This window comes from Hyperolius riggenbachi, chromosome 4 (assembly GCF_040937935.1).
Source record: "Hyperolius riggenbachi isolate aHypRig1 chromosome 4, aHypRig1.pri, whole genome shotgun sequence".
Taxonomy (NCBI): Eukaryota; Metazoa; Chordata; class Amphibia; order Anura; family Hyperoliidae; genus Hyperolius; species Hyperolius riggenbachi.
Window position 1 is genome coordinate 371,524,747 of NC_090649.1, and position 563,772 is coordinate 372,088,518.

The following is a 563,772-nucleotide window of genomic DNA, read 5'->3' on the forward strand; positions in this document are numbered from 1 at the left end:
CATGTTAACATCGTTTTAACCCTAGATATCAGTATAATACAGATTTAATGGATAGTGCATTCATACAAAGTCAGTTTGTATAATGTATAAAAACACCATTTTATACAAGCCACATTTTTTCTGCATTAGTTATAAATAAAATGCACCATGAAGTATCCTAGTGACCAGTCAGTTAGGTAAGCAAAATAACAAATTATCTACAAGCTTCTCCAAAATTAGCCCTTTCAGGAGAAACTCTGCTTGGAGCATTGGTTAATGGTTAATTATGTCTACTGAGCAGGTGAATTACATTGTACTGTAGATGTGAGAAGTAGGAAAGTTGCTAAAATCATTTTACCTGAAGATAACTTAATAAAAGTTGGTTATTACATTTTATAATGCCAGTCTTTTTAGTTGTGGAGAGGAGAAAGATATGAACTTGCTGTGTTTTGCTATACTGTACACAGTGGTGTAGCTAAGGAGCTGTGGGCCCTGATGCAAGGTTTACAATGGGGCCCCCAAGCACTCTATACATAACAATTGATACAGCGCACAAAAACCTGCCAATGGCAACTACAGTGTCAGAGGTGCAAGAAGGGGATGGGGAACATGATTACCACTATTCAAAGTATCTATAGAAGTGATTATTATCAGCACAGGACCAATAGTGAGCTTATACTGCAGTTGGGGGAGGGCCCTTCGGGGCTCCTCTGGCCCAAAGGTCCCGAAGCGGTCGCAACCTCTGCAACCCCTATTGCTACGCCCCTGACTGTACATATCCATATTAACCTTTTACACACTCCAAGCCAGACATCTAATGACCTAATGACTGTTCACAGATAGCAAAAAATACTGTTAATATTGTCTAAAATTGTAACAGCTGTCGAAAAAATACAGGTGGTTGATCACGCTATCATACACGTCAAGGCTTTTCTATTCGGATGCCACTTTTCTACATTAATTCTGCTTCACGCAAAGCACTGCAAGCATACATTGTATCTCATATAACATATTGTTAGCAAATATTCTTAACCTTTCCAAAATTAGCTCACACACCCCACATCTGAACCATATTATTCAGGGAGCAATCAATATTCTGACTGAGGGCTGGTGCACACCGAGCGGCTTTTTCAGCGTTTCTGCAGCCGCTTGCGGCTGCGGATACGCTTGGTCAATGTATCTCAATGGGGTGGTTTACACCAGAGCGGGAGGCGTTTTGCAGAAACGCATACTCCCGGGGTGAGGCATTTTTTGGATTGCGGATGAGTTTCTGCCTCCATGTTAAGTATAGGAAAAACGCAAACCGCTCTGAAAAACGCCTGTTCAGAGCGGTTTTGCCGGCGTTTTTGTTACAGAAGCTGTTCAGTAACAGCTTTACTGTAACAATATATGAAATCTACTACACCAAAACCGCTACACAAAACCGCAAAACGCTAGCTGAAACCGCTACAGAAAAATAAGAAAAGCGTTTTAAAATCTGCTAGCATTTTGCGGATCTGCCAGCGGGTTTTGGTGTGCACCAGGCCTAATAGAGCACTGAATTAAAACATTGAGTATTGTATAATGTGTGAGCTCACTTTGCTAAAGAGTGCATGGTCCCACCAAGATATGGTCCACAGGTTGTCTGCTCCCAGTGTTGTACTCAGAAGGCTAGTGTAGACAGTTATCAGAATGGAAGACCATTTGCAGGGTAATAAGCTTGATCAAACGAATGACATTTTTTAGAACCAATACTTCCTTTTAGAAACAATGCTAGTAAGTATATGGTTTTGTAAATATGTCATTATGAACTGTTTTATTAGCTCACACCCCATTTTTCAGTCCAGACTATTTAAAGGCCCAATGGGAACATGCACAATAGAGATGGCTGAACATCAAATTTTGGGTTTGCCGACAGGAACTTCTGCAAATGTTCGTGAACATGCGAACTGCCATAGATTTCGATGTGCAGGCACATTTTAAAAGCTACAGGGAATCTTTCTTGCCTCAAAAGTGATGGAAAATGTGTTTCAAGGGGTCTAACACCTGGACTGTGGCATGCCGGAGGGGGATGCATGTCAAAAATCCCGCCAAAAATTACATTGTTGAATCAAAGTCAGGATTTCATCCCTAAGGGCAGAAATCGCATTACATTCAGAACACCGCTATAGGGTGCACACAGCTGTGCACAGCTATGGCTGTCAGTAGGTTGTGGTGTGTCACACACACAGAAATGCAATAGTACTATCAGAATACAGTGAAAAATAATGCACTGGAGTGATACTGTGCTTGTTACTAATGTGGCAAACAATAGCAGTAGTACTGTGCACAGCTGTGGGTATCAGTGAGCTGTGGAGTGTCACACACAGATAAATGCAATAGTACTATCAGAATACAGTCTAAGCTAATGCACTGGAGTGGTACTGTGCCTGCAACTTAATGTGGCAACAGCAGTAGTGTACACAGCTATGGGTGTCAGTGGGCTGTGGACACACAAAATAAAAAACAGGAGAGCAATGTAGGGCTATTGGGGGTGCTTTCAGCAAGTAGTCAGTGAGGAACAAGAACACAGGCCTAGCTAATGCTTTCCCTACCTATCTGCAGCAAGTCTGACCCTGCTCCCACCAACAGCAGCCAGCAGAGAATGAATCCAATATGGCCACCACAACTGCTTTTTAATAAAGGGGTGGGGGGTCCAGGAGGGGGTGCTAGCTGATTGGCTGCCATGTGTCTGCTGACTCTGAGGTAAGGGGTCAAAGTTTAGCTCCATGATGATGTCCGCTGTTCGCCGCAGATGCGAACAGCGGAAATTTGCTGGGAGCTGTCCGCCGGTGAATCGTTCGGGCCATCTCTAATGCACATCACTTTTATTAGCATGTAGTATATTTTGCCATTTGTATCCCTTTGAGAGATTTTCTTTCAGATGGAAATACACTCAGGAGTGCTGTGTTGGATCCATATTGTTGAAATCACAGTGTCCTTCAGCCACGTCTGATTTTATATGGACTGACTCCTATGGCTCCTATGGAAATCTGTTGATAGTGTTTCCCCGAAAATGAGACACTGTGTTATATTAATTTTTCCTTCAAAGTATGTACTAGGTGTAAGGATACCTCCTGTAGCATATTCTGTCCGTTGCAGTGGAGCTGCAAATGGACAGTTCTGGTTTATCTGCTTGCATTCGGTTGTGCATTTGCAATGGGTCTCATTGTCATTTGCAATCGCTTTGCAGTTCTGGGCAGCTCAAGATGCTGTCATCATACCACCAATTGCTTGTTGCAGCTGAGCTGTGGCCAGATAGCCCTGGATTTCCTGCATGCATGTTGTTACATAATACTGCATGTATTTTTTATGGGAGTCCTTTGCATTCACAGCCAGCTAGCAAATGGTAATCAAGCCAGCTCAGGATTAAGTGATTACCATTCAGCTGTGTGGAGATTTGCATACCTGCATCCATTGGCTGATGCCAGCATAAAAGTCTGTCTCCCATTTCATACCCCGCCCGTCATAGTGGTCAGTACGCTGATCTGCTGGGCCCCTTGTTACTCTGTATAGTTCTGTTATTGTAGTTGTATGCAACATTATTACTTGTGCTTTTGCTAGTTCTTGATAAATATATATGCAGACTTGCTAATATATATTTATCCATTAGTTGAGCCGTTATTTTTCTTATTATTGTGTATTGCCCAATTCCATGCTTAAAGGACGTTCGCTGCATCCGCGGTGGGTCAGTGAAGCCCACTATCCAGATAGCTTGGATTCTGCCATCACCACGTTGGTGACTGGTAGTATTCCTGCTACTCTAGTTTCTGGGAACGTAACTATAGGCTGCAGTTGCTATTAGTTACGTTCTATCCTGTAGTCTTGCCTGGGTGGATGATTGCTGGTGACTGTTTGCTCTGCTTCTGTGGACGTGACTGTGGGCTGCGGTTGCTACTGGTTATGCTCCAATCTATAGTCCTGTCTTGTACCTGTCTGAATGCTTGCTATCGCTAAGGCAGCACAGTGCGAACTAAGGCAGCACAACATTGCACTGTGCTGCCATTGTGTTCTATTTGTAGCGATATCAGAAGCCCAGAGCTGCAGTTGCTCTGGGCAGCCTGTGTAACCTCTTCCATTATCCAGCTCTTAGCCTTGTTGCGCTGGGTGGTCAGAAAGTATGACCACCAAGCATTACACTAGTGACTAGGGCTTATTTTATTTTTATTTTTTTTTGGGGGGGAGGGCTTATATTTTGTGGTGGTAGCCAGATCCTCCTTTAGTATGTAGCCTGATTCCCCCTGTATATAGGCAGATTCTCCCTGGAATAGAGCCAGATTCCCTTGTATATAGGCAGATTCCTGCCCGCCCGCTTGTTTACCTCCTCCATTATTGGCTCCCAGCCCCCCCCCCCCCTTATGAAATTCCCCCGTGCTGCTTATTCCCCGCATAATTCAAACCGCAGATTAGCGGAGAAGGCAGCTAATGTAGTCCAGTAATGTAGTCCATCTCTGTTCACTTTCTGTATAGGGTAGCGCTGTTACTGGACAATGTGAGCTGCCTTTCACCGCTGATATGCAGTTTGAATTATGCGGGGAATAAGCAGCAGGGAGCAGCAGGGGTATCCGGACTTTCTTAAGCAGGGGGCTGGAGCCGACAATCAAGAACTGAGGAGGTAAAGCGGGTGGGCGGGGAGGGCGGGGGTGAAGGGAGCAGGTCCCCAGCACCAACTGTGTCCCAGCCTGGTCCACTGTCACTAGGTCTTATTTTAGGGAGAGGTCTTATATTTCGAGCATACTCAAAATATATGCTAGGGCTTATTTTCAGGGGAGGTCTTAAATTCGGGGAAACACGTATCTGGATCAGCAGGGTTGCACAAAGTAGAACAGCAGCAGTGTGCCCAGTGGCATAACATGACATGATTTCAACAGTGTTGAACCAGTAGCAACCTTTTCTCCAGTGAGCATGCCTATCATACTCACAATCGCCACCCACAGTTCCCCATAATCATCTTATATTTTAATGGTTGAGTTCTTTTTTGTTTTGATTTTTAACACCAATCCCTCTTTATTATCATTCTGTATAATGGAAATACTCAGAAATGTCCAAATATGAAACTATACCATTTTAATGTACAAATATTATGAAGTCCTTCCATAGCAACTTTGTTGTCAACCTTTAGTCTTTACTTCCAAATAAGTCACTTTTGTTTTGTTTACATTGGATATCCTGGAAAGAAAAAAAAATGTAAAAAGTGATTTAGTTAAAAAGCCTTTACATGCATTAACTGACAAAAAAAGCTCTGTAAGCTTGACATACTTAGGTTTTCTAAGGCTGGAGGACATTGGACAGCATACAAGATTTGACAGTTAGAATTAGATGACTCTGAACTTTATAATTTTGCTCTAAAACATTAAACACAGTAAAATATGAAACAGTATAAGACTATAAGGTGATACTTGAAGGCATATTTACACTTCACTTTGCTGACTGCAGGACAAATTATCAGATTCATTTGTAATTAAGTAATTGCTGTGCAAATAAATAAGAGACAGTTCTCAGATTCACATCATGAGGTTCTAGTGTCCCTTCAACAAAGCATTTCCACGTTTTTCTAACAACTTCCCTATGCCTTCTGCACTGTACCTCCTGTGGTACTGAATGCTAAGAAAACACCATCAACAGTAGCAAATGTAAGCAGGTTTGTTAATGTAAGAATTGCTGGCATGAGCAGGTAAATAATTACATAGTTGGGTTGAAAAAGACATACCTTCATCAAGTTCAACCTGAAAATATGGTACAACACTATCCTGCACCCTCACACATCTCAATTGATCCAGAGGAAGGAAAAAACCCTGACAAGGCTTTGACTAATTAGCCCTAAAAGGGAAAAAATCCTTCCCGTGTCCAGGTGGCATTCAGATAAAATCCCTGGATCAACACCGCTGGGTATTATCTAATAATGATAGCCATTGGTGTCATTAAATGCAGGGAATGCATCCAAGCCCCATTTAAATGCAGATATAGAATGTGTCATAACTACTTCCTGTGGTACTACAATCCACAGTTTAAATAAGCAGTGACTATGCCAGAAAACAACACTATAGTCTCAATTCACTAAGCTTTATCGAACACTTTATCGAACGTTTTATAATTTACCTCCTGAGTAAAATCTAATTTTGAATTCACTAATGTGTTATAGATTTATCAAATGTTTTAATAATCTATAAAATGTTCAATAAATTTATAACACCTTAGTGAATTCAAAATTAGATTTTACTCATGAGGTAAATTATAAAACGTTCGATAAAGTGTTTGAAAAAGCTTAGTGAATTGAGGCCTTGAAGTGTTCTTGCTTGGTTTTGGACTTGTCATGCAAATATGACATTATCATTCTGATCTTACTTACTTATGCAGATTTTCGACATCTTCTATACTTTCTGGAAGAGCATGTCCTTTAGTTTCGGGTAACAACAGAACTAGAACACCTGAGAGTGTTGCGAGCACAGCTAAACATAGAGCCAAAAACAAAAATGGTTAAAAAAAAAGCTACCAAACATTGCATATGCATTGATTTAAATAATACATGAAATGCAACGTTGTTATATCGCATTTATTAGTTACATCTGTTGAGGAAGATTATATACAAATATATAATACAGAGTGCACTATATTATAAACTACAGTACTGAAAAATTAAAGGAATACAATACTTTTTATTTAGAGTATGGCATCAAGTCAATGAAAAGTCACTAACCAGTTTCAGCTGCTTTGGTGTTAATTAAATTAACGTCCATACATCAGGGTTACCTCTTACTCAAGCTGTAGGTATCAACAAAAATATTACCAGGGAGTCAAACCATGAGCCTCCAACCCTTAGGCCAGTTTCAAACTGCAAGCTGACGGTGAGGTAGCCATGCCACACAGCACTGCCAAAAACAGGCCTTCAGGGAATACCACGTTACTAGTGTTGGGCGAACAGTGTTCGCCACTGTTCGGGTTCTGCAGAACATCACCCTGTTCGGGTGATGTTCGAGTTCGGCCGAACACCTGGTGGTGTTCGGCCAAACTGTTCGGGTTCGCCCGAACTGCTGAATGCCCGGCCGAACAGGGTCCCTGTTCAGCCGAACAGGGCCCTGTTCGGCCGAATACGGCCCCCCTATGGGGTCGCAGGCATAAGGGGGGAGCATGCCCCGATCGTGGGGGGGGTCGGAAATTCCCCCCACCCCCTCCGCTAGCGCTCCCCCCTCTGCCCGCTTCCCCATACAAAAGTTTGCCGAAAGTAAAATAGTACCGGTGGTGGTGGCTGGCTGCTGCAGTGGCTGGCTGGCACTATGAAGTGACTGAGGAGGAGGAGTCGGAGTAGGACGCGTTGAGGGAGGCCGGGCAGCGGGCGGTTCAGCGGTAGTACCCTTGTGGTACTTCCGCCCTTTCTCTGACCTCACGTCCTCTGCGTGATGACGCATACGAGGGTACGCGTGACGCGTACCCTCGTATGCAGAGGACGTGAGGTCAGAGAAAGGGCGGAAGTACCACAAGGGTACTACCGCTGAACCGCCCGCTGCCCGGCCTCCCTCAACGTGTCCTACTCCGACTCCTCCTTCTCAGTCACTTCATAGTGCCAGCCAGCCACTGCAGCAGCCAGCCACCACCACCGGTACTATTTTACTTTCGGCAAACTTTTGTATGGGGAAGCGGGCAGAGGGGGGAGCGCTAGCGGAGGGGGTGGGGGGAATTTCCGCCCCCCCCCGCGATCGGGGCATGCTCCCCCCTTATGCCTGCGACCCCATAGGGCCCCCAAAAGCGGGATGTTCGGGGAGTTCGGGGTTCGGCCCGAACATGCCGAACATCGCGGCCATGTTCGGCGAACGTTCCCGAACGCGAACATCCAGGTGTTCGCCCAACACTACACGTTACTACACGGTATTACCTATCTGGCATTGGGCAGGGCCCGATTTGGGGAAGGCCACAAAGGCCAGTGCCTAGGGTGCCAAAGTGACAAGGGCAGGTAGTCAGTGCAGAGGCAGCTGCATCCCCACATCTACCGTCCGTGGCTGCTGCTCGGCACACTGTCTGTAGCTTGTATCTGTGTGCAGCGAGCAGCTATGGAGGGGAACAAGAGGATCGGCAAACTACTGACTGCAGGCTGCAGGCACGCCTCCTATTAGCCACAAGCATCCCCGTGCTTCTGTTTGCTAGCGGACCTCACACTTCGGCAAATAGCAGAAGCGGAGGGGAGAGGACCAGAGACAAAAGCGAGAGGAAGAATGTGTTCTTTCCAATTACAAACTGCCCGCTGGCCATTGCTGCTCTGCCTCTCCTCTGGTGATTACCATACTCGTCCCATAGTAATTACTATGGGGGGGGGGAGGTGAGAGGGATATATAGAGAGGAGATGTAGGCAAATGGAGGCAAATGGGGGCATAGAGAAGGACACTTGGTGAGGAGGAGGCAGTGGGGACACAGGGGGAAATAGGGAGGTAAAGAGGTCCTTTCTTTGTGCCTCATACTCTCCATCTATTCCCCTTTGTGCCTCTTAATCTCTCCCCATGCCCCTTTTTGCCTCCCTCTCTCCCCTAAGCCCCATGTGTGTGTGGGGGGGCGGCAGTTGAAGGCAATTGGCCCTGGGCAGTGAAAGATAAAAAAAGCCTGGCATTGGCCCAAGCAGGAAGTGACACGCATTTCATTCCCTGCCGGTGGGGTGCGGTAAAAATACTGCACCACGCCGCTCCAGTGTGAAAGGCCCCTGAGGGGTAAAGAGTTCAAGCAAAAAGTAATAGACCCGAGACTCCACCTTGATTATAATGCAGTGGTGCTGCTTTATTGCATTTTTTAATACCAGAGCTTAGAAATTGCATTTATATGTAAGCTCTGGTGTTATAATGCAATACAGTCAGCAGCACCACTGCATAAGGGCTGTCACACTGCTGAGCGCTTTGCGATTTGTCCGCATTGCACTTTGAAAAAAGCCCTCCCTTTGACTTGCATTAGAATCACAGCAAAAGAGCAGTGCTTTTGAAAAATTGCAGTGATCGATTTTTGCTGCTATTTTTCAAAATCGTGGCAATTTTGCTGTGATTCTGAACCCTATGCTTAAAGGGTCTCTCTCTGCTCAATACCAGCTGCTATGATAGAACAGGTACTACTATAGCTCATCTGGGACTTCCGCTCTGCTTTTTAGCTGCTGTCATTTATTTAATTTAAAAATCATAATTTTTTTCGGATTGAAAAAAACATTTTACAACCATTGTAGTGGATGGCTGCAAGTCTTTTTTTTTTTTTTAACAAATGATAAGGAGCTGCCTTGCATGTGAGCCAGTGCAATGTCCAATGATGAATAGGGAAACATGAATCCTCCCTTTCCTATTTATTTCAATGGAGCAATTTCTGTACATTGTGGCTGCAGAGGTAAGCTGCATCCCACCTGACAGTTGTGACACCTACAGGTGTGCTGTGCCAAAGGATTGCAATCCATTGGTTTCGTAAATAACATCCTTTGTGTTAAATATTACCAGTGGTTACGAAAAATTGCACGTTCAAAGGTTTAATAGTCCTCAGTATAATTAACTTTTTCCAGCAGTCAGCCAGGATGTTAACTCATTGCTTTGAGTTTTAACAGTTAAGTTAAAAAACAAAGCTTTTTACAGTAAGGTGGTGTGGTGTTTCTCCACCCTTTGTCACATTCAGAAATAAGGTTACTGGTTGCACACAAAATATTCGGAGGAGATGCATAATTATGAACTGCATCAACGTGATAAAGCTTCTTACCAAATACTATAAGCGGAAGCTCTCTCCAGATGTGAGCTAATCGGTAAACAACAAATGGCGTTATTATGCCACCCAGATCACACATTGATGAACACACCATTATGCCTAGGTTTCTGAAAAAGAGTGAAATGGTAGACAGTACTAGAATGCTCTTTTGTCACATAAAACAACCGTGTTTAGCTCTGATTTGTTTTTGAGTTTCAAGTGAGTAAATAAATTACACAAACAACATTGGAAAGGAATGTTGCTAAGGTTTAAGGTGCCCATACATCTATCGATTTGGCAGCCGATCGACCATCCGATTCGATAATTATTATCGAATCGGATTAAAATCGACGATGCAACCAATGTCAGGCTGAGCATGTTGATCGGACATGCTTCAAGATGTCAGGCCGTCATGGTCAATCAGGTATGCGGCGGTAACGGTGAGCGATATTGGGACAAGCGACGAATGCAACGAAACCTCTGTTGCTGTCCAATGTGTGTGTCCCCCCCCCCATACCCAGTGCAGCATACATTACCTGTCCGTGGCCACTGCTGGCTCTGGGCTCCGTCCTCTGTCCATACACACACTCCACGTGGCTGTCAGAGTAATGTGGGTGAGTGTGTGATGCCACACACTTGCCCAAGTGTACACCAGCAATCATGTGGGGCATGTGTATGGACGGAGGATGGAGCCCGCGGCGGCCACGGGCAGGTAATGTATGCTGCACTGGGCACCGGGAGGGTGGTGCACATTGCGCATGCAGTCCTGGGGCGGGGTTTTGCAGGAGATTGCGCGTGCATCTCTGCTCCGCCATCAGTATCCCATCAGTCATCGCCACTAGAAGACTGTTAAACGGCAAAACCGCCATCTATTTACATTGTACAGCGCTGTGATCTACAGCAGCGCTCTACTGGGGACAGACGTGTGACACGGCAGTCCCCCTAGGAGGCAGGAGAGTGATCGGCTCTCATAGGCTGATGTCTATGAGAGCTGATCGTGCTAATTGGCTGGCGGGGGGAGGGTGTGTAGTAAAAATATAAAAAAGGTATATTTATTTAAAAATATAACAAATAAATATTTGTAAAAAAAATAGAGAGCTCTGTTGGTGGGCAGAAAAGGGGGGCGTGGAATCACTTGTGTGCTGAGTTGTATGGCCCTGCAGCGAGGCCTTAAAGCTGCAGTGGCCTAATTAGTGAAAAATAGCCTGGTCAATAGGGGGGTGTAAGCCCACGGTCCTCAAGTGGTTAAGTTAATGCAAGCCTAGGGCAATTATTTCCACAGTTACAACATCCTGAAGTCAAAGTGAAAGTAACGTTGGCTGAGCTTCTGAGTCTCCATTCTCTCCAAGGAAGCTTTGAAGGTGGAATGGGTCAAGTTTTCCTTTTACAGAGAATGCCAGTGTCTGCATATTTCCTCATCAACTTATATCTTGAAATCTTCTGTTTCTTTGTGTAATAAGCATTCACAATTGTGGGCTATTAATTTACCTGATAAAAGTTGGGTACAGTTCAGCGTTCACCAAACAAATCATCTCATAGGAAAGTGTAATGCCCATTCTGCTCACACATCCCAGTGTCACTTTAAGCCATTGTAATCCTGAAAAACAAAAAGTACCCCGAATTACCCTTGCTCAGGCATGGACATTATAAAATGATGTCTATGGCAGTGCCCAGGTCAGGTCAATGTGCTCAGGCTGTAGTTGTTTAGAGATCCAGTATTCCAGATCTTCAAATGAGTTTGGGGACACCTATACAGACCTTCGATTCTCAGCCAAGGCGACCACGAATGGCCACCTCAGCCGAGTTTTAGTATAGAGTGTGTAGGCACCTTTAGGAATTAACCATCTGTCTTTAGTTGCCAATTATTCCACCATTAGAGCAATGATGAGTAGAGATGGTGAATGGGATGCAAATAATTCTGACTTGCATTTAGATTTAATGTACATTGTATTGTGCTTCAAATGGAACTAATTGAAATTGGCAAGAAATTATTTTAATAGGTCCAAATTCAATCTGCATAAAATTTGCATGACATTTGAATGTGAGCTAGAATGATTTGCATCTCTTTGGCAATCTCTACTGATCGATGGGGATGGTCAATGAGATGCAATTAATTCCACACAGATGCAATTAGTTCTATATGCAGCTTGAGGATTGGATCAAACAGATGTCACATGAGCTGCTAGTACACATATCAGGTGTTTAGCTAGCTGCATGCTGGTTGGTGGTGTGTAACTCAGACAAGACTCAAGCCAAAAGATTATTACAACTGTCAGGCATTTTTTTTATTGACAACAACATGGCAGCCTCCATATCTTGTTAACTTTAAGTCTGTTTAAATCTAAGCTTGATTTTAAATATGTGCATGACAGACTTACCTTCAGGGATAAAAGCAGTAATTAAAGAGGCCAGGCCTGTTATAAAGCAACCCACTGACCAAGGATAGCGGCGTCCAATGCGATCAACTGTAACTATTATTATAAAAGCAGATGGAAACTCAACCATAGCAGAGATGAAGAAATCTAGATAAATGTTTTCACCAGTGGATCCCATGTGCATAATTAATCCTTGGTACACAACAGCACATGTAAACCTAAAGACGATAACAAACATAAAATAATTTAGTTCTAATAATGAGGTAAAGTACAAGAACCTGTTATACTTTGTTTATAATGTATTGGTTGTGTCAATATTCAAGCATTTAATATCCAAAGATAGAAGAATGATGAATATAACTGCAAAAAAAGTTTGCCACCAAAACAGAACACCAAGGCCCCTATGTCTTTTCTCTCAAGAATGAATTTTTCATCTAGCACCTATCAACTGAAAAAATACTACAAAGCAGGTAGAAAAGCAATATCAAACGTACTCTGAGTATGTTCTTGCTTGCTGGTGGATCTGGGTCCTATAGAGCAGTGTCCCCCAACTCTGTCCTCAAGGACCACCAACACTGCATGTTTAGTGGAAATCCACTGTAGTAGTTAATCAGCTCTGCTGCAATACTAATTACCCCACCTGTGACTGTGTGTGGTTTCCTGAAAAACAAACATGTACTGTTTGTGGGCCTTGATGACAGGGTTGGGGAACTCTGCTATAGAGCCTTTCCGTTCCTCTCTCATCCCTGTGCTGGCTCCCCTGGTTCCAGTGCTGGCTCCCCCAGTAGCAGTATTCGACCAAATTGGTCAAATACTGCATTGTGCCCCGGAAAGAGACTTCGGAAGTCTTCTGGAGCCTTAGTGCTCCCGAAGATGGGCTGCTACACACTGCGTATTCGCTGGCGCATTCTCTCTCGCACTTATGCAGGCGAAGTATGGAGAAGCCTGTCTTTGGGAGCACTCGGGCTCCCAAAGACATCCGTGTCTCCCGCAGCTGGGGATTCAAACGGGGGAGCCGCGGCTTATATTAAAGGACCTGTGTGAGGAGGCTCTATAGGTCCCAGAGCCTTCCCTCTTCTTAGATAAGTATCTGGCAGATTTATTTTTTTTATTTTATTTTTTTTTACAGTTCCCATTAGCTAGGAATTGTATTGATTAGACATGAAAAATTTCACAGGCCATGTAGTTAATGTTTTCTCTTATGTTTTCCCCAGGAGATAATTTTTTATCTTCTATTTAAAATAATTTTTCAGCACTTTGCCATTGAAAAAGTACCAAAAAGTAGATGAAAATGTGCTTTAAAAATTATTTGAAGTATTTTCTTGTTATTGGAATTTTAAGAGGTATTTTATTGGCAAGTTTTGAAATACCCCTAGGAGAAAACACAGGAGAAAAATTTACTGAATATGGGCAAAAGTTAATTTTTTCTTTCTCCCTTCCTCTTTTGCACTGATTCTTGCCATCTCTATTACCTTTTCACATTCTCTCTTGCCTGTTATTCCTGCTATATATATTTTTTTTCCCGTTTAGCTACCATATGTATCTCACCCCTTTTTCCTTCCCTCTTTCCTGCCTCGCTTCTTCTTGCTTGAATCATAAATCTACTACCCATTGTTCACATATTCCATCAGTGCTAAAATGTAAAAATGTTTTGATAGTGTTTTAAAACTAAGACATACTTCATTAAGTAAATTGTGGTGTGTTATATTTCTCCATTCAGATGATTTCACTTTGCACAGAAATGTTTCTACTTCAAACTAATAACAAAGGAGAAAAATCCTCATTCTGCATCATGTCATGTTTCATTGTGGAAAGGGGTAAGAACTTCTTTTGGATTGTTATTGCTGTCCTGTTTCCCATGTGTTAAAATGTCCTCACTTCCTACACAGACAGGAAGTCAGGAAATCTCTAAATGGGGGATGGAGACAAAACTAAATAAAACATTTTTGAAGAGTGGGAAAGAGATAGAATCCCTCACTATTTTCAAGGCTGTTCCTTATTTTCTGTTCTTGGGACCACTAGTTTTCAAATCAAAGAAATTAAACTTTTTGGTAGTTTAAAGCGGAATGAAACCCAGCATTTCTTCTTTACAACTTATTATATACAACCAGCATTTTTGTTACTAGAACAGCATTCAAAGGGTTACACAGAGGACTTGAAAGTTCAGCGCAGAGAAATCTGGATGCATCCGAAGTGTGGATAATGTTATCTTGTGTTTACTTAATTGTATCAAGTGAGGAATGTGACACATTCTCTGATTGTGCAAAAGCTCCTGGACACAGACAGACACTCAAAGCATTTCTGCCTTCAATAAAAAATTAATAAACCCAGTTATAAATAAAATGCAAAGTCAGCTCTTAAAACAAAAAACGGTACTTTTGGAAACTTGTAATTTCTAAATGAATAATAATACTTATGCACATTGCACAAATGTAAATATGATAACCGTATGGCATATAAAAAGTAAGAAAACATGTTTTTATTGAATATTATGTCAGGGTTTTATACCGCTTTACGGGACGGACATGAGGTAAAAGCTCTTCATTAGGGAAATATCGGGATCTGGAAATACCTGTAGGCCTCCTAGGAAAGGAAAAAAACACATATACCCGAGCCATTCAGCACTTACTTTAATGCTAATCAGATCGAAGGGTAATCTGACAAGAAGTTGTCCAAACTGTTCCCGGGCGGGTTTAATTTTCAGATCATTACTTCAAAAAATGTGGTTATTGATCAGGAGCTGATCAGAAAAGTCAGGAAATAATCAGTGGGACCAGTCAATCTGACAGGACGTTGCACCATGTGTATCTAGCATAAGACAATTGCCCATATTATATGCAATTAACTTTTTCTCCTGAGTTTAATCCTAGGTGATATCAGTAAGCAAGAAAATACTAATAATTTTGATAGTACTTTCAAAACTACTTTTTAGTACTTTTTCAGTTGCAAAATGTTGAAAAGTTATTTGAAAGAGAAGATGAATAATTACCTCCTAGGAGAAAACTCAGAAAAAGTTAATTGCATATGGGTCCATGTATTGATCTGAGGAAGCTGGTGTTTACCAGTGAAACATGATATCTGGAGTGTTTTTCAATAATTTAATTTTCTATAATTAGTGTATCCTTATGCTTGAGGTAAGTTATTTTACCGTTTAAACAGTTTTTAATTATTTTATCCTTTTTGGGGCGCTTCCTCCCTTTACATTTTATTTAGAAAATAACAGGTTATTACCACTGTGAAATTATGTCATCTATAGAGTGTATTAAACATGGTACATTACCAGATATACATGAGAATTAAAGTGTGTTTTCTAATCTGAGGAGTTCTCACAAGGTCTGCAAAAGATGGAACTTGCTTATCATCAGTAACTTTGTCTCCAGTGAGATTCTGTAATCACAAAACCACAATAGTAGTGCAGTAATAATGTACTATGTATACAAATAAAACCAATTTCAAGTATAAGTTGACATCCTTACATATGACCTTCTTAACCATTACTGCGCTGGGACGTGAGCCGCACGTGCACAGCGCCAGCTGCTACAACCAAAGGGACGCACTAGTCACGTTCTAGCAGTTTGGGGGCTGTGTGCGTGATTGTGCAGGCAGAAGCCCGCGATCACGATGTTGCTGGCAACAGGGGGGATTGGCTGCAGGGAACAAAAGTCCCCGGAGCCAATCCGTTCTTGTCCGCCAATAATAATCACTGTTTTTTATCAAAAACAGTGATCATACCTAAATACAACCACTGCACAGCCTCTCGCTTGCCCATTTCTGCTGCTTACCACTGCCGATCGTTAGATTTATGAATGGGAAAAAAGTTCCCATTCATTCATCTGCCCTTCAGGCCACCGTGATCGCAGGATCAATGGATGCCTGCGTCACTTCCTTAGTTACATAGTAACACATTGCTTCCTGTGTAGCGTACTTATTGTACGCTTATAGGAAGTCCTGTGTGAAGACATCTTGTGGCCAAATAGTAAAAATTTCACCTACAGGCATTAGGGACTGACTTTCTTTTAAATATGTATGACAAGAGGGTATATCATTTTTAATTATGGGCTTGTAAATAGGGAGGGATGTAAAACTGAAAAAATGCAATTTCATTTCCAAATAAAATATTATCACCACACATTGTACTAGGGATATAATTTAAATGTTGCAATAATCAGGACAAATGGGCAAATACATTGTGTGGCTCTTATGGACAGAAGAATGTTTAATTTTCAAACTATATTGACTGAAAACTCGGAAATAATGAATTTCCCATTTTTTTCTTATTATTCCTGTTAAAATGCACTTAGTATAAAATAATTCTTAGCATAATGTGCCGCCCAAAGAAATCCTAATTGGTGGCGGAAAAAACAAGGTATAGATCATTTTGTTGTGATAATTAGTGATAAAGTTATTGGGGAATGAATGGGAGGAGAGCTGAAATGTGAAAATTCTTCTCATCCATTAGGTCGAAACAGCCCACTGCCTGAAATGGTTAAAGGATACCCGAGGTGACATGTGACATGATGAGATGGACATGTGTATGTACAGTGCCTAGCACACAAATAACTATGCAGTGTTACCTTTTTTCTTTCTCTGCCTGAAAGAGTTAAACACCAGGTATGTAAGTGGCAGTTCCTGTCTGAGTCAGCACTGGGTCAGACTACAGTGTGACCCTCACTGATAAGAAATTACAACTACAAAACACTTTCCTAGCAGAAAATGGCTTCTGAGAGCAGGAAAGAGATAAAAAGGGTCAATAATTCATACATTTAGAAAAAAAACTATTTTAAGATTTTAAAAACAACAAAGCAGTAAAAACTTAAAAAGTAGATTTAAATATAAAATTAAAAAAAACTGTGGAATATCTTAAAAAAGCATTTTTAGGAGAAGGAGGATAGATCCAATTGTTTATTTAATTAGTTTATTTTCACCTCGGGAGTCCTTTAACCTCTTAAGTCTATCTGGATGGATATATCGTCCAGACAGGCTACCCTGCTGCGCTGCGCCGGGTGCACGCTCCCGCCGCCTTCCGATAGCCCTGAGATCAATGAATGGGAACATAGTTTAGATTCATCAATCTAAGTCCCCGGCAGAAAAACCAATGGCCTTTTATCAAAGGCCGCGGTCTTTCTGCACAAAAAAAAGTTTCCCTTCCACCTAATGATTCCTGGAAGCGAGAGCTTTCGCTTCCAGGACTTTTTGACAGTGGCCATCTTGTACCCAAATAGTAAAACTACACCCACATGCATTTTTTATTAAGTAAACACATAATATTACATTTAAAATTAACGGTTTACCTCCCACACCAAAAATTACCCAAATAAAATGTTTAATAAAAAAAAAATTTACAATGTAAAAAAAAACAAACATAAATAGTTACCTAAGGGTCGGAACTTTTTGAATATGCATGTCGAGATATTACTATAATTTTTTTAAATTATAAGCTTGTAAATAGTAATGGACGCAAATTGAAAAAATGCACCTTTATTTCCAAATAAAATATCAGCACCATAAATTGTAATAGGGACATAATATAAATGGTGTAATAGCCAGGGCAAATGGGAAAATAAAATACATGGGTTTTAATTACGGTAGCATGCATTAATTTCAAACTATAATGGCCAAAAACTGAGAAATAATGATTTTTTTCCATTTCTTTCTTAATCTTCCTGTTAAAATGGATTTAGAACAAAATAATTCTTAGCAAAATGTATCACCCAAAGAAAGCCTAAATGGTTGCAGTGAAAATATATAGATCATTTCAGTGTGATAAGTAGTGATAAAGTTATTTGGCGAATGAATGGGAGGTGAAAGTTGCTCGGATGCATAAGGTAAAACAACACTGTAGGCTGAAGTGGTTAAGTTGAAAATCATAAAGACTTGGGAATTAAGTTGTAAGTCAATACAGCAAACGAGTAATGCCATATGCCCCTGGTAACAAGCACTGACATGTACCCAACTTCATCTTCCAGTGCTCCTCCCAATGCATAGAATGAACGCAGCATATTGGGTAAACGTACCACTTGCCTTCACACCCTCTCCTTATGTCCCTGGTAATTTCCTGTTGGCTTCAAGTGACTTCACATGGAAGGCAATAGGAGATGGACGAAAATGCTGAAGAGACACCAGGTGTGCTGCCCAATAATGAGATTATGCCCTATACCAATATGCTTTGATGAACTGTTTTGGGGGAGCAAGTCTGGCATTTTTATGCACATTTTTAATTTAAAAAAAAAAACAGTCTGATTGGAGAGTAAGTCAACCCTCCCTATTTTACTAATTAAATATATTAAATATATTTCAAGTGTATATGGTTCTAAGGTAAAGGGTACAATTCGAATTCCTCGATCTATAAAATTGAGGTATTTCTCAAAATAATATGGATTAGAGACATCCAGAGATGGTTACAATACAGTATTATAAAAAAAAAATGAGATCTCAAGTAGAGAAACATTTCAGCTTACTTTAACCACTTAAGGACCACAGCCCCCCCCCCCACACACACACACACACAAACACACACACAATCCCCCCCCCCCCCCCCCCCCCCCCACAAACACACACACATGATCACTGCTGTCATGTTTCTTCTCTCCAGGGGACAGCCAAGTGACAGGGTTGTTCCTAGTACAGCGATACGAACTAATTAGTTTGCAGTGCTGTACAAACAAAAGATACGTCAGTTTATTTTTTGTTTTCAGCGATCGCCACTGGCAGACTGTGCTATCTTTGATTTGATTTGAGTGGCCAGAATTATTTTTTACAACTTATGCAGGAAAATACAAGAGATAACGCAACAGTCAACCAAAGGCCCAACAATATCCTCATTTAGCTTTACACATATTTCTTACAACAAATTATTATTTTTTTAATTTGCAATTATCAGTTGTTCCATTTCTTCATTTTGATGTAACATAGTAGGTTATGCCAGGAATGTGTTTATGTGTATAATATTACTTGGGCATTTCCTTCAGTGTGTGGAACACTTGAGGAAGGGCTGTTGGCCAAGATGTATGTGTTGCTTTATCTACTGTGATATGCCATCCATGCCATAATCAGGGGCGTAGCAATAGGGGGTGCAAAGGTAGCCACTGCATCGGGGCCCTTGGGCCAGAGGGGCCCCGAAGGACCCTCCCTCAACTACAGTATTAGCTCTTTATTTATCCTGTGCTGGTATAATCACTTCTATAGATACTTTGAATAGCAGTGATCACTAACAAACAGTTCCCCATCCCCTTCTTGCTCCTCTGACACTGTACTTTTCCTTCGCAGGTTTTGGTGCGCCGTATGAGTTGTTATGTATAGAGTGCTTGGGGGGCCCCATTGTAAAACTTGCATCGGGGCCCACAGCTCCTTAGCTACGTCACTGGCCATAATAAAAGGGATGTGTCTGTTACTTCAACTGAAGGCACATCTTTAGAATTATACATGTTGCGCTTGGACATGTGTAACTCGGTGAGTTCCTTTCTATCATATATATAATCTCTGGTGGCCCATTGCAGCCTTTTTCAGCAGTCTCACTCCCCAATCCTCACTGCACAGAAATGAGAAGGGACCTAGATTACTTGTTATTTTGTCATGTGTCTGTACCGCTACCCACCATAAGTCTATCACAAAATTTCTCATATACATTTCAGTGGGTGCTGTGTGCAGGTGGTGCAAGGACACATACAGTGGGTTGCAAAAGTATTCGGCCCCCTTGACGTTTTCCACATTTTGTCATATTACTGCCACAAACATGCATCAATTTTATTGGAATTCCACATAAAAGACCAACACAAAGTGGTGTACACGTGAGAAGTGGAACGAAAATCATACATCATTCCAAACATTTTTTTACAAATAAATAACTGCAAAGTGGTGTGTGCATAATTATTCGGCCCCCTTTGATCTGAGTGCAGTCAGTTGCCTATAGACATTGCCTGATGAGTGCTAATGACTAAATAGAGTGCACCTGTGTGTAATCTAATGTCAGTACAAATACAGCTGCTCTGTGAGGGCCTCAGAGGTTGTCTAAGAGAATATTGGGAGCAACAACACCGTGAAGTCCAAAGAACACACAAGACCGGTCAGGGATCAAGTTATTGAGAAATTTAAAGCAGGCTTAGGCTACAAAAAGATTTCCAATGCTTTGAACATCCCACAGAGCACTGTTCAAGCGATCATTTAGAAATGGAAGGAGTATGGCACAACTGTAAACCTACCAAGACAAGGCCACCCACCTAAGCTCACAAGCCGAACAAGGAGAGCGCTGATCAGAAATGCAGTCAAGAGGCCCATGGTAACTCTGGACGAGCTGCAGAGATCTACAGCTCAGGTGGGAGACTCTGTCCATAGGACAACTATTAGTCATGCACTGTACAAAGTTGGCCTTCATGGAAGAGTGCCAAGAAGAAAGGCATTTTTAACAGAAAGCATAAGAAGTCCTGTTTGCAGTTTGCCACAATCCATGTGGGGGACAGAGCAACCATGTGGAAGAAGGTGCTCTGGTCAGATAAGACCAAAATGGAACTTTTTGGCTAAAATGCAAAACGCTATGTGTGGTGGAAAACTAACACTGCACATCACTCTGAACACACCATCCCCACTGTCAAATATGGTGGTGGCAGCATCATGCTCGGGGGTGCATCTCTTCAGCAGGGACAGGGAAGCTGGTCAGAGTTGATGGGAAGATGGATGGAGCCAAATACAGGGCAAACTTGGAAGAAAACCTCTTGGAGACTGCAAAAGACTTGAGACTGGGGCGGATGTTCACCTTCCAGCAGGACAATGACCCTAAACATAAAGCCAGGGCAACAATGGAATTGTTTAAAACAAAACATATCTATGTGTTAGAATGGCCCAGTCAAAGTCCAGATCTAAATCCAATCGAGAATCTGTGGCAAGATCTGAAAACTGCTGCTCACAAACACTGTCCATCTAATCTGACTGAGCTGGAGCTGTTTTGCAAAGAAGAATGGGCAAGGATTTCAGTCTCTAGATGTGCAAAGCTGGTAGAGACATACCCTAAAAGACTGGCAGCTGTAATTGCAGCAAAAGGTGGTTCTACAAAGTATTGACTCAGGGGGCCGAATAATTACGCACACCCCACTTTGCAGTTATTTATTTGTAAAAAATGTTTGGAGTCATGTATGATTTTCGGTCCACTTCTCACGTGTACACCACTTTGTATGGGTCTTTCACGTGGAATTCCAATAAAATTGATTCATGTTTGTGGCAGTAATGTGACAAAATGTGGAAAACTGCAAGGGGGCTGAATACTTTTGCAAGCCACTGTATATTTTCTCTCAAATCAGTTGGTAACTGCGTTGCAATTGATTTACAAGGGAAACGTGTTGGTGTGTTGGCGTATGTGCGTATATGTGTAACGATTTGTGTCAGCAAGAGGCAGAATTCTGATTATTAGGTGATCTGCAGTATCACCTATAATGCAGACATATACCTGATTATAAGGTGATCTGCAGAATCACCTATAATGCTGGTATATAAGAAGCTGCCGTGACAACAAATACAAAAGGTGTAACAGGTGTAGTGCTTGGTGCAACAGTAATACTGATTTAGTTTGGCAGAACCTCACCAGAGGAGCTGGTGGGTACTATCAGTAATGAACCTCACAAGTGACTAGGGCTCACTGGTGAGTGGAGAAGTCAGACAGATTGGATCGGCAACAGACAGGAAGATACAGTACAAAATCGGCAGGCAAGAGGATAGAGATATATCAGGCAGAGTTAGCAACAGGATCAGATGGGCTAAAGTACAGAATCGAAAAGCAAAAGTGAAGTCAGAAGAGAGCCAGAGTCAAACACAGGATATCAAGCAATATATATATATATCAATAACAATAATAAAACCTAGTCTTGTGTGAAATCCCCGGTTTCCTCCCGGATCAAAGCACACTGGATCTATCTAAGGTCTGAGTGCTAACACGTAGCATTTGCAACAGCAGACAGTTTGCAAGTGACTCCAAGCGGCTTAACATCCTTGACGGTATGGACGAGTATACCCGTCCATTACCGCCGGAGGTCGCCGCTCAGGCCCTGCTGGGCCGATTTTTATGAAATAAAAAGCAGCACACGCAGCCGGCACTTTGCCAGCCGCGTGTGCTGCCTGATCGCCGCCGCTCTGCGGCGATCCGCCGTGAGCAGCGGCGAAAGAGGGTCCCCCCAGCCGCCCGAGCCCTGCGCAGCCGGAACATATAGTTCGTGCCAGCGCTAAGGGCTGAATCGGAGGTGGCTGACGTCAGGACGTCGGCTGACGTCCATGACGTCACTCCGCTCGTCGCTATGGCGACGATATAAGCAAAACAAGGAAGGCTGCTCATTGCAGCCTTCCTTGTTTATTTTGGGCGCCGGTGGCGATCGAAAGAACGCCTCCGGAGCGCCCTCTAGTGGGCTTTCATGCAGCCAACTTTCAGTTGGCTGCATGAAATAGTTTTTTTTTTTATAAGAAAAAAACCCTCCCGCAGCCTCCCTGGCGATTTTAATAGAACGCCAGGGAGGATAAGAAGCGGAGGAGACTCCTCGGCCATGCCCACACTCATCAGCCAATCGGAAACACAGAGAGTCTCCCCTGACGTCAGCCGACCGGCCGGTCAGCTAATGCGCCTCCTCCCCGCATAAAGGTCCTGTCTGTGCGGGCGTGCGACAAAGCCACCCTGTGAGCCACTGACAGTCCCCTCCTCGGCGTGCTAGATGCCGGAGGAACGGGAGAATCGCCCGACAGGGAAACCGAAGCAGCTGCGGGGGTATCCTGACTGCCCGCAGCTGCATCTCCAGAGATTGTTGCACCCACTGATGCTCGATTCTGTTTGCCACTGCTAATTTACAAATTCCCCTCTAGCTGTTATTTCTTATGGCAGAAAAGCAGATATAAATAGTCACCTGTAAAGTGTCTGGTACAGGTTTCTTGTTCTTCTTAGCTATTTGCTCAATGATCACTTTGGCCTCATCTTTGCGGTTTTGGGATAAAAGCCATCGAGGTGATTCTGGAACACACCTATAATGAGTGGATTTGTGAATTCAACATGTAAAGGAGATATTGAAAGTCCATTCTTACTGTGAAATTTAAGCAGAATTACATGGAATAAAAACAGTTTCTATCATGGCCACATGAATGCCAAGGTGGACATACATTTGCAGATTGCCACCAGATTAAACCATCAGATCAGAGAAAGATTTATTACTGCTACACACTGCTAATAGATTTTTAATAGAGTTCAACTTGAAATACATTAAAAATCTGTGGAGTTGCTATGCTGGACTGACTGCCAGTCCCCCATGTCTCCCCCCCCCCCCCCCCCCCCCCCATTTAAAATGTGCTCTGTCTGGCCCATGCAGAGTGTTGACAGCAAATCACACCTGTCCACCGCCATTCTCTCTATTCCATTTGGTGCACCCTGTGACCCCACAGCATGTAAATAGTCAGGGTACAGGAGCCTGGACAGGGATGGAGAGAAGACATTGGAAGAGCGTTCCAGTGAACAGGCGAGTGTGTGCTCCACTGCCAAAACATTTTAGATGGGGAAACTGGGGGTCCATCGGTCATCCTGAAATCAAAATACACGCCCCCCTTTGAAGCGAGAACTTTCTATCTACAGCAAACAATAGAGTTTATCAATTTCAGCCAGAAATCAATCAAAACTATAATCTGACAGCCGCATTGTGCCATTGATCAATGGGAGATTGTATCGTAATTAATTTGATCGGATCTGTCAAAGCCAGATCCACAAGTGTACGGGTACCTTAAAACGCAGCTGGAGTGTGTAAAGTCACTGCATTTGCTTTCCCCTTGATGTTCAGTTAATTTACGACTTGATCTATAAATATTCATGTTACTCTGCCAGATGGCCTTCATAATTATATTTTGTACTTTAGCCTAAGAAATAGATTTTCCCCTCTACCTATACTATTTCTGTTAGCCGTTATGACTATAAACAGTATGTCAGTAGGTATCTGTCCATTATCTGTATCCACCACCATTACAGTGGATACCCTTTGCTGTTTTTCAAAATTCAACCTAACAATATGATACACCTCTCCAGTGCAGTAATACAGGGACGTTTCTTTGGCAGTGCGGGCAGGGCGGCCGCCCTGGGGGCAGACTGGCAAGTAGAAGAAGGTAGCACAGGCAGAAGGACATAACCACTATGGAGCTTGTGAGACACAGTGCAGTCAAATGAAAGAAGATTAACAGTGAGATCACCTTCCTTGACTCCTCCTGGGCTGCCTGCATCTGACATTAAGTAATCATCACGTCACCACCATGTGATCACACCTGATGTCCTGTAGCGGTACTGCAGGCTGTCAGTGCGCAGCGCTCATGAAGGATGGCTTTCCAGGCTCCCTTCACCTGTGTGTTTTCCTGGTCCCTGCTTCCTCCTGGATGAGCAGTCACTAGTAAGTAGGCAGTAAATAGGCAGGTCTACTTGTGACCTGTGGCAGTATGACTGTCCCTAAAGAGTAAGGGTTCGCGAGTCCATGGGGGTGGGGGGAGAAGGGGCACAATTTTTACAACCTCACCCTGGGTGCAGTTTAGCCTAGAAACTGCCCTGCAGTAATAGTGCAAAACACTTAGCAATGCAAGTCCACTATAAGTCTATGAATGATGCAGAATTTCACATGTAATTTATCTCTACCTTTCCTCCCAAATGAAGAGCAATAGAAGGTTACAGATTTGCCCTGTATATGGTCCTCAAAGACTGGAGTTCATCACCCGTGCATTAGAGGTATAGACCAGTATAGTCAGTGGCAACTATTGATGGGCAATGGCAAAGTTAATCTGAAGTGAAAAGAAATTGATAAATTGAACAATTGCATGTACAGGACTATTCCTAAATTGGATTTTCCCAAAGTCCCAATTTCTTATTTGGGGATTAAGGGTTAAAACTAAAGGTCTGAACACATGATTATCTCACTGGCATCTGCTGCTGCTGCTGCTGCATGTTTATTCAGCTTCAATACAATGTATTGACAAACTATCATTATATCCCTGTGGTCAGGAATGATTGTCACAGCCACACAAACTTTTATAACTTAGTTATACTAACAATTATACTAAGAATTGTCTGCAGCCCAACTTTATTCAACTGCAGTGAGACCGTGAATTAAAGCACTGGTTTATTAACCCTTTCAGTAAAAAAAAAAAAAAAAGATAGAGAGAGAACAATAGCACAAGCAAATGTTATGTAGGGTTGGTACTGTGCATACTCATATGTATCTCATCATGCTGCATGTCACTCCATCTACATTTGAGTTTCTAATGTCCACGTTTGGCCACAGACAGGCGTTAGAAATAAAAGCATCAGAATATTACCAGTAATATGTCAGGAACACAAAGTTTGGCAAAGTGACTGCAAGCTGAAGCCATCTCCAATTTGGAAGGATGTAAGCCACTCCTGCAAAGACCAGCAGTCCAACTGTGAATGCCACCTGGTACACAATTCCTACTGTTCTTCTGTGGTCCAAGCCAACATACTCTGCAACTAGAACGTGGTTAAAATGGTAAGTACATCCTTCTAAAATGCTTTGTTTTAAATGTACAACAAAACAACACTAAAATTGAACAGTCACCTAAAAAGGGGGAAAAAGTAGTATCATTGTCTCCATAAAAAGAAAACGTTGGGGGAGATTTCCCTTCATTCCTGTCCCAGTAATAAGGTCATGAAATACAGAAAGTGAGGTGAAAACTTTCCAGTGGTGATACAGACTGTATTGAAAATGCTTTCTTAAAGAGAATCTCTACTCTAAAATTCTTACACTAAAAAGCATACCATTCTATTCCTTATTTTCTTCTGTGCCCCTCTGTGCTGTTTCTGCCACTCTCTGCTGCAATCCCGGCTTGTAATTAACAGTTTTAGGCAGTGTTTACAAACAAACTAACCAGCTTGTAATAGGCTCATATAAGCAGAGTGTGTGAGTCATACAGAGTGTGCAGGGGGCCTGCAGAGGGTGTCTATCCCTTCTAACCAATCACAAGCAGCCCTGCACATTCCACACATTCAAGCATTAGCCCGACAGACACGACAGAGGAAAGGAGATGAGATTTATTACAGAGACAGTGCAATTAGGTAAGGCTGCACAATGGGGTGGGCATTGCTTGTCACGTGGGTTTTAAATGCATGTACTTTGGGTGCAGGTACTGGTTATGTGGGTGCTTGGTGCAGATAGTGGGTGCCATGTGGATGTTGTGTGCAGGTGTGAGTACTGGGTGCAATCTCAGGCCTGGGTGCAGGTACTTGGTGTCATGTGAGTGTGAGTACTGGGTGCCAGCTATTGGGGGAAGGGGTGTGGGTGGATGTTGGGAGAAGTAAAGGTCAGTGTGGGTGCTGCAGGAAGGTGACGTCATTGCGGGTGCTGGGGGAGGGAGAGGTCACTGGGAGTGCTGGGGAAAGAGAGGTCAGTTTAGGTGCTGGGGGAGGTCACTATGGGTGCTGCTGGGGGAGGGAAAGGTCAATGTGGAAGCTGGGAGAAGGAGAGGTCAGTGTGGGTGCTGGGGGAGGCAGGATTATTGTAGTGCTCATGATGGGGAGGGAGAGGTCTGTATGGGTACAAGGTTGAGGGAGAGGTCACTGTGGATGCTGGGGGAGGGAATGGTCACTGTCAGGGAGACAGCATCTTACCTGCTCCCACACAGCTGCCGGGATGGTGACCAGGGGCGGGGCTTCCTTTTTGCAGCCAAAGCGGCCTTTTTATGGGGATTTAACAAGGGGGAGTGCTTGGGCACCCAGAGTCCCTCCCGCCACCCACCCACCTTGCACGTGCCTGTCGATAGGTCACTTTATCTTATTTCTGTAACTCTCACGTGGATCAGTTCTGAAGTACTGCTGTCATCCCTCAGTTATCCCTTTATTCGAGCTAGAAGAAAATCAAAACCAGCAAACTCTTCTAAGTAATGATATAAAAAAAAAATTTGTGCAGAATCTCATTTCCCATTATAAACATGGGGTTACTGAAGATAGGTCTTGCCTGACCAGCATGGTCAGCATTTGTGAAGTGGTAAAAGAAAATCCAGACACTGGGGAAAAATTGTCATAATGTACCTAATAAAAAAACTGTATGGAAGCAGTGTCTCAATGTGCTTTATTCAAGCAGTGGCCACATCAGTATCAAAAGTTTTAAAACACAAAGACACACATGATGACGTGTAACATGCATCAATGAACGCTCACTGTTATAATAATACAAGTCCCAAACAGTTCATACATTTAGCTATTGCCTGATATATGCCTGTGCAGAAAGCTTGTAGCACTGTTATTTTGCCCGTACGGCCCACCACCTCAAAACCTCACACACGGTGACAAACAGACTAGCTGGCCCCTAATTATCTGATTATCTAATTAGTTGCACAGGCTGGTAGCAATGGAGGCCTAAAGTTCAATTATTCACAGGCTATTAAAGCAATGTACGTGATGAAATGTCCTCAATCCACGATGACGTCACTCTGACCAACAACGTAGCATTGACTGATGGATGCAACGCTGTGTATCACAGTCCCAGCTTCTTAGGTGGCTGCCCACAAACTTCCCAGAGTACTCCACAGACAAATGCCAGCTGTATGCTGGTGAGCTCCGCTCACCTCAATCTTCTCAGTCTGCTGCCAGTGCACTGGTACATGTCAGGTTGGCAGGAAAGTTTACGCGATCCTAAGCCACGCCCACTGATGGGTCTTCCTCAGGGTCTTCCTCGGGGTGGAGTCATGTACATCATATTACAGTCCACTCCTCTTAATAGGCACAGCTGTTCAAGGGTCCTCCTCCCTATAATTCTATTTAACAAGTCTTGAGCCTGTACATAGCATTTAACACAGGTCATGCATAGAAATCAAGGGGGAATAAATTCTGTAGCTTTAACAAAGCATTATACCAAGCTGATTTCTATTAGCAAGACTCACACTACCTGACACATAGAAGCAGGAAAGAAGGTTTCACACTGGATTACAGGAAATGTGACAGCACTGACAGGTTTAAGTCCAAATTCAATCCTTTTGAAATCAGTATCCCTAGTATTCTGTATATATCCAGGTTTGTTCTATTTTGTACAGTTCTCTTTCCACATCACCCACTCTGAATGGTACACGTTGTTTAATGATGCCCTTGAATTTTAAATCCTCAGGGGAACGGTTTTGAAAACTCCTGAAGTATTTGCTCCGAGGGCTATTTTCAGCCACATCATTAAAATTGGTGATATGTTTGCCTATACATTTAGACAGGAGGCGATTTGTTTTCCCAATATAGATCAGATTGCAGGGGCATGTTATAGCATATATGACACGTTTTGATTTGCATTTTATATTGTCCCAGATATTATAACTTTTTGTTCCATCGTGGTGAAACGCAAGGGCTACATCGCTTTACCACATACACCATGCATGATGCACGGAGCATGCTGTAATGCAAGTCTATGGGTGACGCAGGTAATGTAAACAATGAAGCATGGCATGCATGTGCGAACCAACCCCAGACTTATTTAAAAACTTTTGTTCATTTGAAGTACAGCTCTTTCAATTAATGATCAGTAATTGTTTACTGTGGGGAAAAAAAAGCATGTGCAATGGTAGAGCAAATCAGGAAGGAAGCATATAGTGTTTCACGCAACCCTGCACAGGAGAGTGGAACCACTGTTTCATATTGCCTATGAAAAATTAATTAAGCGCAGCTGCAAAGCAAACAGTCAAACCTTTTAGGATTCCGTTTGTATTACAGATCCATAACATCTGTGAAAGCCATTAACACCTCATTGATGACCATGGGCGTCCGCAGAAAATTTTCCAGGAGGGGGGGAGGCAAAAATGGAAGGGTGGGAGCTGAAAATGGGCGTGGTCATGAACCATGATGTGGGTGTGGTCACAGGTGGAGCCAAATTTACATGAACTTAGCAGTGGTGGGACATTAGACTAGGGCTATGGTAGGGATTAGATTGCGAGTGCCTCCGACACAGGTGCCCCCCAGTTTAGGTAGTGACAGGGAAACTTAAACCATGCCCCCTGTGTGGCAATAAGCCACACCCCAGATTTTGCAGGAGGGTGCCAGTGTGTGGGAGAGGGTGACAATGGGCGGGAGGGGGTGCTAGTGAGTAGGAGGAGGATACCAGTGGGTAGGAGGAGGGTGCCAGTGTGTGCGGAGGATTGCAAAAAAGGCAGAGAGAGAGAGAGACTGCAGAGAGACACAGCTGAGAGGGAGAGTGGCAGCTGAGAGGCAGAGAGAGAGACAGCAAAGAGAGAGAGAGCAGAAAGGCAGAGAGGGACAGCAGAGAGCGACAGCAGGGGGGCAGAGAGAGAAGAAAAAGAGACAGCAGAAAGGCAGAAAGAGAGAGAGACAGCAGAAAGACAGAGAGCGGGACAGAAGAAAGGCAGAGAGAGAGAGAGGGTGCGAGTAGAAAGGCAGAGAGAGAGAGCAGAAAGGCAGAAAGAAGGACAGCAGAAAGGCAGAGAGAGAGAGGGTGTGAGCAGAAAGGCAGAGAGAGAGAGAGAGACAGAAAGGCAGAGAAAGAGACAGCAGAAAGGCAGAGAGAGAGACAGCAGAAAGGCACAGAGAGAGAGAGAGAGGGACAGCAGAAAGGCAGAGAGAGAGAGAGCAGAAAGGCAGAGAGAGAGAGCAGAAAGGCAGAGAGAGAGAGAGACAGCAGAAAGGCAGAGAGAGACAGCAGAAATGCAGAGAGAGAGAGACAGCAAAAAGGCAGAGAGAGAGCAGAAAGGCAGAGAGAGAGAGACAGCATAGACGCAGAGAGAGAGTGGAGAGAGAGAGAGAGAGACAGCAGAAAAGCAGAGAGAGAGAGCACAGAAAGGCAGAGAGATAGAGAGAGACAGCAGAAATGCAGAGAGAGAGAACAGAAAGGCAGAGAGAGAGAGAGAGAGACAGCAGAGAGAGAGAGACAGCAGAGAAAGAGAGAGACAGCAGAAAGAGAGAGTTGAGAGGCAGAGAAAGAGAGACAGCAGAAAGGCAGAGAGAGAGAGTGACAGCAGAAAGGGACATCAGAAAGGCAGAGAGAGTATAGTTGCCCCCAGTATAGCTAGTATAGTTGCTCCCAGTATAGATAGTATAGTTGCCCCAGTATAGCTAGTATAGTTGCCCTCAGTGTAGGTAGTGTAGTTGCCCCAGTAATAGTATAGTTGCCCCCAGTATAACTAATATAGAGCAGGTAGTATAGTCACCCCCAGTATAGCTAGGATAGTTGCCCCCAGTGTAGGTAGTATAGTCGCTCCCAGTATAGCTAGTATAGTTGCCCCCTATTAGCATAGTTGCCCCCAGTATGGGGGGAAGCTTGAAAGGCGGGACAGTGGCAGGGAGGGGGGCCAGACCCCCCCACCTCCCTCACCTGGGTCCCCTCCTTCTGGCGCTTCCCCCTCCAAATTAGCAGTGGCAAACAGAATCGAGCATCAGTGGGTGGAGAGGAATTAGTCACCTTCTTCCTGCGCTCCAGGCGATGGCGCGCAGCGTCACTGGTCTCCAACTTCTTCGCCGCTCACTGTGATTCCGCTAATCAGGAAGCACAGAACGTTGGAGAAGGCAGTAACCAGTGTCACGTGACGATGTGCGCCATCGCCTGGAACGCAGGAAGAAGGTGAGTAATTCTTCTCCGCCCACTGATGCCCCTGTTTGCCGCTGCTAATTTGGAGGGAGGGGAAGCGCCAGAAGAAGGGAACCCAGGTGAGGGAGGTGGGGGGTCTGGCCCCCCTCCCCGCCGCTGTCCCCGCTGCCCCTCCTTTTGTGTTGCTTCCCCTCCTGCAGGTTCAGGTGGCTGGGGGGGGGGGGCAGCAGCTAGCCAGGGGTGGGCGCATGCCCCATTTTGCCCAACATGGGGACACCCATGTTGATGACTGCATTTTGCATGTGGGATTTTGCTTTAATCCTCATTGCTGTTTGCTGAAGAGCATGTAACAAAAATACATTATTTTGCACCCATAGCTATAATAAAGAAACAAAGGAAAAACATTAAGTCAGTTCAGGATAAAATGAGTTGTAAATAACATAATTATGCATGTAGGCTATTCAGCTGCTATAATCATTTCATGCCTAAGAATAAAAGGATTCCGAGGTTAAACAGGCAGTTCATAGATTACTTCAGTCATCTGATGAGTGTATTTTGAAACAAGCTGATATTTCAGAAAGGAGACGTTTTAAAGGAATGCGTGTGTAAATCAGTCACATGACGTGGGCATTGATGACATTACAGAATGGAAACATTGATAAGAAGAATGCATCCGGAATACTTCAGTCACGAGGCATGTCATGGACCCAGATGACATATCAATGTAGGGGCTGAGTACACTGATGATTATGTTTGGAGTTCAAACACATTATATATGTGATGATTTGAATAAGAGACTCATTTCACACATATACATTATTGCCTACAGCCTGTACTACTACACCAATTTCATATGTAGTACATACTGCAACAAAGGAACAGGCAATAGTTCTGTTGAACAAGCCAAAATACATCACAACATGAGCCATGATGTGTCACATTGGAACTAGCACCTGTGCTAAGACTGAATTGAATAAAGATCTATACCAGTACTACTATTTATTGATTCATTTAGTGTAATTCATTGAATTGAAGAAGAATTCTGCAAAGCACTATGTAAGTATCTGCAATGTCATATCAGTTATATCAGCTATTGCAATTCATTTACAAATACCTTTTTATTTAACTTCTAATTCAGTTTAAAAGCATCAATGTGCTTTTTCTGCAGATAGATCTTGGCTTTAGTTAAACTGACAGAAAGCAGTTCTGTATCTCTTTTTCTACCAAATACAAATCTGCCTTCTAAAAACAAATAAGATGTTTACAAATATTCAACCTCACATGAGAAATAAGTCACCCCAACAACTGCAGGTCGCTGTGTGAATGTAAAAATTAGGACTGACAAAAGGAATGATTTACACATTTTCTCGCTGACTTTAACGGATGTGTTATTGGATTAAGTTATTCGTGTGAAGCTGAATGTTTGCAAATGCCTTCTGTTTGAAGAAAGGTGCTGTCCTCTGTTCAATGTATGAGACCAGCTTGGTCTTTGGGACTCTTCGGCAGCCTTCAGATGTATTCACGTCCCAGAGTATGTCCGAAGATGAACACATCTGCACTGAGAAGCACAAGTCCACTCCGGACTCAGCAGTGTAGAGTGCTCATCAAGTTCTCAAAAAAAACGTCAATAGGGGCCGATGCAGGAATGATGACAATGACCGAGGACAGGAAAGGTTCTATAGTATCCAGAGCCTTCCCTCAACTTAGGTATGTATCAAAACCTGAAGTGGGTTTCCTCACTTTCGGTTTACTGTAAAACCCTAATGTGCTAAAAAAGATAAACAAGTTCCCCATTATTCTTTTCAGTGATTCTATAGTCTTTGATTCAGTGCTTCTATTATATTTTACATTGCCAGTGTCTCAATATTATTTAGAAGTTTATTTGTTGCTGAAAAGTTTAGGACAAAGGAAAAAAGATCATGAGGTATAATTTACTGTACAAATCGTATTCCTTTTTAATCACCAGCTGAATTGTACTTTGATGAATAAAATTTGATGAATAAAATTGGTTTCACTTGGTCAAATATGCAGGGCCTGTGCCTTGAATACTTTAAAGTATTCAGGGCCCTGATTCTTTTACAAAGCTCTATGCTGGCATTATAGTCTGGCAAGTCGAGTGCATGGAAGGATCAGTGGCAGAAATGGGGAGGCGGCTCAACATGAGTGAGCTGATAGATGGGTATGGGGTCTCTTTTTGTTAATAGGCACCACTGAACACCAATCATTTTAGGAGTACAATACTTAATTATGTGAGGGGTACACTCTATATTATTTGGGGGTTGCACACTGTCCAATTATGTTATTTCCAGACTTCTGAATACCTAATTGCTATTTGAGGAGTATTGACACATGCTTCCTATTTATGATGTTTGAGGGGTCTCAAACACTGCCTAACTATGTTTTTTTAGTCAGGAAGACTGCCTCCCTATGTTGTTTTGTTCGGGGCACTTGGTGTGCTGTGTAATTATATTGTATGGGGAGTCATGCTACAGAATAAATTTGTTTCACGTGACGTTTTTTCTATTTTGGGGGGGGGGGGGGAGATGGATCAGATGTTGCCTAATTATGGTATTCGGGTGTAAACATGCAGTTCCCATTCATTATTTCAAGTCTCCGTTTGAATGATCGCCGGAGATCAATGAAATGCCCTGTCATTCACAGAAACCGAAAGCAACGTGGCCATGCATTGCTTCCTGTTTAGCGTACTAATAGTACGCAACAGAAAGTAATGCACAAGGACATCTTTTGGCCAAATAGTAAAATTACACCTAAATACAATTTTTTCAAAAAAAGACCCACTTTTACATTTAAAATTAAATATTTAGGTTTTCTTTGGGGGGGGGGGGGGGGGGGGGAGGGTAACATTAAAAAACATTAAAAAAAAATATTACATAAAAAAAACATAGTTATCTAAGGGACTGAACTTTTTTAATATGTATGTCAAGAGTGTATATTACAAAAATGCACCTTTATTTCTACATAAAATATTGGCACCATACATTGTACTATTGAAATATTGTAAACGTTGCAATAACCGGGACAAATGGGCAAATAAAATGTGTGTGGTAGCATGTTTTATTTTAAAACTATTGTGGCGGAAAACTGAGAAATAATGAATTTTTTTCAATTTTTTTCTTATTATTCCCATTAAAATGCAGTTAGAATAAAATAATTCGTAGCATAAAGTACCACTTAAAGAAGGTCTAATTGGTGGCGAAAAAAATAAGATGTAGATTGTTTTGTTGTGATAAGTAGTAATAAAGTTATAGGCGAATAAATGGAAGGAGCGCTATTGCTCTGGCTTTTAAGAACTTAAAGGGATACTGTAGGGGGGGTCGGGGGGAAAATGAGTTGAACTTACCAGGGGCTTCTAATGGTCCCCCGCAGGCATCCTGTGCCTGCGCAGTCACTCCAGCCCCGCCTCCGGTTCACTTCTGTAAATTCTGTAATTTCAGACTTTAAAGTCTGAAAACCACTGCGCCTGCGTTGCCATGTCCTTGCTTCCTCTGATGTCACCAGGAGCACACGGTGCGGGCACGGACCATACTGGGCCTGCGCAGTACGCTCCTGGTAACATCAGCGGGAGCGAGGACACGGCAACGCAGGCGCAGTGGTTTTCAGACTTTAAAGTCTGAAATTCCAGAAGTGAACCAGAGGCGGGGCCAGAGCATTGAGGAGTGGCTGCACGGGCACAGGATGACTGTGGGGGACCATTAGAAGCCCCGGGTAACTTCAACTCATTTTTCCCTGAGGCCCCTGCAGTATCCCTTTAAAGAGAAACCGTAACCGAGAATTTTACTGCATCCCAGTCAGTAGCTTATACCCCCTTTTACATGAGAAATCTATTCCTTTTCACAAACGGATCATCGGAGGGCTCTGTATGGCTCATATTGTGGTGAAACCCCTCCCACAAGAAATTCTGAGGACCATGCAGTTTCCTGTCTGTGAACCTTGTTGCATTGTGGGAAATAGCTGTTTACAGCTGTTTCCAACTGCCAAAAAAGCAAGCAGCAGCTACATCCCCTGCCAGCAGTAAAAATGTCACCATGTGATTAATGTCAGAATGTAAATCAGGGATTTAAAAGATTTTACAATAGGCAAACACAGACTAAATCATTTATACATAATAATTGTAAAAATGAAGCACTATTTTATTACATTATTTTTACTGAAGTTCCTCTTTAAGAACCTTGAAGGTGAAGTGGTTAATTATAATAAAGAATTCTAAGGGTGGATGTTGTTGAAAATGGTACATATGCTGCCTATTGTATTATGGAACATAAAGGAAAAATATGCATTATCATTTACAGAGCAAACGTGAGGAACCATGCAAGTTCCTTCTTGCTTATGCAAACTCTAAGTATAGTAGATACCTCCTTTTAAAAGACTGGCATTAAAGTGAACCCGAGGTGAAAATAAACTGACGAGATAAACAATTATATTTATCCTCCTACACCTAAAAATGACTTTTTTAAGTATCCCATGGTTTTATTATATATTTAAACATTTACACACACACAAAGTAGGTTGAATGTTTTACTATCTCTAATCAGTGGCAGCCTACCAAGGGCCTGATTCACAAAGCGGGGCAAACTTTTTCGCGGACTGTTGCGCGCGCAATTTGCAGCGATTCGCGCGATTGCGGACTTTTGCGCGCTCAATTTGCCGTGATTTGCGCGAATCGCGCCAAATTGCGCGCGCAAAAGTCCGCGATCGCGCAAATCGCGGCACTTTATGCGCGCAAATGTCCGCGAAAAAGTTTGCACCGCTTTGTGAATCAGGCCCTAAGTGTACTAGAGTTAAAAAAAAGGTCATTAGTTCATGTATTTTATTTCTCCATGCCCTCAGAAGTTGTATTCTGCCAGGAAAACTTTTATGGCTGTAATTTGCTTATAAGAGACGTTTACTATATTCCCGACAAGCTACTGACAAAACTGAAACTGTCACTTCCATGCCTAGAAATTAACTCCTTTGGCAACAAAATAAAACAAGTAAAACAGCCTGATTATTAATATGTTTTGCACTGTACATACACGTGATTATCTCATCATGTCACATGTCCCCTCGGGTACACTTTAATGCTGGGAACACACAATACGTTTTTCCCATTCGATTCTCTGCTCGATCGCTTTTTTCCGCTCAACCATCCACTCGATTGTCTTATCTTCCACTCGTTTTTCTTATCTTTTTCCATTCACTTCTGTGAGAAATTGAGCGGTAACACGATCGGGAGGAGTATCGGACACAACAGAATTTATCAATCGAACGCATCTATCTAATGGCAAAATGTATTGTGTGTTCCCAGCATAAGGAAATAAGATTACTGGATACGCTTTTGGGAAGAGACAGGGATATACTGGATAATATAAATGTAAGGTTTTCATGTTTATTTAGCCTCTCTCAAGTTTTCACTTGCTTCCACACCATTACGCTGGCATCACAGACTCACATCACCAGAGTGGAACACAAGTAAACAAGTCACCATTTATAGGGCCATGCATAATAAAATTAGAAATGTCGCGAACCCGTGGATTTTTGTTCGCGAACCACGAACGCGAACTTGCGAAAAAGTTTGCGAACTGCAATAGACTTTAATGGGCAGGCGAACTTTCAAAACTACAAACACTAATTCTGGCTACAAAAGTGATGGAAAATATGTTTCAAGGGGTCTAACACCTGGAGGGGGGCCTGGCGGAGTGGGATACACGCCAAAAGTCCCGGGGAAAATTACGGATTTTACGCACAGCAGGGTTTTAAGGGTAGAAATTACTTTGCATTGCTAAATTGGAGGCATAAAGTGCTTTAAAACATATTGCATGTGTATACACCAATCAGGTAGTGTAATTAATGTACTGCTTCACACTGACAGACCAAACTCACTGTGTAACACACAGCAAACTGCTGTTTGTATAGTGATGGCCGTGCTGGACTGGTGCGCACCATGGTGAGAGTGCAGGCGATGGCGGTTTTCAAGCCCATATGGTCGGGTTGAGGTAGCTCAATAACAGAACAATAGTGACTGAGTGTCCAGCTGATCGAACTTGGTCTGTCCACAATGAAGCAATGACCTTATTATCTTGGGTCGGGTGTGCCCCCCAACACACTCATATAGCCGGTCATTGCTTCATTGTGATACGCAAGCCTCTTCACCGCGGCAAGGTAACGATCACGAAGGGGAATTGGCACATTTACATGCCTTTTGTTTTGTTGTTGCAGCCGCAGTGCAGCCAGAAAAATTAGGCAGGCATGTACACGTACGGTGACGCACCAGAAAACATTATTATAGCGGCCGCTGCTAGCAGCGGCCTTAAAGAGGAACTGTAACGACAAAACGGCCCCTGGGGGGTACTCACCTCGGGTGGGGGAAGCCTCAGGATCCTAATGAGGCTTCCCACGCCGTCCTGCGTCCCTCGGGGGTCTCGCTGTAGCCCTCCGTGCAGCGGTGACGCAATATTTACCTTCCTGGCTCCTGCGCAGGCGCTCTGATGCCTCTCGGCGCCGAAGTAGGCGGAAATACCCGATCGCCGTCGGGTCTGCTCTACTGCGCAGGCGCAAGTTTCCGGCGCCTGCGCAGTAGAGCGGACCCGACGGAGATCGGGTATTTCCGTCTATTTCCGTGCCGAAAGTCGCCACAGCGCCCCCGCTGGAGCCAGCAAAGGTAAATATTGAACTGACAGTCGGCACAGTCGCCGGCTGTTCGGAGGGCTGCGGCGAGACCCCCGTGGGACAGAGGACGGCGTGGGAAGCCTCATTAGGATCCGGAGGCTTCCCCCACCCGAGGTGAGTACCCCCCAGGGGAGGTTTTTGTTGTTACAGAGTCTCTTTAAAAATTCTTGAATCCACCTGGAGCCCTGGAGTCAGATGGACCCTTGACCCAACGCTGTGTGCAAGAGATGACACCACTTGCAACATCACCGTACAGTTTGGGTATTGCCTTTTTTGAGAAATAATTGCAGGCTGTTATCTTCCACTGCGGTGTGTGGCTTTGCTTTTGTGTGCTGCTTTTCCTCAGGTGATCATCTCATTGCAGTTTGTGCTTTTTCATCATGTGCCTTCATAAGGAAGTTGTCCCTACGCGGGTCTTGGTTTTTCCACGGCTCAATTTTTGGTGGCAGAGAGTACAGATGGCATCGCTCCCATCTGAGGTAGACACACACAAAAATGTCCACACCGCTGAGCCCTGGGATGATGGCACTTTGGTGATGGCTACTGACTGAGTGTGTCAGAGTCAGAGCAGGAGGAGTAAGATATGTTATGCTTCCGTGCGGAAGCTGAGGAAGCTGAGGTGTTCTTTGTTAACCACTTGAGGACCGCACAATTAAACTCCCCTAAAGACCAGGCCATTTTTTGAGAAATTGGCCACTGCAGCTTTAAAGAGACACTGAAGCGGAAAAAAAATATGGTATAATGAATTGGTTGTGTACTATGAATAATTACTAGAAGATTAGCAGCAAAGAAAATATTCTCATACTTTTATTTTCAGGTATATTAGTGTTTTTTCTACATAAAAAAAACATAGTTATCTAAGGGACTGAACTTTTTTAATATGTATGTCAAGAGTGTATATTACAAAAATGCACCTTTATTTCTACATAAAATATTGGCACCATACATTGTACTATTGAAATATTTTAAACGTTGCAATAACCGGGACAAATGGGCAAATAAAATGTGTGTGGTAGCATGTTTTATTTTAAAACTATTGTGGCGGAAAACTGAGAAATAATGAATTTTTTTCAATTTTTTTCTTATTATTCCCATTAAAATGCAGTTAGAATAAAATAATTCGTAGCATAACGTACCACTTAAAGAAGGTCTAATTGGTGGCGAAAAAAATAAGATGTAGATTGTTTTGTTGTGATAAGTAGTAATAAAGTTATAGGCGAATAAATGGAAGGAGCGCTATTGCTCTGGCTTTTAAGAACTTAAAGGGATACTGTAGGGGGGGTCGGGGGGAAAATGAGTTGAACTTACCAGGGGCTTCTAATGGTCCCCCGCAGGCATCCTGTGCCTGCGCAGCCACTCCAGCCTCGCCTCCGGTTCACTTCTGTAAATTCTGTAATTTCAGACTTTAAAGTCTGAAAACCACTGCGCCTGCGTTGCCATGTCCTTGCTTCCTCTGATGTCACCAGGAGCACACGGTGCGGGCACGGACCATACTGGGCCTGCGCAGTACGCTCCTGGTAACATCAGCGGGAGCGAGGACACGGCAACGCAGGCGCAGTGGTTTTCAGACTTTAAAGTCTGAAATTCCAGAAGTGAACCAGAGGCGGGGCCAGAGCATTGAGGAGTGGCTGCACGGGCACAGGATGACTGTGGGGGACCATTAGAAGCCCCGGGTAACTTCAACTCATTTTTCCCTGACGCCCCTGCAGTATCCCTTTAAAGAGAAACCGTAACCGAGAATTTTACTGCATCCCAGTCAGTAGCTGATACCCCCTTTTACATGAGAAATCTATTCCTTTTCACAAACGGATCATCGGAGGGCTCTGTATGGCTCATATTGTGGTGAAACCCCTCCCACAAGAAACTCTGAGGACCATGCAGTTTCCTGTCTGTGAACCTTGTTGCATTGTGGGAAATAGCTGTTTACAGCTGTTTCCAACTGCCAAAAAAGCAAGCAGCAGCTACATCCCCTGCCAGCAGTAAAAATGTCACCATGTGATTAATGTCAGAATGTAAATCAGGGATTTAAAAGATTTTACAATGGGCAAACACAGACTAAATCATTTATACATAATAATTGTAAAAATGAAGCACTATTTTATTACATTATTTTTACTGGAGTTCCTCTTTAAGAACCTTGAAGGTGAAGTGGTTAATTATAATAAAGAATTCTAAGGGTGGATGTTGTTGAAAATGGTACATATGCTGCCTATTGTATTATGGAACATAAAGGAAAAATATGCATTATCATTTACAGAGCAAACGTGAGGAACCATGCAAGTTCCTTCTTGCTTATGCAAACTCTAAGTATAGTAGATACCTCCTTTTAAAAGACTGGCATTAAAGTGAACCCGAGGTGAAAATAAACTGACGAGATAAACAATTATATTTATCCTCCTACACCTAAAAATGACTTTTTTAAGTATCCCATGGTTTTATTATATATTTAAACATTTACACACACACACAAAGTAGGTTGAATGTTTTACTATCTCTAATCAGTGGCAGCCTACCAAGGGCCTGATTCACAAAGCGGGGCAAACTTTTTCGCGGACTGTTGCGCACGCAATTTGCAGCGATTCGCGCGATTGCGGACTTTTGCGCGCTCAATTTGCCGTGATTTGCGCGAATCGCGCCAAATTGCGCGCGCAAAAGTCCGCGATCGCGCAAATCGCGGCACTTTACGCGCGCAAAAGTCCGCGAAAAAGTTTGCACCGCTTTGTGAATCAGGCCCTAAGTGTACTAGAGTTAAAAAAAAAGGTCATTTGTTCATGTATTTTATTTCTCCATGCCCTCAGAAGTTGTATTCTGCCAGGAAAACTTTTATGGCTGTAATTTGCTTATAAGAGACGTTTACTATATTCCCGACAAGCTACTGACAAAACTGAAACTGTCACTTCCATGCCTAGAAATTAACTCCTTTGGCAACAAAATAAAACAAGAAAAACAGCCTGATTATTGATATGTTTTGCACTGTACATACACGTGATTATCTCATCATGTCACATGTCCCCTCGGGTACACTTTAATGCTGGGAACACACAATACGTTTTTCCCATTCGATTCTCTGCTCGATCGCTTTTTTCCGCTCAACCAACCACTCGATTGTCTTATCTTCCACTCGTTTTTCTTATCTTTTTCCATTCACTTCTGTGAGAAATTGAGCGGTAACACGATCGGGAGGAGTATCGGACACAACAGAATTTATCAATGGAACGCATCTATCTAATGGCAAAATGTATTGTGTGTTCCCAGCATAAGGAAATAAGATTACTGGATACGCTTTTGGGAAGAGACAGGGATATACTGGATAATATAAATGTAAGGTTTTCATGTTTATTTAGCCTCTCTCAAGTTTTCACTTGCTTCCACACCATTACGCTGGCATCACAGACTCACATCACCAGAGTGGAACACAAGTAAACAAGTCACCATTTATAGGGCCATGCATAATAAAATTAGAAATGTCGCGAACCCGTGGATTTTTGTTCGCGAACCACGAACGCGAACTTGCGAAAAAGTTTGCGAACTGCAATAGACTTTAATGGGCAGGCGAACTTTCAAAACTACAAACACTAATTCTGGCTACAAAAGTGATGGAAAATATGTTTCAAGGGGTCTAACACCTGGAGGGGGGCCTGGCGGAGTGGGATACACGCCAAAAGTCCCGGGGAAAATTACGGATTTTACGCACAGCAGGGTTTTAAGGGTAGAAATTACTTTGCATTGCTAAATTGGAGGCATAAAGTGCTTTAAAACATATTGCATGTGTATACACAAATCAGGTAGTGTAATTAATGTACTGCTTCACACTGACAGACCAAACTCACTGTGTAACACACAGCAAACTGCTGTTTGTATAGTGATGGCCGTGCTGGACTGGTGCGCACCATGGTGAGAGTGCAGGCGATGGCGGTTTTCAAGCCCATATGGTCGGGCTGAGGTAGCTCAATAACAGAACAATAGTGACTGAGTGTCCAGCTGATCGAACTTGGTCTGTCCACAATGAAGCAATGACCTTATTATCTTGGGTCGGGTGTGCCCCCCAACACACTCATATAGCCGGTCATTGCTTCATTGTGATACGCAAGCCTCTTCACCGCGGCAAGGTAACGATCACGAAGGGGAATTGGCACATTTACATGCCTTTTGTTTTGTTGTTGCAGCCGCAGTGCAGCCAGAAAAATTAGGCAGGCATGTACACGCACGGTGAAGCACCAGAAAACATTATTATAGCGGCCGCTGCTAGCAGCGGCCTTAAAAATTCAGGAATCCACCTGGAGCCCTGGAGTCAGATGGACCCTTGACCCAACGCTGTGTGCAAGAGATGACACCACTTGCAACATCACCGTACAGTTTGGGTATTGCCTTTTTTGAGAAATAATTGCAGGCTGTTATCTTCCACTGTGGTGTGTGGCTTTGCTTTTGTGTGCTGCTTTTCCTCAGGTGATCATCTCATTGCAGTTTGTGCTTTTTCATCATGTGCCTTCATAAGGAAGTTGTCCCTACGCGGGTCTTGGTTTTTCCACGGCTCAATTTTTGGTGGCAGAGAGTACAGATGGCATCGCTCCCATCTGAGGTAGACACACAAAAAAATGTCCACACCGCTGAGCCCTGGGATGATGGCACTTTGGTGATGGCTACTGACTGAGTGTTAAGTGGGGTGCCAGAGTCAGAGCAGGAGGAGTAAGATATGTTATGCTTCCGTGCGGAAGCTGAGGAAGCTGAGGTGTTCTTTGTTAACCACTTGAGGACCGCACTATTAAACCCCCCTAAAGACCAGGCCATTTTTTGATAAATTGGCCACTGCAGCTTTAAAGAGACACTGAAGCGGAAAAAAAATATGGTATAATGAATTGGTTGTGTACTATGAATAATTACTAGAAGATTAGCAGCAAAGAAAATATTCTCATACTTTTATTTTCAGGTATATAGTGTTTTTTCTAACATTGCATTATTCTATAACATGTGCAGATTACACAACACTCAGCATTCAAAATGATTCTTTCAGAGCAGTCTGTGAAGTAATGACCTCTCCTCTAGCAGAGAAAAACTAAACAGTTCACTTACAGTTGAGATAATAAAACTCAGATAACAGCCCTCTCCAGGACTAACTTAGTCAGAGAGCTTAATGGCTTGTTTGCATAGAGATAACAACTGGAGCTTCTCAACTCTTCCTGTACTGGAAACAATTAGACTGATGTATCTGATCTTAAAGGGAAACTTCAGCCTAAACAAACATACTGTCATTAAGTTACATTAGTTATGTTAATTACAATAGATAGGTAATATAAACTCTTACCCACCCTGTTTTAAAAGAACAGGCAAATGTTTGTGATTCATGGGGGCTGCCATCTTTGTCATAGGGGCAGCCATCTTTTTGGTTGAAAGGAGGTGACAAGGAGCAGGAGACACAGTTCCAACTGTCCTGTGTCCTGATAACCCCTCCCAGCTGCACACGCTAGGCTTCAAATGTCAAATTCAAAATGTAAAAAAACAAAAATTGCACCAAAACAGCAGAACGGGGAACAACAACATCAGAAATCCCATCATGCTTTGCACAGCATCAGGGGAAAACTGCCCGGGCAGTTTTCTTCTGTGCAGCTAAAAATGAGGCTTGTATAAGAGAAACCAAGTTCTGATGCTGTGAAACTGTTAAAGAAACACCAGGCCTTTTCAGTGCTGCTGAGTAGATTTTTAGTCTGGAGGTTCACTTTAATGTTTTATTTCTTAGCTGTACTACACATACAACACTACAAGAACCAGAAGTTCCCTGAAAAACCGCACCACTCAACTCAAGAGTCAAAACAACAATTAAGATCAACATCAAGAGGCGCTCCAAACATTGTATATAATCATGTAATGAGTAACAAACTCCAAAGCGTCCTGCAGTATTAGTAATGTATGTATATATATCCTGTACTCACACCATTGTGAGAAATGAATAGCTAATAATCATGGTACCCCGGGTACTAGTGTTTAGCACTCAGACTGATAAAGTGCAAATGCATACAGTGAATATAGGACCAACATGTCCTGTGTAAACAAATAAGATGGAGGATCAATATGAGATCATCCACAAGAATCAGTGCATCAAAGGTCTGCAGAAGTGAAAGTGAAAAGGGTGAAGATCAAAGGGTGGAGAAAAAAGCCCCAAAAAATAAAAGAGTGACAACGTGTCTAGAGGCTGAAACTCACCGGTGTGCAGAACGGCAGGATCAAGGAAGGGAGAGCGCCCCCGTGAAGGGCCGTCGCGATTCGCTGCCTGGAATCTGCAGCTTCGTCAGGGCATAAGGACCTAGCTGTTTGACCGGCCCTTCACGGGGGCGCTCTCCCTTCCTTGATCCTGCCGTTCTGCACACCGGTGAGTTTCAGCCTCTAGACACGTTGTCACTCTTTTATTTTTTGGGGCTTTTTTCTCCACCCTTTGATCTTCACCCTTTTCACTTTCACTTCGGCAGACCTTTGATGCACTGATTCTTGTGGATGATCTCATATTGATCCTCCATCTTATTTGTTTACACAGGACATGTTGGTCCTATATTCACTGTATGCATTTGCACTTTATCAGTCTGAGTGCTGAACACTAGTACCCGGGGTACCATGATTATTAGCTATTCATTTCTCACAATGGTGTGAGTACAGGATATATATATATATATATATATACATTACTAATACTGCAGGACGCTTTGGAGTTTATTGTTACTCATTACATGATTATATACAATGTTTGGAGCGCCTCTTGATGTTGATCTTAATTGTTTTTATGGTTTTTGTACTGAATAAAGATGTTAAATTTTGACTCTTGAGTTGAGTGGTGTAGTTTTTCAGGGAACTTCTGGTTCTTGTAGTGTTGTAGATTTATGGTTCCTTTCTGCACACTCCTCATTGACTTACCTATTTACCTAGATTTTATGGTAATGTGGATGGTGCTTGCCCGTATGCTATGTTTTTATAGTAACGTGTGACCTCTGCTTGGTTTTTTCTAGGGCGACAGCACATCCTTGACTACTTTTGATATTTACAGTGGTTTCTGGTCACATATTGTTTGCACTTTGATTTTATATAACATGGAAGCATTAAATCGCTTGGAAAGAGGCTGGAGCTCACAGTTGAATGAGATCTTTGGTGGCCATTCAGTGGATGAGGACTCAAGATTTCCACCTGACTTTAGAAAATTGTGCAATGATATAAAAGGTGCACATGCTGAATATGTGAGACTGTGGTGGAACACCCATAGTCTTGAGAATTATAAGAGGGAAGGAATCTTCCCCAGAGGCCTCAGGGTCCAGATCTTTCCCTCCTGGGAGGTCTCTGAACAGGAGAGGAGAGACTGGGAACTGGGGCTGGGTAAATGTTCAATTATTATAATTGACATGCTCTTGAAGCATGACAAGGAATTGTTACCCAAACTTAAGGACAAGATCAATAACCTGCTGTCTCAACTAAATAAGTTTGACAGTGTCAGATTTGTACAACCTTTTCTCAAACAACTTGATAAGGATGTGCAGCAAGTAGAAAAAGTGACCATTGAGAATAAAAAGACCAAATTAACCAGAGATAGAAATGATTATGCCACAGGGACGGCCTTTAGGTGGAAACATCGTGGTAATAGAAAGGGCCAGGGATACGATCGCCCAAGGCCACCTAGAAGATCCAGAAAACCCAAACAAGGTGAACCCAGACCTGTAACGCCTAATATCCCTCAATATATATCAGGCTCGGAGACAAGCACTGATTTTTTAGAAACAGAAAGCGAGGCAGAAAGGGCGGCCGCGCTTATAAAAGGAAGAGGGATAGACAGCCCCGGGGATTTCACCAACAAGAGGAGGAAACTGAATGTGAGCCCAGGAGAACTGAGGAGATAAATTCTTTACAAATTATCAATTTGACTGACTACCAACTTAGCCCTGCCCAGTCGAGTGTTCTACAAAAAGGTTTGAACTTTTCACCAACTAAAAATATGGATGTATTTGAGGTGGTTAAAGACCTGTACCTATTTTGCCGAAGATTGGCCCTAAAACGCATTTATTATCGTGAGGATAGAGAATTGGATGCACGTACCCAACAGATTGTTGAATTGCCTGATGAGAATGATCGACAAGTACTGGAAGATCTTATGGACCTACTCAATGAAAATGAGCCAGATACTGGTCCGGATTGTGTACGAACAGATAGAGGTAGGTTTAACCACTTGAGGACTGCAGGGCTTAACCCCCCTAGTGACCAGGCCATTTTTAGCTAAATTGGCCACTGCAGCTTTAAGGCCAAGCTGCAGGGCCGCACAACTCAGCACACAAGTGATCCCCCCCCCCTTTTCTCCCCACCAACAGAGCTCTCTGTTGGTGGGGTCTGATCGCTCCCCCCATGTTTATTTTTTTTTAAATAAATATTATTGTTACGTTTTTTTTTCTAAAATCCCCTGTTCCTTTTAAATTATTCCCTCCCTCCCTCCCTCCCTCCCCACCTCCCTCCCTCCCTCCCCACAGCCGGCCAATTATGGCGATCGGCTGTCATAGGCTTCTGCCTATGAGAGCCGATCGCTCTCTTGTCCCCCATGGGGACAGCCATGTCACACGGCTGTCCCCCGGTGCAGCGCTGCTGCTCATCGCAGCGCTGCACCAAGTAAATAGACGGCGTGATCGCCGTCTAACAGTCTCCCGAGCGGCAATTGCCGCTCGGTGACTGAAGGCGGGGCGGAGCTCCGCCCTCCGAGCATGAGATGCGCGTGCACCATGCGCGCGATCTCATGCTAAACAGAGCCCCAGGACTTAACGCCAATTGGCGTTAGGCGGTCCTGGGGCTGCCGCCGCGACCACGCCTGCTGGCGTGACGCGGGCGGCAGGAGGTTAAACCTAGATCAACTTTTTTACCTAATTTGTCCCTTTTTCCACCCATTAAGATATTTTTTGATTTGGTTGTTAAGGATATAGAGAAATTGAATGTACGGCGCCCTGTCCCATCCAATCTAACCAAAGAGGAGTATAGAGCAGTGAGAGAACTAGCGAAACGGGATGACTTCATCATCCGTGAAGCGGACAAGGGTGGGAACATTGTACTGTGGCCTACACAGGAATATCTTAAGGAGGTTAAGAGGCAGTTGGGTGATAAGAAGTACTACAGACGTTTACCGAGCAATCCAACTATCATATTCAATGGGCAACTTAACCAGCTATTAGATGATGCAAGAGATCGTGGTTTAATTTCCCAAAAAGAAAAAGCGTTCTTGACAGTTAAAGAGCCGGTGGTTCCAACTTTCTACCTACTACCCAAGGTGCACAAAAATCTAAACCATCCACCGGGACGACCGATCGTCTCGGGGATCGGGAGCCTGATAGAAAAAGGGTGTAGCTTTTTAGATTTCTTTTTGCAAGAACATGTTGTGACACTCGACTCATATGTTCGGGATTCTTTAGACCTGATTACGAAGCTTAATCATGTTTCTGTACCCACAGGTACCTTGTTTATATCCCTTGACGTGGAGTCACTTTACACGAACATCCAACATGGAGATGCATGTCGAGCCGCACATTACTTCCTTTCTACAGCCACTACAGGTAGAGCGGAGTTCAATTCCTTTCTGGTTGATCTTTTGGATTTTATTTTGGCCCACAACTTTTTTGTATTTGATGGACAGTATTATCTTCAGACCCATGGTATTTCAATGGGTGCTAAATGCGCCCCCGCCATCGCTAATCTTTTTTTGGGGTGGTGGGAGCGTGAGATTGTGTGGGGCATGGCGATGGAGCGGTACCACCCCAACATTTTGGGGTGGTATCGTTTTATTGATGACATACTGATCCTGTGGGAGGGCCCTGAACAACTGGCGCAGGAATTCATTGGCAAGTTGGGACAAAATGACAGTAACATTATATTGACCTCTAATATATCCTCAACATCTGTGGATTTTCTGGATTTGCACCTCTTTTTTACAGAAACCGGACAAATAGGGAGCACTCTGTTCCGTAAAACGACGGCTGTGAACAGTCTGCTCCATTATGGATCCTTTCACACAAAACAACTAAAAAACAACATTCCCATAGGACAGTTCTTGCGGATTCGTAGGAACTGTTCAGATGAAGTGGAATTCGAACGACAAGCTGAAGACCTAAGATTGAGGTTTCTACAGAGAGGCTATCCCAGGCATACGATTAAACGCGCCTACCAAAGAGCAAAAGGTGCCAAGAGAGAGGACTTGCTATATGGAAAAAGAAAAACAAATGACACTACGGTAAGAATATGTACCCCTTTTAACACCAGATGGGATGACTTGAGAGGGATTCTGACTAAACATTGGCCAATCTTACGCACTGACACAGTGCTGTCAAAATTTATTTCCACCAAACCTGCAGTCACGGCTAAAAAGGCGCCCACCTTAAGAGATCAATTGTGTAGAAGCCACTTCCAACGGTCCTCGATTGCACCGAGGGAGACTAAGGGTAGTTTCCCTTGTGGACGCTGTAATATTTGTCCCATGATGAAACCTACTAGGGAAGTATTTAGTCCCAAAACACAGAGGACACATCAGATAGATGAGTACATTAACTGCCAGACTGAAGCGGTCATTTACTTATTAAAATGCCCCTGCAACTTATACTATGTGGGGCAAACTAAAAACAAATTGAAAAAACGGATACAGAAACATCTGTCGACTATACGTTTAGCGGAGAGGGACGCTACAGAGGGTAAACTTCTTACCCCGGTAGCAGACCACGCCTTAAAAGTACATGGGGGTAGTACGATAGATTGGACTGTGTGTGGCCCTAAACGCTTATTTTTGTCTTCTAGGGGTGGCAATGTAGTAGCATCTCTTCTGAGACATGAAACAAAATGGATCTTCGACCTGGGCTCAAAATCACTGGTAGGTCTCAATGAAGACTTCTCGTTTGTGGGCTTTCTTAAGTGATCACGTGTGTTTTCCGGGGTTCTTGACCTTTGGTGAGTAGGTCATTACCCGGTTATAAAGTTGCCATCAACTATACACGGTGATAGAGCAGTGTGGCACCATTTAAGTAAACCTAACTGGGATTGGTGAGTAGTCCCAAATGTGGCTTTATTTTGTCTGGCACCATTGATATAGGGTTTATTGAAGTAAGAACTTGTATAGATTATATGATTATATTTGGTCTAAAGTGATGCATTAAGTGGTCCCTTTCATGGTTGGCTTTGTGAAATTGGTCACTAATTTTGTATATATATCTCTTCTTCTTTCTTTTCTTCTTTTAGACATGGGTTTCTTATGTATACTGATCCCTGAGCATAAATTGTGCCATCCACTGGACAGTTTTGGACTTCCTCTCAAGCCCCGCCTCTTTCGTCATGTTATATATATCATAATATCTATGATTCGATGATGTATTCGTGTGTCATGAATTGTAATGTTATATTATTGTACTGTGATTCTTTGACCACAAGATGGCGACATATGTGATTTTTGATTATGGTTAGATTTATTTGCATATTCTATGTATTTTAAATTATACCACTGTGTATCTGTGCTAAATAATGCTGCATTATATATTATATGCAGGTATTGAAGTAGTGTATTGTTCTTTAAGTACGTTTTTTAACCCCCGGCTGTTTCTACGAGTATACATTTAGACTACATTTCCCAGGTGCCTTTAGTCTAGTGGGAGGAGGTGGAGCGACGTCATTTGACGCCGTCTCCGCCTCCTCAAAGTGCGCGGCCGCGCACTATTACGGAAAGAATAGGATGACTCCAGTTCTCGCCCACTCAGGTCCTAAATGCGTATAAACGCCGGTCAAACAGCTAGGTCCTTATGCCCAGACGAAGCTGCAGATTCCAGGCAGCGAATTGCGACGGCCCTTCACGGGGGGGGGGGGGGGGGCGCTCTCCCTTCCTTGATCCTGCCGTTCTGCACACCGGTGAGTTTCAGTCTCTAGACACGTTGTCACTCTTTTATTTTTTGGGGCTTTTTTCTCCACCCTTTGATCTTCACCCTTTTCACTTTCACTTCTGCAGACCTTTGATGCACTGATTCTTGTGGATGATCTCATATTGATCCTCCATCTTATTTGTTTACACAGGACATGTTGGTCCTATATTCACTGTATGCATTTGCACTTTATCAGTCTAAATGCTGAACACTAGTACCCGGGGTACCATGATTATTAGCTATTCATTTCTCACAATGGTGTGAGTACAGGATATATATATATACATTACTAATACTGCAGGACGCTTTGGAGTTTATTGTTACTCATTACATGATTATATACAATGTTTGGAGTGCCTCTTGATGTTGATCTTAATTGTTTTTATGGTTTTTGTACTGAATAAAGATGTTAAATTTTGACTCTTGAGTTGAGTGGTGTAGTTTTTCAGGGAACTTCTGGTTCTTGTAGTGTTGTAGATTTATGGTTCCTTTCTGCACACCCCTCCATGACTTACCTATTTACCTAGATTTTATGGTAATGTGGATGGTGCTTGCCCGTATGCTATGTTTTTATAGTACTACACATACAAATCATAATATCATAATTTTTTTTCGCTTCAGTGTCTCTTTAACCTCCCTGGCGGTAAGCCCGAGCTGAGCTCGGGCTATGCCGCGCAGGGGGAGATCTCAGCCCCTGGTGGGGCGATTTACAAGCTGTAAAGTGCTGTGCGCGCAGCCAGCACTTTGCTAGCCGCGCGCACAGCTTGATCGCCGCCGCTCTGCGGCGATCGGCCGCACGCAGCGGCTGAAGAGGGCCCCCCCCCCCCCCGCCAGAGCCCTGCGCTGCCCGGATCAATGAGTTCCGGGCAGCGCTATGGGCTGGATCGGGTGTGCCTGACGTCAGGACGTCGGCTGACGTCCATGACGTCATCCCGATCGTCGCCATGGCGACAGGAGAAGCCAAACAGGGGAACGTGTTATATACGCGTTCCCCTGTTTGCAATAGATGCCGGCGATGATCGGACTAGAGGGCCACATGCGCCCTCTAGTGGTGTTTCATGTAGCTACCACTCTGGTAGCTTTACATGAAACAAAAAAATTTTTTTTTTTTTTTAAAAAAAGGATTTTTTCAATTTGGAAAAAAAAAATTAACCGCCAGGGAGGTTAAGGCCAAGCTGCAGGGCCACATGACACAGCACACTAGTGATTCCCCCTCCCTTTTCCCCCTCCCAGAGTGCTCTGTTGTTGGGGTCTGATCACCCCCCAGATGTCTGTTTATTTGTTTGTTTGTTTGTTTGTTTTTGTGCATTTTTTAATAAAAAAGTGTGTGTGTTTTTTTACTAATGTATTCCCCCCTCCCTCCCTCCCCCTGCCAGGCCAATCCCTGTGATTATCTGTCATAGGCTTCAGCCTATGTGCCTCTGGAGGGGAAAGCCGTGTCACACAGCTATCCCCAGTACAGCACTGCTGTAGATCGCAGCGCTGTACCAGTAATTAGACAGTGGTTTTGCCATCTAACAGTCTCCCGAGCGGCTATCGCCGCTCGGAGACTGAACGTGGAGCTCCGCTCCGCCCACCAGGCAGGAGATGCACACGCAGCCTACGCGCAATCTCCTGCAAAACAGAGCCCCAGGACTTTACGCCAATCGCCGTTAGGCAGTCCTGACGCCCATCGGTATGACGCGGTCAGTTACAGGTTAAATAGTCAACTACGTCCTGGCAATATTGGGGGTTGATGCCTTCTTCTGAACACTGTACTTTGGTCGAGGGCAGCACAACCTTGAATAGACCTGCCGGGTGGCCTGCCTCTGCCTCTGCCTGTTGTTTTGTCCATATTGGGGGGATGAAGTGAAAGATATAAAGGTATGCACTGACTTGACTAATACAATGTGCAATCACACAGATGCAGTGAAAGGTATACACTGACTGCTGGTATAACAATGTACAGTTACACAGATGCAGTGAAAGGTCTGCAGTGACTGCTGGTAGAACAATGTGCAGTCACACAGGTGCAGTGAAAAGGTTGCAGTGACTGCTGGTATAACAATGTGCAGTCAACCAGGTGCAGCGAAAATGGATGCACTGACTGCTGGTATATAAAACAGCATGCAGTCACACAGATGCAGTGAAAAGTATGCAGTGACTGGTATATAAAACAGCGTGCAGTCACACAGATGCAGTGACTGCTATATAAAACAGCGTGCGGTCACACAGCTGCAGTGAAATGTATGCACTGACTGCTATATAAAACAGGGTGCGGTCACAGAGGTGCAGTGAAAATGGATGCACTGAATGTGCTGGGCCTGGCACAGTATAGCAATTAGCAAGAACCAGCTGCGACAGACGGCTGTATATGAAGTGTCAGTGGGCCACACAAATTTAAAAAAAACGCATCACAAGAACATTAGCTCTCAAAAGAGCTGTTTTGGTGGTGCTTTTCAGCAACAAATATCAGCAAGGAGCAGGCTAACAAGAGCCTAACTAAGCTTTCCCTATCTCTGCAGCAACATCTCTCCCTTCTCTCACTAAAACAGTAGCACACAGAGAGGATCAGAGAGGATCAGATAATCATCACTTTTTTGGTATTAAAATCCTATTCAGTGCCCCTGCAGTGTACCTAAAAAATAAACTACATAATTTTGACATCTCTGCATAGGCAACATATAGAATAATCAGTTTCTGAAAATTTTACTGCTGCAATTTGAGATATTTACATATTTTTGGTTGAAAATTTCAGAAAAATCCTTTTTTTTTTTCATTTTGTAAGCATATTACCTCTTTAAAACTCAAGCAAATTCCAGATTTACGATAATTAAGTGATATCAAAAGAAAGTCCTATTTGTCCTGAAAAAAAACAAGACTAAATATGTTTGTGTAGACTAAAAAATTGCCCAAGATCTACAGTATCAGTATTGGCCCTAAAGTGGTTACGGTAATTAAAATTGTCCCAAACCAGTGCCAGTTTACCTGAGCATACAGTATATGAAAGATACATAGAGGTTTGGGGAGAGAAAACAGAACTTGAATTAGTGAGTTTTGGGATACCTGTTTCCATGTGATTTCAGAGGATGTGGTGATGGAGGTGAGAAAGGATCTCCTGATAACCCTTTTTCATAGACCTTCTCTAGCCTACAAAACATTTTTTAGAATATCTCTACAGGTCAGGTCTGTAATGAAGCCAAGGCCTCGTTGGCCAAGCACTGGAGATCCCCTTTCCTGCCCTCCTCGGTGGAGAAGATTCACAAAATATACCTGATGGAAACTATCACATACTTTTTCAAAAACGGTGCAGAAATTGAATGACATCTGGGCCCCATGGCCTGCTTGGGCAACACTTAATATTTATACTGTATTTTGTCGGTCTTTTCCAAATGCCTGTTTGCCTACAACTGCCCTGGTGACCCATTTTACTGTATCACTATGTTATTATTATTATTATTATTATTATTTAGTATTTATATAGCGCCGACATCTTACGCAGCGCTGTACAGAGAATATAGTGTTGTCACTAACTGTCCCTTAGAGGAGCTCACAATCTAGTCCCTACCATAGTCATATGTCTATGTATGTATCGTGTAGTGTATTTATTGTAGTCTAGGGCCAATTTTAGGGGGAAGCCAATTAACTTATCTGTATGTTTTTGGGATGTGGGAGGAAACCGGAACGCCCAGAGGAAACCCACGCAGACACGGGGAGAACATACAAACTCCTTGCAGATAGTGCCCTGGCTGGGATTTGAACCGAGGACCCAGCGCTGCAAGGCAAGAGCGCTAACCACTACGCCACCGTGCTGCCCGTGTTCTGCCAATCCAGTCTTTTGCCTGCTTTGACTACTCCTTGTTCTATCTGTGAGTTGTCAAGGTTCCATTTGTGTTTTATGACAACCTGTGATAACAGTTGAATAAAAATATAGATGGCAAAAAAAAAACCTAAAACTTGAAGATACGTTTAAATATTTTTTAACATTCTAATGACTTCATCACTCTAGCTCACAGGTGTTGAATTCCAGAACATGAGGGCCATTTCCATGCCAGTGTTTAGGATGGACTGCGAAATAAAGAAATGTGTTCTGCTTTCTAAACCACACCTTTCCTGATTCTGTCTCATCAATTAAATTGAGCTGTGCCAAAATGTGTGTGGAACCGCGGCCATTGAGGACAGGAGTTTGAAATCCCTGCTCTAGTCCAACTACATTTTACTAACTACATTATTCTAGCAGTTAGACCTATTGGGTGTATGTAGCCTTCAATACTGCTAATTTGACATGAGATTAGTTTCCATGATCTCTAGCAAATGTCATTCAAAGCCTATTTAAACTGTAATATTAAAATATATATTAGTTGACCAGTTCAGCACTACACTGCATGTCTCATACACCCCATTGTTTATTTCCTCCAAGTAATGGGTGTGTGGCAGCCTCCCGTCCCAGGCACTTAGCAGTAATATTTGAGCCATTTCACTTCTTAAATGTCAAACCTGTCATGCCCACACACTACATAATATCAGTCTGTGGAAGTAAGACACCTTGTACTACAAGGTGTCTTTCTTGTACCTACAGAGCAATGGCACATATCTAGCTCTACAGTTACTGCCATGCCACTATGAAAAAAGGACACATGCCCATCACACTACATAAAAGAGCAAAGGGATGTTGTGAGAGTAACAGGGCAGTGCAGAACTAGTAAGCACCCAACTTTCTATGTATTTTTCATTTCAGAGTTTATTAAACGTCAAAAGGAAAATCAATCACTATTGGGTTTATTCTGGTCAGTAGTTCTTAAAGTGTGACAAAGAAACAGCAATTCTGAACAGCTGCCCACGTGTTCTTATGGAATACAAAAATCAGCCATGTTGTTAAAAAACTTTAAGCTTCTTTCCCAATTAGTCATGTAATAAATGTCTACATAATACTGTTTTATACTCTATGTTACTAAAATAATGTTAAGTTTTATTTTTCACTGCATTTTCCATTCCTTTATCCTTTTTGCAGTAGCTACAAAATGCTTTAAAACATGTAATTTTCTTGCACTTACCCAAGATATATCCAGATAACCAAGCGCCTTTACTGACTAAGCCCTGAACAAAGCGGAAGGTAATCAGCCATGGATAAGATGGAGCAAAAGCCACAAGGACACCAAAAACAGCAGTGATGAGGAGAGCAATTAAAAGGCATGGCTTCCGGCCAAATCTGGGGATAAAGATTGTTATTAAAGTGAGCTATCTCCCAAGAACTATAGAAAAACAAAAACATGCACAGTTATAGTAATGCACAATAAAAAAAGAAGCATTACACACGATCAAATGGCATCCATAGTTCAATTTGTGTCCGATAAGATAAGCAATCAATATCTTCCTTATATCAAACGCTTACCTGGGTCTACCCCCATGCACCAGCCAATATTTGCCAACAGTTCTGCTGAATAGCAATCATACTAGCACCACTGTGAATTTTGTACTGCCTGAATTAGTACAAAACAATGCAGAGGCAGCTCGCTGAGGCAATCGCCTAGTACAAAGAAAGGCAGGGCCGGCAATGCCATTGATGTAAAAGGGGCAATTGCCCTAGTGCCCCGATTGTTTAAGGTGTCCACACGTCGCCAGACCCCACCAGGTGGCCTTCCCCTGATGACTCCCCATGGCCCCCGCATGTTCAGTAGTTCAGCTGCCTTCAAATATCTGACCTGTTGCGGTGGCAGCTCCGTTCAAAGCCACTGCCTGCCTCTTCTCTATACCGGGGCATGTTATTTACATGTAATATACGTTGGATGAAGAAGACGCAGGCAACAGGGCTGAAGACGAAAATCGGGATGGAGAAACAGCCGGCACAGGTGAGGTATTTCAAATCAGTTGAACTACTGAATATGCAGGGTCCATGGGGAAAGCCATCTGGGGGGTCTGGCAGTGCAGGAACCACAGGAGCTGACTTTAATGGGGGGGGGGGTTAGGGGGCCCCCAAACTTACTTTTGCCACAGGGCCCCCGTGTGGCTTAAGCCAGCCCTGAAGAATGGGTGCATCTGATCAATAGGGATGGGCCAGAGAGTATGAAATTCAGAGACGGAGAACAGCTTGCAGTACATAGGCAGGGGGTGGTGGCATTGGTCAATTAACATTTTCTGCCATGGCCTGCACCCACCAACATTCAGGTTCAGTTTAGCCTCAAGCGATGCTAAATTTCATACTCTCCACCTCATCCCTGCTCATCAATTTCAATATTCTATTTGAATTAGACGTCTATAGCAAATCCAATGTCGAACCATTTAAAAACTAAATTCAGAGTATGCCTAGCTTTAAACAGATAATTGACAGACAACATTTATTTAGACATCTACTACCTGTCTGCGAGGTATCCAATATATATAGAACCAAGGAAAAAGCCAACGTTTACAAATGATTGAAAAAGATCTAGCTTCCAAGAGTCATCACACACCAAATTAAACTGAAAAAAAAGAAAATCTTTTGTCAAAATTATCACAATCCTTTACATTTAGACTCAAAAACACACACCCACATTCAAGGAAAACATTTATTTGTATTCTAAATAAAAACCGTCACTTCTGGGAGGATAAATATGCTTCAATGGTTTTAGCAAGACTTATTAGTAAGCAGCATTCATACTGTCCATGCAATTTCCACATGTGATTTTTCACATTTCTTTTGCATGTCCAAATTTGCAACTATAGATTTTTGTCCTTGGATTTTTACTCTGAAAATTTGGTTAGATGTTTTATGCATTATACCTGTACATAATCAGTATTTGCATTATCGCTTTTTTTACCAGGCTTGCCGAGTTTACAAAATGAACTTCCTGTGTGAATGTAAAATGCAGCTTGGTGTGACAGAATAACAGTCTGTGAATAGAGATGTACCGAACGGTTCGCCGGCGAACGGTTCCAGGCGAACTTTGGGGGTTCGCGTTCGCCTGCACCAGGCGAACTTTTGCGGAAGTTCGATTCGCCCCATAATGCACTATGAGGGTCAACTTTGACCCTCTGCATCACAGTCAGCAGGCACATTGTAGCCATTCAGGCTACACTAAGCCCTGGAGCCCCACCCCTCCTTATATAAGGCAGGCTGCGGCGGCCATTAGCCTCACTCGTGTGCCTGGTAGAGACAGACTAGGGACAGCTGCTGCAGACTTGTTCTTCTAGGGACAGATTAGTTAGGTTCTTGGCTGCTTAGCTTGCTCCTGGCTGATTGTTATTGTTTTTATAACACCCCTCAATAGCTCTTTTCAGAGCTCATCCTGTACTTTTTTTTTTCTGTGTGTCAAACTGACACCATTGTTGCATGCACAGCCTTGCTAATTGATAGTGTGTGTGCCACTGCCAGCAGCCCAGCACATTCAGTGACTACCTGTGTTTGTGACAGGGAGCTGCACATTGTACTGCCCAGTACTGCATATACCCAGTACCTGTTGTGTTTACTTAACCCACCTCATCACTGCATATACCTAGCTTTGTGTTGAGTGAACCAAGCTCACTGCATCTATCTACCTGTTGTGTTCAGTGAACCCACCTCACTGCATCTAAGTACCTTTACTGTTCAGTGAACCCGGCTCACTGCATCTAACTACCTGTTGTGTTGAGTGAACCCACCTCACTGCATCTAAGTACCTTTACTGTTCAGTGAACCCAGCTCAATTCCCCGAATTCCCCGACATTGCGTTTATTTTCTGGTGAAAGCTCCCACATTGCGTTTATTTTCTGGTGAAAGCTCCCACATTGCGTTTATTTTCTGGTGAACGCCCCCATATTGCTTTTATTTTCTGGTGAATGCCCCCACATTGCGTTTATTTTTGGGTGAATTCCCCCACATTGCGTTTATTTTCTGGTGAAAGCTCCCACATTGTGTTTATTTTCTGGTGAAAGCTCCCACATTGCGTTTATTTTCTGGTGAAAGCTCCCACATTGCGTTTATTTTCTGGTGAATGCTCCCACATTGCGTTTATTTTCCGATGAATGCTGCGCACATTGCGATTATTTTCTGGTGAATGCTCCCACATTGTGATTATTTTCTGGTGAATGCTCCCACATTGCGATTATTTTCTGGTGAATGCTGCGCACATAACGATTATTTTCTGGTGAATGCGCCCACATTGCGTTTATTTTCTGGTGAATGCGCCCACATTGCGTTTATTTTCTGGTGAATTCCCCGACATTGCGTTTATTTTCTGGTGAAAGCTCCCACATTGCGTTTATTTTCTGGTGAAAGCTCCCACATTGCGTTTATTTTCTGGTGAATGCCCCCACATTGCGTTTATTTTCTGGTGAACGCCCCCATATTGCTTTTATTTTCTGGTGAATGCCCCCACATTGCGTTTATTTTTTGGTGAATTCCCCCACATTGCGTTTATTTTCTGGTGAAAGCTCCCACATTGTGTTTATTTTCTGGTGAAAGCTCCCACATTGCGTTTATTTTCTGGTGAATGCTCCCACATTGCGTTTATTTTCCGATTAATGCTGCGCACATTGCGATTATTTTCTGGTGAATGCTCCCACATTGTGATTATTTTCTGGTGAATGCTCCCACATTGTGATTATTTTCTGGTGAATGCTGCGCACATAACGATTATTTTCTGGTGAATGCTGCGCACATAACGATTTTCTGGTGAATGTTGCTCACATAACAATTATTATCTGGTGAATGCTGCGCACATAACGATTTTCTGGTGAATGTTGCTCACATAACAATTATTATCTGGTGAATGCTGCGCACATAACGATTATTTTCTGGTGAATGCTGCGCACATAACGATTTTCTGGTGAATGCTGCGCACATAATAATTATTATCGGGTGAATCCTGCGCACACAACGATTATTTTCCTTCAGACTGGCATCTTGCTACTAATTGCCCTGTTTCCTCTGGGTGCTGCGTATGTTTGCAAATTGAACGAGGCAGCCATGCTGCTGGAAAGCGGAATTGATATAGCCATGCCATGCACAGCTATGGGGATTTGGATATGTGTGTGCTTCGGGTGTTGCGTGGGGGGGGGCTGCTGTTGCCGGGAGGGGGGGGCCCACATCCAGATTCCGCATCGGGGCCCAGAGGTTTCTAGCTACGCCACTGGTTCTGGTCATAACACTCAGCCATGAGGCTGTATCACCAAATCAACCAAAATTTCCTTCTTAAGTAAGGGTTATAAAAATGGAAGTGAAAATATAACAAGTTTGTTATGGTCATCAAAGGCAATACTTAAAGGACACCTGAAGTGAGAGGGATATGGAGGCTGCCACTTTTATGGGGGGAGGGAAAGGGGAAAGCATTAGACTCCAGTAAACTGTAAAAAGGAGGAAAGATAGCCACTAGACACGAGGCATCTGAGCCATTAGGCAGCTATAAATTCTTGCCTAGGGTGACAGGAGGAGGGAAGGGCGCTGCTGAACTGAGTAGTGAGAGGAGAAATGCCTCTCAACTCACTCAAGTATCAGGTTACGCAGCAGCAGCAGCAGCCTCTGACTCATGACTCAGGGTTATAAAAATGGAAGTGAAAATATAACAAGTTTGTTATGGTCATCAAAGGCAATACTTAAAGGACACCTCAAGTGAGAGGGATATGGAGGCTGCCACTTTTATGGGGGGAGGGAAAGGGGAAAGCATTAGACTCCAGTAAACTGTAAAGAGGAGGGAAGATAGCCACTAGACACAGAGGCGTCTGAGCCATTAGGCAGCTATAAATTCTTGCCTAGGGTGACAGGAGGAGGGAAGGGCGACAGGAGGAGGAAGGGTGCTGCTGAACTGAGTAGTGAGAGGAGAAATGCCTCTCAACTCACTCAAGTATCAGGTTACGCAGCAGCAGCAGCAGCCTCTGACTCATGACTGATTTACTAACTAATTCATTCATTTCCTTCAGCTCAATGATTCAAAGAACCACAGTAATGAATGAGTCAGTGAGAGAAGGCACTCATCCTAGTCAGGGATCCGAGTACAGCATCAGTTCCGGAGATTCATTCAGTCCCTCTCTCTGCTACTGGTAACTGCATGGAAGTAGAGACTGTAGCAGCCAGGCATTGACTGCCCCCCAGGCCGCCTTTCATTCAGTGATTTAGGGTTGGTCCTGTGTCTGCTGTATTCAGGTTTGTTGTTGTAAGGCATTGTAAAACACTGGGCTAGATGATAAAAGTGCAATTAGAGGGCAGGCAAGCTGGTAAATATACACAGCATGATGCAGAGGAGGGTCCGTGGGAAAAAATCTGTCTGGTCTCTCCCCATTTTTAAAATGACTGCATGTGCAGATAAGGTGTTAAACAGGTTGAAAAGTTTTGACAGTCCCTAGACTCCGGGAGGGCTGCTTTCTGACTTGTGTGGGAGACTGGCAGGGACAGCAGTCCTATTAACAGCAACTAGCCTCTGTGTAATGTGGGACTGCAATACAGATAAGCTCTCTGCTCCATCTCAGGCTATTCTCAGTCTCACTCCACTCCTCCTATCTCTGGGCTAGTGCACAACAAAATCGCAATCGCTAGCAATTCGACTTTGTGAAGCGATTTTTGAAAGAATCGCTCCAATAAATGCTATCTGCAGCATGTTTGCGATCACAACACTGCTGTGGGAACACCCTCATAGGGTAACATTAGCCCAGCACTTTTCAAATTGCTGTAAATTTGAAAACCACTCTGAAGCACTCTTGGTGTGCACCAGCCTTCTTCATTCACCTTTGTTTCCCTCTTTCCCTAGTGCTGGGTGTCTGTGTCTTCTTGTCATACAGGAAAGCTAAATAAAAGTCCAATCCTGGTGAGGCAAATATCTTCTTCCCTCTCTTTCATCTTTTCTCTCCTCATTATTTCTCTGCATAAGGGATCAGACACACTATAAGGTAGTGAAAACCGGAATTAGTATAATAGTATAGTGTATTTCTACTGTGTGCTGTGTATAGTGTGCTCTGTGTGTGCGTGTGTATAGTGCGTGTGTGTGTGTGTAGTGTGTGTGTGTACTGTGTATAGTGTGTATGTTGTGTGCGGTGTATGTGTGTGTACTGCGTGCGTGTGTATAGTGTGTGTGTACTGTGTGTGTGTGTGTATATACTGTGTGTTGTGTGTGAGTGCATGCCGCAATAAGTATATTTTATGGTGAAACGCTCAGCTGCGTTACAATTATTTTCTGGTGAACCCATGCAGCAATAGGGGGGGTATGGGGCTGGGGGCAATCACGGGGGGGGGGGGGGGGGAGGAAGGCGCCACAGGATTTCTCGCCTGGAGTGACAAAATGGCTAGAGACGCCCCTGACTAGACACCACGTAGCTGTTTAGGGGTGGAAGGGGGACAGCTAGACACCAGGGAACTGGATAGTGGAGAGAGGGAGGCCACTAGACATTAGGGAACTGTATAGGGGAGGGAGGGGGGCCACTAGACACTAGGGAACCGTATAGGTGAGGCTGGGTGGGGGGGCATTAAACACAAGGGAACTTTATAAGGGAGGGAAGTGGCCATTAGACATTGAGGTTGGTCCCAGTGATCAATTTCAGCCCACTTTGTATTCGAGTTTGATACCTCTGTTTTACTCTGTTCCTGCAAACTGGACATATACGTGCATCCAGTTTGCAGCACAATCCGGCAAAGAATATATACAGGTGCATCCTGTCAATCAGTTGCGCTCCCACCACTGGTTCACACCGGGACTTACTTGCCAGTGATTGGTGAACACTAACATATGTTCCCAAAGCCAATCAAAGCTATGAATGAATGATCATAGCTTTAGCCAGAAACCATGTTTATTCATTAAAATGAAAGTAAAATTAAAGTTAAAAAAACACAAACACTTTTTTTGAACAAAGAACAAACAGAGGACAAACAGTAGTAATGCACGTGTTTAAAAAAAAAAAAAAAACAGTGACAGCATTAAAAAAACATGCATAAATAGTTACCTTAGGGAATCCGATTTTTTTAATATGTGTGTATATATGAGATTTATTTTTGCAAATAAGGGCTTGTAGTTATTGATTGGGTACAGTGAAAAACAACAAACAAAAAAGCACAAAATAGCCTAAATACACCTTTATTTCCAAATAATATATTGTCACAAGACATTGTACTAGAAACATAATTTAAATGTTGTAATAATCAGGAAAATTGGGCAAATAAAATGTGTTGGCTTTATCTACAGTAGCATTGTTTATTTTAAAACTACAGGGGATGGAATTTTTTTTCCTTGTTTTTTTCCCCTTTAAATGCATAGAAAATAACGTAATTACTGAAAATAAATATCACACACAAAACGCATAATTTGTGGTGGAAAAATAGATATACGGTAGATCCTTTAGGTGTGATAAGCAGTGATAAAGTTATGACCAAAGGAATGGGAGGCCGAGGCACGCTGAAATGTAAACATGGCTCCTGGTAGGAAGGGTAAAACAGCCCGTGGCTTGAAGTGGTTTAACAATTCAAATAGTCTGGCTTTTCTACTGATTTTCTGCCTCTAATACTTTTAGCCATAAACACTGAACAAGTATATGCAGATCAAGCATTTGGCTAAAGTTTACTGGGATTTACCACAGGCTTGTTTCAGATTTGTGATTTAGACACTACTGAAAAATAATAGATTAACAGAACACCAGGTAAGTGGTATTGTTTAAAGTGGACCCAAATTAAAAATACAAGATTTCAGAAATAAAATCTATTTTGTAAATTATAATAATAAATAGCAGCCTTTTTTCAGCTGCATGATGACAAATATAAAATATTTTACATTTATTGGAAGAACACCTCCCTTCCTTTTAAATTGCCAGGACAAAATCCGGCAAACTGGTGGAGTAGATGGTGTTCGGCAATGGAGGAATTGCTAATGGCTGCCCCCAGTATAATCCTAGTTAACAAAAGAGAAGGGTGAAAAGCATGCACTGAAATGCTCATAGGCTTGAAGGAGTGTTTATTTATCTTTGTATGTGTCAGAGTGGTGCAACTAAATATTTTTAATAAAAAAAAATGTTTGGTTTGGGTCCGCTTTAAAAGGAAACAAATATGACAGCTATGCCTCTCACTTCAGGTGTCCTTAGCCGCTTCCGTGTAACGCAGGATGGCGGCGGGACAGCGGCTCTCTCAGGTCTCAGCAATGCCATATGGCTCTCCTGTCACTGTACATAGCGGGGCCCAGCAATCAGCCTGCCAGCCAGTGATCAGCGCTGGTAGGCTGCTTATTTCCGTAATTTACTAATTTATGTATTCATTTGGCACTGACAACTTACACAGCACTTTACAGAGTATGGTCTTGGTCTAAGTCTAAGGCCAATTTGGGGGGGGGGGGGAATTAAGGAAATTTAAAAAAATATATATAAATGGCAGCAGCAATCAAATAGCACCAAAGGAAAGCTCTATTTGTGAGAAGAAAAGGAGGTAAAATTCATTTGGGCGCCAAGTTGTATGACCGGGCAATAAACTGTTAAAGTTGTGAAGTGACGAATTGTAAAAAATGGCCTGGTCACTAGGGGGGTATAAACCTCTGGAGCTAAAGAGGTTAAAGCTTCATAAACTATGCCTGGAATATTGCTTATAATGGAAGGCTTTTTGCTATTTGTTACATGTTATTTTGTATTTTTAATAAAATGCCCTTATCAAGAGATGTGTTTTGTCCTCAGAAGTATCCTGCATTCCTGTCATATTTTAAACAAATGTTATCATGATTTGGCAAATTAGTCTATTAGGAATGCCTATTAGTTCTAGGAATGCATATAACACACATTTCTTGGTGAACAGTCATGGCTTATTCTCATCACACTCATTATTGTGTCATAAAATAGATAAGGTTGTTTGCATTTTAATCTGAGCATTATGACATAGCTACAGTTTCCGTATGACATGTGAGATGTGTGCATAAATGCATTTAGCAGTACACTAAAAGTATGCTATACGTTAGTGTGAATGGCAACATTCAAAGCTATTGATCATTACTATGCATTTGTTATACAGTATGCATAAAACATGCGATGCACATTGGAGAAGATTCACTAACAAGTGATTCATTTTATTTGCACAGACAGCGCAAGAACATTTTACCAATGTTTAGTACCTAATGGCCATTGCGCAAAAAGCGTAACTGGTTATGTTCACAACACACATCTTGCTTGTATAATGCATGTTATACACCCAACATGCGCTTCGTGTACATAATGCAAGTGACACAACTACGTTACATGCTTTGCATAAATATTGGTAACATTTACGTATGCTGTCTATGCAAGAAAATGTTTCAGCCGGTTAGTAAATCTGCACCATAGGCAGTGGCATAGCAATAGGGGTTGCAGAAGCTGTGACCACACCGTGGCCCCTAAGCCAGAGGGTTTAAGGGTTTTAAGCCAGCCATTCCTCACTGCAGTATTAGCTCCTTATTGGTCCTGTGCTGGTAATAATCACGTCTATAGGTGCTTTGAATAGTAGTAATCATTAACAAAGTGTTCCACATCCCCTTCTTGCACCTCTGAAACTGTGGTTGTCCTTGCCAGGTTTTGGTGCACCATATCAATTGTTATTTATAGAGTGCTTGGGGGGCCAATGTAAAACTTGCACTGGGGTCCATAGCTCCTTATGCCACTGCCCATAGTGTGAATGGGACCCTATGGATTTGAAACATGTTCAATTGTAAAATAACAGTACTTGAGAGAAGTTCAGTTCCTTGACAGATCTTCAGAGTAACCAAGCAGCTCAGGGTGACCCAAACCACTAGGAATGTTTATGGGGATAAAAGAGACCGAAAAGCCCTCCTACTAATAGTCTCTCTGTTGTATTTTTTTCAAGTAAAAAAAGAAAATTAAGAACCAAACTTGGTATATGCAAAGCGGGGAGAATAAATGTGACCCCACTTGGGTTAAGAAGTCTCACTCTGTAGCAGGTAGATTGTGACAGTTAACCACTTCCCGACCGCCGTATGTACAATTGGCGGCCGGGAAGTGCACCCCGCAAGGACCGCCGTATTGACAATTGGCGGCGGTCCTTGTAGGGGCATGGGCGGAGCGATCGCGTCATCAGTGACGCGATCCTCCGCCTCCGCCTGGCGCCGCTCACCCGCCGCAACATCCCGCCGGCCATACGGAAGCGCCGGCGGGATGTTAACCCCGCGATCGCCGCATACAAAGTGTATAATACACTTTGTAATGTTTACAAAGTGTATTATACAGGCTGCCTCCTGCCCTGGTGGTCCCAGTGTCCGAGGGACCACCAGGGCAGGCTGCAGCCACCCTAGTCTGCACCAAGCACACTGATTTTTCCCCCCCCCCTGCCCCAGATCGCCCACAGCACCCATCAGACCCCCTCCTGCCCACCCCCCAGACCCCTGTTTGCACCCAATCACCCCCCTAATCACCCATCAATCACTCCCTGTCACTATCTGTCAACGCTATTTTTTTTTTTATCCCCCACCCTGCTCCCTGCCCCCTCCTGATCACCCCCCACCCCTCAGATTCTCCCCAGACCCCCCCCCCCCCAGACCACCCCCCCTGTTTACTGTATGCATCTATCCCCCTGATCACCTGTCAATCACCTGTCAATCACCTGTCAATCACCCATCAATCACCCATCAATCACCCCCTGTCACTGCCACCCATCAGCCAGCCCCTAACCTGCCCCTTGCGGGCAATCTGATCACCCCCCCACACCAATAGATCGCCCGCAGATCCGACATCAGATCACCTCCCAAATCCATTGTTTACATCTATTCTCTCCTCTAAACACACACTAATTACCCATCAATCACCCATCAATCACCCCCTATCACCACCTGTCACTTTTACCTATCAGATCAGACCCTAATCTGCCCCTTGCGGGCACCCAATCACCCGCCCACACGCTCAGATTGCCCTCTGACCCCCCCCTTATCAATTCACCAGTGCATTAATTACATCTGTTCTTCCCTGTAATAACCCACTGATCACCTGTCAATCACCTGCCAATCACCTATCACCCATCAATCACCCCGTCACTGCCACCCAACAATCAGCCCCTAACCTGCCCCTTGCGGGCAATCTGATCACCCACCCACACCAATAGATCGCCCGCAGATCCTACATCAGATCACCACCCAAGCGCAGCGTTTACATCTATTCTCTCCTCTAAACACCCACTAATTACCCATCAATCACCCCCTATCACCACCTGTCACTGTTACCCATCAGATCAGACCCTAATCTGCCCCTTGCGGGCACCCAATCGCCCGCCTACACGCTCAGATTGCCCTCAGACCCCCCCTTATCAATTCGCCAGTGCAATATTTACATCTGTTCTCCCCTGTAATAACCCACTGATTACCTGTCAATCACCTATCAATCACCCATCAATCACCCCCTGTCACTGCCACCCATCAATCACCCCCTGTCACTTCCACCCATCAATCACCCGCTGTCACTGCCACCCATCAATCAGCCCCTAACCTGCCCCTTGCGGGCAAACTGATCACCCACCCACACCAATAGATCGCCCGCAGATCCGACATCAGATCACCACCCAAGCGCAGTGTTTCCATCTATTCTCTACCCTAAACACCCACTAATTACCCATCAATCACCCCCTGTCACTGCTACCTATCAGATTAGACCCCTATCTGCCCCTAGGGCACTCAATCACCCGCCCACACCCTCAGAATGCCCTCAGACCCCAGCCCTGATCACCTCGCCAGTGCATTGCTTGCATCTATTCCCCCCTCTAATCACACCTTGAGACACCCATCAATCACCTCCTGCACACCTACCCATCAGATCAGGCCCCAATTTGCCCCGTGTGGGCTCCTGATCACTCGGCCAATCCCTCAGATCCCCCTCAGACCCCCTTCCGATCACCTCCCCAGTGCATTGATTGCATCTATTTTCCCCTCTAACCACCCCCTGAGACACCCATCAATCACCTCCTGTCACCCCCCTAACACTCCTATCCATCAGATCAGGCCCAATACAACCTGTCATCTAAAAGGCCACCCTGCTTATGACCGGTTCCACAAAATTCGCCCCCTCATAGACCACCTGTCATCAAAATTTGCAGATGCTTATACCCCTGAACAGTCATTTTGAGACATGTGGTTTCCAGACTACTCACGGTTTTGGGCCTGTAAAATGCCAGGGCGGTATAGGAACCCCACAAGTGACCCTATTTTAGAAAAAAAGACACCCCAAGGTATTCTGTTAGGTGTATGACGAGTTCATAGAAGATTTTATTTTTGTCAAAAGTTAGCGGAAATTAATTTTTATTGGTTTTTTTTCACAAAGTGTCATTTTTCACTAACTTGTGACAAAAAATAAAATCTTCTATGAACTCGCCATACACCTAACGGAATACCTTGGGGTGTCTTCTTTCTAAAATGGGGTCACTTGTGGGGTTCCTATACTGCCCTGGCATTTTAGGGGCCCTAAACCGCGAGGAGTAGTCTAGAAAACAAATGCTTCAAAATGACCTGTGAATAGGACGTTGGGCCCCTTAGCGCACCTAGGCTGCAAAAAATTGTCACACATGTGGTACCGCTGTACTCAGGAAAAGTAGTATAATGTGTTTTGGGGTGTATTTTTACACATACCCATGCTGGATGGGAGAAATTTCTATGTAAATGGACAATTGTGTGTAAAAAAATCAAACAATTGTCATTTACAGAGATATTTCTCCCACTTAGCATGGGTATGTGTAAAAATACACCCCAAAACGCATTATACTACTTCTCCTGAGTACGGCGGTACCACATGTGTGACACTTTTTTACACCCTAAGTACGCTAAGGGGCCCAAAGTCCAATGAGTACCTTTAGGATTTCACAGGTCATTTTGCGACATTTGGTTTCAAGACTACTCCTCACGGTTTAGGGCCCCTAAAATGCCAGGGCAGTATAGGAACCCCACAAATGACCCCATTCTAGAAAGAAGACACCCAAAGGTATTCCGTACGGAGTATGGTGAGTTCATAGAAGATTTTATTTTTTGTCACAAGTTAGCGGAAAATGACACTTTGTGAAAAAAAAACTATTAAAATCAATTTCCGCTAACTTGTGACAAAAAAATAAAAACTTCTATGAACTCACCATACTCCTAACGGAATACCTTGGGGTGTCTTCTTTCTAAAATGGGGTCATTAGTGGGGTTCCTATACTGCCCTGGCATTTTAGGGGCCCTAAACCGTGAGGAGTAGTCTTGAAACAAAAATGACCTGTGAAATCCTAAAGGTACTCATTGCACTTTGGGCCCCTTAGTGCAGTTAGGGTGCAAAAAAGTGCCACACATGTGGTATCGCCGTACTCGGGAGAAGTAGTATAATGTGTTTTGGGGTGTATTTTTACACATACCCATGCTGGGTGGGAGAAATATCTCTGTAAATGACAATCTTTTGATTTTTTTACACACAATTGTCCATTTACAGAGGTATTTCTCCCACCCAGCATGGGTATGTGTAAAAATACACCCCAAAACACATTGTACTACTTCTCCTGAGTACGGCGATACCACATGTGTGGCACTTTTTTGCACCCTAACTGCGCTAAAGGGCCCAAAGTCCAATGAGTACCTTTAGAATTTCACAGGTCATTTTGAGAAATTTCGTTTCAAGACTACTCCTCACGGTTTAGGGCCCCTAAAATGCCAGGGCAGTATAGGAACCCCACAAATGACCCCATTTTAGAAAGAAGACACCCCAAGGTATTCCGTTAGGAGTATGGTGAGTTCATAGAAGATTTTATTTTTTGTCAAAAGTTAGTGGAAAATGACACTTTGTGAAAAAACACAATTAAAATCAATTTCCGCTAACTTTTGACAAAAAAATAAAATCTTCTATGAACTCACTATACTCCTAACGGAATACCTTGGGGTGTCTTCTTTCTAAAATGGGGTCATTTGTGGGGTTCCTATACTGCCCTGGCATTTTAGGGGCCCTAAACCGTGAGGAGTAGTCTTGAAACGAAATTTCTCAAAATGACCTGTGAAATTCTAAAGGTACTCATTGGACTTTGGGCCCTTTAGCGCAGTTAGGGTGCAAAAAAGTGCCACACATGTGGTATCGCCGTACTCAGGAGAAGTAGTATAATGTGTTTTGTGGTGTATTTTTACACATACCCATGCTGAGTGGGAGAAAGATCTCTGTAAATGGACAATTGTGTGTAAAAAAAATTAACAAATTGTCATTTACAGAGATATTTCTCCCACCCAGCATGGGTATGTGTAAAAATACACCCCAAAACACATTATACTACTTCTCCTGAGTACGGCAATACCACATGTGTGGCACTTTTTTGCACCCTAACTGCGCTAAGGGGTCCAAAGTCCAATGAGCACCTTCAGGCTTTACAGGGGTGCTTACAATTTAGCACCCCCCAAAATGTCAGGACAGTAAACACACCCCACAAATGACCCCATTTTGGAAAGTAGACACTTCAAGGTATTCAGAGAGGAGCATGGTGAGTCCGTGGCAGATTTCATTTTTTTTTGTCGCAAGTTAGAAGAAATGGAAACTTTTTTTTTTTTTTTTTTTTTTTCACAAAGTGTCATTTTCCGCTTACTTGTGACAAAAAATAATATCTTCTATGAACTCACTATGCCTCTCAGTGAATACTTTGGGATGTCTTCTTTCCAAAATGGGGTCATTTGGGGGGTATTTATACTATCCTGGAATTCTAGCCCCTCATGAAACATGACAGGGGGTCAGAAAAGTCATAGATGCTTGAAACTGGGAAAATTCACTTTTTGCACCATAGTTTGTAAACGCTATAACTTTTACCCAAACCAATAAATGTACACTGAATGGGTTTTTTTTTATCAAAAACATGTTTGTCCACATTTTTCGCGCTGCATGTATACAGAAATTTTACTTTATTTGAAAACTGTCAGCACAGAAAGTTAAAAAAAATCATTTTTTTGCCAAAATTCATGTCTTTTTTGCTGAATATAATAAAAAGTAAAAATCGCAGGAGCAATCAAATAGCACTAAAAGAAAGCTTTATTAGTGACAAGAAAAGGAGCCAAAATTCATTTAGGTGGTAGGTTGTATGAGCGAGCAATAAACCGTGAAAGCTGCAGTGGTCTGAATGGAAAAAAAGTGGCCGGTCCTTAAGGGGTAGAAAGCCCTAGGTCCTCAAGTGGTTAAGCCTCGTACACATGTATAAGGTTTTTTTTCTTTGGTGATTCTGTTAAGAGCCAAGAATACCTAGGTGAGAAGTAGGGAGAGACTGGGAGACCAATGGTGCAGTATCGTCCAGTATAGGGAGGATAAACGTATATAAATATATACTCACAATGGTGGGTTGCAGTTCCTGCAACCTCTGTATAGGCCTTCAGGGAATTATCCATCCGGGCTCGGTACGCCAGGTCCTGCTGGATACTAGACGGTTGCTCTCCTGTAGTACGATAGACTTTCCAGAAAAACTGCAAAGCTATTACCTCCAAAGGAGGTCTGACTGGTAGTGGGTTGGATGGAGGCGCCCAATGTGTGTTCTATTTAATTTTTTATTTGTATTTTAAAATACTAAAACAATAAAAAGAGAAGTAATTGCTTTACTCTCCAGATGATATAGACACCAGTTCAACTGGAAAAAAAGTTTTCATTGAAAAAGCTAATAACGTGGCCCACTATGCGCCGACGTCAGATGCTATGCGCCAGTACCGCATGCGAAATACCGCCCGGAGGTTTGCGGAGGCTGCAACAGGACAAGTAACGTATAAATGCACACGGGGGGCACATTTATACATTGGGAGCAGCGGCGGTGCAGGGGCAGCGGGCTCAGATTCCCTGAAGATTTCATGCTGAAATCGGACGGGAATCGGCCTGTAGTGTATGGGCAGAATTGACAAGACACAAATGTATCTCTAATCAGATTCGATTAAGAGATAAATTTGTCTCTTTGTCGAATCTGCCCATAATTTTTAGGTCTATGGGCACCTTAACAATTACTGCAGTCTTATCACTAAGATAACAGTCTCCAGTCAGGCTTTCTGAGTGAAAAAGAGGGCTCCGGAGACAAGGCAAGCTGATCTGACCCTACAATGACTGAAGCCTGTGTGAGATGCTGGGGCACTCAGAGCAGCAAATGCCTTTCTTTCAGCACAGAATCCTGATAGTTTACACCTAATCTGCATTGCTCCCTACTAGAGCTGCCCCGAACGGTTTGCATGCGAACTTATTCGCGGAAACAACGCGGGTTCGGATCGCAAACTTTATGCCGATTCGACCCGCCTCCTATACTACATCTTTTGGCTAAACTTTGACCCTCTACATCACAGTCAGCAGACACATGGCAGCCAATCAGGGTGCACTCCCCCCTGGAGCCCTGCCCCCCCCCCCCCCCTCATATAAGGCAGCAGCGTCGGACATGTTCTCATTCTGTGTTGCTGCTGTATTAGTGAGAGAAGGGAGAGACATTGGAGAGATAGGGAAAGCGATAGTTAGGAGGTCTGTTAGCTTGCTCCTTGCTGATATTTGTTGCCAGAAAAGCACACCATCAAAACAGTGTGCGTGCGTGCGTGCGTGCGTGCGTGCGTGCGTCTCCCACTGACACGGCATAAACAGCCCTGTCTGTCACAGCTGGCCCTTGTTAATTGCTATACTGTGCCAGACCCAGCACATTCAGTGCCTAGTGTGTTTATATACCAGTCCGTGCATACCTTTCACTGCACCTGTGTGTGTGACAGCTGCACATTGTATTGTAATACCAGTCACTGTATACCTTTCACTGCACCTGTGTGTGACAGCACGCAGCTTTATATACCAGCCAATGCATACCTGTTCACTGCACCTCTGTGTGACCACATGCTGTTTTATATACCAGTCCGTGCATACCTGTTAAGTGCACCTGTGTGACAGCTGCACATTGTATTGTAATACTAGGCACTGCATACCTTTCACTGCATTTGTGTGACTGCACATTGTATTATACCAGTCCCCGTCCACCAAGTATTGTAGAATCTTCAGTATAACAATTAATTTCTACAATGTATCACCCTAGTATTCCAATGTCCCCACAGTCTCCTGAGTACAGCTATGTCTCTTTCCCTCCCAGTCACTAAGCTTTTTTTCATTCCCTCCTGATATCTCCATCTCTAAAAGAATTCCATTAGTTTGTCACCCTAATTATTATAAGTATTTATTTAGCATAGATAGTCATAGTCTAATGTCCTACCATATTATTATTATTATTATTATTATGTATTTATATAGTACTGACATCTTCTGCAGCCCTTTGCAGAGTACATAGTCACATCACTGACTGTCCTCAGAGGAGCTCACAATCCAATCTTACCATAGTCATAGTACAATGTCCTACCATGTTATTATTATGTATTTATATAGCACTAACATCATGTTTCTTTTTGGGGGGTGGGGCAGAGGGGAGTGAGGGAGGCCCAGTAAACTTGCCAGTATGGATCCCTCAAATTTCTGAAGGAGCCCTCTCTGTGTTGCATCCCATGACACAGCAAATGTTGCTTTCAATTGCGTTATATTTATTTATATATTTACAGTATATTGTATTTATAGATTGCCAACATATTACACAGTGCTGGACATTAGTTAACTGACGTAGGTTGAATCTACGTCCAGCAGGTGGTGCTGCGGCCCTGATTGGATGTAGGTTCAACGTCCCATTAACCGCGTGTCCCCGCAGTTACCGCCGATCTTGCTGCTTTAACCCCGCCGCAATTCGCTCGCCAGTACTGTGAGCCGGTCAGGAGCAGTTTTCATTGGCTCCTGGCTCTGTCATCACTGTAAGCCTATTCCGTTGGCTTACATTGATTGACAGGGTCAGGAGCAAATTAAAGCAGCTCCTGACTGGCGCACTGCGCTCTGCCATCACAGAAACGGCAGAGAGAGCAGCCTGCGATGGGACAGAACTGCGTGACCGTCGGGAGCGGTGGATTTTTGTGGCGATTCGGATTTTTGCAGCGTTTTACTGTCCTAGCGGGCTCTGGTCCTTAAGGGGCAGAGGCTGCTGGTACCAAAGTGGTTAAGGTTACAGACAATATTTAGGGATGACATACAGCAGCACAGTATGTCTACAAGTTAATGCTTAGTCAGTCACTGGATGGGAGCATGGAGATTAGGCAAGTCGAGTTAACTCAAGAGTTCACTCAGATCCATAGGATGGTTGTATGGTAATGGAGGTGCATGAACAGACAGGCGACACAAGGAGGAGAACCCTGCTGAAAGCTTAACCACTTCAGCCTTCAGTCGTTTTCACTTTATGCATCCGAGCAATTTTCACCTCCCATTCATTAGCCTATAACTTTATCACTACTTATCACAATGAACTGATCTATATCTTGTTTTTTCCGCCACCAATTTGGCTTTCTTTGGGGGGGGTACATTTTGCTAAGAGCCACTTTACTGTAAATGCATTTTAACAGGAAGAATAAGAAAAAAACGGAAAAAATTCATTATTTCTTAGTTTTCAGCCATTATAGTTTTAAAATACATGCCTCCATAATTAAAACTCATGTATTGTATTTGCCCATATGTCCCGGTTATTACACCGTTAAAATTATGTCCCTATCACAATGTATGGTGACAATATTTTATTTGGAAATAAAGGTGCATTTTTTCCGTTTTGCATCTATCACTATTTACAAGTTTAAAATAAAAAAAATTTAGAAATATTTCATCTTTACATTGATATCTAAAAAGTTTAGACCCTTAGGTAAATAGTTACGTTTTTTTTTATTGTAATGTTTTTTTTTGTTTTTTTTTGTATTAAACATTTTATTTGGGTATTTTTGGGAGGGTGGGATGTAAGCCATAGTTTTATAATGTAAATGTGTCTTGAGTTTTATTTTTTTCACTTGTAGTTGTAGTTTTACTTTTTGGCCACAAGATGGCGGCCATGAGTTTGTTTACATGACGTCACTCTAAGCGTTACAGCCAGAAAAAGCACAGCTTCCGAGAGAAGCTGTCGCTTTTTCAGCGGGGGAAAGCAATCAGTGATCGGGCACCATAGCCCGATTCACTGATTGCCAGGCTAACGAACCGCGGCCGGGAGCGCGCGTGCACGTGCGCGATTGGCAAGCGGGAGCGTGCGGACGCGCACATGGCCTCCTGGGCGTAGCTACTATGTCCAGGAGGCCAAAGTAGTTAATTAATCTTGAGGGAGAGGTAGGGACAGGATAGGTATAGAACCAGAGTTCAGCTGTGGGTTTAGAGCACTAGTGAAAAGGAGGGAGGGGCAAAATGAAAAGATGCATTTTGAGGGCCTCTTTGAAGGTGTTGAAGGAGGGGGCAACCCTAATAGGGGGAGATAGAGAGTTTCATAGTGTTGGAGCAGCTCTTGAGATGTCCTGGAGGCGTGCATGGGACTGGGTGATGTGGGGAGCAGTCAGGTGAAGTTCATTGGAGGAGTGGAGTGAGCGGCTAGGTGTGCACCTCTGAGTAAGCACAATGCAAAAAGGGTGTCTGTGGGCTTCAGGCAATTGATGTATCACGGGGAGTTCCTATGGTAGGAAGGGTCACTAATCCTCCAGGTAAATCAGATCATTCCATGCAAATCCCATAAGGAACTCAACCCTCAGCGGATTCTTATCCAACGATTTCCATTTATTTAAATATTGAATAGGTATTTACAGCATAAAACAACCAGCACAACGTTTCGGGCGAGGTGCCCTCTCTCAAGTGCTCCACCTCTGAGTAAGATCAGAAATGTAGGTTGGGCAGGTTTTGTGGACAGCTTTGTATGCCAGACACAGTATCTTGAATCTGATTCTGGACTGGATAGGAAGCCAGTGGAGGGATTCACAGAGGGGAGCCTCCATGGTGGAATGATGGGAAGAGTGGATAATTCTGACTGCTGCATTCATGACAGACTGCAGCGGGGCAATTCGAGTCATAGGGAGACCAAACAGCAGGGCATTGCAGTAGTCAAGGCGAGAAATTAAGATGGAGTGGATTAGGAGTTTGGTGGTGACAGAGGTCAGGAAAGGGTGGATCTTGCAGATGTTGCTTAGGTGAAAGTGGTGAAGGAGAGTACGGAGTCCATGGTGACACCCAGACAGTGGGCTTGAGAGGTAGGGCGAATGGTAGTGTGGTTAACAGTGACATGCCCATGTGGGAGGGTCAGGGTGGGAAGTTCATGAATTAAATGTTTGGTATAACGCAACGCATTGCAAAGCCCCAATGTGACAGCCTAAATCACCCCTCGAGACTGATGATGACTTTTAGCTATTCATCCTAGTTTCTTGCAGTAAGGGCAAATGTCTGCACTGTGAACATGGAGACTTTTGTGTATCTTAAAACATTAGTAAAAATACTAATTTTCAACAGTGTTGTTATTTTCATAGTTAACTTCACTTTTACTGCTTAAAGGAAACATCAATTAAATCGTGCCTCCCCATGATATACTTACCCGGGGCTTCCTCCAGCCCACTGCAGCCGACATGTCCCACGCCACAGCTCCGCTCTCAGCCGCCGGCTTAGGGTCCCGCACTAGTGCAGAGGGACCCCGGGTCGGCGGATGAGAGCAGAGATGCTGCGTGGAAAATGTTGGCTGCAAGAGGCTGGAGGAAGCCCCGGGTAAGTATATCATGGGGAGGCATGATTTGCTTGATGTTTCCTCTAAGTAAAGTTTGACTTTGTACTTTTATTTTTTTTTGTACTTTTGTGACATTGCCACTTTCTGCCATGCACTCAACACAAGTAACTATTACTGTAATAACTTAATGGTAAACAGTTTGAACACTTGAGGGTTAGATAACTTTGTCACATGTTTTTTACAGTATCATATAAAGCTATTCTACAGGCATACCAGGTTCTAAATCTAGATGTAAATGTTACTTATTGACTGAAGATTACATTTAGTGTAATGTATGTGTATTATTATGTTTATGTACTCTTAGGGTTCGTTCACACTAAAGGCATCTTTGCACTTTTACAAGCGCAGGCGATTTTCAAAATCGCCCATAAAATGCTTGTGCAATGAATCTCTATGAGAAGGTTCATATCAGCGCGTTGCGCCTGCTTTGCGGTCGGCGTTGCCTGTACCATTTTTGGGGTGCTTTTGCTATAAGGGAAGGTAAGGGAAAAACACAAAATGCTCACAAAATCCCTTTGTGCAGCGATTGCATTCGCGTTTTGAAGAATAAATACATCCTATTTATTCTTTTCCGGGTCAAAGAGTTCACTTCCTGACTTGCGTCAGGGAGTGAATTACAAAACCCGCTATGGAAAAGCTCTTAGAAAAGCGCTTTTACCAGAAATGCAGCGTACAGTGGAGCGCCAAGAGGGGGAAAAAAGCGCACAAAAACGCAAAACGTTTGCATTTGCGTGTTTGATTTTAGGTGTGAATGAGGCCTCACTGGTTTTATGTCTTTTCATTAAAGGGAAGGTTCAGAGAAACGTTGAAAAAAATAAAAATCCATATCCACTTACCCGGGGCTTCCTCCAGCCCGTGGCAGGCAGGAGGTGCCCTCGCCGCCGCTCCAGAGGCTTCCGGTCGTCTTCGCCTGCGCAGTACAGCCCGGAGGACGTCCGATGACGTCAGCGCGCCCGCGTGGGACGCAGAAGAGCCCGTCCGTGGAGCGCAGAAGAGCCCGACCTGGCAGCCGGCCTGGCCAGGTCGGGTCGGCCACCGAAGACGACCGGAAGCCTCTGGAGCGGCGGCGAGGGCACCTCCTGCCTGCCACGGGCTGGAGGAAGCCCCGGGTAAGTGGATATGGATTTTTATTTTTTTCCACGTTACCCTGAACCTTTCCTTTAAGAATGCAAGATTAACAAAAATTTATTTGAATACCTCAGACATTAAAAAAATAAATGGCAAAAAAAGTGAGTTTAGTTTGATGACCTATCTGTTCCAGGAGAGGACGTCAGGATATGAGCTTCTAATCTTTTAGCTAGGTTTGATGCAATGAATGTCTGCATGTCTTGCACTATGCATGTTACTGGGCCAGAGTTAGGACACCTACGTTTACCTGGGTACTTCTGCGCAGTGTAGGTGACTACACAAGGGAATGCATTATTTTGTAACTAAGACCCCAGCTTTTAACTTAGCTGTAGGGAGAGCGGTGGTGCCTGGATGATTGATCCATGTGAATGTATTTGTTTGAACATTTGCATGTGAGTGTGCAAAGGGTAAACTGTTTTTTGCTATTTTTCTAGCCACACCCCCTTTAGAACCTCCCTAATAACTTATTTAAATGTCCTAACTTAAGGGGATTTGCCTGGATATGTGTATCTTTTCATTACAAAAATAAATGGACACCATCTTTCTAGTAACATAGAAATGCTGCTTTCAGAAAACGTGTTTTGGGGACATGAGTGCCTGTGAAGCCTGAAATCGGACATACATAATTTTAGTTTTCCAGATTGATGCAAATTACATGCAGCCCGTAATTGACTTATTTTCAAATGATCACAAACTGCATTTCACAATGATCCACGATGGATGCACTCTACAAGAAATGTGCATCAACTTGGAAAGTGAACGTCTCCTTGAACATCTCTGGGTTGTGGGTGAAAAACATGAATAAAAGCTCAGCCACCAGCAGTACATATGACTAGGACTGAGACAGGCTGGGTTCACAGTGGGGAGTTGTGGAGGAGAAAAAAGTCTCACTGCGCATTATGCATGCAGTGCAACATATAAAGTGGAGCATAAAGTACATACTTTATATTTCCGATGGATGCGGAGGAGAAAAGTCCCACTGCTCATTATGCATGCAGTGCAACGGATAAAGTGAAGAATTACGTACATATATGCCCAATGGATCAGTAGCACCACACTATATATTCAGGGCCGGGCCAATGCAAAGGCGAGAGAGGCTCCAGCCTCAGGGTACACTGTAGGAGGGGGCACACAACTCACTCAGCTATCATTCCCCTATTGTGTTTGAAGCAGAGAGAAATAAGAAAAGGGGATACATGGCAGTGACTGCAAGCCAGATAACTATATATTACGATGTTGGGGGCCCTGGGGTGCCTCTTATGCTGGGTATACACAATGTGTACAGCAGATTTACTGTCTGATCGATTTTCCGATCGTTTTACCTGAGCGATTTCCATTTACTTCTATGAGAAATTGATGAGAAAAATGATTGAAAATCAGATCGGACATGTCGGAAATTATCTATCGAACCATCTATCTGCCAAAAAATCTCATGGTGATGAGATCCCAACATTAGTCTCATAGCAATCAGTGTGACGGCTGGGGTGAGAGCAATGGAGGGGCGCACTTTGGTGTCTCAGCCTTGTGTGCTGGAGGACCGTGTTCCTCTGCAAAAGGCATTGTAATGACATATGGTAGAATGCAGTAAATTATTCAGGATACCCACTTTTACAGTAATTTTCCTGGTTTCAGCATCAAACACTTCCTGTATCTATAGTGCTGTATATTGAATGTAGTCCTGCCCTCCCAGTGATGTTTAGCCTAGGCTGGTGTGTGGTTGTGTGGTTCAGACACTACTGCAGCCAAAAGAATCAGCACGATTGCTAGCCAATTAGCATTCTTTAAAAGAAAATAAATATGGGAGATTCCATATCCCTCTCACAATAGAGTCCCTTTAACAACAATTTTCTGTTTGTTTAGGCTACAGGGAATACCAAAGTACCAAAGTATAAAAACAATTTGTCATAGTGTCCTTTTGATTCTGTGACATCTATAACATATTTTCTTAAGAACCTCTAAAATATCCCCCACTCATTTACTCTCAAAAGTATGGATGACATGTTAGGCTGGAAGCACATTTGCCACAGTGCAGAAGAAACGCATGTGAAATCGCAATTATGAAAGTCTTATTGGCTATATTGCAAATCCCAGCTGTCTGGGGTTGGCATTTATTTTAGTGAAAAATAAATAAATATGATATTGCATTTTTTACAATGGTTGAAAAGGCAAATGATTAAAAAACACATGTATGGCTCCCTGCACACTGCAAATCCGTTTTCTGATTCTGATTCCGTTTACGATTTTCAATTCTGATTTTCCCTGAATACATGCAACAGAAAAATGGATCAAAAACGCAGCATGCAGTAAAGATTAAAAATCGGAATCGGAGGTAAAAACCGATTAAAAAGCAAAATCGGAATCGGAAATGCATGCAGTGTGCAAGAGGCCTAAAAGGTATGACTGCATCAAACGCAAAACACACTGACAAATGCATTCAAAAAAAGTGTGAAAAATGTGAAATTCATAAATAAGACGCAAGCTATTGTTTTGATTAGAATGATTTAAGTATGGAACAGAGTATCAATATGAGCTTTATACTTCAAGTGAATCCGGGGTGAGAGTGATATGGAGGCTGCCATATTTATTTCATTTTAAGCAATAGCAGTTGCCTGGCTGTCCTGCTGATCCTCTGCCTCTAATACTTTTAGCTATAGACCCGGGACAAGCATGCAGCAGATCAGGTGTTTCTGACAATATTGTCAGAAATGACAAGATTAGTTGCAAGCTTGTTTCTGGTGTAATTCAGACACCACAGCAGCCATATAGATCAGCAGGGCTGCCAGGAGACTGGTATTGTTTAAAAGGAAATAAATATGGCAGCCTCCATATCCCTCTCACCTCGGGTTCACTCTGCAGCATAGATCCAGAACAGCTCTGCAGCCATTGGTTTCATCGCTGACAGTCACCCTGCTCACCATGTCACAGCAGAATAATGAATGCCTCTTTTAATTGAGCAGCAGTCGTGTGCTAGCATCATACACACATGCATACAGGTCTTAATAAAACTGCAGCATAATTCATACCTCTGTTACTACTGATGATCCTGTAGTGTCATAGACCCATCCATTCGTACAACTGGTAATAGTTACATTCTTGCTACCAGATGCTGTATTATTCGATATAGGGTCCCCGCAAGTGAGAGATGTCCAATTCCAGTCCAGATCATGCTGAAAACACTGACTGTAGTATGAGACATCTGAAGACTCATCCAGTAGAGAAATAGTATAATTCATTTCTTCTTCAAAAGTCCATCCACATTTGCTACTTAGTTCTTCTACTGCAGGGTTACTGCATCGGAAGTTAGGTACAAACCCTAGAAAAACAATGCCCACGTATATCGGGCAAAACACAGCTGAAATGAAACACATGATAAAAAACAATTGCTTCTGATATAAACCAAACTGTCCGATATCCTCCAAAACATCATCAAAAGTTGGCATGTTTTTGGTCTGGATTGGTCTGATGTCTGTTGAAAGAAGTGTGAGTTTTGCTAAACAGCTAAATAGCTGCTTTGAAATTGTGTGATTTTGTCTAAAAAGCCACCTAAAGACTCCCAGAAATTTCACAAGAGAACACTAGCTATTTGTACTTGATAGGGAGGTTGGCCTATAGCACAGTGCACTTCAGATTACATGCTAAAGCAGCTGAACCAGCCAGAAGATGCTAAGTTAAATTAAACTATATTCCTTTTTATAAATCACTAAATGTATTAACTAACTAAGACACTTGAGTATGTAATATGCAGTGACAGGAATTATTCTAACTACATGGCACTCCTCCTATTGCCAAGCTATTGCATGCTCAGGTCACACTTTACACTCGCAGCATAGCTTAAAGGGAAATTTCACTTTTGCTGAGGAAAACTCAGTGCGTTCACTTTTTACAGGACAATACCAGTTACCTGGCTATCCTGCTGGTCCTCTTTCTCTAATAAATGTAGCCATAGACCCTGAACAAGCATGCAGCATATCAGGTGTTTCTGACATTATTGTCTGATCTGACACGATTAACTGCATGCTTGTTTCTGGTGTTATTCAGACAATAGTGCAGTCAAATAGATCAGGAGGGCTACTTGTATTGTTTAGTGGTCAGTGATTGGCAAATAATTGAACATGTGTACCAGGCTTAAGATTTTGTTGAAGTCACATGCGTGACCAGGACCGTGCAGGCGCAGTGGCCATCGACTCGCTGAGTCCCCAGAAACGAAAATGGGTTGCTATGTGGGACCATAAAATTAGTTTGTCACGGCGTGGGCACAGGCCGGTTGCAGAGGTCGGTAGAAGCCCCAGGTAAGTTAAACTGGCCTTTTTTTTTTAAATTACTTTAAGGTTCCTTTAAGGTCATTTGATCTATTTGATTTATGTATAGAAGTATATTGTATTGAAATCAAATCAGTTTACTTCTGTTAAAAGGTAAATCATATTCATCCTTCTTAAAACACTGTCAGGATTAAGGGGCCCATACACCTAACGATTTTCCCGCCGATATCACTGTGATCGAATCTGCTGTGAAATCCTTGCTCAAACGCTGACAGAACGATCAATTTCCCTACGAAATCAATTGTTCCCGTCGATTCCAGTCAAGCCGTCCTTGCGGAAGATTTTGTTAGATCGCCAGCGGGTCTGAAGTGTGTCGATAGCGGTGTTCAAATGCTAGCGGCAATACATTACCTGGTCCGCCAGCGCGAGTCCCCTGGTCTCTGCTGTCTTCTTCTCTGCTGGACTTCGGGTTTTGGTTGGCTTCACTTCCTGTACCGGCAGGAAGTTTAAACAGTAGAGCGCCCTCTATTGTTTAAACTTCCCCCGGCAGGAAGTTTAGTGAAGCTGGAGCCGAGCGCGGAGAAGAAGACAGCAGAGACCGGGGGACTCACACCGGCCGGATCAGGTAATGTATGCGGGGGGGGGGGGGGCATTTGCTTCAGCTTCCCAGATGGTGAATCGATCAGATTCGATCAGAGAGGGATCTATCTGTTGGTCGATCTGATGGCAAATCGACCAGTGTATGACCACCTTAATGCTGGATACATACGGTGCATTCCCGCACTCGATTTCACGTCGATTCGTTTATTTCCAACATGTTCGATTTGCATTGCGATGGATCATTAGGTCCATTTGGCATACTTTACATGCGAATCGACCTAACGATCCATCGAAATGCAAATCGGACATGTTGGAAATCATCAAACCGACTGGAAATGAGCGAGAAATAGAGTGCCGGAACGCACTGTGTGTATCCAGCATTAGTCTCTTTGTAATTGTTTATATTCATTCTCTTATTTGTTGTTGACTCTACAAATAACATCAACGTATAGTAGGAAAAGATAAGTATCTTTGTATGGGTGTTTATTCACCCTCTTTCTTATAGGTATGTGTTGTTTAGACTGGAAATATCTACATTGTATAAAAGGAGAAGACTATAGAATCTGTTGTCTGTCTCCACTCATTGTCTCATATATGTAGAGTACATGTTTACATTTTCCTTGACTATATCAACCAGACAAACAGCCTTTAAAGTCTGAGGAGGACAAATGCATTAAAGATCAAGAACAGCTCTCCATGGCACTTTGCCTTTGTAAATTCCACTAACCTCCTAAAGGTGGCCATACACTGGTCGATTTGCCATCAGATTCGACCAACAGATAGATCCCTCTCTGATCGAATCTGATCAGAGAGGGATCGTATGGCTGCCTTTACTGCAAACAGATTGTGAATCGATTTCAGCATGAAACTCATCAGAATCTGTGGTGGTGCTACCGCTGACCCCCCCTCATACATTACCTGCTCCGCCGACGTGTGTCCCCACTGTCTTCTTCTCCGCTGGGCTCTGGGTTCCGGCTGGCTTCACTGAACTTCCTGCCGGGGAAGTTTAAACAGTAAAGGGCGCTCTACCGTTTAACCCCCCTGGCGTTACAATAAAATCACCAGGGGGGCAGCGCAGCACTTTTTAATTATGTAGCTAGCCTACTTTTTTTCAATTATGTAGCTAGTCTAGCGCTAGCTACATGATAGCTGCTCTGCAGCGGCATCCCCCCTCCCCTTACGATCGCCTTCAGCGATCAGAGCAAACAGGAAATCCCATTCAGAACGGGATTTCCTGTTTGGCTTCCCCCGTCACCATGGCGACGATCGGGATGACATCATCGACGTCATGGCGTTGGAGGGAGTCCCGATCCACCCCTTAGTGCTGCCTAGCTGTGATTGGCCAGGCTGCGCAAGGGGTCAGGGGGGGGCGGCGCGGCGGGTAGCGGCGAATAGGCACAGAGCGGCAGCGATCGGTTTGTACACGCAGCTAGCAAAGTGCAAAAGAAAAATTATGCAAATCGGCCCACCAAGGCCTGAGAAATCCTCCATGGCGGCTTAGCCCGAGCTCAGCTTGGGGTTACCGCCAGGGAGGTTAAGGTTCCTGCCGGGACAGGAAGAAGTGAAGCCTGCTGGACTCGGAGCCCAGCGTGGAGACGGAGCAGCATTCGAACACCGCTATCGACGCACTCCCGACCCGCCGTCGATCGAGAAAAATCTTCCGCGCGGACGGCTCGACGGGAATGATTGATTTCGAGCATGATGTCATGTTCGATCCTCCCTATAAAGAAGAGCGGAGCTGTCCGGAGAGGCTGCAGCGATCGCTGGATCCAGGTGGGTAATGTATTTAGCGGCGCTCGGGGGGGGGAATCAGACGTAATCTAAGGATGTGACCACCACTGCTAGCTATGAGTTGCAACTTTCAGTGCATTCGTAATTACACCCATGAATACGGTTATGAGTCGTGATAACGACTTCGACTCCATTACGGAAGTGCATTTTTGTTTTTATCTGTAGGACCAATCAGAATGTCCCTAGCAACCAGAAGGAATGAGCTGAGCTCAGGGCCCACCCCTCCCTATATAAGGTGGACGCCATTTTGGATTAACTCCTTGCTGTTACTCAGTAATGTGTGGAGAGGTTGTGTTGGAGAGAGCAGTGCTGTGTGTTTGCAACTCACGATTGATTTGTGCTAATTTGGGACTCATACCTGTGATTGATAGCTTTGTGATTTAGTTAGAGAGTTAGATTACTAATAGTTTACTTTTTCAATTCAGTTAGAGAGTTAAGGTACGTACACACCTGTTGACTTATGTTGCCTGTGGGGGTCAGGACCTAATTCCCTTGGGCGACATCGCTGGCCGGCCTTTAGAGACGTGTGTCAGCTGTGTAGCTGATAACATGTTATGTAGCTATGTAGGGGGGTGGAGGGAAAACTGAGAGGTGCGTGCCTGACATCATGCAGCGTGTGGCAGACAATGGGGTTGATTCACTATACCGTGCTAACATATAGCATGGACACGCTATACATTTAGCGCGCAATGTGATATGCGCATATGTTTAGACGTGTAAAGGTTTGCGCTCGCTAACAAAGGTCTTCGCATGTTTACTGCCACTTTAACACGCAAAGACGTTTGTTAGCATGCGAGTTCAAACCTGTGTGTGAGTCACATTGCACGCTAAATGCATAGTGCGACCACGCTATGTGTTAGCACGGTATAGTGAATCAACCCCAATATGATCAGCCATTGCGGGAGTGATTCTGATTACAACAGTTCCTACTGCTGCTGTCATCATTTTATATAATTAATACTGTGGTCCCACCACTAGGTTCCACAGCCTATTATGATACCAACAACTCCTCCTGCTGCTGCTGTCTTATTTAACACAATCAAATTAATTTAATTTAATTAATGCTGTGGTCCCATCGCCAAATTCCATGGCCAATTCTTGATACCAACAACGCCTCCTGTTGTTGCTGCTGTCATAATTTTATTTAAATAATGCTGTGGTCCCACCGCCAGGTTCCACAGCCTATTCTGATATCACCAATTCCTTCTGCTGCTGCTGTCATAAAGTTATTTAATGCCATGGTTCCACTGCCAAATTCCACGTCCTATTCTAATACCAACTACCCCTTCTGCTGCTACTGTCATAATTTCTTTTTAAAGAGACACTGAAGCGAGAATAAATCTCGCTTCAGTGCTTATATTCAGCAGGGGCATGTGTGCCCCTGCTAAAACGCCGCTATTCCGCGGCTAAACGGGGGTCCCTTCACCCCCAAATCCCCCCCCCGCAAAATCTACGACCAACTTGGTCGTAGATTTTGCTGCTGTTGAGGCAGGGTAATGGCTGCAGCCCTGCCTCTCAGCGCAGTCTATCAGCGGCGCATCGCCGCCTCTCAGCGAAGGAAGACTGAGACGGGCGGGGGAGAGGCGGAGATACGCGCTGAAAGACAGCGCGTATCTCCGCCTCTCCACCGCCCGTCTCAGTCTCAGCAGGGCTGTGGCCATGAGCCATGCCTCAATGCGGAAGTGATCCCCCTCTGCACGGAGGGGATTTGGGAGGTAAGAGACCCCCGTTTAGCTGCGGGATAGCGGCGTTTTAGCAGGGGCACACATGCCCCTGCTGAATATAAGCACTGAAGCGAGATTTATTCTCGCTTCAGTGTCTCTTTAAGGAAACCAGAGACGACTGAAACAAAAGATTTGATACTTACCTGAGGCTTCCTCCAGCCCCATTCTGCCATTCAGCCGCAATCAGCCCCGGTAACTGGTTCAGTGGCATCGGTCAGGGCCTTCTACGCATGTAAAGAAGGAAGTGAGCAATAAGCAAAGTCAGGATATGATGCAAGGTGCAAAGATCCAATCAGGTCAGGGATGTCCAGTGACTCAGGTCAAGCAGCACGAAGTTCTTGCACTGCTAAGTTCTTGCAGAGCTTAAATATATAGGCCATACCTGGTGCTTGATAACTCCAGAGAACAAATAAGAAGGCCATCTACAGACAGGATGGGGCTACCGGCTGAAAAACAGTTTAAGTCTAAAGCAGCCAGAGTCAGTACTGCCCCCAGCAGGCAGAAAGTGGCATGGCATGGTTCCTAACATCCCCCTTCTCTTCCTTAACCTTCCTGGCGGTAAGCCCGAGCTGAGCTCGGGCTATGCCGCCGGAAGGCACCGCTCAGGCCCCGCTGGGCCGATTTGCATAATTTTTTTTTTTGCTGCACGCAGCTAGCACTTTGCTAGCTGCGTGCAGTGCCTGATCGCCACCGCTACCCGCCGATCCGCCGCTATCCATCGCGCCGCAGCCGCCCCCCCAGACCCCGTGCGCGGCCTGGCCAATCAGTGCCAGGCAGCTCTATGGGGTGGATAGGAATCCCCTTTGACGTCACGACGTCGGTGACGTCATCCCGCCCCGTCGCCATGCCGACGGGGGAAGCCCTCCAGGAGATCCCGTTCTTTGAACGGGATCTCCTGATCGCCGATCGCCGGAGGCGATCAGAGGGGCTGGTGGGATGCAGCTGAGCAGCGGCTATCATGTAGCGAGACTTAGTCTCGCTACATGAAAAATTAAAAAAAAAAAAAGATTTGCTGCCCCCTGGCGATTTTTTAACAAACCGCCAGGAGGGTTAAGGAGTGGCCTTAGGACACTCCACCATGTTTTTACAAAATCTTGTGTCCACTGGCCAGGTCTATACCCAGTGCTCTCCCTCACTTCCTGTAATTGTCAGTATTCACACAGCGTATACTGAGTTGTGTGTATAGTGCACATAATGTAGCTCCCTAGTGGGATTAGTATCTGTTCCAAAAGAGGACATCAAGATATGTGCTCCTAATTATTTGATAATGTGATGCTCAGTATGCTTGCACTATGCATTTTAATGGGCCAGAGTAAAGAGACACGTGAACTCTGGGAAGCCTCTACTGGTGTATGTAGTCTAGTGTATGTGAGAAGAGAGAAAAAGAGAATGTATTATTTTGTAATGAAGACTCCAGCTTTTAACTTACTGTAGCTGTAGGGATAGCAGTCATCCTTGGATGTTTGATTTGCATGAGTGTGCAAAGGATTAACTGGTTTTGCTGTTGTATTGGCCACACCCCGTTTGGTACCTCCATCAGGCCTTATTTAACCCATTCAGGTTCCGTCGTTTTCATTTGAGAAATGTTTACCTCCCATTCATTAGCCTATAACTTTATCACTACTTATCACAATTAACTGATCTAGATCTTGTTTTTTCCGCCACCAATTAGGCTTTCTGTGGGGGGTACATTTTGTTAAGAGCCACTTTACTGTAAACGCATTAACAGGAAGAATAAGAAAAAAACGGAAAAAATCATTATTTCTCAGTTTTCAGCCATTATAGTTTTAAAATAATACATGCCTCCATAATTAAAACTCACATATGGTATTTGCCCATATGTCCCGGTTATTACACCGTTAAAATTATGTCCCTATCACAATGTATGGTGACAGTATTTTATTTGGAAATAAAGGTGCATTTTTTCCGTTTTGCATCTATCACTATTTACAAGTTTAAAATAAAAAAAATATAGAAATATTTCATCTTTACATTGTTATTTAAAAAGTTTAGACACTTAGGTAAATATTTACATTTTTTTTTTATATTAAACATTTTATTTGGGTATTTTTGGGAGGGTGGGATGTAAAGTATAGTTTTATAATGTAATTGTGTTTTATGTTTAATTTTTTTTTTCATTTTAGTTGTACTTTTTGGCCACAAGATGGCGGCCATGAGTTTGTTTACATGACGTCACTCTAAGCGTAACACACGCTTAGAGTGACTCATCGGGGAGGGAACGGCCAGAAAAGGCGCAGCTTCCGAGAGAAGCTGTCGCTTTTTCAGCGGGGGAGAGGAATCAGTGATCGGGCACCATAGCCCGATACATTGATTCCTTGGCTACCGAATCTGCGGCCGGGAGTGCGCATGGTTCCTGGACGTAGTTTCTACGTCCAGGAACCAAAATAGGTTAAGTGTCCTCACTTAAAAGGATGAGCCTGGATCCTGTGTTTTTTCAAATAATACATTTGGCCCGCCATAGTCACAATTATCAGTTGCAGTCTACAGTGGTACCCAAATTCCAAGCTTTTGAAACAGTTATGAAACAATTACAACATTGCAAACAAAATGCTAATGTTTTAATGGCAAGTGTCCTAGCTACTTTAGAAGTGTGGTTTTATTAAGAGTCCACCAGGCTGGAGTCACTGAATTTAAGCTAATTATGTAAAATGAGGACTCTTCAGGACAGTTCTACAATCCAGGACTTCTGTTAGGGTGTTACAGGTTTTTATAAATATTTGTTCAGAAAATGTACTCAGTTATTTTCTTTTGCTGCCTCCTTTATGTTTATTAACGAGTTATGTCCTTTATATGCAGTTGAAAATGCAGAGGCAGCTGGATATTTTTACAACATTACTGCAATAATGGTTACTGGCTAGAACACAACATTTTCATTCACCTTTAGTCTGATCTTTGTCAACACTAGCAAAATAAGTTAATATGTAAAATGTTCACTCAAAAATAAAATAAACTAAGCCCTTAGGTCCATATGCAATTCACTTTTTCTCCAAAGATTTTTCCTAGGTGATTATTTTTCATCCTCTCTTTAAGACAACTATTCAGAATTTTGCAATTGAAAAGTACCAACATTAGTGGAAACGTACTATCACTAATTATTTAGTTTATTTTCTTGTTTGCTGGGAGTGGAAAAGGCATTTGACAAGGTGTGAAAATATCATTTATAAGCAAACTCAGGAGAAAGGGCCCATGAGCTTAAATCTTTACATTTTCCATGAGCCGCAATTCGCTTGAATCTCTGTGTTCAGTCAGCTGTAAAGAATAGATATATAATCGCTATACAGTAATTATCATTGCAGGCACACATTTACTGAGCAGAGGTCAGACATGTATTGTAACAGTATATGTATTTCTTTATGGGTTTATTATGAGGTTTCTCTTGTACATAAGGAATTGCAGTTCATAGTTTTATGAGTACTGTACTTTAATCATTTATTTTAGTGCGTGTTATAAAAATCTAACTATAAACAATATAGTTGGTAATTTTTTTTTGTTAATATTTGTAAATTGCAGGGACTGGCCTGCGACTACAAAGGCTAACTGTAGCTACTGTCCACGTATTATCACCCTTGGGCTATATTCATTGCACTGCTGAGAGCAGGGTGTAAGCAGGCATGTGAGGAACTTGTGGGAGAGGAAGTGTTTTCCATGGTACTGACCTACTAGAATGGAATTATAAATAATGCTTTGTTGTAAAGCAACCCAAGCCACAACTCTGTACACAGCTAGCAAACTGATATACGGTATGCCTTAATCTGTGTGTTCTGTAAATAAAGCGACATCAGAATACATTTCTGTATTAAAAAAAAATATGACAAGTCCGCAAAATACCTGAATTTCATCTGCACAACTGTGAATGATGCACATCAGTAAATTGTAGCCCTCCCCGCCCCCAGACGTAGTTCTCATATGCATTTGCATACTATGTCTAATTGCCAGTTCAGCAGTACAGCTACCTTCCTCTCTTCTAGATTCAGCTGGTAATTGTACATGGCTAGTTAAATGCAGCTTAGTCGCTAATTTTAGGTGTCACCCCAGAACTTTGGTCCTGTCAGTAATTAAAAGGAACTAAGCATTCCCTTGTTAATTGTGTGGGCTTTTGGGGTTGGAGCAGGCATTTACTTACATACAGGGGGCTGCTCAGGAGCAGTATAGTAGTAGTCTATATGGAGTCCACCTGTTAAACAATACCAGTTGCCCAGTAGCCCCGCTGATCTATTTGGTTGCAGTAGTGTCTGAACACCAGAAACAAGCAAGCAGCTTATCGTATCAGATCTGACAATCAGAGGCGGACATAGGCCTGTGCAGGATATGCAGCTGCACAGGGGCCCTATGCCCTCTAGGGCCCATGCAGCTGCACCACAGTTAGGGCATGATTATTCTGTAAGGCTCTTCTCTGTGTATTTCTCTTGGGCACCCAGGAGATATTTGCTTGTGAACCAGTCATACACAAGTATGAAATGTGTGCTATATTACACACAGTACCTTCAGAATGTAACCTAGATTCATGTACTTTTATGTTATCAACATTACTTGGATCCAACCATAATCTGATATGATTATGGTCACTCACATGGGGCCCTTTATTTTTTCAACACAGGGGCCATTGCTGACAATTATGTTAGAAACCCCTGATCTGCATATGCTTGTTCAGGGTCTATGGATACAAATATTAGAGGCAGAGGATCAGCAGGATCGCAAGGCAACTGGTATTGCTTAAAAGGAAATAAATATGGTAGCCTCCATATCCTTCTCACTTTAGTTGTCCTTTAACCACTTCAGCCTTCAGTCATTTTCACTTTATGCATCCGAGCAATGTTCACCTCCTATTCATTAGCCTATAACTTTATCACTACTAATCAAAATGAACTGATCTATATCTTGTTCTTTCCGCCACCAATTAGGCTTTCTTTGGGTGGTACATTTTGCTAAGAGCCACTTTACTGTAAATGCATTTTAACAGGAAGAATAAGAGAAAAAAAACAGAAAAAAATCATTATTTCTCAGTTTTAAGCCATTATAGTTTAAAAATAATACATGCCTCCATAATTAAAACTCACGTATTGTATTTGCCCATATGTCCAGGTTATTACACCGTTAAAATTATGTCCCTATCACAATGTATGGCGACAATATTTTATTTGGAAATAAAGGTGCATTTTTTTCCATTTTGCATCGATCACTATTTACAAGTTTAAATAAAAAAAGTATAGAAATATTTCATCTTTACATTGATATTTAAAAAGTTTAGACCCTTAGGTAAATATTTACATGTTTTTTTTTTATTATTGTAATGTTTTTTTTTTATATATTAATCATTTTATTTGGGTATTTTTGGGGAGGGTGGGAGGTAAATAGAACTTTTATAATGTAAATGTGTGTTAAGATTTTTTTTTTTTACTTTTAGTTGTAGTTTTACTTTTTGGCCACAAGATGGCGGCCATGAGTTTGTTTACATGACGTCACTCTAAGCGTAACATACGCTTAGAGGGACGTATGGGGGACGCAACAGCCAGAAAAAGCGGAGCTTCTGAGAGAAGCTGTCGCTTTTTCTGCGGGGGAGAGGAATCAGTGATCGGGCACCATAGCCCGATTCACTGATTCGTGGGCTAACGATCCGCGGCCGGTAGCGCATGTGCACACGCGCGATCGACCGCGGGAGCGCGCGGAGGCGCACATGGCCTCCTGGGCGTAGCTACTACGTCCAGGAGGCCAAAGTAGGGATAATTTAGCAACCCTGGGTCCAACCTTACGTTTGAGGAGTTCAGTTCTAGAGGTAATGCCTATCCTATACAAGAAAAGTAATTGCTTTAAAATGTTGTCATCAGTTTTCAGTTAAGTTGGGCTTTGTGAAGAAACGTTACATAATTAGGGTTGTTAAAAAAAGCAACTTTGAACATGATCCAGGTTTTAAGTCTAGCACATGAGGTACAAGTGTGTTCTCAGTAGCTCTTCATCAGTATCTGTTTTGACAATGACAAAGATTAGGTTACTGCAAAACAGTTTGAAGAACAGTTTGGTGTCCTTGTAGATGTTTATAAGTGCAAAAAATTTTAAAAACACACCAAATATTTTAAACTTTGGTACCCCTTCTAGTTGATAACTTATTTTTAGCTTCATCCACTGCTTGATTAAAGTCTCTTGCTAACTTGATTGCAGAGTTGTGCCCTCCAATCTTCTGAACGTTCTTAGTGTATCCATGGCAACATGTGACATGATGAGATAAACGTGTATGTATGTATGTATTTTTTATTTTGCTGCCTGAAAGAGTTAATTTTCATTTGTTTTGTGGTACTTTGTCAGGAATATAGCAAACCTCACTGATTAGCAAATTACAGCCATAAAAGAGAAACAGAAAAAGTCCATTCAGTCTTAGGACAAAGGGAAGTGACCTAAGGTAACGCATATGCTTGTTGGAACAAATTAGTTTTTAGAGAGCGTTTAAAGGTAACAAAGGTTGGCGAGTGATGGATGTGTTGTGGGAAGGCATTCCAGTGGAGGGGTGAAGCACGTGCAAAATCTTGTAAGCGTGAATGTGAGGAGGTGATTCTAGAGGAGGACAACAGAAGATCATTTGCAGTCTGAGATTGCAATGGGTTTGTATCTGGAAATTAGTGAGGATATGTACCGGGGAGAGAGATTGTGGAGAGCTTTGTAGGTTAGGGTTAGGAGTTTGAACTGGATCCTCTGGTTAATTGGCAGCCAGTGAAGAGCTTGACAGAGAGGGTCAGCAGAAGAAGATCGAGAAGAAAGATGAATGAGACGAGCAGCTGAGTTCAGTACCGACTCGAGAGGGGCCAGTCTGTTAGAAGGTAGTCCACAAAGTAGTATGTTGCAGTAGTCCAGACGAGAATTTATTAGAGCATGTATTAACATTTTGGTTGTGTCTTGAGTGAGAAAGGGACGGATGTGAGATATGTTTTTGAGTTGGAGATGGCAGGAGGAATAAAAAGAGATGAGTCAAATACTACCCCCAAGCACCGTGCTTTGGGAACTGAAGTTATGGGAGTGTTATTAACATTTATTGTTACTTCAGGCAGAAAGGTGGCCAGAGAAGGTGGAAAAATTATTAGTTCTGTTTTACTCATATTAAGTTTTAGGAAGGGAGAGGACATGAAGGAGGATATAGCAGACAAGCAGTCAGGAACACATTTGAGGAGGGAGTTAAGGTCTGGGGCCGAGAGGTACAGTTGTGTATCGTCTGCATACAGGTGGTATTGAAACCCGAATGAGTTGATTAAGTCACCAAGACCATGCATGTAGATGGAAAAAAGGAGGGGACCAAAGACAGAGCCTTGAGGAACCCCGACAGACAAAGCACGAGGAGAAGAGATCTGATCTGAGTAGGAGACTGTGAAGAAGACCTTCCAGAGAGGTAGGAAAATAACCATGTGAGAGTGAGGCCCTTTATTCCTACATTTGAAAGTATTTGTAAGAGTAAGGAGTGGTCGACTGTATCAAATGCTGATGACAGTTCAAGAAGGATGAGTATGGAAAATTGACCTTTGAATTTAGCTGTAAGGTCATTGGCCACTTTGGTAAGGGCCGTATCCGTGGAGTGGTTAGAGCGAAAGCCAGACTGAAACTGATCAAGTAGGGAGAAATGTAGAAGAAAGGATCCGCAAACCAAGACAGGTTGAAGTGAAAAAGGCTTGAAAATTTATTTGAAAAAATCCACAAGATATGCAATAAAAACAGGATCAACTGACGCGTATCGGGCCTACCATCTGCCCTTAGTCATAGTTAAAAGTGAACCTGCACAGGAGGAAATTTATATGAGACCGGGGAGGGAAAAAACCCCACCCCCGGAAACACACAAACCACCTCTTAAAGGAACATACATCCATAAGAAATGCAATAAGAAAATTACAATAATAGCATTGGAGATATCATATATAAAAGATGTAAAAATGTTGTCACTGAAAACTGCTGGAGTAAGTATAAACATACCAATGAGTATATGCAAGGAAAATAGTGCGAACTAAGAGAACAGAGGCAGCAATGGTAATACATACAAGTAACTAGGTACATACAATGTATATATAATCCAATAGTAAAAATAAAACTTCAATATGTATAGACTAGACTCAAGTCCCACTTTTTGTTTAAACCATGTGGTACACGAGTGCCCAGTCTATGGATCCAGAAAGCTTCTCGTTTCAACAGCAACCTTTGCATATCACACCCCCTAACTGGATACACCACCCGCTCCACCCCCTGAAAGACAAAGGAGGATAGATCCTTCTCATGTACCGTCTCAAAATGTTTAGAGACCACAGATTTGCGGAATGTGTTCCAATTTGTACCACAATAATGTTCCGCTATGCGGGCTCTAAGGTGACGGGTGGTACACCCCACATATTGTACACGACATGACATGCAAGAAATGACATAGATTGTGTTTTTAGTATCACAATTCACATACTGCTTAATTGGAAAGCTCTTATTGTGTGCAAAAGAAAATATAGAATTATTAGTTCTATGGCACTGGCAGTACTTGCATGTAGAGAACCCACAAGGGTAGGAACCTACTGTCGCCAACCATGTGGGAGTGCGGGGGAGGGAGGGAGACCGGAAAAGGCTGGGTGAGAGAATGGACCCCAAGGTGCGGGCCCTCCTGGCAGAAAACCGGCACCCTCTGTCAAGGATGGTTTTAAGTTTTGTATCAGGGTACAGCACAGGGATATATTTTTTAATAATGTTTGTAATTTTGTTGAACTCAAGGCTGTAACCAGTGACAAAAGTAACCCGGTCCTCTCCGGCTCCACTACCCAACCTACTTTTCAATAGGTCCGAGCGCGGTCGCCTAGTGCTCCTTTGGCGCCCTACTGTCAACTGTCTTGCAGTATAGCCTCTCTGTTTTAGTCTAGCCTCAACTAGATTACATTCCTGTTCAAGATCAGTCGGGTCTGAGCAATTACGCGTCGCCCTAATAAATTCACCTGTGGGGATGGCATTTATGGTGTGTCTAGGGTGGCATGAATTGGCAAGTAAGATGGAGTTCCCTGCCGTGGGCTTACGGAAAGTACGGGTGGAAACTGAATGAGATGAAGGGTCCCCCCTAAGAGTGAGATCCAAATAGTCAATCTTGACCGGATCCGAGCACATTGTAAAATTCAAATTAAGATCATTGGTGTTGACATAGATCAGAAAATCCTCCAGGAGGGCCGGAGGACCTCCCCACACTAAAAGTAGATCGTCTATAAACCTGCCATACCAGATAATATGGGAGGCAAAGGGGTTGTCCTCCCCAAAGATGCGGAGCTCCTCCCACCATCCCATGTAGTGGTTGGCAAGGGAGGGGGAAAATTTCGCCCCATAGAAGCTCCGCATCTCTGGAGAAAAAACCTCAAGTCAAACATAAAATAATTGTGTGTGAGGAGGTACCTCACAGCCCTCCCAAGGAAAGCCTGTAAGGACACATCAAAAGAGGAATACTTGCGGAGATGAAAGTCCATGGCCTCCAAAGCCAGATCATGTGGAATCGAAGAGTAAAGTGATGTGACGTCCATGGTCACCCACAGAAACCCGTCCTCCCAGATGAAACCATCCAAACTGGAGAGTACATGACGGGTGTCCTGCAGGTAGCCAGGAAGTCTAACAACCAAGGGCTGCAGATGAGCGTCGACCCATTCCCCCAGACGCTCACCCACGGAGCCAATGCCGGCCACAATCGGCCGGCCCCGCGGGGGAACGTCTGGTTTATGGATCTTCGGGAGATGGTGGAAGACGGGCACAACCGGGTGCAAAGGACACAAAAATTCAGACATGCGTTTGGTTAAGACACCCGTGCTGTGCCCTAAGTCCAGCAGCGCCCGAAGATCTTGAAGGAAAGCCTGCGTAGGATCCCGAAGTAAAGGCCGATATACATTCACATCCCCTAATTGTCTAAGGGCCTCTGCCCGATAGTCCAGGGCATCCTGGACCACGACCGAACCTCCCTTATCAGCCGAGCGTATTACAATGTCATTGTTGCTCTCAAGAGCGGCTAAAGCTTGTTGCTCGGATGTTGTGAGGTCGGAAGGGGCCCTGGACGCCCTGGACAAAACGGTCAGCTCCCTCTCTATAAGGTCCTGAAATGAGTCTATCTCAGGAGATCTAGCATTCACAGGATAAAAAGATGGATTAGAGATTTTGACAGGGACAACTTGCTGTAAATCTACCCTGCCAGAAGTATGTTCGTCGAGGTCCCGCAATGCAGTAAGGGTCCTAATGTCCCGAAACGGGGAAACATCCCCAATATGATTCCGGAACAAGGGCAGTGCATCACCGGACTCCGCAGAGTCAAGATTATCCGACAGGAAATGTTTTCTCACCACTAGATTTCTCACAAATTTGTTTAGATCCAGGATGGTGTGAAACAAATTGAAATGACATGAGGGAGCAAAAGATAGACCCCTGGACAAAAGGTTGATCTGGTCAGAAGAAAGGGTACAACTGGAAAGATTGACAACATTCTGGAAAGGAGGATCTGGAGTCCCTAGTGATGATTTAAATTTGTTATGTTTACGGCCCGCTCGGCGGGTGCGTTTCTTTTTTGTCTTCGTTTTTTTTTATTTGGTTGTGCTCCTGGGTGTTTGATAATAAGGTGTGGAAGGAATGGGAACACCTGATGTCTGGAGTATTGGGGGGACCCCTGATGTGTGGGGAACTGTAGGAAAAACAGATTGTAAATTAGTACGGTGTGTATCAGATACTTCTGAGGTATCAGATAGGGAGCCTAGATTATCCGATGAACTAAAACTCACATTCTTTTTCGGAGTAAATTTTTTAAGAATGGATTTAGGTGACCTGTAAAAGGATTCCCATCTGCCCCATTCGTATACCACATTTTTGTTATAATCATTTGTATCTCTGAGGAATTTGACACGCTTGGTCTCCATGATGATTGTCTCCAACTTATTAATATTTGTCTTCAATTTGGAATGCAATTCATCATAGAGAGACAAAGTGTCAAACGCCTTCAGATCTTGATTGGTTTTGTCTATCTGCAATTTCAAATCCGTGAGTTTTTGCTCCTCATACGTCACTATGAGTCTCATAAGTTTTAGAGAACAGTCGGACAAAATCTGGTTCCACTCTAAAATGAAACTGTCGGAGTACACTGTGGTGGGAATCTTTTTAATGCGTAAACCTCTGGGTATAATCCCTTTGCTGATATAATGTTTTAAGCTAGTTACATCCCACCACAGACGCACTTCCTTATCCATCAAACACTCCAGAGTGGTTTGCAGAGAATGCAAGGTGAGTTCTGGCTGCAGGCTAGCTGCATTGAGATTGCCTGAAAACACTGATATAAATTTGTTCTTGCGGTCAGTGTCATGCAGTAAACCGCCAAACAGATCCAGGTTAGCACCAGGATCAAAACCATATTTGGATTCATCAGTATGAATCATCTGTGCGGGCTCTGATGTGGTAGTAACTGCTGCAATTTCATTATAGACAGTGTCATTAGAAGATATATCCACATCAGTTCCCCCAGATGGTTCTGAAGGAGACTGCATAGTTCTGGCAGGCTCTGATTGTAAAATAGATTCCCCGACAAGTTTGGGAAAAGCATTTACATATCCTGCAGTACCAGATTTAGGAACAAACATGTTAACATTTTGTGGCAATACATGATTGAAGTCAGAAGCACCCAAATGAACATTATTATATGACACACCAGAAGGATCCATATAGGCATAGCGTGGCCTGGATGTCTGAGATGGCATCACATCATACATAGGTACTCTAGGAGGAATGAAAGTAGCATGATTGACACCTGGTGGACCATGCTGTAAAGATTGTGGCCCTGGATACATAAACAAGGTAGGATCAGTAGCAATGTTCTGTGTCAATGTGTAATGACAAGCAGTTCCATTGGCATGATAGGGAGTCCCTTGAGTGGACATTAGGGAAGATGCAATAGTTGGTGCAGGCATCAAAGTCTCAGTCCCAGATGTACGCTTGGGCACAGCCCCCAAAGAATGTGATGCAGCAGGGTGAGTGGCCATGATGTTATATGGGTAATGTATATCACTCACCCCTTTGGTCGTGTAGCCGTAGCGTGATGGACCAGGCATGGAGGAAGAGTCCAGAGTAAAAGGAACGCTGTATCGTTCTCTGGCACGCCTGAAGATTTCCTCTGTAGTCAATTGTGACAGAGACGGCGAGCCCGGAGAACTATGTGCTGCCGGAGCGTGGGACTCTGTTCTTCTCTGCTCTCCAGCCGCCAGGACGTCACTTCCTGTGGTGCGCTCCAACAGATTCCCCGCACACTGAGCTGAAGGTTCCTTGACGGAAGTTCCCCCGCCCGCAGCCAACAGCATAGACTGGGAGGACATTTGATCGGACAGCCCTCCGCACACAGACGGTGCTCTCTCCGGTAAGTCCACAGCAGCGGTATGAGAAGCTCCAGCATTTAGATCACCCACATCACGTATTGGTAGGGGTGGAGGAGTAAGCTGGACGGCTTGCGGGGGTTGAGTAGATGAAGTATGGCCTTTGAGAATAGGTTGTCCATTGCTGTCCTCTCTGTTCTCTCCACTCAGAGCAGCAGTTTTAGAGCGTAATTCCATGATAATTGAGGTAAATATTTATTAATCCAACTTGCAAAAATTATATTCATGGAAAAATCAGTGATAACAAAAGGTAATATTGCACATAACACTGTGGAAAATGGAATTCAAGTGGTCGTTAAGCCTGAAAAGGGGGAGCATAATGTAAGGCAGGCAAAAGCAGCAAGAGAGTTCATAACGCTCTACCCCCAGACATCATACCAGTCGGTGCAGGATCAGGCAAGCCAGGCCCCAGCAGGACAAATGTAGAAGAAAGGATCCGCAAACCAAGACAGGTTGAAGTGAAAAAGGCTTGAAAAATTTATTTGAAAAAATCCACAAGATATGCAATAAAAACAGGATCAACTGACGCGTATCGGGCCTACCATCTGCCCTTAGTCATAGTTAAAAGTGAACCTGCACAGGAGGAAATTTATATGAGACCGGGGAGGGAAAAAACCCCACCCCCGGAAACACACAAACCACCTCTTAAAGGAACATACATCCATAAGAAATGCAATAAGAAAATTACAATAATAGCATTGGAGATATCATATATAAAAGATGTAAAAATGTTGTCACTGAAAACTGCTGGAGTAAGTATAAACATACCAATGAGTATATGCAAGGAAAATAGTGCGAACTAAGAGAACAGAGGCAGCAATGGTAATACATACAAGTAACTAGGTACATACAATGTATATATAATCCAATAGTAAAAATAAAACTTCAATATGTATAGACTAGACTCAAGTCCCACTTTTTGTTTAAACCATGTGGTACACGAGTGCCCAGTCTATGGATCCAGAAAGCTTCTCGTTTCAACAGCAACCTTTGCATATCACACCCCCTAACTGGATACACCACCCGCTCCACCCCCTGAAAGACAAAGGAGGATAGATCCTTCTCATGTACCGTCTCAAAATGTTTAGAGACCGCAGATTTGCGGAATGTGTTCCAATTTGTACCACAATAATGTTCCGCTATGCGGGCTCTAAGGTGACGGGTGGTACACCCCACATATTGTACACGACATGACATGCAAGAAATGACATGGATTGTGTTTTTAGTATCACAATTCACATACTGCTTAATTGGAAAGCTCTTATTGTGTGCAAATAAGAGTAGGGAGCTAGCTGATAAATAATGGCTTAATTCTGCATGTATATGGCATTCAAGTAGTTTGGTTGCAAATGGGAGACGTGACACTGCGCGGTAGTTGGCGAGTGTGGTAGGATCTAGAGATGTTTTTTTAAGTAGTGGTGTAACAACAGCCTTTTTGAGTGGTGACAGAAAGATGCCAGTGGAGAGGGACAGGTTAAATAGCGATGTTAGTACAGGCATGAGAGATGAGGATAGTTCCGGAATGAAATGGGAGGGAATAGGATCCAAAGAACAGGTGGTTAGATTAGCTTTGGATATTATAGAGTAGAGAGAATGTTCAGAGAGCGGAGAGAAGGCAGTTAGAGAACAGTCAATGAGAGGTGTGGAGGTGGGATTTGAGGGCTGCGTGGAGAATTCACTTCTGATTTTGTCAATTTTATCAGTGAAGTATGTTGCGGAGGAGGGGAGGGATGGAGAACGGAGTTGAAGGTGCTGAAAAAGCGTTTTGGATTGTGTAAATGGGCGGATATTAGAGAAGAAAAATAGGACTGTTTTGCCACAGAGTGCGTTTCTGAAGTTGTTCAAGGCTATTTTATATGAGATGAAGTCCTCACTTGTGTTACTTTTCCTCCAACGCCGTTCAGCTGCTCTAGAGTATCTTTTTAACTGTTTAGTGGTTTTGGTCATGCAGGGTAGGCGACTGACACGGTGAGGGCGGACATTGACGAGGGGGGTGAAGTCATCCATGACTTTTGTAATGGAGCTGTTGTAGTGTATAGCAGCCGAGTCTGGATCAGTGAAGGATTGTGTGAGGAGAGGTGCCAGGGCATCAGAGACAGATTGCATGTCTAGATTGCGATAGTTTTTGCGAGTATGTAAGTGTGCTTGTGCCAGGGTGGTAAGAAAAGAGGAGGAGAGAGAAGTTAAGTAGGTTATGGTCAGAGAGTGGTAGTGGATCATTAGTAAAGCCAGTGACAGAGCAGAGACAAGTGAATACGAGGTCAAGCGTATGGCCATCAGTGTGGGTTGGGGTAGAGAACCACTGAGACAAGCCATAGGAGGAAGTGAGTGATAGAAGTTTGTTGGAGACAGCGTTATTGGTGTCAATAGGAATGTTAAAATCACCCATAATGATGGTAGGGATGTCAGAGGACAGGAACTGGAGAAGCCAGGCAGAGAAGCGATCCAGAGCGGTCAACCCCCAAAAATACACCACGCAAGCGCAGGGCTTCAGTGTGCTGCAATATTTACCAAATCTCGCTCCTGCGCAGCACAAGCTTCCCCTTGGGTTCCAGGGGAAAAAAAACAATTGGGCTTGGCCATTTCCACCGGATCCTGAGGGGAGGCTTGTACTGCGGCTGAGCAGGAACGAGGCTTGGTAAATATTGCTGCACGCTGTTCGGGTGCTGCCAGCACTGGATCCCAGAGTCTGAAGGGGAGGGGAGAGCCTCATTAGGATCCATAGGCTTTCCCCTCCTGAGTTAAGTACTCCCCAGGGGCTTTTTTTCACTTACAGATTCTCTTTAGGACATCATCTGGCAGAATCTTTTTATGTAATAATTTATATAGTACCAAAATACCACAGCTCTGTACAGAGTATATAGTTATGTCACTAACTGTCCCTCAAAGGGGCTCACAATCTAATCCCCGTCATAGTCATGCGTTTTTCATAGTCTAGAGCCAATTTAGTGAGAAGCCAATTAACTTATCGTTAACGTATGGTTTTTGGATGTGGTTGGAAACTGGAGTGCCCGGAGAAAACCCATGCAGACACAGAGAAAACATACAAACTGTGCATAGTGCCCTCGCTGGGTTTTTAAATCAGGGACCCAGCGCTGCAAGGCAAGAATGCAATCCACTATTATTAGTCTTTTATCCATCTTCTTAACTGAAGATAATTAGCTTACAGTATGTTGATTGAGGGCACATTCACAGTAGGACGTTATTATCCTGCATTATAATCACTAATAGACCCAAGCCCGTTTAAAAACGGGCTCTAGGGTCTGTTTCTCGCCGCCCACAGCATGTTACTGTGCGTGCGCACCGGTGGCCGCCCACTCATACGCCCGCCCGGCTCCCTGGCCCCATCTTGTTTCTGTGAGGCTGGGTCCATGCTGCACACATGCACAGTAGCAGAAAGCACGGACCCAGCTACACAGAGACAGCACACGCAGGGACACAGGGGTCTTATTATAGAGGATTACGACGCAGGTTAACGCACTGTGATGTTAAGCTTATGCGACATTCACAGTGTGACGGTTACTGCCTTGTTCTAAATGTTGCATTATTGTAACTCACTGCTTGCAGTGCATTACCTCTAAACGCAGACATTAAACAGATACCGAGAGGTATGCTTCCCTGTATCTACTGTATGCCACAGTAACAGCGTTACTGTGCATTACCATCTTTGTTTTGCGTTGTGTTGTAATGCTGCATCGGATTACAACGCAACGTCCCACTGTGAATATGCCCTTAAAGAGAACCAGAGACGTTGGGAAAAAGACATCATGTGGCACTGACTCAATTGAGTCCATGTCACTGAGTCAATCCCATACTATAAATATCCATGTGACTATCAGGATTACATCAGTTGAGTCTTGAAGCTTAAAGGGAACCAGAGACGAAGCTATTGAAAAAAATGAAAAAGCTTTTATACATACCGGAGGCTTCCTCCAGCCCCATAAGCCTGGATCACTCCCACGCCGCCGTCCTCCACTGCCTGTATCCGCCGGTACCGGGTCCCATACTTTTGGCCAGTCGACGCAAGCGCAGTGCGTCACTGCCGGCGGATGCGGCCAATTGTATGCATGCGCAGGGGCTCCCTCCATATCCTTACGCATGCGCCTCCATACTATGCAGGCACATGCGTAAGGATATGGAGGGAGCCCCTGTGCATTTGGAAAATTGGCTGCGTCCGCCGCAAGTGACGGGACCTGGTAGTGGCGATAGAGGCAGCGGAGGACGGCGGCGTGGGAGCGATCCAGGCTTATGGGGCTGGAGGAAGCCCCAGGTATGTATAAAAGCTTTTTCATTTTTTTCAATAGCTTCGTCTCTGGTTCCCTTTAAGCTTCAAGACTAAACTGATGTAATCCTGATAGTCACATGGATATTTATAGTATGGGATTGACTCAGTGACATGGACTCAATTGAGTCAGTGCCACATGTGTAAATATATAGACAGTTGGCATATTTACATGTTTCATGAGCAACATAATTTCCTTTTTTTAATGTACATTTTCTGTACATAAGAGCAGTCATTTCAAAACTGAGCAATGATTATTTTACATGTTTAATGACCAGTTTGGTTGCCAGTTGTTTTGTTTGTACTTTTGCATGGGGGGGGGGGGGGGGGGGATTATCCTGGCAGCTAAAATGTCATTAATTATGCAATAAAACCAAATGAGATTACATATGTGATTGTGCATACGTAGTGTTTATTTCCCACAATTAATGCTCATTTTTTTTGTCCTGTGTTTAATGCAAGTGAATTATGATATAAAATAAAGTCATCAAAATATAAATCAAGTTTTAAAGGTACTGAAGAAAGTTAGCACCTCAGAGACATATAGGGTTTACAGAGGTCATCCATTATCCATTATGGCTCAGTGTTCTTATCAAAGATTTTAACAATGACCAGGAATAATATAGAACAGTACATGTATTTGGAGAACAAAGAGGCATTGGCCTATTGTCCTTTTTCTTTCTGTATACTTTTTTTCTTATTACAGAACTTTTTTCTAACTGCCTTTTTAATTCCACTCTAAACTTCATAGTGGATACGAGTTTTTTTCATGACAAATGCAAGTTTATAAAAGCCAGCTGAGTCGCTCTTTCAGAGATATTGGTTACTGAACAAGTGCAGAGTGGTGACCCACAGGATTGAACACTGGCTACCTGGGCTGGACCAGGCCTGGAAAAAAGGTGAGTGAGCAAGACCGCTGCCCTTTACAACATTTTTGGGCTGATTCCAAGGGGCAGTGTCTCTGCACTATACCAACCAAAAAGATTGGCAGAGTAGTTTTTGGTCTAGTTGTGGGTCTGTTCCATGGCAAGATAACTATATTTAATGCGGATGTAAACTGAAGACAAACAAACATATATTTACCTAAGGAGAGGGATCCTCTTACCTATAGAGCCTTCCCGCTCCTCTCACGGTCCCCTTGTTACAGTACCGTCACTGCAGCTCCAAATCTGCCACCGCAGGAAGCTTTGGAAGTGTTCAGGAGGAGCCTGAGTGCTCCCAAAGATGGGCGTCTCCATACTGAGCATGCATGAGCACACTAGAGCAGTATGGCAGTATGGAGCCCCCTGTCCTCAAGAACACTTGAGCTCCCGCAGATTTCCAAAACTTCCCTCAGCGGCACAGAGCAGTATTTCACTGATTGGTTTGATACTGCTACCGAGGGTGACAGCGCTGGAACGAGGTAACTGTGAGAGGAATGGTAAGGCTCTATAGGACCCAGAGCCTTCCCTCTCCATAAACAGGTATGCTTCAAACCTCCACCCATGGTTTACATTCACTTTAACTGTACTCTTGCTGGTACCTGTGCTGGATTTGCTTTTTAACCTTCCTTTATAAAATGGAGATTACATACACATAGCTGTATTTGCTATTTAACCGTCCTTTATAAAATGAAGATTACATGCACATAGAATTAAAAGTCGCTAACACTCCACTCATGGTACATGATCTATTGCCAGGCATTGCTTTTACATGTAGTTTTCCCATACATAAATGATCTCAATGTGCATGCATTTTTACGTGCGTCAAGGTGGACTGCATGTTATACAGACCTTGCTTTAACCTGTATATTTCACATACCACCTCTTTCATGTGAAACAAGCCTGTGCAGCAAGGCCTGAATGTCATGACAGCTCCCTTTGAAAAATGTAAAAATTCATATACATTTTTTTTATTTATTTTTAGCTTCCCATGCATATTTACATTTGTCAACGTGGGCTGCTTATGGTCATATGGTCATAACTTGGGTGCAAATTTGATGGTAACTTTATGTTTATGTGCAGCTAGTTAAAATGTTAAGTGATATGATGTGGATCTTTACACCAGTTTAGAGATTGCATGGCATCGTAAAGATTGTGGACTAGAATGATCAAATGTGGTCGATTTATCACCCAGACTTGAACATGTATTTGCCAAAAGTAGTCCAGAGTGAAGCTGGGCTCACTGTACTGCCGAGAATCAGGATGTTATAATTCCTAACAATGTCATAGCGTTGTATATGGAGGTGCTATTTATCTGTAAGGAAAGGACAGAGGACAGTACCTTATGTTTTTTACAGAAATAAAAACATTCTTTTTCATCCAAATTGGGTTCTCCAAAAACAAAAGGCCTATGTAAAGAGATGATGTGATGGAGGATTTTTGTTTGGAAATTATGTAACAACCCAGGGACAGAAATTTCTACCATGAAGACTATTTTCTGGAAGACAGACTCTGGTGAGGAGCCCCACAAAAAGAAATTATCAAAATGTCAGACTATTTGTATGGATATATGTTGCAAGACTGCGATTACTTCCAACCTGTGGCAAAACAATATATGTCAACTAACATCCTGTATACAGTCCCAAGACCACATAAATTGCAGCAAAACAAGCGAGTCCCACTGGAACTGCTTACAAAGCCGTGAATGTCCCTGGAGCCATTCTGACCAGCCTGCACCTCAAACACGCCAGGACCTGCACAAATCTATTTCCAGGTCGCATGATGGAGGTGGATCATCTCCTTCGAACTTCCTAGTGGTGCAAAACACAAAATAACTGGGCCAACCTGGCCACCTGTGTTACTTCGTGTGAACAAGACCTTAAAGAGACTCCGTAACAAAAATTGCATCCTGTTTTTTATCATCCTACATGTTCCAAAAGCTATTCTAATGTGTTCTGGCTAACTGCAGCACTTTCTACTATGACAGTCTCTGTAATAAATCAATGTATCTTTCCCCTGTCAGACTTGTCGGCCTGTGTCTGGAAGGCTGCCAAGTTCTTCAGTGTTGTGGTTCTGCTATGAACTCACCCTTTCTGGCCCCTCTATGCACACTGCCTGTGTGTTATTTAGATAAGAGAGAAGAGAGAAGCTGCTCTAATCAGCTGGATAAATCGTCCTCTGAGCTGGCTGGGCTTTCACATACTGAGGAATTACAAACAAGGGCAAAGCTGTTTGCAAGAAGAAAATAGCAGCCTGAAACTTCAGTGCATGGGGGAAAGAAACACACAAATGATCTCTAGAGATTCAAAAGGAATGCTGTAAACAGCCTGCTTATGTATGGATGTATTTTCTATGTGTGGACATACTGTACATCAACCTACTTCCTGTTTTGGTGGCCATTTTGTTTGTTTACAAACAAACTTTTTAAAACTGTTTTTAACCACTTTTAATGCGGCGAGGAGCGGTGAAATTGTGACAGAGGGTAATAGGAGATGTCCCCTAACGCACTGGTATGTTTACTTTTGAGCGATTTTAACAATACAGATTCTCTTTAAGATCTTCATGGCTGACTGATGTTGGGGATGTTAGCGGAGTAGAATTGTGGGTTAGATATGGTCACCCAGATGCTAACAATTTTGAATTGTTACAAATTGTATGTTTATTTTATGCAAATTGATGCAGCTTGGAATTGAACCTATCAAAATTATCAGCTACTGCATTCGATTGGTCCAAATCAAGGCTGCATAAAAAGTAAAATTAAATTTGCATAAACTCAAAATTTCTAGCATCACTTTGACCATCTCTACGGTGGTGTTCTGAGGAACCCAAGTTTTTCTTTCACTAACAAGGTAAGTTCCTACAAGTTCCTGTCTTTACAGCCTCTCCACCTAGCTCCAGCCTGCTGAGAGTCCAGCACAAATTCTGCAGAGCTCAAGGATCCTCAAACTCTCTAAGCATCTGTGTGCAGATGGCAGAGAGGTACATTTTTTTAGGCAGTTGACACAGTCTTTATGCATTTTCTGGGAATTTGTTAATTTTGGAATGACGAAGCCATTATTGGAATGGTTATGCCTATCCTTGTTAAGGTTCTCATTTTTCTTTTAATTCTATTGATCTCTGTCATACAGAACAATCATTGAATTTGTTTCTTTTGCTCTCTTTGAAGCTAGTTTAACCATAAAAAGGATATAAACATGCTTGAGTGATACAAAAGATACACTGTTTATGTGTAACCCTGATGAATGCATGAACTTAGACGCGGTTCACATGGACATAAAAAACTGTCAATTTAGTGGAATTAAACGGACTGCATCCTAACAGAGGTAAACGGATCTTATGTTAATCAATAGGACACATTCACAATGTTCTGCTAGAACGGATCTGCTTGTCCTGTTCTGAAAAGAAACAGTACTTTTGCTTATTGTTTCAGAGGCTGTGGTGCCATTGGTTCCACATTACAGATCTTCTGGGAATGTCCTATTGCCATTCAATTCTGGCAATCTTGGCAGGATTTGTTCTTTGACATTTGTACGGCCCATATTTTGTTGACTCCCTCGCAGGCTCTCTTGTATGTAACCAATGACTGTTCCAGGTAAGTTTTATAAATATATGCTTTTGGCTGCCCAATGGAGCATTGCATTTAAATGGAAGACTTCTGGTCTTAATATCGACCTACTGTAGTTAAGAACAGACTGGATATGATCTGCCTGATGGACCGGGTCCATTTCTTGACAATTGATAATTTAGATCTTTATAATGTTATTTGGGAGGATTGGCTATTATTCCGTAACCCCGCTAATTGAATTATGTTATGAGTGGAGGTTTAACTTCTTCCTTTTTGGGGGGTGTTCTTCCTGGGAAATGGGTATTGAGGGTGTGAGAGACCACACTTTTGTTTGTTCTAGTTCTGTTGTATTTATTAACTTTTTTGTTTGTTGTGGATGGGAATCCTTGTTAGAGTGCTATTTACAATTACCATATTGTATTTTAATATGGTGTCATGCTCCATATGTACTATTGCTTAAAGTGAACCTCCGGACTAAAAATCGACTCGGCAGCACTGAAAAGGCTTTGTGTTTCTCTAACAGTTTCACAGCATCAGAACTTTGTTTCTCTTATCCAAGCCTCATTTTTAGCTGCACAGAAGAAAACTGCCCGGGCTTTTTTCCCCTGATGCTGTGCAAAGCATGATGGGATTTCTGATGCTGTTGTTCTCGTTCTGCTGTTTTGGTGCAATTTTTTTTTTTTTACATTTTGAATTTGACATTTGAAGCCTAGTGTGTGCAGCTGGGAGGGGTGATCAGGACACAGGACAGTTGGAACTGTCTCCTGCTCCTTGTCACCTCCTTTCAACCAAAAAGATGGCTGCCCCCATGACAAAGATGGCAGCCCCCATGAATCACAAACATTTGCCTGTTCTTTTAAAACAGGGTGGGTAAGAGATTACATTACCTATCTATTCTAATTAACATAACTAATGTAACTTGATGACAGTATGTTTGTTTAGGCTGAAGTTCCCCTTTAATAGTTTGTATTGATCCTGTCATATTTTTGTACTCAAGATTCTAACACTGACTGTTTAATTCTTGTTTTTGCACCTTAATAAAGCCTATCTTTATAAAAAAAAAATATATATATATATAAAAGAAGAAAGAAACAGTACTTTTGGAAATGGGAGGCCAAGCTAGAAGCAATGGCATGACCCTCTGCTCCATGCAATTGTCATCTGTCCACAAGCCAGGAGATGGACAAGACTAAAATTGTAAGTAATGCCCACCCAGTGGGTGTCTTAAGCTTTCACAGCACCCATTGTGTCTCCCAATCCTCCACATATATTTTTCATTTAAAATGTTTACACAATTCTTATCCCTAATGAGGATGTGTATTATGTGGCATGGAAAGCAGTGATTTGTGCTTATGACCCACTCATTTATGAGCACAGTAAATGTATCTGTGTTCATAAAATAAAACAATTCTAACAGTTGTTTAGTACTTTTGTTCTGTCAGACTCAAAGTGCTTGAGAACTGCACCACGGAGGACACCCCGGATACATATAAGCGTGGTAAGACCATTGGCAAGAGTACTCAGAATGTTTCATCAGAGTGATCACTGTTAAGGGAAGCACTCCGGAAATACATCTATAAGCGACTCACCCTGCTACTGCAAATTTCCCAGCAACCTAGATTACTATTCCCCCTCCCGGCAGCCATGGACTTGGGAAAGATGCAATTCGGCTGCCAGCTATTGCTGATGGCTGAATTGCACGGTTTTCTTTTCGTAATTTGGGCACTGTCTTTTGCCGGTGCCCAAATTACCCATTCAGCGCCGCTATAGCCATAATTCACATTACAGTCTATGGTGGCGCCCCAATGTCCAGCGCCCTTTTTACTTGGTCTTGGCACTCAGGGTCTGAGAGACCAGTAATCTTCATTGATCCATTGGCTATGGTGTTAATCCATTCACCTAGTGTCCTGGTTCGCTCTGACACATTGACTATGTAAGTGCTTCTCTACTGTTTGCAGTAAAAATAAAGACCTTTGGACTTGCACTCTTACTAATTTGCAGATCTATAAAAGCCTGCATGATCAAATTCTTTTTAGCCATTAACAAAAACAAAGAACTTGAACAATTTTGCCTTTTACACAGTAAAACAAAACAGACAAAGAACACAACTGTTATAATTTATCTTTTAATTAATTTGTTCAATACTTTTATAATACAACTGGATCAAAAATGAAAAAAAAAAATCGTACCAATCAACCCCAAAAATCAATTAGAAGATATAAAACCGGGAGAGAATTTGTTTAATATGTGCACCTGTGGTAGGGTAAAGTCCTGCAACAATTAATGCAGAGCTTTGGGTTTTATGCAGCACGGCAATACATCAAGAATGATTTTAAAAAACACACACTGGCAAAGTGTGAAAGCATGATGTGCCTTTTCAGCAATAACTTCACACTGCACCAGGAACAGAACACATTTGTCTGAATTGTGCTATATAATTATTGTTTAGCACAGCACGTACCCATATAACCATTTATTATCCAGACAGATGTAAAGCTGAAGTTGTTGAATGCAAAGTACCTCAGGCAGCTGGTAATCTCTGCCTTGTATGTGTAAGAGCCAATGGAAAACACTCATAGTGACAAGATTTCCTCATTGCAAAAAAGGAGTTCTTGAAATTCAAATAAAGCACTGATCCACAGCCTGGTGATGATCTTAAATTATAAAAAAAAAAAAATACATTATGCAAGACAGAAAGAATAGTTGATTTGTTTTTCTAACCAAACTATAGGGCCTATTTGTAAAGAAGTGGCCACTCTTATACATACTAGGCTTATAAAAGGGCAATCTGATTTCATTTCCTGATGATTACTGTGAAGAACAGGGTGGTATAATTACCCCAAAAGGCCAAAGTTCCATTCACCTGAATGGAGTAACTGATCACTGTTTGCGAAAGTAATTTTTTTGCAATAAAAAAGTAGCTGTTTGAAAAACCACTGACTTTCACTGAGGCTGTGCTACCCAACAGGGAGTTTGAAACCTATCCATGATGACCACAATATTTGCAATTATGATCATAATGTCGTATGGCACCCATTCCGACTGCAAGTATACAAATATGCTGATCGCCACTAAACTGCAGTTAAGTAACAGTAAAATGGTCATGGGAGATAAGCCCCTTAAAAGTGATAAGCATCTAAACTAAGAATTTGACTAATTTGAAAAGTTTTTTTTATTATTTTTTAAGAAAAAATAGTATTTTCTCTAACAAACAGGCAGGTTGCAGTTTTAAGAACAGGCCCATAGGTCATGGTGTCAAGAAGAAAACCTCCCCCAACAAAAAAAACAAAACCCAAAGAAATATTATTTAATTTGTTCCAACCATTGCCAACATCTGAGGACTTTTTTGTGTTGGGAGTTCCCTCAGTATTGCCTGCTTATCTAAATTACACATTGCTTACATCTATCTCACCTTCGCAGCATGGGCTGTGGCCGCTGACAAGAATCTATTGATGTTTAGTTGAACTTCCCGGTAAAAAAGCAAACCTACAGCATCTCCTTCCCTTGCTATGCCTCCTCCCACCCCATACCACACACTTCCTGTACTTGCCACAATTCCTCCCAACTACTTGCCAATGTCATTGCTTGACCCCTGTCCCTAATCACAAACAATTATTTTGGGTGACAGACTTATGTCTACATGGCTCATAACTTAATCCAGATTCCAACTCTTGACTAGATTAGAGATCTATAGCAAATCTGGTACAGCTATGAGTTTGGTCTCTGCCACAACCCCACCTTTCTATTCTTATCTTATTTAGTGTCTATCTGTATTATGAGCTGTCGGACACCAGTCCAAGTTAGTGTGGAGGCCATGTGCAAGCTAGGCAGCAGTGCTGAGGAATTTCTCTGTACAAAACAGGCACTGTACATATTACTTTATTATGACCAGAACAACCTGACCAGTGTATTGCCTGGTACACACCATGCAATGTCCTGTCAGATGGATGAATCAGATTTTCAATCTTTTTCTGATCACTTCTATACAAAACATTGAATAAACACTCAGAAACCTGATTGGACCTGTAAGATATTCTCGTTTAGACTAGTCAATCGGACAGTAAATTGCATGGTGTGTACCAGGCATTATGGAGGATTATGCACTCAGTTGGTCACTATATTATATATTTTTTATGAGTAGACTGATAAACACCAACAATGTTTCCTTTCAAAGCAGAAAGAAATATTTTTGGTTTTCTGATCAGTTTAGAAAAGTGGCCATAGTATAAAAGCAGACCTTTAAATCTATGTACCTATGACCTTTTAGGCTGGTTTCACAGTGGGACGTTACAGGCGCACGTTAGAGCAGCCTGTAACGCAGCCCACCGCACAGTAATGAAAAATCAATGGGGCTGTTCACAGTGCGGACGTTGCGTTACGTTGTAACGCTGCGTCACAAGACAACGTACTGCATGCAGTACTTTGGACGCGGCTGAGCCGCGTTAGACTGCTTGCACATGCTCAATAATGTTGGGGAGGAGCGGAGAGCGGCCAGGCACATGGCTAATTAATATGCACTGCACGTTATGACGTGCAGTGTTTACTTCCTGGAGCAGCCGCTCTGTGCGGCGATTGGCCGGCGGGACCACGTGATGCCGCATGCGCACAAGAGTGCGCATCACGGCATCACTGACGCCAGAGTGAGCTGCACAACGCGGCTCACTCTGACGTCCAGATCCAGCACCATCAGGCGTTGAGTTATGGGGACGTTATGCGACCTTAACGCCCCCTCTAACGCAACGTCCTGGTATGAAATTAGCCTTAATCCATGTATTTCATACACTGAGTGCACATGCTAGGTAGAACAGATGAGCAATGACAAATATACTTAAAAATCTAATGATTACATTTTTTGTTTGATTCCCTAAAAATATGTACTGTACCCATAAAAGCAGTCAACCTACAATCACATGTCCATCCAATAGTGCAAAAAAATTAATGAATGACAGAGGGGCAGAGTAACAAAGAAAGTTTTCATAATTAATTTGATATTCTGTAAACATACATCCAAAGAAAAAACATATTTGGCTCCTTCAACTTCTCAGAAACCTTAGATTTTAAATAAGCACTATTAAAAGGAAAAAAACATGACAACAGAAGCTTTGCAAGTGGAAATCCTGGATGCAAGCCACTTCCACCACTACTTAATGATAAGGAGTTATACTGGACCCTGATTGAGACTCTATGAAATAAAGTCTTAACGATCCTGCTACTGTTTAAATACGCTACGTTGATTGCTTCCATCCTTTCGGGTATTATGGTGCAGATAAGTTACCAATCTGCCCTATCAACTTTCAGCTATGGTATTCCTAGAGACAAAATAAAATCAGACCAAAGCAGCTCCAAATTGTAGGTAAACAGAGGGGCTGCAGGATGAGCCAACCAGTTTTTACAGTTAACAAGTCTAAGTAAGGCAAGGGTCCAATTTTACTTTAAATGGTAACATCCCATTCAGTCCGATTTAACTCGACTGGGACAAAAAGTCTATCAGTGCAAATTAAGGCTACTTACAGTTGCTGTTTCAGAACCAGTGAAAACATTTTGGCTGAAGTTTTCTTTTGGCAGAAGAGGTGTCCAAGGTTTGTAAATGGACTGCAAAACTGTCACTGGCTTCCATCTTAAGCTGTGTACAGATTAAACCACTTCAAGCTATTTATAAAATACTTCTAATACACACATTTTGACACCTGTGTTATGTCGTTGGACATCATGCACAGGACAGCAGCAGTAATGAAACAAATGTGGTAATCTTCAAAATTCTTCACATAACGCTTCAATGTTGGAAACAAAAGAGAGGATATTATTAACACCTATTTAAATTATAATCTGGCTTTAAGATAATGGTACCTGCAAATATTACAGAATAGGAGTGCATTTCTTACTTATTGGATGGGTTATCCTTCATAGAGTTTTACAGTACCACCCTGCCAGCAGGAATAACTTGCTGCTGTATTTAGCCAACCTGAGTTGTGGTTCAAGTGAATAAATAGTAGTCTAAATATGTTGGTACTATCCAGTGGCAGAGGATCCAATATGTACAGAAATAGCTTGTACCTTCTTCAGTCTTTCATTAATTACAAAGAGCAATTTACATGGTACAAGAAGATACCAGCTCCCGTACAGAAGAAAAAAAAAAAAAAAAAGACATGTCGTATTTAGTGCAGTAATGCTCAAAAATGCTGCACAGAAAGCTTCCTTAAAAGTCTACAGTGCAGAAATGGTCAATGCATTTGACCTGATTATCACCGTAAACTGGAAAGAAAAAATATCCCTGTCTTCCCTAATGTATACATTTTATGCTCAACCCTTATATAGGTCAAAAGACAAAGATGCAGGTTGAGTTATGTGTATTTGGTTGCGGTAGCATTGTCCATTCAATGTTTTTTTAGGCACGGTTAGGAGGAGGGATCAAAAATGCAGCTAGCACTAAACATTAAGCAGGTCTTCATCACTGTCATCATGAAACGAGGCTACATTCAGCTTGTCCTCTTTTTTGTGTTGGGCAGACCTTGACTTGCCAGGTTTTTCCTGAACTCCATTAACAATTCCTATCAAGTTCTCATCGCTGCCAGAAATGTTCTGGTTTGACAACGGTTTTTCATTCCTCTTCTGGTTTCTTGCAGACTTAATTCTGACCTCTGGCACTGTGAGGACCTCATCCTCACTGTCAAGGTCGTCCACATGTAATGTAGTAAAAGCTCCAGCCTTGACACTTCTGACATGGCCATTCTCGTGGTGAGGCTTGGCATGGTTTCCTGATACTTCTTCCATAAGCCATTCTGTTTCATTGTCCACTTCTTCCTCTGTGTTGATCTGCACGATATAAAAACAACTGTAATATCACCGGATTGCAGAAGGCAAGTAAGCACCGCTACACATCTAGACTCCTGACTATCTAACTACCATACTCTAAAGCTTAGGTCATCTGAATTTGCTGCTCAAATGACAATCCACCCCCCCCCCCCCCCGCCCCCCCAAACAAAAAAACAAAACAAAAAACAACAACTATGTATTTAGATTCTTTTACTCTCTGTTGTTGCCGCCTCATTTGAGAAGTTTGTGTTTATACTTTGTACAATTTCATACTCTTTAAGGTGAATAACCCAAAGTCAACCGCTGATGTACAATCCCATAATCCTTAAGGATTATAGAATTGTACCTCAGTAGTTGTCTTTGGGTTATTGACCTTTTCCTGGATGGGTTGACTGGGTTATGCACCTCGCCCTTTCTTACTGGAACTTCACTGCCAATGCCTTGAGCTTACATTTATTGTTTTTACTTTAGATTAGCACTTGGTTTTAGATAATCACTTGCACCTTTAAAGTGAATTAAGCACTAGAACCTTATACTGTTTGAGTTCTTTATGTCTGTACCATATATGGTTTCAATTTATTATACATTATTTGCTACTAACATGCTATTAACATAACCAGTTCTACCTTCATATGACCCGGGTCATACCCCTTCAAGGGTTATAACATCATCCTGTCCGGGTACCACTGTTGTGAAATAAATTCACTTATTTATGTGTTTGGTTTGGGTAAGCTTAGCTCTCGTGTTTTAATTGAATTTAAAAGGTAATACTTTTTTAGAACCAAAGCATTTCTGGCCCTTTGTATAGCTGGGGTCCTAGACTGCACAGATGCAGTTCAAAACTCATGCATGCACAGTTCAGAATTGCTCTGCTCTCCTCCAAGAAACTTCGGAATGTGCAGGCATTACGAGGATCAGGGGCGGGGAAAGAGGGGGAGGGGGGCAGGGGACAACAAGCAGTGCAAGAACATTTCTAAAAAGGTAACCTAGCCCACTATGGGCCTCACTTAAAAGGTTTTTCCCTAATTCAGGGGTCCCATAAATACTATAAAGAAGGGTGTGGTTTTAGATGCCCGCTGGCATATTTGTGTAGTTTTTTTTATATAGGTATACTGCTTTGGTTGCAATGGGTGCTTGTGATTGGTAACTGAGAAGTGGTTTAAAATAAAACAAACCTTGATTCATGAGCACAACCTTTATAAAGGGGGACCGATAGACCACCAGAGAAATCCATAAGGAAGAGAGGAACCACTAGAGAAAACTATAAGGAAGGAATAACACTAGATCACCAGGGCATAATAAGCCCCATCTTACGGGCCACTACAAGAAGGCACAGGGGGCCCTCTAAGGAAGCACATTGGCCACCATCTGGGGGTTCAGCATAGGGGCTAATGTAAGAAGGGCAAAGCTCAAGGGCCACTATAATGGGGGCACAGCAGAGGCATCACTATAGTGGAGGTACCGCATAGGGGAAGTATATATTAAGGCACTGTAAGGGGGACATTACAGAGTATTGTGATGGATAGACATTTTAATGGGGGGGGGGGGGGGACTAGAAAGGAGATATGCAGAATGGGGACATGTAATAGTGGGGATGCAATAGAACAAAATACTATGCGATTATAATGAGAATACAGTTTACCCACACTCACTTTTCAGTTTAAATGTTTTTAATAACTTAAAATCTTAAAACACTCCCATTATGCATCACTTCTGCTTCTTGAGTGAATATGCAAATCATTTGTTTAGGTCACTGAAAAGTCAAAACACATCTAGGACCATGGTGTAGAGTGTACCTATAGTTTTTACAAAGCCATACTAATCCAACTTGCAGACAGCGGTTCCAGGTCCACGTGAGATGGGCTGTCTCACACTCACCATGGGATAAGACCTTATAATTTCCGTGGAGTGCTGCAGCAGAAGAAAGGGGATGAGGCCCATATGGAACATGTGTGTACAAAGGCTGGCAAATCACATGCAATCCTTTATTGTAACATAAAAGCTTGAAGCCAATGTTACTGTACCACGTAGGATCTTTTTATCAAGGCAATATATGCTATAGGCAATTATCTATAGAAACAAAAAAGAAAAAACAACAAAAACAAGAACACAAAATAATGTCACAGTGCACATATGTGATGTGGCACATAGGCATGTTGATTCTTTGGCACATCGCTGGTTTCCCTTTGCCCATCTTATGACGGTGCTTTATTACTATACATTGGCACCTTTCTGGGGTAGTGTGGACATTTCAGCATTAATGTGTAATGACATTTTTTGTTCTTTTTTTTGTTTTTACTTTTTTGTTTCTATAGATAATTGCCTAGAGCAAGTATTGCATGGGATGTACCAGGCTTTGTACACAGCCGTTTCCCTTCTTGCACCTAGAAAGCTTCCATCTGGTTTTAAAAAGGCAAATGTATACTTAACATAACATTTTTAAGAAGGGAGCAATTAGATTATTTCCCTTAGTCCATAAGAAAATACTAGTGGTTTTGGACCACCATGACTTAAGTAGGTAATTGGTATAGACAGTCTTAAGGGGCCCATACACCTAACGATTTTTCTTTTGATATACAGCAGATTCGATCACTGATCAAATCTGCTGTGAAATCAATGCGCAAACGCTGACAGAACGATCGATTTCCATCCAAAATCAATTGTTACCGTCGATTCCCATCAAGCCATCCGTGCAGAAGATTTTTCTCGATCGCCGGCGGTTCGGGAGTGCATCGATATCGGCGTTCAAATGCCTGATGACCGAAGCAATACAGCGGCAATACATTACTTGATCCTGCCGGCGCGTATCCCCACTGTCACCGCTGCTCTGTCTCCTTGCTGGGCTCAGAGTCCAGCAGGCTTCACTTCTTCCTGTCCCGGCAGGAAGTTTAAACAGTAGAGCACCCTCTACTGTTTAAACTTCCCCGGACAGAAAGAAGTGAAGCCTGCTGGACTCTGAGCCCAGCGCGGAGACGGAGCAGCAGTGACAGTGGGGATACGCGCCGGCAGGATCAAGTAATGTATTGCCGCTGTATTGCTTCGGTCATCAGGCATTTGAACGCCGATATCGACGCACTCCCGACCCGCCGGCGATCGAGAACATGCGCCGGCGTAGCAGGTAACGTAGGCGGGGGGGGGGGGGGCGGCGGCAGCACCAAAACAGGTTGTGGTTTTATGCTGAAATCGATTCACAATCTGCTTGCAGTAAAGGCAGCCATACGATCCCTCTCTGACCAGATTCGATCAGAGAGGGATCTATCTGTTGGTCGAATCTGATGGCAAATCGACCAGTGTATGGCCACCTTAATGCTAACTTTTATAGCTGCCCTGAATCTTGCATAACACACAATGCACATTCTTAATTCCAAATAGAGTTGCTGAAGAAATTCAGTGTTCTGTGTACTGTGTTTGTTTACCCAAATCAAAGTGTCTTATTAGTTCTTATCAGTAGCTGTGAACAGACTGCATGATCTCTGCTCAGGAAGCTCTCCCCATACAGTGAACACTGAGGCCTAACCCTTCAGTGCTCCCTGCAAATTGAAATCAATTTAAAACTTCAGTTTTTTTTTTTTTTTTAAGATTTCCATGCATTGTAATGAAGAATTTGTTTTCCTAAAGGTTATCATGCTTTAATTCTTTAGTGTAGAGAGGAAGTTCTGAGTTTAGTTCCACTTTAAAGGAACCCTTAAAAAAAAATAAAAAAAAATAAACAGTTTTACTTACCTGGGGCTTCTACTGGCCCCTTGCAGCCACCCTGTGCAGGTACTTAACGATCCTCTGATCCCCGCCAAGGCTCACTTTCGCCAACTGAGCCTGTCGCCAGCCATTGAGCCTGTGCGGCCCTGGCCGCCCGCATCCTTGTTTGTTAACATTTTCTTGTACTGCGCCTGCACAGGACGCTCCCAGCAATGGGAGCATGGGCAAGTACGCACGCAGGTGTAGTGGTCAGCAACAGGCTCAGTCTCCAACAGTGACACTGAGCCGTGACACGGGACCAGAGGATCTTTAAGTTCCGGCTCAGGCACAGGGCAACTGCAGGGGGACGGTAGAAGCCCCAGGTAAGTAAGGCCTCGTTCACATCATACGCGCTTCCGTGCGGATATGGAAGCGCGTAAGATGTGCTGAAATGCAGGAACGGCAGAAGGGCATAGACTGCCCCTTCTACCGTTCACATCTACTGCGCTGCGCAGCAGTACAACGCGCTGGGAAGCGCTTGCGTACTGCTGCCTGCATTTTTCCCAGAAGCGCAGAGCTGAGCTCATCACTGTCAATGGATGGGATAAGCAACGCAGCGGGCAGCGGCGCAGATGGCGTGCGATCGAATGTGCTGCGTTCGGATCGCACGCCCATCTGTGCTCCTCAGATGTGAACGAGGCCTAAAACTGCCTTTTTTATGACTTAGAGAGACACTGAAGCGAGACTAAATCTCGCTTCAGCTCTCATATATAGCAGGGGCACGTGTGCCCCTGCTAAAATGCCGCTATCCCGCGGCTAAACGAGGGTCCCTGACCCCCCAACCCACCCCCCGCAAAAGTTGGTCGCAAAGGTTGATCGTAGAATATGCTTCCTACAGGCAGGGCTAACGACTGCAGCCCTGCCTCTCAGCGCGTCTATCAGACGCGCATCGCCGCCTCTCCCCCGCCCCTCTCAGTGAAGGAAGACAGAGGGGCGGGGGAGAGGCGGAGATACGCGCTGACAGAGGCGCGTGGGGCAGGGCTGCGGCTGTTAGCCCTGCCCCAATGCGGAAGCGCTCCCCCGCATTATGGAGGGGATTTGGGGGGACAGGGACCCCCGTTAAGCCGCGGGATAGCGGCGTTTTAGCAGGGGCACACGTGCCCCTGCTATATATGAGGTCTGAAGCGAGATCTATTCTCGCTTCAGACTCTCTTTAAGTATCCGTTTAAAGTCATAATTACTGTAAAAGGTCAAATTCTACAGTTTGCTTTTATTATACTAGTAATTGGTATAACCTATTGGTATAACCTATGTAAGCATATTCAAAAAGGCAAAGTGCACAGTAAGTGCAAGTAAACAATCAAAATTTTCCATACTGAGCATTTTAAGAAAAGTGAAAGTTAACGGTTTCAGTTTTGCTCTACCCTTTTTTTGGCCAATTCCATGAAGCAGGGCAGAATTTTCTTACCTTTGTGTATTTGTAGGACACGGCGGAGCTTCTTCTACAACAGTTTGTTAATTTGTACATCACTGTTTCCCTAAAAAAAAAAATTAAATGAATATATTTAAAAACTCCTACATTTTAAGATTCTTTTTTAAAATAGATCTTTAAAGCAGACCTAAAAGCAAAATAGGAAGTCTTTGTTTAGAACTTTGTCACAGGGTATTACAAAAGCATAATTGCATAACAATAAAAAAAACCACAAACTTTTCCATATACTTTAATAAATAATTAATGGTTCTGTGAAACCTCAGGCTAGGCAGCAGCTCTGCATTCTGGGATTTCAATTAGAGAATTCTTCAAGCAGAGCAAAGTTGTGCATTTGGAAAAGATTTTCACCCACTGGCACCTATTCCTAAAAAATGTGGATATCCATTCCAGAGGGATTGAGGCCATGTTTTTTCTTCTTAATAGTGCTGTCATTTTCTGCAGCATTTTATAGAGTTCAGTATACCGATGTAGGTTACGGTCTTCTCAGAGGGGCCTCACAATCTAAAATTCATATCCATAAGCTAGAGTCAATTGTGGGGAAAAATCAGTTAAAGTATTCAGTATGTTTTTTGATTGCTCCTTTTTTCTGAAATACCACATGCTTAACTAAAAGTGTTTAATATGAAATAATATACAATATTGTATACCTAAAGGAAATCTAATTTTAAAAATATATTATATTTGGTGATAACATCAATTTTATTTTATTTTTCTACTTTTTTTCTTCCATAACATGCTAATTTCTGACTAATATAAATTGTGTGCCACTCCCAGCATCACCTTTGCACAGACATTTTCCGGGCAACAATCTGTCATTGGAGCATGTCAAGAGAGCACATACCCAAACACACAACCCTGCTGCCACCACGTTTCAACAGAAAAACAAAAGATCCACAGAAAACAAAGCTTTAAAGTAAACCTGAAGGGAAAAATGTGCCCACTTCCGATGCTTACCTCGGGAGAGGGGGTCCTCCAAAGGCTTACCCAGTCACCCTCCTCCTCGCTGGTGTAGCGCTGAGACCCCCCACAAGCCCATCGATAAAAGGTTGGTTGATTGTGCACCTGCACAGTAGCACGAAGTCGAGCCAGAGCAGCAACTCTGTGCTACTGCGCAGGTGCAAGCTGTCTGCGGATAAGCTCTGTGGAACTCTGTGGGGTCCCAGCGCTGAAACAGAGGGATGGAGAGTTAAGTATACAAATTTGTTACCTAAGGACCTCCCAGGATTACTTTAACCACTAGCCGACCGCGTTACGCCGATGGATGTAAGGTCCTTGGGGCGTGGTTTGCAGGAGATTGCGCGCACATCCCTACTTGGATGGCAGAGCACCGCCTTCAGTCTCCTATTGGCGATCGGCGCTAGGAGACTGTTAGACGGCAAAACTGCTGTCTAATTACCCCGTACAGTGTTGCGATCTAAGGCAGCGTTGTACTGGGGACAGCTGTGTAACACGGCTGTCCCCTCCAGAGGCTGAGGGGATATCAGCTCTCATAGGCTGAAGCCTATGACAGATGATCAGGGGGATTGGCTGGCGAGGGGAGGGAGGGCAGTCTGGGGAGAAAAATGTGAAAAAAAAAAAGACAAATTGATTTAAAAAAATAATAAGATAAATATTTATTTAAAAAAATAAACACTGGGGGAACGATCAGAACCCACAAGCAGAGAGCTCTGTTGGTGGGGAGGATCACTTGTGTGCCAAGTTATGCGGCCCTGCAGTGAGGCCTTAAAGCTGCAGTGGCCCAATTTGATAAAAATGGCCTGGTCTTTAAGGGGGTTTAACACTGCGGTCCTCAAGTGGTTAAAGTGAAAGGTTGCCAAGTTAATCTTCAAATGATCTGGATCACTTTTTGGAATATTTGTTTTTTATTTTAGGAAAATGAAGGTGGCACAACTTCCCAGTCCTCCCTACAGTGTTTGTTGCTAGTCAGACCTAACTCAAACAGATCACCTGGTGCCCTGCTTGTATGAAGATAGTATGTTCTGCCTGTTTGTATGGGTTATCTGCTTTCCTCTCAATCAAAAACATACTGGTTGGTTAAGCAAATTTTCACAAACCTGACCTTAGAAAGTGGTAAAGACATCATAGTTTAGCAATGTACATTCCCTGGCTGCCCTGCTGAACCTCTCTGCCTCTAATACTTTTAGCTATACACACTGAGCAAGTATGCAGACAAGTTGTTTGACTTAACTTTGACTGGATTTGCCACATGCTTGTTTCAAGTGGGTAATTCAGACATTAATGATGCATGAAAAAACAGCAAGACTGCCAGGCAATTTGCAAGGAACTAAATATAGCAACGTTGTGGAAACCCAATCTGTATACTCAGTCCAAGTAACGGATATATGACATACTACTGCCAGGATATCGGCATAACACCAAATATCTGTTAGTCACAAGACTGACTGCATTTTTTCATAAAAATCATCACCTTTCACCTTAGATCATTGTCATCTTCACAATAAAGTGAAGATACCAGATTAAATCAAAAGGTATTACATTAAAATCGAATATGGAATTCAGTTGTCCATAATGATTGAACTTACCTTCTTTCTTTCTTGTACAACAGCAACACAACCAGACAGAGCACAAGAATGACTAGCAGGATACTCAAGATGGCACCCACAGCTTGGCTTCTGCCAGACAGCCCCTGGTACTGGTTCTGATTATCATCATCTGGGTTACCTGCATCTTTTCCAGAAGCCTCTGGTCTGTCAAGAAGTTAAACAAAAACACACTAAGTACAGGATATCCACGAAGTTAACATTGTAATATAAATATATCTAAAAAAAATTGTCTGTGGAAACAACATCTAAATGCTTGACAGGAAAACGTGATGAAGGTTTGTTCAAACAAAAGAAGAGAAGACTGACAGACATGAAGACTGAGAAAGGTGAATCAAATTCAGGATTTGTCAGAGTGATTGGCAACCAGAATCACTTCTACAGACAGTGGAGATTGAGAACGTAATAAAACCAAGCTCACGGCTTCTACTGCAGATGTGAAGTTGTTTATAAAGTGTTACTTCCGTCATATAAAAGGGCCCATACAGCTTTCAGCGAGTACACTATGAAACAGGAAATGTCATGGTTTTCATTAGATTTTGCAATTAATCTCTGAAAACTGCTCTACACTAACCATGACCTACTGAGCATTTCAGACACTCATTACTCCTTCCATAATTGTTGAATTAGGTCATCAGCAGAAAGCATGGCCTGAACTGTATGTGAATATAAACTGGGTCCTATTAGACTAGCCCACTAAAAGTACTTAAATCATGATACACGTTTTTAGTAAAAAAAATCATAGTATGATAGAGGGGTGGTATGTGAATACACATCCCTTCATATGAGTAGTGTGCACCCTAAAATCGTGCACCCCATGTGATGACGGATTAGTCCGTTGCACAGGGCTAGACATATACCTGTGCAGCAATTCAACCTGTGTGTTACCCTCTTTAATACTGTGCTAACCATATGAGATAGGCGGGGGGAAGCTACACCCCACATTTCTATTCATACAGACATTGTTGTGTGTGTGGAGGGGTTAAGCAAATAACCAACCTACTGTCTCGAGATTTTAGGGTGCACACTATTCCTATGAAGGGCTGTGTATTCATATACCACCCATCTATCATACTATGATTTTTTACTAATAAAGTGTATCGTGACTTTTTAATTACTTTTAGTGGGCTAGTCCATAGGACCCAGTTTGCATTCTATATTACCTCTGTACGTTTTTCGGGCAGTTTGTAGTACTGTATGCGAATGTGGCTGAGCTTACTTTGACATCCCACTGATCCAAGCTAGAACATCCACATAGGTGGGTCAGTAGACTGGCAGACAGAGTATTTCCACATAACATACGTGAAGGAGAGGAGTAGGCATCCTGCACCTCACTAGACACTCCTACAGATGCGGAGTACACTAGTTGTGAAAAGCTGGCCACACAATACATGATGAAAGCAGCAGGCACGCATGCACAGAGCGACAGGTAATCCAGCTACGTACTTCCTGTCCAGCAGGGAGTGGGTCACTGAGTGGGGGGCGTTACTCTGTCAACGCACTAAGGTGCAGGGTAAAATGCAAGAGTACATGGTGCGGTGTGATCATCCTGCCCCAGGGCTCTTCTGCCGCAGGACGATAGCATCACACAACTATGATCGTAGCCTTAGGGTTTCAGGACAGAGTTCGTTCCAACCTTGCACAGAAGAGAGGGCTGAAAATGGAATGGATGAATCTCTATTGCACATGGCTAGAGCGAGATAGGTAAATTGGGCACTGCACCTCCGATTTGGGCACTCCCATAAGACGTAATGTGAATGTGGCTATAGCAGTACTCACTGAGTAATTTGGGGGCTGGCAATAGCCGAAGCACAAATAACGAGTAAAAATGGTGTAATTTGGGTGCCAGCAATGGCTGGAGGTCTAATTACATGAGGAAAAAAAATTAGGTAAATCAGTAGGGGAAATTTTTTTTTTATTATTTCTTAAAAAGGAATTAACTAGAGCAGGGTGAGCCACCTTTCAGCTTCAACCTGCGCCGCTTTTCCATGTAGGGTAGGGAGCAGTAGGCAGAGTTGGATAGTGATGAAAATATATATAAATCCAGCCTTGCCTCCACCACTATTAAAGGGATACTTAAGCCTCTTTTACAAAAATCCTTTTTACTCACCTGGAGCTTCTACCAGCCCCCTGCAGCCATCCCACGCCCTTGCAGTGACTCACGGATCCTCCTGTCCCCCGCCGCCAGCTAGTTTTGTTTTCGCTGACATGCTTAAACCGCCTGCGCAGGCCTGGCCATGTGTCTCCTTTGCGTTCCTGTCCGCAATGGCATCCTATGCAGGGCGCCATTGCGGACGATGCCATTGCGGACGGGAACGCTAAGAAGGGGACGCGTAGCCAGGCCTGTCGGCGAAATGTAACTAGCTGGCGGTGGGGGACCGAAGGATCCGTGAGTGACTGCGAGGGCACGGGACGGCTGCAGGAGGCTGGTAGAAGCACTAGGTAAGTAAAAATGATTTTTAATAGAGGCTTAAGTATCCCTTTAAAGAGAATCTGTACTCTAATATTCTTACACTAAAAAGCATACCATTCTATTCCTTATTTTCTCCTGTGCCCCTCTGTGCTGTTTCTGCCACTCTCTGCTGCAATCCTGGCTTGTAATTAACAGTTTTAGGCAGTGTTTACAAACAAACTAACCAGCTTGTGATAGGCTCACATAAACAGAGTGTGTGAGTCATACAGAGTGTGCAGTGGGCCTGGAGAGGGTGTGTATCGCTTCTATCCAATCACAAGCAGCCCTGCACATTCCACACATTCAAGCCTTAGCCCGACAGACACGACCGAGGAAAGGAGATAAGATTTATTACAGAGACAGTGCAATTAGGAAAGGCTGCAGTAAGCCAGAGCACATTAGAAGAGGCATAGGAACTTATAGGATAGAAGAACTAAGGCCTGGTGCACACCAAAAACCACTAGCAGATCCGCAAAATGCTAGCAGATTTTGAAACGCTTTTTCTTATTTTTCTGTAGCGTTTCAGCTAGCATTTTGCGGTTTTGTGAAGCGTTTTTGGTGTAGTAGATTTCATGTATTGTTACAGTAAAGCTGTTACTGAACAGCTACTGTAACAAAAAACGCCTGGCAAACCTCTCTGAAGTGCCGTTTTTCAGAGCGGTTTGCGTTTATCCTATACTTAACATTGAGGCAGAAACGCATCCGGAATAAAAAATCTGCAGCAGCCCGGGAGTATGCGTTTCTGCAAAACGCCTCCCGCTCTGGTGTGCATCAGCCCATTGAAATACATTACCCTAGCGGATCCGCACCCGCAAGCGGATCGCAAACCGCAGCCAAACCGCTCTGGTGTGCACTAGGCCTAAGGCTGAAAAATTTGTTACAGAGTCTCTTTAAGGCGGCAGAAAAATGTCTGGATATATTCTCTGCATGCATATTTTAAACTGATACTTTGTGAATTGCTGTAATAAACCCAGTGGTAAGGTTTGATACTATAGGCTCTTTTCACAAAACTTCTCATAATTGTCTTATTTATCACCTAATTAATAAAAATCCAGCACATTTACAAGCAAAATAATCGCTCAAAGTAAGTTGTTCCTGATTAACTTCATTTCAGTATTACTTTTCTTACCTTAATAATAGTACATTTTTGCTCTTTGGAAGCTTAAAAATGTAACATAGATAGGGTGAAGACAGAGGAAAACCGGTGAAAAAGCATTGTGAGTCATGCCCTATGTCATCTAACCAACTCAAAAGTCCTTTCCACTGTCACCAACAGGGTGCACCTGAGCCTCATGGGTCCCTCAAAGTGGTATGAAAGTCTAAAACATAATTTCTAGCCCATTTCTCATACCCCACTGCTGTCTTACCACTGCTTATAGACTTCAATGTATGAGGCTTCCATAGGGTGAGAGCAGCTTGGCCATCATGGGAGAAAGTTTGGGCAGAGCAGTAGTAGTGAGGCTGGACTTCTGTACTGAAAGGTTAGGTCAATCCAGGGACTCACTGGGGATCAGTAAAGTCATTGCAGAAAGCAGCTGCTAAGGTAGTATGGCTGCATTACAGGTCTATGGCTTCACTACAAGGCCACATTAAGCACTAGTCTTCTGCTTCAATTATCGCAAATACTTTGTTTTGTTTTAAGAAAGCAAACTTGTTTTCCATAGCATTTTAGTAAGAAGGCATTTTGGTCCATTGTAGCCCTTTACCCACACCTAGGAGTTCTGGTTCACCATGCTTGCTGGGTACTCTAACTCTGGGTGCTTCAAGTGCTACCCCACAGAGCCACATTAATCCATGCCATGCACTGATGAGCATCAAAAAGTCTCTAAACAGTCTGTATGCATGTTGGATTAGTGTGGCTCTGTAATATTAACTAGCTGACACATCATTGCATTCCAGATCTGGAGGTGTATTTAGCTCACAGGGACAACAATGGATAATTTGCATATATTCAGCAGTGATGCACTGGGAGACAGCTCGGAGCTCACTCCAACCTGAATTATCTAAAATACTTTTTAAGAAAGCAAACTTTTGTTCTTCAACGTAAAGGCGCATTTAAAAAGTAAATTGAAATTGGCACAATTTAGTTTCAGTAGACATTCTAATGCATTGTGAAAGTCATTTTATTTAAAGTAAAAAAGACAGGTAATCACTACCTAACAAAATCTGCAAGAAGTAGTAATGTGAACTTACACCAATGGACAAACAGCAGCCGTGTTCCAGGAGAACAAATACTGACAATCTGCTGTTTCGTGCATAAATTGGGGGCTCCCTTCCCCGCTTGTCTGGCTGCAGAAGAAAAATATGGTGGAGGTGGCATTTTTGGTTTTATCTTTACCACATACAGAATTGGAAGAGAAAACCACTTCCAGGTCATCATCTGCAGAAGACAAAAAAGCACAGATACTGATCAGCAAATCCCACCGCCTTACATTCATTCTGGGCAAGAAGCAAACAAACAATTTCTCTAATAACAAAAAAGCATCTATGTGAGATGTCAGGATTACCACATCACCTTAACATATTCATTATGGCTTTCACCCCAAGAATTAAAAAAATTGCTTCAATTTCTACATCCGGTTTTAGATCAGGCATTCAACAAAGTCATGTGTTGTAAGCTGTAATTTTCTTCAGAGCAGAAAATGTATTATGGTAAGAGGACAAACTCCATCTAGGTAAGAGCATAGTAGTGCTTGGGGACATAACAGGATCAGTAAGGCATAGTTATGAAGCAACTGCTTAGAGGAGTGTCTCGCACTCGCTAATGGTAAAGCAACATGATGCAAGGAGGGAGTGCACCATTAAATCAGGAAGATGATGCCTCCAACCATACGAAGATTGAATAGAAACTGCACATCCTTATAGACTATTAGTTTCCAAAATCAAACAAGCAAGAAGACCACGCTGAGTCCCTTTATTAAGGCAGAAATGCTCAAATGGCAAAACCTGTCTGCCGTTCAGTGGCACAAGACTCAGGGTTATTTGGCGTTTTTACAGCCGCTTGGTTAATGTATCTCAATGGGGTGGTTCACACCAGAGCGGGAGGCGTTTTGCTGAAACGCATATTCCCGGGATGAAGCATTTTTTGGATTGCGGAGGCGTTTCTACCTCCAATGTAAAGTATAGGAAAAACGCAAACCGCTCTTAAAAACCGAAGTTCAGAGCGGTTTTGCAGGCGCTTTTGTTACAGAAACTGTTCAGTAACAGCTTTACTGTAATAATATATGAAATATGGTACACTGAAATCCGCAACAGCAATCCGCAGAACGCCTCATAAAAATAAAAATAAAAAAAGCGGTTCAAAATCTGCTAGCATTTTGCGGATCTGCTAGCGGGTTTTGGTGTGCCCCAGGCCTAACAGATAACATGATCCAGGTAGGAAAATGTCTAACTATGCCCATTCTTTATATTATTCACTTAAGGGTGTACTCACTTTTGTTGACAGTAGTTTAGACATTAATGGCTGTGTGTTGAGATGGGACAGCAAATTTACACTGTTAGGTCCTGTTCCCACTGCACACGTTGCCGTCCGGATTTCGCAAACGCGTGCAGCAGGCAGACACGCACGACGTCAGTAAGCGCATAGACTGCACCGTCTGATGTTCACACTGCATGCGTTCTGGACAAGTGCGGTCCGCGAACACATGCTGCGCACATTTTTTTTAACAAACGTGCGGCTGACAGCCACGCAACGCATACAAACGCAGATGGCGTGCATTGGTATGCATTGCATTCCGATTGCACGGCCATCCGCATTTGATGATGTGAACATGGCCTTCTACAAGCTATGCACTGACTACTTAATATTGTACCCAGGGCCGGCCCTACACTTTTTGCCGCCTGAGGCAAATTTCAAAAAAATTGCTGCCGCACCCCCCCCCCCCCCCGCGTGGGAAGGGGGGCCGCCGAGCTGGAGGGGTAGTGGGCAGGACGGGGGTATTGGGCCTAGCGGCGGGGAGGGGGGTCGGACCCCCCCCTCCCTCGCCTGGGTCCCCCGATCTGCGCTCCCCTCCAGCCTTATATAGTGAAGCAGCCAGCCGCTACTCGTACGATGCACGGGCGGGGAGGACTCACCTCTTCCCAGCGTGCGCTCCACTGACGTCACTTCCTGCAGCGTTGAAGGAAGTGACGTCAGTGGAGTGCACGCTGGAACGAGGAAGAGGCGAGTCCTCCCCGTCCGTGCCTCTTACGAGTAGCGGCTGGCTGCTTCACTATGTAAGGCTGGAGGGGAGCGCAGATCGCGGGACCCAGGCGAGGGAGGGGGGGTCCGACCCCCCTCCCCGCCGCTAGGCCCAATACCCCCGTCCTGCCCGCTACCCCTCCAGCTCGGCGGCCGGCTCACCGCACCCATAGACAGGCGGGTGCCGCCCCTAGAAAGATGCCGCCTGAGGCAAAAGTTTCACCCCGCCTCATGAGCGGGCCGGGCCTGATTGTACCTAAGTGTCATATCTTCAGTATAGTCCCATGAAAAGATAATAAAAGATTTCCAAAAATGTAAAAGGTGTACCAACTTTTGTGAGATACTGTACGTTTTCTCCAGGCACTTCTGTTTTCTATCACTTTCCAAAAATAATATCTGGCTTCCTTCAAACTTGGCCTTAAAAAGTGTACCTGAGACTTCATAAGTAAAAGATTTGTTCCTTACCAGGCTTCCTCCAGCCCCATGAGCATGGATGCGTCCCACGCCTTCCTCCCGAGTGCCTCCGTTCAGCCACAATCACTCCTGGTAATCTGGCACAATCGCACCCGTCAGCTCTTCTGCGCACGCGCGGAGAACAGCCGACTACCGCGATTGAGCCAGATTAGCAGGAGTGATTGCGGCTGAACGGAGGTAATTGGGAGGGCGGCATGGGACGCATCCATGCTCATGGGGCTGGAGGAAGTGCATAAAGTCAGAATCGCTTTTAAAATTGCATCAAAATAGGGATCGGAATCGCATGTAGTGTAAAAGAGCCCTCAGAGGGGCTCACAATCGAATCCAGGGGTAGGGAACCTATGGCTCGGGAGCCAGATGTGGCTCTTTTGATGGCTGCATCTGGCTCACAGACAAATCAGTAGGGGTTGATTCACTAAGCCACAATGCACAAGCAGCGCAGCTTAGTGTGGCAGCACAAGTAAAACTTTCAAAGTAGGCATGCTACTGCTGTAGCAAGTACTGCTAACTTACTCGCGCTCCCCCCAAAACGAACAGCTGCTCCAATTATCCCACCCTGAATCTTGTCAGGTCCAGTGACTTTGTAGGACGAGATCCCCATACTTTGATTGGCCCAATAGACTGCCTGTCACTTGACAAGCAGCCTATTGGGCCAAAGTGCGGGGATCTCGTCCTACAAAGTGAATCAAGCACCAAGTCAGTTAGCTAATTGTACAAACTGTTAGTCGGCATTTCTCCTGAAATCGCTGATGTTGCTGAAACCCAAGAGAAGCTGAAGACGTGTCTGACACTTCCCCTGCCTGGCGGATCAACTGTATACACAACACCATGGCAACAGGGACGTGAGCCGTCTGCTGCGCACGCGCACTGTCCCAGTTTGAAACATATTGTATGGCTCTCGCAGAAATATGTTTTAAAATGTGGCATTTATGGCTCTCTTAACCAAAAAGGTTCCTGACCCCTCATCTAATCCCTACTATAGTCATATGTCCATCATAGTCTTAAGACAATTTTTAGAGGTAAGCTAATTAACTTATCTGTATGGTTTTGGGATGTGGGAAGAAACCCACACAGACACAGGGAGAACATACAAACTCCTTGCAGGTAGTGTGCTGGCTGGTATTCAAACCGGTGAGCAAGCGCAAGGCGAGAGTGCTATCCACTACACCACTGTGCTGCCAGTGGCACGAATATGGTAGGGATCAGACTGTAATCTCCTCTGAGCGACAGTTAGGTTAGTGACATGACTAGGTACTCCGTAAAGCACCATGGAAAATGACAATGTTCTAAAAATGCATAATAATAATTGGAATCTGAGACAATATGTGCTATAAGATGGCATATCAAAACTGCTTTCTTATTTATTGACTATTACTGTTGACAGAAGTATAAGTAAAACACAGATTAACTTACTACCTTCCTCCACTTTGATTACTTGAGCAACTGAGATTCCAGCAAATAGATGTAAACTTTTTATCTTTTACATGGAACTAGCTAAAACATGGAAGAAGATTAATCATCCACCAGAGTGGGGATAAAGAAAGATAAAGAACAATAGCTTGCTGGATCAAGGAGGCCATCTGTGATGCATACAAGTTAGTAGTCAAGATTCCTTCATCTTTTAAGAACGCACTATCAAAGCTATGTCCACGTGCTGGACAGAAGCAAACACTATACCTTATCTGATCTGATCTCTTATGCTGGGCATACACAGGTCGACCTCTTATCAATCGAGCCGCTGATGGCTCGATTGATAATACCTGACAGGCCCGATCACCGCGCGTATCGATTCCCCGCTCGATCCCGCGGGCGGACAATAGCGGGGAATAGAGCGGCTGATCAGGAAGCGCCCGCAGGGACGAGCGGGAATCGATCCGGGCAGCCGCGGGGACGAGCGGTAGTCGATCCGGTGGCTAATCGAGATCGCTCAGTGTATGCCCAGCATTAAGGTGCGTACACACGCACTACTAAAGAGGACGGGTCCACCAGACCCTCCCGCTGGGCGGTCATTCTCCCAACAGTAGTGTGTGAGTACAGTCAGTCTGCAGATTGATAAGGCTGTTTCTGAACGATACGCTGAGCAGATCGATCAGAAACAGCCTTATCAGTCTGCAGATAGACTGTACACACGCACTACTGTTGGGAGAATGACCACCCAGCGGGAGGGTCTGGTGGACCCGTCCTCTTTAGTAGTGCGTGTGTACGCACTACACAAATACTGCAAATACTGCAATTATTACTGTCGGGAGAACGACTGCCCAGCGGGAGGGTCTGACGGACCAGTCGTTCTCTTTAGTAGTGCATTGTGTACGCACCTTTATCTTACACTAGTTTTTCTTATCTTTTTCCATTCACTTCTATGAGAAATCGAGCCAAAAAAGTGATCGGAAGGAATATCAGACATGTCGGAAATTACTTATCAAACCCATCTTTTGGGAGTAAAAACGCTTGAATGTCCCCAACCTTTGTCAGAAACTTCCAGCCATATTTGGATGACAACCAGGACCAAATAATTTGATTCAGCGTTTAATTCACATTATCTGAGATACCTAGATACCTGCTTCAGGTGTGCCATTATCAAATTTCAGTGGACTATGACTATGGAATCACTGAAGCAGAAGGTTTGGTCTTTAAAAGGAACCTTAAAAGAGGGATATGGATGTTTCCTTTTAAAGAGAACCCAAGGCGATTCCACGGGGGGCAGATGGGACACAGAGGCATGTTCTCTGCCTCATGACGTCTCTGTCCCCCCACACCGCCGCTCTCTGCCCCCACACCACCACGCTATGGCCCCCTGAGATTAGGGACAATATTTGTCACCATCTCTGAGGTAAACCTCAGGGATTCCCTGTTTAAAACGCCCGCCGGGGGCTTTCCTGCAGGGCTTCTCTGCCTGGCCGCAGCCCGTGCTGTTCCCCCGCCTCGCTGCACACTGTGAATGAGAAACAGTCTCTCATTCCAGCGCCGTGACCCAGAGGTCATGAAAGTGAAAGTGGGCCAGTGTGTCCTACAGGAGCTGCACTTTTTGCGGCTACTTGATCCACTCAGCCCCCTGGATCAGGTAGAGTACTTTTTTTTCTTTAATTTTATGAGCCCACCTCGAACTCTCTTTAAACAATACCAGTTTCTTATCAGTCCTGCTGATCTCTTTGGCTGCAGTAGTGGCTGAATCACACACCTAAAACAAGCATGCAGCTAATCCAGTCTGACTTCAGTCAGAGCTACTGATCTGCATGCTTGTTGAGGGGCTGTGGATGAAAGTATTAGAGACACAGGATCAGCAGGAGAGTCAGGCAACTGGTATTATTTTAAAAGGATAAATCCATATCCTTCTCAGTTTAGGTTTGGTTTCAAGCATATCCCACTGTCAGATGTGCGGGTATGAAGATTAAGGTGGTTATCTGCATTTTTTTTTTTTGCAACAGACTGGCTCACTGCAAGTACAGTTTACACGTTTCTGTGTGATTATTTATCCTTTCAAAAGCCACAATGCATATTTCTAAAAAGATTTAATAACCTCACCATCAACATAGTACTTGGCGTTCACAGAAGAACCAACCGCCCTGGTGAAATCTGCGTTTGTCTTCACTTGGCATACGCTAGCATCTTTACACTTTGGGTAAGCGGAGTTTTGCCTACCAGAAAGCTGAATTTCATACATGTATTGATCAGTCTGTCTTACGTCACCGCTGGCATTGTATGATCTGTGGAAAATAAAAAAAAATATAATTAAAGTACCAAAGAAACACAGCCAAAAATAGATTTTACCTGGCCAGCTTTTGTCAGGCACAGCAGTAAACCCGTCCTATTTAATAGTAAAGCCCTTAACCGTTCGATTGCCTGATGACTATTGCTTTTCCCTGAAAAAAAGACTGGGTCTTATATTAATTTTTGATCCAAAAATTACATTATGGCTTATTTTCAGGGCATATCTTCTTTCTCCATGAATAATAAGTGCCGATTGTGGACAGAACACAGCCTCTCACACACAGACCGGGCAGTCACACCAGTGTTGCTCCAGTCAAATGAATATGGGCTCTGGCACTAAGATCGGGTGGTCTTGCTAGCATCACTCCTGTCACAGGTGCATCACATGCGGTCAGGTCCCTTGGCCTTCCAGCTGCTCTCTGTTGCATTCCATTGTAGGGATTGGCTCTCCATAGTGATTGGAAGCAGCCTAATTATATTGAGCTTGGGCATGGAGTGACGCTGGCGTGACTACACAATCTGTGTGAGGGCCCAGCACTTGCCAACCCTATTGTTTTGGATCTGTTGGAGTCTCCATTGTAGGGGCTGGCTCTCCTTAGTGATCCGAAGCAGCCTCATATATTAAGCTTGGATGTGGAGTGACGGCAGCTTGACTACACAATCTGGGTGTGAGGGCCCAGCAATTGCCAACCCCATGGTTTTGGATCTCTTGGAGTCGGAGTACAATTCTTTTGAGGGTATCCGGTTTCCTTGGTGAAGGGTTTTTCTATCCTGCTACATTCTATCGGCAATTTATTACACATATAGCTGCCTAGACACAATTAAAAGTTACTTTTTTATGAACTATAGCTAGAGATTATTTTTGGAGTAGGAATTATATTTCGGCATCTGCAAGAATCCTGAAAAAATAACACTAGGGCTTATTTTCAGGGAAGTCTTTTTTTTTCAAGGAAACACAGTAGAGATGGTCAATGAGGTGCAAATAATTCTAGCTTTCCATTCTAACGCAAGCCTCTTTCACTACGTTTTAGATGCTAGTTAACCAGCTCACCAACCAGGTCTTTGGCACGTGTGTGTACTCTTTAACCACTTGATGACCCACCCTTTACCCCCCCTTAAGGACCAGCGCTGTTTTGAGTGATCTGTGCTGAGTGGGCTGTGCAGCCCCCAGCACAGATCAGGGTGCAGGCAGAGAGATCAGATTGCCCCCCTTTTTTCCCCCCTATGGGGATGATGTGCAGGGGGGTCTGATCTCTCCTGCCTGCCTGGGTGTTGCGGGGGGGCACCTCAAAGCCCCCCTCCACGGCGAAATCCTCCCCCTCCCTCTCCTACCTGGCCCCCCCCGGCGATCGAGGCTGCACAGGACGCTATCCGTCCTGTGCAGCCAGTGACGGGACGTCCCCTGTCACATGGCGGCGATCCCCGGCCGCTGATTGGCCGGGGATCGCCGATCTGCCTTACGGCGCTGCTGCGCAGCAGCGCCGTACAATGTAAACAAAGCGGATTATTTCCGCTTGTGTTTACATTTAGCCTGCGAGCCGCCATCGGCGGCCCGCAGGCTATTCACGGAGCCCCCCGCTGTGATTTGACAGGAAGCAGCCGCTCGCGCGAGCGGCTGCTTCCTAATTAATCAGCCTGCAGCTGGCGACGCAGTACTGCGTCGCTGGTCCTGCAGCTGCCACTTTGCCGACGCACGGTATAAGCGTGCGGTCGGCAAGTGGTTAAACTGCTGATCTGCATCAGAACCATCCTACAAGTCTTGTCATGTGACACAAAGTCTGACGCAGCTTTTTTGGGTCTATATGGGGTTATATCGCCTGTCTCTTCCCAGGCTGACTTATATTACCAGGGAGTCTCTGTTTAAAATGTATCAATTCAAATAATATACTGTACACACTATAGTTCATAGTGACATCGCTTCATCTTACAAATCAATCAACCTAATCTATTCTAAAAAATGAATATATCCATAAAAAGTATAAAAGTAGCATGCAGCAGCTGATAGATTGTATAAGTTCAAGTGTACCAGAGGCAGTTTTTAAAGTAAAAAAAAGGGACCCAGAAGCATGTTCCCATTTAAAGGACATGCCTCTGTGTGCCCACAGCTCCGCATGTCAGCCCCCTCTGTGCTGTGCTATCTGCAAGTTGTTGTTTTTTTCTTCACTTTTTTGACCAGCTCAGGTTCTCTTAAAAGGAGTCCTTTTTAATTAATTTGTCGGGCAGAGTCATGGCCAGGCATATTAAAATTATGAGACGCTGAATACATTAGAATCCCTTTATCATTTTTAAACTCAAAGGGACCTGGCCAAGCAGTTTACTATATCAGAAGTTTACCATTTCAGAATTGATCACACATTGTATATTCATATAGGTGAATGGTCGGGCCCTAGGGACCGAGTTTACTATAGCCAAAGGATTACTATATCAGAGCTTACTATAATGAGAGTCTACTATAGTAAAATCTATTTTACCCATCTGGGTAATCCTAAGAAGTTCATCAGAATGAAATGTCAAGTTGCACATAATGTATGGAGAAGCAGCTTTCATCACTGGATTTGTTTAACCGTTAAGGGCATTCAAAGACTTCGTAAAAAAAATTATGCCAAGTGCATGATAAACCATATATTTTGTTCTTCAATAACTTGTATGGATTTTCCAAAAATAGCTATATCGTTTATAAACATTGGAAAAGTAGTAGATCACTACTGAAAATTGTTAGAATGATAGAAAATGCTAGTATGGGCCTGATCCAATTTACTTTTTCTCCTAATTTTTCTCCTAGGTGATAATTTAACATTATAAATACTATGCCTTTATGCCTCCAACAAGCAAGAAAATGCTCAGAACAATTTTAGCAGCACATTTTCATTTGTAGTGTGCAAAAGTTATTTTAACAATTTATGCCTCCAGGACGTAGTACCTACGTCCAGGAGGCCAAGTGCGCGTCCGCGCGCCCCCGCGGCCGATCGCGCGCGTGCATGCGTACCGCCGGCCGCGGATTCGGTAGCCCAGGAATCAATGTATCGGGCTATGGTACCCGATCACTGATTCCTCCCCCCCGCTGAAAAAGCGACAGCTTCTCTCAGAAGCTACGCTTTTTCTGAAGCTATGTCCCTCTAAGCGTACATTGTACGCTTAGAGTGACGTCATGTAAACAAACTCAAGATTGCCATCTTGTGGCCAAAAAGTAAAACTACAAGTAAAAGTAAAAAACATTACAATACACAAATATTTCCCCAAATAAAACACCATTTATATCCCACCCTCCCAAAAATGCCCACATAAAATGTTTAATAAAAAAAAAAAAAACATTACTATAAAAAAAAACCACAAATATTTACCTAAGGGTCTAAACTTTTTATATATCTATGTAAAGATATTTCTCTCTATTTTTTTTTTACAAGCTTGTAAATAGTGATGATGTAAAACGGAAAAAATGCTCTTTTATTTCCAAATAAAATATTGTCGCGATACATTGTGATAGGGACATAATTTAAACGGTGAAATAACCGTGACAAATGGGCAAATACAATACGTGGGTTTTAATTATGGAGGCATGTTTTATTTTAAAACTATAATGGCTGAAAACTGACAATGAATTTTTTCATTTTTTTTCTTATTCTTACTGTTAAAATGCATTTACAGTAAGGTAGCTCTTAGCAAAATGTACCCACCAAAGAAAGCCTAATTGGTGGCGGAAAAAACAAGATATAGATCAGTTCATTGTGATAAGTAGTGATAAAGTTATAGGCTAATGAATGGGAGGTGAACATTGCTCGGATGCATAAAGTGAAAACAACTGAAGGCTGAACTGGTTAAACAGAAGATGAAAAATGACAGGAGAAAAGCGCTATACAAAAAAAAAAAAAAGGAATTATTATTATTATAATCCCTGACAGTGTAATATACATGCTGAGTGTATAATCAATAAGCACCATCCTCTGTATTAACTTTTTTTTGCTACAAGTAAAAAAAGTAGGGGGAAGGGGATACCCCAGACTTTGAGGAATAGGCAGCTCCAAATTAATATATCAGCGCCCTTCAATTAACTCGTTTGGCAGAAGATGAAAAATTATTTACTGGAAGAAAACTCATGAGAAATATATAATTGGATGAGGCTATGGTCAGGGTCAAAATCTTCAAGATAATTGGAAAGGTAACATGTTCGTACAACTTACAAATGTGCTGTCTCGAAAGTTGAGCTGGAGTGAGATTGACCAAAAATGTTGTAGAAATCGTTATGCAACTTTTGCACATTATTTTTGGAAAATACCATAATAAAGCATACATTTTGTCTTGCACACAATGAACAGTTTTTGACTGAATGAGTTAAAGCACAGGCAAATCCAGAATTGAGCCAGGACAATTCTGATAGCAAGCAGATTGATTGGTTAGAAATAGTGTGTAGAATAAAGGTGATGAATAAAACCAAATCAGTATTTGCAAGAGACCTGGCTGGAGTTCTTTGTGAAACTGGGTATTTAGTGCCAACAGTGTTTTGTTTTTGTGTTTTGTTTTATTTTTTGCTAGATTTAATTTGCAACAAAATTTGCTGTCTTTTTAGGGGCTTAAATGAACAGGGGCATTTTAATATTTTTTTTCCCAATGAGATGCACAAATTGTGTCATTATTTAAAGTTGGATACAGCACTCTACTTCCAATGCCTTTTCATGATGTTTTAATGCCACTGCAAGCATTGCATTTTTAGTAAAGTAAAAGATCAGCAATTTTTATTCCTTCAAATCTGAGCTTTCTAATCCATTTTCTCAACCACTCATGTCCCTCCCACCCAGCACTGATTTTTTTCTGGTGCGCTGGGGGAGAGGGTAGATGTGAGTGATTGGGATGTGCAGCGGGAGGGATACAGAGGGTCTGTACCTCCTTACACTAGAGCAGTGGAGGGGCGGGGCCAGCACCAGCTCGCTGTAGCTCCACCCCACCTGCACACACGCCAGCACAATTTTGTCTTTACTGGGGAGAATCAACATTTGATCCACATAGGGTGACGGTTAGATGCGGCAGCGGCGCACTAAGCAATCAACCCAAATGCATCCATGTAATAATTATATTGCACATTGGCAAGGGATGGGGCCAGTGGCTTTTATCCAGAACAGTGTCATCTAGCTGCTACTAGTCCTATGGGTGAAAATGCAATGTGTCCGACATAGAATTGGAAAGGGTTAATTCCGAAAGGATTATGTTATGAAGACTAAGCTCTTGTTCTTAGTTTGAGATTACAGAATATGCTTTTCAGTGCCATGTAGGACATTTATTTAAAACAGAAGCCATGTATCAAAACCCAACATAATACTTACTTTACATAGATGTTCGATAAGTTCAGACTTACACCATTCTCTACATTAATTATTCCATTTGTCATCGAGACTGCTTTTGGAACAACAGCACAGGCTGCCCGTGTCTCCCAAGTAATCACATACTGGCAAGACTTAGGATCATACCTACACAGGAAAACCAACACATCATTATAGTGTATAAACAAACTGTTTGCTAATACAGTGGGATGCGAAAGTTTGGGCAACCTGGTTAATCGCCATGATTTTCCTGTATAAATCGTTGGTTGTTACAATAAAAAATGTCAGTTAAATATATCATATAGGAGACACACACAGTGATATTTGAGAAATGAAGTTTATTGGATTTACAGACCGTGTGCAAGAATTGTTTAAACAAAATTAGGCAGGTGCATACATTTGGGAACCACAAAAAAGAAATTAAATCAATATTTAGTAGATCCTCCTTTTGCAGAAATTACAGCCTCTAAACGCTTCCTGTAGGTTCCAATTAGAGTCTGGATTCTGGTTGAAGCTATTTTGGACCACACCTCTTTACAAAACATCTCTAGTTCATTCAGGTTTGATGGCTTCTGAGCATGGACAGCTCTCTAACTCACACCACAGATTTTCAATTATATTAAGGTCTGGGGACTGAGAAGGCCATTCCAGAACATTGTACTTGTTCCTCTGCATGAATGTCTTAGTGGATTTTGAGCAGTGATTAGGGTTGTTGTCTTGTTGAAAGGTCCAGCCCCGGCGCAGCTTCTGCTTTGTCACCGATTCCTGGACATTGGTCTCCAGAATCTGCTGATACTGAGTGGAAACCACGCAACCCTCAACTTTGACAAGATTCCCAGTCCCTGCACTGGTCACACAGCCCCACAGCATGATCGAACCACCACCATATTTTACTGCAGGTATTTTTCTTGGAAAGCTGTGTTTTTCCTCCATGCATAACGCCCCTGGTTATGCCCAAATAACTCAATTTTAATTTCATCTGTCCACAGCACCTTATTCCAAAATGAAGCTGACTTGTCCAAATGTGCTTTAGCATACCTCAAACAGCTCAGTTTGTGCTGTGGGCAGAGAAAAGGCTTCCTCTACATCACTCTTGCATAAAGCATCTCCTTGCGTAAAGTGCACCAAATGGTTGAACGATGCACAGTGACTCCATCTGCAGCAAGATGATGTTGTAGGTCTTTGGTGCTGGTCTGTGGATTGACTGACTGTTCTCACCATTCGTCGCTTCTGTTTATCTGAGATTTTTCTTGCGCCCGTGGTCCTCTATTTCCTCAATATGTTCCATACTGTGGAAACAGACAGCTGAGATCTCTGCAAATAGGTGAAAAAACAGAGGCGCCAACAAGAATAAAATAGTTAAAATCCGTTTAAAAGGGGGAAGTTGGTGGACTCCCCTCCCTCATGAGGAAAATAACCGGACAATGAGATGTTACTATAATTTACAGTAACATTTATTAAGAAGCTTCAAGTATGCAACGCGTTTCATGGGTCACTATCCCGCTTCATCAGGCAATAGGTTTGGAGAACACAATATCAGGTCTGTAGCGTGGCCGAGTGCCTCTGGAGCGCCTCTTGTTGGCGCCTGTTTTTTCACCTATTTGCAATTGATCTAGTCCACCCTTGGTGGAGGGGTGTTTCCCCATCCTTTTCCTGTCTACAGAGAGCGACTTCTTATTACGCGAGTGGAGTCAGGTTAGAATTCTCCCCACCTGCCTTTCCAGTGGTTGCCTTTGTGGCGACCCTTGTTTGTGAGTATAATAACTATATTTCTTATACTACACAGACACTGTTTGAAATACTACACCATATTGGGCTCTCTGTTTCATTTGTGTCTTTTTCAAGCTGAAATCTCTGAAACCGCTTTCTGTATCCTTCCCCTACACCATGATGGTGAACAATATTTGTCTTCAGGTCATTTAAGAGTTGTTTTGAGACCCCCATGTTGCTTCTCTTCAGAGAAAATTAAAAGAGGAGGGAAACTTACAACTGACCCCCTAAAAATACTCTCATAATTGGATTCACCTGTGTATGTAGGTTAGGGGTCACAGAGCTTACCAAGCCAATTTTAATTCCAATAATTAGTTCTAAAGGTTTTGGAATCAATAAAATGACAACAGTGCCCACATTATGCACCTGCCTAATTGTATTTAAACAATTATTGCACACTTTCTGGAAACCCAATAAACTTTCTTTCACTTCTCAAATATCACTGTGTGTGTGTCTCCTATATGATATATTTAAATGACATTTTTTATCGTAACAACCAACAATTTTTACAAGAAAATCATGACGATTAACAAGGTTGCCCAAACGTTCGCATCCCACTGTAAATAATATCCAACATGTTCATGTATAATGCACTGTAACTGCACTTTTCTCTTTAAATATTCTTTATTGTACAAGGAAAAACATAGTACAGTGTTCAATTGCAAAACAGATGAAATACATCATATTCAGGGCACAGTCAACGATACAGTAAAATATAACTTCCAGATGCCGATATATCCACATGTTCCAACTCATTACTCTTTTGACATGTCCTATATATTATTATCTATGAGCCTATTGAGGCGCGGGTAATAGAGACAGCTTATACCTATGAGTAGGCCTGTGGTTATCAAACATGAGGAGAAACAAAGCTGGACTGTAGGCACTAGTAACTAACTACATTTTCCCCGAGAGTTTTTAAATTACTTTATTCCCTATAAACTCTCCACCCTCCCCCCTTTCCTCCGGTCTCCCCACCCAGCATCAGCTATGTATTGAATGATATTCATATCTAGAGCTCTTGCTTCTTATTGAAACACCTAAGGGCCATATCCTGTTTATTAAAGTTTGTTACTGTACTGCAGTTATGTACCATAAAGAGTCTGTTGGAACTCCTCAGAGGTTCTTAAGTGGTTCCAAAATGACCATGTTTTTTTTAAATAAGTCTACAGTGTTGGAAGCAACAGAGGTGAGATCTTCCATTAGTTCCGTGTGGTCCAGTTCCCTAATTAATTCTTCTGTTTCTGGAGGAGTTGTGTGCTTCCAGTACCTTACTATGAGGCACTTTGCTGCATTCAATATGTGCCTGACCACCGAGCGTTTATAACTTTATTTTCCAATCATTGAGATGTAAGAGATAAAATTCAGGTTGGAATGGAACTGGTCTGTCCATTATAGACTTAAGCAGTTTTTCCACTTTCTTCCAGAAGTCTGCCAAAACTGAGCAAGACCACATAATATGCAGCAAAGTGCCTTTTCCTGAGTGACACCTCCAGCACAGGTCGTTTTGTTCAGGGTAGATATCATGGAGCCTGCTGGGGGTTTAGTGCCATCGCGTAAGCAGTTTATAGTTCACCTCCTGAATTCTCACCGACCTCGAGGACTTATGAGCATATGTACATACTTTGATCTTCTGACTGGGAGTAAAGGTTATACCAATTTCCCCCTCCCACCCTTGAATGAAGGGTAGAGAAGGGGAGGCCAATGATGACATAGAGTATAGTGAGGAGAGAGTTTTCCTAATTGGGCCTGATCCTGTACACAACTCCTCAAAATCCGTTTTGCGTCTCAATTGAGAAGGTTGGATACCAGTGTGAGTGAGGAGGTGTCTATACTGAAAGTATTCCGACCATCGTAAATTAATGTAGTTTGATCTAGTTCTAAGCTCTTCAAGGGAGGCCCATTGGCCATCCCTACACATGTCCCGGGAACATAGGTGTCTTGATCTACGCAAAGTGTTCTCAATGAAGTCCGCACTACCTTCCCCTATGTTTGGGTTGTCTGAGACTGGGAGTAGGGGGGAGGGAGTGGGTGTCAAGTTTAGGATCGTATTTGTCTTATGAAAAGTGAGTAAGGTGGAGTAGCATAAAGGTGGTAGGCCCCAGGTAGACTTTGGTTTATCCATGGTCCATGCTAGTCTGGGCAATGGATAAGGGGATATAGAGGTTTCCAGCTCTACCCATTGTTTCTGGTTTAGGTGTCTATGCCAGTCTGCCACTCTAGTAAGGATGGCTGCAAAGTAATATCTGGGCACACTGGGGAGTGCTACCCCTCCTTCTGCTTTGGGGCTGTATAATATGTCTCTTTTGAGTCGCAGAGGTTTGTGCTTCCAAACATACTTATTAAAGAGTGTTTGCATTTGTTGGAGGACGTGTAAGGGTATTTTAATTGGAAGAGTCTGAAAGGGGTACAATAACCTAGGCATAACGTTCATCTTAATGACAGCGATTCTTTCAAACCAGGTTATGTTGGGGAGATCCCACTTTTTGAGGTCTTTTGTGAGTGTGCCTAGAATTGTGGGAAAATTAAGCCTAAAGACATTTTTAAGGGAATCTGAAATATATGTACCTAAATAGCGGATTGCTTTGGGATTCCATTTAAAGGGGAAATTTTGTTTTGTACGTTCGACTTCCGCGGTAGTAAGACCCGCATTGTAAGCCTCACATTTGTCAAAATTAATTTTGAAGAAGGATAGCCTACCGAATTGTTCAAATTCTGCAGATTAAATTGGGCAGAGAAATTACTGGATGTGTTAGAAAGAATAGAAGGTCATCAGTGTATGCTGCGACCTTGTGGTCAGTATTTCCAGTTCGTAGACCCATAATATCTGGGTTTCTCCGAATCGTGCACAGGAAAGGCTCCAGGGCGAGGGCAAAGAGGCTCCAGGGCGAGGAGATAGGGGACACCCCTGCCGAGTACCATTAGTAATGTGCAGGGGATCGGAGAGAATACCATTTATTTTAACCCTTGTGGATGGAGTAGTATAGAGGGCATTGATGGAAGACAGCATTCTCTCTCCTAGGTTTATTTGTTGCAACACCCCGCGTAACCAGCCCCAGCCCACCCGATCAAATGCCTTTTCGGCGTCGGTTGATAACAGCATGCATGGGGTCTTCCCCGACCGGGTGAGCTGGAGCAGATCCAGAGCCCTGATCGTGTTGTCCCTGGCCTCTCTTTGCGGTATGAAGCCAGCTTGATCCCAGTGTACCAAAAAGCCCATATGTTCAGCGAGTCTGTTTGCCAGACTCTTGGGAAATATTTTTAGGTTGGTATTGATTAGCGAAATGGGTCTGCAGCTTCCGCAGGCTGCGGGGTCTTTCTGTGGTTTGGCTATTACCGTAATATGTGATTCCAGGGATTGAGTCGGTAGAGCAGAGTTCAATTTTCCCTCCGCTAGGCCATTAAACAGTTTACATAGGTAATGGGAGAGCGTATCCCTATATTTTTTGTAGTACTCGGCAGGGTAACCATCCAGCCCTGGAGCCTTCCCTGATTTGAGTCCCATGATAATCTTACGGATCTCGAGGTCAGTGAATAGGTCTTCCATGGTTTTTTCATGTTGTCTGTTAGTATGGGCATATTGGAGCAGGTAAGATAGTCTTTAATTTCGAAAGTATCGGTGGTTCTAACTTCACCGTTTGCATTTTGAGTTAAATTATAGAGTTTATGATAAAAGTCTTTAAAAGTTTTGGCAATGGACTCACTTCTGACGTGTTTTTTACCTGTGCGATCGATTATGTGTGATACATATGTTTTCTGTTGCTGCTGTTTCAAGGCTCGTGCTAATAATTTGCCTGATTTGTTACCATGCAAGAAATATGTATGTTGGCACCTCTGTGCTGCTTGCTTCGCTTGGTCCTGTAAGATCTTATTTAATGGTCGTCTGGTTTCTAGAAGTTTAGTAAGAACTAAATCAGTAGGTTCCCTTTTGTGCATTTGCTCCAACCCGCGTATTTCCTCTAACAGTTTTCTAATCAGTGCCCCTCTTTCCTTTTTCAGCTTAGTACTGCGTGCGATAAGACCTCTCATGACACATTTATGGGTTTCCCACATAATAGAGGGCGACACATCCTCCACATCATTAAGGTTAAAGAAATCTTTAATTTTGCTTTCAATTTCTCTAGTATCTCTTTCATCTAGGATCAAATAAGTGTTGAGCCGCCACGTAAATGGTGTGTCTCGTTTTGCTTTGCAATTGATTGTCATATGAACAGGGGCGTGATCTGAGTATGTGATTACGCCTATGTCTGCCATAATAAATTCTGAAAGTAGGTTATGTGAGACAAATAGGTAATCTATTCTAGAGTACACTCCATGCATTGCTGAGCAAAAGGTGTAATCCTTAGTGGTTGGATGTGTCACCCTCCATATGTCTACAAGCTGCCTGTCATGTAAGGCTTTTTTCATCTTATTCAGCTTAGCGTATGAGACGCTGGATCTCCCATGAGAGGTGTCTAGGGCTGGACTGAGAGCTACATTCAGGTCTCCACCCAAGATAATGCTACCTTCCGCAAAGGTTTCCAATTCAATGAGAAATTTGAGCAGGAATTTATCTTGATCAACGTTGGGTGAATATACAGACCCAAGTGTGTACTTCTTGTCCTTAATTAAGCATTTCGTTAAGAGGTATCTGCCTTGCGGATCTGATTTTGTATCAATGGCAGTAAAGGGGAGATCATTACTGACAAGTATAGCAGTATCCTTTGTTTTAGAGTCTGGAGAGTTGCTGTAATAGGAGATGGGAAATCTTGTGTTTTGTAGTTTGGGATGATTGTCGCCCTTAAAGAGAATCTGTACTCTGAAATTCTTACAATAAAAAGCATACCATTCTATTCATTATGTGCTCCTGGTCCCCTCTGTGCTGTTTCTGCCATTCTCTGCTGCAAACCTGGCTTGTAATTGCCAGTTTTAGGCAGTGTTTACAAACAAACTAACCAGCTTCTAATAGGCTCAGCTAAGCAGAGTGTGTTAGTCACACAGAGCCTGCAGGGGGTGTGTACAGCTTCTAGCTAATCACAAGCAGCCCTGCACATTCCAGTCTGACTGCCTCAGCCTGACTGTGCCGACTATAGAGAGAAGATTAGATCATATAACAGAGATAACACAGCTACTGTGCAATTAGGAAAAGCTGCAGTAAGCCAGACCACATTAGAAAAGGCATAGGAACTTATAGCATAGAAGAAATAAAGATAAACAATTTGTTACAGAGTCTCTTTAAAATGGGTTTCTTGTACAAAGACAATTTTTGCCCTTTGTGCCCAGACATCGCTCATAAGGATACCCCGCTTTTCTGGAATATTAAGGCCCTTGGCGTTTACGGTTAATATTTTCATGTGATCCATTGCAATAGTTTATAGAGAAGAGCTTGGTGGAGAGAGGCGACCGGAGGAAACCCTTTTGTTGTAAACGAAAACATTACTACAATAACAGCGTGTATCAATTGAACTTCTATATTGATACTCATTATATAAGAGAAAACCCCTTCTAAGAGGGATTTAACCCTTACCACTTCCTGAACTATCAGGAATCTCCTATGAGGGATATAGGATACCGTTGTCCACCGCGGGAGTGGGCCATCCCCTCCCCTCCCCAGCCCCGACCCGCACACATAAATGATGACTGTGAGAAATAAAACTTTTTATTATAAATTATAAACGTATAACTTAATATATTGTAACCTTATGGCATTATAATCGAGCAATCTTATGCAACCAAAGACAAAGCCTGGAGATCCAGTGTAATAGCTCTAAAGCACTACCGAGATCACAGTATAGACATTGCGATGACCCTTTGACTTGGTTTCTAGGGAGAGGACCCCTTTTGAACAGTGTACAATAGACTTTAAATAGGTATGAGGTTCACATCTACAGGAGCGTATAGGAAAGCCAGCTGGTTTAGACATGGGGAGCGTAAGAGAGTAGGAAATAGTTTATCCTAATTATAAATTTGTAGGAGGGAGTGGCGATGACTGATTAATATAAGGATCATATTATCACAGAGTGGGTTAACTTAGACCGTAAATAACCAGACTGTATGTTGGTAACCACCCGTAGGGTGTGAGTAAGGGGTCGACCACACGGTGGTAAATACTAAGAGTCTTCCATGGTGAGACGCCCATGGTGCCTGAATCAGGTGCCCAGTGACGGGGAGCATAGGAATACACTCCGGGGTATGGGTCAGGCGTCCCAACATGGATTCCTAAGGTCTATTTGTGGAACATCACATATAAAATTTCTTATGGCTGTTTATCTTCCATTAACCATGTGGACTGTAAACCTCTAAGAGCGTTAGAGAGACTCTCTGGAGTCTGTGTATTGTATGCACTTGGTACATGTGTGGACCAGTTCATATGATATTAGCTTCAAAAAACAGCACTCAAGTTACAACACCATATAATCTTGCTTCTTAGCCCCCGTGGGAGAGGGGTTCAGGTACTTGTCACTCCAAGTGTCCGTTGTGGATAGAGTCCGCGTGTACTGCAGAGTCTCTGGCATTAAGTTTAGATCTTAGCATGATGATGCCATGTTCCAGCAATGTAGTGGTAGTGTGTCCCCCTAAGAAGCCATAGGTATAGATCAACCAACCCACTCAGAAGCCCCTCCATGTCCCCTCCCTCCCAAAATGCAGACCTATGCGTCCATGATTTAATTGTAGCGAAAAAGGGTTCAGCATTAAATGAATGCGCGGACTGATGCCGGCCATCTTGTCAGAAGTCTCATATCAGTATAATAAAGGGCAAAAGGGGTCAAAGAGATAGGGAAAAAAAAAAAAAAGGAAAAATGCAAAGGTATGATCTCGTAGCAGTACTTATCTGGATCTCCCGAGGAAGATCATGCTGCGTTACTCCGGCTGTTGCCTCTGCTGCCGTTTATCTGGCATCTGCTTTCGCTGACGCTGTGGTAGGCCGATGAATGCTTGATCTGGTTGGCATTCAGGTAATTCCACGGGCAGGATATCCAGCTCAAGAAAAAGATCAGGGAGGTCTGACGGTGTTCGAAGGGTGAATGACTTGTCTTGTTTGGTGATAGGAAGTTGGAAGGGGAACTCCCATTTGTATGATATTTCGTCGTCCTGCAGAACTTTCAGCAAGGGTTGTAAAGCTCTCCGCTGTGCAAGCGTGCTCGGGGTAGATCCTGGAACAGGAGTAGCTTATGGCCTTCATGTTCGATTGTTGCCGCTTTCCTCGCGGCTTGCATAATTGCATCTTTGATGGTATAATGGTGAAGGCGGCATATGACATCATGAGGAGGGCTATCAGGAGAGGGCTGCGGTTTCAGCGCCCTATGTATTCGATCGAATTTTAATATGGCGTCGTCAGGTTGCCCAAGCAGGGAATTGAAGATGGAGGCCATTACTTGTGCAAGTTTCTGCGTTGGGACAGATTCCGGTAACCCCCTGATCCTGATATTGCATCGGCGGCTCCTGTTCTGTAAGTCTTCCAGTCCCGAGCGAACTGCAGTGTTGGTGGCTTTTTGCTTTTCATTCTGCTCCTTTAGTGTCTGTAACTCTGCTTTCATGGCAGTTGTTTCGGCCTCAAGCGCTGTTAGTCTCCAGCCATGTTCTATGACCTCCTCCTGTATCTCCTGTATTTCTGCCCTGGTGGCGTTGGTGATACGGGTGCCTGGATCTTCTAGATCCGCCTTAGTGGGTAGGTTGTAGAGATAATCCCGGATCTCATTTAGGGATTTAGCAGTTGATTCATCCTCTTCGGAACGCTTCTGGGCCTTGCTAGCCGGAGGTGAGGAGTCGGCCATCTTAGATGGTGTTTGGGTCGCCTCGTTTCTCCTGAGGTATTGGGTCACCTTAGGCTGGGTAAATGAGTCCGGTTTTCATGGCGTAATTGAGCTGGATGATCTCTTCGGTCTACCTGACATAATTTGAGACCCAAACGGAAATATTTGCTCTGTGTGGCGGGCCGTTAAGCTGGGGTGGAAAGGGAGCCCATGCAAGAAGCGTCCTCACGCGGCCATCGCTAGCTCCGCCCCCAACTGAACTTTTCTCATTAGACGTTTTCTATTACAGGTAGTAATTACGAACTTAATTACGAACGCCCGACTTACGAACGACCCGCCGATACAAACGGCATGGATTCAGTGTTTCCATGGGAAAAAATCAACAACAAAAAATTTCTATTTGGACTTGTAGTTTTTGAGAAAATCTATTTTTAAAAAATTCAAGAAAAAATGGCTTTTAAACTTGTATAAGCAGGCACAGAGGGCAGAGGTGACTGGAGGAACGTGGGGGCACAGAGGAGGTACAGGGGACAGAGATAGCGCATTGTTCTGACTTGAGAACAGATTCACGTTAAGAATGAACCTACAGTCCCTATCTCGTTCGTTAACTGAAGACTACCTGTACTGCATCTCAAAAAATGCAATTATAAAGAACTTGTATTAAAAATATGCAAACACTTCATTTCTGCAAATTAAAAACTAAAACTTCAGGCTGCAAGCTGCCAGCAGTTGCAGCAGCAATTTCTCCCCTCTCTCCCCACCACACCTCAACTATTCAAGCTACATGATACCTACAGAGGCTAAAGGTGCATACGTGGGCTACACTCAACTCCAAGCTGCCTCAGCTGACAATCAAGCATCTGTACAGGAGTCCTCTGAGATCATTTAAAATCTGGAATGCTGTATACCCAACATCAGAGCAAATATCTGGTAAAGCAAAAAGTAGGTTCCTTAATTGTCGAAGTTAAGCTAACATAGCTCCCCAAGTAACTTTTCAGTAGATAAGTATACGTGGTTGTAAACACTATGGAGCCTAATGGCATAGTACAATATAAGCATATTTGTAAATGATTGTCCTATATAATGATCTGCCTGTGTCCCTGCGTCCTCCTGTGACTGTGTGTTTAGGCTAGCGAGCAAGCGCGTCACGTGGGCAGAATTAGTTTAGGGTCACCTGGTCCATCTATTGTATGGTATCGTACAGCATGTAGTGTAACGTTTCATTTCTCCTACATTGTGTAGATGTATGTTTATCCTATACTAACATTGGTTGCGCTGCATGCATAAAATATATCGTACCAACATGCATTTTGTTTGGTAAAACTCAGCAGTTGGCTATGCTCCCATGTTAGATTTACGTTTTGTATGTCCAATGTACATTAATCTCCTGTTATAGCTCATTGTACTGATGCATTGAATTAACTTGTAACTTGTGATCTTTAAATGACAAATAAAAACTTTTCTTGGTTAATAAAAAAAAACAACTGAAATTAATAACAGAAAAATGTATTTCATGACATTAAAAACAAACAAAAAAATCCCCCACAAACTTTAATAATTTAAGGTCTGCTTACTTTTTCATGACTGGTGTACCAGTTATATTTGCACACCTAAGCTCTATTATAGTAGAAATGTTTTTGTCCTTTCCACAGGAGCTTCCATTTGAGTAACTCAATGACACAATATCACCTAAAAGAAGCAAGAATCAAGACATGATTAAAGCTGTTACAGCACAACATATTTAAACAAGTAATTATTTTGCGATAAAGTTGTTGATAATTTTAACCATTACATGGAAAAAACAGCTGATTTATAAATAAGGGACTCCCCAAGCAATCATTGCAGCTGATCAAAGAAAGTTTGCAATGAATAAGTACAGATGATGTCTATAACTCCTGGCCAAATCTACTTGTTTATGGAATGCTGTAAAGAAAAAGAAAAGACAGGTAATCATGGCGCCCACATGCGCCTTGTCATTTTGGCGCCCTATAGACAATTTTATTATAGCACTTGCCAGTAGCAGCTGTGTAATTATGGTGCATAGTATTTAGTGGTGGCATTTATTGGCGGACTGAATTAGCATCTTAACCAGCTAACGCCGATAGGCGGCAGCTGGTCGCATGTGGGTTTCTATGGAAACTGTTCGAGCGGCTGTTTCCTGTCAGTGCACGGCGGGGGACGTAATCCCCGGTGTTTACATTATACGGCGCTGCTGTAACAGCAGAGCCGTAAAGGAGATCGGCGATCCCTGGCCTCTGATTGGCCGGGGATCGCCGCCATCTGATAGGCTGAAGCCTATCTGAGGCGGTACAGGACGGATCGCTGTCCTGTACCGCCTATAGAGGGCAGGAAGGAGAGGGAGGGGGAATATCGCTGCGGAGGGGGGCTTTGAGGGCCCCCCCCCCGCTAACCACAAATAGCCGGGCGGCGATCAGATCCCCCCAGCAGGACATCCCCCAGTGGGAAAAAAGGGGGGGGGGTGAAGTCTGATCGCCCTGCCTGCAACCTGATCTGTGCTGGGGGCTGAAGAGCCCACGCAGCACAGATCTCAAAAAACTCAGCCGGTCCTCAAGTGGTTAAATTAGCCACAAGCAGGGGTGAGTTAGTGTCAGGTGTTGGTGTAGTGTTCAGGCGAAGGTAGGGGAGAGGGTGAATTTAACCACCCTGGCGGTATTGACGAGCTCAGCTCGTCCAGGAAAAACTTGCTGAAAGCGGTATTGACGAGCTGAGCTCGTCAATACCACCAGGGAGATTTCTTGTTTCTCTGCCCCGCCGGCTGCACTTTTCCCTCATCAGAGGGATTCCCCAGGGTGGCTGGATGCTTGTCAGCACGCTGTGGGTAGCGATCTGTGCTACCCACAGCATACAGAACTAGCATCCAGCCACCCTGGGAATCCCTGTGCAGCCGGCGGGGCAGAGAATGTGCGGAACTGTGCAGGGATTCCCCTTCTGATCCGGCGGGTGGCTGGTGCGGGGATCCCCTCTGTGGGGGGGGGGGGTCCCCTTCTGTGCTGGCTGGTAGTGGCAGGCGGGGATCCCTTCTGTGAGGGGGGGTCCCCATACTGTGCGTGTGCGTGGCCGGGTGGCCCTTCTGTGTGTGCATTGGGGGGGAGGGGCATGTATCCCCTTCTATGGGGGCTAGTCGTGGTCGGTCAGGGACACCCCCTTCTGTGGTGGGGGGGAGGTGGGTGTCCCCATCTATGCGGGCTGTGGGTGGCCTCTCCCTTCTCTTCCCCATCCCTCCCTCTCTGTCCTCCGTGCCTCCCCCCTCACCCCTGATCCTGTGTCTCCCCCCCGATCACGTGTCTCCCCCGTGTAAGAAGCCCTGATCTACTCACCTGAGGGCTTTCTCCTGCGCCGGCCGCGATGGACACCCTCCTCCTCCATCGCCGAAGTCCCGGTCTGTGTTATTACAGTACGCAGCTTGTTGACGTCACCAAGCTGCGTACCGTAATTACAGAGAACACGAGACTTCGCGATGGTGGAGGAAGTGTGCCACTTCCGCCGCAGGAGAAAGCCCTCAGGTGAGTAGATCAGGGCTTCTTACAAGGGGGAGACACAGGATTGGGGGGGAGATACAGGATCAGGGGTGGGGGGGGGGCACGGAGGACAGAGAGGGAGGGATGGGGAAGAGGAGGGAGAGGCCACCCACAGCCCGCATAGATGGGGACACCCACCTCCCCCCCACCACAGAAGGGGGTGTCCCCGACCGACCACGACTAGCCCCCATAGAAGGGGATACCTGCCCCTCCCCCCCAATGCACACACAGAAGGGCCACCCACACGCACAGTATGGGGATTCCCCCCCCCACAGAGGGGATCCCCGCCGGCCACTACCAGCCAGCACAGAAGGGGAGCCCCCCCCCCACAGAAGGGACACCCGGCCACAGTTAGGGGGCATCAGGGGCAATGGGGTTGGGGGGGGCAGAGGCACCCGCAAACCTAGCTCCCTATACATATGACTCCCTAGACCTGGCTGCACATCTGTCTCCTATACACCTGGCTGCACATCTGTCTCCTATACACCAGCAAACATCTTGCTCCCCATATACCTGGCAAAACATCTGGCTAACTATTCCTGGCTAATACATCTGGCTAACTACACCTGGCTGCACATCTGGCTAACTATACCTGGCTGCACATCTGGCTAATACATCTGGCTATACATCTGGGTCTTATACTCACCATTGGCATGCTGATCCCTCGTCGCGTACCTCTGATAGCTTCCCCAGTGCCTTCTTCCATGTCCCTTGGCGGATTTTGCTTCTCTCTTGGCGATCACATGTCCCCCGTCGATCGGCGTTTATGGCACCAATGTCACACAGCATCATCAAAATCTCGCAGCAAACACTTTTTTTTTTAATTGAATTCAATACAATAACCTGTATTGAATTCAAATGATTGCAACAAAAAAAATTGGTTGAAAGTTATTGGAAATTAATTGAACCACTTTTTGCACGGAAATCCTGGGGAAATAGAACGCCAGGGTGGTTAAGAGTTAGGTTATATAGGGCATTGTAGAATATCTGTAACATTACCAATATTCTACTACACCCATCGCACAAAACAACATTTTTAACTTTACTATCTTCCAACATCTCCAAGCGTTGTTTTTACATGTACATGAAAAAGGTGCTGGGAAACCCTCTCCCCATATAGCTGACTCAGGCTCAGCTGCTCGATGAGGGTATGGCCTGAGACACACTGTAGAGCCCTTTTTTATCTGTCAGCACTGCATTTGCGTGTTTTTTTAAAACCCTCCCACTGACTCGCATAAAAATTGCAGCACCACAATTTTTATGCAAGTCAATGGGAGCATTATTTTAAAAATGCAAACAGAACGCTGATGCATCAAAGAATGCTCTGCAGTGGCCATACCCTTTTATGAGGTTCCCCATCACCAAACTCATACAATGACAAAGAAGAACACAGCTAAATTATAAATAGTGGTACAAGCACATAGTAGACTCTGAATTACAGTTAAAAGAGGGATGGATGATAAATCACTCAGGTGATCACTTACGCTTTTTAACAGTCACATATTAAATATAAACTATGCAAAGTGCACTCACTCCAACCTCCACTAGTCAACGTTAAATTATGAAAATTGTGCAAATTTCAGTGCACTCAACAACAACATATGTGTATAATTATAGTCCAAACATATACGTGTCCATGGATCGCAATATCATTCACCAAGCATGTAGTGTATAATCCAAATTTCTCCAGGATACTGCACTCATGTATCAATTTCCTATATCAGTCTTCTTGCAGTGGTGTATCTCAAAATAATATATAAACAGAAAAAGGACAAACCATAGCGTGATACTGTATCAAAAAGTCCATATATTAAACACTCAGTGCTAAAAACTTCTGTGTATGCATCCACCATATAGACAGGTGGTGCATTGTGTCTGTGCTGACTGTGACCTAGCAGCTTTAGTATATGGTGAGGACCTGTGATACCTGTCTATATGGTGGATGCATACACAGAAGTTCTTAGCACTGGGTGTTTAATATATGGACTTTTTGATACAGTATCACGCTATGGTTTGTCCTTTTTTCTGTTTATATTTTATTTTGAGATACACCACTGCAAGATGTCGGATATACGAAATAGATACATGAGAGTGCAGTATCCTGGAGAAATTTACAGATTAAATAGGTTTATCTATTCTATCAATATGTATTTATTTCTTGTTTGAAGACACCTCATTGGAATGTAAAGCTCTATTTTAATTTCAAAGATTGCCCAGCAAGCTCGTGGTAAACTAGAACTCCTATGATGTGTAAGGGGCTTAAAAAGATTTAAAAAAAAAAACCCAAACAAAGCAAAACAAAACAAAACACTTTTACTTAAAATGCTATGGAAAATAGAATTTTGCCTTCTTAAATCAGAAGGTATTTGCGATTATTCAGGTTGGGGTGAGCATATGAGATCTCTCACAATGCATCACTGCTGAATATGCAGAAAGCTAAACACGCCTCCAGAACTGCTGGAATACAGTGATGTGTCAGCTTGTTAATTGTACAGAGCCATAATAATCTTGGATAAGTAAATTGTACAGAGCCATACTAATCCAACATTAGTATGGCTCTGTACAAGCTGACATCATTGTATTCCAGTGGCGCTGGAGGTGTGTATAGCTTCCAGGGATAACAATGGGTCGATTGGCATATTTAGCAGTGAGGCAGTGTAGGAGACCTCTTATGCTTACTCCAACCTGAAGAATTGCAAATACCTTGCGTTTTACATTTTAATTTCATACGCAGCATAAAAATAATTTGTTGCAAAGACAGCAGGGTTCTGGTATATACAAAAAGCACAAGATTACTACAAAGTAAACTCCAGTCTTTTGCAGGGGCATTTCTAGCCTTTTTGTCACTCCAGGCAAGAAGTCCTGTGCCCCCCCTCCCCCCAAAAAAAATAAACCCCCCCCCCCCCCCACACACTAAAGAATATAAACCATAAGCCGTATAGGGTGGATGCATAATACATGGAGTCCCTGAAACGCAAACAACCTACTGATCCGGTCGTAATTTTGTTGCACTTCCTGCACTACACCAGCTTAGTGTGGAAATGCAGTGCTTCAGCCAGTCCGCTCACCACTCGCCCTAGTGCCCAGCATCTCCTACCACATGTGGCACGATTACACTCTACATGAGGAGAGTGAGGTGCCAGTACTAGAGGGAGCAGAAAACAGACAGGATGGTTGCACAGGCACACCACTGTACTCCAGAAGGGAGGTTAGAGCACAACTTCTGCTGAGCTATACTCTGTCTTCACACACTGGACTGGGGGAACGCAGGAGTGGGGCGGAAACAGATAGTGGGACAAAGGGGCAGAGGGAGGCACATAGGGGGACAGAAGGAGGCACAATTGGAGAGAGGGGAGCAAACAGAGCTGGATCATCCACAAGGGCCTGGAGAGAGTCTAGGGGCCCGGGTTTATGCTAGCCCTCAAAAAATCTTGCCAAAAAAGCTAGGTGGCCATCAAGGATGGGCCTAAGGTTGTTGCTTGCCTAGGGCACTATTTCACCTTAAAGGACAACTGAAGTAAGAATATGGAGGCTGATATATGTATTTCCTTTTAAATAATACCAGTTTCCTGGCAGCCCTGCTGATCTATTTGGTTGCAGTAGTGTCGTAACACCAGAAACAAGCATGCAGCTAATCTTGTCAGATCTGAAAATAATGTCAGAAACTCCTGATCTGCTCTATGCTTGTTCAGGGTCTATGGCTAAAAGTATTAGAGGCAGAGGATCAGCAGGACTGCCAAGCAACTGGCATTGCTTAAAAATAAATAAAAATGTCAGCCTCCATATCGCTCTAGCATCAGTTGTCCTTTAATCCATCTCTGGATGCACAGGGGGACAGAGTGACACACAGGGAACTGAAGGTGGCACAAGGAAAAAGAAGGAGGCATAAACACTTGTGGGTGACGTGGCTCCATTCAGGAGGCATGGCTTTGGGTTTTGGGGCTGAGCTTAATTAGCGGCATGGCTCCTTTCAGGAAGTGGCCTGGAATGCTTATGCCTAAAAAATCCCCTGTTCAGTCAGTTTTGCTACAGTTTTGGTTGGTTGACAGCTTCCTTAAAAACCATCCTGCATTTTAAGAAAGATCTTTTATAGCTTTTTGCAGTTTAAAACATCTTGCGGCTACAACTTACCATTCACATTTACAGCCTGCGTGTGAACTTGCCCCAAAACCTGAATTTGTCCTTTTCTTTCCTGGCACACACTTGCTGTGTCTGGGCATCCACTAGGAGCCTGGTTCACTTTATTACAAAGATTTAGGTAATACCTATAATACAAGGGAAAACAAAAAGAATGTAATTATACTGATGTAAAATGTCATAAATACATAAGTAGAAACCCCCATCCAGGGAATTTGGAAATTGAGAGGAGTACGAGTACCATGAAAATGTAGGTTGTGATTATGTGTATAAACCAAGAACTGACCATACAAATGACCATTCAAGTGATTTTTGGAGCTATTGAAAGACAGATGTAGCTACTTCCTACTGCAATTTAAAGGCACTCACTAATGATATAATCTTTACTGTAGTACCTTACCAGATCTATATAGAAGAAGGGTAAACTAAGTTATTATACTTTGCATGGATACTTTGTGATCTCTCATATTACACATAAATGGTAAGATTGTACAAATCAAGATTGTATTATTAGTGGACACCTTTAACTCTTGTTAGACAAGATTTTACGAGGGTTGATCAATGAGATGCTGATTTTCCCAATTTAAATGTGGTTGCAACTTATAAACACATAAAACTTGGATCAACCAATCACCTGCAGTCCCCTTTTGATTAGTCTTATTTCAATCTGCAAACCAACTGTAGCTACTGCATTTGATTTGTCTAATTCCAAGATACAATTGCATACATTTTTATCAGCTCAAAATGAGTTGCATCACACTGCGCGTCTCTAGTAGGGAAATAGAAGGCTATAATAATATGGTAAATAAAGTTATGGCTTAATCAAAACACCAGCTGCTTTCTCTGACTGAGCGAGGGCTACTCAATCAAAGATGGCCAGTGTTACCAGCTTCTACATGAGCCTTGCTTACATAGGATTTCTGTCAGGGCTGGTTCACATTGGGCACTTTGGTAGCATTTTGCTGATCGATGGTGCTCAGCAAAACACTGCTCCTAATGTATATGGATACAGGCTCACTGCAGCTTTGCTATGTGAATCAATAGGGTGCATGCAGCGCTTTAAGGGTGATTGCGTTGTTATTCTCATTTTATTGAACAGAAATCACAATGGCAAATTGCAGTAAAAATGTGATATTTTGAGCAGCAAAATCGCAATTGCACTTCGAATGTGAACTAGCCCTAATTGGGTCTAAAGGTGTTAAGTGAAGAATAGGTAAGCAAGTTCAATTCAGCTAAGTTCAGCTACTCTACCACAGTTTCAACGTTTGTAATCAGTGTTACCTTAACTTCCAACTACAAACAAATCCAAACCCATTTCACGATCTTGTGTTGGCCCTTTTCTCAACAAATACTTTCTCTCTACACTAAGCAATAAACCTATATAACTGTAGACCCTCACCACTTTCCACAAGCCCTACTCACATTTGACCATGATAATCGTGGACGTTTACATGAACACAACCAATAACTGCACTTCAGATAATGCTAAAAAAGGTGTGAAAGATCACCAGTGCCTAGAACGTCTTTGCTGTGAATAAGCCCAATTTTAACATGTTCTTCATATCTGCTTTATCGGGGGTGTCAAACTCAATCATGTAAGAGGCCAAAATCTTAAACCTAGTCTGAATCACAGTCCAAATCGTTAAGATTTACATTTATTGAACAGTCTCAAACAAAGTGGCGTAACTATAGTGAACATGGGGTCTACTGCCCCTTCTGCAGAGTAGCGCAGTGGAGCATTTTAATATTTACCTGGCCCAGTTCTGCTTCGGCAGAAAATCTTCAAGATGAAATGTGTCACAAGGCAAGATGCTAGCCGCACGAGGGGGTTTGGATGCCAAGAGGGGGCCGCATGGGTTGTTGCTGCACCCCACCTCAAACTGACAATGTTTCAACCAGAAACTGTCACTGGTGTGGTCCTGTGGATGGGAAGGCAGTGTGCCGTTTTACTGCTTACAATGATGCACATTTGAAGCTCTGGAGGGCCACAAAAAAATGGCAAGGAGGCCACATTCGGCCCGCAGGCCTTGTGTTTGACACCTGTGTGCTATATAAGAAAAAATTCTTTGCTCAAAGTATCTCCATCCTTCCAGCTGTAACTCTCGTGTGGAAGCAATTGTATGGTTTTGTTATCTGCGACAGTAGTTCTGGATTCTGGTGCCCAAAAATGCACAGACAGACACTCACTTACTCGATTGAGCTTCTTAGATTGTCCTATGGATATGAAAGAAGATAAAGGAGCAGGCGGACCGCTCACCAGGAGTGAGGAAAAAAAAAAATCAGTTGATAGACTACAACCCGGCCAACAGCTGCTCAAAGATATGCTGGGTGCAGAAGACAGGGTTTCCTGTACAGACAGCAAACTATTGCTTGAAACAACTGCATACTGTGTCAGTTGACAAGAGGCCATGTCTATATAACCCTAAACTCCTTACAGAGCCTGTAGCAACTGATTCTGTTGCTTACCACAGATGCGGAAAAACATAAAAGATGTAAACCTAATAATATCTCAAAGGAAGGTAGAGGGAAAAGAAAACATAAGTCTTTCTAGTAGGAAATAAATAGAAAATAGTATGTTGCTCCCACAACTTCAAATACAGGAAAATGCTGGCATGTCCAATATTTATTTGTTACATATAAGAATTAAAAAAAGCCAATGTTTTGGGAGCGGCTACAGCCCCTTAGTGGATGTACATCACGTATGTGAGTGCTAAGAGGAGCGCTAACTCCCATTGATTCCTATATGATTTACTCCATTGCGGCAGACAGATGGTTGCCTAAGACCAAATCTTGCCTTGATAAAGGGGCCCTACATGCCTCCGAAACGTTGGCTTTATAATGCTTATACAAAACAAATAAAGAAATATATTGGATGTGCCAGCTTTAACAGCTGTAGCACTTCCCTGCTTGAATACTGTAGGGTTCAATCCTGGTTTGAACGCGAGACAGCACAAATACTTAGATGAATTGCTGCCACAACTGTCAGGCTTTAGAAAGTGCTGTTCAGGCTCTTGAATGAAAAAAAAGTAACATTAAAATTCATAAACGTCACAGCTTTGCTTTAAATCTTACACCCTGTGTATTTACTCAAAATACCAGATAAGAATGTGGAAATTTCACTTTAAAGGTGTTGCAGAAGTTACAATTTTGGCTTACTTGCTACCGTCTGAGGTGAATACCCAGGAACCGGTCAAAGAAGAGAGCATTCTTAAGTCATAAGTCTTGTGCTTGATAATAAACTTGCAATCAAGCTTTTTTGGAAGACATGCCAGGTCTGTTTTCCATTCAAATGTAGCAGAACATTCCTTGTCTTCATTAACCAGAACAGGGAGTTCATTTCTTGCATTTTCATCACATTTAAACAAGATAGTGGATCTCCGACTTTCTTGTGCTAAAAAAAGAATTAACAATGACTTTAAAATGAACAGTTTGTAAGATAAATTGCAGTGGGGGAGATTAATACGGACATGGGTAAGTCTGAGAATAGTAATTGTAGGAATAAGTATAGATATTGTATACAGCAGTAACAAGGAGAGCTGGTGGAAATGGTTAAAGTATTGGTGTTACATGTTAAACTACAGTTAGTAGGCCACCCTGCAGTACTAGGGAGTTTTGCCCAACGACTACTTAAAGAGGTAGTGGCTCTAACCAGGATTCAAATCCTGGTCTCCTACTTAAAATGTGGTGTCTAACCCATATGCTATCCAGCCACTGTTCCTGTGCAGACCTTATTCAAAGTGTAGAAAAAAGTATGTTTGGTTGGTATAGACTGAGCACGTGTGAGATATGATATGTGTGTGAGATATGATATATGTGTGAGACTAAGAAATCAAAATGTAAGCCAAGTGTGCATTCTGATTGACTGCAATATAAGCATAGGGGCTTGGAAATAAAGTAGAAAGGTATTGAGTTAGAGTTTGCGTGTGGCTTATCCAAAATAAAAGCCATCGTGACTGGTTAATGTAATTATGCATGAACAAAGACTACAGGTGGGAGTTAGGGTGTGTCAACCACAATTATGTCTAATGTTGGGAATACACGGTTCGTTTTTGTGGGGATTAGATGGTTCAATAGTTAATTTCCGACATGTTCGATCTCCCTTTTGGCGCTCAATTTCTGATAGAAGTGAATGGAAAAAAAGATAAAAAAAAAGAAACTAACTGAAGATAAGAAAATCGACTGCAGAATCGAGTGGAAAAAAACGATAGAGAGGAGAATCGAGTGCCAGAAACGAACCGTGTTTTCCCAGCAAAATAACTATTTTTTCTGTGCCATTGTAAAGCTAGTCACACACAGGAAGCCCCAGGTAAGTATACATGCTGCCATAGGTGTCATCTCAGGTACACTTTAAACACATCAAGAAGTTACTGACGTCTAATGCTGTGTAAATGCCAACATTTTACTAAAGAGCAGGTGACCATTTACAGTAAATGCATGTAAAAGAATCTGAAAATCTATTACTTGATCAAAGACATCAAATGCTGCTAAAGGTGGCCACTAACTATCCAATTTCTAGCGACAAGTCGTTCAAGCGATCAGATAATTCTGATTGGAAGAAAAATCGTTCACTACACCATCAACGAACCAATCTTTGCTTATCACAACTAGTAAGAAAATCCAAATTTTTGTTTGACCAAAATCCAATCGGATTTTAATAATTGTTCATAATCAATTGTGGACATCAATGGAGATCATTTAAAACCAATACTACCAGAATTTCTGATCGCTTATACGATTTTTCGCTAGAAATTGGAGTGTTAGTGGCCACCTTAAAGGAGTTATTAGCCAAATGCACGAAAATGAGGTTTACTCACCTGGGGCTTTCTCTAGCCCCTTGCAGTCGACTGTCCCATGCCGACCGCGGGGTCGGCCTTACTGCGGCTGTGCGAAGTGCCGCTGTCAAACACGGCAACGTGAGCCGCTGTTTGCTGCGGCTCAAGTGGCCGTGATTGACAGCGGCAATTCACGCACCCGCAGTAAGGCCGACCCCGCGGAGACCGGGCGAACGGCGGGGAGCGGAGCGGTTGGCGTGGGACAGTCGGCGACAAGGGGCTGGAGAGAGCCCCAGGTGAGTAAACCTCATTTTTGGTGCATTTGGCTGATAACTCCTTTAAGGGCCCATTCACACTAGAGAGTTTTGCCCCGATTTCGGCAAAACGCTCAAACCCTAGCGCTTTTTAAAAGCGCTAGTGTAATGAAACCCTATGGGCCCGTTCTTACTTAGGTAATTTGCGCTAATCGCCGCAAATTGCCCAAAAACGCGAAACGTAAACGCGTCGCCAGCACCATTTTCAGGCCATTTCCCGGCGATCGCATTTCAATGCTATAGACGCGCTAAACGCGATGGGGGCAAAATCGCCGCAGTATTCAGTGATTTTCAGTGAAATCGCGGAAAAATCACTCCTGCAAAACGCCGGCAAAAATCACCAGCGTTTTGCGTTTCTAAGTGTGAATGGGGCCTTACAGTTTTGCTGTAAGTAAAGCCCCGTTCACCCTTGTGGTTCGAGTCCGCAAGTGTCCAGGGGCCGCAAAGAGACCGAACGGGTCTCTGCGTTGGCCACAAGGCGGCACAAGTTGCGGATCCGGAATGCATCAGTTCCGGCTACAAAAGACTAGATACATTGCAGTGCCAGAAAGGCACCGCAAGCATGGGGGATACCGGCGTGTAGTCCGGGCCCCCCAAGTGGCATAGGACCGGTGCTGGAAGCATCCGGTCCTATTGCCAGTGTGATGAGAAACATCCGTTTCTCATTGCACAGCATGGCCGCATGCGAAGGGTCAGGATCCGGCCCGGGTCCGCAGCCACACTGGGACGGACTGAAAAATAGCGCATGTTGGAAAAAAAGCTGGACCGCCCCGGAGCTGTGTTCCCGGATCGGATCCGGACGGCGCACGAGTGTGAATGGATACATTGATTAACAATGTATCCATTCACCATCCGCTGTGTACGGAGCATTCCGGGTCCAGGGAAGCTGGACCTGGAACGCTAATGTGAACCGCGCCTAACTCTCACAGAGATGGATTTTCTTTTCTTTACAAGCCTGGAATGATCACGCCCGCTTATCAGTTTCTGGCAGAATAGCATGCAGTGGTTTCTGTCACTATTATGGGACACCCAAAGTAGCAATTGAAGGGAAATCTTGCACTATCAGTGCAGTAGAACAGTAGTACAGGCTCTCTAATGTTCACTACTCGTGCCACTCCTCTCACCGACTGTTGGGTGAATCTTGCAGAGAAAACAGAAAGAGGGAGGAGTGCTCCACAGTAAATAAAAACCAAAACACTATTAGATAGCAGATCACAACAAACTGCAATTACTGAATTAAAAACAAAACACACTTCTCAAGGGCATCCGCCCATCACATCTGTGTAAGTTGCCTCTCTAGCTGCTGTGGCCAGCAGCAGTATCAGTCCCAGATGTCAGATGGGGCTTGGGCTCTCACTGCAGATGTCTGTGTGCCAGTGACGTTACTACACGTTTCAGTATATCCACACCTTCGGCAGATGTGTCACTGCAGTTGCTAGAGTTATTTAACCCTATTGGTGGGTTTACTCTGCTGCTGTTGCTTTTAGCATCAGAGCAGCACCAACAAAGGGATTAAATTACCATAGCAACAACTGTGAGCCCCATGTGACCAATAGTAATGCATTTCCTGTTATAGCCGGAGCTCTGTTGAGCCTAATGTACATGTGCGTGCAAGTGACGTACCTGATGAAGGTGTGGATATGCCAAAATGTGTAGTACCGTCACAGGCACAAAGAAGTCTGCATGAGTGCCCCATCTGAAATCTGGGACTGACAGATGTGATGGGCAAATGCCTTTGAGAAGTGCACTATATTTTAAAACTAGTAAGTTCAATTGTTTGCCTTCTATCTAATAAAACTGTTTGACTGCAGATCATTCCTTCTGTCTCTTTGTTTATAATTATGGAACAGAATGAGGTTATCCTGTAATAATGGGGTTGCAGGATCACCTTGTGCTTTTTAACTATACAAAATCCAATATATGTGGATTTTGTATAGTTAAAGTGCACAAGATAATTTTAATGCAACTTCCACATCACACTTCTCTTTACACATACCTGTTGAACAATATCCTCATTTTCCTGTACACTCAAAATCTGGAGATGTTGGACACCACAGCCGCTGCTTATACTCAGTGATACATTTGCTGCAGCCAGAGCTGGATTAAGACCACACAGGGCCTCAAGCAGAGCAATAAATTTAGGGCCAGCCCCCCTCCTCAGCCACCCTGTTGAAAGGATGTCCCCCCAGTATAGGTAACCGGATGTCCCTGTAGCAGAGCTGGGACAAGGTTCTAAAGCACCCAAGGCTGAGACACCAAAGTGCGCCCCCCATTCCTCCCACCCAACCATCACACACTGATTGCCATTAGGCTAAGAGGCATCCCAGGGCTCGCACAAAACACAATAGGTGAATGATAGCTGAGTGAGTTGTGCGCCCCCTCCTACACGTCACCCTGAGGCTGAAGCCTCTCTTGCCTCTGCGTCTGCCCTGTAGTATTGTAGTATGGGTAGTCGGATGTCTCCCTACTATAGGTACTAGCCAGATGTTCCACCCTTCACAGGTAGTCAGATGTCTCCACCGCCCCCCCCCCCCCCCCCCGCTATTTCCACAGTATAAGCGGGCCAGCTGTCCTCCCACCCAGGTAGCCCGCTATTTCCACAGTATAGGTGGCCAGGGAACAGTAAAAGGAGGGCGTTAGCTTCGTCATGGGAGAGTATTAGGGATGATTTGTGCACAACTTATGCTGAAGCCAACGCCCTCCTTTTACTGTACCTTTTACTGTTTTGAATGCAAGGTGTGTAATCTGCCAGTTATTCGAGCTCTGCATACTTGTGCAGTTAGTCAATTCAGGTGCATCGTCTGTTTGGAAGCGCTACCAGTTCCTTCTGCTGTACCAATTTATAATGCTCTGTGTGTGATCTTCACTTGAGCAATTTGATTTTTTTAAGCACATAACACTGCATTATCAAGCACTTTTCAAATCACTGGCACTTAGAATAGCACTCGTAGTGTGAACCAGCCCTCAGGTATATTGTTACCAATGAAAATCTTTTTACCTGATGGGCAGGGGTCTCCTCCTGCATACTGAAGCACCAACATGGATTCAAGGTGGCGATATTCTAATGTCATTGCCTTTGCATTTCCAAAGGAATAGGCATTGTTTCCTGACAGAAGGCATACAGCACCATCACATTTACCCGATGGTAATTTTTGTGCAGCTGCGCATACTCCAATGTAGTATGGATTCGGGCCCGGAGTCTGCAAGAAAAGTCATATTTGTCACTTCTATCCAACATTGAGAAAAGTTAATGCAGGGCACACTTATCAAAACCAATGTAAGAGAAACTGGTGCAAAACAAAAGCTGCTTCCTAAGGCCCTGTTCACATTAGCAAACACGGACGGCAATGTGTTCGGAACGCAACACATACGAACGCACGCCATCCGCGTTTGTATGCTTTGCGTGGCTGATCCCATTCACTGAAGTGAATGGGTCAGCCGCGCGTTTCTGGAAAAAATGGTGCAGCATGCGTTCCCGGACCGCACTGGTCCGGAATGCATGCTGTGTGAACAGACAGTGCAGTCTATGCACTGTCTGATGTCGTGCGTGTCGGCCTCCTGCACGCTTTTCTGAAACGTGGATAGGAACGCGTGCAGTGTGAACGGGGCCTAAGCCTTATACACAAGTTAAAGAACAACTGTAGCGAGAGGTATGTGGAGGCTGCCATATTTAATGTATTTCCTGTTAAACAATACTAGTTGCTTGGCAGCCCTGCTGATCTATTTGGCAGTAGTAGAGTCTGAATAACCCCAGAAACAAGCATGCAGCTAATCTTTAAAATTGACAATGTCAGAAATCTCTAATTTGCTGCATGCTTGTTCAGGGTCTATAGCTAAATGTATTAGAGGTAGAGGATCAACAGGATAGCCAGGCAACAAGTATTGGTTAAAAGGAAATAAATATAGCAGCCTCCGCGTACCTCTCGCCACAGTTTTCCTTTAAAGTTACCCTTACTAATAGCTGCTCGATCTTTAAGGCACCATTGCAGGGAAGGAAAGGAATACTGGGCAGTCAAGTTCCTCGGCTATAGCCAAGTAGCACACGCTTTTCAATAGAGAGTGGAGGAGGGATGGCAGCGACACACAAGGCATCCGGTGGGGCAGTTAAGTACAACGGGATCATTATTTTGCGATCTAGTACACACCCTAGATCAGGGGTATCAAACATGCAAGGTGCCAAAATCTAAAACAGTCTAAGTCGCAGGCCAAATTGTTTATTAAAATGTAACATTTATTTTCTCAAACTAAGTGGCGTAACAATAGCAACCATGAGGGGCATCACTGGAGCAGGTAAATATTGCACTGCTTCACTGGGCTACACTGCAATGTGAGAAGAGGGGGAGGGAGGTGTTTAGAGGTGTTTTATCAGCCACACAAGAGGGTTTGAATCTCAGGAGGTGGCCCCATGCTAATTTTGCTAGGGTGTTCCATGGGTTGTTGCTGCACCCTGGTTCAAACTGACAAGATTTCAAAGACATTCCCATGTGCTCCTCTGGATGGGAAGGCAGTGTGCTGTTTTACTACTTACAATTTGACGCTTTCGAGGGCCACATATAATGGCAAGGAGGGTCTCATTTAAAAAGCAGACCTTGAGTTTGACACCTGTGCCCTAGATTCTCACCTTAGGCAGCATAGATTGACAATCTTGGCCTAAAAAGAGAGCTCTCCCCTTGTTCTCTAATTTCCTTTCAGTGGTTTTGATTAAACAGCCCCACTGGGTTATACAGTCAAACAGTGTTCATACACTCATACCTGCCTTTGTGTATACTGTACAAAATAAAACTAATTATTGAAGACCCAAAGCCTTCAAAAGCTTTTACATTTCTGTACACCAACAATTTTTTTTTTTTTACAGTTTTTAGGAGTTGAGCTTTATTAAGGGACACCTGTCCTTGTTTTTGTAATTAGTCTACACAACTTATAGGCCTGGTGCACACCAAAAACCGCTAGCAGATCCGCAAAATGCTAGCAGATTTTGAAACGCTTTTTCTTCTTTTTCTGTAGCGTTTCAGCTAGCATTTTGTGGTTTTGTGAAGCGTTTTTGGTGTAGTAGATTTCATGTATTGTTACAGTAAAGCTGTTACTGAACAGCTACTGTAACAAAAAACGCCTGGCAAACTGCTCTGAAGTGCCGTTTTTCAGAGCGGTTTGCGTTTTTCCTATACTTAACATTGAGGCAGAAACGCATCCGCAATCCAAAATCTGCAGCAGCCCGGGAGTATGCATTTCTGCAAAACGCCTCCCGCTCTGGTTTGCACCAGCCCATTGAAATACATTACCCTAGCGGATCCGCACCCGCAAGCGGATCGCAAACCGCAGCAGAATCTCTCTGGTGTGCACTAGGCCATAGAGTTTCCAAATAAATTATACTTGTTTTAAGAAAACCGATAAGGCTTTCTTTCTATGTCATACATTAAAAGGGTATATTTTTTCAGATACAGAACAAAAAATAGCCAAAATGTTAGAATTGATTACATTTTGTGAAATTGTGAATATATGTAAATTAAAATTATTTTATAAAAAGCAAATTTTTGATTGTCTAAAATACTATGGTAACGTGTGATGTGTTTTTTTTTACAGTTTAATGGATTGGCAGTCTAAAAACAGCAGCAGTTATTCTGGAAAATAGAGAAAAGAAAAGAAAGTACACACTGGCACACAGAGGTCACCTACGATGGGGCATTAAAGTTGGAAATAATCATTTTTATTGAATTCATAACTGGGCACTTTTTACATACACTTCAGTCAAGCTACTTCCACAACAGCTCAAAGATCCGATCCCGTGGGATATTCTTGCCCTATGCACACACTGAGAACTTTTTGTCACAAATTCCTTTACCGGCTTAAAAGTTGCCATAGGTCTTTTGATGGCACCACTGATCAGCTGTCTTCTTGCATCGTAGAACTTGATAAAGCATTTAAACTGGATGTAGCTTGACTGAAGGGTATGTAAAAAGTGCCCAGTTATTAATACAATAAAAATGATTATTTCCAACTTCAATGCCTATCGTAGGTGACCTTAAATGTGTGCAAGTGTGTGTATTTTTGTTCTGTACCTTTCTCCTGACTTGTGCATAGGCACAACCTTATCTCTGAGATCTTCTGACAGAGCCTCGCCACCCATAGCTGGTCTTTGCTTACCAAGCTTTGGCATGATTCAGGCATACCTGAAACCATTTCAAGACTATAAGGGCAGAGACACACACAACTGAGTGCTTTGACCTATTTTTGTTTTTTTAAAAACTATTTCATTGACTTGCTTTAAAATTGCAGAATAGCCAGGATTATGATTTTTTGAAAAATAGCGATCCCGGCAATTTTGCTGCGACTTTGAGGCAAGTCAATGGGAGCGTGTTCTAAAAAACAAAAACAGCTTTCACAGTTGAGCACGGGTGGAAGCCAAATAGTTTGGTGTGCAATAATAAGGTGATTGGATACATGCGATTGAGTTTGCAAGTGTGTTGGTCCATATATATCTATTTTTTTTCCTTTCTCCAAAAAAAGAAGTTATTTAGGACCATAACTGCTAAGAATGCCACCAATCTGAGACAGGCATTAGAGTTTGTGATTGAGCAGTTATTTTTTTTTACTGGAACCATCGGGCAAAAACCATTCCATATTATTGTATGGACTAGGGGGTGGTGCTACACGTCATCTCTCTGCGCGATGTGCGCCATCCTGCCTCACGCTCTTGCCATTTAATACTCATTACAACCCATTACCCCTTTGCAGCGGTGCAGGAGGGGTGTGTGCAGGGCGAATGGACACAGCCCCATGTCCAGAGCGGAGCAGTGCAAGGAAAGAGGGGGTGTTTGCGGGATGCAAGGACATACAGGCACACAGCGGCCAACTTGGAAATTATTATAGATAGACCTTGATCATATTTCTGCCAAAGCAAGAAAACAACTGCAATTATCATCATAGGCACAGAAAACGTGCTGCAAAAGTAATTTATGCAACCTTAAAAGTAGGTAGGTAAGTTTGCAATTTTATGTCCAGTGAGTTTTGCCTTCTTGCTATAAACATACAAAAACACAAATACATTACTTGGTAGGTCATTCCAGAGAGGCTGGACAGGTTAAAGGTGTAATGAAGCTGTTGATCCACAAGAGCACATCCTGAAAAGTGCTCATCATCAGGACACACTAATGGAGTTCTCCACTCAAATACATAATTGCATGTTGATTGCTGGACAAGCTTTGGGCTCCCCTGTACAAGAAAGAGATATACATTATATAAATGAGTGTATGTGCATGCACAGGGCTGTATGTGGGGTTTTTGTTAATAGTTACCAGATCTGTCCCCATGCTACAACTGAAGATGATTATGGTGGAATAATTTTGCTGTTTGTCCATTTCACAAGGTGTCGGGCTTTCCATTTTGATAGAGACAGTCTGTCTTGCTATATCAATCTCAGAAGGACCAGCGGGGTGCCCGATAGCCTTCAAAAGAAAACCAATTAAAGTCTGCCAAAAGCAATGGCTATCATAATTATACTGTGACCAGTCTCCCAAATACAAAATGTTGCAGATGCTAGATCCTCTCCTTAAAGGACACCTGGGGTGAGAAGGATATGGAGGCTGCCATATCTTTTTCCCTTTAAAGGGAACCTTAACTGAAGGGGGGGTAAAGAGTTTCCCTTACCTGGGGCTATTACCAGCCCCCTGCAGCAGTCCTGTGCCCTCGGAGCCACTCTGGAATCCTCCGGTCCCCCGCTGTCAGTTTCGTTTTTGACGACTCACCAGTCGGCCGCCCGCCATGCGTATTATTGGACGCATTCCCTACTGCAATTAGTCCTGTTGCGGACCGCCACGTGCACAAAAATATGCGTTGCCGCATATCTACGTGTGCGGAATGCGGTCCACAACATCGCTAAGTGCAGTAGAGAATGCGTCCAATAATACGCATGGTGGCCGGCCGACTGGTGAGTCATCAAAAACAAAACTAAGTGACAGCGGGGGACCGGAGGATTCCAGAGCGGCTCCGAGGGCACAGGACTGCTGCAGGGAGCTGGTAATAGCCCCAGGTAAGGGAAACTCTTTACCCCCCATTCAGTTAAGGTTCCCTTTAAAACAATACAAACTACAGCAATCAATGTTCCGTACTTGGGACATGACTATATACTCTACAGCGCTGCAAAAGAGGTTAGCAAGCTAGAACAGTGAATTCTTGTAAATACTAGAACAGTGTTTATCAACATAGCATTAGCATTTTCCCCAGCAGCTACTCAGCACCTTCCGTTGTAAAGTGGCTACAAATGAAACCCAAACAGATCAGTTGGAACGTTAATTGGATCAGTTTATCAGAAAGTGCCAATGTGAACCGGCTTTAATTCTTTAAAAGCACTTTCTGGAAAGGGGCTATAAAAAGGTGTCAGACAGTCAACTGGGGCAACTGCAGTTCAAAAATACCTTTTGAAAATAAAAGAATCCTATGCTTCACATTTTATAGTTTTCTGCCATACTGCCCATTTTAAAGATAGCACACTTCTATCAGGATGGAGATCAATGTTTATGGGACGTGAAAACAAAAAACTGGATTCAGAATCTAAGCAGTGATGCACTTTAACAAAGCTGACAGCTAACTAGTTATAAGAAAACAAACATTATACTCACAACTGCTTGTGCAGATGTGACCATGCACACTGCTGCTCCTGCTGGACAGTTTACATTCTTTACTTCATTTAAAGGTTCACAAATATTTATATAGAAATCTGCGGAATCATCGTGGTCTGCACTTTGCAGTACTTCGTAATAACCCTTGCGCTTCACTAGAGGACTCAGATCAATTTCAGATGTGCCATTCTGTACAGAGCATTTAATCTGTTTGGAGAAATAAACGTTTCATCAGAAAATGGACAAAGAGCAGCTTTGATCAGAAGTGCAATATTAAAAATCATACTACAAACCTGTTTCTCACAGGCCAGAGGTGTTTGCCAGATGAACTGCCAGGTACATGTGTCTTCATTGAATGAAACCAGGGAAGGCTGACTGCCGGCAAGCATGTCTGCTACACATACAAAAGTAAAAACACTCTGATGTTTAATGGATGGGTTTGAGCCGCATTGGTCACCACCTTCATACACCAGTCTTATCGTCTGATCTGAGTAAGTGAGTTGGCTCTGAGCCTTCCCTGCACTCACATGTTTTCCACCATCTGTAACACACACACCTGCAAAAAATAGGAATATTTAGCATTGCGTTCTTTCTACAAGGGAGGCTTCAATCAGTTCTGACATTTAGTGAAAAGAGGTGATGACTATAAAAAATACCTATTTTTTCCCCCCATTAAATGAAACCTGAAGTGAGAGGGTTATGGAGTCTGCCATTTTTGTTTACCTTTAAACAATACAAATACTTTAGCAGGCTGCTGATCCTCTGACTCTAATACTTTTCACCATAAATGCTGAACAAGCACGCAAAACAGATATTTACCTGAAGCTTGACTGGATTTGCTGCATAATCTTCGTTTCAGGTGGGTAATTCAGACACTAGTGATGCATGAAAGATCAGCAGGATGCCATGCAACCGGTATTGTTTAAAAGGCAATGAATATGGCAGCCTCCTTTAATGGAGTCATCAAACAAATACTTCCAACACCCTAACCTAGCCCCCTTCCCCCCCCCCCCCATTCTCACCCTCACCCGGGGCTCTATCCAGCCTTTTGCAGCCGACGTCTCATGCCGCAGCTCTGCTTGCGGCCGTCGGCCCGGGGTCAAACTGCAGACAAGGGGGACTTGATTGACAGCGGCGCTTCACGCAGGCACAGTAAGGACGACCTTGAGGTCGGCCTCTGCACCGGCGGGGACCCCGAACTGGCGGCTGCAAGCGGAGGTGCTGTGTGGGACGTGTAGGCTGCAAAGGGGTGGAGGAAGCCTAGGGTAAATAAGGGGGGGGGGCAGTATTTGCTTGATGACGTATTCAGGGTAGAATTCCAAATTGCCTTTATATACTGTATTTAGAGGCAACCACCACTGAACTGGGAACCAATCCAGGACCCTAACTCAGAGTAAGACCTAGCCTGAGGGCTTGTACGCACCTAAAAGCGCTGGCGTAATCACAAACGCTCTGCACTTTTAGAAGTGATTTTTTTAAGGCAATTTTAGGCATGTGCCTAGCGATTTTCTATTTGTAACTAGCGGTTTTTGGAGCGTTTTGTGTAGCTTTTTTTTTTTTTGTTTGTTTTTTATGTACAGTACAGCGCCTAGTGTACTGGTTTTGTCACAAAAAATGCTTGGAAAATCGCTCTGATCTAGCGCTTTTCAGAGCGATTTTCCACTTTCCTATGCTTCACATTGAGGCTGAATTGCCTCAGAAATCAGTAGAAATGCTACAGGACCAGCGTATACAATACAAAGGATTTAAGACAATGACCCTTACAATGTAGAGGGAGGGGGTGGTGACAACGAGGGTTCCTTGGAAGAGAGAGTTCTGGCAGTGTCGAGGTGAGGTAGGCCTCCTTGAGGAGGTGAGTTTTGAGTGCTTTTTTGAAGGAGTTGAAGGAGGGGGAAAGCCTGATGGGCAGTGGGAGAGAGTTCCACAGGATGGGGGCAGCTCTAGTGAAGTCCAGTAGTCGTGCATGGGAGTGCGAGATGTGTAGGGTGGGTAGGAGGAGGTTGTTGAACAAAATGGGTGGCCTGGAGTGTATCTGCTGACCAGGTCAGAGATGTTGGTCGGGCTGGACATGTGTATAGATTTGAAGGCCAAACATGGGGGGGGGTTGAAAATAAAATCTGACACTTACCTGGAGCTTCTATTAGCCCCCTGTAGCTTTAATGTCCCACGCCGTCCTCCTCCGATCACCAGGTCCTCGCCGACGGGATCAGGCAATTATTCGTCTAACAAGACGAATAATGTGCACTCCCGTCATCGGGAGCTTACTGCGCAGGAGCAGTGTAAAGTTTTCTTGTACTGTTCCTGCGCAGAAAGCTTCTGATGACATGCGCGGAACCGCTTATTACTTGTCTTGTTAGACAATAATTTGTTGGTGCTGGCGGGAGAGGGGGGGGGATGGGCGCAGCCGCGGTCGGAGGAGATGCCGTGTTAGACCGGGGCCGGCGGCAGATCGTTGAAGGACAGTGTGGGACATTACTGCTACAGGGGGCCAGTAGAAGCCCCAGGTAAGTGTCTGTTTTTATCTTCAACAACCCCCCAGAGAACCCCTTTAAAGGGGATTCTGAAGCTAAATGGAAGCCAGTGAAGGGATTTGCACTATGATTGACTGGCTGAAGGATACACATTTCAGTCACAAACACAATAAATGAATGTAGCCACCAGCAATCATTCTGTCTGATCACTTGGGGCCACATCCTGATCAATGACGCAGTAAACACTTGAAAGATCATGAGAATTTCCGACTTACCCGTTTCCGCATTGCACGAGCCAGATTTGAGAGCATTGCATATATTTATCTGAACTGATCTTTCATGATCTTTAAGGACATAACCATCTTTATGCGATAATGAGGAAAGATCAAAGAGATGACCTGAAGGGTGACAGTAACATTAGTTACATACAAGTACAGTTATAACAAAAAATTAAAACCATTTAAAAAGAGCATGTAATATAATAAAAATATTGAAACAAAAAAATAAAAAGTACAGTAATGTAAAGAACCGTGTTTTTTCACTTCAACAACTAGTGTTGAAGTGAAATGGCTCAATCTTCATAACACAAGGACCGATAAAAACAGACTTCTATTTTATACCTAGTTCTAGAGCATTTTATATGTAGTTTCAAGAGGCACTTAGTATGTCTTCCACCTGTAAAAGCCTTATCTATCTGATCAATTAAGGCTGCATTTACATGGATGGTTGAACTGTGCCTTTCAGTGCTTGAAAAGCACCCCATGTAAGGTCTTGTACATGGCTTCCCCCACTCAGACGGTCATGCAGGGCACAGGTACTAACAGGATGACCTTTATTGAAACCTTGCAGCTGTATGCAAAGAGGAGTAATTGATGGGTATGCTCTCAACAGTCCATGCAAATGCTGCCAACAAGTTAAAAGGAACCTTGCCATTGGTCATTTGTAAAAATCTTACAGCTACAGCAAGTATTCAACTAGTGGAGTCAGAAAACCTGATATGCATACTAACTCTAGGTCAAAAAGCGTAAAACGACAAAATTAAGTGTCACTTGCGTGTTTATCATGTTAAAAGGGAGCAACTAATGGCACCCTCTGTACGCATTTCCCTTCAGGTTTCCTTTAACCACTTTACATCTAGACCTTGTTCCCCACTTATGGACTCTAGCAGTTTTGTTGTTTTAACTAGAGATAGCCTATGAGATGCAAATAGTTCTATATAAGTTGATAAAGGATTATGCAGATTTCATAACCAAATGTATGCAGCATGAAAATAGTGTAATGGTATATCTGTGCCTGTGTAGTAGCACAAACCCGATTGGGCTCAGCTTTTTCTGCCAAAGCCTGAGTGGGTCTGTGCTACTTTGAATGCACAGTGTTGCCATGTGCTCGTGTGCTTCAGGGGTTTCATCGCTGGAACGGCCTGATGGAAGACAGGAGAAGCCTCTGGAAGACCCAAGGTAAGTATCTCAATTTTAGGACTTTTATATGTTTATATACTGTATGTAAAGTTTCTGATTCAAGCACAAAAGATAATTTAGTGGTGAACTGTACTGTGGAGCGCCCTGGTTAACTTCACATATACCATTTAAAGTGATACACACACAAACACAGGAGCGACCCAGATTAAAAACGGAGTCACAAATATATTTATAAAGTTAACTGAATTGAGGAGCGCACATTATAGGTTTTTTGTTTTGGAATTTTAGGATTGCAAACCCTCTTTGAGAACCACATTTCTCCGTGTGCCTCTTTCTTCCTAATGTGCCCCTCTTTCCGGACTGATGTACAACACAACACTGAATATTGTTGCTCTAGACAGATTTGAGATGACAAATCTTAGGAAACATAAAGGCAAAACAGATGGCCAGAAGGATAAAAATAGCTAAAATGTTTAAAATAAAAGGAGATCAAGGTGGACTTCCCTCCTCCAAACAGACATCTAGCCCTGCTGAGAGCTCTGATTGGCTAATTGCTTTTAATTAACTAACCATTACCATAAAAAGGCACCTGCTGTGAGCCTTTCACTCAGAGGCACCAAGCTTGATTCCAGACTTGCATGAGATAAGCCCTTATTATTTCTCCTTGCACCTTTTGACACTTCCCATGGTTCCAATTTTGGCTCATTCTTATGTTGATTCTTAATTCCTTTTCCTTGTTGTATCCCTGCATTATTTTTGATTAGATTGTGATAAACTCATTACTACAAACCTGTCCCCTATTTATCCTGCCTCCTAAGCCTACATTTTAGCCTTTCATACCAGCAACCTTCAGTACCAATAGCATCATTGTTCACTCTATGTATATACTCCATGTTTCCTTAAAGGAAACCTTAACTCTAAAGCAGCGTACACACGCCGGACTTTAGGCAACGACGGGTTCGTCGTTGCCTCCCGCTGTGTGGGCGTGCCAGCGACAGTCTGGCGTGTGTACGCTCTGTCGTCAGACTGATACGGCTGTTTCTGAGCGATCCGCCAGGCGGATCGCTCAGAAACAGCCGTATCAGTCTGACGACAGAGCGTACACACGCCGGACTGTCGCTGGCACGCCCACCCAGCGGGAGGCAACGACGGACCCGTCGTTGCCTAAAGTCCGGCGTGTGTACGGACCTTAAGAAAAAAAGAAAAGAAAATGAGTTTTACTTAACTGGGGCATCTACCAGCCCCTCATGGCTCCTCTGGTCCCCCGCTGCCAGCTAGCTTCATTTTTTGCCTACTGGGAGTCAGCCGGCCGCCATGTGTACGTTTTTACACATTCCCGCTGGTGCAGGGAGCTATTGCAGACATCAACAAGTAGATTTTTACGAGTTATGGGTGTAATGCGTAAAAATGTACTTGTTGATGTTTGCAATAGCTTCCTGCACCAGCGAGAATGCGTAAAAACGTACTACCTGGTAGCAGGGGACCAGAGGAGCCATGAGTGACTGCGAGGGCACAGGATGGCTGCAGGGGGCTGGTAGATGCCCCAGTTAAGTAAAACTCATTTTTATTTATTTATTTTTTTAGAGCTAAGGTTCCCTTTAATATGAAATATACTTTTATCATCTGCTACCATGCATGTGTACTGAGCTAGCCTTCTCTGTCCTACAGTTATATGCTCCGTTCATTGCCTGAGGAAGCAGGATTATGCCTGCGAAACACATTGCACTTTCTGGAGTATGTAAATAAATATTTGTGTTGAACAACATCAACAGTATCAAGATACTGTTTGGAGGAGGTAAGTCCACCTTGATCTCCTCTTATTTTAAACTTTTTAGCGATTTTTATCCTTTTGGCATCTCTGATTTGCCTATACATTACCTGAGACATCCAATCCCAGCCGCCAAAACCCACCACCACCCCCCCCCCCCCCTTCCCCTGTGGAGGGGTGTTGCCTTTTTTTCCCGATCTACAGATAGCGACTTCTTAATCCTGAGTGGGGACAGGTCTAATCTGCCCACCTGCCTATTCAGTGGTTGCATGGAGGGTAAACCTGGTTTGTGAGTATTATTACATACTTGCCTTTTCACATCAATTTACCAGTACATACTACACTATATTGGGCTCCCGGTGTCTCCCCTTTGTGAAATCTTAGGAAACGGTAGAGTGTATTCCTGAAATTATATGCACATTTACTACTCCTTCAAAATAAAAATGTAACAGCTAATTCATAAAGAAAACATTTCTCTAATGCTAAGTTTATCCTTACCTGTAGCTGGGTTCTGGACTCTACAATCTCCATGTGTGTTTATCTTTAGCTTGCAAGCGGCAGGTGTCATCCACAGAAAATTATAGTCACAGTTTTCTAAAGCTGTGATTAACTGAGGCCTGGAATCCTATCAACAACATTAAACGTTAATATCAGCATCAACATTTCATAATGTAACACATTATGTACTGCTGTAAGTTGGTTAGTGGAGATGGCTTCCCTGGTCTATTTATAGTATATTCTGCTTTTCTGCGTAGTGAATGGGACTGCAGTTAATCTACAAAGTACAGGACTATCTGAAATTACACTTCCACAGAGAAATATTCTAGATTAGTAGCGTAACAATGACAAATAGATGAGAACTTTAAAAAGGCTTCCAAGTTAGAAGTGAAGCAATGACAAATAGATGAGAACTTTAAAAGGGTTGCAAACATCCCTACAGCTTCCAGATGATACCTTTAACCCTTTAGCAGCAAATTTATTTAGAGGCTAGCAAGTGCTCCAGGCCAATTTATTTTAGCACTTTTTTATTTGTTACATTTCCTTTGTGTCTATTTTAGTACTGCTGTAAGGTGTATTTAGGCCTCTTGTCGCTAGGCAGAAGTGTGAGACAATAATAGAGGACTTATGCTTTCAGTTTCTATATTTTATGCTAGTAGAGAGAGATCAAAGCATTCCAAAAATTTACAGCACGAGTTTTGTCGACTGAGGTCAAAAGCCGTGCAAGTATTTTAAACGAGAAAACTCTATTGAAGCTGCTAATGGGTTTAAGTCCCATGTAAAGTGTTAAGCTGGCCATACCCCATATTATATTGGTAGCAGAATCCTGTCCAAGCTCACCACTTACAAGTAGAACAAGAACTTATTGTAACAACCTATCTAAAGTATTTGCAGGCCCGTTTCTAGGGCCGTGCGGGGCGTGCCGCCGCCCGGGCGCTGTTGGGAGGGGGGCGCAGTAATGGAGGGGGGAGCCGGAGCTGCGGGGAGGGCAGCCCTCCCTCTCCCGGGTCGCCCTCCGTGCTCCCCCCTCAGATGCATAATGAGCACTAGCAGGAAGCGCTGTTTACAACTCACCTGCCTGCGTTCCAAGCGCTGCTCTCTCGCCGCCTGTCTCCGCTCTGTATACACACTTATACACACGCTGCTTCCTGTTTAGCCGGAAGCAGCATGTGTATCCGCGTGTAGGCAGATAGGAGAAGACCGGCGGCGCGAGAGCGGCCCTTGGAACGCAGGGAGGTGAGTTGTAAACCGCGCTTCCTGCTAGTGCTCATTATGCATCTGAGGGGGGAGCACGGAGGGCAGCCCGGGAGAGGAGCGGGAGGGAGAGGTCGGGCTGCCCTCCCCGTGGTTCCGGCTCCCCCCTCCATTATAGGGGAAAGCTACCTATCTAACCTATCATGGGGCACCTACCTAATCTAACCTACACTGGGGGGCAGCTACCTAATCTAACCTACTCTGGGGGGCAGCTACCTATCTAACCTACGCTGGGGGGCAGCTACCTATCTAACCTACGCTGGGGGGCAGCTACCTATCTAACCTATACTGGGGGCACCTACCTATCTAACCTATGCTGGGGGCAACTATTCTGGCTACATATATTAGAGGCACCCACCTAGCTAACCTGTACTGGGGCGCCTGCCTATCTAACCTATACTGGGGGCAACTATACTGGCTACCTATACTAGAGGCACCTACCTGGCTAACCTATAGCGGGGGCAACTATACTGGCTCACCTATGCCTGGCTACCTATACTGGGGTACCTATTCTTGGCTACCTATACTGGGGGGACCTATACTAAGTGCAACTAGACCTGGCTAACCTATACTGCGGGCACCCATACCTTGCTCGGGGAGGGGGGGGGGCAATTTTTACACCCTCGCCCTGGGTGCATTTTAGCCTAGAAACTGCACTGAGTATTTGCAATCTGTTGGCCCTTACTCTATAGAAGTGTGGTAAGGTGTATGATTGAACAATCAATATTGTATGGGGATGATATAGCATAGGATTGTTTACAATGCAAAGTGTAAAGAAACTTATCTTTAAAACTATTTGTTTTACACCAAAGATTGATTTTAAGTGTTGTACATTTTACCGATAATGAGACATGTTATATAAAACATATCTTAAATACTGCATATACTCTCATATAAGCCGACCCACGTATAAGCCGAGGTACCCACTTTTCCTTCAGAAACCAGGAAAAGTTATTGACCTGTGTATAAGCCCCCCCCCCCTCAGTATAGCCTCCTCCACAGTAGCCAGATGTGTCCCAGTACAAGTCAGCCCTCCTCCCCATAGCCAAATGTGACCCAAGGGTGATACAGACCACTAGATGGTGTCATGGATATGAGACAGAGCAATTGCCACACAGGAAGAATCCCCAATCACTGCACTGCTGATACGTTACTGCCATGCTCCGCTCCACAAGCCAGGGGACACAGGTAGTCTTGAGCAGCGCACTCTGCACACCATGTTGGAGGGGATGGGGGCATGGGCATGGACACAGCAGGGAGCCAGCTGGCAATAGCAGGATCACTAGTGCATGATCCCTACGCTCCTCTGTCAGTAACAAAATCTGCTCCACCACCTGTTCTGCTATGACTCACATATAAGCTGAAGGGATAACTTTTCACCACATTTTTTGTGCTAAAATATAGGCTTATAAGCAAGTATATAAGGTACACATTAATTATACATTCGAACATGGAAACCCTTGATACAGATATACAATGTATATAAGAACAATGGCTAATTCATAGTGCATCATACTGACTGTACACATTTCGCAGATACAATATCTCTTCCTCAGAGCATTGACAAAAAGTTACCGTAATCTTAAAAACTATTTTCTGTCCAGCTAGATGAAAAATAAAAAGGATATGGACCAATAAGTGTAACTGTCAATCATCATACAGCATGTTTAGTGTGGTTTGCCTTCTTAAAACAGACGGTAATTGCGATAATTCAGATTTAAGTGTGTAACTGTGGTTACCCACAATGCAAAGCTTGTTGTAATCACAATGAAGTGTATATGTATTCATGTGTGAGGGGTGGGGTAAAAGATGTCCTGAGTGGAAACTGGAACATCTTTAAAGAGAACCTCTAACAAAAAAAAAGTTCCCCTGGGGGGTACTCACCTCGGTAGGGGGAAGCCTCAGGGTCCCAATGAGGCTTCCCCCTCCCCTGAAATGTCCCGGAATCCTCCCTCGACAAGGCAGATTTATTTACCTTTCCTGGGTCCAGTGGGGGCGCTGTTGCAGCCCTCTGGACGGAGGTAGGCGAAAATAGCCGATATCCGACGGATCCACTGTACTGCGCAGGCGACTTGCTCCTGCGCAGTAGAGCGGCTCGACCGCAATCACCTATTTCCGCCTATCTCCAAGGGGGAGAGCCGATACTGCGCCTGCGCTGAAGCCGGGAAGGGACATATTAACATCTCCGCTGTTCGGGGAGCTTTATCTCCGCCGCTGTGGGACCGAGGAGGACGGGTGAAGCCGCTGTGGGACTGAGGAGGACGCGGGACGGGATCAATAGGATCCGGAGGCTTCCCCCACCTGAAGTGAGTACCCCCCAGGAGAGTTGTTTTTTGTTACTGGCTTTCTTTAAGGAAACCTATGCAAACTCCAGGTCGATAAGGAGACCAGCTGCGTGTGGTCTGGTATAAGTCAGGGAGAGAATCCGAAGACATAACAAAAGTCATTAAAGGTATCACCTAAACAACTTTTATTGTTATGTCTTCGGATAAGGAGGCCGACACTGAAGCTCGGTGCTGTAGCACCAAACATGCATTCTCATGCATCAAGCATATTATATGCTCAATATGATCAAGCATATTTTGCGAGTATCATCGGGCTCCGCCCGAAACATGTTGTGTATGTGCCTCTGCATGCTCACTAATACAGCTTGTCGCTAAAGCCCTTTGTGTGCAGTCTCCGTTTTTGAAATTGTACTTCAGTGGAGCAGGAGTGGTGTACCTGCAGGAGAAGTGCACTGGCACGAGGGTCTGTCTTAGGCCCAGAAGGTGGGTGACGTGTGACTCTTTGGAGCTATATTATACAAGCATGCTGCAGTCTACCATTTTAAAAGATACCTTAAGAATATGTTAGCCAAAATGTAACACCTATGATTTAAAAAAAATAAATAAAATAAAAAAACCTCAGCAGTAGCTTGTTATGAGGCGTAAGATGAAGATGAAATCTCAGTAACCACGTGTTATTGGTCCTCATACTCTGAAGGCAGCAAAAATATGAACTGGTTTCTAAAAGTGCACCAACATACCCTGTGAAGACTGGCCTGCTTAGCATAGCGGGTTTAGCCTCGCTTCCTGATTCTGTGGAGGCTAATAAAATGGATGACTGAATGCTTAGACATGGTAACCGTACAGTCAGATTTTTTTGTCTCCTATTTAGACACAGACTTCATTGCGGTACACTGATACTACTTATATAAGTGTCTTGTTCATTAAATCATCTATGGCCAGAGTGATGGCAATGATTACTCAGTGCTGGCAATGCATACAAGATTTGTGGCAGCACCTGTTCAGACAAGCCTATAATTTGCTGTAGGTGGAAATGGAGGCTCACTGCTTCATCCACTAACTTCTGTGTCTACTTCTTAGTGTTCCCGCCCCTCTACCCTCTAGATTGTAAGCTCACAAGCAGGGGCATAACAACAAATAATGTGGCCCCTTAAATGTTCACAATCCTTTCTTTGCCTCTTCTTTGCGACTCACACAGGCTAGGGGGGCATGTGTCGCCATAAGAGTCTTTACACCCATAACTTCTGTAGCTACAAAAAAAACCTCATCTGGAATATCAGAGAAAGGAGGGGTTAGTAGTTGGGCCCCCCTGCAGTTGCTACACACCCCTAATCGCAAGGGCAGGGACCTCCTAGTGTTTTTTATTTTGCTGTAGTTTATCTTATATTTTTAGTGGTGTCTCAAACCACACATCAGCTACGTATATACTTGTATTTGTATTGCTGAATGTTATAATTGCACAGAGTTTTGAACTTCTCATGTATCTATGCTCCCCAATAATGGTTTTATTACTATGTACAGTATCACAGAAGAGGTTTGTGCTATATAAATAAAAAATTACATTGATGAGACAGTAGTGAATGAATGGTTGTGATAAAAGAAACAAGTGGTAAGCGGCAACCAACTTACAATTTGATCCATATCACACATAAAACGTATTGTGGTTGTTCGCTTCCTTATACCATCTGGACAAACATCTCCATTTTTATATTGGAGAACAGCAACTGTATTTTCCCATTTTGGACCGGTTACAGGCTCTCCCAAATTTGTGGCCTTTGTGCCTTCTATTAGACAAGCTGCAGCACCATATGGACAAGAGGCTGGTCCTATTAAGAAAAAAATGGGAAACATTTAACACCTTTGTTAGACCTTTTCTTACTTTTATTTACAAGAAAAGCATTTTTTTAATTGTATGAGAGGTGCGTAAATAGAAAAGGTGGAAACAGAGCTTAACAGTTTAAGGAAGTTATTGCTGAATACTGAATGCATACTCTGAATATTTTAAGTCAGCCAATAAATGGTATCATCCTGTTTTAGAATGCAAACTAGTTAGGGAGAATATGCAATAGAATGATCTCAGCAGGGCTTGCAACATCTTTAGGTTAATGTGGTTGATATAGGGTTCCTGCAGGTAAAGCAGGCTACCAATTTGCAACACCTGGTGTATTTTTGCAAATAATTCTGGATAGCAGTTTGGGAACAATTGCTGAACAGACACGTTCAGCTACCAGAAGGCCGAGCAGGGTGTTTTATTCTGTAGAGCTTGGAGGACAGGCAAGCAGCACCTGCTTGTTCTGCTTGTCTTTGAAAGCACTTAGGGCAAATCTACTTTCGAAGCCTTCTTAGGACCCCAGAAGAGGTATTTGTCTTGCAGGTTGAATGTCGATTGGGGGGTGGGGGTGGTCAGAGGGGGCAGCGGTGGAACAAGGGCAAGTAGAGATGACCTGGAAGGCTCAATGAGATCCCTCTTCATAGGTAAGGTACCTATTTTTCTTTCTCACTTTAGGGCTGCTTCCTTGGGTCCGGTTTGCAATCTTTGCCAGGGAGTTTGCCTTATAGCTGATTTACGACCTTTTTCTTTGATATGGGGAAAAAAGGCTAGAGCAGTATAGAATAGTTTAACTGATACAATAGAGGAAGGAGTTTAACACACACAATGGGCTCTACTCACAAAACTTCTCATAAATTACTTACAGTGGCTTGCAAAAGTATTCAGCCTCCTTGAAGTTTTCCACATTTTGTCACATTACTGCCACAAACCTAAATCAATTTTATTGGAATTCCACGTGAAAGACCAATACAAAGTGGTGTACACGTGAGAAGTGGAACAAAAATCATACATGATTCCAAACATTTTTTACAAATAAATAACTGCAAAGTGGGGTATGCGTTATTATTCAGCCCCCTGAGTCAATACTTAGTAGAACCAACTTTTGCTGCAATTACAGCTGCCAGTCTTTTAGGGTATGTCTCTACCAGCTTTGTACATCTAGAGACTGAAATCCTTGTCCATTCTTCTTTGCAAAACAGCTCCAGCTCAGTCAGATTAGATGGACAGCATTTGTGAACAGCAGTTTTCAGATCTTGCAACAGATTCTCGATTGGATTTACAGTGGTGTGAAAAACTATTTGCCCCCTTCCTGATTTCTTATTCTTTTGCATGTTTGTCATACTTAAATGTTTCTGCTCATCAAAAACCGTTAACTATTAGTCAAAGATAACATAATTGAACACAAAATGCAGTTTTAAATGATGGTTTTTATTATTTAGTGAGGAAAAAAAAACTCAAAACCTACATGGTGTGAAAAAGAAATTGCCCCCTGAACCTAATAACTGGTTGGGCCACCCTTAGCAGCAATAACTGCAATCAAGCATTTGCGATAACTTGCAACAAGTCTTTTACAGCGCTCTGGAGGAATTTTGGCCCACTCGTCTTTGCAGAATTGTAGTAATTCAGCTTTATTTGAGGATTTTCTAGAATGAACCGCCTTTTTAAGGTCATGCCACACCATCTCAATAGGATTCAGGCCAGGACTTTGACTAGGTCACTCCAAAGTCTTCATTTTGTTTTTCTTCAGCCATTCAGAGGTGGATTTGCTGGTGTGTTTTGGGTCATTGTCCTGCTGCAGCACCCAAAATCGCTTCAGCTTGAGTTGACAAACAGATGGCCGGACATTCTCCTTCAGGATTTTTTGGTAGACAGTAGAATTCATGGTTCCATCTATCACAGCAAGTCTTCCAGGTCCTGAAGCAGCAAAACAACCCCAGACCATCACACTACCACCACCATATTTTACTGTTGGTATGATGTTCTTTTGCTGAAATGCTGTGTTACTTCTACGCCAGATGTAACGGGACACGTACCTTCCAAAAAGTTCAACTTTTGTCTCGTCGGTCCACAAGGTATTTTGCCAAAAGTCTTGGCAATCATGGAGATGTTTTTTTAGCAAAATTGAGATGAGCCTTAATGTTCTTTTTGCTTAAAAGTGGTTTGCGCCTTGGATATCTGCCATGCAGGCCATTTTTGCCCAGTCTCTTTCTTATGGTGGAGTCGTGAACACTGACCTCAATTGAGGCAAGTGAGGCCTGCAGTTCTTTAGATGTTGTCCTGGGGTCTTTTGTGGCCTCTCGGATGCGTTTTCTCTGCGCTCTTGGAGTAATTTTGGTCGGCCGGCCACTCCTGGGAAGGTTCATCACTGTTCCATGTTTTTGCCATTTGTGGATAATGGCTCTCACTGTGGTTCGCTGGAGTCCCAAAGCTTTAGAAATGGCTTTATAACCTTTACCAGACTGATAGATCTCAATTACAGTACTTTTGTTTTCATTTGTTCCTGAATTTCTTTGGATCTTGGCATGGTGTCTAGCTTTTGAGGTGCTTTTGGTCTACTTCTCTGTGTCAGATAGCTCCTATTTAAGTGATTTCTTGATTGAAACAGGTGTGGCAGTAATCAGGCCTGGGGGTGACTACAGAAATTGAACTCAGGTGTGATAAACCACAGTTAAATTATTTTTTAACAAGGGGGGGGGCAATCACTTTTTCACACAGGGCCATGTAGATTTGGAGTTTTTTTTTTCTCACTAAATAATAAAAACCATCATTTAAAACTGCATTTTGTGTTCAATTATGTTATCTTTGACTAATAGTTAACGGTTTTTGATGAGCAGAAACATTTAAGTGTGACAAACATGCAAAAGAATAAGAAATCAGGAAGGGGGCAAATAGTTTTTCACACCACTGTAGATCTGGACTTTGACTGGGCCATTCTAACACATGGATATGTTTTGTTTTAAACCTTTCCATTGTTGCCCTGGTTTTATGCTTAGGGTCATTGTCCTGCTGGAAGGTGAACCTCAGCCCCAGTCTCAATTCTTTTGCAGACTCCAAGAGGTTTTCTTCCAAGATTGCCCTGTATTTGGCTCCATCCATCTTCCCATCAACTCTGTCCCTGTCCCTGCTGAAGAAAAGCACCCCCAGAGCATAATGCTGCCACCACCATATTTGACAGTGGGGATGGTGTGTTCAGAGTGATGTGCAGTGTTAGTTTTCCGCGACACAGCGTTATGCATTTTGGCCAAAAAGTTCCATTTTGGTCTCATCTGATCAGAGCACCTTCTTCCACATGTTTGCTGTGTCCCCCACATGGCTTGTGGCAAACTGCAAACGGGACTACTTATGCATTTCTGTTAACAATGGCTTTCTTCTTGACACTCTTCCATAAAGGCCAACTTTGTGCAGTGCACGACTAATAGTTGTCCTATGGACAGATTCCCCCACCTGAGCTGTAGATCTCTGCAGCTCGTCCAGAGTCACCATGGACCTCTTGACTGCATTTCTGATGAGTGCTCTCCTTGTTCGGCCTGTAAGTTTAGGTGGACGGCCTTGTCTTGGTAGGTTTACAGTTGTGCCAGACTCCTTCCATTTCTGAATGATCACTTGAACAGTGCTCCGTGGGATGTTCAAGGCTTTAGAAATCTTTTTTTGTAGACTAAGCCTGCTTTAAATTTCTTAATAACTTTATCCCTGACCTCTCTGGTGTGTTCTTTGGACTATATGGTGTTGTTGCTCCCAATATTCTCTAAGACAACCTCTGAGGCCGTCACAGAGCAGCTGTATTTGTACTGACATTAGATTACACACAGGTGCACTGTATTTAGTCATTAGCACTCATCAGGCAAAGTCTATGGGCAACTGACTGCACTCAGACCAAAGGAGGCTGAATAATTACGCAAACCCCACTTTGCAGTTATTTATTTGTAAAAATGTTTGGTATCATGTATGATTTTCGTTCCACTTCTCACAAGTACACCACTTTGTATTGGTCTTTCACGTGGAATTCCAATAAAATTGATTCATGTTTGTGGCAGTAATGTGACAAAATGTGGAAAACTTCAAGGGGGCCGAATACTTTTGCAAGCCACTGTATTTATCACCTAATTGATAAAAATAACCTTTCAGCAAAAAAAAAAATCACTGGAAGTAAGTTGTTCCTGATTAACTTTATTTCCATATTACTTTTCTTACCTTAGATTATATTTTTGCTCTTTGAAAGCTTAAAAATGTAACATAAGGTGAAAACAGAGGAAAACAAGTGAAAAAGCATTGTGAATCATGCCCAATGTGTTCTTTAAAAGATAATCTTTATTTGGTGGTTCGCCAATTCATCCAGCGGGTGGGTAACGATGGAGCTGAAAGACTTTGATTCAATCAAAGCTTTTCTTGGCATTATACTTCTACCAAAGCGCAGGAAGACCCAAGTAGACACCCACTCATAAAACCTAACCTTCAAATATCTACTACCATGATGAAAATAGCAGTTCCTATAAAAGGTCAAGCACCTTTATCAGCTATTTGAAACAACCACAAATTTATTCCTGGATAGGATATAGGTTGGTTTACCCAAAACAAAATAAACATATTTATAAGATTTTGGCAAGTGACTGGCTTTAGAGAATACGAAAAAAATTCGAAACATGTTTAGAATAGGCCCATTTCGATAGTTACACTAAGAAGAATGTCAGAACGTATTATCCATGCAGAATTGAGAACTCACTACAATTGAAAATGTCTTCTTAAACATCCAAACTCTGACTAGCTTCTTAGCTAGACTTCATACTGACAGCATTCAAACAAATAAAAAGCATGAGTAGATTATTTAGTATATGGGAATTGGATCTGAAAATGTTAATTCCTGTCAACATCAGGTCACAGATTATTAAGCATATTTGGTATAGCCGTAATCCCACGCTGCAACAAACGCAGTTAAAAATTACAAATAGATGGTCTATCACGGCTGAAAAATTAACTTAATAATAATTGTTGGATATGTCAGAATGGAATGGCATCTTATTTCCATATTTGGTGGTCTTGTCATAAACTTTTATTTCTCTGGTCTGAGATAAAAAAATATTTTCATCACTGGATAAGGATTGCAAGATAGATACCCTAGTGGCCAATTTTGGATCCACTGCATTATGAAAAACTGGGGGTAAAGGTGATGGATTGACCAAGCACGTCTCCAGATCTAAACCCTATTGAGCATCAGTGGGGAATCCTCAAACGGAGGGTGGAGGAGCGCAAGTATTCTAACATCCACCGGCTTTGTAATGTCGTCATGAAGGAAAGGAAGAGAACTCCAGTGGCAACCTGTAAAGCACTATTGAACTTCATCAGAATCAGAATCATTTATTTCGCCAAGTACAACTAGAGTTGTACCCGGAATTGGTTGTGGCACAACAGGGTCGGTGGTGGTACAGCAGTAAATACCTACAATGCATACAGTGCATACAGTACATACAGTAGATACATACATTAGGAACAGTGCAAAAATATAGAATAAATAGAATATAAAGCATAGTTAGGATACATAATGATGAACCCAGGAGAGGGACCAGGGGGGTAATCCGCTGCCATCTTTGGCACTCAAAACGCTTTGCAGCGATACTTTGAATCAGATGCCCTGTGGTCTTCCTGAGAGAGGAGAGGCAAGGAAGAAGAGAGAGAGAAAGAGAAGGTAAAAAAAAAAAAAAAGAGAAGTGAAATACAAAAGAAAAAGACTCCTTAGGATTGCGGCACAGCCTGGCCCGGTAGAGTTCGGTTACTGTCCCATATGATGATTTTGTCGCTATGTCTGCTGCGGAGCTCGACGGCTGATGCCCAATGTAGGGATTGTGCATGGGCGACAAAAGTGGCTGAAGTCCATGCATGGCTCCCTCGGTGCAGTGCAATTGTTGGAAACGCCAATGCAGGGCTGCATTGAACCCGCATCTAGGGCCCATCCTGCGCTGAATCTGTGGCTTGCAGGCTGTATGACTGAGCTGGAGGGGGCTCCGACTGATGTACAGGCTCATCTACATGGGTGGACTAGCAGGCATGGAGGTGTCTTCTGCCCAAGCAGCGGTGGCTGAGGGTGGAATGAGGGTCACTGGCCTGCCTCTGGTGATCGGATGAGGACCACTGACCTGCAGCTGGAGCCTGGTGGTGGTGTCAGCGGGGAGGACAGACATCGCGTGTTGGTGGTGTCTGCAGGGAGAGCAGACATTGGAAGGCAGCTCCTGAGGCAAGAGCGGTGGAGCCCTGGCAGCCCACCAGCGGGAGCTGCAACTGCTCCGACTGGCAAGAAGAGACAGCGCGCACGGGGCCACGCGGAAGCAGAGGGCCGACCACTCTGCGGCGTCCTCTCTCCCTGGCGGCGCGGCCCAGCGCTAGATCAGCATGGCCGATGATGTCTGGCTCGCTCGCCACGTTTGAAAATGGCGCCCTCCAGGCAGGCACCGAGCGCGTCCTGGCTCCCTCGTCAGCAGCAGCGCCCGCCGGCTGGCTCCGAGGACATCCCGGGCTCCCCATCAGCAGCGGTGTTTCCTGGGGCGAGCAGCGACGAAGAGACACGGAGCGGCCGGGACCGGTCTCACATGGGCCATCAGCCGAGCTGCCCACGTGGTGAGCCGGACCCCAGCACGGTGCCATGGCACCGGAGCCCGGGGGCCAGAGCGTCTCCCAACCGCCCGATTGTGCAGCAGAGCCGGAGGATGCCCAAGGGAGTTAAGGCAGTGCTGGAAAATAATGGTGGGCACACAAAACATTGACACTTTGGGCACAACTTTGATATTCTTACTTGGGGTGAACTCTTGTTGCAAGCAGTTTGGACATTAGCTGTACACTGACTACATTGTATAAGTGTCAAATATTCATTGTTATCCCATGAAAAGATTAAGGAAACTGCCTAAATATGTTTGGGGAATATGCTGCCAGTGCCTGATCATATTTCTTTTACAGGAAAACACTTATTTTATGGGGAAACAACTAAATTCATATGTGGGAAAAGGTTTGCTGCATTTCATATGTTGGAAAATGTTTGCTCTGTTTGTAGAGGGATATTTGCCGCGGGTTTATATAGGGTGATGGGATGGAGGAGAAAGGATTTGGGGGGGGGGGGGGGGGGTTTGTAGGTACACCTCTGACATCTAGCTACTGTTATTTACTAAGTTTGGGTTTTGAACAATGTGAAAAAGGCTTACGACTGGGTAGGTTTTTGTTTCTGTCTGTGTCTCCATTGAGATTTGGCTTCACTTTATTTTACTTTTTGCCTTCTTCTGGAACCTAAGTTGTTAGGATCTCAACTTCAAGTTGCCCCAACTAAGTACAATCTTATATCGTTCAAGACCATTTCACTGGCTCTCTTCTGAATTTCTCCTAGGTATACAGATAAACTACAGTCCTAAATTCTCTAAAAATAGACAGACAGTAACCTGACAGCAGTTCAAATCCTTCCCTGTGTTTTAGCAGCCAACTTACAAGTCAATGTACATGTATGCTGAAAAATAATCTTCTGGTACTTACCAACTTCGCTCATTAAAGGCTTGCATATATTCAGGCGATACCTTTGATTTGAACCAGAATGAGCTTCTACGTCCCAATTTCCAGTGTAAAGGGACAGTGACGACAGGTCATATGAATTTCCATCTGAGTCCCTTCATTAAAAAAAAAGGATAAAGGTTTAAGAGATCATGTCCTAAGTGAGACATATTGAAAGATGTACTGTCTTTTGTGGAGAAAAAAAATGGATGGGTTACCAATCTCACTGCCTGCCAGGAATGTATGGTATCCAGCCTGTCTGAAGATATTTGTACATAAATCCAGCCCATGGGTACATGGCATATTGACATCACATCCCACTTCTCCCAAAGAGATGGAGTGAGGGGGAAAGGGTGCAAGGTGGCTGATGCCCATCAATGTCTCCACAGAAGGTGCAAAATGACTTTAAAGGAATGTACAGGCTAAGAAATAGTTGCATATCAATGTACATTGCGAATGACAATGTTAAAATTTTTCTTCTGCAAGTAAAAGTGTGCATTTTCTCTATCTACAGAATGATGTGCAAACATATGCACAGAAAATAATGCATGACAAACATAGTAAAAGAATACTTAAATAGACTTTCTACTATTTGAATCCATGTCTGTCATGTTCTACTTAACGTGCACCTGAAACATTTGCCATCGGGGACTACTGCGCATGTGCGGTCCCAGGCGTGCGCACACCCCCACAATTAAGTTCATTTGGATGGGAGCATCCTGTGAATGCACAGTTATTTGAGACTAAACTGCGCTTGCTAAAAACAATGCCAGAAACAAGAGCGTCATCGGGAGGAGCGCACTGATGGAACAAAATATGCACACCTGCAACCTGGCTGGTACAAGGACTACATTGGGGCACAAGGGAGGGGACCGGAATGACAGGGAGGAAGCAAACTGACCACAGGAGGAAGCCCTAGGGAAGTATAAATGGCTTTGATTGTGTCAGGTTTACATTAACGTGACACTGAAGCAAAACAAAATTATGATATAATGAATTGGTTGTGTAGTAAGGGTAATTACTAGAACATTAGTAGCAAAGAAAATATTCTCATTTTTATTTTCAGTTATAAAGTTTTTTTTATAACACTTGTATCATTCTCTAATATTTGAAGCTTAGCTTAGACACTTAGCATTCTAAATGATTTCACAGAGCAGGCTAGTGAACTTTTGAACTTTCCTCTGCAGAAAAAAACAAAATACAGTGACAGACACTTGAGATAATAAGCTTCAGAAGACAGCTCTCTGCGACTCTGAAAGTCGTGGAGCTCAGATAAGCTCTTTTGCTTAGGTAACAACTGGAGTTTCTTAACTCTTTCTGTACTGGAAACAATTTAGACTCGTATCTCTGCTGCTAATGTTTTATTTCTTAGCTGTACTACACATACAAATCTCCTCATTTAAAGTGGTCTGTAAGCCAGCATTTCTACTTTGCTCTAAAAGATTCCTCACAGCTTGAAAGCTACTATCCCAGATTTTTTTTTAGCAGAACATCACTGAAATGGTTAAACAAAAGCATTTTGTCCTGCTATTCAGCTTCAATCCACATCCAAACTGTAGATGACAGTATCTTTGTTTACATTTCAATCTTGTTACAATGTGTAAACACAGTAACAAATGAAAAGGAGCTCTCTGTGCTTCAGACACACACAAACAGTTCAGAAAAGCTCATTAGAAGGTGTTCATATATAATAAAATGCAGTTTGAATAAAATGCAATGCCAGCTTTCAGGGTACTACAAACTACAACTTCAAATATGATAACTGCAGGAGTAATAAAAAGTAGGAACACACATTTTTGTTGAATGTTATGTCGGAGTTTCAGACCACTTTAAATTCAGCTCAATCCCTGCTATCCCATTTTATCTGGACACAATAAGACCATGCATTGTATTGAGAAACTAAAGAATCCAGTTTTACTCACAGCAGTAACTTTTTGAACTACAAAAAAAATTCAAAATCCAAATCAGTGACATAAGCCTTACTTGAAAGAGCAATCTATAGGTTTGAAGGGAGGACAGGCACGGGGTGTGCGCCACTGAAACATGTATATACAATCCGGAGTCTCTTTCAGGAAGGTAGGCTGAAATGGCGTAGGAAAAAAAAATTATTAGATACTGCATAAATACATGTGTAGTTTAGGGCCGGTTCACATGGGTCGATTGCAAGGCAGCACCTGTTCTGTTATGTAAGTGGGCGCCACGTTCCAATTCTGATTTTTCCTGCTGTTTCAGCTGACCCCGATAGCAACATGTTACTTCCAGGGTTGCTTACTGTCCCAACTCCATGTGCCCCTGCGGGGTTGAAAACCGCTGGGAGCTGCAGAAAGATGTAATTTGCTTTTCTACATGCTTGTAGGAAAGCATTTGACAGACACGCCACTAGAGGCCCGTGTGAACCGGCCCTTACTTAAAATGAACAAATGTACTCCTAACAAATATGAAAACTTTAATTTTCACATAGTGCAAGGCCCCATATTTGTTCATTGATCATCCCAAAAACATACAAATAGGTTAATTGGCTAAAAGTTTACCCTAGACTATGATGGCCATATGACTGTGGGAGGGATTACATTAAGAGCCCCTCTGAGGGACATTTAAAGAGCATTTTATTGATAAGGTGTGAAAACATAACCTAGGAGAAAACTTAGGAGTAAAGTTGAGCCGGCAGCAGCCGGAGAGATACGTAGAGGGTGCACTTCCCTTGAGTAGACTGGCAGCAACTGGCTGAAGATACGAGACCCAGTACCGAAGAGGGAAAAAACTGAGGACAGCAGCGTGGGAGTGATCTGTGCGTATGGGGCTGAAGGAAGCCCCAGGTATGTATAAAACTTTTAGTTAAACTCTTCTCTGGTACACTAAATAAGGACCAGAGTCTCATGTTACTAGTTTGTTTTTGTTGTAGGTGGAGTAAAATAAAGTGCACCAATACATTTACCTTTCTCAATTTAGGTCTACATGTAGAACTAGACAGAGAATCTATCAGAATCACCCTACTTTGTATAAAATTCACAGTTTAGCTTGTAGAGGACCTCTTGGGTGGACACAAAGTAAATACAAAATATTTGTGTTTTTCAGAATCATAAAACTATTTTTAAAAATAATTCTGGCAGAAGGCATTTAAACCAACCGGTTCTTCTGTCTTGTCACAATGGAAGAGTATCAATGTTGTGCGGTTATATTTTTGGTGGCAAAGTTCTCCTCCAGTATAATTTAACTTTATCAATCCATCTTCATATATCAATTTTTGATTGGACAGCCCTAAAAACAAGGAAAACATTAGTGCATAACAGCTTCAAAATAAAATACAGTTTTAGATTAGTACATTATTGCCAAGCTAAAACCTGGGACAATAAATTACCTTTTAAAAAAACTTTACATGTTGAATACATCTCTGTCTCTTACAACTACCTCTTGCGAAAACACTACGGGTTGCAAGCTTGAAAGCTAACCTTCTGTAAAGGTGCGTACACATGTCACTTTTCAGGGATCGGAAGCAGATCTTCTAGGGTGACATTGGTGGCCGGTCTGTACAGACACAAGTCTGCTATGTTGCCGACAACGCGTTTCGTTGACATGTTGGGGGGGGGGGGGGGGGGGCTCAGAGTGCTACGTGCGTGAAGTCATACTGGGGGCGGGGAAGCGGCGCAGACAATGGGATCAGCTGATTTGAGGGCGAGTCTTGTGTTATTGAAAACAATGGTATTGATCTAATTACCCTCTGTTTATTTTCATTTTAGAAAATTAAACACTAATGTGTGAGAATCAAAACTGGAGTAAATTTCAGTAAGTAAATGAGATATATGCCAGTAAGCAAGACCTGGATTTCAAGACTATGTGAACTGAAATTGGGTTATACCTCAGTGTTGAAATTAATTATATAGGAGAAGGCAAAGTCAATGCAAGTAAAATCCTCATAAAAAGAACTGTCATTATTTGTTCTGTAATGTTGGGACAGCTGGATAGTGTACTGGATAAAGACACCACCTTTGACATAGGAGACCAGGCTTTGAATCCTGCGATTTGAGTCTGACAGGAGATAAGGGGTATACAAATAGTTAAAGGACTTACGAGCCCAAATAAAAAAAAAAGTTAAGCACCTGCCTGAAATTTGAAAGCACGGAGGATGCCATCCGCGCCCTCCGTGCAGTTTCGCCGGGTCCCCACAGTTAAATCGTCCCCCTGCGTGGCTCTCGACCCCACAGCCCGGGTCGGGCTCTCCTGCCTCTAGCAAAATGGCCGCCTGAGCTGGCCACGGCTGCACAATCCATACAGACACGAGTGCGGCTGCGCAGCTCTAGAGCCCTCCCCCCCGATCTACGCTACAGGAAACAGCCAGTAGCGTGGGGACGGGAGCGGTCCGGGGGGGAAGATTTAACTGCGGGGAACCCGCGAAACTGCACGGAGGGCGTCCTCCATGCATTCAAATTTCAGGCAGGTACTCAACTTTTTTTTTTTTTTTTAATTTGGGCTCGTAAGTCCTTTAACGTTACTATAAATGCAAGCATGTCAGAAACCTATAAGGGTGTAGTGGAACTTCAAACTGTTATTTTTACTTCTCTAATTAAGAGGGACAAAGCAACAATCTTTAATTTTGCCATGCTTTCACCTAAAACTGTTACATACAATCTAATACTTAATGTATAGTGATGGCAATATATAACATAATGAAGGTTTTCACCATGGTTGAGAGCCCATAAGGCTCACCGGTCCATATACAAAAAAATGTTTTCCTGAGTATACACCCAGGAGATATTTCCATGTGCCTGATGCACGCAACTCTGGTGAAGTTGCCATGTGCAGGGAGCGCAATTTTACTGTTACTAGCGAAGGCGGAGTGCCGGCCAGTAAGCCAGTAACGCCTGTGCATTACTGCGATAATGTGTGCATTGCTATGGTAACGCACATCACTATAGCAATGTGTGCTTTAACCCAGCTACCTACTTATTAATACTTTTTCAACTGATAAATGTGGAAAAATATACATTTTTTTTTTTGGAAGAAGACAAATTATGTCCTAGGAGAAGACGCAAACGAGAACTTATTTGCATAAGGGCCATGCAAGCTAAAAATCATTTCACACTTTGAGAAGATGGTTATAAATCCCATACCTGCCAACTTTGCAACATGACCCTTGACTTGGCAAGATGAGACTTTGGTTCCGCTTGGTGCTTGGGATGCACATGGAGATCCTACGACTTCCCCGCAGACACGCAGCTGGTACCTATAGTCGCCATCTACAACTTCAAAATTTTTATCTGCCAATGGCTTAAGGTCATACGTGTGGCCATATTTTGGGTCTTTAACTTGGCAATTGTCACCTGATAAGCAAACAAAGAAAAAAAAGCACATGATTAAAAAAGTGATCTTTTAAGTATTTTGTACTTGAAGAGGAACTTTAACCAAGGATTGAACTTCATCCCAATCAGAAGCCGATACCCCCTTTCCCTTGAAAAATATTTTCCTTTTCTCAGATGGATCATCAGGGGGCTCTGTATGGTTGATATTGTGGTGAAACCCCTCCCACAGTGTGATGTCAGCACCTAGGTACTGACATCACACTGTGGGAGCCTGGTTGCATTGTGGGAAATAACAATGGTTTCCAACTGACAAAAAAGCAGCATCTCCTTCCACAGACATCAGCTGCCAGCAGTAAAGATGTCACCACCAATCAGGAGAAAAAAAAGCAATCCGGGTACCAGATGAGCTGCTATGCAAACACCCATTTTATTTCATCCCACCAGGACAGATACAGCTTACAAAGATGGCGACCTGACAGCCGTTTCGCAAGCAAAAAGCTTGCTTCCTCAGAGACCTGGTCTAAGTTAATTTACTGCAGCTCTTCTTTTAAGTTAAACTAAGTGAAAAAGTTAAGAGAAAAACAATTACATCTATCCTACTTCTAAAAAATGACTTTTAGATATCCAACAGTTTTAGGTTGTGTTTAAAAACTTAAAATAGATTTGTGTTGTCTTTATGAAATGGTCTGTCCCTGTGTCTCAGAGTGCTCAAATATGTGAACTATTGAACTTTTTTAAATCTATTCTCTCCTGGTAGAGAACTGGGCTTCTGAGAGCAATGTATTTTATAGCTGTACAGTAATTCCTTATCAGTAAGAGATACTATAGACTGGGTCCCAACTGGAGAAAAACTGTCAGTTGCATGGCTGAATATTAACACTCAGGCAGAGAAAGAATAAAAGCATCACAGCATATACTGTACATTTGTGTGATATGCACCGTACATACACATGTCTATCCCATCCTGTCACATCACTTAAACTTCGCTTTAAACACTTAAAGGACTTACGAGGCCAGATTTGTAAAAAATACATTAAAAAAGTTAGATACCTGTGTGTGTTTGCAAGGCACGGAGGACGCCGTCCGCGCCCTCCGTGCCGTTCCGCCTGGTCCCCGCTGCTTAATATGCCCCCGAATGGTCCCCAACCGCGCGGCCCGCCGGGTCGTGCTCCCCAGCCTGTACCAAGATGGCCGCCGGAGCTGGCCGCGGCTGCGCAGTCCGCATAGCCGCGAGTGCGGCTGCGCAGCTCTAAGGCCAACCCCCCGATCCACGTAACAGTAGCGTGGATCGGGGAGTTGGCCTTAGAGCTGCGCAGCCGCACTTGCGGCTATGCGGACTGCGCAGCCGCGGCCAGCTCCGGCGGCCATCTTTGTGAAGGCTGGAGAGCCCGACCCGGGCCGTGCGGTCGGGGGTCGTTCGGGGGCATATTAAGCACCGGGGACCAGGCGGAACGGCACGGAGGGCGCGGACGGCGTCCTCCGTGCCTTGCAAACACACACAGGTATCTAACTTTTTTTGTGTATTTTTTACAAATCTGGCCTCATAAGTACCAGCAATCTCTGCCCCCTTAAGGACCAGAGACCGCTGGTACCAGAACGATGGAATCCCGACGATCGCCGTGCATACCCGCCGCAACCGCCGTCATCGCCGCGACCCCCAGGACAGACTCTGCCGTCTCTATGACGGCAGAGTCATGTGAGCCGGTCAGGAGCTGCTTTCATTGGCTCCTGACCGTGTCTATCAATGTAAGCCAATGGGAGCGGCTTACATTGAAAGACAGGGCCAGGAGCCGATGAAATCGGCTCCTGACCGGCTCCCGTGGCTCTGCCATCAGAGACAGGCAGAGCCTGTGAGATGCGGCGAGACTCGTCAAGTTTGAGCGGCGCGATCGGTGCAGAGCGACGGAAACTGCGACTGAGCGCAGCGGCGGCTAATTGAAATCTAAGCCCTGCCAGCCAGGAGCCCACCAAAACAGGGCGTAGATTTCAACTAGCTTAGTTCTTAACTAGTTAATCTGTTTTTTGTTAGGTATTGACGCATACATAAAGGACATACTGAGCTCTCTCAATGCTTATTGATACAACAACAAAGAACCAAACAAAATGTAACTGTCCACATTTGAGTTACTGAAAAGCTATTTCCTTTTTGTTTCATAAATGTGAAAAAATGTAGCAATTCATTTACCTTTTGCAAAGGCTAATACCAGCAGCTCTTAAATGGTTGTATATAGTACTGTGCAGTGTTAGGTTATTTTAAAACTTTTTGGTAGAAGGTTAGTCACTGATAGCAGATGCCTCTCTTCAGGCTATTTAGATCTACAGGGGTTGGACAAAATAATGGACACACTTAACATTTTGGCATCATCATCTTTGAACATGTTTTAAGCAATCAAAACTTGACCTATGTTAAATAGTTTTGTTTATTTTTGTTATTTGATATGTTTAATTAAAATTATAGTTTTTTTTACAGATATTTAAACCAAAGTTGGTTATCATTTATAAAAATGGCAGATCTCTCAGACTTTCAAAGAGGCCAAATGTTTGGTGCTCGTATGGCAGGCGCTACTGTAACAGAAACTGCCCAAATGCTTGGCATTTCAAGAGGTACTGTCTCAAAAGTAATTACTGCCTTTGAAAGAGAAGGAAAAACTTCCTCAGTAAAGTACAGTTGTGGCCGAAAGTCGAAGTTGTCAGAGAGACCGTCGGACTCTAAAATCACTGCAGAGCTGAATGAACACCTACAGAACCCAGTTTCCACAAAAACTGTTCGTTGGGAGCTGCACAAATCTGGATTCCTTGGAAGAACTGCAATTAGAAAATCTCTGCTCTCAAAGACACATATTTCAAAGCATTTAGAGTGGTGTAGAAACCACCAGAATTGGTCCCTCGAGCAGAGGAAAAATGTGATTTTCTCTGACAAATTATCGTTTACCTTATTTCTGACCTCCGGCCAAGTGTACGTTTGGAGACAGCCGAAAGAAGCATTTCATCCAGACTGCCTTCTCCCAACCGTAAAACATGGCAGGGGTTCTGTGATGATCTGGGGTGCCATTTCTTGGAAATCCGCCGGGCCAATGATTTCCCTTCATGGAAGAATTAACAGCCGAGACTATTTAGGAATTTTGGGCGACCAAGTTCCTCCAATGGGTCGAGAACTGTTTCCAGAGGGGAATGCCATCTTTCAAGATGATAATGCCCCAATGCATACAGCTAGAATTGTTAAAGAATGGCACGAGGAACATTCTAATGAAGTTGAGCATCTCATCTGGCCACCACAATCCCAAGACAACAGTGAGCATTTATGGTCGTTATTAGAGATTCAAGTAAGACGTCGATTTCCACTGCCATCGTCTCTAAAAGAACTGGAGGGTGTTTTAACTGAAGAATTGGCTAAAATTCCTTTGGAAACAATTCACACTTTGTATGAATCAATACCGCGGAGAGTGGAGGCTGTAATAGCCGCAAAAGGTGGACCTACACCAGGTATGTCAAACCGGTCCTACGAGGGCCGAGGTCCTCACACATTTTTTACACAGCTCAAATTAATTAATGGGTCTGAATCAGGAAAGGTGTGGTCCATCAGGTAGAACACCTACCTTTCTTTTATCAGTCCATCCTAAACACTGGCATGGATCTGGCTCTCCAGGCCTGGAGTTCGTCACATGTGACCTACACCATATTAAAATATATTTTGTTGATTTTCAAGGTGTTTCCATTATTTTGTCCAACCCCTTTATGTCAATCCTAGTCTAACCCATAAAGTACAGTAATCAGTTTCCACTAGTAATTCGAAAAAAAATCTGGGCTGATTCTTATTCTCAGGTTCTTATTCTGGTTAGAACACTATTAGGACTGCACTGGGTTTATTTACACTTATCCTGTTTGCATAGGTTTCCACGTGCCACTCCTACATCCAAAAACATATCGTTAAGTTACCATATTTTTCTCTCCATGAGACGCACCAAACCATAAGACACCTAGATTTAGAGGAGGAGATCCAGAAAAAAAATATGTAAAACCAGGTGCATCTTCAGAGTGCAGAGGTGTCTTGTGGAGTGTCAGGTCCTACCCCCTCCAAATTAATAGTAATTCTCCTTATACATACAGTATACACTCGTCACACATACACACGTGTGTAAACTCACTAAGCTTTATCAAACACTTTATCAAACGTTTGATAATTTACCACATGGGTAAAATCTAATTTTGAATTCACTAAGGTGTTATATATTTATCGAATGTGTTATCGATAAAACGTGCAACATATCTATAACACCTTAGCGAATTCAAAATTAGATTTTACCCATGAGGTAAATTATCAAACGTTTGATAAAGTGTTTGATAAACCTTAGTGAATTGAGGCCATTGCGCACACAAAAACACACACACACACACACACACACACACACACACACACACAATATACAGTACACGTGCACACATCATACACACACACCCTATATGTGCATACATCATACATTATACACACACATATGCTCAACACATACCCACACACTGCATAAACAGATGCAAATCTCACCTCAAGTCATCATCTCCCCTTTGCACGGTTTACACAGCTCCACACATCTCTGCTCCTGCCGTGTTGATCATTCTAGGTAGGAGGGGGGAGCTTCTACAAGTAAACTCTCCCCTCTGAAGTCCGTGTTCAGCAAGAACAGAACTGCTAGAAGAGAGTCTTAAAGCCAATGGGAATCGCTGTAAAAATAAAAAAAAGATACTTACCCAAGGAGAGGGAAGGCTCTGTGTCCTAATCAGCCTTCCCTCTCCTCTCCCGGTGACCACGGTGCAGTGCTGGCTCCCCCGTTTAAATCCCCCGCCACAGGGGACTTCGGAAGTATTCGGGAGCAGAGTCCTCCCGAAGACAGGTGGCTCCATACTGCCTGAGAGAGGGTGCTCGCACGTGAGCAGTATGGAGCAGCCCGTCTTCGGGAGAACTCTGGCTACCGAAGTCTTTCCAAAGTCACCTTCGCCTGCGGAAGGAGCAGTATTTGACCAATGTAGTCAAATACTGCTCCTGGGGACAGCGCTGCACCAAGGGCAACGGGAGAGGAGAGGGAAGGCTCATTGGGACCCAGAGCCTTCCCTCTCCTTAAGTATCTGGTTTCTTTTTTAAAGCAGCGGTTCCCATTCACTTTAAGGAGGGGTGAAATTCAGGCAGAGACGTTCTGCAGCCTCTCTTTTTCAGCTCTCAGCAACTTAGTGTCACCACTCTGCTGCAGACACATGGTGCAGTCTTCAGTCTTTAGACCCAGCTCCAGGCAGAGAGGCAGCATTCGCTCCATAAGATGCGACTTATTCACTCCACTTTCGGGGGAGAAAAAAAAAGTATGTCTTATGGAATGAAAAATGCAGTAACTGGTTTGCCTTCCCAATAGTGGCCCAAGGACATTAAACTAAAGGGTTAAAATACGAGCACCTAAGAGGAGAAGTTAATGACATGAATTGTTTGGTGTACTCTGTAAAGTGCTAAATAAATGTATAATAATGTCCTCTACCTTCAGCTCTCATAACTGGACATGCCTCAGACGTTCTCCACAAAAAGACAAATTCACAGTCATCTTGCTCTTGGAACACAGGGGATCCCTAAATATAAAATACAATAAAGATAATGATCTGTAAACAGAAGCATTATTTATTTTATTAGAACACACAAGTCACTTTTCTGTCTGCATTTTAGTACAGGCCCTATACCTGAATTAAAGGACCACGATCATGAAAAATTGTGAAATTGAACATACACGTGCACGCATGCTTTTAAGTAGTACATTTCTCCCAGAGTAAAAATCCACTATAAATTACTTTTCTCCTATGTTGCCATCGCTTACAGTAGGCAGTGACAAATCTGACAAGCTTTGGACTAGTGCACCTCCTCATGGGGGATTCTTAGTATCTCCTTTATTTTTTACAAAGACGATTCAGAACACCCAAATACTTCCAACTGCCGCCGTTTTCCACTGAACAAGTGGACAAAGTCAGGAGGAGTTCACAGCCTTGCATGTCATTTTGCATATCATGTGACTGACATTCCCTCCTCCCAAACCATGAAACTCAACATAACATGCAAGGCAGAGAGCTCCTGAACCTGTCCACTTGTTTGGTGCTAAACAGCTGCAGTCAGGAGTATTCAGATGTGAGAACATGATAGGCAGGATGTAGGAGACAGGCATGCATATTGTCACATCGTTATGTTGCCCAACATTCTACATCTCATGTGGGCATGACATAAGCACTGAAATAAATACGCAGAAGTCACCCTGACTTACAAGCAAATGCCCATGGGTAACGCATAGCAGATATGCTGCCCTTGCTTGAAATAGGGGGTCATAAAGGAGGAGTGAGGCTTGGTTCACACATAAATCTGTACATATCCGTACCAGTCCTGTCCTGTCATTTTTGCATCAGTTTTCTATCAGTTTTACCTGACATGATTGGAAGTGTACACTTTTTGTGTGTGCACCTAGCCTTAGAAAACTCATACAGAACTGATGCAAACTGTCAAAAGCGGACAGGACTGGAATGGAACCGTACACCTTTTATGTGTGAACCCAGCCTTAAGCTCAGTTCCCATCTGTTGCTTCTGCTGCCGAACCACATGCAACCAGTGGCAACTGACAGCATAGTGTCCACTTTGATAGTCTGCTGTGATCCAGCTAGAGCTCGGGGCAGAGGAGTTACCCTCATAGACTATATGGGGAACGCATCTGCTTGTCCAGGATTATTACAGACTGCACAGAAGTGCGGTCCGCTTACTGCAACGGATCTTTTGCAGAGTGACCGTGTGAACGGCTCCAATATATAACATAGGAGCAATTCACTGAAAGTTTTGCTATGCAGAAACCAGACAAAAATATCAGCTTTACTGTCAAGTGGGAACACAGCTTAAGGCTCAGTTACCATTTGTGCCTGGTCAAATGCAGCCAGCGGGAGAGGACAGTGTAGTGTACACTTCGATGGTGCCCTGTGGTCCACCTGCCAGGGGTTCTTGCAGTCTGCTGCGGTAAGCGGGCTGCACTTGAGGGCCATCCGCAATAATCCCGGGCAGGCAGATGCATTCACCGAATAGCCTATGGTGTTAACGCATCTGCCTCAGGCTCCAGCCGGATCACAGTGGACCATCGAAGTGGACACCACACTGTCCGCTCCCGCTGGCCGCACGTGATTCAGAGCAAATGGGAACCATGTCTTAAGCTTGATTCACACATAAATCTGTACATTTCAGTTCCAGTCCTGTCCTTTCAGTTTTGCTTTCTTTTTACCTGATAGGAGTGGAACTGTACACCTTTTGTGAGTGAACAATACCCATAGAAAACTGATGCAAAACTGACAGGACTGGACCAGAACTGTACACCTTTTTGGCTTGGTTCCCACTTGCGCCAGATCACGTGCAGCAAGCAGGAGCTGACAGTGTACTGTCCGCGCGGATGATCCGCTGTGGTCTGGCTGGAGCCCGGGGCAGAGGAATTACCTCCATAGGCTATATGGGGATTGGGGAATGCATCCGTCTGTCAGGGATTACTGGATCCCATATATCTATTGCAGAGTGACAAGTGTGAACGGCTCCTATTTATAAAATAGGAGCAGTTCACGGTTTTGTTTCGCAGTAAAACGGACAAAAAAATGCCCATTTTACTGTCAAGTGGGAACACAGCCTTATGTGTGAACCAAGACATAGAAAAAAAACTGATGGGACAGGACTAGAATGGAACTGTACACCTTTTATGTGTGAATCCAGCCTTAGTGAGTAAATGACAGGGAAATATGATGTAAGTGAGGGCTTTTTTTAGTTTAGTTTTCTGGTGATGTTTCAGGTTCATTCTGTTTAAAGACGGCTATACGCGATACAATTTTTTATTTACAATTTGAGAAGAAATAATTATTGATTGCAACATTTAAAAAATAACATTTCCCCCAATTATAAAAAATAAGCTGTGAAAAAAATTGATTGGATCTATAAAATCAAGATATTTTCATCTCTCCTATTATCATTCTATTTTCATAAAAATGTATCACAAAAATTAGCCACTACTGATTGAATTATAGCAATAAAAATCAGGAAATTCAAATAAATTGTTTTTAATCGAATTGCCATAAAATCAAATCTTTTTATTGTTTTGGTGATATTTTTAAAGGATCCCAACTAGAAAGGTCATAAGTAAATATACTTGGCCTGGATTAATGATAAAAATGTCTTTAAAAAAAATTGGAGCAACAAGGGTAAACTTGTACAAAGAGGGTCTACTAGACTTCGGCCCGGTTCACATTAGCGTTAAAAAGTGAACCATAAGCAGAACAGTACGGATACTGTACGAATTGAACTGATGTAAATAGATCAAATGTTAACCTATAGAACCGTTCACATGCGTCCGTTCGTACGGATCTGTTGCGTACGTTCCACTGATCAAAACGCAACTTTGCTGCAGTAACAAATTTTCTGGACCACTGAGCTAGAAACGGAAGCTAAAGCCCTGCATTGGGAGCAATGAGAGAATGGAACATTCCTTCACACTATGTGACGGAAGTCAGGGTAAGAAACAACCCCCTCCCCCCCATCCCAGCAGAACCAAGTGGCAACGGAATCAAAACGGATCTGATTGACCAGTGATTAGACCCGTTTTCATGGATCCGTTTGCAAGTGTGGACCAAGCTATATGGATCCGATGAAGAGAAGACCAGATCTGCTTTACAGGATCCGTTTGGCTTTAAAATACAGTGTGAACCGGGTCTTACTGTATATAGCAGCTGAAACTTTTTTTTTTTTTACCCCTTTTTTACCGCAGTTTGCATTTCTCAAAGGCAGCACTCTGTGAGCTATTTACTTGAGGGTAATAAAGTTGAGTTAGTGAACCACCACATTGTATGTCCGAGGGGGGGGGGGGGGGGGGGGGTTTGGAAAAAAAACTATTGTGTTTATTAATAACAAAATGATACTATATGCAACACAAACAAAGAATTTTGGTAGTCCTACTATATTGTGATCACACTGGAAGATGATCCGTGTAGAGTAATGCTTGTTTTCTCTGCATTTGTCACCACTCATGTACACAATGGTGAGAGTTCCATCTTCCAAAGCCTGAGGACTCATCTGGATGAAGCCAAGGTTGAAGCTTTTATTGTCTGTAGTCTTCATGCAGGACCCCACAATTCCACCTAAGGCAACAAAATACAACATTTTAAGAATCTATATATATTAAAAAAAAAATTTTTAGATAAATTATTTAGGATGACAGAAGAACGTGTACATGCACACAAAAAATGGCCATACATTACTAATGGACTGATTTATGTATGCTAAGTAGAGATGTGGCGAACGGTTCCCGAACATCTCTAAATTCATGGGCCTCTTACTACTTCCGGGTCGCAATGACCCGGAGTAGTACGCCTGCGCTGCCCGGCGGAGCGCGGCCTAGATGGCGCTCCCGTTGCCGGGCACTCTCTGCGCATGAGCGTGACGTCATGAGTGACGTCACGCTCATCCGCAGAGAGCGCCCGGCAACAGGAGCGCGATCTAGGACGCGCTCCGCCGGGCAGCGCAGGCGTACTACTCCGGGTCATTGCGACCCGGAAGTAGTAAGAGGCCCAGAGAGGTTCGCCAGGCGAACTGTTCGGCCCAACACTAATGATAAGGGCCAACATAACAGAAATATCAGGTAGATTTTGAGGCGTACAGTCCGTACACAGACTCTCCTATGTGAGACATGAGACAGGATTACATGGGGATTGGAGAGACGCCAGTCTCATTTTTGGTGGGCTTCAGAGTTGAATGTTGTAGCCAAAAAGGAATATGATTAGGTTATGCACAAGCATTTTAGTAGCCTTGTGTGAAGAAGGTCAGCAAAAGCTCGGTATACAGAGGCGCCAGAGTAGAGTAAAACGTTTTAAAAACCGTTTAAAAGCAGAGGGGGATGTTAGGGTGGACTTACCTCCCTCTTACAAAAAAGAAAACTCACTCAAGTCTCGATAAAACAGAATTGACAAATAATTTATTCAACTCCACAAATGCAACGCGTTTCGTGGGCGTGACCCCGCTTCCTAAGGAAAAAATGGGAGCACAACTCAGTGGGTCAAGCAGTAGGTTTGAGCGCTCAAACCTACTGCTTGACCCACTGAGTTGTGCTCCCATTTTTGCCTGAGGAAGCGGGGTCACGCCCGCGAAACGCGTTGCATTTGTGGAGTTGAATAAATTATTTGTCAATTCTGTTTTATCGAGACTCGAGTGAGTTTTCTTTTTTGTAAGAGGGAGGTAAGTCCACCCTAACATCCCCTCTGCTTTTGAACTGTTTTTAAAATGTTTTACTCTACTCTGGCGCCTCTGTATACCGAGCTTTTGCTGATCTTCTAGTCCACCCTGGGTGGAGGGGTGCATCCCCATCTACTATCTACAGAGAGCGACTTCTTAACCTGAGTGGGGTCAGGTCCTAATGCTCCCCACCTGCATTTAAAGTGGTTGCCTATGGGTAACCCGTGTTTGTGAGTATATACACATAAAATTGTATTTAACTCTTCATTTTACCTGACAATACTGCACCATATTGGGCTCTCGATTCTCTTCTTGTTTTTAAGCATTGTGTGAAGAAGGGGCATGCTTGGGATATATTTTTGGAATGGAAGTAGCAAAAGGCAGTTAAAGTAATATGATAAAAAAAGAGCTCAGAGCCAAATATTACCTATAGACAGAGATTTGGGCTTAAAGGGATGTTCTCAACGTTTTAAATGAAATTAGGTCATTGAAGTTTGCAGAGTGAAGAATACTTACCAGGACATCCTCCTATTAATGGAAGAGGTTTGCATACGTTGAGATAAAATGTTCTTTTGTTTGCTTTGTCAGACACATCAACAGCTATCCATGGCTCCGTATCCCGACTAAGGTCACTTAAATCATACTCTCTTCCTGCTGAATCTAGAAAAAGACAGTGTGTTTAACTTTTAACCATTTCACACGCAAACCTTAACTTCATAAATTTTCTCCATTATCTATTACTGTTTTTCTGAGGACAGATGGCACATTCTATTTATCTATCAATTTGCAGTAAACCCAGGCTGTCCTAAGTTTATAAAAAAAAAAAATTGGGGGGAGGATCTTGCATGCAACTGCAATCACCAATTCATAAAGCTTTCAGAAATTCTGATTATAATGTGATATTAAAGGTGAGAGGGGCAAATCCTAGCTGCTACATAGCAGATTACATTTAAATCCATGCAGTGCAAGTTTTCACTGAAGGTTCCTCAAGGTTTGCTTTCCAAAACATACTCGGTTGCTATTGCAAATTATCACGATACCGTTGCTTTATAACACAAAAAAAGAGAGAGACTGGAAAAACTTACCTGTAACCTGACAGTCAACCAGAGATGGAGAACAAGCCATTGCGGTTTTAAAATCAAAAAACGTATTGTAGAGCTTAGTTTCAGAGTTGATTTCCTCTCTCCGGAATACCAGCTCACCAGGATAAAGATCGTCATTGCACATAAAGTTAATTGTAAACTTATCACCTTGACCTGTAATACAAGAAAATCAGATTTTACCATAGCAAAACATTTGCATTTGTTTACCATGAACTGGCCTGTATTTAGGCAGAAACAATACAGGAAGTCCTGGTGTGTCATCTGTAGGACAGGGCACCTCCATGGTGTTCTTAGCACATTATTCTTTACTAGTAATTTAGCCCGTTCCATAAACGGGCGCTAGTATGACCTCGCATGTGCACAGCTGCAGCCCCTGCACCACCCCATGCAGCTGCAGTTCCCCACATGCGCACTACCCCGGGTGGGGTACATACAATTGTTAATATTGTATGTATCCCTATTTATTGTCCAGCACTGTATTGTTGCTATAAAAATACAATAAATAATTAAACAGGATACGCATACTGAAATTTACCTTCACCCACACTATCAAATAGCGCTAAAAGTAGTGCTTTTCCATTTTCTTCATAAAACACTTTGTAGCAGATAAAACTGCAATTGTCTATCACAGGGGTGGGCGAACTTTTTGACGCAGGCCACAAAGAAATCTTAAATTTGAGTGGCTCGTCCAGTGTAGGTAGTCAAGGGGGCTATAGTTTACCCACCCCGGTCTATCACTTAGATCAGTGATCTGCAAACTTGGCTCTTCAGCTGTTAAGGAACTACAAGTTCCACAATGAATTGCAGGAGTCTGACAGCCACACTCATGATTCATAAAGGCAAATGCATTGTGGGACTTGTAGTTCGTCAACAGCTGTTGAGCGAAGTTTGCAAATCACTGACCTAGATAAATCTGTTTTCCTCGCAGTATATTATGAGCATTTACAAAGGTCATATCAATGGCCATTGTGCTCAAAAATGAAATTGAAATCCACAAAACTGGCCTGATCCCTGTCTGCAGCAGGATTAGATTACGTATGTCGTTGCCTCTCACCGATGAGCTGCATGCCACTCTCCATCTTCCCAACACTTCTGCTTTCACAACTTGAAGTTCAGCTTTCAAGGCAGAAGAGTCATAAACCCTTCTGGGACGGACTGCACCCCAGTACACACGGATACAGTTTAGCATTTTGTCAAACTGTTCCTGCTTAACCCTTGTTATTTCATGGCTTACAAAAGAACTCCAGAGGGCTCTTTTTTTTCTTTTTAATCCAGTTAAGTTTCCAGGGGATCCACAGGTGCATAGAAAGTCTTTAAACAGTAGCGGGCACCGTGAGGTGACTGTGCAATGACAGAACTCCCAATGAATAATAAATAACTAAATTAACAAAAATATCACTATTCATGGCTTTCCAGTTTCCATGCTCTTCCAGACAGGCCAGAGTGAGTGGTTGTTTTGAGGGTGTTTATTGGCTCACTCACCAGTTGCTTCTTCAATGGCTCCATCATAAGTAAGGGAGATGAAATCTGAAGATAGATCCAAAACCTGGCTTATCTTGACTGGTCTAGATGCCACATTGTTTTCAAACTCACAGCCAGCGGCTTGGTCTTCCCGAATACGACCACAGTCTGTCACAGGGCCACAGATATTTACCTAATAGATAACAAAAATGAAAAGGTGCTTCAGATATGTCAGAAAAACTGAGTTTGGAAATGCAAGTTTTCCGGTCGCATCTCTCCTCAGCACTGAGAAGTTCAAAGCAGGCAAGGTAACATTCATGCTGTGAAAGAGGCTCTATCAACGTTTTTTCAGATGAAAAACTTGGCTACGTAAAACCAGATTGTGAAAGGAAAAATGTGATCTGAAAGAGCTGTGCAATTTCCAGAAACCGTAAATTATCCTTTAAAAAAAAAAACTTCATGATTTGGTAATGCATCAGTTCAGGCATAGTTTTATATATGCATTACACTTTATTTTTGTTTTAGATAAAAATGTTTGCTACAGCAGTCCATACATCATCAGTGACTGACAGCTGGTAGCTACAGAATGCAGAGGAGAGATATTTATCTGGCTTCTGAAGCCATACCACATAGGTGACTGACAGTCTATGAGACATTATGACTTTCAGCCTGGTAAACACTAACATTTTCCTGTCCAACATGCTTCCGATCAAGAAAAGGAACAATTTTAAGGGCAGTACTGCACAAAACGTAGATCGGACATGTTGGAAATTCTCAAATGGCAGGAAATTTCTCATCGATCTTGTGGGAAAATTGCACTGTGTGTACAAGACATGAAATCGGGGTCAAGGGATGTGGTCAAATAAAATAAAATTGTTTTTCTTTTGTATGCAAAATAAAATTCACACAGAAAGCGGTGGGACAATTAAAAACCAAAAGAAAAACCATGAACAATAAAAAATGTAGGTTAAAAACAATACACAGGTCTTTAGAGGCCTCTATCTGGAATCATAGTAAACTTCTGTACAAAGTGTGTGCGAATAATAAGAAGACCTGTCCAAAATCCAAAAAGTTTATCACAGAAAGTGGACGCTGTGTAGACTGCTTCTGTGGAATGTAGAGCTCATTTTTGTTTCTAAATCATCAGATTTTATGTGTGAAGGCACTACAGGATCTACTGTCAGACTGATTTACATGAGTGCCAATCGGGGAAAAAAGTGAAGCTAATCATAATAGGGTACTGTTTACCTTGTATGTTTTACCGTTTCCTTTGGCCATATATCCAGATTCATTCCTCAAGGATTCAAAATTATAAAGAAATCCTGTATTTGGGTTTTCCACTTTACAATTCTAAAAAAATAAAAACAAACAAACATATGATAAGCAACCGTAGAGTTTATGAACATCCATGATTAATGAAAGATGTTCATATAAACTATGATGTTTTAAAAACTATAAAAACCAGCATTAATTCCTAACACTCACAGTTGTATTTACTGCATCTTCTCTACATGTTCCACTGCCAATGAAATGCTAAATACACACGCTAGATTTTCATTGCCCAAGGTGATCATCTGATAATCTCGTGTGGGAATATGGCATGAATACAGGCGCCCCACAATGTTGTTAGTTGATCTTCTGTGTAGTAGTTACTCAGAATATTATTTTAAGAAGGAAAAACCGCTCACCACACCACCATGCCGAGCTGGGAACACAAGTAGAAGGAAAGTCTGCTCAACCAAATGGCATAAAAGTTCAATCTTTATTCGCAAATTGTTCAGGACAGAGACATACAGTGGAGGAAATAATTATTTGACCCCTCACTGATTTTGTAAGTTTGTCCAATGACAAAGAAATGAAAAGTCTCAGAACAGTATCATTTCAATGGTAGGTTTATTTTAACAGTGGCAGACAGCACATCAAAAGGAAAATCGAAAAAATAACCTTAAATAAAAGATAGCAACTGATTTGCATTTCATTGAGTGAAATAAGTTTTTGAACCCTCTAACAATAAAAGACTTAATACTTAGTGGAAAAACCCTTGTTTGCAAGCACAGAGGTCAAACAATTCTTGTAATTGATGACCAAGTTTGCACACATTTTAGGAGGAATGTTGGTCCACTTCTCTTTGCAGATCATCTCTAAATCCCTAAGGTTTCGAGGCCGTCTCTGTGCAACTCTGAGCTTGAGCTCCCTCCATAGGTTTTCTATTGGATTAAGGTCCGGAGACTGACTAGGCCACTCCATGCTTCTTCTTGAGCCACTCCTTTGTTGCCTTTGCTGTATGTTTTGGGTCATTGTCGTGCTGGAACACCCATCCACGACCCATTTTCAGTTTCCTGGCAGAGGGAAGGAGGTTGTCGTTCAGGATTTCACGATACATGGCTCCGTCCATTTTCCCGTTAATGCGATTAAGTTGTCCTGTGCCCTTAGCAGAAAAACACCCCCAAAGCAAAATGTTTCCACCCGAAATCAGTTGCTATCTTTTATTTAAGGTTATTTTTTCGATTTTCCTTTTGATGTGCTATCTGCCACTGTTAAAATAAACCTGATACTGTTCTGAGACTTTTCATTTCTTTGTCATTGGACAAACTTACAAAATCAGTGAGGGGTCAAATAATTATTTCCTCCACTGTATCAGCTCCTGTGTATAAGAGCACAAACTCACTCCTTAGTCAGGATCCTTAGTCAAGGGCACACAGAATTGTTAGCCATAAAAATAGATCAGAACTATTGAGAGACTCCTTGATCAATACGTGATTCGGGTCAGATGTTTTTTGTCACTACATATAGCTTAGAATACAATAAGGTTACATCAGTTGTTATGAAATGTTTACCGATACTTTCAATCGATCCCAAACTACATGCTATCCTTAATAAGAGCTGTTCTTTTTCCTCGTGTAGAGCTAATACTCTGGGTTCCATTTTGTCCCCAAGTCTTTAATTTAACTCCCAACCTGCTTCACTGTACCGTCTCCACAACAGGTACTTACCGTTGCGGTATATCCACCTGCCACTACTGTGGTTACCTTCAGCAGGGACGTGAAACTTATGTACATGCAAAGCAACAATCTTTCTCCATTCAAGGGTTTATTAATTGTGCTACCATGAATGTTATGTACATCATTACATAATAATGCCTAGTGTAATATGTGGGTTGCATGACCCGTGCGCTTAGGGATAGAGTTTCTGATTATTATCGTGGTACATCTGAAGACAATTTTGGGGGATCCAAAGTCTCTCAACATTTTTCTACATGCCATGGGGAAGATATGTCCTCTTTCAGATTTCGAAGAGTGGAGAGGGTCAGGTGACCAGTCAGGGGAGGAGACAACCCAAGTAGTATTCTAATGCACGTTTCTGTACCGTGTATCGACCAGCTGACAATATTCAGCTGGCCCGATCAAGCCGTTCGACTCCCGCCCGCTCGATCCTCCGCACACGCGGACGAGCGGGGACGTGGATGGGGTCGATCCGGCGGCTAATCGGCCGCTGGATCGACCCGTGTATTTTAGGCATAAAACTGGAAACATTCTGGATCTGGCAGCTCAGGATGCGTGTCCCAGATGGCCTGAATTCCAGATGGGATGTTAGCCTGTTTTATGATTTGTAATCTTCATCTGGTTTAATTGGGCTGTCTCCCCCTACTTTTTTGATGTAGGACTTGTTAACTTATTTTATAGGTTACTGGTCTTGTTTTTTTTATGCTCTTAATTGAGCACCACTGTACATATTTGTTCTACTTTTGTACTCTATGCCTTCAAGAAAAGTCAATTTCTATGTTTCAGTGCACTGATCTGCCCATGTGGGTGGGTTTACAAGTCTATAAATTGCTGCTCCAGAGAGAGCATTTTAGCTATGACTAAGGAGCGAGTTTGTGCTCCGATACGCGCGAGCTGTAATGTCTATCCAGAATGATTTGCCAACAAAAATTTGATTTTTATGCCATTTGGTTGAACGGACTTTCCTTCTACTTGTGTCATACAGAATACCCACCCCATTCCCCTTTTCCTTGAAAATAAAACAGGCATGCTTGGTAAGATAGAAATGATCATTTCCAAAAATGTGCCCAAATCTATCACCAATCACAATTAGTGTTGGTGTTCGAATTTAGAATAGCTATGTCAAATTCAAACACCAACACAAATCACAATGTACACCAGTGATAGAATGAATATGAAGTCTAAAGAGTCTTGGCTGTGCCGTTTTAAGCCAAGCACACATGCTAGATTAAACTAGAGGAGCGTTTTGGCACAGAATCTATTTTCTACAGTTGTCCCCCGACGTAAAAAAAAGATCCAGCACACCAAATATTTAGCAATAACGATGACCAAAGAATTCCTGACCGCATTGTCCTCCTCCTTACCTAGCCCACGGAAAGCCATTCCATTGTACGTCAAGCTATCCCCTTTCCATAGCAGTCTAGCAATGTGTCTGTACAGCACTCGGCCATGAACTGTAACTTAAGGGATCAAGTCCTGGTGCGAGCGACAGCAACTTGAGTGTGTACTCAAATTTGAAATGTAATCTCAGAAAGCGAGTATAAAAAAATAAAATACTCTTAACAGCTGCTCAGTTTTGGCAATTCCCGCATTACGGTTCTACAGGCTGAACAGATCCTGATCTTATTAAAGGTGGCAATTAAAGATGTTATTCTTTAGGCGATCGATCAAAAACAATCATTCAGGTCCACTAACAGAAGGATAGCTGCTATCCAATTCAATCATATTAATGGAATCGATCTGAAAAATGGATTTGTGTGATCGATATTATGATCGAATTGGAGAATCGATTGTACAAAGAATTGTAACATTGGTGGGCACCATTAGAGGACAAGAGATATGAGCAAAACTATTCAAAGGACATTTTGGAAAGAATTACTAGTCACTGACCATGAAAGACATTTCACATATCTTGTGTTTTAATTCTGTTTTAAGTGGTATTGTCTGTAGCTTAAACCAGTTTGGAAACTAAGTGATTAATACATATAAAGAGTTTTTGTTTGTACAATTCCTGCTCCTGAATGCACTCTCCTTCACATAAATACACTCATCAATCTAGATCTGTGAGTATTTGTAAACTGAATAGACAAGGCAGCTTTCCTTCACCTTACCAGGCTGTAAACACATACATTATATCGTACTGTTACACAAACTCACTTCTCCATGTTTTTCTTTGACAACTGGACAAGCTGCTTCTGTATACCATAGGAAAATGGCCTCACAATTCAAATTTGTGGTAAAAATCGGTCTGTTAGACTGTAAAGAAAAAGAAAATTTATTTTAAGACTATTTTTGTTTTTCGTGCAGACTCCTGAGAAAATGCACAATATCACAAATCACACATAACATTCTATAAAACCCTGAATGTGAACAGTTATGGAGTTATGCAGACTGTAGCTTTGGTCCAACATTCATATGTAAGCTAGGATGCTATCTCCATGGTACCCAAAGTTTCCTCCTACATCCCAAAACATAAATTAGTTGTTTTGATGCAAAATACTAGCCTTAGGACATGTTAACGTACATCCCTATAAGTTGTAACACGCCCACAAAAATGCATTAGAATTGACAGCACCATTTGTTGTTTACACTTTCCCAAATGACGCTTATTTTTGTATCTCTCTTTTTGTGATGACACATTTCAGCACACATGAACAATGCTACAGTGGAAAAGTGCGAACACAGCTTTAGAACATTACACTATAGCGAAACTATGAGAGTCAGACTATGACAGCGCAGCAGACACTCAAACCTTCCTCTAAAGGACAGTTATTGACCTATCTTGTTTGACGTACGGTACTCTAAAGCGCTTTGGAAAATTTCAGTGCCATTAGAGAAATAAAAATTAACCATATTCATTGCACATTAATTTCTGAGATACAAAAAATTTACGTTTTACTTCAAGAGTACTTTCACCAATACCATAAACTTGGAGATTTTCTGTCTGGTCCAGTATTGCAATAATGTAGTGTCAATTGGGGGTGGGAGGAAGCAATCTTTTTGTGACATTCGAGGGCAAAATACTTATGTGTTGCTACCCTTAAAGCTAGCAAAACAATTAGCACAGCTCCTTGTTAAAGTGGACCTGAACTTATGCATGGGACACAAGGAAAACCCTGATTAATCCACTGTGTGTGTGTTTAGAGTGAAGAGCCTGTATAATTCTCCTTAAAGAGAACCAGAGATAATCTAAGGAAAATATTTTATACATACCTGGGGCTTCCTCCAGCCCCATACGCGCTGATCGACCCCAAGCCGCCATCCACCGCTGCGCGCATCTATGAGAACCGCCTCAGTCGGAGCCAGTCTAGCGTAGCAGAAGTGCACTCTTTGCGTTTCTCTGTAGCAGCCGCTGGAGAGATACGCGGAGGGCGCACTTCTCCTGCGTAGCCTGGCTCCGATGACGTCAGCGACGGGAGACAGTTCTTGTAGATGCGGGCAGCGGTGGATGGCGGCATGGGATCGATCAGCGTGTATGGGGCTGGAGGAAGCCCCAGGTATAGCAGCTTTTCCTTAGATTATCTCTGGTTCTCTTTAAGCTGCAAGTAATCACAATTGTAATTTGAGTTCTCAGCTGTGTCAGTACAGGGACCTCGGCAGCCACAGCTAATTTGTAAACAGGATGTTAACCCTTTGTCTGCTTCCATGAAAGCAGGAATTGGTCACAATGCAGATTTCTTGCAGGATTTCTGTGGGCTGTAACAAATAAATGTTTCTCTTTAAAGGTTATGTTGTTGCTCATCCTTTAGAGCAGAGAAGAAGTTTTGAGTTTAGGTCCGTTTTAAATGGATCAGCTCTAAAAGCTGTGATTTGCTACACCCAATTTACCTTCCGTGTGAGGTTGGTGAGCATATGGGGATAGGTTTTTGCTCATTACTAGTCATTTATTATTACAGTTAAATAATGCCATCTGTCTCCAGACGAATATTAAACACAGTATTAAACCTTTTAACTATACTGGTAAAGGTGGCATTGGCTTTACACAAAATATTGTGCTATGCAAAGTATCGTCCTAAAATACTAGCGCCACAGAGGATACATTTCCTTGTGGTACTAAACAGGTTTCTTCTTCAGACAACATAAACAACAGACAACTATGGATGGCTCACAACACTTACAGTAGCCCCTTTCTTGCACATTAGATGTATTACTGAGGAATAATTAGTCGTCTTTCCTTCCATATCGATGCATTCAGAGCCATTTGTATATTTCAGAACAATATGCCCACTGCTTTCTATAGTAGGTTTACTGATTGCCACCCCAAGATTGCTGATTTCTGTGCGTTCTTCAGTTTTCTCCTGGAATAGAATCATATGAACATGAATGTGTATATATCTGAACAGCACAGAGCAACTGTATTTTAAACTCACAGTTCAAGTTTAAAGTTTGCATAACCAGATTTCTACTTTGCTTGCTTTCCTTTTAAGGAACCCCTTTTAAAAAAGCAAACCTGAAGCGAAAATAAACTTATGAGATAATGAATTGTATGTGTAGTACAGCTAAATGGGCCCATACACTGGTTGATTTCAGCCTTCGATCGATCGATTTGATCTGACAGGATGGAAGATCTAGGTCGATCTGCTGCTGGCAGCAGATCGATGGCCCACAGAGTTGCATTGGATCTTATGCTGGGCTGGCAGCAGATCGATGGCCCACAGAGTTGCATTGGATGTTATGCTGGGCTGGCAGCAGATCGATGGCCCACAGAGTTGCATTGGATCTTATGCTGGGCATACATGTCTCGATACTTCCGCTCGATTGATTCCCTGCTCGATTCTGCAGGCGATTCTCGGATCTTCTGCTCGTTTTTCTCATCTTTTTCCATTGTCATCAATGCAGAATCGAGCGGCGAAACGATCGGGCCGGAGATCGGACGTGTCAGAAATGATCTATCGAGCCATCTAAATGACTCAGAATCCAGCCCTGTATTCCCAGCATAATGGCCCGATAATGCATTTAGATCGATTTTCAATAGCTTTGAATCTGTTCCAAGTGTGTGGCACAAATCATATAGATTCCAGTCAGATTAGACTTGACTGGCATCTCACAGAAATCTATCTGATGGTCGAATCTGCTGTAAATCTATAAGTGTATGGCCACCTTAAAGGGACACTTAAGTCAAAAAAAATAAATAAATGAGTTTTACTCACCTGGGGCTTCCAATAGCCCCCTGCAGCTGTCCGGTGCCCTCGTCGTCTCCCTCCGATCCTCCAGGCCCCACCGGCAGCCACTTCCTGTTTCTGTGACAGGAGCTGACAGACTGGGGACGCGAGTGATTCTTCGCGTTCCTGGCCACAATAGCGCCATCTATGCTGCTATAGCATATATCATATACCATATAGCAGCATAGAGGGTGCTAATGTGTCTGGGAACGCAAAGAATCACTCGCGTCCCCAGCCTGTCAGCTCCTGTCACCGAAACAGGAAGTGGCTACCGGCGGGGCCAGGAGGATCGGAGGGAGACGGCAAGGGTACCGGACAGCTGCAGAGGGCTATTGGAAGCCCTAGGTGAGTAAAACTCATTTTTTTTGTTTGACTTAAGTGTCCCTTTAAGAAATAGAACATTTGCAGCAAAGAAAAAGTCTCAAGTTGGTTTCCAATACAGGGAGAGTTAAAGTGTACCTGAGACGAAAGGGGGGGGGGGGGGGGGTTTAAATACCTGGTGCTTCCTACAGCCCTTCCAGGCTTATCACTTACTCGCCGTCCTCCTCCGCCTCCTGGTTCTTCTGTAATTGGTCCTGAGAAGTGCAATCCGGCCGTGAGAGTCCTGCGCAGTAGTAATGCCCAGGCGCAGTATTGCTCCTGGCTATTTGCACATTTAGCCCTGGACCGGAGGACTTTCTGTGGTGAATTGCAGAATTACCAGGAGGCGGTGGGGGACAGCGAGGGAGTGATAAGCCTTGAAGGGGCTGGAGGAAGCCCCAGGTATGTAGAACCGCCCCCCCCCCCCCCCCCCCCCAGCTTCATCTTTGGTTTATTTTATTTTTTAAAAACTTCCATTATCTAGCCTCTCTGAGCTATTTGACCAACTTGGATTGAATACAGTCCTGTTTTCTGAAGCACTTAACCATTTCAGCCCGCGGGGATTTTTCACCTCCCATTCATTCGCTTTCTCACTTCTTAACACAATTTATTGATCTAGATCTTGTTTTTTTCCGCCACTAATTAGGCTTTCTTTGGGTGGTACATTTTGCTAAGAATTATTTTTCTATAAATGCATTTTAACATTAAGAAAAAAATGGAAAAAATTCATTATCTCAGTTTTCGTCCATTATAGCTTTAAAATAATCAACGCTACCATGATTAAAACCTTTGTATTTTATTTGCCCGTTTGTCTCGATTATGACACCATTTAAATTTTGTCCCCATCACAACGTATGGCACCAATATTTTATTTGGAAATAAAGGTGCATTTTTTCCGTTTTGCGTCCATCACTATTTACAAGCTTATAATTAAAAAAAAAAAAAAAAAAAAAAAAAAAAGGTTCGTAGTATACCCCCTTCATATGCATATTTAAAAAGTTCAGACCCTTAGGTAACTAGGTTTTTTTTTTTTTTTTTTTTTTTTTTATTGTGGGAAATGAACAGTTAATTTTAAATGTTATTTTATGTGTAAATTGTAATGTAAAAAATATGTAGATGTAGTTTTACTATTTGGCCACAAGATGGCCACCTTGAGTTTGTTTTTTTCTCCTTGTGCTTTCCGCTAAGCGGCAGCACAAGTGGGACGCTTAAAATTTTATTTGCAGAATGACTGAAGCCTCTAGTAAGAGCGCTTCGGCTTTTCTGCGGGGGACACGGATCGGTGATCGGGAACCATGTTCCCGTTCACTGATCCCAGGGCTACCGGGGGACAGCACGGGGGCACGCCCGCGATCGTGCGCCGAAGCCCAGCACCGCAGCAGAGCAGCCGCCTGGACGTTAGCATCATGTCCGGGTGGCTGAAATGGTTAAAAAAAATCTGTAATGAAAAAAAACTCCCCTGGGGGTACTCAATTCGGGTGGGGGAAGCCTCCGGATCCTATTGAGGCTTCCCCCGTCGTCCTCGGTCCCACGGCGGCGGATAAAATCCTCCAGCGCAGGATTCGCTCTACCCACGGACCAGACAGTCCGTAGAGTAGAGCGGACCCGACGGAGATCGGCTATTTTCGCCTATCTCCGTCAGAAGAGCCGCAACAGTGCCCCCGCTGGAGCCTGAAAAGGTAAATATTGCACAGGCTGTCGGATTTGTCGACTGTGCGTCCTGGGGGCTGCAGCGAGACCGCCGTGGGACACAGGAGGACGGGGGAAGCCTCGATAGGGTCCAGAGGCTTCCCCCTACTGAGGTGAGTACCCCCCAGGGGAACTTTTTTTTCAGTACAGGTTTTCTTTAAACAGCCAAGAGAAAGTGAGAGACAGCTTGGGATAAGGTTTTTACTGCAGGAAAGTTTAAAGGGTCCTTATGTCAGCTCTGCTTTATAGCTTAAAATACAGAGTGTGGTTTCTAAACTGCAAATATGACTGAAAGACGCAATATTATAAAAAAAAAACAAAAAAAACTGTATAACTGAAAATAAAAACATGAGACTTGTTTCTTTGCTACTAAATGTTCTATTTTTTTTATCCGTACTACACATACAATTAATTATATCATACTTTTTTTGCTTTAGGTTTGCTTTAAAGGGACCTCATGCGGTAATTCAAAACAGAATTTGGACTTACCTGGGGCTTCCTCCAGTCCCCCGTAGCCTGTGAGGTCCTCCGGCATCCTCTTCCTTCTTCCTGGTCCTGCTGGAGGCCCTGGTAATCGGCAACTTTGGGTGACGTCGCACATGCGCGCCCCCGCCACGGGCCCTCTTTGCGCCGGTCGCCATAAGCCTCCTATGCATGCACGGTTCTCTAAACACTGAACCGCGCAAGTCCCAGAACAGCCCCCTACAATATATACAGGATTTGGGGTACACCAATTATTCACTCAAATGTATTCTCTATGCTGATTTCACTGCTTGAGCAGGCCCTGATTTACCCCACGGGAGGATATAGGCACAGATGTCCTGGCACCTTAGACTTCGCCCTCCATGAATGTACAAATCCCCATCAAAGTGCACCGCAAGTGTGCTGGCCGTCTAAGCGGTCACTTCTTGCTTACTTCCATTGGCCGTCATAGGTAGCTACGGGTGCCCCTTAGTATTAAGTAGCTAGAAGTACCCTCAAAATTAAGTAGCTAGAGGTATTAGGTAGCTAGAGATGCCTCTGGCTGAAGGGCTGGATGGTGTAATGGTTAAGGACTCTGCCTTTGACACAGGAGACCAGGGTTCGAATCTCGGCTCTGCCTGTTCAGTAAGCTAGCACTTATGCAGTAAGAGACCTTAGGCATGTCTCCCTAACACTGCTACTGCCTATAGAGCACGCCCTAGTGGCTGCAGCTCTGGCGCTTTGAGTCCGCCAGGAGAAAAGTGCGATACAAATGTTATTTGTCTTGTCTATCAGTGGAATGCTGAAAGCAGATTGAGTAACCTCATTTACACACTCATCAAGACTCTGCATAGGGAAGGAGGATATTAGGGAGAGGATTGAGCCACCTTTCCATCATATGGCGCCTGTAGGCACATGCCTACAGTGCCTTTTGGTAAATCCAGGCCAGTGTTTGAGAGTGCACTTTTTTTTTTATTAATTACTGAAAAGTTTTGTATACACATAAAACGCCAAAGAACAATATGTTAGCTTAATATACTAATTGGACTTACACCAACTTTAACATACTGCATCTGGCAAACAGAGGCAAAAGGGTCACATCCGGGAACTGGTATCAAAGAGCGGCATACATTAATGTAGTATTTTTTGTGTCTTTCTTCATCGTCAGCATTCCAGTTTCCGGAGTGTTCTCCATGCACCTTAGATAAACTGTAACAAAAGTACAGAAACATTACAATTATGAGAAATGTAGCCAATTAATTCCCATTGGAAGAGCCAGAGAATTAACATCAGCATTAGAACAGTGAGATGTAAACAGTTCAAGTTCGTTGTTTTTTTGTTTTGTTTTTTAGTCTGGATTGAATGTTATATTTTGTGCATAGTAATTACTATATGAACTAAGCAATTGCTGTGCTGGAAAATCTTAACATAATGCATATAATATTTTCTGGATCCTCCCCGACGACAAGCTATAGCTGCAGTGGTGCAGAACAGCCAACACCATTCCTCCTGTTTTTTTTTTTATCATTTTTAATGCCCCAATGACAGTAAAAGACAGTGATTATCATTCACATTGACTGATCTATCCTGGCGGATAAGTTTGGCTAATAGTTGGTGTTAGTGGTTCCTACCAAATAATGACAAATGACTAGTTCATGCATGCGCAGTAGACCCGGACTGACGCGACTGAGCCAGTTACCGGGGCTGATGGCGGCTGAACGGCAGACCGTGAGAGGATGCCGAGCAACTCAGATGTGTTTATGGGGCGGGAGGAAGCCCCAGGTAAGTATCAAATCTTTAATGTAGGAGGTCTCTGGTTTCCTTTAACATCTACTTGATCGCCGATATTAAACGAGTGATCCCCAGTTAGCAATGAGCAAATGGCATCAGAGCACAATTGCTTGGACCACAGCAGAAATGTGAAAATGAGAACCTGGAATTGTAGAGGAGTCATCTGTCATCATTTGGTACGAATGACTAACACCAACTATTAGGCAAACTGATCCACCAGGATAGATCAGTAAATATGAACGATAATCACTGTCTTTTACCGTCATTGGGACAATAAAAAAAAAAAGCGTCCACTCTGGATTGGTGCAAGCTTATTTACTTGTCTGGTATCCACTCTGAATTGGCTCAAGATTGTTTGTCTGTCTGTATTTAAGCTCCCTGTTGGTATGATTCCTTCCTGATTTTAGGGTCTAAAAGCAGTACAATTTTTTCATGTGCTTTTAGACCCTAAAAGCAAGAAAAAAAAATCATACCACGAGAGAGCCTGGAGCAGCCCCTGCACTTACTCACCACCCTGGGCTCCAGCGCTGCAGTTATCCCTCTGTCCTCTGGGTGGCATTGTAACCCTAAAGTGAGATTGTAACCCTCTGATCTAACCAGGGGGATGCAGAGCCTCCTTGGACAGGGAGATTAATGGCCACCAGTGTCTGGATCACCCGGTAGGTAAATGAGAACACCAGCTGCGCGCAATGCTCTGCATGGACCTCCCGGCAGTTACCACGAGTGTAGCTCACGATTACCGCTGTGAGCTGCGGTTTTCCACCCCGAGTGTAGCTCGTGGTTACCGCTGAGGAGGTTAAAGGCTTATACACCCCTACCAACAATCTGTCCATCTATCTTCCAAATGTGTCTGTTGGAAGATAAGTTGGGTAAGGCTGGCAAACAACCAGATGACCAATTGATAACAGCTTATTTGCCAGATCCAACTGGCGGATTAAACTGGCCAACTATCATGCAGGTTGTAATATGTGTACAAGTGTTTTGAACAACTTTGTTGTCTTGGAATGCAGACATGTTGTGCAGTTTGTCGTTTAGCTTGTACGCATAGTATTTAAGTTGGTTATTTAGTGGGTTGGCGTGTGTGTACTTGTCATGTAAACAACTTGTTGTACAGTTGGTCATGTTGTGTGGTTGGCTGTGCATATTGTTGGACGTATGTATGAGCCTTAAGAAAAGGATGACTCGGATCAGGAGAGATAATGCGTGGATGGTGGATGTAGGCACTATATCTCATGCCTACATCCACAATTGTTTAACGACCCAATCATTTACCATATTATTCATAGTCTTTTACATTATATTGTGTGGGTATGCTGTAAAATAGATTATGGAATGATCGTGCATTGATCATTTAATATGATCTATCTTTCTGTGTGTATATAGCTTTAATCCTGGTTGTGTACCTTTTTGTACACGTGAAATCTTTAAGTAAAAACTTTAGCTGAATATAATTCATTTAGCAAGACAGACCTGGGCTCTGTTTATTAAATTACAAAAATGAATTCTCTTTTGGGTTGTTTTCCATTCTCTCTCAAGCAGGCAGCACTGACTGCCTTTTTTTCCATAAAAATGCTTAACCAGTGATTTGAAAACTTTGTCTGCGCCTTCTGTTTTCATGTAAATAATGAGTTTTGTCCATATCACTAAAAAAAATCATGCTGCTATTTTGCCATTACCTGGACAAATCATACTGGTCATCTGTTGCTTCATCCACCACAATACATTCCACAGACGATGCTGGGCAAGCATATTTTGTGTACCATTTGAAGTTGTATGTGTAGTTGTCTTCTTTCTAAATTTACAAAGGGTAAACATACGACTATGACTCCATTGTGCACGTGATTGGTCACATTGATATTTAAAATAAACAATGTTGCACTTTTAAACAAGTAAAACAAAAACAGAAAAAGAGGGGGGGGGGGGAAGAGGGGTAATTTTGTTTTGTTTTTTTATTTAAAGTGAACTTGAACCAAGAAATAATTTAAAATACACACATGATGTATGTGCAGACGAATACAACTTACAGTACTTACCTCGCCATCAGTTCATGTTTCCAATCAAAGGAAAAGAACAGTACAAGAAGCTCAACTGCTAAATGTAACAAACCAGGGAGTCAACCAGTCCACACTTGGACCCACTCAAGATGTAAAAGTCAGCAGCAACATGGAAAAAATTACTGGGTCTCCACCTGGATAAATGCAACACAGGGTTCCGGCCGACAGGCCTTTATCAAGTGTTACAGAAAAGAGTCAGTGCTCACAAATAAATTACACACCATCAGTAAAAACCACGCCCACAAGGGGCGGGCACATGCTTAGAGAAAGAGGCCAAATTTAAAGGGACAGCATTAGGAATCAAAAAGTTCATAAGAAGAATTTTAAATAAAATGGGAACATTTCCGTGTTTAAGTTGCCAGAACTGTTCTACCATCATAAAGGGCGATCATAGACATCCCACCAGGGGCAATAAGATTAAAATTAATGGTAATTTTTCTTGCCTTACGCCTAATGTAGTTTATTTTTTAAAGTGCCCCTGTGGGATGGGCTATGTGGGTCAAACTTCTCGTGCAATCAAGAGTTAGGATTAACAAGCATCGTAGTAATATTCGCTTGTACAGAAAATACCATGATGACCCTGAGAAGAAATTAGATTCTTTCATAGGGAAACATTTTTTTCCCACTGTGGACACATGGTTGGTGATTTACGCTGGTGTGTACTTGAAAAAGACATCATTGCTGAAGGAATGGATGGACAGACCTACCTACTTAGACGAGAACATAGATGGATCGATAAGCTAAGTACTTTAGCTCACAATGGACTGAATGATGAATTTAATTTAACCTCTTGAAAACGGCAGTGCTAAACCCCCCCTAAAGACCAGGTCATTTTTTACTTAAAGAGAATCTGTATTGTTAAAATCGCACAAAAGTAAACATACCAGTGCATTAGGGGACATCTCCTATTCCCCTCTGTCACAATTTCGCCGCTCCCCGCCGCATTAAAAGTGGTTAAAAACAGTTTTTAAAAGTTTGTTTATAAACAAACAAAATGGCCACCAAAACAGGAAGTAGGTTGATGTACAGTATGTCCACACATAGAAAATACATCCATACACAAGCAGGCTGTATACAGCCTTCCTTTTGAATCTCAAGAGATCATTTGTGTGTTTCTTTCCCCCCTGAGGGGGGAGTGCATAGCAGAACCACAACACTGAAGAACTTGGCAGCCTTCCAGACACAGGCTGACAAGTCTGACAAGGGAAAGATACATTGATTTATTACAGAGACTGTGATAGCAGAAATTGCTGCAGTAAGCCAGAACACATTAGAATAGCTTTTGGAACTTGTAGGATGATAAAAAACAGGATGCAATTTTTGTTACGGAGTCTCTTTAAGCGACCACTGCAGCTTTAAGGCATAGCTGCAGGGTTGTACAACTCGGCACACAGGCGATTCCCCCCCTCTCCACACCAACAGAGCTTCCTGTTGGTGGGGTCTGATCCCCCTCACAGTTTTTTTTTATTTTTTATTACAAATATTTACTTTCTTTTTTTACTAATAAAATTTGCTATCTATTTCTTTTTTTCTAAAATCCCTCCCCCAGCCAGCCAATCCGATCAGCTGTCATAGGCTTCTGCCTATGAGAGCCGATCGCTCTCGTGTCCCAGGGGGACAGCTGTGTCACACGGCCGTCCCCAGTACAGCGCTGCTGCAAACCGCACCGCTGTACAGCCCTATTAGATGGCGATCGCCTCTCGGAGACTGAAGGCGGGGGAGCTCTGCCTCCCAAGCTCCTGCAGTATCCGGCCCCAGGACTTGACGCCAATTGGCATAGGTGGTCCTGGGGCTGCCACAGAGGTCACGCCCATGAGAGTGACCCAGTCTTTAGGTAGTTAAAATGCTTCTTATGAACTTTTTGATTCTTTATGCGGTCCCTGTAAATTTGACCTCTCTTTCTCTAAGCATGTGCCCACCCCCTGTGGGCGTGTTTTTACTGATAGCGTGTAATTTATTTGTTCTGTTCTGTAACACTTGATCAAGGCCTGTCAGCCAAAAAGTTGTGTTGTTTTATTACTATGGTACAATAAAGTAGTGCTATAATTGCATTCATCCCGGTGGCGACCCAGTCATTTTTTCCTTGTTCATGTTTCCAATCAACCCTTACTAATTTGTTACGCAGTGCTGGATCATATAGTGCATTTAATAATAAATAGGATGACTGGTAGGCCTACTTGATAATCTGGCTGGCCAACATCAGCATCCTTGTCACACAAGAAAGTAATAAGTGAGGAACGAGGTGTTCTTTTTTCATCTCCATAGGGTGTGCCATCAGTATAGCTCAGTTGGATCATTCCATCATAATAAGAGAGCTTGGAGCTTCCAACTCCAATATTCCAGTGACTGCCTGGCCTGCACAAAAGTAAAACATGGGTGTACTATTTGAAAACAACTGTGAAATAAAAGCAAATGCCCAAAGGCATAAAGAATAAAAAAAAGATTCCAGATGACGTACGTTTTTGATACTTGGCATGCCCCTGAACCGGCATCACATGGTTCTTGTGTTAAGTTACTGCAAACATTTATATAAAAGTCATATTGATCAGTAGAAACATTGTAACCTCCATTTTTCTTTGTCAGTGGTGAAAGATCAAAATAAAGACCTGAAGGAAAAAAAAATAAAAACAATCTTAGTCAGATAATACATTAACAAACTGTTAACCTCAGTACATATGGAGTAGCCTGCTTTACCTTCTGCACTTGTGTTCTTTTTGAAAGGGAACCTGATTCGAGAGGTATATGGAGCTTGACATATTTGTTTCTTAGGGTGATGGGGATGTGTTGGGTTTGCGACAGACATAGAATTTTGTTTAATAGCCAAAAAGTTAAATTTTCGTCTCGTATGACAAGAGTACCTTCCTTCAAACACTAGGGGAGTTGCCCACATGCCTTATGGCAAACTCAAAATGTGCTTCCTTATTTTTAACACTAAGCAATGGCTTTTTTTCCTAGCCACTCTTCCATAAAGCCCAGCTCCATCGAGTGTAAAATTTACTATGGTCCTTTGGACAGATACTCAATAAGTCTTTGGTGTGGTACCTTTGGTCTCTATGCTGCCTGTCTGATTAATGCCCTTCTTGCCTGGCTTGTGAATTTGGGTGGGCAGGCTCCTCTCTTACCATGTTCTATCCATTTGAAGACGATGGATTTGAGGGTGTTTTGGTGGGTAAAGCTTTGCATTTTTTTTTTTTTTTTGTATAACCCAACCCTAAATTGTACTTCACAACAACTTTTTTTTTTTGACAGCGCCTTGGTCTTCATGGTGTGATGCATCTTGCTTAGCCTATGGCACATTTCTGCAAAGGTGTATTTAAACTGACATGTCATATGTCAGTTTAAAGGGGAACTGAAGAGAGAGGTAGATGGAGGCTGTCATGTTTATTTCCTTTTAATCAATACCAGTTGCCTGGCAGCCCTGCTGGTCTATTTCTCTGCAGTAGTATCTGATTAAAACCAGAAACAAGCATGCAGCTAGTCTTGTCAGATTAGACTTATAAGTCTGAACCACTGAAACACCTGATCTGCTGCATGCTTGTTCAGGGGCTATGGTTAATAGTATTAGAGGCAGAGGATCAGCAGTGCTGCCAGGCAACTGGTATTGTCTAAAAGGAAATAAACATGACAGCCTCCATATACCTCTCTCTTCAGTTCCCCTTTAAATACACCTTTGCAGAGGAGGGCTATCATTGTATTAAATGCTCAACGGATAACTCACCATTGTCTCATCTTACTATTTTCCTATAATGCTCCTGCCTTATACTAGAACATATAAATGGATATCTACGCTGAAATGTATTGAACCTGACATTCATATGCCGTTAATGCCCGGTGTGGGGCATGTTCTCCCAGAATTACCTACTTGATATACAGTTATACGTTCACTTTGTATTTGAATGATGCTATTCTATACATTTTGTAGGAATTTGTTTGCTTATTACCTTAATAAAAACTTTTGAACACTAAAATTACAGTTTGGAATGTAACAAAACAGGTACAAAGCCAAAGGGGGGGCCATTACTCTGACTTTTTTTCGAGCGTCTCCATTTACGATATTGAGTCTCACTGTAACAGTTTGACAAGAAGAGGGAAGGCGTCCCTTCGAAACAAGGACAATACGTTTAATGGTCATTTTTAAAAATGACCAAAAAATTATGGTTAATTCACCAATAAACACCATGGCACGTGTTCACACTCCTGTCGCCAAGAGCATTCTGCACAGGCACAGTACTTCTGCGCCTGCACAGAATGCTCCCAGCAACAGAAGCGTGAATGCGAGCAGCGCAGCCCCACACTCGCACATGCGCAGAGGCCGCTGACCTGCCTATGCTGGCTGCTGCTATGGAGGAGAACTCGGGCGACCCGATGAGAGCAGAGCTGCGACAAGGGACACAAAAGCTTCCAGGGGCTGGAGGCAACCCCAGGTAAGTAATTTTTTTTTAATCTCCCTGAATATTTCATTTAATATTAAAGTAAGAATTGAGCCCAGTATCTGGAGTGTGCATTTGGTAAGACAACCTATGTTTATTTCAGTGAAGGACATTCTGTGGAAAATGTAGTAGAAAAGTATAGAGAAAACTAGGCACTTCTGCTGGATCAACTCACCAGCCTGAGAATTGATGACTCTGCAGTTGTCCCCTTCAGTTCTGGACAAGACGCAAGCAGCAGCAGTGTTCCACTCAAACTCATACTGGCAATCATCAGAGTATGTCAGCACAGGTGGGCTTTCCAAATTTCCTGCAATGACAGAGGTACGAAGGTTAAAATGGAATGTTATTCAGATTGCTAACAGAACTGACCAACGAACTGCACATCTTTATACAGATTAGGGACACCAAGAGCCAAATATAGTGTAGTATGTTCTGGTAGTTGAAATTAAGTATGACAGAGTAATAAGCTATACTCACAAAGTAGGGTTACCTCAAAGGCAACCACTGTATAGGCAGGTGGGGAGATTAGACCTGAACCAGAGATGACCGAACCTCCGATTTTCGGTTCGCGAACTTCCGCAAAAGTTCGGTTTGCACGAACTTACGCGAACCGCAATAGACTTCAATGGGGAGGCGAACTTTGAAAACTAGAAAAATTTATGCTGGCCACAAAAGTGATGGAAAAGATGTTTCAAGGGGTCTAACACCTGGAGGGGGGCATGGATGAGTGGGATAGACGCCAAAAGTCACAGGGAAAAATCTGGATTTGATGCAAAGCAGCGTTTTAAGGGCAGAAATCACACTGTATGCTAAATTGGAGGCCTAAAGTGCTTTCAAACATCTTGCATGTCTATACATCAATAATCAGGGAGTGTAATTAGAGTACTGCTCCACACTGACACACCAAACTCACTTTGTAACGCACCGCAAACAGCTGTTTGTGTTGTGACGGCCATGCTGGACTGGTGCGCACCATGGCCAGAGTGCAGGTGATGGCGGTTTTCAAGCCCATATGGTCGAGCTGAGGTAGCTGAATGACAGAACAACAGTGACTGAGTGTCCAGCTGATCAAATTTGGTCTGTCCACAATGAAGCAACGACCTTATCTTGGGTGTGCCGCCGCCGCCCCCCCCCCCCCCCCCCCCCCCCCGAAAATGAATAGAGCCGGCGTTCATTGCTTCATTGTGATTCACAAGCCCCTTCACCGCGGCAAGGTAACGATCAAGCTCCCCCTGCTTCTTTCAGCATCTCGTCTCCTCCTACTCCTCTCTAACCCCCCCTCTGAACTGTCCCCCTGTTCATCTCCTCTATTGGGAACCCACGTGGCATCCGTATCATCATAATCATCCTCCCCAGCTTTGCTTGCCTCAGACACCTCATAAACTGCACCAACTGCAGGTACTTCATCCTCCTCCTCACACGTTACGTCCATAGTGTCGCCTAACTCAGACATATGAAGTGGTGTATCTTGTACTAACAATAATGGCTGTGAATCAGTGAATTTCCCACCAAATAACTCATGCGAAGTGTCAAATGCAGCGGATGTGGTGCTAGTAGTAGCACTGGTGGCTGCGGAAGATGAGATGTTCTGTGTTAAATTGTCAACCACATCCCTATCTTGGGAGATGATGGGACGTGCCTTCTTCTGAGCACTGCACTTTGGGCCATGGCCGCACGAAATCACGTCAGCACGACCTCGAACAGTCCTGCCGGGTGGCCTGCCTCTGGGTCTGCCCCTGCCTCTACCTGTTTTGTCCATATCGGGGGAGGATGAAGTGAAAGGTATGCACTGACTTGACTAATACAATGTGCAGTTAAACAGGTGCAGTGAAAGGTATGCAGTGACTGGTATTAGAATACAATGTGCAGATGTCACACAGGTGCAGTTAACAGGTATGCTCAGAGTGGTATATTACACAGTGTGTGGTCACACAGGTACTGTGAACAATTGTGCAATGACTGGTATTACAAATGTGCACCTGTCACACACACAGGTACCGGACAGGCACAGTGACACTGCGTGCGCTCACGTAGGTAGGTGGGTGCACTGAAGGGAACAACAGGCAGGTATATGCAGTGATGGTTATTACAATGTGCACCTGTCTCTCTCACACACACACACACACACACACACACACACACACACTCACACTCGTACCAGACAGGCACAGTGACACTGCATGCGCTCCCGTAGGTAGGTGAGTGCACTGAAGTGAACAACAGGTAGGTATATGCAGTGATGGGTATTACAAATCTGCACCTGGCACAGTAGTAACTATAACACCAAGGGGCCAAAAGGCCAGCTGCGACTGACTGACAGGGCTGTATATAATGCAAGTGGGCCACACACAGAAAAAAAAAATAGATCACAAGAACAAGATTAGCTCTCAAAAGAGCTGTTGAGGGGTGCTTTTTTAGCAATAAGAATCAGCAAGCAGCAAGCTAACAAGCCTACAAGAGCCAAACTAATTTTTCCCTCTGTGAGTCCGCAGCAGCTCTCCCTTCTCTAACTACTGCAGGCACACGAGTGAGTGAAAAAAATGGCGCTGCCTGCCTTTTATAAGGGGGTAGGGCTCCAGGAGGGAGTGTAGCCTGATTGGCTACAATGTGCCTGCTGACTGTGATGTAGAGGGTCAAAGTTGACCCTCATGATGCACTATGGGGACGAATCGAACTTCCGGTTAAGTTTGCGGTTCTCCACGATCGCCGGCGAACCGTTCGGGCCATCTCTAATCTGAACCCACTCAGGATTAAGAAGTCACTCCGTTGATGAGGAAAAAAAGGGGGTAACACCCCTCCACCAGGTGTGGACTTAATATAGCGTAGTATGGGTACAGAGGCACCAAAAGCATAAAAGTATCTCAAAAGTTTAAAACATGAGGAGGCAGTGGTGGACTTCCTTCCAAGCAGACACAAAATTTGCCAATGTGTTTGTCTAATACAAGTTTATTTACATACTCCAGGGAACAATGCAACACGTTTCACAGGTTTGAGGTGCCTGGCTCTTCTATTTACCACATATACTATTGCTTCGTTGTTATTGCCTGATGAAGCGGGATCAAACCTGCAAAACGCGTTGTATTCTCCCCCGAAGTATGTACTTGTTGTATTTGACAAACACATTGGCAATTTGTGTGTCTGCTTGGAGGAGGCAAGTCCACCAATGCCTCCTCATGTTTTAAACTTTTTAGATAATTGTATTGCCTCTGTATCCTTACTACGCTACACATTTTTATAACTTGATGCACATTTTGTCACTATTCATATGCAGCACGGAATTGGTCCAACCAAATCAGCAGCAGCCTCATTGGTTTAGTCCAGTTTAAAGCAACACACAAACCGCAAAAAAATTGGCATCAACTTGGAAATAAATAGGAGCTCAACGACAATCTCTTATGGGAGTGGATTATAAACTTCTTAAAGCTGTCAGCCCATAGTTCAATGCTTAAGGCTTTGTGTGCATTTGCAACCTGCACAACACACAGTCCTAATGGGTCCAGACTTGCTCCCATATTGCTGTGTAACATAGGTGACCATGGGGTTGATTCACAAAGGTTACTTATTTTTCACCTCAACTGTACGGAGTGCTAATGTATAAGATAAACAAATATGGAAGGATAATTCATGAGATAGATAAGGAGAGCAAAACCATGAGTAAAGTTAGAGAAGGAGAGGTAAATCATGAGTTGAATTTGATAAGGAGAGTTAAATTGTGAGTTAATAAACAAGGTGAGATAATTTAACAAAAAAAGCTTTGTGAATCAGGCCCCATGTGTTTTACAGAAGCATATAGTATCTGCGCTACAGTGCTGACCATATGCAATTATATTAAATCTACTGAGAAATTCATGCAACAGTGCAATTAAGGTACGCACTGCTGCAACGTGCTGAAATATGCCCAACAGACACTGCTGTGTGTGCACTGTGATGCCCTTGTATATCGCACACTAAAACCCCATACACACGCAGGAGGAAAGTCAGTATGCAGGAGGTCGACAGTATGGGGCTGACACGTCACTAGCCTGCAGGTTAGCAAGAAGTTCTGTTGCTATACAGGGGGAATCAAAAGGACGAGGAAGCAGCACGTGAATGATATCACATGGCAATGGGGTCAGTGTAAAGAACAATGATCTCGGCCAGAGATCAGCCAACTTGCTGGCCATGGTGTCAGAGCTTCTGTACACACGTTTCTCAGCAAAATTTCATCTAGCATGTGTACAGGGATTTAAACATATTAATGTAATCTGCTTAGCAATGTGACAGCCTTCACAAACCTCTACCAAGAACCATTTCGAGACATCCACCTGAACAAGCTTTATGCAGGGAACACACATGTAGAGTCCTGCACATTTAAAAAACGCACATTGCCCATTATAGTAAATGGTCCTCTTGGGAATCGCATGTCTGTTTCTGTTCTTAAATCAAACAGCATTATGCTTTTGACTGCATATCCTGTTCATAATTACAATGTATTTCGCTGCATGCAAAAAATTGCAAATGAACATGTAAAATTACATGCAGCAAGATACAATCGCAAACATAATGACAGAAACCCATGAAGAATGGGGAACAAAGCACTGTCAAGCATGATCCTTGCCTTAGGGCCTGTACACACTAGGTTTGCAATTGGAATTCTTCCCAAAGAGGAAAGCAGCAGACCAGCAGCAAATAAAACGACATGCATTTCAATGTGTAAGCATGAACTAGTTTTTTGGGCGGGGAGGGGGGGGGGGGGGGTGGATTTTAAAAAATTTGGACAGCCAAAGAACTGCGCCCAAGGGAGTTCGAGAGTATATGAACCATAATATGCGCTGCCACCCTCGTACAGTGCTTAGTCATTTTAACTTCCAAAACAGCAGTAAATCTTACCTACTCAACTCAATGTGAGCTACAGTTCTCATAGAAAGAAAGACCATCCTGACACTGCAGATCGTCATGTTATGACCAGTCCTCTATTACCAATCATCAAGAACTAAAAAATTACTTTATCATTACTTATCGCAATGAAATGAACTATATCTTGTTTTTTCCGCCACCAATTAGGCTTTCTTTGGGTGGTACATTTTGCTAAGAGCTACTTTACTGTAAATGCATTCTAACGGGAAGAATAAGAAAATGCATTTTTTCAGTTTTTATTTCTCAGTTTTCGGCCATTATAATTTTAAAATAATACATGCCTCCATAATTAAAACACATGTATTGTATTTGCCCATTTGTCCCGGTTATTACACCGTTTAAATTATGTCCCTATCACAATGTTTGGCGCCAATATTTTATTTGGAAATAAAGGTGCATTTTTTTCAGTTTTGCGTCCATCCCTAATTACAAGCCCATAGTTTATAAAGTAACAGTGTTATACCCTCTTGACATAAATAAAGAGTTTAGTCCCTAAGGTAACTATTTATGTATTGATTTATTTTTTGGGGGGAGTGTGGGAAGTAATGAGTTAATTTATAATGTAAAACTAAGTATTTATGAAAAATGTTTTTGGATGTAGTTTTACTATTTGGCCACAAGATGGCCACAGTACTTTTTTGTGCATGCGTCCTCTAAGCGTCGGAAGTACGCTTACGTCCTGTACGCTTACGTTGAGGCTGGGAAACTTTTTTTCACAATGATCGCGCTGGTTCTCATAGAAGCAGCCGATCATTGCTGGAGGGCTTAGATCAACGAACGGGAACGGTTTTTCCCGTTCATTGATCTCCGGGCAAGCAGGCAGCGGCGTGCACGAGCGAGCGGGAGTGTGGACAGCGGCGGGGCGGTACGTGTTTCTGCGCCCCTGGTGGACAAGTGGTTTATGTTACTTAAAATTTCCTTGACATTTCTGTCTGCAGCCAGCTATGATATTTCAGGTCATGGCCAGGGGCGTAACAATAGCCCTGTGACCCCTGCAACCTCTGGGGGGCCAGGAGGCGGAGGGAGCCCACTTCTTGTCCCTCTCCTTACCCACATGCAGAGTAACACAGGTAGTGGGAGTAATGTTCACCTGCTCCAGCACTTTGGGTCTCAGTCACACACGTTCTGTTGTCATTCACTGGCTACCAATCGCATGACTGATGCAAGTCACGTGATCAGGAGGCGGTGAATGGCAGCCGAGAATTTGCAGCTGTGATGCATAGAGACCAGCAGCACTAGAGCAGGTAAATATAACACTGGTCCCTGCGCTATTCTGCATGTGTATAGGGGCAAGGTGTGTGCAGGGAAGACGTTTGGATTCCAGGGAGCCCCATGACAATTTTGCAGGGGGGCCTTATGGGCGGTTACATCCCTAGTCACAGCAATTATCAGATGCTTGCTTACAACCAGACATCGGTACTCCCTCTGCACCCAGTATAGCAATTCAGCCGCAAACATTCCCAGTAACCACCACCTATTCAAAGCTCTCTATCTCACAAAGCAGCTGTCTGTCCTGCCTATCTTAACAACAGACAAAGTCAGAACGGTTAGTGGGTTATTTTTAAAGCAATACTATATATTTTAATAACGCAGACTATACACAGTGAACAAGATGTAAACTTAAAAGACAAAAGTTATATGTGTTTTTATACCTGGACTGCATTTAAGCGTGATATTGGTTTCAATCCTTTCATTATTTGTACATGTGGAACCCTCTGTATACTGAAGCAGGATGTGGTCGCCAATTAACTTTGGAGCGGTCAAAAACTTTCCTAAACTTTTTTTCCCTTCAGAATCTGAAAGGAAAAAACACAAAACATAATACATCATAAAAGATGAACAAAATGTGTGTCAATTAAATACTTTAAATTTACAGTTAACCAGCCTTACCTACTACACAAATTGCAGCACCCTCCTCACAACCAGCGGCATCACCTCTCTGTAGCACTTCATGGCACACATTGATGTAAAAGCGGCTTTTACCAGATTTGGTGTTCATAGCCTCCCAGTTTTGAGTGGTATTAGATTCTGAAACAATGTGCAAGGATATAATATAAAGAGTACAGATAGTCCCCTACTTACAAACGACTCAGATTAGGCTTGATTCCCATTTGTTCAGCACAGAGTGGAGCAGACAGTTCAGGGTCCGCTCCGCCCTGTTTTACCGTCTTGGTCTCATCCGGGGGGTAGATGCGTTGCACCATAGGTCACAATGGGCAACGCATTTGCTCGTTCACAAAAAGTCTGGACTGTGTTGCATTTTCTAGAGGCAGATTCCAATTTTATCCAAAGGATCGGCACTGAGCAGAGCTTACAAAATTGTACCCAATAGGTAGGTTTTTGCAACAAGTGGTAACCGAGCCTAACAAGCATCTCATACATACATACATACATACATAGCGGTCATTTACAAAATATACTGTACTGTTATTACATATTTTTATCGCTAGAGTACTGTAAAAGCCTGTTGCTAGAAGTTTAGAGCACATTAAAACATTGAAAACAATCAAAAGAACATTGCCGATACTATATGTTTAAATCCAGATTTGACTGATAGTAAATCATTCATCCACACACTTCAGTATATACAGGTCCTTCTAAAAAAAATTAGCATATTGTGATAAAGTTCATTATTTTCTATAATGTACTGATAAACATTAGACTTTCATAGATTTTAGATTCATTACACACAACTGAAGTAGTCCAAGCCTTTTATTGTTTTAATATTGATGATTTTGGCATACAGCTCATGAAAACCCAAAATTCCTATCTCAAAAAATTAGCATATTTCATCCGACCAATAAAATAAAAGTGTTTTTAAGACAAAAAAAGGTCAACCTTCAAACAATTATGTTCAGTTATGCACTCAATACTTGGTCAGGAATCCTTTTGCAGAAATGACTGCTTTAATGCGGCGTGGCATGGAGGCAATCAGCCTGTGCCACTGCTCAGGTGTTCTGGATGCCCAGGATGCTTCGATAGCAGCCTTAAGCTTATCCAGAGTGTTGGGTCCTGTATGTTATGGCCAAAGCCAGAAGTGTGTCCAGTTTCCAAATCTGCCAGCCAAGGTCAGATGTAAGAGAATACATCATACCTTGGCTGGTGAGGCAATAAAAAAAGCCTTTTCTTCTGAATGTGCGATCTGCAGGGCTTTGTCTAACACTGACCTTCACCTCACTAGTGCCCAACACTAATCCCCACTTTCCATTGCCTTAAAGAGACTCAGAGACGAGTCTTAAGCTAGGTTTTTTTTTCTACTTACTTACCCGGGGCTTCCTCCAGCCCCATAAGCACAGATGCATCCCTCGCCAGCCTCCTGCAATCTCCCATTCAGCCGCAGTGAGCCCCGGTAACAGGCTAAGTGAAGTCACTCCGAATCTACTGAGCATGCGCAGAAGGTCCACGTCTGCGCAGAAGACCATGACTGGCTCCGACTGAGCCCATTACTGAGGCTCACCGCGGGCTGAACGGGTGAAAGCAGGAGGACTGCGGGAGGACACATCCATGCTTATGGGGATGGAGGAAGCCCCGGCTAAGTAAAAAACTAGCTTAAGACTTGTCTCTGAGTCCCTGTAAGGCAGCCACAAACCATACATATTTCTATATATTTTCAGAATTTCAATACATTTTTCTGAATGTAACATTTTAAAAAATCTGACCAATGTAACACACACACACACACACACACACACACACACACACACACACACACTTTTTACTCAATAATTATAAAAATGATTGAAAACTGAAAAACTTCTACCCTATACCACTAAATTTTCTGAAAAATTGACCAGAATAAAACACCACTCCCAATCAACTCCCAAAGGACCGCAATAAATTTCCATAGACTTCCAATTGCTTTTGCAGCCCCTAACAAGGAACAATGCAGGTTTAATCTGCATGTGTAAGAAGGGCCTTAAAGCAGAGAGGAAGTTCTGAGTTTAGATCCACTTTAACTCCAAAAAACAATCAATATGACTGTGAAACTGCACACCAGAAGTTTTTACACCTTTTTAAATAAGCCTACAAGTATTGTTACTAACCAGGACTGCGGATTAATCCAAATAAGTTATAGTGCCTCCTCTTGGCTTCTACATGACACAAATTCTCCTTCTTTTTAAGACAAGCGTATTTGGTCTCCCAGGAAAAGAAGTACGTACAATCAGCTTCACCATTAAATTCCGGCTCTCCTATCCCATCATTTACTAAAAAAGAAAAAAAAACAAAAACATAAAACAGCATTAATACTAAAGTTGCACTAGAAATCCTAATATTTATTTTTAAATCTTTGTTGCAACCTCAATTGATTTTTGTTTCTAATCAGAACTGTCGGATTAACAGTTTCCAACAATAGATTGAGTGGCTGACTAAAACCTCATACAGAGTTTTCCAGTCAGAATGATTGTTTCTGCTGACAGTCTACTGGCATGCAGTGAGATGCATGCTCTGCCAAGACATAAGTACAGTCCTGTGGAGAAAAAAAAAAAAAAAGAGAGGAAAGGGCAAGAGGATAACCACAGCAATAAGGCACAAAACAATAGCTCTAAATACTTTACCACAGCACACTACCGTATTTTTCGGAGCATAAGATGCACCTAGGTTTTGAGGACAAAATCCAGGAAAAATGATACATATGCTAAACCTAGTGCATCCATGGTGCAGGGATGTCTTGTGGATGTTCTCCTCTCAACCCCCCCCCCCCCCCCCCCAATTATCTCATTGTCATTGACCCAAGTGATTGCCGCCGGGACTATCGGCTCCAGTCAGAATAGCAGACGGTGATTGGATTGGCATGTTACAGCTCCCATGCCTGATTGGCCACACTGCGCTGAATCAGGTTGAAGCAAGTCCTGGTGAGTGAAGGGGAATGCGTGAATCTGCAGCTTGTTTACAGGACTTCTGCGCATCTTCAGCGGATTCATAAGTATCTCGCCTTCTCCCATAGACATATGCACTGAGGGGACATGGTGGCACATACGGGTGGATGCAAAGGAGGAAGAGGACATAAGGGCTCGTTTCCACTATAGCGAATCCGCATGCCGGCACTGCATGCAGGTTCACATAGTCAATGTAAGTGGATGGGGCTGTTTCCACTTGTGCGGCGGCGGGAGCGTTTTTCGGTGCGGCAGAAATCTGCACGGCAGAGCCGTCAGATTTCGCGTGCGGGAGGAATGCGGGCGAATCGCCGCTAATGCATTTAATAGGGAAATCGCATGCGGCTTTGTCGTGCGGATTTCCCTGCAATTTCACGTGCAATTTCGCATAGTTTGCTATGGAGCTTTAGTCAGGCAGTGACATGGTTAAATTCGCCTGGCTCCTTGCCATGCGAAATCGCATGCAAAATCGCGGCTAAATCCGCATGCGGAAACGCAGCCGCATGCGATTTCTTCTGCGGTGGAAACCAGGCGATTCGGCACCGCAACAGTGGAAACGAGCCCTAAGAGACGCAGGGGGAAGGAGAACATTGGAGACGCGGAGACGTAGGGACTCTCTTTTGGGGGAGAAAGTGCATCTTATGGTCCAAAAAAAACGGTACTTATTATTGGTATTTTGATGAGGGATACAAGTCCAAACATGTAAACTAACGACTGCACAAATCCCAAACAATTGGGATTTGTGCACTGTGGACAATGGACTATTGAGAGGCTCCATATGCTAATGATTTTTTTCCATTTGGCACTGTTATTGGCATGAGGAAGCGGGCTTAGACCTGTTAAACGCGTTGCCTGTGCTTAATAATAAAAGTCTTTTGTTGTTACAAAGATTTTGTTATTTGAGATATGCTACCTCCCTTTCGTTTATTTGTTTTTTTAAAGAATTTTATACACCCCAGGGTGCCTCTTTCACCCATATTGGACTATTGAGGTGGCCATACAGCTATTGTCTTGGTGGCTTAGCAACCATCTGATTCGATAATTATCAAATCAGATAAAAATAGGTGCTGCCAAGAGCATGCCCGATTGACTATGCGACCAATTTTAAGCTGAAATTGGTCTCATGTATTGATCGGACTTGCTGCAAGATGTCAGGCTGTTGTGGTTGATTGGGTGTGCAGTAAAACAGTTAGCGATATCAGAACGAGACAATGTGACAAAACTCCCAAGCACTGTCTCCCCTAATGTAAAATGGCCACCTCCCCCGCAATACAGTATACTTTACCTGTCCGTGTCCGCTGCTAGCTCTGGACAGCGCGGGAGGTGGCAGATGCAGAGTCACAAGGCCAATTCCTGAGGGATTTCATGGTAAAATTGATCAGGAATTCGCCCACGGTGTGTGGGGATCAAGTTTTTTTGTTTTGCTTTCTTACCTCTTGTTGCTCTCACAGGTGTGTCAGAAATGACAGGAAGTGAAGAGAAATCTTAACATGAGCGATATAGATGTACATGAAGAATTATTTTTCTGTTTAGTGGAGGTTTCCAAAGTCTGCTAGAATTTGATTGCCATTCTGAGTGTAACTAAGGTTCAAGGAATGCATTCAGGTAAGATCCGATCAGGGAGTTTTTTGCATTACAATAAATAAATAATGGTATTTTGCTTGACAGATCATATCTCTAATGAAATCTGCCTGTGTGTGACACTGAGGCCTGAACAACAATAACGGTTGCTTTAGGCACATTAAATGAGGTGTACAGTGTGTGGATTTTTTTCTATTTATTTTATTATTAATTTATTAAGTAGACACTATTGGTTCCACATTAAACACACACACACACACACACACACACACACACACACACACACACACACACACACCCACACACTAATGCCTAGCAGTCACAATGATGTGAACCCAAACAGTAGAAGGTTCGAACAAGAATACAAATATGGTAGTGATGTCTGTTTTAAATAGTTCATTGGACGCATCCTGATGCATTTTATAAACAGGGAAAGGTCTTGTTCCTTTGTAAAGGAGAGAACCTGCTCTTACCTGCAGTCTCATTACATTCAAAGTTGATCACTGTCATGCGCTGGAATCCAGAGCTGCATGTTTCCCCACCAAGGTATGTCAAAGTGATGTCACCATCAGAATATCTAAACACAAATATGCAGAGAACGAAGAATTGTTCAATAACATCCCAAAGGCTGTACACATACTTTAGTAACCGCACATGCATCAAAACTCTATAGCCTTATAAAATGTATTGTTTGCAAAGACAGACAGACAACAGTCATAAAACTAATACTCTAGTCAGAAACATTACTTTATCTTATGCAAGTACAGGTAGACCCCGCTAAGCAAATGAGATAGGGACTGCAGGTTTGTTCTGAACCCGAATATGTTCTTAAGTTGGAACAATGTGCTAGCTCTGTCCCCTGTACCTCTTCTGTGCTCCTGTGCCTTCAGTGTCCCCTTCTGTGTCACCTCTGCCCTCTGTACCTGCTTATACAAGTTTAAAAGCCATTTTTTCTTTACATTTTTAAAATCTATTTTCTCAAAACTAACAAAAAAAAAAATGACTTGTTCCCACAGAATCAGAGAATCCATGCTGTTCATATCGCTTGGTCATTTGTAAGGCGGGAATTTGTAAGCTGGGGACTACCTGTTCTCTAACCCACTCACATAACTAAGTTTCTCTGAAGCTAGGTGTGTACTGTAGATAGGATAACTAACTACACAGGTAACATATACATTAACTAAGCTAAAAATAATATATGCTAAATAAACTAGAACCCCCAGAAATAAAACATGGGCTTTTCTAAGTGGCAGTTAGGGACATGACTATGTACACTTCAAGAGACACTGAAGCGAAAAAAAAATATGATATAATGAATTGGTTGTGTACTATGAATAAATACTAGAAGATTAGCAGCAAAGAAAATATTCTCATTTTTATTTTCAAGTATATAGTGTTTTTTCTAACATTGCATCATTCTCTAATATGTGCAGATTACAAAACACTCAGCATTCAAAATGATTCTTTCAGAGCAGTCTGTGAACTAATGAACTCTCCTCTGCCAGAGGAAAAGTAAATAGTTAAAGGAGTACTATCGATTGAAACGACTTTTTTTTTAATACTCTATATTAGTGTACACATTACCACTAGTGCTAGGGGCACTTTATTTATTCACCCAGGTCTCTCTCTCACTATCCCTGCTTAAAAATTCATTTCTCACACAGCTCATAGTAGTTTGGGTCACCCTGAGCTGCTTGATTACTCTGTCACACAGCTCACAAATATATTTCACTGTGTCACTCACAGCATGCAGGAGACATGAGGAGAAATAGGCTGATCTGAGGTGGTAACAGGTAACTAAATGAGCTGGAATATTGCTGGAATATAACTAGCTATACCAGGAGTCTGTGTTTACACTCAGACTGGCTGCCTGCTTGAGGCGATTCACTCCAGGCTGCATCCACTTTACAAGCTGCTGAGAGGGGCAGACCACTGTCTACAATTAGCATTATTAGTATCTTTATCAGTAAAGAGAAGCAAAGATAATAAACACACATTGCTAGAATCTTTAACCCCTTACCACCATATCAACAAGATTCTTTCAGCAAGGTGATAATTAAACTATAAACTGAGGAGTTGATAGCATCTCCCCTTTGCAGAGACATGGTCTAGCCCTCTGGGAGCTCAGTATTAGATACATTTTGTATCCAACACTGACGCCAAAACTGACTGAGGATTTTACAGCTGAGAGGAACAGCTGTGTGAGGAATCAAATTGCTCCTAGTACTTGCCCTAATGTGTGCTACAACATACAGTATTTAAAAATAAATGCATACATCGATAGTATTCCTTTAACTAACAGTTGAGATAATAAAAGTCAGAAAACAGCCCTCTCCACCACTTTTGAAAGTCGTAGAGATAATGGCTTTTTTGTATAGAGATAACAACTGGAGATTCTTAACTCTTCCTGTACTGGAAACAATTAGACTGATGTATCTGATCTTAATGTTTTATTTCTTAGCTGTACTACACATATAAATCATAATATCATAGGTTTTTTTTTCGCTTCAGTGTCTAAGTGCAGCAGAAGATGACTGTGCAAGAGAAAAGTTAAAACAAAAACAAAAATTATTGTGCCTCAACGAGGAAAAAAAATCCTTGATAAAAAGCTACTTGCATATTTATTCATGTGATAGTGAAGTCCCTGTGCATAGTACCTGAGTGTCTGATTTCGGAAAGAGCCTGCACCTTTGGATTTCCGGTCTGTATTTTTCAACTGACATGAAGACATTTCTCCGGAGCATTCTCCTCCCACTGTTTTATCACAGACATTAAGGTAATATGTATAGTCACCTTTTGGATCTTTCGTATAGTAAGGAAGGGCTAGAAAGCAAGAAGAAAGAAAGGTGTAACATTTATGTATTCATCAATAAGGCATCAATGTGAAAACTTCCATGAAATGAACTCTGAACTTGTCAATTGACCTTTTGAATTTTCATCCAAAAACCCTATTTATCATTGTTATTGATATTTCAAGAAGTTTTTTTTTTTTTTTTTATTTTATCTTTAACCACTTCACCACTGAGGGGTTTTACCCCTTGAGCACCAGAGCAATTTTCACCTTTCAGTGCTCCTTCCATTCATTCGTCTATAACTTTATCATTACTTATCACAATGAAATGAACTAGAACTTGTTTTTTTCGCCACCAATTAGGCTTTCTTTAGGTGGGACATTATGCCAAGAATTATTTTATTCTAAATATGTTTTCATGGGAAAATAGGGAAAAAAATGTGGGGAAAATTCATTATTTTTCAGTTTTCGGCCATTATAGCTTTTAAATAATACATGCTACTGTAATTAAAACCCATGAAATTTGCCCATTTGTCCCGGTTATAAAACCGTTTAGATTATGTCCCTATAACAATGTTTGGCGCCAATATTTTCTTTGGAAATAATGGTGCATTTTTTTTAAGTTTTGCGTCCATACCTAATTACAAGCCCATAGTTTATAAGTGGGTTGTGTGTAATTATTCAGCACCCTTTGGTCTTAGTGCAGTCAGTTGCCCATAGACATTGCCTGATGAGTGCAAATGACTAAGAGTGCATTTATGTGTAATCTAATGTCAGTGCAAATACAGCTGCTCTGTGACAGCCTCAGAGGTTGTCTAAGAGAATATTGGGAGCAACAACACCATGAAGTCCAAAGAACACACCAGACAGGTCAGGGATAAAGTTATTGAGAAATTTAAAGCATGCTTAGGCTACAAAAAATTGTCCACAACCTTGAACATCCCACGGGGCACTGTTCAAGCGATCATTCAGAAATGGAAGGAGTTTGGCACAACTGTAAACCTACCAAGACAAGGCCGTCCACCTAAACTCACAGGTCGAACAAGGAGAGCGTTGATCAGAAATGCAGTCAAGAGGCTCATGGTGACTCTGGCCAAGCTGTAGAGATCTACAGCTCAGGTGGGAGAATCTGTCCATAGGACAACTATTAGGGCTGGTGCACACCAGAATGGTTCTGGAGTGTTTTTTAAAACGCTTGCAGGGGGAAAACCGATTGGCTAATGAAAGTGAATGGGATGGTGCACACCAGAGCGAGTGGTTTTTTTCCACAAATGCAAACTCGGGGGCTGCAGCATTTTTTAGATTTCTGAGGCGTTTCTGCCTCAATGTTAAAGTATGGGAAAGTGGAAAACCACTCTGGAAAACGCTAGATCAGAGCGGTTTTCCAGGCGTTTTGGTTACAGAAGCTGTTCAGTAACAGCTTTACTGTAACAATATTTGAAATGTGTTACACAAAAACGCTCCAAAATGCTAGGCATGTTTAGAAAACATGCCTAGAATCACTCTGAAATCTGCTTCAAAAACCTCTAGCGTTTTGCAGATTTGCTAGTGGTTTTTGGTGTGCACTGGGCCTTAGTTATGCGCTGCACAAAGTTGGCAAGAAGAAAGCCATTGTAAACAGAAAAGCATAAGAAGTTCCGTTTGCAGTTTGCCACAAGCCATGTGGGGGACACAGCAAATATGTGGAAGAAGGTGCTCTGGTCAGATGAGACCAAAATGGAACTTTTTGGCAAAAATGCAAAACGCTATGTGTGGCGGAAAAATAACACTGCACATCACTCTGAACACACCATCCCCACTGTCAAATATGGTGGTGGCAGCATCATGCTCTAGGGGTGCTTCTCTTCAGCAGGGGCAGGGAAGCTTGTCAGAGTTGATAGGAAGATGGATGGAGCCAAATACAGGGCAATCTTGGAAGAAAACCTCTTGGAGTCTGCAAAAGACTTGAGACTGGGGCGGAGGTTCACCTTCCAGCAGGACATTGACCCTAATATAAAGCCAAGGCAACAATGGAATGGTTTAAAACAAAACATATCCATGTGTTAGAATGGCCCAGTCAAAGTCCAGATCTAAATCCAATCGAGAATCTGTGGCAAGATCTGAAAACTGCTGTTCACAAACGATGTCCATCTAATCTGACTGAGCTGGAGCTGTTTTGCAAAGAAGAATTGGCAAGGATTCCAGTCTCTAGATGTGCAAAGCTGGTAGAGACATACCCTAAAAGACTGGCAGCTGTAATTGCAGCAAAAGGTGGTTCTACAAAGTATTGACTCAGGGGGCTGAATAATTACGCTCACCCCACTTTGCAGTTTGTTTTGTTTTGTTTTTTTCTTTAAATGTTTGGAATCATGCATGATTTTCATTCCACTTCTCACATGTACACCACTTTGTATTGGTCTTTGACGTGGAATTCCAATCAAATTGATGCATGTTCGTGGCAGTAATATGACAAAATGTGGAAAACTGGACCGTTAGAAGCCACAGGTAAGTTCAACTCATTTTCCTCCTACCCCCTACAGTACTCCTTTAATGTAAGAAGAATGAACTGTGCGCATGCCTACTCTTCTCTCGATGTCTTCATTATAGTATATAATATATTGTCTGCAGACTAGCATTTATGATCTGGTTATGATAAATCAATCAGTTATCCAGTGCAGAGAAGTGAATCTCTGCGCAGAAATATATCTAGGCCTCACAGCAAATCCCTAATGCTTCAAAACGGAAGACATATCTGTATGCTATCATAAAATGTGGCTGCTGCATTAGATTGTTCAACCTTAAAGTTGCATAAATATGCATACCTTTACCATATTTGCATCCACTCAGAATTACTTCCATCTCACTGACATCCATAAGCCTCAGACACATACGAGGCATGTCGCCCAGCAGAGATCTATACTCGATCCCTTGGACGACATTGCAGGGTCGATGCAGAGATACAGGCTTAGCAACGTGTTCTGTTACTATGCTGGTTGGGGGCCAATGGATTGGCTGGGGTACATAGGGAAAAAAAATGCCCTTAGCCAGCGCTCAGCCGAATCGATCGGCCAGGCTAATCACTGTCTGGTGGAGGGGGGGGGGGGTGTCGACAGCTGCTGTCCTCATGCTGGAAACTTGGAAAAGGCAGTCGTGTGCCGACTTGGCTGAATTTCATCTAGTGTGCATACACGGCGTAAATCCTGAGGAACACTACAATGTAAAGAGGTGTGAAGAGGGTTTGCATACTTTCCTGATCAAAACAATCTCTTGTTTCCAAGCATGTTTTTCATAGCCGCCACCACCACAAAAGCTGCTGTGCATTTAAGATTCTTAGTCCCTTTCAAAAGCTAAGAGCATGTAGCCAATGTAGTCAGAGTGATATAACACCAGTTCTCTCTACACAGCGTGTCAAGCAATCATGAAGATTTGGGCTACCCATAACAAACAATACATACATTTTCAATATATAAAATATGAAGTTAAATAAAAAAAAAATCTAATTAACCAAAGCTTATTAAAAATTAAAACCCTTTCATTGTTTTATTAATGGTTCTATCTCAAAAAGGGCCTGATGTACTATAGGCAGGTAAAATTGCCATGTGCAGGTAGCACATGGTAATTTTACCAGTACTAATGCAATGAGAACACCGCTTGTTAACCATTTAGTGTCATGCATGTTACCAAGTTAACATGCGCATTGCTATGGTAACACGTGATATTAACATGGTAAACTGTGGGGTGCTAAAGGGTTAACAAGTGTTCTCTCTGCGTTAGTACCAGTACAATTACCATGCACTACCTGCGCATAGCAACTTTACCGGCGTATAGTACATCAGGCCCAAAGTTTTTACATCAAGATGTAAAATGGCAGCAGGTGTGAAGTCAACTTTAGATTAGATACTTATTGGAACTTACTAGTGTACAGAAGATGTAGAGACATGAGATGGGCAACATAGCAACTTTTGAAATAAAATAACAGCGTCCCCTTCTTTCCTTCTCTTTTGTGAATATGAAACTTGGAGTCCAGTACTGGAAGTTAAATTTCCAGCCCTTATTGTAAACCTACTATTAATATGTGGCGAAGTAAGGCGATTGAATTACATGCATGGAGTTAAATACTGGGGATGTGCCTCCCACTGTAGCTGAAAAAGTCCCCCCATTAGTAATGGAGCAACCTCTACTTGATTCACTCAGATAGTGAAATGTGTCTAGATTACTAAAGAACTTCCGCTGAAAAAATGCCACTGGAGTTAGATATATCATTATCTGTATACAAGGAGTACAGCTAAAGTCCTTTCACATTTTGTCTGCTGCGTCACAAAGGATAAAATCATTGCATCGCAAGCGAAATGCTGGTGCGGAATAATGCGGTGGTGTGTTTACAGAATAACGTGCTTGTTTACACTGGCATACTTTCCTGGTACAGTATGCCTCACTGTATGGCCGAATCACAACAATACAATGCAACTTTTCTGAAATGTTGCGGTGCGATTGAAGAAAAATCGTATCGCAATGTTCTCTTTGTAGTAGGAAAGGAGCTTCAGAGATGGCCAATAATCGTAAGCTCTCACCTGGCTTTGCTTTCAAGGGAGAGAGGTCGATAGAAATGCCTCTGTCAGAGTTGGTGAGTGTACACGTTTCAGTTTCCAGGTATTCTGTATGACAGGCATTCTCTGTGACCCATTCAACCTCATAGCGGCAGTTGGAGTTAGCTGTTAGCTGTGGCCCTGTAACCTAGACGACAGTAAAAGATTGTCATCCTCAAAAGAAGAACTTTTGTGATGTACCGAGTAAACATTTGTGCGTCACTCCTTTTCTTCAGTGGCATGCAAAATTATAAACCTCTATATGTAGCTATAAAAACCATAATGCATAATGAACATTGAAAAACTATATATTTCTAAAACAGTAATTTGTAAGCACTTTAATTTCATTATGATGAAGAGCAACTACACATGAGGCCACAAAAGCAAACTCAGCAGTGTGAAGATATAAGCGGACAATGAGTGAGCTGCAGTAAGTACAGGATACAGATACCACCTAGGACCAGAGTATTCTCGCACAAAAAGCAGAGATATTAGTTGGGTACTTCTGTGACCTGTGCATACAGCAATAATAAATCTCTTTTTTTCTTTTTTTTTTTTCTTTTTTTTTATACCTAGTACACTTTTGGATATTCAGCTTAGACGAACATAAAGTCTCAAATGAGCAACTTAAAGGATACCTTAGCGATAAATATTTTTCAAAAAGGATGCCTAACGTGTACAGAACTTGGATAACACTGGGGCACAGGAGGTAAGCATCTGCACAACTATGTACACACACACACACACACACACACACACACACACACACACACACACACGGCAACGCTTTTTGAAAAAAATTTATCACTAAGGTATCCTTTAAAGTGAACCTGAACTCTTGCACAGCACACAAAAGTCTTAACCCTCCTGATGGTAAAAACCCCAAGCTAAACTCGGGGTAGCCGCCGCAGAGGATTTCTCTGCCCCGGGAGATATTTTTAAAATGAATGTTGTTTTAGCCTTTGTAGCTAGCACTTTGCTAGCTACCATTGCCCCCCAAGTCACTCCGCTCTTTATTGATCGCTCCCGATCGCCACCGTTATACGTACCCCCTGGATCCCGCGATGGCGCAGCCTCTCCAATCAGCTCCAGGCTTCACTATGGGAAGAATAGGGATTGCGCATGAGATCATGTCCGATCGTCGCCATAGCAATAACTGAAGCTCATTGGTGAGGCTGCGGCCCTCGAGGGATGTGGTTAGGTAACGTATAGCGGCGGCGATCAGGGGGATCAGAAAAGTGCGGGGGGACTTGGGGGACAATGGTAGCTAGCCTAGTGCTAGCTACAAAGGATAAAACAACTTTAATTCAAAAAATCCCTCCTGCGGACGCAGCCTCAGAAACTGCGTACCGCCATGAGGGTTCAAGGACTCCCACGGTAAAAAAGGAACACAATCTTTACTTACCTGGGGTTTCTAGCACCTAGAAGTCTTCTAGGTCCCTTGGAACAGTCCCGGTGCTCACTGATGTCCCGCTGCCTGCCCACAAAGCTTGCTGACCCGACAGCGGGTTGGTTCTTCTGCACATGTGCAGGCAACCACGTGTGAACGCACCTGCATCATCAGGCGCATACTGCGCCTGCACATATTACTGCTCAGGCACAGTACCCGCGTGATGATGTGGAAGCGACCATGTCACCAGCGTCGTACTGCCCCTAAGCAGTAATCTACGCAGGCGCAGTATGCGAGTGATGACCGGAGCTGCAGCGAGGGACCCAGAAGACTTCTAAGGGCTGGAAGAAGTCCCAGATAAAGATTGCATTCCTTTTTTATCTCAGGAGTCCTTATATAGACCCAGAGCCAAATGAAAGTACAGCTCTGATACTTACCTGGGGCTTCCCCCTGCCCCATAAACATGTCTAAGTCCCACGCCATCCTCCCGCGGTCTGCCATTCAGACGCGGGGAGCCCAGGTAACAGTGTCAGTGACGTTAGTCCGGGTCTACTGCGCATACGTGGGAGGTCTGCGCATGCGCAGTAGACCCTGACTGGCATCGGCTGAGCCTGGTAACGGAGCTCTCCGCGAATGAAGGGCAGGCCGCGGGAGGATGGTGTGGGATTTCGACATGTTTAGGGGCAGGATGAAGCCCTGGGTAAGTATCAAAGCTGTACTTTCATTCGTCTCGGAGTCTCTCTAATGTTCACATATAGCTGCTGGAAAAATACTCTTCTCTGTATTCTGTGTTTGTTTAGGCAGATATTATATTATATTATTATTGATTTATAAAGCACCAACATATTCTGTGCCACAGTACAAAGCAAGAAACAAACATGGGGGTACATAATACAGATAATGATATACATTAATATACAAAATACAGAATTGGTAATTACAGTGACAAAAGTAACTATGAATAAAATGTATAACAAAGTCCAAGACCCAAAGGGGTGAGAGCACTGCCCTTACAAGCTTACAATCTAAACCTGTCTAATTAGTTCTTATCAGCAACAGTATATAGACTGCAGGAGAGCTCTGCCTAAGCAGCTGCTCATAAAGCAAACACTGAGACTTAACCCTTACAGTATCTCAGGGTTTTTAAGTGGTATTGGGTAACTTTTAAGGATTTTTATAAAATGTAACAGATTTTCTTTCCATAAAAGTTACCATGCTGTGGCTAATCTTTTAGAGCAGACAGAAAATTCTGAGTTAAGTTCCACTTTAAGTGAAAATAAACTGATGGTATAAACAATGGCACCTATCCTTCTACTCCTAATAGGGATTTTTAGATATCCCACAGTTTTAGGCTGTTAAAAAAAAATAGGTTTTTTTTTGTCTCAGCAGTCTGTTCCGTGTCTTAGTGAGCTAAAATATATGAAGTATTGACCTCATCTATCCCCTGCTCTCACTAACCCAATTCACTGCCAGTAAAGTGTTTTATTGCTGCAATTCCTGATCAGTAATTAAAGAGAACCCGAGGTGTGTTTAACCACCCTGGCGTTCTGATTAAATCGCCAGGGTGGCTGCGGGAGGGTTTTTTTCAAATAAAAAAAAAACTATTTCATGCAGCCAACTGAAAGTTGGCTGCATGAAAGCCCACTAGAGGGCGCTCCGGAGGCGATCTTCCGATCGTCTCCGGCGCCCAGAATAAACAAGGAAGGCCGCAATGAGCGGCCTTCCTTGTTTTGCTTATATCGTCGCCATAGCGACGAGCGGAGTGACGTCATCGACGTCAGCCGACGTCCTGACGTCAGCCGCCTCCGATCCAGCCCTTAGCGCTGGCCGGAACTTTTTGTTCCGGCTGCGCAGGGCTCAGGCGGCTAGGGGGGCCCTCTTTCGCCGCTGCTCGCGGCGAATCGCCGCAGAGCGGCGGCGATCAGGCAGCACACGCGGCTGGCAAAGTGCCGGCTGCGTGTGCTGCACTTTATTTGATTAAAATCGGCCCAGCAGGGCCTGAGCGGCGACCTCCGGCGGTGTTGGACGAGCTCAGCTCGTCCAGACCGCTCAGGTGGTTAAAGAATGTTATCTGCATACAGAGGCTGGATCTGCCTATACAGCCCAGCCTCTGTTGCTATCCCAAACCCCCCTAAGGTCCCCCTGCACTCTGCAATCCCTCATAAATCACAGCCACGCTGCTGACAAACAGCTTGTCAGAGCTAGCTGTGTTTATCTCTATAGTGTCAGTCTGCTGCTCTCCCCGCCTCCTGCAGAACTCCAGTCCCCGCCTGCATTCCTTCCCTCCCTGCTGATTGGAGGGAAGGGACGGGGGCAGGGACCGGAGCTATGCAGGAGGCGGGGGAGCAGCTGAGACTGACATTACAGATGTAAATACAGCCTCACAGCATGGCTGTGATTTATGAGGGATTGCAGAGTGCAGGGGGACCTTAGGGGGGTTTGGGATAGCAACAGAGGCTGGGCTGTATAGGCAGATCCAGCCTCTGTATGCAGATAACATTCTTCAAACCCACCTCGGGTTCTCTTTAATGCTACAGTCTGACTGGGGAGAAACTATCAGTTGCATAGCGGAATATTAACTCTTTCAGGCCAAGAAGAAAAGGAACACCATAGGCATTTATATGCATGCCACTATACATAGTCATGTCTATCATCACATGTAACTTAAGGTTCCCTTAAAGCCACATAAGCTGAATGGTTTGCAAAGCAAACCTTTAGGTATATCACTAACTCTCAGATTACGGTAGAAAATACACAAACCTTATTTTGGTTTAAAAGGAAATTCCATTTTAACTTCACAAAAATTCACTTTCAGTTCGCCACTATATATTGTATTAACAGACAACTTTTATTCCGATTTATTACTTTGGTTTCTAATACCATCTGACAGAAAGGCATGCGTCAAAGTATGGTTGTATGCAAGTGCAAATATATAACACACGTTTCCATCAGACAGACAATATTGGACCCATTTGCTTCAAAACAGTGCATTTGTGCTGTACTGTTTGCATTGTTCTTGGAGTTCCTCTAGTCAAATGACTACAGATATCTTTACAACTCTGTGCAGTTATTTAAAGGGAACCTAAAGCGAGGCTTTCAAATTTATTTTTCTTTTAAACAATATCAGTTTCCTGAAAGGCCTGCTGATCTCTTTGGCTGCAATAGTGTCTGAATCACACATCCGAAACAAGCATGCAGCTAATCCAGTCTGGCTTCAGTCAGAGCACATGCATGATCTGCATGCTTGTTGAGGGGCTGTGGCTAAAAGTATTAGAGACACAGGATCAGCAGGAGAGTCAGGCAACTGGTATTATTTTAAAAGGAAAAATTCATGTCCTTCTCAGTTTAGGTTCCCCTTAAGAGGACCAACCAGAAGTCACAAAGTAGAAGCAAGCAAGCGGGCGGATCTAGTGATGTTACCCATACCAGTACTAAGTTTAACCTACAACGTTACATGATGGTGTGTGGAGCTCTAAATTGAGGCAGGGAACACACTTGTCTTTCAGTTTTCTGCGCGCGTTTTCCTGCATACTTTTTCTGCACACCTAGTGTGTCTCTATGCAGGAAAACGCGCGCGTTTTTTCACAGCAGCTGATGTAATTGATACAAAAAACTGACAAAATGTGCAGAGTCATGATGCAGAATGTCAGTTTTTTTTCTGCGCGCGAACAAAATATTAAGTGTGGACTAGCCCATTGATTAACATGAGTTCTCAGTTTTTCTGTGCAGAAAACGAGTACGAAAACAGTCAAGTGTGTTCCCTGCCTCAAAGCACACCTGAAGAAGGAAATTAAATAAAGATACGGGTCTTAGCAGATGGAAGCTTCTGGAGGCTCCAGAGGCTTTGTTTATCATCCTGTGGCCCACTGTTGCAGCACAGGGTCCATCTAAGCACGCTCAATAAGGGCTTGTTGAACGTGAAGGCATGCTTTCATGGCCTGTCCAGCTTGGCTTTTTAATCAGTGCAAGAGCTGTTTTTTGCTATTAAACAGGCACACAAGCACAGTACGGCCACACTCCTACATGGACGGGAATATGGCTGCAAAGGATCCTCAGCAGCAGTGGTGGGTTCAAAGATATTCTGGGAAGCCTGGAGCATCCAGAAGCTTCCCACTACTCCGGTAAGTTAAAATTAACATCTTTTTCTCCTCATAGGTTTGCTTTAATATGCAAGTCTCAAAACAAGAATCAAGCTATAAAATATTTATGGACACCTCTTTCTTAGACCGACACTTGTGACAAAGCAGGCATCTAATCTGGACTGGTAGTAGAAGATGCTGGAGTGCCAGTTGAAAGCATTAAAAATAACCGAGCACTTGGCATTAATTTATTTTTTAAATTAATCTCCCCATAAGGGAGGTTTGCAATAGTGAGCTGTGTGGTGGTGGTGGTGGTGGTGGGGTGTAAACATCATTACTTACCTTCAAAGGGCTGCTCCTCTGTCCCTCATCCGTATAGGATCCACCATTTTCTCCACCTAAAGCCTGCACTGTGCCGTATTTTAATGGCAAAGTTGTGCCCGCCCCAATGCCTGTTGGGAGATGTGGTCTGTGGATGTGAGTACAGAGATGTTCTCGCATCCACGGACTACATCTCTCGGCATGCATTGCAGCGGGCGTCCACGCACGATTTTGCCATGAAAATGAAAATGCAGCACAATGCAGGCTCTCCCTGTGGAGAAGATCACAGATCCCAAACGGATGACGAGGGAGGAGGGTTTCCAGGGGAGCAGCCGCCTTGAAGGTAAGTAATGATGCTTACCCAAACAGCACACTATAAAAAATTAATTCCAGATGCTCACTAATTAAATAAAGTTTCACTTTAAATACATTTATCGCAATGATTAAAATGCCTTCATGTATGCAGAACTGACAAAAACGTTAACACACTCACCTCAGTTCCTGCTGTTGGGCAGATAAAGGTTATAGTTACTGCTGGCTGATGTCCACCACAAAACTCAGGCTTATTGTCTGTTTCATACTGAACAATAAGCCTAAAAAAAAAAAAAAAAAATCATTACTACTCATTTTGACATACAAAGAAACACAATGCCACTGCGTGATGACTTTTTGGCTCCATTGTGTGGCAATTTGATCGCAATGCAACGTACACAAATAGCCCTTATTATTCATGTTCTGCATCTCAGCTTTGTCCCCTTTCTCAATCTTTCAAGGGTTATGGAGATTTATGTCAACCTCTTATTCTTTATCTTTTTATCAGGGCATTTATTACCATAGTCTACTTTATCTAATTAAATTACTCCGGGAAAGTAATGCAGACCAGTACTTTATCTTAAAGTACAGAAAAAAATCCACAGAAACGCACTGATATTGGTAATATGGTCTAAAATCAACATAAATCATGTCTAAAGTGGTGGAAAAGGACAAATATGGCCAAAATGTTGAAGACTTTATGCTCACAGCATGACAAAGTATATTTCTTTTGTGGTATCTAAAGTCTCTTAACCATTGGGGATCCAGTAGAGCTAGCATAGGGGTATGGCATGCACCCAAAACCTGCACCTGAATTTGGTGATAAAATTTGGGGGAGATAACTGATCTCAAATCCCCAGCCAAACCTTATTAATACCAAACACAAATGAATCTAACAAGTTTCAGGGGAACTCTAATTTCAACACCCCCTATTACACCCCCTGAGCAACACTAACTGTTGGAAATATCCTGGAAAGCTTCCCTTGACCAGGTGTAGCTTTAAGATTTGTATGGAATAAACACTATTTGGAGAAAAAGCCGCTATTTTTGGGTCGAGTTCTGGATGGCATTATTGTTGATGTGGACTGTACACAGAGGAATGATAGACCTCTTTGCCTAATTAGGACTCCCCACATTATATTGCTATATATCCCTGAGGCTGGTGGACTGCATCTGTCTTTTGATGCAAAGGAATGTTGTAGCCAGGTTGTGGTGCATCAACCCTAAGAAAATGGTCTTGGCCTTTTATATAGCAGATGTAGAAAAGGCCAAGGACTTTCTAGTGTCAGAATACAGCTTATACAGGGCTCCACTGACTTATTACACATAACATGCCGGGCATTATACAGTATCTACTCAGCATTAGCGTACCTCGGGGCTTTTTTTATGTTAACCAGACATGCGCTTTAAGTGGTATTGGGTAACTGAATTTGTCTAGGTTATCAAATGTACAATTTATTTTGGATGATCTCTACAAAAAGCAATGAGTGAACTGAAATGCAACTTTAAATAAAAGTTGGAGGATTTCAATTACCATAGATTCATTTAAATCAATCATGTTACCTTGACTGCATGCATTGTATGGAAGAAAGAAAAAATTGCTGACTAGCTGTGGTGAAAAATTCTGATTTTTTTTTCCCTAAAATTGAAAAGGGCTCGCCTTTTAAACAGAACTCAAATTGATTGAGACATTTTTTTTCATAAAAAAAAAAATGCAAAACAACCGCGTAAAGCCACCTTAAAGGGACACTTAAGTCAAACAAAAAAAATGAGTTTTACTCACCTGGGGCTTCCAATAGCCCCCTGCAGCTGTCCGGTACCCTCGCCGTCTCCCTCCGATCCTCCTGGCCCCGCCGGCAGCCACTTCCTGTTTCGGTGACAGGAGCTGACAGGCTGGGGACGCAAGTGATTCTGCGCGTTCCTGGCCACAATAGCGCCATCTATGCTACTATAGCATATATCATATACCATATAGCAACATAGAGGGTGCTAATGTGTCTGGGAACGCGAAGAATCACTCGCGTCCCCAGCCTGTTAGCTCCTGTCACCGAAACAGGAAGTGGCTGCCGGCGGGGCCAGGAGGATCAGAGGGAGACGGCGAGGGCACCGGACAGCTGCAGGGGGCTATTGGAAGCCCTAGGTGAGTAAAACTCGCTTTTTTTGTTTGACTTAAGTGTCCCTTTAAGACCTGCATGGAACAAGGAGCACAGTGAAGTACAATCCCTGCACATAAGCAAGACATGGACTACCGTAATCGTCCCATTGCTACTGCTACATGATGAACAATATAGGCTTCCCTTGAGAATGTTGAAGTCACAAATCAAATTTGAGGCTCCATTCACACTTGAAAGTGCAAAACGCCGGCGATTATTGCCAAAGTTTTGCGGGAGTGATTTTTCTGTAATTTCATGTGGAAAAATCCAGCGATCGCGTTTAGCGCTTTTATAGCACTGAAAGTCGATCGCCGGGAAAGCGCCTGAAAATGGTGCAGGCTACGAGTTTGAGTTTGGCAATTTGCGTTAATCGCCGGCGATTAACGCAAATCGCCCAAGTAAGAACGGCCCCATAGGGTTTTATTACACTAGCGCTTTTAAAAAGCGCTAGCGCCAAAAGAGTGGCGTGGCCACACAACAGAATGTGACTGTGGTAATGGGTGGGGCCAAATATACATTAGCAGTGGTGTAAAAGGTCTGCCAGGGAAGTTTGAGCTCTGCCATAGTGTTTCCCCCTAAAATACATGTAATCTGAGAGCATTTCACCAAAAATACATGTAATTTGGCAGAGGTTCCTCCAAAATACAGATAATATGACAATGGTTCCCCCAAAATAGACAGTGTGGCAGCAGTGGTTCCCCCAACACACACATAATCTGGAAGCGGTTTCCCAAAATACACTTAAAGAGACACTGAAGCGAAAAAAAAAATTATGATATTATGATTTGTATGTGTAGTACAGCTAAGAAATAAAACATTAAGATCAGATACATCAGTCTAATTGTTTCCAGTACAGGAAGAGTTAGGGCTGGTTCAGACGGGCGTTTTTGTGGCGTTTAACGCAGCGTTTCAGACGCAGCGTTTTTTGGGATCTACTGCCATCCCATGCAAGTGAATGGGAGCGTTTAGAGCTGGCTTTTGCAGGCTTTCATGAAAGCCTGGCAGTAGATCCCAGCGTTGCGTCTAGTCTCAAAAGCAACATGCTGCTTTCAGAGGCAGTAAACGCGAGGAAACAATAGCAGAGACCAGAACTGCTAGCCTTGAACGCTTTTCAAAAGCTTTCAAAAGCTAGCTTTTAAACGCTGGCGTTTAAACGCTGGCGTTTGAACGCAATGCCAAGCAAAAGCTCAGCAGACGCCCGTGTGAACCAGCCCTTAAGAAACTCCAGTTGTTATCTCTATGCAAACAAGCCATTAACTCTCCGACTAAGTTTAGTCGTGGAGAGGGCTGTTATCTGACTTTTATTATCTCAACTGTTTTCTTTTTCTCTGCTAGAGGAGAGGTCATTACTTCACAGACTGCTCTGAAAGACTCATTTTGAATGCTGAATGTTGTGTAATCTGCACATATTATAGAATGATGCAATGTTAGAAAAAACACTATATACCTGAAAATAAAAATATGAGAATATTTTCTTTGCTGCTAATCTTCTAGTAATTATTCATAGTACACAACCAATTCACTATATCATATTTTTTTTTTCGCTTCAGTGTCTCTTTAACCCTCTGGGGGCTAATCCCGAGCTGAGCTCGGGGTAAGCCGCCACAGAGGATTTCTCAGGCCCTGGTGGGCCGATTTGCATAATTTTTTTTTTGTTGCACGCAGCTAGCACTTTGCTAGCTGCGTGTATATACCGATCGCCGCCGCTCCGCGCTAATTCGCCGCTACCCGCCGCGCCCCCCCCCCCAAGACCCCGTGCGCAGCCTGGCCAATCAGTGCCAGGCAGCGCTGAGGGGTGGATCGAGACTCCCTCTGACGTCACGACGTCGTTGACGTCATCCCGATCGTCGCCATGGCGACGGGGGAAGCCAAACAGGAAATCCCGTTCTGAACGGGATTTCCTGTTTGCTTTGATTGCCGGAGGCGATCGGAGGGGGTGGGGGGATGCCGCTGCACAGCGGCTATCATGTAGCGAGCCCTGGGCTCGCTACATGATTTAAAAATAAAAAAATTTAAAAAATAGTGCTGCGCCACCTCCTGGGCGAAATAATTGAAACCCCCAGGAGGTTAATCTGGCAGCAGCAGTTCCCCCAAAATAGGTGCCCCCAGCATAGGTAACCAGGCCTATAGGTGTCCCCAGTGGAAGTAACCAGGCTTATAGGTGTCCCCATAATAGGTAGCCAGGTGTATGTGTGTCCCCAGTATATGTAGCCAGGTGTATATGTCCCCAGTGTTATAGGTGTCCCCAGAATAGGTAGGCAGGTCTATAGTAGTCCCCAGAATAGGTAGCCAGGTGTATAAATGTCCCAAGTATATGTAGCCAGGGGTATATGTGTCCCCAGTATATGTAGCCAGGGATATATGTATCCCCAGTATATGTAGCCAGGGGTATTTGTGTCCTCAGTATATGTATCCGGGGGTATATGTCCCCAGTATATGAAGCCAGGGGTATAGGTGTCCCCAGTATATGTGGCCAGGGATATAGGTGTCCCCAGTATATGTAGCCAGGGGTATATGTGCCCAGTATATGTAGCCAGGGGTATAGGTGTCCCCAATATATGTAACCAGGGGTATATGTGCCCAGTATATGTAACCAAGGGTATAGGTGTCCCCAGTATATGTAGCCAGGGGTACATGTCCCCAGTACATGTAGCAAGGGGTATATGTGCCCAGTATATGTAGCCAGGTGTATAGTGGTCCCCAACACATGTAGCCAGGGGTATATGTGCCCAGTATATGTAGCCAGGTGCCCCCCTCCCCCCCCCCCCAGAAGGAGGGGCGAGCGCAGAGAAGGGGAAGCGGTAAGCACAGCGGTGGGGAAGGGGAGACATCCCCCCCCCCTTCCCTCACCTTAGGGCTCCCCCTCCCTCACTCCCCAACCAGATATGAGCGGCAGGCCGGCAGAACACTTACTCTATTCCCGGCGGAGTAGAGGTCTACTCCGCCGGGAATAGAGTAAGTGTTCTGCCAGCCCGCCGCGCCCTGCTCATATCTGAAGGGGGAGCGAGGGAGGTGAGGGAAAGAGGGGGGGGGGGGGAAGACGTCCCCCCTTCCCCAACACTGTACCTACCGCTCCTCCTTCTCTGCGCTCGCCCCTCCTGCTGGGAAATAATGACGTTATCCACTTGTAACTTAAAGTAATATTTGTATAAGATATTGTTGTTCACCTCTCTTTAACAATAGATGTAAGTGGATTCTTTGGTTGTCCGACATCATAAGACTTTCCACCTTTAACAAGACATGCAGCACTTCCTGGTGGACAGCCTGATGTGTCTCCATCAGAGAGGCCTGTGCAAAGAAGGAAAAAAATTTAACTTTTTTTAAAGTTTACTGAATTCTTGCAAAATACAACAAAACAAAAACTTTACAGTACCACAATTCACCCAAAAATTCCTGCATAGTTGGCAGTGGCCCTAGTACCCACTGCATATTAAAAATTGCTAGCAGTACAGTTCTTTAGTTAAAGGTTAAAAAAAAAAAAAGTATATTACTGATTTATAAAAGCCCCAACATACTGTATTTTGTTGTGCTGTACAAAGTGAGATAAACATGGGTGCATAATAATACAGACAATAGCATACACATAGAATCAACATTGGTACACGTTACAGAATTGGAAGACAGTAATTGCAGTGAAAATGGTGAACGAAATGTATACAAAATACAGGCAGATCCCTGCTCTTGCATGCCTAAAATCTAAAAGAATAGAGAGGAAACACATTGGCCTCAATTCTAGTAGGGTTATCAAACAAATTACCTCATGTGAGGTAATGACATTTAGCAATTCTGGTAGGTTTTAGTCATGCTTTACCTCATGAGATAAATTATGACATAATTAATGAGGTAATTTGCCAAAAATAGCTATTCTCATGGAAATTAGGGAGCATGTTAGCACATAATTTACCTATCAGTTTAGAACTGCCTGTACCTGGAAGTAAAGTCAATTTGTATGCCATTTGCAGTTTTTAGTGGAGTTCATATTGCTGTTTCAGTGGAGTTCCTATTTAGGAATGTAATAGAAAAGAATACAGGTAGTCCCCGACTTACAAACGCCTGACTTACGAACGACCCGCCGATACGAACGGCATTGGATTCTGTGTTTCCATGGGAACAAGGAAAAAAATTCAAATTTTACTTGTAGTTTTTGAGAAAATCGATTTTAAAAAATTCAAAGAAAAAATGGCTTTTAAACTTGTATAAGCAGGTACAGGGCAGAAGTGACAGAGGGGGACACTGGAGGCACGGGAGCACAGAAGAGGTACAGGGGACAGAGATGGCACAATGTTCCGACTTAAGAACAGATTCAGGTTAAGAAAACCTACAGTCCCTATCTCATTTGCTTAGCGGGGTCTACCTGTACTTGCATCAGATAAAGTCATGTTTCTGACTAGAGTATTAGTTTTATGACTGTTGTCTGTCTGTCTTTGCAAACAATACATTTTATAAGGCTATAGAGTTTTGATGCATGTGTGGTTACTAAAGTATGTGTACAGCCTTTGGGATGTTTGTTAACCGGGGACTGCCTGTAGTAAAAATAAAACTCCAAACTTTTTTTTTTTTTAAGGGATGCCTATAAATATACATTGCATAAGTTGCTACATAATCAAATACACCTTCTATATCTCCCCCAGCGCCGCCACCCCCCTTCAAAAAAAAAAAAAAAAGGGGAGGAAAATACCTCATCAGGTATTTGTACCTACAAAAAATATTTACCTCACATAGCTACCAGAATTGTGGGGAAATATGCAGTTTGTAGACCTAGAAGCAGTGTGTTCTTAGGTTATATTTAAGCACCACTTGCTCAGAGTTTGAAGGGGAATGGTGCAAGTAACAGTGTATGCATATCAGAAAAAGTGGGCTTGGAAGAACCTGTCAAAGATTTCAAAGGTTGGACAGTGATGGATGTGTTTTGGAAGCGGACTCCAGAGGAGGGATGAAGCTTGTGAGAAATCTTTTACACATGAACGCGAGGTGGTGGTTCTAGAGGAGGACAGAAGAAAGTTGCGCGCAGAGCAGAGATTGTGGTTGGGTTGGCATCTTGACTTGAGAGGAGATGAAAGGGGAAAGGAGGAAAAAAAAAGGATTGTGGAGAGCTTTGTAGGTTAAAGATAAGAGTTTGAATTTGAAGTAAAGTATCGTACCATGTTAGCCATGAGTGAAATCAAGAAGTTTTGAATCAGGATAATACTATTTACTTGCTAACTTAAAGGACAACTGAAGTGAGAAGAATATGGAGGGTGCCATATTAATTTTCTTTTAAACAACACCAGTTGTCTGGCAGCCCTACTGATCTATTTGGCTGCAGTAGTGTTTGAGTAACCTAGAAACATGTAGTTAATCTTGTCAGATCTGGCCTCAATTCACTAACCTTAACTCCTGTCTTAATAACTCTTCTGAGCTGTTTTACAGTTATCACCATGGTGATATAATTGTGATAACTGTAAAACAGCTCAGAAGAGTTATTAAAGACAGGAGTTAAGCTTAGTGAATTGAGGCCATTGTCAGAAACACCTGATATGCTGCATGCTTGTTCGGTGTCTATGGCTAAAAGCATTATAGGCAGAGAATCAGCAGGATAGCCAGGTAACTGGTATTATTTAAAAGGAAATAAATATGGCAGCCTCCACATCCCTCTTGTTACAGCTGTCCTTTAAGGCTGCTTACACACAGGGACGTTACAGGCGCACGTTAGTGCGCCTGTAACGCTCCCCCAACGCACAGCAATGTAACACAAGTGGGCTGTTCACACAGCCCACATTGCGTTACATGTAACGCTGCACGTTGTCCGGAAAGTGCAGCATGCTACGGCGTTAGAGGGGCTATAGCCGCGTTAGACTGTTTGCACATGCTCAGTGGGGGGCGGAGAGGAGGCGAGGAGAGCCAGCTACAGTAGCCGTGCACATGGCTACTTAATATTCACTGCACTGGCGGCCGTTGATTGGCCGGCGGGACCACGTGATACGGAGTGTCTCGCTCTGCATCACGTGGTCCCGCCGGCCAATCAGCGCCACTCTGGGAGACCCTATAGGGATAGAGCCGCCTAACGCGGCTCACTCTGCTGTCCTCTCTTGCAGCACCATACGTTGTGTTAGGTGCACGTTATGCGACCTTAACGTAGCACCTAACGCAACGTCTTGGTGTGCAAGTAGCATAAAAGAAGAGTAAGCTTTTGCCTATTCCACCTTCTTCAGACTTCAATCCTGTTTGCTTACAAGATGTTGGAACAGACAGCTATATATACACATGCAACATCAAAAGGGGATACATAGATTTTTTGCAAGCATAAATATATGGCATTAAGGCAATAAGATGCCTTAAATGAAACAGAACAGCTAAATGGTGTCAAGAGGATGTTAGCTGATTTATGACTAATAGATAAGACCCCTTGTTTACTCATCCCTCACACAATTGGGACTCAGTGACAGAGGCATTAGAAATTCAGAGTTCACAAGTTTTAGCTGCAAGAAGAGTGGATGCAATATTTGTCTAGGCCGAGAAGGAGTTATTGCATAGAATATCATCAACCTCATATTAATATAAAAAAGTGTCCTTATTCAAGCCTTCATTGGTTTAAAGCTGTGGACATAGGCTTGAATAAGGACAAAACATTTTTATATTGGTATGAAGTTGATATTCTATGTCTTAACTCATTCTCGGCGTAGACAAAAATTGCATCCACTCTGCTTGCAGCTAAATCTTGTGAACTCTGAATTTATGATGTCTCTGTGACAGTCTGAGTCCCAATTGTGTGAGGATTGAGTAAACAAGGGGTTTTATCTAGTAGTCATAAATCAGCTAACATCCTCTCATGACCCCATTTAGATGTTCTGTTTCATTTAAGGCAGCCTTTCTTAACCTTTTTACCCTGGAGGAACCCTGCAAATACTTTTTGGATCTCAAGGAACCCCTGAATTTAATTTGCAGGTGGCACAATCTTTAAAAGCCGGTGTGGCCATGTATGTCCTATTACAGTGCTCTTCATTATAATGTCCCTTTATTCTAATGCATTTTACTAATGTGTTCATTACTATTCTGATCACCAATTATAGTGTGCCCCATATAATAGTGTGCTCTCTGTCATACTTCCCCCAACACCCATGATGGGGAAAAATGCCAAGGAACCCCTGAAAAGTACCCAAGGAACCCTGGGGTTCCAGGGAACACTGGTTAAGGGATCTTAATGACATGTATTTATGCTTGCAAAAAAATCTATGTATCCACTTTTGATGTTCCACCACCTTGTAAGCAAAAAGGATTGAAGTCTGAAGAAGGCTGCACAGCCGAAAGCTTACTCTTACTCTGTTAGCCAATAAATGGTGTCATCCTGATTCAAAACTTCTTAGTACCCTATGAAATGGATGGTCTAGTTAATTGGCAGCAAGTGAAAAGCTTAACAGAGGAGGAGTACCAGATGACGAGAGAGAATAAATATGAAGGACTCAAGTAGCCATGTTCAGTACAGATTGGAGAGGTGCTAGTCTGTTAATTTGGAGTCAAAGTAGTATGTTACAATAATCCAGATGAGATATTCTAAGAGCATGTGCTAACATTTTAGTAGTGTCCTGGGTGAGAAAAGGTTGGATAAGAGACACGTTTTTGAGCTGGACATAACAGGAGATGGTTAGAGTGGGAAATTTGAGGAATAAATGAGAAAGGTATCAAATAATACCCCTTACGCACTGAGCTTTGGGCAACTGAGGTTATAGGGATATTATTAACATTTATATTTATATCAGGCAGAGAAGTGAACAGAGACAATGAAAAAATGATTGGTTCTGCTCTACTCATGACAGAGCATTTATATTGCGCTTTTCTCCAGACTCAAAGTGCCAGAACTGCAACCACTAGGGTAAGCTCAGAGGCAGTAGCAGTGTTATGGAGTCTTGCCCAATGTCTCCTTACTGAATAGGTGCTGGCTTACTTAATAGGAAGAGCCAATATTTAAACCTTGGTCTCCTGGTCTCCAGAGCCCTTAACTAGTACACTATATTGTTTATTAGTATACATTTATAAATCAGGTGTTAATTCTGTTAGCTATACTTCTTAGGCACAGCAAAAAAACGAAGGTTGATATAGCTTTGCTTTGACCAAATCTGCTACTAAAATGTTTGGTAGCAATAACAGAAAATGCTTACCTATGGTTCTGCAAACATTAATGTACAGGTCAGATTCATCGTCTGAGTCATCCACCAAGTATCCGCCAGATGTTTTTATAAGTGGATTCAAGTCATGCTTCTTGTAGTCAGAATCAAAAACATAACAGGGAACCTAAACAGAAAAAAAAGTTGTATAGCATTTGCATGGGCATTTTTATAAATATTAAAAAAAAAATATTTTATAAATGTTAAATATGAAAGAAGGATTTTTTTTAAATATGTAAAGCATGGTGATATAGTGCATACCACTCTTGCATGTTTGGTTACTAGATTTAAATCTGGACCAGAAAATCCTACCTGCATGAAGCTGGTATGATTTTGAAATTAACAACTGAGACCGAGTCACGGGCCAAAGTCTAGTGGCCACCTCCCTCTCTTATATAGTTCCCTCGTGTCTAATGGTCCTCTCCTCCCCATACAGGTCTCTGGTGTCTAGTAGCCTCCACCACCCCCTATACAGCTCCTCCGTATAGCTTACATGGTGGTCTACAGTGGGCCAAACATAATGCAAAGTGAGGAAACCGCTTGCAGGCCAAATCTGATGGCTCTGCAGGCCAGATTTGACCTGCGGGCCAAAGTTTAGGAAGGATCCAGAAGTTTCCCTCTCCTTAGGTATTCGATTTTTGACCCGAAGGTCACCTCAAGTTCTCTTTAAGAGTTGTATGCAAGAATGGCTACCCCATATACAGTTTTAATGACAAATTATAAAGAGAAACAAAACATATAAAACATATGAATCATTGCAAATGTATTTGTAGATCGATATTAAACAGATTGCTTTGACAAGTATACTCAAAAAACAAAAAAACCTTTATATCATGAACTTACCTCTTTAATGGGTTTAAACTTCCCTTTCTTGCAAGCAGAGTATGTCCTCCACTCAAAGTAATGTACGCATTCATCATACTTCACAAATTCAGGTGTTCCCTGCAATGGCAAAAGCAATCAATGTTTGAAGTTCAGATACTGTTTTTTCTAGTCATTTCAATGAAATTATTTTAAAAATATAGAAGCAGTTCTGTTAGAGTGCATCTTGAATGGTGTATCAACTAAAGTATTAAGGCCACAGCAAAGCCAATTTAAACATGGTGCTATAATGAAGAGGATTTGTGAAAGGCTACAGTATACTTGTCTTCATGATGGAGCGTGATTGCAGTGTCCCTGTGGTAAAAGGTGGCTTGACTGAGGTTAATGGGAGTTGACCTCAACTGAGATCTGATCGAATAGTAAAGGGGTTCTCAAACTGGGTGCCGCGGCACCCTGGTGCGCCTTGAGAACTTGCCAGGGGTGCCTCGGCGTTTATTCCCTTCCTTTGGGAGGTGCTGCTGAATAAGGGTCGTAACAGCATTTCAGTTGTTATTTTTCCCGAGGGGTGCTGTCACATGGAGCCCTTGTGGCTGACCGCACTTAGCCTTCTAAACGGTGCCAGCGCACAGATCGTGCGAACTCTGGTCGCAGTCAATGCGCAGGAACCGTTAAGAATTAGCCGCAGACAACTCAGAAGGGAGCCTGTGAGACACGGGTAATTACAACGTCACCTACTGGTTCAGAGTAAACTGCCACCACCGCGGTTACTATGGGACCGTGGGGCCCACTAACTGACTGACTAATCCTGCGAATAAAACTGTTAAACACACGATATTCTGTCTAGCCAACAACAAACAAACAGTAGCGTATCTTCAGAGACCCGGGATCAGTTCTGTGTGTGCTGATAAGCAGGGTAGCGAAACAGTGAATGACTTGGGGAAAGTCGTTTATTCACGCAATATAAATAATTAATATATACAGACAATTATGAAAATCAACAATTATTAAAACAGTAATAGCCAGTATGAAAAATAAAAGAAGGGAGAAAAATACTTAGTTCCTGGAAAGATGTCCTTATTGTGGGAAGAATCATAAAGTTCTTGGTTTCAAAGTCCAGAGTTCAGACCAGGTGGATGCCAGCATATCCTCAAGCTGGCATCTGATGAGTGCAAGATGTTTCAGTGTGGAGGACACAGAGTTTGGGTCCTCAGCCATTCTTATGCCCCTGCTTCAGTAGGAGGGAGTGAGGGCGGGGAGCCATACACCCCCTTCAAAGATGAGATGAGCCCTCCCCTTGTACTGGGGCTAGAAATCATATCTACCCATATATGGGCTCTATCTCACAGAACCGTACAGGTCAGGGCAGATTTATTAACATTTTCAGGTCTGTCTCGATTTACCCAGCGCCCTGATACCAGACATGAGGGGTGGGACCCTTGTGGTATCATCAGGGCCTTTTCAAACTGCCTAACTGGCAGTCCTTACCTCAGAATGTTCTGAAACTTCCTCAGAACCAGCACCGGGGCTCATGCTACACTTCCCCCACGTTTGGTGAAGCTGCCATCTCAGGAACCCCAGAAATATGACAGATCTGGGAAGTTATGGATTTGCTATGAGACTCAGGTTATTCCCAGGCAAAGGCTCTTTGAAGTTTGGAGCAGCCAGCGAGGTGTCGCCTCCCCTGCTGGGAATGAGCCAGTGGGTCTGGCTTTTAGCCCAACTAGATTGCTCCTGCCATGGTGCTTGTCACCTTATACCTGACGGATGGGCCATCAGCACAGCTTGAAGCCAGGGACTCTCTGGGGCAGATTAGGCTCAGGCTCATTAGCATATCAAAAGAGCCATCCAGCCTTTGGAATGGTGCTCTCTTTGCTAAGAAAAGGACTTCAGCTGTCCCTACACACTCAACCCAGATTGTACCGTTTTGAAGCGCAATCGATGCAGGAATCGAGTGCGATCGTTCTTTTCTTCACGGGCGGTTCCAGGACGCGCCTGCGTCCCCGCAATCGTCCGTGACAGCCCTCCCCCTTGTCCGTGGCTTAGCCACTCATCCGCAAGATGTGTGGCGGCGCCGCTAACCTGGCTGACGGGCCTCGAGTTGCCGGTACGGCGGGAAAACCTATTGGAGCCTGTGGCTCGGTTCCCCTGGACCGGTCGCGGTCTGCTACCCTCAGGGTTGACCCAACATGGACCGTTCTGGACAGGGCGTTTGCGCCACTGCAGTCGGACGTGGTGTCTGCCGGGACTGCTGACAACGGGCAGTGGGTTGGTTAGGTCAACAGCCAGCCCACGCAGGGTTCCCCTGCTAAGTGGCTGTGGACCTAAGGGAACCCCGCGGGAATCCCTGGACCTTCCCAGCTCCTGACAGACGGCACATGCCCTGCAGTAGTTGGCTACATCCCTGTTCATCCGGGGCCAATAAAACTGTTTCCGAATACCGGCGAGTGTCTTGCGGACACCCGAGTGCCCTGTCAGAGGATTACCATGTGCGGATTTCAGCACATGTCCCCTGAACGCACTCGGGACCACAAGCCACTTGGTATCCGCGTGGGATCTACCTGTAGGGGGCTGTACAGACTCACTGTACAGTCTCCCACCTTCCCAGTACACCTTGAAAGCGGCTCCGTCTGCGAGGGGCTCAGCGGCTTGCTGCCTGAGCACCTCCAGGCTTGGGTCACTTTGTAGTGCGGCTGAGAATATGGCGCTGTCAGTTTCAGCCAACTGGCTCATGTCACACGAGGCCAGCGGCTGAAAGGTCTCATCCCTGCGGTCAGAGGAGGGGGAGGAGGCCGGAACCCCCTCCACCTGTTCTGAGCTCGGGTTCTGAGCAGTGCAGCTGTGCGGTACTGCTAGCACAGGTACACTGTCAGAATGGCACAGACGGGCATTACTCAAATCATCATTGCATGCAGTAATGACATTGACAGGTATAGACATTTTTTCATTACAGACAGGTTGTACAAGAAACTCAGGTACAGTTACAGCATCATCACAACAGACAGCCTGTACATCAAACTCAGGTGCCTTTGAAGCAGGCACTATTGAACCTGGTACCCTTGAACTGGGCACATTCAACCCACCTCCCCCTGGTGCTCCCCCAAGTGTATAAAGTACCTGGTGGTGGGTGGAGAGTCCGTCTCCTTCCGTGAGCGACAAGGCGGTCGTGGCAGGTTCATAGTAGGACACAAGCTTGCCCAAATCAGTCCCCAGCAACACAGGGACTGGGAGATCCTTCATAACCCCAACAACCCTTTCGTGGACCCCTCCCACTCCCCAATCCAGCTTCACTCTTGCGTGGGCTATGTGGAAAAGGGTGCCCTCTACTCCAGTAAGGGCAAGGGATCGGCTGGAGCTGATGCTCTCCTTTGGCACAAGATGTGAGTGAACTAACGTGATGTCAGCTCCGGTGTCTCGAAATCCGGTGACAACTTTGCCGTTGACTCTAACAAGTTGCTGCTGGTCGGTTCGGTCGCGGATTTCCTGTCCGCGTGCAAACAGGACAAAATCTGATGATCCAGGCTGTGGTTCGCTGGCGGGTTGCCTCTGCTGTGGGTGAGGTACAGGTGATGCAGATGATCCAGGTGCTGGTGGTGTCTGTCTCCGCTCCGGACAGTCGAATTTCATGTGTCCGGGCTGGCGGCAGTAGTGACAGGTGACCTCTCCAGGCGCTGCAGGCCTGGGTGCAGCAGCTGCGCTGGGTGGCCTCTGTGGCGGACGGCTCACAGGGGCAGGAGGGTCTGCCGAGGTATTGGGCTGACCTCCTCTCCAGCTGGATGGGACAGTTCTGCGGGTATCAGCCACCCGGGTAGTTGCAAAAGTCTCAGCAAGGTCTGCAGCGACAGTGGCTGAAGCCGGCCTGCGTTCTAACACAAACTGTCGTACATCAGCAGGGCAAATGTTCAGAAATTGTTCGAGGACTATCAAGTCCTCCAGGACGCCATAAGACCCTTTGGTGAGGCCTAGCGTCCACTGGCGGAGTGTGGTGAGCAAGCTGCTGGCCACATCTCGGTACGAATCAGAAGACTTTTTCTGCCAGGCCCTGAACTTTTTCCGATAGGCTTCTGGCGTCAGCTGGTACTTAGTAATGATAGCGTCTTTTATAGCAGCATAATCATTATCCTTTTCCGCAGGCAATTCTGCGAAAGCATCAAGCGCTTTGTAGCGCAGCAAAGGTGTCAGATGTCTGGCCCACTGGTCTTGGGACAGACGATACTGACGGCATGCTTTTTCGAAAGATCGCAAAAACAAGTCAATGTCTGTGTCTTTCTCGATATTAGCAAATTTAAATTTTTCACTTACGGGTGCTGCAGCTCCTTCAGCAGGGAGGCTGGGCGGTGAACTCCGGCTGGCCTGTTGCACTTTTGCCATGTTTAGCTCATGCTGTCGTTGGCGCTCCCGTTCTCGCTCAGCGGCATCCCTCTCCGCGTGGCGTTCTGCAGCAGCAGCAGCAGCAGCAGCCTTGCGTTCTGCAGATTGGCGTTCCCGCTCCTCGCGGGCTTCCATGTACTGCATGTACTTGTCCAGGTCAGTCTCCATCAGCTTTTGTAATGCCTGCTGCATTACCGGGTCAGCACCCCTGGACAGTCCAGTACTGGCCAGTTCCGGGCGAGTATTTTCAGAAACTTTGGGGTTGGGGTCCACACTGACATTCTCCTGCGTAACTGTTGATGCAGGGCCCTCAGGATGCACAACCTCTGTACGGTCAGGAGTCTCAGTCTCTGGTTCCCCTTGCCTTGAGTCAGATGGGTCAGCGTCTACCTCAGCAGACACATCCAGCTCCTGCAGTTGCTGGGTATCCCATTGAAACAATTCCGTTACCAGGTCCCCTTGTTTCTTGCGGCCGACATCAATGCCTCTCTCTTGGCAAAGATTTTGCAGGTCCGCCAGGCACATTTTCTTGTAGTTCCCGGACATTTCCACGCCAAATAAAATAAAACTTTTGGGGAGGGGTACTGGCTACACAGTCTCTCTGTATATATAAAAAATATATTGCCTTCCAGCTACACCAACGAATTAGTTCGTTTCTCGATAGCGCTAGCGCTATCGCAGATACTTTCAGCACAACACAGGTCCCAACCGCTGCCTAACACTGTCACATGGAGCCCTTGTGGCTGACCGCACTTAGCCTTCTAAACGGTGCCAGCGCACAGATCGTGCGAACTCTGGTCGCAGTCAATGCGCAGGAACCGTTAAGAATTAGCCGCAGATAACTCAGAAGGGAGCCTGTGAGACACGGGTAATTACAACGTCACCTACTGGTTCAGAGTAAACTGCCACCACCGCGGTTACTATGGGACCGTGGGGCCCACTAACTGACTGACTAATCCTGCGAATAAAACGGTTAAACACACGATATTCTGTCTAGCCAACAACAAACAAACAGTAGCGTATCTTCAGAGACCCGGGATCAGTTCTGTGTGTGCTGATAAGCAGGGTAGCGAAACAGTGAATGACTTGGGGAAAGTCGTTTATTCACGCAATATAAATAATTAATATATACAGACAATTATGAAAATCAACAATTATTAAAACAGTAATAGCCAGTATGAAAAATAAAAGAAGGGAGAAAAATACTTAGTTCCTGGAAAGATGTCCTTATTGTGGGAAGAATCAAAGTTCTTGGTTTCAAAGTCCAGAGTTCAGACCAGGTGGATGCCAGCATATCCTCAAGCTGGCATCTGATGAGTGCAAGATGTGCAGGACCCCTGTGGTATCATCAGGGCCTTTTCAAACTGCCTAACTGGCAGTCCTTACCTCAGAATGTTCTGAAACTTCCTCAGAACCAGCACCGGGGCTCATGCTACACTTCCCCCACGTTTGGTGAAGCTGCCATCTCAGGAACCCCAGAAATATGACAGATCTGGGAAGTTATGGATTTGCTATGAGACTCAGGTTATTCCCAGGCAAAGGCTCTTTGAAGTTTGGAGCAGCCAGCGAGGTGTCGCCTCCCCTGCTGGGAATGAGCCAGTGGGTCTGGCTTTTAGCCCAACTAGATTGCTCCTGCCATGGTGCTTGTCACCTTATACCTGATGGATGGGCCATCAGCACAGCTTGAAGCCAGGGACTCTCTGGGGCAGATTAGGCTCAGGCTCATTAGCATATCAAAAGAGCCATCCAGCCTTTGGAATGGTGCTCTCTTTGCTAAGAAAAGGACTTCAGCTGTCCCTACACACTCAACCCAGATTGTACCGTTTTGAAGCGCAATCGATGCAGGAATCGAGTGCGATCGTTCTTTTCTTCACGGGCGGTTCCAGGACGCGCCTGCGTCCCCGCAATCGTCCGTGACAGGTGCCGTGAAAAAAAATTCAGAGCCATCAAGGGTGCCTTCAACCGAAAAAGTTTGAAAACCACTGGAATATTAAAAAGGGACATGTTACCAGGGTTGAAAATGGTCAATTTCAGATGGTCGTTGGTTTTTACCAGTTACCACATTCTGCTAGTGTATGCCCAGTCTAAAGCCTTGTAACATATGTGAAGCATATAGTCTGGTAGAGATAGTGACTTGATCTGTCAGGTGACATTCCAGGGCCACGGCTGTATAGACACGCTGCTACCCAAGTTCATTTGCAGAGAGCAAGACAGGTGGGAAGCAGAGACAGACAGAAATCAGAGACAGTTAGGCAGAGTGAAGTGCTGCATAATATGTTAGCAATATCTAAAATATGAAATACAAATATAATACCACTACAAAATTGCACATTCTATTGGCCCAACATGACACTGCACACCCCATATTATAAATGTTACACTAGTCTATCATATTACACTGGAATACATTACATGCTCACTATTCTCTCCCCAAAAAAATTCAATTCCCATATTACTAATTACCTTCCCTGCTATGGTGAAACTGTACCTTCATAAGACACTCCCACACATTACAGTACACCTGTTCCCCTCCTTCTACACAACATCTTTCACATAACAAATTGTGGCCCACCCACACAGATAATTATACTTTCACAGCACCTACTCTCCCCTACTTTATAACCACAGCACTGTACACAACCCCCTCCCCCCCTCAATATGACACTTTTGCACATCAATACACCTACCCTCCCCATGTTACACCTCACATCCTTACCACATCACTGGAAGCCTTCACTCTAATATTACCCAGCTCCCCTCCAGTGCTCCATTAAAGTGCTCCTCCCAGAATATCATCAGAACTACTCACAAAACAACTCACAGACTTGCTTGGGCCTGCCTCTGCAGCCACTGTGCAAGTCCACCGCTGCTGAGGAAAGAGCCGCAACAACAATGGGAGCCCCACCAAAAGCATAATCAGCTGATCAGTTTATAGGTGGCCATACACTTCTAGATTTGCAGCAGATTTGATCATCAGACAGATTTCTGTCAGATGCCTGTCAAGTCGAATCTGACAGGAATCTATCTGATGTGTGCCACACACTAGGAACAGATTTCCAATAGATTTTAGAATTCAATTATTAGAAAATCTATCTAAATGCATTATTGCACCATTAGATCCAATGCAACTCTATGGGCCATGGATCTGCTACCAGCAGCAGATCGACCTAGATCTTCCATATTGTTATATATCAAATCCATCTATTTCGATCGAAATCAGCCACAATTCGATCGATCGATTTAAAAGAATAGATTTCTGATTGATCGATTCTATAGAATCCAGTGCATGGGCCCCTTATGTTTCTTCTGGAACTCACACCAGCATAGCAGCAGATCCAGGCAGTGGCAGTGATACAGAAGAAGGTGACAGAAGGCATGAGGTGATAGAAAAAGCTAGAAGATGACATTAGAAAGTGCAGGAATGTCCACGACAAAAAGCCTAGTGAGATTGGACAGTGCCTTTTGCCACAGACTTTCATTATCGCCATCTGACGCACATGTGTCTGGAAAGACCATGCAGGTCCGATCCGTTGAAAATGTGAACATGTGTGAGCAGATCCTATACGTAGCATAGACATTCACATATCTGTCTTAGCATTCCATGATTCAGACAAAAGGCGTCCATTGTCAAGTGTGGACTGACCGTAGCATGTAGGCAAAGCACAAATATCACAACTTTTTACTACCTCCCATATTGATGGGTTACATAACTTCATATGCAAAGTGCACTGAAAGAACTGCCAAAGCACATAAAGGACAACAACGCTCGTGCATTTGTAAGTTAAGAGAAAACTCGTCAAGGAATACTTTGACAAACACATGCAAACAAAAGGAAGTGCACAAGAAAAATAAACCAGCAGCACATACTAACCAGCGACTTCCCGCAAACCAAATTGATGATAGTTTGGATTTTGTGATCAGTTCCTGGACAGCTCAGAGAAGTGTTATACACAAGCACATTATTGTCGCTCTGTACAGGTAAGTTTCCTGGAAATGAAATAAAACAGAAAATATAAGGAGAATCTATACTAAAAAGAAAAAAAAACAACAACAACAAAAAAACACTAAATAGCATCACATTTAAAAGAGGTTTCCATGTAATAACAGAACTTCTATCCTAATTTTTACTCCTTTTTTGGCATGGTGTTTCCATTAAAGTGCTCCATGTTTAGAATTACTTATAGAACTGACATGCATGCTGTCCATTCAAAAATCTCTAACCACACTGTGTTCTGTACCCAACAGTTTGTTTACTTTAGTTTCCACAGCAAGAATACCCATAATTAATGTTCTGCGTGAGAAATATTTTTTACTCCCTTGGGAAAGGGCAGATATTGGCTGGCTGGAAAACCAGTGAAAACAAATAGTAGAAAGAATTTGATCTTTGATGGTTACCAGTAACCTCCAAGTATCTGTAGGGATAAGAGACCAGGGCACAAATGGTGCAGTATCACTGAACAAATTGGTATATAAAGGAATGCGTATAACACTCACAAGGGCAGGTTGCAAAAACTTGCAACCACAGTCTGAGCCTACGGGAAGATGACTATCCCCGCTCGGTATCCCAGGTGTGTTTGTGAAGATTCTGGTTGGTCGCTCTTTGATAATTGTGAAGACTGCAAGGTCCTCATTACTATAAACCCCTAGGGCAGTGATGGCTAACCTTGGCACTCCAGCTGTGTTGGAACTACAAGTCCCATGAGGCATTGCAATATTCTGACAGCTCTAAGCACAACTCGGGGAGGCAGAGGCATGGTGGGATTTGTAGTTTTGTCACAGCTGGAGTGCCAAGGTTAGCCATCACTGCCCTAGGGATATAGACTATACTAAAAACACTGAGGGAGGCGCTATGGATGATAGAACACTATGAACTGATATATAAATGAGAAGTGTAACATCTTACCTTCTTAGAAGGACAAACCAATAAATGATGGAAAGGTATTGTTATTTTTATTCATGTACAATAGACCACACTTTTCATGGGTATTGTCCCACTTCCTCAGGTCTATAAAAGTGCCTGAAAAGCTTTGGTAATGAGCCAGAGCTCCACTATTAACCTTTGCTAATTGTAGCAAAGCAGTGTTGGAATAGTCAGCACTAGCCCTACTTTTGTTTATTGGGCCTTTGGAAGGATTTTATGTGCTTATATTTTGGTAAAAAATTTTTTTTATATATATATATATATATATATATATATATATATATATATATATATATATATATATATATATATATATATATATATATATATATATATATATATATATATATATATATATATCTCTATCAGACTTACAAAAACAAATTCTGAAACTTCATTCATTCTACACTGCCTTTTCATTACATTATCTACCCAGCTATAACATTCTACAAATGTCACTTCTTTGCAAGAACTGCACGGTCAGGCTTGCCCCATGTTTTGATATGTCTGTGCACCACACAACATACTTTTTATTTTTTTTTACTCCAGGCACCTGTCCCTTAGGTCCACTGAGACAACCTTTGCTTTTATGCTGGTTTGAAAAGATGATCAGACGTTTTTAGACTAACCAGGGTAAAACAGCAGTTAGAATTCTCTGTTAGGATATCACTGCTATCACTGGTGTCAGTATAAGTAGAAGAGATCAAAGTCAGAATCAGCAAGGTTTGATAAAATTATTAATCAACAAAAATTCTGTCTATTTCAACTACTACATATGTAAGGAGCAGCATTACTAGAGTCACACCCATCACACATGTTCAAAATTAAATAAGCAACACTGCTCTGGAATACCACTGATAAAATTCTAGCACATGTAAGAACTAATCCACACAGAGTATTGCTTTTCAGCCCTCAAGAAAAGCTGACTTTCAACTTGAACTATGACAACCAAACTTTTCCAGTCACAAGGGATAAAACTATGGTGGAAATGTTTTTAACAGTGTGACTAATGGAGATGTATGGCTCAATGTATAAAAAAAAAAAAAAAAAAAAAAAAAAACAGAAGCTATACACGTTCTTATACTCTAAGATGTACAGTTTCTGTGGAGTTGTATAATAAGCAACAGGTGAACATGGAATGAAAGAACGCGCTTAACTTCTCTCTCATGAAGTACTTCATTTCTTTTGATTTGTATAATGAATTATACCACAGATGAAAATGAGGGAATAATGATGGTACTAAGCACACTATCTAAAATGTTTAAGTACTTACCGACTGGCGTAAAGGTTTTCTTGCGGATATCAAAAGAACAGATGGAGCACTCCGTTCCCCCACAATCACTTGCTTTCAGGTTTTCACAAATGTTTATTTTGTACTGTATTTTTTTATCTTCATCTATTGCTTCCCATGTGTGTCTGTCAAAATAAGAAAATAAATTTAAATGGTTGGACTTTTTAACAAAATAACAAGACTTCGTAAAAACATCCATTGATAATCACAAGAGATGGCATTGCCAGTTATGGACAGGTAGGGTAAAAATATACGGTAACATTTATTACCACCAGCAGACATTTACAGATGGCCAGCCTTGGGGGGAGGTAGAGGGCAGGAATGATTAATCGAACAAGTTTGAAACATGTATTAGAGCTGCAGCACTGATACCGCCATGCTTCCTAATCCCTCTCTAAGTCTAAAAAAAAGCCATATCACACCTGTACAAACCACCTTCATCTGATAGAGTATGAACCACACCAAGTTCCACAGTGCTGCAAAACGCAGGCGTTTATAGAACTTGTAGGCTGTAAAAGAACTCAATTGAAATAATAATTTCAACTTGAAGGTGCCCAGTGGCACTAACAATCCAATTTATTGCGATCGGAAGGAACTGCTCGGAAAGTATCAATCGGGCTCATAAATGGAATGAAATTTATAACCAAGAACATGACACCGAATATGAATTTAGATACAGTAGATCAATGGTAAATTCTGTTTATCCAGACAAAATGATCTAAAGACATACTGTGTTACAAATCAACAATTTAGTTGACACATGGTAGTGCTCAATCCAGTGAGAAATGTTACTTTACAATCCATAGTTTATACACTAGATGTTACCACATCCTCACCCCAAAAAAATATTTAATAGTGAAAACAAAGCACGGAAAGCAGCTAACTTCTATAGGCAACTATGCAATTAGGGCTGCACTACATGGTCTGTGTCCCTGTTGTGGAGATTTTTCTTTCACTTCCATCTTCTGAAACTTTTGAAAACCGCAAGTGGTGTCTGACGTTCTCTTTTCTGGGAACCACCAAAAAACAGTTTCTAGTTGTAGCCAACATAAGAAAACCAGATTCTGGGTTCATTGAAAGATTATAGAATTACAGCACTTACACACGTATGTACTTTTAACAGTTTGTCCCCAAAAAGCATAAAAAAAACAATATGCATTCTGCTACTTAGAATTTACAGATGGATAACTAATCGCTGTGGCCTAGTGGCCCTTCAGTCCATGCCGACAGTTCTAAGCAATAATGTTGTATCTCCTTCCTTCTTTGGTTATACAGGAGATGACAAGAGCCAGGGTATATGGTAGATTGGATGGAGCTTCCAACATCAAAGCAACAGACAGTAACTGACCTGACTACTAACAGAAGCACTATCCTCCCAGCTTCTTTGACTAAATAGTATTTTTCACATCTGCCAGGGTGGACAGTAAGGGCAGTAGGCCGCAGTGACCAAATCTCTATCTGGACAATCTATATAAGAAATCAGTATATTTTTTCATGCACATGGGGGAGAAGTGGGGTCAGGTAGAAACCTACAAAAGTAGCTGTGTGTGCAAAAACAGATTTGCTTTAAAAGACACTTTGCTGAACATAAAAAAATGTGCTTTACAACAACAACAACAACAAATAACATTTGTAAAGCGCTTTTCTCCCGTGGGACTCAAAGCGCATAAGCATGGCTCCGACCATCGTGGTACAGAGGAAGAATTTTATAAATCTGGAAATGCCAGGCTAAACAGGTGGCTTTTCAGTCTGGATTTGAATAGCTCCAGAGATGGTGCTGTCTTTACTGGGTGTGGTAGGGAGTTCCAAAGAGTAGGGGCAGCATGACAGAAGGCTCTGTCTCCAGATTTTTTGAGGTGCACTCTGGGAGTGACCAAGTTTATAGAACTTGCTGATCTGAGGTTGTGAGAGGTGTGGTGCAGCTTCAGCAAGTCCTTCATGTATCCAGGGCCCAGATTGTGCAGGGATTTGAATGTCAGCAGTCCAATCTTGAAGAGTATTCTCCATTCTACTGGTAGCCAGTGCAGTGAGCGAAGGATCGGTGTAATGTGACAGTAGCGAGGCTGGTTTGTTAGCAATCTGGCAGCAGCATTCTGCACTAATTGCAGGCGGCGCAGGTCTTTTTTGGGGAGGCCAGCATAAAGGGCATTGCAGTAGTCCAGCCGTGATGTGATGAAGGCGTGGACTAGGGTTTGAAGATCCTCTGGGGGAATCAGATGTTTAATCTTTGCAATGTTCTTCAGATGAAAGAAGGAAGATTTAACCACAGATGAAATTTGGTTTCTGAAACTCAATTCCCCATCGATTAGTACGCCAAGGCTGCGCACAAGGTTGGAGCGGTTTATGTCTGAATTCCCAATCCTGATTGGTGTTGCTTTAGGATAGAGCTGTTTTGATGGCGAGCACTGGCTTTGGACAAACAGGACCTCAGTTTTGTCAGCATTCAGTTTCAACCAGTTATCATTCATCCATGCCTGAAGCTCAGCTAAGCAAGAGTTTATTTTTGGGGTAGGGTCTGTTCCACCAGGTTTGAAGGACAGGTATAGCTGTGTGTCATCGGCGTAGCAGTGGTACGTCAGGCCATGTCGTTGGATAAGTGTACCGAGTGGCAACATGTAGATTGCAAACAGCAGAGGGGATAGGATTGATCCTTGTGGCACTCCGAATTGTAGAGGTGCAGGTTTGGACATTATAGGTCCTAGGGATACTCTCTGTGTTCTGTCAGTCAGGAATGATCTGAACCACTGGAGGACTGATCCACTGATGCCACAGTACTCCTGCAGTCTGTTAAGCAGGATTTCATGGTCAACTGTATCAAAAGCAGCTGAGCGATCCAACAGGATTAGGATGGAGCATTCCCCTCTGTCCCTTGCCATGAGCAGATCGTTGCAGACTTGGATGAGGGCTGTTTCGCAGCTGTGGTGTTTCTTAAAGCCAGATTGTAGAGGGTCCAGGATGTTGTTTACTGACAGCCTGGTTTCAAGTTGCAGATAGACAGCCTTTTCAATAACTTTACCTAAGAAGGGGAGGTTGGAGACAGGTCTGTAGCTGCTCATAGCATCTGGATCCATGGAAGGTTTTTTAAGAAGGGGCTTGATAATTTCCTTCTTTTAGAGAGGTAGGAAACCTCCCTGCTTGCAGAGAGCAATTTACTATTTTGTGATTAGCCCATTGTAAAAGCTTTGTTCATCGTGATTGACATTCTTAAAGTGAACCAGAGACGAAGCACCCTCATGTATTTTACCATATAGATCAGTGGGAACATTAGAGAAAACACATACCATGCTTTCTGTTTCATTCTGCACTACACAGCTTGTTTCTTATCAGACCTGATAAGACTGAGCATTCAGTTTGGCTTTGCTATGACTCAGCTATAATGATTCCTGAGCAGAGCCAGCAAGGGGCAGGCTTGGACTTAAAAAGACATGAGAGAACACAGACTGAGCTGTAAATATTCCTGAGCAAAGCCAGACTGAATGCTCAGTCAGGGATTTTACCAGGGCTGATTAACCTCCCTGGCGGTAAGCCCGAGCTGAGCTCGGGCTATGCCGCCGGGAGGCACCGCTCAGGCCCCGCTGGGCCGATTTGCATAATTTTTTTTTTGTTACACGCAGCTAGCACTTTGCTAGCTGCGTGTAACCTCCGATCGCTGCCCGCCGATCCGCCGCTATACCCGTCGCCGCAGCCGCCCCCCCCCCCCCAGACCCCGTGCGCTGCCTGGCCAATCAGTGCCAGGCAGCGCCGTGGGGTGGATCGGATTCCCCTCGCCCCGTCGCTATGGCGACGGGGGAAGCCCTCCAAGAGATCTCGTTCTTCGAACGGGATCTCTTGATCTCCGTTCGCCGGCGGCGATCGGAGGGGCTGGGGGGATGCCGCTCAGCAGCGGCTATCATGTAGCGAGACATTGTCTCGCTACATGAAAAAAAAAAAAATTAAAAAAAAAAAAAGGTATTTGCTGCCCCCTGGCGGATTTTAACAAACCGCCAGGGAGGTTAAAAGCAAGCTGTGCAGTGCAGAATGAAACAGAAAGCAAGGTAGGTGTTTTCTCTAATGTTCCCACTGATGTATTTTTCGCCGTATAAGACGCACTTTTTCTCCCCAAAAAATAGGGGGAAAAAGTCCCTGCGTCTTATACGGCAAAGGCAGGGAATTCCCAACTTAGAAACGCCTGCCGATACGGACCGCGACCCGCCGCCACGTCGGGAATTCCCTGCCTGCATGGCTGCACCCGATGTATGCCTCTGCCCGCTCCCCATGCCTGTAATGTGTCCGGTGTGTGTAATATGTTCCCTCCCGCTGTGTGCCTGATCTCTGCGTGCCCCCGCTAGTGTATAATATACCCGCTCCCCCGCCTGCCTTATCTCCCTCCCCCATGTGGTTGCTGCCCCCCCCCCCACCCGGGTGTTAATCTGCAGCGGCTTACCTCTCTGCCTTGCCCGCGAGGATTGGAGACCTCCTTCACATCCGCGCATCTCGCTCTAGTGATCGGCATGTGATAATGACGCAATCACCACATGCCGAGCGTCTTATAAGGAGCAAAATATGGTATATGGTAAAATACATGAGGGTGCTTCGTCTCTGGTTCCCTTTAAGTTTGTCACAGGTAGCAAAATCTTTACTGCTGGCAAGGTGCTTAGCTACGCAATGTTTGTTGTGTGTTCCAAAGTGAGCAGAAACCAGAGTGCACAGGGAGAAGGCGGCTTTGTGACATCCTAACCTAGGCTAATAGTAGGGCGGGATTATACATCACGATAATAGATGCAAAATTGGGTATCCTGAATAATGTATGTCATTACAGAGCATTTTTAAAGTGGTTTAGCAGCTTATGACTTTGTTCAATATAAAAAGCTCACCAAAATGAGTATCCCAAAAGCAAAATCTGGAGAGATTTAAAAAACAACAACTCAAAGTGGTCCTAAAATCATCTGGTTTCCAAGGGTTATAACTAAATGTAGCTGCTAATTGATCACCTTTGCTGGACAGAATTATCAGTTTGTGCTGGAAGTGCATACAAAGTATAAACAATGCAGAAACGTTTGTGCTGTATCCAGGGGAGAACTTTCTCTCTTTTATTTGCTTACTAGTTACTTCAGTAGTATATATGAGAATTTGTCCTGCAGCTAGCAATGATACCCGTTTGCTTCAGTGAGGTGTAAACATCCTTTCAGAAGACATCAGAGCAGTCTCAGTGTTCCATATCCATTTTTATGGTGTTTAATGATTCACACACTACTGCTGCCAGAATGATCAGTAGGATGTCAGGCAACAGGTATTGTTAAAAAGGAAAGAAATATGGCAGCCTCCATATCCCTCAGGTCAGTTGTCCTTTAAGGAGGCACTGCAATGACATACAGTAGAGTGTTCTAAATTATGAAGGATACCCAATTTTATAATCATTTTTCCTGGATACAGCACGTGTGTGTGTGTGTGTGTGTGTGTGTGTGTGTGTGTGTGTGTGTGTGTGTGTGTGTGTGTGTGTGTGTGTGTGTGTGTGTGTGTGTGTGTACCCTCCTAGTGGAATTTAGCCCAGGCTACTTAGTTACGCAGGCTTCAGCCCCCATTGTACTCTGGGAGGCGTTTCAGAACAACTTCAGAAAACACAACAAACATTCCTCAGTGATGCTCTTTGCAAACAGTAAAGATGATGTTGCCACCTGTGATAACTTTAAGAATTGAAATCAGGGTGAGGAGAGACTACAATAGGCAAACACTGACTAAATCATTTACAAATGAAGATTGTAAAAAAATAAGCAATTTTATTCAATATTGTACATTCAGTAAAGTTCCTCTTTAAGGCCATCAGGAGAGCAGTACAAAACATTGATGATCCATCGACTTATAGTCTGTACATTTCTGAACACTATTAAAGGGAATCTGAAGTGAAAATAACTTATGATATAATGATTTGTATTTGTAGTAAATCTAAGAAATAAAACATTGAGGCTACTTACACACCAGGACATTGCGTTTAGGGGATGTTATAGGGCACATAACGTGCCCCTAACGCAACGCCTGGTGCTCTCTGATGTGGAAGTCAGAGTGAGCCGTGTTGTGCAGCTCACTCTGCGCCTGTAACGTCTTAGTGTGTAGGCAGCCTAACAGCAGAGACATAAGTCTAATATTGTTTCCGGTACAGGAAGAGTTAAGAAACTCCAGTTATCTAAGCAAAAGAGCCACTGATCTCTCCAAAACTTTCAAAGTCGCAGAGAGCTCTGTCTTCTGAAGCTTATTATCTCAAGTGTGTCACTGTATTTTGTTTTTTCTGCAGAGTAAAGTTCAAAATTTGATTAGCCTGCTTTGTGAAATCCTCTAGAATGCTGAGTGTAGTGTGCAATTTGCAAATATTAGAGAATGATGCAAACTATATAACTGAGATTAAAAATACAAAACTATTTTCTTTTCTACTAATGTGCTTTTAATTATCCGTACTACACATACAATTCATCATTTTATTTTATTTTTTGTTGCTTCAGTGTCACTTTAAAGGAGGCATACTAAATGATGGAATCTTGCTTTTAACCTATGGAATCCCTTACTTCTACCAGACCTGACAGACCAAGGCTATAGGCACCTTGCCAGCAGTCATCTACCATAATGTCACCATTTCCTTCTGAAGAGTAGTAATTGACCTGCAACTGACCTGACTAACAGAAGCCCTACCTCCTGTCTGCAATGGACGCACAGGATATCCAAGCTAGACTCGCAGGAAATTTCCTAGCATCAAGCGTGTTCCACACAAAACAATTAATAGAAGAAACCAGAGGCTTAAAAATTTGAAAATTATTCTTGACTCACAAAACAATCCATTCTATCATCTCGGCTATAAACAAATTATATACATTAACTAAATCAGCTTATGAACATTCGCTTAAAACACTGACAAGGAATAATATACTGTACATCTAAACCAAGATCCACTCAAATCAAAATCACTAATAATTCTGAGTTGATCCTAAAATTTTATGCAAAATGGAATTGGACCAATCAAATTCAGATGACACGTGGATGGAAATTAAACATAATGGGGTTGGCAATATGAACAAAACTAAACTTCTTGGAAGTCAATACTATCATTCTAGGAAACCAATAAGAAACTTAGGATTCTAATAAATCCACACTGAATTCTGTCTGGCTTCTCCAGTCATAAGTAACTAACAACTGTTAAATGCCAGAAATTTGATCCTAAGGGCCCTTTTACATTAAATCAGTGGCTCTCAGTTATAACTTAAAGACATGTGACCTTCAGAGTAATGTCCATGTTTTCCTATGGCTTAGTTCCCACTATACACGTTTTAGCTGAAAGCTTTTTCACAATGCACTGCTATGGAGGAAAAAAAAAGCATACCAACACATACTAATGCACTAAGTTCAAAAGGGCCCTAATTACATTGGTATGCGTTAGTACGCGTTTTATTCTATTTTCTCTATAGCAGTGCATTGTGAAAAAGTTTTCAGTTAAAACACGTATAGTAGGAACTGAGCAATAGGGAAACATGGACACTATTTGAAAATCAGTTCTCTTTCAGTTATAACTGAGAGCAACTGATTAAGTGTAAAAGGGCCCTAAAGGTGGCCACACACACCATACAAATTCCATGCAATCTGTATACTACATGGATGTAGGTAAGATTGAATACAAATTGTAGTCAGATTGCATGAAAAATTGTATGTGTGGCCACCTGAAGGCCTTTTAGGGCTAGTGCACACCAAAATCACCATTGCTATCGCTAAGCGATTTGCAACAGCAATTTTGTGAAGCGATTTTCAGAGCGATTTTAGAATGAATGACCATTTTTGCCTATTCATTCAAGTCGAATTGCTCCAAAAATGCTACGTGCAGAGTTTGCAATTTTACAGAAAAAAATAAATAAAATAAAATAAAAAAAATAAATCACACCTTCATTGGGTTTCAGTAGCTAAGCGCTTTTCATAGTGCTGGTGATCTGAAATGTGCTCAGGAGCGCTCTTGGTGTGCACCAGCCCTGTGTGGTTTATAACACAAATGCTCTAAATAAAAGCTTGCAGCCATTTTGGAAGGTTAGTGCAAACAGCTGCAAGGTCAACTGCAAGATGAACACAGAGAGAAATTTTATTTTCCTTTTTCTTTCTTCCCCTTTTCTGCCCCTCCCCTTTTCAAGTTGGTGAGCCTCCCAATTTATTATGTTCTTACTAATAGAACACAGCTCCTTATATCAAGATTGATTAATGGAAAAATTATCAATATGAAAATCACGGTATAAACTAATCTAAAGAAATATTTGCTACTCTGAGTAAATTAATGCTAACTATTTTAGAATATTAAATCAAACTATATTAGAATACAAAAAGCATCCTTACTAATACGGATGCAAAGTTATGCAAGGCAAAAAAAACTAAATACACATCTTCCATCCATTCTCTTTCTCCTCACCCATGAAGCTGCTAACACAACATCCCCTGACTGGGTCGTTATATGTCTATCTATTGAACTTGCCTCAGGGCTCTTTCACATCAGAGCTTGCGTTGGAGAACGCTCAAAGCATGCGTTTTGTTGTATGCCTTTTAATGCGTTTTGATATGCGTTGCACTGCAGTGAGTGTGCGTTTTTAATCCGTTTTCAATCCGTTAGGGCTCTTTCACATTAGGGCAGATTTTCTGCGTTTCAACGCAAAGGATAAAGTTTGCGTTACCCAAGGTGAAATGAAAGTCCATTACTGCACATAGAAAAACGCAGGTAATTTTTTTTTCTTTTAGTTTTCAACTTTCTACATTGTTCCTCTGTTGCATTCTGGGACTGATTGCCTGCGTTAACGGATTGAAAACGCGCATAGTGTGCGTTTTACATTGACTAACATTGTAACGCATAAAGCTAGCGTTGGCTGAAAAACTGCGCCTGGGTGCAGTGTAACGCAACGCACAAAAAGGCTGCGTTATATGTGAAAGCTAAAATGAAAGTCTATGGACTTTCATTTCACCTTGGGTAACGCAAACTTTACCCTTTGCGTTGAAACGCAGAAAATCTGCCCTAATGTGAAAGAGCCCTCATTAGCTTGCTTCCAAACGTAAATTCTTAATACATCCATTAGATGGCACCATAGGACAATTTGATTATACTCAGCAGTTATCTGCACAGCAACAGTATATGCACTAATATTTTACCTGGTAAGGATGGGTTATTATTATAGTTCACAAATCTACTACAGATTTTAATTCTCTAGCACTCTTCACTACATCAAGTTTTCCATTTCCCTTTTTCAATAAAAACAGTTTTTAATTATGAAAATAATAATAATCCGGGTGGAGTGCACCTGCTGCCACACCCAGTTCTGCATATTAAAGAGACTTTAACAAAATTTTCAGCCTTAGTTCCTCTATCCTATAAGTTCCTTTGCCTGTTCTAATGTGCTCTGGCTTACTGCCGCCTTTCCTAATTGCACAGTGACTGTGTTATCTCTGTTATATGTTCCAAACTATTTTCTTCTGTCAAGCAAAGGCTGGAACGTGTGGAATGTGCAGGGCTGCTTGTGATTGGATAGAAGCAATACACACCCTCTGCAGGCCCCCTGCAGGCTCTGTATGACTCACACACTGCTTATGTGAGCCTATCACAAGCTGGTTAGTTTGTTTGTAAACACTGCCTAAAACTGTTAATTACAAGCCAGGATTGCAGCAGAGAGTGGCAGAAACAGCACAGAGGGGCCCAGGAGAACATAATGAATAGAATGGTATGCTTTTTGCTCTTCTGAAGCAGCAGGTGAGCTGCGACCGCGTCAGGCGTGTTCCCTCTCCCAGCTTCCAGCCCATTTAGCTCCGGTAAGGGCACTCATTAACACTGTATGCTCTTTATGCACTTTATTCCTAATTTTTCATCTTTTCAGCATATTTACTAGGAGTTGTTTGTCGGCTGTTTTTTTTTGCACAGGCTCTGTGTGGGGGGCTGTGTGCATGTACATCCCCAGTTCTCTTATCTGGGGCTGGGTATACACGCGGCTCCGACACGCAGAAGACTTTCACTGTATATGTTCATGTTTTTTATTGGTTTGGTCTACGTATTCACAGGCACCAGTCACTTTACGAGATGTATGTAATTAGAATATTATTATGTTTGTTTATGTGCACAGACATCAATTGTGAGTAGATGGATAGCTGGCCTCAGTGTATCCCCTTGCACTAGGCACTTTTGCACTGGGCACTTATTGTATATATCTGAAGTGTCCTTCCGTGTATGCTTTATACTTGAGTATTGGAACTTTATTATTTAATTTTTCCTATTGAGCTGGAATACCAACAATTCTTGGTTTTAATCGGGAGATTTTAATTATTTTATAGTTGTCTTTTAAATGGATTGTTTAATAAAGCTTTACCTATAATTATTTGCACCATATATGTGTGGAGCCATTTTTTTGCTAGATATTTATGACCTATATTGGTACTTTTCTTTGATATAGTGTTAGTAATTTGCCAATTAAGTAGTGGATTTTGTAACATTAGATATTGGGCCGCAAGGCCCTTATCGCTCCCCCGCTTTTGGAAACAGATTCTCTTTAACTCTCAGGGGGGAAAAAAAAGCATTTTACTTTTGAATACTGTGGTAAGGTGTCTGCATTTCTTTTGGATTTTCATTACTGTCCTATACTTTCATCTATGCACACAGGAAGTGGGGAAAGCTTTCCAAGAATGACAGACAGCAACAAACAATTTTGTATGGGTAAGAGGGACACTAGCAACATAACTATAAAATAAAAAAAATAAAAAACACGAATTCACCTGAAATATTCAAATCAAAGATGGCTTTATTGGCACGACCAAAATTCATACAGGCATTTCCAAAGCAGGGGGAATGGGTAGGGGTACAGTGGGTTAGCAGCTAATGGACATTTTAAGACTTGCTGTTCATTTAGGCTCCTCTCAGTGGCATATATCATTACTGCAGCAATATTAGTGTTGATTAAAGGACCAATATCACAAAAAATATCACGAAAAATGTTAAAATTTAAAATACACGTAAACACATAAATAAGAAGTAGGTTTCTTTTAGAGTAAAATGATACATAAATAAGCTTTCTCCTATGTTGCTGTCACTTTCAGCAGGTAGTAGAAATCTGACAGAACCGACAGGTTTTGGACTTGTCCATCTCTTCATGTGGGATTCTCAACACAACATTTATTGTTTAAAAGACTTTCCCTGAAAATGATTTATACAAAGATGCTGGCCAGACTCCCTGCTCACTGCACACTTTTTTGGTAGTTGGTCAGAGCAACTGACATTCACTAAGGGCTTTTGAAAATAAATAAAACCCGGAGAACCACCCATGAGGAGATGGGCTAGCTCAAAACCTGTTGGTTCTGTCAGATTTAAACTCCCTACTGTAAGTGACAGAAAACATGGGAGATAAGTAATCTATGGCTCATTCAACTCTGGGATAAAAATGTACTTTTTATTTGTATGTGTTTATATGCATTTTAAATTTTACAATTTTCGCGGTAGTGGTCCTTTAAGGATTTGCTGATGAAGGCTAATAGTTTACTGAGAGAACATCTACATCAGGAGGATCTGCACACACCTTAGATTTTCACCCAAAACCATCACAATCAAACATTTTGGGAGACAAAATCTATTACATGCACTTAATAGATCTGTAGATCTAGTATCCCTGACATGTTTTTATGCTGTCCCTTGTTTCCTTTTACCAGGGCTACCAGTTTTCATTAAGGCCACGTTAACATCATGAAACGCGGATGGCTGTGCGTTCGGAACTTTGTGAAAAAATGCGTGCAGCAGACCGCACTGGTCCGGAACGCATGCAGTGTGATCAGACAGTGCAGTCTATGCACTTTCTGAAATTGTGTGCGTCGGCCTCCGGACAGCAGTCTGGACAGCAACGCGTGCAGTGTGAACGGGGCCTAAAAGTTACAAAGGTCCATGAAGGTCTATGACAGAAAATAACTAACCCATTTCCAGACTGTTCAAAACTAAAATACTTTTCCTTGAAGCTGGCTGTTAAAGCATGCTGTACATAACCCCACACTTCCATGTTATACCAAACAACAAATGCTCCCAACAAACTGACTGCCCAAACTATTGGTTGTACAAATAAATGAAAATTCTAGAAAAAAAAAGTGCTCCTGAGCTCCTGGAATACAGATAAAGACATTCTACATGCAAACAAAATGTTTAATAAGCCCGGTATAACACGGGGATCAGGTCAGGATTGGGTGCAGGTTTAACTTCTTGACGCCTGTGTTAATTATCAATGGAGCCTTCAAGCAGTGAATGGTGTGCCCAATGCAGATAGCAGCTGGCCACCTTATAGGAAAAACTGGTTGTATTTGTTCAATTGTTTGGGCGCTGGTGTTAGTGTTAAGAATTTTTTTTTTTTTGGGGGGGGGGGTAGTTATAGGCTCTAAGAGCAGATGGTTCAAGTTAGAATAGGTGCTGGGTAAGCGCATAGCAAAACATGGGTTAGCTGGGTGCCTTCAGTATGGGTTAGCTTTAGTGCAGGTTAGCCAGGTGCCCTTAGTGTAGGTTAGCCGGGTGCCCTTAGTGTAGGTTAGCCGGGTGCCCTTAGTGTAGGTTAGCCGGGTGCCCTCAGTGTAGGTTAGCCGGGTGCCCTCAGTGTAGGTTAGCTGGGTGCCCTCAGTGTAGGTTAGCTGGGTGCCCTCAGTGTAGGTTAGCTGGGTGCCCTTAGTGTAGGTTAGCTGGGTGCCCTTAGTGTAGGTTAGCTGGGTGCCCTTAGTGTAGGTTAGCTGGGTGCCCTTAGTGTAGGTTAGCTGGGTGCCCTTAGTGTAGGTTAGCTGGGTGCCCTTAGTGTAGGTTAGCTGGGTGCCCTTAGTGTAGGTTAGCTGGGTGCCCTTACTGTAGGTTAGCTGGGTGCCCTTACTGTAGGTTAGCTGGGTGCCCTTACTGTAGGTTAGCTGGGTGCCCTTACTGTAGGTTAGCTGGGTGCCCTTACTGTAGGTTAGCTGGGTGCCCTTACTGTAGGTTAGCTGGGTATAGGAGCCCGGGTGAACGCAACTTGCCTCCCTCCAGCTCCAGCGATGGCGTCCTGGCTTCACCCCCTCAGCCGCGGCTGCCTGGAGGGCAGATATGCAGTTTGGCGGCTGAGGTAGGCTCCGGCGGGCAGCGTGAGTGGAGGCGGAAGTGTTGTCTCCAGCGCCGCCCCCCAGCCATGACACTGCATCTCCGCCCCTGGGCTCTCAGCCGCGCCTCGCGCCTCTCTCCTCCCCGCGGCCAGCAGCAGAATCTGACAGGACGCGGCCGACTGGCCGTGTTCTTAAGCTGCTGGCTGCTAAATTCAATGGGACGCGGCCACGAGGCCGCGATCTACCAAACAGGCGGTCGCGATCTACCGGTAGATTGCGATCGACCTATTGGGCAGCCCTGGTCTACACTATGCATAGGCCTACTCTATGTACATCACTCTGTATGGGTATGCCACTAAATGTAAACTCTATTCTATTGTATGTCCAATTTGTGTACCATCACCAACCCTGTATGTGCCAAAAATAATTCTGGGCACAACCTCCGTAGCACTCATGCATAGCCACTTCCTGGAGAATATTCTGCCGAGGAGGTCATCAAATACTAAAGAGTTCGGGAAAAGGAGGGTCCTGAAGACTACAACCAGCAGTAGGATGATCAGTAAAGCTATGTTCCTCATGGCCAGATGGATCAGGGGACCTCCAGCGACAATCATTCCCAGATCCAACTAGCAGAATCAAGCTAATAAGAAACAGATGGGACATGTTTAGCAAAGATCTAGACCCATACTTCTGACCAGATTGACTTAACCTCATCTCGGGGGTTACCTCACCCTTATTTTTGCACTGGGCACCTTATTCAGAGGCTCTGCCTCTGACACAGGAGACCAGGGTTCAAATCTCAGCTCTTCCTATTCAGCAAGCCAGCACCTATTCAGTAAGGAGTTCTTGGGCAAGACTCCATAACACTGCTAAAGCCTACTGAGTGTACTCTAGTGGCTGCCTCGCAAGCGCTTCGAATCAGACAGGAAAATTGTGCTATACAAAAAACAAATTATTATTCACTTACAGCACTCACCACTTTATCAGTCAAAACATTCTGACCTCTTTATTGACATTATGGTCACTTAAGCACTTGTTCTTTATCCATGAAAATGAGATATTTTGTTTAGGTTTACCTCTTAGGTTTTACACATTGCTATTGCACTGTTTATGCAATTATGTGCCACAGTATTGACTAATTTATATTCCAACGCCTTCTTGTTTTTAATTGGTTTTATTGAACTTGACTTAATAAAAGTGTTAATTTGATTTTTCATTGAAGTCTGCTGTGGTGTTGTGTAGCCAACGGTCTATTGTTGATTTAGCAAAGATCTGAATTATTAGTTGCGGCGTGATTTGCCATGATGGTCGTTCAATACAATCTATCATTGTGGATAGCCACACATCGTTAAACAATGTCACACAATATTGGAAAATGATTGTTCGTTGCAAAAGCATATTGCAAAAAAACATGCCGTGGGTATAAACTTTAAAGGGCAATTTAGCGTACCTTGTGCTTAAATCACTACACTTTTTGGCTACACTTTTTGGTGTACTTTAGGGCAAGATTAGTTTACTTTTAACTAAATAAGGCCCTTTTCCACAGGAGGTTAAATTCACCACGTCCGCTTCTCCTGTGCACCAGCTGGGCGCTTGCTATTACTCAGCACGTGTTGTATAGGATGACCCTAAATTTAAAAAAAAAAAAAAATTCATCTGACCTCACTGGCCCTAGAGGAAGACACTGAGCCAGCCTGCTAGGAAGGGAAAATCCCGGGTAGACAACAAGGGAGCCCAAGGCCTAATGGGGGCTGAAGGAAGCCCCAGGTAAGTATAAATGCCATTGTTGTCTCCACTACAGTACAAGTAATGTAACAGTTTTATTACTGTAAAGAGTACTGTAATAAAAAATAAAAAAATAAAAAAAGTTGTGTATCCTGCAAGACCAAACCAATGTAAAGGGGTAGAACTATATTGAAGAAATAAGGCTTCTAACATGCTACAGCTGTTACAAGTAAAATCTCACTGCTGCTGAGAAACAAACAACCCACATAGTTTAAGGTGTACCAGTTCAAGGGACTAGTGACAAATATTTTAGCTTGTTAAGCATGCAAAACATTCATCCATTCCACTGGGTACAGACACTGATAAAGGGAACATCTAAGTTTGTTGCCAGTCAAAGGCTGAGTCAGTTATGAAAAGTGAGTAACAAGCTCCTACTCACAGTATTTATTACTCATGCTGCAAGAGGAGAGGTTTCCAAGCAGTCTAGTCTTCTGCACAGGCCAACAACCCACAAGCTTGCAAAGATGTACAATTTCAGCGTCAGTCAATCTTGAAAATGTATAACTGCCTCCAAAATGCACTGGAAACAAACACTAGGCTAGGTTCACAGCAGGACATTGCGGTGCTGCATTATAAAGTTTCATAATGCAGCTTACACAATGCAATTAAAAGTGTATGCGACGTGCACAGTGCAAAGTTAGCATTGCATTGTAACTTAGGCATATAGAGGGGTAGAAAGACACGTATAATGTGTCGCATGTATTATGGCAGTTACGCGACGTCTGCGCTTCACGACGTGACGTCTGCGATCAACTACACTGGCCGCGACCCGGAAGTGACGTTTTCCCTCTACCCGGATGTAGTCTATGGGGAAAATAGCAGATGATTTCAGTGTGGCGTGCGTTGCTAATAGCAGAAACCAGGTAGCCGCCAGTATCACCCGCCCACCTCAATAGGTAAGATTAATGCTATATAAAGGGGTATGTTTTATGGGGCAAATTGTCCTGATGATGCGCCACGTTGCATAGGCGCGAAACGGCTGTTGACCTTCTCTCGGCCTGTACCGCTCTCAATATTTGTATTGCCTTGGAAATGATTTTAATGGCGCTGGAATAAATGCTATGTTTTAGCCTGATGTGCACTACCGCTTTCTTCTCTCTTCAATCAATGTACAGTGAGTATACTTGGGAAGTTGCACTTAGGCTGCAATAGCTACAGTCCTGTGCACAAGTTCCTTGTTATTGCATTGTAACGTGTAACGTTATAATAATGCATTGCTGCAGTGCATTGCCTCTAAACGCACACGTTACCAGGTACAGGAAAGCATACTTTTCATCAACTGTATACTGTACCCATTTTATGCAATGGTAACGCAGCGTTAATCTGCATTACCACTTTACAATGCAACGTCCTACTGTGAACACAGCCTCAAACATTTTAAAAATGTTAACTTTAAAAAAAAGTCATGTGGACAATGAAATGTTTATAGCAAATTCAAAATAATGGAGGAATGTCAAGAGCTTGTCGAATATGCGCAGGCACAAGGACAGCCCAAGTCTGCTCAGTAGCACAGTGATGCTTATGCACGACTTTTTCCTCCTTCAACAAGCAGCTCCATGCAGCTGCACAGTCGTGGGCCGTGCATGCACCGTCACAGTTTGATCACACTCATACACAGACTGGAATGTAGCCGTAAAGAAGAAGAGGGTCCCAGCAAGCAGCGGTGAGTTCGATGAGGATTGGAGAGGCCTCTGCATCAGGCCCGTTTCTAGGGGCCACGCAGCCGTGCTGCAGCCCTGAGCGCAGACAGCGAAAGGGCGCTGCGAACTCTCCCTCCCTCTCCCCAGGGGACTGCAGAGTAATTAGCTCAGGGAAGCACTGTATACAGCTACACTGACTGGCCAGGGGGGAAGGGGGGCAATCTCCCCCCAGGCCGCCTTTCATTCAGTGATTTAGGGCAGGTCTGGTGTATTTGGGTTTGTTGTAAGGCAATGTGAAACTTGAGGCTAGCTGATAAAAGTGCAATCAGAGGACAGGCAAGCTGGTAAATATACGCAGCATGATGCAGAGCTTGCCTGGAGGGTCCGTGGGCAAACATCTGTCTGGTCTCTCCCCAATGTTATTATGACTGCATGTGTGGATAAGGTGTTATACAAGTTGAAAAGTTTTTGACAGTCCCTAGACTCCAGGAGGGCTACTTTCTGACTTGTGTGAGAGACTGGCAGGGGCAGGAGTCCTATTACAAGCAAGAAGCCTCTGTGTGATGTGCAATACAGATAAGCTCTCTGCTCCATCTCAGGCTATTCTCAATTTCTCTCCACTCCTCTCTGGGCTAGTGCATGCCAAAATCACAATAGCAATCGCTAGCAATTTGTGAGTGTGATTTTGTGAAGCGATTTTCAGAGCTATTTTTTAATGAATTGCTCCAAAAAAAAAAAAAAAAAAAAAAAAAAAAAAAAAAAAAAAAAATCGCTCTGAAAAATCGCTTCACAAAATCACACTCATAAATTGCTAGCGATTGCTATTGCGATTTTGGCATGCACTAGCCCAGAGAGAGGAGGAGTGGAGAGAAATTGAGAATAGCCTGAGATGGAGCTGAGAGCTTATCTGTATTGCACATCACACAGAGGCTACTTGCCTGTAATAGGACTTTTGTCCCTGCCCCGCAATTTTTACACTCTCGCACTGGGTGCATTTTAGCCTAGAAACTGCCCTGCATCATCCAGAGCCTTCCTTCAACTAAGGTACGTATCGCACATCTGCATTTTTTTTTTCTTTACAGGCTTACTTTAATTTACAGCACTGTGTAACATGTTGTGGTTTAATATATACAATTACATAAAATGAAGACAATGCAAACAGATAATTTCACTTTGTTCTAGGTTTATGTTTCTTATTTTTGTTTTCATAGTGAAATCTACAATGGTGATCTGTTCAATCCAAAGCCCTTAACATGCAGACATGGCAATACCACAATATTCATAAGCAATAAGAAAGTCAAACTAATGCCTGAGGTTTAAAGAGAAACTGTAAACCAGAATTGAACTTCGTCCCAATCAGTAGCTGATACCTCCTTTCCCATGAGAAACCTTTTCCTTTTCATAAACAGATTATTGGGGGCTTTGCATGGCTAATATTGTAATGAAACCCCTCCCACAGTGTGATGTAAGGACCTTCTGACATCACACTGTGGGTGCCTTGATGTGTGGTGGTAAACAACAGCTGTTTACAATGGTTTCCAACTGCCAAAAAAGCAAGCAGCATCTCCTTCCACTACCACCTTCCAGCAGTAAAAATGTCACCATGTGATAAATGTCAGAAAGTAAATCAGGGAGAGGAAAGATTTTACAATGAGCAAACACTGACTAAATCATATACATAATTGTAAAAATGAAGCACTTTAGTACATTATTTTCAATGGAGTTCCGATTTAAACTTTAAATTGAATTAAAGTGGACCTGAACTCAGAACTTCCTCTCTGCTCTAAGAGATACCAAGCAGCATAATAACTTTAAACAAAAACAAAATTATTTGTTATAGCTGATACAAATCCTAAAATAAATCTGCACTGTTTATACTTCCTGTTTCATGAAAACAGACATATTGTTAACATCCTGTGCTTTCAAATTAGCTTATCTGCCATCTCTGCCATAGCAGTCACGTGACACATGGAAGAGATCAAATTACAATTTGAGATTAGACACATAGGAGGTGGAATTAGACAGGCTAAACTCTCTAAATACATACAGGGTGCATTTCTCTGTTCTCCTGTGTTATGCAAGAGTTCAGTTAGGTTCACTTTAATGAATAACTCTTCCCTTCACCTAACACCCTGCTGCACAGCCCTCCCCACCGCCATAATCCTGCCCATACGCATCATTTACAGAGGCAATGTACAGGTCATGTAATGCCATGCTCCAGTCATACAGTTTGAATCACATGCTCAGGTAAATTGCAGATCACGCTACTGAAAATAGACTTATTTTCCTGTGTATTGCCTGTGTAAAGCTAGGTACACACGTGCCGATGTAGATAGATAGGTCCGATCTAGCCGCCGCTCGATTCCCCGCGAGCGTACAATAGCGGGGAATCGAGCGGAAGATAAGCGGCGCCGGCGGGGACGAGCGGGTATCGAATCCAACGCACGCGCGGACAAGCGGGGACGCTAATCGAGCCGCTGGATCGCTCCGTCTAGATTAGGCTTAACAGGCAAAAACTTTGATAGCAAATTTCTTGCATCACGCAGGCCTCCCTCAGAATGGAGCCTCTGTACTGATAGATAAGCAATCTAAAGATAAATGGCTCAGAAGGTATCTCAGATGGATTAGATTTTGATAGTATTTAATGAAATTCCTTAGCACCACTGTCCTTTTGCACCCTCAGGCACTGCCATTGATCTTAAGCTAGGTACACACGTGCCGATGTAACTTATCGAGCCGCTGATGCGGCTCGATTGATAAGATCCGACAAGTCCGATTTCGCCGCCGCTCGATTCCCCGCGAGCGGACAATAGCGGGGAATATAGCGGAAGATAAGCGGCGCCGGCGGGGAAGAGCGGGCATCGAATCCGACAAACGCGCGGACGAGTGGGGACGCAGCAGTTACGCGCGGGGATGCGGAAGAGGCGATCCGGCAGCTAATCGAGCCGCCGGATCGCTCCGTCTAGATTAGGCTTTACATGACTATTAACTGTGCAATATCTGTCCCTTTTCTAGGTCTCCCTAACCTGCCAGTCAAAATAGAGGAGACTTAAGATACTGCCGTCTATCTCCTAAACAGTGTTAAATATATGAAACCTCTCATATACTGTCACAACCTTTCTCCTTAGACCTTATCTGCTTGCACATGGTCCAGTTTCACAGTGTGGCTACATTTTAACAGGGAGGGAAGACTAAGTTGGTATGCGTTTTTTCCATAGCAGTGCATTGGGAAGAAGATTTCAGTTAAACGCGTTAAAGTGAATCTCCGGACTAAAAATCTACTCAATGACAATATTTGTTTAGGCTGGAGTTCCTCTAAGTGTAAAAGAGGCCTTAGGAAAACATGGGCATTACTTTGAAAATCAATTTACTCTCAGTTATAACTGAGAGCAACTGATTAAAGTGGATCCGAGATGAACTTTTACTCATTGCATAATTGTGTTCCTTGCCTACTGTTTATAGGGCATTCCTCAAGCCAAATACTTTTTTTGTTTTTGTTTTAATGCTCTTATTCCATATAAAATAGGCCACGCCCACGGGTTTTCAGAGAGCCAAGGCACTCTCAGACAGTAGCAAGGGCTCATGGGAGCTCAGTCTGGGCAGGAGGAGGGGGAGGTATTACTAGCCAGAGATTTCAGAGGCAGAGGGGAGGAGGGAGGAGGGGGGGGGATTAGTTTTCTTTGCTCAAGACGCAGATAAGCCTGCCTCTGTGTAATGTTTACAAACAACATGGCCACTGTCATTGTATCACAGGAAGAAATATTCTTATTCTATTAAAGCTGTTTGCAGCTAGATTTGCTGTGTAAACTATCTAAACTTTAGATAAGATACATAGACAAGTTACTTGTTATAGTTAAAGAAAGAAGTTTTAAACCCCTACTACTTGTTATAGTTAGTTTTTCATCTTGGATCCGCTTTAAGTGTAAAAGGGCCCTTAACTGAAATACAGCAACTAGGAGCATAAATGAATTTGCCTGCAGTGCAGTTACTATAAATTACCCCGCACGCCTTTAGAGTCAAGTTATGCATGTCTTACCTAATGGTTTCTAACCTGTATTCAAGTCATTCTCAGTAGTTCGGCAGAGGTGTGTGTGTGTATCCGTTCATCGAATTATATATTTTGGTGTGACATTCATGTTTGATTCGTTTTGTTCATTGAACACAGTGATTTTATGTGCAACTAATGCATGGTCCATTTTGTGCACTAATAAAATATATCTATGTTGTGATTTTTATTTTTTTGTATTAATTTTTCCAACTACAAAGGGATAGGTGAATGCACATATAAAACCTGTGAAGCTGCATATCTCCAACAAGGTTATCTGGTCTAACCATTTTATGGTCTTCTAGTTTAGCAGTGGTTTCTGCACGGTATCTCTCCCATGGATACCTTTAAACAAGTCTAATGGTGGAATAATGAATGAAGACATCATCGGAGAAGCCTGCAGTTCCTTGCATGCTCATCTGGGTGGTTCTGGAAAAGTTTAGAAAAGTTTTCTATGCACTCTGGGAATAATTTTGCTAGGACAGCCTTCTGAGCAGATTTACAACTATTTCGAATGAAAATTATGGAAATCATGGTGGTTCGTTGCAGTCCCAGAGGTTTTAAAGACTGCTTTGTAGCAAGTGGATTGAAGGTGGACTTGTTCAGATCTTTTACAGTTTTACATTTCTGGAAAGCTTCTACTTAGGTTAGATTTAGATTCAATAGGGTCTTGTAGCAGCCAGGCTGGGAAGTGTCTGGTCTAAGTTAACCCATTATCACATCGAGATTACAATGACATTTTTACATAGATAATATAAGATTTTTTTTCCTTCAATAAATCAGATAATTCACTGAAGTATTTACTGGCTGTGAAGGAGATTGTGACAGCAGCACATAAGGATGTGTTTCCACCTGCTTCCAGATCACGTGCAGCCAGCGGGAGTGAACAGTATAATCTGTGCTCCGATGGTCCACAGTGATCCAGCTGAAGCCCGGGGGCACATGCGATCCCCCATAGGCTATATGGGAGAATGCATCCGCCTAGCCCGGGATTATTACGGGCTGCACAGAAGTGCAGTCCGCTTACTGCAACTAATACATTGCAGCATGACAAGTGTGAACAGCTCCTATGTATAAAATAGGAGCTGTTCACTATCCGCTTAGCAATGAACAGCAGAACGGACAAAAAAAAGTCAGTTCCCCGCTCTATTGGGAACAGAGCCTAATGCTGGGCATACATGGAGCGTTTTCTCCTGATCAATCGAGCCGCTGATGGCTCGATTGATAATATCAGACAGGTCCGATGACCTGCCGGATAGATTCCCCGCTCGATCCCCGCGGGCGGACAATAGCAGGGAATCGAGCGGGAGATAAGGAGCGCCCGCAGGGACGAGCAGGGATCGATAGAGGCGCCGGCGGGGACGCGCCGGGATCAAGCCAGCAGCTCGATCCGACGCATAATCGAGGCCGTGTATGCCCAGCATAATACTACTTGCAACTCAAAAAGAGTTCAGGAATCTTATCTGGCGAGTGATGGGAGAGCTGCACTGGATCCTCAACAGCAGGTTAAAGGGGGTCGTAAGAGGCACTTTTTCTACATGACAGGGTGAGAGGAGTTGTTTTCTCTCTTTTGGTCATCTCTTCTTCTCATAACCTATTCGCTTTTCCTTTGTTTTGTCAAAAAAGATAAAATGTCTTCTTACATTTCCTCTTTAAATCTGACAGTGAACACTAAAAACAAAAAGAATGACAGGCAAGCTAAATAAATCATTTCTTATTGGATGATATAATTTTTCAGTTAATATGGAGTTTCATCCCACTTTAAAATTATTTCCAGTTGTACAGATTACCCAGCTAGCTCATGGTAAACCAGAACTCCTAGGAGTGTGTAAGTGGCTGAAAGACCAAAAAACCTCCTTACTAAAATGCTATGCAAAACAGAAGTTTGCCTTTTTGAAACAGAATGTTTTTTAGCAAATACCTTCTGTTTTAAGAAGGCAAACTTCTGTTTTACATAGCATCTTAGTAAGGAGTCTTTTTTTTTTTTTTTTAGCCCCTTTTAGGATGTGTTTTTAACACACTTCTAGAAGTTCTGCTTTACCACACGCTTGCTGGGCAAGCTATAACTCTGGCGGATTCAAGTCCTACCCCATAGAGCCATATTAATCCATGCCATGCACTGATGAGGATCAACCAATCCGAAACCATCTGTATGTATGTTGGATATGTTTGGCTCTGTAATATTAACAAGCTGACACATCATTGCATTCCAGCAGTTCTGGAGGTGTGTTTAGCTATCAGGGACAACAAAGACGATTTGCATATTCAGCAGTGATGCACCGAGGGGCACCGCAGAGCTCACTCCAGCCTGAATAACTGCAAATGCCTTCTGCTTTAAGAAGGCAAACTTCTGTTTTCCAGTTGAACACGATTTTAAGTATGCATGCAATGCAATGCAACGGAAGGTCCTAGTACTAACTGTACACTGTGTTGTACCCTGGGAGAAAACTGTAATTGAGTGAGAATGAAGCTAAAACTTTAGCTATACTAGTTAGGCATCAGGACCATGATGTCACAGTAAAGTCATAGTATAATTTTGGGTAGATAGAAAGCAGTACTCTTCTACATCCATTACCATGGGCTCACTTTAAAGCTAGAGGGAGACTAGCCTTCCATATTAAATAAAATAAAAAGGAAGAAGAAAGCGAACAACGCTGATTCACAAGCTTTTAAAAGGGTATAATTACACTGTTGAAAGACAATCAAAGCTTCATTTTTCTGCATTCTATCAAGACGCGTACATAAACATCTAAACTACTATTTAATAATGGGAAAGTTATTTAACAAGATGTAAATGAGGTCATTGAATACAGAAATGTTTGACATAATAAAGCTCTTGAATGAAAGAAACCTTTCCTTCAAAGTGAGGCCGTGGAAGGTGTTGTACATTAATTATGATATCATACAAATCAAGGTTGATTACAAAAAATGCACACAGTGAACACTATATTTTTACAAAACCAGACAAAGGGTAGTTAAAAAAAAAAAAAAAAAAAAAAAGCATCTTCACTGAGCTAAACTGGGTGTTTCAGGAAAACAGAATCTACACAGCTGGTTGTTGCACATGTTCAGGAAACAATTACCACAGTGTTTCTCCTGGAGAAAACCTGAGAAAACAAAATACCATACTTGCCTAATAAAAGTTACCGTTTCTGCAGTGGTTTCTTCTCGTCCCAGAGTGCTGATATCTAGAGTGGATCAATGATAGGCTAATTTTCTACACTTGGTGGAAATTTCTGTGTAATTTTTATGAAGCAGCAATTGTCCAATTTTAAGTTGCAATCAAATTGCAAAAACAATTGCATCAAGTGGGAAAAATTTACATCTCACTAATTTACTTTTCAACCAACGCCATAGAAGTTGCCTGGCTAAAGTGCAGCACTAGGCCCAACCCTTCTGCATATGACAGCTTTCCAGTGATGTCACCTACCCCACAGGTGATGCCCTTCCTGCTTCCTGACTGGCAGATGGCCCACATCATGGGAGTCTCAGAGTATGCAGCATGCGATAACATCACACAGGTGCTTGTGAACACTGAAGGGAATGCGTCGAGACAGTAAGGGAGCCATGGAGGACCCTGATGAAATATGTGTGAGGCAGCAGGAAGAAACAATAAGGGTGAAATTACACCAGTAACTTATTTGTTGCCACTATTTAAAGCCCACAAGGTGTTGCTTATTTTATCCAATACAGCTGCCAAGAACTGTAACACACTAAAGCAACGGCAACTAGTCACTGTCATGTACCATAGTACTGGATAACACTAGTAGCAAATGCTTAAAGGGCACTCGAACTGACAATCTATAAAAACTCACGTGAATGTTTAGTATGGAATTCATATACTTACCGATACATATTGAGTGGTTTGGATGGGCTCCCTTGCTTCGCACACCTCTGAACCCCCCTCCCCCCACTTATAGCTCTGACTGAAGTAAAATTGCTCAAAGAAGCAGCGCATGCTCTTGACAAACTGATTTCGCACTACTGTCTGACTATGCATAAAAGCCGAGAGCTTTCTGCTTAAAGAGACTAACAAAATTGTCAGACTTATTTATTCTATCCTATAAGTTCCTATACCTGTTCTAATGTGGTCTGTCTTACTGCAGCCCTTCCTAGTTGCACAGTGGCTGTATTATCTCTATTATATAACCTAATCTTTCCTTTGTCAGCATTGTCGACTGAGGCTGGAATGTGCTGTTCTGCTTGTGATAGGAAGAAGCTAGACACACCCTCTCCATGCCCCCTCCAGACTCTGTGCGAGTCACAGACTGAGCTAGCAGCCATGTGCTGTTTGTAAACACTGCCTAAAACTGGCAATTACAAGCCAGGATTTCAGCAGGGAGTGGCAGAAACTGCACAGAGGGGCCCAGGAGAACATAATGAATAGAATGGTATGCTTTTATTGTAAGAATTTTAGAGTACAGATTCTCTTTAAGTGTACTTCAGAAATACCACTTGTGCATGAATGGGGTCAAAGATGCTCAAGAGAAGGAAGCCTATCCAAACCACAGGAAAGATAAGAATAAGAACCACAACTACATGGCATGTGTAGTTTTATAGACTAAGGGTGCGTACATACATCCAATCTTACCACCTCCATGTAGTATGAGGGCCAACTGAATACCATAAGCAGATTGTATAGATGTTTAAGTTTTCATACTACATGGAAGTGGTAAAATTTGCCAGTAAAAATTGGAAGTGTTTACACACACTTAAGACGGCTGCATGATACAATAAAAAGATTTGATTTTACAGCAATTTGATAAAACCGAATGGTTGCACAGAAAATCGAAATTATTATTTGAGCAAGAAATCAGATCAAATTTCCGTTTACCGATTTCAGTTGGTCAGTAGTGGTTAATTTCTCATATGAATTTTTTTGAAAATTGAATGGTATAGGATGAATTATGAATTTCTTGATTTAGAGACCAAAGCAATTGGAGAGCTTTCAATCATTTTTTTTTCCACACTTGGAAAAGATGCACACAGGTGTGTGATAAATTAGTTAGATTTTTTTTTAAAATGTTACAATCAATCTGAAACGGACTAATTTTCGATTTGAAAAGAAAAGTAAAAAATTGTATCGTATGTGGCCACCTTTAGCGTCAGTTCAGATGCCCGTTAACATCTTTGTTAGTAGCAGAAATGTAGGCCTATATGCAATTCACTTTTTTTCCTGAGTTTTCTCCTAGGATATATTTCTTCATTATCTATTTAAAATTACTTTTCAGCATTCTGCAAATGAAAAAAGTACCAAAAAGTAGTTGAAAAGTACTATCAAAATTATGTTGAGCATTTTCTTGCTCGCTGGTGGTTTTAAAGGCATTTTATTACACATTTGAAAATATCACCTAGGAGGAAACCGAAGGGGGAAAAAAAAAAAAAAAAAAAAAGTTAACTGCATATGGGCTGAACTCTCTTAAAAAAGGACCCTGAACTGTCAAAAATTAAATTGGGATTTACCTGGTGCTTCCTCCAGCCCACCGTAGGCTGCAAGGTCCCCCGGTGTCCTCCTGGCTCCTCTCCCAGTCCCGCTGGTGGCTCCGTTACCAGCGACTTTTGGGCTGTAGGCTGGTAGTACACTTCCTGGACCGACAAACTACGCGTCATCACGACGGCTGGCGTGACAGTCCTGTGCATGCGTGGTTCAGAATGAGAAAACGCACATGTACAGGACTGTCACATCAGCCGGTGTGATGACACATGGCGTGCCCGTCCAGGATGTGTACTGCCGACCTTCACCCCGAAAGTTAACGGTAATGGAACCGCCGGCAGTACCGGGAGAGGAACTAGGATGACGCTGGGGGACCTTGCGTCCTACGGTGGCCTATCTTGTTTCGCTTTCCTCGTCGCCATGGCGCCCGATCCAGCCCCTAGCGCCGGCCGGAACTGTTTGTTCCGGCTGCGCTGGGCTCGGGCGGCTGGGGGGACCCTCTTTCGCCGCTGCACGCGGCGGATCGCCGCGGAGCGGCGGCGATCGGGCAGCACACGCGGCTGGCAAAGTGCCAGCTGCGTGTGCTGCTTTTTTCAGAACCGACATCGGCCCAGCAGGGCCTGAGCGGCGACCTCCGGCGGCATACCCCGAGCTCAGCTCGGGATTACCGCCAAGGAGGTTAAAGAGAACCTGTACTGAGTAAAATTATTTAAAATAAACACATGAGGTAACTTCAAATGAACATTACATAGTTACCTTGCTATTAGTTCCTCTCAGAAGCTCACCATTTTCTGCTGACAGTGATCCCTTCCAGTTCTGACAAGATTTTGTCAGAACTGAAATATATCAGTTGCTGTCAGTTATATATCAGTTGCTGTCAGTTACAGCTGAGAGGAGAACTGTTGTGTCCATGTTTCCCTATGGCTCAAGTGGGCGATGTTACAGTTTAACAGGGTGCTGACCAGAAAGCTGTTATGGTGTCATAGCTATTTTTAAAATGGAAGACGGAGAATTCCATTGATCACAGTGGACAAACAGGACGCAGAAGAGGAAAAATAGATTGAGGAGTAGACTGCACCGGAGGTAAGTATGACTTGTGTATGTTTATTTTGACTTTTAATTTTCAGTTCAGGTTTTCTTTAAGTTAAAGGCCTTTAAGTTAAAGGCACAGAAACCGGTTGAATAAAAATGTCATCAATCCAGTTCAGAGCACATACAGACTTCAACGAGAGTGCATTCCATGTTCCACCTGGTAGGTTTACACAGACTGTACAGTTACAGCATCAATCCAAAACAGCATATTGCCAATTTATTAGCCAATAACCCTTTTTCTATCAAGCTCTTGCTCCCAAATTGCAACTCTGTTGGCAAAGTTGGTTTTAACATTTTTCGCATGCATCAAGAAAACATACATTACAGACTGAAAGATTAAAGACCCTCTGAACTATATATTTTCTGAAAGCAGAGAGTCTAGAGAGTTAAAAAGACCCTGAAGCTATTTTTACCTGTTAGTTCACTTCAGTAGTCTCACTAGATGTAAAGCGCCGCATCCCTGCTGCAAAACAAGCGCTTTAGACCCCCCCAAATCCCCGGGCAAACTTCCACGACCAACTTTGTTGTGGATTCTGCTGCCCTGAGAGGCAGAACATTCAGCTGCAGCTCAGCCTCCCCTGACGTCAATCGCCGCATGGATCTCTGCCTCTCCCCGCCCCTCTCTGTGAAGAGTGAGAGGGGCGGGGAGAGGCGGCGATCCGCCGCGATTGACATTAGAAGAGGCGGAGCTGCAGCTGAAAGCTCTGCAACTTCCAGGATGCGCCCGCCAGATTGCCCCATGGGGATTTGGGGGGGGGGGGTCTAAAGCGCTTGTTTAGCGGCGGGGATGCGGCGCTTTACATCTAGTGGGAGTACTGGAGAGAATTACAAGGTAACAATAGCAAATTTTATTCGCTTCAGTCTCTCTTTAAAATAGAATATCAAATTAGAAATAGATGTAAAACCATTCCCTGGGAATTGGCCAGGGATCTTTTAAAGCCTCCTACAGGCAAACCCAAGAGATAGGTAGCTATCACAACTCCCTTGTTATGGGGGCTTCCAGAGAGAAAATAAGTCTGCTCCATACTACCCCACATAGGTAATGGGAGGCTGGATATGGGTAAGAATCCCATTTCCCCTAACAATGGGACTAGTGTGGTTTGTGAGGGGTGAAGAAGAGAGGATCTAGCTCCGCCTACCACTTCTTACAAGACACCCACCAATGCTAAAAGCCATAAAGGTTGTTTGACTTTGAGGAAAGCCACAGAGTTGGTGGTCCCTTTTCCTGGTGAACAACACACATAACACACAACTGCATGGCTGGAAAGTGGGTTGGATAACATTTCTAAGACAGCTATGCTTTGTGATTATTAATTTACGCGGGAAAGGTCTGAAATAGATTTTGACTTATAATTTTTGACATTACACTGATTTTTATTTAACTTACATGGTTTATTTAACATATGGCTACAAAGCAGCATTGCCTGCTGTTTGCATGCAATCATTGCAGCCAAAGCAAGTGGCGTGTCAGACCATAGCAAGGCATGTTAAAACATGAAGAAGTTGTATTACAAAAGAAAAGAAAAGCATTACCAAACTAAGAAAAAAAAAAAAAAGTGATAAAAATGTCCCCAGTTATTATATCACTATTGCCCTTAGCCCTCTCCACTGCCATTGTGAGATAAGATTACTATTGCAGCAGGTAACATACCTGACATCACTGCAACTTCCCAGCTCCAAATGAGGAACTTAACCACTTGCCGACCGCCCCCAGCTGATGGGCGGCGGCAAAGACTGGGCCTAAACGACCGCAATACGCCCATAGGCGGAGGCGGCGGCTGGCGTGGTTATGCGGCGATCGCGTCATTCGTGACGCGATCAGCCGCCGGCGACTGGCTCCGCCCCCCCTCGCACTGTAACCCGCCGGCCGTTCGGAAGCGCCGGCGGGTTACTAGCACCCGGATCGCTGCTTGGAAGAAGTATAAAAGTATTATACTGGCTGCCTCCTGCCCTGGTGGTCCCAGTGTCCGAGGGACCACCAGGGCAGGCTGCAGCCACCCTAGTCTGCACCCAAGCACACTGATTTCTCCCCCCCCCCCCCTGATCGCCCACAGCACCCCTCAGACCCCCCCCCCCCCCCCCTGCCCACCCCCCAGACCACTGTTAGCATCCAATCACCCCCCTAATCACCCATCAATCACTCACTGTCACTGCTTTTTTTAACCCTAAACTGCCCCCTGCTCCCTCCTGATCACCCCCCACCCCTCAGATTCTCCCCAGACCCCCCCCCCCTGTGTACTGTATGCATCTATCCCCCCTGATCACCTGCCAATCGCCTGCCAATCACCTGTCAATCACCTGTCAATCACCTGTCAATCACCTGTCAATCACCCCCTGTCACTGCCACCCATCAATCAGCCCCTAACCTGCCCCTTGCGGGCAATCTGATCACCCACCCACACCAATAGATCGCCCGCAGACCTACCCTCAGATCACCTCCAAAGTGCATTGTTTACATCTGTTCTGCCATCTAATCACCCATCAGATTAGACCCCTATCTGCCCCTAGGGCACCCAATCACCCGCCCACACCCTCAGAACGCCCTCAGACCCCAGCCCTGATCACCTCGCCAGTGCATTGCTTGCATCTATTTCCCCCCTCTAATCACACCTTGAGACACCCATCAATCACCTCCTGTCACCACCTGTCACCCCCTACCCATCAGATCAGGCCCTAATTTGCCCCGTGTGGGCTCTTGATCACTCGGGCCAAACCCTCAGACCCCCTTCCGATCACCTCCCCAGTGCATTGATTGCATCTATTTTCCCCTCTAACCACCCCCTGAGACACCAATCAATCACCTCCTGTCACCCCCCTAGCACTCCTATCCATCAGATCAGGCCCAATACAACCTGTCATCTAAGAGGCCACCCTGCTTATGACCGGTTCCACAAAATTTGCCCCCTCATAGACCACCTGGCATCAAAATTTGCAGATGCTTATACCCCTGAACAGTCATTTTGAGAAATTTGGTTTCCAGACTACTCACGGTTTTGGGCCCGTAAAATGCCAGGGCAGTATAGGAATCCCACAAGTGACCCCATTTTAGAAAAAAGACACCCCAAGGTATTCTGTTAGGTGTATGACGAGTTCATAGAAGATTTTATTTTTTGTCAACCGTTAGCGGAAATTGATTTTTATAGTTTTTTTCACAAAGTGTCATTTTTCACTAACTTGTGACAAAAAATAAAATCTTCTATGAACTCACCATACACCTAACGGAATACCTTGGGGTGTCTTCTTTCTAAAATGGGGTCACTTGTGGGGTTCCTATACTGCCCTGGCATTTTAGGGGCCCTAAACTGAGGAGCAGTCTAGAAAACAAATGCCTCAAAATGACCTGTGAATAGGACGTTGGGCCCCTTAACGCACCTAGGCTGCAAAAAAGTGTCACACATGTGGTATAGCCGTACTCAGGAGAAGTAGTATAATGTGTTTTGGGGTGTATTTTTACACATACCCATGCTGGGTGGGAAAAATATCTCTGTAAATGGACAATCGTGTGTAAAAAAGAAAAAAAAAAAAAAAAAAACAATTGTCATTTACAGAGATATTTCTCCCACCCAGCATCTGTATGTGTAAAAATACACCACAAAACACATTATACTACTTCTCCTGAGTACGGTGGTACCACATGTGTGGCACTTTTTTGCACCCTAACTGCGCTAAGGGGCCCAAAGTCCAATGAGTACCTTTAGGATTTCACAGGTCATTTTGCGACATTTGGTTTCAAGACTACTCCTCACGGTTTAGGGCCCCTAAAATGCCAGGGCAGTATAGGAACCCCACAAATGACCCCATTTTAGAAAGAAGACACCCAAAGGTATTCTGTTAGGAGTATGGTGAGTTCATAGAAGATTTTATTTTTTGTCACAAGTTAGCGGAAAATGACACTTTGTGAAAAAACACAATTAAAATAAATTTCCGCTAACTTGTGACAAAAAAATAAATCTTCTATGAACTCACCATACTCCTAACGGAATACCTTGGGGTGTCTTCTTTCTAAAATAGGGTCATTTGTGGGGTTCCTATACTGCCCTGGCATTTTAGGGGCCCTAAACCGTGAGGAGTAGTCTTGAAACCAAATGTCGCAAAATGACCTGTGAAATCCTAAAGGTACTCATTGGACTTTGGGCCCCTTAGCGCAGTTAGGGTGCAAAAAAGTGCCACACGTGGTATCGCCGTACTCAGGAGAAGTAGTACAATGTGTTTTGGGGTTTATTTTTACACATACCCATGCTGAGTGGGAGAAATATCTCTGTAAATAGACAATTGTGTGTAAAAAAAAATTAAAAAAAATTGTCATTTACGGAGATATTTCTCCCACCCAGCATGGGTATGTGTAAAAATACACCCCAAAACACATTATACTACTTCTCCTGAGTACGGCAATACCACATGTGTGGCACTTTTTTGCAGCCTAACGGGCCTAAAGTCCAATGAGCATCTTTAGGCTTTACAGGGGTGCTTACAATTAGGCCCCCAAAATGCCAAGACAGTGAACACACCCCACAAATGACCCCATTTTGGAAAGTAGACACTTCAAGGTATTCAGAGAGGAGCATAGTGAGTCCGTGGCAGATTTCTTTTTTTTTTACTCAAGTTAGAAGAAATGGAAATTTATTTTTGGGGTTTTTTTGTCACAAAGTGTCATTTTCCGCTAACTTGTGACAAAAAATAAAATCTTCTATGAACTCACCATGCCTCTCACTGAATACTTTGGGATGTCTTCTTTCCAAAATGGGGTCATTTGGGGGTTATTTATACTATCCTGGAATTTTAGCACCTCATGAAACATGACAGGTGGTTAGAAAAGGCAGAGAGGCTTTAAAATGGGAAAATTCACTTTTGGCACCATAGTTTGTAAACGCTATAACTTTTACCCAATCCAATAAATATACACTGAATGTTTTTTTTTTATCAAAGACATGTAGCAGAATAACTTTCGCGCTCAAATGTATAGGAAATTTTACTTTATTTGAAAAATGTCAGCACAGAAAGTTAAAAAAGTAATTTTTTTGACAAAATTCATGTCTTTTTTGATGAATATAATAAAAAGTAAAACTCGCAGCAGCAATCAAATAGCACCAAAAGAAAGCTGTATTCGTGACAAGAAAAGGAGGTAAAATTCATTTAGGTGGTAGGTTGTATGACCGAGCAATAAACCGTGAAAGCTGCAGTGGTCTGAATGGAAAAAGTCTCTGGTCCTTAAAGGACTTACGAGGCCAGATTTGCAAAAAAACCATAAAAAAAGTTAGATACCTGTGCGTGTTTGCAAGGCACGGAGGACGCCGTCCGCGCCCTCCGTGCCGTTCCGCCTGGTCGCCGCTGCTTAATATGCCCCCGAACGACCCCCGACCGCACGGCCCGGGTCGGGCTCTCTAGCCTTCACAAAGATGGCGGCCGGTGCTGGCCGCGGCTGCGCAGTCCGCATAGCCGCGAGTGCGGCTGCGCAGCTCTAAGGCCACCTCCCCGATCCACGCTACTGTTACGTGGATCGGGGGGGTTGGCCTTAGAGCTGCGCAGCCGCACTCGCGGCTATGCGGACTGCGCAGCCGCGGCCAGCTCCGGCAGCCATCTTGGTACAGGCTGGGGAGTACGACCCGGGCCGCGCGGTCGGGGACCGTTCGGGGGCATATTAAGCAGCGGGGACCAGGCGGAACGGCACGGAGGGCGCGGACGGCGTCCTCCGTGCCTTACAAACACGCAAAGGTATCTAACTTTTTTTATGGTTTTTTTTGCAAATCTGGCCTCGTAAGTCCTTTAAGGGCCGAAAAGACTGTGGTCCTCAAGTGGTTAAATAGAGAACACATAGTGACGTGCGTACATTTGAATACGGCGCTGGTAGACTTGGGCGCAGGATCCAGCTGTTAAATGGCTGGTCCTGCTTCTGCACAAGTCCGGGGCGTTTTAATTACTATTCCCCCTCCAGGCCGACATGGATAGTGGGGGAATGAAATAATTCGGCTTCCAGCGATCGCTGGAGGCCGAATTATTGTGTTTTTTAAACAACTTCGGCTCCGTCTTCTGACGGAGCCGACCTTCCTCACTGAGCGCCGCTATAGACTGATTCCTATTACAGTCTATGGCGGCGCTGGCTGCGCCCAAAGCTAGCAGCGCTGAAAAGCACTGCTCCGTAGTGACGTGTGTGTGTGTGTTTTACAGCAAATAGCAATGCCATATAAAATGTTTTTTGCCCTCTGAAGGCATTTTGGTATATTTTTATTAATACCACGGTACTGTATGAGTAAATAGCTGGAAAGTCAAAGTCAGAAATCGTACATACAATTAATTAGAATTGGTTTGCCCTTTAAAGACGTTTTGGTATATTTTTATTATTACCACAATACTATATGAGTAAATAGTTGGACAGTCAAAACCAGTTTTTAAGTTTTGATATTGAAAGAAAAAAAACTGAAAGAGTACAATCATCCATTATTGCATCCAGTCCAGGACTGCCTCCTCCGTTTCCCCCCACAAGGCTCAGTTCCTCCACAATCCATCCCGTACTAGGCCCCAACCACTAGAGGTCATAACTTTTTCACTGGAAAAAACTGTCATGCATGCATAGTTGGATCCTGGACACCGCTCTGGCCGTGCTACCGTCTTCATATGCACTGCTAGGTTCAAAGGTCCCAACCACTGGTAGTCAGGAACTAGTATTGAACTGACTAATGAGAAACAGCGCCTTACGGAGGGGGTGGGAGGGTCACTGAGCATGCAGTCCTGGACTGTATGTACCCTTTTTGACTCCCTTTTTTTACATTGAATATCCTTTAAACAAATTTAGTAAATTCCTGTGAGCAAGGAGAACTTAACCATTAATATTATCATAATACTCCTAAAAGTCTATCAGTCATTTACACATTTAATGGCCATAATCCACCCTTACAGGAAAGTTCATTGTTACTGTAAAGAGAATATGGCTAAATCTTCTAAATAGCTACTCCGTTCTACATGGGACTCTCAGAAATGTTAATGGAAACTTCTGTGTATCTGACTGATTGGCTTTTCTTTTACTACAGAACAGAGGTAATACTCCCATGACCTCTACCCAAGAACATGCTAATAACTTGCCATCAAAATTGGAGTTGCCTACGACAAACCACCAAGACTGACAAAGATGGCAGAGTGTATACACACACACACACACACTAAAACTGATTGAATTTTGGATAGATTGAATTTTGGATAGAGTGGAAAGGGCTTCCAGCTTTTGATACATTTTAGTGTCTGTCAGTTCAGAGTACTACGATGGTGATAAAGACAGCAGGGACAGTCTAGTCTGACAGAGGCTCCACTCTCAAAGGGAAATGTTTCGTCTAATGCATAGAATTAGCACCATTATTGTACTGTGAAATTAATGATGGAAACAGTCAAAAGCTGCCGTTACAGCTGTGAATAATATAATTAGCTAAAGTACATGTTACTTTTCTGTAGCAAATTTACACTTTAGCAATTGAGGAAGTAGTGTTGGGCGAACATCCAGATGTTCGGGTTCGAGAACGTTCGGCCGAACGGTGTCCCGATGTTCGGTACGTTCGTGCCGAACACCGAACATAATGGAAGTCAATGGGGACCCGAACTTTCCTGCTTTGCAAAGCCTCCTTACATGTAACATAGACCAAATTTTCAGGGTATGTGGACAGGGGGGGTGGGTATAGGAGGAAACTGTTTTTTTCCGAAAGGACCTTATAGTTTTTGAGAAAAACGATTTTTACGTTTCAAAGGGAAATTGTCTTTTAAATGCGGAAAATGTCAGTTTTTTCGGCACAGGTAACAATCTTGTATTATTTTCAAAGCAAAGCAATGAGTTTTGTCGCCATGCAGTGATTAATAAATAGAGATGGGATATTACGGAAAGTGGCAACGCTAAGCCATTACAGATGTTCATGGTCCTTGGTCGGGGTCGGACTCGGGGAGTGTTGCGTAGTCGTTTCCAATCCACGATTGATTCATTTTAATTTGTGTCAGCCGGTCTGCATTTGCTGTGGAGAGGCGGATACGCCGATCTGTAATGATGCCTCCGGCAGCACTGAAACAGCGTTCGGACATAACGCTGGCTGCAGGACAAGCCAGCACCTCTATTGCGTACATTGCCAGTTCGTGCCAGATGTGTAGCTTAGAGACCCAATAATTGAAGGGTGCAGATGGATTGTTCAACACGGCTATGCCATCTGACATGTAGTCCTTGACCATCTTCTGCAGGCGATCGGTGTTGGAGGTGGAACTGGGCGATTGCTGTTCTGTGGGCTGCTGCATGGGTGTCAGAAAATTTTGCCACTCCAAGGACACTGCCGATACCATTCCCTTGTGGGCACTAGCTGCAGCTTGAGTTTTTTGTTCCCCTCCTCGTCCTGGGTTTGGGGAAGTCAGTCTGTCGGCGTGGAACTGGCTAGAGGAGGAGGAGGATGTCAATCTCCTCTCTAATGTCTCCACAAGGGCCTGCTGGTATTCTTCAATTTTGACCTGTCTGACACTTTCTCCAATGAGTTTTTGAACATTGTCTTTGTACCATGGATCCAGAAGGGTATAAACCCAGTAATCCAAGTCGTCCAGAATTCTAACAACGCGCGGGTCGCATTCAATGCAGTCTAGCATGAATTGAGCCATGTCTGCCACAGTCCTAACAGAATCCTCATGTTCTTCTGAGCTTGACGCACCCTCATCATCATCACCAGCATCACGCCGTCGCCCACCTTCTTCCTCGTCTTCTTCTGCTGTCCATTCCCGCTGAATCGTGGAAGTCCAACGTGCACCGCTCTGTCCCTCGGCAGTGGGGGCATCCAAGTCCTGCTCCAACTCCAGCTGTTCCTCGTCCTCTTTTTCAGCATAGCTGGGAGGACCAGCGTTTCCTGAGGCAGATTGTCTGATGTTGGTATCATCATCACGCTGATCGTTGTCCTCTTGAGATTCTCCCACTTGCATCCTGACTGCGGCTTCCTTGATCTGCAACATTGATCTCTTCAGTAAACACAGCAGTGGTATCGTAATGCTGACTGAAGAATTGTCACCGCTCACAAGCAACGTGGATTGCTCAAAATTTTGGAGGACTTGGCAGAGGTCCAACATGGTGGCCCAATCAGATCCACAGAAGCTTGGTAACTGCCCGGATGCGCCTCGGTACTGCGCCGTCATGTACTGGACCACTGCACTCTTCTGCTCGCAAAAGCGTGCTAGCATGTGCAGCGTCGAATTCCAGCGCGTGGGTACGTCGCACACCAAGCGATGGTTCGGTAGATTGAACCGCTCCTGCATCTTGGTGAGTCCCTCCGAAGCGGTACTGGACTTCGGAAATATTTGGCCACTCGTCGCACCTTCAGCAGAAGATCTGCCACGCCTGGGTATGTCCTCAGGAACCGTTGAACAACTAGGTTCATAACGTGTGCCAGGCAAGGGATGTGTCTCAGCTTAGCCAACTTTAAAGCGCGAATGAGATTGCTCCCATTGTCACACACAACCATGCCTGGTTTCAGGTCCAGCGGTGCCAGCCACAAATCGGTCTGTTCCTTGATTCTCTTCCAAATTTCTTCACCTGTGTGCTGCTTATCTCCAAGGCAGATCAGCTTCAGTAAGGCTTGCTGACGCATGGCAACAGCTGTGCTGCACTGCTTCCACGACGACCCTATTGCTGGGTTACCGATGCCGGATGAGGTACAGCTTTGAGAGGCGTTGGAGGAGAAGGAGTCAGAGTCGAGATTGGTGCCTCTGAGGGACGCCGGTCCAGCAGTTTGCGGCGTGGGCAACACCCGCGCCGTAGCCGGTGAGGAGGAGTCACTGCCAGGCTCCACAAGGTTCACCCAGTGCGCCATCAGGGAGATGTATCGACCCTGGCCAAAGGCACTCGTCCAGGTGTCTGTGGTGAGGTGAACCTTGCAGGCAACGGCATTTTTCAAGCTTCTGGTTATTTTGCTAACCACGTGCTCATGTAACGCTGGCACTGCAGACCGCCCAAAATAGTATCGGCTGGGAACCACGTAATGTGGGATGGCAATCGCCATCATGCGCTTGAAGCTGTTTGTCTCCACCACGTGATATGGCAGCATTTCGCAGGCCACAAACTTGGCTATGCTGGCTGTTAGTGCCACGGCCCGGGGGTCATTTGCTGGCAATTTTCTCTTGCGCTCAAACATCTCCGGGACAGACAACTGAACCGTAGGATCGCACACTGAAGGACAGTTGGTTGTTATTGTCGTGGTCGTTGAAGACTGGGAAACGTCAAGAGGACTGTTGCGGAAACTTACATCGTCGTCTACTACGGATGTTTGTGCACCACGTAATGGCTGGGCTGCTGCTGAGGAGGGTCTGGTGACAACGGAGGCAGTGTTGCTGGGGGCTGGAAGCGAGCCGCTACCCTGGCCTTGCGTGTTTGACCACAGAGTGCTATGCGCAGCCGGACCAATCAGTTCCGGCCAGCGCTAAGGGCTGGATCGGAGGCGGCTGACGTCCATGACGTCACTCCGCTCGTCGCCATGGCGACGAGGAAAGCCAAACAAGGAAGGCTGCTCATTGCGGCCTTCCTTGTTTATTCTGGGCACCGGAGGCGATCGGAAGAACGTCTCCGGAGTGCCCTCTAGTGGGCTTTCATGCAGCCAACTTTCAGTTGGCTGCATGAAATAGTTTTTTTTTTATTAAAAAAAAACCCTCCCGCAGCCTCCCTGGCGATCTCAATAGAACGCCGGGGAGGTTAAACTTGTGAAGGTGGCCATACACTGGTCGATTTGCCATCAGATTCGACCAACAGATAGATTCCTCTCTGATCGAATCTGATCAGAGAGGGATCGTATGGCTGCCTTTACTGCAAACAGATTGTGAACCGATTTCAGCATGAAGGCGATCACAATCTGTGGTGGTGGTGGTGCTGCCTTCCCCCCCCCCCCCCCCCCGCATACATTACCTGCTCCAGCCGGCGCGAGTCCCCGCTGTCACCGATGTCTTCTTCTCCGCTGGGTTCCAGACCGGCTGGCTTCACTTCTTTCTGTCCGGGGAAGTTTAAACAGTAGAGGGCACTCTACTGTTTAAACTTCCTGCCAGGACAGGAAGAAGTGAAGCCTGCTGGACTCGGAGCCCAGCACGGAGACAGAGCAGCGGTGACAGTGGGGACTCGTGCCGGCCGGAGCAGGTAATGTATTGCGTCGGTCATTCGAACGCCGCTATCGACGCACTCCCGACCCACCGGCGATCGAGAAAAATCTTCCGCACGGACGGCTCAACGGGAACGATTGATTTCGGACGAAAATCAATCGTTTGCGCTTGCGCAACAATTTCACAGCAGATTCGATCAGTGATCGAATCTGCTGTATATCGGCGAGAAAATCGTTAGGTGTATGGGCCCCTTTAGCATTGCTGAATTCCTCAGTCAAATGGCAATTAACTGGCTGTAATGGTTCTTTGGCTAAAATACTTTGAGTGACTCATCAAGAACAACTATGCATATTAGATCTGCATCATTACTAGGGATGTCAATGAGATGCAAATAATTCGGAGATGATACAGGATTGTGTAAATTTATGGAGCTTGAAAATGATCCAATCGAAACCCACCAAAGTGGAAATCAATGGGTCCATTTCTGCATTAAAAACTGCATAATCCTGCATCAACTCTGCATTATTTGCATAGTCTAAGTCTAATTTTCAAAAGTCCTTGGTGTTTTTGCTCAAGTGAAGAGCCATGGCTCTTAGCAGAGATTATGTCCATTGGTCCATAAGTCCTAACTAATGTGAAACCTTGGGGCCAAAATCATATAAGCCAGCACTTGACCAACAGTTGAATCAGAATGGATATAATTATAGTTTTGTTAATCGATTTATGACCGCTGCAAGTTAATACTACGCCACAGTTATGGCTGATTAAGCCTGATATGGCTTAGTTTTAACGCCGGTGGCTCAAGTGCATGGGACACGTTCATGCATCCCCACCAGCACAGTACATCGGTCAGGAGCAGTTTCCATTGACTCCTGACCCCCTGATCACTGTGAGCCAATCACAGTGATCAGGAAGTAGTGAATTAAAAAAAAAGCCCTTATCTTTAAGGGAGGCAGAGCCTGTGGTCCCATAGTAGTTATGGGGTTATTTTTGAGTCCTCAGAGCCTTTAAAGCAGGGGTCCCCAACCTGTGCAACCTGTGATCCGCGGCCTACTGGTGGTCCGTGGGACGTTTGAAGTTGGGCCGCGGGACTGTCCTCTAAGGTAACAGCAACGGCGGCTGGGGGGGGGGGGTTATACCGGGGCACTACCTACCCATACTGGGCACTATACTAGCTATATTGGCCACTATACTGGGCACTATGCTAGCTATACTGGGGCACTATGCTAGCTATACTGGGGCACTATGCTAGCTATACTGGGGCACTATGCTAGCTATACTGGGGCACTATGCTAGCTATACTGGGGCACTATGCTAGCTATACTGGGGCACTATGCTAGCTATACTGGGGCACTATGCTAGCTATACTGGGGCACTATGCTAGCTATACTGGGGCACTATGCTAGCTATACTGGGGCACTATGCTAGCTATACTGGGGCACTATGCTAGCTATACTGGGGCACTATGCTAGCTATACTGGGGCACTATGCTAGCTATACTGGGGCACTATGCTAGCTATACTGGGGCACTATGCTAGCTATACTGGGGCACTATGCTAGCTATACTGGGGCACTATGCTAGCTATACTGGGGCACTATGCTAGTTATACTGGGGCACTATGCTAGTTATACTGGGGCACTATGCTAGTTATACTGGGGCACTATGCTAGTTATACTGGGGCACTATGCTAGTTATACTGGGGCACTATGCTAGTTATACTGGGGCACTATGCTAGCTATACTGGGGCACTATGCTAGCTATACTGGGGTAACTATACCAGCCATACTGGGGTAACTATACCAGCCATACTGGGGTAACTATACCAGCCATACTGGGGTAACTATACCAGCCATACTGGGGTATCTATACCAGCCATACTGGGGCAACTAAACGCCCTACACTGGGGCAACTATGCTAGCTATGCCACCACACCCCAGCCCCCCCCCCCCCCTCCTTTAAAGCAGAGGTCCCCAACCTGTGCAACCTGTGGTCCGCGGCCCACTGCTGGTCCGTGGGACGTTTGCAGTCGGGCCGCGGGACTGTCCTCTAAGGTAACAGCAGCGGCGGCTGCATTTATACCGGGGCACTACCTACCCATACCGGGGCACTACCTACCCATACTGGGCACTATACTAGCTATACTGGCCACTATACTGGGCACTATACTAGCTATACTGCCCACTATACTAGCTATACTGGCCACTATACTAGCTATACTGGCCACTATACTAGCTATACTGGCCACTATACTAGCTATACTGGCTATACTGGGCACTATACTAGCTATACTGACTGTCCTCTAAGGTAACAGCAGCGGCGGCTGCGGGGGGCTGGATTTATACCGGGGAACTACCTACCCATACTGGGCACTATACTAGCCATACTGGGCACTATACTAGCTATAGTGGCCACTATACTGGGCACTATACTAGCTATACTGGGGCACTACCTACCCATACTGGGCACTATACTAGCTATATTGGCCACTATACTGGGCCACTATACTAGCTGTACTGGGCCACTATACTAGCTATACTGGGCCACTATACTAGCTATACTGGGCCACTATACTAGCTATACTGGGCCACTATACTAGCTATACTGGGCCACTATACTAGCTATACTGGGCCACTATACTAGCTATACTGGGCCACTATACTAGCTATACTGGGCCACTATACTAGCTATACTGGGCCACTATACTAGCTATACTGGGCCACTATACTAGCTATACTGGGCCACTATACTAGCTATACTGGGACACTATACTAGCTATACTGGGACACTATACTAGCTATACTGGGACACTATACTAGCTATACTGGGACACTATACTAGCTATACTGGGACACTATACTAGCTATACTGGGACACTATACTAGCTATACTGGGACACTATACTAGCTATACTGGGACACTATACTAGCTATACTGGGACACTATACTAGCTATACTGGGACACTATACTAGCTATACTGGGACACTATACTAGCTATACTGGGACACTATACCAGCTATACTGGGACACTATACCAGCCACACTGGGGCAACTAAACTCCCTATACTTGGGCAACGTATGCTAGCTATGCCACCACACCCCAGCCCCAACAATTCCCCCCTCCGTAATCCGCTGCGCACGACACTGTCCCCAGTATAGCTTAGCTAGTATAGTAGATCCTCTTTTTGCAGAAATTACAGCCTATAAGCCAAGTATCTAAGGTCAACTTTGTCAGCACACAGAGCCGGACGGAAGTGACATTTAAATTTAAGTATGGCACTGTGCATGCAACAATGAGAAAAACAACAGCACAATTAAGCCCATGTATGCTAGGATTAACTCAGAAAAGTCTGCCAAGAATCTAGTGAGCATACAGCTGCCCACATCCTAAAGCCCGCCGCTCCAGTGCAGGATAACTGCCCAATATGCTATCCTGTTTATGTATAAGCGAGACCGAACATGCCTGAGTATGGTCTGTGCACAGCCAGTAGCACAAAGCCTGGCTTTTTCCTTCATGTACAAGCAACTCCGAGCTTCTGGGCATGCACAGACCCTACTTGCACATGCACAGTACTGTCACACACATACACAAAGGGGAACACCGTCATGGAAGTTAAAGAGGTCTTAGCCAGCAGGTGTGGTCTTGAGGACCAACTGGGAAGCCACTGGAGCATCCCAATACTTCGGTGAGTATCTAAAAAATTTGAGGAAAAAATACATATTAGCAAGAAAGAAAGCAAAAGTGATGAACTAGGCACCAAATTTAGTTACGTTTTAAGTTTATCAATAAGATAGTTTTTCATACCCCAAAAAAAAAAAGTTTGATATTACTTTTCTTACTCCCATTTTATCACTTGGTGAAATAGTATTTTGTAGACAAGATGAAAAAGATATCTCCTTGGAGTAAGAGGGAAACAGTTAATTGATTCAGGGCCTTGATCAGGAAGTGGTTAAAACAGGGCTGACTCTTCTACAGCCTGGATTATTACATAATCGTCACTCTTTACGACATGCCTGAGCTCAACAGGTCCAATCTGCTACTTACGTAATGATTATGTTGACTGTTGAGCAAGCTTTAGAACACTGAGGGGCAATGCGTAACCTCCTGCAATTAGTTGGTCAATTTGCACATCACTGTGAGTGAGATAAGCACATCGGACTAGCTACTAATGCCTAGTGCACACTATGCAATTTCCATCACAGACAGGTCTAATCTATTATTTCCGACAGACCAGATCAGATTTCCGATCATTTCTATACAAATCTGATCAGAAAAACAACTGGAAAACAGATCAAACCTGTTGGATATAATGGATTCAATACATCTATCAGACGAGAAATTGCATGGTGTGTACCAGGCATAAGAACAGTTTACTGAAACAGCTGGAGCACTCATACAGCTGTCATCCCACGGTTTGCACTCGCATGCAAATTGTTCTGCATCGGAAAGAAGCGGCTCAGTGGACATGTAGATGGATCCTATGTTAGGTACGGGACCTGTTCACGCATGTCCGCTGTGAATGGATATGCTGTCTCCGTTGTGGGGATTGGAATGCACCTTTTGTGCAGAATGCGATAATTCCGGACACATGCTGTGCAAAACATGTTTAACACAACTGACAGTCCAGCAACAAGAGTTCCATGCAGTGAACGGTGACAGTGCATTCTCTGTTACAGCAGGAATCGGATGGTATGTGAACCAAGTCTTACGGGTTTTTGTCTGACATTAAGATATATTGAGCATTTTATTTTCCCACATGGTTGTATTTTTCTTTTCTCAGGAGTCAGGACCACTTTCACATTTTATGGTGCTGTCTATCTTCTTATCCTGACATCTGTAGTCCAGTCTCCATTACTTCTACACTCCTTGCATCATTTTGAAGTTGAAAGAAAAATAACGCTGGCTCTCACAGACCTAGACTAAAAATAAATCTGTAAGCTCTTGTAACAGACCTGCAAACTAGTTTGTATGAAGAGTGCCTTTCCTTGGGAAAACAGGCCTTTGGGCTTCCTGCTGCCGCTGATCATGTTGATTGAGTACCTTTCTTTCAGTTTGCAATGACAAAGGAGAAAAGCTTGTACCACAATGTAAACATTTTATATTAGCTAAATAACAAGAGCAGTTCAAGCGCTGGAGTGACCGGCGGATCGCTCAGAAACAGCCGCATCAGTCCGCCAACAGACTGTACACACGCCGGAGTGTCGCTGGAACGCCCACCCAGCGGGAGGTGACGACGGACCAGTCGTTGCCTCCAGTCCGGCGTGTGTACGGACCTATATGCACGATTTCTCCAAGCTTATCTTCCATGTAACATCAATCTTTCTGTGCCCAGCCACAGTTACCAGATAACCTCCGCAGATTAGGTTTTCAGAATTCCCATAAAAGGGACACTGAAGTAAAATGTAATCAAATTAATTTGTGCGAATAGTCCCGATTATAGTTTGAACCAACCAGTTATCCTTTTTTCCATCTTCTTAGGGCCCCTCAACAATGCCTGCGTTCCAAATAAATAATGGGATGGCAAACACAATGCTATTATTATTATTTAGTATTTATATAGCGCCGACATATTACGCAGCGCTGTACAGTGATTATTATTATTATTATTATTATTATTTAGTATTTATATAGCGCCAACATATTACGCAGCGCTGCACAGTGTATATATATATTTATCTTGTCACTAACTGTCCCTCAAAGGAGCTCACAATCTAATCCCTACCATTGCCATATGTCTATATTATGTAGTGTAAGTACTGTAGTCTAGGGCCAATTTTTTAGGGGGAGCCAATTAACTTATCCGTATGTTTTTGGAATGTGGGAGGAAACCGGAGTGCCCGGAGGAAACCCACGCAGACACGGAGAGAACATACAAACTCTTTGCAGATAGTGCCCTGGCTGGGATTCGAACCAGGGACCCAGCGCTGCAAGGCGAGAGAGCTAACCACTGCTATTTGTTTTGTTTTTCAATCTCCCATTTACAATAAAAAAAAAAATTATGTTGCTCCCCCAATTGAGAAACAATCACACTGCAATTGGGCTTACTGAACGCATCCCTATTTGTGATGAAACACGCACTAGTAAACAAGTTCAAAATGTGTTTGTATGGGTGCTGTATAAATAACTGTCATTTGCTTGAAACAGTCAAAACCTTTTTAATGGGATAAACTCCCAAAAGTAAAATTTCAGTAACTACTGTACTCTTAGTTACAAAGTAAAGGAACATTTAAAAGCATCCCCACACATTTTATGTGTGTAGCAACATTTATTTTCACTGCAGAGAAGCAGGTCTTCATTCTACCCACTTCTCTCTGCTGCACTGACATCGCCCCTGGCAACAGCTGAGTCACTTCAGCAGAAAAGGAGGGGGCAGAATAAACATAGCAGGTCCTCTGGGTGCATGGCCACGGCTGCATAGCGATTGATGTCAGCGTGGCTATAGCTACAATACTATAGTCCAAGGCCGTGTACCTGTAATTCAGGTTCCGGCAATAGCTGGACCCCAAATTACATGTGTCCCCCCTCCCCCAGTTGCTATGACTCAGAAGGGGAATAGTATTTCATGCCGCCGGGAACTCAAGCAGCAGCAGGGTGAGCAGTCATTTGCCTTGCCATGTACTAATCCGTACACAGAATAATGACAGATGCCCAAGAGAGCTTGAGCCGGCAATGATTACATTTGCAGATGACCAGAGATAAGCAAGTTTCTTCTGGTCTTAGTAATGAAAATAAAGGTTTTTACACACAGGAAGTATGTGGGAGAGCTTTCAAATCTTTCCTTTCATGTAGCTAAGAGTAGTTACTGAAATTTTAGTTTTGGGAGCAGTTTATCAGTTGATTTTTACTTCAGGTTTGCCCAAGGTGAACCCAATGAAAAAATTAGATACCTATGAAAAGGGGAGCCTCTGGATCCTCCAGATGCTTCCAGAGTCCTCCTGGAGAGAACTGTTGCTGTGCACGGACCACCGAAACATATCCAACAAGAGTTTGTATGCGTACAGCAGCACCTGCACAGAAAGTTGGAGTGGTTCCGTGCTACTGCACACAGTGAGGAACATGGACGAGAACTTCAAGAGTGTCCCGGGCAGCGGTGGCGATTTCACAGAGTACACGGGAAGCCTTAGGAGAATCCAGAGCCTTCCCTCTTCAAAGTTAAGTACCACAAGGATTTATACTTGCCTGGGGCTTCCTCCAGCCCTCTATAGTCTGCGGGCCCCCTTGGCCCCTTCCTTCCCTTGGACGTACACATTTGTTCTGGGTTATTTTAGAAAGTAAAATAGAAGATCAGCACAACAGCTAAAAATGTAATATTTACCATATTTAAAGTAATTCAGCATTGGTAGCCTTTATATACCTCACAAAACCTCTCTGGTTTTTACTTGGATTAAATAAACACAGACTTATTTTCTGCAATGGACACGGTTTTTAACCTTCCTCCTTTTGTACTGTTCTAGGGTTGGAGTCACCTAGTTCCTGACTGTGCAGCTGAGGTTGAGCGGATTTTACTTAACATTTATACAGCGGTAATTTGGGGGCTGGATAATTAGCGGCTATGGTGGGTGCTGGAGTTCTGCTATACTACTGTGCTATACTACTGTGAAACTCCAAATTTGAAATTTAGCGTACTGAGGTAACAATTAACTTTTTTTTTCTCCAGGTACCCTTTATGCTGCAATATTTTAATTGTATTTTCTGTGCTATTCTTATATTGTAATGTTGGGAGTAGTCTGGGTTTATTGGTTTCTGTCAACAAGAAGATTACATAAATGGTTTGCACTTTATCCTGGTTACGACGACTGCTTAGGCTTAGTTCTCATTTGCAGCTGCTAATGGCCTGTTGGATCAGTTTAGTGTCCACTCTGCTCCGTTTTCACATTGTGTTCAGATGTCTTGCACCATAAGTGGCTAAGGGCAAGCATCAGTTCATCCAGAAAAAAAAAATATCACGTGGGGACTATATTTTTTTAACAAGTGGAATCGGATCCAATTTCTAACAGTAGGATCCGCTTCCTGCAATGAGTGGATGGGTAGAAAATGTACCGAACTGGTAGGTTTTCTACACAAGTGGAAACTGAGCCCTAGAGAAAATCCATGCAACCGAGGAAAGCAATGGGAAGAAACATTTAAAAAAAAAATGAGCAGCTGTGGCAGAGATTAAATTGTCTAAAGCAGTGTTTCTCAACATCTTATTGGTATGTACCCCTTTTAAAACCCTGTACTCACCAAGTACCCCTAGCATAGTAAATATTATTACAAGTACCCCTTGACAAATATATATGTAATCGTTGTACATGATAATTGGTTCTAAACAATTTCCAAGCATTTACTATTGCTTTTAATTAGCTAAAATACTTATTTGGTGTTGTTTATGTAGGATTTATCATTTTCTAAAACTCTAAATGTGTTATTCTTGGTTAAGTATATCAAGCCTGAGTACCCCCTAGAACCATCATAAGTACCCCCTGGGGTACGCATACCACATGTTAAGAATCTAGGGTCTAAAGCACCTCGGCCATTCTATACAGTAAATGCAAAGACTCCTTACAAGAAGCAAAAACGGTACATTTTAAAATTACACAAACATTTAATTTACCTGGCAGCTTTGCATAAGAACACGTAAACTGCATTACTTCTATGTGCTAGTTTTTAAGCAAACCAGGTGTATGGGAGTGATTAACTTAGTCTTAAAAGCGTTTTTACTTCTGGATAAAAGAAAATTCTGAAGCTTTGAATGGGAGCATGAGAACACTGCAGGTATCCTTTTACTACTTTATTACAGCACATAAATTGTTTTTTGCTTGCGATAGGAACCTGTCAATCCACATTCTGAGTGGTTTTCACATAAGCCCGAAACAGGCTGTCTACATGTGGGGTTGATGTGGCTGTGTAATATTTAAAGCTATAGACTTGCTATACACCAGCGGTTCTGGGTACTTGTCTTGCTTACAGGGGCAAAAATAGATAATTTGCATATTCAGTAGTGGTGCATTGTGGGTAACCACAAATGTTCACTTATAGCTTAATTATTGCAAATTTACTTCTGTTTCAAGGCGGCAAATTTCACCAAGCATTGCTTATTAGTAGGAGGGCTTTTCAGTCTCTTTTATCCCCCTATACATTCCTAGTGGTTTGGGTAACCCCGAGCTGCTTGGTTAATCCGTTGTACTGGTCCAAGCTCTATCCCATACAGCCATATTAATCCCTGCCATGTACTGGTGAGGGCCAAAAGCCCTCTGTCTACATGTGTGGTTGGTGTGGCTGTGTAATATTTAAAGCTATAGACTTGCTATACACCAGCAGTTCTGGATGCTTGTCTTGCTTACAGGGGCAAAAATAGATAATTTGCATATTCAGTAGTGGTGCATTGTGGGTAACCACAAATGTTCACTTACAGCTGAATTATTGCAAATTTCCTTCTGTTTTAAGGAGGCAAATTTCAGCAGAAAGAAAAAAGCACTATAAACACCACTGTAGCAGCTTGAGTCCCAGAGCTTAGGAAAACAAATGCAGCTTTCTGATTGGCTGGAGATCATGCGACAGGTTAATCAAGTGACAAGCCAGTCTAACCACAGGTTTACCACAATGCATCAATGCCCTAAATTCACTAAACATTACCGCACTTGGTAAAGCAGAAAGCAGCTGATTTTTACCAAGCATCTTGTCAAATTTCAATTAACTAAGGCTGTTACTGCATGGAAAATGTAATTTATTGACTAGTGAGGTAAATTACAGACTTCTGCCATAAATACCTCAATATATATAAATTCATTAAGATTAGAGCATTCGGTAAAACAATTGAGATGTACAGTATTTTAAAGCCAGCCCGGAGCTGTCAGTAAGGCCCCGTTAATACTGGGAATCGCAAAATAGGATCGCAATAGCCAAGTGCGATTTTGTAGACCTCCTGGCTACCCCCTTCTGTTTCCGCTCACTGTCCGCTTCCACTTCCCACTCTGTGTACAGATCTCTTGGCTTCATCCCTCTATCTCCGCTAACTGTCCGCTCACTTCCCGCTCTGTGTACAGACCACGCAGCTACCTTTTACTGTCTCCATTAACTATCCGCTCGCCGCCCACTTTCACTTCCTGCTCGGCGTACAGACTTCCCGGCTACCTCCCTCTGTCTCTGCTGCCTGTTCGCCTACCGCTCTGTGTACAGACCACGCGGCTACCTCCCTCTGTATCCGCTAACTGCCCACCGCCTGCTTTTACTTCCTGCTCTCTGTACAGACCTTCCAGCTACCTCTGGTTTCCGCTGCCTGCTCTCCATCTGCTTCCACTTCCCATTCACTGAGCAACCTCTTGTCCCTTACACTTCCTGCTTGCTGTCCCCTTCTACTTCCCCACTCACCGTTCAGACCTCATGACTGCTCACTCCTGTTCGACGCCCTGACCACAGACGAAGTCTCAGAACATGCATCAGTGCTGCACGCCGCATGCCAACATTTCAAGTTTTATGCTGGTAAATACAGTTCATGTCTCTAGTTTGTAGCACCTCTGTGTCCCCCTCTCAGCGTGGCAGCATTCAGCTTGCTGTAAGATCGGCCCTGTCTCAGCCTGCAGCAGTCATGTTTGCATGGAATCCTGAGCTACAGCAGTGCTGGAGACTTGTCTGTTTGCTCAGTGTAAGTGGATGGATTTTTACTGTAAGGAAGAAATTACTGTAATGAGGGGGGATTTTACTGTAAGGGCAGGATATTTGTAACGGAGGAAAGTTGGGGAATTACGAGAAGCTCCATAATATGCCCCTGGACCATTGATGCACCAGGCTTAGTATATATATTTTTCCTGGTATTTGTCCTCTAAAGCTAGGTGTGTCTTATGGTCTGAAAAATACAGTATATGCTAGAGCTCTTTGCTGATCGCCAGCAATCAGGAAAGTGCAAAATTCCACCAGAAAGCATCGTGAGTGGGAACAATGAAAAGGCAAAATAGACAACCAATAAGAGAAGCCACCCCATTCTACTACTCAACACCACCAGTGTTCCTCCTCTATTGTATCAACGCTTAGGTCATTGTGGTAAAAACTATTTGGTAAGGGCTGGTTCTAGTATGCAGCAATGTGAACCAGTGTCTTCAATGTGGCTCAATTAAAGAGCAATTAGAGGGCAGCATCTGGAAAATGTACACAGTAAGATGCAGAGCAGAGGCAGGGTCCGTAGAAAAAAAAAAAAAAAAACTTTGTCTGCTCTCTCGATTGCATTTCCACAGTTGGCTAAGGTACATAACCCTGCAATTTCATCTCAGATAGAAAGGTGAAATAAATTATTTCGAATACGTCCAATCTAATTTCCTATCATTTTTCTGATTGATTTTCCAATCACTTCTATACAAAATAGAAAATCAGATCAGATTGGACCTGTCGGATATAATCTATTTGACCCATCTGACAGGAAATTGCATGATGGTGTTTGTACGAGGCATAAAGTCCCCATCTACACCATACAATTTTATGTCCGATTCGATTCATTGATTCGTTTCAATCCAACATGTCCGATCGGGATTCGATTCAATTCAATTTGCCATTGTTTTGCAATGGAAAATTGAATCGAACATTGTTTTGCCATGGCAAATTGAATAAAATCCCCAACGGACATGTTGGATTGAATTGAATCGAATCAATGAATCGAAAAAAAAAATTGTATGTGTAGATGGGGCTTTAGACACAGGTTTGAAAGTTTTTGAATCCCTACTCTCAGGAGAAACATTCTTCAGACAATTATCTGCTTGTCTGATTACGGTGACAAGGCTATTTCAATATGCAGAACACTAAGCAAAGAGAGTGTCAGTGAAAGGCAATATGTGTTATGCCTAGTACAAACCATACAATTTCCCATCGGATAGGTGGGTTGAATCGCTAGATTTCGGATAAGGTCCGATCTGATTTCCGATTGTTTTCTGATCCATTTTCCCATCACTTCTGCACAAAATCCATCAGAAAAATGATAGGAAATCAGATCGAACCTGCAGGAAGTTATCACTTTGACTAGTCGATCTGATGGGGAATTGCATGGTGTGTACCAGGCATTACACTGTCTGCGCAGGGCTTGGTGAAATCCTCACAAGTTTGCTTCAGGCAGCAGAAAGTCCAGGACCAGCCCTGAAGTGGCGATCACACGGATCTCTTTATAAATATATTGATATGTGATTCATAGGAAAGTGTTAATTTCTCATGAAAGTGATGATCACTCAAAGTGATCTACATTTTTATAAACTGCAGTCTAAAAATAGCGTTACTATCCCAGGAGAAAAAAAAAAAAAAAAAAACACACGTAGATAAATACAGGTTATATGTATTGTATTATCCACGTTTTGACTCTAGTGAATTTTATATAGCATATAAAAGAGAAGACTGTTTCAGGCATTGTCTATCTTTACTGCCTCTGACTGAAGCCAATCTTGATGTAATTTCCTCCCTTAGGCCGGGTCCACAGTATAAGCGCTTTTGTGAGCGCTTGTGTTTGATTAGTGCTTGCTGAGCACTTGTTAACAAGTGCTCAGCAAGCACTAATCAAATGCAAGCGCTCACAAAAGCGCTTATAGTGTGGTATCAGCCTAATGCTGGGAATACACGGGTCGATTCTGGCGCTCAATTCTGCGCCCAATCATTTTGCCCACTCGATTCTCTTATCTTCCACTCGTTTTTGTTATCTTTTTTCAATTCACTTCAATGACAAATCGAGCGGCACAATGATCAAACGGTGATCGGACATGTTGGAAATTCTCTATCTAACCAGCTTATCAGCTCAGAATCAACCCCTATATTCCCAGCATTACTCTTGATTTCTCCTAGAAACTGCACTGTCATGTCTAGCTTGCTTTGTAGACGCATGTGAGCACAGCATAGATCGTATTTAGATCATATTTCAGCAGCTTCTGCAGAGGGGTGAGGTGTATTTCCCTGCTCAGCCTTCTCACACTGAACTGCCCTCAGCCAAATCAGTGAGGATCAGGAATGCGAGAGGGGAGTTAACAAGCTTCCCTCTCCCCAGCAATGTACCAAAACAGAGCCAGGCAGACGAAGACAAGATTAAAATTACAGTAGAAACATTTAAGATTATATTGGAATGCTTGCAATGCAGACTGTATGTAGATACAGAATAAACAGAGCAGTGGGTAAATGGAACTTGATTTTGTGGCTGACCATCCCGTTTTACAGCAGGTGCCCAGCACCATTTTGATGTCTATTCTGCTTGATCGAGGTGTAGTCAGAAGCGAGTCTTTGGCAATATATAAATGCCCTTATACCCTTGAGCTAGGCATACAGTACTGATTACGTAAAATATAAAATAAACTATAAATATCTTCCTGACATTTCTCATCTTCCTGGCCTAGTACTCTGCAGAAGTAGATATAAGACAAGATTTCAACAGAAACCAATTGTCACAACAGCTACTTTTGTACTGTCCAACATGCCACAAAGAAATATGACATCACTCGAGCATTGTGCTATTACTTTCAACACATACTGATCATGAGAGACCGAAATCCTTGACAGATGATTTTGTTTACATAAAATATAACCTTTAATCTTCCAAACGCATTGTAAAAGTGTATGCCTATCCTATGCTGTGTGAACATAGATGGTCTAAGCTTGTCAACATGGATAATGGTGGTATCTGTGAGCACAGCAGATAGAGAGTATGCAGCCCCAGAGTTCTGCAGGTAATATATACGGCCATGCCTGTACAAAGCTTTCCATGTGAATGCACTGCTGCTGACAACAAATAAAAATGCCTCACCCCTTTTATGTCCTTACTAACCTGTGGAGAAAGAAGTCAAAACATCCTGCATGTCACCAGCTGACATTGTGCGCTGCTCCTGTTTCTTACCTTTGCAATGCTATTGTAATACAGATTATGTGCTGGGACTTTCAGCTCTACAAAAAAAAAAATAAGTCTCCTGTCTGTATTTTGGCCTCAGCAGCTACATAAATGGAACTAACAGAATAAAAATAGAATTGAAGAGTGGCAATTTTGACAGAGCCACAGACATCAGTTCCAGATAAATTTGTATATAGAGAGGGGATTGTGACATTTCCCACAGACACACCCGAAGCCACTTCCAATCTCTGAGTAAGCGTCGGTTCACACTTTTTTTTTTTTTTTTGAAACGTATCCGTGGCTCCGCTTTTTGGCCCGGATCAAACCGGAGCCACGGATACCAATGTTTAAAATAGCGTCCGTCTTCACACACTTTAAAAAAACGGATCCGCAGGATTAGTTCTGTAAAACTGAACAGAGAGTCCAGGTTTTCACAGATCCCGGATACACGGAGGGGAAAGTGAAAGGCTACACAAAAAATGGATCTCCCTCTACACAGAGAACTTTTGCACACAAAATAGAGGCAAAAACGGATTGCCTACTGCCTGCTGCTCCCCTAAACATAATTTCTTATCCAATAGAAACACACAAGAAGAAAGGACATACGTTTAAATGGACTGGAAACGTATACTACAAAAGGACAACATTTTGAAAAAACGATCAGGGTTGCATCAGTTTTTAGAAAAACTGATCCATTCGAAACGGATCCGATCTGCAACTGGACAGGTATGGACCGAGCCTTACTAAAGAGTGGCTGGCAAATGATCTAAAGTACTGTGCAATCCCTGAAGAAGAAAAACATAAAGGTAGGAAATTAGAGAAAAGCAGTTTTACTAAAGGTGAGGCACCCCAAGCTACTGATTTAGCTATACACACAAATTCAAGATTTCGATGAGCATTCTAAATAATTTAGAGGCTGGAGGAGAGAACTTAATTTTTTGGAGAGATTAGGGAACACATACTAGCCTAATCACAGGGAGCATACAATGCTCATCCAATCTACATGCAGTAAGAATTATTAGAATCTTATTGACTATCACTACTTCTGATCATGCGTCCATCTGTGACTGCATGCTTTATATTCAGGAAAAATCTAGCAAAGATTAGGGGGGGAAACAGGTTCTTGAAATTTCTCAAAGTCAACAGTAATATTAACAGCAATATTAACAGTAAAAACACAAGTTTAAACATTCTCCTGGTTTCTCTGATTTCTGGATGTACTTTATGATAACATTTAATTCCTACAGGGCTGTGGATTCAGAGTCGAGGAGCTGGAGCAATTATGGGTACCTGGAGTTGGAGGTTTCAATAAACTGAGGAGTCAGTCTGATGATTTTTGAACCAAATCCTTAGCCTTTGTAAAAATTAGACTAAGGAGTCGGAATCTGAGCAATTTTGGGTACCTGGAGTTGGTTTCATACAACTGAGGAGTCTGAAGATATTTGTACCGACTCCACAGCCCTGAATTTCTATCTCTATAGTATAACAAATACAAATTCCAAATACCTTGATTTAATAGCAACATCAGTCATAGGACTAAGGCTTGGTGCACACCAGAGGAGTTTTTCTGAGCGTTTTGAGTTTTTAAATCTGCTGCTAATGTTATCCTATGTGTCTGTGCACACTGGAGCAATGAGGTTTTGTAAAAAAAACCTATAGCATTACATTGGGAAAAGCTTTTAGAGGTTTCAAAAGCTCTTCCCAATGTAATGCTATGGTTTTTTTTTACAAAACCTCATTGCTCCAGTGTGCATAGACACATAGGATAACATTAGCAGCACGGTGGCGTAGTGGTTAGCTCTCTCGCCTTGCAGCGCTGGGTCCCTGGTTCGAATCCCAGCCAGGGCACTATCTGCAAAGAGTTTGTATGTTCTCTCCGTGTCTGCGTGGGTTTACTCCGGGCACTCCAGTTTCCTCCCACATTCCAAAAAACATACAGATAAGTTAATTGGCTCCCTCTAAAATTGTCCCTAGACTACAGTACTTACACTTCATAATATAGACATATGGCAATGGTAGGGATTAGATTGTGAGCTCCTTTGAGGGACAGTTAGTGACAAGATTTATATATATACACATTGTACAGCGCTGCGTAATATGTCGGCGCTATATAAATACTAAATAATAATAATAATAATTAGCAGCAGATTTAAAAACTCAAAACGCTCAGAAAAACTCCTCTGGTGTGCCCCAGGCCTATCTCTCAACCATGTATTTTATGGGAGGGGAGTTTTGCCCAAATAAGGATGTGGTCCGCCACGTACCACATCTATCTTACATGTCAATTGGAAGGGGCTGCCACGACCTGTTGGAGGCCAAGTGACTGCTACAACTCTAGAATATTATAAAAGCTCCCAAATAGCTTTCATTTGCTCAGTGTTCTGTATAGCTGGAGAGGAAAGGGTGCAATAAATGAAGGGAAAAGGTTAAACAAAGTTCATCAAAGATGGGCTTTGATTAAATTCTCACCAAGCTAGGAATTTCCTACGTTAGATCCCATGAATCCTTGCTCACTAGAACCTGTTTCGAACATATCTGTGCCTCAAGTCCAGGCGCTCCAGGACTCATATCTCTACTCTATAAAAACGCAATCTCCCCTTCCAATGTTCCCAAACCACAATACATCTCTAGATGGGAGAAAGACCTTAATATCACCCTTGAAACTGAGGACCTACAGTATATGTGGAAATGCGTCCCAGCAGTCTCCATCAGTTCAGCTCTGGTAGAGGCACAATATAAAGTATTACTTCGGTGGTATCTAACACCAGACCGAATTGAAAAATTTAACCCGAGCCACAACGGCTTATGCTTCAGAGCCTGTGGACAAAAAGGCACCTTTCTTCATATATGGTGGTCATGCCCAAGAGTGCGCAGATTCTGGAGTAGGGTATATCAAGTTATATACTCCTCAGTCAGACTATAGATCCCCAAACTCCCCGAAGTAGCCTTACTGGGTACTAAACCCCTAGACATATCTAAAGCCCAACATAAATTATTAATGCATATTTGTCTAGCTGCCAAGCGTGTAATTGCCCGTTCTCGGAGATCCCCTGCTCTTCCTTTACACGCCTTCAAATGCAACCTTAGTCACGCCCTCTGTTTCGACAGAATGAAAGCTATAACAAATGACACTCTCCCTCAGTTTGAAAAGGTCTGGAAACCTTACTTTGTACACTATGCCCATTGGCTTCCTGCGACTCTCACAGCTGTATAACTTAATAAAGGCCTCCCCAGGCACTTCCCGTCCAGTTGAATATAGCATCACAATGGGATTGGCAGTTGCTCGGCAACATTTTCTTCTTATCCTCTCCCCCCCCCCTAACACTTTCCTTCCTTCCTTCCTTCCTTTTATTCCTTTCTCTCTTACCTCCTCCCTGATGGCCTCTGTCCCATCAGGATGATGCATTAAATAATGAAGCTAGCCATATAACACCTACTATACTTCTGGAGTAGCCCACGGGTCATTTTCATAAGGCTAACATCTAACACCCTCCCGACCCCTGATCTACACAAAAATTCGAAAGGTACAAACTGTCAAGATCATTGAGCCACTGACTCTGCGTGGTGGTCTCCTTTTTCCAAACACTATTCTATTAAGTTTACTGTTGACTTGGGATGTCAGTAATTGTCGCCTTAGTGCTGCTGATGGCCATAATGTTTCTACATGTAATATTTTCTGCCTTTGCAGAATCTGTTGTACCTCAAACTGTATTTAAATTTGCACTAAGTTGAGATCTGTAAAACACACTTTGATATTGCACTGTTTTACCGCTTTTTATATTCAAAACCAATAAAAAAAAACTTTTGAGAAAAAAAAAATTCTCACCAAGCTAGGAATTTCCAATGTGCCAATCAGGTTCAGAAGCCAATGAGAACATGACTTATGGTGTGTACACACTTGAAAGTTAAATGAAAGATATCAGACCAATTTTACCCCCTTCCATGTAGTAGGAGAGCCATACTCTACACAGTCTTTTCTATGAAGCTGAACTTCCCATCACATAAAGCCCTTTGCAAGATGCTGTACACATTCAAAAGATCAGTATCTGCAAAAGATTTGTTCCTGCAAAAGATCAGTTCCTGCAAAATGCATTCTTAGTCTATGGTATCTGCAGATCCTCATACACACCTTGTTTAACAGACTTCATCTGCATATCTGACAATCATCTGCAGATCTGAAAATCCATCCTGGTGGATCTGATCTGCAGATGAATGTCTGTTAAACAAGGTGTGTATGAGGATCTGCAGATATCAAAGACTATGAATGCATTTTGCAGGAACGGATCTTTTGCAGGAACAGATCTTTTGCAGATACTGATCTTTTGAATGTGTACAGCATCGTTGTGTACAGCATCTTGCAAAGAGTTTATCTGATGGGGAGTTCAGCTCCATAGAATAGACTAGGGTTGCAACGGTATGAAATTCCACGGTATGATAACCGTCAAAAAAAATACCACGGTATTACGGTATACGGTATTTAACAATTATTTGGACCTGGGCCCCACCCCCTTACATTAAACAATGTGCTCCCACCCGCCAGTAATAGGTGGCTGCAGCATAGGTATAACCAATGGTAGGTGGCCGCAGCGTAGGTAGCCAGGGATAGGTGTAGCTAGTGGTAGGTGGCCGCAGCATAGGTATCCAGGGATCGGTGTAGCCAGTGGTAGGTTCCCGCAGCATAGGTAGCCAGGGATAGGTGTAGCCAGTGGTAGGTGGTCGCAGCATAGGTAGCCAGGGATAGGTGTAGCCAGTGGTAGGTGGTCGCAGCATAGGTAGCCAGGGATAGGTGTAGCCAGTGGTAGGTGGTCGCAGCATAGGTAGCCAGGGATAGGTGTAGCCAGTGGTAGGTGGTCGCAGCATAGGTAGCCAGGGATAGGTGTAGCCAGTGGTAGGTGGTCGCAGCATAGGTAGCCAGGAATAGGTGTAGCCAGTGGTAGGTGGTCACAGCACAGGTAGCCAGGGATAGGTGTAGCCAGTGGTAGGTGGTCGCAGCATAGATAGCCAGGGATAGGTGTAGCCAGTGGTAGGTGGTCGCAGCACAGGTAGCCATCGATAGGTGTAGCCAGAGGTAGGTGGTCGCAGCATAGGTAGCCAGGGATAGGTGTAGCCAGTGGTAGGTGGTCGCAGCATAGGTAGCCAGGGATAGTTGTAGCCAGTGGTAGGTGGTCACAGCACAGGTAGCCAGGGATAGGTGTAGCCAGTGGTAGGTGGTCGCAGCATAGATAGCCAGGGATAGGTGTAGCCAGTGGTAGGTGGTCGCAGCACAGGTAGCCAGGGATAGGTGTAGCCAGTGGTAGGTGCTCGCAGCATAGGTAGCCAGGGATAGGTGTAGCCAGGGATAGGTGTAGCCAGTAGTAGGTGAGTGCAGCATATGTAGCCAGGGATAGGTGTAGCTAGAATTAGGTGGCCAGCGCAGAGAGCCGGAGGGAGGGAGAGGGGACAAATACTCACTTGTCAGCAGCCAAGTCCTCACACGTGTACTGTGCTTCATTCTACTTCCTGTTTGTGCTTGCATCATCTCCTTGTAATAGCACCCAGGGGGCGCTGTTTCAGGGAAATGTGATGAAAGAACAATGAAGCCCAGTAAAGCGTGGAGGACGGACCTGGCTGCAAATGAGTATTGCGCAAGTGAGTGTTTATCACCACCGCTGTTCGTGCACCGCCGCTACGTCGCTCCGCCCCCAGTAGCCCCGCCCCCTGAAACCGGTAAAACGAGATTGTCCACGGTACGATTACCGTGCACAATCATACTGTGGTATATCGTCATACCGGTATACCGCGGCAACCCTAGAAATAGACTGTAGAGTATGGCTCTCATACTACATGGAAGGTGGTAAAATTGGTCTAAAGGCTCATACACACATCAGACCATAGTCTTTGGCAAAATGAAAGATGACAGACCAATTTTACCCCCTTCCATGTAGTATGAGAGCCATACCTACACAGTATTTTCTATGGAGCTGAACTCCCCATCAGACAGAAACCTTTGCAAGATGCTGCACACAAAGATGCTGTAGACATTCAAAAGATCAGTATCTGCCAAAGATCAGTATCTGCCAAAGATCAGTATCTGCCAAAGATCAGTATCTGCCAAAGATCAGTATCTGCCAAAGATCAGTATCTGCCAAAGATCAGTATCTGCCAAAGATCAGTATCTGCCAAAGATCAGTATCTGCCAAAGATCAGTATCTGCCAAAGATCAGTATCTGCCAAAGATCAGTATCTGCCAAAGATCAGTATCTGCCAAAGATCAGTATCTGCCAAAGATCAGTATCTGCCAAAGATCAGTATCTGCCAAAGATCAGTATCTGCCAAAGATCAGTATCTGCCAAAGATCAGTATCTGCCAAAGATCAGTATCTGCCAAAGATCAGTATCTGCCAAAGATCAGTATCTGCCAAAGATCAGTATCTGCCAAAGATCAGTATCTGCCAAAGATCAGTATCTGCCAAAGATCAGTATCTGCCAAAGATCAGTATCTGCCAAAGATCAGTATCTGCCAAAGATCAGTATCTGCCAAAGATCAGTATCTGCCAAAGATCAGTATCTGCCAAAGATCAGTATCTGCCAAAGATCAGTATCTGCCAAAGATCAGTATCTGCCAAAGATCAGTATCTGCCAAAGATCAGTATCTGCCAAAGATCAGTATCTGCCAAAGATCAGTATCTGCCAAAGATCAGTATCTGCCAAAGATCAGTATCTGCCAAAGATCAGTATCTGCCAAAGATCAGTATCTGCCAAAGATCAGTATCTGCCAAAGATCAGTATCTGCCAAAGATCAGTATCTGCCAAAGATCAGTATCTGCCAAAGATCAGTATCTGCCAAAGATCAGTATCTGCCAAAGATCAGTATCTGCCAAAGATCAGTATCTGCCAAAGATCAGTATCTGCCAAAGATCAGTATCTGCCAAAGATCAGTATCTGCCAAAGATCAGTATCTGCCAAAGATCAGTATCTGCCAAAGATCAGTATCTGCCAAAGATCAGTATCTGCCAAAGATCAGTATCTGCCAAAGATCAGTATCTGCCAAAGATCAGTATCTGCCAAAGATCAGTATCTGCCAAAGATCAGTATCTGCCAAACATCAGTATCTGCCAAACATCAGTATCTGCCAAACATCAGTATCTGCCAAACATCAGTATCTGCCAAACATCAGTATCTGCCAAACATCAGTATCTGCCAAACATCAGTATCTGCCAAACATCAGTATCTGCCAAACATCAGTATCTGCCAAACATCAGTATCTGCCAAACATCAGTATCTGCCAAACATCAGTATCTGCCAAACATCAGTATCTGCCAAACATCAGTATCTGCCAAACATCAGTATCTGCCAAACATCAGTATCTGCCAAACATCAGTATCTGCCAAACATCAGTATCTGCCAAACATCAGTATCTGCCAAACATCAGTATCTGCCAAACATCAGTATCTGCCAAACATCAGTATCTGCCAAACATCAGTATCTGCCAAACATCAGTATCTGCCAAACATCAGTATCTGCCAAACATCAGTATCTGCCAAACATCAGTATCTGCCAAACATCAGTATCTGCCAAACATCAGTATCTGCCAAACATCAGTATCTGCCAAACATCAGTATCTGCCAAACATCAGTATCTGCCAAACATCAGTATCTGCCAAACATCAGTATCTGCCAAACATCAGTATCTGCCAAACATCAGTATCTGCCAAACATCAGTATCTGCCAAACATCAGTATCTGCCAAACATCAGTATCTGCCAAAGATCAGTATCTGCCAAAGATCAGTATCTGCCAAAGATCAGTATCTGCCAAAGATCAGTATCTGCCAAAGATCAGTATCTGCCAAAGATCTGTTCCTGCCAAAGATCTGTTCCTGCCAAAGATCTGTTCCTGCCAAAGATCTGTTCCTGCCAAAGATCTGTTCCTGCCAAAGATCTGTTCCTGCCAAAGATCTGTTCCTGCCAAAGATCTGTTCCTGCCAAAGATCTGTTCCTGCCAAAGATCTGTTCCTGCCAAAGATCTGTTCCTGCCAAAGATCTGTTCCTGCCAAAGATCTGTTCCTGCCAAAGATCTGTTCCTGCCAAAGATCTGTTCCTGCCAAAGATCTGTTCCTGCCAAAGATCTGTTCCTGCCAAAGATCTGTTCCTGCCAAAGATCTGTTCCTGCCAAAGATCTGTTCCTGCCAAAGATCTGTTCCTGCCAAAGATCTGTTCCTGCCAAAGATCTGTTCCTGCCAAAGATCTGTTCCTGCCAAAGATCTGTTCCTGCCAAAGATCTGTTCCTGCCAAAGATCTGTTCCTGCCAAAGATCTGTTCCTGCCAAAGATCTGTTCCTGCCAAAGATCTGTTCCTGCCAAAGATCTGTTCCTGCCAAAGATCTGTTCCTGCCAAAGATCTGTTCCTGCCAAAGATCTGTTCCTGCCAAAGATCTGTTCCTGCCAAAGATCTGTTCCTGCCAAAGATCTGTTCCTGCCAAAGATCTGTTCCTGCCAAAGATCTGTTCCTGCCAAAGATCTGTTCCTGCCAAAGATCTGTTCCTGCCAAAGATCTGTTCCTGCCAAAGATCTGTTCCTGCCAAAGATCTGTTCCTGCCAAAGATCTGTTCCTGCCAAAGATCTGTTCCTGCCAAAGATCTGTTCCTGCCAAAGATCTGTTCCTGCCAAAGATCTGTTCCTGCAAAATGCATTCATAGTCTATGACATCTGCAGATCATCATACACAGCTTGTTTAACAGACATTCATCTGCAGATCAGATCCACCAGGATGGATTTTCAGATCTGCAGATGATTGTCTGATCTGCAGATGAATGTCAGTTAAACAAGGTGTGTATGATGATCTGCAGATCTCATAGACTATGAATGCAATTTGCAGGAACGGATCTTTGGCAGGAACAGATCTTTTGCAGATACTGATCTTTTGTGTCTGTACAGCATCTTTGTGTGCAGCATCTTGCAAAGATTTTTTTCTGATGGGGAGTTCAGCTCCATAGAATATACTGTGTAGAAATGCTCTCATACTACATGAAGGGTGGTAAGATAGGTCTGTGATCTTTCATTTTCCAAAGACTATAGTCTGATGTGTGTATGCGCCTTAAGATCTTTCATTTATCTTTTAAGTGTGTACACACCATTAAGGTGCATACACACATCAGACTATAGTCTTTGGAAAATGAAAGATCACAGACCTATCTTACCACCCTTCATGTAGTATGAGAGCATTTCTACACAGTATATTCTATGGAGCTGAACTCCCCATCAGAAAAAAATCTTTGCAAGATGCTGCAGACAAAGATGCTGTACAGACACAAAAGATCAGTATCTGCAAAGATCTGTTCCTGCCAAAGATCCAATCCTGCAAAATGCATTCATAGTCTATGAGATCTGCAGATCATCATACACACCTTGTTTAACTGACATTCATCTGCAGACCAGATCCACCAGGATGGATTTTCAGATCTGCAGATGATTGATTGATCTGCAGATGATTGATTGATATCAGAATCAGCATTATTCGCCAAGTATGCCAGAAACATACCCGGAATTGTTTTTGGAGCACATGGCATTTGTACATACAAACATACAAAAGAACTACTTACATACGGTGTAGGGTAGGCTACATAAACATGAACATGAACATAGACATGTACATGTACATGTACATAGTGAGCGGCATTCAGTCAAACCGGGGTTATATGCAAGAGGAAAGACACAAGCTGTCATGTGGGGTTCGAGTTCAGTTGGAGTACCGCTTGGGGGAAGAAGGTATTCCAGCGTCTGGTGGTTCTGGTGGGAACAGCCCTGTAGCGGCGGCCCAGTGGAAGGAGCCTGAAGAACCGACTGCCCGGGTGGGAGGGGTCAGTCGAGATCTTGGTGGCCCTCGTCCTGATCCTTGCCGTGTGGAGGAGATCGAGGGGTGGCAGGGGCAGTCCGATGATCTTTTCTGCAGTGCTGATTACTCTGTGGAGTTTGTACTTATCACTAGCAGATGCCCCTGCGTACCAGAAGATGAGGGATGTGCAAAGAATGGACTCCACGGTGGCAGTGTAAAAGCACCTGAGCAACTTGCGTGGGATGTCGAATTTTTTTCAGATGAATGTCAGTTAAAGAGACTCTGAAGCAAGAATAAATCTCGCTTCAGAGCTCATAGTTAGCAGGGGCATGTGTGCCCCTGCTAAAACGCCGCTATCCCACAGCTAAACGGGGGTCCCTTCACCCCCAAACTCACCCCCGCAAAACTTGGTCGCAAAGTTGGTCGTGAATTTTATCTTCCTGGAGGCAGGGCTAACGGCTGCAGCCCTGCCTCTAGTCACGTGTATCAGACGCGCATCGCCGCCTCTCCCCCGCCCCTCTCAGTGAAGGAAGACTGAGAGGGGCGGGGGAGAGGCGGAGATACGCGCTAACAGACGCGCGTGGGGCAGGGCTGGGGCGGTTAGCCCTGCCCCAATGCGGAAGCGCTCCCCGGCTGCACGGAGGGGATTTCGGGGTGAAGGGACCCCCGTTTAGCCGCGGGATAGCGGCGTTTTAGCAGGGGCACACATGCCCCTGCTATCTATGAGGTCTGAAGCGAGATTTATTCTCGCTTCAGACTCTCTTTAAACAAGGTGTGTATGATGATCTGCATATCTCATAGACCAGTGCTGTCCAACTTCATGGGCATGGAGGGCCATTTTTTTTTCAGACCCCAAGGTTCTTGCTAGAGCCGCAGGCCCCCCCCCCCCCCCCCCCCCCCCGGAAAAAATGCAATTAAAGGATAATTAGATTGGCAGAACTTTGCACAAAATGCAATTTAAAATAATAGTGAAGTTACGCGCGCCAGAAAACACGAGGGTACCATTGAGCGGCGCGCGTAGCGTGCCGCGCCGAAAGATGGGTGTGGCCACGGACCAGAATGCGGGTGTGGCCACGGGTGGAGACAAATTTACATGAACTTAGCAATGTGGGACATTAGATTAGGATAGTGGTGGTGAACCTTTTGGAGGCCGAGTGTCCAAACTGCAACCCAAAAGTCACTTATCGCAAAGTGGCAACAGCAATTTAAACTACATACAAACGTTTTAACTCATACATGAACATTATGGAAAATCCAAGTTGAAAATAAACTGTGAAGATAAACAATTTCATCCATCCTACTCCTGAAAAATGTGGGGGGTTTTTTAGAACCTCCCAGTTTTATTTTCCGTTTTAAAAAGCTAAAAAAGTAGGTTTAATGCTATTGTCTCATGATGACGATTCAGCTTTTCCATAGTCTCACAGTTCGCAATCATGTGACCCCCAACAAGACAAATTCAGCAATCATGAGGCCCCCAACAAATCATGAGGCCCCCAACAAGACAAATTCAGCAATCATGATGCCCCCAACAAGACAAATTTAGCAATCATGAGGCCCCCAAAAAATCATGAGGCCCCCAACAAGACACATTCAGCAATCTTGAGGCCCCCAACAAGACAAATTTAGCAATCGTGATGCCCCCAACAAATCATGAGGCCCCCAACAAGACAAATTCAGCAGTCATGAGGCACATAAATAGACAGCATTTCACATAAATAAGCAGAATGCCCCTTTAGTGACAGGTGCCCCCCACTTAGATAGTGACAGGTGCCCCCCACTTAGATAGTGACAGGTGCCCCCCACTTAGATAGTGACAGGTGCCCCCCAGCTAGATAGTGACAGGTGTCCCCCCCCAGCTAGATAGTGACAGGTGTCCCCCCCCCAGTTAGATAGTGACAGGTGCCCCCCCCAGTTAGATAGTGACAGGAGCCCCCCCAGTTAGATAGTGACAGGTGCCCCCCCAGTTAGATAGTGACAGGAGCCCCCCCAGTTAGATAGTGACAGGTGCCCCCCCAGTTAGATAGTGACAGGTGCCCCCCCAGTTAGATAGTGACAGGAGCACCCCCAGTTAGATAGTGACAGGTGCCCCCCCCCAGTTAGATAGTGACAGGAGCCCCCCCAGTTAGATAGTGACAGGAGCCCCCCCAGTTAGATAGTGACAGGTGCCCCCCCAGTTAGATAGTGACAGGTGCCCCCCCAGTTAGATAGTGACAGGTGCCCCCCCAGTTAGATAGTGACAGGAGCCCCCCCAGTTAGATAGTGACAGGAGCCCCCCCAGCTAGTGACAGGTGCCCCCACCAGTAGCGAGCCCGTTACCTCTGGGGCTGGCCTCCCCTGTGTCCCCGCTGGCCTCTCCGGTGTCCCCGCTGGCCTCTCCGGTGTCCCCGCTGACGATGCCGCTGCTGCCTCACAGATCAGACCTCACAGATCGCGGCGACTGAAGCAAGCAGAGCGCGCGCATGACACCCGCGCGGCAGAACGTCACATGCGGAAGTGACTAATGATTCACTTCCGCATGTGACGTACTCCGTGCGGGTACCATGCGCCCTCTGTTTACATCAGTCGCCGCGATCTGTGAGGTCTGATCTGTGAGGCAGCGGCAGCGGGGGGACATAGGAGAGGCAGCGGCAGCAGGGGGACATAGGAGAGGCCAGCGGGGACACCGGAGAGGCCAGCGGGGACACAATAAGAGGGAGCAGGCATGGCGCCCATAGCGCAAGCCATGCCTGCATCCCAGGGAGACGAGCGGGCCGCAGCAGGTGGCCTGGCGGGCCGGATGCGGCCCGCGGGCCGCCAGTTGGACAGCACTGTCATAGACTATGAATGCAATTTGCAGGAATGGATCTTTGGCAGGAACAGATCTTTTGCAGATACTGATCTTTTGTGTCTGTTCAGCATCTGTGTGTGCAGCATCTTGCAAAGATTTTTTCTGATGGGGAGTTCAGCTCCATAGAAAAGACTGAAGGTATGGCTCTCATACTACATGAAGGGTGGTAAGATAGGTCTGTGATCCTTCATTTTCCAAAGACTATAGTCTGATGTGTGTATGCACCTTTAACCACCTTAGCGGTATGGACGAGCTCAGCTCGTCCATCACCGCCGGTGGCTGCCGCTCAGGCCCTGCTGGGCCGATTTGCTCGCTGTAAAAAGCAGCACACGCAGCCGGCACTTTGCCAGCCGCGTGTGCTGCCTGATCGCCGCAGCGCGGCGATCCGCCGCGTGCAGCGGCGAAAGAGGGTCCCCCCAGCCGCCCGAGCCCTGCGCAGCCAGAACAAACAGTTCCGGCCAGCGCTGAGGGCTGGATCGGAGGCGGCTGACGTCAGGACGTCGGCTGACGTCCATGACGTCACTCCGCTCGTCGCCATGGCGACGAGCAAAACGAAACAAGGAAGGCCGCTCATTGCGGCCTTCCTTGTTACTGCGGATCGCCGGAGGCGATCAGAAATATGGGTTAGGAGCGCCCTCTAGTGGGCTTTCATGCAGCCAACTTTCAGTTGGCTGCATGAAATCGTTTTTTTTTAATAAAAAAAAAACCCTCCCGCAGCTGCCCTGGCGATCTTAATAGAACGCCAGGGTGGTTAAGGTAATTATTAACTATATTTCTGGGTCTGATTAGTTCACACTAATTCCGGTCCTTGAAAAATAGAGGGGGAAAAAAAAGAAAAAAAAAAACTACAAAAGTGAAATACTTAGTAAAAACAATAGAGAGCAGCGCTGGAGTTAGATGTAAAATTACAAATATACTTTATTTATAAACCTCACACATCAGATTATGCAAAACCTTCACTCACTACCACTCCAAAGTGTGGGAGGGAGGAAGGGCTCAAGAATTAAGATATCTAACATTAAAATTGCAAAAATCCACCTAAAAATTGCACTTTTAAACCATTCATAAAAACACACATGCCAGGAGCCGCCCGATTCCCCCTGTAAAGTTAAAAATTGTTGTATAGGAGTAAAAAATGATAACTACGTTGCACAGTTCAGAATTCAAAATCAAAAAGATCCAATACAGATTCCCAATATGGCCAAAAACACACTTGTGTTCCGTTATTCAATATCTGCAGTTTAGACATATAAACAATCAGTCTCATTCCTGTGTATGGCAGGTACAAAGATAAGTATTAGCTTTACCGTGTGTAAAGCCGCATCTACACGCGTAGATGCGGCCGCGATGTGGCTTATTGATCGAGCCGCTGATGCGGCTCGATTGATAAGATCCGAGAGGACGGATCTTGCTTCCGCCGATTCCCTGCTCGCTCCCCACGAGGGGACAATGGCAACGAATTGAGCGGAAGATAAGCTGCACTGGCGGGGACGAGCGGGGAATCTAATCCGGCGCACGCGCAGCGAGCAGGAACGCGGCGGGCACGTGCGGGGACGCGGAAGAGGCGATCCGGCGGCCAATCGAGCCGCCGGATCGCCATCGCATCTACTCGTGTTCATTCATCCGAAGATCAGATCCACCAGGATGGATCTTCAGATCTGCAGATGATTGTCAGATATGCAGATGTATGTCTGTTAAACAAGGTGTGTATGAGGATCTGCAGATTTTATAGACTATGAATGCATTTTGCAGATACTGATCTTTTGAATGTGTACAGCGTCTGTGTGTGCAGCATCTTGCAAAGATTTTTATCTGATGGGGAGTTCAGCTCCATAGAATAGACTGTGTAGAGTATGGCTCTCATACTACATGGAATGGGGTAAAATTGGTCTGATCTTGCCTTTTCCAAAGACTTATCTCAAGTGTGTATGTAGCATTAGCCGTGACTGTCCACAAACCAACTGCAGAGAGCTGTTGTTTTTCACCTGTTGGGTAGATTAAAACAGCTGTTCCCAATTAATCAGGGTAATTAGGAAGCTTTAGAACAGCTTGGACTATTTGGAATGGTATAGAACTTTGGATTTTCCCACAGACTGTGAAAGTTTGTGAAGGGTATGAATAATTTTGGACTGGACATGTTTTGCTCAAATGTAAATAAAAGCCGAGAATTTTTTTATTTTTTCAACAATAATGCCTTTTGTACATCATATTATCTTTTGGGAGACACCTATGTTATTTCCCGTCAAAAACGTACTTGCTGGTTGAATGATAGTAACTAAGTCAAAATTTGCCGCCAGGGGTATGAATAATTAGGCAGCACTGTCTATTTTCCTGTACATAGAGACATTTTTTCACAAACATACCCATTTCATGCTTTGGACCTTTAACGTTGCACACTCTTGTCCAATTGACTTTTTACAGTGTTCTGCTTTTATCTATAAAGTTACATTTATATTAATACAGTAATTGTATTGAACTATTAGAAAAAAAAAAACCGTTCAAAATGGAGGAGAAGGACACTTATTTCAGGGGCTAAATAGGTAGAGTTTCATGAAGCTGATTTGAGAGTGTCAATAGAATAAATGGGAAAAATCAAACTATTTAATACATCTAAATTCACCTTTAAAGAGACACTGAAGCATAATTCTCGCTTCAGAGCTCATAGTTAGCAGGGGCACATGTGCCCCTGCTAAAACGCCGCTATCCCGCGGCTAAACGGGGGTCCCTTCACCCTCAACCCCCCCCCCCGCAAAATCAATGACCAAATTGGTTGTAGATTTTGCTGCTGCTGGAGGCAGGGCTAACGGCTGCAGCCCTGCCTCACAGCGCGTCTATCAGCGGCGCATCGCCGCCTCTCCCCCGCCCCTCTCAGTGAAGGAAGACTGAGAGGGGTGGGGGAGAGGCGGAGATACGCGCTGACAGACGCGCGTGGGGCAGGGCTGCGGCGGTTAGCCCTGCCCCAATGCGGAAGCGCTCCCCCGCTGCACGGAGGGGGATTTGGGGGTGAAGGGACCCCCGTTAAGCCGCGGGATAGCGGCGTTTTAGCAGGAGCACACATGCCCCTGCTATCTATGAGGTCTGAAGCGAGATTTATTCTCGCTTCAGACTCTCTTTAAGCCTTGCACACACATACAAGGACTGTCACCTTTGCAGGGAATCCCTCGTATGACAGTCCGGGGCCGAGCTGTGAACAGATGCACAGCAAGCCTCCATAGCACTCGGTTGCTATAGAGGCAGGAGGTGAAACGACACGCAGCACACGATAACCTTTCAGACACTTTTCACTCTTTCATTCACACCAAAACTAAAGTCAAATTATAAAAAAAAATCTGTAGTTGGATTTCAAGGAGTGCAGCAATGGGCCTGTAAAGCCTCGTCCCCACCAGATGATAACTGCGGCGATGTTAACCAATGTCAGGCAACATTATTTAATAAAATCATGTTAAACGATGTAGCCTCCCACCCCCACCCCACTGCAGCATTTAGGCATCATTACACGACGGACATGGCGGATCAAATTGTTAAGATCTCTGACGACTCTCGCAAAGTACAGCGATCACTTTCCGTTTGCGCCCGTCGTGTAGCTGTGTGATGTCGAGCAGGAAGAGGCGGCACTTAAGACCGTTGTCAAGGGGACGTACATGGACCTGTCTGGTGGTGAGTACGTAACTTTAGTCTTCAGAGAGGGAAGTTACACAGCACAGAGGCAGCAAACCCAATGATTGAATATCGCCCTCAGCTATTCTAAGAGGCTGTTAAAGAGAATCTGTACTGTGAAAATTTTACATAAATGAAACTACCAGCCCATTTGTAGTCTTCTCCTAGCCCCCTCTGTGACATTTTCGCTGCTCCTGCTGCTTTCTTGGTGATACATTCCCGGTTTTATTCATTGTTTTTGTAAAAACTGGAAATACATCATCAGAGCAGGTGCCGGTTTGCAGAGGCTCCTCTCAAACGTGACTTCAATGCTTTAACATTTCTCCCACTTGTTGCATTGGCTGCTTGTCTGGGCTTTGAACTGATCTTTCTGCACTCACAGCTGTTCACAAGGTCACAGACAGGCTTGCTGGGAGCAGAGACCTTGTCTGACTCATACACACAGCACACACACAGAGCCTGCAGGGGGCATGGGGGAGGTGTGCATAACTTCTCCCTATCACAGCACATTCCTCTCTGGGCTGACAAGGCTCAACAAAGGAAAGACGATTACATATAATACAGAGACAGGACAACTAGAAAAGGCTGCAGTAAGCCAGACCACGTTAGAACAGGTATAGGAACTTATAGGATAAAAGAAATAAGGATGAAAAGTGTTGCAATGCCTTTTTAAGTAAGCGTGTATTTGCATCATACACTTCTGACAAACACATACCCCAAACTGTGAATTTGTTCCATTTGTTACCTCTGTCTGCCGTTTCATAAAACAACCAAGAATACTTGATATTTTAACAACCCAGATTCTAACAGATTTGAAAAAAAGTAGAAAAAAACAAACAAAAAACGAAAAAAAGTGAAATGTATATATACACAAGTTTTACCGTAATTTGTTTTTTTTCTATTGCCAAATCTACTTCCTCTGTTTCGCAGTAAGCCAGTCTAGGGGCTGAATTTCTGATTCACAGTAAAAACATCACACTGACTGCGTATTTCGCATAGCATGGAAAATCATACCTTGTGGTTCTCAGGTGGAAATAAAACATATTGCAGCTACTGATTAAGGTTACAATGCAGAAGTAAAGGATGTCGAAGAAAACCACAGGATGTGGATAGCAGATGAAACATGTGTCTGAAGCCTTGAGTAAGATATCACTACATCCACTGATTAAATCTGCAACATCATTCTGACCCTTCTTTAAGATCAATAAAAAGCTACAACCATTTGTGTCACACGACTTGTTCCCATTCAGAGAGGCAAGTATTAATCAGTCTCAAAAGCTATACTTGTAGATACAACCATGACATGCATCTGTGTCCCCTATGCACTTTCTAGCAGGAGAAGAACTCCTGCAAAACCCCCACTGGGCAATACCAATTCCCCTTCCAGAGCTGCCATCGGGCAGCCCTGCCTCTCCCCAACAGCTCCACAGGCACCCACCCCACCTCCCTGCACACTGCTCTGTGTGAGAACCGCAGAGCACAGCTTCCAGGAAAGGGATAGAGGAGGACTGCTGGCCACAGGAGAGGCGGAGAGCAGCAGAGATTGCAGCTACCCGATCCGGCCAGTCCCACGGAACAGGTAGCATTTTTTTATGTATTTATTTATTTTTTACAAATATCCCCACATCGGATTCCCTTTAAAGCCTTAGTGTAGCCTCACGTTTTTTAGATAGAGGGCACAACTTAAAAAGCAACAACAAATGCTCAAGCTACCTATTTTATTGAACAATATCACTAAATAGGGACACAATCACAAAAAAGTTTAACATTTAAAATACATATAAGGTGCACATACACTGTACAATAAAAACCATTACATTCTCAGTATTTCCTTTAGGGCCTGTTTCCACTACATGCAGATTGGATGCAGAAAAACTCCAATGAATGCCTATGGGCCTGTTTCCACTAAACGCGATTTTTCTGATGCAGATTTTCCCATAGGCATTCATTGGAGTCGGTTTTTCTGCATCCATTCTGAATTCAATCTGCATCCAATCTGCGTGCAGTGGAAACAGGCCCCAAGTCCTTTTTTAGTCTTCAGAAAAACACCCCCTCCTTGTTTGCACACTGGTTTGGCAGTTGGCCTGAGCAACTGCTGTTCTGTAAGTGGGGATGGAGTAATCAGAAATCAGTCAGCTTTGTATTACCTGATGTAAGTGACAGTGGTGTAGGAAAAAAAGGTAATGGATAGGGCAACTTACTATAGGACCAAGGTGCATCTTGCATGGATGTATTTTAAATTTTACAAGTTTTCATGATAATGGTCTTTTAACTTCCATTTCAGTATTACAAATGTTAATAAATCAAATAATTAGTATGCTATGCGGGCTATAAATTTACTTCCACAAGGTAAGTTTTTCTACTCTTAATTGAATCAAAGTAAATGAGCCTTTACACTAAATGGGGTAATGTATAAAAAATGTATGTCATCAAGTGATCCCATTCCCAGTATTGTTCACGTAATATAAGGATTAAGTAAGGAATCTTTTAGACTCCAGGGCCCATATGCAATTCACTTTTTCTCCTGAGTTTTCTCCTAGGTTATATTTTCATTTATGTTTTGGTACTTTTTTTTTTTTAGTTGAAAAGTGCGGGAAAGTTATTTTAAAAAGAAGATGAAAAATTATCTCCTAGGAGAAAACTCAAAGTGAATTGCATATGGCCCAAGATCTCAAGGCGTATTTGGAACAGAACACAACCTCTATTGGGAAAGGGATTCAAAATTTTGACTGCTCAGCAGGGTAGGGGGCAGTAACACCCACTACTAGAGTTTGTTTTTTAAGGAGTTTTTAAAGGAGTACTGTAATTAAAAAAAAAGTTTAACCATTTCACCTCAAACGTTTTTTAAAAATAATGAAGTTGTATTTCATTTTTATATGGGAAGGTGTATAATAGGGTATTTGGATGTGGTTTTACTTTTTGGCCACAAGATGGAGATAAAGTGTGTTCTAAAAATAGAAACAGAACCAAGTGTTTGTATTTGTTTACATTTGTGTAAATACAGGGACGTAGATACTCGTGCTGGGGAGGTGAAGAGGTTAACTTACCTGGGGGCTTTTACTGGTCCCCCACAGATGTCGGGGGGGGGGGGGCTGCGGTAGAAGCCCCAGTTAAACTTTTTTTCATTACAGTGCTCCTTTAAATCATAAGGTGAACCTTTAGCTGTTTTTAATTCTTCATGGTGTATTTGTGTATTAGTTATGATTAGGCTGCACTGATTATTGTACACAGGAATAGAGTTTATAATAAAGTATATCTACATCATGATCAGTGGTACGGTTCTTATTCACAGCAATTCTTTTAATTGCTCTGTTATTTAATGTCCTTGTTGTACTGACACTATTTGGATAAAGTTGGTGCTCCTTTTCTTGTTGTAAAGGTGATCATAGCACAAGTGTGCATAGGAATGCAAAAGTATTTGTATACCAAGATATCTGTACTTTGCTTCTGACGTATTGCCGAAGTCTTTGTTCAGACCAAGAGATAACATCTTATTTTAAAACACTGTAATATTTTTCACAATACGCCAAAACATCTTCCACATTCTGTTGTACAAAATGTCATAAAATATATTACTAAATACTGTACTGTTACATTGTAAAAAAAATGGCACTCTGGCCTATATAGCGGCACACAGGGAAAATGCTGCCTAAACTCACATTTCATACAACGCTATAGTAATAATAAAACAATGATTCTTTTTAGTGAAAAGGCTTTGTCTACTGAAAAAAAACAACTGCAGCAGGGAATAAAATACTATCCCTAGTTGAGATCGTTAAGAAAAAAAATAAAGGGGGGGGGGGGGGGGGGGGGGGGCAGGAACACAAATTGAATTGGATTCTGTGAAGCAGCATCAGGGCTTGGACTTACATGCATACTCGCAGATGTGTCACAATTTCCTGGAGGGATCGTAATCTGGCTACTGTAGCCACAGATGCATTTGTTCTACTAGGATCGCTATCAACCTGCTGCAAACAGCGTTTTTTGCTCCTGGGGCCACCCCATCTGGATCCACTGGTAAAGCGATTTGCCGATTCATGGCAACTAGGCCTACTTTATATGGACAGTATTTATAAGCCAAAAATATTTATTAAGCTTTAAAAAATTATTGAACAGTGTCATACTACATTTTGTTGTTTGTTTTTTGGGGGGAGGGGCCTGTGGGAGCCTGCTGCTTCACCCTTTCTTCGCAGCAGTGCAAGGGAGTGGTGCAATACCTACCAGCTCCAGTGTTTTATCAGGTCTCCTCAGCTCTGACAGTCACAGGCTCTGACTGCAGGTCATGTGATCAGGAGCTGGAGGTATGCAAGCACAGAGCATGCAACTGCCAGGAAGAACAGAAGAGACCAAACACAGCAAAATATTACACTGCTCCGCTACTCTACAACATGAGGGGGGGGGGAGGGAGAGAGAGAGAGAGAGTTCTACCAGCCACTCAGGGAGTTGGCAACGAGTTTGGATCCCAAGAGGGGGCCCCATGCTGACTTCACTGGTGGACATGTGGGTTTTTTCTCTGCCACTGCCCAAACTGATAGTGTATCAACCAGAAACACTGTAACTGATGTGCTACTTGGGAAGGTCTCAGAGGCCACATAAAATAGTAATGCAGGCTGCATTCGGCCCATGGGCCTTGAGTTTGTACCTGTGTACTAAAACATGAAGGGCAGCACAGTTAAAGCAAAATATACTGATTTTTTTCTTTTTGCTTTTATTGTGTTTGCATTGGTAAAATGTCACAAGCTAATCACAGATGCAAAATGACAGCAATACATTTCTAGCTGAAGACATGTTTTTTCTTTGCTGTGTAGTTTGACTTAATCTTACCTTAACGCACATTAATCTGCCTGCCCAATGAATGCATTAGAAAGTAAATCTGACATAGGAAAGTGAAGGTACAAAATGCAATAGAATAATTTTTCTATAGACACTTTCCATTTCAATCCTTTTGATAAACTGCCACTACTAATTCTTTTTCCTACTGATCAGGGCCCTATTTACGATAAGGCACTGTAGGCATGTGCCTACAGGCGCCTGATGTTGGAAAGGTGGCTCACTCCCCTTCCTCAGTGCCTCCCTCCCTCCCTATGCAGTGTCTGGAGCAGAGTGTAAATGAGAGATTACTAACCCTGCTCTCAGCATTCCAATGATGAGGTCACCTTTCATTAAGGGCACCTCTAGCTACTTATTACTGAGGTTCCTTCAGCTACCTAATACTTGGGGGCACCTCTAGCTACTTAGTATTAGGTCATCAGAAGTACCCTCAATTTTAAGGGGCACCTGTAGCTACCTATGATGGGCAAGGGAAGTAAGGGAGAAGTGACAGCTTGGTCAGCCAGCAAACTTGCGGTGCGGTTCAGCTGGTATTTGTAGGTTCTTGGAGGGTGAAGTCTGAGGTGCTAGGACATCTGTGCCTATAGGCTCTCCTGTGAGGTAAATCCAGGTCTGCTACTGATACTGGGGGGTTTGGTTACCATTTAATTGGAGTTTTCATATCACTCACTCAGAACTCTATACTTATGATATGACTATATGTCATAATAGTTGACAGACATTAAACCACTATAGCCATAATAAAGTTAACTATACAACAGGACCTTTTGAATCTCTCAGTCCAACTTTAAACAGAAAGGATCCTGCTGAGAACAATAAAAACCACATTGGTATCTACACTTGAAATGACTTGTCAGAAATAAATGTTGATAAGTTTGAAGTAGAAATAAAGTCACTGTTTTGTTTTGTTTTTTGCTTTACATGTCTACCATGTTTGTTTTACTGCCTGTAGGCATCTTATGCCTGGTACACACCATGCAATTTTCCATCAGATTGACTGTTGAATTCATTATTTACGACAGGTTCGATCTGATTTCTGATCGATTTTGTATAAGTGTTCAGAAAATCGATCGGAAATCAGATCAGAACTGTCAGAAATCGATTCAATTGTCAATCTGATGGAAAATTGCATCATGTGTACCAGGCATCAGAACGTCTTCCTTTTATTTTCAACGGTGATGCAAAAAGACATTCATAATTACGCTTACTGATAATAGGATTTCAAAAGACCCTCCAAGCCAGGAGGTCACTAAGAAATTGCGCCACCTTTTTAATAGGAACAGGAAGTACTCAAGAATTAGTCTCCTTCACAACATCCTTCTTTATGTGTTACCTATTACCCTACTGGGGATTTACTGAAATTCAATTATTGGCAAAAGTAATATTTTGCCCTTCATGACACTCAGCTAACTGCCTTCAGGTGGGACCACAACCCTCTGTACGTCTCATTCAGAAGCCATGTTTTGTTTAGCAGATGCATCCAACTAGCAGTTTTATAAAAGGACTAAGGATATGACTACACAGCTGTTTTATTAAATGTGTTTCCCAGCTCCAGGAGACCTATATACCAAGGAGGAGGTAGCTGCACTTCTGGAATGGGCTCTAAGGTGTACCTGCAGGGTATAAAAGTTCCCCAAAGGGAAGCCTTTGGATAGCCCAGAAGCTTTTCCTGTCCTCCCCCAGTGGACCATTGCGTGCAAGCTTGCCGACAGCTTGCACATGTGCAGCAGCACAGACCCGATCAGGCTCAGTGTTTTCCACTGAAGCACAAGTGGCTCCATGCTACTGCACAGGCATGGTGCAGCCGTGAACTTCGGGGGTCTCAGTGCTAGAATGGCCTGACGGGTGAGGGTGGAGGATCCAAAGGCTTTCCTCTACTGAGGTAAGTATCCACTTTTATGGTTTGCAAACCTCACATGTTTGCTTTAAGATACAATGTAGAGGATTAAAGGCCAATGCTGTTTCTTCTTATTTCCATTCTAAACTAGAGATGTTCAATGAGATCCTAATAGTTCTGACTTGCTTGCAAATTTCATGCAAACTATCTGCAACTTGGAACTTCCAAAAGATCATGGCCTCAATTCTGGTAGCTATGTGAGGTAAATATTTTTTTTGTAGGTAAAATACCTCATGGAGATATTTTCCTCTTTTTTTTTTAAAGCAATTATGGAAGATTTTTTTTTCCATTTCCAAACATGGGGTAAAACATGAGGTAAATGCATGAAGTGAAGTAAAACATGAGGTATTTCAGCGGTTAGCGTGCAGTAAATAAATAATAGTAGTCTGCCTTCTATAAGTTAGGTCTTGGAAGATTTTTTGGGGGGGAGAGGTGTATTTGATTAAGTAGCAACCTATAAAAACTATATTTATAGGCATCCCTTTAAAAAAAATCCAGTAAATATTTGGAGTTTTATTTCTACTATTCTTTTCTATTACACAGCCTGAATAGGAACTCCACTAAAACAACAATAGGAACGCCACTAAAAACTGCAAAATGCATACAAATTGACTTTTCCTCCAGGTACAGGCAGGTCTTAAAGGGGTTCTGTGGAGTTATTCAATAAACAGACATTTACCTGGAGTTTCTATCAGTCCCCTGTAGCTGTAATGTCCTACGCCATCCTCCTCCGATCACTCGTTCCGCGCTGCCAACACCGGGCAATTATTAGTCTCCGGGAGCTTACTGCGCAGTACGAGGTTTTCTTATACTGCGCCTGCGCAATAAGCTCCAGGAGACGCGAGCGGGAGCACTGCCGTGCAGCCGCGTTACACGCGTAATCAGACCGTGACCGACACAGGGGAACGAATGATCAGAGGAGGACGGCGCGGGACATTACAGCTACAGAGGGGTAATAGAAGCCCCAGGTAAGTGTCTGTTTATTGAATGACTTCACAAAACCCCTTTAAACTGATCGGTAAATTATGTGCCAACATGCCCCCTAATTTCCGTGAGAATAGCTGTTTTCAGTAATTTACCTCGAGGTAAAACATGACTAAAAACATACCAAAATTGCTAAATGTTATTACCTTACGAGGTAAATTACCTCACATGAGGTAATTTGTTTGATAACCCTACCAGAATTGAGGCCATTGTATTTATTTTTTTACGGATCAAAGAGTTCAGTTCCTGACTGACTTTAGGATTTGAAAAAACGCAATCACTCTGCAAAAGCACTTAGAAAAGCGCTTAACAACGTCCAACACACAGAAATTGAAAAAAAAAAGCCCAACGCGGACGGCCACGCAAACGTAACGCAATCGGAAAAAGGCTCCAGTGGCAGTTTCCAGTGATTCAGTCTTACAATAGGTACTTAGCTTAAGAAGACCACAAACTAGATCAAGTACGCTATAACTCGATGCAGCACAAAGCTATGTGATCGTCACATTAGTATGTTCTAGATCAGGGGTCAGGAACCTTTTTGGCTGAGAGAGCCATAACACCACATATTTTAAATTGTAATTCTGTGAGAGCCATACAATATGTTTAAAAATGGCACAGTGCGCATGCGCAGCAGAGGGCTCACGTTCCTGTTGCCATGGTGATGTGTATACAGTTGATCCTACGAGCAGCGGAAGTGTCAGACACGTCTTCAGCTTCTCTTGGGTTTCAGCAACATCAGCAATTTCCCCGAGAGCCAGACAGGAGAAATACTGACTAACAGTTTGTACAATTAGCTAGCTGACTTGGGAGTTTATTCACTGTAAGACAAGATCCTTGCACTTTTGCCCAATTGGCTGCCTGTCAAGTGACAGCCTATTGGGCCAATGAAAGTGCAAGGATCTCGTCCTACAAAGTCACTGGACCTGACAGGATCCAGGGTGTGACAATTGGAGCAGCTGTTAGTTTTGGGGGTAGCGCGTGTAAGTTAGTAGTGCACACTACAGCAGTAGCATGCCTACTTTGAAAATTTTACTTGTGCTGCTTGAGCAGTGTAGCTTAGTGAATCAATACCTACTGATTTGTCTGTGAGCCAGATGTAGCCATCAAAAGAGCCACATATGGCTCCCAAGCCATAGGTTCCCTACCCCTGTTCTAGACAGTACAAGGTAGGATTACTCACAGAACATGTATTCCCAATTAATCCTTAATTGACAACCCAATCAAATGTTGATCAGGAGCACTTCGTTTTGGTATATTTTTGTCAGGTTCAATGCTTTTAATGACTAATATAATAAGACCACAGTGTATGGCTACATACACACTTTAGGGCTCATTCACAGAAACAGGTGAATGATATGCTGAGAAGTGACTGAGCATCATACAGTTGCTCTGTCGTGCAAATGTATGACGGTATGCGTAATGACGTGTCACCAGCCACAGCGGTGTGGTTACAGTGCTATAGAAACCACCACATGTAACACACTGCAGGTGACTGCCACCCACTCAGATGTGCAGATAGAGGTCAGGCACCATATCACCACAAATGATGAATACTTGCAGCTGTATAATACATATTGTATACTACCCCCACTTCTTGTTTCCTCCCTATTCGTTTAGATTGTAAGCTTCCAAGGGCAGGACTTTCTCAGCCTTTTGTGTCTTGGAATTTGCTATACGTTTGGATTATTATGTAGCCCCATGTTTATTTCTTACTCTGTACTGCGCCATGGAATATGATGATTCTGAATAAATCAATAATGATAATAAAGCTGTACCACTGGCTGTAAGCACCTGGTAGATTCACAGGAGCAGTAGACAAACCAACGTCTACCATGTGAAGGAGCCAAGGCAACTCAAGCAGGTACCTAGGGCGTGGTGACTGTCCAGGGGCCTGGCAAAAAACTTCTCCCACGCGTCACATTAAAGTGAACTAAGCACCCTTTTTTTCCCTCTTGGTTTCTAACAGCTAAAGGAGCTGCCACATTCCTCCATCCCCTTCCAGGTTGTCCTTACTTACAGAAGTCACAGATGCTATCTTCACACATTCCCTCTGGATAAAATCTTTGAAGCAGTTGTCCTAATTACCCTCCTCCCTTCCTCTATTGATGAAAGGTATTGTTTACGTCTTGTTAATGTGTGCAATAAAACAATTACATTAGCCCTTAGCTGCCTGAACCCTCTGGGGTCTGGCAGGCCAGCTGAAGTAGGCTAATAAAACCTCTTCTGCCAAAAAAAAAAAAAAAACGTACAATGGAAGTTTGTTTTTTTTTTTTTTTTTTTTTGTAATAATGAGACACATTGTTGGCATGCATTTTGGATGTGCTACTGTGATGTCCTGAGTGCTAAAAATGGCGCTCGGTTCATTTTAAAGAGAATCTGTATTGTTAAAATCGCACAAAAGTAAACATACCAGTGCGTTAGGGGACATCTCCTATTCCCCTCTGTCACAATTTCGCCGCTCCTCGCCGCATTAAAAGTGGTTAAAAACAGTTTTAAAAAGTTTGTTTATAAACAAACAAAATGGCCACCAAAACAGGAAGTAGGTTGATGTACAGCATGTCCACACATAGAAAATACATCCATACACAAGCAGGCTGTATACAGCCTTCCTTTTGAATCTCAAGAGATCATTTGTGTGTTTCTTTCCCCCTGCAGCTATCTTCCACTGAAGTGTCAGGCTGTTTCTTCCTGCAGAGTGCAGACAGCTGTGCCTGTATGTAATTTCTCAGTATGTGAAAGCCCAGCCAGCTCAGAGGAGGATTTATCCAGCTTGTAAAAGATAAGAGAGAAGAGAGAAGCTGCTCTTATCTAAATAATACACAGGCAGTGTGCATAGAGGGGCCTGGAGGGGGGAGATGCATCACAGAACCACAACACTGAAGAACTTGGCAGCCTTCCAGACACAGGCTGACAAGTCTGACAAGAGAGAGAGAAGTTGATTTTTTTACAGAGATGGTTATAGTAGAACGTGCTGCAGTAAGCCAGAACACATTAGAATAGCTTTTGGAACTTGTAGGATGATAAAAAACAGGATGCAATTTTTGTTACGGAGTCTCTTTAAAGCACACCTGAACTAAGAGGGATATAGAGGTTTGACCTATTTATTTCCTCTTAAAGCAAACCTGAGGTGAGAGAAATATGGGCGGTAACCATATCTATTTCCTTTTCAACAATGCAGATTGCCTGGCTGTCCTGCTGATCCTGTGGCTCCAATACCATAGACTCTGAACAAGCATGCAGATCAGGTGTGACAGGATTATCTGCATGCTTGTTTCAATTATGCGATACAGACGCTACTGCAGCCAGAGATAACAGCAGGACTGTCAGGCAACTAGTATTGTTAAATGGAAACAAATATGGCGGTGTTAGGCTAGTTTAGGGGACCCACAAGGAAGCCTCATAGGGAACAGTTGTCCAATTACAGCACCTTCTAGAGCACAAAACATGTGATTGGCTGAATAGTGTGATCACAGTTTACTACAACCTATTGGAAACAGTAGTTCCAGAGGATGCTGTCCATCCAATCACATAAGCTGAATTTCTATACGAGGTTCCCTGCTGGGTCACCTAGACTAGCACCAACATGGCAGCATCCATATCCCTCTCAGTTTAAGAGTATGTTAACAAAACAAGCCAGGTACCGAGCAAGGGGCAAAACAAGTAATTTGGGCACCGCCATAGGCCATAATGATGGAGGTGCTCACTGTGTAATTTGGATGCCAGCAAGCCTGAGTTCTTACAAGAATTAGTGTTTACAGTAGGATATAACTTAAAAATAAGGTGCACCGTCACTCTGCTTTATGCTTCGCCTTTTTTAGTTATGCAGAAGACAAAATATTCCCTAGGGCCTCATCTCTGGAAAGACATCTCTGAGATTTTCTTTGGGTTAAACATTTGTGATCTTTTCAGCTGAAATTCGCTTTCATGTCCTAATTTAATGCTATTATTAAAAACAAATAAAAAAAGTCAACTGCCACATGCAACTATGGGGCCATCAGTAATATATTAAAATTAGGTAAACTAATCTGTTCCACAGAAGCCTAAAGTAACAAAAAGCAAACAACTGTATTTAACAAGTTTCAGTGTGTAGCAAACAACAATAAAAATAATAACCTAAATCCAAAACTTACATATTGTCAAATTATGATGTAACAAAACTAACCACCTCTTACAAATGCAATTATATACATCAAAACACGCCTAGTTATTACTATAGTATCACTTTGCAGTGCTTATGTGCTAGCTTGCTTCTGTCATTAGTCACATACAGGATTTATATATATTTGATATGCTCCCTGCACATTGCTTTGCATTGTCATATCCAATGTGGGCATGACAAAGCTGCAGTCACATAGAGGAAGTGCACGCGTACATATGCCACCAGAGCAGGAGAGTGTTCGCCTCTTACCCGCACAGCTCGCTCGGTGCCCCGGCTGTGGATTGTCCGTTGGTAGAGATGATGACAGTCAGCAGCAGCGCTAACACCGGCATCCCTCGGGGTCTCATGCTGCGGCCGAATTACAAGCAGAGCCACACAGCAGACACACAAGCAGGACAGCGTCATGTGATCATCACATGACAACCCCGCCTGCAGTCTGCACATGACCTGTGCTTCTTCTCTCGCTGTCTCCCTCTGCTGTACAGCAACAATTACTGTTCCAGTATACTCTATGCACGTTACAGCTAACTTCAATCTGTAAACTGGCAGAATCAAGAGTAAACTAGCAGAATACGAGTCGAGTTTTCCAAAATATTCTATCACTTTGATATGGCAGAGATCTCTTGCATACAGGCAAGGCAGCCATCAGGGGGGGGGGGCAACTGACACTGCAGTGAGGGGCCCAGGGCTTCAGGGGGCCCGGGCCTGCCCCCCCCCCCCCCCCCCCCCGAAAGCTCTGGAAAGGCCGCATGTGCTGGTTGCCAGGCTGTGGCTGGATAACCAGCACACCACATTCCAGCACTGAGAGAAGAGTGACATCAGCGCTTGAACATGGGGAGCAGGTGAGTGGGCCCATTACAGTGGACTTTCTATACTGGGGCACCACCTTTATCTGGCTACAGGCTTCCTATACTGGGCCACCACCTATACCTGGCTGCCTATACTGGAGCACCACCCAGAGCAGGGACAAGGTCCTCCAGCACCCAAGGCTGAGACACCAAAGCGCGCCCCTCCATCCCTCCCACCTCAGCTGTCACACACGGATTGCTATTAGACTAAGAGGGCCACAGGGCTCACATCCTCCCCAACACCTTAATAGCTAGTTATCTGGCTTGCAGTCACTGCTATGTATCCCCTTTTCTTATTTCTTTCTGCTTCATACACAATTAGGAATGACAGCTGAATGAATTGTGCGCCCCCTCCTACACTGCGCCCTGAGGCTGGAGCCTCTCCAGCCTATGCCTCAGCCCGGCCCTGGCACCACCTATACTTGGCTATCTATATTGAGGGCACCACCTGTACCAGGCTACCTAGACCGGGGCACCACCTATAGTTGAATATCTATATTGCTGGCCTATACTGGGGCACCACCTATAGTTGGCTACTTATACTGGGGGAACCTACACCTGCATACCTATACTGGGGGCACCTATGCCTGGATACCTATACTGGGGGCACATATGCCTGGCTAGGGCAGGGGGACGAGCTAAGACAGAAGGGGAAAAGAGGTAACACAGGGGGATAAAAGATGCAGAGGGGGAACAGAGGCGGACAAAAGAGGCACAGGGAGAAAAGAAATGAGACTGGAACACAGAGGGGCACAAAAGATGCACAAACTGAGGTGAGAAAGAGGGGGATAAAAGAGGCACAGGACATGGGGTGGGGTGTCTAGTGGGTGGGCACAGCAACCAGTGAGAGGGCCCAGGGAAGGGGGCCCAGGCCTGATGATGTGTGAGGGGCCCCAAAATTTTTGATGGCGGCCCTGCATACAGGTTACCCCATCGATCCTTAAAGTGAACCGTAACTGAATAATACAACAACAAAAAAGTTTCACTTACCTGAGGCTTCCCCCACCCCCTACAGACGTCATTTTCCCACGCTGTGTTTCTTTTTTGGCAACGCTGGGCCTGGTCGCACACGTACTCAATTGCGCTCACGCCGCCGTGGCCATCCTTCGCAGGCAAAGTATGCGTACTATGTACATGCGTGCCTGCTGGCAGTGGTGAGGCAGGTGCACTGTGGCTGGCAACAAAAAAGATGGGCACAGTGGCTGCTGGCAGTGCCTGCTGGCAGTGGTGAGGCAGGTGCAGGCCCTTTTCTAGGGCCGTGCGGGGCGTGCCGTCGCCCGGGGGGCTGTTGGGAGGGGGGCGCTATAATGGAGGGGGGAGCCGGAGCCGCGGGGAGGGCAGCCCGACCTCTCCCTCCCTCTCCCGGGCCGCCCTCCGTGCTCCCCCCTCAGATGCAGAGCGAGCGCAGCAGGAAGCGCTGTTTACAACTCACCTGCCTGGCTCCAAGCGCTGCTCTCTTGCCGCCTGTCTCCTCTCTCTGCATAGATGCGGATATGCACACACGCTGCTTCCTGTTTAGCCGGAAGCAGCGTGTGTATCCGCATCTATGCATTGCAGAGAGAGGAGACAGGCGGCGAGAGAGCAGCGCTTGGAGCCAGGCAGGTGAGTTGTAAACAGCGCTTCCTGCTGCGCTCGCTCTGCATTAGAGTTGGGCCGAACCTCCGATTTTAGGTTCGCGAACCTGGTTCGCGAACTTCCGCGGAAGGTTCGGTTCGCGTTAAAGTTCGCGAACCGCAATAGACTTCAATGGGGATGCGAACTTTGAAAAAAAAAAAATTATGCTGGCCACAAAAGTGATGGAAAAGATGTTTCAAGGGGTCTAACACCTGGAGGGGGGCATGGCGGAGTGGGATACATGCCAAAAGTCCCGGGGAAAAATCTGGATTTGACGCAAAGCAGCGTTTTAAGGGCAGAAATCACATTGAATGCTAAATGACAGGCCTAAAGTGCTTTCAAACATCTTGCATGTGTATACATCAATCAGGTAGTGTAATTAAGGTACTGCTTCACACTGACACACCAAACTCACCGTGTAACGCACCGCAAACAGCTGTTTGTGTAGTGACGGCCGTGCTGGACTGGTGCGCACCATGGCCAGAGTGCAGGTTTTGGTGGCTTTACAGCCCATATGGTCGCCTGGCTGATGTAGCTGAATGACAGAACAGTGACTGTCCAGCTGATCAAATTTGGTCTGACCACAATGAGGCAACGACCTTATTATCGTGGGTGTGCCCCCCGAGACTCTCATCTAGGCGCCGGTCATTGCTTCATTGTGATACGCAAGCCCCTTCACCACGGCAAGGTAATGATCACGAAGGGGAATGGGCGCATGTACATGCCTTTTCTTTTGTTGTTGCAGCTGCCTGCAGTGCAGCCAGAAAAATTAGGCAGTCATGTACACGCACCAGAAAAATTATTACAGCGGCCGCTGCTAGCAGCGGCCTAAAAAATTCAGCAATCCGCCTGGAGTCCCGGACCCTGTTGGTGGTGGCGGAGAAGGTAGTCAAGCGGCCTGCAGGCAGACATGCTGTGTGGAGGGACTGGGAGCGACTTAGTCTTCTTGGGGCAGGCCAGGCAGCCAGTCACACGGCGTGCAGGCAGAGATGCTGTGTGTGCGGGGACTGACTTAGTCTTGGGGCGGGCAGCAGCCCTTCGGGATCCATGCCTCATTCATTTTGATAAAGGTGAGGTACTTAACACTTTTGTGACTTAGGCGACTTCTCTTCTCTGTGACAATGCCTCCAGCTGCGCTGAAGGTCCTTTCTGACAGGACGCTTGCGGCAGGGCAGGAGAGAAGTTGGATGGCAAATTGGGACAGCTCTGGCCACAGGTCAAGCCTGCGCACCCAGTAGTTCAAGGGTTCCTCATCGCTGTTCACAGCAGTGTCTACATCCACACTTAAGGCCAGGTAGTCGGCTACCTGCCGTTCCAGGCGTTGATGGAGGGTGGATCTGGAAGGGCTACGGCGAGGCGTTGGACTAAAGAACGTCCGCATGTCCGACATCACCATGAGATCGCTGGAGCGTCCTGTCTTTGACTGCGTGGACACGGGAGGAGGATTAGTGGCAGTGGTACCTTGCGGGCGTTGTGCCGTCACATCACCCTTAAAGGCATTGTAAAGCATAGTTGACAGCTGGTTCTGCATGTGCTGCATCCTTTCCACCTTCCGGTGAGTTGGTAACAGGTCCGCCACTTTGTGCCTGTACCGAGGGTCTAGTAGTGTGGCCACCCAGTACAGGTCATTCCCCTTGAGGTTTTTTATACGGGGGTCGCTCAACAGGCAGGACAGCATAAAAGACGACATCTGCACAAAGTCGGATCCAGTACCCTCCATCTCCTCTTGCTCTTCCTCAGTGACGTCAGGTAAGTCAACCTCCTCCCCCCAGCCGCGAACAATACCACGGGAAGGTTGAGCAGCACAAGCCCCTTGCGATGCCTGCTGAGGTTGTTCTCCTGCCGCTGTCCCCTCCTCCTCCTCCTCCTCCTCCTCCCCCAAAGAAACACCTTGCTCATTATCCTCTGAGTCTGACTCGTCTTCTGCACACGACTTCTCTTCTTCCTCCTCCTCCCCCCTCTGTGCTGCCGCAGGTGTTGAGGAAACAGCTGGGTCTGATGAAAATTGGTCCCATGCCTGTTCCTGCCGTAACGGTTCCTGGTCACGCTCATTCACAGCTTCATCCGCCACTCTACGCACAGCACGCTCCAAGAAGTAAGCGTAGGGAATTAAGTCGCTGATGGTGCCCTCACTGCGGCTCACCAGGTTGGTCACCTCCTCAAACGGCCGCATGAGCCTGCATGCATTTTCCATCAGTGTCCAGTTGTCGGGCCAGAACATCCCCATCTTCCCAGACTGTTTCATTCTACTGTAGTTGTAGAGGTAGTGGGTCACGGCTTTCTTCTGTTCTAGCAGGCGGGAGAACATGAGCAGGGTCGAGTTCCAGCGAGTCGGGCTATCGCAAATGAGGCGTCTCACCGGCATGTTAATTTTGCGCTGAATTTCCGCAAAGCGTGCCATGGCTGTGTAAGACCGCCTCAAATGCCCACAGAACTTCCTGGCCTGCTTCAGGACATTCGCTAAGCCAGGGTACTTTGCCACAAATCTTTGAACCACTAGATTCATGACATGTGCCATGCAGGGTATGTGTGTCAGCTTCCCCATATGCAAAGCGGCAAGCAGATTGCTGCCGTTGTCGCACACCACGTTGCCTATCTCCAGGTGGTGCGGGGTCAGCCACTCATCCACCTGGAGAGCTGCTCCAGTGTGACTCTCCGCTTTGAGACAAGACATGTCTAAGATGGCGTGACACCGTCTTACCTGGCATGCAGCATAGGCCCTGCGGAGCTGGGGCTGTGTAGCTGGAGAGGAGAACTGCCACTCAGCCAAGGAGGAGGAGGACAGCGAAGAGCATGTAGCAGGAGGAGAGGAGGTGGCAGGAGGCCTGCCTGCAAGCCGTGGAGGTGTCACAATTTGGTCCGCTGCGCCCTGCTTGCCATCGTTCACCACCAGGTTCACCCAATGGGCTGTGTAGGTAATGTAGCGGCCCTGCCCGTGCTTGGCAGACCAGGCATCCGTGGTCAGGTGTACCCTTGACCCAACGCTCTTCGCAAGAGATGACACCACTTGCCTCTCAACTTCACGGTGCAGTTGGGGTATGGCCTTTCTCGAAAAATAAGTGCGGCCTGGCATCTTCCACTGCGGTGTTCCGATGGCCACAAATTTACGGAAGGCCTCAGAGTCCACCAGCCGGTATGGTAACAGCTGCCGAGCTAACAGTTCCGCCACGCCAGCTGTCAGACGCCGGGCAAGGGGGTGACTGGCCGAAATTGGCTTCTTCCGCTCAAACATTTCCTTCACGGACACCTGACTGCTGCTGTGGGCAGAGGAGCAGGAACCGCTCAAGGGCAGAGGCGGAGTGGAGGAGGGTGCCTGTGAAGGTGGAAGGGAGAAAGCGGCAGAAGCAGATAATGCACCTGATGGAGGAGGAAGAGGAGAAGGAGGGTGGCTTTGCTTTTGTGTGCTGCTGCTGCTTTTGCTCAGGTGGCCATCCCATTGCTGTTTGTGCCTTTTCTCCAGGTGCCTTCGTAAGGCTCTTGTCCCTACGTGAGTGTTGGCCTTTCCACGGCTCAATTTTTGTTGGCAGAGCGAACAGATGGCTTTGGTCCGATCTGAGGCACACACATTAAAAAATTTCCACACCGCTGAGCCACCCTGGGATGTGGGCACTATGGGGACCTCAGCAGCTGATGCTGAAGGGCAAGTTGGCTGGCTGTACATAGGTGGCGATACATGGTGCCGGACTCTGCCACCAGCTGTTTCTGACGAAGAGCTGCCCCAGCTTCTTTCAGCAACTTCTCTCCTCCTACTACTCTCTGACTCCCCCTCTGAACTGTCCCCCTCTTCATCTCCTCTATTGGGAACATACAGAGGATCCCTATTACCGTCATCATCGTAGTCATCCTGCCCAGCTTCGCTTGCCTCAGACAAATCCAAACTTGCACCATCAGTAGGTCCTTCATCCTCCTGACACGTTACATCCATAGTGTTGCCGCGTAACTCAGACATATGAGCTGGTGAAAATTCATCTGGCTGTAACAACAATGGCTGTGCATCAGTGATTTCACCACTAAATAATTCTTGCGAAGTGTCAAATGCAGCGGAAGTGGTGCTAGTAGTAGCGCTGGTGGCTGAGCAAGATGAGGTGTTCTGTGTCGCTAAATACTCAACCACGTCCTGACAATCTTGGGAGGTGATGGGACGTGCCTTCTTCCGAGCACTGTACTGTGGGCCAGGTCCACACGAAATTACATTTACACGACCTTGCGCAGACCTGCTGGGTGGCCTTCCTCTGGCTCTGGCACTACCTCTTCCTCTACCTGTTTTGTCCATATCGGGTATGCACGGAGTGGTATATCACACTGCGTGCACTCACGTAGGTAGGTGGGTTCACTTAACTGCACAGGTATGCGCACTGATGCGGTGGGTTCACTGAACAGAACAGGTATACAGTGGCGGGTTCACAGAACAGGTATGCAGTGGCAGGTTCACTGAACACAACAGGTATGCAGTGGCAGGTTCACTGAACACAACAGGTATGCAGTGGCGGGTTCACTGAACAGGTATACAGTGGCGGGTTCACTAAACAGAACAGGTATACAGTGGCGGGTTCACTAAACAGAACAGGTATACAGTGGCGGGTTCACAGAACAGGTATGCAGTGGCAGGTTCACTGAACACAACAGGTATGCAGTGGCGGGTTCACTGAACAGGTATACAGTGGCGGGTCCACTGAACAGAACAGGTATGCAGTGGCGGGTTCACTAAACAGAACAGGTATACAGTGGCGGGTTCACTAAACAGAACAGGTATACAGTGGCGGGTTCACAGAACAGGTATGCAGTGGCAGGTTCACTGAACACAACAGGTATGCAGTGGCGGGTTCACTGAACAGGTATACAGTGGCGGGTCCACTGAACAGAACAGGTATGCAGTGGCGGGTTCACTAAACAGAACAGGTATACAGTGGCGGGTTCACAGAACAGGTATGCAGTGGCAGGTTCACTGAACACAACAGGTATGCAGTGGCGGGTTCACTGAACAGGTATACAGTGGCGGGTCCACTGAACAGAACAGGTATGCAGTGGCGGGTTCACTAAACAGAACAGGTATACAGTGGCGGGTTCACTAAACAGAACAGGTATACAGTGGCGGGTTCACAGAACAGGTATGCAGTGGCAGGTTCACTGAACACAACAGGTATGCAGTGGCGGGTTCACTGAACAGGTATACAGTGGCGGGTCCACTGAACAGAACAGGTATGCAGTGGCGGGTTCACTGAACAGGTATACAGTGGCGGGTCCACTGAACAGAACAGGTATGCAGTGGCGGGTTCACTAAACAGAACAGGTATACAGTGGCGGGTTCACTAAACAGAACAGGTATACAGTGGCGGGTCCACTGAACAGAACAGGTATGCAGTGGCGGGTTCACTAAACAGAACAGGTATACAGTGGCGGGTTCACAGAACAGGTATGCAGTGGCAGGTTCACTGAACACAACAGGTATGCAGTGGCGGGTTCACTGAACAGGTATACAGTGGCGGGTCCACTGAACAGAACAGGTATGCAGTGGCGGGTTCACTAAACAGAACAGGTATACAGTGGCGGGTTCACTAAACAGAACAGGTATACAGTGGCGGGTTCACAGAACAGGTATGCAGTGGCAGGTTCACTGAACACAACAGGTATGCAGTGGCGGGTTCACTGAACAGGTATACAGTGGCGGGTCCACTGAACAGAACAGGTATGCAGTGGCGGGTTCACTGAACAGGTATACAGTGGCGGGTCCACTGAACAGAACAGGTATGCAGTGGCGGGTTCACTAAACAGAACAGGTATACAGTGGCGGGTTCACTAAACAGAACAGGTATACAGTGGCGGGTTCACAGAACAGGTATGCAGTGGCAGGTTCACTGAACACAACAGGTATGCAGTGGCGGGTTCACTGAACAGGTATAAAGTGGCGGGTCCACTGAACAGAACAGGTATGCAGTGGTGGGTTCACTGAACAGTTATACAGTGGCGGGTCCACTGAACAGAACAGGTATGCAGTGGCGGGTTCACTAAACAGAACAGGTATACAGTGGCGGGTTCACTAAACAGAACAGGTATACAGTGGCGGGTTCACAGAACAGGTATGCAGTGGCAGGTTCACTGAACACAACAGGTATGCAGTGGCGGGTTCACTGAACAGGTATACAGTGGCGGGTCCACTGAACAGAACAGGTATGCAGTGGCGGGTTCACTGAACAGGTATACAGTAGCGGGTCCACTGAACAGAACAGGTATGCAGTGGCGGGTTCACTGAACAGGTATGCAGTGGTGGGTTCACAGAACAGGTATGCAGTGGTGGGTTCACAGCACAGGTATGCAGTGGTGGGTTCAATGAACAGGTATACAGTGGCGGGTCCACTGAACAGAACAGGTATGCAGTGGCAGGTTCACTGAACAGGTATGCAGTGGTGGGTTCACAGCACAGGTATGCAGTGGTGGGTTCACAGAACAGGTATGCAGTGGTGGGTTCACAGCACAGGTATGCAGTGGTGGGTTCAATGAACAGGTATACAGTGGCGGGTCCACTGAACAGAACAGGTATGCAGTGGCAGGTTCACTGAACAGGTATGCAGTGGTGGGTTCACAGCACAGGTATGCAGTGGTGGGTTCACAGAACAGGTATGCAGTGGTGGGTTCACAGCACAGGTATGCAGTGGTGGGTTCAATGAACAGGTATACAGTGGCGGGTCCACTGAACAGAACAGGTATGCAGTGGCAGGTTCACTGAACAGGTATGCAGTGGTGGGTTCACAGCACAGGTATGCAGTGGTGGGTTCACAGCACAGGTATGCAGTGGTGGGTTCACTGAACAGGTATGCAGTGGTGGGTTCACAGCACAGGTATGCAGTGGTGGGTTCACAGCACAGGTATGCAGTGGTGGGTTCACAGCACAGGTATACAGTGGTGGGTTCACAGCACAGGTATGCAGTGGTGGGTTCACAGAACAGGTATGCAGCCAGACAGGAACAAGTTAAGCCTAACTAATCTTTCCCTGAGAGACAGTCTGCAGCAGCTCGCCCTACTCTCACTAACGCAGGCAGCACACGAGTGACCGTAATGGCCGCCGCTGCCTGCCTTATATAAGGGGGGGTGGGGCTCCAGGGGCTAGTGTAGCCTAATTGGCTACACTGGGCCTGCTGACTGTGATGTAGAGGGTCAAAGTTGACCCTCCATGTGCATTATGGGGCGAACCGAACTTCCGCAAAGGTTCGCCTGCGGGACGCGAACGCGAACCACTGAAGTTCGCATGGAACCGTTCGCAGGCGAACCGTTCGGCCCAACTCTACTCTGCATCTGAGGGGGGAGCACGGAGGGCGGCCCGGGAGAGGGAGGGAGAGGTCGGGCTGCCCTCCCCGTGGCTCCGGCTCCCCCCTCCATTATAGGGGACAGCTACCTATCTAACCTATCCTGGGGGCAGCTACCTAATCTAACCTACGCTGGGGGGCAGCTACCTAATCTAACCTACACTGGGGGGCAGCTACCTATCTAACCTATACTGGGGGCACCTACCTAATCTAACATACACTGGGGGGCAGCTACCTATCTAACCTACACTGGGGGGCACCTACCTAATCTAACATACACTGGGGGGCACCTACCTAATCTAACCTATACTGGGGGGCAGCTACCTAATCTAACCTATACTGGGGGGCACCTACCTAATCTAACATACACTCGGGGGCACCTACCTAAGCTAACCTATACTGGGGGGCACCTACCTAATCTAACCTACACTGGGGGGCACCTACCTACGCTAACCTACACTGGGGGCACCTACCTAATCTAACCTATACTGGGGGGCACCTACCTAATCTAATATACACTGGGGGGCACCTACCTAATCTAACATACACTGGGGGCAGCTACCTAATCTAACCTACACTGGGGGGCAGCTACCTATCTAATCTATACTGGGGGGCAGATACCTATCTAACCTACAGTGGGGGGCAGCTACCTATCTAACCTACACTGGGGGGCAGCTACCTATCTAATCTATACTGGGGGGGAAGCTACCTAATCTAACCTACGCTGGGGGGCAGCTACCTAATCTAACCTATGCTGTGGGGCACCTACCTAATCTACACTGGGGGGCACCTAACTAATCTAACCTACACTGGGGGGCAACTACCTATCTAACCTACACTGGTGGGCAGCTACCTATCTAACCTATACTGGGGGGCAGCTACCTATCTAACCTATACTGGGGGGCAGCTAACTAATCTAACCTACGCTGGGGGGCAGCTACCTATCTAATCTATACTGGGGGGCACCTACCTAATCGAACCTACACTGGGGGGCAGCTACCTATCTAACTTACACTGGGGGGCAGCTACCTAATCTAACCTATACTGGGGGGTAGCTACCTATCTAACCTACACTGGGGGGCAGCTACCTAATCTAACCTATACTGGAGGGCAGCTACCTATCTAACCTATACTGGGGGCACTTATCTAACCTGTATTGGGGGCACCTACCTAGCTAGCCTATACAGGTGGCAACTATACTGGCTACTTATATTGCAGGCACCTACCTAAATAACCTATACTGGGGGCACCTACCTATCTAACATATGCTGGGGGCAACTATTCTGGCTACCTATATTAGAGGCACCCACCTAGCTAACGTGTACTGGGGCACCTACCTATCTAACTTATACCGGGGGCGCCTGCCTATCTAACCTATACTGGGGGCAACTATACTGGCTACCTATACTGGAGGCACCTACCTGGCTAACCTATAGCGGGGGCAACTATACTGGCTCACCTATGCCTGGCTACCTATACTGGGGTACCTATTCTTGGCTACCTATACTGGGGGGACCTATACTAAGTGCAACTAGACGTGACCATAGCTGTGGAAAAAGCATCGTCGTCGAGGGGAGGAGACCAAACAGCGAACACCCGAACCCAAACACCCCAATGTTCAGGGAATAACGCACAGTGTCGAGCACTGTTCGATCAACACTAGTCTGACTGTGCACAGTGCATCACTGAGTTTAGCTGTTGGACATAGGTGTGCTCACTGCTGTTGCACTATACCCCTCATTATAAGCGCTTTTTTTCTCTCTTGATATTGCTATTTTGCAATTCTCTGTATCCAGTGCATACTTTAGCGGTTGGAGACTGGTCTGCAGGTGGTTATATGTAACCCCATGATCCATCACCCCCACTACTGGTATCATCTAGTATCCAGGGCCGCGCCTGGGCAGGTGCTGCGGGTGCCGCTCACCCCCTCTGGCCGCCACTACCTCCCTCCCTCTAGCCGCCGCCGCGTCACTCAGACCTCGATCAGGCGGTGACCAATCGTGCGGGCGCTAGGACCTAGCACACCGCACTGATATGCGGAAGTGACATCACTTCCGCATATAGAGCGGGTGCGTCCGGCGCCCGCTCGTACTGGTCGGGTCGCCGCTGATCCTGAGGTCTGATACTGCAAGGTAAGGGGGAGCGGCGGCGGCTAGAGGGGGGGCCTCCCTGTCACTCACTCACTCACTCACTACCTAAAGGGCCTCCCTGTCACTCACTCACTACCTAAAGGGGCTCCCTGTCACTCACTCACTACCTAATGGGGCTCTCTGTCACTCACTCACTACCTAAAGGAGCTCCCTGTCACTCGCTCACTACCTAATGGGGCTCCCTGTCACTCACTCACTACCTAAAGGGGCTCCCTGTCACTCACTGCCTAAAGGGGCTCCCTGTCACTCACTAAAGGGGCTCCCTGTCACTCACTACCTAAAGGGCTCCCTGTCACTCACTACCTGAAGGGCTCCCTGTCACTCACTCACTACCTAAAGGGGCTCCCTGTCACTCACTGCCTAAAGGGGCTCCCTGTCACTCACTCACTACCTAAAGGGGCTCCCTGTCACTCACTTACTACCTAAAGGGCCTCCCTGTCACTCACTCACTACCTAAAGGGGCTCCCTGTCTCTCACTCACTACCTAAAGGGGCTCCCTGTCACTCACTCACTACCTAAAGGGGCTCCCTGTCACTCACTGCCTAAAGGGGCTCCCTGTCACTCACTCACTCACTACCTAAAGGGGCTCCCTGTCACTCACTCACTACCTAAAGAGGCTCCCTGTCACTCACTCACTACCTAAAGGGGCTCCCTGTCACTCACTCACTACCTAAAAGGGGCTCCCTGTCACTCACTCACTACCTAAAGGGGCTCCCTGTCACTCACTGCCTAAAGGGGCTCCCTGTCACTCACTGCCTAAAGGGGCTCCCTGTCACTCACTCACTGCCTAAATGGGCTCCCTGTCACTCACTGCCTAAAGGGGCTCCCTGTCACTCACTGCCTAAAGGGGCTCCCTGTTACTCAATGCCTATAGGGGCTCCCTGTCACTCACTGCCTAAAGGGGCGCCCCGTCACTCACTGCCTAAAGGAGCTCCCTGTCACTCACTGCCTAAAGGAGCTCCCTGTCACTCACTACCTAAAGGGGCTCCCTGTCACTCACTACCTAAAGGGGCTCCCTGTCACTCACTCACTACCTAAAGGGGCTCCCTGTCACTCACTACCTAAAGGGGCTCTCTGTCACTCACTACCTAAAGGGGCTCCCTGTCACTCACTCACTACCTAAAGGGGCTCCCTGTCACTCACTACCTAAAGGGGCTCCCTGTCACTCACTCACTACCTAAAGGGGCTCCCTGTCACTCACTCACTACCTAAAGGGGCTCCCTGTCACTCACTGCCTAAATGGGCTCCCTGTCACTCACTGCCTAAAGGGGCTCCCTGTCACTCACTCACTACCTAAAGGGGCTCCCTGTCACTCACTACCTAAAGGGGCTCCCTGTCACTCACTCACTACCTAAAGGGGCTCCCTGTCACTCACTCACTACCTAAAGGGGCTCCCTGTCACTCACTACCTAAAGGGGCTCCCTGTCACTCACTCACTACCTAAAGGGGCTCTCTGTCACTCACTCACTACCTAAAGGTGCTCCCTGTCACTCACTACCTAAAGGGACTCCCTGTCACTCACTCACTACCTAAAGGGGCTCCCTGTCACCCACTCACTGCCTAAATGGGCTCCCTGTCACTCACTGCCTAAAGGGGCTCCCTGTCACTCACTGCCTAAAGGGGCTCCCTGTCACTCAATGCCTATAGGGGCTCCCTGTCACTCAATGCCTATAGGGGCTCCCTGTCACTCACTGCCTAAAGGGGCTCCCTGTCACTCACTGCCTAAAGGGGCTCCCTGTCACTCACTACCTAAAGGAGCTCCCTGTCACTCACTCACTACCTAAAGGGTCTCCCTGTCACTCACTCACTACCTAAAGGGGCTCCCTGTCACTCACTACCTAAAGGGGCCCCCTGTCACTCACTACCTAAAGGGTCTCCCTGTCACTCACTCACTACCTAAAGGGGCTCCCTGTCACTCACTACTTAAAGGGGCTCCCTGTCACTCATTTACTACCTAAAGGGCCTCCCAGTCACTCACTTACTGCCTAAATGGGCTCCCTGTCACTCACTGCCTAAATGGGCTCCCTGTCACTCAATGCCTATAGGGGCTCCCTGTCACTCACTGCTTAAAGGGGCTCCCTGTCACTCACTGCCTAAAGGGGCTCCCTGTCACTCACTGCCTAAAGGGACTCCCTGACACTCACTGCCTAAAGGGGCTCCCTGTCACTCACTGCCAAAAGGAGCTCCCTGTCACTCACTGCCTAAAGGGGCTCTCTGTCACTCACTGCCTAAAGGGCTCTCTGTCACTCACTGCCTAAAGGGCTCCCTGTCACTCACTGCCTAAAGGGCTCCCTGTCACTCACTGCCTAAAGGGCTCCCTGTCACTGCCTAAAGGGCTCCCTGTCACTCACTGCCTAAAGGGCTCCCTGTCACTCACTGCCTAAAGGGCTCCCTGTCACTCACTACCTAAAGGGGGTCCAGGCTGGCTACATATACCGAGGACACTGGCTGTTTGTCATTATGTGCATTTACTGGTGAAAAGCTGTCTCCTATTATGTGCATTTACTGGTGAAAAGCTGTCTCTTATTATGTGCATTTGCTGGTGAAAAGCTGTCTCTTATTATGTGCATTTACTGGTGAAAAGCTGTCTCTTATTATGTGCATTTGCTGGTGAAAAGCTGTCTCTTATTATGTGCATTTACTGGTGAAAAGCGGTTACTTATTATGTGCATTTACTGGTGAAAAGCGGTTTCTTATTATGTGCATCTACTGGTGAAAAGCGGTTTCTTATGTGCATTTACGGGTGAAAAGTGGTCTCTTATTATGTGCATTTACTGGTGAAAAGCGGTCTCTTATTATGTGCATTTACTGGTGAAAAGCTGTCTCTTATTATGTGCATTTACTGGTGAAAAGCTGTCTCTTATTATGTGCATTTACTGGTGAAAAGCGGTCTCTTATTATGTGCATTTACTGGTGAAAAGCAGTCTCTTATTATGTGCATTTACTGGTGAAAAGCTGTCTCTTATTATGTGCATTTACTGGGGAAAAGCTGTCTGTCATTACGTGCATTTACTGGTGAAACGCTGTCTCTTAGGTGCATTTAGTGGGGAAATTTTTTCAGTAAAAATCTTTTGTCAGTAAATTTTTAGGTATTTGTCAGTAAAAAATAACGTGAAAGGTTGGCAACACTGGCAGGCTGCGCGGCGCAACGGGAAAGATACAGGCAGTCGCACTCGCAGAGCCTCTCTGTAATGGATTGCGGAGACACCGCCACGCAGTCTGACAGCAAGGCGGCTGATTCCGCGTTCAGACCGGCGGTTTCTCCGCAGCAGCATGCGTCTGGTTTGTCTGAGCCTAGTAGTGCACACAGATGGAGAGCTACGCGCGCGCGCTAACAGGCAGGCCCTTTATGCCAATAGGAGAGGGATCAGCTGATCAGGACGATCAGCTGATCCCAGCGCAGTAGGTGATTGGTTGAATGGAACTGGGCGGTGCTGAGGAGCGCTCTGCTATATATACTTCTTGCCTGTCAGTTGCTGGTTGTCTGCCATTGCGAATGCTTATTTGTTAGCACTCAGACCATAGTCAGATCCCTCAGTGTGTTAGAACCAGGTGGACCTGGGAATTCACACTTAGCCAGATTACTGTGTTATTACTGAGTTATACTTTAGACCAATTCCAGGGTGTTGAGACTACGGACCTCACACCCAAGATTAGGGATACTGTGTCATTGCTGTGTTATTCTTTAGACCAGTTCCATGGTGATGAGACCACGGACCTCACACCCGAGATTAGGGATACTGTGTCATTGCTGTTTTATTCTTTAGATCAGTTCCTGAGTGGTGAGACCACGGACCTCACACTATAGACTAGGCCTCTGCTTGATATCTGTTATGACCTATTGCTCTCTTGACTCTTCTCCTGCTCTCTGATTCGGTACCTTCGCATATCACCCTGCCTGTCCCTGGTTACCGAATCAGCCTTCTGTCTCTGTACCTTATCTGCTCGTGTGTTGCCGACCCGGCCTGGCCGACCCTTCTACCTGTGACACCCCCCCCCACCCCCCCACCCCCCCGGTGGGGTGTCCAGTAGCTTCAGGGACTCCCTGTCTCTCAGAGGGACCTCTCTGCAATCCAGTCAGGGACTCTATCTCATAGGAGTCCTTTGACTGCAGTAGAGTCTGACTCCCAGCTGTTCAGGGAATCACTGGCTCTCTGGTTATCTCCAACCCTAACTAGGAGATACTCATTATACGGTCTAGGGTCACCTGCTCCTCAGGTGGTCCAGGCTCATATACTGTTGCATTAAACACTTACACTTTATCAGGTGTCCAGAGGTTAGTTATACTTGTATTATTGGTGATTCTGCAGATCATCAATAATGATTATTATCTGTATTCTTGGTGCTACTGCAGATCACCAATAATCAGATTCTCTCTATGTGCTGACACAGATCGTTATACTCTCAACCTGAGTCAGTCCAGAGACTAGCAGACTCGCAGGCAGCCAAAGCCAGCCAGGAGCAAGCCCATGGAAGAGGGGTAGGAATGGGGTATCACATGCATGCGTAAAGAGGTGAAAGGTGTGGGTGTGATTAGGGAGGACATGGGTGTGGTGATGTGGTTGGGCGCGGTTAGTTTAACCACTCCCATAGGCGCCAGAGAAAATCTTGCACCCAGGTGCCAGGCACCCCAGGCTCACCCCTGCTAGTATCCGACCACCACTGCCCCCTGTATAGGGCCTATATTGTGAATTGATTTTTGCAGATAGTATATAAATCCATCTGTTACCTGACCTGCATGGAGTGACATTCACTTTCCAAAAAAAAGAAGAAAAAAAGAAAACAGCTGAGTGAACCACCACTGGCATCATCTAGTAATAGTAGTAGGCCTATATTGTAAAGTGATTGTTGAAGATGTTGCAGTACTGGGCGCACTACATAAACTAAAACTCTTTGCAGTTGTTTGCGGTGCGGTAAACGCGGCGTTTGGTCTGTCAGTGTGAAGTGGGTCTAACCCTTACACTACCTCCTCGACGTGTACAAACGCCAGACGTTTTAAAGCAGGACTTTATTCTTTAAATGTAGGAATGTAATGTGATTTCTGCCCTTTAGAAATTAAAACACGACTCTGCGTCAACTATGTAATTTTTGGTGGGACATCTGCCATGGCTCCCCCTCTGGCATCATGCCACGGTCCAGGTGTTAGGCCCCTTGAAACAACTTTTCCATCACTTTTGTGGCCAGAAATAGACCCTGTAGGTTTTAGTATTTGCCTGCCCATTGAAGTCTATGGTGCTTCACCAGTTCGCAAGTTTGCGGCATGTTTGTGAACATCTCTACCAATCAGATGGAAGCAATCCATTGGACCACTCAGACAGGATTAGTCACAATAGACCAACTGGACGATTTGATTGGTTCAATCTGATTTTGTCCAATTGTGACCTCAGTCACCCAATGACCGACCGTGCCAAGTTTGGATACTCTGGCATTAATACTTTGAGAAAGATAGTTTTTTAAATGTTGTCAGTGAAGTCATTGAGTAAAATCTGACTGGTGGTTTTTGGCTCCACCCACTGTTCTAAATCACTAAAATGTGACCAAATTTTCAGGTTGACCCTATAAATATGTGACCCAAGTTTAACGAGTTTAGCTTCATAGCTAGTAGAATTAGAGATGGGCCGAACCTCCGATTTTAGGTTCGCGAACCAGGTTCGCGATGCAAACGTTTGCGAACATGCGAACGTTTGCGAACCACCATAGACTTCAATGGGGAGGCGAACTTTGAAAACTAGAAAAAATTATGCTGGCCACAAAAGTGATGGAAAAGATGTTTCAAGGGGTCTAACACCTGGAAGGGGAATGGCGGAGTGGGATAGATGCCAAATGTCCCGGGGAAAAATCTGAATTTGACGCAAAGCAGCGTTTTAAGGGCAGAAATCACAATGAATGCTAAATTGCAAGACTAAAGTGCTTTCAAACATCTTGCATGTGTATACATCAATCAGGCAGTGTAATTAGAGTACTGCTTCACACTGACACACCAAACTTACTGTGTAATGCACCGCAAGCACCTGTTTGCGTAGTGACGGCCGTGCTGGTCTGGTGCGCACCATGGCGAGAGTGCAGGCCTTGGCTGTGTTTAAGCCCATATGGTCGCCGGGCTGTGGTAGCTCAATGATAGAACAGCAGTGACTGTCCAGCTGATCAAATTTGGTCTGTCCACAATGAAGCAACGACCTTATTATATTTGGTGTGCCCCTCCCCAAGACACTCATATAGCCGGCGGTCATTGCTTCATTGTGATACACAAGCCCCTTCACCGCGGCAAGGCAATGATCACGAAGGGGAATGGGCACATGTACATGCCTTTTGTTTTGTTGTTGCAGCCTCAGTGCAGCCAGAAAAATTAGGCAGGCATGTACACGCACCAGAAAAATTGGTATAGCGGCCGCTGCTAGCAGCGGCCTTAAAAATTCAGGAATCTGCCTGGAGTCCTGGACCCTGTTGGTGGTGGCGGAGAAGGCAGTCAAGCGGCCTGCAGGCAGAGATGCTGTGTGTGGGGACTGACTTAGTTTTCGGGTGGGCAGTAGCCCTCCGGGATCCATGCCTCATTCATTTTGATAAAGGTGAGGTACTGAACACTTTTGTGACTTAAGCGACTTTTCTTCTCAGTGACAATGCCTCCAGCTGTGCTGAAGGTCCTTTCTGACAGGACGCTTGAGACAGGGCAAGACAGAAGTTGGATGAAAAATTGGGACAGCTCCGGCCACAGGTCAAGCCTGTGCACCCAGTAGTCCAAGGGTTCATCATCGCTGCTCACAGTGTCTACATCCACACTCAAGGCCAGGTAGTCGGCTACCTGCCGGTCCAGGCATTGGTGGAGGGTGGATCCGAAAGTGAGGCATTGTACTAAAGGATGTCCGCATGTCCGACATCACCATGAGATCGCTGGAGCGTCCTGTCCTTGCCTGCGTGGACATGGGAGAAGGATTACTGGCTGTGGTACCTTTGCGTTGTGGTGTGACATCACCCTTGAACGCATTGTAAAGCATAGTTGCCAGCTTGTTCTGCAAGTGCTGCATCCTTTATGCTTTCTGGTGAGTTGGTAACATGTCCGCCACTTTGTGCCTATACTGAGGGTCTAGTAGCGTGGCCACCCAGTACAGCTCATTCCCCTTGAGTTTTTTTATACGGGGGTCCCTCAACAGGCTGGACACCATGAAAGACGCCATCTGCACAAAGTTGAATCCAGACACACTCTCCATCTCCTCTTGCTCTTCCTCAGTGACGTCAGGAAAGTCCTCCTCCTCCTCCCCCAGCCACGAACAATACCACGGGGACGTTGAGCAGCACAAGCCCCCTGCGACGCCTGCTGCGATTGTTCTTCTCCCGCTGCCTCCTCCTCCACAGAAACACATTCCTCATCATCTGAGTCTGACTCCTCTTCCCCACACGACTCTTTGACCTCCTCCCCCCTCTGTGCTGCCGCAGGTGTTGAGGAAACATCTGGTGCTGATGCAAATTGCTCCCACAACTGTTCCTGCCATAACTGTTCCTCTTCACGCTCCTCCACAGCTTGATCCACCACTCTACGCACGGCACACTCCAGGAAGTAGGCGTAGGGGTTCAAGTCGCTGATGGTGCCTTCACTGCAACTCACCAGGTTGGTCACCTCCTCAAACGGCCGCATGAGCCTGCATGCATTTCACATCAGTGTCCAGTTGTTGGGCCAGAATATCCCCATCTCCCCAGATTGTGTCCTTCTACTGTAATTGTACAGGTACTGGGTGACAGCTTTCTCCTGGTCTAGCAGGCGAGAGAACATGAGCAGGGTCGAATTCCAGCGAGTCGGGTTATCACATATTAAGCATCTCACCGGCAAGTTGTTTCTCCGCTGAATGTCCACAGAGCATGCCATGGCCTTGTAAGAACGCCTGAAATGCCCACACAACTTCCTGGCCTGCTTTAGGATGTCCTCTAAGCCTGGGTACTTTGACACAAATCTTTGAATGACTAGATTGAGAACATGTGCCATGCAGGGTACGTGTCAGCTTTCCCAAATTCAAAGCAGAAAGGAGATTGCTGCCGTTGTCACACACCACGTTGCCGATCTCCAGCTGGTGCCGGATCAGCTAGTGCTCCACCTGTTTGTTAAGAGCAGCCAGGAGAGCTGGTCCAGTGTGACTCTCAGCTTTAAGGCAAGACATGTCTAAGATGGCGTGACACTGTCGTACCTGGCATGCAGCATAGGCCCTGGGGAGCTGGGGCTGTGTAGCTGGAGAGGAGATTGCAGCACCAGCCAAGGAGGAGGAGGATGACGACAGCGAAGAGGATGTAGCAGGCGGAGAGGAGGTGGCAGGAGTCCTGTCTGCAAGTCGTGGAGGTGTCACAAGTTGGTCCGCTGCACGGCCACGTACTCCCTGCTTGCCATCGGTCACAAGGTTGACCCAATGGGCTGTGTAAGTAATGTAGCGGCCCTGACCGTGCTTGGCAGACCAGGCATCCGTGGTCAGGTGGACCCTTGACCCAACCCTGTGTGCCAGAGATGACACCACTTGCCTCTCAACTTCACGGTGCAGTTTGGGTATCGCCTTTTTAGAGAAATAATTGCGGCTTGGCATCTTCCACTGTGGTGTCCCAATGGCCACAAATGTATGGAAGGCCTCAGAGTCCAACAGCTTGTATGGTAACAGCTGGCGACCTAGCAGTTTCACCACGCCAGCTGTCAGACGCCGGGCAAGAGGGTGACTGGCAGAAATTGGCTTCTTCCGCTCAAAAATTTCCTTCACGGACACCTGGCTGCTGTGGGCAGAGGAGCAGGAACCACTCAAGGTCAGAGGCGGAGTGGAGGAGGGTGGCTGTGAAGGTGAAAGGGAGAAAGCGGCTGAAGACGCTGCACCTGAAGAAGGAAAAGGAGAAGGAGGGTGGCTTTTCTTTTGTGAGCTGCTTTTCCTCAGGTGCTCTTCCCATTGCAGTTTGTGCCTTTTCTCCAGGTGCCTTCGTAAGGCACTTGTCCCTACGTGGGTGTTGGCCTTTCCACAGCTCAATTTTTGCTGGCAGAGAGTACAGATGGCTTTGCTCCGATCTGAGGCACACGTACTAAAAATTTCAAAACCGCTGAGCCCCCCTGGGGTGATGGCACTATGGTGGCCTCCGCAGCTGACGTTGAAGGGCATGTTGGCTGGCTGTACTTAGGTGGCGATACATGGCGCCGGACGCTGCCACCAGCTGTTTCTGACAACAAGCTCCCCCTGCTTCTTTCAGCAACTCGTCTCCTCCTACTCCTCTCTGACTCCCCCTCTGAACTGTCCCCCTGTTCATCTCCTCTATTGGGAACATACGTGGGATCCGTATCATCGTCATCATCATAATCATCCTGCCCAGCTTCACTTGCCTCAGACACCTCCAAAACTGCACCAACAGCAGGTACTTCATCATCCTCACACGTTACGTCCATAGTGTGGCCTAACTCACACATATGAGGTGGTGTAACTTGCTTAGCGCCTTCATCTTGTTGTTACAGTAGTGGCTGGGAATCAGTGATTTCACCACCAAATAACTCCTGCGAAGTGTCAAATGCAGCGGATGTGGTGCTTGTAGTAGCGCTGGTGGCTGCGAGAGATGAGGTGTTCTGTGTTAACCACTTGCCGACTGCCCATAGCCGATGGGCAGCGGCAAAGTGGACGCCGAAAGGACCACAATACGCCCATGGGCGTTGCGTCCTTTAGGCATGCCGGGGGAGCGATCACCAGTGACGCGCTCTTCCCCCGGCAACTGGCTCCGCCCACCCGCGACGACAATCCGCCGGCCGTTCGGAAGCGTCGGCGGGTTGTTAACCCCACGATCGCCGCACACAAAGTGTATAATACACTTTGTAATGTATACAAAGTGTATTATACAGGCTGCCTTCTGCCCTGGTGGTCCCAGTGTCCGAGGGACCACCAGGGCAGGCTGCAGCCACCCTAGTCTGCACCAAACACACTGATCCTGCCCCCCCTTCCCTCTGATCGCCCACAGCACCCCTCAGACCCCCCCTGCCCACCCCCCAGACCACTGTTTGCACCCAATCACTCCCCTAATCACCAATCAATCACTCCCTGTCACTATCTGTTAACGCTATTTTTTTATTTTAGGTCCTAACTGCCCCCTGGGGGCTCCTGATCACCCCCCCACCCCTCAGATTCTCCCCAGACCCCCCCCCCATACCCCCCCCCCCTGTTTACTGTATGCATCTATCCCTCCTATAATAACCCACTGATCAGCTGTCAATCACCTGTCAATCACCCATCAATCACCCCCTGTCACTGCCACCCATCAATCAGCCCCTAACCTGCCCCTTGCGGGCAATCTGATCACCCACCCACACCATCAGATCGCCCGCAAACCTGCCGTCAGACCACCTCCCAAGTGCATTGTTTACATCTGTTCTCTCCTCTAAACACCCACTAATTACCCATCAATAACCCATCAGTCACCCCCTATCACCACCTGTCACTGTTACCCATCAGATTAGACCCTAATCTGCTCCTTGCAGGCACCCAATCAACCGCCCACAAGCTCAGATTGCCCTCAGACCCCCCCTTATCAATTCGCCAGTGCATTATTTACATCTGTTCTTCCCTGTAATAACCCACTGATCACCTGTCAATCACCTGTCAATCACCCATCAATCACCCCCTGTCACCCCCCATCACTGCCACCCATCAATCAGCCCCTAACCTGCCCCTTGCAGGAAATCTGATCACCCACCCACACCATCAGATCGCCCGCAAACCCGCCGTCAGATCACCTCCCAAGTGCATTGTTTACATCTGTTCTCTCCTCTAAACACCCACTAATTACCCATCAATCACCCATCAATCACCCCCTATCACCACCTGTCACTGTTACCCATCAGATGAGACCCTAATCTGCCCCTTGCGGGCACCCAATCAACCACCCACATGCTCAGATTGCCCTCAGACCCCCCCCCCCTTATCCATTCGCCAGTGCATTATTTACATCTGTTCTTCCCTGTAATAACCCACTGATCACCTGTCAATCACCCATCAATCACCCCCTGTCACTGCCACCCATCAATCAGCCCCTAACCTGCCCCTTGCGGGCAATCTGATCACCACACCATCAGATCGCCTGCAAACCCGCCGTCAGATCACCTCCCAAGTGCATTGTTTACATCTGTTCTCTCCTTTAAACACCCACTAATTACCCATCAATCACCCCCTGTCACTGCTACCCATCAGATCAGACCCCTATCTGCCCCTAGGGCACCCAATCACCCGCCCACACTCTCAGAACGCCCTCAGACCCTAGCCCTGATCACCTTGCCAGTGCATTGCTTGCATCTATTCCCCCCTCTAATCACACCTTGAGACACCCATCAATCACCTCTTGTCACCACCTGTCACCCCCTAGCACACCTACTCATCAGATCAGGCCCTAATTTGCCCCGTGTGGGCTCATGATCACTCGGCCAAACCCTCAGATCCCCCTCAGACCCCCTTCCGATCACCTCCCCAGTGCATTGATTGCATCTATTTTCCCCTCTAATCACCCCCTGAGACACCCATCAATCACTTCCTGTCACCCCTCTAGCACTTCTATCCATCAGATCAGGCCCAATACAACCTTTCATCTAAGAGGCCACCCTGCTTATGACCGGTTCCACAAAATTCGCCCCCTCATAGACCACCTGTCATCAAAATTTGCAGATGCTTATACCCCTGAACAGTCATTGTGAGGCATTTGGTTTCCAGACTACTCACGGTTTTGGGCCCGTAAAATGCCAGGGCAGTATAGGAACCCCACAAGTGACCCCATTTTAGAAAAAAGACACCCTAAGGTATTCCGTTAGTAGTATGGTGAGTTCATAGAAGTTTTTATTTTTTTGTCACAAGTTAGTGGAAAATGACACTTTGTGAAAAAAAAAATCAATTTCCGCTAACTTGTGACAAAAAATAAAATCTTCTATAAACCCACCATACTACTAATGGAATACCTTGGGGTGTCTTCTTTCTAAAATGGGGTCACTTATGGGGTTCCTATACTGCCCTGGCATTTTAGGGGCCCTAAACCGTGAGGAGTAGTCTAGTCTGCATCAATCTGCTTAAATATAAGTGTTAATAATTGAGGCTTCTTCCTGTGTTACCATTTGCCTATTTTAATTTCATTAGTCACAATTTGCATATCTTTAGACTGGCCCTGCCCCTGTCCCTGTGTGGCTAGAGTCTTGTGTCTAGTATATTCACAGCTGCAATCAGTCTGCTTGTTAGCATCAATCTAGTCAGGGATATATTAGCAGATCATATAGTCAGCATGGCCTTGGTCAGCAGTATATAAATTTAAAGGGTATTAAGTTTAAGGGTACTTTAGACAAACCGAATTACACCAGCATTGAGCCAGAAGGGAACAGAAGTGAACTAGCACAACATTCTGGGCTGTTGATTTTCTACACCCTGCATAGAAGTACCTTCAATACCATATTGAACATACACCAGCTAAACATACAGCCAGCTAAATTTAAGCACTGCACACCCGCTTACCAAACTACTAATGGTTTCACCGTGCCTCACCAACCACACTACTGCTGATCTTCGCTGGCTGCTTCACTGCTGAACTCCCCACCAACTGATCCATCGCCGACCTCCAGACAAGCTACATTACCAACCAGACACCCCATCTACCAATCACACACAGCTGGATTTTTTTTTTGCCATCTTTGATGTTCTGCCAACTTCACTGCTGATCTCCTGTGGACTGCTCCTTACCGGATTGATTACTGATGCAACTTTGCTGAACCCCATCAGCCACATCATTGGTGACATTTATCTCATCTTGGTCTAACTGCTGTCCCCCTGTCTATGCTTCCACTCTCCACACCCCATCCTACCTTATCCCATCAGTACAAAATGTTCCCTCCTATTCACTCCCTGACCCCTCCACCATTTCCAAGCTATCTCCCTCCCCATCTCGCTCTCCCCCATCACCACATGCTCTACCTCCACCTCCTTCTACACCTTGTCCCCCTTCTGTTTCCCCGCACCCTCTCCCCTTTTGTCCTTAGACTCCCTTTTGGCCCTCAACCCCCATGCACCTCCCTTCCCTCCCCCCCAAACTCTACCCACACACACATAACCTTATTCCTATCCATCCTACCCCTAGGCATTCGCTCCGTGTTTCCTGTGGCCTCTGGAATGCCAGGTCCACCCGCAATAAGCTGCTCTCTGGAACTCGCTCCCTCCAGCCAACAGACTCGCCCCCACCTTTAATACCTTCACACAAGCTCTCAAGACTCACCCTTTCATGCTCGCATACCCCCCTACACCAGCACCATAATATGTTCTGTTAGACACCCTCTCAACAGATACACCTATTGTCTCCACCCCCACCCTTTAGATTGTAAGCCTCTGGCAGGGCCATCTCCCTTAAGCCGTAGATGCGGCGGCGATGTTCCTTATCAATTGATTGATAAGATCCGACAGGACGGATCTCCCCACCGCCGATTCCCTGCTCGCTCCCCGCGAGGGGACAATGGCAGGGAATCAAGCGGAAGATAAGCAGCGCGGCGCGGGGAGGAGCGGGAATCGAGCGGGTATTGATTCCGGCACACGCGCGGCGAGCGGGGACGTGGCGGGGACGCGGAAGAGGCGATCCAGCGGCTAATCGAGCCGCTGGATCGCCGCCTCATCTACACGTGTAGATGAGGCTTTAGTGTTTCCAGCTTGATCATGCAATCTTACTGACAATCACCCCTCTTGTAGACTAGAACAATCTCTATTTTGACCTATGACACTGTATTATCAAATCATTTGCATGATCTTGTTTTGTTGTGAGTTTCCTGTATGTCCTACCTTGTATGTTAACCCTTTTATCTATTGTGCAGCGCTGCGTAATATGTTGGCGCTATATAAATACAATAAATAATAATAATAATAGTTTAGAAACCAAATGCCTCAAAATGACCTGTGAAATCCTAAAGGTACTCATAGGATGTTGGGCCCCTTAGCGCAGTTAGGGTGCAAAAAAGTGCCACACATGTGGTATCGCCATACTCAGGAGAAGTAGTATAATGTGTTTTGTGGTGTATTTTTACACATACCCATGCTGGGTGGGAGAAATATCTCTGGAAATAGACAATTGTGTGTAAAAAAAAATCAAAAAATTTTCATTTACAGAGATATTTCTCCCACCCAGCATGGGTATATGTAAAAATACACCACAAAACACATTATACTACTTCTCCTGAGTACGGCGGTACCACATGTGTGGCACTTTTTTGCACCCTAACTGCGCTAAGGGGCCCAAAGTCCAATGAACACCTTTAGGATTTCACAGGTCATTTTGAGAAATTTGGTTTCAAGACTGCTCCTCACGGTTTAGGGCCCCTAAAATGCCAGGGCAGTATAGGAACCCCACAAGTGACCCCATTTTAGAAAGAAGACATCCCAAGGTATTCCTTTAGGGGTATGGTGAGTTCATAGAAGATTTTTTTTGTCACAAGTTAGCGGAAATTGATTTTTATTGTTTTTTTTCAAAAAGTGTCAATTTCCGCTAACTTGTGACAAAAGAAAAAATCTTCTATGAACTCACCATACTCCTAACAGAATACCTTGTGGTGTTGTCTTTCTAAAATTGGGTAACTTGTGGGGTTCCTAAACTGCCCTGGCATTTTAGGGGCCCTAAACCGTGAGGCGTAGTCTTGAAACCAAATGTCTCAAAACGACCTATGAAATCCTAAAGGTACTCATTGGACTTTGGGCCCCTTAGCGCAGTTAGGGTGCAAAAACGTGCCACACATGTGGTATCGCTGTACTCAGGAGAAGTAGTATAATGTGTTTTGGGGTGTATTTTTACACATACTCATGCTGGGTGGGAGAAATCTCTCTGTAAAGGAACAATTGTGTGTAAAAAAAATCAAAACATTGTCATTTACAGAGATATTTCTCCCACCCAGCATGGGTATGTGTAAAAATACACCCCAAAACACATTATACTACTTCTCCTGAATATGGCAATACCACATATGTGGCACTTCTTTGCAGCCTAACTGCGCTAAGGGGCCCAAAGTCCAATGAGCACCTTTAGGCTTTACAGCGGTGCTTACAATTTAGCACCCCCCAAAATGCCAGGACAGTAAACACACCCCACAAATGACCCCACTTTGGAAAGTAGACAATTCAAGGTATTCAGAGAGGGGCATGGTGAGTCCGTGGCAGATTTCATTTTTTTTTGTCACAAGTTAGCAGAAATGGAAACTTTTTTTTTTTGTCTCAAAGTGTCATTTTCCACTAACTTGTGACAAAAAATAAAATCTTCTATGAACTCACCATGCCTCTCAGTGAATACTTTGGGATGTCTTCTTTCCAAAATGGGGTCATTTGGGGGGTATTTATACTATCCTGGAATTTTAGCACCTCATGAAACATGACAGGTGGTCAGAAAAGTCGGAGATGCTTCAAAATGGGATGCTTCAAAATTCACTTTTTGCACCATAGTTTGTAAACGCTATAACTTTTACCCAAACCAATAAATATACACTGAATGGTTTTTTTTTATCAAAGACATGTAGCACAATAAATTTGGACAAAAATGTATACAGAAATTTTACTTTATTTGACAAATTTTATCACAGAAAGTTAAAAAAAAATCATTTTTTTTGACAAAATTCATGTCTTTTTTGATGAATATAATAAAAAGTAAAACTCGCAGCAGCAATCAAATAGCACCAAAAGAAAGCTGTATTAGTGACAAGAAAAGGAGGGAAAATTCATTTAGATAGTAGGTTGTATAACCGAGCAATAAACCGTGAAAGCTGCAGTGGTCTGAATGGGAAAAAAAGGCGCTGGTCCTTAAGGGGTAGAAAGACTGTGGTCCTCAAGTGGTTAAATAGTCAACCACATCCTGACAATCTTGGGAGTTGATGGCACGTGCCTTCTTCTGAGCACTGTACTTTGGGCCAGGGCTGCACAAAATCACATCAACACGACCTCGCACAGACCTGCCGGTGCCAGGTGGCCTTCCTCTGGGTCTGCCTCTACCTCTTCCTCTACCTGGTTTGTCCATTTTGTCCATCTTGGGGGGATGCTAGGTATATGCTGTGATGAGGAGAGTTCACTCAACACAACAGCTAGGTATATGCTGTGATGAGGTGGGTTCACTGAACACAACAGCTAGGTATATGCAGTGAGGTAGGTTCACTTAACACAAAAGGTAGGTATATGCAGTGAGGTGGGTTCACTGAACACAGCAGCTAGGTATATGTTGTGAGGTGGGTTCACTGAACACAAAAGGTAGGTATATGTTGTGATGAGGTGGGTTCACTGAACACAACAGCTAGGTATATGCTGTGATGAGGTGGGTTCACTGAACACAACAGCTAGGTATATGCTGTGATGAGGTGGGTTCACTCAACACAAAAGGTAGGTATATGCAGTGAGGTGGGTTCACTGAACACAACAGCTAGGTATATGTTGTGAGGTGGGTTCACTGAACACAACAGCTAGGTATATGTTGTGATGAGGTGGGTTCACTGAACACAACAGCTAGGTATATGCTGTGATGAGGTGGGTTCAGTCAACACAAAAGGTATGTATATGCAGTGAGGTGGGTTCACTGAACACAACAGCTAGGTATATGCTGTGATGCGGTGGGTTCACTGAACACAACAGCTAGGTATATGCAGTGAGGTGGGTTCACTGGTCACAAAAGGTAGGTATATGCAGTGAGGTGGGTTCACTCAACACAACAGCTAGGTATATGCAGTGAGGTGGGTTCACTCAACACAAAAGGTAGGTATATGCAGTGAGGTGGGTTCACTGAACACAACAATTAGGTATATGCAGTGAGGTGGGTTCGCTCAACACAAAAGTTAGGTATATGCAGTGAGGTGGGTTCACTGAACACAAAAGGTAGGTATATGCTGTGATGAGGTGGGTTCACTCAACACAAAAGGTAGGTATATGCAGTGAGGTGGGTTCACTGAACACAACAGCTAGGTATATGTTGTGAGGTGGGTTCACTGAACACAACAGCTAGGTATATGTTGTGATGAGGTGGGTTCACTGAACACAACAGCTAGGTATATGCTGTGATGAGGTGGGTTCACTCAACACAAAAGGTAGGTATATGCAGTGAGGTGGGTTCACTGAACACAACAGCTAGGTATATGCTGTGATGCGGTGGGTTCACTGAACACAACAGCTAGGTATATGCAGTGAGGTGGGTTCACTGGTCACAAAAGGTAGGTATATGCAGTGAGGTGGGTTCACTCAACACAACAGCTAGGTATATGCAGTGAGGTGGGTTCACTCAACACAAAAGGTAGGTATATGCAGTGAGGTGGGTTCACTGAACACAACAATAAGGTATATGCAGTGAGGTGGGTTCACTCAACACAAAAGTTAGGTATATGCAGTGAGGTGGGTTCACTGAACACAAAAGGTAGGTATATGCTGTGATGAGGTGGGTTCACTCAACACAAAAGGTAGGTATATGCAGTGAGGGGGGTTCACTGAACACAACAGCTAGGTATATGTTGTGAGGTGGGTTCACTGAACACAACAGCTAGGTATATGCTGTGATGAGGTGGGTTTACTGAACACAACAGCTAGGTATATGTTGTGATGAGGTGGGTTCACTCAACACAAAAGGTAGGTATATGCAGTGAGGTGGATTCACTGAACACAACAGCTAGGTATATGCTGTGATGAGGTGGGTTCACTGAACACAACAGCTAGGTATATGCAGTGAGGTGGGTTCACTGAACAGAAAAGGTAGCTATATGCAGTGAGGTGGGTTCACTTAAGACAACAGCTTGGAATATGCAGTGAGGTGGGTTCACTCAACACAACAGCTAGGTATATACAGTGAGGTGGGTTCACTGAACACAACAGCTAGGTATATACAGTGATGAGGTGGGTTAACTAAACACAACAGGTATTAGGTATATGCAGTACTGGGGATTACAATGTGCACCTGTCACACAGGTAGTCACTGAATGTGCTGGGCCTGGCAGTGGCACACACACAGTATGAATTATCAAGGCTGTCTATGCAACACAAGTGTCAGTGGGACACACAGAAAAAAAATCACAAGAACAAGATTAGCTCTCAAAAGAGCTGTTGTTGGATGCTATTATAGCAATATGATTCAGCCAGGAGCAAGCTAACAAGCCAAGAGCCTAACTAATCTTTCCCTAGGAGAAACTATCTGCAGCAGCTCGCCCTACTCTCACTATAGCAGGCACACGAGTGAGTGTAATGGCCGGTGGAGCCTGCTTTACATAAGGGGGGGAGTGGCTCCAGGACTGAGTGTAGCCTGATTGGCTACAATGTGCCTGCTGACTGTAATGTAGTTGTAGAGGGTCAAAGTTGACTCTAATGGAGCATTATGGGGGCGAACCGAACTTCCGGGAAAGGTCGCCTTCACCGGCGAAGGCAAACCACCCAAAGTTCGCCTGGAACCGTTTGCCGGCGAACCGTTCGGGCCATCTCTAAGTAGAATAGAAAATACCTACATTTTGATTGACTGTTTTTAGCTCCATCCACCTTGGGGTAGTGCAGTGCGCATGGCAGTAGTACCAGAGATACGTGAATCAAGATCAAAGAGAGATGATTCTTCAGTTAAAAACAGATACAGAGAGATAAATCAGTTTTCTGTGTGCATTTTTTCTGTATGCGTTTTCTGCACACCATGTGTCTCTGTATGTGTGAAAACATGCACGTTTATCACAGAAGCTAATGTAATTAGTTACAATATTAGTTCATTAGTTAATCCATTCTCCTCCTCCTTGACCTTTCAGCAGCTTTTGACACATTGGACCATCCCCTATCTCTCCAGTCCATGGACCTCTCCATGGCCTGGCTCTCATCTTACCTCTCCAACCGCTCCTTCATGAACTCCTTCAATGAGTCCTCCTCCACCTCCAACCACCTCTCGGTGGGAGTCCCCCAAGGCTCGGTCCTTGGCCCCCTACTGTTCTGCCTATACACATCCTAAATCCGCAGCTGAACTTTGGTCCCCTACCTTTTGTGTTCCTACCTCTCCCTCTAGATTGTAAGCCTTCGTCAGGGTCCTCCTCCTTATGTCTCCTACCTGTTTATGCACCTCCATTACTGTACTCCCCTCCTATGGATCTGAGAAAACTTTTACGTGAACTCAACTTGCCTAATCTCCATGCTCCCATCCAGTGACTGACTAAGCATTACCTTGTAGTCATACTGTGCTGCATGATCTGGTTTTTCTTGTATTCCTGTATTGTCTTATTGCTGTATGTAACCCATAAATATTGTCTGTAACCTTAACTAATGTCCAGCGCTGCATAATATGTTGGCGCATTATAAATATAATAAATAAATAAATTGAAAGAGAAAATGTGTACAGTGCATCACTGCTGTTTTTAGTTGTTTGCTCATATGGGTTAAAAAAGATATTAGACTTGACGCAATTTACCCTATTTGCATAGTTCCCCCTTTAAAAGAAGGGTGTTCTGCCCATATCTACTAATATGGGCAATCAATAAGCTAAAATGTGATGTTATGCTGACACCTAGTGGTAGTAGTGAGCAATTATGTTTAGTCAGATCAGAATTTCAGGATATTGTAATTTCATGGGAGGGTCTCAACCCTTCAACTGGAACTTCCTGTCTTCCATTTTGTGAGAAGCTTTCAGCTGAATAACAGCACATGGCAAGAGCTCTTACTATTTCAGGACTAAATGGTGGAATTGTCCATAAGTACTTAAGCCTATGGGATGATAGAATGCTTAATGTGCTGTAGTGATGTTTCATGTACTGATTAGTGCATTTTGTATTTGTTTATGTTGCAGTTTTACAAGTAAAGTGTAATTCAACAATGATTCATACAGACTCAAGGTCTCACGTGTCTTACTACTGGAATACTTATTGTTATGCTGTCTGACTAGCGTTATACAACTGCTCAAGAACGCGAAGCAGAACAGTAAAAGGACAACCTGCGCAGAAGTCTGAAATATACAGAGACATCATTACTGCAGCATGAGTCTTAGATCTGGAACAAGGTATCAGGTGGATGATGTGCCACCGCCGACACAGCAGAGCAGGGAGAGCATCCCCAGCAAGATGATGCACAGTCGCATGTGTCCAGATCTTCACGATCTAGCAAGACGTCCTCAGCTAGTTCCCTAGCAGCCAGAGCTCGCGCAAAAGCAGCAGCTGCCCGCGTCCAGCTACAGTTTGCAGAAAAGGAAGCCAGGATGATGCAGGAGATGGCAGCCAAGAAAGCCGCTGTAGCACAAGAAGAAGCAGAGATAGAATCAAGACTGCTTATCCTGCAGCGTAAGACAGCAGTTGCTGTGGCTGAAGCAAAGGTTGCTGCCTATCAGGAAACAAGCCAGCCAGGGAGCGAGAAATTATATGAAGACCCAGAGGTCCCAGGAAAACTTCTATCCCCTGTGGATCGTACAAGCAAGTATGTTCAGAACCTCACTAATGTGCATACAAAAGAACAGTCCTTAACCACTTGAGGACCCACCCTTTACCCCCCCCTTAAGGACCAGCGCTGTTATTTGTGATCTGTGCTGGGTGGGCTCTACAGCCCCCAGCACAGATCAGGGTGCATCTAGAGCGATCAGATCACCCCCTTTTCCCCCACTATGGGGATGATGTGCTGGGGGGGTCTGATCGCTCCTGCCTGCCGGTGTTGCGGGGGGGGGGGCACCTCAAAGCCCCCCTCCGCGGCGAAATCCCCCCCCCCCTCTCCTACCTGGCCCCCCTGGTGTTCCGGGCTGCACAGGACGCTATCCGTCCTGTGCAGCCAGTGACAGGACGTCCCCTGTCACATGGCGGCGATCCCCGGCCGCTGATTGGCCGGGGATCGCCGATCTGCCTTACGGCGCTGCTACTCAGCAGCGCCGTACAATGTAAACAAAGCGGATTATTTCCGCTTGTGTTTACATTTAGCCTGCGAGCCGCCATCGGCGGCCCGCAGGCTATTCACGGAGCCCCCCGCCGTGATTTGACAGGAAGCAGCTGCTCGCGCGAGCGGCTGCTTCCTGATTAATCAGCCTGCAGCTGGCGACGCAATACTGCGTCGCTGGTCCTGCAGCTGCCACTTTGCCGACGCGCGGTATGAGTGCGCGGTCGGCAAGTGGTTAAAGAGACACTGAAGCGAGAAAAAAAATATGATATAGTGAATTGGTTGTGTACTATGAATAATTACTAGAAGATTAGCAGCAAAGAAAATATTCTCATACTTTTAATTTCAGGTATATAGTGTTTTTTCTAACATTGCATCATTCTATAATATGTGCAGATTACACAACACTCAGCATTCAAAATGAGTCTTTCAGAGCAGTCTGTGAAGTAATTACCTCTCCTCTAGCAGAGAAAAAGTAAACAGTTCACTTACAGTTGAGATAATAAAAGTCAGATAACAGCCCTCTCCACGACTAAAGGCCCGTACTCACGGGCTGCAAAACTCGCCTGTCGCCAGCACACGTGAGCGTGTGGGCGACAGGCCGGCGACAGCTTCTCGCCAGGTCCCTCCGCGTACACATGCGGAAGAGGGACCAGCGGCAAGGCGGAAGCTGTCGCTGACGTTCCTCCTCCCCCCGCCGGAAGCTCAGTGAACCTCAATGGAGGTTGCTGTCGCTAGTCCGCGTACTCACGCGGACTAGCGACAGTTGCGGCGGGGGGGCAGCGGCGACTGTCGCCATGCGATTGAAAGTTTCAATCGCATGGCGACATAGCGACGGGCGACAGTTCGGGGGCGCGCGCGCGTGCGACGGCCCATACTCACGGGCGACCTGTCGCCGCAACACGCGCGCGCCGCGTGTTGAGGCGACAAAAGTCCCTCGTGAGTATGGGCCATTAGACTTAGTTAGAGAGCTTAACCACTTGAGGACCACAGTCTTGACCGGCCACTTTTTTTCCATTCAGACCACTGCAGCTTTCACGGTTTATTGCTCGCTCATACAACCTACCACCTAAATGAATTTTGGCTCCTTTTCTTGTCACTAATAAAGCTTTCTTTTGGTGCTATTTGATTGCTCCTGCGATTTTTACTTTTTATTATATTCATCAAAAAAGACATGAATTTTGGCAAAAAAATGATTTTTTTAACTTTCTGTGCTGACAATTTTCAAATAAAGTAAAATTTCTGTATACATGCAGCGCGAAAAATGTGGACAAACATGTTTTTGATAAAAAAAACCATTCAGTGTATATTTATTGGTTTGGGTAAAAGTTATAGCGTTTACAAACTATGGTGCAAAAAGTGAATTTTCCCATTTTCAAGCATCTATGACTTTTCTGACCCCCTGTCATGTTTCATGAGGGGCTAGAATTCCAGGATAGTATAAATACCCCCCAAATGACCCCATTTTGGAAAGAAGACATCCCAAAGTATTCACTGAGAGGCATAGTGAGTTCATAGAAGATATTATTTTTTGTCACAAGTAAGCGGAAAATGACACTTTGTGACAAAAAAAAAGAAAAAAAAAAAAGAATCCATTTCTTCTAATTTGCGACAAAAAAAAATGAAATCTGCCACGGACTCACCATGCCCCTCTCTGAATACCTTGAAGTGTCTACTTTCCAAAATGGGGTCATTTGTGGGGTGTGTTTACTGTCCTCGCATTTTGGGGGGTGCTAATTTGTAAGCACCCCTGTAAAGCCTAAAGGTGCTCATTGGACTTTGGGCCCCTTAGCGCAGTTAGGCTGCAAAAAAGTGCCACACATGTGGTATTGCCGTACTCAAGAGAAGTAGTAGAATGTGTTTTGGGGTGTATTTTTACACATACCCATGCTGGGTGGGTGAAATATCTCTGTAAATGACAATTTTTTCATTTTTTTTACACACAATTTTCCATTTACAGAGTTATTTCTCCCACCCAGCATGGGTATGTGTAAAAATACACCCCAAAACACATTGTACTACTTCTCCCGAGTACGGCGATACCACATGTGTGGCACTTTTTTGCACCCTAACTGCGCTAAAGGGCCCAAAGTCCAATGAGTACCTTTAGGATTTCACAAGTCATTTTGCGGAATTTGATTTCCAGACTACTCCTCACGGTTTAGGGCCCCTAAAATGCCAGGGCAGTATAGGAACCCCACAAATGACCCCATTTTAGAAAGAAGACACCCCAAGGTATTCCGTTAGGAGTATGGTGAGTTCATAGAAGATTTTATTTTTTGTCAAAAGTTAGCGGAAAATTGATTTTTATTGTTTTTTTCACAAAGTGTCATTTTCCAGTAACTTGTGACAAAAAATAAAATCTTCTATGAACTCACCATACTCCTAACGGAATACCTTGAGGTGTCTTCTTTCTAAAATGGGGTCATTTGTGGGGTTCCTATACTGCCCTGGCATTTTAGGGGCCCTAAACCGTGAGGAGTAGTCTGGAAATCAAATTCCGCAAAATGACCTGTGAAATCCTAAAGGTACTCATTGGACTTTGGGCCCTTTAGCGCAGTTAGGGTGCAAAAAAGTGCCACACATGTGGTATCGCCGTACTCGGGAGAAGTAGTAAAATCTGTTTTGGGGTGTATTTTTACACATACCCATGCTGGGTGGGAGAAATAACTCTGTAAATGGACAATTGTGTGTAAAAAAATCAAAAGATTGTCATTTACAGAGGTATTTCTCCCACCCAGCATGGGTATGTGTAAAAATACACCCCAAAACACATTGTACTACTTCTCCCGAGTATGGCAATACCACATGTGTGGCACTTTTTTGCACCCTAACCGCGCTAAAGGGCCCAAAGTCCAATGAGTACCTTTAGGATTTCACAGGTCATTTTGCGAAATTTGATTTCCAGACTACTCCTCACGGTTTAGGGCCCCTAAAATGCCAGTTCAGTATAGGAACCCCACAAATGACCCCATTTTAGAAAGAAGACACCCCAAGGTATTCCGTTAGGAGTATGGTGAGTTCATAGAAGATTTTATTTTTTGTCACAAGTTAGTGGAAAATGACACTTTGTGAAAAAAACAATAAAAATCAATTTTCCGCTAACTTTTGACAAAAAATAAAATCTTCTATGAACTCACCATACTCCTAACGGAATACCTTTGGGTGTCTTCTTTCTAGAATGGGGTCATTTGTGGGGTTACTATACTGCCCTGGCATTTTAGGGGCCCTAAACCGTGAGGAGTAGTCTTGAAACCAAATGTCGCAAAATTACCTGTGAAATCCTAAAGGTACTCATTGGACTTTGGGCCCCTTAGCGTACTTAGGGTGTAAAAAAGTGCCACACATGTGGTACCGCCGTACTCAGGAGAAGTAGTATAATGTGTTTTGGGGTGTATTTTTACACATACCCATGCTAAGTGGGAGAAATATCTCTGTAAATGACAATTGTTTGATTTGTTTTACACACAATTGACCATTTACATAGAAATTTCTCCCACCCAGCATGGGTATGTGTAAAAATACACCCCAAAACACATTATACTACTTTTCCTGAGTACGGCGGTACCACATGTGTGACACTTTTTTGCAGCCTAGGTGCGCTAAGGGGCCCAACGTCCTATTCACGGGTCATTTTGAGGCATTTGTTTTCTAGACTACTCCTCGCGGTTTAGTGCCCCTAAAATGCCAGGGCAGTATAGGAACCCCACAAGTGACCCCATTTTAGAAAGAAGACACCCCAAGGTATTCCGTTAGGTGTATGGCGAGTTCATAGAAGATTTTATTTTTTGTCACAAGTTAGTGAAAAATGACACTTTGTGAAAAAAACCCAATAAAAATCAATTTCCGCTAACTTTTGACAAAAAATAAAATCTTCTATGAACTCGTCATACACCTAACAGAATACCTTGGGGTGTCTTTTTTTCTAAAATGGGGTCACTTGTGGGGTTCCTATACCGCCCTGGCATTTTACGGGCCCAAAACCGTGAGTAGTCTGGAAACCAAATGTCTCAAAATGACTGTTCAGGGGTATAAGCATCTGCAAATTTTGATGACAGGTGGTCTATGAGGGGGCGAATTTTGTGGAACCGGTCATAAGCAGGGTGGCCTTTTAGATGACAGGTTGTATTGGGCCTGATCTGATGGATAGGAGTGCTAGGGGGGTGACAGGAGGTGATTGATGGGTGTCTCAGGGGGTGGTTAGAGGGGAAAATAGATGCAATCAATGCACTGGGGAGGTGATCGGAAGAGGGTCTGAGGGGGATCTGAGGGTTTGGCCGAGTGATCAGGAGCCCACACGGGGCAAATTAGGGCCTGATCTGATGGGTAGGTGTGCTAGGGGGTGACAGGAGGTGATTGATGGGTGTCTCAAGGTGTGATTAGAGGGGGGAATAGATGCAAGCAATGCACTGGCGAGGTGATCAGGGCTGGGGTCTGAGGGCATTCTGAGGGTGTGGGCGGGTGATTGAGTGCCCTAGGGGCAGATAGGGGTCTAATCTGATAGGTAGCAGTGACAGGGGGTGATTGATGGGTAATTAGTGGGTGTTTAGGGTAGAGAACAGATGTGAACACTGCACTTGGGAGGTGATCGGACGTCGGATCTGCGGGCGATCTATTGGTGTGGGTGGGTGATCAGATTGCCCGCAAGGGGCAGGTTAGGGGCTGATTGATGGGTGGCAGTGACAGCGGGTGATTGATGGGTGGCAGTGACAGGGGGTGATTGATGGGTGGCAGTGACAGGGGGTGATTGATGGGTGATTGATAGGTGATTGACAGGTGATTGACAGGTAATCAGTGGGTTATTACAGGGGAGAACAGATGTAAATATTGCACTGGCGAATTGATAAGGGGGGGTCTGAGGGCAATCTGAGCGTGTAGGCGGGTGATTGGGTGCCCGCAAGGGGCAGATTAGGGTCTGATCTGATGGGTAACAGTGACAGGTGGTGATAGGGGGTGATTGATGGGTAATTAGTGGGTGTTTAGAGGAGAGAATAGATGGAAACACTGCGCTTGAGTGGTGATCTGATGTCGGATCTGCGGGCGATCTATTGGTGTGGGTGGGTGATCAGTTTGCCCGCAAGGGGCAGGTTAGGGGCTGATTGATGGGTGGCAGTGACAGGGGGTGATTGATGGGTGGCAGTGACAGGGGGTGATTGATGGGTGATTGACAGGTGATTGACAGGTGATCAGTGGGTTATTACAGGGAAGGACAGATGTAAATAATGCCCTGGCGAATTGATAAGGGGGGGTCTGAGGGCAATCTGAGCGTGTAGGCGGGTGATTGGGTGCCCGCAAGGGGCAGATTAGGGTCTGATCTGATGGGTAACAGTGACAGGTGGTGATAGGGGGTGATTGATGGGTGATTGATGGGTAATTAGTGAGTGTTTAGAGGAGAGAATAGATGGAAACACTGCGCTTGGGTGGTGATCTGATGTCGGATCTGCGGGCGATCTATTGGTGTGGGTGGGTGATCAGTTTGCCCGCAAGGGGCAGGTTAGGGGCTGATTGTTGGGTGGCAGTGACAGGGGGTGATTGATGGGTGATAGGTGATTGGCAGGTGATTGACAGGTGATCAGTGGGTTATTACAGGGAAGGACAGATGTAATTAATGCACTGGTGAATTGATAAGGGGGGGGGGGGTGTCTGAGGGCAATCTGAGCGTGTGGGCGGGTGATTGGGTGCCCGCAAGGGGCAGCTTAGGGTCTGATCTGATAGGTAACAGTGACAGGTGGTGATAGGGGGTGATTGATGGGTGATTGATGGGTAATTAGTGGGTGTTTAGAGAAGATAACAGATGTAAACAATACATTTGGGAGGTAATCTGACGGCGGGTTTGCGGGCGATCTAATGGTGTGGGTCATCAGATTGCCCGCAAGGGGCAGGTTAGGGGCTGATTGATGGGTGGCAGTGACAGGGGGTGACAGGGGGTGATTGATGGGTGATAGGTGATTGGCAGGTGATTGACAGGTGATCAGTGGGTTATTACAGGGAAGAACAGATGTAATTAATGCACTGGCGAATTGATAAGGGGGGGTCAGAGGGCAATCTGAGCGTGTTGGCGGGTGATTGGGTGCCCGCAAGGGGCAGATTAGGGTCTGATCTGATAGGTAAAAGTGACAGGTGGTGATAAGGGGTGATTGATGGGTGATTGATGGGTAATTAGTGGGTGTTTAGAGGAGAGAATAGATGTAAACAATGGATTTGGGAGGTGATCTGATGTCGGATCTGCGGGCGATCTATTGGTGTGGGTGAGTGATCAGATTGCCCGCAAGGGGCAGGTTAGGTGCTGATTGTTGGGTGGCAGTGACAGGGGGTGATTGATGGGTGATTGATGGGTGATTGACGGGTGATTGACAGGTTATCAGGGAAGATAGATGCATACAGTACACAGGGGGGGGGTCTGGGGAGAATCTAAGGGGTGGGGGGGTGATCAGGAGGGGGCAGGGGGGGGGGGGGATAAAAAAAAAATAGCGTTGACAGATAGTGACAGGGAGTGATTGATGGGTTATTAGGGGGGTGATTGGGTGCAAACAGGGGTCTGGGGGGTGGGCAGGGGGGGTCTGAGGGGTGCTGTGGGCGATCAGTGGGCGGGGGGGGGCAGATCAGTGTGTTTGAGTGCAGACTAGGGTGGCTGCAGCCTGCCCTGGTGGTCCCTCGGACACTGGGACCACCAGGGCAGGAGGCAGCCTGTATAATACACTTTGTATACATTACAAAGTGTATTATACACTTTGTAGCGGCGATCGCGGGGTTAACATCCCGCCGGCGCTTCCGTATGGCCGGCAGGATGTTACGGCGGGTGGGCGGAGCCAGTTGCCAGGGTAAGCGCGCGTCATCAATGACGCGATCGCTCCCCCGGCATGCCTAAAGGACACGCCGCCTGAAGGCGTATTGCGGTCCTTTAGGCGTCCACTTTGCCGCCGCCCATGGGCTGTGGGCGGTCGGCAAGTGGTTAATGGCTTGTTTGCATAGAGATAACAACTGGAGTTTCTCAACTCTTCCTGTACTGGAAACAATTAGACTGATGTATCTGATCTTAATATTTTATTTCTTAGCTGTACTACACATACAAATCATAATATCATAATTTTTTTTTCGCTTCAGTGTCTCTTTAAAACCTGAAGCAAAGGAATACAGACAGAGTTCCACAGAACCCCGGAATGAGTCCAATCAACCACGTGACAGCAACAGCTGCCGGCAAACCAAGAATCAAGCACCAGAGCCTCCCAGGAACAAGGAGGAAGTGTTCCCACCGCTTCAACCCAAAGATTACATGCATGAGCAACAATGTGCAGCAGATATCACCAAATATCTAATTCGAAAAGACATGATTAGCTCAGGCTTTCTTCAATTTGATGACTGTCCCGAAAACTAGTGGGCATGGAAAACTTCCTTTCTGAATGCCACCAGAGGTCTGTACTTATCACCAGCAGAAATGCTTGACTTGATGATAAAGTGGCTTGGTACAGAGTCAGTGGAACATGCAAAGAGGATGAGAAGAGCAAACCTGTTAAATCCCGCAGCAGGACTCGACATGGCCTGGAAAAGACTAGAAGAAACATATGGATCCCCAGAGGCAATCGAAGGAGCACTGTTGCGAAAGCTTGAAGTCTTTCCTAAGTTAGGCTACAGAGATAATGTGCGACTACAAGAGCTGAGTGATCTTCTGTTGGAGGTAGAATATGCCAAGGAGGATGGCTACTTGCCAGGACTTTCATATCTAGATACAGCCAGAGGTACCAATCCAATAGTAGAGAAACTGCCCTCAAATTTACAAGACAAGTGGATGTCTGTAGGAGGTAAATTCAAAGAGGACTATGGAGTTGCTTTTCCCCCCTTCTCTGTATTAGATTTGTTCGACAGTGTAACAATTGGTGTCAGCACACAGAGAGAATCTGATTATTGATGATCTGCAGAATCATCAATAATACAGATGTATACTTGATTATGGATGATCTGCAGAATCACCAATAATACAAGTATGACTAACCTCTGGACACCTAATGAAGTGTAAGTGTTTGGTGTAACTGTAGGCTATCTCCCGTGAGGCGGGAGACACAGGCAGCTCGGCCAGGAACCACCTGAGGGGCAGGTGGCCCTCGGCTGTGCAGGGACTATCTCCTTGAGAGAGGGAATAGAGAGAACCTGGCAACCAGTGATACTTGGTGATCAGATAATAGACTGTACTGCAGCCAGGGGACTCCAGAGGAGTAGAGGCCACTGGCTGCTAGCAGGCCGGACTCTCTGAGGAACAGGAGTCCTGATAGCTAACTGACACTTGTTGGAATAGTGTCACCACTAGTACAGATAGACTGAGTACTCACGGGATGAGAGGGTCGGGCAGGCCAGGTCGGCAACACACGAGCAGATAAGGTACAGAGACAGAAGGCTGATTCGGTAACCGGGTACAGGCAGGGTTTGGCAACAGGTAGGCAGATATGCAGTGGTACCGAATCAGAAAGCAAGAGAGAGGTCGACAGAGCAAATAGTCATAACAGATATAAAGCACAGTCCTAGTCTGAGGTGTGAGGTCCTTGGTCTCGACACCCAGGAACTAGTCTAGAGAATAACTCAGCAAAGACACAGTAATCCTAAGCTTGGGTGTGAGGTCCTTGGTCTCAACACCCCGGAACTGGTCTAAAGTATAACACAGTAATGACACAGTGATCCTAAGCTTGGGTGTGAGGTCCTTGGTCTCAACACCCCGGAACTGGTCTTAAGTATAACACAGCAATGACACAGTGATCCTAAGCTTGGGTGTGAGGTCCTTGGTCTCAACACCCCGGAACTGGTTGTTATGATCGCTTCTGCAGCGTTTACTGCTGACTGCACTGGTATTGCAAACCAAGCAGTTCTAATGTCATTACATGCATTTGCTTGCATAGTTTGGTTTGCACTTAAACTAGTTGCTGATTCCATCTGCAGTCGCTCTGAAGTTTATGACAGTTTAATATGCTTTTGTGTAAACAAACATTGTCTGCTGCAGTGGAGGGGCGGTCCCTTTCCTGCAGGCTGCATATCATTGTCTGCCTTTTCCTGCTATCAGCCTGTGATTAATTACCATTCACTTGTGTGGGAATCTGCAGGTCTGCTCCCATTGGATGACCTCAGTATAAAGAACTGCTTCCTGCAATGCCTCATGGGCTATCATAGTTTCAGACTCTATCTGTTACTCTGCTCGTGCCCCACCTCGTTCCTGGTCCGTGTGGACTGCGCTGACTCCTGCGAAGGGGTCAGCGAGTCCTCCTAGTTCTGCTCTTGTTCTAGAAGTTGCTACTTGCTTGTCTTGTGTCATATATTGGTTCATCGCCAATATATACGCATACTTGCGCATTTTGTTATTTTCCTTGTATTCGTGTTACGTTAATATATCAGTGTCGCTGATATATACGTACACGAACTGTTTATTTCCTGTGTTCAGCTAGTCAGTTTTCCAGCACGTTTTGGTAGTTTGCGCGTATCGTGAACACCCGTGCTGAGCTAGTTATCCTGTTCCTGGTCCTGTTTGTGGATTGCGTTCATCTCTGCGAAGAGATAACGAATCCTTCTGAATCCTGTTCCTGGTCCTGTTTGTGGATTGCGTTCATCTCTGCGAAGAGATAGCGAATCCTTCTGAGTCCTGTTCCCTGTATTACTTCAGTCTTAGTCAGAGTTCCTGCTTATGTCATATATCGGTTCATTGCCAATATATACATATGTTAGTCAGACGTTACGAATAGTTTCATTGATAGCTGTAATTGTAATACGCTAGGAAAACATACTTATTGTGTATTTATCTGTGTTACGTTCATCTATCTTGATCCTGCTATTTCCTGTCTCTCCTGTCCTGTCTTTGTGAGGCACGCCATCGCCGCAACGCATTGGCTGCCTCATTCCAGTCTGTCTAGTTTTGGACGCTTGCTGTCGCTAAGTAATCGCTAGCTAGCAAGCGTTCATTCTGTCTACCTGTCCTGATCTCCTCAGTCCTGGTTTATGCGCTCAGTGCTACTTTGCGCTGAGACGTTATTACGAAAGTGTTGTTTGTGGCTGTTCGGATCTGCACCGGCTCTGTGCACCACAATCTCCTATTGGAGTCAGTCCTCTCCTCCACTAAACTGGGGATATCCTGATCCCTTGTGCTGGTGTGTGTACCTCCTTCACGTCAGCTTATGTGTTGTATGCTGACTGTGGAGATTACACCCCCAAGCTTAACATTATGATAGCCCCTCTACCAATCCCCATTGTGGGGGGGGTTCCCAGCAAAAATGACACTGTTTGTTATGGTTCCTGTTCCTTTAAGAAATTTGAGAAGCTCAACTCTGAAACAGAAAATGAGTTTTTTTCTGAATGTGCCAGGTTCCTGGCCAATCCTGAGCTCCAGGCTACTCCTGTTTCAACGTGGGCCCCCCAGCTAGTTTATGTTTTATTTAAGGGAAGATTGTTTCAGTGGGCCTACGATGTCTTGGATCATACCAATTTAAAAGAAAGACCACTGGAATTTCTAGCGTTTGTGATCCATAACTGGCTGCGCAAAACCGATTTGCCTAGCCCTTTTGATAAGCTCCTGGCAGCTTGTCAATCAGCTGCTCCTTCTACTGCCTACAAAAATAATCAGCAAGCAGATAATTGTTCTGATAACTTTTCTTCTGCTAAGGCAGCAGGGTCTAAAGCCAAACGTAAACGCTCCAAAAGAAAAGCGTTACAATCAGCGGAGTCGTTGCCCTTGGCGACTGCGCATCAGATCTGTAACGAGACTCCACCATTAGCAGATAATGAAATTCAGTCACCATTCAGGGGAGTCAAATGGACCTATGAAACTACTAATGAACTTTCATTGCTAGCCAGGGAAAATAAAGGTTCTTGTTTAAATGAATTATCTGAATATGATTATGAAGATATATTACAGAGTATTGAACAGATCAATTTATTCGTGCAGCAAGGGAAATTTGCATACACTACAGTTCAATACTTGCTACAGGTATTGGAGATCCTTAGGAATAAGAAATCGGCCAATCACCTGCTAAATAACCCAATGTATGTTTCTGCCACTAACACATTTGCAAACTATGATCAGCCGGAATGCTCAGCTGTTAATTATGCATGGGATCCTCCATTTGTGAAAGGAGAGATGGAAGCTCTGGTCTATGAATGGAAGAAAGATGCAAGTTCATTTTGTCAGTTTTACAGTGCAAAAAGTGAATTAGTATTGAATGCATGCATTAAGTCTGCTTATAACCTAATAAAAACTGGTGTGTGTGGGTATGACTTTGTGGCTCCATTGATCGATGTGTGGAGAATGATTCTGGACGATTTTTATGCAATTCAATCAGTTGATACCAGGGAAGACACACTGTCAAGTGGAGATTGTTCCACTTCCTCAGTTCCTGAGGACTCGCCTGCTTCAGCACCTTTGGCTGATTCAGCAAATGATTCTGAGCTCCTTTTGTGTGAAATTGAAGTTCCTGTAATTCCACCCTGTACCATGGATAACTCAGTGTTACTTCCCAGTAAGACAGAAATTACTAATACTTCCTTAATTTTGCCCTGCACAAATTTCTCAGCAGAGGACCCAGAGGTCCTGCTGACTTTCGAGTCCAGCCTAGCCAGTACTCATGACTCTTTGTTTAGTGAAACAGACACCAGAAAAATCTTGCCTGTCTCTGCAAACACTTCTGCAGAAATTACCTGTGTTAATAAAGTTCAACTCCTGTCTGATCCAGCAGATGCCAATAGATGCACTACATCAGTTTCCGAGTCCCAGCAATCCTGTCTAGTAAACTCAGAACCCCAGCATCTGAATTTTCCAATTTTACAAATGAATGGTGATTCAGATGCGCAAACATTGTGTCTTGATCTTCCTGTTTCTACACCTCGCTCTAGTTTCGTGAATAGCTCAGAGCATCTGCTATGTGAACCTGAAATCGCAGAATTATTACCTTGTTCAGAAAATTTTCCAATAAATTTGCCCTGTACCATGAATTGTGCAGTAGATCTCTCCAATGAAACTCAGGTCACAGAATCATTATGCTGTCCAGCAGGTGCTTCCATGGTTTTGCCCTGCAATATGGACTGTTCAGTGATCCTGTCCAGTGAAGCTGTGGTCGCAGAGTCTTATGCTTCACCCAGTACTTTGGATACTTTAAACCCTTTAGCAGAGGAGGCTGAAGCACTGCTTACCTCAGTTGGTGTTGCAGTAATATTCACTTGTCTAGCAGCTGTTTTGGAATTACAGTCTGCTCTAATAAAACTTGATGAATTTCTGCCCAGCGAAGCAGAAGCCATTGAAATATTGTCCTCGTCAGCAAGTGTGTTAGATACCTTGCCCTGTACACAGTCTGATTTAACCAATGTTGTTGAGTCCCTCTCCAGTGTTGTAACAGCCGAGGAACTCCAGCCCTGTCCTCTGAATGTTTCAAAAGTCTTGCCCTGTAACATGGATAATTCTGACTCGCTGGAAAAAATAATAGAAATCTCAGAATTTCAGTCCGGGTTAATGAGTGTTTCTGAAACCCAGCCCTGTATCCTGGAAAATTCTGGTTCTCTGGCCGGTGTGGCAGAAGTTCCAGAGCCCCCTTCCTGTCCAGTGAGTTACTCAGTTTTGCCTAGTTCAGTGGGGATTGCTGCAATATTGACTTGTTTTGCAGCCCTTCATGAGCTCCAGTCCAGTGTATTTGATGAGTCTCTGTCTAGTCCAGAAGAAGCTATGGGAACCCTGTCTAGTTCAGTGCATACATCAGAAGATTTGCCCTGTCTTGTAAATGCCCCTGAACATGATTTGTTAATAACCCTGCTGGAATCAGCGACATCTAAGTCTGATCCTGCAGTTTTTAGTGAGAATCCAGTAACTATGAAGTCTAGTCATGATGAATTTTTTTTGCCCAGTTCTGGTTTCGGTCCTGTCTTGACTGACTTTGAGGTTCGCAGTTCCTTGACATGCCCAGAGGTTTCTCTTGTGCCGGTGTGCCCAGATGTGCTTCGTATGCCAGACTGCCCAGATGTGTCTGTGTTAGCGTGCTCACGTGCTTCCCTAGTGGAGACATGTTCTGATGTTGCCGGTTGGCCTGCATGCCCGGAGATGGTTCTGGTCCCTAAAAGCCCTGATCTTGATGTTTGTCCTTGTGACCCTGACTCTGGAGTTGCCCTGGGTTCCATAGGGGTTCTTGATAGTTCTCCATGTGAGCCTAAGGGGCGTTCTGACCTGTGGGGATCTCTTTGGAGCTTCCAAGTGTTCTGGGAGATCTCTGAGGAAACTTGTCCTGGTACCTTGGACTGGTTCAACGGTGGGTTTTGTGTTGGTAGGGACAGTTCCGGTGGGCATTGCAAAGGCTTTGGCGTTTTTGGACAGTCCTTGGAAGGCGGTGGGTATCGCGCAGAGAGTTTCTTGGGGTTGTTTTCTGGAAGTCGTGGTTCTGATGGGTGTCACACTGAGGCTTGTAGTGCTGACGGGCATGGTTCGGTAGGTTCTGGTTCCAATTGGTCTAGTTTTGGTGAGACTGATTCGGGAATTTGGTTTTGTCGGACGGATCCGACCTTCATGAATTTTCAGTCAGATCAGTTTGCTGGATTTCCCACTTCTGATTTTTTGGTTTGGGTGGTTCAGGAGAAATATGTCAGTTTTCATAGGCGTCCAGAGGCCGCGTTTAAGGGAGGGGGTACTGTTATGATCGCTTCTGCAGCGTTTACTGCTGACTGCACTGGTATTGCAAACCAAGCAGTTCTAATGTCATTACATGCATTTGCTTGCATAGTTTGGTTTGCACTTAAACTAGTTGCTGATTCCATCTGCAGTCGCTCTGAAGTTTATGACAGTTTAATATGCTTTTGTGTAAACAAACATTGTCTGCTGCAGTGGAGGGGCGGTCCCTTTCCTGCAGGCTGCATATCATTGTCTGCCTTTTCCTGCTATCAGCCTGTGATTAATTACCATTCACTTGTGTGGGAATCTGCAGGTCTGCTCCCATTGGATGACCTCAGTATAAAGAACTGCTTCCTGCAATGCCTCATGGGCTATCATAGTTTCAGACTCTATCTGTTACTCTGCTCGTGCCCCACCTCGTTCCTGGTCCGTGTGGACTGCGCTGACTCCTGCGAAGGGGTCAGCGAGTCCTCCTAGTTCTGCTCTTGTTCTAGAAGTTGCTACTTGCTTGTCTTGTGTCATATATTGGTTCATCGCCAATATATACGCATACTTGCGCATTTTGTTATTTTCCTTGTATTCGTGTTACGTTAATATATCAGTGTCGCTGATATATACGTACACGAACTGTTTATTTCCTGTGTTCAGCTAGTCAGTTTTCCAGCACGTTTTGGTAGTTTGCGCGTATCGTGAACACTCGTGCTGAGCTAGTTATCCTGTTCCTGGTCCTGTTTGTGGATTGCGTTCATCTCTGCAAAGAGATAACGAATCCTTCTGAATCCTGTTCCTGGTCCTGTTTGTGGATTGCGTTCATCTCTGCGAAGAGATAGCGAATCCTTCTGAGTCCTGTTCCCTGTATTACTTCAGTCTTAGTCAGAGTTCCTGCTTATGTCATATATCGGTTCATTGCCAATATATACATATGTTAGTCAGACGTTACGAATAGTTTCATTGATAGCTGTAATTGTAATACGCTAGGAAAACATACTTATTGTGTATTTATCTGTGTTACGTTCATCTATCTTGATCCTGCTATTTCCTGTCTCTCCTGTCCTGTCTTTGTGAGGCACGCCATCGCCGCAACGCATTGGCTGCCTCATTCCAGTCTGTCTAGTTTTGGACGCTTGCTGTCGCTAAGTAATCGCTAGCTAGCAAGCGTTCATTCTGTCTACCTGTCCTGATCTCCTCAGTCCTGGTTTATGCGCTCAGTGCTACTTTGCGCTGAGACGTTATTACGAAAGTGTTGTTTGTGGCTGTTCGGATCTGCACCGGCTCTGTGCACCACAATCTCCTATTGGAGTCAGTCCTCTCCTCCACTAAACTGGGGATATCCTGATCCCTTGTGCTGGTGTGTGTACCTCCTTCACGTCAGCTTATGTGTTGTATGCTGACTGTGGAGATTACACCCCCAAGCTTAACACTGGTCTAAAGTATAACACAGCAGTAATCTGGCTAAGTGTGAATTCCCAGGTCCACCTGGTTCTAACACACTCAGGGGCGTAGCAATAGGGGTTACAGAGGTTGCAACCGCATCGGGGCCCTTGGACTAGGGGGGCCCCGAAGGGCCCTTCCTCAACTACAGTATTAGCTCTCTATTGGTCCTGTGCTCATAATAATCACTTCTATAGATACTTTGATTAGTGGTAATCATTAACAAGCTATTTCCCATCCCCTTCTTGTACCTCTGACACTGTAGTTGCCATTGGCAGGTTTTGGTGCACCGTATCAATTGTTATGTATAGAGTGCTTGGGGGGCCCCATTGTAAAACCTGCATCGGGGCCCACAGCTCCTTAGCTACGCCACTGAACACACTGTGGGATCTGACTGAGGTCTGAGTGCTCACACGTAAGTATTCGCAACGGCAGACAACCAGAGACTGACCAGCAAGATCTATATATACTGCAGCGCTCCTCAGCGCCGCCCTGCGCCACTCAGCCAATCAGTAACCGCGCTGGGATCAGCTGATCAACCTGATCAGCTGATCCCTCTCCTACTAACATAAAGGGCTTGCCTTCTAGCATGCGCGCGCGTAGCTCTCCATCTGTGTGCACTAGAAGGCCCAGGCAAACCAGACGCATGCTGCTGTGCGGAAACCGCCGGTCTGAACGCGGAGACAGCCGCCCCACTGCCAGACCACGTGGCGGCATCTCCGCAATCCATTACAGACAGCAAGCAAAAATCCGAAGCGATCCCAGTTTCGCCTTCACCACAAGCAGCAATCAGTCACATAGGTCTGAAAGATCTCACAGACCTCAAGGTAAGACTTCTGTGTCCACACACAAAACAGCTGTACCTTCAGAAGCCACAGACTGTCAAATCACCCACAAGGTACATGCAATAGAAAGCCCTGATAAACATTGCCCAATACACAAAAGGCCACATTCACTAAAGAAATGTAAGGGCTTCTGAAGCAAACTGATTGCAGAGCGCATGTCTTTCCTTAAGCAAAACGGCATCTGCTTCAGGTGCTGTGGATCTACTTACCACATTGCCAAACACTGTAAAACACCTGTAGAGTGCACAGAATGTGGCAGCGAGAGACATATCACAGCTTTGCACCCTGGCCCTGCTCCACTAGAGACTGTAGAACCTGTGAAAGATCAGGGCAGGGAGCAACAAGACACCCCACTGTCCCCAGTAATGTCTAATTGCACCAAAGTATGTGGCCAAGGCAAGAGTGCACGGTCGTGCTCTAAAATCTGTTTAGTGACTGTGTACCCCACTGGCCAGAGAAAAACAGTGAAAGTGTATGCAGTGCTAGATGAGCAGAGCAATAGGTCCCTTGCAGAGTCAGACTTTTTTGATCTCTTTAACCTTAAAGCAAGTGCATCTCCATACACTCTTAGGACATGTGCAGGGACAATTGAATCCACAGGGAGAAGAGCTACTGACTTTACCATTGAAACTTTCAATAAGAAAGTGCAGATCCCACTTCCTACCCTGATAGAGTGTGACATGATACCTGATGACAAAACAGAGATCCCCTCTCCTGAAGTAGCCTGTCATCACTCCCACCTTCGCTCAATTGCTCACCTTATTCCAGCTGTTGAGCCAGATGTTTCTATCCTTCTACAGAGACATCCTACAGGTACACAAGGTGCGCCAGCAAATCAATGGACCTTACAATGCCCCCTATGCGCAGAGACTAGATCTGGGGTGGGTAGTTGTAGGAGAAGTTTGTCTGGAAACAGGGCACCAGCCTGACAGCATTAGCACTTTAAGGACATGTGTGTTAATGAATGGACGCCCATCTCTTCTCAGTCCATGTCACAACAGCTTCATTGTCAAAGAAAAGTTTGACAGCCCAATACAACACTGGGACTCTTCTATAGCATATGTCAAGGAAGAAGAAGTCAGTTACAACACTGAGACAAACAATCTAGGGGTTACTGTGTTCCAGAAAATCAAAGATGATGATAAGCAGACCCTCTCCATAGAGGATCAAACCTTCTTGCAGATTATGGATAGGGAGACCTACCAAGATGACAATCACAGTTGGGTGGCCCCTCTCCCCTTTCGCACACCCAGGCGTGCTTTGCCCTGTAACAGAGAGCAAGCCATGAAACGTTTGCAATCACTTAGCAAAACACTGCAGAGAAAGCAAGAGAAGTAAAAAGAGATTTCACTGAATTCATTGAGAGAATGTTAGTCAATGACCACGCTGAAGTAGCAGGACCACTTGAAACTGATAAAGAACACTGGTACCTTCCAATTTTTGGTGTTTACCACCCACAGAAACCCGACCAGATCAGAGTAGTTTTTGATTCCAGTGCAGAGTACGATGGAGTTTCTTTAAACAACGTACTGTTAAGTGGTCCTGACCTTAACAATACTTTGCTAGGTGTCCTTATGTGCTTCAGAAAAGAGCCCGTTGCATTCACAGCAGATGTGCATCAAATGTTTTATTGCTTCCTTGTCAGAGAAGACCACAGAGACTTCCTGTGTTTTCTCTGGTACAAGGACAATGACATACACAAAGAAATTGTCGAGTACAGAATGAAGGTACACGTATTCGGCAACAGCCCTTCTCCTTCAGTCGCTATATACTGCATGCAAAAGACTGCCCTGAAAAATGCTGAGTGCTATGGGCAAGAAGCCAAACACTTTGTATTGAGACACTTTTATGTAGACGATGGACTCGCTTCTGCTAGCACACCTGAAGATGCTATCTCTACCCTCAGTAAGGCAGAACAAATGCTGGCAGAATCCAATCTGTGTCTTCACAAAATTGCTTCTTACAGCCAAAAAGTAATGGAAGCCTTCCCTGTAGCAGACAGAGCTAAGGACCTCAAAGACCTTTGCCTAGGTACTGATACTCTCCCCTTGTAGAAAAGCTTAGGCCTGAGTTGGGATTTAGAAGCAGATAGCTTTGTTTTTCAAGTTTCCTCGGAGGAAAAGCCCTTTACACATAGGGGTAATCTGTCCACCGTAAATAGCCTTTATGATCCCTTAGGGTTTGTATCACCTGTGACAGTAAGAGGCAAGGCCTTAGTTCGCGAACTGTTATCTGGTAAGAATGATTGGGATGCATTGCTTCCACAAGAGAAATTATGTAAGTGGGTTCAATGGAAAGAATCTTTGCAAGCTTTAGAGCACCTAAAGATAGACAGATGCTATGTTCCCGTATCTCTTTCAACAGCTTGTAAGAAGGAACTGTGCATTTTCTCAGATGCATCCACCACAGCTATAGGTGCAGTAGCTTACTTGAGAGTAATTGACACAGAAAATGTATGCTATGTAGGATTTGTGATGGGGAAGTCCAAATCAAGCCCTAAACCAGCGCGCACGTTTCCTCGTTTAGAGTTGTGTGCAGCTGTACTCGCAGTCAAAATGTTTGAGCTAATCTCAAGTGAATTTGATACTAACTTTGATGCTGCTAAATTCTTCACCGATAGCAAGATTGTCTTAGGGTACATTTGCAACACCACTAGGAGATTCTACCTGTATGTCTCCAACCTTGTGAATAGAATCAGGCAATCTACACAGACAGATCAGTGGTTTTATGTACCTACAGAACATAACCCTGCAGACTATGCCACTAGACCTACACAAGTTGCATGCCTTCAGAACTCCATATGGTTCTCAGGCCCATCTTTTTTGTACCAATCACACTGTCAAAATATGAACACTGCTAACATGTACCCACTCATAGAGCCCGAAGCTGACCCAGAAATCAGATCTGAAGTTACAAGTTTAAGTAAATGAAGAGAAAGATCCGCACCACCTTCAGAAAAGCTTAGTCTGTTTTATTGGAAAAAACATACAAATTTAAAAAGAACTTTAAGGCAGGAGAGTCCACTGTTTCGGGCTCCTGCCCATCTTCATGCTGCCTAGAGAACTAGGCAGCATGAAGATGGGCAGGAGCCCGAAACAGTGGACTGTCCTGCCTTAAAGTTCTTTTTAAATTTGTATGTTTTTTCCAATAAAACAGACTAAGCTTTTCTGAAGGTGGTGCGGATCTTTCTCTTCATTTACCACAGTTTGAGTCCCATGGTGTCCGGGACTATTAGATCTGCACACCTGACCATCTGAAATTGATGGAAGCCAAGCAAGTGCGACTCCACACTCAAAGTTACAAGTTTAAGTACTAAAGCTTCTCAAGCCACCTTCCACTCACATTGTTTTGAGAGATTTTCTTCCTGGAAGGTACTAGTTAAAACCCTGGCCAGACTCATACACGTCTCTAAAAGCTTCCAGAGGGAAACCAATAGCAGCCAGGTTAGAGGGTGGAAAAGTTTCCATGAGCAGGTTGATCTAGAAGAACTTTCTCAGGCAAAGCCTGTTATCATTTCTTCTGTTTAAGCCAAACACTTCCAAATGGAGATTGACTGCATCTCAAAACAAAAGACATTACCAAAACAAAGCCGTCTTGGAAAGCTAAGTCCCTTTTTAGACAAAAATGGATTGCTTAGAGTAGGTGGACGTTTGTCTATTGCTGAACTTTCAGAGGTAGAGAAACAGCTTATCATCATACCTCACGATCACCACATTGCTACACTGCTTGTTAGGTATTATCATGAACAAGTTGTCCACCTAGGGCGCCACATCACAGAGGGTGCAATTAGATCTGCAGGTTTCTGGATCCTTGGTGGAAAACGCTTGGTATCAGCAGTCATACACAAATGTGTCACCTGTCACAAACTGAGAGGGAAACTACAGACTCAAAAGATGGCAGAGCTACCTAAGGACAGAGTGGTTGCTGAACCACCTTTCACTAATGTAGGTTTGGACGTGTTCGGTCCTTGGTCAGTGTTAGCCCGCCGCACTAGAGGAGGCAGTGCGGACAGCAAACGCTGGGCAGTACTTTTCACTTGTCTGTCTACCCGAGCTGTACTGTTAGGCTTGGTGGTATATTCTCCACAGTCAGCACGTGGTGTATATCCTGACGTGAAGGAGGTACACACGCTAGCACAAGGAACCAGGATATCCCCAGTTTAGTGGAGGAGAGGACTGACTCCAACAGGAGATGTGGCGCACAGAGCTGGCGTAGATCAGAACAGCCACAAACAATCCTTTCACTATAGTGGCTCAGCGCAAGGTAGCGATGAGCGCATAAAGCAGAACTCAGAAGATCAGGACAGTGTGATGATCCGCTCAGCTGGCTGCACAGGCAGACAGCAGTTTGTCCATTCCTCTAGTCTGTGGGCTGCAGGTCTCTGGAACAGAGACCTGTCTTTCCATTGCAAGTTTCTGGTCTGTTCTCTTGCTGGGGAATTTGCATACATTCGTTATGCAAATCCCCTACCTGCCTTCTTTGATGACTGGCACTATAAGAGCTTTATGTTTCCCAGAAGGCTTTGCTGGTCATTTCCCTTCCATGGTCTGTTCCCGATGGACACTGCTGGAGTGTCAGCCATTGCTATCTAGTATAGTTAATTCCTGGGGGTTGCTTTAGGTTCCCCTTCTAGCCCAGTCAGGTTGTATTATCTGTATTGCCTGTTCTGTCTTGTCTTGCCTGTAGCCATTGTCCTGTCCCTATGGTGGTCGACAGGAAATGGTTCTGATCTCTGTTCTTGGAGTATAGCTGGTACTTTTCGCTAGCGCTGGGGATCCTTCTGTTCTGTCTCCTGGGATCGCGCTGGCCACTTTTCGCTAGCGCTGGGGATCCTTCTGTTCTGCTACTCTGTACCTGGATCGCGCTAGCCACTTTTCGCTGGTGCTGTGGATCCTATCTCTCGCTTGTCCCTGTTTTCGTGTGTCTTTCTTGTCTGCTACGCTTGCTGGAGGCTCGGTGAGGTAACCGTTAAGCAAGCGCTCGCGTCCTCTGTTTCATGTTTGTCTGTTAATGGTTAGTTAGGCGTGCTTGTCTCTATTGTGCTTAACACGTGGAGACCGCGCATAACCGCGTGCACTGTTGCGAATGAGTGCGGTGTTCACGGTTAGCTAGCGTTTGTTATTTTCCGTATCTCCTCATTGTATTATTTGCTGTGCCTTTGCTAACCTTGTATTCTGTCCTGATCTGCCTTGTGTCACGTCTGGCGATCGCACCTCTCGCGATCGCGTTCCTATTTTCATATCTGCTGTTGTGTGTGCGCGGTCGCGGGGTGGCGACTGGATTGGCGCACACACATACAACCTGTCCCTTTGCTCGTTCTCATTCGCAATCGCCTCTCTTGCGATTGCGTTCTGCGCTTCGTACAATTCCTGTCTGGCATTTGTGGAGGTACAGAGGATTGGTTCCTCTGCACTCCTCAGCGCCATCTGCCGACAGGAATTTCCCTCTACAGGTGCGTAGCACCTTTTGCTGGGTGCCTGCAAATATACGCTTGTGGAGGATTTCCGCCGTGTCAGCGCACGCGTTGTGCGCTGATCACGGAGAAAGTTCCACAATCGTTACAGACAGGTAACAGAATGAACTCTTGCTTAACTAGTCACTGCTTAAGTGACAGCAAGCGTCCATAACAAGACAGACTGGAATGAGGCAGCCAATGCGATTGCAGCAGTGGCGTGCCTCACAAGGACAGGACAGAATAGTTGGGAAATAGAATCAAAGAAGGCAGACTTAATACACACAAATGTACAATAGGTATGATTTCCTGGCGTATTACAATTACAGCTATCAATGAAACTACAAACGACTGACTGACATATGTATATATCAGCGATAAACCGATATATGACATAAGCAAGGAACACTAACTAAGAACTGGAGCAGGACAAGGAACAGGACTAGGAAGGATTCGCTACTTCTATGCAGAAGTGAGTGCAATCCACGCAAGGTAACAGGAACAGGACTGAACTGGCTAAGCACGGGTGATCACGATACGTGCAACCTACCAAAACGTGCTGGAAACTGACTGACTGAACACAGGATATAAACAGTTCGGTTACGTATACGGTATATCAGCAACACTGATGTATTAACGTAACACGAATACAAGGAAAATAACAAAAACACGCTAGTATGCGTATATATTGGCGATGAACCAATATATGATGCAAGACTAGCAAAGTAACAAATACTGATAAACAGAACAGGACTAGAAGGACTCACTGACCCCTGCGCAGGAGTCAGTGCAGTCCACACGGACTAGGAATGGGGAGGCCCAGAGTAACAGACTGATCTGAAACTATGATAGCCCATGGAGCCCTGCAGGAAGCAGATCTTTATACTGAGATCATCCAATGGGAGCAGACATGCAGATTCCCACACAGGTGAATGATAATTAGTCACAAGCTGACAGCAGGAAAAGGCAGACAAAGCAATACATCCTGCAAGAAAAGGATTGCAGAAGGAATCAGCACTCAGTGTGTTTGCCAGCAAAACTCTGCGAGCAAAAACATGTAAAGAAGTCAAAAACTGCTTGGCTACATTAAAACTGCAGCCAGCAGTACATGCTGCAGATGTGATCATAACATGTACATATAGAGCTACTTGAAGCCATGTCAACTTCATTAACGCTTTGAGGAGATTCTTCTCAATTCATGGCCCAGCAAAACTACTCCGCTCCGACAGAGGAACAAACTTTGTGGGAGCTTGCAAGGAACTTGGCATTTGCGTTGGCGACCCACAGTTGAAGAACTTTCTACATGATAAAGGATGTACATGGGTTTTCAATCCTCCACGCTCCTCTCACATGGGCGGTGTCTGGGAGAGACTTATAGGTATAGCCAGGCGAATCTTGGATGCTATGTTGCTACAAAATAAATCTGCTCACTTGACCCATGAAACTTTAACTACCTTTATGGCAGAGGTTACAGCCATCATGAACGCCAGGCCCTTAGTTCCTGTATTTGCAGACCCGGATACACCTATGGTCCTCACCCCAGCAATGTTGTTGACTCAAAAAACAAACTCTTTGTCTGGAAAGGTGGGGGGAAAGGCTGCGCATCCCTAAACACATGTTGCAATTGAATGGTTAATCGCACAGGTATACACCGCCTCTGCCAGACTGAAAAATGCATGCCTGCATCCAAGACAAGTGCTAACATTTATTAATCACTGCACAGAGAATTAAATGTGTGCATTAAACACCAAGTGAACACCTGACATAACTGGCTGAGCAAATTTGGCCTGATTGGCTATTCATGAGGCAATGCTCATGCAAATATGCATTTGCTTTCGCATGCCAACTAATGCAGGGTCCATTGAACCAATGCCGCAAAGCGGTTGCCCTGCGGGAATTAGTTCATGCTTCAATAGCACTATCCAGGAGCGCCACGAGGAGGCTTCCCAATGCCCCCATACAGCCGAGGGACCGCGGGGTCCCAGGCGCTCTCACTGCCTGGGAACCACAACAGCACCCCGGAGGGGGAGGCCGGGCGGCGCAGGCGACCCCCCCAAGCGTGGCCAGCGCCGGGGAGAGCCATCCGCACCTTTCACCTCCCAATATTTAAAAACAGGCACTTACCTTAACGCCATTGCGTTCTGCTGCTGAGCATAGCTTGGCTCATTCTAGGTAGTGTGAGCCCTGGAGTGGGCTGTCAGTGCCTGTCCTCCACCCCCCTTGGAGTGCAGTGTGTGAGCCAGCCCTGAGCTCCAAAGCTCGGTGCGACCCATGCTTCATTCCTTTCCTTTTCAAATGTGTTGCACCCAAGCTATGCTCAGCGGCAGAACGCAATGGCGTTAAGGTAAGTGCCTGTTTTTAAATATTGGGACTATTGAAGCATGAACTAATTCCCGCAGGGCAACCGCTTTGCGGCATTGGTTCAATGGACCCTGCATTAGTTGGCATGCGAAAGCAAATGCATATTTGCATGAGCATTGCCTCATGAATAGCCAATCAGGCCAAATTTGTTCAGCCAGTTATGTCAGGTGTTCACTTGGTGTTTAATGCATACATTTAATTCTCTGTGCACTAACATTTATTAAACTAGGAGGAACTTTAGCTTCCAATATGGTTTGCATGTAAAGTATATATTACTAGACACTTGCGCGACGGTTGAAGCAAACTCTTTGTCTGCTCCATCTAAAGACCTTAACACAACACAAGTTCACGTGAAGCAGTGGAAACAAGTGCAATGCTTAGCAGACACCTTTTGGAAAAGATGGAGTTTCTGTCCACTTTGCAACGCAGAAGGAAATGGACTGAGGACTGTCCAAACATAAAAGTGGGTGATGTTGTTCTGCTAAAAAATGACCAAGAGGGCAGGAATGAGTGGCCCGTGGGACTTGTTGTTAACACGCTGCCAAGTAGAGACGGCAAGATTAGAAAGGTGGAGGTCAAAATCACCAAAAATGGGACTGCCAGAGTTTATCTTAGACCTATCACTGACGTTATAATTCTAGTCTCAGATTAGTCAGGATTTCATTTTATTGGTTTTTGTGTTCTCTGCATAGTGGTAGTTTGTATAAGTAGTGACATAAATTATGCCAGGCAGGGAGTGTTCTGCCCATATCTGCTAATATGGGCATTCAATAAGCTAAAATGTGATGTTATGCTGACACCTAGTGGTAGTAGTGAGCAATTATGTTTAGTCAGATCAGAATTTCAGGATGATGTAATTTCATGGGAGAGTCTCAACCCTTGAACTGGAACTTCCTGTCTTCCATTTTGTGAGAAGCTTTCAGCTGAATAACAGCACATGGCAAGAGCTCTTACTATTTCAGGACTAAATGGTGGAATTGTCCATAAGTACTTAAAGAGAGTCTAAAGCGAGAATAAATCTCGCTTCAGAGCTCATATTCAGCAGGGGCATGTGTGCCCCTGCTAAAACGCTGCTATCCCGTTGCTAAACGGGGGCCCCTTACCTCCCAAATCCCCTCCGTTGTTCCCGGGGATCTCTTCCGCATAGAGGCAGGGCTAACCGCCACAGCCCGGCCTCACGCGCGTCTGTCAGCGCGTATCTCCTCCTCTCCCCCGCCCCTCTCAGTCTTCCTTCGCTGAGAGGGGCGGGGGAGAGGCGGCGATGTGCCGCTGATAGACGGCGCTGAGAGGCAGGGCTGCAGCCATTAGCCCTGCCTCAACAGCAGCAAAATCTACGACCAAGTTGGTCGTTGATTTTGCAGGGAGGGATTTGGGGGGCAACCCCCGTTCAGCCGCGGGATAGCGGCGTTTTAGCAGGGGCACACATGCCCCTGCTGAATATAAGCACTGAAGCGAGATTTATTCTCGCTTCAGTGTCTCTTTAAGCCTATGGGATGATAGAATGCTTAATGTGCTGTAGTGATGTTTCATGTACTGATTAGTGCATTCTGTATTTGTTTATGTTGCAGTTTTACAAGTAAAGTGTAATTCAACAAAGATTCATACAGACTCAAGGTCTCACGTGTCTTACTACTGGATTACTTATTGTTAAGCTGTCTGACTAGCGTTGTACAACTGCTCAAGAACGCGAAGCAGAACAAAGGGTGTTTAGATATTTTTGGACTCACGTGGTCTCTCTCTCCTCCTTTCTCTATCCCTTGATTTAGTTTATAGTAAGGAACCCACTTCTCCGTATACCAAGCCAATACCCTTATTTGGCCACAAGATGGCAATGGTGCAAACCAACATGCAGGCCAAGATAAGGAAGTTTCGCTGCACATCGTTGCTTGGCAACCACCACGTGAGTGTAACGATTGTGGAACTTTCTCCGTGATCAGCGCACAACGCGTGCGCTGACACGGCGGAGATCCTCCACAAGCGTATAATTTGCAGGAACCCAGCAAAAGGTGCTACGCACCTGTAGAGGGAAATTCCTGTCGCCAGATGGCGCTGGGGAGTGCAGAGGAACCAATCCTCTGTACCTCCACAAGTGCCAGACAGGAATTGTACGAAGCGCAGAATGCAATCGCAAGAGAGGCGATTGTGAATGAGATTGAGCAAAAGGGATAGGTTGTATGTGTGTGCGCCAATCCAATCGCCACTCCGCGACCGCGCACACACACAACAGCAGATACGAAATAGGAACGCGATCGCGAGAGGTGCGATCGCGAGACGTGACACAAGGCAGAACAGAATAGAATACAAGGGTAGCAAAGGCACAGCAAATACAATAAGGAGATACGGAAAATAACAACCGCTAGCTAACCGCGAACACCGCACTCATTCGCAACAGTGCACGCGGTTATGCGCGATCTCCACGTGATAAGCACAATAGAGACAAGCACGCCTAACTAACCATAAACAGACAAACATGAAACAGGGGACGCGAGCGCTTGCTTAACGGTTACCTCACCGAGCCTGTAGCAAGCGCAGCGGACAAGACAGACACACGAAAAACAAGAACTAGGCAGGAAGGATCCACCGCTCTTCCGCCAGAGCAAGTGTGAGCCAAGCAGGAACATAGATCAGAAAGATCCACAGCCGCTAACGCTAGCGGCTAGTGCGATCTCAGCAAGACAGAACGATTCGCTATCAACCGCCGTTGGTGACAGCGCAATCGCGACCGACAAGACAGAACAGAAGGATCCCCAGCGCTCGCACAAAGTAGCTAGCGCGATCCCAGGAAACAGAACAGAAGGATCCCCAGCGCTAGCACAAAGTAGCTAGCGCGATCCCAGAAGACAGAACAGAAGAGATAGCTGGTAGCAACCGCTGCACCACCTATACTCCAAGAACATAGATCAGAACCATTTCCTGTCAACCACCATAGGGACAGGACAATGGCAAACAGGCAAGACAAGACAGAACAGGCAATACAGATAATACAACCTGACTGGGCTAGAAGGGGAGCCTAAAGCAACCCCCAGGAATTAACTATACTAGATAGCAATGGCTGACACTCCAGCAGTGTCCATCAGGAACTGAGCATGGAAGGGAAATGACCAGCAAAGCATTGTGGGAAAGACATAGTACTTATAGTACACGCCTCCAATGAATGTGGCCAGGCAATTTGCATGACAACGTATGCAAATTCCTCTGCAAGCACAAGCTGCAAAACTGACAGAAACTCTTCTTTCCAAAGTCCTGCAGCATGCAAACTTACACAATGGTCAAAGGGCTGCCTGTCTGCACAGGCAGCTGAGCAAATCATCACAGTGAGACAGAGGCCTTAAACACAGCACGTTGGGAGTGGGCAGGGAGGCAAGGATACGCCAAAAAAGACAGAAGTCGCCAGCCCACGCCACACTGGAATCCAATGACACGCTGGTATGGGGGCCCTCATCTGGAACTCTCTTCCACAGCCTGTACGTCATGCTCCAAACCCGGACATCTTCCAACGCACTCTTAAAACACACTTTTTCAGACAAGCTTATAACATTTTATAGCCCCCTATTTACTTACTGCTCACAATGTAATCAGAGGCAAAGGCTCACTGCCTTATCCATCCTACTCCCCCCACACCTAGTGTGTCCCCCACAACCCTTTAGATTGTAAGCTTGGAAGGGCAGGGTCATCCTCTTAATGTTGTGCTGCTTGAGACTCTGCTGTACATTTTTTGGGTTGTACCTATGTTCCCCTTGTGGTTTTATTGTGTTTTATAAAGCGCTGCAGAATATGCTGGCGCTATATAAATAATAATAATAACACAGCAAGTGAGCACTTCACTCCCTTGGATGAAATGGCTGTTAGGTTGCTCCGCCCCTGGCACAGACTAAGTAGATGCCATCCCTACACACTGCCAATCCACATCTAAGACATGCAAGTACAGGTCCTTCTCAAGAAATTAGCATATTGTGATAAAGTTCATTATTTTCTATAATGTACTGATAAACATTAGACTTTCATATATTTTAGATTCATTACACACAACTGAAGTAGTCCAAGCCTTTTATTGTTTTAATATTGATGATTTTGGCATTCAGCTTATGAAAACCCAAAATTCCTATCTCAAAAAATTAACATATTTCATCCGACCAATAAAAGAGAAATGTCAACCTTCAAATAATTATGTTCAGTTATGCACTCAATAATTGGTTGGGAATCCTTTTGCAGAAATGACTGCTTCAATCTGGTGTGGCATGGAGGCAATCAGCCTGTGCCACTGCTCAGGTGTTATGGAGGCCCTGGATGCTTCGATAGCGGCCTTAAAGAGACACTGAAGCGAAAAAAAAAATATGATATAGTGAATTGGTTGTGTACTATGAATAATTACTAGAAAATTAGCAGCAAAGAAAATATTCTCATACTTTTATTTTCAGGTATATAGTGTTTTTTCTAACATTGCATCATTCTATAATATGTGCAGATTACACAACACTCAGCATTCAAAATGAGTCTTTCAGAGCAGTCTGTGAAGTAATGACCTCTCCTCTAGCAGAGGAAAAGTAAATAGTCCAGGAACAGTTGAGATAATAAAAGTCAGATAACAGCCCTCTCCAGGACTAACTTAGTCGGAGAGCTTAATGGCTTGTTTGCATAGAGATAACAACTGGAGTTTCTCAACTCTTCCTGTACTGGAAACAATTAGACTGATGTATCTGATCTTAATGTTTTATTTCTTAGCTGTGCTACACATACAAATCATAATATCATCATTTTTTTTTCGCTTCAGTGTCTCTTTAAGCTCATCCAGAGTGTTGGGTCTTGCATCTCTCAACTTTCTCTTCACAATATACCACAGATTCTCTATGGGGTTGAGGTCAGGAGAGTTGGCAGGCCAATTGAGCATAGTAATACCATGGTCAGTAAACCATTTACCAGTGGTATTGGCACTGTGAGCAGGTGCCAGGTCGTGCTGAAAAATGAAATCTCCACAAAGCTTTTCAGCAGATGGAAGCATGAAGTGCTCCAAAATCTCCTGATAGCTAGCTGCATTGACCCTGCCCTTGATAAAACACAGTGGACCAACACCAGCAGCTGACATGGCACCCCAGACCACCACTGACTGTGGGTACTTGACACTGGACTTCAGGCATTTTGGCATTTCCCTCTCCCCAGTCTTCCTCCAGTCTCTGGCACCTTGATTTCCGAATGACATGCAAAAGTTGCTTTAATCCGAAAAAAGTATGTTGGACCACTGAGCAACAGTCCAGTGCTGCTTCTCTGTAGCCCAGGTCAGGCGCTTCTGCCGCTGTTTCTGGTTCAAAAGTGGCTTGACCTGGGGAATGCGGCACCTGTAGCCCATTTCCTGCACACGCCTGTACACGGTGGCTCTGGATGTTTCTACTCCAGACTCAGTCCACTGCTTCCGCAGGTCCCCCAAGGTCTGGAATAGGTCCTTCTCCACAATCTTCCTTAGGGTCCGGTCACCTCTTCTCGTTGTGCAGCGTTTTCTGCCACACTTTTTCCTTCCCACAGACTTCCCACTGAGGTGCCTTGATACAGCACTCTGGGAACAGCATATTCATTCCAAAATATCTTTCTGTGTCTTACCCTCTTGCTTGAGGGTGTCAATGATGGCCTTCTGGACAGCAGTCAGGTCGGCAGTCTTACCCATGATTGCGGTTTTGAGTAATGAACCAGGCTGGGAGTTTTTAAAAGCCTCAGGAATCTTTTGCAGGTGTTTAGAGTTAATTAGTTGATTCAGATAATTAGGTTAATAGCTCGTTTAGAGAACCTTTTCATGATATGCTAATTTTTTGAGATAGGAATTTTGGGTTTTCATGAGCTGTATGCCAAAATCATCAATATTAAAACAATAAAAGGCTTGAACTACTTCAGTTGTGTGTAGTGAATCTAAAATATATGAAAGTCTAATGTTTATCAGTACATTACAGAAAATAATGAACTTTATCACAATATGCTAGTTTTATTAGAAGGACCTGTATAGTGGACATAGCTCCCAACTGTGCCTCTTTCGGAGGCACAGTCCCTCTTTGGGAGCCCTGTCCTTCTTTCCTCCTCATTTGTCCCTCTTTCAGGACTTTGTCCCTCTTTCTTTGTAAATATATATATACTTCTCTACTAAAAAAAATGTGTTTGATTGACTCTAACCCTTATTCCCATCCTTTAAATTGATATATTACTAATTTTAAAATGTTAACATGAAGGAAAATGAACCAGGATAGAAAGGATCAGTGTGGTTTGATTATAAAACAAAATATTTTTCTATTAAAATATTTATGGTATGTGTGACTAGGGGTGTGATGAGGGCGTGATCAGGGGTGTGGCTTAAATGTCCCTCTTTCTCATCTCAAAAAGTTGGGAGGTATGTATTAGGCCCCGTTCACACTTGCGGTTTTGTAAAAACCGCACCGGATGTCCGGACCGCACCGGAACCGGATCGGACCTGATCCGCACGGTTCCGGTCCGGATCCGGTCCGGATCCGGTCCGTTTGCATCCGTTTTCCGTGCGGTATGAACACGGTTGCGGTCCGGATCCGGATTCTTAAAGAGATAACAACCTGTATAAATACCTGGGGTTCTGGGAGGTCAGCAGAAGCTCTGGGGTCATTGTTGGAGACAGCTGGACGTGTGGAGACCATCCTTGGATACAGAGACAGCAGTTGGGACCATGGATCCAGTCATTTTTTACTGTTATTACCTGGGAATTCTCTCCTTCCTGTTGTTTACCTACTACTATGTGGGGAGTAGGCGTGCTCCTCGCAGGAGATGGTGGGTGCACCCTCTACTAGCCAGGAGGCAGAGGAAGGGAGAGTTCCAGGCCCTCTACCGGGACCTCAGACGACACCCACAGAAGTTCTACAGCTACACTCGGATGTCTATTCCCCTGTAAGTATAGGCCTAAATACACCAACTCCCACCATCCCTAAACACCCCACCCTCACCCCCACAACACCTCATCCCTGTATACCTAGCTAAACACACCACCCTGACCCCCACACACCTGTATACCTAGATATACACTACACCCCCACCCTCCACAACACTCCCAAACCTCTGTAAACACACCTCCCCCATCCTCCACCCAACACCTTGTCCCACAACATACTTTACAGCTTCTTCCTTTCCATCTCCTGACAGGTTTGATACCCTTTTGATACCCAAGCAGTTGGCTGATGGTGTAATGGTTAAGGGCTCTGCCTCTGACACAGGAGACCAGGGTTCGAATCTCGGCTCTGCCTGTTCAGTAAGCCAGCACCTATTCAGTAGGAGACCTTTGGCAAGTCTCCCTTACACTGCTACTGCCAATAGAGCGCGCCCTAGTGGCTGCTGCTCTGCTCTGGCGCTTTGAGTCTGCAAGGAGAAAAGCGCAATATAAATGTTATTTGTCTTGTCTTGTCTTGTCTTTTGGAGATGGTGAAGGATGACCTTAGGAAGAAGGATACCAAGTTCAGGAGAGCAGTCACACCACAAGAACAACTACTCATCACACTGAGGTATGTAAAAACAAATTTCTTTATTGCAAAAACAACCACTTTCCAACATGAAAACATTCTTCCAACATGGAAGACAAAAAATAACATATCTATGGTATAGCCCGGTCAGTGTTATTAAGGAACACCAACCACCAACTTTGTGCTGGAAGAGTTGCAGGGCATAGCTGCCCAAGTGTCTTTCGGGGACACCAGTCCCTAATATTAAAGTGCTTCAAAAACCTAACCACTGGCACAGGACCCTCTGAGCCATGGATGAAGGACACAGGTCAGTGAAAAGGCTAGGCCTCTCACCGACCAGTCAAGGTGTCCTTCATCCATGGTTCAAAGGGTCTTGTGCAAGTGGTTAGGAACAAGAACAAAGTGAGGAGCAAGAGGAACCGATGGCAGAGGTGCAGGACTACAGGTGCAGTGCAACAGGCACAAGGTTGTGACCCAGGTAGTGTCTTTCGGGGACACCAGGCCCTAAAATTGAAGTGCTTTCAAAAACCTAACCACTGGCACAGGACCCTCTGAGCCATGGATGAAGGACACAGGTCAGTGAAAAGGCTAGGCCTCTCATCGACCAGTCAAGGTGTCCTTCATCCATGGTTCAAAGGGTCTTGTGCAAGTGGTTAGGAACAAGAACAAAGTGAGGAGCAAGAGGAACCGATGGCAGAGGTGCAGGACTACAGGTGCAGTGCAACAGGCACAAGGTTGTGACCCAGGTAGTGTCTTTCGGGGACACCAGGCCCTAAAATTGAAGTGCTTTCAAAAACCTAACCACTGGCACAGGACCCTCTGAGCCATGGATGAAGGACACAGGTCAGTGAAAAGGCTAGGCCTCTCACCGACCAGCAAAGGTGTCCTTCATCCATGGTTCAAAGGGTCTTGTGCAAGTGGTTAGGAACAAGAACAAAGTGAGGAGCAAGAGGAACCGATGGCAGAGGTGCAGGACTACAGGTAGTGTCTTTCGGGGACACCAGGCCCTAAAATTGAAGTGCTTTCAAAAACCTAACCACTGGCACAGGACCCTCTGAGCCATGGATGAAGGACACAGGTCAGTGAAAAGGCTAGGCTTCTCACCGACCAGTCAAGGTGTCCTTCATCCATGGTTCAAAGGGTCTTGTGCAAGTGGTTAGGAACAAGAACAAAGTGAGGAGCAAGAGGAACCGATGGCAGAGGTGCAGGACTACAGGTAGTGTCTTTAGGGGACACCAGGCCCTAAATTAGTGCTTCTAAAACCTAACCACTGGCACAGGACCCTCTGAGCCATGGATGAAGGACACAGGTCAGTGAAAAGGCTAGGCCTCTCACCGACCAGTCAAGGTGTCCTTCATCCATGGTTCAAAGGGTCTTGTGCAAGTGGTTAGGAACAAGAACAAAGTGAGGAGCAAGAGGAACCGATGGCAGAGGTGCAGGACTACAGGTAGTGTCTTTAGGGGACACCAGGCCCTAAATTAGTGCTTCTAAAACCTAACCACTGGCACAGGACCCTCTGAGCCATGGATGAAGGACACAGGTCAGTGAAAAGGCTAGGCCTCTCACCGACCAGTCAAGGTGTCCTTCATCCATGGTTCAAAGGGTCTTGTGCAAGTGGTTAGGAACAAGAACAAAGTGAGGAGCAAGAGGAACCGATGACAGAGGTGCAGGACTACAGGTAGTGTCTTTAGGGGACACCAGGCCCTAAATTAGTGCTTCTAAAACCTAACCACTGGCACAGGACCCTCTGAGCCATGGATGAAGGACACAGGTCAGTGAAAAGGCTAGGCCTCTCACCGACCAGTCAAGGTGTCCTTCATCCATGGTTCAAAGGGTCTTGTGCAAGTGGTTAGGAACAAGAACAAAGTGAGGAGCAAGAGGAACCGATGGCAGAGGTGCAGGACTACAGGTAGTGTCTTTAGGGGACACCAGGCCCTAAATTAGTGCTTCTAAAACCTAACCACTGGCACAGGACCCTCTGAGCCATGGATGAAGGACACAGGTCAGTGAAAAGGCTAGGCCTCTCACCGACCAGTCAAGGTGTCCTTCATCCATGGTTCAAAGGGTCTTGTGCAAGTGGTTAGGAACAAGAACAAAGTGAGGAGCAAGAGGAACCGATGGCAGAGGTGCAGGACTACAGGTAGTGTCTTTAGGGGACACCAGGCCCTAAATTAGTGCTTCTAAAACCTAACCACTGGCACAGGACCCTCTGAGCCATGGATGAAGGACACAGGTCAGTGAAAAGGCTAGGCCTCTCACCGACCAGTCAAGGTGTCCTTCATCCATGGTTCAAAGGGTCTTGTGCAAGTGGTTAGGAACAAGAACAAAGTAAGGAACAAGAGGAATTAAAGGCACAGGTGCAGGACTACAGGTGCAGTGCAACAGGCACAAGGTTGTGACCCAGGTAGTGTCTTTCGGGGACACCAGGCCCTAAAGTTCAAGTCCAGCAAAAACAAAAGTTCCCTGACATGGTCATCTGAACACCTCTGAACCTTGGTTGAAGGAGATGGGGCAGGGAAAAGGTTGGGCTAAAAAGCCCTGGGATGGTATCCTTCCTCCGAGGATCGGAGGTATTCAGAGGAGCATGTCCAGGAACAATATGACTGTTTTTTTCAAATTTGATCGGCACCACTACTAGAAAAGGTGGGAGTTGCTGCCTGGAAATCTGGACTCTCTTGGGTGCTGGTCGTGGATGAGCTGGACCCTGACAGCGGTGGCCCATATTGACTGCCTCTGTAGCCGGTGTACATCTGTGATGATTGCCAGGGGGGCACCGCTGTAGGTTGTGGGGGTCTAAAAATTGGTGGTTGCAACAATGGCGTGTCCATGTGTTGTTTGATCGTGTCCAGCAAAGTGGAATGGCACGCCATCATGTTTTGGGAAGGCACCTTTTCCAAATATGGTAGTAGAGACATCACAGTGTGAAAACACGGGTGTGCCTGCAATTTCAGCAGTTCCTTGCTTTGTTGATGCATTTGCTGCATCATGTTCTGCAGCTGGCCCACCGACTGATGATGCTGCGCACGTAGTTGGTCGATTTCTCCTCTGTGCATCTCATGCATCATTTTCAGCTCGTCCCTGTAGTGCCCATGTACAGCTTCGAGCTCACATTGCAGTGAAGTGATGTGGGACTTGTACTGCTCCATGATATGGCCCCTGTCCTCATCTTGCAACTGCCGGGTTATGAGAGTTTGGTGGCTCTGCAGAATCCCGAGAAGTCCGGAGACAGCCCCGGACATCTCGGACTCTGTCTCTCTCCTTGTTGGGGGGAGGGTACCTCGACGCCTCACTGGTGGGGTGTTCCTCACTGGTGGTGTGGCAGCATCTTCCCATCCTCTGGCCTGCGTCGGGGTTGCCCTGCGCGCTGGTTGTGCTGCAGTCTCTCTGTGCTCCTCTCTTTGTTCTTGGTCCCCTGGAGCTTCCATACCGGTCGATTGTGGAGGTGCAGCTTCTGCCACACTCGGTCCTGCAACCTCAAAATCCAAGCTCTCTTCTCCCAAGTCATCATCAAAGCCGAGAGCTTGGATAGCGAAGGACTCCCTCCTCCTACTCCTCTCCTCGGGGCAATAGGTGACATCGGCGACCTCATCATCCAACACGCTCTCCTCACTGCTGAAGCGTGCCTCCTGGGTCGGTTCCTCTTGCTCCAAATTGTCTTCAGTCCTGTAGATAAAAAAAAATATTTATTGGTGTGCCAAACAGCATGTGGCGTCAATTCACAGAGCTAGCAAACACTAATCAAACACTTTATCAACCGTTTCTACCAAACGTTTGATAAAGCTTTTGAGAAAAGTTCGCTAAAGCCATGGGAATTGAGGCCAGTTCAATACATGGCCGAAGTCATGGTAGTTGTCTGCTAAAATGAGTTCTCAGTTCCTGCCCACAGTAGTGGTACTTACAGTCTAGGTTCCAAGCTTTCATTGATGAAAGATAATTGCTTGGCAAATTGGTAGTCTTTTGGTCGCTTTCCCCCGCCACTGCCACTTCGTTCGGCAAGTTTTTTCTTCCGTAGCCATTTTACGTATGCATCACGTATATTGCGCCACCTTGTCTTGAACCTTTCTCCTGTAACGACATGAAAAATTGATTTCGATTATTTCTCTTGTAGGTACATCGCAACTGGACAAACATATACATCGCTACATGTGACATTTCGTATTGGGAAGAGCACGGTGGCAGGCATCGTCGTGAGGACTTCGAGGATCATTTGGACGCGACTGAGGGCCAGATACATGCCTGTGCCAGACACCAAGAAATGGGAGGAGATCGCCCAGGGCTTCTGGACCGAGTGCAAGTTTCCTAATTGTGTTGGCGCACTGGATGGGAAACACATCAGGATTCAGAAACCCGTGGGGAGTGGCAGCCATTATTTCAACTATAAAAAGTACTTTAGCATTGTTCTAATGGCAGTGGCAGATGCGGACTACAAGTTTGTGTACGTGGACGTGGGGTCGTACGGTAGTTCCAATGACTCTGGAATTTTCCAGCGTACGACCCTTTGCCGGCTGCTGGAGGAAGGCAGACTGCGTCTCCCCCGTGACAGACCCTGGCCTGGGACAAGGGCACCGGCCTACCCCTATGTGTTTGTGGGGGACGAGGCCTTCGCCCTGTCCGACCATGTAATGCGTCCGTACCCAGACAGGGGACTTGATGCCAGCCAGCTACACTTCAATGCTCGGTTGAGCCGTGCAAGGAGAATGGTGGAGTGCACATTTGGGATCCTGGTGTCAAAGTGGAGGGTGTTCCACACGCCCATGCTGCTGAAACCGGCCAACGCAGTTGTCGTGGTGAAGGCAGCATGCATCCTCCACAACTTTGTGCGGCAGGAGGAAAGAGACACTCCGGAACCCCCGAATGTGCTTCCACTAATGCCCCTGCGGAGGTATGCAAGCAGGCCAAGGGTAGTGTCACTGCGGAACAGGGACCAACTGAGACTTTATTTTAATACACCACCAGGACGAGGGTGAATGTTTGGTTTTTAATATGTTTTGTTGAAATGTGTTTATTTTGTAGTTTCAAGTTTTTAAGTGATTTTAAATGTGTTAATTTTTTACAAGAAATAGATGTTTAATAATTGGTCATTGTGTATGTTTTATGTGCATAGGTGGGGTACATCGCAGGTGGGTGGGATACATCACAGGTGGGGTACAGGTGGGTGGGATACATCACAGGTGGGTGGGATACATCACAGGTGGGGTACATCACAGGTGGGTGGGATACATCACAGGTGGGGTACAGGTGGGTGGGATACATCACAGGTGGGGTACAGGTGGGTGGGATACATCACAGGTGGGTGGGATACATCACAGGTGGGTGGGATACATCACAGGTGGGTGGGATACATCACAGGTGGGTGGGATACATCACAGGTGGGGTACAGGTGGGTGGGATACATCACAGGTGGGTGGGATACATCACAGGTGGGGTACATCACAGGTGGGTGGGATACATCACAGGTGGGGTACATCACAGGTGGGTGGGATACATCACAGGTGGGTGGGATACATCACAGGTGGGTGGGATACATCACAGGTGGGTGGGATACATCACATGTGGGTGGGATACATCACAGGTGGGTGGGATACATCACAGGTGGGGTACAGGTGGGTGGGATACATCACAGGTGGGTGGGATACATCACAGGTGGGTGGGATACATCACAGGTGGGGTACAGGTGGGTGGGATACATCACAGGTGGGTGGGATACATCACAGGTGGGGTACAGGTGGGTGGGATACATCACAGGTGGGTGGGATACATCACAGGTGGGTGGGATACATCACAGGTGGGGTACAGGTGGGTGGGATACATCACAGGTGGGTGGGATACATCACAGGTGGGGTACAGGTGGGTGGGATACATCACAGGTGGGTGGGATACATCACAGGTGGGGTACAGGTGGGTGGGATACATCACAGGTGGGTGGGATACATCACAGGTGGGTGGGATACATCACAGGTGGGGTACAGGTTGGTTGGATACATCACAGGTGGGGTACAGGTGGGTGGGGAACAGGTGGGTGGGCCACGGGTGGATGGGCAACACGTGGGTGACACAAATCCATAGCAAAAGTGGAATACATCACAAGCTAACCACAAGCCCCCCCAAAAACTTCTAGTCAACATACCCTCTGTGCCTTGCTGTTTCTTGCTCAAGTGCTCAAAGTCCTCCACATACAGCTTGGCAATTTTTTTCCACAGGCCTCTGCATTTTTTGATGTTGCTGTGGTCCGCATCCCCCTTGTCCCACAGGGCTGGTACCTGCTGCACCTGTAGGATGAGGTCTTCTGCTGTGTAGGGCCTCACCCCCTCGTTATCAGACATATTGTCAGACATGTTGCTGCCAAAGAGCTCCAGCTTGAAGTCACTGCTGCTCCACTCTGTGAACGCTGGGCCCATGTGGTCCCCATCCAAAATGGCCACCATACCATAGAGAAAGCATAGGAAGTGGGGTAGAACGTCCGGTTTTTATAGCCAGTGTGTTGTGCGCTCTCCGGTCCTCATTGGTTTCCATTGGCCGGATGCAACAGTCCGGCTCCGGTCCGGATACGTCAGCCGGAGGAGCCGGACCAAAAAATAGCGCATGTTGGAACGGACGCCGGAGTCCGGATCCGGTCCGGCTCCGGTCCGGACGAAACGGACGCATGTGAACGGTCGCATAGACTTTCATTGCTATGCCGTGCGTCCGTTTCGTCCGGTCCGCATGCGGTCCGGCTCCGGCACGGCGATTCCGGATAGCAACCGCTAATGTGAACCGGGCCTAAGGAATAACATGGAAAATTAGACAATGAAAAACGAGCATGAAGAAAGAAAAAAAAAATGCACAAATGTTCAAGTAGACTAATTTCTCCCACCAGTAATCACTAGCAGAACCACAACTAACCAACACACAAGCATGCGTCCCCATTGTGAAAGTGAGAGAACTGCTCCCAAATCAAATCAAAGATAGCTTTATTGACATGACCAAGATTCATACAGGTATTGCCAAAGCAAGGGGAAAAGGTGGACATGAAAGGGGGTGGGGGAACAATGGATAAGCAGTCTATGGACGTTTACAGTTACATTACATTCTGACAGAGCTAGTCACGTGAGCACGCTATTCTAGAAGACGTAGGTGGACTAGTGTTGTCCGGATCATGAACGATTCGGATCTTTGATCCGAATCTCTTTTGTGAGTCAAATCATCCGGATCATCAAAATGAATGATTCGGATCAAATAGGGGGTGGAGCCAGGAGCGGCACAACCCCCTCTCAGTGGGCAGCAGGTCCTGGAAGCAGAGCAGAGATGGATCGCTCTGTTGGAAGGGAGCCAGCCTTGCAGGGACAGGTAGACAGTGTTGCCAACCTCGAAAATACATTTTTACTGACAAAGCATAAAAAATTTACTGACAGAACACTATTTTTACTGACATCTAATATTACTGAAATTAAATGAAGGAATAAGAGTGCAGTGGTGGACACCGGACAGATAAAGTATTAATGCACTGAATTTAAGGGGGGGGGGGGGCGCTTTGATACATTTACATTTCAGGGATGCAGCCAGGGGTTTCCATCATGTTTGTTCTCCATTATCGCAGCCCTTGCCGCTGCATGCACCCGATCGAGCATGCTAACCTGAGATTTTCCAGCATGTCCGAGTGATACATGCGATCGATACATGCAACCAATTTTGGGCCGAAATTGGTTTAATTGTATAGGCATGCTCTTGGTGGCACCAATTTTTATAATATCAATAATAATTGTCTTATCTGATGGTTGATTGGCCACCAAATCTACAGATGTATGGCCACCTTTAGCTAGAGCAGTGTACATTCCAGAGTGATACGTGAACTGATAAGCTGTGAACATTTGGGAGAGAGAGGTTTTTTTTACTGACACCACAAAGTTTTTCATGGACTTTACTGACAGCCCAGATTTGTTTACTTTTTTACTGACTGTCAGTAAATTTACTGACGGTTGGAAACACTGCAGGTAGATGAGAGAGAGGGGACATCGGTGCCACTGCCAGATATGTGTAGAGCACACATACTGGCTATAATGTGCTGCTGATTTTAGGCTGTCTGTTCCGTAGTGCTGCATAGTGAACAAAGGGGAAACTTTTGGCTCAGAAGCACAGCTCAGTAACTTTGCAGACAGCGTGCTGGGCTAGGACAGGGCAGGCACTGTGATTGCAGTGCAATATGATCCTCTTGCACTCGCTCTAAACAGCTGCACTGAACTTCTCAATAAATTTATGATGCGTGTTGGAGGTGGGGAATAGAGTTGGGCGAACAGTTCGGCTGTGTTAGCCGAACTGTTCGGCTGCCCAAGCTGTCATTTATCTGTGGCTCTTACTACTTCCGGGTCGCAATGACCCGGAGTAGTACGTCTGCGCTGGCCCGGCGGAGCGCGTCCTAGATCGCGCTCCCGTTGCCGGGCACTCTCTGCGCATGTGAGGACGCGCTCCGCCGGGCCAGCGCAGACGTACTACTCCGGGTCATTGCGACCCGGAAGTAGTAAGAGCCACAGATAAATGACAGCTTGGGCAGCCGAACAGTTCGGCTAACACAGCCGAACTGTTCGCCCAACTCTAGTGGGGAATGCTTTCTTTCACTGAGACGTTTGCATTCAAAGTAAACAGATGAACATATAGGCGAAATTGTTTTAAAGAATATGATTGCAACATGTGGGTAATGTGTGCAAAAAACATTTCTGCTCTCTGCTCACCCCTCTTCGTCCACCTCCCCCCTTTTCTGTTCACTCCCTGCCCCTCTCTGTCCACTATCCCCCTTCTCTGTCCGTCCACCCCCTCCCCTTCTCTGCCCACTGCAGGGAAAGTCCTGTCCTGCTAGTCATTGCACCCCCGAATGCTTTCCTAGTAAAAATGATTCGAGATTCGGATCAAAGATCCGGATATTTTCAATGATCCGATTCGATTCATCCGAATCATTGAAAAGATCCGAACTTCCCATCTCTACCAAGTCCCAGATACGCGAGCATGCGCAACCCATTTCACCAGCACTAGAACATTCTCTTCTTCAGTACTTCCTTTACGGCCGTGACGTATACACGTCTGTAACCCATTCGCTCTTGACGGGAGCCTGCCTGATAGGGCTTTTCTTAGCTCTCCTTTCTTGGGCTGGAGGATTAGGGCGGAGAGAAGTGACTGTGCATCGGAAAAGGGGAGGAATTTACCCAACGTGCAGCGCGGCCAGCCGGCGGGTGGAGAGCACGTTGTAGCGGGGAAGTGTGGAAGAATAACCAGACATGGAGGGCCCGTTAGCCGTGTTCGGGGAGCGAAGCTCAGGAGACGCTGTCCGGAGTCAGAATGGTGAATATGCGTTACTGTCTTACAGGCGTGGGGTAAAGAGAGTGTGAGCCGTGCAGCCTCGTATGGGGCCTGGTGAATCCTTTATCTGCAGTGCATGGCCGCTTGTCCTGCACACAGCTATATCCACCTTAGGCTTCATATAAATAATACAATATTGAATATGCACTTACTGTAACTGCGTTACAGCAGTCTTAGTAGAGGTTAAGCTTGGTACATACCATACAATTTTCAAGTCAGATAGATGGTGCATTTCCTGTAAATTTATGGCATGTGTGTTCTGCTTCCAATAGAGAAAGGGATTGATTTTGAGATCAGTACTGAACAAAGTGCGAGGCTTTAAAGGGGTTCTGTGGGTGTTTGCTAAGGCTAAAAGACGGAGCAGTGCTTTTCAGCGCTGCTAGATTTGGGTGCAGCTCCATAGACTACAATAGGAATCACTCCTATTGAAGCGCTCAGTGAGTAATGTCGGCTCCGTCAGAAGACAGAGCCGAGATTGCTTAAAAACACAATAATTCGGCCTCCAGCAATCGCTGGAAGCCGAATTATTTCATTCCCCCACTATCCATGGCGGCCTGGAGGGGGAATAGTAATTAAAACGGGCCGGACTTGTGCAGAAGCAGGATCAGCCTTATAACAGCTGTATCCTGCGCCCAAGTCTACCGGCGCCAATTTCAAATGTACTCCTAAAAACCGCCACTTACCTGGGGCTTTTATCAGCCCCCTGTAGCAGGAATGTCCCACGCCGTCCTCCTCCGATCTGCCGGTCTAGCGCGGCACGCCGTCCAACTCTGGCTGCGCGTCCATGCTCGCACCCGCGTCATCAGAAGCTTACTGCGCAGGCGCAGTACAAGAAAACTTCGTACTGCGCCTGTGCAGTATGCTTCCGATGACACGAACGGCAGCGCACGTTATTCGGCTATGACAGATGAATAATGCCCGGTGTCAGCGGTGGGGAATGGCAGATCGGAGTGGGACATTACTGCTACAGGGGGCTGATAGAAGCCCCAGGTAAGTGGCAGTTTTTATCCTCAGCAAACCTCCACAGAACCCCTTTAACATGTGGTTCTTTGTGGCCTTAAAGGTAATATCCAGGCAATTTAAAAAAAAAAAAATCTACTTACCCAGGGCTTCCTCCAGTCCCTGGCAGCCGCTATGTCCCACGCCGCAGCTCTGATCTCAGCTGCTGACTCCTGGAGCTGCGGTGTAGGACATAGTGGCTGCCAGGGGCTGGAGGAAGCCCCGGGTAAGTAGATTTTTTTTTTTTGCCTGGATATTCTTTTTAAGCAAGTCTGAAGTTAAGATAAACTTACAAGTCGTTCAAGCTCTTACATGGTTACAGGTTTTGAGTGCAAACTTTATACATCTTGAAAATGGACTGATCATTTTCCACCTTGGTAGAATGTGAATGGTGCAATTTTTAAGCCACATAAATTTGCTTGTAAGATCTGCATAATCCTGTATTAACTTGGATCAATTTGCATCTTAAGGTGCCCATACATTAGAAGATTATGGGCAGATTCGACCAAGAGACAAATTTATCTCTAATCGAAACTGGTTAGAGATAAGCGTGTCTCTAATCGAATCTGCCCATACAATACAGTCCGATTCCCGTCCGTTTTCAGCATGAAATCATTAGGGAATTGGCTGGGCCGCCGCAATGTATAAATGTATGCAGTGTGTATGCATTTATACGTTACCTGTGCAGGGTTGACCTCCCACGGTGATGGTCCACCTCGCCAGGTAAGCTGCATACACACTAGCGCCGCATAGCGTCTGACGTCAGACGCTATGCGCAGCTGGCGTGTATGCGGAACCCGGCGAGATGGGCGGAAACCACGTAGAGGCCGACACCAGACAGGTAATATATAAATGCATAAATTTATACATTGCGGCGGGGGTTTTGTCGTCTCGTCGCCCTACCGCCGCTCGCCCGACCAACCAACTTCGGCCTGAAATTTTCCAGCATGTGCGATCGGCCGTGCGGTCAATTTCTGTCCCGATATTGGTCGCTTTGTCGGTTGGGCTTGCACTTTTGCAGCACCAATTTCCATCCAATTAAAGAATAATAAACAAATTGGATGGTCGATTGGTTGGTTGGTCGGCAAATGTATGGGCCTCTTTAGTGACCATCCTTACTTGTAAGATATAGATGTTTATCTGTGTAACGTTCCTGTGGTCCAATAATTTTTTTTAAAGGTTTAAAAAGCTATGTTTAAAGTTTAACCACTTTACCCCCACCCGTACGAATTTCTCCGTCCCTTTTTCCATCCTTTAACCCCCAGGGACGGAGAAATCCGTACTTTCCGCGCTCCCGCTCGTAAACACGCCGCCGGCCGCTCGTAAACACGCCGCTCGCCCAGAGATCAATGAACGGGAAAATCCATTCCCGTTTGTTGATTTAAGCCCCGCAATGATCCGCTGCTCTCCGATGAGCAGCGCGATCATTGTGAAAAAAAAACACTTACCCAGCCTCCAAGTACTTCCTCCAAGCGGACGGAAGGACGCTTGGAGGTCGCATTAAAACAAAAAGTTACTGTGGCCATTTTGTGGCCAAATAGTAAAACTACACCCTAAACATTTTTCACATACAAATAAATTACTTTTACACAAAAAATTAACTCATTACCTCCCACACTCCCAATTTTTTTTTTTTTTTTGTAATTAAAAAAAAATGTACAATAAAAAAAATACATAGTTACCTTAGGGACTGAACTTCTTAAATATTTGTCAGGAGGGTACAACACTGTTGCTTTATAAACTATGGGCTTGTAATTAGGGATGGACGCAAAACTGAAAAAAATGCACCTTTATTTCCAAATAAAATATTGGCGCCAAACATTGTGATAGGGACATAATTTAAACGGTTTTATAACCGGGACAAAAGGGCAAATACATTTCATGGGTTTTAATTACAGTAGCATGCATTATTTAAAAACTATAATGGCCGAAAACTGAAAAATAATGAATTTTTTCCCACATTTTTCCTATTTTCCCATTAAAACACATTTAGAATAAAATAATTCTTGGCATAATGTCCCACCTAAAGAAAGCCTAATTGGTGGTGGAAAAAGCAAGATATAGTTCGTTTAATTGTGATAAGTAATAATAAAGTTATAGACTAATGAATGGAAGGAGCGCTGAAAGGTGAAAATTGCTTTGGTGGTCAGGAGGTAAAACCCCTCAGTGGTGAAGTGGTTAAACTACACACTGACCTGGCCACTGTTAATTCAGCTCCCATACAGAGAAATAATGACCGCTATTGTGTTTACACAGCCACACAAAAGTTAAATAGCAGTGCCAATGACTTGTGTGTTGCTACAACAATTCCTTATATGGGAACTGGTGTCCCCTCCTGTGAGAAGGAAGTGTATAGTGTAAGGCTCACTGCACACTGCAAATAAGGTTTGTGATTCCGATTTTCCCTGGATGGTATCAAAAGAAAACCGCAGCATGCAGTACCGATTAAAAATTGGAAATCGGAATCGCATGTGAGAATCAATTAAAAATTGCAATCGGAATGGCATGTAGGGCTCTATCCACAAAAGCGTGATAACTGCTGTCACAGCAATTATCACGTGATCTGCTGCGCGTGGCGCTTTGCGCGCATAAAGGATTACTCCAAGTGATAAAAGAGCGTTTGTGCGTGATCACGCATGTGAAACTCATGTGATCGCGTGCAAACCGCTGTGCACGGCAGATCGCGTGATAACTGCTGTGATAGTAGTTATCACGCTTTTGTGAATCGAGCCCATAGTGTGCAAGAGGCCTCAGCGATTTTAGCAATGCAACGCTAGTGCTTGACACAGGTTTATTTAAAAAGAAAATTACTAAATAGTTCTTCCCACCTCTACTTTGAATATCTGTATACTGAGATCTGGCCACTGTGGCCTAGTACTCAACACATCCAATCACTAAACAACTGATTTGAACTCCCATTGATTGTCTCCAATGATTGGCTTGTTGTCGGCTACACAGGTAACTAACGTCTGTGCAGCCTGGCCTGGCGATGTCGCCCAAAGGCAGAAGGTCCTGATCTCCAACAGGCGACTTTAATAACAGGCGTGTACACACCTTAAAAAGGTCAATCTGAATAGGTTTATTATTTTTTTTTTATTATTTGACATGTAATGAGCCATTTTCTTAATTTAACCAGTCACATTTTGGAAGTTTAACTTTCGTCTTGTATTTTATTTTCAGTTATGGCAGCAGCATCCATTGCTAATATCGTGAAAAGCTCTCTTGGTCCTGTTGGCCTGGATAAAATGTTGGTGGATGACATTGGGGTAAGCATTGAATGTATTTGTTTATTCGGTTAATGGTCACTTTTTTATCTGGTGCTAACAATGTGCAGATGTCATTTGGCAGTCTGCTGTGGGTAATTTTTTAGATCGCGCTCACGTGGCACAGAATACATCAGCAACAAAGGGTACACCAGCTGGGAGTGAAGCTGCAGCGAGGGGCAGATAGGCTGGCAGGGGCTGGAGGAAGCCCCAGGTAAATGGGTCTTGTGGCAATTTTTTTTTTTTTTCTAACTCGGATGTGTCCTATAAAGTAAACCTGAAAAAAGGCAGATACTTATCACTGTAGAAGGAAGCCTCTGGCTGCGCTCCCCTCCATGAACAATCGCGGTGAAACTGTGCAGGCACCAGTAGCGTTTGGGCCTGTGCAGTAGCACAAAGCCACTCATGCGTGGATGAAAAAGCCATGCATCAGCAGCTCTGTGTTACTGCACAGGCGGAAGCCATACTTTGTGCCTGCGCACTCACTGCACTTTTTTTTTTTTTTTTTTTGTGGAGGCGGATGCAAGCAATATTTGACAATGTTCAATATCCTAAACAGTGTAGGAAGAAAGGGTTGAAGGAAGACCAGGGAAGCCTCAAGACCATCCAGAGGCCTCCCTCCTACTGAGATAAATATCAGATTTTATTTTTTTTTCCTTAAGTGAAAGGGATGTGGAAGCTGACATGTTTATTTCCATTTCAACAATGCAAATTGCCTGACTATCCTGCTGATCTTCTGCCTCTAATAAATTTAGCCATAGACCCTAAACCAACGTGCAGATCAGGTGCTCTGACTGAAGTCAAATTGGACATTTAATTGGGCCAAAAAATGGTACAGTTTATGGCTACCTTTAGAACTAGCATTTTGGTTTGCTATGAAATTCTTAACAATCAAATACATGTCCTGAAAACCAAACCTGTTTCTCCATATGATATGGTGGCGTCATAGATCACTGCTTTAAGGGCTTGTTCACATTATAAATTGCCAGCACAATCGCTAAGCGCTTTTCTCTGCATTTTTGGAAGCGCTTTTTTTAAGGTGCTTTTTTCTCACACAATTTGAGTTTTCTTCCTGAAGACCATCAGGAAGTGAACTCTTTGACCTGGAACTGAATGTAATATACATTGTGAGCAAAAGCACTCAAAATTGCTTTTAGAGTGCTTGGCAATTTTCCTATACCTTACATTGAAGCACAAACGCTCAGGAAATGGTGCAGGGCCCACGTTTGTGCTCAGAAAGAAAGCTCATTGGTCATGTGAGAACACTTACATGACCGATGAGTGCTTACACAAGCGCTTTTTAAAAATTACCAGCGCTTTAAAAAAATGAAAGTGCCCATAGTGTGGACAAGATCTTACAGGCTAATGTTGCAATTAAACCGTGTTTTGACTTCCCATTTTAGTACCACTCTTCATTCTGTTGAATTAGTGGCTATGCTAATGGGATACACTAACATCTGGTATTGTCTGAAGGGGGAGATGTAATCTAATCTTCCCCTATATGAAATAACAGAACACTTACCATAGGAAAATGTTTTTTGTTTGTTTTTTTTGTTTTTGTTATCCCATAGGTTGCTAGTATAAACAGTTTTTTTATGAGAATAAAGTTTATTTGAATACTCAATAGGGCAGTGCAGGGTAATGCAGATAAGTAATATAATGGTAACAGCAGAATGATGCAGACAATCTTAAAAAAATACTAAATAAATAAAAGATGCACTTACAAGAGATACTTACCTCAGGAGGGGAAAGCCTCAGGGTCCCGATGAGGCTTCCCTGTCCTCTGTAGCCTGAGAGATATCCAGCGCTGGCTCCCCCAAAACTTCCTCCACAAAGCCTGACAAACACTGCGCAGGCAGGGCAATAATTATCTACTGCGATCCTATGCAGGCACAGTAGCGGCTCGTCGTTCGGGCTAAGGCGGAAATAGCCGACCCTGATCGATTCACTCTACTGCGCAGGCGCAAAGGACTTGAGACCGCACAATAGAGCAGATGCGATCGGGCTCGGCTAATTCCGCCTTAGCCCGAATGAAGAGCCGCTACTGTGCATGATCATGGTAGATATTTCTTTGCGCTGTTTGGATTTCCAGGATGGGGGAAACGTCGTCGGGATCCAGAGGCTTCCCCCTCCTGAGGTAAGTATCCCCCAAAGGGTTGTTTTTTTTTTTTTGTTTTTTTTTTGTAAAAATTTTTTATTACAAGCTTTTGTCAACTTCCATTATTTTTAAATATTCTTCCTCCCTTTATCCTTAAAAAGACAAACACTTATATAGCGCTTTTCTCCTGGCTGACTCGAAGCGCCAGAGCTGCAGCCACTAGGACGCGCTCTATAGGCAGTAGCAGTGTTAGGGAGACTTGCCTAAGGTCTCCTACTGAATAGGTGCTGGCTTACTGAACAGGTAGAACCGAGATTTGAACCCAGGTCTCCCGTGTCAGAGGCAGAGCCCTTAACCATTCACTATCCAGCTACTTAAAGAGTAACTGTCAGGCTGCAGAAGCTAATTTAAACCTCTATTCTCCTGTGTTAAACAGTTTAGACAGAAGCCAAAAGACATTACTAAAGATAAAAATCTCTCTTACATTTAATGTGTGCTTATCACCAAAGCTAAGCTCCTAAGGAGGACGCAAGCCGCATTCCATACTGCAAAGCATTCTGGGGCCCTCCCCTCGGCTGCTAAGGAGAAGACGGGATCAAGTTTCAGCAGCTTCTAAACTCACAGCACAGATAAATCTCGGGGAAGATTACTCTGCAGGAGTCCGCTATTGTTCCTAGCCACATGGCTCATTAATATTCACTGCACACTGTGTTATTCTGTACAAGCTGTTCTGTGATCAGAAGCAGGCAGGACATGACGACACATTTGGCTTCACAAACATGGAACCTGCCATGGGCTGTCAGGAGCATCATTCTCTGCATATACTATATACAAATTCTGTGAAATCCAAACGTGGACAGTGAAATGCATATGTAATGTAAGTACAGCCAATCTTTAGCTACTGATATATGTGTTTATTTTCTCTGAGACCTTATACCTAACAGCTCCTCTTTAAATAATGAGAAACGGAAAAAAGGTCTTCCAATGAAGTTTTTGGTGATGCTGCAATATCTTGGACTAATGTATGCATATGTTATAATTTCCACATACTTTGAGGATACTGTACTTGTTTTCAAATGATATTTCATGTTTTTTTATTTATATTTTTTAATAGGATGTAACTATTACCAATGATGGGGCAACCATTCTGAAGTTGCTGGAAGTAGAACACCCAGCTGCCAAAGTGCTTTGTGAACTGGCTGAACTTCAAGACAATGAAGTAGGAGATGGGACAACATCAGTCGTGAGTATACTTCATCAACTGGCCAAAAAACATGAGTCTAGGAAAATTGTTTTGGTTAGCTTTAGGTAGATTGGTGAAGGATTGAAAGCTTGGTCAGCTGTCTACATGGTCAAGGGGTCTCTCCTTGACTCCCCGTGGTAGAACCAGGTTAGAGACTGAAAGGAAAGTCTTTCCCAATAAATCAGAGAAAGGAAAAAAAGGTTTGTCTCGTCTCCTCTCTACAGGTGTTTCCCCCATGTCCTGCTATTCATGAGTTTGACCAGGACAGGATGTGAGAAATATGCTGCTCACAACAGGGACATTGACAGCAATAGGAGAAATAACTAGAGAATTGGCAAAATTAAAAGCTTTTGAAATGGATTAACTGATTTCTAAAGGGTTTAAATTCCTTATGTTTTTATTCATTGCACAATCCAGTGTAACCCAATTGGCCTTTAGCCACTTCGTCCAAAATAATGTGTTGGCTTAAATTTACTTAGTTGAGGTCCCTTTTTAAAATGAGTAATGTAACTGTCCGAAAGTAGATTTAAATGAGAATTATATGTACAGTGATGTGAAAAACTATTTGCCCCCTTCCTGATTTCTTATTCTTTTGCATGTTTGTCACACTTAAAGGGAATCAGAGATGAACGATTCACACAAAATAAACATATCAGTTGATGGCTTGTAAAGAATAAATGTTCTACCCGATAATTTCGCCACTCTGGTGTGCCTTTTTGAGTGCTTTTTATCCATTATTGCTCCAGGAAATATCCAATATGGCCGCCGGCTCATATTCCTTCTGTTTCCAGGTTATGAGGTGTTCTGGATGTGCTGTCTAGGCTATATGAGACTATAGACAACAGGGGCTGCTGTAGGCTTTCATCTGTGTGCTTTCAACTTCATATTCTGGTATGCTTTGTGGCTGCCTGTAGGAAGTGTCTCTCATAGTAATGAAACTGCATACAGTAGATAATAACGATGACTGGCTGCACAGACAGAGCACACAGATCACACAGCCACACTTGTCTGTTAGAAAGAGATTTTTCCTGCAGTAGCAGCCCCTCCCATCTCATCACAGCTCTCAGTATGTAAAGCATGAAATTTGAGCCAGGAGGGGGAAGGCTTTAGCTTGAAAAGACTCCACAGAAGAGTGACTCAGCTATAATGATTCCAGGTCAAACCTCTACTGAATAGTTGGTGGATTCTTATCACAGTTGATAACCGATAGATTAGACTGAGAAGAATAAAACTAAAAGCAGGGTAGGTGTTTACTGTCATGTTCCCACTGATAAATGTAATAAAATACATGAGGGTGCTTCATCTCTGGTTCTCTTTAAATGTTTCTGCTCATCAAAAACCGTTAACTATTAGTCAAAGATAACATAATTGAACACACAATGCAGTTTTAAATGATGGTTTTTATTTAGTGAGAAAAAAACCTCCAAATCTACATGGTCCTGTGTGAAAAAGTGATTGCCCCCCTTGTTAAAAAAATATCACACCTGAGTTCAATTTATCACACCCGAGTTCAATTTCTGTAGTCACCCCCAGGCCTGATTACTGCCACACCTGTTTCAATCAAGAAATCACTTAAATAGGAGCTATCTGACACAGAGAAGAAGACCAAAAGCGCCTCAAAAGCTAGACATCATGCCAAGATCCAAAGAAATTCAGGAACAAATGAGAACAAAAGTAATTGAGATCTATCAGTCTGGTGAAGGTTATAAAGCAATTTCCAAAGCTTTTGGACTCCCGCGAACCACAGTGAGAGCCATTATCCACAAATGGCAAAAACATGGAACTGTGATGAACCTCCCCAGGAGTGGCCAGCTGCCCAAAATTACCCCAAGACTGCAGAGAAAACTCCAAGAGGCCACAAAAGACCCCAGGACAACATCTAAAGAACTGCAGGCCTCACTTGCCTCAATTAAGGTCAGTGTTCACGACTCCACCATAAGAAAGAGACTGGGCAAAACCGGCATGCATGGCAGATATCCAAGGCGCAAACCACTTTTAAGCAAAATGAACATTAAGGCTCGTCTCAATTTTGCTAAAAAACATCTCAATGATTGCCAAGACTTTTGGGAAAATACCTTGTGGACCGACGAGACAAACAAACTTTTTGGAAGGTGCTTGTCCCGTTACATCTGGCGTAAAAGTAACACAGCATTTCAGCAAAAGAACATCATACCGATAGTAAAATATGGTGGTGGTATTGTGATGGTCTGGGGTTGTTTTGCTGCTTCAGGACCTGGAAGGCTTGCTGTCAGGCCTGGAACCCACTGAAAAGCGCAAACGCAACCGCTAGCGTTTTGTCTGAGCGGTTTGCAAGCGGATTCATGTGCGTTTTTGGTCGTGTTTTGCAACATTGTATTTTTTTCCACAGCGGGTGCCTAGCGTTTTGCGTTTTTATCCTGATTGGTCCTGTGAATTATTTTTCATTTTGTTAGTGTGCTGAACCGCAAAACGCTAGCAAAACCGCTCAGTTTAGGTTTTGCTGAGCGTTTCCGCTAGCGGTTCAATACTTTACATTGAAGCGCTAACGCTCCCAAAATGCTGCACGTCCTGCGTTTGCGTTTCTGAGAAACGCAAACCCTCCTGTGGAAGTTGCCCCATCCATTAACATTAGCCCAGCGTTTTGGCAAACTGCTAGCGTATCGCAGTGCTGCCAAAAGCGCTCCTGTGGGTTCCAGCCCTCATAGATGGAACCATGAATTCTACTGTCTACCAAAAAATCCTGAAGGAGAATGTCCGGCTATCTGTTTCGTCAACTCAAGCTGAAGCGATTTTGGGTGCTGCAGCAGGACAATGACCCAAAACACACCAGCAAATCCACCTCTGTATGGCTGAAGAAAAACAAAATGAAGACTTTGGAGTGGCCTAGTCAAAATCCTGACCTGAATCCTGTTGAGATGTTGTGGCATGACCCTAAAAAAGCGGTTCATGCTAGAAAACTCTCAAATAAAGCTCAATTACAACAATTCTGCAAAGATGAGTGGGCCAAAATTCCTCCAGAGAGCTGTAAAAGACTGGTTGCAAGTTATCGCAAACGCTTGATTGCAGTTATTGCTGCTAAGGGTGGCCCAACCAGTTATTAGGTTCAGGGGGCAATTTCTTTTTCACACAGGGCCATGTAGGTTTTGAGGTTTTTTTTCTCACTAAATAATAAAAACCATCATTTAAAACTGCATTTTGTGTTCAATTATGTTATCTTTGACTAATAGTTAACGGTTTTTGATGAGCAGAAACATTTAAGTGTGACAAACATGCAAAAGAATAAGAAATTAGGAAGTTGCATACAATTTGCATTAAATTTGCATTCAAGCCAGAGCCATTGGTATTTACCATCTTGTCAGAAGGAACGAACTTCTGTATAGCGCTTTTCTCCTGTCAGACTCTAATGCTACGTACACACATGCGACAACGATCGTTCGTTAAGAACGACGAACGAACTTTTAATTGATGAAAGAACGACCTAAGTAAAGGTAGTTTTAAAAGGTGTGTAACGATCTGATCGTTAGAACGAACGTTACATCACAGAAAGCAACTATTGCGCCTGCGCATAAAAATGAGAAGTTCCATGGAGAAATAGTGAAATGCGCATGTCAAGCCTAGTACGAACGATCGTTTCCAACGATGTACTACTTTTGCAAACGATCGTCGTTGGTTAAAATCCGCCGAGACAGAACTTTCTTTTGTAGCGATTTGGCTCGTTCGTCGTTTGCCTTAATAGTCGGTGGTTCGTTTTTTGTAATGATCGTCGTTGGTAAAGATTGGGGAACGATTGTTACAAACGACTATAGTCGCATGTGTGTACGCACCTTGAGTGCTTGAGAGATGCAGCCCCTAGGATGCACTTAGTAGGCCACCTTACTGAATATAGATGGCTCTGCCCACTTCAACTGGCTGTTGCTACATCAAAGAAGGGTTATGCAGATTAAGTACATTCAAGATTTGTCTTACAGCCTACACTTAAGGCATTATTTAAATGGCTGGTTTCTCCCTGTTTGAGGCATTTCTTGATTTTAACACTGCTAGTGTTCAATTTTAAAAAAAAATTTTTTTTTTTTGTTCTTGAAAGTGCTTTGCTTGTGACATAGGCAGGTAACCCTGAGGTAATGCTGCGTCCCCAGTGAACTCATTATCTGTTTGTTTGTTAAATTTCTATTTTTTTCACACAGGTCATTATTGCAGCGGAGTTGCTGAAAAATGCAGATGAACTGGTGAAACAGAAAATTCACCCCACATCCATCATTGGAGGATATCGTCTTGCTTGCAAGTGCGCAGCCTTGTACTCTATTTTATGCATGTCATGATCTGTTTTGTATTAATACATTTTAATATTTTGGGGCTTCCCTGTGCATGAGCACTGGCATATGCCCTGGTGGAGCTAGCTGAGCCTGATCGGGTCTGTGCTACTGTGCAGTAGCGAGGGCCCAATCATGCCTGGCTTTTCCAGAAGAAAACCAAGCAGTACGGAGGCAGTGCACTGGAACAGGGCTACACAGGAGGGCAAGGGAAGCCTGTTCTGGATCGAGAGGCTCCCCCTCCCAATGTTAATACCCCCTAGGGGCACTTTTTCGCTATAGAACGGTGGCTAGTGTGGAAAGGCTACGAGCCCTTTTTAGGTCTTTTGTTTGCAGTCCATCTGAAGACCTTTCTTAAGAGGGTAAAGCTCTGCAACAGACACAGAGACAGCATGCTTGCCATATTTCCAGAAAAAAAGAATGTAAAGCTTTCAGTGAGGCTGAGCCTAGTAACATTAGATGTACTTTAATTAGGTCATGCAATTGTGTTCTGAAAGTTCTGGTTTCCTGATGCCAAATTACAGCCTCTATAACTAGAGTTTATCTGAAGCTACGCATATCACTAGATGAAAGTCACTTGAAACAATGAATGTCAGGTCACCAATAGAGGGCAGACACTTTCAAGTTATTGATGTTCACAGAGACTGCTACTGACTATTGAAGAAAAGAGTGAAAACGATGGCAAATATGCTATGCTCTTCCTTCTTTCCGTGCAGCTGCACTAAGCAGATATATTTTTGTAAATCTAACAAGCTTTGTACACCCTGTCGGTTAACTATTATCTCCCAAAGTGATCTGCCAGATGGCCCACTTAAAATAACTAAAAAAGGTTAATCAATTAATTTTGACATCAAATTTGAGTGACCCGTTGTTTATATTATCTTTTTGAGCTACTTCAATCTAGTGTGTGCATAAACTAAGATTGCTCTCTCCTTTCTCTAGACTTGAACTTAGGTTTGGCCAAGCTAGCTGTACTTCTATCTCACCATCCCTGGAATGTATACTTATGAACTGGCCACCGAGAGACTTGGGCGCAGGATACAGCTGGTATATGGCTTATCCTTTTGCTGCACAAGTTCCTGGTGGCGTTAAATACTATTCCCCCTCTAGGTCCACGTGGATAGTGGGCAATAATGTAATACGGCTTCCAGCTATGACTGGAAGGCAAACATTGTTTTAAAAGCAGCTGTTGACGGCGCTGAAGTTACTGACTGTGTGCCGCTATAGCCATAATTCCTAAATCATTCCTATTACGGCCTACGGTGGCGCCGCCTGCGCCCAAATCTCCTGCGCTGTTATTACAGCGCTCACCCTGAAATACCCAAATAATCCTTGTAATAGAATAGCCCACAAGGTTTGGGAATATAATCCTCCACTTTCAGGTTGTTGATCTAAACTAAACTTTTAAACAGAAACTTGAGTGGTGGCCAATTTTATGGGTACTGCAGTTTGAATGCACTTTATCCACAGTGATTCAGACAGGTAAACTAATTACTAAACCAGCCTTTCTTAACCTTTTTTTTTTACCATGGAGGAACCCTGCAAATAACTTTTAGATCTTGATGAGTCCCTGCTTTTGTTTTGCTGGAGACATGGTCTTTAAAAGTAGGTGTGGCTGTTTATTTCACTAGCCCTTATTACACTCACTCATTATACTGTCTCCTTATTCTAGTGCTTTTTTAACCACTTCACAACGGAGGGGTTTTACCCCTGAAGCACCAGCGCAATTTGTACATTGCAGCGCTGCTTCCATTCATTTTTTTACTGTGATATGATTGGTTATTGGGGACTGGGGTCCCCATAACCAATCATTGCACTGCAGAGCGGGGGCGGGGGCGCGCGATCGCGCGCTGCACGTTTGTTTACATTTATTTGTTATCAATGGAGACTGCTTCTGTTTGAAGCAGTCTCCATTGTGTCCGCAATCGGCGCGTCTAATTGGATTTAGGAACGCTTGTTCCTAACATCCAATTAGTCACCTGCTGTGCTGGCTGGCTGGAGTGTGCGCGCGAGGTCCCAGCCCACTCCCAGCCAGTAAACAAATAAGTGCGCCTTTCTCCGTCCCTGGGGGTGAAGCAGTGCGCAGAGGGACGGAGAAATTTAGCACTGGGGGGGTAAAGTGGTTAATAATGTTCTCATTATAGAAACAGAAGTTTGCTTTCTTAAAACAGAAAGAATTTGCGATAATTCAGGTTGGAGTGAGCTTGAGATGTCTCCCAGTGCATTACTGCTGAATATATGCAAATTAACCATTGTTACCCTTAGAAGCTAAACACACTTCCAGAACCGCTGGAATGCAGTGTATCTGCTTGTTCTGAGTTCTGGGTCACCATGAGCTTGCTGGTTAGTCTGTGTTCTCCATTATAATTCTGACCCCCAATTTAGTGCTTTTTACAGTACCCCCTATTATAATGTGCTCTATCATACTTATCCCCACTATGGGGGGAAATGCCAAGGAACCCCTGCAGAATACACAAGAAACCCTGGTTGAGAGCCTGTACTAGACAAATGCAGGAAGGGAAGCTCCGTGGCAATATATACTTACTCACATGTTATTTACGTGTTATAGTTTTATCAGGGAAACAGTTTATTTTTCAGACCAGAATCTGGTCCTTCAGCATACCTATATTAAAGGGACCCTAGTATATGAATAAGAAATTAAAGAAAAGCTTGTAAATGGTCTTTGGGGGGGGGAGGGGGCATTTACTTAAGGAGGGGGAGATTGCTCTCTACACAGCAGTCTATACACCCGCCTCTATCTTTTGTGAACCGCAGAACCACAGTTCAAAGCAGCCGCGGTGTTGTAAACTGTCCCAGCATGCATTGTGGCATGTGGTAATGCTGAAAACAGCTGACTTTACCGAGCACTTAGCAAAATGTAAATTCATAAAAGCGGTTACCGCAGGAAAAGTTCAAATTACCGAGCAGTGGGATAAATTACCGCCTTGTGTGGTGATTATCTCAACGCATGTCACTAAGGCCTGGAACACACCAGAGGAGTTTTTCTGAGCGTTTTGAGTTTTTAAATCTGCTGCTAATGTTATCCTATGTGTCTGTGCACACTGGAGCGATGAGGTTTTGTAAAAAAAAACCATAGCATTACATTGGGAATAGCTTTTGAAACCTCTAAAAGCTCTTCCCAATGTAATGCTATGGGGTTTTTTACAAAACCTCATTGCTCCAGTGTGCACAGACACATAGGATAACATTAGCAGCAGATTTAAAAACTCAAAACGCTCAGAAAAACTCCTCTGGTGTGTTCCAGGCCTTTATGTCAATTCATAAAGATTAGAGCAGGCGGTATTGGGACGGAGAATATAGCTTGCTTGGAGGAGACGATAAGTGTCTGTGTGAATCTGTGCAGTGAGTCAGTCTGTGAGTCTGTGCAGGGAATCATAATTACAGCTTGTAACGAGAGATAACCAAACTTCTGCTGTACCGCTCAATGGGCTGCGGTAATTTGCCAAACTTCAAAGGCAGCTGTGAAAATGTTTATGAATTAGCACACAAAGGTCTGAAATACCGAATGCGGTATTTTCCCGCCCAGATTTTTTTTTTTTTTACCGAACACACTTTTATGAATGATAGCCATTGCAACTGCTTTGAACTACTTCATCTGTGACACACAAAGAAGCAAGATTGAGGCACATGTATGAGGTTCTGGCGAATATCCTTCCCCCTTATGTGAATGCCTGCTTCCCCCAAATGTGCCCGCCATTTATTAATTTTTTTTAACCAGTGTGGAACAGAGGAAAAATGCTGATGATTAACCATTTTTGGCACTACAGTAGAATCTTGTTATAGTAAACTCTGATATAGTAAACCTCTGGATGTAGTAATCTCAGTCTTTAGATCCCAGTAAATGCATCTGTATAAATATGCAATGTATGACTAATTCTGATATACTACAATTCTTGTATAATAAACTACTTTTGCTGGTCCCTTTGAGTTTACTATAAAGGCATTCTAGTACAAAAAAAGTGGGGAATCTGGGAACCTATTATACAATTTTTTTTTTTTTAAGTTTTTTTTTTTTATTTTTTTTTGTACTAAGAATCTTAATTCCATGAGCACCACAGTGGCAGGTAGACAACGCTCTTAACTTGCCTTGCCATGCTATGTTAAAGAGACTCCGTAACAAAAATTGCATCCTGTTTTTTTTATCATCCTACAAGTTCCAAAAGCTATTCTAATGTGTTCTGGCTTACTACAGCATTTTCTACTATAACAGTCTCTGTAATAAATCAATGTATCTTTCCCTTGTCAGACTTGTTAGCCTGTGTCTGGAAGGCTGCCAAGTTCTTCAGTGTTGTGGTTCTGTGATGAATCTCTCCCCTCCAGGCCCCTCTCTGCACACTGCCTGTGTATTATTTAGATTAGGGCAGCTTCTCTCTTCTCTCTTATCTTTTACAAGCTGGATAAATCGTCCTCTAAACTGGCTGGGCTTTCACATACTGAGGATTACAGACAAGGGCAAAGCTGTTTGCAAGAAGAAAAGAGCAGCCTGAAACTTCAGTGCATGAGAGCAGAAGGGGGAAAGAAACACACAATGATCTCTTGAGATACAAAAGGAAGGGTGTATACAGCCTGCTTGTGTATGGATGTATTTTCTATGTGTGGACATGCTGAACATCAACCTACTTCCTGTTTTGGTGGCCATTTTGTTTGTTTATAAAAAAAACTTTTTAAAACTGTTTTTAACCACTTTTAATGCGGCGGGGAGTGGCGATATTGTGACAGGGTAATAGATGTCCCCTAACGCACTGGTATGTTTACTTTTGTGTGATTATTTTTTTTTAATACAGATTCTCTTAAGATAAACAATGGCCTTGGAGTCCGACATTAGACTGTCTACAGTGGGGATTAGTCATGTCACTGTCAGTGGAGCTCACAAACTATGTTCTCTGTGAAGTGCTAGAAAGATGTCAGTGCTTTATAAATACGCTGTAATAACAAATTGCATGGTTAGACTGAAGATGGACTTACTAGCGTGCATCATACTTTGGGAATATTGACATCTGTGTGTGTGTGTGTGTGTGTGTGTGTGTGTGTGTGTGTGTGTGTGTGTGTGTGTGTGTGTGTGTGTGTGTGTGTGTGTGTGTGTTTTTGTCTACTTGTTTAAAACTGCTCCCCCTTTTTTTTATTTTTCAAAAGGGAAGCAGTCAGATACATAAATGAAAATCTCACAATCAACACTGATGAACTTGGGAAAGAGTGTCTTCTTAATGCTGCTAAGACATCAATGTCTTCTAAAATTATCGGAGTGTATCCTTTACTTTTATTAGGAACCAATTAAAAATGTAAATGAAGCAGATCCAAATTGGAGAATTTCTGTGAAATACTATGTAATGTACAAAGCAACATAATTTTACTTAACCTTAGGCATCTTCCTGCCCCCCTAGTCTTTAAGATCTCCCGTCCCTTCCATTGATCCGCTGTCAGCCCCAGTAAATTCTGCGATCCTGCTAATCACACTCTAAAATAAATGAATAACCAGAAGTAAAGTGGGTGTGAGGAGTAGCATCTTACTTACAAACTATAGACATGTATATTATCCCTCCAGAGAACAATTATACTGCAGTGTTCTCCCCAGGTTGTTTTAGCCGAGTGCTCCACCCGGCTAGATTTGGTGATCACCCGGCTGTCATCGGCTCAGCTCCTCACCTCCTCCTATGCTGTAAGCAGAGTTGCCCTGCATTTTCATCTCGCCCCACTCGGCTACTTTTTCATGCCACCCGGCTGGAAACAAATTCTGGGGAGAACACTGTACTGTAATGCTCCGGAGCAGTCATGTCAGCTAGGACACCTGAAGTGACCTGTAACATGATCAGATAAACGTGTGTGCAGTATCAGTCCTTCTTTATCAACCAGGCTGTGTGTCATTCCCAACCCCTTTTTTCCATTGCAAGAGCTAAGAATTCAGCTCATTAAATGCCAGCTTGTCTGCAGTCTTGGCTGGTTCACACTGGGGCGATTCTTCAGTGCTTTTATGATCGCTGGCGATCGGCAAAGCACTGCTGCAATGTATCACTATGGATACATTCACACTGCAGCAGTTGCGATTTCGATTAATCACAAACATGCTGCATGCAGTGTTTCGGGGGCGATTGCTCTGATTCTCGTTTTATTGAACGCGGCAAATCGCAAGATTTTGGCTGCCAAATCGTGGAGGCAAACACGATCGCGGTAAAGCGCCCAATGTGAACCAGCCGTCAGACTGTAGTGTATCTCTTATTGACAACTCTTGCTCTGAGCCCTTTTTTTCTGATATGTACATGTCCTCCACCCACACTGCTGCAGTAAAGGAAATTTACAAGTTATGTGAGCTGTATTGTTTAATTTCAGAACTAACTTTATGGCATATGCATTGTTTGGTTTATTTTTGCTTAAAATAACACCTGTAGGGAAAAAATACAAGCATTGCGGCACTTAGAGTATTCGTGCATGACCTGCTTTCGCTGAGTGGCAACAGGAAAAGCAAATTGAGTAAGTAGCCTGGGTAGGAGTAACATTTTCATATGGCGGCAAATTCTGGCCGCACCAGCTGCAACAAAGCCGAAGATAAAGTAGGGAGTGAGAGATAACACAGGGACAAGCCAGCATCTACCTGGGGCTGGTTTTAAATGTGCCACCCTGTATATCTAAAAATACAAGATGCACTAATACATGCATTCAGAAAAAGGAACTGGTACCTTACATGACTTTATAAAGATGTATTAAATTGCTTCAATCAGGACTAGATATACCATAAGGCACTGTAGGCACATGCCTACAGGCGCCTGATGATGGAAAGGCGGCTCAATCCCTGAACACATCTCCCTCCTACCCTATGCAGAGTCTTATTAAGTAATTAAATAATAAATGGGAAGTTAGTCACCCTGCTCTCGGCATTCCAGTGCCAAGATCTCCCTTCAGTCAGACAGGAACCTATATACTTAATACTGACGTTTCTGTAGTTTCCTAATATTTGGGGGCACCTCTAGCTACTTAATGTTGAGGGTACTTCTGGCTATTTAATACTAAGAGGCACCTGTAGCTACCTGTGTTGGGCAGGGGAAGTAAAGAAGTGGTGACAGCTGGGCCAGCCAGCACACTTACGGTGCAGTTTGGGGGTTTGTAGGTTCATGGAGGGTAAAGTCTAAGGTGCCAGGATATGTGCCTATAGGCTCATGTGAGATAAATCCCAGCCTAGCTTCAGTGACTTTTCAACCATAATAATACAGAAAGAAAGAAATTATAACACCAGAAAGTCCACATTTCTGTATGTTTTAGGTTCTTTTTGATTTTGATTTCACCTTGACTCTCTGCTCAGTGACAGTGACTTTTTTGCCTCAATGGTTGTTGATGCTGCACTTGCAGTGAAGTATGTGGATCCCAAAGGTCAGGCTCGATATCCCATTAACTCCATCAATGTCTTGAAAGCTCATGGGCGAAGCCAGAAGGAGAGTATTCTAGTGAACGGTTATGCTCTTAACTGCATCGTAGGCTCGCAAGGTAAATATAAATTTTGTAAACAAAAAATTACCTACCTTTTTATCCATATCATCATGTGACACTAAGTAATGTAGTTACTGTTCAGATTACCACATAATATTGTAATGAAGAAGAAAAACATTTAGGACTTACCAAGTTGAAGTGTCAATAGGAAACCTTGTCTTTCTGAAGTTTGGCCGCTCAGCTCCTCTTACATTTCTTAGTCTAAAGTTAGTGTACCAGAGATGGAGGATAACAATCAAAATATACATACCTGGGACTTCCTCCAGCCCCCTCCGGCCTGATCGCTTCCACGGCGTCCTTTTCTCCCTCTCCGTTCACTAGCTACTGGCACCAGAATATCAGTTGGCGCATGTGCAGTCCAGCCTGGCGCCGCTCCCCTGTCTCGCTCTTGTCGCTGGAAGCGTTCTGCACCTGTGCAGGCGCAGAAAGCTCCAGGTGATGTGATTGCGGCCGGGCTACATATGTGCAGTTGCGGGTGAATGGACAGGAAGAAGAGGACACAGTGGGAGCAGTCAAGCCAGAGGGGGCTGGAGGAAGCCCCAGGTATGTATATTTTAACCACCCTGGCGTTTGATTGTTTAGCGGCGCTCGGACGCGGGTGGGTTTTTTCACTTTTTTTTTTTATTATCATGTAGCCAGCCTAGCGCTAGCTACATGATTCGCCCCTCCCTGCGGCAACCCTCCGATCGCCGCCGGCGATCATACCCAACAGGAAATCCCTCTCTGAACGGGATTTCCTGTTAGGGCTTCCCTCGTCACCATGGCCACTATCGGAATGACGTCATTGACATCGGGGGAGTCCCGATCCACCCCTTAGCGCAGCCTGGCGGTGATGGGCCAGGCTGCGCAATGGGTCTGGGGGGGCCCTCTTTCGCGGCGATCGAGTTAAACACGCAGCTAGCAAAGTGCTAGCTGCGTGTTTTTTTTTGTTTTTTTTAAATTGTCAAAGACCCACCAGGGGCTGAGCAATCCACCGCAGCGGTAATGGACAAGCTGAGCTTGTTCATACCGCTAAGGTGATTAATGGCAATCCCCCATCTCGGGTTCCCTTTAAGGTGGACCTGAACTCTTGCACAGGACTGAAGAAATACATTGAGAAATGCACCCTGTATGTATTTAGGCCTGGTGCACACCAAAACCCGCTAGCAGATCCGCAAAATGTTAGCAGATTTTGAAACGCTTTTTGTTATTTTTCTGTAGCGTTTCAGCTAGCATTTTGCGGTTTTGTGAAGTGTTTTTGGTGTAGTAGATTTCAGATATTGTTACAGTAAAGCTGTTACTGAACAGCTTCTGTAACAAAAACGCCTGCAAAACCGCTCTGAACTGGCGTTTTTCAGAGCGGTTTGCGTTTTTCCTATACTTAACATTGAGGCAGAAACGCATCCACAATCCAAAAAATGCCTCACCCCGGGAGGATGCGTTTCTGCAAAACGCCTCCCGCTCTGGTGTGAACCACCCCATTGAGCTACATTGACCAAGCGGATCCGCAGCCGCAAGCGGCTGCAGAAACGCTGAAAAAGGCGCTCGGTGTGCACCATCCCATAGAGAGTTTAGCCTGTTTAATTCCCCCTCATTTGTGACTAACGACAAGTTGTAATTTGATCTCCCCGTGTCACCTGACTGCCATGGCAGAGATGGCAGGTAAGCTCATTTGAAAGCACAGGAGATTAACAATATGTCTGCTTCCATGAATCAGGAAGTAGAAGCAGTGCAGATTTATTTTAGGATTTGTTTCAGCTGCCTGCAACAAAGAAATGTTTTCTGTTTAAGAGGACGTTCTGAGTTCAGGTCTGTTTTAAAGACCCCTTTTCCAAGTACATTACCAGATAATTTTTATTTTGTTCAAGTACTGGAGATTCACATTCCTAGTAGCTGTTTAGTAGTACTTAGGAGTACCGGCCATTCAATGTACCCACTAAAGGTCCTGTGGTTTTTTTTTTTGTTGTTTTTTGTTTTGTTTTTTTGTTTGTTTTTTTTGCCACTTCAATTGATCAAACAGTGATTGATCCCTACACTATGCTGCATCTCCATAAAATTCATCAGCTATCAAGATTCTTTTGAACTGCAAGCACAGTACCTGTGCAATTATGCAGGTATTGATCCTCCACTGCTTCTCCCCGCCTGCCTACAAATAAATTTTCCAACCTATTGAATCATAATTTCAGTTGAGAAACTGTCCAAAATCATTTGGATGCCACCAGTCTATTCCTAACCAATTAATGCTGGGGGTGAATTAATACCAGGAGTCAAGAACCTAAGGCTTTAACCACTTCAGCACCACAGGGTTTTTGCTTAAAAACCAGAGCAATTTTCACATTTCAGCGCTCCTCCCATTCATTCACCAATAACTTTATTGCTACTCATCAGATGTAAATGATCTATATCTTGTTTTTTTTGCCACAAATTATGCTTTGTGAGGGTGATATTTGCTTTTAGTAATTATGCTATTATCTGTGCATATTAAAGGGAAAAATGAGAAAAAATACACTTTCTCCATTTCCATGCACTATAGTTTTCAAATAAACAATGTTACCATAGGTAAAACCCACACATTGTATTTGCTAATTTGTCCTGGTTATCTCAACATTTAAATAATGTTCCTAGTACAATGTATGGCGATAATATATTAGTTTCTGGTTTGTGTTTTTTGTTTTCTCATTGTACTCTCAGTAATTAAAAGCCCTTATCTTCATGATTAACAGTAATACACTCTCATGGCATACATATTTTAAAAGCGAAGTCCCTAGGGTAACTATGCATTCTCTTTTCAATGCTGTCACTTTTGGTTTTTTTTTACAAGTATTTATTTAGGGGTATAGAGTACATGAAAATAACAGTTTTATTGCTTTTCATTCAGTTTTCCGGTAAAAAAAATCACATGACTTAGTCCTCAGTTGTCAAACAACACAAAATCTATTCTCTCACTTGTCACGGTTAAAATGATACCCTATATACATAATCAGATAGCTTATTGGGCATACAGCACACTGTTTACCACAAGTATGCCTATCTACTCCCCTGAGCTTCAAGTAAAGTTTTGTGGGGAGTAGATAAGCGTAGCAAGGGAGGTGAAGTGGTTAAATTTTTCTGCCGTTCTCTAACTTTTGAGCTTTGTTGTCAGAGCTGGCCCCTATAATGTCCTGGTTACAATCTTGATTGAACATAGAACTCCTGAATTGCTCGTGTCCACTTTTGAATAACCCTATCCAATACATACAGTTTATTCTTCAATGCCAAGTGCCAAATCCTTCTATTCTAACAGACTAGTTGTAGTCAAGTGGTAGGCAACATTCCTCCAACACAGTTGTTTTTTTTTTTGTTTTTTTTTCCCCCCTTCCAGCTAAGCAACACCAGCTGAGGCCCTTACACACAGACTGCTCAACAACTGCTTTGTAATGCAACCAGATGGTAGCTTTTGTATCGTTTAACCCGTCACCTTTTAGCTGTGACTGTTTTGAAATCAGTAAATCCCACTTTATTTTTTTTTCCCCCCAAGGTTTTAGTAGCAGTCATATGCACTTAACATTGGGTCAAAATAAAGCTGCTCTCTAACCTCACATTTTCACTACTCCCCACAATGAGGGAACACTTTTCCATCACTGCAAACTAAATCTCTTGTCAGAATTTAAAGCCCATCTCCAGCCAAAAATCACAACCTGGCAGTGATGAGGCTCATTTTTTCCGAGGAAAAAGAGTAGTCCGTTCCTGTCGGGAGAGGGGGAAATGTTTTTGTTTTGTTTTGTTTTTTTATCAGGTAAACTCCTTAGTCAGGTAGGAGTGAATTAACATGGAATTTAGGTGCCAGTGGCCCATATGCAATTCACTTTCTCTGAGGCTTCTTGCACACAGGGACGTTACAGGCGCACGTTAGTGCAGCCTGCCACGCTCCCCCAACGCACAGCAATGTAACACAAGTGGGCTGTTCACACTGCCCACGTTGTGTTACATTGTAACGCAGCAAAGTGCTGCATGCTGTGCGTTCTAGGCGGCTAAGCCGCGTTGGACTGTTTGCACATGCTCAGTCATGTTGGGGAGAGCGGCCGGGCACATGGCTAATTAATATTCACTGCACTCAGTGACATGCAGTGTTTACTTCCTGGAGCGGCCGCTCTATGCGGCGATTGGCCTGGCGGGACCACGTGATGCCGCATTTGTCCAAGAGTACGCATCACGGACGCCAGAGTGAGCTGCACAACGCGGCTCACTCCGTCCACACCAGAGAGCACCAGGCGTTGCGTTAGGGGCACGTTATTTGCCCTATAACGTCCCCTAAATGCAACGTCCTGGTGTGTCACTAGCCTAAAGGTACGTACACATGTTTGATATTTCTGAACGACTTGTTCAAACTGGTCATTTGGATGTGTGTACATTCGATCGTTAGACTAATATCAGCAGTTTTGATCCGCTCGGTGGATCCATGGACTGTCTTTCAAACGACAGGTCCGTACTTGTGTACAAACGACTTGTTTGAAAGTCTATTACTTTGACACTAATAGACATTCAAACAACAAGTCATTTGATCTGGTCCATTGTTCTATCCGGTCCATTGACCAGTCAAACGACATTTAAATTAGCTGTAATTTGCATTTCAAACGTTTTGCCGTCTGTGTGTACAAGGAGTCAGAACAACTTTTTGTTTGAGTGACAAGTCGTTCAACCGTCCGGTTTGAACGACAATCTGGCATAAAATTAGATGTTTGTACGCACTTGTTTTCTTCTAGGTGATCTTTTCACAATTTGTCGATAGAAGAGAAGATTAAAAATTATCATAGAAGATAAGTCAGGAGAAAAAGTGAATAGCATGTGGGCCAATATGTCCAATCCAGAAGCCAGCAGTAGAGTCTTAAGGTGCATACACACATCAGACTATGGTCTTTTGGAAACTGAAAGATCACAGACCAATCTTACCACCCTTCATGTAGTATGAGAGCCATACTCTATACAGTATTTTCTATGGAGCTGAACTCCACATCAGAAAAAAATCTTTGCAAGATGCTGCACACACAGATGCTGTACAGACACAAAAGATCTGTTCCTGCCAAAAATCCATTCCTGCAAATTGCAATGATAGTCTATGAGATCTGCAGATCATCATATACACATGATTTAACTGACATTCATCTGCAGATCAAGCAATCATCCGCAGATCTGAAAATCCATCCTGGTGGATCTGATCTGCAGATGAATGTCAGTTAAATCATGTGTATATGATGATCTGCAGATCTCATAGACTATCATTGCAATTTGCAGGAATGGATTTTTGGCAGGAACAGATCTTTTGCAGATACTGATCTTTTGTGTCTGTACAGAATCTGTGTGTGCAGCATCTTGCCAAGATTTTTTTCTGATGTGGAGTTCAGCTCCATAGAAAAGACTGTGTAGAGTATGGCTCTCATACTACATGGAGGGTGGTAAGATTGGTCTGTGATCTTTCAGTTTCCAAAGATTATAGTCTGATGTGTGTATGCACCTTAAGGATCCAGCATCTTTGACAACAGCTGCAACTTTTAAAGAGACCCAGCTCTTGCTATTTTCTCGCATGTTCAAAATTCATGTTTTAAGGTAGATTAGGCTGTTCAGTGATCTTTTAAATTACATTAGCCAAGGGGAAAAGATATACTGTATGTATATGACTTGCACTGATTATTGATTAGTGTTTATGCTTTTATATCATGTGTAACAATTTATATTTTCTAGATAACTACAGAATAGTGCAAAATATTTGACACAGATTTTTCATGATTTGAATTACCACACTTATGTTTTTCTTTTCAGGGATGAATAAGAGGATTACAAATGCAAAAATTGCTTGTCTAGACTTCAGCCTGCAGAAAACAAAAATGAAGCTTGGAGTGCAAGTAATCATTTCAGACCCATCAAAGCTAGACCAAATCAGACAGAGGTATGCTTTTACACCGGCCCTCTAAATATTGGCCTGTTGTATTTCCATACCTACAATGCGTATGTTTCTGAAGAGGTGGAATGATCGTTCTATAATGGCCTTGGTATTTAAAAGATCTTTGGGTCTATCAACTGGTTTTCTTGTCTGAAACAGAAGAGTGCTTCCAATGCATTGCTTGTTAGTAGGTAGTTTGGTTTTAATGTGAGCTTATGTTATTCTACTTTGTATGGGCTGGTGCACACCAGAGCGGTTCTGAAGCGTTTTTTTTAACTCTTGCAGGGGGACACCCGCTTGGCTAATGAAAGTGAATGGAATGGTGCACACCAGAGTGGTTCGTTTTTTTTCCCCCAAATGCAAACTCCTGTCCTGCAGCAATTTTTTTTTTTTATTTCTGAGGCGTTTCTGCCTCAATGTTAAGTATAGGAAAGTGGAAAACCACTCTGAAAACTAGATCAGAGCGGTTTTCCAAGCGTTTGTTACAGAAGCTGTTCAGTAACAGCTTTACTGTAACAAATTATGACATCTGCTACACAAAAACGCTCCAGAAAATGCTAGGCATATTTAGCAAATCTCTCTAAACATGCCTAGAATCGCTCTGAAAATCTGCTTCAAAGACCTCTAGCGTTTTGCGGATCTGCTAGAGGTTTTTGGTGTGCACTGGCCATATATGCAAATTCACAAACTGCTTCCCGAGTACAGTGCGTCACTTGTGCACAAAGAAAAGATGTTCATCATGTGACTCCTGTAACTGGGCGTACATGTTTCACGAATTAATGCATGCGCAAAGGAAACTTGCTCCTTCCGAATACAAGATGTGACTGCAACTATTTAAAAGCTTTTCTAACATGCACAGGAAGGGACAGAATCCACGGGTAGCGGTAAGATTTTCCAGTTGCATCTATGAACTCATCCAAATATTTTAACTGAGAAGAAAATGTTCTATTCAGGTACCTTTCAACTTACCAGTAATGAAGTATGCCAAGCAGCATTTATTACTGTTATATGCCCTCCCCATTTTATTTGCTGCCACGCAATCTTGGTGGTGTGAGCAGTTATACGCGTGGGGTAAAGCATCATGGGGCTTCTGTTTCGTGAATGAAGATTGAATTGTTTTCTTCTACAGTTTACAGGAGCTCTACAAAAGACAATCACAGCCTTTGATTTGTTTAATTGCTTCCAGCCCAGGCTAGTTTAAGTCTGTGTTAAAAGGAAAGAAGCACGGTATTACGCACTGAAATACTAAAATGCAAAAACTTTGTCTGAAATGATGCAGCCTTTACAGATATGCAAATACAAATTGAATTAAATCCATTGGAATCCCCTCATATTATGATTTGGGGAGCCTAGTCCTACATGCACACTGTGCTGGTTAGCTGGTCACAATATTCAACACAGCCCTCAACATATACCTTTTTATGTGTATAACTCATTCACACCAGATCACTCATTCCAGGTACCCATAAAGAAAGGACAGATGAAAGTAAATATGCCCTTTTAAGAACCTATCTGCATGCATAGGTTCAGTAAAGCAACTCATCAATTTTTAATTTCTGTCTTTTATATATGGGTACCCATAATGCTTGGTCTGGTGTGAATGGGTTATATGTACAGAAGGTATATGTTGTGGGCTGTGTTGAACATTTTGTGACCTGCTAACCAGCAGTGTGTGCATGTTTGATTAGTTTCCACAAATCGTAATATGAGTGGATTCTATTGGATTTTATTGAGTTTGTCTTTGTATATCTATGAAGGCTGAACCAGTTCAGATACTGGAAGACAAACTTTTTGCATTTTGGCATTATTCGGTGTGTAATACTGTGCTTCTTTCCTTTTTACATGTACTAAATTGGTTACACCGGGCAAACTGGTGGAATCGATATGTGCCTAAAGTATTTAACTGCAGTACCAACATAAGGTAAAACCTTTTGTCTGACAATATTGGCATTGGGTAAGACTGGTTTAGTTATAAATAGTTGAAATCTATAAATCTATACCCCGTTTATGTCCATTTATACCTGCCAGGGCATAGATCTCAACCTCTGTTTATCCACACGCCGCTTTTGTTGTTTGCACTGATGCTGCAAACCACTCGCTCTGCTGTCACACTGACAGCAGAGCTCTATATCTCAGCCAGGAGCTAATTTCATTTGCTCCTGACCCCGTGATTGCTGTGACCCAGTCAGCTTTCACCTGCTTGTTTTGTGCAAAAAAAATTCTCTAGTCCTCAGAGACTTGGAGATGATTCATACAGTGTTTCAGGGCTTCCTCCAGTCCCATAAGCATGGATGTGTCCCTCGCCGTCCACCGTTCAGCCGCAGTCAATCCCCGGTATGCGGCTCAGTTGGACTCAGTCTGACTGAGTGACGTCAGCTGGGGCCTTCTGCACTAAGGAGGACTGTGAGGGACACATCCATGCTTATGGGACTGGAAGAAGCCCCGGGTAAAAAAAAAAAAAAAAAAGGCAGTATGACTCCTCTCTGAGTCCCTTTAAACGGAACCAGAGTTGTGAGTCCTATTTAGGCTGCCATATTTATTTCCTTTTAAAGTTGACCTGAACTCAGAACGTCTTCTCTGCACTAAAAAATGCACAACAGCATAAAAACCTTTAAACAAAAACATTTCTTTGTTACGGCTGTTACAAATCCTAAAATCTGCACAGATTCTACTTCTTGATTCATGTAAGCAAACCTATTGTTAACCTGTGCTTTCAAATGAGCTTATCTGCCATCTCTGCCGTGGAAGTCATGTGACACGGAAGAGATCAAATTACATCTTGTACTTTCAATACATACAGGGTGGATTTCTCTGTTTTTCTTCTGTACTATGCAAGAGTTCAGGTCCACTTTAAACAATACCAGTTGCCTGGCAGTCCTTTTAATCTTCAGGCTGCAGTAGTTTCTGAATCACACACCTGAAACAAGCATGCAGCTGAACTTGTCAGATTTATCATCGGTATCTGATCGGAATGCTTGTTCAGGGTCTATGGCTTAAAGGGACTCCGAGCAGTGCAGTAACTACGGAAAGATGCATACTATTTTGAAGCTCTTACTCCTCTTTCCAACAATATATAACCCGCCGCCCTACGCCTTTTAATTTTCGCTATTTTCGCAATCGAAAACGCGAAAATTAAAAGGCGTAGGGTGGCAGTTTGTGTCGTTGGAAAGAGGAGAAAGACCTTCAAAATGTTATGCATCTTTCCATAGTTACTTGTATTACACAGGACGACTTTTTCCCCCAAAGTCTGCAGCTCCATTCAGCTGCCGACTTTGGGGAAAAGTAGTCCTGTGTAATACAAGCAACTATGGAAAGATGCATACCATTTTGAAGCTCTTTCTCCTCTTTTCAACGGCACATAAACCGCCGCCCTACGCCTTTTTAATTTTTGTTATTTTCGCAATCGAAATCACGTTTGCTGCGCTGCTCGGAGTCCCTTTAAGGTATTAAAGGCAGAGGATGATCATAAGATCATAACAGCCAGGCAATGTGCATTGTTTAAGAGGAAATGAGCAAGTTAGCCTCCATCTCAACGTGGATTCCCTTTAAGGTGGCCAGTAAACGGAATACAGACTTTTCCGGATTGAGAAACGCATCCAGTTCTGCAGTGTCAGATTCAGCAACATGATGTGAAAATGGTTTCGTATTTTAAGTTTTGGTTAAATGAGCAGCTATATTATTTTATAAAAATGTTTCATACTTCATCTTTTTTTTTTTTATTAGAGAGTCTGACATTACCAAGGAGAGGATCCAGAAGATCTTGGCGACTGGGGCTAATGTCATTCTTACAACTGGTGGAATCGATGATATGTGCCTAAAGTATTTTGTTGATGTGGGTGCAATGGCTGTCCGAAGAGTTCTGAAGAGGGATTTGAAGAGGATCGCAAAAGCTACTGGTGGTAAATACAAAACAAAGCCTTGTTTGTAATCTTAGCTAATCCTTTTTAAAGTATTACTATCGAGCATTATGCTAGGTACACAGGATGCAGTCTTCTGGCAGATTTTACTGTTAGGTCGATTTCCAACACATCCGATCTGACTTCCAATCGATTTTTCATAGAAGTGAACAAAAAGTTGATCGGAAATCGGATCAGACATGTTGAAAGTGATCAATCTGACAGTAGATCTGTCAGAAAATTGCATTGTGTGTACCTATAAATTCAGTATTTCAATGTATTCAGTTTGTTTTTAAATATAATGGAACAAGTGGGCAAACTGTATTACTGTTCTGTGGAGTGATAACTGAGTGCTTAGTTCCTTCATGCCAATAACACAAATGATTGTCCTGGAGTCCTTATCCAGCGTTTCTTCACTTTTTGAAATCTAAACTGACACCAGTAGGATTGTATTTAGACCTACTTTTTAAAGATGGCTCTTCAGTCTGGTCACCAGCCCACTCATTTTGAAGACTGAGTGGACTGCTGACTAGAATTAAGGTTCTGGTTTCTCACTGCTGGAGAATTCTTCTGATTTTTTTTTTTTCACCTTGAGGAAAGGTTGTACAAATTATGAATGGATTTCCAACTCACTCAGGTGGTGACTGACAAATTCCTACTTTGTAGTTCAGGCTCCTATAGTACCTCAGCCAGTGCTGCTGGGACCATTGTTTCACGCTGATACTCAGACAGAATTCTGCCAGCATTCTTGCTTCGTGATAGTATTGACCCAAGCCAAAGTTTGGCTTAAGAAATAGATGCTTAGCTAGAGAGGGAAGCTCCAGGATCCCTATTGAGGTTTCCCTCTGCATTATCTGCTCTCCCACTACTGACCGTGGACCCCATCCACATCTGGACAGTGCTCCTCTTGTGACAAATGCGACCGTGCAGTAGGCCACACGAGCATGGCCATGTGGCTACTGCATGGCTGTGCTGATGCCAGGAGTGTGGCCCCGGTAAGATTAGCGACTAACTGTTGGCAATCTTTCGGGGGCCACTCTCAGCAAAGGGGCCACAGAAGGCCGAGGGAAGCCTCTGGATCCTATCCTATTTCTTTAGCAAAGTATCTCTTTGTATCTGAGCTTCGGCTCGGTTACACTTTGAAGCACAGTTCCAGGACAATGTTTTAGTTGTGGATAGTGCTGTTTTTTAGAGGAATTAAAACCTTTTGGATTTATTGCTGTCCTGTTTCCCCATCTGTAGAACGTTTCATTGTGTCTTTCAAACTAGGAAATCCTTAAAAATAAATTACATGATCACTGGGCTGACGTCTAATTAAACAAATAATTTTGTGTTCTAACAGGAACCATTTGCTCAACCCTTGCTAACCTGGAAGGTGAAGAAAGCTTTGAGGCTTCCATGTTGGGACAGGCTGAGGAGGTTGTACAAGAGAGAATATGCGATGATGAACTGATCCTGATTAAGAAGTAAGTAGCAAGCAATCCAGTTGTGTGGATATTAGCTGGTCTTTTTGGTATTCCCAATAAAATTCACAATGATAAACGAGACCTAAAACTGGACTTCCTTTACTGGTTATCTGTGTGGGGACACTGTATTGTGCTTGTTCTTCCCATTTCATTGCTGCCATAGTCGTTTGTACTATGTGCAGTTATACGCGTGGGATAAAGTAACTTGTAGTTTCTGGACCAGGTTGAGCCTATTATATTTGGTTTGACTTGTTATCCAGTGACTAAACATGTAAATGAGGAATCTGATTTATTGTAAACCAAATAATGAAGCCAAACATCTGTATCTTGAAAGTGTATTTCCCCCTTTTTCACTATTGCAACTTGTCCCCCTAAGATTCTATTGTAAAAGTAAAAACCACTACTTTTTCCACTGCCTTCATAATAAACTTGTGTGGCTTTAGATATGTCCACACTCTCCTTCCTGTGGCCAGGCCTCTATGAATTGGTATTTGCATTCAAATGTGGCCCCAGAGGGAATGGCTGTACTGACTAAAGTCGATTTGCCATTAGATTCGACCAACAGATAGATCCCTCTCTGATAGAATCTGATCAGAGAGGGATCGTATGGCTGCCTTTACTGCAAACAGATTGTAAATCTATTTCAGCCTGAAACTGATCACAATCTGCTGAGCTGCCGCTGTTGCCCCCCGGGCCCCCGCATACATTACCTGAAGCCTGGTCCCGGGCATCTTCTCCGCATCAGCTCCCGGCGGGCATCAGCTTCCGCATCTGGCATAACTTTGTCACTCCAGTGACAGCGGAAGTTCAAATAGAGCGCCCTCTATTTGTACTTCCGCTGTCACTGCAGTGACACAGGAAGTTAGGCTGGATGCCGGGATGCAGAAGCTGATGCGGAAAAGATGCCCGCTGGGAGGTGATGCTGAGAAGATGCCGGGAGCCAGCTTCAGGTAATGTATACCTGTGTCGGTCGTACGCCGCTAGCGATGCACTCCTTACCCGCCGCGATCGACGGTAATTTCCCGCACGGCGCGATCGACGGGACCGATCTATTTCGGGCCGAAATAGATTGAAAATTAGCGTGTTGCGTGAACGATTTGACAGCAGATTCGATCCCAGCTTTAGTGTGGTATCCCCAGTACAGATTCTGAAGTATAGAGCAGCTGCATGGGTTTGTTTGAGGATAGTATATGCTTTTGTAAAAGTTCAACTACTGTTATAGTTGAGTAGAGTGGTTCTTCTTTGTTTTATTGCAGCACAAAGGCCAGAACATGTGCTTCACTCATTCTACGTGGGGCAAATGACTTCATGTGTGATGAAATGGAGCGATCTGTCCATGATGCCCTCTGTGTAGTGAAGAGAGTTCTGGAATCCAAGTCTGTGGTACCAGGAGGAGGTGCTGTGGAGGCTGCGCTCTCCATTTATCTTGAGAACTATGCTACCAGCATGGCAAGTGTTCTGCTTTTGTATGTACATTGTTATTGGTGGCATCTTAAATTTGGCTTGTTCAATTAATAGCAATTATGCGAAAATTACTCCTTTACCTAAAGACACATAAGCTACCTTAGGTCTTATTTGTTTTTTTTTCCCCTCCTTCTTAGGGTTCCAGGGAACAATTGGCAATTGCTGAGTTTGCAAGAGCACTTCTGGTTATTCCAAAGACCCTTGCAGTGAATGCTGCTCAAGATTCCACTGACCTGGTTGCAAAGCTTCGCGCATTCCACAATGAGGCCCAAGTCAATCCTGAGCGGAAGAATCTTAAATGGTGAGAACCCCAACATTGGAAACACGTACTACGGTTTACAGATTTAACAGACTTAGACTTGTATTACAACTGACTGAATGCCATGATGTTTCCTATCACCTATATTTCAGATTATGTAGCAAATGCATGATTGGATGCTTCCTGTTCCTCTTTCCACCAAATGTCAGACTTGTTATCAATATGATAACCAGGGCTGTGGAGTTGTTGTTTTTTTTTTTTTTGGTATCTTGAGTCAAGAGTTGTAAAAAATGTACTAACTGACGCCTAATAAATTTGAACAGTAAGGCTGGTTTCACAGTGGGACGTTACAGGCGCACGTTAGAGCAGCCTGTAACGCAGCCCACCGCACAGCACTACAAAGTCAATGAGGCTGTTCACAATGCCCACATTGCGTTACACAGTAAAGCTGCACGTTCGGGCAAAGTGCAGCGTACTGTGCGTTCTGAGCGGCTTAAGCCGCGTTAGACTGTTTGCACATGCTCAGTGGGGGGCGAGAGGAGGCGGGGAGATGCCGTTACAGTAGCCGCGCACATAGCTACTTAATATGCACTGCACTGGCGGCTGCTGATTGGCCGGCGGGACCACGTGATGCGGAGTGTCCCCCATATGCACAAATCGTTAGCAGATGTGACCCCCATATGCACAATCTTTCAGCAGATGTGACCCCCATATGCACAATCTTTCAGCAGATATGACCACCATATGCACAAATCATTAGCAGATATGACCCCCATATGCACAAATCGTTAGCAGATATGACCCCCATATGCACAAATCGTTAGCAGATATGACACCCATATGCACAAATCGTTAGCAGATATGACCCCTATATGCACAAATCGTTAGCAGATATGACCCCTATATGCACAAATCATTAGCAGATATGACCCCTATATGCACAAATCATTAGCAGATCTGACCCCCATATGCACAATCCTTCAGCAGATCTGACCCCCATATGCACAATCCTTCAGCAGATCTGACCCCCATATGCACAATCCTTCAGCAGATCTGACCCCCATATGCACAATCCTTCAGCAGATCTGACCCCCATATGCACAATCCTTCAGCAAATCTGAAAAGAAAAGCCCATTTACTCACCTAGTTAGATCTCCTGTCACGATCTCCTCCTGTCCCGACCTTGTGGCGCGCAACTCCCACGATCCTCTTCTTACGTCACGTCCTGCCTGCATTACACTGCAGGGCTACGGGAAAATGGCCGCCCGAAGCCCTGCACTGCACTGGTCCGTCGGCCTCTCTGATAGGCTGCCGGCCAGCGACAGCACACGTCACACGCGCGCCGCAGCCACCGACACCGGAGCCGCGGCGAAGGTGAAAAAGGGCCGCATGCGGCTCCGGAGCCGCGGGTTGCAGACCCCCCTGCCTTATGCGGATAGAGACACCTAACGTGGCTCACTCTAACGTCCTCTCCCGCACCACCATGCGTTGCGTTAGGGGCACGTTATGCGACCTTAACTTCCCCTCTAACGCAACGTCCTGGTGTGAAACAGCCCTCAATAAAATACAAAATGATATAATGTGCCATTTCTCAGATCATCATAAATAACTTGTATATACAGTAATAGCAGTGCTTAGTCAATAAAAATGGAATAGTAAACCAATCAAAAAACAGCTACTTGTGCTGTGAAGTAGTTATATTTTTAAAACCAGATATACATATGTGACTGTATATCTAATGTGTATACAGGAATATTTTATATATCTCAGCTGTAAGACTAAAGCCTGATGAGTAGTAGTTGTAGGGATACAATGAGCTTTACTTTATTTTTCGGACAATGGCCTCAATTCACTAAACTTATCTCCTGTCTTTAATAACTCTTCTAGAGTTGTTACCATGGTGATAAGGCATGTAGTATTCAGGAAACATTTTACCTCAGGCAAGCCTAAAGTTAACTCTTCTGTCTTTAAATTAACTCTCGAATCCTTAAAATAACTCCAGAGTTAAAGACAGGCTGTTAATTAGCTGCATGTGAAAATAACTACAGAGGAGGTAAATTAACTACAGGAGAGGTAACTTAAGGAATGAAGAGGTAAGATAACTCTCTCACGTGTGGAGGTAAGTTTTCTCTTGCCTTATTATCTCTAGCATGATCTTAGTGAATTGAGGCCAATATGCACTTTTTCTCCCCCAAAAGTTGGGATAAAGAGTCCCTGCGTCTTATATTCCAAATACGGGGGTCCTGACTTACAAACGCCCACCGATACGACCCGCAGCGATGTTGGTGACACCATGTACTGTCTCTGTGTCGTTGTCCTGCTCCCCTGTGCAAAGTAATTAGCAGTTGTCACGTTTCTCACTGCAGCGATCAGTGGCATCTCCTCTCCCTCACTCTTCCCCTAGTGCCAGCCAGGTGTAATGACGTGATCAGGAAAAGCCAGCAATATGGAAAGATAAGGGAGAAGTGAAACTGCTGATCACTGTAGGCGCCCTTGGATCAGGTGAGACATGTGCCCACTGCTAATTACTTTAACCGTACCCACAGTTAGGCCTGAAACCCCTTTAGCAGTGCTTTTCTACGTGCTTGTGATTTGAAAATCTCTTGCTAATATAATGCTATGTGCGTGATCCCATTTGAGGGATGTGATTTAAAAACAAAACCATAGCATTACATTGGGAAGAGTTTTTTTCATATCACAAGCGTTCAGATAAGCAATCTAGTGGGTCCCAAGCCTTAGGTTGCCTAGGGTCTGATGATTTACGTGTTCCTGTCTGCGCTCTCTGCATGTACTCAAGTGAAGGGTTAGTATGACAGATATAGAAAAGGTAGGTCTCTTTCTGTAAGGTGGCAGGGCTTCATGCCAGGACCCAGCTGATATGGGGCTACGGTAAAACTTGTTCTACACACATGCCGCATTCATGTTGGCAATGATAGGCTGAGATGTCTAACAGCGCAAAGTGTCAGCTTCCTGACCACAAGCTTTGTTCCCAAATCGCATATTTCGTAATATGAAAGATACAATTCCTAAGCTTTGGCAGTGATTCAATGCATTTTATGTTATGTATTTTCAATTAACAAGATTGTAGTATGTAAATTAGAGGAGCTGAATGTATCATAAACTGTATGGGAGTTGGAGGATTTTTGTACTGACTCCACAGCCCTTATGACAACCAGTATTTACAGGTCCAAATAAGCTTGTTTGGTGTGTCACAGGATATTGCCTGCAAAGAACTACTTAGGCTACGTAGTAGATTTTTGAGGTGATATTTTGTTGGTGAAATTCTAGTGTGAGCACAAGTATCCTTAATCCCTTGGTTATTGCTGTTTTATTTGCTGCTACAGGTTGCAGTCAGACACCCCTTGCTTGTGTTGTAACCTCTCCATAGAACAGAGTAGGGTGCTCCCTCAGCTATATACTGTACTATATACTTAAACTGTCGCCCAAAGCAATTATTGCAGATATTTTATCCTGTGTATTTACATAGGTTTATTTTGCTCTGAGGTTGGCTGCATTCATGGCTAAATCGCCAGGAGTGTTAACACTTAATCCTAAATTTTCCCAGTAATGATATTCAGCCCAACCTTTGAGACGTGGTCTTTGTGTGGGCATACTATGCTTTTACCAGTTATGTAATACAGGAAAGTATTGCCACAGGAAGTAGTTATGGCAAATTCCATATCTGTGTTTAAGGGGGGGGGGGGGGGGGGGGAGAATTAGATGCCTTTTCTTGCATTGAAAGACTTTCATGGCTATAATTACTAGGTAATTCCCAGTGAAATTGATCCAGGGATTTTATCTCGCTGCCAACTGGAGTCGGGAAGGAATCTTTTTCTCTTTTGGGGTAATTGGATCATGCCTTGTAAGGGATTTTTTTGTTCGCCTTCCTCTGGATCAACAGGGATATGTGAGGGTGCAGGCTGGTGTTGTAATTTATTTTCTGGTTGAACTTGGACGTATGTCTTTTTTGAACACAAATAACTGTTACTATGTTAGTAATTTTTTTTAACCAGTTTTGCATTACATGTTCCATATTTGTCCCATTTGTTAAAGAGAAACTGTGGCCAAGAATTGAACTTCATTCCAATCAGTAACTGATACCCCCTTTCCCATGAGAAATCTTTTCCTTTTCACAAACGGATCATCAGGGGGCTCTGTATGGCTGATATTGTAGTGAAACCCTCCCACAGTGTTATGTAAGGACTAGGGTTCTGACATCTCAATGTGGGAGCCTTGTTGCATTGTGGGTCCAACTATCAAAAAAGCAAGCAGCAATTCCTTCCAGTGACATCACCTCATCTGCCAGCAGTAAACATGTCACCATGTGATAAATGTCAGACTGTAAATTGGGGAGAGGAAAGATTTTACAACAGGCAAACACTGACTAAATCATTCATACATAATTATTGTAAAAATCAAGCAATTTTTTTTATTACATTTTCCTATGTATATATTTTCATTTACATATTTTCACTGGAGTTCCTCTTTAAATTATAACCATGTCTTAAAGGGACACTTAAGTCAAACAAAAAAAATGAGTTTTACTCACCTAGGGCTTCCAATAGCCCCCTGCAGCTGTCCGGTGCCCTCGCCGTCTCCCTCTGATCCTCCTGGCCCCGCCGGCAGCTACTTCCTGTTTCGGTGACAGGAGCTGACAGGCTGGGGATGCGAGTGATTCTTCGCGTTCCCAGACACATTAGCACCCTCTATGCTACTATATGGTATATGATATATGCTATAGTAGCATAGATGGCGCTATTGTGGCCAGGAACGCGAAGAATCACTCGCGTCCCCAGCCTGTCAGCTCCTGTCACCGAAACAGGAAGTGGCTGCCGGCGGGGCCAGGAGGATCGGAGGGAGATAGCGAGGGCACCGGACAGCTGCAGCGGGCTATTAGAAGCCCCAGGTGAGTAAAACTAATTTTTTTTTGTTTGACTTAAGTGTCCCTTTAAGTTTTAAAATTAACTTTGATTTGTGGTTAATCAAAGGCCTCTGAGCCAATTTTGGTCAGATGTGCAAGTAGTCAGATCAAGTTTGGGTATTCTGAAGCTCTGTATGGAATACTCCAACAGCTCAATGGGCATGATTCACAAAGCTTTTCACCTGTTATCACATTGCAGCATAATCTTGGTATAGTAAACTATGGATATAGTAAAGTACCTCTCCAGGTCAATCTCCATTTTAAGTCTATGGGAACAATGACTACTGGTATAGTAAATTCTGAAGGATTAAAACTTCTGTTACAGTAAACCTGTTTATTGGCCTCTACGTGATGCTGACTGTCACAGGAGCCCTTGTGGCTGACCGCACTTAGCCTTCTAAACGGTGCCAGCGCACAGATCGTGCGAATTCTGGTCGCAGTCAATGCGCAGGAACCGTTAATTAGCCGCAGACAACTCAGAAGGGAGCCTGTGAGACACGGGTAATTACAACGTCACCTACTGGTTCAGAGTAAACTGCCACCACCGCGGTTACTATGGGACCGTGGGGCCCACTAACTGACTGACTAATCCTGCGAATAAAACGGTTAAACACACGATATTCTGTCTAGCCAACAACAAACAAACAGTAGCGTATCTTCAGAGACCCGGGATCATTTCTGTGTGTGCTGATAAGCAGGGTAGCGAAACAGTGAATGACTTGGGGAAAGTCGTTTATTCACGCAATATAAATAATTAATATATACAGACAATTATGAAAATCAACAATTATTAAAACAGTAATAGCCAGTATGAAAAATAAAAGAAGGGAGAAAAATACTTAGTTCCTGGAAAGATGTCCTTATTGTGGGAAGAATCATAAAGTTCTTGGTTTCAAAGTCCAGAGTTCAGAGTTCAGACCAGGTGGATGCCAGCATATCCTCAAGCTGGCATCTGATGAGTGCAAGATGGTTCAGTGTGGAGGACACTGAGTTTGGGTCCTCAGCCATTCTTATGCCCCTGCTTCAGTAGGAGGGAGTGAGGGCGGGGAGCCATACACCCCCTTCAAAGATGAGATGAGCCCTCCCCTTGTACTGGGGCTAGAAATCATATCTACCCATATATGGGCTCTATCTCACAGAACCGTACAGGTCAGGGCAGATTTATTAACATTTTCAGGTCTGTCTCGATTTACCCAGCGCCCTGATACCAGACATGAGGGGTGGGACCCCTGTGGTATCATCAGGGCCTTTTCAAACTGCCTAACTGGCAGTCCTTACCTCAGAATGTTCTGAAACTTCCTCAGAACCAGCACCGGGGCTCATGCTACACTTCCCCCACGTTTGGTGAAGCTGCCATCTCAGGAACCCCAGAAATATGACAGATCTGGGAAGTTATGGATTTGCTATGAGACTCAGGTTATTCCCAGGCAAAGGCTCTTTGAAGTTTGGAGCAGCCAGCGAGGTGTCGCCTCCCCTGCTGGGAATGAGCCAGTGGGTCTGGCTTTTAGCCCAACTAGATTGCTCCTGCCATGGTGCTTGTCACCTTATACCTGATGGATGGGCCATCAGCACAGCTTGAAGCCAGGGACTCTCTGGGGCAGATTAGGCTCAGGCTCATTAGCATATCAAAAGAGCCATCCAGCCTTTGGAATGGTGCTCTCTTTGCTAAGAAAAGGACTTCAGCTGTCCCTACACACTCAACCCAGATTGTACCGTTTTGAAGCGCAATCGATGCAGGAATCGAGTGCGATCGTTCTTTTCTTCACGGCGGTTCCAGGACGCGCCTGCGTCCCCGCAATCGTCCGTGACACTGACTTTGGATATAGAAAAAGTGGATGGGGCATGCGTCATGTCAGTGCGAAACACATGGTAAGCTGCTCTCTTCAGGCTGGTTGTAAGTGAGTTAGTGTCTAACATTTGTAAGACAAGGACACAAGCTTTGGATAGTACAGTACTGTACAAATAAGCAGCCTGGGGAAAATGAGGAATAATGTGAACATAAACAAAATGATGCAGTGTTGCTACTTCCACTTTGCAGTCACTGATAAAAGTATAATCACAGTTCTCCCAATGGAGTGTACGCACTCCTGGGTATCTCTTCCCTTGATAGTGATGATGCTTCTGGTAGCCTGTGGAGCGTGGTACAGGCTACTTACACTAGTAGTGCAGATCAGAGCGGGCCTACTCGCTACAAAACTTGAGTGGAAAGTACAGTTCTACGTCCAGCTAGCGGATTGCATAGCAGAGGTCAGTAGCTTATTATGACTGGCTGCATTTTGAAGAGAAGCTTCATGATTGGCTCAAGTGTGAGCTGAAAGTTTTGCAGGACACTTGTTGCAAGTCTCGCCCGCAGAGGTAACTGAGCCATTCACAGGAAGGGAGTGGCGGCCTCTATTCAGTGATGGCTGCTATTTTTAAGGAGCCCTGGAATACTGTATTAGTGATTTGTACAGCCTGGCTATGTATGCAGCCTAAGGGCCTGTTCAGACTATGTGCGTTCCTAGACGTTTTCAGGGAACGTGTCTGGGTACCAAAAACGCATAGAAACGGCTCCTAATGCTTTTGAATGGGCTAGTTCACATGTATGCGTATGAGACGCATACGTTTCTCATCCGCATTGCTGCACGCAGTTCTGTGCGTCACGCATAGAAACGGACGCAATGAAAGTCTATGGACGCGTATCAAAAACGCGTACTATTGCGTTTTTAGCGTCCGTTTCCCTGTGCGGTTCCCATAATCCTTTTTTTCCCCCTGGGTCACGTGTGTGTGCAAAACGCAATAGAATACGCATTAGAACGCAAGAAAAACGCATGCGTTTTTCAACTTGCGTTTCTTTGATTTTAAACGCATTCTTCATACGCAGATAGTCTGAACAGGCCTTAAGGTTTACTTAACCTTGTAGTCCACCAAATGTGTAAGTGTTTGCACTGTACCTCCAGTGGAAGGACAAAGTTAGTCCTTTGCAGCAGAGAATGTACCAGGGCATACTGGGCCATTTCTAGGTCAATTTCTGGTATAGTAAACTTCTGATATAGTAAACCACTTTTCCTGGTCCCTTGGAGTTTACTAAGAGATTATACTGTTTAACTTTTAAGCTTCCAAAGACCAAAAATATACTATAGTTAAGGTAAGAAAAGTAATATTAAAATAAAGTTAATCAGGAACAACTTACTTAAGCGATTATTTTGCTTTATAAATGTGCTGAAAGGTTTTTATCACTTAAGTGATAAATAATTTGAGAAGTTTTGTGAATGAAACCTATTGTGACCTAAAGCCACTAGGGAAATCTAAAGGGCTAAAAAGGACAAAAAGCTATGCTAAATGTAATTTTGCCTCCTTAAAACAGAAGGTATGTGCATTAACCACTTCAGGAGCACAGGCTTTACACCCCCCCCCCCCTCCCCCCCCTAAAGACCAGGCCATTTTTTGTAAGATAGGCGCAGCTTTAAGGCTAAGCTGCAGGGCCGCACAACACAGCCCACAAGTGCTTTCCCAGTACAGCGCTGCTGTAGATAGCAGCCCTGTACATGCTAATTAGACGGCAATTTCGCCGTCTTAACAGTCTGAGTGGTGATCGCCGCTCCACCTACCAAGCAGGAGATGCATGTGCAATCGCCTGCAAAACGAAGCCCCAGGACTTTACACCGATCGGCATTAGGCGGTCCTGGGGCTGCCGCCATGCCCATCAGCGTAACGCGGTCGGCAAGCAGTTAAGTGAGCAACCGTGGTTGTTTATGATGCTTCATTACCAAATATACCAATAATATCTGATATGCCAGGGACATAAAGATTTGTATATTTGGGACTGGTGCATCATGGGTAACCAGGTGCTCTCTTATTGCAAATACTTTCTTTTTTAAGAAGGCAAAATAACATTTAACATTTGTTCTTTTTAGTAATTGTTTACATACATTGTTTTAGACAGTATACTTTAGGGTTAAACAAAATAGGTACTTTTTCACTGCTCGGCTGGAAACTTAATATGGGAGCTGACTTTTTGGTAACTGCTACTATTGCATACATTAAGTCGATTCCTGGCAGCAGACTATTATTCATACATGTTATGCTGTTAACTGATACAGGTGTCGGTATAAAGAGAAAGTACTAGCAAATAAGAAACAAAAGGTTTCTCCCAGCCTTAAAGAACCACTATGGCAAATATTTTTAACTACTTAAGGACCACGTCACTCCAATGGGCATGAACGCGGTGGCAGCCCCAGGACTGCCCAACGCCAATTGGTGTCAGGTCCTGGAGCCGGCTACTGAAGGAGATTGTGCGCAGGGTGCGTGCGCATCTCCTTCTCGGGGGGGGAGCTCTGCCCAGTCTTTAGACTCTGAGCGGCTATCACCACTCGGGAGACTGTTAGACGGTGTAATCGCCGTCTATTTACACACTACAGCGCTGCGATCAGCAGCAACATTGTACTGGGGACAGCCGTGTAACACGGCTGTCCCCCTGGGACAAGAGAGTGATCGGCTCTCATAGGCAGAAGCCTACGACAGCTGATCGCCGTGATTGGCTGGCGGGGGGTGGGTGGTATAGTGGGGAAAAGAATATAGATTTATTTAATGCAAAAAATTACAATAAATGTTTACAAAAAAATAGTAAATCACTTGTGTGCTGTGTTGTTCGGCCCTGCAGCTTGGCCTTAAAGCTGCAGTGGCCATTTTATTTATAAAAAAAAAAAGCCTGGTCTTAAGGGGGGTTTAGCACTGTGGTCCTTAAGTGGTTAAAATACATGTAAACACAAATGTTTGTTCTAGAGTAAAATGAGCCTTAAATTACTTTCCTTCTGTGTCGTCTCTTACAGTAGGTAGTAGAAATCCAGAACCGATAGGTTTTGTACTAGCTCATCTCCTCATTGGGGGGGGGGGGGGGGTGTTCTCAGGGCTTTATTTTTCAAAAGCACTTGCTGAAAGGCAGTTGCTGTACCTGTAACTGCCAAAAAAGTGTGCTGCAAAAAAGCTGGCTAGAGGTCTGTCACTAATCCGCCATGCGCGCACCTGCCGAACGCACACACGCCCCTTCTGGCCCTGTCGTCCTCTGGCTCTCGGCAGTGCCTCTGCGTCTGTCCATGCAAAAAACGCACCGGCACAGGGACACTTAAGAATCCCCCATGACAATATGGACTAAACCTGTCAGATTTCTACTATGTACTGTGACCGCAACATAGAGTAATTTATGGCTCATTTGACTCTGGAAGAAACACTTTTTTTTTTGTATTTGTACAGTATGTTTACATGTATTTTAAAATGTTAAAATTTTTTGTCATAGTGGTCCTTTAATTTACTAGTACCTTTAGTTGGGTAATATGTACACACTGACAGATTTTGTATGTGTGTTGGCCTGTTGGGGTGTGGTGTAACTGTGCTCCCATGTTTTGTAGGATTGGTCTTGATCTGCTTAATGGAAAACCACGAGATAACAAACAAGCTGGCGTATTTGAACCCACTGTAGTCAAGACAAAGAGTCTAAAGTTTGCCACAGAAGCTGCAATTACTATCCTCCGAATTGATGACCTGATAAAGTTACACCCAGAAGCAAAAGAAGAAAAGGGGAAGTATCATGAAGCCGTGCAGTCTGGAGCCATTGAGGGCTGATTTCTCCTAGACTTTTCTATTCCTCTAATTTATAATTTCTACTGTTCTTTGTTCATCCTGCACTTATGGTTTTACACCAAGACCAGTCATATGTACACAGAAATAAAGGAAAGTTGTCACTTATTTTTATTTTCATTCTTTTTTTTACAAAACACAAAAGTAAATTTTATTAAATCTTTTCATAACAGCAAGCACGGGACATGGCAGTAATAATCATCTGTAAAGTATAGAACAATTTTGTTAAAAGTAATAATAAAGTGGTGTTTAGGTTTGGACATGGCAGTAATAATCATCTGTAAAGTATAGAACAATTTTGTTAAAAGTAATAATAAAGTGGTGTTTAGGTTTATGGCTTACTAATTATGCTCCTGAGACCTGCCGCTAGTGAGTTTTATGGTGCTCATACATGGTGCAATTCCCCCCCCCCCCCGATAGTTTTTATTCTATTACTCTTTGATCGAAAACGAATTTTAAACTTTCATTCAATTCGATCGTTGTGGTTGAATAAATGGAAAAATTGAATGTTTTTATTGGCACCTTTACAACCATCTATTAAAGGGACTCTCAGCAGAGCATGTGGGGTATGCATTTAAGCATATCCACAAATACTTATAGGCTCACTTACCATCCTGTTTTCTACATGTTTCTCCTCCCAGTCTGGCTGGTGTAAATTGCATTGGGCCGGCGACTCAGTAAAGTCACGCTGTGACCCGGAAAGTGGAAGTTCGATCCTCTTGTGTACTGAGCACAATGTTGTGCTCAGATGGGAGAAGAGGAGGGAGCTGGAGCATATGCAAACCGCATAATCCAACTTCCGATTCCGGGGTCACAGAGTGACTTTGAGGTTTGACGATCTCTACTTGAAGGAAATTTAATAGAATGTGTGGTGAACCTCAAATGTCAGTGAGCACAACAGCTTGTGTGCCTCAGGTCTGTCTGATTTTACATGAAATTTGCATCATTGTCACAGATTACAGCTTTTATAGAGTCTGTACCAGAACCAAAGCTTTTTGGTAAAGTACTGAAAACAGGCCTCCTTTCATACCAAAACTGCAAACACATTCCTTTTAACTTGCACAACATACCGATCAGCATATCTGTATAATGATCTCTTTGCTGTTGCCTGAAACAAAGAATGACCGTTCCAGGTAACTCTAGTGCACATGTGCACGGCTTGTGGTTTTAGTATTGGATCAGCAGACTACCAGTAAAGGCTAAAATCCAGGAATCTACATATTGGGGTGAAAGAAAAAAAATAGTACCATCCCTCAAAAGTTTAAAGCATACTGAAATCTCAATATGTATACTTTAACCACTTGAGGACTGCGATGTTAAACCCCCTTAGTGACCAGGCCATTTTTACTTAATTGGGCCACTGCAGCTTTAAAGGGAACCTAAACTGAGGAGGATATGGATTTTTCCTTTTAAAATACCAGTTGCCTGACTCTCCTGCTGATCCTGTGTCTCTAATACTTTTAGCCACAGCCCCTGAACAAGCATGCAGATCAGGTGCTCTGACTAAAGTCAAACTGGATTAGCTGCATGCTTGTTTCAGGTCTGATTCAGCCTCTACTGCAGCTAGAGAGATCAGCCAGTCAGCCAATGGTATTGTTTAAAAAAAACTTCCATATCTCTGTTTAGGTTCCCTTTAAGGCCACGCTGTGATTTCGCGCACCCCCCCCCCCCCCCCCCCCCCCCCAGAGCTCTCTGTTGGTAGGGTCTGATTGCCCCCACATTGTTTTTGTTATTTTATATAAATATTTAACATTTAATTTTTTCTTTTTTTTTTACTTCCCCCTTCAGCCAGCCAATCACGCGGTCGGCTGTCATAGGCTTCAGCCTACGAGAGCCGATCGCTCTCCTGGGGGACAGCCGTGTGACACTGTCCCCAGTACATGATCACAGCACTGTACAAAGTAAATAGACGACATAACCACCGTCTAACAGTCAGGGTGGAGCTCCGCCCTCCCCAAGCAGAAGATGCACTTCCACTCTCCTGCTAGCCCCATAGAAGACCATTTACGCCAATCGTCGTGGAGTGGTCCAGGGCTGCCACACTGCTCACACCAATTGGCGTGGAGCAGTCTGCACGTAGTTAAAGAATGTCCATTACATCTTTCAAGAAAAGTGAATGTGGCCATTGCAAACATATCAGCTGGTTGTAATGATTCGCTAGTCATTTTCAGTCACCTTGAACAAGTATGCAGATTAGGTGTTCATTGCTGCTCTGTTGTGAAGAGTACTGCGTTCCCTGTGACAGCAGACATGCAACGGGAAAAGGTGCTGCAGGTTATGCTAATGTTGAGTTAGGTACAGTTAAAAAAAAATATAAACTTCTTTCTGATAGACGAGACAAAATAATCACTTTGACCACTTGAGGACCATAGTGATTAACCCCCCTAAAGACCAGGCCTTTTATAATGAAAATGGCCACTGCAGCTTTAAGGCCAAGCTGCAGGGCCATACAACACAGCACACAAGTGATCCTTTTCCCCCCCACCAACAGACCTCTCTGTTGGTGGGGTCAGATCACCCCCTGGTATGTTTCTTTGTTTACAAACAAACATTTTCTGTGTCATTTTTTTAATACATTTGGTTTTTTTTCCCCCTCTGCGCATTACTCTCCCACCCTCCCTTTCCTGTCTGCCTATCACAGCGATCAGCTGTGATAGGCTTCAGCACATCACAGCAGATCGCTTCTGAGTCCCCCAGGGGGACAGCTGTGTCATACAGCTGTCCCCAGTGCAGCGCTGCACTATGTAAATAGACGGATTTCGCTGTTTAACAGTCTCCCGAGCAGTAATAGCTGCTCGGAGACTGAAGTCGGGGCGGAGCTCCGCCCCTCAAGCAGTAGATGCGCGCGCAGCCTGCGCGTCATCTGCAAATACCAGCCCCAGGACTTTACACCAATCGGCATTTGGCGGTCCTGGGGCTGCCGCCACGCCTATCGGCGTGACATGGTCAGGAGATAGTTAAAGAGATGGTCTATGGAAGTTTTTAATTTAATGCAGTGTTGAGAAATGTATTGATCAAGCTGGCCAGCTACAGTATAATCTTGCTTTTTTTGCTAATAATCCTTGTGTGCATTCAAAATGTCTCCTTTTGTGTTGTCAGCATGTAACATGCACTGACTAGAATACCATATAGTAAAACAAAAGATAATTTTTGGCAGAATAATATTACTTTCATAATGGGGCATTGCATATACTTCAAAAGCAGAATTGTAATGAAGGGGAAAATTCACAAGGCAAGTTATACATACAAAGCAATGCATATACTTATGAAGTATGCTTCACTGTGCTTCTAACATGCTCTATATGTGGTACTGCTCTGCATGCAACACATGCCAAAAGTTTCTACCTTTCTCACCTCATCTGTTGCAATGGACTATCATCGCATCTCAATGCCGTTTAATCTGTATAGGTTACATTCACGTAGGGTGCAGTTGGTCCTATTGGGGTTACTGGACGTGTTTACAGTCGCATGCACTGTGACTGACACAGTTGTGATGGTATTGCAACAACATGCAGAGTGGCAAGACCCTTACATGTAAAAAAAAGTCAGAGGGACCTGTGGACTAGAATCCGTAGGAGATACTATGATGCTGCCTTTGTGGAGGTTTTTCCCCCCCACTTTAGTACCTATAGTTGAGGTTAGGAGAGTGATTATAAACTGCACTGGTTAGTTTGTGATGCAAATGAAAAATAAGTTTCTGCAATGCTTTTTTTTTTTTTTTTTACTCTAAAAGAGTTTTGTGAATATTGTTTGCATAATTTTAAACTGCAACAACATACATAAGTGTGTTAAAGTAATTAAAAACACCTACTATATTAAAATAAGGATTTGGGTGGAATGTAAATGGCACAGCTGCAAGGCATCAACCCTAACCTTGAAATTTAAAAATGGTAAACTGCTAGTGTGGCTGCTCTGGCAGCGTTAAGTTGTTCTTTCAACACACATTGCTATCCCCATGCCGCCACCTATACACAAGGCCGCCACTCCTTTCTTTCCACCGGTTCTCTCCAGAGCATACAGCAGAGTCACCAAGATGCGACAGCCTGACATTCCAAGAGGATGTCCCAGAGCGATAGCACCACCATGAATGTTCACCTGTGAGGGGAAAGAAATTGTTTACACATAATGTATAATACAGGTAGGCAGATATATTTAAAAACCTTTAAAGAAAAAACAGTGGTATGAAACGCCACCTATGATGTGTGGAAACCAGCAACCACTTATTTTAATAATTGTTGGTTGGGGGAATGATAATGGAAGTTATGGTATTAAAGTGTATATATGTTATTACCCAGCCACCTGTGAAACATGCGCCTAAAGGAGAAAACTTTCACACTGCTTTATTTTGGAGTTCATGCAGGATTACATATGTTTTTATGTAAATATATCCAGCTTGGAAATGGACCAATCAACTTAAACTTGGGTGGTACTTGGTCCGTTTTCAAGCTGCACATATTTGTGTAAAAATGTACATAAACTCAAATCTTTGCATCTCATTGATCATCCCTCAAATACCCTGGGTCAATATCACTGGGAAGTAATTATAGATGTTCAATTCAAAGAAAACATTTACCCCCCCCCCTCCCTCCCCTATAAATGCAGATATAGAATTTCCCATATTTACTTTCTAAATAGAGGGCAAAACATTTTTCCTCCATTACAGGCCTAGGAGCAAAACTCATCTGCAAAGCTTTCCTATTGCTACATAATTACAGTTTCTCTAATGTTTCTTGCTAAGTAAGTCCTCCCAACCCTCTGATTAGCTTACCATATACCTGTGGGTAGGCCCACCCATGGATAAGTGCCTCACCACCACTTCCCTAGAAATAAAGTTCCATTGTACATTAATGCAAATGTAATAAAAGTGAAGCAGAGGCATTATAACTCACCTTATCAGGATTCAGCTTTAGCTCTTTATTGATAGCCAGAGCTTGTGCTGCAAACGCTTCATTTATTTCAAATATGTCCACATCCTCCAGACTCCATCCAGCCTTTTCAACCTGCAAGACAAATATCTGATGAGCACAAGCTCTAGCCACAGTTATTTACATGTAGAAGAATAGTAAAAGACAGATCTCGCTTGATGCTGAAAAAGCATTTGACAGTGTCGAGTGGATGTATTTGTGGGAGGTACTTAAAAAATTCGGAGTGGGCCCCAAATTTATCACATACATTAACGCCCTATATGCCGCTCCCAGGGCTAAGGTCAGGACAGGGAATAGGATCTCCTCCTTCGGTCTGGGTCGTGGCACCCGGCAGGGATGCCCGCTGTCACCTGCACTCTTTGCATTGGCAGTGGAACCTCTGGTGGCAATCCTTCGCTCCTCAGCTGAGGTGACTGGACTCCGAGTTGCAGGACTGGAGGAAAAGATCTCCTTATATGCGGACGATCTACTACTGTACCTAGCTGACCCACATGTATCTCTCCCCACAGCTCTTTCCATAATTCAGGAATTTGGGAAATATTCTGGATTGGTGATTAACTGGAATAAATCATTACTACTACCCTTAGATCCATACCCCTCCTTACCGTCACAAACACACCCCCTCCAAGTGGTACCTATGATTCGATACCCAGGGACGGATCTAGACCAAGTTGCCCCAAGTTGCGCCTGGGGCAAGGTCAGGTTTTGGCGCCTAAACTGCCATTCCCCATCCAAATTTTGCCGCCTTTTTAAGAATTCAACAATTTGCGCCTGGGGCAAGAGACCCGCTTGCTCCCCCCTAGATCCGTCCCTGACGATATCTTGGCATTGATATCTCCGCTGATGAGTCGGAGTTCTGTAAACTAAACTTGGTCCCCTTACTGACCACTATTAAGGGGAAGTTAAGAGCCTGGGCAACACTCCCTTTATCCTTGATCGGGCGAAGTAACATATTTAAAATGTGCATACTCCCCAAACTCCTATATGTCTTTCGGAATACACCGGTGCTGATTCCCAATCACATATTCTCCGAACTAGATAAACTTGTGGGATCTTTCCTATGGGGCCCCTCATCCTCTCGGATTGCTCTAAATAGCCTACAGTTACCTGTGGATAGGGGTGGGATTGAACTTCCCAAGCTCAAATTTTACTACTGGTCTGCTGTTCTTACTACTGTATATTGGTGGTTTGCCCAGTCCGATTACAATCCAGCCACGGTGCTGGAGGCGGCATTGTTGGGTTTCTTTAATGCCCTCTCTAGCCTTCCTTTTCGGGGGCCCAAAGCCCTTCCCTCATTAACCACCTCTATGAGGACTACCGCTGCTGTGTGGGAGATTGCGGGCAGGTATATGTCCCAGGCGGAGCAGTGGTCTCCACACACTCCACTCTGGAATAACACCAAATTGCGGGAATTTACTACTATACCCGACCCTTCTGCCTGGGCAGACAAAGGCATCCTTAAGCTAAGAGACATCACAGAGAACAATTCTATCCGTCAGTTTAATGACCTTAAACAATCATTCAGTCTACCAAACTCAATGCTATTTAGATATCTCCAATTACGCCACGCCTTCCAAACTCAGTTCAGAACAGTTGACCTCCTAGTGCAATCTCACCCCTTAGAGGACCTTTTATCCCATTCTGGTTTAATTGGGGTGACCTCTCAGATACACACTGTGCTTATTAACAAAGAGACTAATCTGAAGCTTAAATTTCTATATAGAACATACATTACCCCATACAAACTTTCCAAAATGAGACAAGGGGAATCTGGGAAATGTTGGAGGTGTCAGGAAGATAGAGCTGACTTTATACATGTATTTTGGACCTGTACTAGAATAAGGGAATTCTGGGCTGATGTTCACGACATGCTCTTTAACGGCCTAATACCCTATACTATCAAGGCCTTATTACTTGGGATTTTTGGGGAAATTGCACTCTCTGATAAGAAGTTATATCTAGCCCGTTTACTACTTATGTACTCCAAAAGAGCAATCGCTCTACAGTGGAAGAAAACAGCCCCACCAACACTAGCAGTCCTTAAAACAGAAATCAATCTGGATATCCCTATATATAAAGCTGTCTATGAAGCTAGAAAATCTACTAAAACATTTTATAAAATCTGGATATGCTGGTTGAAACTCTGTAATCTGGACCTGTAAATGATACACAAACCTTGGAATGTAACCCATATGTCAAGTACTGTATTTATACTGTCTGTATGCGCTGTCATGCTGAAGGGAGAGGGATTGGGCGGAGGGTGGAACGGGGAACCTGTTGGGTATGTTATGTTTTGCTATGTTCTTTATAAAACCAATAAAAAATGTTTTACACAAAAAAAAGACAGATCTAATACTGACAAAAAGCACATAGCATTTATTAGATTTATACCGTACACATAGGCCACAATATTTATTCTATATGGATGCTAGATGCTCCATGTAGTTCATGAACCCCTGCTTACCACCATTTAATGGGAAATCCTCAGTCTACATATTCTGAGCACTGTTGCCAGCAGCTTAATTTCTGTTAAAAGGCCCGCCCGTTAAAAAACAGGCGCTAGGTCACAGCCGCTACCCCAACAATGCGCGCACATACGTGTCCCGTTTGGTTGTTCTCCACCACTGTCTGAAGTATATGCACACAGGGAGCTGCTTGCTTGGCAGTTGTAAAAAGCTGTTATTTCCCACAATACAATGAGAACCTCTGAACCACACAGAAAACTATCAGATCCAGCCCTGTGTCCTAACTGTGAACATGCTTAGTACAAAAAAGCCAGGGACACACAACCATTCAGTTGATGACGCAGGGACGCTTGCATTTTATTTTATAGGAACACAAGGAAGATGTCCGCACTCTCGCTGGTATAGTCCAAGGGTCTTTATTTTAATCCAAATCGCAAATACAGACATTGGCTGACATGTTTCGGATAAAATCCTTACTCATAGCCTAAAACACTGACATCTTGGTGAGACATATATGCTGACAGAACCGCCCTTAAAGGGCGTGTACTTACACAATCATGGGAAGAAAGCTTCAACTCAAATTTAAGTTTAAAGGCACAGACCTAGAATCTAGTAAAGTATGTCCACCATAGAATTACACATAAAGTAAAATAACAAAAGATACAATAGCACAATTAAGATAATACAAAAATACAAAATTGTTAAAACGATATCAGTATACAAAGTTAATATCCCACCTGGCATTTAGGCCATTAGGTTCCCTAGTGCCCATCTGTAGAATCCAAAAGCCCTCTCTTATTCGTAATTTTTTATAAATATCACCTCGTCTAAGCGAGACCATAACCCTCTCTATCCCTTGAAAAGTAAAGCCCCTCATAATACCATCATGTTTCTCCCTGAAGTGTCTCGCCACATTGCTAATATTATCTGTCTTCCAGGAGGCCCCATTAAAATGCTCAGAAATCCTTTGCCTTAAACAGCGCGTGGTGCAACCCACATACTGTAGGCTGCAGAGTGTACATGTGACCACATAGATGACAGATTTCGTATTGCAGTTAATAAACTGTCGTAGGGGAAAGGTCTTATGGTTAGCAACGGACGAGACAGTACGTGAGGAGTGATGGTGAATACAAAAATTACAGGTGGAGAAGCCACACTTGTACGACCCCACAGTAGACAACCAAGTGGGCCGCACTGGAACAGTAGAGGACTGAAAAAGGCTAGGGGAAAGAGTGGACCCCAAAGATGGGGCCTTCTTATAGGCGAACCTACAACCTGGTTGGAGTACCTGATAAAGCTTGTCATCTGCATATAACACGGGGATGTATTTCTTGATGACCCCTATAACTTTATTATATTGCTGGCTATATGTAGTTATAAAATTAACAGAACTAGCATTAGAATCATGCACCAATGTACCATTAGGCTTGTCCTTCAGAAGTTGATCTCTATCTCTAGATACAGCAATTCTCTGGGCCCTATCTAAATCAGAATCAAGATAACCCCTCGCTCTGAATCGTGATCTGAGGGTTGAAAACTCCTGTGATGTGAACTCATCCGTGGAGCAATTTCTTCTTGCTCTAATAAACTCCCCAACAGGGACACCCCTGAGGGTGTGTTTCGGGTGGCAACTGGTGGCCTGCAGTAACGAGTTCCCAGCACAGGGCTTTCTGTAAGTCCTAGTGTCTATCTTTCCAGAGTCCCTTGATCCACAAAGCGTAATATCAAGAAAGTCTATTTGTATGTCATCGAAGGTACATGTAAAGGATAGATTGAAATTATTATCATTAAGGTATATCAAAAATTGTTGTAAAGCTTCATCTGTCCCCTGCCATATCAAAAGGAGGTCGTCAATAAAGCGACCATACCAAACAATACAATCAAAAAAGGGGTTCATCTCTCCAAAAATGCGGAGCTCCTCCCACCAACCCATGTAGAGGTTTGCGAGCGAGGGCGAAAACTTCGCCCCCATCGAAGCTCCGCACTTCTGGAGATAGAACCCCCCATCAAAAGAAAAATAGTTATGTGAAAGAAGAAACTCTTGTCACAGTCAGATCTGGGCTGTGATTCAAGGAGGGCCAATAAATTTGCTACGGTTTTCTCCAGGACACCCAAAGTCCTTGAGGATGAAATGGACTGATCCTTAAAATCTGTGTTTAATCATTTAGAACATCAGCTCACTAAAGAGACCAAGCTTTGGTGGGATCTCACCGCCCTTAAACAGTATGTGGCGGAGGGAATCATACCTCGTGGCCTTAGAATTAAAAAAATTCCTACCAATGTTTATTGTGATAGATTTTTGATAGAATGGAATGAGATTTTGTCTGATTGCTCGCTAAGGTTGATGAAATTATTTGTGATTTATGAGGAACAGAGACTTGTCGACCTCAACCTCGAGATTTCTCGCACGCGGGCAGAGATCGACAAGTTTTTTGACACAGAATTATATGATGAGTTAAATAGTCAGCTGAAAGAAAATGTAGCCAAATTGGAAACTACCATTATGAACCTAAAAAGGTCCAAATATTTAAGAGATGTGGCTGATTACCGTGATGGCCTTGTGTACGAGTGGGGCAGGTGGAACTCCCTAGGGAGGGGACGTCCAGGTGGACCACGCAACCCTAAACCAATTTTGAAACGTTCTCCCAAGACTCCCACTAAACGAGTCAGCTTCAGCTCCCCAGATGATTCAGATATTCAGTCTGATTTGTCAGATGTTCCGGAATATTCAGGTTCTGGTAATGATGGATTTTCACGATCTCAACCAGATCTGAACTCCCTCCCTTTAGACCAGGTGACACGTCCCAAACATCCCAAGAAATCCAAACGGAGATGGTACAGGCCTCAACAGACAACTATGGGAGGGTCGGGAGGAAGACACAGAGAGGGGGGAGGAAGCACAGGAAGAAGACAGTGGCCCATTTGCTTAATGTAATAAATATCTCTGATGCCACATTGTCACATGAGGAGATCTCACTTTTATCTAAAGGCTTGAACTTTGTTCCAGCCTGTAAATTTAACCTTTTTGATACACTTATGGATGTGAATAGGTTTATCAGAACACTTCTATTGAAAAAACATTTCCTTTCACAGTCTACTTCTAATACACTTTCTTCCCACATCTCTAACTTACTTTCACCTATTCTCCCGTTTCACAACACCTGCACATCTGTCACAGCACAACAGTTAGCATCTGAAAGCATGGGTCAGATTAGCGTAGAGGATGTGATTTTGCCCATACCCCTTAACCGTGAATACTACCCAGTCTATTGCAGATCTTCACCAGTGGAAATCTTTCAAGATCTGGTGGAAAGAGATTTGAAATCTTTGGCTGAAGCCAGCAGGATTAGGTACAATTTAACCCCCTTGGAGCGACAGGCACTAGATAATTTAAAGTCTAGATCTGACATTGTTATTAGAAATGCGGACAAGGGGGGGGGGGGCGGTGGTGGTCCTTAATGCTACTGATTACAGGGCTGAGGCCCTGCGTCAGCTTCAGGACCCGAATACTTACACGCGTCTTCCCACTGATCCCACCTTTGACTTCAAACTTGAATTTGATCAACTTGTGTCTATAGGAGAGTCTATGGGGTTGTTAAAGAAGAATATGGCAGATTTTCTTAAGGTTCGGAGTCCAGTCATTCCCATTTTCCATCATCTCCCCAAGATACATAAGCCGGCCTCTCCCCCTGAGGGCCGGCCGATTGTGTCCGGCATTGGCTCTCTTGGTGAGAGATTGGGGGAATGGCTGGACTCCCACCTACAGCCATTGGTCTTGAGGCTCCCTGGCCTCATCAAAGATACCAAGCATGTCCTCGCCTCCCTTGTTGATATACAATGGAAGCCACAATACAAGTGGGTTACCCTTGACATAAGAGCCTTGTACTCTTCTATTCCTCACAATTTGGCCACTGTAGCTCTGGAGTTTCATCTCTCTAGGTATAGCTCTTTCTCGGCTTCATTACAAGCTTACATTCTAGTGACGACCGAGTTTCTTCTTTCACATAACTATTTTTCTTTTGATGGGAGGTTCTATCTCCAGAAGTGCGGAGCTTCGATGGGGGCGAAGTTTTCGCCCTCGCTCGCAAACCTCTACATGGGTTGGTGGGAGGAGCTCCGCATTTTTGGAGAGATGAACCCCTTTTTTGATTGTATTGTTTGGTATGGTCGCTTTATTGACGACCTCCTTTTGATATGGCAGGGGACAGATGAAGCTTTACAACAATTTTTGATATACCTTAATGATAATAATTTCAATCTATCCTTTACATGTACCTTCGATGACATACAAATAGACTTTCTTGATATTACGCTTTGTGGATCAAGGGACTCTGGAAAGATAGACACTAGGACTTACAGAAAGCCCTGTGCTGGGAACTCGTTACTGCAGGCCACCAGTTGCCACCCGAAACACACCCTCAGGGGTGTCCCTGTTGGGGAGTTTATTAGAGCAAGAAGAAATTGCTCCATGGATGAGTTCACATCACAGGAGTTTTCAACCCTCAGATCACGATTCAGAGCGAGGGGTTATCTTGATTCTGATTTAGATAGGGCCCAGAGAATTGCTGTATCTAGAGATAGAGATCAACTTCTGAAGGACAAGCCTAATGGTACATTGGTGCATGATTCTAATGCTAGTTCTGTTAATTTTATAACTACATATAGCCAGCAATATAATAAAGTTATAGGGGTCATCAAGAAATACATCCCCGTGTTATATGCAGATGACAAGCTTTATCAGGTACTCCAACCAGGTTGTAGGTTCGCCTATAAGAAGGCCCCATCTTTGGGGTCCACTCTTTCCCCTAGCCTTCTTCAGTCCTCTACTGTTCCAGTGCGGCCCACTTGGTTGTCTACTGTGGGGTCGTACAAGTGTGGCTTCTCCACCTGTAATTTTTGTATTCACCATCACTCCTCACGTACTGTCTCGTCCGTTGCTAACCATAAGACCTTTCCCCTACGACAGTTTATTAACTGCAATACGAAATCTGTCATCTATGTGGTCACATGTACACTCTGCAGCCTACAGTATGTGGGTTGCACCACGCGCTGTTTAAGGCAAAGGATTTCTGAGCATTTTAATGGGGCCTCCTGGAAGACAGATAATATTAGCAATGTGGCGAGACACTTCAGGGAGAAACATGATGGTATTATGAGGGGCTTTACTTTTCAAGGGATAGAGAGGGTTATGGTCTCGCTTAGACGAGGTGATATTTATAAAAAATTACGAATAAGAGAGGGCTTTTGGATTCTACAGATGGGCACTAGGGAACCTAATGGCCTAAATGCCAGGTGGGATATTAAACTTTGTATACTGATATCGTTTTAACAATTTTGTATTTTTGTACTTTTGTATTTTTGTATTATCTTAATTGTGCTATTGTATCTTTTGTTATTTTACTTTATGTGTAATTCTATGGTGGACATACTTTACTAGATTCTAGGTCTGTGCCTTTAAACTTAAATTTGAGTTGAAGCTTTCTTCCCATGATTGTGTAAGTACACGCCCTTTAAGGGCGGTTCTGTCAGCATATATGTCTCACCAAGATGTCAGTGTTTTAGGCTATGAGTAAGGATTTTATCCGAAACATGTCAGCCAATGTCTGTATTTGCGATTTAGATTAAAATAAAGACCCTTGGACTATACCAGCGAGAGTGCGGACATCTTCCTTGTGTTCCTGTCCTGCTGTTCAGTATCCAGCACCTTGCACCAGGTATCAAAGGTGGAGCGGACTTTCTCTATCATACATTTTATTTTATAGCATTCATATCAAGTAATTATACAATGCCATCTTGACATTGTCATTTAGCGCACACACACAGCTCAAGCATACTGCTGGTGCATAAGCCAACAGGGACATCATGTGAGCACTTGTTATACAAATGGACATAAACGTGTCACTTGTTATGGTGTGGGCAGTTTTTGGCCAAACCTATTATAGTTTAATTATCATTACCAAATAGGTTATGAGGGGAGGGGGGGGGGGGAAACTAATCCAATCAGATCAATCCCATCAATGTGACTGGATAGGAGATTGTCCATTAGTTGTCCCAAGCGATCATTTCCGATCGATCATACAAAGAATCATTAGTAGACTATCATTTGGTAGTGGCCACCACTTTCCACAATACCTAGCAAGCACTAATCCTCTAAGGGAGGTGTTGCTACTCCCCTATTAAGGTGGCCACTACCAAATGATTGTGTGTGTGTGTCAATACAACATTTTAAAATCTTTTCTAAAATCGACTAAAGTTAATGAATGTAGATACTTACAGCCTTTCTAATAGCTGGTATAGGACCAACTCCCATAACTGATGGATCCAAACCAGCCTGGGCCGTTGAGACAATTTGTGCCAATGGGGTGAGATGTCTACGCTGTGCCTCAGATTTCTTCATAAGAACCACTGCTGCTGCTCCATCATTGATACCTGAGAATAGGATCTTATTATTATTATTATGTGCCACCTCAAACACCAACCGTTATTTTACTGAAGATTCTAATGAAGAAAAAAGGATTTAACTCCCAGACATAAAAACATTATCAGAACTGTAAGCTCACAAGTGTTCTTTTCCTTCTGTGTCTCACAACTGTGTAAAAAGGTTACTGGGAAACCTTTAGGATTGTACCCTGCTCCTGCATCGTGTGTTTTTTTTACTTTCTGATGTCCTGTCCTGCAGTACATGGGCACCAATAGAGTGAAAAGTAGGACATGGTGGTTTCTCCTTTTGGCTGTCTCCTTTGCGTGTCCAGTTTACTGAATGACTGTTAGTTACAGACAGCTCCAGGCTGGAAGTAAACTACTGAACATCTCACTTATTTTTTTACGGAATGCTCTAATCTTTGTGAATTGACATTTATTGAGGTATTTACTGCACAAGTCTGTAATTTACCTCATTAGTCAGTAGTTTTATTTTTTTCATGTACCTAAGTGAATTGACAAGATGTTAAAAGGTAAAACCTGCTGTTTTCTGCAGTACCGAATGAAGTAATGCTTAGTGAATTGAACCCTTAGTAGGAGAGGGAGAGCTCCCAGTGTAATCCCTGAGAAGACAACTGTGAAAGTGAAAAAAAATAAGAAAATGAAGCATACAATCAATCTTTTTGCTATCCTGGCTCCCAAAAGGTTATCACACTTCTGCCTGCACAACTGTCCAACCCTTAAAGCCTAGCCATGCTCAAATTGTACATTTTAGTTTTGAAGTGGAATGGGTAAGATTTAAATCCTCTTGAGTTTCTTCTGCTGTGTTCTGCAATGTTGCCGTGGTGGAAAAATATCCTCATTTAAGCTCTGTACATACAATAGACTGAGTGAAAATTTCTCAAGAGTACAGGCAAGCCCCTGTTGTCATTTCCCCTTCTATGAAGCGTATGTATTATTACTCCACCCGGTCAGTTGGGCAGCATTAAACACTATTTCCCCATGAGTCGTAGCAACGTGGAGGGAGAAGAAATTTGAGGTCTGGCTATAGCCAGTACCTGAATTACACTAAAAAAATTGTGCTGCATTGTTAAAGACGTAATAACATGACATCTATGGAAGCGCCTAAGTCAAATGCTACGCAGACTACACGCACTGAGAAAACCTGTCCCACTTCTGCACCCTGCCAGGTTCATCTGAGGTGAACAGCTATTGCAATTGCTGTAGCTGAGTGGCTCTTGCCTATCCAAACACCTCCACACTCCAAACAACAGGACAGGCTGACAAACTGTCACCTCAAAACTAACTCATTTCAGAAAACAGTAAGCTAGTATTTGTACAAGGCTTTAGTGTCCAGAATTCTTCAGGTAGGATGAGGAAAAGGTGGACCTCTGCCCAATTTTAACAGATTTCACCAGCTGCTACCCGTATCAGATACACGCCCTTGATGTTATAGAAACAAAAACAAATATATTTCTCCTCAATGGATTCAAACAAGCAAAAATGTTTTCAGTGAAGTTGGGAGTTAACCTATCCTGAGCTTCTCAAGGAAATTTTGTCTTAGTTGCTCCTATTTCTAAGCACATCCACAACTAGGGATGATCAATGAGATACAAATAATCTCTCCTTGTATTCAAATTTCATGTTAATATTATGCAGTTTGAATTTGGACCAATAAACATTGACAGGAAGTTATTCTGATTGGTCCTATTTCGAGCTGCATATAATTTACATTCTGTGTGAAGGATGAATTATTTGCATCTTGTTTAACCCATTCAGGTTCCGTCGTTTTCACGTGAGAAATGTTCACCTCCCATTCATTAGCCTATAACTTTATCACTACTTATCACAATGCACTGATCTATATCTTGTTTTTTCCGCCACCAATTAGGCTTTCTTTGGGGGGTACATTTTGCTAAGAGCCACTTTACTGTAAATGCATTTTAACAGGAAGAATAAGAAAAAAATGGAAAAATTCATTATTTCTCAGTTTTCAGCCATTATAGTTTTAAAATAATACATGCCTCCATAATTAAAACTCACGTATTGTATATGCCCATATGTCCCGGTTATTACCCCGTTAAAATTATGTCCCTATCACAATGTATGGCGACAATATTTTATTTGGAAATAAAGGTGCATTTTTTCCATTTTGCATCTATCACTATTTACAAGTTTAAAATAAAAAAAATATAGAAATATTTCATCTTTACATTGATATTTAAAAAAGTTTAGACCCTTAGGTAAATATTTACATGTTTTTTTTTTTTTATTGTGATGGTTTTTTTTTTTTATACTAAAAATTTTATTAGGGTACTTTTGGGAGGGTGGGAGGTAAATAGGGTTGCAACGGTATGAAAATTCACGGTATGATAACCGTCAAAAAGAATACCACGGTATGACGGTATTACGGTATACGGTATTACGCAATTATTCTCATTCCAATCTACCTATAAAAATGTCAAAAAAACAACAATCTCAAACAGTACCAAAAGTAAATCTCATTCTCCCCGTGTCACATGACTGCCTATGGCAGAGAGGGCAGATAATAAGGCCATTTGAAAGCACAGTAGGTTAATATGTGTGCTTCCATGAATCAGGAAGTAGAAACTGTGCAGATTTATTTTAGGATTTGTATCAGCTGTATCAGCTGTAACTAAGAAAGAAATTGCTGTTGCATATCTTTTTGAGCAGAGAGGACGTTTTGAGTTCAGGTCCACTTTAAAAATGCTGGTGGTGCACTTTACTATACACCTTAAAGTGTACCAGAGATGAAGCATTGTGAAAGTTTTATATATGCCTGCGGCTTCCTCCAGCCTCATCATGCGCACGGATCCCTCCCACACCGCCATCCTCAGCCTTTTCTATCGCTGGTATTGAGTCCGGTAACTTGAGCCAGTTGCGGCCAGTGCGTTCTCTGCAGCGGAGAATAATACTACGCAGGCATAGTAATATTTTCTGCCAGAGACGGAGGGAGTGCACTGCGCATGCGTAAAACTGGCAGCGACTGGCCAAAGTTACGGGACTCAGTAACAGCGATAGAAAAGGCTGATGATGGCGGCGTGGGAGGGATCTGTGCGCATGATCGGGCTGGAGGAAGCCGCAGTTACCTATAAAACTTTCACTATGCTGCGTCTCTGATACCAGAGCTGAAAAATAAAATGCAAATGGGTGGAGCGGACATGAATTAGGTGAAGTCCTGTGCTAAGCCACTGCGGACGATTTCTTTTAAAAGTAGGGGGACAGAGTAGAACGGGGGGAGCGGTGGGCATGAGGACACATGACATCACACAAACACACGTACATCAGGCAGACGCACACACACACTCACACACTGTACACACACACACGTGTACACACACACACACACTATACACACACACTATACACACACACACAACATCACAAACATATACATCAGGCAGACATTCATCCATCAGGCAGACATAGCTCAGGCATCACACACACATGCCATACATTACACTGTGGCTGCATTCAAACACAGCACCTCTCACACAGCAACATTGCTTATCTTGTGTCATAAGCTTCAGCTTGTCCACGTGCAGTGTGTCTCTCGCTCCTTCTCCCGGGCGGGCGGGCGGGCGGCATACTCATTTTCATGGGGGAGGAGAGCTGGACATTCCTTTGAACACTGATCTGTATCAGTGTTTATGTCAGCTCTGCAGTCGGGGGAGGCAGGGGGCTGCATACATCTAGCAGGAGGGAGAACGGGCTGTTGCTTTTTCTCATTTCCCGTATTTATTTAGGTAGGAATGACCTGGTGACTCCCCCTCTGCCTTTGTGGTACAGTCCACAATAAAAAACCACAAGCGGAAACATTGCGGGCGGGCGGGGGAAGGAAAGATCTCTGTGTGCTCTCCAGCCGTGGCCGCCCGCGTCATCACAGGACGCGTATCACCACCCAGCTCCTGCACTCATGTCGGCAAGCCTCCCGCAATCAGGAACTAGCTTTGGGAGCTTGCCTTCCTAACGGAGGGAGACGGAGAGCAGGACAATGCCGGAGCGGTGGCGGGGGAAACGGAAATGCAGCCTAAACCGGTATTTCCTAAAAGTGCTTACCGTGATTACCGTGCATTGTAAAACCATGGTATACCGCGATACCGGTAAATCGCGGCAACCCTAGAGGTAAACAATAGATTTATAATGTAAATGTGTGTTAATTCTGTGTTGTTGTTTTTTCCAGGTGTAGTATTACTTTTTGGCCACAAGATGGCGGCCATGAGTTTGTTTACATGACGTCACTCTAAGCGTAGCACGCGCTTAGAGTGACGCATCAGGAAGAAGACGGCCAGAAAAAGCTCAGCTTCCGAGAGAAGCTGTCGCTTTTTCAGCGGGGGAGAGGAATCAATGATCGGGCTCCGTAGCCCGATACATTGATTCCTTGGCTACCGAATCCGCGGCCGGGAGTGCGCATGCACGCGCACGATCGGCCGCGGGGGCGCGCGGTAGCGCACATGGTTCCTGGACGTAGAAACTACGTCCAGGAACCAAAATAGGTTAACATCTATCTCTATGCACAACTACTGAAAATACTTACTGCAAGTCCAGAAATATACTGTACTGTAGGCTTAATTTTATAGGGGTGGGACTTACGTTAAATTTCCCCTACTGCTTATTGCTGCAAATCTACCCTCTGATCAGATAAAATGTACCAACCTGAGGCATTAGCTGGTGTCACTGTTCCAGTTCCATCCTTAATGAAATAGGGCTTTAATTTTGACACAGCCTCTAACTTACAGCCATGTCGTGGAAATTCATCAGTTTTCACTACAGTGGGACCTGTTCAAATGTAAAATAAGTCAAATAAGCATGTGGTAAAGTTACAATATATATATATCTTTAAATCAACCATTTATTATTATTTGTAGCAAGAATAAATTCCCCAGATGAGCCATGTCTTGAGTGGTGTACAAAACGCAATCAAGGAATATCTCCATTAGATTTCTTTCACACTACAAAACATAAATCCAAAATGCAGCAATCTGTGCGGGTTTTTTTGTATACTTTTGTGTGCTCTAACAGAGCTACACTGCATGGGATTGGAAAAGCACTCAAAACTGGACAGCAATGCATCATTCGATGCGTTTAAGAGAAATGCATTACACAGCCTGGTAGGAACACAAAAATTGGCTGTTTAAGGCAACACTCAAGATCTAGGGGATTTAAGTGTGTCCTAAATGTATTCACCTAAAAATGTGTATATAGTACAAATGGACTTCACGTCACTTGCCTGCTAAATAGAATGTGAAAATATGGTCTAAAGTGTGTGTGTGTGTGTGTGTGTGTGTGTGTGTGTGTGTGTGTGTGTGTGTGTGTGTGTGTGTGTGTGTGTGTGTGTGTGTGTGTGTGTGTGTGTGTGTGTGTGTGTGTGTGTGTGTGTGTGTGTGTGTGTGTGTGTGTGTGTGTGTGTGTGTGTGTGTGTGTGTGTATTAGTATGATAATGAGGAGGACGGTGACCTGGGTTGGGATTCACACAAATAAACCAAGTGGTTGTAAAAACACGAAATCAATAATGATATTCATAATATACCACCACCACCATAATATACTAATATTCATTAGGAAAATTCTAAAAACATGAAAGTTAAAAATCACACAAATTGTGGAAGTACAAGGCCTGCCCCATTACATCAGTAACGGGTGATTACTTAGTGTGGTGCAGCTCCTGATTGGCCTGATGTACGAAGCTTCAGTAAATTTGCTGACTGCAACTAGTCTTGACGCTGGTGGAACACATCTGTTAGTAATGCCTGGCACAAGTTAAATCAGAAAACAATCCATGCAATGCATACAGTAATTAAAAATATTAAAAGGTATATTAACCTTTCCTGGAAGGCACCTCAACAGGAACAATTTCTTTATCAAAATAGCCGCTCTTTTGTGCATGCTCAGCTGCATTTTGTGATCGGACCGCTTGCTGGTCTTGTTCTTCTCTGGATATTTTCCACTGTTTGGCGACATTTTCCGCTGGAAGAGAGACAAAATAGAGTTATGCTATCAGGCAGTTCAGGAATAGATGGCATACTTAAGCAAGAAAAGAACAAAAAAATAACGTTGACTTGTTACAAAAAAAAAAAAGTTTGGCTCGACTTCTCTGGCTTAGAAGCCATACGTATTACAGCAGTCATTCCTCCTTCAGTATGTAGAGTTATGTTCAAGTCCTAGCACAGATATATGACCACGCTGCTACAATTCAGAGAAACTAGTAAGAATGCACATATAGCAGCGTGTAGGAGGGAGGGGACAAATTGTTAATTTCAGAACTATTCTCATGATGCAACAAGAGCTTTCCTTGTTCTGTTTATGTAACAGCATGCCATCTCAGCTACCTCTTTGGGATATGTCAGCACTGTTCTACTAACAGCCTAAAAGTTTGTGAAGCCTTTCAAATTATCTATATTTTTCCATGAATGACGTCAAAATCATTTCCAAACATGTCCTAAAAGTAGATTACGAACCTAGGTAAACCAATCAAGTAAATATGATATTTGGTCATGTGTTTATTGAAAAGAAAGGTGCTGATAGGAACAGCTTACGTTCATACATGTCTGTGTTCATCCCCCGACAGGACATTTAAGGGACTAACCAGGGTATCCCCTCCTTCCTCAGAGGTCAACAGGAGGAAGCAGTGTTGGAAAGTATCTCTCACCTCCCCAGTTCCTTTGGCAATTGGCCATCTCCCACCATTCCTAATGCAGCCAGCCTCCTATACTTGCATGTACCCGGTACACGTGATAGAGGAAGCAAACTGCAGTACACCCCAGAGGAGCGCCATAGCAACGGTAAGAGGTATTTATCAGCATTGCTTCCTGCTGCCAATTTGCAAAGGGAGAGGGGAGGGAAATTTGGGGGGGGGGGGGGGGGAGGGGGAGGGGGGCAGGACACTAGACTAACAGGTACAGCCATAATGGGTGAGAAAGGACACTAGACTACTAGGGAAAGCTATAAAGGGGGTGGGAGGACCACTGGACTACAAGTGACAGCTATAAAAGAGGCGGGGACACACTAGACTACCAGAAACAGTTATAAGGGGAATGGGATGGACCACTAGACTACCAGAGGAACATCAATAGACTTACAAGATAGGCTATAAGGATTAGAGAGAATGCTAGGCTAACAGGGAAAAGTCATACAGGGAAGAGGGACCACCAGGGAAAGCTATAAATGGGCGGAAACCACTAAACCATTAGAAAAAGTTTTAAGAAGGCGGGGTGAAAACCACCAGTCCACCAGGACAACCTATAAGGGGGAGGAGGGTTACCATTGAACCACCAGGGAAAGCTATAAGGGAAGGGGGACCACTGGACCACCAGGGAAAGTATGGGGGCACAGCACAAGACTACCATAAGGGATGCATAGTACAGGGCCATTGTAAGGGAGCACAACATAGGTGACACTATAGGGGATGCTATAATTTGGAATACACTTTAATAGGAGCACTAAAAAGAGACCTGTGGAATGGGGACATGTAATAACAGCCTAATATAGAGGATGCAACAAAAAATAAAACATGGGGTATTACATTGAAAGTATGGTTTAAATGACACTTGAAGTGAGATGGATATGGAGGCTGCCATATTTATTTCATTTTAAAGAGAATCTGTATTGTTAAAAATCGCACAAAAGTAAACATACCAGTGTGTTAGGGGACATCCCCTATTACCCTCTGTCACAATTTCGCCGCTCCTCGTCGCATTAAAAGTGGTTAGAAAACAGTTTTAAAAAGTTTGTTTATAAACAAACAAAATGGCTACCAAAACAGGAAGTAGGTTGATGTACAGTATGTCCACACATAGAAAATACATCCATACACAAGCAGGCTGTATACACCCTTCCTTTTGAATCTCAAGAGATCATTTGTGTGTTTCTTTCCCCATTCTGCTCTTATGCACTGAAGTTTCAGGCTGCTCGTTTCTTCCTGCAAACAGCTTTGCCCTTGTCTGTAATTCCTCAGTATGTGAAAGCCCAGCAAGCTCAGAGGACGATTTATCCAGCTTGTAAAAGATAAGAGAGTAGAGAGAAGCTGCCCTAATCTAAATAATACACAGGCAGTGTGCACAGAGGGGCCTGGAGGGGGGAGTTCATAGCAGAACCACAACACTGAAGAACTTGGCAGCCTTCCAGACACCGGCCGACAAGAAAGATACATTGATTTATTACAGAGACTGTGATAGTAGAAAGTGCTGCAGTAAGCCAGAACACATTAGAATAGCTTTTGGAACTTGTAGGATGATAAAAAACAGGATGCAATTTTTGTTACAGAGTCGCTTTAAACAAACAATTGCCTGGGGTCATGCTGATCTTTCATGCATTGGTAGTGTCTGAATCACACACCTGATTTGCATGCTTGCTCAGAGTCTACGGCTAAAAGTATAAAGCCCAATCTGCATAATACGATTCTTTGTGCGATTCGATTACGATTCTATTTACGATCCGATTAAATCCGACCTGTCCAATTGGGATTCTATTTAATTCAATTCGATTTGCCATTACAAAACAATGGCAAATCGAATTGAATCGAATCCCGATCGGACATGTCGGATCGTAAATAAAATCGTAATCGAATCGCACAAAGAATCGTATCGTGTAGATGGGGCTTTACAAGCAGAGGATTCTCTTTAATAAATTCACAGATTTTCCACAGGAAAAAGGATCAGTATGATATGAACACTAAGAATTTAGTGGATTTCATGGCATATTGGCAATTACTACAAGTTAATTCTGCAATCATCTTACCAGTGACTCCCATGTGGTATTTGTAAAAGGAATCAATGAGACCATCACAAAGTATGCTGTCTTGTAACGAGACATCCCCAGCTTTTACACCAGCTCGCATGTGGACCAAATGAGGAGCCTGAAGAACAATAGTTTCATTAAAACTCACCAATCAACCATTGAGAATTTTTCAGTACAACATGTGATTGAATAGAAAATGATAACGCCCCCCCCCCCCCCCCTTTGAACTTCCCGTAACTGCAACACTGACGTCAGGAAGTGAAAATCTCAATCGCTAATCAAAAACGCTTACACAAAATCACTCAATGCTCAGAAAACGCCAGGAATCACTTGTAAAAAATTGCACACAAAAATGCTCAGCGCTTGCGATTTATAATGTAAACAAGGCTTCATGGTAGCCATGGGCTACTTTGAATATTTTTCTCAGCAGAAGGTCCCACTCAGAATCTAAGCTAGCATGTTCTTCAATATACAGGGGAACGTCTGTGGTCGCTTCTTCTGAAAAAAAGAGCCCCTTTTGGGTCAATATGGTGCTATTATTATCCTTGCTTGACTGATCCATAGCTCGGACCAGAGCATGCACATGTCAACTAAAAAGTGCCCTGGCTCTACTCTACTTGCAGCAGTGTGCCCTATCTTCCCTCCACATTATAGCTGCAATATGAAGCACTTCCAGCACAACGAGATGAACAATGCCTCGTGCCTTGTTACTAAACTCCCTGGGCTGCAAGGGTTGTTCTGTGCCACCTGGCATGACCTGTCAGAAAATTACAAAAGGATATCAAACCTGAACCTTACAGTGAAAGAGATTACATCTTATACTGAATAATAGGCAAGGTATTAAAAACAGAAATTAGAGACACAATCAAAATAAAAACCTGCAAGTTTTTAAAATTACATTTTGAAAACTAGAACTTCAGAACAATTTAAATTCAAGAAAACATCAAAGGTGACAAACTGGTATTTCTTGGAAAATCTAAAGAGCTTTGACGGATTAATGTCAAGTAAGAAGGAAATCTTGATTAGCGGTTGTTGAGGATCCCTGTCGTTCCATTATTTTTTTCTATGTCTTTTTGGAAACGTAGTAAGGAATCAGCTTGTAATACCAGTGATCTGCAAACTTGGCACTCCAGCTGTTAAGGAACAAGTCCCATAATGCATTGCAGGAGTCTGACAGCCACAGTCATGATTCATAAAGGCAAATGCATTGTGGGACTTGTAGTTCCTTAACAGCTGAAGAGGCAAGTTTGCAGATCACTGTACTATACAGACAATGGCATGAGAATGATAATTTTAGATCTACAGTTCTTGTTGGAATCAGATTAGGTTTAAGGTACTAATGGGGACAGAGCAAAATACTATATATACACACACATTTAAAAAGTAATGGAGTTACACAAAACATAGCAAAATTTTGTTATACGCAAGCTAGATGGTCCTCACCCAAGCTGCTATTTGTCTTCCAAGAATCTAGCATGCACACAACCCCCACCCGAGGCATCGCCATGATATCCAGACTGCTAGATCATCTCTCACTGTTTTTTCTCCTTGCTGTTTGACTTCAGAAACGCGTAGTTCGGAAACCCGAACACACACATTCTGCACTGAACTGCAGGATAAGGTGTGTTTCATACTTCCTCCTTCCAAGCAGGAAGGAGGAACTATTAGAATTAAATGAGACACATTTGTCCTGCTGTTCCATGCTGAAATGGTCCTGAGTGCATGTGTTCGAGTTCCAAACCACACATTGCTGAATTGCAATAACAACACTACTTCTTACCTCCATCGTGCGCTGTACCTTCACCCCCCATGCACAACAGCAGTACAGAACTCAGCCCCAAACAGTAAATTGTGCAATGTGTACACAATTTAAGAGGAATAGAGACCAAGACGGTCTGGGTTATTTCCTAAGCCGCAACAGAGGAGAACTACCCTATTATTATGTATGTACACACACACACACACACACACACACACACACACACACACACACACACACACACACACACACACACTGCCCGCAGGAATCAGGACTTACAGTGCCACTGAAACAAAAAAAAAATTATGACATAATGAATTGGTTGTGTAGTACGGATAATTAATAGAACATTAGTAGCAAATATTTTTATTTTCAGTTATATAGTTGTTGTTTTTTAATAACATTGCATCATTCTCTAATATTTGCAATTTACACACTAGTCAGCATCCTAAATGATTTCACAGAACAGGCTAATGACCTTTTGAACTTTCCTCTGCAGGAAAAAACAAAATTCAGTGACAGACAATTTGTAGAACCAAACCAGACATTGATCCTCTTCTGATGCTATTTCACTATATTCCACCTCAATCCTCCTCCTCGGGAGGTTCCTCGACTCCTCAGGTTCATATGTCAACATTAGCACATTTAATATTAATGGCTGCCCGAAAGGCGATTCTCAATAAATGGATCTATCCTAGTGTTCCCACAGTGTGGGATGTTAAGGAGGAACTTATTCATTTATTCAGAATAAATCGGCTGGATGCTCTGATGCATAAAGATAAAAAAACAAAATCTTTCTTCAAAACGTGGAGACAGTTTATATTGAAATCCTTCACCAAGAAAGAATTAAACGAGATTGTATCTCCTTTCAAAGATACTAAGTGGTACTTAACAGAACAATTAATGGGTACATTGGGGAGATTAGTAAAAGTGTACAGAGGCGCCGGAAGAATAAAAATAGATAAAACGTATAAAATTGATCTGGTTGCGGTGGTGGACCAGCCAACCAAAAGCAGACAAAACGGCTGTCGATTTTCAAAACATCTATACAGTTTATTCAATTACTCCCAGTACAAAAAGTCGCAACGCGTTTCGCAGGCCGGAACCCGCTTCTTCAGGCAATAAGGGACAGGAGCAATACACTGGAAAATGACAGAGATACGTGGCAAACATCAGAATACTATGTGTGGTACAATTGTATAAGTACAGTATGTTATATAAACACATAGTTATTATAGCGTGGACGGTAACAACATGCATACATTTTCAATGAAAGGTATACTATTACATTGTGATCTTTTCTCAAAAAGGTGCCATATTGGGGTGGTATAGTTAGTTATGGAATGATCTGGGTTTCTTAAATAGGTCTATATGCTTATGTATCTGACTGTTAGTTTAGCTGTGTTAGTATTTTGCCTGGGGGGAGGATATATGTGTGGGCTGTGCTGCCAGGGTGGGAATTACTGATTGGTGAGCAGAAATAGCTAGCTGTGAAGAGAGCATAGTGCTAATGGGTGAGGATTCCTGTAATAGGTCTGTATAGGCGTGAGAAGGACGGAGTAAATCACTTACCAGCGTGTAGTCTAAAGCGATGCTTGGCACCTCTGTGCCGGTACTTAGTGAGCGTGGGGTTTATGAGGGAAACTGGGGAAGTGGTGGATGACGTGGCGTGAGCGGGGCGATGCGGAGGAAGTGATTGGGCAGCTGGGTTAGTTTCGCCAATGTGGAGGGGGTGGGCGTGGTCCGGATGGCGGCTGCTGTCAGAGAGTATCGCCGCGCTCGATGAATAGAGGCGCGCGATGAGTGGTGGGGCGGGTGTGACGTGGCCCTAGCCTTATGCGCATGTGTGCGCTATGTGTGTTGACAGTGTGGAGCGCATCAAGCTCCTCCGATTCAATGGCAGACATTTTGGAAAAGGGAGGGGAAGGGGTGAGATGAATGGCAAGTTGCCCATATTCATTAAGTATGAGAGATATATATACACTAGTCAGATGCTTACTATACATACATACAGTGTGTGGTTGTTTTGAAAGGATTCTTCCCTTTATTATAGAATTTTCTGTAAGTGTGACAGTACATGTATCTAGTGTTATTAGATCCCGAGCGCTGCTGCCCTCTACTGGACCAGATATAAAAACAGTATCAGAGTTCACCTGAATCTAGAGATACTCCCTCTGTATTTGTAAAGGATGTTCTAGTAAACATTAAATGACCGTTAGTGAGTATTATTTCTGTTGATACAAGAACATTCAAATTACGAACATGAGGACCTTAGAAGCGTATATATCCGTGTACATAACGACATGAGTCTGCGCACGGGTGCCAATATAACATATAAAACAGCACATAGATTACGTTAAAACAGTATTCATACCGCTTTGGCCATACTAAAAAATTATCTATATTTAGGTAACATTGCACATAAAAATACGGTATACAATAAACATAAAATTACAGTACAACTGAAGAGTATCTGTTTTCTAAAAAGAGAGGACGGATAAAAATATGATATGTAATATTTTAATATTTTAAGGGATGGTTAGTTAATAGATTTTTTCCAGTTGTTCATTAAGACCCCCTGGAGTAAGAGATTTTAGGATTTGGATCCAATACATCTCACGTGATTTGAGAAGCTCAAACGAGTTGAATTGGTTTTGTGGGATGGTATCAATAAGTGTGATGTGGAAAAGTTCCGGATTGCTGTCGTGGTGGGTGGTGAAGTGTCGTGATACGCTGTGGAGGGGGTATTTTTTGAGTATATTCCTTTTATGTTGTCCTATTCTGGATCTCGCAGGTTGAGTGGTTCTTCCCACATACTGGAGCTGGCAAGGGCATGTGATGATATAGATTATATATTTTGATTCGCAGTTAATATGGTATTTAATCTGGTGGTCTGTTTTGGTGACCTGGGATTGGAAAGTTGCGGTCTGGTGGATGAATTTACAGGCAAGGCATTTTTTATGATTACAAGGAAAGGATCCCGTGGGGGACCCTATTGGGATTAGGGTGGGGTCGGGATGGGGTATGCGTAGCTTGCTTGGAGCCAGCATACCGCGCAGGTTGGGGGCCCTTTTGTAGGTGACTGCTGGTTTGGGGGTCAGGATAGAGCGGAGGTGGGGGTCCTGTAATAAGATTTCCCACCTCTTGTTCAATATATTGCGAATTGATGAGTGTTGAACACTGTACTTCGTGATGAACCGGGGTGTGTCATTAGTCTGGGAGTTGGAGGTGGAGCGTGAGGGGTTCTGTAATTTCGCTTTTTGTTGTGCGTCTTTAAGTAATTTTTTGGGGTATCTGCGGTCTGTGAATTTTTTGGTTAAAATTTTTGATTGGGTGTTGTATACCTGTGTCTCTGTGCAGTTACGATAGATCCTTCTATATTGACGGTATGGGGTGTTTTTGGTCCAGGGGCGATGATGAAAACTATGGTAGTGTATGTAGTTGTTGGCGTCTACTGGTTTGAAGAAGGTTTTGGTAAATATACGGGATGAATTTGTGTATAATACAAGATCCAGAAATTCTATGGAACTGGGGTTTTGGTGGAAGGTAAACTGTAGGCCTGCTGGATTTGAATTCAGAAAATCTACAAAGGACGGGATCAAGTTGCCGGGGCCTTTCCATATAAAGATTAGGTCATCGATATATCGTTTGTAGAACACAATATTACTGATAAATGGGTTCTCGTTGTACATTTTGATCTGCTCAAGATAGCCCATTGCTAAGTTTGCATATGAAGGGGAGAACGAGCTTCCCATCGAAACCCCATTGACTTGTTGGTATACGTTATCGCCAAATGTAAAGTAATTGTTGTGGAGAATGAATTCAATGCAATTTATCAGAAATGTTTGTTGTATTGTGGGCATATCGGTATTGGTTTGTAGGTAGTATTGTAGGGCAGTGAGTCCGAATTGATGTGGTATGTTTGTGTAAAGGGATGTTACGTCGCAGGTAAGCCATATGTAGTCGTCCTTCCAGGGTATAGACTGTAAGAAACTGATGAGATGCTGTGAGTCCTTAATGTATGAGGGGAGGGCTTGGACATGAACCTGTAGATGTGTGTCTATGAATCTGGATAGGTTACTGGTGACTGAGTCTATTCCTGAAATGATGGGCCTTCCTGGAGGTTTATGGAGGTTTTTGTGTATTTTCGGAAGATAATAAAAGAATGGGGTTTTGGGGTGGTGATTGATAATAAAATTCCTTTCATTTTTAGAGACAGCGTTATTGATAAAGTTTTTGAGTGTTTTGTTGAGTTCCACTGTGGGGTCTGTGTCGAGTAAGGTGTAGTGTCTAGAGTCACTTAATAGTCTGGCGGATTCCTCGAGATAGTCCGTTTTGTTAAGAATGACAATCCCTCCCCCCTTGTCAGCAGGTTTGATGATGATGTTGGCGTTATTACGTAGAGTTTTTAGGGCGACTTTTTCTGATGGTGTGAGGTTGGAGCGAGTGAGCATGTCGGGGGTGAGTAATTCCTGTAGATCATTGAGGACCAGGGAATAGAAGGTGTCGATGAAATTGCCCTTGGAGGCAGTGGGGTAAAACCTTGATCGACCCTTTAGGTTGGTGTTGATGAATTTTTCTGTGGCCATATCTGTAGGGGATACTGAAACTAATGGAATAGAGTCGTTATTTGTGATAATTAGGTTGACTGGGTCTATGTGTGGTGTATCTTGGAGTTTTTTTATGGCAAAATGTCGTTTTAAGGTGAGTTTCCGAACATAGGTGTTGAGGTCACTGAATAGTTCAAACAGGTCAGAGTTGTTAGTGGGACAGAATGACAGGCCTTTTTCTAGAAGGTTGGATTCTTGTTTTGTCAAAATGTGGTTGGAAAGATTGAAAATACTTGTTTTGTTATTGGTTGGATTGTTGGTAGGGTTGGGAATTGCTAACGTTTGTTTCTTTTTTCTTTTCCCTCGGCATCCTCTTTTTCTGTGTCTGACAATTGGCGTTTCGTTTTTCGAAGTGGCTGCATGATAGTGCGGGTTGGGATGGGGCTGGGTAGTTGGGTGGAGAGGAGGTTCTGTGAAAGGGACGCTGGTAAATCTAAAAAAGACGAGGACATGTTGATGTTTTGAGTCACCTCAGTTGAGGTTGATTCGGTAAGTTCAGGATTTTTGTCATTGCTAGCTGTCTGTTTGGGATTCGTGGTGGTGGACGTGGGGTCTGGGCGGCTGGGTGGTGTGGTAAGTTGACTTGGTGATGTTGTGAGGTTGAGGTCGGATGTGTAGGTACTGATTTGAGACAACCTTAAGTCATTTGGGGAAGGGTTTTTATCTAGATTGAGAGACGGTGGGGAGGGATTGTCATCCATAGGTGGTCTCTCTGAGGGGGTCTCGCATATGACCCATTTCTTGAAACTGAAACTGGAAGTAGAAGGGAGAGAAACGGTATTGTCTTTAGCGTAACCAGCTCCAGTCTGTGGGTTCTTGGGAACTATGGGTGTATGTGGAGGTTTGGCCGAGGGTGGGCGTGATTTTGGGTGTGCAGAGCATTGTGTTTTGGGTGCGTTTTTATTCTCGATGGGTTTTGTGTAATTAAAGCTGTGAGGTGGTGGTGCTGCGAGCTTTGGTTGGTTGGAGGTATTCGTGGGTGCCGGGGTGTGTGTTGGTGGTGGGTGTGTTGGGAGGATTGCTGGGGCCGTGTAAGTGAGGGGGGGAGGAGGAAACGGTGGATATTGGATCTGTGTGGGTTTGGGTATGGACAGGCTCATCAGTGGAGGTGGTGGTTTGGTTGGGCCCGTGTTGGGTGCTAATGGGGCTATTGGGTTGGGTGTAAACCGTGGTTTACGTTCTCGTTCTCTGTGTTCGGCATATGCCAACTAGGGTTGCCGCGATTTACCGGTATCGCGGTATACCATGGTTTTACAATGCACGGTAATCACGGTAAGCACTTTTAGGAAATACCGGTTTAGGCTGCATTTCCGTTTCCCCCGCCACCGCTCCGGCATTGTCCTGCTCTCCGTCTCCCTCCGTTAGGAAGGCAAGCTCCCAAAGCTAGTTCCTGATTGCGGGAGGCTTGCCGACATGAGTGCAGGAGCTGGGTGGTGATACGCGTCCTGTGATGACGCGGGCGGCCACGGCTGGAGAGCACACAGAGATCTTTCCTTCCCCCGCCCGCCCGCAATGTTTCCGCTTGTGGTTTTTTATTGTGGACTGTACCACAAAGGCAGAGGGGGAGTCACCAGGTCATTCCTACCTAAATAAATACGGGAAATGAGAAAAAGCAACAGCCCGTTCTCCCTCCTGCTAGATGTATGCAGCCCCCTGCCTCCCCCGACTGCAGAGCTGACATAAACACTGATACAGATCAGTGTTCAAAGGAATGTCCAGCTCTCCTCCCCCATGAAAATGAGTATGCCGCCCGCCCGCCCGGGAGAAGGAGCGAGAGACACACTGCACGTGGACAAGCTGAAGCTTATGACACAAGATAAGCAATGTTGCTGTGTGAGAGGTGCTGTGTTTGAATGCAGCCACAGTGTAATGTATGGCATGTGTGTGTGATGCCTGAGCTATGTCTGCCTGATGGATGAATGTCTGCCTGATGTATATGTTTGTGATGTTGTGTGTGTGTGTATAGTGTGTGTGTATAGTGTGTGTGTGTGTGTGTGTGTGTGTGTGTGTACACGTGTGTGTGTGTACAGTGTGTGAGTGTGTGTGTGCGTCTGCCTGATGTACGTGTGTTTGTGTGATGTCATGTGTCCTCATGCCCACCGCTCCCCCCGTTCTACTCTGTCCCCCTACTTTTAAAAGAAATCGTCCGCAGTGGCTTAGCACAGGACTTCACCTAATTCATGTCCGCTCCACCCATTTGCATTTTATTTTTCAGCTCTGGTATCAGAGACGCAGCATAGTGAAAGTTTTATAGGTAACTGCGGCTTCCTCCAGCCCGATCATGCGCACAGATCCCTCCCACGCCGCCATCATCAGCCTTTTCTATCGCTGTTACTGAGTCCCGTAACTTTGGCCAGTCGCTGCCAGTTTTACGCATGCGCAGTGCACTCCCTCCGTCTCTGGCAGAAAATATTACTATGCCTGCGTAGTATTATTCTCCGCTGCAGAGAACGCACTGGCCGCAACTGGCTCAAGTTACCGGACTCAATACCAGCGATAGAAAAGGCTGAGGATGGCGGTGTGGGAGGGATCCGTGCGCATGATGAGGCTGGAGGAAGCCGCAGGCATATATAAAACTTTCACAATGCTTCATCTCTGGTACACTTTAAGGTGTATAGTAAAGTGCACCACCAGCATTTTTAAAGTGGACCTGAACTCAAAACGTCCTCTCTGCTCAAAAAGATATGCAACAGCAATTTCTTTCTTAGTTACAGCTGATACAGCTGATACAAATCCTAAAATAAATCTGCACAGTTTCTACTTCCTGATTCATGGAAGCACACATATTAACCTACTGTGCTTTCAAATGGCCTTATTATCTGCCCTCTCTGCCATAGGCAGTCATGTGACACGGGGAGAATGAGATTTACTTTTGGTACTGTTTGAGATTGTTGTTTTTTTGACATTTTTATAGGTAGATTGGAATGAGAATAATTGCGTAATACCGTATACCGTAATACCGTCATACCGTGGTATTCTTTTTGACGGTTATCATACCGTGAATTTTCATACCGTTGCAACCCTAATGCCAACCTGTCACGGTTCAATTTTTTGAGTTTATTTTCGGTGGTGTCCTGTTCAAATCGTTTGAGTCTAGAGGTGAGGTTGGATAGGAGTGGATAATACTGAGGGTTTGTTTTGTGTTGGGCTATGAATTCTTTGCATTCAGTGATATTCGGTTGTAGTTCTATGACTAGGGATTTTCTTTTTTTGATGATTCTCTCCATGATGCCCTGGGTACAAATTTCTAAATAGTTATAGAATTCTGTGGTGAACACTGTATCTTTTGGGAAAGCAGACAGTGTTTTGATACGTATGCCGTCTGGGGAGATTTTTTCGTAAATATACGTCTCCTGCATGGCGACATCAGCTAAATTGAAAAATTCATCTTTAAGGGCCGATTCTAATTTTTGGAAAGTTGGTTTTAAATCTACATTAGGAGTGACAACAGGAGACATAGAATTATTTTTAAGTTCTGCTGCAGGTACAGTGTTCTTTTTGAATTGTGCCAACAGGACATTTCTGTGTATGGTGTGTTCCTCAAGGAAATCCATTATGTCGTGGGCTGCAATCGGGTCTGGGTTGCCGTGTTGTCGTCGGAAGACTTGGCCAAGCGTACTTGCAAAGATAAAGATAGAAGACCGAGAGCCCAATATAGTGTAGTATGTATTAATAGGGGGTGGGATGTAATATGAAATGTAAGTAGTATACTCACAAACCAGGGTTGCCTCCAAAGCAACCACTGTTCAGGCAGGTGGGGAGAACAAGCCTGTCCCCACTCAGGATTAAGACGTCGCTCTCTGTGGATAGAAGGAAATTGTAGGGTAGATCACCCTTCCACCAAGGGTGGACTTCTGGATACGTAAAAGTGTACAGAGGCGCCGGAAGAATAAAAATAGAACACCTATGTTCGGAAACTCACCTTAAAACGACATTTTGCCATAAAAAAACTCCAAGATACACCACACATAGACCCAGTCAACCTAATTATCACAAATAACGACTCCATTCCATTAGTTTCAGTATCCCCTACAGATATGGCCACAGAAAAATTCATCAACACCAACCTAAAGGGTCGATCAAGGTTTTACCCCACTGCCTCCAAGGGCAATTTCATCGACACCTTCTATTCCCTGGTCCTCAATGATCTACAGGAATTACTCACCCCCGACATGCTCACTCGCTCCAACCTCACACCATCAGAAAAAGTCGCCCTAAAAACTCTACGTAATAACGCCAACATCATCATCAAACCTGCTGACAAGGGGGGAGGGATTGTCATTCTTAACAAAACGGACTATCTCGAGGAATCCGCCAGACTATTAAGTGACTCTAGACACTACACCTTACTCGACACAGACCCCACAGTGGAACTCAACAAAACACTCAAAAACTTTATCAATAACGCTTTACTCAATAACATTGTCTCTAAAAATGAAAGGAATTTTATTATCAATCACCACCCCAAAACCCCATTCTTTTATTATCTTCCGAAAATACACAAAAACCTCCATAAACCTCCAGGAAGGCCCATCATTTCAGGAATAGACTCAGTCACCAGTAACCTATCCAGATTCATAGACACACATCTACAGGTTCATGTCCAAGCCCTCCCCTCATACATTAAGGACTCACAGCATCTCATCAGTTTCTTACAGTCTATACCCTGGAAGGACGACTACATATGGCTTACCTGCGACGTAACATCCCTTTACACAAACATACCACATCAATTCGGACTCACTGCCCTACAATACTACCTACAAACCAATACCGATATGCCCACAATACAAACATTTCTGATAAATTGCATTGAATTCATTCTCCACAACAATTACTTTACATTTGGCGATAACGTATACCAACAAGTCAATGGGGTTTCGATGGGAAGCTCGTTCTCCCCTTCATATGCAAACTTAGCAATGGGCTATCTTGAGCAGATCAAAATGTACAACGAGAACCCATTTATCAGTAATATTGTGTTCTACAAACGATATATCGATGACCTAATCTTTATATGGAAAGGCCCCGGCAACTTGATCCCGTCCTTTGTAGATTTTCTGAATTCAAATCCAGCAGGCCTACAGTTTACCTTCCACCAAAACCCCAGTTCCATAGAATTTCTGGATCTTGTATTATACACAAATTCATCCCGTATATTTACCAAAACCTTCTTCAAACCAGTAGACGCCAACAACTACATACACTACCATAGTTTTCATCATCGCCCCTGGACCAAAAACACCCCATACCGTCAATATAGAAGGATCTATCGTAACTGCACAGAGACACAGGTATACAACACCCAATCAAAAATTTTAACCAAAAAATTCACAGACCGCAGATACCCCAAAAAATTACTTAAAGACGCACAACAAAAAGCGAAATTACAGAACCCCTCACGCTCCACCTCCAACTCCCAGACTAATGACACACCCCGGTTCATCACGAAGTACAGTGTTCAACACTCATCAATTCGCAATATATTGAACAAGAGGTGGGAAATCTTATTACAGGACCCCCACCTCCGCTCTATCCTGACCCCCAAACCAGCAGTCACCTACAAAAGGGCCCCCAACCTGCGCGGTATGCTGGCTCCAAGCAAGCTACGCATACCCCATCCCGACCCCACCCTAATCCCAATAGGGTCCCCCACGGGATCCTTTCCTTGTAATCATAAAAAATGCCTTGCCTGTAAATTCATCCACCAGACCGCAACTTTCCAATCCCAGGTCACCAAAACAGACCACCAGATTAAATACCATATTAACTGCGAATCAAAATATATAATCTATATCATCACATGCCCTTGCCAGCTCCAGTATGTGGGAAGAACCACTCAACCTGCGAGATCCAGAATAGGACAACATAAAAGGAATATACTCAAAAAATACCCCCTCCACAGCGTATCACGACACTTCACCACCCACCACGACAGCAATCCGGAACTTTTCCACATCACACTTATTGATACCATCCCACAAAACCAATTCAACTCGTTTGAGCTTCTCAAATCACGTGAGATGTATTGGATCCAAATCCTAAAATCTCTTACTCCAGGGGGTCTTAATGAACAACTGGAAAAAATCTATTAACTAACCATCCCTTAAAATATTAAAATATTACATATCATATTTTTATCCGTCCTCTCTTTTTAGAAAACAGATACTCTTCAGTTGTACTGTAATTTTATGTTTATTGTATACCGTATTTTTATGTGCAATGTTACCTAAATATAGATAATTTTTTAGTATGGCCAAAGCGGTATGAATACTGTTTTAACGTAATCTATGTGCTGTTTTATATGTTATATTGGCACCCGTGCGCAGACTCATGTCGTTATGTACACGGATATATACGCTTCTAAGGTCCTCATGTTCGTAATTTGAATGTTCTTGTATCAACAGAAATAATACTCACTAACGGTCATTTAATGTTTACTAGAACATCCTTTACAAATACAGAGGGAGTATCTCTAGATTCAGGTGAACTCTGATACTGTTTTTATATCTGGTCCAGTAGAGGGCAGCAGCGCTCGGGATCTAATAACACTAGATACATGTACTGTCACACTTACAGAAAATTCTATAATAAAGGGAAGAATCCTTTCAAAACAACCACACACTGTATGTATGTATAGTAAGCATCTGACTAGTGTATATATATCTCTCATACTTAATGAATATGGGCAACTTGCCATTCATCTCACCCCTTCCCCTCCCTTTTCCAAAATGTCTGCCATTGAATCGGAGGAGCTTGATGCGCTCCACACTGTCAACACACATAGCGCACACATGCGCATAAGGCTAGGGCCACGTCACACCCGCCCCACCACTCATCGCGCGCCTCTATTCATCGAGCGCGGCGATACTCTCTGACAGCAGCCGCCATCCGGACCACGCCCACCCCCTCCACATTGGCGAAACTAACCCAGCTGCCCAATCACTTCCTCCGCATCGCCCCGCTCACGCCACGTCATCCACCACTTCCCCAGTTTCCCTCATAAACCCCACGCTCACTAAGTACCGGCACAGAGGTGCCAAGCATCGCTTTAGACTACACGCTGGTAAGTGATTTACTCCGTCCTTCTCACGCCTATACAGACCTATTACAGGAATCCTCACCCATTAGCACTATGCTCTCTTCACAGCTAGCTATTTCTGCTCACCAATCAGTAATTCCCACCCTGGCAGCACAGCCCACACATATATCCTCCCCCCAGGCAAAATACTAACACAGCTAAACTAACAGTCATATACATAAGCATATAGACCTATTTAAGAAACACAGATCATTCCATAACTAACTATACCACCCCAATATGGCACCTTTTTGAGAAAAGATCACAATGTAATAGTATACCTTTCATTGAAAATGTATGCATGTTGTTACCGTCCACGCTATAATAACTATGTGTTTATATAACATACTGTACTTATACAATTGTACCACACATAGTATTCTGATGTTTGCCACGTATCTCTGTCATTTTCCAGTGTATTGCTCCTGTCCCTTATTGCCTGAAGAAGCGGGTTCCGGCCTGCGAAACGCGTTGCGACTTTTTGTACTGGGAGTAATTGAATAAACTGTATAGATGTTTTGAAAATCGACAGCCGTTTTGTCTGCTTTTGGTTGGCTGGTCCACCACCGCAACCAGATCAATTTTATACGTTTTATCTATTTTTATTCTTCCGGCGCCTCTGTAAAATTTTACGTATCCAGAAGTCCACCCTTGGTGGAAGGGTGATCTACCCTACAATTTCCTTCTATCCACAGAGAGCGACGTCTTAATCCTGAGTGGGGACAGGCTTGTTCTCCCCACCTGCCTGAACAGTGGTTGCTTTGGAGGCAACCCTGGTTTGTGAGTATACTACTTACATTTCATATTACATCCCACCCCCTATTAATACATACTACACTATATTGGGCTCTCGGTCTTCTATCTTTATTGGGGAGATTAGAGGTGACATAAGAATAACTCTACCATTCAACATGAAACTCGGAGATGACGGGAGGGGGGAGGGTAGGGAGGGAAGGGGGTTGAAAAGTTTGACCAGAATGCTACCGGTGTTCCAACCAAAAGGGATGTAGCACAAAATGATAAGTCAACATATTTTCTTTTTGCATCATGTGTACTATGTCTTTATAATATGGAAGAGAGATTATGCTACCCTGTATTTCCCATTGGAAATTTGTAACCTCTGCTTTTCTGTAAAATGATCTCAGCATTGTTTGGTCAAAGAAAATTCCAAATAAAGTTTGTTTTAAAAAAAAAAAATACAGTGACAGACACTTGAGATAATAAGCATCAGAGGACAGAGCTCTCTGCGACTTTGAAAGTCGGAGAGATCTGTGAAGCTCTTTTGCATAGATAGATAACAACTGAGTTTCTTAACTCTTCCTGTACTGGAAACAATATTAGACTCATATCTCTGCTGCTAATGTTTTATTTCTTAGATGTACTACACATACAAATCATTATATCATAAGTTTATTTTTACTAAGAATGGGCTGCTGTACACATGCTAGATTTTCAGCAGAGGGGACCCCAAATGCATGCCCAAGAACCATCTATCATGTGTACAAGGCTCTAAAATTATAACTGGGCTGCTCAATTCGAGAATAAACCAACACCATGTCACTTTAATCCAAAACAAACAGATAAGTACACTTTGCTGAGGATAAAACTGAACTTTATCTGGTTACCACACCTCTCTATTTGTTTTTAATATCCAAATCGATGCATGTCTCTAGGTGTAAGGTTATCACATTCACTGAATATCAATATCACACATTGGTACGATTATGCAATTTGTATCATTGTTTTCAGATGTGCATTGATGTAGATGAAGATCAGTTATCAAGATCAGTTCCATCCATTGCTAGCTATAGAAATTTGTATCAATGAAAAACTATGATCAAAATGGGAAAAAAAAAAAAAAAAACACGTGAAAGTGATCCTTCATGGAAAGCAAAAAAACAGAACTAAAGTACCAAAAGCAGAGATGGGTAGGAAAGGTGCAGGTAAACTGTTCTGTGCTGCATTTCCTCCAATGATAGGGCCAAATGTCTCATGTTGGTTGTCCTGAAAGATGACGTAGGGAATACACAGGGAGACAATATAAAATACATAATAATTAGAGCACCACTTCAGGCACAGTTATAGGTTTGCATTCATTAGACTGATAGCTGCCAGCTCACTCTGCACCAGTAAGAAAGCGGAAAATTGTTACTTACCTATCCGTAATTTTCCTTTCCCGATGCCTTATGTCATCACACGAATGGGTAGATGTCCCGCCCACTCTACCCCATAGGACGTAGAATATATAAATTAATATAAATTAATATATAAATTAAATCGTGAGACCCGCCCCCCCCCAGTCTCGTCACCCTCGGAATCACCGAAGGGCAACAAGAAGGGAGGGCATTGTGTGATGACATAAGGCATCGGGAAAGGAAAATTACGGATAGGTAAGTAACAATTTTCCGCTTTCCCAATGCCTATGTCATCACACGAATGGGATATAACTAGGAAATGAAGGGAGGGAAGTATATGCTGTCACACAATTCTTTAATCAGTTATTTATACAGAGGTTACATTAAGCACTGCTTTTCCAAACTCTGCTGAGGACTGAGCAGTTACGTAGGTACATTACCTATAATGTTTCATAAAGGTATTGATTTTTGACCAATTGGCAGCTTGGCAGATCTTTTCGGCTGGTACTCTATTCATTGCTGCCCAAGATGTTGAGACACTTAGAGTGGAGTGCGCCACTATCTGTTTTGGTGGGTTCAGTCCTGTTGCTCTATAAGCAGACTGAATCGCTTTTACTAGCCAAGCTGCTACTGTTCTGGTGGAGGCAGGTTGCCCCTTTTTATAGCCTGTTGGGATCACGCAAAGTCTTTCCGTACTCCTAAAGTCTCTGGTAACCTGCAAGTAAGCCTTTAGAGTTTCAGCAATGTCCAAAGGATGTGTGGTCTCCGAGCCTTCCTGTAGGAGTACAGGTAAGGTCCAGTCCTGATTTAAGTGGTATGCCGTTGCCACCTTTGGGAGAAAACCCTGGATAGGGCGAAGTACTACACGATCAGGAAAGAACGTTAAGTACGGTTCTTCACATCCTAGTGCTTGTATCTCTGATACTCTACGAGCCGATGCAACTGCTACTAGGAATACAGATCTTAACGTTAGGTTCCACAAGGAGCATTCTTGAATGGGAAAGAACGGTTTCTTTGATAATGCCTGCAATACCAGAGGAAGGTCCCACTTAGGGAATAGATTCTTCTTGGGAGGTCTTAATTTGAATACCCCTTTAATAAATTGCTTCAATAGGGGATGATCGCCCCATGGCGAACCCGTCAAGGCAGAGATGGCTGAGATGTCCCCTTTGATGGTATAATAGGCCAATCCTTTTTCAAGACCCTTCTGCAGAAACGCCAGTACTTGATGAGGCTGGGGTCTCAGTGGGTCAAAGTGTTCAGTCCCGGCAAATTCTAGAAATTTATTCCAAATGCGTGAATAGGTTGCATTGGTTGACGGCCTCCTGGATTGTAGCAGTGTCTGAATAACTGCCGGTGAACAGCCTAATGCTTCAAATCTCTTCCCCTCAATATCCAAGCCATAAGGTTTAGTCTCTGAGGGTCAGGATGATATATCACTCCCTGATGTAGCAGGTCCGGCCTGTTGGGGAGAGGAAGAGGAGACCGTAACTTCAAGTCCCATAGGAGGGAGAACCAAGGCCTGTTCGGCCAGAATGGCAGTATCGCGATTAGTGTTACCCTCTCTCTCAGTAATCGCATTAACAAGTGAGGGATCATTGCCACTGGGGGAAAAACATAGCCAATTCTGAATCTCCATGGGGCCGTTATTGCATCCGTGGCCACTGCCTGACTGCAGGGGTACCTGGATATGAATTTGACGCACTTCGAGTTGTTCCTTAACTTACGCCATTAGATCGATCTGTGGGAATTCGAACTGGTTGCAGATCCACAGGTATACTTCCTGACAGAGACTCCATTCGGAATTGTGTATCTGATGTCTGCTCAGGTAATCCGCCTTTATGTTCTGAGGACCCGGGATATACACTGCTGTTATATTCCATAAGTTGTCCTCCGCGAATTGGAATATCTTTTCAGTCTCTAATAATAGGTTTAGGCTTCTCGTACCTCCCTGTCTCCTTATATACGAAACAGCTGTGCGGTTGTCCATCCTCATCATTAACGATTTCCCTATAATGAGAGCCCTGAACTTGTATAGCGCCTACAGGGCTGCTTCCAGCTCTAACAGGTTTGCCGGAGTTTGATGTTGGGGGGTACTCCATGTTCCCTGCGCTGAATGTGTTAGGTAGTGAGCACCCCAACCTTTCTGGCTCGCGTCCGATGTAATTATGGTCACTGGACCAGGTTGTATTAAATGACCCCTTCTGAGGTTGGATTGTGTCTTCCACCATTCCAGGCTGTGTTTCATAGGGGCAGTTATCTGAATAATCTGATCCATTTGACGTTTGTCCCACTGTTTGAGAAACCCCCATTGGAATGGGCGAATATGCCACTGGGCCCATCTGATCATAGGTATAGTTGATGTGAGGTAACCTATTAGGCTGAGGCACTGTCTTGCTGTTAGGGCTTGCCTGGAAAGTACCCCTTGTACTCTTGTCAGTACTGCTAGTATCTTCTCCTCTGGCAGTAATAATCTGTTCTCTCGGGTCTTGAACAGTGCTCCTAAAAATATCATTTCCTGTGCGGGCTGAAGCTGGCTTTTTGTATAGTTTATCTTCCATCCAAAATTCTGAAGTGTCTGTAGTAAGATCTGTCTGTGTTGCCGTAGTACCTCTTGATCCTGACCCAGAAGTAAGAGGTCGTCCAGATACTGGAATAGACGAAGTCCCTTGACTCGCAAGAATGCCACCACTGCTAACAGGATCTTCGAGAAAGTTCGTGGTGCCGTATTTATCCCAAATGGGAGACATGTAAATTGGTAATGTTGTGGGCCTACAGCGAACCTTAAATATTTCTGGAAGTCTTGGTGGATGGGGACGTGTAAATAAGCGTCCTCCAAGTCGACAGATATCATCCAATCTGATCCGATGATTGATCTTGTGATAGTTTGCAGAGTTTCCATCTTGAATCTCCCAAGATGTATTTGCCTGTTCAGTTGTCTCAGGTCCAGCACTGGGCACCAGTCTCCCGACTTCTTGCGAACAAAGAATAGCGGGGAGTAAAACCCCTTTCTTACTGATGACTCTGGAACTGGGATGATCGCTTTCTTTAACAGCAATGTGTCGATGTATTGGTTGAGTATAAGTCTCTTCTCCTCCGACATTGGAATGGTTGTCGGGACAAAGTGGGAGGAAGGTGGTTTTCCCCTGAATTTCCACCGGTGACCTTGACTTACTGTCTTCAGCACCCAGGGGTTGCTGATGTTGTCCGCCCAAACCTGTCCGAACTCCCTCAATCTTCCTCCTACTGGGCAAGTCTGGGCGGAGACACCATCAAAAGGACCTCTGCTGTCCCTGACCAGACGGTGTAGACTTCTGTTTATTGATTCTGTGCAGGGTCGATTGGGAGCTCTGCCAATTCCTGCGGTACTCTCGTCCCGGTCTGTAGGAGCGGGCGTTGTGATATTTAGGCTGCTGAAATCTTGATTGCTGGAAAGCCGGCTTTTTGTTCTTCCTGTCCTGCGGGATTAATCCCGATTTTCCTCCCGTGACACGTTGAATGGCTGTGTCCATTTCACTGCCGAATAAATTCCTCCCATCATATGGGATCTTGCACAAGTCGATTCGCGAAGATGGATCAGCCGACCATGCTCTCAGCCAAAGCGCTCTCTTTGCAACAACCGATTGTACCATGGATCTTGATGTACATCTGATTATATCCACCGCCGCCTCTCCCATGAAGTCGGCAGTGAGCTTCAGGTCATCTAGCGCTGCAATTATCGTGTCTCTTTCTACACCGTTTCGCAGTGCTTCCTCGATGTCTGAGGTCCATGATTTTAAAGCCTTAGCTATTGACGTAAGGGCCACAGCAGGTCTGGTAGCCCCACCAGCACTTGTATAGATTTTCTTTAGTTCGGAATCTATCTTCCTATCCAATGCGTCTTTAAAGGATGCTGCATTCTCTCTGGGCAATGTCGAGGGTTTTGCGAGTCTTGTGACCGATGCATCTACTATTGGAGGATTATCCAATGGCTTCGCCCTTTCCTCCTTGATCGGGTATAGCTTATTTAGGCGATTACTCAACGGGGGCCTTTTGTCAATCTTATCCCATTCTTCATTTATCACTTCCGATATCTCGTCCATAAATGGAAAGGGGGTACACTTCTTTCTGAAGTGTGAATAGTATTCTCTGTTCCTTTTTGGCTTCCCTGCTCCGTCCTCATCCTCTGAATCCTGCCACTGTATGGCTTCTCTGACTGAGCATACGTAGGGTTCAACCAGAGAGAACTCAAATCCCGCTGCCTGCAGATCATCCTCCATCGGTATTGGTTGTTGTTGCGTCGCTGACGTTGATGGCTGAGGTGGCAGGGAAGCTAGATATTCTTTCATTGAATCTTGGACTGCCGCTTTAATTAGTTCGGACACATCTGTCGGTGTTTGTCGTGTCTCCGATGACATTTCCGAAAAGCATCTCTGACAGACGGTTTTCCCTGGTAATGCGTCTCTATCACAAGCCCAGCATCTTCTGTCCTTTCGAGTTACGGAGCCTGATCTGTGACCATGAGGTGATCGACTCCTTTCTCGGTCATGGTAGTCTTCCAGATTGCCTTTCCGCGACTTCGATCTGCTCCGAGACTTCTTGCTTTTGTGATGATGCTTCCTAGGACTGAACCAAATAAGAAAATTGGTATTAGATCGCGCTCAGTGTTGCGGGCAAGAACCTACCTGAATACCCCCTACCTTTCTGCCCGGGGCTGGTTTGAGGTTGAGGCTGTGGAATCCATAGGATCAGCTGAATGAGCTGTAAGAAAGAGATGAACAGTATATAGAATAGGCAGCGAAGAGAAAAGAAATATGACAAGCTATAGACTTGAAACAGCGCTGCTTTCTCGGGTATTGGTACCTGGTATTTCCTGTACATCCAGGTCCACAATGGATTGTTGCTCCGCAGCGCTCATATTGAGCTTAGCTGACTTGCTGGGAGTTTTCCCTCCAGGTAGGGGAGCCGTACCGGGGATATTAAATCCAGCGCAGAGAGGGTCGCACGCCCTCCTTACTGCTAGCCGACAGCGCGAAAACGCCGAGCGGCAAGTTTAAATCACTCTCCGCCTCCTACACGTCCTCCCAGGGCTTCCGGCCAATGAGAGCGGGCGGCGTGACGTCACATCCGGCGGAACTCCGCGTACTGGGGCCGTGGAACGCAGGCTTCGCTCAATGGAGCGCACGCCCTCCGAGAAAGCGCAACAGAGGAAGGATTCCACAGCGGAAGGAGCCCTGCATTTAGCAGAGACAGGTACTACGTTTAGGCACCGACCCCAGACATTTAGACTGTGCGGGTACATGCCCAGCCCGCAGCACTCCAGCAAACTGTCAGGCTCTACCCCAGCTAGTTTATAGCAATGTAGGGGGAAGGGGAATTGGCCGAGGCCACCAATCCCAAAAGCACTGTAAAAAAGAACAGTGGATAGGGGGTAAAGATGCATACAAAAAAAAAAAAAGTAAAAAGGTAAAAACCTAAGGCTCCAATACTACGTCCCTGAGGTGAGCTCCGAGGACAAAAGACTGGGGGGGGCGGGTCTCACGATTTAATTTATATATTCTACGTCCTATGGGGTAGAGTGGGCGGGACATCTACCCATTCGTGTGATGACATAGGCATTGGGAAACATTGATTGCTTTGTTAGCCTAAGCCATACCTCCCTGTTGACTGACAGCCTGTGACGGCTTCTGACTGACTGAGAAGGGGGGAGTGAGTGAGTGAGTGAGTGAGTGAGTGAGTGAGTGAGTGAGTGAGTGAGTGAGTGAGTGTGTGTGTGTCAGAAGATTGCTGAAGAGTGGTGTTGGTGTTCGAATCCAGGTTTCCCAATTCAGAAGCCCGGATTACGTCGCACACCACACTTCAGTAGCTCAGCTAGTATGCAGGGTCACAGGGCTGCAGTCCAAGCCGCGCTTCCAAGCCAGAAGGGGGAACCATGGGGCTTTCATGAAGCGTGGCGTGAACTGCGCAATAGTGACCTCTCCATGACTATCTCCACTAGCTGTGGTGTGCGGCGTAATCCTGGTTTCCCAATTAGGAAACCCAGATTCAAACACCAACACTACTGCAGAGGAAATTAATCCTGTGAGTTTGTGCAAAAAGTATTGTTCCATATTTTGCAAAAAGTGTGTGTGTGTGCGCGCGTGTGCGTGGTGCTGTGCTAATGCCCTGTGCCCGCACTTGGGCTTTAAAAGGAACCCGGGGTGAGAGGGGGACAATGCCAGTTGCCTGGTAGCCCTGTTGATCTTCTAGCATAAGTAGTGTGTGAGTCAAAACCCTGGAACAAGCATATGGCTAATCCAGTAAATCCTCAGCTGAGTCAGAGTACCTGAACTGCTGCATGGTTGTTTGGGGTCTAGGGCTAAATGTATTACAGACACAGGATCAGGAGGACTGCCAGTCAACTGGTATTATTTAAAAGGAAATAAATATGGAAGCCTCCATGTCCCTCTCATCTCGGGTTCCCTTTAAAACATATGTTCAAGTTCTGTATATTCCCCTCCTCAGTTGCAGAGTGACAAATTCACAGGTTTCCCAGTGAACAGATCCAGCAGAACTCTTCTCTGTGACATCCAGTGCATGTGACACTGTGCAGACTGTAATCTCTACTGCCAGCCAATACATTAGTCACCAAAGAGATCTGCAATGGACCACAATGCAGGGTGGTGTGAAATCCAATGCATGGGGTGGGGGGATTCCATCACCTGTTAAGATGTGTATACAACCTAGATGAAAAGCATTAAACTTACTTTTTTAGCTTTAAAAAAATAAAAAATAAAACTGAGTTGCAGCTCCATGCTACTGCACAGGTATAGCCATGCATGAAGAGGAGGGTGGCCTCTTACTGTGACAGTAGCGAGGGAAGGTAGCTTCCCTCTTATTAGGCAAGTAGGTGACAATTCATGTACCTCAGGGAGGCTAACAATCTAATACACGTCTCTACAGTAGTGTAGGGCCAGTTTGGGAAGGTAAAGCCAAGTACTTAGGATGTGGCAATAAACCAAACCCACACAAAGTAAGGGAGAATGTAAAAAAAAAAAAAAAAAAAAAAAAAACTCTGCTTGTGTCCCAACTAGGATTCAAACCTTGGACCTAAGCGCTGCATGGTGAGAGTGTTGGCCATTAGCCACTATGTTGCACTTACGTGATCTTACATTTTTATTCCAAGCTGCAACTATTACTTAAAAGCAGTTTTGAAAAACTTCAGTATACTGTGTAAGCCTGAGTACACTGTCAGAATCAGAAGAACATCCCTGAAGCTGCATGTGAAGTGCTTGTGAAGAAGGTTGAGCTTACCATAACCTTTCCTGACCCTTGAAACAACATCCATTGTGGCAATGGAAATAGACAGTTATGGGAGGGATCACAATGGAGAAGATGAGAAGGGTGCATGCTGCAGTGTCTCCCTCCAGTGCTACTACAATCAGTACACTCCCCTAGCAACTGCATATACTGGTTTGACAAGTTGTTCATAGGTAACACAACTATTACCTTCAGGTAATGAATAGTATTTGTATCATCTTTGATGGTGAGAAGTGCCTTAAATAGGCCAGAACAGAATGGAACATTCCCCTGCCGAGGGAAAAGGTGTGGGACCTGTAAACACATCCATTCCACTGACAGGATACGAATACCAGGTACACAACAGGAATACAAAGTACAAGGCACCTTTTCCTGCGACTCATCTAATGTGGTATACCTGATCAGATGTGCAAAATGCCCCAAAGGAATTTATGTGGGAGAAACAAGTCAACCACTGTGTGATCGCATGACATACCACAGATTCACTATTAACAGCAGGAAAAAGGATATTACAAAATATTCTGATCTACCAATACCAACACACTTTTGTTTACCTGGACACAGTTTAAGCAATTTTCGTGTCACTGTATTAATTGGTGGCTTCAAATTGGGAAACATGAGACTAACACAAGAAACAAAGTTTATACATTGGTTCAAAACTGTAGAAGATGGTTTAAACAAGGACTCTAACTTCTTGTGCTGGTACGATGGGTTTTAAATGCCACAATTCTTTTAATTTAAAATTTTCTATCTTTTCATTTATTTTGCGTGCCATATGCTGTGTAAGATGGTGTTTACTGTCACTATTCATTTTATTTGCCTTCATGTGCTGGTTTTAAATGCCACAATTCTCTTAAGCTTAGAATTAATGGTGCATGTAACCAGTCCAGTTACCATTTGAACTCGGAATTTACGATGTCTCCCCAACACCAGAATCTGCTTCATGTCATGTTGAGGGAACTGTTGATCTTATCAATTTAGCCAGGATGCCTGGGAAAGCCTCCTCAGTAACAGTTGAGGCATCTAATTACATTTATGTTTGCTGAAGAATGTTTCTCCTCTGTATGTCAGTGTATATAAGCTGTGTTTTTCAGTGTTTGTCAGGAACCAGTCCGACAAAGGCTTTTTATAAGCCGAAAGCTCACTGTTTATCCATCTCTAAGTTAGCCAATAAATGGTATCATCCTGATTCAAAACTCCTTGCTTTTACTAATGGCTAACATGGTACAACACTCTACTGCTTCTGCTATCATCTTTGACATCATCTTGACATCATGACATAGCTTCTGCTATCATCTTTGACAAATATCTACCATTTACCATGTGTAAGGGGATGAAGGAAGCAAAATCTTGGGGAATTACACAAACTTTCACTAGGAAAAAATTATTATTAACTACTTTAATTAAAAACACTTGAATTTAGCGATGAAGAAAATGTGATATTCCATACCAGACTCATGTTCTCCATTCCACCAGCAACTACAATGTCAGCTTCCCCCATCAGTATAGACTGAGCTCCAAGGCTTACTGACTTAAGGCCTGACCCACAGATCATCTGACAGCTCCATGCTGGAATAGAGTACGGAACTCCAGCAGCCACAGCAGCCTGACGAGTTGGGTTTTGTCCAGTACCTGCAGGATGTGGGGAATATGTAAAAACTGGGAATTCATACATACATCTGAAAGTTCAAAGTAAAGCTTGTAAATGATGTGTGCTTTTGGTGTGGGCAGCCTCAATTTACTAACCTCCGTGGGGCTGCTCCATAGCCCCTGTCCATGCAAGGACAGGCATCCATCTGGCTGGTGCCAGTGTCGCAGATATGAAATGCCTGTGGTGATGTAGACCATGTACCCGCCTGCCAGTGTATATACAAAAATGTAGTCCACTAATGTGTCTACATCTCTCAGCGGGAGGAGATTAAAGGAGATAATTTGAGTACAATTTGTCTAAAAGGCAACCAAGCACCACTTTATTTCCCTGCAGTTTCTTCTGGTTTCTAAAAAGCTATAGGAGCTGCCATGTTCCCCCCTCCACTTCTAGCTGCATTTATTTATCCAAGGGCAGGTGTAAAGATAGCATATGTGACTTATCTAAACTCTTTGAAGCACAGGGTTCTAGCTCCCTACCCACTGCCGATGAAAGCTTTTGTTTGCTCTCTGCTATTGTGTGCAATAAAATAAATAACACCAGTCCTTATCTGCCTGAAATTTCTGTGGTCGAGCAGGCCTTGGAAGTAGGGTAATAAAAAGCTCTGCTAAACTTTTAAATGTAAAATGAAGAGATAATTTACTTTTTATTATTAATGAGGCACATTGTTAGCATGCATTTTAATGTGCTATTGAGATGCCTTGAGTGCTAAAAATGGTGCTTGGTTCACTTCAAGCCCTCACTATGCCGTATACAGCAGTATACATACTGTGTATAGTTTTTTTTTATTTTGCAGATGATAGGCCAAGTTTGGAGTTGTCAGGGAAGACGAATGTGTGCTACAACTAAGCAGCTCAGTGAAATTATCCTATTGAGTGTCTGTTATTAGACATGCAAATACTTTCTGGTTTAAGAAAGCAAACTTTTGTTGTTCATGCATTTTAGTAAGGGGGCTTTTTGGACCATTGTAGCCCCTTACACACCCCAATGAGTTCTAGTTCACCATGAGCTTGCTGGTTAGTCTGTACCTCTAGACATGCAAACAAACATATTACTGAACGTAAAATAAAATTTGTACACCAAACTCATTACAAGATCAGATATAAAAATACACAATTTCAACCTTTTAATCATAATGTCAGAGCAAGGTATTTTTTTTCATAAAACTACAAAATGCTTTTTTATACCAGTTTCCCCAGAAGAGTTTTCTATAGCATACCTGCAGTCAACACATGCCCAAATATCAGTTCGGAAATTTCATCTGGCTTCAGGCTGGCTCTGTTCAGCACTTCTTTAATCACTGCTGTGCCCAGGACCTGAACCGGAACAGTGGACAGTGCTCCATTAAATGAACCTAATGCATAAGGGGGAAATAGTAATTATGAGCTGAGGTGGAAATTGAAGGGGTTTTAATGTACACTATGACAATATTAAACATTTCCTCTGTGATAAAATAAACTTCAGAGAAACCATGGCTGCTCACTGCAACATTCCTGGACCCAATTTTATGAGAACTCCATATTAAAACTTTAATTAACTCATTCTTATTTACATACTTTCTGGCATTGTTTGTAAACTGCTATGAGAGGTTATTAAATACATCCTGTTCTTCTCTTTGTGACGTGGAGGAGTTTGTATAACTGGGCTTGTCTTGTGTGCACAACGACGAGCAATTTCTTACCACAAGGATCTGCCAATTTTATATGCAGAAGAGACCCTGTTTATGGGAGTTTATAAAACTGCAGCTGGTAACATTTGAAATAAAAAGTTTTGTAATAATAAGATAAAAATGAAAACCCAATACGATTTTCCAGAACTAGAGCATGTACAGTGCCTGGATAGTGTAATGGTTAAGGGCTCCGGCTCTGACACAGGAGGCCTTAGTTTGAATCTCTGCTCTTTCTGTTCAGTAAGCCAGAACCTATTCAGTAAGGAGTCATTGGGCTAGACTCCCTAACGCTGCTACTGCCTATAGAGCGTGCCCTAGTGGCTGCAGCTCTGGTGCTTGGAGTCCACTAGGAGAAAATCGTGATATAAATGTTCTGTGTCTTGTCTTGTCTATTTGGGTCAGGAACTCCTGTCCATATCTTTCCCCCAGCAAGGTCCTCCAGTTGCAGTTGTCTTTAAGGGCCACTATTGAGAAAAATTGTGACCTTTAAAATACATGCACACATGTATGATGTTCATTCGTCCCTGAAAAAAAATGCACTATAAATTACTTTTTCCTTGTTTGCTATCACTTGCCGTAGGCAGTGAACATCTGACAAATCTGATTGGTTTTAAACTAGTCCGTCTCCCTATCGGGGCATCTTGGAGTTTGGCCACGGGGCAATTAGTGGGCTTTATCCCCTCCACACTCTTATTGCCCCTGGAACACAGAACTGAATAAGCACTGGAACGCTGAACTTGAAAACTTCTTGGTCCACAGGGTTTTCCTTTCTCTTTTGCAGGTTGTTCATTACAATCATATGTTTCTCATGTCATACTGGCACTTATTGGGATTTGAATGTTATACTTTGTGACATGTATAATCTCTATATATGATTTGCAAGTGCCCCTGTGTCAGTTATTTCCGTGTCAGTGCTTTTTTGCACTGCGCATGTGCAGGGAGGGACGCAGAGACACTGAGGAGCTGAGGGAGGGCGGGGCCAGAGGCAGCAGGCGCGTGCGCATGCACGGTTTTAAACGGGCTAAGGTCACTAGTTGCACATAATACGGCACAATTAAGAACCCAGGTTCAGCACAGACATACTGTACTTCTAAGATGAAGCACTATGTAATTATTGTATCATCCAGTGGACATTGGAGATATGTGGCTAATGTGTTTTATGAATGGTTTTATGGCAGTTTTTCTTATACCAAGAGTGATATGTAATATATTTATTATAGCTAGAGGCACCCAATGCTAGATGTGCATCTTCACCCGGGACAGTGATTGGCCTAATGAAGTTAGTTGGATCCCACGAAATGCGTTGCCTTGTGCTCAGTAAATTATTTTTCTTACTGTACCGCAAGTTTATTTTTGTCTGAGGTAAGCCACCTCAAGTTGTTTTTATATTCAGCTTTTTTATACTGTTGGGCGCCTCTCCACCGTGTGTATTTATAATAGAAGGTGCTAGTATTGGTCCTCCTTTTTTGTGTGTTTATTATGCAAGGAGGGATGTTGAAAATGTAATTTAGAAGGAAAAGAGCATGAGACAGAGGTCCATATCCTATTCAAGGTGATAAGTAGCTTGCAGATGCGAGCTACTTATCACCTTGCCATCGCGTGAGGATTACTGGCAAATCCTATTGCCCATATCCTTTGCGCGATGGCCGATCGTTAGGGAGCATTACTCAGGCGAAAGCCTGAGTGATGCTCCCTATTACCGGGCGATGGGGAGTGAGGTTTACGCAGTCCTTCAGCACCACAGCCTCACTCCCCACACATGCGCACTCACCCGCCGAACATCGCCGCCATCTTCTGCCGCAGCATCTGGGGGTCTCCTTTAATAAGGAGACCCCCAGAGCTTCCCGTCAGGTCGCCGCAAACCTTAGAAACCCCCCACGTAGCTGCGCCGGGCACCCCTGTTAACATACATACCGCCGCTGATCACCTGACGCCTCTCGCCACAAATTCCATTGCATAATTACAGTGTATCTAACACTGTAATTACTGTCCGCATAGGAGCCCGGGCAAAACATCTTTGAATCTGCAGCCGGGGCTCCCCATTGGTCCGCTGTCTGAGCCATTTTATTGGTTGATAAATACAGGGGACACATCTAGCTATCTATACTGGGGTAGGGAGGTAGTACTGCAGGCACATCTAGCTATCTATACTGAGGGAGGAATAACACTGGGGGCACATCTGGCTATCTATGCTGAGGATGGGGCCCATCTAGCTACCTATACTGGAGGTGAACATAATGGTGGGGGCACAACTGACTATCTATGCTGGGACAGGAACCTAATAATGTGTGCACATCTTGCTACTTATAGCAGTTTTAAATAGTGCCTGGATGGTGTAATGGTTAAGGGCTCTGCCTCTGACACAGAAGACCAGGGTTCGAATCTCGGCTCTGCCTGTTCAGTAAGCCAGCACCTATCCAGTAGGAGACCTGCTACTGCCTATAGAGTGAGCAGTAGTGGCTACAGCTCTGGCGCTTTGAGTCCGCCAGGAGAAAAGCACGATATAAATGTTATTTGTCTTGTCTTGTCTCTTAAATCAGTTGTGTTGGAGAACCTTGGTCGGCCCTGCCAGGGGAGCATACGGAGATGCCACTAGGCTATCAGGGAAAACTTTTATGAGAGGGGGGACCACAGGTCTAATGGGGAAATGTAATAGGGTAATGCATAATAGTGGGGATGCAGTGAAAACTAATACAATAAAATATACAGTTTAACCATGCCCACTTTTAAGACCACACTCTTACGCAACATAATAAAATGATTAATTAAACCTCCTCCACTAACCTTTTTCTCCCTATTTTTCAACATTGACAATACTTTTATTATTTTCTAATTTCAAAGTGAAAAGTACACACTATTGCAAACCCCACCTTTATTTCAGAATCAAATATCATCACCATAAATTGTAACAGGAACATAATTTGAGTTTTGTGATAAACGTGAGAAATAGCCAGATAAAATTTTTGGTTTTTATCTACAGTAGCATTTTAATTTTCAGACTGAAATTGGTAAAAAGTGAGAAATAATACAAATTTTCTTTCTTGCTCCTCTTTTTCCCATTACAATGTGTAGAAAATAAAATTGTTCTTGAGAAAAAATACCGCCCAATGAAAATCTATTGTGTGTTGAAAAAACATATTTAATGACAAGCATCCCACAAGAGAACAGAGGACAGTTGTACAGCAATGTGTGAATTCAAATTTTGGAGAACTGTTGAAATAGCAACCAATCAAGTTAGCAGAATTTCCCTATGGACTTTTTCTGCTGGGTCACCTCAACCACACTAGTGCCAAAAAGTGCTAGAGGAATACACCTGAAAGCTAAGATACTGTACTTCAAGAGATAACGTAGTATAAATAAAAGGTACATGCAGTAACCAGGGTCGGCCTTAGGTTTCACAGTGCCCTGAGCGAAACCTGATTTTTTGTGCTCCCCCCTCATCCTCTTCCCAAGTGCATACATATACACACACACACACAGGCCCATATGCAATTCCACTTTTCTCCTGAGAAATCTTCTAGAACAGTGGTTCCCAACCTTTTTGATGTTAAAACACAAATGCTCAGATCTCCGTGACACGTCACGTATGTATAATAGAAAAAATACTAGTAATAACCACGAATGGATGGAAAGAGTGCATTATCCTGAATACACTTTAAAATGAAGGCTAGAACCTTTCATGAATATTAATAAAAACAATCAGTGGGACAGTTAGCCGCCTACCCCACATTTAGAATGAAAGCACAGCACCGACAATTTGCACCACGCGTTATAGCCGCAGTGCGCCCCCCCCCCCCCCCCCCCGAAAACGCCCTCAGTATAGGTAGGTAGCCAGGTATAGGTGCCCCCAGTATAGGATCTCATGTGTAGGTGCCCTCAATCGGATCAGTGAATAATGGCGCACAGCGCCTATGCATAAAAATGGCGCAGCATTAAAAAGATACGCTTATCGCTATTTATCGTTAGTACTGCATAATAATGGCGCACAGGGAAAAAAGAAGAAAAACGGCACACAGTAACATTATTTATCAATAGTGGCACACACTAACGTTATTTATCAATAGTGCCGTTCATTTGCCAAACAGCAGACCTTATTGCGCACAGTAACGTTATTTATCAATAGCGCCCTACATAAGCCAAACTGCAGATGTTATTTAACTGCAAAACGGTGAATGGATTTAATGTAACGCTGTCAAGGTTAGGGTTAGGCACCATCAGGGGGGTCTTAGGGTTAGGCACCACCAGGGGGGTGGTTAGGGTTAGGCACCACCAGGGGGGTGGTTTGGGTTAGGCACCACCAGGGGGGTGGTTTGGGTTAGGCACCACCAGGGGGGTGGTTTGGGTTAGGCACCACCAGGGGGGTGGTTAGGGTTAGGCACCACCAGGGGGGGTTTAGGGGTTAGGGACCACCAGGGGGGTGGTTAGGGTTAGGCACCACCAGGGGGGTTTAGGGATTAGGGATAGGTACAGAGAGGGTTCTGTGTATTAACACTAAATAGTGATAAGGCTTTAACGCTAAATAACAATAAGGCTTTAAAGTTAAATAGCGATAAGCGGCAAACGGATTAGCGGCAACACCGTGCGCCATTATTCGCAGGCGCCATTTTCAGATTGATCCGCCCTCAATATAGGTTGCCAAGCATAGGTGCCCCCAGTATAGGAAGTCAGTTGAAGGTCTCCATCCCCCCAATAGGTAGCCAGGCGTAGGTGCCTCCAGTATAGGTAGCCAGGCGTAAGTGCCTCCAGTATAGGTAGCCAGGCGTAGGTGCCTCCAGTATAGGTAGCCAGCTATAGGTGCCCTCAGTATAGGAAATCAGGTGTAGGTGCCCTCAGTATAGGCAACCAGCTATAGGTGCCCCCTTGGAAGCTGGCGCCCTGAGCGACTGCTCCAGTCGCTCATATCAAAGGCCCGGCTATGGCAGTAACAAAACTTTATTCTCCAAATTCTCAGGTGTTAATAACAGACTACTGAATATAGCCCTAGCCACACTGAAATTAAATACTGCCCAAATTTCGTAAGGCGAGACACACTTTAATCTGGATCTGCCGATAGCTATTTAGTCAAATGTTTGCTTAGTGTGTGTAAATGAAGAAAGCACAGACACCTCCAGCTGACCAGCAGCACATTGTACTTTGTACTGTACAGGAGGTACGTTATGTGCGCTCCAGCGCTCCTCACCTCCCACCCTGACAGCTCAGACCCCTCTGATATTGCTCTGCACAAAGCGCCAATCACTGCAGGAGGCGGAGCGTCAGCTGCACAGCACGTCCAATCACAGAGCCGCTCTCCCATATGGTTCTACATCAACCGGCCTATCAACATTAAAGAAAAACAGAGCTGACTAGCGTCCTATGCAGCTCCTCCCTTCACTCCACATGGACCCGGAGAATAGGCATGTCTAGCAATACATACATACAGGCTGTTTCTGGTACACGTGACGCGTCCCTCACTGCACTCTCCGCTAATAGTGCCGCTGTTCTCGTGTATTATTAATGCACAGCTTAGCAGGTCCCTGCCTCTCTATTCTGTACATGTCACTTATTGCACAGCCGTAACGTGCTGCACCTGACAGCAGCACAATGTGACAGTGCAACTAGCAGAAAGCTGTCTGCACACAGCATCCCCTCTGCAGCTCTCCTGACACCTCAGACATAGTGTTGTCCGGATCATGAACGATCCGAATCTATTTTATGAGTCGATAATCCGAATCATCAAAATGAGTGATTCGGATCGCAAAAGGGGCGGGGCCAGGAGCGACACGCCCCCTCTCAGCGGGCAGCGGGGTCCTGGAAGCAGGCATCGCTCTGTTGGAGTGGAAGCAGCCTTGCAGGGAGACAGGTAGATGAGAGAGAGGGGACATGGGTGCCACTGCCAGATATGTGTAGAGCACACATACTGGCTATAACGTGCTGCCCATTATAGGCTGTCTGTTCCGTAGTGCTGCACAGTGAACACATGGGAAGCTTTTGGCTCAGCACAGCTCAGTAACTTTGCAGACAGTGTGATTGAAAGGCAATATAATCCTCCTGCACTCGGCACTAAACAGCTGCACTTATCTTCTGGGAATGGTTTCTTTCACTGTGCGACCTTTTCTTTCAAAGTGTACAGATGAACATATAGGTGAAATATATGTAAAGCATGTGATTTGCAGCATGTGGGTATTACGTGCAAACATTTCTGCTCGTCCCTCCTCCCTTCTCTGTCAACTCCCTGCCCTCTGTCCATCTTCTCCCCTTCTCTGTGTGTCCACTCCCTCCCCGTCTCCTGTCCACAGACCTGTCCTGCTGTTCATTTCACCCCCGAATGCTTCCGGTAGTAAAATGATCCGAGATTCGGATCAAAGATCCGGATCTCTTCAATGATCCGATTCGAATCATCCGGATCATTGAAAAGATCCGAACTTCCCATCAGACATGACAGGCGCCACCTCCTCCACAGTGATATCCGGTCAGATTTGTACACAATCACCTGTAGCGCTCCACTAAAGCTGCCCATCAATCATTCAGTGTATTCACAACACAGGGAATATACTTAGGTGGTAGGTGCGTTAGGTAGTCCCCCGTAGAAGTGGTAAGATTGTAGATGAGGATTGTGTTGTCAGCTCCTTCCTAACTTACTCGCAGCCTAGTGTAGCATACAAGAGTGCATGCTGTTCCCTAAACACATAACTAGTACTACCTGCATCTGCATAGCGAACCACCAGCATTCACATGCGTTATTACCTATTGCTGTGCGGGCAGCAGCCACGATCACCACTGGATCCTGTGCAGAACTCATCTTCCCTGCAGCTGCTTCTCAGGAGCTCTTCTAAACAAGATGGGCAGAGCAGTGACACCCTCTGTCACTCTACGCTTCTATTTTACCAGCCTGCATCCCTTCCTGGGTGACAATAAACTGGCTAAAAATTAGAGGTATAGTGCCACCCACTGGCTTGGAGGAGGCATACTACTGCATTTTGGTTCAAGCTTTTCTTACTTTTTTGTGATAATCAGCAGAAACAGATTAGTATACATCAGAATATCAAAGCAAGAAAATGTATGAAATGATATGTAGTTTATTTGTACAACGGGTACAGACTGTACTTTGCAAATGTACACGGATCATTAAAACTACTGGTAGGCAAAATGAATTACATTTATTTTATCATTACAATGGCACCAATCAATGTACCGTATGATAGCTAGTGAATAGTCCGATCTTAAAAGTCGTGGCAAAAGCAAGAAGAATAGGGGCAAACATAAGGGTGTGAGAGCATATCCGGCCTTAAAGTGAACCCGAGACGAGAAGTGCCTCAGGTTCCATGCTTACCTGGGCTTCCTTAAGCCCTCTTAAGGCTGCTTGCCCCTTGCTGTCTCTGTGGGTGTCTCCTGTTGCCCACAATGCTGCCCGATAGCCTGGTCAAGTCATGCTTCGTTGCACGTGCGTGGCCCGGCCAGACGCGCTCCACCATCGTGCTCCCGTCCCTGGTAGTGTTCTGCACCTGCGCAGTCAGGGTCGGACTGGGACACTAAGGGCCCACCAAGGAAGTTTCAGCCTGGGGCCCACCCCCCCCCACCCCCATTTTGGGCTCACATACACATGTACTCTAGAAATTTTGCATGATTTTATGATAGGGAATAGATTGTGAGCACTTCTGAGGACAGTCTCCAATAGGGATATGTCCATATGCAGCGCGCGCAGCGCGCCGCAGCAACGATGAATGAGTGTCACCACGCACTGGAACATGGGCGTGGTCATGATGGGTCATGGGCAGACTAAAAAAAAAAACCACACAAAATAAGTAGCCGTGTTATTCACAGAGATTAGGTCCGACCAAATACATTTTAGATAAAATAATCAATTAGTTACATGCCTCATGATAATTCATCATGGGCTTGATTCACAAAGCGGTGCTAACTGTTAGCACGCCTGTGAAAACCCCCTTAGCAAGTCTAAACAAGCTTTTCGCGCATAAAACTTTATGCGCGTAAAACTTTACGCGCGCACTGCACAGAGCGCAGGGCGCTCCGCGCGAAGTGCCCATTACAGCCTATGGGACTTAGCGCGCATAGGACTTTGCGCGCGCAAAGTTAGCGCGCGATCTGATTGAGAAATCCGGTGCTAATCTACTTAGCACCCTGGTTAGCACGTCTAAAGACTTTAGACGTGCTAAATAGGTTAGCACCGCTTTGTGAATCAAGCCCCAAGTAGTCAAATGGCAGCAGATTTTCCAACAAAATGCAATCAGATTGGTGGCAGATATCCCCACAAAATGCAATCAAATTGGCGGCAGATATCCCCACAAAATGCAATCAAATTGGCGGCAGATATCCCCACAAACTGCAATCAAATTGGCGGCAGATATCCCCACAAAATGCAATCAAATTGGCGGCAGATATCCCCACAAAATGCAATCAAATTGGCGGCAGATATCCCCACAAAATGCAATCAAATTGGCGGCAGATATCCCCACAAAATGCAATCAAATTGGCTGCAGATATCCCCACAAAATGCAATCAAATTGGCGGCAGATATCCCCACAAAATGTAATCAAATTGGCGGCAGATATCCCCACAAAATGCAATCAGTTTGGTGGCAGATATCCCCACAAAATGCAATCAGTTTGGTGGCAGATATCCCCACAAAATGCAATCAGTTTGGTGGCAGATATCCCCACAAAATGCAATCAGTTTGGTGGCATATATCCCCACAAAATGCAATCAGTTTGGCGGCAGATATCCCCACAAAATGCAATCAAATTGGCGGCAGATATCCCCACAAAATGCAATCAAATTGGCGGCAGATATCCCCACAAAATGCAATCAAATTGGCGGCAGATATCCCCACAAAATGCAATCAGTTTGGTGGCAGATATCCCCACAAAATGCAATCAGTTTGGTGGCATATGATATATCCCCACAAAATGCAATCAGTTTGGTGGCAGATATCCCCACAAAATGCAATCAGTTTGGCGGCAGATATCCCCACAAAATGCAGTCAGTTTGGCGGCAGATATCCCCACAAGGATTTGCAGCCAGCGGCAGCAGCGGGAATCACTCAACGGGATCGATAGCTCTGCGTGCCGCTGCTGGTCGGGTCTCCTGCACTGCACTGTCCAATCACGCTTTCACAGGAAGTACTGTGAGAGTGTGATTGGACAGTGTCAGTGCAGGAGACCAGACCAACGGCACACAGAGACCAACCAACAACCCACTGTCCCTGGTCTGGTGGTGATCCCTCCCTCTCTCCCCTCACTCAGTGACAGTCTCCTCCACTCTCCTGGCTGGGCTGAGTGAGTCTCTCCTGTCTCCTCTTCTCCCTGGCCATCCCCCCCAACACTACACATGCACACAAAGAGTCCACCGTGTGTGCAGGGCAGCTGAGCCTGACTGGCAGGTCCCGGCAGACGGCGGCGGGCATCAGACAGTGTGGCTGCGGCGAGCGGCTGCCTCTCCCTCAGGCCCAGAGTGTCCAGGCGTTCCCCCTGCGGGCTGCTGCGTCTCCAGCCAGGCCTCTGTCAGTCTGTCTGGCGCCAGGCGGCGTGTAGCGATGGTGCTTGTCGTCAGAAGAAGGCTGATGCCTGGAGGCCCCAGGCTCAGGCCTGGCTGGTGGTGGGCTGGAGGCCCCAGGGCAGGCTTGGCTGGCTAGTGGTGGGCTGGGGGCCAAGGGCCTCAGCAGTGGTTATAGGGACCTGGGGAAGAGAACAGTGAGGGAGGTAAGGTTGCTCACAGACATACTACATACATGCATACATATTAGTACAACTTAGTACTAGTACCTAAAATGTCCAGATGGAACTGGCTCTGGCTGGTGGGCTGCCTGCCTGCACTACACCAATTATTGCAAGACGGTGGTGGTGGGGGGGTGGAGCTTCATTAGTTAGAATTAGGAATTACAACATGACTGCCCATATTTGTGACACACCAGACCTCCGTCAACCCACCACCACCACCCACCCAGGCACCCACAGACAATCTCTGTAACTGCACCTGGCCTGACTGGAGTCAGTCAGGCCAATCCACCCACCTTGATGCTCGGATCCTGATCGGAAATCCACTGTCCAGGGGTCCTGCCTGGGCTGTCCCACTCCCTCCAGTCGCTTGCTCCGTCCTCTCCTCCTCGGTTGCCTACGCCTGCGGTGATACCGTACAAGTTGTCTTTCACTGTCAGTGCAATGCGTCACGTGCATAGTAGTGAATGCACTGACAGACGTCTTACCGGGCCTGGCTAGCTGAAGTGGGCGGGCAGGCCGCGGCACTCGGCAGAACAGTGAGCAGCGTGTGGACAGTCCGGACGTGCCCATGCGGCTTCGTGGCGTGCACGGACATCCGTCTCCTCCTCCTTCAGTGTTGAGACTGGTATGCGCGCGCGCGCTGTATTGATTATCGGCCGGTCGAGGGTGGGGGGCGGGAGCTTTCAGGGGGGCTGCCAACATACTGGCTGGGGCTGGAGCCTGAGTAAGCCCCAGTGTGGCCTCCGGACCTTAACATCACTGGTGCAGGCTCAGCCGCACGGATAGGAGAGGGGGGGGGGCACACACACACACGACACACACACACGCCACACACACGCCACACACACACCACACACACACCACACACCACACACACACCACACACACACACACACACACACAAATAACAACTAAGGGAAAGACACACATATCTAAAAAGGGGGGGGGGGACGTGGTAAAATTGGTCAGCTATTGGCCAATCAAAATTGAAGGAGTGTATCAGGCTTTAGGTTTACCAGCGCCCCAAGGCCCGGTTCACATTTGCGGTTTTTACCAAATAGGACCATATGTCCGGATCCGTTCTGTCCGGATCCGGTCCGGATGCATCCGGTTGCAATCCGGATCCGGTCAGGATCCGGTCCGTTTGCATCCGGATTTTCATCCGTTACGGATCCGGTTGCTATCCGGATCCGTTTTTTAAAGAGATATCAGACTATATAAATTACTGGGGTCTGGGAGGTCTGCAGAAGCCCTGGAGTCATTGTGGGAGACAGCCTGACGTGTAGAGACCGTCCTTGGATAGAGAGACTGCAGTTTGGACCATGGATCCAGTGTATTTTTACTCATTTTACCTGGGAATTGTCTCCTTTTTAATTTTTACCTACTACTATGTGGGAAGGAAGCGTGCTCCTGTTGTGAAATATCACAAATCGATGTCTTGGAAGTAAAGTATTGGTTTATTTACTGTACAGGTTACTGTACAGGAGACATGCACTGAATCATGAAGTTATATACCCCAAATTACACATTACAATCATTCCTCCTACCAATAACCTGATTGGATCCTCACACAATCTCTAAGTTAACTATTGGAATACAGAATACAGCATAAATGAATACATGAATACATATTAATATTTAAGTGGATGAGATCAGTCAGTCGTTAATTATTATTAGAGGTATATGTTTCATCCGTAGCTTGTTTAATTTAAGGCTAGTTTGACTGGTGAGATTCACACAGCGCCATCCTTATCTACAAGACAGACAAATCATCCCTAGTAGCACATTCCAAACCCATGAAAACATGTGAAAGAAGAGAACTAGTCTCATGCTGTATAGAACAAAGGAAGTATGGCAAAATGGCTTACAGGTGGCCATTTTATTTATCAATTTTACTTCATTCCCCTCTGTTGTTGGCAACACCAACACGGACAGACAAGGGAAAGGTAATGCTTGCAAAAGGGTCAACTATTCTCTCTTGGCCATCAAAGGTCCATGGAGTTCCATTTCTCAAGGAAAGATTCTCCATCTTCGATCATCTGCAAAACATCCATAGACTTAGTGACGTGAAGCTCTGTATTGGCTTGGTGTATGTGGACAGGCAACATAGAGGTGGTTGCTTTAGTTACCAGTTTCTTTCAGAAGGGAATGAGGAATACTCCAATGCAGCATAACATGATGATGGGTAAGCAGGGGTAGGCAAGTGATGATGAATGTCTTTATTAAGGACAACTCCCAGGCTGGAATTTCCTTTTACCAACCTGAAAACAAGTCTCCAGGTATACCTCCTTCTTCAACCATCTGTTTCCTTAAAGTATGTAGGCACTTGGAAGTATGGAGCTTTAACCAGTCCCATTGTTCATCGTCATTAGTAGGGATAAAAGTGCAACAAGAGTCTCCAACCAAAGCACTGACCCCTCCCTTAACTGCTGAGGTCACCCAAGGCATATCTGTTGTGTAGTGTAGCGAGCCTGAGACCATGTAACTCCACTTTGACAGCACAGAAAGCTTCATCAGTAATGTTTATAAACGTAAACAGCTCATACCCGTTTCTCTGCATCCATTTGGGATCAACCTGCACACCAGAGCTTAGCAAGCTTGTGAAGAAAGACTCTCCATCTGAGGAAAGTCAGAACTTATCTCGTATATCTAGTGTTGTAAAGTAGTTGCTTCTTTTTAAATGTTTCTTACGTGGAACACATTCACTTAGGAATCACCAGCAAAGGGTGGGTGAGTAGGACTATGGAGCACACACCTGCCCAACCTCTATGGAGGCTAGGATTGCCATTTTACTACACTTCCAGAATATTAATTAATGTATAAGTACCCTCAGAAAACATTTTACTACTTTTCATTACTCTAAACACTTGAAGTTGTATACCATTTTGTTTTTCATTTAAAATAGATGTTCCCAAATGGCTTGACTTAATAGGGAAAATTAACATTAATGTTAGAACCAATATTTCAGTTAGAACCAGATTTAAAGCTTAGATTAAGAGAAAGTAAAATCCTAGGTTAAGTTAAACGGTAAGTAGAAGTTATTGCCATTAGTAATAAATATTCAATGACAGATTATTAGTGCATTTCAGTGTTGTCAGTACTTTGTTAAAATAATAAACAATAGTGTTCTTAATCAGAGCAGTTAGTAACTTTAGACAGTTTAACGTTTACAACCCACCATTATTGTGCATAGTACAGTCAAATTTAAAAGTTACAACCTTACATTGTTAGCGTTATCAGTTAGCATAAATAAAATGGATCCTGTATAACCTAAAATTCACATTTTTCAAAACTTCAACTGAACCTAACACTACACAGAATGTCATACTAAAGGAGTACATTTTAACAACAAGTTGCTTAAAGCACAAATTATCCATGAGAGTGATTTTTTTTTTCAACTACAACTTGAAGATGTTCTCTTCTGTATAGATAAAAATAGTCCAGTCCAGGTTCATAAAATAAGCAAAATTAAAATGGCTTATATATGCTGATACCCAACAACTAGGAATGTTCAAGTCCGTTTCTGTATTTGGATAAAATAGGAGTAAAGCACTGTCTTTCCAGATTGTGATGGAGGGCTGTGAAAGCAGCAGCACAGGCAGTAAAACACTCATGATTAAGCGCAATGTATAGTTCTCATAGTATGACACAGAAGGAGGGCAAGCCATAGCCACCCACACGAGAAGGGCAGACAGATATAAGGTCATCCTTCCAGGGCTGCAGCTGTCCAGTGGATTGGAACCAGACAATCTCCAAAATCTGTAGTAGTTGGAGGACACCACAACGGCTCTAGTAACAAAGAACAACTTGTATAGACAAATTAGTAAAATGCATAAAAATAAGAGGTCAAACTTCATCAATTAAAAATCCATAAAATGAAAGTTAATACAAGAATTTCAAGAGCTTCATGTGGTGTGTGTATTTAAACTATATTCCACAAAAATGTAATACTTCCTAGCTAAATACTGGATAAAAGTTCTTTCTCCACTTTCACTAGCATCTCTACTTCCTTCCCTGGCTCTAAGACACTAATACCATAGAGTATAACTTTAAATACCTGTATAATCAATTAACCTATCCTTCACTCTAGTTTTTGAATGTGCCACAACAAATTCATTAATGATGATTGTAACCGTGCCCTACCTTTTATAATGCAGCACTACTACAAAAGAAAAATCATAAGAACCTTTAATTTTCCTGCAACCCATAACAGCAATACTATTTCTTAAAGCTACAGTTCAATCTAGCACTACGGAATTAACATTACCTGTTAATTACCTGTCTTTGCTCTGTCAAGGCACTACCTGTCAGGAAACTGCTATAGATAGGGGTATGAGAGGCTGTCTGATTAAGCTACATGCTCTTTATTTTGATCCATAATGTCACCCTAAAAATTGTGGGTGATACAAGGGATCAACTCTGCCTCTCGAAAAGCCTGCCCAAAATATACCATGATCAAAATTGTTTCCCATATATTTCAGATTGTACCCATAGGACTGGCAACTTACTTATTAAGGGGTTTCCCTTAAAAGCATTAGTATGAATTTCCCATTTTAGTGCTTCAACATTTTATTAATAAATTCACAGTATTTCCCTTCTGCCAAGTCTCTTTATTAAACATATAAATAGTTAATATTCGTCAGACTAATTTCCACAAACACACTACACAGGAGTAGTAACAGTGTGCCCTCCAATATTAGGGAAAACACCCATCAGCACTTGGATTAAAGCAATTACTTGATTAAATACAATACCCTAATTATTTTAATGGGAAGTGTCAGTTAAACTAAGGATTAAGTTCTCAGTCTCATAGCTCACTCAATCATTGCTATAAGATTACCATTGAAAATGTGGAGACCGATTTCTAATAATATATTTAGTAAAACAGTTTTGTCCTAAACTTCCAGTCAATTGCGCACACACAGCTTACTTCTCATTTAACACTTCACAGACAAAATAACTTCCCCTTGCGTACAGACTTACTGTATCTAGCATTGTAACATTCTTCCTCTTTCTTAGCTCTGGCTTCATTAACCATACGATAAACATGTACATGTTATATCAATTTCCCTGATTTTAAAATATCAACCTGTCAAACAGCTCTGAGACACACACACATTCTCACATGAGACATGGATATCTTCACATACAAATCAGCTTTATTCAACCAATTTCTCATTACTATTTAAAATAATGCTATATCTCATAGAGTAAATATTCTTCATTTATTTATATCATTTTATTGTATTCCATGTATTATCTTGATGATCTGCCAATATATGTTTGTTTAACTAATCTACTCCCCCCTGTTTGTGCAGCGCACTAAAATATATTATAATTTGCACTGTTACTATTTCCACTGTCTTCTTAAAGTTGTAAAAATTCAGTCAGACAATCTAGTAAAGGACTGCACTTCTAGCCATACAATCTTACAAGATTTAGTATACAATACCCACACACATCAAACTGCTGCATAATAAAATTCATCAAACAAACATAACACCATCTGTCACATATAGACTGCAGATTATGATACCGTACAAGTCAGCCCCTTTTTGAATGTATGAAATGGTTAAATTTAGTGAGTAGGTCCCAGTACAAGAACTGATCGGGATATATAGTATATATATATACAAATCAGTAAGGACAATATTTCCTATTTTGATTAGAACTAGACAAGCAAAGGGCATAAATTAAAGGTTCCCAAAAGAAGCCGTCTGTCTCCATTCTGATAAACAGGGATTGCAGTTAAAATGTGAGTGTAGCAGCTCTGCCAAGTTTGTACTGGGTGTCATATTTTCATTTTTACAGTTCTCCAGGGCCCATGTGTGTGTAAGCTCTGTGGGCCTACATTATTAACCTTAAAAAATTACATGTTTAAGGGAAATGGGTTTGATTACTGTATGAAATGTGATAAGGATACTATACTATTTCTAAGTCTTCTAGTTTCCCACATCCCAACATTGTGACAATGGGGCCCTTCATTCTTTCCATACCCCTATTATGAATCCCTTCTCGTAAATGTTTTGAGAAACATACTGTATGTAAAGTAGGAGGTAGTATACAATTTGTCTTTTGAAAACTGCTATTTGTACCACTACAACCAGGCCAAAAAAATGTGCTCTGTACGCATTCCAGTGCTATGGGACCAGAGATTGTAGAACTGGTATTGACACTTGGCTACATTCACACAGAAAAAAAAAATCAAAACTTATTAAAAGGCATACAATATCAGACTTAATTATGTTTACCTTTTCTATCAATCATATACAGCATATACTTTATGTAGCTTTTCCTATTTTAACTTTCCTGAACCATCCAACAACAGCTATCAACAAATCCCAGCTTTGATATATTTTGCTGAACATGCACACTATATATTGTCAAGCAGTCTCAGCTCACACACACTGGAAAACACAGTCATCACAGCATTACCTGCATAACTCACACCAAGACTTCTCAATCTGCTAATTAGACAGAAAATACACCCAAATTAGTAACAACCATTCATAACCCTTCTCCTTTCTTGCACAATCGTCTGTGATTTCATCACACAGAAGCTTCCTTACAGACAAGAGATATCATTTTCATTTTTTCCTCCTCCATTATTATTTTGTATTTATTCATTATACCCTAAGTTCTAGATTACCCAGCAAGCTCATGGTGAATTCAGAAATCCTAGGAGTGTGTAAGGGGCTGAAAGAGACCAAAAAGCCTCCTTACTAAAATGCTATACAAAACAGAAGTTTGCCTCCTTACCACAGAAGGCATTTGCGATTATTCTACCCTCTAATACTATTATCCCCTACTGGCAGTTCACCCTTACTAGCCCATGATTTCTGTAGAGTCTTAGTCTGTATACAGATGGTGATACTGTTATTTGAACAAAGGAAAACAGACGGCACACTACTGGCTGCAAACTTTTGCTGTATTGGGTGGACAAACACTACATGTTACGGATCCAACGATCCTTCATCAGGTGTTAAACAGCAATGACAGGTACATACATGTATAAATACATCCCATATGCAAACACCCGCCCATTGGATCGTTGGATCCGTAACATGTAGTGTTTGTCCACCCAATACAGCAAAAGTTTGCAGCCAGTAGTGTGCCGTCTCTTTTCCTTTGTTTGTATAGCATTGTGGCTGTGGGAGCAATCCAGCCGAGACAAGGCACCGGCAAGTGTCCAGGTTGATTCACCTGGATCACCGTTTATCCAGCTCTACGTATCTTCATTGATGGGTGATACTGTTATTTGAGCTGATTCCTTAGGAGGGGCATAGTGAGCTCACAGCTGCAAACAAGCTCTGCTGGTACAGGGAGTTAATGGAACACTGCAGCAGACCTTTTCACTACCAAATACTGATTTTCCCAATGTTAACCTGAATCTCTAACTCTAACATATTTGTAGCATGGACGTTTCATTTAGTAACCATTTGGATCTGAACCATGTTGTTTTTCCCAGTAGTAACTTCTTAAATGTATACATAATTCAATTACATTTTTGTTTTCTCAGGCCATTTACCACTAAATTAAACTTGTTTTACCATTTGGATGTCTATCACATGTGACTTGTAATGGTGATTCCATATTCTGTATCATTTATTTAAACAAGCAGTACTGTGCAGGTCCTGCTGACCTGAATTGTGGACCTGCATGTGGAGAATGTGATTGAGGATGTGGCTGGGGTTGTCTGGCAGGTGGAACATGTGAGGAAGGACAATTATTAAATCTACACTGTCTGGATATGTGTCCTAATCGTCCACAAATCCAACATTGTGATGAAGAGGGTCCTCTAAAGAACCCTCGTCTAGAAGGATATCCTCTCCTTTCTCTTTCACCCCCCTGTTGTGTATCCCAGCTAGACATCCTGCGTGGTGGGGCAGCATTAGCTTGGCTTTGCTGGGGATTATTTTGTGAAAAAACTGCAGCTTCCACTACAGGAGTAGTCTTCTGTCTGTCCTTATTCTTTTGTTTATCTTTCTCGGACTCCTTGTGGTGATCCGCTCAGCTGGCTGCACAGGCAGACAGCTGTTTGTCCATTACTCTAGTCTGTGGGCTGCAGGTCTCTGGAACAGAGACCTGTCTTTCCATTGCAAGTTTCTGGTCTGTTCTCTTGCTGGGGAATTTGCAGACACTCGTTATGCAAATCCCCTACCTGCCTTCTTTGATGACTGGCACTATAAGAGCTTTATGTTTCCCAGAAGGCTTTGCTGGTCATTTCCCTTCCATGGTCTGTTCCTGATGGACACTGCTGGAGTGTCAGCCATTGGTATCTAGTATAGTTAATTCCTGGGGGTTGCTTTAGGCTCCCCTTCTAGCCCAGTCAGGTTGTATTATCTGTATTGCCTGTTCTGTCTTGTCTTGCCTGTTGCCATTGTCCTGTCCAAAAGGTGGTCGACAGGAAATGGTTCTGATCTTTGTTCTTGGAGTGTAGCTGGTGCAGCGGTATCTACCAGCTATCTCTTCTGTTCTGTCTCCTGGGATCGCACTAGCTACTTTTCGCTAGCATTGGGGATCCTTCTGTTCTGTCTTCTGGGATCGCGCTAGCTACTTTTCGCTAGCGCTGGGGATCCTTCTGTTCTGCTACTCTGTACCTGGATCGCGCTAGCCACTTTTCGCTAGTGCTGTGGATCCTATCTCTCGCTTGTCCCTGTTTTCGTGTGTCTGTCTTGTCTGCTACGCTTGCTGGAGGCTCAGTGAGGTAACCGTTAAGCAAGCGCTCGCGTCCTCTGTTTCATGTTTGTCTGTCGATGGTTAGTTAAGCGTGCTTGTCTCTATTGTGCTTATCACGTGGAGACCGCGCATAACCGCGTGCACTGTTGCGAATGAGTGCGGTGTTCGCGGTTAGCTAGCGTTTGTTATTTTCCATATCTCCTTATTGTATTATTTGCTGTGCCTTTGCTACCCTCGTATTCTATTCTGATCTGCCTTGTGTCACGTCTGACGATCGCACCTCTCGCGATCGCGTTCCTATTTCATATCTGCTGTTGTGTGTGCGCGGTCGCGGGGTGGCGACTGGATTGGCGCACACACATACAACCTGTCCCTTTGCTCAATCTCATTCGCAATCGCCTCTCTTGCGATTGCGTTCTGCGCTTCGTACAATTCCTGTCTGGCACTTGTGGAGGTACAGAGGATTGGTTCCTCTGCACTCCCCAGCGCCATCTGCCGACAGGAATTTCCCTCTACAGGTGCGTAGCACCTTTTGCTGGGTGCCTGCAAATATACGCTTGTGGAGGATTTCCGCCGTGTAAGCAGACGCGTTGTGCGCTGATCACGGAGAAAGTTCCACAATCGTTACAGAATGACCAGCCCAACCCAAAACCCCAGTGTAGACGGAATTTCCGATTTGTACGATTTTGTCGAATATGGCTCTTGTACCTTTAAGAGATTTAAAAAACTTGAACCTGAATCAGCAGCTGAATTTTTGTATGAGTGTACGAAACTGTTAGCGAACCCTGAATTCCAATGCACCCCAGTGTCTACCTGGGCCCCCCAAATGGTCTACATTCTGTTGGGGGGCGAAATGTCAATGTGGGGTTACGATGTGTTAGATCATACCACCCTGAGTCAAAGACCCCTGGAATTCTTGGCCTTTTTAATTCACAATTGGCTGAGATTACCTCAATTACCATACCCCCTTAATGAGTTGTTGTCAGCAGCTCAATCAGCTGTTCCATCTACTCTTTCATCCATAAAGCAGCCATCCAAAGCCTCTAAAGGTCCTTACACACGCCGGACTTTAGGCAACGACGGGTCCGTCGTTGCCTCCCGCTGGGTGGGCGTGCCAGCGACAGTCCGGCGTGTGTACGCTCTGTCGTCAGACTGATACGGCTGTTTCTGAACGATCCGCCGGGCGGATCGCTCAGAAACAGCCGTATCAGTCTGACGACAGAACGTACACACGCCGGACTGTCGCTGGCACGCCCACCCAGCGGGAGGCAACGACGGACCCGTCGTTGCCTAAAGTCCGGCGTGTGTACGCTGCTTTAGTCTAAACGTAAAAGATCTAGGAAGGCTTCCCAGCGGAAAGATCCGTTGCCCATGGCAACCACAGATAGAGAGGTTATTTCTGTCAAGTCTGAAATGGGCAAAACCATGCAGTATGATAATGATGTTTATAATGCATCTGCTGATCAGTTTCCAGGTTTTTTGCCCCAATCCAAAGCTTATGTGGATCCTGCTATAGGTAGGATCGCACACTATATTAAAGCAGTTAAAAAATCTGTACTCGTTCCTGATCCCCACCCATATGGAGATTATTTAGATACTGGGTTGTTCGAACCGCCATTTGCCTCATGGGAAATCGGGGCCTTGGTGGAGGAATTTGATTTGGATTGGAAAGCCTTTTGCGATTTTTACATCGCAAAAAGCGCGGATGTCCTGAACGATTGTCTTGACTCTGTGTGCCTTTTGATTGATTCTGATGAATGTGACGAGTGTGTTGTGGATCTGGTGATGTATGTGTGGCAGATCATTTTGGATGAATTACACACACACCAATGAATTGATCCTAATAAAGAGGTAAAAGATTCCCGTTCTGTTCCTGCTCCAGTTCCATCTGTAGACTGTGCGCACTATGATTGTTCATCCTTTGTTAAGTGTGCATGGGAGCCCCCGTTTGAGAAATGGGAGATCGAGCTCCTGGTCTATGAATTGGAATGTGATTGGAGATCATTTTGCAATCATTACCGTTCTAAAAACGAAGCAGTTTTGTATGCGTGCATTGAGTCTGTGTGCACTTTAATCAAGACTGGTGAATGTATCTCTGACTTTGTGACTCCGCTGTTGGACGTGTGGAGAATGATTTTGGATGAACTACATGCGCTTCAATCTGCTAAAAACACATTGTCAGCGGACGATTGTTCCAATCCTCTGGATTTAAAGAAAGTGAGTTTTGAATGTATTCCCTTTCCCAAAGCAACTGAGTGTTTGAAGTCTGAGTGCAAGTCGTTCAGAGCAGTTGCTTGTGTGGAAGTTGAACCAGTGCGGTCTGATGTCGCCACCGCACGTATGGCTGCAAAAGGTCTGTGTGGTCCTGTGTCTAAGGAAGACAGATTTTTTCCCTCAGGTTCTCTAAGATCGTCCGTTTGTGAGCCTGCCATGGGGAAAATTCCTAAGTTATGCAACTTTAAGAAAATTATTGATGTGTCTAATAAAGTTTCTCCTGTTGTTGTCGCCACTTCTTTTGCAAATGAATCTATGTCTTATTCTGTTCGCACCTGTGCAGGCCTGTTGCCTGATGACAGTTGCTCCAGTGTTTCTGTCCTAGATGCCTTGCAGTCTGCTCCGCAGATCGCGGAGGTTTGCGATATGGAAGCGTCAGTTTCGCAACCTAAAGCGATCTTGGATCCGCAAATTTTGCGTTCTGACTCCTCGGATTCGACATTGTTAGCCGAATCTAAGAGTGAGACAGCACTTCGGTTTTGCAAATCTGATGCTGAAGCTTCTTTGCCTTGTCCAGAGAAGCTTTCTCTGAACCTGCCCTGTACCATAAATGAAGGCATGATGTCCACTTGCATTGACATTTGCGAGTCTGATTCTGAAGACAGTATTGACTCTCCACCCAGTACTCTGGATGAGTCAATATTGCCTTGTACAATATCTCCTGCCCTGCCCCTAGAGGCTCGTCTAGGTATTGCTGCTATTTTTACCTGTCTTTCTGCAGTTTTGGAGTTGCAAGCTAGTTTGACTACTACGCAGAGTTCTGGGTGCAGCGAGATTAAAGTTAGGGAGTCAGTGTGTGGTCCAGTGAATATTCCTGTACATTCCACTCATGATGATGAAATTCAGTCTCAGTTTATGGTGGAACCTTCCCTGGGACATCTGCCCTGTTCTCAAAGTAAAGTTCCAGTTTTGCCCTGTAACATGGATAGTACAGAATCCTTCTTAGACAACTTGAAAAATGATGTTCCTGAGGTCTTGTTTGATGATCTGAAGGTCTCCAAGTTCCTCCCAAAGGGTGCAGAACTTGTAGGAGATGTCTCCTGCCCCCCAGGTCCTTCTGAGGTGTTGCCCACTTCAGTAGGCATTGCTGCCTTGCTGACTACTTTTGCAGCTCTTGTGGAGCTTCATTCATGTGTAGTCAATGATGATATTACAGTTACAGAAAATTCTGAATTTGAGTCCGAGTCTTCTTTTGAAAGACCAGTACCTGTGACCTTTACTCGTGATGATTTTCTGCCCGGTACTGGTTTTGGTCTTGTCGTGTCGGACTCTGAGGTTGGCAGTTCCCCAACATGTCCTGAGGTTTCTCCTGTACTAGTGTACCCCAATGTGCTCTGTGACCCAGAAAGCCCAAGTGTGCCTCGGTTACCAGCGTACTCAGATGCTTCCTCAGTGGAGACATGTTCTGATATAGCCTGCCTGCTTGCATGCCCAGAAGTGGTCCCTGAAAGTCCTGATCTTGATGGGTGTCCTGCTAATTTTGAGTCTGGAATGATCATAGGTTCCATAGGGGTTCTTGGTGGTTCTCCATGTGAGCCTGGTGAGCGTTCTGGCTTCTTGGGATCTCTGCGGAGCTTCAAGGCGTTCTGGGAGATTCCGGGAAAGGTTTTGCTTGGTGCCCTGAATACGATCAGCAATGGCTTTGGTGTTGTAAGGGACACTTCGAACAGGTATTGCGGCAGGTTTGGTATTCTTGGACGCTCCTTGGAAGGTGGTGGGTATTGTCTGGAGGGTGTCGATGGCTTCTTCTCTGGTGTCCACAGTCCTGATGGGTGTTACGCTGAGACTTGTAGTGCTGATGGGCATGTTTCAGTGGCTTCTGCTTCTGATGAGGTCGGTTTCGGATGGACTGACTCTGGAATTGGGCCTTGTCGGGCTGTCCCGACCTTCATGAGTCTTCAGTTAGAGTTTTGTGATGATACCAGTTTTGAGGGATGTCTGGAATCCATCCCTAGAGGGGGGGGGGGGGGGGTACTGTGGTGATCCGCTCAGCTGGCTGCACAGGCAGACAGCTGTTTGTCCATTCCTCTAGTCTGTGGGCTGCAGGTCTCTGGAACAGAGACCTGTCTTTCCATTGCAAGTTTTTGGTCTGTTCTCTTGCTGGGGAATTTGCATACACTCGTTATGCAAATCCCCTACCTGCCTTCTTTGATGACTGGCACTATAAGAGCTTTATGTTTCCCAGAAGGCTTTGCTGGTCATTTCCCTTCCATGGTCTGTTCCTGATGGACACTGCTGGAGTGTCAGCCATTGGTATCTAGTATAGTTAATTCCTGGGGGTTGCTTTAGGCTCCCCTTCTAGCCCAGTCAGGTTGTATTATCTGTATTGCCTGTTCTGTCTTGTCTTGCCTGTTGCCATTGTCCTGTCCAAAAGGTGGTCGACAGGAAATGGTTCTGATCTTTGTTCTTGGAGTGTAGCTGGTGCAGCGGTTGCTACCAGCTATCTTTTCTGTTCTGTCTCCTGGGATCGCACTAGCTACTTTTCGCTAGCGCTGGGGATCCTTCTGTTCTGTCTTCTGGGATCGCGCTAGCTACTTTTCGCTAGCGATGGGGATCCTTCTGTTCTGCTACTCTGTACCTGGATTGCGCTAGCCACTTTTCGCTAGTGCTGTGGATCCTATCTCTCGCTTGTCCCTGTTTTCGTGTGTCTGTCTTGTCTGCTACGCTTGCTGGAGGCTCGGTGAGGTAACCGTTAAGCAAGCGCTCGCGTCCTCTGTTTCATGTTTGTCTGTCGATGGTTAGTTAGGCGTGCTTGTCTCTATTGTGCTTATCACGTGGAGACCGCGCATAACCGCGTGCACTGTTGCGAATGAGTGCGGTGTTCGCGGTTAGCTAGCGTTTGTTATTTTCCGTATCTCCTTATTGTATTATTTGCTGTGCCTTTGCTACCCTCGTATTCTATTCTGATCTGCCTTGTGTCACGTCTGACGATCGCACCTCTCCCAATCGCGTTCCTATTTCATATCTGCTGTTGTGTGTGCGCGGTCGCGGGGTGGCGACTGGATTGGCGCACACACATACAACCTGTCCCTTTGCTCAATCTCATTCGCAATCGCCTCTCTTGCGATTGCGTTCTGCGCTTCGTACAATTCCTGTCTGGCACTTGTGGAGGTACAGAGGATTGGTTCCTCTGCACTCCCCAGCACCATCTGCCGACAGGAATTTCCCTCTACAGGTGCGTAGCACCTTTTGCTGGGTGCCTGCAAATATACGCTTGTGGAGGATTTCCGCCGTGTCAGCACACGCGTTGTGCGCTGATCACGGAGAAAGTTCCACAATCGTTACACTCCTCAAGCTGTTTGTTGTAATGAAGAATGTGTGCCTGTATTTCAGTCCAAGGCTTATTTTCTAAAGCTACTACCTGGCTCAACTTTTTCTGCAGCTCTGGTGGAAAGGTTTTTAATAGCGTCTGGAAAAATAGAACATGGCCTGTGATTCTAGAAAAGTCCTTGCTGCCAGGATAAGTATCTATCAGTGCCTGCCAAACACGATTACGTATAGGGTTAACCTCCTTAGCGGTAACCCCGTGTGTGACACGGGGTAAGCCGCCGGAGGGTGCCGCTCAGGCCCTGCTGGGCCGATTTAAATAATTTTTTTTTTGCTGGACGCAGCTAGCACTTCACTTTGTTAGCTGCGCCAGCACCCCGATCGCCGCCGCCGCGCGTCCGATCGCCGCTATCCGGTGCGGCGCGCGGCCCCCCCAGACCCCTGCGCTGCCTGGCCAATCAGTGCCAGGCAGCGCCAAGGGGTGGATCGGGTCTCCCAATGACGTCCCGACGTCGCTGACGTCGGTGACGTCATCCCGCCCCGTCGCCATGGCGACGGGGGAAGCCCTCCAGGAAATCCCGTTCTTTGAACGGGATTACCTGATCGCCTATCGGCGGGGCTGGGGGGATGCCGCTGAGCAGCGGCTATCATGTAGCGAGCCCTGGGATCGCTACATGATTTAAAAAAAAAAAAATTAAAAAAAACTGCTGCGCTGCTCCCTGGCGGTATTTTTCATACCGCCAAGGGGGTTAAACATAGCTCCATCGTGCTTGTCCACTGTGAGGGTAACACTTCTATTTCCCAAAGCTTTCTCAAACATTTTGTCAGTTTTATCCCCAATGATTAAAGATAGCAAGGACTTGATATCCCCCAGTGCTAGGGTTTGACCAGCTGTTTTCACTTCAAACTCTCGGATCCACCTTGTAGATCCTGATTGCAGGGATGGCAGAGAGCGCTTTAAATTTTCCTCATCAGTACTCTGCCACGGAATATATTTAGATGGACGACCACCCGGTCCACCTCTAACTACAGGGTACACTCCTGCTGTAGCAGATTTACTTCACTGTTCATATTTCCTCCATACCTGTAAGCAGTTTTCATATATTCCCTATCCCAGTCAGGATTCCCAAATGCCTGTGGACCATCAATGCAGGTGATTGCTACTTCCAGATGTTGAGGGAGGAAAGATCCTTCCTTTGGCCATGGGCAAGTGCTAAATTGGTGTCCTAATGCCTTTGTCCACTCATCACAGAAGGGATCACAGTAGTAATACCCTTCCTTCTCCCCAACTATGTCTTTTGGGCCTTTATGTAAATTAATTACTGCCATAAAAGTTGTCTCATTCTGTACAGAATTCCCCACATCCTGCACTCCTGTTACTTCTTCACCTTCCCCTGGAGTATCATCACTTAATTTGCTTTTAATTGTAGTATCTTGAATGCCAGACTTAGCCTTTTCTAGCTGGGGCATAGAAGGTGTCTTTTTAGTTGTCTGGACTCTTTCTTCCTCTTCAGACTCAGAAGCTGATTCTTCTCCTTCACTTCCACTCACTTCTTTAGATTCATCACCTAGTACTTTCCCCTTAGATAAAAGATCTACTATCTCCTTCACATTTGAAGGAGGGTTACCAATATTGATCAATCCTGATAAATTAACCCATAATGCAGAACAATCTTCCTCACCCTTTTGTGTTGTATCCTCTACTCCTCTCACTTCTCTTTTCTAGTAATTTCTTTGTTTCTGTGTTTTAGACTGTCTGATTTATTATCCCCAACTGGCGGATTCTCATATCCTCCTGCTGGATTGTTATCATCAGTAAATTTTAACACAGCCTGAGCACAGGGAATGTTACAGCTGTTTATTTAAGCTGGCTGCTTGTAAGGAGGAGGGGGCATGGGGGCACTCGCAACTGCAGAAACAACTCTTCTGGCGAGGAAGTTAATGGCAGGTCAGACACAACAGCAGAAACTTTCTCTTATAACTTCTGAAATTTTTCAAACTGAGTTTGAACCTCTAATCCAGCTTGCTCAGTGGCACGATCTCTCCATTTTTGTAATATCTGCAAGTGGGCCACAGTTTTTTTCCCTTTAACAGTGGCTTCAATGTAAGTCTGCAAATGATTCAAGATCTTACAATTGAAGGAGCCAGTCTTTGGCCGTGCCACTGTTAATACTTTAGTTTTTTCATACCATTTATCATTATACTTAGTAAGATTCTTTGCATCATTTGGATACATATCACACATAACTTGCAATGGCGATGCCATATTCTGTATGCCAGACAGTTAAGTCACTAAACAAAAAGTGAAGATGTCTCAGAAATTTCTGAATCTCTGTGATATGGCTGTCTGGCCTACAGATAGTTAGTACACTCTCATGCACAGTATGTCCCTAGGTTCGTTGGAGGTTGCCGTGAAATACTACAACCCCTTCTTCAAGGAACTGGGTGCAATGTTCCTCCAAGTACAGTTAGCCTTGCACTAACTGCACATGTTAGTAGACAAACAAACAAATAAACAAATGCGCAGCCTTTTTGCTTAATAAAAAGTAACTGTCCCTAATCTTTCCCTAATTATAAATGCATTTTTGAACCAGTTTCCCTGGTAACCCAAGTGTTACTATTATCTTCTAGTTAACCATATGCCAAAATGTTCTAAACCACTTACAAGCAATTTCACTCAAATATAATTATTATTTACCACTGACAACTGCAACTTTCATTCACATTTGACACGCTCTATAACTTTCACTCCTTTACTCTTCCACACAGAATGTCACCTTGCTGGATATATCCCTTCCCACTATAAACTAGTGAGGGTTTCCACTAGGCTTAACCAGAGGTAATTACTCTCTGGCCGTGATGAGTCTAATACCCAACCCGTTACCTCTTCCCGTTAAGAACGAGGATTTCCCTAGGAGTTATCCAACTGCCTGCATACAGATGATAAGTCCTCTATTGGTGGCCATAAACTATGCAACCTGAGGTGCAATCCATCCCAGCCTCACTTCAGCTATGCAGTACAAGGGACTGCTCAGAGAAGACTAGGATCAAGTGCAAAGGCTGCACAGTATACAGGCAGCACATAAGTGAGGATTTCCACATTTCCTACAGACGTCTCTTCCCACTATTCACAGACAGTGAGGATTGCCATATTTACAAGTCCAAATTTTACAATAGTTTACTTCCAGACTGGTTCGGAGTGCCACCTTACAACCAAACCTTCTCTGGTAATTGCGCTCCAGGTACAGCACCAAGTGTGACAGATTTTAGCTAAATGCAAGGTATCTGCTTACCTGTATTGTGCACATTCACACTGGTAGCTTGTCCTCAGAGCGCTGGACCAGATAGGCATCGGGTGTCAGGCTGGACCCTCCTGGCTGGCTCGCCAAACTGTTGTGAAATACCACAAATCGATGTCTTGGAAGTAAAGTATTGGTTTATTTACTGTACAGGAGACATGCACTGAATCATAGCAAAGCTCATAACTGAAGTTATATACCCCAAATTACACATTACTATCATTCCTCCTACCAATAACCTGATTGGATCCTCACACAATCTCTAAGTTAACTATTGGAATACAGAATACAGCATAAATGAATACATGAATACATATTAATATTTAAGTGGATGAGATCAGTCAGTCGTTAATTATTATTAGAGGTATATGTTTCATCCGTAGCTTGTTTAATTTAAGGCTAGTTTAACTGGTGAGATTCACACAGCGCCATCCTTATCTACAAGACAGACAAATCATCCCTAGTAGCACATTCCAAACCCATGAAAACATGTGAAAGAAGAGAACTAGTCGTATGCTGTATAGAACAAAGGAAGTATGGCAAAATGGCTTACAGGTGGCCATTTTATTTATCAATTTTACTTCACTCCTCGCAGGAGATGGTGGGTGCACCCTCTACTCATGAGAAGGCAAAGGAAGGGAGAGTTCTAGACCCTCTACCAGGACCTTAGACAACACCCAGAGAAGTTCTACAGCTATACCCGGATGTCCATACCCCTGTAAGTTACCAAACACACAAAGGGAGATACTCACTTCCCAAACAGTTCTCTGCTGCTTATATAAAGCCTGCAGGCTGCTTGTAAGCCAATAAGAAGTGCACACACACGTTACACCTAGTCTGCAGTAATCAATTAAGCAGAGGCTGAGCAAATTCAGCCAGTCGTTGGAGAGGGTTTCAGTTGCATATAGACAATGGCTATATGGCCAGCAGGGGGCACCAGCGTGCAGGATATTCCCTCTCATCTGCCCCCCTCCTAACTAAACTGCATGGGAATCTACAATAAAATTAAAAACAATGGTGCACAAGCCAGCCTGGGGCCCCGAGAACTCTCACTGCCCGGGGCCCCAGAACCAGCATGCAACACCATATGTGAGCGCAGCCAAGCCCTGGAGCTGCCACCCCCAGGAGCCTGTCTCCAACTGCTCTGATACTTACCAAACACACAAAGGGAGATACTCACTTCCCAAACAGTTCTCTGCTGCTTATATAAAGCCTGCAGGCTGCTTGTAAGCCAATAAGAAGTGCACACACACGTTACACCTAGTCTGCAGTAATCAATTAAGCAGAGGCTGAGCAAATACAGGCTCCTGGGGGTGGCAGCTCCAGGGCTTGGCTGCGCTCACATATAGTGGTGCATGCTGGTTCTGGGGCCCCGGGCAGTGAGAGTTCTCGGGGCCCCAGGCTGGCTTGTGCACCATTGTTTTTAATTTTATTGTACATACCCCTGTAAGTATCCAGACCTAAACACACCACCCCCGTTTTCTCTTTGCGGGACAGGTCGTCAAACCCCTCGACGTAGGACTTGGCTATCTGCTCCCACAGTCTTTTGCACAGCCTGACATTGCTGTGGTCTTGGTGCCCCTTGTCCCACAGGGCAGGTAGCTGCTGCACCTGTAGAATCAGGTCCTCAGGTGTGAAAGTCCTGACCTCTTCTTGTGACATGGTCCCAAATAGCTCCAGCAAGAACTCACTGCTGCTCCACACCTCAAATGTTGGGCCCATGTGTCACCATCCAAAATGGCCGTTATCACCATAGAAAACGCTACGGAAGTGGGGTAGATAGGCCGGATTTTATAGCCAGTGTGTTGTGTCATTTCAGTTTCTCATTGATTTCTGCTGTGCGGATGGTGCAGTCAGGATCCGGTCCGGGTGCGGCGGCCGGATGAAGCGTACGGCAAAAATAGAGCAGGTTGGAAAAATCCGAACCGTAGCCCAGAGTCCAGTTCCGGTCAGTGAGGAACGGACGAGTGTGTACGGATCCATAGAGTTACATTGGATCGCCGAACGTCCGTTCTGTTTGTACAGTATACGGTCCGGATCCGGTCCGGAAAATCCTGACGGCGAACACCAATGTGAACCAGGCCCTAGTGTGAGTAGACTTTGGTGGTGCACGAACGCGCACACACACACACACACACACACACACACACACACACACACACACACACACACACACACACACACACACACACACACACACACACACACACACACACACACACACACACACACACACACACACACACACACACACACACACACACACACACACACACACACACACACACACGCTTTCTTTTCTGCTGCCAAAGATTGCAGCACCGCTAACAAGAACACTGTGTTCTTCACAATGCTATGCCACTAGTTATTGGTGAAGAAAGGAAGAGGTTCTGCACAATGTCTGTTGCAAAGTATAAATCCACCTTTACTGAATCGGGTGAAAACAACACAGCTGAGTAGCTGACATGTTTGGGTCTCACTTTCGCCCTTAATCAGGGGCGTAACCCACGTCCCTGCAATGGTTGGGGGGGGGGGGGGTGTGCAGGCCGACCTGGGCCATTTTTAGGGGTGGAAGGGGGTGCAGCGCAGGAAGGAGGAGCAGTGGGCACACACTGTGGCGAGGACGATGCCCCCAACTCCTCCCCTCCGTCATCTAGGGCTCCCCCGTCAGCACTCCCTCCTCCAGAAATTAGTGCAGTGGCACCGGGCAGGGAGACTCACCTTTTCTTGGCCCCAGGCGACGGAGCTCTGTGTGATGCCTCCAACACCACTGACTCTACTTCTGCTAATCAAAAGGTAGAGTCAGCGGCGTTGGAGACATAGAAGACTGGCGTCATGCAGAGCTCCATCGCCTCGGGCCAGGAAGAGGTGAGTCTCCTGCCTGCTGCTGCACTAATATCTGCAGGGGGAAGCATTTAAGGGGAGCCCGAGGTAAGGGGGAGGGGAGTCAGGCCCCCCTCCCCGCTGCTGTGTGTGCCCGCTGTTTCTCCCTCATAACCTTGGGGCTCCTATAACTGTCTACCTATACTGGGACCACCTATAACTGGCTTCCTATACTGGGGGCACTTATGCATGGTTACCCAAGGGGACACACATGAGAAGGGGAAATGAAAAACAGTGAGCTATAATAGTACGGTACATGCAGAAATGAGACAATACTTAAGAAAATAAACAGGAATCAAAAGCAAAAGGTAGTCAGATGTGTCCCAAATAGTATTAGGCTACCAGATGTGCCTTTCAAAAGTATTAGATAGTAAGAGATACCACCTGAATTAGGTGGCTAGAGGTGTCTCCAAGTATAAGTAGCCAGAGCCCCCCCTCCCACTGTTATGTAGCTCTCGAAGCCAGTTATGCCCCAGCATTAGGCTATCCCCTAAGTACGGGTAGCAGTGCCCCCCCCCAGTATAGGTAACAAGATTTATCCCAGTATTAAGTAGCACCCCCTGCTCTCCAGTATAGGTAGGCAGATGTGTGTGTGTCCATATAGGTAGGCAGGTAGATGTATTCCCTTGCTTCCATCATAGTTATTAGACGTGCTAGCTCCCCCCAGTGTAGATAGCAGATATTCCTCCCCATACAGAGCTTTGAGCAGAGCACGGCTAAGAGGTTACTCTATACATTTCCTTGTCTAGTGGTCCTCCCTCCTACCCTCTATACAGTTTCCTGGTGTCTAGTGTTCCTCCCTCCCACATACAGTTTCTACAATGTCTGGTGTCCCCCTCTCTACCCTATACAGTTCCCTGGTGTCTATTGGTGCTCCTCTCTCTCCAATACCATTGCTGCAAGCAGATCCCCATAACATTTCCAACAAGAGCTTGTCAGAAATGTGATTGCGACTGCACTCCGCTTCATGCACAAGCATGGCTATTCTGCGCCTGCGCAAGTATGGTTGTGTCTGCGCAGTAAGCCAGAGCTGCTCTCCTATGCAGGCATGGACGTACTTGCGTGGACAAGTATGGCAGTGCTTGTGAAAGAAGAGAATTGTAGTTGTGAATATCCAGAGGGTCCTGTGCAGAAGCGGTAGGGATGAGAAGGACATGGGAAGACTCTGAAGGATTTACTTTGATAAGGTTGGTTTAGGTTCGCCTCAGGTCTACTTAAAGCTAGGTACACATACTTGTTGACACCCCGCCAAGATGGCAGTTCAGGAACATCTTGGCCAAGAATCTAGCATGTGTATAGGTATATCCTGATATCACATTAAACCAGGCGCCCAATTCATTGCCCATGAACCAGTAAAGCAGGAGGATTAGCCATACAATGCCAGGGAAAAAAACCCACAAATATAAGTAGATAAATACTTGATCTACTTACATAACACATGTATTATACTGTCCAGTTTTGAGTTCAGTGAATGTTATATAGTAAATGAAGAGAATTCTGTTACTGGTGGGAATCAAGTCTTTTGCACACAGTTTGAGGCTAAATACTGATTTCTTCTTTTTTTATTTTCTCCTCCAATCGCTGAGTCACCTCAGCCTTGCTTGTAAACACAAGTGAGCAGAGGATCAAACCATAACAGCAGAAAAAGTTTTGAAAGTTTGGAATGCAGGATTAGCATCTTTATCACTGAATACACCAGGTTGCTGTTGAAATTTGATTTTTATGGTGACAATCCCACGTTAATCTTATCCTTTCTCTATGGAAACAGCTGTAGCTCTTGCACCGCAGTATCACCCAAAGAACCAAGCTCAGTCCTGATGGGTGACACTCATTGAGTGTGTGTGTTAATGTTACCTGTGGCTGATTGTTATCTAATCAGTTATACCAAAATACTGTAGGTGGACAACAGTTGCATAGATAAAGATTATGGGGCCCCATAGCAAAATGTTCATGGAGATCTTAGATGTAGGCACTCTTGAGCAATGCCACCTGCCCCTACCCTATGCAGGGACGTCTCTAGCCATTTTGTCACTCCAGGCGAGAAATCCTGTGGCGCACCCCAACCGTGATTGCCCCCAGCCGCATACCCCCCACCTCTCGTGGTGAACATCTCTCCTGTGGTGAACCCCACCCCCCAAACCTCCGAAAATCATAATGCAGCAGCGTTTTACCAGAAAATACACTTATTGCGGCATGGGTTCACACACACACCACACACACACACACACACACACGCACGCACGCACGCACGCACGCGCACACACACACACTATACACACACACACACTATACACACACACACACACTTTACACACGCACACACAGAGCACACTATACACAGCACACAGTAGACATACACTATACACACGCACACACACTATGCTGCTACCAGGGGAGGACTGGGACCTACTGGCCTGGGGGGAAACACAGACTAGTGGCCTGTTATCATGGCAACCTCAGCCCAAATTATGTCACACACTCACCCCATGTCGTATATGCCAGTAATCACGTAGAGCGCCAATGCGGAAATACAGCAAGGACACTCTGTGAACAGTGTGACAGGTAAAGTACAGGCATCAGGGGGGCACAATACATTTTGAGGGACAACGGCCGGGGTTTCCGTCTTGTCTATAATTCGTGCTTATCGCACTTCATGATTATTGCACCTGACAACCACATTGGCCCAAGATTTCCCAACATCTCAGATTGATACATTCAACCAATTTCCACCCAAAATTTTTTATCCAATTTGCTAATATCAAAACGGTTGGTCGATCGGCTGTCAAGTCAACAGAAGTATGGCCACTGTAATTCCCTTAAGGCCAATCACCCCACGCCCCCCTCCCCCCCCACATACATCTACCCCTTCACCACCATCTCTACTAATCCCGGTTTTCACTACCTTATAGTGTGTCTGATCCCTTATGCAGAGAAATAATGAGGAGAGAAAAGCTGAAAGAGAGGGAAGAAGATATTTGCCTCACCAGGATTGCACTTTTATTTAGCTTTCCTGTATGACAAGAAGACACAGACACCCAGCACTAGGGAAAGAGGGAAACAAAGGTGAATGAAGAAGGCTGGTGCACACCAAGAGTGCTTCAGAGCGCTTTATAAATTTACAGCAATTTGAAAAGCGCTAGGCTAATGTTACCCTATGAGGGTGTTCCCACAGCAGTGTTGTGATTTTTTAAAATCGCAAACAGGCTGCAGGTAGCATTTATTGGAGCGATTCTTTCAAAAATCGCTTCACAAAGTCGCATTCGCGAATTGCTAGCGATTGCTATTGAGATTTTGTCGTGCACTAGCCCAGAGATAGGAGGAGTGGAGTGAGACTGAGAATAGCCTGAGATGGAGCAGAGAGCTAATCTGTATTGCAGTCCCACATTACACAGAGGCTAGTTGACAGTAATAGGACTGCTGTCCCTGCCAGTCTCTCACACAAGTCAGAAAGCAGCCCTCCTGGAGTCTAGGGACTGTCAAAACTTTTCAACCTTTTTTTACCTTATCTGCACATGCAGTCATTTTAACAATGGGTAGAGACCAGACAGATTTTTTCCCATGGACCCTCCTCTGCATCATGCTGTGTATATTTACCAGCTTGCCTGCACTCTAATTGCACTTTTATCAGCTAGTCTAGTGTTTTACAATGCCTTACAACAACAAACTTGAATACAGCAGACACAGGACCAACCCTAAATCACTGAATGAAAGGCGGCCTGGGGGGCAGTCAATGCCTGGCTGCTACACAGTCTCTACTTCCACGCAGTTACCAGTAGCAGAGAGAGAGGGACTGAATGAATCTCAGGACTCAGGAGCTGATGCTGTACCAGGATCCCTGGCTAGGATGAGTGCCTTCTCTCACTGACTCATTCATTACTGTGGTTCTTTGAATCATTGAGCTGAAGGAAATGAATGAATCAGTCAGTAAATCAGTTATGAGTCGAGTCAGGCGCTGCTGCTGCTGCTGTGTAAATTGATACCTGAGTGAGTTGAGATGCATTTCTTCTCTCACTACTCAGTGCAGTAGCGCCCTTCCCTCCTCCTGTCCCTCTAGACAAGAATTTATAGCTGCCTAATGGCTCAGACGCCTCTGACCCTATGCATGTGAGTTTATTGGGGAATCTACATTCTCATGCAATCTACAATGCACATAGTCCATTGGCATTGAGACAAAGTCAGTGAGTGGAGGAACACAAGAAAGTAATCAAGTACCACCTGGGACCCCTCTGCTCCAGGGCCCCATAGCAGCTGCAATGGCTGCTACGGCTATTGCTACACCCCTGGTGGACAACACAGCTGAGAAATCATACAATAGAGAAACCTAATAAAAGTAATAAAGAACAAACAACTTCCGAATATTGTGCTGAGGGGAAAGACATATAACATATAGGGTCCTAAGGACAGCCCTGTGCAGTACAGATATAAATGTTTGCTCAAGTAGCAAAATCAATCTGGCGGGCGGCAGGGAGCCAGACTGAGGAGGACGCTAGGTTGAGGTGGAGAAGTTGGCACTGCCATGCACCTGGTCCTGAGGTGAGGTGTGTAAGGGCCGAGGGCAAGGAAATGCGGGGGTCAGCGGTAGCCAGGTGGGCAAATTATGTCTCGGCGTCTCCTCCATATGCAGGGCGCGGAGCTACTCACGCTCTCTCCAGCCCCTGCCTTTTTAATTCAATACAACGCCCCCTGCCAGGGCGGATGGACAGAGGCTCTCTCTGACTGCTGACGATCAGGAGCAGCAAGTGCTGCCCACAACATGGTGGCCGCTGTCTCGGACGCGCTGAGCAGGCAATGTATTCGGGGCACCCCAGTTGGGGCGCCCCAGAGCCAAAATCAGGTGCACCCCAAAGCCATATATGGGGCACCGAATATATTAATCCAGTGACGCGCCTGCCCCTCCCTGAGACGTACACACAGGGAGGTGGGGGATCTCTTGGATTGATCATAATGGTACATGCTAGGCTGGCTTCAGCATGTAGTGTTGTTGGTGGTATAGCAGATAAGTCAGTTGCCTAACACACACATTTCCGCGGAATTCCGTTTAACAGGTTTAGCAATTCCGTTCCGACCGCCGGAATCGGAATTGACCTAATTCCGTCCGGAATTAAGAATTCCGCGGAATCCAGTGAGCATCCCTAGTGGTCCCCCTCCTTTCCTATACAGTTCCCTCGTGTCTACTGGACACCTCCCTCATCTATACAGTTCTCTTTGTGTCTTGTTTCATCCCTTTCTTTCCTATACAGTTCTCTGGTGTCTAGTGGCTTCCCTCCCACCCCCATACAGTTCCTTGGTGTCTAGTGCCCCCACCTCTATACAGTTCCCTGGTGTCTAGTGCCCCCCCCTCCCTCCCTCCCCTATACAGTTCCATGGTGTCTAGTGGCCCCTCTCCCTTCACCATGTGGTTTCCTAGTTTCAGCACTTAGCCATATAGGCTTAGTGCTCAGGTAATTGCGGGCCAAATAAAATGTTAAGTGGGGAAACCACATATGGTCTAAACTTGATGGCAAATGCGCAGTTTAGCCTTTCATATGAAAGTGATTGTGCCGTTTTGAAGAAAAATTACATGACCCTCACCTTGGAACACGTTTTACCATGGATTATTTGCGCAGAACTCAGATGTCTGCGTATTTCTGACTGTATGCCATGACTAATCACATATTTATTTAAGTATTACGCAGCGCTGTACAGAGTATATTGTCTTGTCACTAACTGTCCCTCAGAGGGGCTCACAATCTAATCCCTACCATAGTCTTATGTCAATGTATGTATTGTGTAGTGTATGTATCATAGTCTAGGGCCAATTTAGGGGGAAGCCAATTAACTTATCTGTATGTTTTATGGGATGTGGGAGAAAACCCACACAGACACGGGGATAACATACAAACTCCTTGCAGATGTTGACCTGGCTGGGATTCAAACCAGGGACCCAGCGCTGCAAGGCGAGAGTGCTAACCACTGCGCCACCATGCTGCCCTGCACATATAGGAATACCTTTACTGTTTTCAATGTAAGTGTGACAAAGGATTAACGACACTAGCCAATTTAGAGGACTCAGCAGGAAACCTTACAGGGAAATTCTGCTAGCGTGAATGGTGGACGGCACCCTCTTGAACTGTTAGGTTACCAATAGGCTGTAGTAAACTATACCAACACTATTCAGGTCCTCCAGAGGCATTCCTTGCTGTCCTCCAGTCCTCCACCAATTGCAGGGTCAATCCTTAACATCGATGCTGCACTACTCTTATGGCACAAGCACGGCCATGCTGCACCCGTGTGAGCACCACTGCGCCTGCGCAGTAACACAGAACTGCTTGTGCACGAGCAGCTCCATCTTACTGTGCAGGCACAGCCATACTTTCACAGGCGCAGTACAGCCACGGTCGTGCCTGAAAAGAAACGTGGCCCCGATGTGATAACCGACAAGTCCCTGTCGATAATCTTCTGGAGGTCCACCAACCTTTTATTCATCTTTTGGGCACCTCTAGTCCTTCAATCTCAGGAGTTTCAGCCCTGTGGGGGGCTTCATTGGACTAACCCCAGCACTTCATGCCTCCATCCAGTCCACACTAGCCTGCACCAGGTCACGCAAATATCCTACACTGCCTACTCCATGGCTCCTCGCATGCTTTTCTGCTTAGTTCTGAGCTAGCTCATACTGATGTGCATATAGTCTGCAATTTAAGGAACTGCATTCTAACGTTAACACATGTTGCCAGATTGGCTCAGATGCATTTCATACATTCAATGCTAGTACCAATAAATTTGGTGTGAATTTTATGCCTAGTGTGCCTGCCAGTTTGTTCTCTATATGGTGGGTTTCTTTTTTTTTTTCCCAAAGATTTTATTGATTCTATATCTCTCACAAAACAAATTGAGTACAATGCAGTAACATTCAACATTGATAATATCTTATGAATTGAACTGTGGTAACAAGTGTATGTCAACATTACTTTCATATGAACACTTTTGAAGAACCATAGGAGATTAGGCCCTCAACCCCCCTTTCCCTTTATCCCTCCCGTAGACCCACTGAACAAAAAAAAATCTTCCATCTTCCCTCCTCCCCTTTCCTATTCCCCCCCCCCCTTTCCGCTGTTCCTTTATATCATTCTGTTATTTTTAATGGTCCTAATTTACCCAGTATGTCTAGTGTGGCATACCATGTGGAGTATTTAAATGGTCTGACAATATTTTGAATGTCTTCTCTAGAGAAACTAGACTCTATATAACTTTTCCACTTTTTGAAAAATGATTTTGCTTTTTTCTCAGTATTTGTCCATGCATCCAGTTTGTCGATTGTGAATAGATGTAGGAGTTCTTGCTTTACATCCCACACCGTGGGGTGGGAAGGATAAATCAATTTATTGTATATTGTTTTCTTTGCTGCTGCAAGTATTATATGCCCCAGCACAGGCAGTTTACCTTGTACATTTCTGGTATCCTCTTCTTGTTGTTGTTTTGTGTCTTCAAAGTGAAACAGATACGTTTGTGGTGTAATTGGTATATCTCTTTTGCATGTCAGTTTTATATATTTGTTTATTTCTCTCCAAAATTTTTTGATAGTATTGCACTCCCAGACACAGTGGAACAGATCCGCCTGAGGGAACTGACACTTAGGGCAATTAGGGGTGTAGTTGGCTGGTGGATTTTTGTACTTGATATTAAAGGCGTATTTTGCCCTATGTATGAGTTTGTAGTGGGTCTCCCTCCAGACTTCATTTTTAAATATTTGTCTATATATAAGATTTCCTTCAATTATCTTCATCATGACCTCTTGGTCATTAATCTCCTTTAGCCATGCTTTGAGGTTTTTGGTGGCATGGGTTTCCAGATGTATCTTGGACAGATTTTGTTGTATGTTGGCCAGAGAGAGCTTAATGCGTCCAGGTGCGAGAAAGGCATCAAAGTCATTAAAGTTTTGCTCCTTGGATAGATCTCTCGATAGACTAGAGATGTAAGATTTGATTTGTGCATAATACAAAAAGTGGTGCTTGGGGAGATTAAACTCTGATCTGAGCTCATTAAAAGTTTTCCATTTTCCCTCACTTAGATGAAAAAGATGCCCTAGTGTTGTTATTCCTTTGTCTTACCATATTGCGAAACCATGATGTGTCAAGCTTGCAGGGAAGCCCGGATTTCCCCATAGAGGCATGTATTTGGAGACCTGAGAATGTAAATTAAAGCGTTTCCTCACTTCTTTCCAAGTTGCCCAGGTGTCTCTAATAACCCCACTATGTTTGGCTTTGATTGGTAATTTAGGGTAGCTTGTATGTAAAAGTGCAGCTAGCGACCATGGTTCCATGAAAGATTTTTCTAAGTCTATATTCGAAAAGGTCTGGGTACCACGTATCCAATCTTTTACATGTCTAAAAAGACAAGCTAAATTATAGTTTCGAATGTGTGGCACCCCCAACCCCGCCCACATCTTGGGTACTTGTAGTTTATATAGGGCTATCCTATGTTTCTTTCCGGCCCATAGGAATCGTGCGATTGCTCTTTCTATTTCCCGTATGTGTCGATGTTTTAGTAGTAATGGTATGGTTTGAAGTGGGAAAAGTAGTCTACCGAAGGTTATTGACTTCACCAAGGCCACTCTTCCCATTAAATTAATTGGTACTTTCTCCCAATGTTTAAGTTGTTGTTTAATTTTACTTATCAAAGGGGGATAGTATATGGTGGGTTTTAATTATATGTTGTACACGTAAGGTTCTTTGGAGCTGCGGCCATCCATAACTTAAGGCAGAGTGGGAACAGAAGTTCCCCATATGCAATATAAATTGGTTGCCTTAATATGAAACCCACACTTGTGAGTAGAATATCACCCATACTTCTGCTGGTCTATAACTAGATCAGGAACATACTACACCAGATCAGGCTCCCAGTTTCCCTGTATTTTCTTGTTTGTTTTGTACTCAGTGTCTCATATTGGAGAATGTTGATGTCCATCTTCAAGAGAACACTAAAGAGCAATGGTGTGTATGGCAGGGTAACCAGGACTGCTCTTACCCAAAAAATATTGCTTACTACAGTTTGTGATCATGTGGACAAACCAGGGTACTGGAACAACATTTTGTGGATGGATGAAATGAAAATAAAACTTTTTGGCTTTAATAAGAAGTTTTACATTTGGAAAAAGAAAAACACTGCTTTTCAGTTTGAGAACCTTTCCCCATTTGAGAAACATTTTGGATTGGGACCATTTTGCTGCATCTAGGCCTAGATGGATTGTCATTAACAGAACAATAAGTTCTGAACTATACCAGTGAATTCTAAAGGAAAATGTAATGACATATGTTGGTCAGTAGGTTATGCAGCATAGACAATAATCCTAAATACACAAGTTCCTCTAATAAAGAATGTTTTGGAATTCGTCGTCAAAGTCCTGACCTTAATCCAATTTAAATGCAGTGAAAAGATCTAAATCACGTGGTTCATGTGAGGGAGCCCGCCAACATCCAAACTCTGAAGCTGTTTGGTGAAATGGGCAACAATTCCTACAAGTCAATGTGCAGGACCGATTAACAATTTAGTTAGTTATTGTTGCACAAGGGAGTCACACCAAATATTGAAAGCAAATTCACTTAGTTTTGCCATATACAGATATGTTATTGGATACTGTTTTCAAATGCACAACCAAATAGAACAATGTAGTTCTATTTTCTTACTGTCTATACTCGAATACAAGTCGCCCTCATGTACAAGTCTACTCCAATATTCAATCATCTTAAGCTGGAATTTTCTATTGACTCAAGTATAAGTCTACCCAGCAAAGTTAATGGCCGCACTTGGGGCCCATGAGGGGTTAATAACTGCACTGCATACAGTTTTGCAGACACCCCCCCACCCCTCCTCCTGTCCCTTAAAGGGAACCTTAACTGAACGGGGGGTAAAGAGTTTCACTTACCTGGGGCTATTACCAGCCCCCTGCAGCAGTCCTGTGCCCTCGGAGCTGCTCTGGAATCCTCCGGTCCCCTGCTGTCACTTAGTTTCGTTTTTGACGACTCACCAGCCGGCCGCCATGCGTATTATTGGACACATTCCCTACTGCAATTAGCGCTGTTGCGGACCGCAACGCGTACAGAAATACGCGTTGCCGCATTCCGCGTTGCGGTCCGCAACAGCGCTAATTGCAGTAGGGAATGCGTCCAATAATATGCATGGTGGCCGGCCGTCTGGTGAGTCGTCAAAAACGAAACTAAGTGACAGCGGGGGACCGGAGGATTCCAGAGAGGCTCCGAGGGCACAGGACTGCTGCAGGGGGCTGGTAATAGCCCCAGGTAAGTGAAACTCTTTACCCCCCATTCAGTTAAGGTTCCCTTTAAGTGCAGCCAATGCCTTCATCAGGCCCCCAAGTGCTGCAATTATGGTCTCTCTTTTATGCGGCCCAGTATTCCCCCCCCCCCCCCCGCCCCTTTCCTTGTTAACTGTTGTGGCTAGGACTTTCAGACTTTTATTTTATTGGCATTTCCTTTCCTTAAAGTGTCACTTACCACAGGTTAAACTGCTTCTAATGGGAAATCCCACCAAGCATTGCTTGTTAGTAGGAGGGCTTTTCGGTCCCTTTTAGGCCCCTATACTTCTCTATTGGTTTGGGTCACCACATGCTGCTTGATTACTCTATAACAATGTCGGGCATTTAGTAAGGGTTCTCACACATCCAACCTCTGTAGATAGGAAAACGTTGGGGGTGGAAATAATTTGCAGCAGACAGATCGGTCAGAGAGCTCAAGAAAGGGAGTTTATATACAGATTGTAAGTACAATGAATTGGTGTGGGATTGGATGCTGTATAGTTCCAGGTGAAAGGAGGAGGAGAGACAGAGCGGCTAATATAAAGATGACTGGTGAGATCACCAGGAGAAAAAAAAAAAGGGCAGAGAGGAGTGGTTTCAGGCAGGTAGATCAAGTGCAGAGGGTATGATACACTGTGGCAGTTAACTGTGGTGATATGTGCATAAAAGAAACCAGTATGTTACATAACAGTAAGTGGTTTGGCATCTGAAGTCCATAAAAAGTGTAATCATTACAGAGGTGTGTATTTACTTATGTTTGAATTCAGAGTTCCATGAAGTGGATGTGCCTTTCCCATAATGTCCTGCCCTGGGTTAAACTCCAATGTCAGAAGTTAACTCTTGGCTCCAAACTTTGCTTGATCTGCATTGGTTAATCCATGCCTTGAGCCAACTGTTCCCTAGGAAAACTCTCAATATAATATAAAGTTGCATATTCAGCACTGAGGCATCCTGGTAGACCTCATATGCTCACTCCAACCTGAGGTATTGCAAATTCCTTCTGTTTTAGGAAGGCAAACTTGTTTTGCTTAACATTTTAGTAAGAGGGCTTTTTGGTCCTTTGTAGCCCCTTACACACTCCAATGAGTTCTGGTTCACCGTGAGCTTGCTGTGTAGTCTGTAACTCTGGGTGTTTCAAGTCCTACTCCATAGAGCTACATTAATACATGCCATGCGCTGATGAGAATCAATCAATCCAAAACAGTCTGTATGCATGTTGGATATTGTGGCTCTGTACAATTAACAAGCGGACTCATCACTGCACTCCAGCGGTTCAAGAGGTGTGGTTAGCTTACAGGAACAGGGGATAATTTGCATATTCATCTGTGAGGCATCATGGGAGACATCTTTTGCTCACTCCAACCTGAATTATCACAAATTCCTTCTGTTTTAAGAATAGCGATAAGAGAACAGAGGCGCCAGCAGGATAAAATGAAATAAAAGTTTAAAAATAAATTGCTTGGAGGAAGCGGTGGACTTACCTCCATAAACCAGACACCAAGGACTGTCTAGGTGTAAACCAAACACATTTATTGATATTACCCCCAATAGTGCAACGCGTTTCGTAGGCACAGGCCCACTTCTTCAGGCAATAAGATGGGAAAAAAAGACACTGCAGGTAAAAGACAAAGGCATTGCAATAAATATTGCTAAAATATACTTCACAAAGAAGACATAATACAACCTTTATATAAAAGTAGTGAAAGAGCTTAGTACAGTGTATAGTGAACACCAGATCTTTACTTGATATACACAATAGATTAATTTTTGCCCCATCTTGTTTTCACTACATGTATTACTTTCCATATGTCAGAAACTCGGCTACATACTGCATTATATACACTTTAATCGCCCCATGCCTTTATTCATTTTTCATTTTCTTCATACCTATTGTCCTACTGCGCCTGCGCAACCAGCAGGCGGTGCGTGGAACGCTCCACGCTAGATTACGTCACCACGCATGCGTGTTATCTCGGCGGTGCGCCGTTTTTCAACGCACCCTATAGCAGTACACGCCCACCCACAACTGATTGGTCCTAATGCGGCGCATGTGCCGTCTGTTCCTCACGTAGTGCGCCGCATTCGGCCCACACACAACAAATTGGTCTAAATTCGTCTGTCCCTCATATAGCGCGCCTTTCTTTTTCGGCGCACCAACTATAGCAGGACAGCTGGCGGCGGCTGATTGGCCGCTTGCGTGGTTTCCCTAACAACTCGCCCCGCCCACCCAAACCGAGCCAGCACTCGCATTGGCCAGGCTCATTTCTACCAGCCTATTTAAAGCAACAAGCGACCTCACACTAGTACAGACGCTTCACTTGCTATACTTGAATTGCTGGTAAGTTCTTTTTTACTTGTACCGCATCTTTATACAATTTGTTTCCTTTACCCCTCATACTGCTCCTGCTCTAATGTTTTTGTGTACTATTTAGCTTCCTATCTAACTCATAACATAGGATCTTCTCCCTAACTATCCACACACCCAGCATTTCCATCATCCCCACTGCCATGTTTACTGCCCCATTCCTTTCATTTCTAGCTTCTCACCATTCCATACTACTACAGTACTTTTCAATATATGCAGCATAATTGATAGTCCCCATGTTTTTTCACGTTATTTTTACCCATTCCACCATATACACTATACTAAGCTCTTTTACTACTTTTATATAAAGGTTGTATTATGTCTTATTTGCGAAGTATATTTTAGCAATATTTATAGCAATGCCTTTGTCTTTTACCTGCAGTGTCTTTTTTTCCTCATCTTGCCTACAAAACGTGTTGCACTATTGGGGTAATATCAATAAATGTGTTTTGTTTACACCTAGACAGTCCTTAGAGTCTGGTTTATGGAGGTAAGTCCACCGCTTCCTCCAAGCAATTTATTTTAAAACTTTAATTTTATCCTGCTGGCGCCTCTGTTCTCTTATTGCTACACTGAGTCCACCCTAGGTGGAGGGGGTGACTTACCCCCCTTTTGTTTCAATCTACAGAGAGCGACTTCTTAATCCTGAGTGGGGACAGGTTCACACTACATATAACAATGCCTTTGTCTTTTACCTGCAGTGTCTTTGCCTGTGCCTATGAAACGCGTTGCACTATTGGGGTAATATCAATAAATGTGTTTTGTTTACACCTAGACAGTCCTTGGTGTCTGGTTTATGGAGGTAGGTCCATCACTTCCTCCAAGCAATTTATTTTAAAACGTATTTAAAGCGGAATGAAACCCAGCATTTCTACTTTGCTCTAATAGATTAATTACAGCATATTATATTCATTTTTTTTTTTACTAGAACTGCATTCAAAGGGTTAGCACAGGCTTTAGAAGCTTCCCTGCCTGCAGAGCTGGCCGCTTCTGAACTTTACATAATGTTATCTTGTGTTTAATTGTATCAAGTGAGAAATGTAAACAAAGCCTTGTCTCACACTGCCGGGTCCCATGAACAAAGTCAGACAAGCATAAATGCTTTCTGATTAAGTTAGAGGATGAATAAAGCAGTTATAAATTAAATGCAAAGTCAGCTCTCAGAGTAAAATAAGTGTACTTTAGGAACGTATAATTTCTAAATGAATACTACTACTTATGCACAAAAGCAAATATGCTAACCATATGGCATATAAAAAGTAGGAAAACATGTTTTAAATTGATTATTATGTCAGGGTTTTATACCGCTTTAATTTTATCCTACTGGCACCTCTGTTCTCTTATTGCTACACTGAGTCCAACCCCAGGTGGAGGGGTAATTTACCCCCTTTTGTTTCGATCTACAGAGAGCGACTTCTTAATCTTGAGTGGGGACAGGTTCATACTCCTCACCAGTCTACACAGTGGTTGCTTGAGCGGTAACCCATGTTTGTGAGTATACCCATCTCACTTTTTACATACCGTCAACCATATCTGATATACTACACTATATTGGGCTCTCAATTTCTCCCCTTTCATTTTTTCTGTTTTAAGATGGCAAACTTTTGTTTTGCTTAAAGGATACATCCAGGCACAAAAACTCCATGCACCTGGAGCTTCCTCCAGCCCCTGGCAGTCGACCTGTGCCCTCGTCGCAGCTCCGGTGGCTCCCGGTCTTACCTTCCTGGGTTGGCTTCTTGTGCGCTCCAACGCGCGGGACACATGGTCTGGCCCACGTCAGGACGGAACTGCGCAGGCACAGAACTACTGCGCCTGTGCAGTACCGTCATGATGACGCCGGCCAGATCACGTGACCAGCGCGGTGGAGCACACAAGAAGCCGACCCTTGAGAAAGGGGGACCCTGCGTGGCCCCCGATGTTAATGTGGAATAGTGCACAATAAATGTGCGTTACATCATAATCAAGACTGGTGTGCTGATGTACTCTATTGCCAGATAGGAAGTAACATATCAGCTTGTGTACACCAGGCTTTAGGGAAACTGAAGTTGGACTTAAAATGGTAGCCAATGATCGGAATAAAGCATTCAATGAGATGCAGATAATTATGGCTTGCGTGTAAATTTAATGCAATCTGCGTGCAGCTTTGCACTGGGACAGCCAATACTAATGCAGCCATTAGCATAATAGTCAACATACTTTAAAGGGAAGATCCGCGCTGCACATAAAAAAAAAAAAAAAAAAAAAAAAAACTGCACTCACCTGGGGCTTTTTCCAACTCCTGGCAGTCGATTCTGAGCCCTCATAGCAGCTCCTCTCCCTCCCGGTGTCCAGCGGTGAAGAAGCAGTCATGTGCGTTCCACGGCGAGGGTCACGTGGGGTACGTGACGTCATCTACTCTCTACTGCGCAGGCGCAGTAGAGACCTGATGACATCCCTACACCACATGACCCCCCCCGCCGTGGAGCGCACAGAAGCCGACCTGGCGAGGTCGGCTTCTTCACCGCAGGACACCGGGAGGGAGAGGAGCTGCTACGAGGGTACCGAACGACTGCCAGGAGCTGGAAGAAGCCCCAGGTGAGTGCAGTTTTTTTTTTTTTTAATGTGCAGCGTGAACCTTCAGATAAGTAGACTGTGATGACCAACAGCGGATCTTTCAAGTCTAAAGTGATGATGCAAATTTTGCCAGCTAAGATGTTGCAGTGTTACCTGTCAAGATCAAGTTTGGTCTTTCAGGAGGCAGTGCATGATATAGGCTCTATGCAGATGTGTCAGCCTGGTATACCAGAGCCAAGTGTACTGTTGCTATAGGTAGGAGATCAGTGAAGACAACCCGATGCTTGATGGAGCATCTACCGGGAGGTGTGGTAAGGAGAGGATCTTGAATAGAACTTGGGAGATGCCAGTACAAATGTTGGATACTTGGCCAAGACAGCTGAAACGCAGCTGAAGGGGGACATTCAGGGCTAACGTTTGTATGTAGCTGTTGCAATTGAAGATGACAGATAAAACACCCACTGCAGCTGACATAGCAGAACTTAAAAGCTGCTTTTCCACTTGCTGCGATGCGCTTTAAGGCTCAGACACACTATAAGTGCTTTTCTGAGTGCTTTTTAGCCTCCAGAGCTTTGAGAGCTATTTAAAAAACGCTCCCATTAACTTACATTGAAATCACAAATGCGATAACATCGTGCAATTTTAATGTAAGTCAGTGGGAGCGTTTTTTAAAAAGCTCTGGAGGCCAAAAAGTGCTCAGAAAAGCGCTTATGGCGTGTCTGAGCCCTTAACCACTTGAGGACCCACCCTTTACCCCCCCTTAAGGACCAGCGCTGTTTTAGGTGATCTGTGCTGGGTGGGCTCTGCAGCCCCCAGCACAGATCAAAGGGCACTCAGAGCGATCAGATCGCCCCCCTTTTTTCCCCACTAGGGGGATGATGTGCTGGGGGGGTCTGATCGCTCCTCCTGGCTGGCATTTTGCGGGGGGGGGGCACCTCAAAGCCCCCCTCCGCGGCGAAATCCTCCCCCTCCCTCTCCTACCTGCCACCCCCGGGAGATCTGGGCTGCACAGGACGCTATCCGTCCTGTGCAGCCAGTGACAGGACGTCCACTGTCACATGGCGGCGATCCCCGGCCGCTGATTGGCCGGGGATCGCTGATCTGCCTTACGGCGCTGCTGCGCAGCAGCGCCGTACAAATGTAAACAAAGCAGATTATTTCCGCTTGTGTTTACATTTAGCCTGCGAGCCGCCATCGGCGGCCCGCAGGCTATTCACGGAGCCCCCCGCCGTGAATTGACAGGAAGCAGCCGCTCGTACGAGCGGCTGCTTCCTGATTAATTAGGCTGCAGCTGGCGACGCAATACTGCGTCACTGGTCCTGCAGCTGCCACTTTGCCGACGCACGGTATAAGCGTGCGGTCGGCAAGTGGTAGATTACAGCCACTTTGCCAATTGCAACAGCATCACAACTCGATTTACATGTAAATTGCAGTGCTCCATTTCCATTAGCACAATTTATTTTTTTCGCAGTTGCCTGTCTGCACTTCCAAATGGAAAAGGGCCCTAAAGGAAAGCCTTAATTCTGTTAAATATAGGACTAAACAATTATGTGTGCAAGTTACTTTTGTCAGTTTCAAATGATTTCAGTTTATTCCAACCTTGTGGTTTATTTCTCCATGGAATGGTAGCAACAAATCCGTGCACAACTCTACACAGCTGGGCATGTGCAGGGTCGGTGATCATTCTGGTGTTGACCCTTGTAGCAGAGTAGACCTGGCTAGATACACAGATCTTTCTTGAATTTCTAATGACACCAGCAACAACTGCATCTCAGAGATAGGAAGAATCACCAAGAGCTCCCTCTTGTGCTTACCTGTAGGAATAACTTTTTTGTATACATACAGCTATGAGGCTAGTTAAACAGAGAATCATGTATAAAAAAAAATATAAGGTCAAACAACCAGCATCTTTCTAATAATGACAACGTTACAGAAAAAATCCACTTCATGCCATAGAATATCACCAATTATGTAATTGATTTTTTTTTTTTTTTTGAAAGAAAGCAGACAGCACTGTCAAAGATCACTACACACTTTTCACACGACATATTTGGAATTAACCCATGGATTGTTTGTGCCCACTTTTAAGGTGGACACTAATCGTCCAATTTCTAGCTAAAAATCGTTCGAGCAATCAGAAATTCTGATCTGATTGGTTGTAAATCTCAGTTGATGGGCACAATCGATTACAAACGATTATAAAAATAGTCATCCGATTGGATTTTTGTCAAACCAAAATTTGGATTTTCTTGTTGGTTGTGATTGATAGGAAGCAAAGATTGGTTCGTTGATGGTGTAGTGAACGATTTTTCGTCAGATCAGAATTTCTAATCGCTCTAACGATTTTTCGCTAGAAAATGGGTCCGTTAATGGCCAGCTTTAGGGTTTAACGTGACTGTGTAGTGCACAGTAGTGTTGATTGTACAGAGTAGTTCCGTACTTGTAGCTGCTCGGAATTGAAATGTAAATGAGACAGCTGTGACCGCAGGAGAGGGGGATTAACACACCCATTTGGCAGTCTGATCTGATGCATCCCACATCGCATTCCTCAATTCCTCCTTCCGCATTGAAGTAGGAAGCATGTGAGTGACGTGGAACGCAACGTGAGATGCATTGGATCAGATGGCTGCATGAGTAGGTCAGCCCCCTCTCCCGCTGTCATTTCAATTTTGACTTTGCTACGAGTACATAGCTACACGGTAAAATCAACACTGGTGCACAGGTATCAAACTCAAGGCCCACAGGCCAAATGCGTCCCTCCTTGCCATTTTATGTTCATCATTGTAAGCAGTGAAAGAACGATAGCTCACTGCCTTCCCATCCACAGAAGCACACCGGTGACAGAGTTTCTGGTTGAAACCTTTTCAATTTAAGGTGGGGTACAGTAACAACCTGTGGGACCCCTCAGGAAAATTACCATATGGCCCCCTCTTGGGATCCAAATCCCTTGTGTGGCTAGTAACCCCCTCCCCCCCCCCCTTCAGATTGGTAAGTATTAAACTGTGCTTTGTAGAAGGGGAGAGCAGCTCTCTCCCCCCCCCCCCCCCCAATTTGTTGTAGTTATGCCACTTAGAGACTATTCAATAAATGTCATATCTTAATAAACAATTTGGTCTGCGACCTAGACTAGGTTTTACATTTTGGCCTCTTAGGTGATAGAGCACTGATTATCAAAAGCACTAATTTACCCTGAAAAACTAGTGTTATCTAGCCACATAAATACATCCTGCAGATCACTCACACTGAACTCCTACATAACCATTCTGCACCTAATGTCCACAGTCTATTACTCACAGTCTGCTCTTGTGAGGTCATCAGAACCCAACAACATGATTCATGAGAAATATTCGCACAGGAATCAGCTAATTAAGCTGCAGATATGACTAGTTCGTAATAAGCTTGTACTGCATTTTTCTTGTGGCTTAATAGGACAGAAGAAAAGATTTTCAGGGTGACAAACAGTATGTGTGGTTTTATTGACCACTTGTTTCAGGATAGGGGAGAAAAGAACACCAAGAGCCCAATATACAGTAGTGTAGTATGTACTGGTAATGGAAGATTAGAGTAATTCAAAATTTAATACTCACAAACCAGGGTTACCATTAGGCAACCACTTTCAAGGCAGGTGGGGAGATTGTCCTGACCCCACTCAGGATTAAGAAGTCTCTCTGTAGTAGAAGAAGGAAGTGGGTACAACCCTCCACCTGGGGTGGACTCAATGTAGCAATAAGATAACAGAGGCACCAAAAGGATAAAAGGGACTAAATGACCTTAAAAACAAATTTGGTAATAGAGGAGGCAGTGGTAGACTTACCCCCCTACAAGCAGAACACACGACTGTAGATTTTCAGTCAAAAAACGTTTATTGGGTACTCCAAAATAAAGTGCAACGTGTTTCACTTGTTAAACCTGCTTCCTCAGGCAATAAAGATAGGAGTAAAAAAAAGCTGTGAATCAGAGACCATGGAATTAATGTAACTAGAATGCTTGCATAGGAA

At 44.2% G+C, this 563,772-nt stretch overlaps 6 protein-coding genes and 1 non-coding gene across 7 annotated transcripts; 3 read left to right on the top strand and 4 right to left on the bottom strand.

Moving 5' to 3' along the window:
• Nucleotides 1-5,069: 5,069 nt before the first annotated feature.
• SLC22A2 (solute carrier family 22 member 2) lies at nt 5,070-79,189 on the bottom strand. Its single transcript, XM_068279554.1, has 11 exons — nt 78,754-79,189; nt 55,483-55,586; nt 54,183-54,337; nt 25,371-25,539; nt 22,940-23,054; nt 15,346-15,452; nt 12,069-12,283; nt 11,179-11,287; nt 9,706-9,818; nt 6,347-6,446; nt 5,070-5,166 (listed from the first exon to the last, which is right to left on the bottom strand). Exons 1-11 carry the CDS (start codon nt 79,168-79,170, stop codon nt 5,109-5,111), a joined length of 1,662 nt encoding a protein of 553 aa, XP_068135655.1. The 5' UTR covers nt 79,171-79,189; the 3' UTR covers nt 5,070-5,108.
• Nucleotides 79,190-107,383: 28,194 nt separating this feature from the next.
• On the bottom strand, nt 107,384-349,967 carry IGF2R (insulin like growth factor 2 receptor). Its single transcript, XM_068232027.1, has 47 exons — nt 349,817-349,967; nt 269,422-269,564; nt 267,099-267,214; nt 258,881-258,979; nt 258,032-258,164; nt 253,064-253,184; nt 247,925-248,024; nt 241,627-241,789; nt 236,943-237,108; nt 234,759-234,862; nt 231,874-232,035; nt 229,721-229,858; nt 229,483-229,626; nt 223,110-223,241; nt 220,963-221,110; nt 220,682-220,859; nt 218,127-218,242; nt 215,712-215,868; nt 211,105-211,284; nt 209,144-209,242; nt 205,233-205,334; nt 204,006-204,177; nt 202,506-202,676; nt 201,937-202,080; nt 200,149-200,330; nt 196,679-196,766; nt 190,974-191,183; nt 188,993-189,123; nt 187,849-187,946; nt 185,851-185,981; nt 178,143-178,339; nt 172,975-173,101; nt 169,566-169,688; nt 167,113-167,375; nt 166,820-167,026; nt 165,497-165,646; nt 165,252-165,413; nt 161,203-161,404; nt 156,275-156,509; nt 153,113-153,246; nt 147,017-147,131; nt 135,943-136,086; nt 130,442-130,623; nt 124,459-124,645; nt 119,796-119,960; nt 117,229-117,298; nt 107,384-112,085 (listed from the first exon to the last, which is right to left on the bottom strand). Exons 1-47 carry the CDS (start codon nt 349,912-349,914, stop codon nt 111,699-111,701), a joined length of 7,176 nt encoding a protein of 2,391 aa, XP_068088128.1. The 5' UTR covers nt 349,915-349,967; the 3' UTR covers nt 107,384-111,698.
• Nucleotides 349,968-413,474: 63,507 nt separating this feature from the next.
• LOC137571071 (uncharacterized) lies at nt 413,475-418,503 on the top strand. Its single transcript, XM_068279757.1, has 3 exons — nt 413,475-413,514; nt 417,581-418,259; nt 418,486-418,503. Exons 2-3 carry the CDS (start codon nt 417,705-417,707, stop codon nt 418,501-418,503), a joined length of 573 nt encoding a protein of 190 aa, XP_068135858.1. The 5' UTR covers nt 413,475-413,514; nt 417,581-417,704.
• Nucleotides 415,940-419,675, bottom strand: LOC137570849 (uncharacterized). The gene is made up of 3 exons (XM_068279555.1): nt 419,600-419,675; nt 417,372-417,537; nt 415,940-417,135 (listed from the first exon to the last, which is right to left on the bottom strand). The coding sequence occupies exon 3, from the start codon at nt 416,895-416,897 to the stop codon at nt 416,085-416,087; it is 813 nt and encodes a 270-aa protein (XP_068135656.1). The 5' UTR covers nt 416,898-417,135; nt 417,372-417,537; nt 419,600-419,675; the 3' UTR covers nt 415,940-416,084.
• Nucleotides 419,676-422,495: 2,820 nt separating this feature from the next.
• Nucleotides 422,496-465,814, top strand: TCP1 (t-complex 1). The gene is made up of 12 exons (XM_068232028.1): nt 422,496-422,781; nt 426,979-427,064; nt 430,274-430,402; nt 434,566-434,663; nt 439,846-439,956; nt 442,004-442,185; nt 447,964-448,090; nt 451,808-451,983; nt 453,323-453,446; nt 454,703-454,895; nt 455,048-455,211; nt 465,478-465,814. The coding sequence occupies exons 1-12, from the start codon at nt 422,718-422,720 to the stop codon at nt 465,689-465,691; spliced, it is 1,668 nt and encodes a 555-aa protein (XP_068088129.1). The 5' UTR covers nt 422,496-422,717; the 3' UTR covers nt 465,692-465,814.
• On the top strand, nt 428,452-428,585 carry LOC137505480 (small nucleolar RNA SNORA29). Its single transcript, XR_011020091.1, has one exon. It is a non-coding gene; the product is annotated as a small nucleolar RNA SNORA29 (small nucleolar RNA).
• A 1,579-nt stretch (nt 465,815-467,393) lies between the features above and the next one.
• Nucleotides 467,394-521,317, bottom strand: ACAT2 (acetyl-CoA acetyltransferase 2). The gene is made up of 9 exons (XM_068232029.1): nt 521,177-521,317; nt 514,004-514,138; nt 512,587-512,768; nt 488,274-488,391; nt 485,361-485,504; nt 484,194-484,316; nt 479,371-479,525; nt 470,596-470,706; nt 467,394-469,801 (listed from the first exon to the last, which is right to left on the bottom strand). The coding sequence occupies exons 1-9, from the start codon at nt 521,229-521,231 to the stop codon at nt 469,628-469,630; spliced, it is 1,197 nt and encodes a 398-aa protein (XP_068088130.1). The 5' UTR covers nt 521,232-521,317; the 3' UTR covers nt 467,394-469,627.
• Between the last annotated feature and the right edge of the window lie 42,455 nt (nt 521,318-563,772).

What these genes read in the sequence shown, in the direction of transcription:
- SLC22A2 (XM_068279554.1), bottom strand. Translation starts at nt 79,170, where the DNA reads ATGCCAACTTTTGATGATGTTTTGGAGGATATCGGACAGTTTGGTTTA. An exon ending in TTAATTCTCATGTATATCTG is followed by an intron (nt 12,284 to 15,345) that starts GTAATGTACCAT and finishes TATCGTCTTTAG; the next exon opens with GTTTACATGTGCTGTTGTGT. An exon ending in CTGTACCCAACTTTTATCAG is followed by an intron (nt 9,819 to 11,178) that starts GTAAATTAATAG and finishes ACTCTTTTTCAG; the next exon opens with AAACCTAGGCATAATGGTGT.
- IGF2R (XM_068232027.1), bottom strand. Translation starts at nt 349,914, where the DNA reads ATGAGACCCCGAGGGATGCCGGTGTTAGCGCTGCTGCTGACTGTCATC. An exon ending in ATTAATAGGAGGATGTCCTG is followed by an intron (nt 200,331 to 201,936) that starts GTAAGTATTCTT and finishes TTGTTGCCTTAG; the next exon opens with GTGGAATTGTGGGGTCCTGC. An exon ending in TTCACCTCAGACGGTAGCAA is followed by an intron (nt 153,247 to 156,274) that starts GTAAGCCAAAAT and finishes CTTGTATTATAG; the next exon opens with GTATTACCTAAATCTTTGTA.
- LOC137570849 (XM_068279555.1), bottom strand. Translation starts at nt 416,897, where the DNA reads ATGGAAGCTCCAGGGGACCAAGAACAAAGAGAGGAGCACAGAGAGACT.
- LOC137571071 (XM_068279757.1), top strand. Translation starts at nt 417,705, where the DNA reads ATGCCTGTGCCAGACACCAAGAAATGGGAGGAGATCGCCCAGGGCTTC.
- TCP1 (XM_068232028.1), top strand. Translation starts at nt 422,718, where the DNA reads ATGGAGGGCCCGTTAGCCGTGTTCGGGGAGCGAAGCTCAGGAGACGCT. An exon ending in CTAGACCAAATCAGACAGAG is followed by an intron (nt 448,091 to 451,807) that starts GTATGCTTTTAC and finishes TTTTTTTATTAG; the next exon opens with AGAGTCTGACATTACCAAGG. An exon ending in GAGCGGAAGAATCTTAAATG is followed by an intron (nt 455,212 to 465,477) that starts GTGAGAACCCCA and finishes CATGTTTTGTAG; the next exon opens with GATTGGTCTTGATCTGCTTA.
- ACAT2 (XM_068232029.1), bottom strand. Translation starts at nt 521,231, where the DNA reads ATGAGTTCTGCACAGGATCCAGTGGTGATCGTGGCTGCTGCCCGCACA. An exon ending in GAATGGAGAACATGAGTCTG is followed by an intron (nt 488,392 to 512,586) that starts GTATGGAATATC and finishes ATTGTTCTTCAG; the next exon opens with GCTCCTCATTTGGTCCACAT. An exon ending in TAAAGCTGAATCCTGATAAG is followed by an intron (nt 469,802 to 470,595) that starts GTGAGTTATAAT and finishes TTCCCCTCACAG; the next exon opens with GTGAACATTCATGGTGGTGC.